Below are 576,716 nucleotides of genomic sequence, written 5' to 3'. Positions count from 1 at the left end.
TTTTTCATCCCCCAAGAGTAAACAAAACAACCACTAGCGCAGTCTGTTGGCCAACACTGGAAGCTCGCCCCCGTTTACTAGTTCAAATTTAGATTACAAATGGTTCAACTTAAGATAACATTCTCCAAGTAAGAATTACTTAAATTTGATAATTTTATGACAAATAATGCGGAATATTATTGAGTTGGTCGATTCTACGATAAATAAGCTTTCATTTGACGTGTTCACATATTGCGTGTGACACAATGCATGAGCTGTACGAGTGCACCGAAAATATGCTTTCTCTGGTGGGAAATGGTGAAATCACAATGTTTTTTCAATTGCCTATTTTCCATGACAAAAACGCTTTTTTTCAATGCTTTTAAAGTCCATGTTATCAGGTTATATTACGGAAAGCTGTTTAACATCTTTTTCGGAACAATATTTGCCTAAGAAGTACGTCGTTTTAATGAATTTCGAAATGGTTCAAATTAAGATTACAATTTGACTAGTTCAAAGTTTGATTTCTTACCCTAATTTATTTTGAAATCTATACTGAAGTTTGTTTCTATGAAGTCATATTACTCACCAGACCGGAGGAAAAATGCAGAATGAAGAATGGCAATATGGCTGCTTCTTGTCATAGCTGCTCGTTCTTTCTATATTGTCCCTAATGACTTTTTGAGATCGGATAACTCTTTAAACAACCTGATTCCTAGAGACATGAACATTTTGTGTTAATGGATCACTTCGAACAATAATGTAATGTACATTTTGGGAAAATGTGGTATTTATAGAAACAACATTCGGGGAACAGGCATTTGGAGAAAAGCAGTACAATCGAGAAAACTATGGCTAGTTCTTCAGTCTCTTTGACTTTGAGTTTTTGTAAGCATTTAAACCTGACTGAAATTATACTTTTTGTCGGATTGTGATACATCACTGACGCCAGCAAAAGTCCGACATGTTCAAACGAAAGACACTTTATTGCCCTTTCTATTTTTTTGTAACTACAAACTACAAACTGTGTGTGTGTGGCGTGTTTAGGTAGGTTGTATGAAGGGCCCAGTTGAATCTTCACTTTTTTTAGACACTATTACCGTCAAGGCGCCATTCACCGTGGGGGCTCCATTCACCGTGTGCCTTCGAATATTTTTTTCATTATTTCCATATTATGATTGAATGATATGATAATTTCCCTTCAATTTCATCAATACAACACTAATGTATTGTTACCATGTCAAAACGCTCATTAGAAACATTTAAAAGTATCATTTTGACACTAAAGTGTGTTTACATGAAGCGGGTTTCTGCTCGTTCACTGCATTCATAGTCAAAAAACGAAAACTGCGCTAAGGTGATTTAAGTGATAAACTAAATGTAGTAACGTTTTTATTCCACCAAGAAGCAATTAAATTCACATATCAGGTATGTATTTTGCACTACCGAAGTAAGTTCAACAAGAAAGTACGATTACTCGTACTTTTCTATTGAAACAAAAAGGCACGGTAAATGGGTACCCTAAAAATCAATGGTCTCCATTCACCGTGCCCCATATTGTCCCATATATCTAGAAAAAATCGAAAATTTGAACATTCGTTTTTCTAATATAATCTGGCAAGTTATTACTTGAAATGAATTTAAACGAAGAAAATTCCCTTGGCTGGGTTGTTTTGATCATTTTTAAACAAAGTAGAATAAAATTTCTCATACACGGTGAATGGGTCCCTACTACCACGGTGAATGGTGACCTACCACGGAATTAGGCGACCCTACTACCCTTTACTAATTGTACTATATCACCAAATTTTGTGAAAAATTTTCTACTTCTGTGGATATTGCTTTAATTTTAACCTATAATGAAGGCAATTAAAAGCGGCACTAACAATGTTTATAACACTGGTGTCAAATGACAGCCATAATTTGCCCCGAATCCTCTTAAATCCACGGTGAATGGTGCCTTGACGGTATATCTGTGAATTGCGATCGAGTATGAGAGCCACAGTTGATTGTTTTGCCCTAACGCATAAAAATTATCATCATCGATCATATGCGTGAGCTAATGCAGCTTCGAATTATATTTACATTAGAGATGAAAAGCTTTTTATTTTGTTTTGTTCATGGCGTCATGCTGCAGGTAAGTTTCAATACAGACATTTATGTTTCGGTCAGATATTGTAGTTTTTACCCTATTTCTTGCGGATTTTCTCCCAGCAATTCAAGAAAAAACAAATTGCTGACTTTTGATAAAATATTGCCAATGTTTTTTGTCAATTGAAATTGCTTAACAATTCAGCCGATTCTGCTAGATTAGTATTAATCGGCAAAGAAATTAGGGTGGGCAAAAACAGATCAATATCCTTATTACGTTTGGAGAATTGCATAAAATTTTATTCAGCACGATTTTAACGTATTTTTCGTTAAGAGTCTGTAAGATCTACAATATTTGGGATACGCAATCTGTAACACTGATCAATAATTCAGCGCAATTTCTTAAAAATCAAAACTTTCGAGGTACTACGTGGGAAAAACTACTGTTTTGAAGTGTTCTAGAATGCTCTACAAACTGGTTCCACGGTAGTCCTTACAGTAGAGTTTGGACATTGTTTGCAACGGCTACTACTAAATACTGAACATACGCAATAGTGTCGTTAAGTGTGAATGTGTTTTTGGCTACCACTATTACTCATCATAATCTAGATTCATCATCTTTTGCCTTACATATTTATGGGTGTTGGTTAATGTGGGTCAACATTTTAAAATCTGGCTCATAGTGAGCGAGTGTATGAGTAGGATGTGGGAAGGACAGGAAATGGTTGTTGTTCCTATACATGAACTGGTTTATCATCATTTGCTGAGTTCGATTTCTTGGTTCCTAGCTGGTGGAGGCTGCTATGAGAGAGTACCTTACAAAAGTAGGCAAATGTACTTACTGCGGTTCGGACAGGTGGATAGATGAATGCGCTTACGGGGACATTGTTAGGACTTGAAAAATGTTCAACCGAGGATTCACGTCGAAGAGGACGCAATGTTTTCATCGGTATCCATAACGGCCGAGCTGGTGGAGGATTCAATCGACGCTACGGCAGCGGCGGCCTCTTTCTCATCATTGTTGCTTGTTGTTTCGCATTTGTCGCCGTTGCTCGCCGTGGATTCGGTTTTGGCCTTCTTGCAGTCGGTTTGTGGTTCTGGTGAGCAGGCACGCTTCCTCGATGCCGCACCAGTGAAGTTTGGCTTGAATTGAACGATGATTGCAGTCATGTTATCGCAACCGGTGCCATCACCTTTGGTGTGCGGCGCCAGACAATAATCGAACATCTAAAAAGTGATAGTTGAATTAGAAATGATATCATGATTTGTAGGTGGTTAGAATTTTTAATCAACTTATTATACTATTGGGATCATTGGAACTACAGATACAGTTTTTTTTTTCGGTGCAGGTTTCGAGATGATCAAGTTATTCTAATCCTGCCAATGAGGTATACCCCTCACTTTGTCTTACTGAGACCAAAATAAATATACGTCGTATCTTTTCTTTGTTATGAAATTTTAATGATCTTACCTCTTCACAGATATCTGTCAGTTTTTTGGTGGGATCCGCAATGCGATCCTGTACGAACTCCACCACATCATCGCTGGTCATGAAGTTCCAGATTCCGTCGCAAGCCAAAACCATAAATTCATCCTCTGGTTCGATGGTGATTTTCTTAATATCCGGTAAAGCGGAAATCATTTGCTCTTCCGGTCGCACCTTCTTGTTCTGCGGCGAAAGAGAAACGTTAAAATCCTTCACATAAGTCCCGGATTTACTTGCATACCATTTTGTAGCCATGGTCGCCAATAGCCCGGGACAAGTTGAGTCCACCATTGACGCGGCCATCCAGCGTCACCCGACCGCCAGCTTTCTGTATCCTCTCGAACTCGACTTGATCCTCCGGTTTGTGATCGATGCTCATTTCCAATGCCTTTCCATTGCGGCACACAACGCAGCGCGAATCACCTGCAAACGAAAGATAATCAATAACTACCTAGTCAAATTTCTTTCGTATTAAAGCAAATGGAATAATTTTACTAACCAGCATTAGCTACGAACAGTTCCTTATCGTGGAGCAATGCAACGACAGCCGTGCAGCCACTGTCCTTGCCAGGCTCGTCTGTGATGTTGTTCATGAATGCTTCGTCCTCTTCATTCATGTAATCTTCCTCTTCTTCATCGTACTCGCCTTCACCTTCCTCTTCGTCTTCTTCTTCACTTTCTTCCTCGCTGCAATGAAATTTCAATAATTAGGCAACTTTCAAAATTTGTAGTAGGTAGATACTACTTTTATTGATACCGATTGAAAAAAAAGAATCGGGTGTATATACAAAAGCTGAAGTGTAGTTAAGTCGTTTTTTATCCTTTCAACCAAGTTCGTTTTAAGGTGATACGACGACGTGGCTATCTTCCGTCTCTTTAATCATCATTACCCTCGAAACTTTGACGATGCAAATCCCTAGTTCCAGTGGACTGATATAACTGAAAACTTAGTCGATTGTTCATCACATGTAAGCATACAAACTGTAATATCCCTATTTTGTGTGTTCTGCATTAAGAGTGCTATCGATATTGTACTAAAAAGAATTCTCTCAAAAGATATAATAAATGAGCTCATTCGAACTTAAGCCGCAACCGTAAGCGGAGGCATTTCAAACGTGTGTCCTTTAATTGAAAGTTTAGTAAGAAAATCTTAAAATCAAATAGCGTAATTCTTAATCTTTTTATTTAACAAAAGGCAAAATATTAAAGTGGCGACGAGGATGGGATATTACACAAACCATCAACTTTCCTCCCCATTCCATGTAGTAGAACTCGAGATTTGCATCTTCAAAGTTTGAGAGCAATGATTGATGAGTCTGATGACGCCCGTAAAGCCTTAAAAACCCTGCATATGACAAAGTAATAATAACCTACCCATAGGGATCCTCCTCCCCATCCTCTGTGCTGGAATTTTCGTTTGAATCCTGGACCGGAGGGAACTCTTCGTCCGTTTCCGAATCGTCGTCATCCGAATCATCCTGGACGACATTCGCTGCTCCGTTCTTGGCTTTCCTTTTCTTCGAGCCACCGGCAGCCGCTGCAGAAGCCGACGAGGAAGATCCGGCTGATGAACTATCAACGCCTGCGCTGCTCTTGCCGCTCGATGACGATCCTCCAGCGGGTAGATCCGGCATGTTCTTACTGTTGCTGCTGCTGCTGCTACCAGCGGCCGTATTGCTCGAGACTTCTCCGTTCTCCTGTGCCGACACAGAAGAGGACGAAACTGCAGATTTGCTGGCCGACTCACCTACTTCGCCATTGACGGTAGGCGCAGCGGAAGAACTATCAGGCGCACATTCTTCTTTTTTCGTCTTTTTGGCGATGACTCCATCAGTGTCGCTTATTTCGTCACTTTGCTCGGCCTTCTTATCTACCGTCGAAGATTCGGGCTTCTGAGCAGCTTCTTCGGTTTTGTTGCTCGAGCTACTCACGGTTGAATCAGCTGCATCCGAACCAGCTGGCTTCTTGTCTTTAGAAGCAGCTGCTTCAGCTGAAGATCCCGTACTGCTCGAGCTGGGACCAGGTTCATCCCCTTCCGCAATACCCTTTCGCTTGCCCTTTAAATACGGCGACAGTGGCTTCGAGCAGTTTCCTTCTTTAACCTTGGCAAGTGCAGGATTCTTCTTATCCTTCTTGTACATCTGCAAGACCTCGTTCAATGGCATGCATGCCTCCTTGCACAGATCATCCACATTGTCATCTTCCTCTTCCTCATCGTCCTCTTCGATTGCTTCCTCACCGTTGGTTTTGTCGGAGAGCCTCTTCAGCTCCTCAATGACTTTTTCGTCCAACAAAGTGGCATCGAATCCCAAAAAGGCATCCTTAAGCGCCTGTTCAAAGTCTTTGTTTTTATATGATGCCAGATGTTTAAGAAATTTGGGTAGATGTAAACTGCAGTACTGAGCGACCTCCGCCCCTCCATGCCCGTCGTAAACGGCGAAGAACGACGTTTTGTCGTCGAAGTTCAAGATGCAATTGTGAGCGTCCTGTTAAAGAAAAAACAAGCTGGTCAGATATACACCTATGCTGTGAAAATGTTTGCTTAGTATGTCTTATGAATGTTGATTTAAAAAAAAATCAAACAACACCGTTTTTAAGTCTAGTCTTTTAGGAATGGCGATACTTTACTGTCATCTCACTCGGACTAAACTTATTTCAAATAGAACTTCCAAAGCAAAAAAATGCATTTACTAAACGAGCCCTGGTGCTGTTGGTGAGCGTTTGACAGAACAACACTGTCATGGATCGACCATGATCCCACCTTTCGCACACTCTCGTAACGTAATGTGCATCGGCTCGTTTTCGTGTTCATGCCGGGCTGCTGCAGCGCAGCAGGCAAAGCGAGGAGGAACACCACACAAACCAAGATGCCGGAAGATTACCACGCCGGATTATGAAAATCCCCTTCCGATTGTGCCGTTCAAGTGCCTTTCCCACTTACCTCTTGGCTGATTCGCCAGCCCTGCATCGAGCTGGAACCGCACGCCAGGAAGTCGTTGGCCTCCTCGCTGGAATCCTTTGTCGTCAGTGGTTCCGACAGATACGCGCCCATTTTGGCTTGCAGGCAGCAGCACTTATCGAGAGGAAAATTTTCCGGTTCTAATTCGCCTTGTCCGCCGGGTTGTTCCGTTGATTGTTCGGGTTTATTTGGATGCTTCCGACTTCCGGTATGTTTTGCACTTAAAATCACAACGGCACAGACACGATTCCACAGTACACATTTAGCAAATCTAGCGGAGATTTGATTTTTCGCAACGTTTCACGGCGGCGGCGAAGGAAGAAAACACTTCGACAGAGACCTCGCGTCACAGTTTGGCGAAATCACAAACACAGATCAGATTCAAGGACTACGTTAAAGGTATGACCAAAATACCAGATGGTTAGTATTTGTTTATATCTGACGTACGAACACTAACGCACCGTGTGTTAGATGCAAACGAAGTACACGGAGGGAACGAAAAATTCAAAATCTCGTTCAAAATAATATTTCCCGCTCAGAAATTTCAACTAGAAATCTAGTAGGTATCTAGTAGACAAACAAAAATTTCTAGTAGATATTTAAGCTAAAGTGTCCCGAGTATACCAAAGTGGCGAATCCTGGTCATTTTGACAGGTTTCCTGCTCGATTGGAACTATAGTGGTTTCGCAGCGCGGCGTCACGAACACTAATGCAAATTTACTGGTTGAAAATATGCCCATTTGATTTTGCCGGGAACAGCTGATTTTTGTTTACTATTTTCAACCAGTAACTCAGGTTGTGTTCGTGTAATGCAACGTGTACGTACACGCAACACCACTTAAAGCAGAAACCACTATGGGGTACAGTCACTATATACACAGTCTGGCGGACTGTCACTTTCGACCGGAGCCAATCGAGCATGACGTCATAGTGTCCACACCGATAAATGCTACACCGTGACGTCATGCTCGATTGGCTCCGGTCGAAAGTGACAGTCCGCCAGACTGTGTATATAGTGACTGTACTATGGGGATGACAGCCTGGGGGCAAGACACTGTTTAACTAGAGTCCCTATAATTAGAGTCTGGCGGACTGTCACTTTCGACCGGAGCCAATCGAGCATGACGTCATGGTGTCCTCACCGATAAATGCTACACCGTGACGTCATGCTCGATTGGCTCCGATCGAAAGTGACAGTCCGCCAGACTCTAACTAGACTGACTCTATGTTTAACGAGAGCAACTCTGAGGGATTCTGAGTTACTCTTTTTATCGATGATCGACGAAATTTGGTGAAAAACATCCCTAAAACTGCAATTTTCATTCAGCACACGCAACACTTTGCAGTTTGACATTGGTGCCAGATCACACTTAGGCATAAATGGTAGAAATTCTGAGGAACTGTGAGGAATTCTGAGCAACACCTGGAACACGGATTTGCTCTCGTTAGATCTGTCTTGCCCCTAGATGACAGCAAATCGGCTGTTCCAATTTTGACTTTTCTCCTCTTTGTCATTCCAGACTCGTTAATTTAAGCAGATATCGAGTACCAGTCTTATAGAAATCTGCTTCCAATGCAACATTTTTGTCTACTTCAAAACGGGCGAAAACAATTTTGCACATAGATATGTAATGAAAAAAAAAAATCCATCGATAACGCTTGTAGATTTTAAACTCTGTACTCGTGGAAATTCTGGATGACCCAGAACATCTTGGAAAGTAGTTCTCTACAGAACCATGCTGCATGGACTTGTAGGATGCTGCAACGTATCAGTAATGTTACAATAATGTATTGATTATGCTTGATTATGAAAAGACCTTTACTCGCGGAAGTTCTTGTATGACCTAGAATATCTTTGCAAATTAGATCTTCGTGTTCCATAAATCTGTAAGATTTTACACCGTATCAGTAATGTAACTACAATTGATTGAATACGCTAGTAGATCTTCAGGCCTATACTTGCGGAAGTTCTTGGATGACCTAGAACACGCTTACAGAACCGTGCGCCTAGTTCTTTAGAGAACCATGCTTATTTATTTATTTATTTATTTATTCAGTTTCGTCAAACAACGTAGACTAGTACATATACATACAGTTTTTGTTTCATTTCTTAAAGCTATACACTGGGAAAAAAATCTTCATTCCTTCTATGTGTCCGGGACATGGATTTTTGCAATGGGGGTAAACAAATATTTTCCATTAGTGCGACTCATACTTTTGATGAGGCACCATACAGCAGTGACTCATACAATTTAGAGCACATACTATTCATGTGCTAATTTGCCTGCGTAATCGGGTATTGGTTGCATATACTTTGGATGTGGTTTGGCACATGGATATTTACCATTAAGTATGAGGCAATTTTCCTGAGTGTAGTACATGTTGTTAATAAAATACATATAAGAAAATATATAAATAGTGTATGCTGGTGGATGTGTGTATAATTTGTGCTTTTTAAATATTTTAAGTACTACTACTGATGTTATTTCTTATAGTGTTAAAATATTTCTTTAAATTATGCCGCGACATAGTTAAGTCAATAGTTTCACAGTGTTGATTATAAATGTTCATGATTTGATTCAAAGGTTCATTTTTGGCATAGTTTGTGCGACTATGGGTAGTTTTAACCCTTATGTGGCCGGCAGGGTACCCGGGTACCCAGCACCCATTTAAAATACACGGTGTAGAAAAAAGCAAAAATTTTGCCGGCCACATAACGGTTAAACAAGTGTCGATTTCGCAATTGCCGTGAGGGTATGTAAAAGTTTAATTTTGATAAGATTTCAGTTGAATCAATTCATGGACCTATAGGATCATACACTGCATCAGTAATGTAGCAATAACCAATTGATTTCACTTATAGATCTTAAGGCCTTTACTTGCGGAAATTCTTGGATGCCCTAGAATATCCTTAAACATAACTTCTCTTCAGAATTATGCTCTATTGACCTGTAGGATGTTAGACCGTATCAGTTATGTAACAAAAAGCCATTTGTTACGCTTGTAGATCTTAAATTATTTATTCGCGGTAGTTCTTGGATGACCTAGAGCATATTTGGGAAGTAGTTTTCTACAGAACCATGGTCCGGTCCATGGATATGTAGGATGTTACACCGTATCAGTAATATAGCAACAATTGATTGATTACGCTCGTAGATTTTCAGGCCTGTACTCGCGGAAGTTCTTGGAGGTCCTATCCTAATATCCTTGAAAACTACTTCTTTATAGAACTATGCTCTGAGCACCTGTAGGATGTTGCACCGTACACGCTATGTCCAAAGGGAAGTATTATGAAAATCGAATGTACCTCAAATGTTATTGCCTAGGATCGTAGCTTTGGACCTCTAGTTCCAGAATCTTGCGGTTTGAAATATTTCATCTTTGGTTTTTTGATATTTTTGATTTCTTTCCTGTTTTTCCATACAAATATCGAAAAAAGTCATTTTAAGGCCAATTTGGGCGAATCACTAGCGCATTTTCGATTCAGCCTTGCGTATTTATTGACATACGCATTGGCGCATTTTGTTACGCATTATTATTAATAGTTTTTAAGATACGTATTAAGATACGCATTTCTAAAATTTAACAACACCTGTCAAAATTTTACAGCATGCACTTTTCAACGCATTGATAAAATTGTTCGTATTTTTATACGCATTGACAAAAAAAAAACTTGCATTTTTCTACGCATTGATAAATAACACGCATTTTTCTACGCATTGGCGTATTTTTCAACAAATTATGTATTGTTCGTGCAGTTGAAAATCGGAATTTTTGACACGCGAAAATCGATGTATCTCCTAAACCGTGTGTCGGACGTACGTCGGGCACAGTGCGCTGGATAGAGGGAGGTCCGCTATCCAGCGCACTACGTCCGACGTTAGGTTTCTCGTATGGATTTTGAGAAAATTCGATTGTCGGGTGTGGGGAAACTTCGGGTTTCAACCGCGACGACAATATTAAAACTCCATAAACTCGTCATGCATTACTGTGCATTTTTCAACGCATTGGATATTTTGGCGCATTTTTCAACGCATTACATTTTCAAATGCATTTTTCAACGCATTGGAGCATTTTGTAACGCATTTTCATCAAAACGTATTTTCGATTCAGTTGTTTTCGAAGTGATCCGCCCCTCGGTGAAAGCGAAATAAAAAAAAAAACGAGCGAGAATCGAACACGGGTACGAGCACGGGTACTGATATAATGTTCTATACTGATAGCGAGCTATCTTTCACGACCAGATCTGCTCTTGAAAATCTGAAGGTAAAACTGAATCACCTTGCTCATTCTTGGTAGGTATTATGCATTCTCCAATATTGAAAACAAAGAAATATTTTTTTTTGATTCAACAAACCTCGCGACTTAGAAACAAAGTCTCATTAAATTTGGTTCTAATATGTGTGATTTTTCTGCGTGTAGATATACTAAGTACGGGAATTGGATACATTGGAAATAGGTATGTGCCCCGTTATCCAGATGGATAACTCCTTCCGATCACAGGATGACGAGGTTTCATTTATTGATTTGGGCGGGTTTGGGTCCATCAGTCACTAGGGGCAAGACAGATCTAACGAGAGCAAATCCGTGTTCCAGGTATTGCTCAGAATTCCTCACAGTTCCTCAGAATTTCTACCATTTATGCCTAAGTGTGATCTGGCACCAATGTCAAACTGCAAAGTGTTGCGTGTGCTGAATGAAAATTGCAGTTTTAGGGATGTTATTCACCAAATTTCGTCGATCATCGATAAAAAGAGTAACTCAGAATCCCTCAGAGTTGCTCTCGTATGCACAGTGTCTTGCCCCCATATCAGTCATCCTGGAATTGTATTTAAGTTGGCAGTATGCCTTTTAGTTCACAGTAGTTGTTACTGTGTTCATAGCTTGCGTTTGTCTAGGAAACTAACCCTAATAGGGCATCCCGTTTCGGGTTTCATCACTAGAGTTCTATGACTTGAAGTCTGGGCCAGGGAAAGTTTTACGTCTCTAGTACCGTAATCCGGGGTACCGTGATTTCGGGTGAAATTGATCAGTTGGCTGAAATTGATCGACGTGAGGGCAATTTTTATTTGTCAAAAATTAAGGTTTGAACTTAAAATAATTTGTTGAAAATGACCATCATCTGGCTCAAGGGTTATTAATTGATGAGTTTACATGTTTTACAGCTAATTAGTCACATATTTCTATATTGAATTCAATATTTTCCGAAACTGCGTGTTTAACGAATTTCAAAGACACTTTCAAACTTTTGTTACCGTAGCTGTATCACACATGGTGTAAACATTTGAATGAATGTTCATAGCTGCCAAGTGTTCGCTAAACCCGATTTTGTCATCAAAAGTTCTATAAATATTGATATTTATGCATAAAATTGTACTTTTTCTAAAGTAATGACTTGTTCAGAATGAAAATTGCATACTTTTAGGCGTTTTCATTAGATTTATTAAACTTAAAATTTAAATAATTAAGAATTTACTAAAAACTTATAAGTTTTACAAAGTTTTTCGCATTCCGGGGTGGTTAATTAAGGTGAAAAAAATATTTTCAGCACTTACAAAAACATTTCACAGGCTGATCAATTTCACCCCGAAATTAAAATTTCTGATGTTTTATTTTAAATGATATTTATTGCAATAAAATGATTTGCAGTAAAAGTTTCAATCTCGTTGACTGATGAAACTCGTGGTCGTACTTGTTTTAAAGCATTGAGTTTGACCATATCGATAAGTATTCAAACATTAGAAGCCAAAAACTGTGAAAAGTGATCAATTTCACCCGAAATCACGGTATCATTGATCAGCGGGGTAACATTGATCGGCTTGACCCACCTCATGAAATGTTCAAACAAGCATTTTACATTGAATCAGTTTCTGCTATGGAATGGTATATCGTAATCTGCTATCATTTAGCTATTAAATGACATGCAATTTATGAAAATTGAATTTCATAAACATTGAATTAAATCAATTTTTCCATAACTGTGTTTCGTAGCGCAATGAGATACATTGTCAAACATTCATGCTTGGCGTGAATACTAGATACAATATGAGGTTTTTTTTTTTTTGCTTATTCGTTTATTTGGAAGGCTCGGGCGCCACAGGAGCATAACAGAGCCAAAATCATTTGTACATTTTTACATTATCCAAAATATTGAACATTAAAGTGCTTAACCATACAAAAATATTTACAATTAATCAATGATAAAATTCTATTTGATCCACAGTGAGCTTACAGGCAGCTGCTATCCGGACTGTATCCTCATCGATAAGCTGTTGACGTTCATTTCCATCGCTAATACAATCGTATGTAGGGATACGCACTCTCCTCTTCACACAAGTTATGTCGGGAACCGAGGTGCGACTGCAATCACTTTCGCTTGCAGAAGCGTTGGTCGCGTTCGTAAGTTCAAGCATCGGTTTGCTGACGGCTGAAACAACAGACCGGTGTTGCTTCACATCATTCCTCTTCGCCTTCTTTCTAGATTTTTTATTGTATTGTATATTCCACTGCTCGGACGCCTCTCCAGTAGCAGCGATCTCTTCTTTCTCGCTATCGAGTACCAACGATGAGTTCTTTTTGTTCCCATCTCCTTTTCGTTGCTCTTGCAGCGTTGGACAATATCTTTTAAGATGGCTGTCCGATTTGCACGAGAAGCATTTTGGTTTCCGTCCATCGTAGACAATCCTTCCTTTACGGTTATGAAAATAAAGCACCTCTGGGATCTCCTGGTCGATGTCCATGTAGACTCCGCGTACTCCAGTGTACATTTCAAGTTGGAACTCAGATGGGAACCTTTCACGCACAATGCGTTTTATTTTCCCATACTTCGAAAATACAGAAGCTAATTTCTGATCGGACATAGCGCATAGCGTGTATTTCCACTCGCAACGGACATTCGCACCATCACTTGTTTTCCATCCGTGTATTGTTCGTGCAGTTGAAAATCGGAATTTTTGACACGCGAAAATTGATTTTTCTGCTAAACTGTGTGTCGGACGTACGTCGGGCACAGTGCGCTGGATTGAGGGCCAGGTCCGCTGTCCAGCGCACTACGTCCGACGTTAGGTTTCACGTATGGATTTTGAGAAAATTCGATTGTCGGGTGTGGGGAAACTTCGGGTTTCAACCGCGACGACAATAATGAAACGGAATCAGCTCAGGATTATTCTCAAACGAAAATATCATGGCTTCGTCGTTTCGGAATCGTATAAAAACCGATTTTTCATCCGGGATTTTATACGCGGTCTCCATCATTGTTCTATCACCGGCAAGCGTTTTGATAAAACGAGCCATGTCAGCAAGTGTTGGCTGAGCAGCATTCTCCGGGAAGACAAAAGCCAGTGTGCTTTTAACCGTCGCTTCACCGCACATTTCGATCGTAGATGAACGTACACGATTATATGAAGCAACGAGAAACCACTTACGAGCGAACGCGTCTACTCCGATCGAGATGTGATCGTGCACTGGCAATATGAGGTTCGAAATCACTATATTACTTCAATATGATATCCTAGAGTTGGATCTAATAAACGAAACTTTTATGAAAATGCTATTTTTTAGTAAAATATACGATTTATTAAAAGTCGGCTATCAATTCCTTAAGCTATTGCCTACCTTTAGGCGTTATTCGTGGTTTAGAGGATTTTAATCCTTGAATAACTTAAAAAGTACATAATTTGTAAGAATTTGGGCAACATATTCGAAATCAGCGACCCCGAATTTAGTAAATAAGGGTATTTTCAACACAAATGAACATTGATCACTGACATGATCAATGTTACCCCAATCAATCAAAAATTAGATTAAAAAACTTATTTAAACATGTTTTAAAGTTTTACAATGCTTTTTCGAGTAGCTTAACACATACTCAGAGGGCCAGTACTTGTTTTTAAAAATATAAAACATGTAACGTTTGCTTTAACAAGAGAATTATTCAAGAAAGATAGAAAATTCTGATCAATATTACCCCGGATTACGGTACCTAATTGCGTCCCGAAATAGCCTGAATGTTGGCAATCGAAATAAGATTGCGCACTTCATGGGCCTCTATTCTACCAGAACCCACTAAATGCTAATTACAACAAGGGGAATATTTACAAGATAAAATTCAACATGTAACACAAAGAACGCACGAATATTAAACTTTGAACACATTATACAATTATTCTGTCTTATTAATGTAACAAATATTTATGCCCGTAACATATACACCAAACTCAGGGCGCAAAATTTTCATAGTCATTGACTGAAAACAGCACGAACTTGAATGATTTTGCACTGAATATTCAAAACAATCAAATTCATTTTCGCTCTCTCTCTTCACACAGTCTGTCAATTCGTAGTCATTGAATATGAAGCCGATCGAGAAACATCTTCATAATTACCTACGTTTATGGCTACGATTCCTTCCAAAAACACTCCACAACAATCAAATGGGGAAAGATCTGTGTAAAGCGCCGTTAAATGTAATCGAAACGTTAATATTTTATCAGCAATTTAACACTTTATAAGATGTTCACAAATATTCATTGACTTTCATTCAGTTGACAAACGAGTATCGAGCATCTGAATTGAATATGCAGGCAAGAGAATGAAAATTGCCGCACGGTGAACTTCAACTCGTCTGCTCGAAAATTTTGCGCCCTGCACCAAACTACCACTAACTGACGCAATAAATTTAGCAAAAAAAAAGAGAAACTATCGAAGAATGGAAACGACGCTACACAGAGCTCTTCCAACAGAAAGGACAAACACATGTTATATACTGGTATAATCTTAGTTCAGTCGCATAATTGCCATTTCCACTTTAAATAAACCTTGAATGTTCATGTAAAGTAATGATTTCTCTAAATACACCGTATATCTGCATGCAATAAGGCTTCATCACCGTGGTTACTTGGGGATATACCCAACACTGAAACCATGGTTCTATAATTATGAACAGAAGCCTACAAGTTTGATCAAAAATTAAATAATATGAAAGAAGACTACAATTTTCATTTTGATTTTTTTTTCAATTATTGAAACTCGCTTATGATTTCACAAAAAAAATGTATCTTTGATGCTTCGTTCTTGAGTTATGATTATTCAACGTAGATGGTGTCTGTGAAAAATGTTTGTTTTCCACTTGAGTTTTCCGGAACATTAGGCGACCCTGTATTTTTCAACTTAGTTTTCGTTCATATGTGAAAATAAATTTCATTAAATTCTGCGAACCTGCGTATCAATTGTACGATAATAAAAAAAAAATCCCCTACAGCGCATTTGGCCCCACAGCTCCAATGTCATGCACGCTGGCTGTAGTGCATAAAAAGCGAGCACGACATTGGAGCTGAGGGGCCAAATGCGCTGTAGTTACCCGAATAATTGCTATTAAACTGTCCATAACTGCATATTTGTAAAATTTACATTGTCAAATATAACCGCATAACAGTCACACGGGGAAAACAAAATACACCAAGGTCTTTTTTACACGGGGAACACGTACCGTGTAAAAAAAACGTGTAAAAAACCGCCTTAATTCGCGAAACCGTGTAAAAAACCATGTTAATTTGAGAAACCGTGTACAAAAATACCGTGCTAATTCTGGAACCCGTGTAAAAAAAACGAGGGAACGCTTATAGATCTTAAGGCCTTTACTCGCGGAAGTCCTCGGATAACTTAAGTTCTTGGACAACCTACAACATCTTTGAGTTCGTTTTAACAGAACCATACTACAGTCATCACCTTTAGGAAACCCCCATTTAACCCCTCTTAGCCCCCCATGTATTACCCCCCCTCCACTAAGCAGATCTCCTCACCACGCCTCCACACATCCGCCCCTACCTCATACCACTCTTCAACCCCCTTCTTCTGGACAAAGTTGAAAAACCCGTGTTAATTCGCGAATCCGTGTAAAAAACCGTGTTAATTCGAGAAACCGTGTAAAAAAGCCGTGTAAAAAAACCTGTAAATAAAGACCTTAGTGAAGCTTCAAAGCGTGCGATCGCTTATATTTAGGTCTTTTTTTCTGACTATTGGTCCATCATACAAGAAGTGGTGGAGAAGTTTGCAATGCTAAATAATTGATTTTGAATTTATGAGATTTTTTAAAACTTTTGTCCTTTCTCATACTAGCGTTAGTTGCAAATTTTGGGCTCCATTTTATCCAATGCCTACTTCTATCGAATGTTACTGTGATGCAATTATGGACAGCAAAGAGAACGCGTCTTTTTATTACTCGAAAATAAATACAGCTTTATGGAGTTTACGCCTCCTTTAAACCTTAATATTTTTTGCTCGAACTGGGAGGTTTCACGTTTAATGTGATTTAAGTTTAAAAAAAGCACACAAATTTCAATTTTTCAATTTTTTTTTAATTATGTCGCACTCTAGTGTGCTGTGGCAGTACTGAATGATGAGTTAATATTAAGCATTTTTATGTAGCACCTGCTTTATTTACTCGCAACAGTTAGTTAAATAAATCATAATTGACTAAACCTATTGTTTCACCAGTAGCCTTGCATAGACAACTTTCGCATCCGTAGAAAATGCTTGTCTTTCAAAAAAAAAGCAATTGCGTGTCTGCATCAAATCCATATATTGCCAATCCATGCCTAGCAATCGCAGACCTAATCCCCTTCCTAATTTATTTATATGTTTCCACTTCCTTTGGGAAGCCAAACAAACCAACCAACACACAACGAGCGTGTCTGGTAGGATTGGTCACAAAACACTTTTATCCTGCCATTCCACCTGAAATGAACGTTAATCTTCCCACGCAAATTTGGACCCGAAATTCACGGTTTGCTTGTTCTTAGGTACACTGCCATGCATAAACTCCCCCGACGAGGAAGTTCGCAAGCTCGGACAGTTGAATGGGCACCAAAGCAGACGGATAGACAATTGGATTAACTGATTTGCTCGTTTTGAATTTCCATAGCTTCCTGCCACCTATAGGATGGAACAACGTGGGTGATTTTTTATTCAATACTTGTGGTAAACCCACCACACTTCTATGGGTTATGACATCTCGCGGTTCTTGAATCAGATTGAACCACGTGGAGGTGGTCGGTCACACTCCTACGCATAAAGTAAAACATTCGGTTGCTTCACCACTGTATTGACGGATTTTCCAGTCAGTGTGGGCGGATAACTGAACGTAATCTTCCGTATTTGTGGACGAAAACTCATGTGGGAATCGTCTCTCCCACGTTTTCATGCAATACTATAATAACGGATGACAGTCATTTTCGTGTGGTGGATTAAAGCCATCAGAAAGCTTTCCAAGAATTTGATGCTTTGGTTACAATTTGATGCTTGGTAGATTTTATGTGGTTTTTAATAAAGTTTTGAAATAGAAACGCAATTGCACATGGATTTAGATTTACAAGGAACAGATGTTGTGGAACTTCATTTGAGCAAAATCTATTGCCTACTGATAATAGTTATAAACGTTATAAAAAAATCGATTCATCATCTGATAATGATATATTTAATTTTTCAAAATCCATAGGCGTACCTATATCATGAGGTGAACGATAACCTTTAAAAATGGCATTATACTCGCCTGTCTAAATACCAAGAATCAGAAAACTTTTATTGTGCCAACAACTGGAATAGGTCCTCGAGCCGTATTCCACGAAACACTCACTATGGTAAACCGGCTCGCCACAAATGGGGAACGTTTCACAGAAACTGGCCTATCGAGCGTTTCACCATCAAGGATGGCCATCCGTTTTGTGCATCGAAGCACGAAAACGTCCACACAGGCCCTGTTGCATGCATAATATTCGCTGGGCTGCTGTTCAGTGCAGTTACCCACACCTTGAATTGTACAAGGCTGTGCACTGTTGATTGTGCACTAACTATAGGTACAACACGTGTTTAATGTACTTATTTCCATAGATATACGACGAACGTGTGTACACGTTGCAATGAACAGGGAACATGCAAAGGGTCAAAACTCGGAAATGGGAGAGAATGAACGGAACGAAGTGAAGAGAAGGAAAATTGTTGGATGAGGTCATATTGTGGTAAAGTCGGAAATGTCCTCACTTGTTTGTAAATTTACGATAAAGCTTTGTTCAACCCAAACAGCAGTACATAGTTCATTTCTTGTGAAAGAGAGTGCAACACGAAGAATGTTGTTTTGCTATTCAGAACGCATGCGCATTGGAAATAATTCACCAGAATCGAAAGGCCAAAATACTACTAGTTTCCAATTTGGATCGAATTCAGCAGGTAGTTTCAATCTTCTTCATCAGGGGTTCTCAAATAATCATTTTTTACCCTTCTTACACCCATAAGAAGGGTATAAATACCGCTCGAAAAACCGACTTTCGATCCGAGGCCCGCAGGGCCGAGTCTCATATATCAATCAACTCAGCTCGACGAACTGAGCAAATGTCTGTGTGTGTGTATGTATGTGTATGTGTGTGTATGTGTGTGTGTGCGTATGTTACAAAAAAAAGTCACGCGCGTTTCTCAGCCGTCTGATATCCGATTTGGATTCTCTTAGTTGCAAATGAAAGCTACAACATCCTAGTAGAACCCTATTGAATATTATTACGATCGGACATTTGGTTACCGAGATATCTTTCAAAGAGTACTTTAAGGACAGACTTGTTAGAATCCCAAAATGGCCGTCACAATGGCCGACTTTGACACCTACTCACGATTTCGAGCGCACAAATCTCTTCGTAAACAAAACCAGCGTACCTGATCTTTTCATTTTAAGCTTATAACAAGTGAGCAAGAATAGAATAATAAAATGCACTGTTTTTTAAAGCTTGCTTCTTGCGATTTGTGCGTCTGAAGTTCTGATGCACTGTTGGCGCGGGATTTCAAGAAGTTTGTCATTAAAGTAATATAGGTTAGCTTTTTGAGAGATTTTTGACATTTAGCATATTGATGAATATCTCAGCCGTCTGTCAACCTATTTGGGTTCTCTTAGCATTAAATGAATGCTACAACACCCTAGTAAATCACCCAGAATGTTTTTTCGATTGGACATTTGGTTACAGAGATATCTTTCAAAGAGTACTTAGGATTTATACAATTAAACTTTTTGAGATTGTTGACCAAGTGCATGATAATAAATATCTTAGCCGTCTGTCAACCGATTTCGATTCTGCTGGCACCAAATGAAAGCTACAACATCCTAGTAGAACCCTATACAATATTACTAGGATTGCACATTTGGCTACCGAGATATCTTTCAAAGAGTACTTGGGAGTAATACAGGTTAACTTTTTGAGAGATTTTTGACCAAGTGTATCATAATAAATATCTCAGCCGTCTGTCAACCTATTTTAGTTCTCTGAGCATCAAATGAAAGCTACAATATTCTTGTAAAAGGCCCTGAAATTTTATTTCGATTGGACATGTGGTTACTGAGATATCTTTCGAAGAGTATTCCTTTTTTACCCTTCAGCGGTATAAATACCGCTTGGAAAACCGACTTTCGATCCGAGGCCCGCAGGGCCGAGTCACATATACCAATCAACTCAGCTCGACGAATTGAGCAAATGTCTGTATGTGCGTGTGTGTGTGTATGTGTGTGTGTATGTGTGTGTGTGTGTGTGTGTGTGTATGTATGTTACAAAAAAATGTCACTCACGGTTCTCAGCCGTCTGTTGACCGATTTGAGTTCTCTTGGAAGCAAATGAAAGCTACTACATCCTAGTAGAACGCTATTGAATTTTAATTTGATTGGACGTTCGGTTACCGAGATATCTTTCAAAGAGTGCTAGGGAGTAGTACAACTTAATTATTTTAGATATTTTTGACAAAGTGTATCACCATAAATTTCTCAGCCGTCTATCAACCGATTTGGGTTCTTAAGGCCCCAAACGAAAGCTACTACATCCTAGTAGAACGCTATTGAATTTTTTTTGATTGGACGTTCGGTTACCGAGATATACACAAAGAGTGCTAGGGAGTGGTACAACTTAATTATTTTAGATATTTTTGACAAAGTGTATCACCATAAATTTCTCAGCCGTCTATCAACCGATTTGGGTTCTTAAGGCCTCAAACGAAAGCTACTACATCCTAGTAGAACGCTATTGAATTTTTTTTTTGATTGGACGTTCGGTTACCGAGATATCTTTCAAAGAGTGCTAGGGAGTAGTACAACTTAATTATTTTAGATATTTTTGACAAAGTGTATCCCCATAAATTTCTCAGCCGTCTATCAACCGATTCGGGTTCTTAAGACCCGAAACGAAAGCTACTGCATCCTAGAAGAACGCTTTTGAATTTCATTCCGATTGGACATTTTGTAACCGAGATATCTTTCGGGGAGTACTTTGGAGTAATACAACTTCACTTTTTAAGAGGTCTTTGACAAAATGCTTCATAATAAATTAATCAGCCGTGTGTCAATCGATTTGAGTTCTCTCAGCACCAAATGAAAGCTGCAGCATCCTAGTAGTATGCTATTAAATTTCATGCCGTTTGGACATTTTGTTTCCGAAATATCTTTCCAGGAGTACTAAGGAGTAATAAAATTTACGCTTTTGAGATAAAAAAATCTGGTAGTTGAGCCCATGGTCGATGATTCTATTGTGGAAAGCAATCATCTACAATATTTTCTAGAATGACCAAAACCACAATCATACATACGAATAATACAACAATAATTTTAATAAGTGTAAGAAGGGTTCTGTTCACCATAGGTGGATTAATTCAGGTTTTTATTATTATATTCGCTTGTTATCTTGCATGAGCTTTTGACCAGTCTAAGGAAAATTATTTTTCAAAAAAATAATGCTGACCTCATATAAAGTGTATACTAGCAGGTTATTATTTTCGTAATATTGTTTCAATTTCTGAATTTTTTCAATATTTTTGAATTTTTCTGTGGACCTCTAGGCATTCTTGAAGGGGATAAGTTTTTGGAATATTGTATTTATATTGACGGCAGAATCGTTTTTGTGCTGATAAAAAAAAACTATTTTTTGAGAATTTTTCATCTAAATTTGAAAAAAAAAATACATGCACTATTATTTATTTTTTATTTTGAAAGTTTAATCTAATAGTACTATTTGTATGGGTCATTTCTCTAAAAAAAGATTTAAAAAAATTTTGTCTAGGAGCTGAGATATTAGGATTCCAGTAAATGGACAATATTTCAAATTTTGGCAAAACTTTGTATATTTGAAATATTGTAAGGTCTTTGTGACACTCCAATGTACGTATATTAAATTAAGTTAGGCTTAAAAATACGGCTAGATTCATGAAGAACTTTTATTTGAATAAGTAGAACAATGACGGGTAGCAACGCATTTATTTAGATATTATGTCATGGAATTCTCGACAATTACACCCCTCTTCTGAAGTAGCAAAAACCATTCCATGCAGAGATAACATAATAGTGATAAAATCAATAAAAAAATAACTAAGTTAAGTCAGGACTGATTTTAAAAACTTAGAAAATAATAGACAATAATGAGGAAATACGCAATCTTATGATTGCTAAACGTTTATTTCTTTGATGAGTTGAGCCTAGGGGCAAGACACTGTGCAAACGGGAGTAACTCTGAGAAAATCTGAGTAACTCTTTTCACCAATGATCGACGAAATTTGTTGAAAAACACCCCTAAAACTGCAAGAAAAGCGAGATATCGGGCAACATAGTTTTGATTTTGCAATAAATCAGGCAACACTTATGTAAAAACGGGAGCAATCCAGTGAAATTCTGAGCAACTCTGTGACGGAATATGTACTCTCCAGCACAGTGTCTTGCCCCAAGAGTTGAGCTAATATTTTGACACGAAATTGCAAATATGCTAAATTTTGCATATACGAAATACAAATCGTGTCTGATCACAAATTTAGGCACGATAGGGCAACCAAAATGTGTCAAAGTGATCGCACACATTAAACGAAATAAGAAAACTGGTCGGCGTAAAGTCAAATTGAACTAGATATTTTTTTGGACAGGTAAAGATAAGCCAAAGAATCATAGTATTTCAAGAAATAATGCACATGCTTTGATATCCCAATTTCTTGCAGGACATTTTCCCATAATCATTGAAAAACAGTTGGTCTGGTCTGATTTAAAGCCGACCAACTGTGAATCTTACTTCGATGCCCACGCTTTATGATACGCTCGAACGCACTATCAGATAGTTCACATTTTCAGAATGTGACGTGTTAGCTTTTTTGCTGAAACCACGGTTAGTTCATCTTCTTTCGAGTCGGGACTGCTGCTTATCAACAAAGAATGTATTTAACGCACGAATACGGACATGCAGCCGAAGACCCGGGTTCGATTCCCGTTCCGGTCAAGAAATTTTTTTTGACTCCCTGGGCATGGTGTATTATTGCACTTGCCTCACAATATACAAATGCATGCAATGGCAGGCAAAGGAAGCCCTTCAATTAATAACTGTGGAAGTTTGGTGGAAGTGCTCTAAGAACACTAAGTTGAAGCGAGGCAGGCCAAGTCTCAGTGGGGACGTAAAGCCATATAGAAGAAGAAGACGGGCATTCCGAAAAAAAAAATCTAACACGTGTTCAGAAAACGGGTACCGTAATAGCTAACATAACGGTCATAGCAATCTGGTTGTTACGTCAACTTATCCGTGTAATCATTCATCAAAACAACTGAATGGTCGCATAAACTGACGTACACGTTTTAAATATGGGAAAATTACATGAAACGTCTTAAAATCATTGTGGCTCACTTTTTGTAGCTGTAATCCACGAAACTGACCGATTATTTCATTGAAATAGTCGGTGCATATGTAAATCCGGAAAAAATCTATAAAATCGTGTTTTCCCATCAGAGCAGACGTTGTGGTGGTTACATCGACTATGCGAATATGGGCAGTATAGCGCCATTAGCTATCTAATTACTCATACATCTACTGTAGTATAGACTGTTTCAGATATTATAAATACACTAACGATTAACTGCCATTCAAATTTGAGCACAATATCCAATAAAGTTTCTTCTATCTCTTATAGTAAACATGCTAACGAAGCAAATAATACCAATTTTGTTGATGTTTCTAGTAAAAGTTAAGAAATAGGGCTCTGTAAACTAGGATATCGCGCCACTTGGGCGGTGGCTTCTATATTCGTCTGTTTTCCACTATAACTCAGTCAATTTTGAACCAGTTGACTTGAAATATTGTGCACGGGTAGATACTATACCTATCTCGCCGCATTCCAAAAAATGTGTGAGTTGGTTCAAATTGGACTGAGTTATAGCGGAAAACAGACGAAAATAGAAGCCACCGACGAAAATATAAGAACCACCATTACGGGTCTTCTCAATACAAATTTTTTTGTTTCAAAATTCTCAACAACACATGTAGCAACAAACGTTAAGCAAACGAATGTCTTTATTACTGCTTACTGCATTCGTTTTTATGGTATGACAAGCTTTGCCATCTGAAGGATCGAATTTGCTGAAAAAGTTAGTTTGTTCACATTAAATGTGTTTATGAAAGCTAAGAAACTGTGTGGTAGTTCTTATATTCCGTAGAATAAGAAACTTGATCTCCGAAAAAATGTTGTGGTATCGCCTTTATCGATTTTTTCCCAAATTTTGATCAAGGCATTCTTTAGACAACTTGTTGAGAAAGCAAATGTGATAAAAGATTAGATAGTTTTGGGTATTTACCTAGTGATAAATAATGTTGAAATCATTGAAAAACACCTTCATGCAAATGCAAATTTGAAAAATTAAGTTATTTGTTAGAGAACTCGACTGTTCTTTGAAATATCAAGACAATTGAAAGGAAATATAAAAATATGGAGAACAATATGCTATACTCTGAAAGAAGTTGGTGAAAATCGTTAGAACAGTTAATTTAATTTAATAAATAAAGTGTATTTATAATTTCTGAAACAGTCTATAAATTAGGCCAGGAATAACAAGGCCAAAGACAGGAATTAGCAAACTATCTATCTGCTATCGTTCGACAACCCAAAACTTTTAAACCCATTTAGTAAGTATACTTTAGGCAACTAAAAAAAAAGAAAAACAATCTTCTTATACCATTTCTATTTTTTTTTCTATTTCGGAAATTGAACCTAGACTGCTGAGACTGGATTACGATGAAACCCGGAAGCGCTAACGCTGTGTACTACGCTTGGTACTACGATTACCATGTATTTGCACATGAAACAATGTGCAATATAAAGTAAGGTATACTCAGATCGTGCCTTGTTGAGTTGTTCTATATGGATCATCACCGTTGATGATTATGTTGAGGGTTTGTTCATCGGCTTTTTTCGGTGAAATTTCACCGAAAAAAGCCGATGAACAAACCCTCAACTTGTTGAGTTGTGTTTCCAGCAGCTCTGAAAAGTTGTGCTAGAATGCCATTAGTTATCTTACCCACACAAATCCATCTCATTCAAAAACAAGTGATTACAAAACCGATTGATTCTGTTCTTGATGTTTTCATACGTGCTCACTTCTAACAAAAAAAAAAAAAAAACAATAATATGGAACAATACAAACCGCGCTTCAATCCTTTATTTTGGGTAGGGTCTGGGACCATTTGGGCAGGAGCACCTATTTTGGGCACTTGCTGCTATAACTCAGTCAATTTTGAACCGATTGACTTGATTTTTGAGACATGATCAGATACGCACAGTATCTAGCCATGCGCAAAAATTCAAGTCAATCGATTTGAAATTGACTGAGTTATAGCAGCAAGTGCCCAAAATAGGTGCTCCTGCCCAAATGGTCCCAGACCCTATAATGAAATCGGGATCACAATGCTTAATAAGGAAACCAATATATACACCATAACATTTTTGTTCCCTCAATACCTGGTATGCTTCATGTCCCAATCAGAAACCGAAAAACCATTCATAATATAAATTTTCATACAGCATTCTGAGCATAATCATCTGAGTGCGACGCAGCAATCCATGTTTTGAATGGTTCTGTTTCTTGAAGTATTTACCGATTGTTTTTCGAACTGAGATTTTTTATTTACAACGATGCAAGCTTTAGTATATTGTGGATTTACCGGCTACTTGTATTCTACCGGTTACTTAAGTAGCCGTTACAAAGTAGCCGTTTTCATATCAACTTGATTGTCAAAAAATGAATGTCGCTGAGTAGCTAGTGGCAACAAGGATTAGCGCATACAATAAAAATGTTTTAAATCATTTTTAAGTTACTCTTTTTATAAAACGGCTACTTTGGAGGCCATACTGAAGCGACCGGTAGAATACAAGTAGCCGCTAAATCCACAATATGCACATATAAAGTTATGAATGCTTGCATTATTGGATGCCATAAAGCTTTTAACATGGTAATGCAATGGAGTAATTCTCGCTGAAACCAGGCCGCCATTTACATAAAGCCTGGGATTTCACTTTTTTCTTGCTTTTTCGCTAGAATATGGTACAAAAGGATGAATACCACTTTGGTTGGGTTAAATTGATGGACCCCTCGCTTGGCAAGGGACTGACAAGGTGACAAAAATGACGATTTTTCATCAAATTGCACCTAATTTATCACATAATATCACAAAATTTAATTTTGTAATATATACAAAACTTCACTTTTCTATGAACGGAAAGTATAACCCTTTCATTTGCAGTTGAAAAACTTTTGAAGTCATCTTGGATTTGATCGCCGTTTTGAGTTTTATCATTAAATTGCGATTTTCGCTGTGTTCGCAACCACCGATTTCAAATCCGAACTCATCATTAGAAACCTGAGAGTCTAAGCTTTTCAAAACATTCAAAAATTTAGGAATGCATTGACCGCAACAATGATATACCTATTAAAACGTTAGGCGACCTCCCATTTTCCCATACATTCTCACGCACGCATCTGATCGTGCGATAACAGGATCAGTGGAATCGCATGCATGTGCGTGGCGTCTGCAGCAAAATGTATGGGAGAATAGGAGGTCGTCTAACGTTTTAACCCTTATGTGGCCGACGGGGTACCCGGGTACCCAGCGCCCATTTAAAAAGCACGGTGTAGAAAAAAGCAAAAAGTTTGTCGGACACATAACGGTTAAACAGGGTCACCTAATTTTTCGGAAACATCAGTGGGAATCAAACATTTTCGACAGACACCACCTACTATGAAAAATCATAGCTCAAGAACGAAGCATCGTAGATACTTTTTTTTTTGTAAAATCATAAGCAAATTTTCTCAGCAATTAAAAAAATACAAAATAAAAATTGTTTTCCACAAAATTTTCCACAGTTGAAGAAAATCGGCTGGAAAAGTCGGAAAAACTATTTAGGAAGTCCGGAAAAAATCACGAAAAAAATATTTTTGGAAGGGAACTACATAAGCTATATGCTGTGAAATTTTCAAGACGTGTTCGTTCCTGAGAACAGGGGTAAGATAAGGGGCGACCTCTAAGATTTTTCCCTGTAAGTGTAAGATGTTCCACAGTATCTTAATTTTATTCAAACTTTGAACCGCTTGCTATAACCGCTTGTTTTCGATCGAATCCTCTTTCGAATGTAAATCATTCTTTCGTTTACTCCAGGAAAATCAAATGAGCTACAGATTCGAACGAATCGAATACGTTTGAAAGTTGATACGCCCATGAGGGTGCATGTTCGAGGAAGATCTGCAAGCACTCGGAGTTTTCAAGCGATGCGTGCTAAGAACGATCTTCGGCAGTGTATAGGAGAATGGTGTGTGTGTGGCGAGAGATGCACGGCGAATCCAGCATCCTGAAGGTGACCAAAGTCGGAAGAATACTGTAAGAATGCTGGACAACAATCTTGCAATGTTGGTGTTCGCTACTGATTCGGTTGTCAAAAAAAAAGAACTGGAGCGCAGAGAGCGAGCGAGCTAGGTGTAGTGGAATCTGGCCATTGAACGTGGTCGAGGATGAAGAGTGGCAGCCACTAAAAACTAAGTATTTTATTCAATAATTTTTCCTAACTACATGATCGTACAGCACCACCTGCTCATGTACATCACTGTCGATTTCCAAACGAGTTGTATTAGTTCCGAAAAAGCCTCCAATCGGGTCCGGGTAGATATCCTTCCGGTCATACGTGTTCCGAAATATGATTCCACGAACGGGATCACACAAAACAATGTAATTTTTCGAGTTTCTATTGAAAACCCTGTCCGTTCGGGAGTTGTAGTACGAAAGATCATACTTGGTAGGATAGAGAACTTGCTTTCCCTGGAAGATCGCTTTCCAATTTAGAGAGTTTTCCTTGTCTTTATTGACCCGCAGGAGAGCTTGCTCGTAGTCAATGTATCCAGATATTTCAGCATTTTTCCGTAAATAGCGAATGTAGATTATTGTCTAACGAAAAGTGGAAAATTAAAATTACATACTTGATGATTAAGCATAGTGTCGCTGCATATTACCGATAACAAACCGAGACGGTTTGGCCGTTCTCTAGTTGCAAGCTCACTCAACAGTGGATCCGTGGTGCGCAGATTTCTACTGAAATATACATTCGGATCCTGGGTTGCATACAGAAAGTCAGTTATTTCATTTCTTCGGCTCTGGAAAGCTGACTCGGTCAATGATCTGTGTAGAGAAGCAATATATGGATTACAACAATAATTTAGAAAAATAGGTGGCTTTTGAGTAAATACCTATATCCTGTTTGGTACAATCTTAGACCATTGTGTTTGTGTCCGAGGTATCTGAGATCCTGGGTGGTAACGAGACTTTGAAGGTATTTTTCATGGGTGGGAAATTCTAACAAGCGAAGATCTTCGTCGGTGAGTTTCATGACGTTTTAGCTAAACCAGATCCACTAAAAACCAAAGCTACTAGCCTACTTGATTATTTTTTTCTAAGGACACCACCTGACACTCTGACACCACTAGCTCTCAGGCTCTTAGATCAAGCACTAGGCTCCTAGATCAAGATTTAGAACAAGATACCCTAGGCCTAGGGTGATACCCAATACCCGAAAAATGAAATTTCATAGTGACGTAGTTCATATCGCTTATACGGTGAATTGGGGTACCGTTTTAAACCCTGAATTATTTGGTTTGGTTATAATATTATGAGGATTCCAGAGTCCTCCTAGAATCAATTTGACTTGAAGATGTTTCTTGGGTAGGTATCCCAAATCTTCTTCTCCATACATAAAAGTTAGTTTGAATTCCTTTTCAGGCATCAAAATGTACGAACGGATGAACCGATCAGCTTGAATTCTCCACAGTTCGAATCGGTATTATATTTATTGCACCCATGATAAAAACACTAGAAACGCTCCATAGAGATGTTCCATGGAAATTTGCAATGATATCTATAAATAACTGAAAACCTTCCATGCTTTATAGGAAATGCACTAGTAAAACATAAAATTTTCTATAAAATATTGAATATTGCTTCATTGAATAATCACCGCCGTCATCGCAGCAGCGTTTATACATTGAGAACCAAAAAGTAGAAAAATGGGATATGTAATACTAATGTGTATTGCTATGTGCGTTCAAGATGCAACCGGCACCCAAATGCGCTTCAAACGCGGTAACACATGTTACCAAAGGCAACGTAGCAACCGTAGCCAATATCACCGCCAACCTAGGATTCGAAAGCTCCCACTGACATCGGGTTACTTGTTAGAAAATCTTACCGCATTTGGTGGTCCCGCATTTGATATTTGCATTTTGAATGCACACTGCAATATGAGCTGTGAAGAAATTAAAAACGATCGCAATAAAGCCAATCTAGATTGCGTAGCAAAACTGAGCATCACAAACGTCAAACTATCTAAATTCGATATGGCATGGCAAAGTTTGCCATGTCATAAATTTACCTCCATAAACGTTTGATGGGCGATGAAGTGCTTTTCTTCGTGAGATGAACACCAGACGCCGCCACCCTAGATAAAATATTCTCAGAACGGTTGACTATTTTGACGCGAATGAGTCGCCAAGGTCACACTACATAAGGAGGCGTCACACTTGAACACATCATTTGTCGTTCGGTGATAATTCCGTCGAGTGGGTGGGACAGTCGAGTGACTCCTTTTCACACAGTGCTGATTGCGGGTGGACGGGGGTGCTAAGGCGAGAGAAAAGGGCGAGACAATCACCCGTCATCGTCGTCATTGTTGCGTTTGCTACACGTTTCGTACATTACTAGTACTATTACATGGCCTACTACGATGAACGGTCAGCAAAACGTGTGAGCGAGTGAGCCAAGAGAAAAACGAGCGTCACTTAGTAGTAAAAACATTTTCATTATCAAATACGTCGGTTGCTGGGATCGAATGTTTAGCTCCTTCGTCAGTGTATGAGTGTGTACCTTGGTGTGTACGATGCACATGGGAGGAAAAATCACCCGCCAAAGGAAAAGCCTTCCATTGATAGTACGGAGAGCATGGTGTCGATGGCCCACCACCGTAACGGTGAGAGAGAGAGAGAGAGATGACCACGCTTGCTTTTGTAAGCTCGCCGGGGGTGCTTTGAGAGGTAGCGTGCGAGAGTTTAGCTTTTCTAAAGCAAATGTTCTTGTTCTCTTGGAAGGAATGAATTTTCCATAATATTGTAGAATTGTCTCTCTGATAAATAAGGGAGTGAAGTTGAAAATGCACCTCCTATAACATTTTGTTTAACATAATTACATGTACACTATATGACGTTAGGTACAATGATTATCATGCACTATGTATTCAACCTGATGTAGATTTAGAAATGGTTTATTCAGTTAAGTTAATTTTTTTTAAATTTATTTTGAGAAATTTTGGGAGAAATTCTGGAAATATATCTTACAAATTCCCAAAATAATTTTTTCAAAGGAAGGAACGGTGTCAAAATTCTGATTATTATCAAACTCTCGCGTACCGTAAACCGGGGTCAAATTGATCAGGGGGTGAAATTGATCATTCGGATACTACATTGCAATTCCATACTAGGAACTCTTAAGCGTCGTAATGATTTTAAACTTTTTACGTTATCTGGTTCGTAGATGTCTAGAGATGAGTGTAGAATTTTGTTTTTTATAGAAAAAAGTTAGTTTTGCATTATTTTTTTTAGGAATTTGCAATGTATCACTCATTTAGTTGAAATCATGGCTTCTAAAAAATCGATTGATAATAGGACTTCCCGTAAATTTTCTGTTTTAACATTTTTGTGGAGCCTTGGTTGGAAAGTTACGTAGCTAATAAGAACATGAAGTAGTTAAAAAAAGTTCATTTTATGTTGAAATAGTCATTTATTGTGACAGAAATCACTTATTTCAAATGAAATTGCCTACCTGTAGGCGTTTAAGGGAAAATTTCAAAATTTAATTTTGCATTTAAAGTAATAAATTCACTAGTTGTAAGATTTTAAACGCGTTATTCGGTTTAAGAAGGGCAAAATTAAGCGGACAAGGAAATTTTCCTTTCCAACCGATGCTTAATTGTATACTGATCAATTTCGCCCCAAAGTGGCATTTCCAATTTAATGATATTTGGAGTTATTGAGCTTAAAGTTTAAATTTGTTGAACAAAATTCTGTTACGTGGTTCCATGGAGATCCACTGGGTACTGATTTTACAGAAATTCTTTTGGTAATATTTGGAATTCCACTAATGTTATCCGCAAAAGTTGTTTTAAAGTGATCAATTTGACCCCGGATTACGGTACCTTGGATTTGAACCGTGCTTCTAAAATTTTTAAGTAAAATTGTTTTTTTTTATTCTTAATCACTTAATCTAACTTACAGCTCTATTGTCCACTTGGGCACTACGTGAGCGATTACAATTGACAGCTGCACTCACACTTTGTACAGCGCCTACATCTATTCTATTATATTCTTCTATATCGAGCTGATTGTTTTCGTGCTTCTTTCACTGTTCTACTCTATTCATGGTAGAATGAAGAGCACGAGGATGTAGATGGGTGGCTGTTGTTCCTTTTACAGTTCAATTGGGGGTCCATAATGAGTTGCAGTTCGCCGATGTCCAGGTATCCGATTCCGTTTGAGCCGTAGGCTCAGAAGAGGGTCAATGTCAGACGCTTTCGGGGGTGGGGGGGGGGGAAAGCAGCTGACGAAAAATTGCAAGTGCCGGGGCTGGGAATCAAACCCATGACCATCCGCATATGAAGCGAACGTGTGACCAACTACGCCACGGGCCCCGGCATTAAAATTGGTTTTGTGTTATAACAGGATCGAACAATAGTGTAATTGCTTAAGATTCGGAATTTACTAAAATTCAAATATCGTGCGTTGTTGTGAACCAACTTTTAGCATGAATAAATAACTAAATATAGTATCATTCATTTATCCGAACATACGTTTCGAAACAAATCAATAAAATTTAATTGGTAGTGTTATTATTGAATTTTTTAATCTCCTGTTTTTTTTTATTATTAACCTTCCGTAACTCGCGCGGTTGACTACCTGCCTCAGCACCACACTAATGCTGAGTACAAAAAGCGAGGTTTTTTCAACGTGTTGTACAAAATACAACAGCGCGATCGCTCGAGGGTTAAAAATACACATGAAAAGTTTTATACCAACGTACCGTCGTTGGGGGTGACAATAGGTCTGGGGGTGAGATTGGGTCAAAACGGAGAAACATATAATTTGAAATAGCTCATCAACTATCGCTAATTTATGTTGAAAACTTTATATTATTTCAAAGAGGAGATGTTTTTACTCGTCATGATGTAGAATAAGATGTTTAGCAATAATGGTTTTTTGTTAAATTTATGGCTAAACTTATATGATGAAACTACTGGTGAATCACTCTAAAAAAATTCTCCATCGTAATGTTTCACACGAGTACCTAACCATAAATTTTCTTATAAGTGGTTAGCTGTAGGTATTACCTGGTCGATGCAATGAAAAACGCGGGCTGTCAGTGCTCTTTTTATTTAAAAATTCAATATTTTCGACCCAATGTCTAAATATTAAGAATGGGGGTGAGATTGGGTCAGGCAAGTTATCGAGTGCACATAACCTTAACTAAAAATTCAACTTGTTATCCAGTCCCCATTTGACGTTAGAATGATGCCATGTTTACCGTATCTTCATAAAAGCCCACTTTTCTTGGAAAATATGTCGAAGAAGTGGCAAGCGGGAGTGTTCATACGTTTAGTGCCTAAACTCATTTATCACAATAAACTCATGCATTTGGACAGAAGAATAAGTCTACTAGAACTCATACAACATTTATTTAAAAAAATCCACTTTAAAGTTATTGCGAGAGGGGGCTAATAATGTGAAATGTTGTGTAACATAATATTTAAACGACCCTCTATCTTGAGATAGAGTGATTTGCTTTGGCAGTATAGTGGCCAATGATCATAAGAGTTTATAGCGGGTTTGGTTAAACATTTCTTATGCAGTATACTAAAAATATTATGTTTTTTTTTCAATCGATCTTTCAATGCGCCCCTCTCTCGTTGTAATCCTCCCCATCCTCTCATGGAGGTTGAAACATTAGATGAGGATGGTAGCTAAAAATGGCGATACAACATACAAACGTAATTTTATCAAATTTCAACCATTTTTTCGGTTGTATTAGCCCTTTTAGGTGGTTTACTTAATCATCTTTTAAAATTACCTAAGTTTTTATTCGTCATGGTTACATTGTATTTTAAGAAGTTTTGCTAGATATGTTCAATAAAGTTAACTTATTTTCTTCGATAGGCGATTTCGAATACTTTGACCCGTTCTCACCCCCTCTAAGGGGTGAGATTGGGTCAATTTTCAATCATTTGTAGTTTAGTAAGCAATTCATATAATGTGATACTTTCTTGCTAAACTGTCATTACCAGATAGAAGAGTATACATACCGAATAAAAAGTGATTCCGACTTCAATTGTATTTGTTATTTAACAAACATTCTTTGAGTATCCATTTTTGACCCATTCTCACCCCCAACGACGGTACATTTCAAATATAACCTGTAAGCTGGTTACAATAAAAATTTCAGCTCAATCGGGTTTTGGTTACGGAGAATGAGATTAATAAAGAGAGCAACATTGATTGAAATAGTACAAAAAATCGATTTAAACTCGCCAGCTTTGTATGGAAAGTTTTATGTGAATCCAGGATTTGCTCCAGCATGTCAAAGTTTTAATTTTAAGCTTAATTTATATGGTAAATAATGGGTTTCAGAGAGCTAGAAGGGGATTGTAGAGAGTTTTAGTTATGTTTAGGTGGGTCTCAGCAGGTTTCAGAGGGTGAAGCTTCAGGGCTTTAAGGAGACCTTTAGTAGGATATCAAAGGGGTTTCAGGGCGTTTCAATGGATTCAAAAGGTATTATGAAGTTCTAGGGGTTTCAAGGCGCGTCAGGGTGGGCTGAAAAATGGAGATGGAAGAAGCCTCAAACATAGCTCTAGTCCTCACAAGTTCCTAGGTCATGCTTCCACGGGTCAATCGATGACAAAGACCGTCAGCTAAGACCTGTGTGCTTGGCTGGTAGTGCAGCCTGGGCACTGTTGTCCTTCTGACTTTTGCTAGTTTGAGGAGGCACGTCCCGAGCGTCTGTTCACCGAGGAGGTGCGGCTCAACCAGCGTTTTTTCCTGGCATCCAGCGGCTGAATATGAAATGTTCCTTCACCAGAAGCTATACCCACAGACAAACAGACGACTCACTCTACTCACTTCCTATTGCTTCTCTTTTTAACGGACTATTCAAATATTCTGTAGTTCGCAAATCTCTCGGTCATGGCGCTCGCATCGTTGTTGCTCTTACTTGACGTTTGCTCACTACCGCCATCTACTCAGTGGGTTTTTTGAAACACAGCGATCATACGTTTGGGACGATGATTTTAATCGCACTTTATTCCAAGTGATACGTCTGTTTGTCTGTGCTACACCTAAGATGCCAGCCTCACCTCAATAGATTGCTCTCTTATTTTCCATCAACAATTCTGATGTTGAGATTCTTGTGAAATTGCATCTCATATCGAAAATCTGAGATGTATTCTCAGTGTGTTTAATTTTTTTTTTCATAGAACAATGGTAAAAGTATGCAATGAATTTGAAAAAAAAAATCAAAATCACATGAAGAGCAAATCCAGCCATCCACATAAAACTAAATTAAATAAATCGAATTATGAAATAAGAACCTTGAATAAATGTTAAAGTTCGTATTATAATGAAATACTAATAAATAGTAAGGTAGAATAAACAGACATCTTATAAGAATATAGAATATTTAATGATTTGTACATCTAAAAATAATAGTTATTTATGTAACGAGTTGCAAAAACTTGATTTTTTTCAGCACGAGTCGTACATTTATCTAACGAGGCTTGCCGAGTTGGATAAATACGAAGAGTGCTACAAAAATCGAGTTTTGCAACGAGTTCCATACAAAATTTCATGCAATGATCTTTTCATTATACAACTCATTTGAGTTGCAAAATGTTCATAATGCATCCCAAATGAGTTGCTTTATGAACATTATGTAACTATTTTCATTATTCAACTCAGTTCAGTTGTATAATGAACCCGTTCGGAAAAAAAATGATCATTATGATACCAAAATGAGTTATATAAAATAGAAATTATGATACTGAATTACATAATAGTTATTTATGTAACGAGTTGCAAAAAGTTGATTTTTTCAGCACAAGTCGTACATTCATCCAACGAGGCTTGCCGAGTTGGATAATTACGAAGAGTGCTGAAAAAAAAAATGAGTTTTGCAACGAGTTCCATACAAAATGTTATGCAATGATTTATTTCATAATGCAACTCATTTGAGTTGCATAATGTTCATAATGCAACTCAAATGAGTTGCATTATGAAAATTATACAACTTTTTTTCATTATGCAACTCATTTCAGTTGCATAATGAACCAGTTCGGAAAAATTGGCCATTATGATATCAAAATGAGTTAGGTAAAATATAAATTATGTTCCTGAATTGCATAAAAGCTTTTTTTTTATCAATGTGCAACATTAAAATTGCGATAAGCCACTTTTGAATAAACTTGTACCAGTACCCCTCGAACCAGCAGAGAATTTCGAACGATTCTTCCAGCCGTGGGAGGAAAACCGCACGACAGTAGATAAAGCTTGAGCCTGTTTTCCGGATGAACCCCAACACAGAGAGCGACGCGAGAGCGAAATGAGCTTGGAAAGCAATATCAGTCGCTGGCTGCCGTATATTAGACACTTTCTTCCATAAGCTGCCATCAGAGTCGAGTGATTATTAGTATCGCTAGCAGTGTGGCTGACAGTATTCGGTTATTACATAAAATACGGGAAAGGAAAATTGTTAAATTAATGTCCGTGTGTGCACTGATCGTTTTCGTTGTTAAGTGCACAAATTTTCCGTGCAAACGCGCTCTGAGTGTGTGATCTAGGATGTCGAAATAATCTTCGCTTAAATACGATAGCAACAAAGGAAGAGCAGCCTTCTGTTCCAGCAAGAGGGAAATTTCTGCTCAGATCCTGAGAGCTTTGATGTGAAATTCGTGATTCCTTGGCTGAAGTGCAGTCCCTCGAATGGTGTTCTCTTTTTTCCTAAAAGCAATGTGGATGAAAGCAGCAAAAGAGGAATATTCTTGTTCTGTAGTGCCCGTGAAAATGTATGGTTAAAGGCTGCCCAGCGTTAGCCTTACTTTAGAATAAGCCTCTTGTCCGTGGAAATAGAGTGAAGCAGGAATGCCCTTGGATCAAAGTGGAAAATATGAAAATCCGACTCAGTTCACAAATTGGTGTTCTGTGAAGTGAGGGAAAACCCCAAAAAGAATACGAAGAAGTGTGTACGGCGTGAATGTTTGTGATCAATAAAAACACAAGGAAGAGAAAATAGAAACACCAGCAGAGCGGAATTGTGTAGCTGATGTGTGAGCAGGGTGAAAAATCTTGTCCTTTTTGATGATTCTGGCAGCAGACAGAAGCTAGGAAAACAACAAGGTCCGGAATGGTGGCGGGAATAGCAGGAATGCCACCTCTTAGTTAAAATTTAGGTAAATTATATGTTCTACCTCCCTAGTGTCTGAATGTCTGCTTATTTCGTGGAAAAATCTCAACTAGATAACAAATGGTTACCCGAAGGAATCTGCCAAACAGTGTTATCCTTGATTTTCGTTCATTCTGGGTTGCGTGTCGAAATTCCTTTAGCAATTTAGTTCTCTCGCTCCAGCCATGTGTGTCCTCAGCTAGCAGCATGAATGTCAGTCCAGGCTACGACGTCAGGCTGTGTGTGCGCTCGCTCAGGTCACGAAGCATTTGGGGTTTATATATGTCGGAAGTGTTTCTACGTACATACATATATACACGCAATATCGAGACGAGTACGTTGCTAGTTGACGCCAGTTTTGACGGGGGCTATTGAGACATTTGAGACGAAGGTGCTTGATTTATTTTAAAATGAAAATAGTAACCTTTCCTAATAAGCCTAACATCCATCGACAAGAAACCGTTAATTTTTTTCGAACCCATTATGGGGTTGAGGGAGTTTTGTCATAAATTTTATCTGTCCATTTGAAGGATTTCCTCATACTTGCCAGACCTCATACAAACAACAGCTTGCTGTTAAATTTATTGGAAAAATATTCCACTTGACTTTCTTCTCTCAATTTCTCAACTTGCACAATAACTGTTGTCTTAAAGGTAGAGAGACTCTTGGAATTCATTGATTTGCTCCAGAATGATACGGAGCGTGACAATATGGTCCACACAGGATCGTCCGGCACGGAATCCTGCTTGCTGCCGTCGGAGAGTTGTGTCAATCTTCTCCTGTATCTGGTTTAGGATCACTTTGCAAAGGACTTTGAGAACGATACACAGTAACATGATGCCCCGCCAATTATCGCATACAGTCAGGTCACCCCTTTTGGGTACCTTTACTAAGACGCCTTGCATCCAGTCGACCGGAAATGTAGCGGTTTCCCATATATTGCAGAATAATTGATGCAGTAGTTGTGCGGATACTACGGGCCAGCTTTGAGCATCTCAGCTGATATGCGATCGACCCCTGGGGCCCTGTTCGATTTCATGCTACGGATAGCTGTTTCTATCTCCTGCACTGATGGAGCTTCGGTGTTGACACGGCAATGTGTCAAATCCTTGGCGGATCATGCTGAGATATTGATGGCGTGGCCGACACTTGAAAAAGGTTTCTAAAGTGCTCGAACCAGCATTTCAACTGGTCAGCAGGGTCGTTCAGTAACTGTCCAGACGTGTCTTTCGCGGGCATTATCTGTGATCCACTGCTTTTTCCGGGTGCGTCGCTCACCCAAATTATTCTCGCCGGAGGCGATGAAGGCATTCTTGATGACGCTCCATTGATCTTCTATGCTTCCACCTTCTGGAATATCCATAGCACGCTTCTCTAGCTCCTCGACGAATTACCTTTTTACCGCAGCATCTTCCAGCAATGCGCAATCGGATCTCGCCGATTAGGAGATGATGGTCGGACGCAATGTCGGCGCTACTACGTTTGTTCCGCAAATCAAGAAGGCTCCGTCTCTGTATTGGGCTGATGCAGATGTGGTCGATTTGATTTTCCGTGACGCCATCACGGGAAAGCCATGTCATTTTGTGCACTGTTCGATGCGGAAAGAGCGATCCCTCAATCACCGTGTCATTGTTGCCACCAAATTCTGCAAACAGCTCTCCGTTTTCGCTCATTTCTCCGAGACTATGGCGTCCCATGGCGAGCTCATAGTCGGAGTTTTCGGAACCAACCTTCGCGTTGAAGTCACCCATGAGGATCTTGATATCACCTTTCGGATGCTTGTCCACGACAGCATTCAGTTGGCTGTGAAATTTCTCTTTATCTTGCAATTCGGCAGCAACGGTTGGCGCGTATCATTGGGTTATGGTAAGGTTTCGAACCAGTGCTTCGAATCTGGCTACAATTATCCTCTGATTATTAGGTGCCCACTTCGTGAGCGCAGCATGGGCGTGAGCGCTGAGCAGGAAGCCAACTCGACGGTGGTGAGGAGGGTGTTCACCTCGTAGGCCAGAGTATAGCAGAATTTGACCCGACGCCAATCTGTGTTCTCCAAAGTTCGGCCAACGGACTTCGCTCAGTGCTAGGATTTCAAGCTTCATACGGCATGCCTCATTGGCTAGTTGTGCCAGTTTACCCTGTTGGGCTAGGGTTAATACATTCCATGTTCCAATTCTTGTCCGTTGGTTCGCGCTAAAAGTCGGTGCCGATGAATCAGTTCGTAATAATTCATTTTCAGTTTCTGCAACGGTTTTTGGGCTTGCTTTTTGGGTTTCGGGAACAGTTGGTTGTTGGCCTAAGGTCCTCTATCCACCGTCGTGGTGGGGCTGCCACCTTAGGTATAGCTTTCGGTGGAGGTACATTGGCGAAACTACGGATATTTGCCAGGGGGTGCACTACAAACTAATATTCATTCGTTCATCCATTCATCATTCATCGCCCCATATCTCACAGCAATGATTCAAAATTCCAGGGGGTGCCTGGCACCCCCGGCCCCCCCGGTAGTTTCGCCTATGGGAGGAGCATGTCATACTCAGAAGCCAGAAGGACAACAGTACCCAGGCTACACTAGCAGCTAAGCACTCAACTCTTAGCTGGTGGTCTTTGTCATCGCTTGACTTGTGGAAGCATGAGGTAGAAACTTGTGAGCTATGTTGGACGCTCGCTCTCCTTTTCGACTCACCGTTTTGCAGCCCTTAAATGCGATGAGTGTTAAAATAAGTCAAGTTATGCTACGAGTCGCATACACATTTTTTTCTGTCATTACGAATAAATAGGGTAGCGGATCACTTGGGCAGCGGCCGGTGTTTTGGGCACTCTTCGCTATAACTCAGTCAATTCCAAACCAATTGACTTGAAATTTTGTACACGGTTAGATACTTTACGTATATCATCGCATTCCAATTGTGTCAATTGGTTCAGAATTGGCTGAGTTATAGCAGAAAAGTGCCCAAAATAGGACCCCTGCCGAGATGGTTCCACTTCCCTAGGTTGGAATAGGATTATTTTTAGGTTACATACACTGCCGATCGAAAGTTTGGGGTCACCCTCTCAAAAACATGTCATTTCTTCAGGCCCATATCTCCACCAATTTGTGTCCGATTTCAAAGCTCTAGGTCTCATTCAAAAGATAATAAGTCAAAGTAACTTTGAACATGATTTATGTGAAATTTTTACAAAAATATTTGTAAGTAAACTTAACCTTCGTCGTGCATTAGGGTCATTATGACCCAAAACGCGATTTCAAGCATTAATATCTCTTTTGTTTGTTAACTTATCGTAATGAAACTTCTTGACTTTTAATATTTTGCAGAAACGAGTCTTTTGAAAAAAAAAAAATTTTCTTAAGGTGAAACCAAAATGGCGCCACAAAAAAAGTTACGAATAATGCATTGGGGTCATTATGACCCAGAAAATCAAACTCTTATAGAATGATGATTTTTTCACCAATTCAAATGACCAAAGTCTTATTTGATAGATAATTACGTCAAGAATGTGTTGATATGTTGAAATAGTGGTTCCGGGATCATTGGCCACCGGGAATCTGCTACACAGGGCACCATGTCGGACATGTGGGATAGCACTACATTTTGCCAGTAGTTGTGGAATATCTCGCATTCTGGACCACTTAGAAGGATACTGTCTACGGCAAAGTTGCTCAGAATACTAAGAGCTTTCACATAGGAAACAATTTAGTTCGAGAATCACTCACTGCGTGGCGCTAGTGTTCCTATAAGCTTCCAGTTCAGTCTGAATGTCGTATATCTCGCGTTCTGGTCCACCTAGAAGGATACTGTCTTCGGCAAAGTTGCTCAGAAGACTAAAAGCTTTCACATAGGAAACAATTTAGTTCGAGAATCACTCACTGCGTGGCGCTAGTGTTCCTATAAGCTTCCAGTTCAGTCTGAATGTCGTATATCTCGCGTTCTGGACCACCTAGAAGGATACTGTCTTCGGCAAAGTTGCTCAGAAGACTAAGAGCTTTCAGATAGGAAACAATTTAGTTCGAGAATCACTCACTGCGTGGCGCTAGTGTTCCTATAAGCTGCCAGTTCAATCTGAACGTAGTATATATCGCGTTATGGACCACCTAGAAGGATACTGTCTTCGGCAAAGTTGCTCAGAAGACTAAGAGCTTTTACATAGGAAAAAAAATAGTTCAACAATTACTCACTGCGTGGTGCTAGTGTTCTTAGGAGCTTCCAGTTCAGTCTGAACGTCGTATATCTCGCGCTCTCTACCATTTAGAAGGATACTATCTTCGACCAAGTTACTCAGAAGACTAAGAGTTTTCATGATGTGATGCTACACACCAAGACGCTTTCAGCCATATTTTGATGAGCTGAAAGATTAAGCTTTTTCGCTGAACTTTCTACAAAATTTTCTGAGTTACAGAAAAACGTTGATGGTGATCAGTAGATTTGACTGAACAAATCAGCAAACCTTGCTGAGTTTTCACAAATATTTTGCTAAAACTTTAAACTCGGCAAATTTTAGTTAAAAATTTTTGGGGTGTATTGTTCTTAGTAGCTGAAAGCTTGATATAATCGTTGTGTATCCGTGTTACTTTGTTTGTAAAACCTTCCAAGAAGAAAAGAAGCTTTTACATTGAAAGTTTATTTCAAAATTTTCTCACAACATGGTACTTGTGTTCTTTGGAGCTGTCAGTTTAATCTCGGGTCATGCAGTTTATTCGGATTTTTTTTTCAGCTACGACTTTGGATATCTGTGCAGCAATTCCTGAGGTCAGATTTGAGCTGCATGAAATTCTCCGGGTCAGAGGAAAACAACAGAAACCCGTTAGTGAAGTGTTGGCAGGACTTGATTTGGAATACATGAACCTGATTTACCAGCTTTTGTTGTCAGAGTTTGATGTATTATGTACCTTGTTTTCGTTGTCCGCCTTTTGGTTTTGTTGTTCGCCCCTGTCTGTCGTCGCCCGTCTTCCGTTTGTCCCCTTCTTGTCGTTGTCTTCCGATAAAGTCCTTTCTTTTTGGTTCCGTTACAGATATGGACAATTTGTCCCATCAATGTTTTTAGAATAAGTAAGCAAAAAACTTTGTTTTAAACCCATAAATCCATCCTTCCCAATTTTATTTTATTTTATTTTATTTTCAATCCTTAACCTCGAAACAGCCGCGAGTACTTCGGCGTCCCAAACTAACATAGTTTTAAGGCAGTATTAAATTGAAAAATGTAAAATCAATGTAATAACAAAAGATTTTGGCTCAGTTATGCCCATGTGGCGCTTGAGCCTTCCAAATATACGAATAGATATAAAAAATTCTTTGGTGAATGTTTTCAAGATTTTTTAGGAACTTATGTAACATATGCTTCGGCAATGGCTTTGTGGACTTTTTCAAAACATTTCTTCTATGGAAATTTCTTTGGGAATCTCGTCTGAAAGTTCCTTTTGTTTTTTTTTTTTACAATTCAATTGGAAAACCCTATGCTTATTACTTTGGGAATATTTGTAACATTCTTTTGAAAACATATGTGCCAATTCTTACTGATACGGTATTTCTTTTGCAAATCGTTTTGGCAAATTCCGTAAAAGTAACCCTGCGAAAATATTTCGAATTTCCTTTTGGCGGAGTTTCTTCAGCAAATTCTTTGAAAATCCTTTAGCAATATTTAGTGGATTTGATCCAAAACTTTATATAAGTTTTTTTGGGTTTTCTATTTCGGCAATTCTTTGAAATTTTGTTCGATAAATCTTTTGGAAATTTCTCAGCAGTAATATTGGAAATTGATTGAAGTTATTATATTTGAAAATACCTACAGCATAACTGTGAAGTTCGTGATTGTACTGTTAGTAACGCCAGCCTTTTAGGCGTATTGTAAGCCACGAATTGTGGGTTCGATTCCCATCCCGGTCGGGAGAAAATTTTCGCCAAACGGAAAATTCTTCATTGAGCCACTGGATATCTTACAGTCTTACATGTAATCCGTTGTCTAGTGTAAGTTATATACAGTCTGTGGTCTTTGGCTGAAGAAGGTGTGCAAATTTATCAGACAACTCTTACGGGATTTCCTTTATAAATTTCTTTGGAAGTTTTCTTTTATCTCTTTATTCGGGAATTTTCTGCCGTAGGCAGGTTCATACCGGCTTTCTTTGGAAGTTTTATCTGCAATCCCTTTGGAAATTTAGCTGACAATTACTTTTGTTATTCTTTCGACAGCTCTTTGCAAAATTGAATTTTTAAAAAATTCTTCAGTATTCTTTCAGCATTGGAAACTCCTTTTGAAAATCCTTACAGAATTTCGTTTGTTATTACTTTGGAAATTCAATTAGATACTCCTCACAAAATGAAAAAAACACAATGGCATGGCCGGAGAAAAGCTCATCGGAATTACCTTAAGAATTTCCAAAAATCAAGGTATTTTCAAGAAGACCATCAAAAATTAAAATTCAGAATATTTCAAGAAGCAATTTCCAAATACGTTTGAATGTTGAAATAGCCGAGGAAATAGCTGAAGGCACCCTCAAGAAATTACCGAATGACTTTCCAAAGGAATTGCTACTGAAATTTCACAAGGGAATCCTGAAGTAGATTCCGTCTTGAACTAAATTGTTTTCTATGCGGAAGCTTTTAGTCTTTCGATCAATTTTTCCCAAGACAGTATCCTTCTAAGTGGTTCAGATCGCGAGATATACGACGTTCAGACTAAACTGGAATCTCCCAAGAGCACTAGCGCCACATAGCGAGTGATTCTCGAACTAAATTGTATTCTATGTGAAAGCTCTCAATCTTCTGAGTAACTTTTCCCAAGTTACTTTTCTAAGTGGTCCAGATCGCAAGATAAACGACGCTCAGACTAAACTGGAAGCAACCAAGAGCACTAGCGCTACGCAGTGAGTGATTCTCGAACTAAATTGTATTCTATTTGAAAGCTCTCAGTCTGCCGAGTAACTTTTCGCAAGGCAGTATCCTTCTAAGATGTTCAAAATGTGAGATATAAAACGTTCAGACTGAACTGGAGGCTGCTATGAACACTCGCGCCACGCAGTAAGTGATTCTTGGACTAAATTATTTGTTCTGAGCAACTTTGTCGAAGGCAGTATCCTTCTAAGTGGTTCAGAACACGAGATATACGACGTTCAGATTGAACTGAAAGCTCCTAAGAACACTAGCGCCACGCAGTGAGTGATTCTCGAACTAAATTGTTTACTATGTGAAAGCTCTTACACTTCTGAGCAACTTTGCCGAAGACCCCGAGCAAAGGCGGATAAGAAAATGATAACAAGTTCTGTTACCTGGTTATCATTCGTTTGATAATTGAGTTTGTTGTCATTTAGGTTGAATTAAGAGTCAACATAACAAAAATGATAACCCATATTTACTTCTCGAATACCAAAATGATAAGAAGTTAAGTTATCATTGAGTTCAAGTTGATAACTAATTGTGTTATACAATATTTTGTGCAACATTTCATTTAGTTATCAACATGAAAAAAATACATGTGACTGATAACTGGTTTTGTTATCAATTAGTTATCATTTAGAGCTATTTTATCGACCAAAATAGTAAAAATCTACTTTACCGACATCGTCACCTTTTGAAAAAAGTTTCTTGTAACTTACAACCAATGTTTTCGACTATTGCGCCCAGGCGGGCCTCGAACCCTGATCGAGTGATTGTCGGTCGCAGCCGATAGCCCCTATACCAACGGGACTCATTGAGAGTGAGAGTAATAAAAGGGTATGCTCTTCGTACTGCAGTCGCATTGTAGGTGGGAAGCGGAATCTATTTTTAGATTCGAGGTTCATCAGACTCTCAGTTTTGGGAAAGCTTTGAAATGTGCGTTTAAAAACAGATAACATATTTTGTTATCATTTAGTATTTTTATGGTATCGCGATAGACCAAAATTATCGATAACTAAATTTGTTATCATCTGTTTATCATCAATTGGAAAAGATGATAACAAAAATAACAAAATGATAACACCGATAACACAGTTTATTATCAAAGTGATATCACTTTGTTATCCGCCTTTGCTCGGGTATCCTTCTAGGTGGTCTAGAACGCGAGATATACGACGTTCAGACTGAACTGGAAGCTTATAGGAACACTAGCGCCACGCAGTGAGTGATTCTCGAACTAAATTGTTTCCTATGTGAAAGCTCTTAGTCTTCTGAGCAACTTTGCCAAAGACAGTATCCTTCTAGGTGGTCCAGAACGCGAGATATACGACGTTCAGACTGAACTGGAAGCTTATAGGAACACTAGCGCCACGCAGTGAGTGATTCTCGAACTAAATTGTGAAAGCTCTTAGTCTTCTGAGCAACTTTGCCAAAGACAGTATCTTTCTAGGTGGTCTAGAACGCGAGATATACGACGTTCAGACTGAACTGGAAGCTTATAGGAACACTAGCGCCACGCAGTGAGTGATTTTCGAACTAAATTGTTTCCTATGTGAAAGCTCTTAGTCTTCTGAGCAATTTTGCCGAAGACAGTATCCTCTTAGTCTTCTGACGAACTTTGCCGAAAACAGTATCTTTCTAGGTGGTCTAGAACGCGAGATATACGACGTTCAGACTGAACTGGAAGCTTATAGGAACACTAGCGCCACGCAGTGAGTGATTCTCGAACTAAATTGTGAAAGCTCTTAGTCTTCTGAGCAACTTTGCCAAAGACAGTATCTTTCTAGGTGGTCTAGAAAGCGAGATATACGACGTTCAGACTGAACTGGAAGCTTATAGGAACACAAGCGCCATGCAGTGAGTGATTTTCGAACTAAATTGTTTCCTATGTGAAAGCTCTTAGTCTTCTGAGCAACTTTGCCAAAGACAGTATCCTTCTAGGTGGTCCAGAACGCGAGATATACGACGTTCAGACTGAACTGGAAACTTATAGGAACACTAGCGCCATGCAGTGAGTGATTCTCGAATTAAATTATTTCCTATGTAAATGCTCTTAGACTTCTGAGCAACTTTGCCGAAGACAGTATCCTTCTAGGTGGTCTAGAACGCGAGATATACGACATTCAGACTGAACTGGAAGCTTATAGGAACACTAGCGCCACGCAGTGAGTGATTCTCGAACTAAATTGTTTCCTATGTGAAAGCTCTTAGTCTTCTGAGCAACTTTGCCGAAGACAGTATCCTTCTAGGTGGTCCAGAACGCGAGATATACGACATTCAGACTGAACTGGTAGCTTATAGGAACACTAGCGCCACGCAGTGAGTGATTCTCGAACTAAATTGTTTCCTATGTGAAAGCTCTTAGTCTTCTGAGCAACTTTGTCGAAGACAGTATCCTTCTAGGTGGTCCAGAACGCGATATATACTACGTTCAGATTGAACTGGCAGCTTATAGGAACACTAGCGCCACGCAGTGAGTGATTCTCGAACTAAATTGTTTCCTATGTGAAAGCTTTTAGTCTTCTGAGCAACTTTGCCGAAGACAGTATCCTTCTAGGTGGTCCAGAACGCGAGATATACGACATTCAGACTGAACTGGAAGCTTATAGGAACACTAGCGCCACGCAGTGAGTGATTCTCGAACTAAATTGTTTCCTATGTGAAAGCTCTTAGTATTCTGAGCAACTTTGCCGTAGACAGTATCCTTCTAAGTGGTCCAGAATGCGAGATATTCCACAACTACTGGCAAAATGTAGTGCTATCCCACATGTCCGACATGGTGCCCTGTGTAGCAGATTCCCGGTGGCCAATGATCCCGGAACCACTATTTCAACATATCAACACATTCTTGACGTAATTATCTATCAAATAAGACTTTGGTCATTTGAATTGGTGAAAAAATCATCATTCTATAAGAGTTTGATTTTCTGGGTCATAATGACCCCAATGCATTATTCGTAACTTTTTTTTAATGCCCGAAGAAGGTTAACCCAAAGTTACCAAATTTTCTAAAAAATGAATATAAATTTACGGCAGTGTCGCTGGAAATTGGGTCGACCAAATTTTATGATGAGAGCGGTAATACAACCTATTTTCTATTAGATTTCAACTGCTTTTTATAGAACTTGGCTAAACATCTAAGAAAAAAGTTGTTAAGTAAATTAACGCTTGATATCATCGACCAAAAGTTTGGAGTCACCCCTCAATATTAGTTTGGTAAAACATGGAAACGTGATTTGATGATATCTTCGTCATCTATAGTTTAGTTTCAATTCTTTTTGGCTCATTTCAACGATAATGAACTAAATTTACGTTTAATGTTTTTCATTTAACGTATTCAAAGATTTGTATACATGAAAATGTTATGTAAAGTTAACACATTTCACCGCATTTCAAAAAATGAGGCCATTTTACGATAAGTTTAAGTATGTAAATTTTATCAATTATGTGTGCTTCAATTTCTGTGCAGTATGTACCATTCATTAGGTTTCAAATGAGCCTAGAAGAATTAAAGTTGAATGAAAGATGACAAAGATATCAACAAACCACTTTTCCATGTTTTACGATAGTGACCCCAAACTTTTGGCCGACTCATCATATTGAGGGGTGACTCCAAACTTTTGGTCGATGACATCGAGAGTTAGTTTACTTAATAACTTACTTTCTTAGATTTTTTAGCCAAGTTCTGTAAAAAGCAGATGAAAGCTAATAGAAAATAGGTTGTATTACCGCTCTCATCATAAAATTTGGTCGACCCAATTTCCAGCGACACTGCCGTAAATTTATCTTCATTTGGCAGAACACAGAACAGAAAATTTGGCAACTTTGAATTAAGTTTACTTACAAATATTTTTGTAAGAGTTTCATATAAATCATGTTCAAAGGTACTTTGACTTATTATCTTTTGAGTGAGACCTAGGGTTTTGAAATCGGACACAAATTGGCGAAGATATGGGCCTGAAAAAATGACATGTTTTTGAGGGAGTGACCCCAAACTTTTGATCGGGAGTGTACTTCCGAAGAATGAGGTATCAGGGTCAATCAAGCTCATTTAACATACAATTCATCTTAGCATTGATTACACACACAATTATGAATGATTTTTTTTTGTTGGCTAAAGGGCTGAAATGTGTAGCTTAGTACTTTTCGTCACTTTTGGTTTAATGAAATAAAGTAAGCCGTTTTAGCGTTCTTTTGGTCAGTGAAAAAAATACGTTTTTAGAACGTAATAGCAAAAAATAGTTTTCAATTCGTTGCATGACTCGATTTTTTCAGCGCTTTTCGTTTTTATTAACTTGGCAAGCCGCGTTGGATAAATGTACGGCTCGTGCTGAAAAAATATCTTTTTGCAACATTATTATTACTGTAACTATGGCAGCCAATTAAACGCCCCATAATAAATTAAAAAAATTCCATAAATAATTCGAAAATTGCCAATAAATAAATAGGGGTGAAAGCAATAATAAACTATAAAAGTTCCATAAACAAATCAAAAAGCGCATAAATAAATCAAAACTTCCCATAAATGATTGATTTTCGAGCAATAAAAAATGTCAGAATTGCCACAAATAAATCAACAATTGCAATAAAAAACTATATTTTTCCAACAAAACATTTTAAACATACTACATCGTAGAATTATGATAGAAATACTGAAACTAGTGTGCAATTTAACAGACAATCACTTGCTGTTCGAACTCGTTAACACTCGTCGGACTTTAAAAAGGGATAACATCTCTGGTCGCATTCTACCGGGCATATTCTTGGATCTGTGGATTGCCTAGAATAGAATCGGCACAGTTACGAGGCATCGGATTTCGGATACTTCGGCGGCCTTCTGCCGCCGAAGTTCCTCCATCCTCTATGCGGCTTCCCCGCATGGCTCGGCCAATACTTTTAGCTAGAATAGCATTGGCGTATACCAGGGCCCATATAGCCGAGGCGGTAAACGCACGGGTAGTCAGCATGACCATGCTGAGGGTGACGGGTTCGATTCCCGGTCGGTCCAGGAACTTTTCGTTAAGGAAATTTCCTTGACTTCCTTGGGCATAGAGTATCTTCGTGCCTGCCACACGATATACACATGCAAAATGGTCATTGGCAGAGGAAGCTCTCAGTTAAAAACTGTGGAAGTGCTCATAGAACACTAAGCTGAGAAGCAGGCTTTGTCCCAGTGAGGACGTTACGCCAAGAAGAAGAAGAAGAAGAAGAAGAAGCATTGGCGTATCTAGGATTTTTTCCTAGGGGGTGCCTAGGGGGTGCCAGTTTCAGTGGTTTCCAGATTGTTTTTTTTTGTTAAATACTGATTCACCCTCAATTCTCAGTCACGGAAAAAATGAGCCCACAAATTTAAACGCACTATATTTTAGAGAATAGTTTTTTTTTTGGAAAATTCGATACGTTGTACTTATTTAACACTTTACTTGCCATGGAGGTACGAAAACTTGATAAATTGATTGTGTATAATACATGGAATTTGTATTTTCACTTTGAACATAACAATCATCGCGCTTTGAACATAACAAATTTGCGTGTAACTTGTACTCATCGTGACATCCTCTTTGTTTTATTACATGATAACAACTCTTATTAAAATAGTTTTCAAGAACAAGTGTAAAAGTTATAAAAAGGGGAACTTACGTATTTTCGGCAGTTTTGTTCTATTCGTCATGGGGTTTTTTTTTGAAACCTGTTGATCTCAAAGTTGGCCTCAAATCCTTCCCAACCAAGCTGAGTAATGCCAAATTTCAGGCAATTTGGCCCACAAAAAAACCCTTAACGCAGAGAACAAATCTGCCGATAATACCCTTCGTTACCCTACTTAAAATTGCAAAATCAGGATACATATTTGCATTTTTGGTTTTACCACAAAAGTAATGACGACAGTGTTTTTGTTTTATTAGTTGAACACTACCACGTGTACATGAGAATACTTTTACAGGGAAATTATATTTCGGATAATCGAGCCTGGTTTGTACGTGTAATACAAGAAATTTATGTTTTCGGCAAAACATTCATTCGGTAATTCATCAGGGAATATTCCCGGTAATTCATTTGGGAATTGTTTTGTAATTTATTTCAATTAATACCTTTTTTGGAAATCCCCCAGTAATTCCTTTGGATTTGACAAATTTCTTTAGTAATATCTTTGGATCTTTCTTTAAGAATTTATTTCGGTAGTATGTTGGGAATTTGATACTAAATACCTTTCACACATCCTTTGAAAATTTCATCGGCGGCAATTCCATTAGGAGATTATTTAGCTTTTTATTTCATTGGCAAATCCTTTGAAATGTTTTCTCGGGCGTTCCTTCGCCAATTTTTTAGTAGTCTTTCAAGCGTTGTTTTGTTAATGCCAACAATTCTATAGAAATTTGCTTTTTAAAATTCTCTAAATAACTTTTCAGGAAATTCCTTTGAGAATTCCATTAGTGAAGCCTTTGGTAATCCATTCGGCAATGACTTTTTCTGGAATTTTTCTGGAAATTCTTCGGCAAGTCATTCTACTTTTTTTTGGATTTTCGTCGTTTTTTTAGACTTTCATTATCTATGTTATTCTGTATTCCTTAGCTGATTCATTGGAAATTTTTCCAAAAATCGCTTCTATAATTTTATTGAAAATTCTTCAGACAATTTCTTCTAGATTTCTTCAGTAATTATGTAAGGAATTCCTACAGTAGATGATTTCGGAATACCTTCGGCAATTTCGATATTACTTGCATTGAAAACTTATTTGGGAATTTCATCAGCAATTCCTTTGGAAATTTTGGAAACTTCGATTATTACTTTGGGAACTTCTTCGGTAATTCCTTTGGAAATTGAATTGAATTGAATTAAAAAAAATTGATTTGGGAAATCTATATATATAAAAATGCAGTGGCATACGTGGGACTGCGCATAACTTGCGAACGGAAGGTCCGATTTTGGTCGTCTTTGTTTTGTTCTGTTAGTATTCATCCAAGGAAGGTTTATGAGGCAAAAAACATGGAAAAATTGAGAGTTTTTGAAAATCGATCTTTCATACATTTTGACCGGGGACTTGGTCTTGGCTAGAAACTTGAAACGTCAAAAAACGCAGTAGGCAAGACAAAGTTTGCCGGGTACAGCTAGTTAATTATAAATTTCCTTCGGGAATTTATTTGAAAAAAAAATGTTTTTTGTTCTACGAAAATTACTTTTGGAGTTCTTTCTAAGTTTTCTTCAGAAATTCCTTCGATGTCTTCGGAAATTTTTTTGAGAATTTCTCTGAAATTTTTGTTTTGTGAATGTTTGTGGAAATTTTTATATACTATATGTCGGCAATTTATTTTGAGATTGGATTTGGTCAATTTCATTAAAAGGCTGGGTATTCTTATATGAATTCGTTTGGCAAATACTTAGAAAGTTTCAAGGTAATTTTGATGTTTTTTCCAACAATTTCTTTGGGAATTTGTCAGGAAGTTTTTCGTGAGTTTCATAGGATTTTCTTGAGCAAGCTTAGTTGAGAATTTGTGAATTTCCAATCCAGCAATTTTCGGTAGCAATAAATATAAATACAATTAAATCATAAAGAATTACAGGAATAATCATGGTAAAATTGCCTAAGAAATTTGCAAAATAACTGAAGAAGAAATTGCTTAAATAATTTCAGAGGAATAGCCATTGCAATTATAAGAAAATATCCAAAGAATTTGCTGACTAAATTCCATTGAAACTTTCTATGAAATTAAAAAAACAACTAGGGTAATTGTTCCCTTCGTTGCGGTAGTACCTAATGTTGCGGTAGTGGCAATTGAGCACTTTTTCGACTGAAATGTTTCCAAAAGGCATTTTTAATAGATGTATTATGCTTAAATTATGAGATTGCACCATTTGTGTGCTTAAGATTTGCACAAAAACCTATTTTAAAAAAATATTTTCCTTAAAATTGTTGCTGCTGTGTTCCTAATGTTGCCGTATCCCATATGATTTCAATGGGATACCGCAACAATAGGAACCAAAATTAAATTTTACCTACATAATAGGAACAGTGTGCCTAATGTTGCGGTAAGTGATTTATGATCGAAAACAGAGAGAAACGATAGTTTTTATATTTTTTCAAGCAAATTTGGATAGAAAACTACCAACTAACGTTTTGCAACTCTTCATTAGATGGTACGATCATTGTTTTTATAATGAATTTACCTTAATACCACAACGATGGGCACACTTACCCTATGCCGAAGCAATCCTCAAAGAATTGGCCACACTACGGTCTAGCGAAAACGGAGTCGTGGATTGGAATCCCACCAGAACTCTTTTTTTTTTTTCGAAAGATCATCTCCCAATTTGTCAATCAGCAAGATTCTGTGCCTTCTAATTAATTACAAGTTTTTTTTCCGTACAATTATATAGAATTTCACTAGAGATTTCACTAGTAATACCTAGATTTCTCTGGAAATTTCTACTATTCCCGAAATTTGTTTAGGGATGCCTCTAGAGATTTGTATCAGGATTTCTTCATCTGAAATTCCTTGAAGAAGGCCAAGATGAATTCCAGGATTTCTAGAGTAATCCATGAAAAAAAAAACTCTAGTGGTATTCCTGGATGAGTCTTTGAAAAAATGCCTGGAAAAATCAAAGGCATTTTTGAAAGTATCTTAGGAAAACTGCCTAGAAGAATACTAACAAGAATGTCATGAGAAATCCCTAGAGGGATTCCTGAAGGTATCACAGTAAGAATTTCTGGAGGAGACCTAAGAGACATTCCTGAAACATTAGAAGCAGCAAGAATCGCTTATGTAATCCCAGGAGGAGTTCCTGGATGAAAGTCAAGCGGGATCCTTGAAAAAATCCAATAAAAAGTATTTGGAGAAATCCCAGGAAAAAAAATTGTATTTCCGAGAGAAAGCATTGAAGGTACTTCTACAAGGCTCCTAGAAAGATTGCCTTGAATAATCCTAGCAAGTTTTTTGGGAAATCCCTGGTGAAAATCTTAGAGGAATCCATAGAAAAAATCCGAGAGATATAACAGTAAGAATTTCTGGAGGAGTGTGAGGAGGAATTGCTGGAAGAACCACAGCAGGAATAGCTTGAGAAATCCAGCTGAAATTTCTGGAGGAAGGCCTAGAGGAGTTCATCGAGGAATCCCATGAGAAATTTATGAGAGAGTCCCTGGATAAACTATATCGGATAAAAAATCCCAGAGAAACCACCGGAGAGCTTCTGAAGAAATCATAGGAAAAATCTCAGAAGGTATTCTTAGATGGATTCTGCGGTGTATCATTGTAGAAATCTTAGGAGGAATTGCTGGAGGAAACTATACAAGAATTTATAGGGAAACCCCATCAGGAATGCCTGGGGGAATCCAAAGCAAAAATTCGTGGAATACCTAGAGAAGTCCCTGCAAGGACCGGTAAAGGTATTCTGGAAGAATCTATGGGGAAGGCCCTGAAGGAATCCCAGGAGGATTTTCTGAAGAAATCCCAGGACGATTTCCCGGAAGAATTACAGGCATAATGCTAGGATAAATTCGTGTAAGCATCACTAGAAGAATTTCTAGACGTATCATAGTAAGAATTTCTGAAGGAATTGCTGGACGAACCGCAGGAGGCGTTGTTTGAGGTATTCTTGGTGGAAAGCCAAATGGATTTTCCACAGGAATTCCATCAGGAATTTCTGAAGGAATCTTTGGATAAAATCTCTGGAGGAATTCCTGGATGAGTCCTTGGAGAAATCCCTGGTGGAACAACAAAAGAGATTTCTGCGAGAATCCCAGGAAGATTGCCTGAAAAAATCGCTGCAAATAGACAGGAGTAAGCTCTAAAAGAAACAGTACCACAATTTCTGAAGTACCACAGTAAGAATTTCTGGACGAAGAATAGCTGAAAAAACCGCTGGAACTGTTTGAGGAATTCCAGCAGGAATATCTGAAGGAATTCCCAGAATTCCGGGAGGTTTCATAGAAGTAATTTCTGGAGGAATCCTAGAATCAGCAATGCCGGGGGTATTCTAAAAGAAGTTCCTCTAATATACGCCTAGAGGAATACACACAGTACTCCTTTAAAGAATGGAATCGCAGGGGGAATTTCTGGAGGAATCTCAGTAAGATATTCCGAAAGTGTTGCAACATGTAAGTATGCCAGGAGTGCTAATTTTTCTGAATATAATTCTGAAGGAGCCCTAATGGGAATTGCTTGAAGATTTCCAGCTGGAATTCATGAGGGAAGGCCAATAGAAATTCTTGGAGAAATCCCCTGTGGCATTTCTGGAAGCACCTTTGGAGGAAGTCCTGGTTAAATCCTTGAATAAATCTTTGGAATAATCACCGAAGGGATTTTTAGACAAATTCCAGGTAGATTTTCCGGAAGAATTGCCGGAAGATCTTCCTTAGTAGAATTCCTGAAGGTACCGCAGTGAGAGTTTTTGGAAGAGTTCTAAGAGATTCGCAGCAAAAGTTGCTTGAGGAATCCTAGCCACAATTCCCGGAAGAAGGCCAATAAAAGCTGGAGAAATTTCATGAAAATTTTCTGGGATAATCTCTGAATTAAATCTGAATAAAATAAAATGAATCGCATGAGGAAATTCTGAAAGAATCCCAGGAAGATTGTCTAGAATAATCCCACCAGGAATTCCTCAAAGAATCCCAAGAGAAAATTTTAGAGGAATTCCTAGAATAATTCCGATAAGTATCATAGTAAGAACTTCCAACAAAATCCTAGGAGAAATTGCTGAATCAATCTCTGCAGAAATTTCTAGTATGTACAACCCCATCAGGACGAACTGTCTGGAAAATCCTAAGGGCAGTTTATTGAAGAAATATCGGGAAGAATCCATAAAGGAAGCCTAGAGAAATCACTGTATGATTGGAAAGAGGTATTTCTGGAGGAATCCATGGAGAAGTCTCTTGATTGTTCTTACCGATATTCATAGCGCCAAAACGTACAACAGGTATATAAGTATTACGGGTGTGCTTATATTTTATTCGAATGTGCCATTAATAAATATTGGAATTATGTATTGTGTGGAGTTTTAAATTTTAGATAACTATCAAGGAAAAATTCTAGGGGTGCCAAATTTGTTCTAGGGGGTGCCAGGCACCCCTGGAACCCCCCCTAGCTACGCCAATGTAGAATAGCATTCAAGTTAATTGCGCATTGTATCGTATTCATTGCTAATTTTTTTGGTGTTTATCAATTGGGAATTTTCAAATTATTTATGAAAAAATCAAATATATTCATGGAAAGTTTAAATTTTTTTTGGTGGAAAAAATGTAGTTATTTATTGCAGTTATTGAATTATTCGTGGAAATTTCGACCTTTTTTTATTGCTCGAAAATCAATTGTTTATGAGAAATTTTGATTTATTTATGCACTTTTTAATTTGTGTATGGACATTTTGTTGTTTATTATTGCTCCCACCCCTACTTCTTTATTGACAATTTCTGATTTTGTCATGAAAAATGATTACTTTTATGAGTCTTTTATATTTTAACCCTGTATCTATTTTCATAATACTGTGGCTATTTTCATAATAAATTAGGGAAATAGTACATACAACCTAATAGAAAATAATACGTTTTCGAAATACTGTTCGCCATTCTTAAACAACCCATAAAAATTCAACGTAGAAGCAATCACTTTTTTGTGGCCCAAATTTGACTAAACAAAGTCACGTTTGAAGGTTTAGTTCTGTCGATCACATTGCAGTTCCCGTTGAGATTCGCTAACGGTCAATATGTGTCGATTGCCAGTGGAGTAAGTGTTAAGTAGGTATGTGGGAACATTATTGTCGGTTGGATTTACGTGCTGATGGATTCGAATTGCAAATCAATTGCGGCGCAGTTTCACTCCATTGAAATTAGTCCCTAATCGATTTCATTGATTTCCGATTACGGTATACTTGAGAATCATCGCTGCATCGTCGACACCCACCTGGCTGGTAGGGCACTTGTCGATCTGTGCTGGTATTTCAGCCTCTACTGACTGGGGCGATAATGAGAAAAGGGCAGTTAATGTTGCGAGAATGGATTTTAAGTGCATGCGGCGAATTAATAGATTTTTATTCCGACTGCCCTAATGAGTTTGTGGCAATCGGTATTCAGGGTAATTTTCCAATTGTTGCACGGCTAAAAACTCGCCTATTGTTGCACACTCCATGTTATGCTTATGAGGTGTGCAACAATTGATGAATTTTTAGCCGTGTAACAATTGGAAAATTGCCCTAGGTGTATTTTGAGATTGTTGTTCATACTATTAGGCACATTATTTACGACAGTCTGTGATACTACAGGGGATACTCAAAATAACTGGGACAAGTAAAGTTTTCACTTTTCAAAAAATGTTCAACTAGCTAAAACTTTTCGAAAAGGGCATCAAATTTTCTCAATTTTTTACTGTAAGTTCATCAATTAGGTGTGTATCAGTGGATCGATTTTGGAAAAGCTCGGGCTATTCTTCACGAAGTAGGAAGATTCTTGAAAAAGGTATAATTATTCGATAGCCAACTTTGAGCTGTTATATCTCCGGAATCAATGAACCGAATGCAATGAAATTCTGATCATTTATGAGCTACTTAAAACTTTTGACTAAACTTAAAATTCTTTACACGAAAGAAAATTATAACGATTAGATTATTTTTCTAATATAACATCAATTTATCCAAAACTTCATCATCGTTTCAAAATTCGAGATAGTAATTACAGTTCATTTAGATTTCCTCTAATTGACTTGAATAAATTTTTGTTTCCAAAAAAAGCAACCAAATGGCCGGCACCAAGCTGAAAAAGTAATGGGATGCATATTAAAAATAGATAAATTTACTAAAAAAAAACATAGAATAAATGAAATCGCTATAACTTTTTTTTTTCTTAATAATAATTTTAAATTAAGTCGAATGTTTGTCAAAGTTCATTATATGAGTCATAAATGATAAAAAATTTATTGTATTCGGTTCATTGAGATATAACAGCTCAAAGTTGGCTATCGAATAATTATACATTTTTCAAGAATCTTCCTAACTTCGTGAAGAATAGCCCGAGCTTTTCCAAAATCGATCCACTGATACACACCTAATTGATGAACTTACAGTAAAAATTTGAGAAAATTTGATGCCCTTTTCGAAAAGTTATAACTAGTTGAACATTTTTTGAAAAGTGAAAACTTTACTTGTCCCAGTTATTTTGAGTATCCCCTGTACAATTATAAAAAAAAAAAATACACAGTGTCCAATAAGTTGTCATACAAAATCAAATTGAATTCATTTCACATCTAAAATTAGGATTTTCAAAGTAAACTATTTGATTGAAAGGCTAAAATACAGCATTTGTTTTGGAATTCACTGCCCTCTATACTTCTCTGCTGATCGCTTGTCGGTGCATTTCAGCTGGCACGCACGCCATTTCATTAGTATTTCGTCTTATTTTAACGGATAATGGTTTAATGTTGACACAAATTAGGTTCCTGTCCTCACCATAGCTAGTAGCAACTATGACCAGATTAGAGAAAATTTAAGAATCTGTATTGGTGAAGCACGATGCCGTTTTATTTTGTACAAAATTTAACGTAAATTAAACAAAAATGTTTAATTACCTGTTAGATTTGTTGTATTAAGGACAAACGTCTTGAAATCCCGTTTCAACAGTGCATCAGAACTTCAGATGCACAAATCTCAAGATGCAAGCTGCAAACAACAGTGCGTTTTATTATTCGGTTCTTGCTCACTTGTAATTAGCTTCAAATAAAAAGATCAGGTGTGCTGGTTTTGTTTGTAGATTTGTGCGCTCGAAATCGTGAGTAGGTGCCAAAGTCGGCCATTGTGGCGGCCATTTCGGGATTCTAACAAGTCTGTCCTTAAAGAAGCATGACTGCATGCGTATCATGATGATTCACAAAATTTCTCAAACGTTCTTGTATCGCTATTGTGGTTAATTTTGTCCAAAATTTACGTTTTATGATGTTTATCTTTCATATAACGGTCACTTTCAAGGAAATGAGCCCAAGTTGAGCTTACTTGCAAATTTCTTACCAAATCATCACTAAAATTGTATTGTTTTAGCTTTATTTTATCCCCTTTTGGTATCATAGTTGGGATAAAACTCAAAATCAAACTTCATGGAGTCTGTTTAGCTACCGTAGAACGAAAAACGTTTCGAACGTTTTTCTTGCGTGCTGGAGAAAACGGATTTTAGAAAACGGAAGTGTATTCCTAGGCTTGTAAACACATATAGAAAATAACGTTATTTTAAATCATATGCTTCATTTAATCAGGGCCTTCATTACATGCATTAATTTAGAAAATATGAATCACAGATATGAAATAAAATTATATTTTCTAAATTTGCATTTTGTATGAGAACTTATTGGACACGGTGTACTAAATAAAACTACATTATAGAACATTTTTTAATCAAGAACATGAAAAATAGAATGAGTAAATACATAGTCGATGGGATTTGACCATTTGCGGGCTTTTTTCTTTTTATTTTTGTTTTACAAATTTTGGTCCTCTACCACGCTTTGGAGTGCTTGCATTTTTAAGATGCATCAATTTGTTATCAACTACCATGCGCCTCCATCTCCATTTATTATTTCCCGTTACGCCGTGAAGAGTTCCTTTCATCTCGCCCCACAATAATGGCGTTTTTCCTGGGGATTTGTGTCGAACACCAACACGTCCATTTACCTATGTGTTAGGTAGTAAAGTGTCTCAAGTATACCAAAGTAGTGAATCCTTGTCGTTTAGACAGGTATCATGCTCGAAATTCGACTGTTCCAATTTTGAAGTTTGTCCTCTTTGTTTTATCCAGGCTCGTTAGAAGGTGGCTTTGTTTATGTCTAACTTGTTTGTTACAGCGACAGGGTATATCACAAGTCACGGCGTGTATATGGTGAAGGTTTATCACAAAAAAAAATAGGCATCGCTAAATCCGCCAGTATTCGAAAATATGGACTTTTAGCTTTCATTTAACGTGTTCCCCAAAAAATTCCCAGAGGGATCCCGAACAACTTTTTCTGATGAAATAAAAAGGAATTTTAGTTGAAATTCTTACGGGTGTTACTTAAGTTGCTATTTGGGATTTGTGGCGCAAGGCAAACAAAAAAGCCAATTATTCTTAAAATAAAAGATTTATATGATAAGTAAAATACAAAGAAAACAGCCTACTTTGATTTGGGCCTACTTTGATTTAAAATTAATAGAAATAGAGCAAATAAGTGGAAAAAATTTATTATTAAAATTGTATAATGATATGTAAGGTGATCGCAAGACATTTCTTGGTCTATCCCGATGCGTGTAAAATTCAGGAATGGATTTGATTAAAAAAAGAGCAAGCGTAGCTTTTTTTGCCGTATTTCGGAGCTAAAAAAAACTTCAAATCGAAAGTTTCCCATGCAATATTTCTTAAAAATAGCGGGCAAGGTAAAACATACTGAACTGAACTTTCTTGAGCGATTATGTTTCAGGTCCACATCTATATTTTATGGACTTTTTGTTTCATAAAACTATAATTACCCACGAACCGACGTACATCCAAAAAGAAAAAAAGATAAATATTGTTTGCTCCCAATGTCATAATAAAAAATTGTCACGCCATCTCTAGAATGGTTTGCTCCATTTTTCTACTCTGGCATCGAATCCTCGCATGTTTATTCTGATTGGGTAAAAACAAGTTAAGACCTAGATTTATTTTCGACCCATAACAGCTGTCAAAATTTCATCTCGATAGGATGCACTATAATTTTGCATGAGTCATCCCATGGTGGCGTAGGATGTATTATTCTAAAAGATTCCTTTTCAAAGACTGCACGTGACTTAAAATTCAATTTAATCGTTAAGATACTAGAAATATCGTGACCGATTGCTTCTCACACTAGTTCCTATTGAAACTATTAATGGCTTGTGTAGTCTGAATAAATAAAACATTGCAACATACACAGCTCGAAAAAAGAGTGTAAAATTCTATGACATATGATGCACATAATTGGAGCGTGGGATATTACAGAAGTTTACATGACATATCATGTAAAATTTATGAAATATCATGTAAACTTCCATTATATGTCATGCAATTCAGCATGACTCTGAGTTTTTACATGACATATAACGTAAATATACATGATATATCATGTAAACCATCATAACACTAAGTTTACATTACCAAAATAAAGTTTACATGACGTGTAAATGTCATTATTTTTATCTGTGTATGCAACAAACAAAAAAAAACATTTTGTGAACCATCCTAATATTTGCAGAGCTTTCCAATGGTTGTCAAAAATGTCTACATTATTTTAAATTGCCAAAGCTTCAACACAATTGGACATAAGTTTTCAAGATGTTCTGATATTTGATGTTCTTTAGTGCATACTTTTTCTTTTTTCAATTTTCAAGTCAAATTTAATATAAAATGAAATGTACGGGATTTCTTTACAAATAGTAATAATAAACTTGTTTTTCTATACCTTCTTTGAGTTAATTGGAGTTAACGCTGCATAGTCAATGGATTATCAAAAATAGCAAACATTAGGTAACATGAGGCATACTTGTTTTTGCTGCCGTCACCGACTGCAAAAGCCGAAAAAACTCCCATAGTAATTACATACCTTGTACCAAAAATTATGCCACACTGTACATAACATTGACTGTATATAGCAGAACCAAGGCACATGCATAAAATTGTGAGAAGGCTAGGCATTTTATATGTATAAACACTATCTAGTCCATAAAGTCGAAGCGGTGACAGCGCAGGTTTTCAGAAAAGCTATGCTGAGAGTGACAAGTTCGAGTCCCAGTCGATTCAGGATCTTTCCGAAACATAAATATCCACTGGTACAAGACATACTAAGACGATCGAAGGACAAAGAAAGCTTGCCGTTTATATCTGTTGAAGTCCTCGCTCATAAAACATTAATCTGAGAAGAAGGCTTTTTCCCAACTATGTAAGACAAAACGCCAGAAAGATCAACAAGATCACTAAACATTTCTAGTTCTACAAACAAGGTGTTGGGGTATATAACTCCGTCATTGCTTTTACGAAACATTATTTTCTTTTTGATTAGTCAATATCAGAAACAAATTCAACTGAAGAGCAAAATTTCAAATCAGGCACTGTTTGAGTTGGGGTGTTACTCCTGAAAGAATAATAGGAATAATACTTCCTTTCTGTGGTAAAATACATTGTACAGTATATGGAAACACTTTATTTTAAGAATAAAAAGCTCTATATCAAATAGTTCAAGAAGCGCTTTTACAAAATGGCTTTGTAAAGAAACGAGCAGAAAGCACTTGAAACAAAATCATTCTTCTTATTTTTTACAATGTAATAAACAGTGGCGCACCAAGTGTTACGAAGGGCAAGAACTGTAGATCATTACATATTTAGTTCAATTATTTGTTGTTAACAGAGTATGTGTCCTATGTACAGAATTCACATAGGCCAAAAATATAAACAGAAATAAACTTTCTCCCAATAAATGATCACCAGTGAGCAAAAATGTTCAAATGAAAAAGTTGTTCGAGGTCCCTCGGTGGATTTTTTTGATCGACCCGTTAAATGAAAGCTAAAAACCTATATTTTGGAGTAACGAAGAATTTGGCGATGCCTATTTTTTGCGATAATATTGTTCTACCAGACACACCGTGAAGTATGAAAATCTGGACGCAATGATCTTCACCCGACAAACGAGAGAAAGGGAACATGTCTAGTCTAATATTAGCTCACATATGACAGACAACTTACAAACCTTGAATTAGTCGTAGTATGGCTTTGGCGTCCAAAAACCTTTCCAAATGGACGCATTTTTATCTACAAGGTACAGATGTTTTGCAAGTCTCATCTATATGCATAGAGCTGAATTTTATCTCTGCGTGTAGCAAATTTTTTCCTCATTTTCGTAATCTTCATCTTCTTCGGATGGAATGAGATGAACATCTCTCACATATGCACTATCGATCAAAATTTTTTGGGTCATCCCCTTAAAAACGTAACTTTTCAAGCCTAGATCTCCACCAAAAAGTCTAGACTTCAAAAGAAAATAAAATGTAATTAAAAAAATAATAATATTACGTGGGTTTCGGCTTCTCAGTCATGAATTTTACGTCGACTACTTGGTTATCTTCGCCTAAGTTTCGACCCGGGATGGGGCCTTCTTCAGGGCCTAAAATTTATTTCAATTAATTACAAAATTTTGTTTTTTGGACAATTACAAACTTACTCGATATTAAAACGACTAATAAAACTATTGGTTAGTACGGGTGTTAGAAAGAGAATCTGACGTGTTCATTATTGTATTCCCATCAGCTGAAGTACTCTGTGAGTGACTTGCAAACCGTGAGAATTTCTCTGTTTGCAGTTGTTTGATGGAAGAGAGAAGGTAACTGTACTGTTACAGTATGTTTACAGTATGCGCCGTTCCACGTATATGGCACATCTCCAGTGTGGGAAGAGATTGGTTTTTGTAGGTGATGTCGACGATCTTCGGGTTGTTGATATCGAACCAGTGTTGGTGGGATATACAATGATCCATAAGGGCAGTTTTCTCTTTTAACTGCTGAATGCTGGGATCTCTTTACTGAACTCCACTGTCCAAGAGTCTTCGAAGAGCGTTGATATGTGTACACACCAAACGCTTTCAGCAATATTTTGCTGAATTTTGCCGAGCTGAAGGGTCCAGCAAAATTGTTTGCTGAACTTTCAGCAAAATTTGCGGAATTTCAGCAAAACGTTACTGGTGATCAGCAGAGTTTACTGAACAAATCAGCAAAATTTTGCTGAAAGTCAGCAAAATGTTTGCTGAAACTTTCAGCTCGGCAAAATTCAGCAGAATTTTGCTGAAACCCTCAATCGATTTTTGGTGTGAATTGTGTCCATACATCCGAGTTTTCAAACTATTTCTTGTCATGCCCACATAGCAACATCTACAGTCCCTGCAGTGTACTATGTATACGACATTGCTTTTATCCATTAGGAAGATCGGATCCTTCGCATTTTTATAGAGACAGCTGACTGCGTGCTCGTTTTTACACGAAATGCCTACGGATGGCAGGCTATTCCGAAGTATTCGTTTTATCTGTGGTGATAAACCAGGAACGTTGATGATGGATCTATATAGTGTGGGTTTTTCTATCTGATTGGGCTGTCGAGGTTGACGAATCAATCTGTTTATTAGATGGGTCGGGTAATCATTTCTCCGGAGAATTGTTGTGATTGATTTGTTTTGCTCGTTTTCGCTTGTGATCGTAGTTAATGATCTCAGACGATCGATGGAATTCATAGCTACGGCCAGTTTTTGATCCATTGGATGAAAGGAGTGATAATTCAGTGTCGCCCCGATGCCATTGGTTTCGAATACCAGTCAGTTTGAAGCGTTCCATCATCATTCCGGACTACCAGAAGGTCTAGGTATGGTAGTTTTCCTTCGCGTTCCAATTCACATGTGAATGTGATGTTTTCATTTTGTTGATTGAAAACCGCTAGAATTTCTTGCACTTTCTCTTGGGGCAAAACTAGAAAGAGGTCATCAACGTACGTACTTGCTTATATGTAGAGGAGGTATGTTGGTTTCTCTTATGGCTCTTATTATGGTGTTTTCCATGACGATGTCCGCCAGTATTGGTAACAGAGGACGGCCCATAGCTGTATCTGATTTCTGGAGATGAAAAGCGGAAAAAAACTGGCGTCGATGCAGAACTCAACGATCTCTACAAACATACTTAGGTTGATATCAGTGTTTTTGCATATTTGGTCCCACATCATTCTAATGTCCTGTATCACAACGTGCTTCGTGACATTAGTGAAAAGCGACACCGCGTCGAACGACACTACGACATGATTTTGATGTACATGGAGTGCGTTGACATATTGGCAGAATTCCTTGGAGTCTTTTCTGTTGAATTCGCTGGAGAACGACTTTTTGAGAATATCAGCTAAAACTTGGATAGATTGTACGTTGGTGCGGTAATGTTAGGTACTACCGGTCGTAGCGGAATATCCGGCTTGTGCGCCTTCGGTTGTCCGTAAATGCGTGGGCAGACAGCATTTTGGCAGCTTAGTCGATACTTAGTTTTCCGATCTATTAGTTTGAGATCGTACAAGCGCTGCACGATTCGGTTGTTATCGCGTTGGTATTTCAGGGTGTCTACTCATAACTCAAAATGAAATTCCCTGAGTTTTCCAGGTTTTTCCAGATGAAATTTTAAAAGTTTATAATTCAAAAAATAACCCAAATTTTCTAAAAATTATGAAGGGTGACTTAGGGGTGATACACAAATTATGTCACGCTAAAATCGACCTTTTTCAACCCCCCCCCTCCCCCCTATGTCACAGTTTTTGTATCAATATTGGACCTCAGTATTTTTTGTACGGGTCGTCACGTTCTGCAAAACCCCCCCTCCCCCCTAACACCGTGACGTAATTTGTGTACGACCCCTTAGGGTATCATTGGCAGGTTTGTTCTCTTCGTTATGAGGGTTTTATGTCGGCCAAATTGCCTGAAACTTGATCATATTCAGCTTGGTTGGGAAAGATTTGATGCCAACTCTGAGTTCAATAGCTGAAACCTAGGTTTCAAAAAAACATGACAAAGAGAACAAAACTGCGGAAAATATGTAAGTTTCCCTGCTCTTTAAAAATTCTTTCAAGATTTCTAAGCGTAATTCCTGGAATTTCCTTCAAAGTTTCTTCCTGGCTTTCCGCAAGATTCCTTCACGAGATATCTGTTTGAGTACGTCCCGATATTACTTGCAAAAGTTTTCCAATATACTTCCAGAGATTCTCGCTGGATTCCTCCTGAAGCTCCATCCAAAACTATTCAAAGTTTCTTCAAGAATGTTATTGGTTGAGACAAGAGGCAAGAGAAGAATTCAATGGGAAGCATCAGCAATAACTTTTGTGGAAATTCCAGAAGGCACTCTGGAACAAAAATCTTAGGAGAAAGTCCAGGGTAAATTCAGAAAAACTCTGAGAAGCATCTCATGACCTACATCGGAAGGAATCTTCTGAGAGAAGTTCCAGGAGATACTCCGAGAGGTGTAACTTCAAAATAAACCTCGCGAAAACTTTTAAGAAATTCCTGTAGGAGACTAGGAAGAACATCTCGAAGAAAGCCCAAAGCAATTGTTTGAAGATATCACAGGAAAAAATGAAAGAAATCTCTTGAGGAACTCTTGCAGTTAATTCGTGAAAACTCCTTCAGAAACCATTGGAGGAACTTTAGTGGAAACCCCAGGAATAACTCCTTTAGCAACTCCGAAAGAAATTCTGGGAAGATCTTCTGGGGAAGTCCCAAGAGGAACTCCGGAAGAAATCGTGTAAAATTTCCATGAGGAATGCCGAAAGAAATTCTACGATTTATCCCAACATAAATTCTTATCAGAGGCGTCTCGTGACCTGTAGAGCTGACTGTGCACTTGAAGAGTTTTCACAATGGACTGTAGTGCAAATGGAAAATAGCAGGAACCTGCACTCCGCTTGACGAGCGAATCTATCGACGATTTCGTCGATAAAACTGCTTTGTTTTTTCAATTGATGTAACAGGGGTTTTCTATCGCCATCTGTATAAGCTGATTCAGCCTTCGCTTGCCAATTGTAACCGAAGATAGGTCCTTATTCCTTTGTGCCAGAGGAGTCAATACTACTTTATCGGAATTGGGGAAGCAAGAGTAGGCATTATCCACCTATTATTTAGGAAATTTTTCGGAATAGCTTTTAAACTTCGAAGAATCCACTCAGAAGTGGATAACTGACACTGAGCAAAAAGTGGAAGAACCATTACACAATTATAGGTCACTCTGTAACAATTATTAGTGATTCAGTTCTCCACGCTATATTACCCATGTGATATGGAGTGGGCTTCGTGGCCGAGTGGTTAGCGGCGTCAGTCGTTTAGCTGTCTCGTAAGCCTCGGAGTTGTGGGTTCGATTCCCGCTCCAGTCGGGGAAAACTTTTCGTCAAACGGAAAATTCTCCACTGGGCCACTGGGTGTAATATGTGTTGTCCGTTGTCAAATGTTTGTAATGTTCAGTCTGTAGAGGCCCGTAAGGTCGAAGACGGTGTAATTGTCTTTTCTTTTTTTGATTGTGCTATGACTGTAGTCTAAATACGCGTATCTGTCTAAGGATAAGCATTCGAGGACGGATTTCAAATTACATATCTGAGTTCATCCAATCGAAGAGGTTATTCTGCTTACATTGTTCAAGAAGCCGGTTTAAGCTTTTCCACAATTAACCGCCTGGCAAACAAATTGCGGGAGTAGATTGACTTACGATATCGCGCTTCATTTTCTTCTGAATATTGCTGATAAAATGAAACCGTATGCGACGAGCAACTAAGTACTGAATGAAAATGCCACCCATTGAGCTCCACCCAAAGGCATGCACGCATGCCGAAAGAGTGACTGGGCGCCTGGGTACAAGCTCTCTCGCTTTGCTCTCTTGCTAACCCCACGTCTCCACTAGACAGAAATGTCTTGCCATTTTGCTGCCAGAAAGAGAAAACGTAACAGAAATGATCAACACCGCTGCTTTCCATGCAAACAGCGAGAGAACATTTCTGTCATGACACATCCGTCCAGCAAAATGGCAAGACATTTCTGTCTAGTGGAGATGTCGGGTAAAGCTATCGTAGTTCTAATGCGACGTTGCCAAACTTAGCAGCTACCCCACCGCGAGCGCAACCAAACAATCTTTCCTCCACCGCCGAAGAGGCCCACGTCCCACACTGGGGCAGAACTGAAAATACATGGAAAAAACCTCTAGCTCGTCGAGATGTCGAGATACTCATTTGGTGTCTTCAGAAAAAAAAATTTCTATGGACATGGTCGATATTCTGAGCGGTAGTCAATTTTTCTTACGTTATTCGCATAAAAGTCCTATAAGTCGTTTTGGCCAAATTGCATTTTAGCGATATGGTTTCTTCGGCAAAGTTGTTCGGCTATTTATGCTGAAAAAGTTTGCTGAAGACGTCAAATTTCCAAAGCCTACTATTCCTGAGATATTGACCGATTTATAAAATACCTACCTAAAATCGATTTTTTTCATTAAAATACGTTTTTAAACAAATTTAATGTCCGTTTTTGAGTTATAATAATGAAAAATACTAAAATAAAACATATATCGAGGAAATTAATTGAAAAAAAAATCAATATGCATTGATTTTATATAGACAGTTCCCGAAAAACACGCAAAATGTATATAGGACGTTCTTGCAGTCGGGCAAGTTCGGGCAAGTTTTTTCATCGGCAATCACCTAAAAAATACATTAGCTTTCATGTAAAAAATTTTCACAGACATGATATTTAATGATTTTTTCTAAATTGAGTTAAAAGTTTACTGTTTTGGGTAAATTAGTACAAAATTTTTGTTCATAAAATACTACGTTTTAAGGTGCCAAGTGAACCATAAAAAGGATAGATACAATCTAGTAATAGATTTAGTTGTTTTCAATCTTCAAACAAATTGTAAAGCACAAAATTGTCCCAAATGCCGCCAATAAAAGCATGCCTTGATTTTATCATTCGTTAATGATTTATACACTCGTAATGTATTTGCGTGATGATTCAATGACTGTTTTACAACACATCCATTACAACATTAAGGGCCCATATAGCCGAGGCGGTAAACGCACGGGTATTCAGCATGACCATGCTGAGGGTGACGGGTTCGATTCCCGGTCGGTCCAGGATCTTTTCGTAAAGGAAATTTCCTTGACTTCCTTGGGCATAGAGTATCTTCGTGCCTGCCACACGATATGCACATGCAAAATGGTCATTGGCAGAGGAAGCTCTCAGTTAATAACTGTGGAAGTGCTCATAGAACACTAAGCTGAGAAGCAGGCTTTGTCCCAGTGAGGACGTTACGCCAAGAAGAGGAGGACAACACATCCAGATTTTGTAGAGATCTAGACATATGTTTGCTTCCTGTGATTGGCATTAGCATTAGCATTAGCATAAAGCAAGTCGCACAAATTCGTAGGTGGTACAGCCCTGGATCGCTGTTATGAGGATTGCATCCTTCCTGTCCGTTACCAAAGCACAAAGATTTGGGACTAATCTCTGACTCTTAGACAAAATTGACGCAATCCTCCAACGGTCGAGTACTGTCCTGGCCACGTCCTTGCGACAGCTGAGGGATGGGAAAGGAAGATTAGTTGGACACCTATGAAAGTACATAGAGACCTCTACATTCTTTCAGGCCTAGGCGTCACGGGAATTTGGGTGTTAGTGGAAGGGTAAAGTTCAAAGGAAACGTTTGGTCAACGTTCAGGTGCACAAAGTATTGTTGGTTGATGCCTGGTTCCTTGATCCTTGTTGGGTGTTCGATTTCAAATCTGAAATAGAAAAGGATAATTATAGATTTACCTGAATCCTCCTATATGAAATGGCAGATTTACCTGTATCCTCCTTAAACGTTTATAAGTAGTAAACAATAGAACAGAACGCAAAAAGAGAGCAAATTATATCAAATATTGATTCTGCTATGATTAAATATTCGTTTCTGGAAACAGCCAGATCAAAATTTAAGTTTGAATGCTATGATTTCCATAAATTACATAAAACATTCTGAAGGTTTTAAATTAATAGATAAATAACTTATTCTTGATATTGTTGCGGAAATGGTAATTTGGTGGTCATAACGGTTTTACCTAAAAATAGTTTTGTTTGCTTCCTGTGATGACCACTAATTTGAAAGACAGCTAAATAATAGAGGAATCAAATAACAAAAAATAGTTATTTACTGGTTTATTTCTGATGAATTATGTATTATTAATTTTGCTACGCAAAGTTTTTAAATATTTAGTAGTACGTACGACTAGGTTAAAATAATTGAAAAGTTTTTCTAATTACAAAGTTTTTAGATCATTGAATACATATATTTTTGCTTATAACTCTCCAATTTTTTTAATATCTGTATTAAATAAGATAATAATCATACAATCAAAAAATATTCATGATGTGTGACTGCATAACGCATTGACGAATGATAAAACCAAAGCATACTTTCATTGGCGTTTGGGACATTTTTGTGTTTTACAATTTGTTTGGAGATTAGAAACAACTAAATCTATGACTAGATGGTATCTATACTTTTCATGGTTCACTTGGCACCTTAAAACGTAGTATTTTATGAACAAAAATTTTGTACTAATTTACCCAAAACAGTAAACTTTTAACTCAATTTAGAAAAAATCATTAAATATCATGTCCGTGAAATTTTTTTACATGAAAGCTAATGTATTTTTTAGGTGATTGCCGATGAAAAAACTTGCCCGAACTTGCCCGACTGCAAGAACGTCCTATATACATTTTGCGTGTTTTTCGGGAACTTTCTATATAAAATCAATGCATATTTTATTTTTTTCAACTAATTTCCTCGATATATGTTTTATTTTAGTATTTTTCATTATTATAACTCGAAAACGGACATTAAATTGGTATAAAAACGTATTTTAATGAAAAAAATCGATTTTAGGTAGGTATTTTATAAATCGATCAATATCTCAAGAATAGTAGGCTTTGGAAATTTGACGTCTTCAGCAAACTTTTTCAGCATAAATAGCCGAACAACTTTGCCGAAGAAACCATATCGCTAAAATGCAATTTGGCCAAAATGACTTATAGGACTTTTATGCGAATAACGTAAGAAAAATTGATTACCGCTCAGAATATCGACCATGTCCATAGAAATATTTTCTCTGAAGACACCAAATGAGTATCTCGACATCTCGACGAGCTAGAGGTTTTTTCCATGTATTTTCAATCCTGCCCCAGTGTGCGTCCATTGGAAAAAGTGAACAAATTTTTACTAATACATTGCCAATGCACCACAGGACAGTCCAACACAAGTAAACACAGTTCTTGTATGCATACAGCGATCCCGTGTACTGCTGGAAGTGAACTGAGGCGAGAGTTATTTTGGCAACGCTCTCACAAGTGCGTTTCGCATGCTCGGCGTCGAGCTCTCTGGCAGCAGCAGGGTGGTGGCAGAGTGAGATTAAGTTGGAAATTTTAATAGATTCCTATTGGATACGTACTGGTATCTCACAGTGATTTGTGCACTGGATGTTGTGAACATCAAAATGATAAATTAGTATTTTTTTAATCATTTGTAGGATAATGTTGAAACTATAGTGATTTATTTTACTTTTTATCAACTGTGTAATGAACGCAGTGGACCTATGGACGAGACGCCACTGATTCTTATAGAGTATTCGGGATAAATTCTGATAGAAATCCTACGACGATTTCTTTGAGCAAAACACTGGAGGAAATCCAGAAAGAAATAGCATCCCCGTGAAAAAACTCCAGGCGAAATCGGTTGGAATTCAGGAATCCGGAAGTATACCTTTCCGAAAAAAACTAAATGGAATACCAAGATAGTGTCAAAAATGCGGAAGGAATTTTATAAGAAATCCTGAGAGACATTCCAGGAGGTAATTCTAAAGATGTTCCAGAAAGAAACCCTGACGAAATTTCTGGGATAAATCCTTGTAGCGAAACTTCTATATGGATTTTTACTACCAGGTTTTTATTTATTAATACAACAAAATGTTTTTTTTATCGGAGTAAAATTTCCCGAGTACTCAAGATATTCCCTGAGTATTCCAGGTTTTTCCCTGTCAAATAGAATTCCCTGAGGATTCCCGGTTTTCCAGGTTTTTCCAGGTAGTAGACACCCTGTATTTGCTTGTTGGATCGGTCCTCATCTGCTTGTAGGTATTACTATCGTCCACCAATTGCTGCATCTTGTTGTCATATTCCTCGATGTTCATTAGGGTCAACCTGTTTCCTTTGTCCGCCTGAACTACAAGGAGGTCTGGATTGGCCTTCATGAACTTCTTAGTGATTTGCTTGGCTTTATGGCAAAACCATTCAACGGGGCTGCTATCCCGCCGCCTAGATCTCTGAATGAAGTTCTGGATTGTGTTCACGTGAAATGCTCCACAGTAAAATACAAATAGCATAGAAAAATGCAAATGCTCCATAGAAAGTTCAAATTGTACCCATAGAAAATTTAATATTGCTCCATAGAAAAAAATAAATTGCACCATAAAAAATTGAAATTGCACCATAGAAAATAGATGAATTCTCCATAAGTAGGGGGATTAGATTCAACTATCGCCACTGACAGACTGACGACGACAAACATTTTCAGTCGTGGCAACCCTTTGTGAGCTCGCCATGGATTGTGAACCGTTGCTAGGCCTATCTTGAATGTTTGTTAGCTCTCGGGACGAGCCCTTCCAGTAGAAGGAGTTCACAAATGATTTAGATCAATGATGCAGAATTTTTAAGGCCGGACGGGACGGTGGTTGAATAGTCCGCCATTGCTCTGTTGTTAGTAAGATGCAAATCTCAACTTCTACTTCATATTTTTGACTAGAAATTTGATCGTTCATTTGCTCACTTGCGGTGCACAATCGATTAAAGTTTCAGCTACGTCAGGGCAGTGGAAATTGATATTTCCATCTTCAAAATCACGAGGCAAATTGTTAGAAAGAGAGGTAAGATAGCAAAATTTACACTTCGTCCCGTGCGGCCTTAACAAATCTCATGCTCCTTGTTTTTCGAATCAAAGAAACGCAATGCAAAAGAAATTTGGAAGACTGGTCCGCAGACGATAGATGGTTCATTTATAAGTAAAATATTGGTATGGATTCGTACACTGATTCGCGAATTGTGAGGTATATCCCTTGCCTCTCGGCTATTTCACCGAGTTAGAAGAAAGGTGATAAATATGATACTGCTTCTAAATTCCGCTGCAATGGGTTTGTTGACACTTTGCGGTGCCTACCAGGGTGTACATGGTGAGTGTGATAATTGTTGGAAAACGATGTGTTCGAGTGAGATTACGTTTGAAAATGGATACATCGCCAGAAATTACGCGCCTGGAAATTAAAAAATTATTTGCTGTGTAAGGTATTACGAGTGTTTGAGTGTGTCCACCATAAAAACAAGTGTATTGTTAGCTTATCTACATGTATACACAGATCTAGCAATGAATGAAATATTATATTTTTGATCAGAATTTACTTAAAATAGCAATTTCGATGTTGTAGTCGCTTCGGGGCGAAATGAACACTGGCAATTATGGATGGATGTACGCGCGTTGCATACTGTTAGGCGTTTTAGAGAGTTTGGAAAAAATCTATCCGATTATTTTAGCCTAAAATTTATTTAATTAACTCTGATGTTATGTACACTCGTCTAAGATGGAGTATTATCTCTCTCTCTCTTCTTGGCGTAACGTCCTCATTGGGACAAAGCCGGCTTCTCAGCTTAGTGTTCTATGAGCACTTCTACAGTTATTAACTGAGAGCTTCCTCTGCCAATGGCCATTTTGCATGCGTATATCGTGTGGCAGGCACAAATATACTCTATGCCCAAGGAAGTCACGGAAATTTTCTTTACGAAAAGATCCTGGACCGACCCGGAATCGAACCCGTCACCCTCAGCATGGTCGTGCTGAATTCCCGTGCGTTTACCGTCTCGGCTATATGGGCCCTATGGAGTATTATATCTGTGGCATTGATCTCCGTAGGCAAATTACTTAAATAGTCGATGTTATCAAAGATACAGTAAAACATGCAGGGGTGTCCATTATGCCCCGATGGGTGTCCATTTCACCCCCATCCTTCTTTGCCAGCCCTGAAAACACACACGGTTTAAAATTAATTATTTCTTCTCAATAAATACGTTCTACCTGCTGTAAACGTAGGAAACAAGTTAAAGTTGTAAGTCAACTGATAATATGTTAAGTTTTACTCTGTTATACATGCCTAACGTACTCATTTGCTTAGGGTGTCCATTATGCCCCTAATACCCCTATTATCAAACTGCACCATAGAATATATGAATCCTCCATAGCTAGCATATTTTTATAATTTAATTCGACAGAGCTGAATTGCATTGCTTTAGTGATGCAAATGTTTAAAGTTATGGAGAATTTTCAATATTTTATGGAGCAAATTGTATTTTATGTGGTGCAGTTTGATAATACTCATGGAGCATTTGTCTATTTTCTATGGTGCAATTTCATTTTTTATGGTGCAATTTAATTTTTCTATGGAGCAAAATTCAATTTTCTATGGGTACAATTTGAATTATTTATGGAGCATTTGCATTTTCTATGGAGCATTTGTTTTTTTTTTACTGTGGAGCATTTCAGTATTATTTATTGGTGCAAAATTTCACTTTTAAGGCGAAACTGGAAGCATTTTCTCATTTTTTCGGTTTTTGATTTTTTATTGAATAACGAAGCAATATGTATTCTCAAAATCGGTTTTCGTGCACATGTAAAGTATGGATCAAGGTTTTCCATTTTTACAGAAACCATTTTTATGTGAAATTTTGTTCAAAAACGGTTTCTGCAAAAACGAAAAACATTTTCTACTACAAAAAAAATCAGAAGAAACCTTGATCCATACTCTACATGTGCACGAAAACCGATTCCGAAAATATTGCTTCGTTAAAAAATCAAAAACCAAAAAGTGAGGGAATGCTTCCAGTTTCGCCTTAATGAGAAAATTTTATGTTTTACCGGTACTTTTTTTTTATAAAGTATGGAACTTTTTCAATTATTTATGGGTAACATTGCACTTTTTCATGGAACATAGGGTGACAAAGGGTATTATTGGCAGGTTTGTTCTCTTCGTCATGGGGGGTTTTTGTCGACCAAATTACACTCATTGCACAATTATGGGTCACTCAAGGAACAATCATTTCATAATATGAATCGTTTTTCATACAAAAATAACACTTTCTTTATTTTTATTTTATATTCTCTTCATTGAAACTCCATTTTATTGTTTTATATACAAATCTGCTTGTAAAATTAACTTTAGGTGGTGAAAATTACTGAAATGTTGGTGAATAATGAAAACCACAATTATGGGTCAAAATTGGCTGTGTAACAATTATGGGTCAATTTGTTGCCTATTATGGGTCACTCAAGAGGAATCGCCTGAACAATAATGTTTTGTCTATTTTTTCAATGAATGGTCACTATTCTAAATAGATCAACTATAGTAGAATCTAAAACTGGTCACAAACCTCTTAACGAAGCGTGTTTTCACGATTTGGAATCAATTTGTCAAAATTGGGACAAAATCCCCAACACAACCACTGATAAATGCCTAAAAGTATGCAATGCCCACGTACACGGAACTCTCAATATTATGCTGCACAAAAAGTGACCCATAATTGTGTGATTTTCGGTGTTCCTTGGCACCATAATGAGTCACTTAAATTTTGCCTGAAATAAGCTTTAATTAGCTGCAGTCACATGAATTTCTACATTTAGAACGTAAATTATACCTTTGTTCTGGTGACGATACCATTTCGCACTTGAAAATCACTAAAGCTCGCCTTTACAGAGCTTACGAAAGCAGCGCACCCACTTTCTGATGTTCACAATAGAAGCGATACTTTGACAGATGGTTTTACGCCGAACAAAAAATTACTGAAAATATGTATGTTTTGACGTATAATCCCTTGTGCGATACGTATAACGACACAAAACAAATCAACTCATGAACAAAAAATGATAATGGCTAACAAAAGTTTGCAATTAATTAGTATTTATCTATTAAAGTGAAAAGTGACTAATAATTGTGTGTGACCCATAATTGTGCAATGAGTGTACCTGAAACTTGGTAGTATAACTCAGCTTGGTTAGGAAAGAATTGAGGCCAATTTTGAGATCAATAGGTTCCAAAAAAAAAAAACCCATGACGAAGAGAACAAAACGGCCGAAAATACGTAAGTTCCCCTATATTCATTCTTTATGGGGCGCTTTAGATGAATAGCGAAATTAGATGAATATGATGCAATAGTTGTATAACATGATTACTAACTTATTTGGGAAACTTAAATGTTCACTACTTGTTCCAATAGCGGATAAGCAATCAAAATACTAACTCAATCTTTTAGCAATTGAATAAAAAAATCGATTCTATCAATTTTGAGAAGCTTAAACGTCGATTCAGAACATCGATGCTGCGTACATCTATTCAAAAATTCTCATTGCTAATTCATAGGAAGAAACAAGACAATAATAAACAACCGAGACATTGAACAATGAATACTGTAAGTAAAAATTGGAATTATCCCATGCGCACTAACAAAAGTTAGTCCAAGAGAACTCTAATCTATTGCAATGGCTTGATTGCTGAAAAGATTTTGAACACGGCTAAATTTATTGTAAGTCAAGATTACAATTATCATCTACCAAATGTTTATGGTCGATTTTCTCTTGGAATTATTACGAAATTGTTATTACGATTCTGTATATGTGCTTGTACATATGAAATATGATTGGGTAGAAAACTATTTATTTTTTGAAAGAATTCATGAAGAAAAGCTAATCATTGCACATACGCCAGTAGACACGAGATATGATTCAAAACAGCAACTTGGAAACATAATTTACCTAACCTAACAGAAAACCTAAGTCTTGAAGAAAATTCACTACGCGTCTGCTAAGAGCGATGAGATTGGGTTTTCTCCTATTGCTGTACCGAATAAATTGAAAAGATTACCCCTCTAATGTGTAGGGCCGGTGGGTAGTAAATATTGTGCGCCAATAGGTACATTTATTTTCAACGTTTGGAAATACATTCATATCTGCTAATTTACCTATCAGATAAAAATAGGGTTCAACCAGCGTTTTTAAAACATTTCGTTGCAAAGTCTTAGACGTGCCATCAGCACGCATTAGTTCACTCATCATGAGTTGGCAAAGTATGCCTGAATATCTATTTTCCTACATATCTGATTACCTCAACTGGAGTGACCTTTTGAGCGCATCCCTGGTTTGTAAGGAGTGGCATACAGCAGTTCGACAGAGCAAAGCTTGGCGGAAGAGCACTCAGTTTGCAATCACTCAAAATCGGTGGAGCGATTTTGTGGAAGTCGTGGATCCTAGTGTCGTGAATAATCTATCCAGTTGCTATCAAAATTTGATTGTTCGTGGATTCGCTGTGGACGAGTGGTGTCAGCTGCAATTTGAGCAAATGTGCAGCACATTCGTAACCATGGTACAACAATGTGACATTCGTGGATTTACTTTGACCGTTCCCGTCGGTTCTCGATTTTTGCGGGAGTTCATGCTGTCGAACGAGGACCATCTGCAAACCGTCGAGGACTTCACTTTGAATGTCCAGAATGCATTTTGCGACAGCCATACATATAATTTCATAGTGAATTTCGGTGCTCTACGACGGATCCGCTTTCTACAGGCACCATTGATTGATTTGCATTCAACGCAAGCCATACAGGTCAATTCCAGCCACCTGGAGGAAATCATCGTCTGCAGTAATGCTAGTTTAGCAATGATATTCAACATCTCCAAAGCGGAGCTGAAAAGGCTGCGCATTTGTGCTCACTCGTACCACGAACGTATGATACAGAAAGTCATATCTATACGCAAGTTTATGTTGGATACTCTCGTGATAGAATGCTTGTCGGTAAAGCTTTGGATCGATTATATCGCCACCGATTTGCTACCAGTGCTGGAACCGCGACGGCTAGTGATAAACCAAAGGCAAATGATAGAGCAACGCCAAATTGATGACATTTCCAATCTGTTCAAGAGCAAAGGCACTCGATTGTGCGAACTGAAGTATACACATACCAAAAAGATGTTCTGTGAATGTGGAAACAAGATTTGAAATAGCAAAATCGATAAATGTTTAGTTGTAAGATCAATTGATGTAATAATTAAAACAAAAAAACAGTCAGGTCTACAATAAAACGCTGCCACTCCGCTGTTATATCTCATTGATAATTGGGTGATACTACTGCACACCCCCCTAGAATGTTGAAATGGATTGCCAATTGTAAATCAAAAGTGTGCGAAAAAAGTAGGATTTGTTTGTGATGGTAAATAAATCTAGATCCGTCCATGTACCTTCTATTTAGTCAGCTGATTCTCGAAGAGCAATATGCACATTTAAGGCGATGTATTCCCGAAGCAGAACACAAAAATTGACATTTCTTAGCGGGATTAGTCATGAAATTACAGAGGCTGACAGCGTCTAGTGTAAGGCCCCACTGTATTTGCGTTATAATAAATTAGTAATAAGTTAACCCTATATTGGGATTATTATTTTTCGTAAAGTAACTTGAGAATAAAATGTGCCTTCGACAAACTCTAAAAACAAACTTTGTTGAATAGAATTATTCAGATCACAAGAATTGTTACAAATAAAAAACTATAATAATAGCCCGCGTTGGGTGCCAAAATACGGACAAACAATGATGGAACCCTATAAATGCTCAATTTTATTTTTCATTACGAAAAATAAATAGAACATTTCAAATGCACATTAAAATATAACTACACGAATTCACATTTACAACCCAAAACATAAAAGTGGCCAGTTATCCTCAAAAGAATAACAATTTACGATCACAGGATGACGAGGTTTCATTTATTGGTTTTGGTCCAACAGTCAAACCTGGAACAGTATTTTGTTTGGCTGATTCCATTTTTGTTAACAGTATTTATTCTGTTTTCATAGCTTATTTGTGTCTAGGAAAACTAATCCTCATTGGCCATCCCGAATCGAGTTTTAATGAAAGACGGCTGCATTTTGATGTCCCTGCTAGGGAGCGGTTTGCCTGTCTTGCAGTCATTTGTCGCCAGAAATGACCTTAATGTATGCAACCACTCCGGTTGCTAGGGCTATATTTCTCCTGAGTGATAGAAGAACCATATAAATGCACATTAAAATTAGTAGAATATTCACAAGCTAAAATCGAACATGTAACAGAAAAATAAAACTGGTAACAGAATGCCTGAAGTGAGATTAACAGATCAGATAACGATGAAATATAGAGACTTCAATAGTTATTTTTTAATTCGATGCAAACTATTACTACAGTGCGAGAAATAAGTATAAAGACAGATCTGATTTCCATACAAAATAATCATGTTTGAGGATCAAAATCTCTGTTTTCACCATCCGCGCTGCAGTTCCATCGGGGATTTCGGTAGCACATCATCGACCCGACGCAAGCGTTGGAGCAGGATTTCAATATACCTAAGTGAAATAACTATTTGATTTGAAACACTGAAGGAAGTGATAACATGTATTTTGAATAAAACAAATTTTGATTAATGAATATCCTATGCCCTACTCCTACATCGATTCGATTGTGATGGAATTTTGGCTGCAACCTTACAATAACTAGAATTTCAGCTAGTACCATAAATTATCATCCGTGCAAATGTTTACATTTACTTTTCAGATTCAAATAAATATAAAGACACTATTTCCATACAAAAAGTGTCTTTATTTTATATCTATATGAATCTGAAAAGTAAATGTAAACATTTGCATGGATGATGATTTATGATACTAGCTGAAATTCTAGCTATTTTAAAATTGCAGCCAAAATTTCATCACAATCGAATCGCTAGGAACAGAAATATTGATCCTCAAACATGATTATTTTGTATGGGAATCGGCTCTGTCTTTATACTTATTTCTCGCACTGTATAGCGTAGGTATTTGCTTATTGAAGTTTTTTTTTCTAATTTTTATTGTTTTTATTTGACTTACTTTCAGCCCTGAGCACTCGTTGTGGTGCAGAGGGCCGAATTGAAAGATCTCCATCCTGGGCGATTGCCAGCCGTCGTCGCCTTGACCTTACATCCTTGTTGAGGCTGCGTCGCCATTAGCCCCTGGGTCTGCCACTACTGCTGCGATGCCCTGCTGAACACCAAATTTTCATTGCTGGAAATCAGCAAAATTTTGCTGATTTTTGGCGTGCTGTAAGTTCAGCAATTCTTCCAGCAATGAAAATATTGCTGGTCATCCAGCAAAGTTGATTCTCAGGAAAGTGACAGTTGTAGTGCTGAATTTTCAGCAATGTGTGATTTGTGTTGCTGGTTGATCAGCAACTGATTGTTTATTCTGTTTGTTTTTTTCAATTACTATAGTGCTGCCGTATGGGAAAATAATATAGGATTTTTGTTTTAATTGAAAGCCAAGTATTGTGTATCTAATACATTTTTATTATGAAAAATTTAAGGACAGTAAACGACTTTACGGAGCTCCTCGACAACATAACATTGCTGAATCATTCCGCGTCCGTGTCACCACCGTCCTGAAAATAAGCGATTACTTTAAGCTTTATTCTCTTCGTTTTCAGCTAAAAAATCAATCATACTTACAAATACGAGTGTTGAAAGATCCAGCTAGAGGCAGAAAATCCATTTATTTGACAATAATACACTGATTGTACCGATAAACTGATTGAAAACATGGCACAGAAAATTAACCCGAATGAGAGACATGTTGCTTGCTCATACTCCATGTATTTGACAGTTCAAATCGTTTGCTGGTTATCAGCATAAAAAGTAATTGCTGGTATATGTTCAGTAATCAGAATTACTGATTTTCGGCGAATTCTCAAATCTGTCAAATCAATTGCTGATAATCAGCAAAAAAGGAAGCGATGACATATGGTCTGCAATTTACAATGCTGAACTCCAGTAAACAATTTGATAAATGCTGTACTTCAGCAAACCGGTGTATTGCTGAACTGGTTTCAGCAAATTTTATTGCTGGAACGTGAACCAAAAATTTGGTGTGTGGGTTCCAATCTAACGCTTGTTTGCAGATTTCGTTTCGAGTGTGGCCGACCCACTTCCACTTTCCCTCCCAAATTTCTGTTGCTATCGGCTTTAGATGACATCGACGATGGAATTCCACGTTGGAGATCCAATTGTCAGGCCACCATGTACGAATTATATACCGCAGGTATCTATTGATGAGGACCTGCAGCCGTTGAGTGTTCTCCACTGATACACACCAAGTTTCACTGGCGTACAGCAGCACAAATTTACACGTTCGAGTTGAAAATTCGTATTTCGGTGCGTCGACTACTTTGATAGTTTTTTCTTACATTTCTTAAACTCGGAAAGGCAGCCCTCGCCTTCTTGATCTGAGAACCTATGTCGACCTTGGAGCTGCCATCGACCGCCATTTGATTAAGATATTGGAAGCTTTCAACATTCGCTACCTTCCCCCAGCTACCGTGAAGCTGGAAGGGGTGACCGTGTTTACATCCAACGATTTGGTTTTGTTGAAGTTGATGGTAAGACCTGCCGCTGAGGGATCGGCAGGTCATCGAGCTACTCTGCGTATCAGAACGCCGTTGAGCTAAGAGAGCAACGTCATCAGCCAGTTCAAAGTCATTTAGGTGCTCCATGGTAATGGGCTGCCACAAAAATCCACGATTTGGTTCATGATCAATCGCACCTACCGGGATCTCGTTGATTACGATGAGGACCAGTAGCGGTACATCTTTGCCTTACTCCAACAACGAACCGGATGGGATCGGACAAAACACCGTTGTGCAGTACTCTACACGAAAATGCCTGGTAATGTGCTTCAATGAGGCCAATGATTTTTTCAGGGACATCCTTGCGCCTGAGGGCTCCATACATGTTTTCGTGATTGATACTGCCGAAAACTTTTTCGTAATCAATGAACAGCGGGTAGAGAGAACCTTGGAATTCGCAATTTGCTCCAAGATGATACGGAGCGTGACAATATGGCCCACACAGGATCGACCGGCACGGAATCCTGCTTGCTGCCGTCGGAGAGTTGCGTCAATCTTTTCCTGTATCCGGCTAAGGATCACTTTGCAGAGGACTTTGAGAACTATACACAGCAACATGATCGCTAACAGTCGGATCGTTTTTTGGCACCTTTACTAAGACGTATAGACTGTTTCAGAAATTATAAATACACTTTGTTTATTAAATTAAATGAACTTTTCCAATGATTTTTACCAACTTCTTCCAGCGTCTAGCATATTGTATTCTATATTTTTATATTTCCTTTGAATTGTCTTGATATTTTAAAAAACAGTCGAGTTCTCTAACAAATAACTTAATTTTTAAAATTTACATTTGCACAAAGGTGGTTTTTAATGAATTCAACATTAATTATCACTAAATACCAAAAATTATCTAAATTTTTATCACATTCGCTTTCTCAAGAAGTTGTCTAAGGAATGCCGTGTTCAAAATTTTGGAAAAATCGATAAAGGCATCTCCACAACATTTTTTCGGAGATCGAGTTTCTTATTTTTTAAAGTTTTCTACGGAACATAAGAACTACCACACAGTTTCTTAGCTTTCTTGAACGCATTTATTCTAAACTAACTTATTTTTTCAGCTCATCCGATCCTTCAGATGGCAAAGCTTGTCATATCATAAAAACGAATGCAGTAAGCAGTAATAAAGACATTCATTTGCTTAACGTTTGTTGCTACTGGTGTTGTTGAGAAATTTGAAACAAAAAATTGCATTGAGAAGGTCCGTAATGGTGGTTCTTGATCAAATATTCCAGTAAAAATTACTCTTACCAATCGAGAAATATCTTTTATTATCGATACAGCAATTTTTATTGTGTACTTTTACCAGAAACATCAACAAAATTGGTATTATTTTCTTCGTTAGCATGTTCACTATAAAAGCTAGAAGAAACTTTTTTTGGATATTGTGCTCAAATTGAAATGGCAGTTAATCGTTAGTGTATTTCATTTCATTTATTTAGTTAACATCAAATTCATGATAATACTGAATCAACAATTTGCCGCCATAATACTCGATTTGCAGCTGCAGCTCTCCAACGTCGGTCACGCCCAACACTCGCCAGATCACGCTCCACCTGGTCCGCCCATCGTGCTCTCTGCGCTCCACGCCTTCTTGTACCAACCGGATGGTTAGCAAACACCAACTTTGCAGGGTTGTTGTCCGGCATTCTTGCAACATGCCCTGCCCATCGTATCCTTCCGGATTTGGCCACTTTCTGGATACTGGGTTCGCCGTAAAGTGCAGCGAGCTCGTGGTTCATCCTTCTCCGCCACACACCGTTCTCCTGCACGCCGCCGAAGATCGTCCTTAGCACCCGTCGCTCGAAAACTCCGAGTGCTTGCTGGTCCTCCTCGAGCATCGTCCATGTCTCGTGTCCGTAGAGAACCACCGGTCTTATTAACGTCTTGTACATGGTACATTTGGTGCGGGGGGTGAATCTTTTTTGACCGCAGTTTCTTCTGGAGCCCATAGTAGGCACGACTTCCACTGATGATGCGCCTTCGTATTTCACGACTCACGTTATTGTCAGCCGTTAGCAAGGAACCGAGGTAGACGAATTCTTCTACCACCTCGAAAGTATCCCCGTCTATCGTAACATTGCTGCCAAGGCTTGTCCTGTCTCGCTCAGTCCCACATACCAGCATGTACTTTGTCTTAGCCGCATTCACCACCAGTCCGACCTTTGCTGATTCACCTTTCAGGCGGGTGTACTGTTCTGCCACCGTTCCAAATGTTCTAGCAATAATATCCATGTCATCCGCAAAACAGACAAATTGGCTGGATTTCGTGAAGATCGTACCCCGGCTGTTGAGCCCGGCTCGTCGCATAACACCTTCCAGGGCAATGTTGAATAGTAGGCAGGAAAGTCCATCACCTTGTCGTAGTCCCCGTCGAGATTCAAATGAACTGGATAGTTCACCCGAAATCCTTACGCTGTTCTGCACACCGTCCATCGTTGCTCTTATCAGTCTAGTCAGCTTCCCGGGAAAGCTGTTCTCGTCCATAATTTTCCATAGCTCTGTGCGTTCGATACTGTCGTATGCCGCTTTGAAGTCGATGAACAGGTGATGCGTTGGGACCTGGTATTCACGGCATTTCTGGAGGATTTGCCGTACGGTGAAGATCTGGTCCGTTGTCGACCGGCCGTCGATGAAACCGGCTTGGTAACTTCCCACGAACTCATTTACTTTAGGTGAGAGACGACGGAAGATGATCTGGGATAGCACTTTGTAGGCGGCGTTTAAAATGGTGATCGCTCGAAAGTTCTCACACATTAACTTGTCGCCTTTCTTGTGGATGGGACAGATTATCCCTTCCTTCCACTCCTCCGGTAGCTGTTCGGTTTCCCAGATCTTGACTACTAACTGGTGCAGACAGGTGGCCAACTTTTCCGGGCCCATCTTGATGAGTTCTGCTGCGATACCGTCCTTACCAGCCGCTTTGTTGTTTTTGAGCTGGTGGATGGCATCCTTAACTTCCCTCAGCGTGGGAGTTGGTTCGTTCCCGTCCTCTGCTGCACCAACATAGTCATTTCCTCCGCCGCCTTGGTCCTCCGTGCCTACATTCTCTTCGCCATTCAGGTGCTCGTCGAAGTGCTGCTTCCACCTTTCGATCACCTCACGTTTGTCCGTCAGGAGGCTCCCATCCTTATCCCTGCAGATTTCGGCTTGCGGCACGTAGCCTTTGCGGGATGCGTTGAGCTTCTGATATAACTTCCGTGTTTCCTGTGAACGGCACAGCAGTTCCATTTCCTCGCACTCCGCTTCTTCCAGGCAGCGCTTTTTCTCCCGGAAGAGACGGGTCTGCTGCTTCCGCTTCTGTCTGTATCGCTCCACATTCTGTCGGGTTCCATGCTGCAGCATTACCGCCCGCGCTGCATCCTTCTCCTCCAGAACCGCTCTGCACTCCTCGTCGAACCAATCGTTTCGTCGACTCCGTTCTACATACCCGATAGTGCTCTCGGCTGCGTTGTTGATGGCTGCTTTGACTGTACTCCAGCAGTCCTCTAGAGGGGCCACATCGAGCACACCCTCGTCCGGCAACGCTGCCTCGAGATTCTGCGCGTATGCGGTGGCGACATCCGGTTGCTTCAGTCGCTCTAGATCGTACCGGGGCGGCCGCCGGTACTGTACATTGTTAATAACGGAGAGTTTTGGGCGCAGTTTAACCATCACCAGGTAGTGATCAGAGTCGATATTAGCGCCACGATAGGTCCTGACGTCGATAATGTCGGAGAAGAGCCGTCCATCAATCAGAACGTGGTCGATTTGCGATTCCGTTTGTTGTGGTGATCTCCAGGTGTAACGATACGGGAGGCTGTGCTGGAAGAAGGTGCTACGAATGGCCATGTTCTTGGATGCGGCGAAATCGATGAGTGTATTTATAATTTCTGAAACAGTCTATATTGCATCCAGTCGACCGGAAGTGTCACAGTTTCCCATATTCTGCAGAATAATTTATGCAGCAGTTGTGCAGATACTACGGGGTCTGCTTTGAACATCTCGGCTGATATGCAGTGATGGAGCTTCGGTGTTGACACGAGTAATGCGTTCAGTTTATTGTAAAAGTTCTCATTGTCTTGCAATTCGGCAGCAGCGGTTGGTGGATCATGGTAAGGCTTCGAGCTTGTGTTTTGAATCTGCCAACAATTATCCTCCCATTAAAAGGTTTCCACTTCATGAGGAGCGTGTTCGTCTCGTAGGCGTAAGCCAGGGTACAGCAGAATTTGGCCCGACGCCAATCTGTCCCATGTTCGGCCAACGGACTTCGCTCAGTCCTAGGATCTCAAACATCATACGGCATGCTTCATTGGCTAGTTGTGCCAGTTTAACCTACTGGGCTAGGGTTGATAGTATCAACTTGATACATTCTTGTCCGTTGTTACGCGCTAAAAGTCATTGCCTTTAAATCAGTTCGTAATCTTTCATTTTCGCTTTCTGTAACAGTTTTTTTTTGTTTCAAGAAGAGTGGGTTGTTGGCCTAAGGTCTCCTATCCACCGTGGTTGGGCCGCCACCTTAGGTATACTCTGCCGCTGTATGCCACAACAGATGCTGTTTGAGCCACACCTCCTGTTACATATGTAGAAGAACTTGAATTTTTTATGTTTCTAAAATCCGAGGCAAACTAGAGAGTCCTTTTATACTTGAAATGTTGAATTGCTGGTGTTCGTGTGAATTCCGTCTTTCGGGCGTCTTTAAGCAACTCGCTTTTATTTGCTGGGTATTGCTAAAGCTGCAATAAGTATTTTTTATTAATCCATTCTAATTTCTCAATTCATGTATGTTCTTACAGCTTAGTGTCCGACTACAATTCAATTCACACTTAGAACTAGGGTAAATAATTATACTTTACGGAATCTACAAAAATATAACAAAAATGTAATAAAAATTTATGGAAGAAAAATTCACAAAATACTTGATATCGTTGAAATAAACTTCTGTCTTCTACAATTTTCAACAACTGCTTCTCATTCTCTCTGACAGTTTACGAATGACAGGTCAGCAATGACACTGACAAACGTCACCATACCTACGTGGGGCTTACATCGCTGCAGAGTCGAGGGGTCCGCAACATTCTCCCCCACGTGTCGCTAGAACTTCCGGTTCGGCGTCATTTCTGGCAGAAATCTCTAGTAGGGCCAATTTAATTACTAGTCGATCCCGCATCACCGATCCGTCTGAAGTTCGTACATCTGCACGCCGTGGTACGCCGTCTCTTCCCGGATATGTCCTTACCACACGACCCCTGAGCCACCGATTTCTCACCCCCTCATCCGCAATTACCACCAAGTCACCCTCTCTGATATGACGAACGTCGTGGAACCATTTAGTTCGCCGAGTTATAGTCGGCAAGTACTCCTTCAACCAGCGCCGCCAGAAGTTGTCCAGAGTGTGTTGAATTTTATTCCAACTTCCCTTTAACGCCATGCCCACGTCCACCGGTGTCTTTTCCGCTTGCTTCACACCACTCGAGTTCAGCAACAGGAAATGGTTCGGCGTTAGTGACTCATGATCGTCGCTCTCGATTGGTACGAACGTTAATGGTCGCGAGTTGATCATGTGCTCGGCTTCTGCAAGGAATGTTGCCAAGGATTCTTCGTCGAGTTTCCGTTCGAAAGGTAGTACACCCAGAGCCACTTTAACTGACCGAACCATTCTTTCCCAACACCCCCCCATGTGCGGAGCAGCCGGTGGGTTGAATGTCCACTGCGTTTGCTGATCTGTGAAGGTACTGCTGAGTTCTACGTTGATACGTTTAATCTCCTTGGTTAACTCACGACTAGCCCCGATGAAGTTGGTCCCTCGGTCCGAATAAATTTCAACGGGGGCCCCTCTGCGCGCGATGAACCTCCGTATCGCCTTCTTGCACGAGTCCGTCGACAAACTACTCACCACCTCCAAGTGAATCGCTCGTGTGACCAAGCAAGTAAATAGAGCGACCCACCTTTTCGCCGCAGAACGCCCAACTTTGACATAATATGGTCCGAAATAATCGATTCCGGAATAGGTGAAGGTCCGCTTGAACGGTGTGAGCCTCGCTTGTGGTAATGGTCCCATTTTCGGTGGCACAGGAAAGGTTTTGTATACTTGACACCACGTACACCGCTTCCTCGTCGCACGAACCTGACTCCTCACGCTTGGAACATGGAATCTCTGGCGAACCTCGTTGACCACGGTTTCGTTGTTAGCATGACGAAACTTGCGGTGATACCAATCCAGAAGAAGTGTTGTAATGGTATGATCTTTCGCTAAAATGATTGGATACTTCGCGTCGTGGGTTACGTAGTCACTGTGAGCTGTGCGTCCATCTATACGAATAATTCCGTCCTCGTCCATCATCGGCGACAGTTTTGCAAGAAGGCTGCGTTTCTCCAGCCTTTCCAGGCGCTGCTTGTTGGCTCGAGTGTTGTACCTCAACGTAGCTACTTCATCCGGATACGCGTCAGACTGCACTAACTTCCATAGTGTAAGCTCTGCTCGCTGCAACTCGTGCTTCGTTAGTCCTCCTTCCGTTCCAGGCTCCTTTCTGTAGCGCTGCTTCAAATTTTCCACAAAACGATGTACGTAAGCGACGCACCGCAGCAGTCGCTCCCATTTGGAGAATTTGTTGAATTCCACCAGCGGTTTCGCTAGAAAATGACTGAAAATGTACGCTGGCCGGAGCTCTTCATCGGTGATTTTGACCTCGGATCGGCAATTCTTGGGCCATTCACCTTGATCGTCATACAAGAACTGTGGTCCAACTAAAATTCTGCTGCCGGGTTCGAACGATGGACCTCTTCCCCACTTCGTGGCCTCATCAGCGACGTTGAGCTTAGTTGGAACCCACCGCCATTCCTCAACAGATGTCAAGCTTAAAATTTCGCTGACGCGAAACGCCACAAATTGACGATACCGACGTGGATCGGTCTGGATCCATGAGAGAACAGTTCCGGCATCACTATGAAAAAACGTATGCTGAATATCCAGAGAATGATTTTCAATGATTGTCCTCTTCAAGCGAGCTCCTATCACCGCTGCCATTAGCTCTAGTCGCGGGATTGATAGCGGCTTAAGTGGTGCTACCTTAGTTTTCGACGCAACCAAGCAGCAGCGAACTCTCCCTCTGTCGACAATACGGAAATATGCACAGGCAGCAAAGGCCTGTTCACTAGCATCTACGAATATGTGTAACTGCAGCGAGCGATAGCTATCCGGATCATACCCTGGGAAATAACAGCGGAGAATCCTTATTTCACTCATCTTCAAAAGAGTTTCTAACCACAACTTCCATCTATTGAATATGTCTTGAGGAACTCTCTGATCCCAGTCAACGCCTGCTCTCCAAACGTCTTGGATAAGAACCTTTCCGTGGATCACGAATGCCGCAACAAGTCCTAGGGGATCGTAGACACTCATCACCACTCGTAGCATTTCTCGCTTTGATGGCACCAATACACCTTCAATCAGGATGCGGATATCTTGACGAAAGCTTAGTGCAAACATGAAAACATCTTCCTCCGGCAGCCAGACAATTCCAAGTAGACGTTCAGCTTGACCTTCTCCCGTGAAACTTTTGACCGTTGTTGGATTCGTTTCACCTATTCGCTCCAGTACGCTGTGATTGTTCGAGATCCAGTTTCGAATAGTGAAACCGCCGGCGACGTGAACGTGTGCCACTTCCAGTGCTAACTCCGTTGCTTCTTTGGCGGTATCCAGGCTGTCCAAGTAGTCATCGACGTAATGTTTCTTTTGGATCGCTTCGGCAGCACTGGGATACTCGGCTTTGTGTTCTTCGGCATTCTTATTTTTTACAAACTGCGACTGCGCTGGAGAACATGTAGCGCCGAAGATTGCGACGTCCATTACCATAGTATCCATCGGCAAATCCGGCGAGTCTCTCCACTTGTACAGTTGAGCACAGCGATCGTTTTCCTGAATCAATACTTGGTGGAACATCTCCATAATGTCCGCGCATATAGCTACTTCTCGCTCACGGAACCCGAACATTACTCTCAATAACGGAGCGAGAAGATCTGGACCACTCAATAACTCCGTATTTAGCGAAACACCTTTGACCTTAGCTGCGGCGTCCCAGATGAGCCTCACTTTTCCAGGTTTGTTAGGGTTCAGTACTACTCCTAGTGGCAAGAACCAGGAACGTCGACGCTCGAAGTTGTCCAATTCTTCGGTGGTTGCTTTATGCGTATAGCCTTTCTCCTGCATCTCCGCTATCTGTCGACGAACGGTATTGTACAACTCCGGGTCCTTGCAAAGCCGTTTCTCGAGGCACATAAGCCGCTTTTTAGCCATCGGTTCGCTGTCCGGAAACTGAATAAAGTCGTTCTTCCAGAGCAAACCCGTTTGAAACCTTCCGCTTGCGATGCGCTTTGTCGTTTCCTCCAGAATCTGCCGAGCCCGTTGATTTTCCGCCGTTTCTGCCTCCGGCACCACCGAGATTCCCAGACTCTCCAGTGCAAAAAACTCTTGGACATAGGAGTGCAATTCTTCATTAGAGGGTCGTACATCAATGTGCATTTGACGGTGCGGAAGTTGATCGACTCCCCCACGTACGCTTCCATACACAGCCCAGCCAATGCGTGTCTTGGTTGCTATTGGTTCACCGATCCGACCTTCACGCAGCTTCAGTGTAGCCAACAAGTGGATATTGTTCAATCCGATCATCAACCCAGGGACAGCTGCTGTAAAACTTTTCACCGGTAATCCCTTGAGATAGGCGAAACGCTGTTCCATTTCTTGAAAGTCTACTGTTTGTTTCGGCAGGCCCAGATTTTCAACAATGTACACCTCTGATGCTTTGAACCGTTTATCACTGCCGACTGCTGAAAGTTCTACTGCAACTTGCTGGGCGCTTAGTTTCTTCTGAATTCCTCCAGTCCAGTGGATGCAAAGGGTTTCAGAATTTCCTTCCAGTCCAAGCGCTTCTGCAGTCGATTGATCTACCATAGTAACGGACGAACCATCATCCAGAAAGGCGAAAGTGTTAACTTGTCCTTTTCTTCCGTAGAGTGTTACGGGTAGCACGCGGAATAATGTTGACGACGTCGGCTTACGATGGACAGTAACAATAGCATTCTTCTCCTCTTTAGGCAATTCGGAATGGAGCAATCGATGGTGGCGTCTCTGGCAGCCATTTACTCCGCAGACTTCTCCCCTACACGGCCAGCGGCTGTGTGCTGTCAAACACCGGCTGCAGAGCTGCTTCTCCTTCACTTCCTTCCAGCGGTCATCCAGGCAAAGTTTTTTGAATGTTGAACAGTTCGCCACCTGGTGACCTCCTCCGCCACAAGACAAACATGTCGCTGCTGGTTCGGCTTTCTTCGCTGCGATGTGTAACTGTTGATGTCTATCCATTGGTACTCCTAGATCGTCATCTTCTTGGTTGAATTCTGCATGGGCATTAACGAACACTCTATCCTTGCCCCTTGGTCGATCCTCCTTGCTCGTCTTCGGTTGGCTTATCAGAGGCGTGGCAACGCTACTTGTGGCGGCGGCCACCTTCTCCATATAGTTTCCAAAACTGCTGAGATCCACGACAGGTAGACATTGTTGATAAAGTGCCCAGTTAAACTTCACAGTAGGTGGCAGTTTCTCCACCAGCTCCTGCAACAGTATGGGGTTGGACAGATGGTTCTCTAGTCCAACCGCTTTGAGATGACCGCACAAGTTCTGCACCATCAACCCAAAGGTGACCCACGTATCCAATCGATCTGGTTTTGGAGCAGGAGTATTACGCACCTTGGAGACCATGTTGTTCACTATTTGTTCCGGTCGGCCATACAAGGTTTGCAATGTCGATATGATCTGCGGAACGGACGTTGGATGTAAGAGAAGGCTGCTAACTGCATCTTTCGCCGTACCCTTGAGACACCGCTGAAGCCTCAGTAGGTTTTCGGAGTCCGTATACCCACACGCGCTCGTTGAATGCATATAACTGCTAATAAACATTGGCCACTCGATAGGATCCCCCGTGAACGACGGAAGTTCCTTGGAAATTACCTGTCTCGCTGCCACTTGTTGCGGTGTTGGGCCATGCTGAAACTGCAGTGGACCGTAGTTCGCGACAGATGGGCATTCCTGAACGATAGGCTGACGACGCTCATGTGGAGGCATGGCATGGGGGGGGGAACATGGGAAAACTCAGAGGTGGTTCATGCTGAGGAGAGGTGGCAGAAGGGGTAAATACTGGCACTGATTGATTAATCGGTATGGAGTACAAAGATCGACCACCCATCGGAGTGATCATCGAACGCTCGTCCAGCTCATTTTGTCGGTGAGGGGTGTATGAGGGGGTGGTATTTATTGATTCCAAAGGCATGGAAGAGAAATGCGGTACACTTACCAAGGGAGTAGATTGGCCCGTGATGGTTTGACCTTTGCCTACTTGCATACAATCTGGCAACCGCGGCCGCTCTCTCGGTGCTCGGGTGGTCTCATGTACTGGTTCCGCTGTAGCTACGTCGTTTGGATTATGGTCTTCCGCACAAGACTGGTGCTTCTGCCGCGACGAAATCTGCATTTCCAGGAACGCTCTCTCTATTCCCCGCAAACGTTGCAACTCTGCATCCTGTTCCTTAAGGCCTTCTTGACTTCGCTTCTTGATCTCTGCTTCTTCTCTTTCATGAAGCTGCAGTTGACGGAAAAGCTCGGCTTCGCGTCGACGCTGCAGCTCGAACTGTTCCTCTTGGCTATGCTTCAGCTGATTGACTTTTTTTTATAAGATCCAGCTCACGTTTGCGCCGAATCTCAATTTCCATCTCGTGCTGTTGTTGCCTCTCGTTGTGTTCTTTCCGGAGGTTCTCGGTCTCTCTACGCCACTTTTCGTACAGAGGCATCGGGTTCTTGGGGCGCGCACCTTTCTCGGGAATCTTGGTTGGGGAGTATTCAAGAAGATCTACTAATGGCTGAACATCCACCAGCGGTACGTTGCCCATCATGCCGCCAGATTCCACGGGACGTTCAATACCATCGATGGTTATGCTACCGAACGTTATCTCCATTTCACTATCAGCCACACCACTTATGCTGGACACTGGGCGACTGTTACCGCCCTTTGGATTTCCACCGAGCGCACTAGACCCCGTCTTCAAAGGTGTGGAAGTGATCTGGACCTTGTTATGGGTATCCGAAGTCCTAGCGTTTGTGTGACTGCTCTCAACACATGCACCAGGTTCACGAACGGCACTGATGGCTCCCACGTCACTATTTTGTTCGAGGACCCATTCCTTTACTCGGCTAGTTTGGTTGGTCCTATCACTTCGCAAGCTCGACATATCAGCTTCGTCCTGCTGCTCCAGAAGCTCATATTTTCGAGCGATGTACTCTTTCTCGCGCTCCAGCTTTTCCAATGTCGCTTGTTGGATCCTTTCCTGCAAGGCACGTTCTTCCTCAAGGCGTTGTATCTCACGAGCCAGTCGTGCTCTACGTGAACTGGACGAACTTGTCCGGGCAGATACTGAGGTTGGAGGAGGCATGAGTATGCGAGGTTCACATAACGCACAAGTGAACGATTTCGAGTGCACTGTTTTATGAGTCACTCCGGCACAGGAAAAGTGGTACCACTTCGCACAAACTCCACACTGTACCATAAACCACTCGGCCTTGTTAGGACGATCGCAAGCACCACAATCACGCTCATCCGCACGCTCGTCGTCGATTACGGATGCTTCGAAATTGGCCTCCGATGACTTCGCGGATGCATTCTCACGCTGTTCGTCGTCATGGAGGTTAGGTGTATCTGCTGCTACACCTCGAGCCCGCGATCGCGTCTGCCTTACGACCGATGTCCGATTCATGGTATCGCGATGAGTCCGTAAACTCTTTAGTTTCTGTTCGTGTGAATTCCGTCTTTCGGGCGTCTTTAAGCAACTCGCTTTTATTTGCTGGGTATTGCTAAAGCTGCAATAAGTATTTTTTATTAATCCATTCTAATTTCTCAATTCATGTATGTTCTTACAGCTTAGTGTCCGACTACAATTCAATTCACACTTAGAACTAGGGTAAATAATTATACTTTACGGAATCTACAAAAATATAACAAAAATGTAATAAAAATTTATGGAAGAAAAATTCACAAAATACTTGATATCATTGAAATAAACTTCTGTCTTCTACAATTTTCAACAACTGCTTCTCATTCTCTCTGACAGTTTACGAATGACAGGTCAGCAATGACACTGACAAACGTCACCATACCTACGTGGGGCTTACATCGCTCCAGAGTCGAGGGGTCCGCAACAGCTGGAACGATTTTTTAATTTTGTTGAAGAAATCGATGTTGAATCACTTAATCCAAATGCTTAAAGTGTCAAGTGCATTCCAAATATTCATCCACGTTAATTATTAAAGTCGAACAAGGAAAGTATATCATTGGAGAAAAATTCATCTCCAATTCCGAGTAATCCTATTTGCAACAAACAACATTTCAATTCTCCTTTGATCACAACATTTCAATTACCCTGATTGATTCAATCAACTGCCTCCCCATCCTTCAGTTTGAGATTTGTACGTTGTATGTCTTTCGTGCTCCAAGCAAACACTTCATCACCTTGTAGTTTCGTGTGCTCCCTGGCATGCCGAAAGACTAATTCTACACACACTGTCAGAATACGGTAGGTACCTAACAAACAGGTTCACCTTCTTCCGTAGCTTCCTGATTTGCGTAACATTGCCTCAACATTTCAGCTCGACTCATATCGCAACCCTTCCGAGTGATGTTGATGATGATGATACCTACCTACCAATGATGATGCTTGTGATAGTAAAATGAAATTCATAATTGGCCGTAATTTTCCCTAATCACCACAAGCTACAATGCATGGTTGGCTCCTTTTCGAGAAACACCATATCCGTTACAGGATTATTGGATTATGTAAACCCGTAATACCCATCCCGTGCCAACATAATAGACACCCAGCTTTTGTCTTCTCGAGTTGTGGTGTGGACTTTCTAGCGGTGGCGCCTACGACAACGACGACGATGGACGTTTGATGGATAAGTGAGATATCCCCTCAAAAGGATACTGCTTAAGAAAATTTAGAGCGATGGGCTTCCCCAAATATCTAGATTGTGGCATTCACCTTCGCCATCGTTCCGATAATTGCCAGACATTTTCCCTAGGCTCAGAGATTCTTATCGTGTCGCTACAGCAGCCAACACATTTTCGCGTTGGTGTTGCTAATATTTTCAACCAAAGGTGTGCTTAGGTGGTGCCAACATTTCAGATGGAACAAAATACATATATCAACTCGCATTCGAGCAAAAGATATTGTACAGAGTAAATAAGGAAAATGTCGGCTACGGCCTTGGCTACGGCAGTTCCTTAACCTATCTTTGGCAGAAGGGTATATGAAATCAATCTATTTATGTATTTATTTGTATATTTATTATGTGAATCTATGTAGAATTACAGGTTTTATCTACATCCATTTATCTACATTTATGTTACTGATGAGTAAATTTGAATCTGACTTTACATTTCAATAAAAAAATACCTTGACGAAATCATTAATATTGGAGGTGCTTTGAACATTTCACATGTGTTAGGTTAACCCTTTCCTTCCCATAGCTTTAAACGATTAGCCATAAAAACATTTCCAATACAGACTTATTGCAAATCAATATTTTTTTAAGCTAGTATTTGGGTTGACCTCATAAGGTTACATTTGTACACTAAATCTAAACAGTATTGCATCATACTCCACGACTCCCAAGCCTAGCTCTTCATTTGAAAAACAACTAACAAAGATAATTTGTTTGCAGTTCTGTCTTCCAAATATCACCTGTTCAGCTATTGAAAAGGGATGGTTGTGACTGGTTCAATTCTGACCTTTTAACGTACCGTGATTTCGGGTGAAATTGATCACTTTTCACAGTTTTTGGCGTTTAATTTTCGAATTGTTATCGATATTTTACCAGTACTACCGGTACTGTGAGCCTCAGTACCGAAATACCGGTACTCACCAAAAGTGGTCGGTACTGCGACCCCTAAGTGCAACAAAAGTGTGGCTTTTAATGAGCTTCAGTCATCAAAACCATATGTTTTTGTACTGGCGCGGATTTGATGACCTCGGCGCGGATTTCAAATGGCTTGGTGTGGATTTTGCGGTTTCCAAATCGACACTTTTGTAACAGCCCTGCGAATGGTGCACTAGCCAAAATAACTTCTTTTTTCTTCTGGAATTCTTCACCGAGTTCTTTCTTCTGCGATTCACCCGCAAGTTACTCAAATATTTTTTCTGAGATTCTTTTAAAGGATTCACTTATGATTTAGTTTTTTTGGTCCCTCTGCCTAACGGTCTCAGACCCTAGTGTATCTCACAACGCACATCGGTTCAATTTTTAGAATAGCTGGCAGAAACTCAATTTTCGAACATGTATTTAATGGGATACAATATATTGAGCATTCTTTCATAATAACTGGAGCACTGACTGGCGCTTACAAAAATTGGAAATATTGATTGTGTATCTTGTTACAGAACTGAATAGCTGCTGTTGGAAAAAGTATTGAATTTTTGATAAAGAACACAATCAAGTTCAACCACTACAAAAGTATGTTAATATAAGTAATTCAATTGCTTTCAAAAGTTTATTTGTAAGTTCTTGTATATATCAGACATCTGCAATGGAGCAAGAGATCAAAATAACTCTTTGGCTTCAAAATTGTCTTGTCATTAGTACGAGAAATTCTTACACTTCAACTTCAAAGTCAAGCTCCCCGCTACTCCCCGCGGGGATATTTAGTACAAATGCTAGTTTATGTATGCAGAATCGGTTCAGAAAAAATGCAACTGCCAAGAGCTGACAAAACAATAGCGCCATGATTATATGTGTATAGTTAAATTGTATGAAAATCATCAATTTTGTTCGAAGAACATTGAAAATTTCAATAAAATAAAATTGAGCGCTAAATCATGTTCCAATACATTCATTTAGGCTAAAACACAGACAAACAGACGTAACACTTGCGAAATTCCCATCGACCACGCTTTTAACGATCATTTTAAATTTTCATAGTTGTGGCTTTCACAACCAGAGGCGCGCGCATCGTTTTTCTATGCGTTTGACGTTTCACACTAGCGCCTTCTGTTGACGATACTGCATAACACAGTGATTCGTGCAACTTTTCCACCAGGTGATGGTAGTGTGAACTAGGCGATGGATTTCCATGAAAATCGTTCAAGGTGTTACGTCTGTTTGTCTGTGGCTAAAACTTCTGGGCTGTTTGGGTTCGTTTGGAAGTTAACCATCAATGTTTACTTCTTTTCCCGATCAGCCTAGATAGCTGTGTAGTGTCGGTAGCGGTTGTCTCAATTGGCTAAGAATAACACTACGGACCGCCTGATTCAGTGGTAAGAGTCCACTAAACAGGTGACCCCTAATTCATGGTGTTATGCGGCTTTATGCTTACCGTGCCAAGGAATGAATGATTGGGGGGGGGGGGGGGGGGGTTCGTTTCCTGTGAAAAAAAGTTTCGGACAAGCTGCAAGGAGGACGACGTGGGATCGAAAATCATCTTCGATCGCGGATAAACCGGGGGAGTAAAGGTAAATATCAATAAATTATCAAATTATTAAACCGATACCGTTTCTTTCAGGTCAATCATCGTGGGATTCTTCTGCAACCGACCTCCGTCGGAAAAACTCCTAGGAAAACAAAATAGTATGAGAAAGAACGTGGCAAACACGACATTGCCTTGCATGGGGATTTAACTATCGCTAGCGGAGATAGACGGTGCCGCAGCGCAATTATGACGTCAGCGATTTTATAGCACCGGTGATTGTGTACGGCTGCCGATTCAAACTCGATATGGAACTAAACCGATTGATGCTTCATTTGAGAAACGACGACTGACGGCATATCGGACATCGGCTGTTGGATTGGATAAGGATTACTCAACGTAACCGGCGCGGGAATCAAAACTACGACGACCGACATTATTGTCGAGCCATGGACCTTGTTAGACGTGCTACGAGTTTTTTGGACGTTCTCCGAGATACGCTTTTCCCGGAAGTGATCTATCAAGCCCAATGGAACACCAGTCGTTCGCCGGCAACTGGAATCCCCGACACACCGAAGAGATACCGAAGGAACACCAGTGTAACTAGTCGGAAGCTGATATTTCCGCTAAGGACGAACGGGACGAAAACGATACCGGACCATCTCGTACGGAATCTCGGAAAGCGATGACCGAAAAGCGGAAAACGGTAGCCAAATCAACGGGTGAGTCAATTTTTGTTTCCACTAACAAACGCCTAAACTAATGTAGATTTAAGTAGAACTACTAACCCTAGGTTTCAATAGTTCTTTTCGCTAATCCTTCAACTTATGCGACGCAATTTTCGTTCATCCTAGTGATGATTTCAGTACATTTCCCTTCGCAGGAAAATGTCATAGCTTAATCAGTCTGAAATCCTAGAATTTTTTCAAAAAACTGGCATGGAATATGCCTAATGCATTACCTTTTTCGTCTACCAGATCATAACTGTCACCTAGAACTCTATTTACATATGCTATAACATATTTAGCATCTAATTTGGCATAAAAGTCCTTAGATTTGTCTGACAAGACTGTGTTCTTCTTTAACACCTTTTCTCCTATTTGATAGGTGGGTGCGCGTTTATTGGAGCGTAAATTATAGTACTTTGCCTGTTTTTCGTACGCTTCGGCTAAATTTTTCCTAACAGATTTATATAAATTCTCCCGTTCTTCGTCGTTAAGAGTAAAACTAGTACTACTGTTCGAATTTCTTAATCTTTCGTATTCAACTCCATCTGAAATCATATTCCTACCGAAAGTGATGAAATACGGGGAATATTTCGTTGAATCGTGGACGGAATTTCTTATAGCACATGCTATATGTTGTATATTGTCGGACCACTGTTTATGGTTGCCTTTTAGTGTCGCTCTGATCGCTGTAGTGACCACTTTATTGACCCTCTCGGTGTTATTCACCTGTGGGTGGTATGAGGGTGTGAGCCAATGCTTCACCCCATATTGTTTTAACAGCGAAGCAAATACTTTTGAGGTAAACTGACTACCGTTATCCGTCAGTACTATTTCAGGTACCCCAAAGAGCAAAAATATGGCCTGCTCTAGGAATTCTACCAATGAAGAACCCGTGGCTTGCCTAAATGGTTGGACCATGATGAATTTGGAAAAAACGTCTGTGACCACGAGTAAGCATGTGAATCTGCCCTTTCCTGAAGCTGGAAATGGCCCAACATAATCAAGTGTAATGAACTGAAAAGGGTAATCACAGTACTTTTTCTGCGATCCCATTTTGGGGATGGGATTCACATTAATGCCTTTGGACATTTTACATGTAACGCAGTTTTTACAGTAGTCTTTGACTTCTGCTGCCATCTTTGGCCAAAAATACTTGTCCCTAAGTGTACTGAGTGTCTTTTCATACCCCAAATGAGCAATTTTATGAACCGATTCAATCAGGGCTAATCGCTCTGATTTTGGAGGATAGTATCTCCATTCAAAACGTTTATCTTTAAGCTTTCCTGACTCCTCTACATACTTATAAATCCTTTTACCAGCTACTTTAAAGTTTTTGAAATCGTTTGGGCTTTTAATAATATTGTCGATTATTTCCGCATAATCATTGTCAATTACTTGAATTGAGTCAATACGTGATAAACAATCTGCTAAGATGTTATCTTTACCTTTACGGTACTGTAGAACGAAATCATAAGATTGTAATTTGAGGGCCCACCGGAGTAATCTTGAGTTGGCATTAACTGCAGTGATTGAAAATAGCCAAGTTATACTCTTACAGTCTGTAATTACTGTAAAGGTAGTTCCCTCGATATAATGCCGAAAATTCTCAACCGCCATGAGCACAGCTAAGCATTCCTTTTCGGTTGCTGCATATTTTCTTTGCGTGCTTGAAAGCTTTTTACTGTAGTAACCAATGATACGTTTGCCGTCATCAAACTCCTGCAATAAGGCTGCACCGACTGCCAATTGAGAAGCATCTGTTTCGATAATAAACGGACGAGTATAGTCAGGGTTTGCCAAGACCGGTGCCGACGTTAAAACGGATTTTAGTTCCTCCAACGCTTTTTCGGCTTCCTCTGACCATTTAAATTTTTTTGATTTCTTCAGCAAATCTGTTATGGGTGCAGTCAAATGGCTGTACCTCGGGATAAACTTCTGATAGAACCCCATCAGTCCCATCAGCCTCCTAACATCTCGTATAGTCTTGGGTCTTGGATAGTTCAAGATCGGCTCTAGTTTTGCACTATCAATTGACAGACCCTTCTCGGTTAACAAATATCCGAGATATTTTACCTGCTTCCTACAGAACCGGCTTTTTTCCACCGAAATAGTCAAGCCTGCTCTTTTCAAGCGACTAGCAACCTCCTCCAACAGTCGAAAATGTTCATCTAGTGTCTCTGTGGCTATGATGATATCGTCTAGATATACAAATACGAACGGTTCTAAATCAAATCCTATAGCTAAATTCATTAACCTATTCATCGTAAATGGTGCATTTTTCAGACCAAAGGGGACCACTTTGAATCTGAAAAGACCCTTTGGGGTTCTGAAGGCAGTGTAATTCCTGGATGATTCCTTTAACGGATTTTGAAAATACGCATCCTTAAGATCAACAATGCTGAAATATTTGGCTTTTTGTAGTCTGTGAAAGATTTCAGCCATATTTCGCATTGGATACGCGTCTTTTTTTGTGACGGAGTTAATTCTTCTAGAATCAAGACATACCCTAATTTTGCCATTTGCCTTTTTCACAGGAACAAGTGGGCTAGCAAACTCTGAATTGCACTCTTCTATTACCTTGAAACTCATCCATCTCTCCAGTTCTTCCTCTATTTTCTCCCATACTTTTGGCGAGTAGCGATACATTGGGAGGTCGAGCTCGTGCGGTATGGCCGAAACTAAAGCTGCGGGAGTGAGTGGCGGCTGGGCGGAGGCCTTCCGGCTTTGTAGGACGAGAACGTCCGGATTCGCCTTCCTCTTCAGAGGGAAGCCCCTTTTCCCAATCGACCCGGCTTCGCGTACCTTTCCGCTATGACCGAGCGGAGTCAAGGGAACTTCCAACTGTCGATTCAGGTCTCGATCCTGCGTACACTAATTGGCGGTGTACGGGGATCGCGTTCTTGATCGAAAGATCCAGGGGATTGTAGCTGTCGGATCTTCACCGGCGGTTGATTAGCGACCGCGGTAGGTTTCGCTACTCTTGACGAGCGACTTCACTCACCCTCGTTTGACTGCCTTCGAAAGGCGGGCCTTGACGGGTGCACGAGCTCCAAAATGTATCAATCAATTCACTAATAGAAATTACGCGGTTCTAGTCAGAAACTGACGTTGGCAACGGAAAACGATATAGAAAAATCACCAATGAAACTTCAAACTATAGAAAAACTTCAACTCAAACTAACTTAATAAATTTCGAACTCCGAATTCTCTCCATTCCTCTTCCAACTCCTTTTGTTTTTCAACTGCCTTTTCCTGTAACGCCTTTTCTATCTTCTTATCCTGTTCTTTTCTAGCACTTTCCTGAATTTCTTCTTTATCCTGATCCTTATTCTTCTTACCCGCATCGGAATCTTCGCCTTTATCCCTAATGTCGCTTGCATCGGTATTTCGACCCTCTCTATCGGTTTCCGTATCTCCTTCATTCCCCTCCGGAAAAATTTTCTGGTTGAAACCTCTCAAAACCTCCTCTATCTGACCACAAATCGTTGCTTGGTTATGCCGCTCCGAATCGTCGTTAGTAATCGCGGTTTGAGCCCGAATGTAATAATGGCGAAGTCGAGAAATTAACGCGAGATCAAATTTCTTGCTAAGATTTTGCGCGATTACCTTGATGGTTTTCTCGATTCTCAAAGCATCATCGCAAAATTGATGCCGTCCGATCAAACCCGATTTCGATTTCTTCTCCTCCAAAAGCAAACGCCTTAAAAATCTCCTCTTATCATCGAGCGTCTCTCGACGGTCCACTTCTTGTCCTCGCAATTTGAGGTCGAAATCAACTTCTTCCTCCAACAAATGGTCTGCCACCGGCAAAATGAACGGACCGGACATTTTGAAAATTTCTTCGAATTCAATAAAACAATTCAAGCTTTTTCAATTCAAAAAACGCAAACAATAAAAAACTATACCAAAATTTCCTAAATCTAAAATTCAATTCAACTATGAGGTAACTTCTAAAAATTCAATTCAATATAAAAAAAACACGCTGTTGTAACTTAACCTATAAAAATTCAAATTCAATTCAGATAACGCTATAAAAATTCAAAGTTCGATATAATCTAAAGCAAGCTATAAAAAAACCAAAGATTCAAATTCAAGTATTTTCTCTAGTATCAGGAACTTTACAGTTCACTGAAAAACTGTTTAACGCTGAATAGACTGAATTAGAGTTTCTCAAACTTTTTGACGTTGGGCGCCAATGTTACAAAAATAAAAGAAATTAATTACTACAAAGGATTAGCATATCACAACACAAAGAGCCTTACAAATGCACAAACAAGAAACATCACAAATTGACGCAGCACAACACATAACATAAATGTGCCCTGTTATCCAGATGGATAACTCCTTACGATCACAGGATGACGAGGTTTCATTTATTAATTTGGGTCCGTCAGTCATCCTGGAATTGTATTTTTGTTGGCAGTATGCCTTTTAGTTCACAGCATTTGTTTCTGTGTTCATAGCTTGGTTTTGTCTAGGAAAACTAATCCTAATCGATTTATAATTACATTACTCTAATTCAGTTTATTCATTTTAATTCAGTTTATTATTTTACTTAAAAAAGATAAAAACGTCAAAAGCTATAATTACATCAATAAAATTCAAAATAATATTTTGCTTAAAAAGACAAAAACGTCAAACGTTACAGTATGGAGATTTATGTCCCAATTTACAAAATTGCTTTCATTTCGCAAAAATACACTTTGTTAAGAGATTCAAGGCCAGATTTGGAATCTAGTATGATGATTCTATCGAGAATAAGAGTCCATTCATTGAAAAAATAGTTGTAACGAAGTCGTCTAGCAGATTGTTTGAAGGGATTGACAAATGACACAATTATCTACAATTTTTATTTTTTGTTCAAAAGGTTGTATATAAACTAGGTTTTGATAAAAATATGTCTAAGACGAACTTTCACATGTATAGAATTGATTTACGTTTGCCTTTTTCTTAACTGGTTGAAGGAATCATAGTTATAAGATAAACTATACAATGCCTGCCGCACTATCAAAGCTATCCGCATTATCAAAGATACCCCGTTTTACGGTACAATTTTATGCATAAATATAAATATTTATAAAACTTTTGTTGACGAAATCGGGTTTAGCGAACACTTGACAGCTAAAAACATTCATTCGAATATTTATTCCATGTGCGATACAGCTACGGTAACAAAAGTTTGAGAGTGTCTTTGAAATTCGCCAAACACGCAGTTTCGGAAAATATTTAATCTATCTATCTATCTATATATATAAAAATGGATTTCCGTCTGTCTGTCTGTCTGTCTGTCTGTCTGTCTGTCTGACCGCTATGCATTCGGAAACTACTTAACCGATCGGTGTGAAATTTTGTGTGTGGGGGCTGTTGGGGCCGGGGAAGGTTCTTAGCTTGGTGTGAGACCTCTCCGGTCTCTGGAACGAGGGGCTCCCATACAGGTGACTTTGCCGGGGACGTCCCTATGGAGCAACATGTCAAAAAACGCAGTAGTCAGGCAGTACGACGTTTATCGGGATAGCAATCTAGAGTGCGTTGGAAAGATCCCATTGCTCAACAAATGTCAAATAAGTAATGTTCACGCTGCAGGTTTTTTTTACTACGGAACTCGCCCGGCCCTAGAGGAGGTCCGATTGGAGGACCATACTGTAGGTTTGTAACTACCCGTACAAGCTAGCAGCAGCAATAAATCGATCGGCTTTGGTACTCTGCTCCTTCGGCGTTGGCTCACACGGTTACGCACGGTTCCGATAGACCCACCGTGGGGCCGGATTATCGCAGCGGTGCTGCTCGGGGATGTCGGTTGTTCCGGAATGGCACCGGAATCGTTACAGCGGCTTTGCTGGGGGTCGATGGCGAATGTAGGCGTCTTCTCTCATTTGCAATATCGACACGGCCCAGGACGAGACTGGAGTGACCGTGCCGAGAGAGGTCTCTCCTGGGTTATTAGGGCCGGAGGCGTGAGGGAATCGTCCGGATTCGGACGACGGGGTGTCCTTTGCGTTAAGACTCGGAAGCTATTTTGACTTCTGAGTCGACCCGTGTGAGGCCGTATTTTATAATACGGGAAGAGGTTCTAAATAAAATAGTTGGTCCCGTCAGGGTGGCCGGTGATTTTAATGTAGACCAAATGACCTGAACGCCCCAATTCCTGCCATCGGAATAGATAGAGGGAGCGGGGGGGTTGTAGCAACACTAAGGTGCACTACTTTTAGTCAATCGCAAAGATCGTTGTTTCTTCAATTAAAAGATGGCAGCGACCGGGTTGACGGCCATGCCACATCTCAATATAAAAATCATGATGACTATCCCCTACGCCCTTCATCAATGCTAGGTTGTAACGGTTTGGTAGCGGAGTAACCCTCTCAGTCGTGTGGGGCCTTCTGACATTGACAAGACAAAAAAAAATGAAATTTCCGCCAAAACTTAGAATGTAAACGACAGTGACCCACACATTGACGGTTGGTAATTGGCAAATATCGCAACCACATGACCGAAAACAAATCAACGAATGATGTATAGACGTTCCAAACCTGTCAACCGGATGTACTTTGGAGGTAATAACCTCACATGGATGGCCTTAGATAGTACAGCTGCACTGGCATTTACAGATCGGGAAATAAAGGTAAAGCCCATCAGAATAAATTTGGCGGATGAACCACGGTGATCGTGCAGAACACTTAGCCGAGGGGTGTTTAAAGACTTAAACCCTCAAACCGAAAACTATTCGAATCGCGAAGATGGAGGTATCAGTCTTTGTCGTTAAGGTAAGGTGTTTTGGGTTGTTCGTAATTATGGGTTTTTGATGTTCAAATTGCAACAAAAAGGGTCTGGCAAGAAAGATTTCTGGAGTCCTCTTGGACATTTTAGGGGATTTGCGTCAGTTTCAGAGGCGTTCCGGGAGTATTCCTCCTAAAATCCCCTAAAATTTGAAAATGAAAAAAAAATATGACAAATTTGTAACAGACAATTTAGAATTTATCCTCCAGGTTTTCCACCAGCATATCCTGCAGAAATTCCTCCAGGAATTCTTCCGATGATTCCTCCAATAATTCATCCAGATATTCTCCCAAGAATTTTTCCTGGAATTTCTTCAGAAATTCCTCTGGAAATTTCTCATGGAATTTCTGCAGGGATTCCTCCAGGATTTCCTCTGGATATTTCTCAAGGATTCCTCCAGTGGTTCCTCCAGGTATTTCTTTAGAGATACCTCATGAAATTCCTGTAGAAATTCCGCTAGGGATTCCTCAAGGAATTTCTTCAGAAATTCTTCAAAGAATTTCTCCAGGGATTTTACCTGAAAGTTTTCCAGCGATTCTTCAAGAAAATTCTACAGAAATTCCTCCAGAAGTTTCTCTAAAGATTTCTCAAGGAATTTTTCTAAATATTCCTCCAGGAATTCGCATGTCACCAGGCATTCCTTCAGGAGCTTCTCTAGGGAATCCTTTAGAGATCGCTCTAGGAAATCCTCCAGGAATTCTTTTAGGAATACCTCCAGGCATTCCTCCAGGAGTTCTTTCAGGGATTTTCTTAGCGATTTCCACAGGGATTCATCCAGGCATTTCTTGAGGATTTGCCTGTCAGTTTGACCCTTATGCATTCGGAAACTAATTAACAGATCGGTGTGAAATTTTGTAGGTGGATATTTTTGGGGCCGAGGAAGGTTTTTAGCTTGGTGTGAGACTTCTGCGGTCTCTGGAACGGGAGGCTCCCATACAGATGACTTTCAAATCACACTGTTAAATTTTCTTCGCGGACCAACTGCTAAAATTTACAATACACTGTTGTGTAATTTATGGCAATTGAACTGTGAACTCTATGGTCGAGTTTTCCCTTTAAGTAACATTGATAAAGAGTTGATTAGCAACCAAACCAACAAACAGAATTCTTTATGTGAGACAAATGTACCAAATGGAAGATAACGTGCCTCCAGAGCAGGCCTTACAATGTATATACAAATGAGATAACATACCCTTTGGAGCCATACAACTAATTAATTAATGAAATGACAAAAACAAGAATTTTGAACGGTTCAATTTGTCCTCATGGTGGGTGACTATGTTCATATGTGGAACAAGTTGAGAAAATTACAAAAAAAAAAGAAAAACTATGTCGTAATGCAAGAGCCACAATTAAAATGGGCAATACAAGGTTTGCCGGGTCAGCTAGTTTAATATAGAAGCATGTGACTGATTGGCTGTAAAGCATGTAAACTCATCATTCTATAACCCTTGAGCCAGATGATGGTCATTTTTTACAAATTGTTTCAAGAACAAAGCTTTATTTTTGACAAACACAAATTGTCCTCACGTCGATCAATTTCACCCCACTGATCAATTTCACCCAAAATCACGGTACCTGTATGGGTTCGCATAATGCGTTTTCGCCATTGGCGTTTTTCAATTGACACCGATTTGGTTTGTCGTTGATGTTTCCTTTTTGTGCTGTGATAGTGAAGAGTGTAATCCTGTCTAGTTTGGGTAGTGCCTACGGCTAGGAAACCTCAGATCAATTTTCAGCGTAAAAGCGTGCGTAGCCCAAGTGGCTCTACTTTAAAAAAGTTCATTTTCGTAGGGTAACTTCTGTATAGGTTACCTTGTGAACCCAGTTTTGCTTCTTTCATTATAAATGAAGTGGCGTGCCTCGAGCATTCTATATCTACGAATAACGTTAACAGTATGTTTTAACCTTTTCTCATGGATGCCTTCAAGCAAGCTCTTGTATTCAGTATCTTTACGCTGATATTTGGCAGTATTGCTAAGATGATTACATTATTTGAAGTAGCTCAAACATTAATTTGAGATGCTTCAGTTTGATGGATTACTTAGGTAGTACAGTTCATGGATAACTTAACATAGAATTGCACCTAACCCAACTCTGCATGAGCATAATTTGTCATGAGTTGACTGATTGGCATGTGTCAGAGTCTCCATTTGACCTTCTTCGCCCTTTTTAGTGTTCCTTCGCATACTTTGCGTATTCAGGCGTCCCTGCTAAAAATGGGGGAACCTGTTCTAATTGGTTGTGATCATATTTTATGGATAACTCGCTTCCATTGCTACTCCAAGAGAGTTTCATTGTGGTTTTGTTATTACAATATCCATTGTGGTATACCATAACTATTGCTTTGAAAGAAGCTTGTCCTCTGCGGTCTGTGCGGATCACAAGAGGTATTCTTCCGTAAATCGCATATCCGTCCCATCTTTGCTGGATTTTCTATGCAAATGGGACAGATATGCGAATCACGGCAGTATTTCTGAATGGAATTCTGATCTGTTAGTTCAAAATAGCATCAGTTGTATAGTAACGAATCTCTAGCTTCCGCCCGAGAATTATAGCTATATAATCGACTTAGTGAGCCCTAAAAAGCTCTGCTTACTTTAAATCTCCAGTGCAAATGGGGGTTTGTCGTATTTTCCTCCAAAGGGATTTGAGTATTTCAAACATGTTTTGAAATCTTGTAGTTTTCTATTGGGTATTTTCATGGCGTGAAATTACTTGTCAGTTTTATCCCGTAAGGGTGCGTGCGTTGTAGAAAGAAGGAATGAGTTCCTGGTTACCTCGTTCTTTCTGAAATGCTTGAAACGCATTGTCGATTATCACACCTGTGATGTTCGTCTGGCGGGCTGCAAAACGGTGAGTCGATAAGGAGAGCGTCCAATATAGCTCTGGTCCTCACAAGTTCCTACCTCATGCTTCCACGGGTCAAGCGATGACAAAGACCGCCAGCTAAGAGTTGTGTGCTTAGCTGGTAGTGCAGCCTGGGCACTGTTGTCCTTCTGACTTCAGCTAGATTGAGGAGGTACGATCCGAGTGTCTGTTCACCAAGGAGGTGCGGCTCAAACAGCGTCTGTTCTGGCATCCAGCGGCTGAGTAAGAAACGCTGCACCACGCCCAGCTAGATCCAAGGTGGTAGCCCCATCAGCGTGGTCATTCCAGTGTTGGTTGGGACGTTAAACAGAACTGGCACGATGGCCCTCCGGCGAGACAGGAGTGTTGGCGTAGGCCCAATAAGCCACCCGTAAAAATTCCCATTGCGAATAACATAGGAGAAAATACGACTCGATACAATCGGCAAAGACCCACGCGACGAAATAAGGACTACGATTGGAAACTTGGAACATGGGATTGCAAGTCACTAGGTTTCGCAGGATGTGACAGGATAATCTACGACGAACTACATCCCCGCAACTTCGACATCGTGGCGTTGCAGGAACTTTGTTGGACTGGACAGAAAGTGTGGAAAAGCGGGCATCGAGCGGCTACCTTCTACCAAAGCTGTGGCACCAACAATGAACTGGGAACAGGATTTATAGTGTTGGGCAAGATGCGACAACGTGTGATCGGGTGGCAGCCGATCAACGCAAGGATGTGCATGTTGAGAGTGAAGGGCCGTTTCTTCAACTACAGCATCATCAACGTCCACTGCCCACACGAAGGGAGACCCGATGACTAGAAAGAAGCGTTCTACGCGGAGTTAGAGCAAACATACGATGGTTGCTCGCCGCGTGACGTGAAAATCGTTGTCGGCGACATGAACGGGCAGGTAGGAAGGGAGGAAATGTACAGACCGGTAATCGGGCGAAACAGCCTGCACGCCGTATCGAATGATAACGGCCAGCGATGCGTAAACTTTGCAGCCTCCCGTGGTATGGTTGTCCGAAGCACCTTCTTCCCCCGCAAAGATATCCACAAAGCCACCTGGAGATCACCCGACCATCAAACAGAAAACCAAATCGACCACGTTCTAATCGACGGTAAATTCTTCTCAGATATAACCAACGTCCGCACATACCGCAGTGCGAATATAGATTCGGATCACTACTTAGTCGCTGTATGCATGCGCTCAAAACTTTCGACAGTTATCACCACGCGTCGAAGTCGAACGCCGCGGCTCAACATCGAGCAACTTCGTAACGTAGAAGTGGCTCAAGACTACGCGCAGCAGTTAGCAGTGGCCCTACCAACGGAAGAGCAGCTTGGCGCAGCTACACTTGAAGATGGCTGGAGGGACATCCGATCCGTCATAGGTAGTACCTCGGCTACAGCACTAGGCTTCGCGACTCCGAATCACAGAAACGACTGGTACGATGGCGAATGTGAACAGTTGAAAAACGAGAAGAAAGCAGCATGGACGAGAATGCTGCAACACCGTACGAGAGCGAATGAGGCACGTTACAAACAGGCGCGGAACAGGCAGAACTCAGTCTTCCGGTTGAAGAAGCGCCAGCAGGAAGAACGAGATCGCGAAGCGATGGAAGAGCTGTACCGCGCTAAGGACACACGAAAGTTCTACGAGAAGCTGAACCGCTCGCGCAGAGGCTTTGTGCCACAAGCCGACATGTGCCGAGATAATCACGGGAATATTCTTACGAGCGAGCGTGAGGTGGTTGAGAGGTGGCGGCAGCATTACGATGAGCACCTCAATGGCGACGTTGCAAGTACCGAAGGTGGCGTGGTAACTGATCTAGGAGTATGTGCACAGGACGAAAGACTTCCGGCCCCTGACCTTCAAGAGATTGAGGAGGAGGTTGGCCGGTTGAAAAACAACAAAGCCGCTGGAGCAGATCGACTACCAAGCGAGCTTCTAAAATACGGTGGAGAAGCACTGGTGAGAGCACTACACTGGGTCATTACCAAGATTTGGGAGGAGGAAGTACTACCGCAGAAGTGGATGGAAGGTATCGTGTGTCCCATCTACAAAAAGGGCGACAAGTTGGATTGCGGGAACTACCGCGCGGTCACACTACTGAGCGCTGCCTACAAGATACTCTCTCAAATTTTATGCCGCCGTCTATCACCGATTGCAAGAGAGTTCGTGGGGCAATATCAGGCTGGATTTATGGGTGAACGCGCCACAACGGACCAGATGTTCGCCATCCGCCAGGTGTTGCAGAAATGCCGCGAATACAACGTGCCCACACATCACTTGTTCATCGATTTCAAATCGGCGTATGATACAATCGATCGAGAACAGCTGTGGCAGATTATGCACGAATACGGATTCCCGGACAAACTGATACGGTTGATCAAGGCGACGATGGATCGAGTGATGTGCGTAGTTCGAATATCAGGGACACTCTCGAGTCCCTTCGAATCTCGCAGAGGGTTACGGCAAGGTGATGGTCTTTCGTGCTTGCTGTTCAACATTGCTTTGGAGGGTGTAATAAGAAGAGCGGGGATAAACACGAGTGGGACGATTTTCACGAGGTCCGTTCAGCTGCTTGGTTTCGCCGATGATATTGATATTATTGCTCGTAAATTTGAGACGATGGCGGAAACGTACATCCGACTAAAGAGTCATTAATGTGTCGCAGACAAAGTACATGATGGCAAAGGGCTCCAGGGAGGAATCACCGCGCCCGCCACCCCGAATTCATATCGACGGTGATGAAATCGAGGCGGTTGAAGAATTCGTGTACTTGGGCTCACTGGTGACCGACGACAACGACACCAGCAGAGAAATTCAGAGGCGCATTGTGGCAGGAAATCGTGCTTACTTTGGACTCCGCAGAACTCTACGATCGAATAAAGTTCGCCGTAACACGAAGTTAACCATCTACAAAACGTTGATTAGACCGATCGTCCTCTATGGGCACGAAACATGGACCCTACGTGCAGAGGACCAACGCGCCCTTGGAGTTTTCGAACGGAAGGTGTTGCGTACCATCTACGGCGGAGTGCAGATGGAAGACGGGACTTGGAGAAGGCGAATGAACCACGAGCTGCATCAGCTACTGGGAGAACCAACCATCGTAGGCTACGGTGGGCGGGTCACGTCATAAGGATGTCGGATAGCAACCCGACTAAAATGGTTCTCGAGAGTCATCCGACCGGTACAAGAAGAAGTGGAGCGCAGCGAGCTAGGTGGGTCGACCAAGTGGAGGACGATCTGCAGACCCAACGCAGAGTGCGGAACTGTAGACAAACAGCCATGGACCGAGTGGAATGGAGACGGCTACTATGTACAGCAGAGGCCACCCCGGCCTTAGCCTGACCGGTCAGGTCAGGTCAGGATGTTGCCGGCTGTTCGGGTTCGTTTGGAAGTTGACCATCAATGTTAACTTCTTTTCCCGATCAGCCTAGATAGCTGTGTAGTGTCGGTAGCGGTTGTCTCGATTGGCTAAGAATAACACTACGGACCGCCTGATCCAGTGGTAAGAGTCCACTAAACAGGTGACCCCTAATTCATGGTGTTATGCGGCTTTATGCTTACCGTGCCAAAGAATGAATGGTTAGGGGGGTCTAATAAAAACCTAACCACAAACGGAGCCTGTGGAGAATTAGGGCGTCCTCCACAGTATTACGCCCTTACTGCGCTAACCGGAGCAATGGTGCAGTGGACCTTGCGTTTCTCCGAGATAATCAGTTGCCCTTCTTAAGTCTCAAATTTGAGGCTAAATAAGGGCGGGGTTATTCAAATGTTGTTAATTAGCTTACATTACTGCCTATATGGGTTCGCTTAATGCGTTTTCGCCATTGGCGTTTTTCAATTGACCACGATTTGGTTCGTCGTTGATGTTTCCTTTTTGTGCTGTGATTGTGAAGTGCGTTATCCTGTCTAGTTTGGGTAGTGGCTACGGCAAGGAAACCTCAGATCAATTTTCAGCGTAAAAAGCGTATGTAGCCCAAGTGGATCTACTTCAAAAAGTTCATTTTCGTAGGGTAACTTCTGTTTAGGTTACCTTGTGAACCCAGCTTTGCTTTTTTCATTATAGGTGAACTGTCGTGCCTCGAGCATGCTCTATTTTAGAATAACGTTAACAGTATGTTTCAACCTTTCCTTATGGATGCCTTCAAGCAAGCTCTTGTTTTCAGCATCTTTTCGCTGATATTTGGCATCTGAAGTAGCTCAAACATTGATTTGAGATGCTTCAGTTTGATGGAATACTTAGGTAGTACAGTTCATGGTTAACTTAACATAGAATTGCACCTAACCCAACTCTGCATGAGCAGAATTTGTCATGAGTTGACTGATTGGCATGTGTCAGATGAGGACTCTCCATTTGACCTTTTTGCACTTTGGAGTGTTCCTTCGCAAACTTTGCGTATTCAGGCGTCCCTGCCCAACAAGCTAGGGAACCTGTAATAATTGATTGAGATCACATTTTATGGATAACTCGCTTCCATTGCTACTCCAAGAGAGTTTCATTATGGTTTTGTTATTACAACGCCCTTCATTGTGGTATACCATAGCTACTGCTTTGAAAGAAGCTTGTCCTCTGCGGTCTGTGCGGACCGCAAGAGGTGTTCCTGAATGGAACTCGGACCTGTTCAAGTTCTAAATATCTTCGGATAAACCAGTCTTTTGTATAGCTACGAATCTTTAGCTTCTACCCCGAGGATTGTAGCTATAGAATCGATTTAGTGAGCACTAAAAAGCTCTGCTTACTTCAAATCTCCTGGAGCAAATGGGGCTTTATCCTATTTTTCTCCAGAGGGATTTGAGTTTTTCAAACATGTTTTGAACTCTTGCAGTTTTCTATTTGGTATTTTCATGGCATGAAATTGCTCTGTAGTTTTATCCCGAAAGGGTGCGTGCGTTGTAAAAAGAAGGAATAAGTTCCAGATTTATCTGGTTACGTCGTTCTTTCTGAAATGCTCGGAACGCATTGTCGATTATCACATCTGTGATGTTCGTCTGGCTGACATGCCTGTTCATGTGAACTCACATGTCTCCCAATTTGGGATGTCCACAGTGACTCTTTTACATAAAGTTGTATACGTTTTCAAGAAAGCACTCGCTCAAACGTAGTTTTTGCTTGGGTGATTTCTTGAATATTGAAGATGCTTTTGATGTCGTGCCTTTCTATGTCATATTGAAAGTCGCATGACGTCGCAAGCTACCTCCAATGAGCTATAGGCTCTTTGTACGCTTATGCGTTTTACAGTGTCCTTTTCAGGGCACTGGTTAACCCCGTTGTGGTATGAGCTATGAGCTCTCGTTGCGCTTATGCGTTCATTCCCTCTTCTAGGGCACCCCTTCCTATTTCATCACCTTTCCCTTTCCCAATTCCCATCCCTTGTCCCATTCTCCCTCAGGTAAATGATGAAATAGGCTCATATGTATGGCGATGGCACAAATGTCCCAAATGGAGGATAACGTGCCTCTGGAGCCGGCCTTCTGATACCTGATGATACAATCGATCGAGAACAGCTGTGGCAGATTATGCACGAATACGGATTCCCGGACAAACTGATACGGTTGATCAAGGCGACGATGGATCGAGTGATGTGCGTAGTTCGAATATCAGGGACACTCTCGAGTCCCTTCGAATCTCGCAGAGGGTTACGGCAAGGTGATGGTCTTTCGTGCTTGCTGTTCAACATTGCTTTGGAGGGTGTAATAAGAAGAGCGGGGATAAACACGAGTGGGACGATTTTCACGAGGTCCGTTCAGCTGCTTGGTTTCGCCGATGATATTGATATTATTGCTCGTAAATTTGAGACGATGGCGGAAACGTACATCCGACTAAAGAGTCATTAATGTGTCGCAGACAAAGTACATGATGGCAAAGGGCTCCAGGGAGGAATCACCGCGCCCGCCACCCCGAATTCATATCGACGGTGATGAAATCGAGGCGGTTGAAGAATTCGTGTACTTGGGCTCACTGGTGACCGACGACAACGACACCAGCAGAGAAATTCAGAGGCGCATTGTGGCAGGAAATCGTGCTTACTTTGGACTCCGCAGAACTCTACGATCGAATAAAGTTCGCCGTAACACGAAGTTAACCATCTACAAAACGTTGATTAGACCGATCGTCCTCTATGGGCACGAAACATGGACCCTACGTGCAGAGGACCAACGCGCCCTTGGAGTTTTCGAACGGAAGGTGTTGCGTACCATCTACGGCGGAGTGCAGATGGAAGACGGGACTTGGAGAAGGCGAATGAACCACGAGCTGCATCAGCTACTGGGAGAACCAACCATCGTAGGCTACGGTGGGCGGGTCACGTCATAAGGATGTCGGATAGCAACCCGACTAAAATGGTTCTCGAGAGTCATCCGACCGGTACAAGAAGAAGTGGAGCGCAGCGAGCTAGGTGGGTCGACCAAGTGGAGGACGATCTGCAGACCCAACGCAGAGTGCGGAACTGTAGACAAACAGCCATGGACCGAGTGGAATGGAGACGGCTACTATGTACAGCAGAGGCCACCCCGGCCTTAGCCTGACCGGTCAGGTCAGGTCAGGATGTTCGTCTGGTTGACATGCCTATTCATGTGAACTCACATGCCTCCCAATATGGGATGTTCACAGTGACTCTTTCACACAAAGTTGTATACGTTTTCAAGAAAATACTCGTAAAGTAAACGTAGTTTTTGCTTGGGTGATTTCTTGAATTATGATGATGCTTTCGATGACGTGCCTTTCAATGTCATATTGAAAGTGCATGACGTCACGAGCTACCTCCAATGAGCTATAGTCTCTCTTTCGCTTATGCGTTTTACAGTGTCCTTTTCAGGGCACTGATTAAGCTCGTTGTAGTATGGGCTATGAGCTCTCGTTGCGCTTATGCGTTCAATCCCTCTTCTAGGGCATACCTTCCTATTTCATCACCTTTCCCTTTCCTAATCCCATTCCATCCCCTGTCCCAGTCTTCCCTCAGGTAAATGATGAAATAGGCTTATATGTATGGCGATGGCACAAATGTCCCAAATGGAGGATAACGTGCCTCTGGAGCCGGCCTTCTGATACCTGATACCTAGCAGACTAGTATAATTTGACATTTTTTACCAGGTATTTTTAAATCTGCATCACTGTCCAACGTAAAAAAGATACGTCAATTGGATGAAAATTGACTGAGATGCAGCGGCAAAATGCACATAATAGAAGCCCTGCCAAGATGGTTCGACTTTCCCTATGATAACTATATTTGTGCTAATGAAATAAACCTCCTTCTCAGCTTCTCTGAAGCAGGGTGTGCAACAATTTCGGCAGGGTAAGTCAAGGGGATGGCCATAGCTTTTGGGATAGGTATTTTTTTTTCTCAAAAAAGCTCCACAAGCTGAAACTTTTTATAGAGTGCATCAAAAATTCTCAAATTTTGACTGATTATCAACCTATTATATGAGCATCTTCTTCTTCTTCTTTATGGCTCGACGTTCGCATTGGAACTAGGCCTGCCTCTCTTCTACTTAGTGTTCTTGGAGCACTTCCACAGTTATTAATTGAAGGGCTTCCTTTGCCTGCCATTGCATGAATTTGTACATTGTGTGGCAAGTACAATGATACTCTATGCCCAGGGAGTCGAGAAAAATTTCCCAACCGGAACGGGAATCGAACCCGCCGTCTCCGGGTTGGCAATCCATAACTTTAACCACTAGGCTACCTGGAGACCCCTGGAGCATCATTGATACAAAATTGAGCTCGGTTTGTTAATCTTCTACGAAACTAGAACCGTTCTCGTAAATCACCATTTTTTAAATAACTAAATTTTGAACCGTCATATCTCCGAAATCAGTAAATCGAATTTAATGAAATTTTGAGCATTCATTTACAAGCTTTCAGGAGTTTTTTGGAGATTATTTTTACGATGAATGGAACAATTACAATAAATAGGAAAAAATGGGTAAATTTGAATCTCTTTACATTTTTATGGGATGAGAAATTGGTGAAAAACTTTGATCTCATTTACTCGAAAAAGGGTTTTTGTCACTAACACCCCTTTGCTTCTAACCCCCTTCAAATGGTTCCATGGCTGGAACAATATAACTTACATTGAAAGCAATATATGACAGATGCTTGAAAAGGCTGAGTAGGTTGATTTGATGGGACCACTTTCCGGTATATTAATCTACACTGAATTGTTTTTTTTTGTATATAGCAAAATACTGTACTGTACGTATCTCACCGTGCCTAAAATTGAGTGAAATGATTTAATACATGTAGATTTTTATAGTACAATGTGTTCAAAATAAGGTTCTTGCCTAAATAGGTCCACATTTGAGGTGATTCTAGTGACCATTATGTTCAAAAATTTAGAAAACAATGAGTTCTATACGACCACTTTTTGTGTTATGATCAATTGTTCACAAAACAGATTTATTCAAGGCACATTTCGGTGGCCCAGGATGTACTATAGAGATCATTGGATCTTCTTTGGAAAACAGCGAAGAAGAGCTAATATACGCATTTCAGTTTGAAACTTTGAAAAAGAAGATTTTTGTCCCGTTACGAAATGTAACATGTTATAAAAGTAAACTGGAGCCAAAACCCCGTTCAACAAGTATTGCATCAAAAAGTACATTTAATATGCTTTTATAAAACCTGTTAAACCATATGATCATCAACATTATATTCGATTGCAGACGTAATTTGTTCACAAAATTGAGATAGATCTGTAGATGGGTATCCGTAGATCCGTAGATGGGGCTCAATTCCGTAGATCTACGGAAATTTCCGTAGATCTTGGAACGCTGCTTCCCACAGAAGTTCTTTCTATAAGAGATTTTCCTGAAATTATTACAGATGCTCCTTCTGGAAGCACTTTTTAATCTCCTTTAGGAAAACTTCAAGAAATTCTTGCCTGAGAAATTCACCCAGGCGTGAAATCCTTGTGAAGTTTATTCAGGAATCTTTCAGGAGATCTTTCATGAGATCTTTCCAGGATTCTTCAGGGAGCTCCTTGTGGGATAACTCCAAGAGATATTGGTATAAACACAGACAAACAAACGGGTCACTAGGAATAAATTGAAATGACAATATCATCCTGAAAATTCAATCGTCCAATGCTATTAATGGAGTGCTTCGCAAACACAGACAAACAGACGTATCACCACGAAAAAAAAATGAAATTACGGTAGTGGCGGTAGTGAGTAAATGTCAAATGGGAGCAAAAGCAAAGCTGAAAGGAAACGCAAAACAAATTACTCGGTTATCCTTGGGTGAAATATTTTTTTAAGTTCCCGAGTAATCGAGCCCAACCTGTACTTGTGAGAAAAATGTTAGGTATCACAGAATAAACAATAGACACCTGGCATATTATATAACACGCCGATGGCTGCATCATATCATCCACTATAAGCTTTTTCTTCGAAAAGCTTGGCAGCCTTCTGCTGATTCTGATGAAAACGGAGTCCGTTTTGTTTGGGCTCTATCTTTGTTATTTCACCACCACCGTCCGTCCGGCTGGGTTGATGTCAGTCACCTTCACTCGACCGGAAACATGTGCTTAATTTAATTAATTAGTTTTTGTTTCAACCCGGTTGTCTTGTGTAAAATATGTGGTGGTCTGCTGCTGCTGCTACTGGGATACAGGTCCTTAGGTTGAAAGTTTATTTTATTTTATAACTTTATCTTGGTCGCTACGTATCTACCTACACATACAGTCACGTACGGTCTGACAGTTTGGTGAGAACGACATATTCACATCCGCAGTAGTAGCACGAAAAAAAAAACACAAGACAAAACGGTTCCACTCCGTTAGGCGCTGTCTGATCCTTCCCAAAAATAAACCTAACTAGAGAGCGTTTTGGTCCGTCCTGGCGAGAAGAGAGATATACAGAGTCGGAAAATAAACCTATGCTGAATGTCAACACATCTGGTTCCGGAGAAATAAGCGCCCCATCATGTAAGCCCACGTGCTTTTCTACATCTCCCATCCGTCCGTCTGCTCGGTTTCGTCCGTTTTTCCGTCCTGTGAAATTAGGGTAAATATTTCATGGTTATGGCAATGGGAAACCATGTTGTTCATTAGTCATCTTTGTTTTGTACCGCATCCAGGGGAGCGCCGTGAGCTGTGACTTCGTAATAAGTAATGGCAAAACATTAACCAACGGACATGGCACTCAGAGTTTGTGAATTTGCATGCAATTTTTATCATTTAGACAAACAACGGGAAGATCATAAGGCTTTATTTTTCACTTCCGGATCTGTATGTTGTTTAGAACTGTAGTAATGCGTTATTAGAACTATGCTTGGCTTTATACACCACGCTTACAAAAAGTTCCAAAATAATGAGTAAGATTCGCTTAATTCGCATCAGTTTTAAGCGCTGTTTGCAGATCAGAAGGAATTTCTCAGCCTATCTTGATTCATGGGAAATTCCTTGCCTGAATCGCTCAAGAAACCAGTTTTTTTTCGATCGCAGTACGCAGTAGCGAAGAAATGACAGTTCAAATGGCAGTCACCGAAGAAAGTTTCTGCCAGGAATCACTCAAGAAGTTTCTTGAGCGATTTCTTTCAAACTCGAAACTGCGCTTTAAGGTGAAACATCAAGAAATCCCATTGCAGTTTTGCATACAAACTTTAGAGGCACAAATTTGACGAACGAAACATCGAACCGAGCCACACTTGTTTGTCCTGGCTTTGTTCACTTGCTATTAGACTGTTTGTCATTACGCCAAATATTTGCCATTGAAGTCCGACATCTATTCCAGGTTGCCATGATTCACGTTGTGTTGGTCATTTGTTGGGCTTGTTTGGCTAAATATTTGTTATGTCTAATGGGACCTTAAAGCTTTTCCAAATCGAGCGCATTTGTTTACGAAGTTTCAAGATTAGTGCTCTTGAAAACGTGAATTTGAGTCCAAGTTGGCCATTGTGGCATTCTCTGATGTTTCTCCTTAAAACAAGTTCCTTATACCTTATGCTGAAACCGTTTAGAACTGAATACCCAGGCCAGCGTTATGCATATGTTTCAGTGAATTTTGCTCTTGATGTTTTCGACAAAAAAACATAGGTTTGATTGGCTCCAAAGGTCTTTGAGCACTTTCACCGAAAACTTTCCCTGGCAGCTGAGGCGGAAATCCAACCCGCGCTTCTCAACATGATGTGACTAAATGCTTGATGACACTAGCCGTATAACCACGAAGCCGCACTATCTTGCATGAGTAGGGTGCCTGTACCAATTATGGCACTACATAAGGAAAACTATTTGTACAAAAATAACGAGAAGACTCAAAAAATTAATTTTCGAAAGAAGGCTCGGAGGGTTCGAATGAATTGAGATGATGTATGTCTAACGTTTGTTTGTTTGTTCCCAGTAGCGTGAAAGAGAACCTTTTTTCTTGCTACCTGCGGTTTTGCCGGGTCTTTTACAATATACATAATGTTTTCCATTAAACATAAAAAAACAATACTGATTTAGTCTAAAACATAATTTCTTAAAACTAACTGCAGTTTCAATGCTCTAGACAGCTCCTCTTAAAAACTGCTTCTGATGTCGAGCGTATAACTGTGGGAGGTAGTGAATAGGAAGCAATCAGTGAAGTACTAGATTGAAAGTAGTGAACTGGATTTTTGTATGGTGAGATGATCAATTCTCCGTTTCTGCAATGAAATGGTGCAAACAGCGTGGGATATATGATTTCTTGCCTAATTTGATGCTGTTTGAGCAAAAGTTTGGGTAACTGTGTTGTTGAAGTTGTAAGAAATTAATAATACAACAACACAGTTAACCAAACTTTTGCTCAAACAGCATCAAATTAGGCAAGAAATCATATAACCCACGCTGTTTGCACCATTTCATTGCAGAAATGGAGGATTGATCATCTCACCATACAAAAATCCAGCTCACTACTTTCAATCTAGTACTTCACTGATTGCCTCCTATTGTAGTTTGTCTGTGCGCAAAAAAGTTCACTCAGTGTTAACCCTCGAGCGATCGCGATGTTGTATTTTGTTCAACACGTTGAAAAAATCTCGCTTTTTGTACTGAGCATTAGCGTGGTGCTGACGGTGGTGGCCAACCGCGCGAGTTACGTAAGGTTAAGGGACTTCTCATTGGTCGATTTTACGGATTTTAACTCGAATCAATCCGGAATTTTATCGCATTGTTTGCTATTGAACATGGTTTGGATCGATCAAGGCGTTCCGGAGTTATGGCCATTTCAGTGATCCGGATTAGCACCGGTGACCTGGTCATATATCCCTTTCATGACGAACCAGCACAATTGTGCTGTTGAGCAATTACCAATGGCGACTGCTTTATGAAGTTTTAGGCTCTTATATCATGCAATATGGGCATATTTGGAATAGGAAAGATGTTCGTAGTCCAACAGTGACAATCAGAATATCCAAATTATTGAGTTTTGACTCTTAAACCGTGTAATATATACAGTATATAGTATACAGTAGGCCATCCCTATCTTTGCAAAAGTTGGAAAATATGGAAAGTTTAATATTGCAAAACGATCGTTTTTGCTTAAAAACCAATCAGGCCAAAATTTGGGGTCCGTATCTCAAGACATTAGTCCGCCACGGTGCCTAAAGTTCTCAAAAATTGTACGGGGTCACAAAAAACATGATTTTTTTTTTCGACGAGAAATATACCCTATTCTAATAAAATTGACGTTTTGGACCCTATAGGACCAAAAATGTGCTTTTTGTGTTTGAGTTATTGACGAAAAACAACCGAAAAATCAGAATTTGGACCATGTTCTGAAATCCCATAGGAAACCTACCCTATTTTGCTCGGTAACTCAAAAACGGAAAGAGATATCGCAATTCTGAGCAGGGAATGTCTTTAATGGGTTACAGCAGGGATTTTCAGACATTTCGGCTCGCGGTGCACTTTTTGGAAATAAATCGCTACGCGGTGCACATGTTCAATATTGTTAAAAACAAACAATTCTAAATTCGTCAAAAAAGCTGTCGTATTTTTCATAGTAATTCCAAGGTGCATACACTCGTCATTAGTTTTTCCCCCCACCAATTATGACACTGTTTTACGTTTTTTCATCACTTATCGGAGCATAATGAAGTGACACAGTTATTCAACTTGGAATATTTCTTGCTCAGAATGTTTCTGGAAACTTTCAGACAAGATCTTTATGAATGCTGAATGAAATCTTGAGCCGAATTCCATTACTGTCCATTAGTGGTGTTTTGTTTTTAAGAACCTTAGTGAAGTCCATCCAAGACTACTGAATTATTTCTGGCAGTACCGTCTCGTAACCCCACTTTTTACCTGTTCAACGACTCTAAAACTGGAATTTGCGGAGAATTCAGGAACAAAAACAAATTGAAAATAGACAGAAACTATAATTCTCGTGATTTTCTACAAATTACGAGGTAATTTGATGACAAAACTCAGGAATTAACGTTCGTTGGACAGGTAGGTTTGAGGTTAGGGAATCGCCACTAGAAATGTTTTGATAGACGTTTTTCCAAGACTTTTACTGGCAGCTTTCAGAATTTTGGGATACATTGACAATATTTTTGATAAATTCCTTCCAGGCACTCTTGTCAATAGGACAGATCGGCGAAGTACTAGATTTGTAGCAATGAGCTGAATTTTAGTATGGTGAGAAGGCCAATTATCCGTTTCTGCAATGAAACGGTACAAAAAGCGTGGGTATTAAGATTCCTTGTTTAATTGGATGCTGTTTGAGCAAAACTTTGGGCAACAGTGTTTTTGTTTTCTCCATTTCTTGCAACATAAACAACATAGTTATCCAAAGTTTTGCTAGTAATATTTCTTCTGAGATTTTTTTTAGTGCATTTATTGAAGATACATTGCGAATGCCTTTTAGAGTAGGCCACAAAAGTTCAACCTATTGGACGCAGTGGCTTAATTTCCCCAACAGGGGAGGAAAAAAAGGTAGGTAATTTGACAATTGTTGCACGGCTAAAAATTCGCCAATTGTTGCACACCTCATAAGAATAACATGGAGTGTGCAACAATAGGCGAGTTTTGAGCCGTGCAACAATTGGAAAATTACCCTACTTGTGAGCATCCATTACGAGCTCTTGAAAATATGATATTTATTAGGAGAGCTTCGGCAGACTTGTTCCATGATTTTTCGCGAATATCTGAGGCGGTTTTTGCTGGATTCAAGGTTAACTCGCCGGCTGGAATAATGGAAATTTTACTCTTAATGCCTTGGAGCACCATACAATAGTTCAGTTGTTCTAATTAATTTCAATTATTTTGGTAATGAATTTAAATTTAAACTTAAATATGCAAGACTTTTCTGAAGTGCTGCGGTGCACTTGTCATGGCTTCGCGGTGCACTAAGTGCACCGCGGTGCACGATCTGAAAACCGCTGGGTTACAGTATATCGAGCTCTCATCTATAATGTCATGAGCACTAAATAGCTTTCAAATTTTTTTAAAATATTGATTTTGTATCTTTTCTGAGTGGGAGCCGACGCTTCGTGGCAGAAGCTGATTACTTGACACATGGTAATTAGCTAGCTAGATGCGAATATCAAAACGGGACATGCCACAAAAGTTCAGCTTATTGGACGCAGTCGCTTAATTTCCCCATCAGGGGAGAAAAAAATCATTTCATTTTCAAAAATTTAATGATTCCACGATTTTTCCTAAAAGTCCACCATTTGACAGAGCTCGGATGCTACAAATTTTGGTGCAAAGTTTCATACCATATGCTTCAAGTTTGCCAAAAGGATTATCTCATGTAGCAACAACCGCAGTACACTTTATTCTATGAATTCCATGCTACGCCGAAAACTATTTTAGAAATAATCGACAAAATGATACCATTGCACGTAGTTGCACAAAATCGCTTTATCTACAAGATTACGTCAAATTTTTTACGAAAATTTAGTTTTGTTCCGAAAAATAGCTAGTAAATCTCGAATCCAAACGGTTCACGAAACAATTTTGAATTCCGTTTTGTTTCGTATTGCATTGTCTCAGCAATTTCGTTCCCTATCACTTTGAAAAATCCCTTACCGCATACCTTTAGTACCCTTAGGTACCCTTAGTCTGGGAGTGCCTGGAGGTATCAGAAGGTGACGGATGAGAAAATCGTTGTACCTGGCAAAGAAAGAGTCGTACAAGGAAAAGAGAAGATCCGACAAAAAAATTCACTGCAGAGGTAAGGTGAAATGAGAAGAATGTTATTTCTGAGGAACAAAACTGTATGGAGGAGAATGAAATGCGGAAATTTTAAGAAAATTATCCCCGTAATCTAAAAATCATCACGAATTCATAGAGCCCATTCAGAAAGTTTACAATCCACCGCCAATGTTCCAAAGTTTTTTTTTTTTTGATATTCTTAGAAATTGACTTTGGGATTTTTTTTGGCAATTATTCTTTTTAACTAGGTACTTCGTTTGAATTGCGACATGCATTCAGCGAGTCCGCCTTGGTTCGTCGTTGCATCGCGTCGTCGTCCTGTGTGCGTGCTCATCTTCGTACGGGCGGTTTAGTGTGTTTTTGGAGGCAAAGTGGAAGTTCCGCTTTTTTCATTCGTATCGGCCGCGTCGTCGTCGACAATTTGAATGTGCACATCGTCGTACCCTTGTGTTGTTGTAGCGGTTCAGTGTGATTTCGAGGCCAGTTAGTGGAAGATGCTGCAGCACATACGCACTGGACACTGCGAAGGATGTTTATTGGTGAGCTCGTTCCATTTTATCGTAATAATTAATGCTTAAGGATGTATAAAATTCTGCTCTGGTTTTTGTGTATTTATCTAACAAATATTGAAAAGTTCATCACGTCATGTGTCGGCGCTAGTTCCAAATGCACATTTAGTTGATAATAAGTATTATTTTTTCATTTTTTGCATGTACACAAAAATTAACCATTCATCTTCGTCATCTTCGGTGTCGACATTTGTAATATTTTAGTCCAAATGAATAAATGTTTTGACTTAAATAATGGTTGCATGAATTTCTGGAAAAAGAGAGGGTCGGTAAAAGAACCATGCGGTAAGATCTTTCTTATTTATTTATCACGTGTTATTTTGTTAATACTTGTGAATCGATCGCGTTCAGCATAGTCTCGCGCGGAAACGCAAACTACAGATGCGTCGGTGTTTAGCATTGTGTTCTAATTATTTGCGAATTAATAACTTATGTAGGGTGGGTTTTGAGGCACAATAGATCGCGTTCGTCGTTCAAGGTTTAGAAGGGTTTTCTTCGCGAGCACACTCTTAATCGCGAATCAAAACATTACATTCGTTTACCAAGACGAAATCCACAACACATCTCCATTTCCCCTGTCCAAAGTCCTAGTGATTTCTCGTAGTAACCCAGAGAATTCCTCGGTTATTGGCCTAAGCGAGAATCACGTCATCACTTCCTTCCCTATTGTGGTACCTTGTGGTGTGCACATAATAAATTATTGTATTATTACGTTTAGCGTGTATGTTTACATTGAGTATCTGTCATATGTTGAGATGTTGTTATTGTTGTCTGGAGTGTGAATCATTGTATGTAATATTGAAGTATCGGTAATAAAGTGTATACAAATAATGAATACAGTTGTTGAATAATCATTATAAAGAAAGATTCTCACACCTATCCTCAATTGACCTGCATTCGGACGCGGCCGGCGCTGGTATTGCTTATTGAAAAGTATTGGGATACCAGCATTTACACAATGCAGAGAAAGCTAATCCCAAGCATCATCTGTTGGTGCTTTGTGTAAATGCAGTTGTCCTTGCAATATCAGAGAAGCAACCGCGGGCGGTCTATCATGCTCATGAATTGCGGCATGCATTCAGGTAGTCTCAGGTTTCTTTCTCAGCAAATCGCACTGTAACTAGTTTGAATGTGAAATTTGACAAACCTGTCAAATTTGTCTGGAAAGGAAGCTGAGTACTATAGGTAGTAGAGTAAACATAGATCTGCGGACATCACTGAGTGAAATGTTTCAAGCGTGCGAATAATATTTTTCAGGAGTGCGACTGTTGAATATGACGTCATGCGCTCCATTGTTGTAGTTGAAATCGTGACGTCATGCAAATTTTGACAGTTCGTTTGGATACAACGGATTCATCATCGACGGATCTATGTATACTCTACTATCTATACTGAGTACTCTTTGCGTCTACCACAACTATTTGGCCAAATGGGTTGTCGTCGTATTAATATCGCACTGCATTTGGAGCTATGACTTGCAGCTTACTGTCTAGAGTCTAGACTATTTAGACCAACCGCGCGTGACCATGAAAACACAGGTGACAGAGCACCTACAGAGCACAATGAACGAATTCTATGGAGTAGCGTGACTGTGACTAATGATGCTGATTGGTTGGAGAAGGTCAGGAAAAAGTTATTCAATTAAATATTGACCGCGAACTTGGGCAGCTGATAAACATTTCATACAGTGCCGGATAATGACCGTGACAATCACGCTCCATTCGGAGCCATCTGTGGCTTATCTCTAGCTGGTTCTTAATTATACTGTCGCAAGTGTTGCATAATTGTGCGAACCTATTGACAACGACATTTAGTAGGGATTCGGTTAGCCAAGCGGACAAGAAATCAGATCTTTATAAACAACGTTAAACCATATTTAAAAAAATCGACATTAACCAGCAGAGTAAACATCAAAACGTACGTTTATATCGAAGTGTACCTCCACATACTTTTTAAAACAGCTCAAGCAGACGAAATGGCATTTAAATGTACAATGTATGCACAACCCATTGAATCTGCATACAAAATTGAACCCATAGCCAGACCGTTTTAATTGGGTCAATTATTCATTTCCATCAGCGGAATTGATCGCTATAGATAAATCATTCCGCAAAAAGCAATCAAAACTTTCCCGTGTGTTTATTCTCTATTCGATCGGTTCGGCTGTTTTTGCCGGGAACTTTTCACATCAATTTGGAAACTTTAAATGGAAGCATGCATTGCATTTACACTTGGTACAAAGTAAGCATGCTTGTTATTATGCAATAGTTTGATAATTAAAGCACATAAAATGTCAGGAACCAACGAATGCAACAGTTGATGTCCGTTGCATGAGTTTACACAAAGCTCCTGAAGTATTTCCCTAAGAAGCAGCCAAACGAAGATTGATGGCGAATAATTGGGCTCGTTTGCCGAATTATGACTACAATTTGGCAACTCGTCTGCTACTTTAACCATAAAGATAGGGAAAACTACCTTCATATATAGAAAATCATCATCCACCTTGGATGGTTATTGATTTCGATGCTGTCAATCAGCGCCGCGGTGCATGCCGACGACCAACATGCAACCTCAACGATGATGCCCGAAACGGTTTTCATGTTCCATTGGCAAATTTTGGCCAAAGTTCATAGTGAGCGACGCGTTTCCTACCTTACCGTTTCCTACATGATTTTTCAGTTTCACGCGGATTTTGGCAGAAGCGAAAACCAAAAGCGAGTCGTTTACTTTCGTTTTCAGCAACAGGCAGTGGGATTCTTTTGTCAGAACACTTCCGGTTGTGGGCAGAGCTGTTTCGATGCAAATTGAAGATTGCATGTTCGCTCATGTTGCATTGCCATATATTTCGGGGGTCTACCATGAGGCCGTTAGTCCTTACAGGACACCTTTTTCTTTTCAGATTTCTTTTGGTGTTTTCCAGTGATCACCAGTGATCAGGACATCTTTTTCTGCCTTTATATTAACTGAGGCAAAGGGGCGTAATGGTCTTGGGGCTACTGCTTCTTAATCGAAGGTCGTCTGTCCCTCTGCCGTACATCCATTTCCTAAAAACACGCCGACATCCCAGTATGAATGGACTCAACAGTTTGCAGTGGGTAAGCGATTGCATTCATCACTCTTTCACCTTCCCAAAAATTGGCCTGCAGTCTTACTTAGCAGGCGTCATTCTTGCCTGGACTATCTACTCTAGGAGTCAACTTGTCGATCCACCTTCCTTTGGTGGCACTGTTGGCTGCTCGAGCCCGTATGAAGTTGATCATCAATATTAACTTCGGTTGTCTCAATTGGCTAAGAATAACACTATGGACCGCCTGTTCCGGTGGTAAGAGTTCATTAAACAGATGACCCCTAATTAATAAAGACATTACTCCATCTTCGGCCAGAGGCCGTACAGACTGAACATTACTAACATTAGACAACGGACAACACGTATAACACCCAATGGCCCAGTGGAGAATTTTCCGTTTGACGAAAAGTTTTCCCTACTGAAGCGGGAATCGAACCTACACTCCGAGGCTTACGAGACACCTAAACGACTGACGCCGCTAACCACTCGGCCACGAAGCCCACATCATGGTGTGATATGGGCTTACTGTACTTAAGAATGAATGGCTAGGGAGGGGGATCTAATAAAAACGTAAACGCTTACGGAGCCTGTGGAGTACCAGGGCGCCCTCCACAGTATTTTGCCCTTACTGTGCTAACCGGAGCAATGGTGCAGTAGACCTTGTGTTTTCCTGAGACAATCAGCAGCTCTTCTTCAGTCTCATACTTGAAGCTAAATACCTAAGAAGCGTGGAATTATAAAGATGTTGTTTATTATTTTGAAATTTCACCCGCATGGTATCGCATTATGCGATTTACACAGTGTGCAGTGTGTTCTGTGTATCCTCGCCTTTGGCGTTTTCCAATCGATACCGATCTGGTGTGATTGGTTGCTGAGATTGATAAGATTTTAGTCTTGCTTAGTTTGGGTACCCGAGTAGAAGTAAAAAGTAAATAGTTTTCAGATCTTACAATTTTCGGATGTTATAGATGAATGTGTCAAAGAACTGATTTTGATCTTGAGCAGTAATTTTCAGATCTTTCGAATTCTGGATGTTGCAGATGGAAATGTGAAGAGCTAATTTTGATCTTGAGCAGTATTTTTCAGATTTCTCAATGATAAATGTTCTATTGCAGAATATCAATACAGTTTCCACCCAAAATTTGCAAACTGACGTGATGGTATGGAAAATAAAAATGAATTAAGGCTCAATTAGGAATTGCATATTTTCCTAAACTAAAAGAGCACTTTTCTCTAGATGATTTCACATTTTATGCTCTTTCTCTGAATTGTTAACAAAGCTAGTCATCCAAACTTTAAAAACGACATGCGTAGAAACATGTTTGGTTTATTTTGCGCTTGAAACAGGACGAATTTCCACCAATAGGATGCAATCGGTGAAGTACTAGATTGTAGTAATGAGCTGAGTTTTTGTATGGTGACAAGGTAAATTCTCAATCTCTACAACGAAATGACGCAAAAAGCCTGGCTATTATGATTCCTGGCCTAACCTAATGGTGTTTGAGCAAAACTTTAGATAACTGTGTTATTGTTTTCTCTATTTCTTGCAACAAAGTTTTCCAAAGTTTCATTCCAACAGCACCAAATAAGGCAAGGAATCATAATACCCACGCCTCCTGCATAATTTCCTTGCAGAAACGGAGAATTTACCTTCTAGCCATAAAAAATCAGCTAAAAATCTAGTACATGTATGTACTTCACTGAACGTGCTCTATTGTGAACTGTCGCCCAGAAAAGCTTTGGAAACATTTAGAAGATCGTAGTCGTCACGCCTGTCGTCTGTTCGTAAACCCGAGGCAGAATCGCTACGCATTCGTTGCTTGAAACTCAAAAAGCTTGTCATCTGCAGCGGTTTGTTTTGTTGAATCTAGAAACAAACGGTCCGTTTTTCGAAATGGACGCATTTTACTTAGTGGGCCGATAAAGTTCCCAAATTGTACGGTGATTCATTTATTGGATTCTTACCACAAATGCAAGCTCGACATCGAGGTCAAGCTCATGTTGTCATCGGACTCAATTGGAAAGCCTCTGCTGGTTTACTCACAGTGAAATAAAATAATTATAAACTGGGATTAAGAAATCTATCAGATAAAATCATATTAAATTTTTATGCCTTTTTTTTAAAGAAAAGCAAATATCGATTATATGCATTTTTTTTGTGCCGATTACTAGAATTTTTTTTTGTTCAATTGCTGCATCCATAAACCCACTTATGGAAAATGAAGGCCACTTCTACTTCCTTTTTGTCCCAGTGCTCGTTTGTAAAATTTGTGGTGTACATAAGGGAACATCTATTTATTATGTAACGCTAAATTCGATATTTTTGATGGTTAGTTCATTAGGATCTGGCGGAATCCATAATGTGCTTTTGTATGATAACTCCAACTTTTTTGTATGGGTCGTAACGCTAGGCTGTAATCCCTATTCCCCTGGAGCGTTACAGAATTTATTGATCCCCTATCTCCTGAAGCGTAGCGTTATTTGGGGACGGCGCATAATGAAAGTTGAAACTTAACCTTCCGTTAATCGCGCTGTTGTACTTTGTACAACACATGAGAATTATCGACTGTTACTTTGAAACCATCTTTTCTATCGATGTCAACCCCAAATGTATTCTACAGGAATCTTATTTGGAATATTATGAAACCGTTTTTGAAAACAGTATAACTCCTTATAATGCGGAAAATTGAAAATCGCAATATGAAGAACGTACTATATTTAAGATAAGATAGACAGTTGAATGTGAATTAGTGTTTTTCAAAATCTAAAGGATCTAGAAATATGGTGTCTTCGGCAAAGTTACTTGGGATATCAAGGGCCTTTGCGAGGTGATCTGAGAAATTCAGATTTCAACCGATAGGCGGCGCTAGTGAGCATGTAATTTTTATATCCCATATAACTCAGGATCCTGAGTACTTAAAAAGATGGTGTCTTCGGCAAAGTTGTTTGGTTTGTTTAACACTAACTGATGGAGAACCGTTTGGTTTGAAACTCCACATGTAGGTGGCGCTAGTGGGCATTGAAATTTTATAACTCATACATCTCAGGACCCTGATTACTTAGAAAGATGGTGTCTTCTGCAAAGTTGTTTAGCAGATCGAACACTAACTGATGGAGAGCCGTATGATTTGAAACTCCACATCTAGATGGTGCTAGTGGGTATTCAAATTTTATAACTCATATGTCTCAGGACCCTGATTACTTAGAAAGATGGTGTCTTATGAAAAAGTTGTTTAGTAGATCAAACACTCACTGATGAAGACAAATATGACGTGCAATTTCACATCCAGGTGGCACTAGTGAGCATTCCAATTTTATACCTCATATATCTCAAGATTCTGAATACTTAGAAAGATGATGTCTTCGACATTGTTGTTTGATGGATAAAGGATGGATGTACTTATCCCGTGACATTGACAACCTTAAGATAGAGTATATTGAAATACGACGGTCAGATATTTTTAACTTCATGTAAAATTAATCAACCAAGTGCAAATTTAAACAAATTATAATCAACTAGTTGTGTAATTTTCAAATTTTGAAAATTTTCGAAAGTATAAAAATTTACAGCTCGTTGATTTTTTTCTAGATGAATAATACACGTTCATGCTTTTGCAAATTTACAACTAGCGTCTTCTGGTGGCAGAAGCACGAATCAAATGGTCAATCAACTGAAAGCACTTGATCTACCAACCAACCTTGCCTAAGATATCAACTTCCCAGGTAATCAGACTCGGAGATATATAAGATATAAAATTTACATACTCATAAGCACCACTTACTGTCGAAATATTGATTTCAACGACCCATCAACCAAATGCACTTAACCTATTTGACAACTTTGCCGAAACCACCATCTCTCTTCTAGTAATCAGGATCCTGAGAACTATTGCATATACATTTTTTATGTTCACTAGCGTCATCTAGTGGTGATATTACGATTCAAACGGACAACTATCTGTAAGTTTTTGATCTTTTAGAAAGTCGGCACGAGAGGTAACTTTTCCTCCATATGATCTTTGATCTACCAAACAACTTTGTCGAAGACACCATCATTCTGAGTAAAGTGGAGCTTCGTGGCCGTTTGGTTAGCGTTACCAAGCGTGTTAACGCACCATGCTATCCACTGGTGCATGTAATATATGTCGTGTCCATGGTCTAGTGTTAAGTTCTGTTCAGTCTGTACAGCCTCTGGCTAAAGACGGTGTCCCGTGCCATTTTAATCGGGATCTTGAGCTACATGAGATTAAAAATTTACATGCTTACTAGCGCCTCCTAGTGGTGGCATTTGAAATCAAACTGTCACTCATCTATAAGCCCTTGATATACCAAACATCTTTGCCAAAGACACTATCTTTCTAAGTAATAAGGGTCCAGAGATACATAATATATAATATTTACGTGCTCACTTGCGCCGCCAAGTGATGAAATTTCAAATTAAACTGCGAATGGTACTTGACCTAGCAAACAACTTTGTCGAAGACACCATCTTTCTAAATTAGCAGGTTCCCGAGATACATAGGATATAAAATTTATTTGCTCACTAGCGCCGCCTAGTGGTCCACCAATTTTCAATTAAACGGCCAATAATCTGTAAGCCGTTTACCTACCAAACAACTTCACCGAAAACACCATCTTTCTAAGACATCAGGATCCTGAGATATAAGATATAACATGAAATTGCTCACTAGCGCAGCCTAGTGGTGAAATTTCAAATTAAACTGCAAATCATCCATGAGTCCTTGACCTACCAAACAACTTTGTCGAAGACACCATCTTTCTAAGTAATCAGGATCCCGAGATACATAGGATATAAAGTTTATTTGCTCACTAGCGCCGCCTAGTGGTGGAATTTCCAATTAAACGGCCAATAATCTGTAAGCCGTTGACTTACCAAAGAACTTTGCCGAAGACACCATCTTTCTAAGACATAAGGATCCTGATATATAAGATATAACATGATATTGCTCACTAGCGCCGCCTAGTGGACGTATTACGAATCAACTTTGTCAGCATCAAGTAGCCCATGAAATTTACAACAACTTTGCCAAAGACAGTCCTCCTCTAAACAATCAGGATCCTTAGATATTTCAGAATGTATGGGTGTTGTATAAAGTACAACGCGCGACTGCTCGCGTTACAAAAATTGGCGCGAGTACTGAAAGGTTAAAATGATTTTTATGCGCAATGTTGGGAAATTTCGACATTTATACATCGGGTTGCACTAGTCTTTCCAAAGATCAAATTAATTACTAATTTTGAAATCATATCACGATGAGATGTTGAGCAGATATTTGGTAACTTTTTAAATATCTCATCAATATCATATTAAGATATGACATCAAAATTTGATCGTTTTAAGATATGATTATGATATTCACGTCTACCCGGGTAGTGGCTACGGTTAGGATAACTCAGATCAATCTTCAGCATGAAAGAACAACAACGATCAATATCTTTGCAGACTTATGCAATATGGTATAACCCAAGTGACCTTAGTCCAAGAACCTTACTTTCGTAAGGGGAATGTCTATCTAGGTAACCATGAGTGTTTACTACTTACAGTAAAAATGAAATGGCAAAATCGCGTGTCATGCCGCGAGCCTGTGTGCTTGTCAACAACGCAATCGTTTCTACATTCATCTCTGAGCTAACCACAAGAGATGTATGTGCTATCACAGTTGATGTTTCTGTTGGAAATCTCAACAGGAAATATGTCTATTCAATAAAAAGAAAATCGGGTTAAGTACGGTTCCTTTGAATTCCACTAAGAATTTGCATCCTTTGACAGATACGTATTTCGACCTCAACTGTAAGGTCGTCTTCAGTGTCTTGTACTTGACTCGACTCAAGTACAAGACACTGAAGACGACCTTACAGTTGAGGTCGAAATACGTATCTGTCAAAGGATGCAAATTCTTAGTGGAATTCAAAGGAACCGTACTTAACCCGATTTTCTTTTTATTTACAGATATTCCCCTAACAAGCCCAGGTTAATCATCATCAATATGTCTATTGTTCGGTGTATTTACCGAATGATGAACCGTCCCCTACGGATGCGTCAAACAAAGGCCTTCCGCTAATTGTTGGCAGTGATGCTAATGCTCACCATATTATCTGAGGCAGCTCGGACATTAATTTGAAAGGTTCCAGTTTGATGGTACAGATCTTGGATTACTTAACATAGGCTACCGCCCAACATTCATGGTATCTGCTAAAGGTGAACTGTTAGACATAAAGCTTTGTTCTAACAGAATTAGTGTCAGATGAAGAAACTTTATCTGACCATCGCTACATCTCTTTTGAACACTTATTTTAACTTCGCAAACTTTGCTTTTCAGGAATCCCCGGTCAACCAACTGGGATGTCATCACTGATTTGATTGCGGCCAAATGTCATGGATACTCATCATCCCGAGCAAAGTCCAACAACAAAATTACAGCAAATCGAAAACATGATTTGTATTCAGCAACAAATTGATATCACATTTTGATATCATTTAATCTCTACTTAATTTGATTTCAAATTTTGCTTTCGGTTTGCTGTCATTTTGAATTAATGTAAATATTTAGTGTTACAATATTTTTTAAATCTTTTAGTAAACTATGTGAAGTAATTCCAGGGATATATCATTAGTGCAATTGTATTATAGCATTTAGAATTTGATATCAACCGAAAAACTCTACATTTAACGATTTTTCATTTTTCTTGCGCTGATAACAAATCAAAATTAGTTTTCAATTTGCTGTCAGACTTTGCTCGGGATCCATTGACACTCCAAGTGGTTTAGATGATGCCGTTGATACTACAACGGCCCTCATAATGGAGGCTTTTGGAGAAACTTGCCCTCTACTGTCTGTGAAGACCACAAGAGGAACCTCTTGGTGGAACTCTGATCTGGCCAAGCTCAGAGAACAATGTAGAAAGAGTTGGAACAGGCGACGTTCGGCTGGACCGGAGGCTTTCAGGACAGCTCGCAAGGTCTACCAGAAAGCTCTTCGGTCGGCTGAACGATCCGGCTGGAAAAAACCTTTGTACAAATGTTTCCAGTTTTAGTGAAGTCAGACGGTTGAACCAAATCCTTGCAAAAACTATGGATTTCCAAGTGAACAAACTTCGATTGCCAAAAACGACTTCACTTCCTCTGATGAGGAAGTTCTGGAATGCTTAATCAGCACACACTTCCCTGGATGTGTGGATATTACATCTTCGGATGAACCTGATGTCTTTTCGTGTAGTTATGATTCACTGGCTTCGGCTCGGAGTATTGTAACTATAGAATCGATTGAGTGGGCACTTAATAGCTTTGCTCCTTTCAAATCTCCTGGGGCAGATGGGATTTATCCTATTTTGCTTCAGAAGGGATTTGATAATTTCAAACATGTTTTGAAAAAAAAAATACTTGTTTGCAGTTTTGATACAGTTTTGATTCCCAAATCCTGGCGGGATATTACTGTGAAGTTTATTCCGAAAGTGGGTCGTGCGTCGTATGAAGAAGCAAAGAGTTTCAGACCTATCAGTTTGACATCTTTTCTTCTGAAATGCTTAGAACGCATTGTGGATCATCACATCCGTGATGTTCATCTGGCCAACGTGCCTCTTCATGTGAACCAACATGCCTACCAATCTGGTAAGTCCACTGTGACTCTTTTACACAAGGTTGTTTACGATATCGAGAAAGCATTCGCTCGAAAGCAATCTTGTTTGGGTGTTTTCTTAGATATCGAGGGTGCTTTTGACAACGTACCTTTCGATGCTAGATTGGAAACCGCACGGAGTCATGGTATATGATTTCCAATTGGATTTACCAAATACTCAGAAACCGACATCTCTTCTCAATATTGCGTCAAACAGCGATTAGGAAATTGAGTGTTTGTGGATGTCCCCAAGGGGGAGTCTTATCACCACTTTTGTGGAATCTCGCAGCAGATGCGCTATTGAGGCAACTCAATAATAGCGGATTTCCTACTTATGGTTTTGCCGACGGCTATCTAACATTGTTAGTCGGTATGTGCATCAGCATCCTTTTCGACCTGATGCAAAGCACCCATCAGGTAGTTGAGGGGTGGTGTCACCAAAATGGCCTTTCATTAAATCCGAGTAAAACATCTATTGTTCAAGAGGTGGTCCAAGGGGTTGGAGGTTGCGTAGGTCATACCGGTGCTCTGCGGTCGATCTCGCCCCTTCTATCGAATAAGTGGCTATAACATGCTGGTAGCGTCGCTGTCGTGGCATCGGTGTACCGGGTTGAATCCGAGCTCGTGGATGGAAGGGAGGCGTCGGCAAGATTCGGGGCTGGTGGAAGCCCCATGTCGGCTAGTCTTTTCGTGTGCCAGTTGATAAGTTATTACTTGTAAAACGGTCAAATTGCGCACATCGCAATCGGTATCAGTTCTAAATATTTTTTTTTGCTTAAACGTTTATTTTAGGCTCATGCGCCAATAGGCATAACGGAGCCGAACTCATTTGAAACTTTTTTTTTACAATTTCAGACTTCGATCTTATTGACTATGTTAGATTTGGGGAACCATAAAACTCGCGGTTGGGTCAAGGTTAATGGAGACAATAATATTCGAGGAAGGGATAGGATGCTGGGGGCTTTTCGTTGACAATTCGCAGCGTGGTGTGGCGTATTGCTGCTGGTCAAACGTAGAGTGGAGAAACGACAACCTGTAACGATACAAACAACAAATTTCCGAAGGGACACGAGGTGGACAAGTGGAACAACAAGACGGGGGTATCAAACAAAGACTTCAGCTTGTTTCAAAAAGTCATACACAAGCTTCATGTACTCATGATCGAGTTTGCCCAACACGTCTCTAATGTCTTCCTTTTCTAGTTTCCCTCGGGCCCTGAGGAAGGCACATAAATCGGATCTGACAATACCATATTCGGGGCATTCCCACACAACATGGTTGATATCTTGATAGCCTGCACCACAGCTACAACGATTGCTATCTGTGAGCTCTATTCAATAGAAATGCGAGCCCAGGGAGTAGTGATTGGACATAAGTCGACACATTATCGACACATTCTATCGAAACTGACTTGACCAAACTAACTTGCAAAAATTTTTGGAATATGCTCCGATTGGAGCGGATCTGGGATTCCACGGTTTTTTTGCAACATGGACAGATCAAAAAATATAGTGGAATTGGAGAAGTCTTGGAAACAATCACGGTTGAGAACATTCGAAGAAAGGTTAACCTTCAGAGTCATGTATGAGTAGTAGATTGTCATAAACTTTGATGAATTCGTTCGATCAGCTTTTCAAAGTTTTCAATTACCAATGGATTCAGCACTTCACAGCGGATGAGGAACCTTAACGACAATTCCACGAAACGATCTGATAAAGGGAGTACTGCTGCTAGTACCTCCAAACTCATTTGTGATGGATTCGGTTACACCGCGCATGTAACCCGAAATGCAATACGTGTGCATCGTTCCTACCTTCCCGTGGGAACCATGCGATCTCAGCATTTATATATATGCGCAGTTACTCGGACCTTTGCGCGTACATACATTAGAATAAGATAGTTTGAAATACAATAAAACAGTCTGAACCAACCTACCGAACGAGTCGGTCATATCTAAGCCAATGATGACAACCGGTATAACACATTGTATGCGTCGAGTTCATGCAGCCTAACGCGATCCGAAGACAACGATACTGGATACGCTCTAGCTTCAGGATGTGTGATTTCGCGGCGGACTGAAAGTAAAAGCTACCGTATTCGAGAACCGACAGTAACGTTGTACGATAGAGCTTTATCAGATTTTCGGGGTGGGCACCCCACCATGTTCCGGTGAGTGTACGCATGAAGTTGATTCGTTGTTGGCACTTCTGATACAGATAATTAATATGCTTTCCCTAGGTGCCTTTAGGGTCGAACCAGACCCCAAAATACAAATGTGAAAGACCTTGAGTGAGTTCCTTACCCAAAAAATTGAAGCTCTAGACCTGCTGGATCACACTTCCTAGAAAAGAAAACTAACTCAGTTTTCTCCGGAGAGAATTTGATACCCAGCTTTACAGCCCAAGCAGACAAATTGTCCAAAGTATCTTGCAATGGTCCTTGCAGATCTTCCGTCTCTGGTTCGGTGATAGAAACCACGGCATCGTCCGCAAGCTGTCGTAGCGAGCAATTTGCCACGAGACATTCGTCGATGTCTCTAACGTAAAAGTTTAAAGAAGGAGGCTTAAGCATGAGCCCTGGGGGAGACCCATGTAACAAATTCGTGAAGTTGCCGAGGTTCCATGCGAGAGAAACATGTACTTCTCAGACAACAAATTGTACAAGTAGTTGTTTAAAATCAAAGAAAGCCCACACTCGTGGAGTTTTTTTTTTTAATTTTTATTTCTGTGTATTTTAACTTATGCTAATTCTACACTTGTGGAGATTGTCTGAACGGACATTAACGCAAACTGCATCAACAATACTGAACCCATTTGCTCTTTTTGAGCGTAGGCCAGTTAAATCTCTGTAGAAAGCAGCGCCAGACAATCGCTCGTTCCCTTGCCTTTGCGGAAATCGAATTGAGTATCTGAAAGAAGGCCGTTCGATTCAACCCATGTGTCGAACCGATGGAGAACCATCTTCTCTAACAGCCTCCGTAAGCACGACAGCATCGCAATAGGAAGGTACGAGTTGTGATCCGACGCGGGCTTCCCGGGTTTTTGAATGGCAATAACCCTCACTCGTCTCCAGTCATCCGGAACAGTGTTGCTCTCCAAGAATAGATTGAACAAATTCAACAAGCGCCTCTTCGCGGCGTGTGGGAGGCTTTTGAGCAAGTTGAACTTTATTCTATCCATTCCTGGGGCAGAGTTGTTACATGACAGATGCGCGACTGAGAATTCTAGCATCGAAAAGGATGAATCCATCACATTCCTTTCGGATGAATAACGACGAATATTCGCTTGTACTTGGACCGAATCCGCACAGACTTTCTTTGCGAAATCGAACACCCATCGAGGCGAGCTTTCTCGATCCTCATTTACCGACACCACGTTGCGCATTCTCCTTCCGAGCGTCCAGAGAGTCCACATTGACGTCTCCCGCGATAAACCGTTGATGATATTCCTCCAATAACCGCGTTTCTTCGCCTTCACGAGGTTCGTGAATTTATTGTGAAGAGAGGAATACCGCTCGTAGTTCTCCCGTGCACGGCGCTTCCGGTAGATCTTAAACGCGGCGGATCTTTTGCGATATGCTCCGGTACATTCTTCATCCCACCACAGTGTGGGGGGTCTTCGCCGTATCGATGTTCCCGGAACCGGTTTGCGCTGCGCTTGTAGAGCACTTTCGACGATTACCCCGGACAAGAATTGGTATTCTTCCTGTGGTGGAGGAACGTCCCCCTAGGATCAACCAAGGTGTAGGCACAGCACAGCATATTACGGCAAGAGCTCTTCGTAATACTCCAGCGCTAGAGGGCGGTATATACACACTGGCTACACTGAAACTTTTACGCTGTATAGAAACATGACATGCAACTATTTCAGTGTCGTTTATCGGGGGGAAATCAATTCTATAAAAGGGATGGAGCTTTTTGATCCCCAAGATCACCCCTCCATATCCATCTCCTCGATCACAACGAATAATATTAAAATCGTGGAAAAAGACATCTTTATTGGAAGTTAGCCATGTTTCACTAAGAGCAAATATGTCACAGCGTGTGATGTGGACTAAAAATTTGAACGCATCTGTATTTCTGATTAGGTTTCTATAATTCCACTGTAGGATTTCAATCATATCTGCGACCTAAGTGGACAAGTTAGCCATCGAAAGATGTGAAAGATTCAAGAATAGGCCATTTTTGAAGCCAGTTGCTTCAGAAAAGGTCTCTCAAAAGGAAGTGCCATGTTTATCAAACTTCTTCTTATAGCAGGGAGACATTAATCGTTTCGAAGATGATATCCACTATCCCAGAAGGAGTCAATTTTCCGGAAGGGTTGACTGGATTCTGTCGACGTTCCTGTTGACTAGTTTGTTGGTTTTCTGAGCGAAAAACTGGGGCGACTGGGGTTTTAGATGCACCCGGAAGTAGTTCTAAATATTTGCTGTGAAGCTGGAATTCTATTCGCCTTTTGAGGACAAAGGGAGTGGTAAGGCCACCTGAAAAGCAAGCAACGCGCCTCTCTTCCTTAAAGAGCCCAAAGAATTTTCTATGCAAAGGATAAGCTGAATAATTTCCTCTGAACTGCAATCAAACCCTTTAGAGTTGAGTCTACTGCTTTCTGTTGACTCGAATATCAATGCTGTGCCGGTACATCATTTGACAAATTTCAGATAAAACTAATATGAAGAAGTTTTCCATACGTTTGTATTTCGAAAAATGTTTATCTATGTACCTAGAGAGTTAAGCATCCTGGCAGCGAATGTTCCCACCGCTGGCCACGAGACTGGTTCCGATTGTCCGGACAGCCTATTTTTTTATGTCACTTGTGCGGCCACACCTTTTTCTTGCTTAACCCAAATGTTACAGCAGCATCAAATCCCAGTACCTATTGTTATGGTGGGCAAGAGCTGCCAAGCCAGTTGGGCGCCAGGTCCATTCCCAAAGTGTGCACTCTTATCGCTTATGCTTTGCACAAAGTACAATGTTTCCTATTCAAGTAAATAGGAAAGTGTTGCTCTCCTTTCGGTACAACGGCACGGGAAGGAAGGGGGCATAAACCAGTTTCCACATTCATACAATTATGTTAATGCAAATAGCGGTCTTTGCCTCGTATCCTTGCAATTAGCGGAAGGTAGACGAATGCAAAGCGATCGAGTTAATTGTAGTGCCAGGTATTTATCGCCATCGTTAATACTACTACTTTTTGGATTTTTTCTGGATGTAGCAAAATATACAGTCGTATGTATAGTTTGATACATAGCGAGTTTTTCCAACATTACCGTCACTATTAGTTGCACCGATCAGGGATGAAATAGTGTAGGATGAGGAGTACCAAAATTTTTCAAATTTAAATTATGTCAACTTAAGGTCTCGAGCAGGGGAAAAAACTCAATAATAGTATATTTTGATACGGAGATCAAAAAGTGATACTTATTTATTTGAGATAAGAGGTAAAAGTACTGAAAAGAATATCTCATATTAACTCCTGGAACATCGTCATCATAGCACATTTAGCTCTTGGTAAGATCTAACCAATAGCAGTGAGCATTTTGATTGATCTTCAAATATCAATTTTGCTATTGGTTAGATAGTTCAAGAAAAAAATTTTGTTATTATTTTCAGTACTTTTATTTCTTATCTCAATCAAACCAATATCACATTTTGATCGTGAGTACTTGACCTCTACCCGGGGAGAATCAAATAATCGCGAGAAGGAATAGTTACAATTAAGTTGCAGAAAACACACTAAATAACTGTGATTTTATTTTCTTTCTCCAGGCTGAGATTTTAGAGCCGTTACATATTCTCCCGATACGGCGCCCCAGAGTGACTGTGCTAAATAAAACCGACATTGGATTACCCCGAAGGCCACAATCCTCTTCACCTGACTGATGTTGCAACGAGAGTGGATTGTCGCTTTCTTTCTTCCTTTAGTCAGGTTGCATTTCCGTTTTTCCCATTAGTGCAGTAATGGTGCGGGTCACCATAGTTGGCTTCAGGACTAAGGGGAAATAAGGGCAGTAGTACATCTCGACATCTGAACATTCTGCGAGAAATTCTCTTCGAGTTTCCCACAATTTCAGGAGATCTAAAAATTCTGGCATGGTTTTGGTAACCAAATTCTTCCCTTTCGTCTTTATCTATTTTCCTACTATCGCTCATGAAATAGTACCCGTTTGATAACATTTTCCAGAAATCAATGATGGCTAATGTTTTCCCATTTTCTTCTCCCTGTGGTTTATTTTTAGGTTAACATGGAACCTTCGACGGAAACGGATACATATCAAATCGAATGCCTCGTTTGTACGTATATACAACAAGAAGAATAGTGTAAGTTCCAGTAGAGTGCAGGTGGTGTTGCCGTAACCAGTAGCTTTAAAATCGAAATGAATTAGAAGTCTCGGTGAATCGGAGGAAATCGATTTCAATACCTATACATATCAGATAAAGTGGCTTTCCATTATAGCAGTGAACGTGTGCAACCTGCGGGGTGAAGCGATAGGCCAAAGCCGGAAGCAATGTGAGATAAAAATCAAATAGCATCTAAATGAAAAAGTGCCAGCAAAAGTTTCGTCCGAAAGCTTGAAAGCAAGTGAGATAGAGAAAGGCGGCTTTTTGAAAAGCTCTCAGTGAGTGTTCGATTGCCAGTCGTTATAAATGAATGGGGTACTAATATAGTAAGAAGAATAAGAAGAAAAAATCAATCATCAAATTGCATCCCGCCACCTCCGGAGCAGCTTCTTGTTGTTGTTGGTGCACGCCACCCAACGGCACCCGATGCATTCCCAGTGCAGATGGAATCAGCGGAAACGGAAATACTAGGAGATCGTTTCTGCTGCTCACACCGATGCCCACAAAACGACGCGGTGATCAATTGAGGGATTGCTCCGTTTCGTTGCCATTGGACATTCTGTAAGTGCTTTGCCTCCGGCACCATCACTACTGGTTGGGTTCCAATAGAGACCAGCATTTTAATCAAATTACTTTTTCATAATCTATCCACGGATCTATGTAGCATCAGCAGAGGATTGGTTGAAGCTTGTGATTTCGATTGACACGTATATCTAATGCTATGTGAAACAAAAGTTTGACGTTGGATAAAAAGTAGATTTTTTTTTTCAAGTTTGGGAAATGACAGCATTGGCTGTTTTTTTTTATCGTCAAGGGGATAAAGGAAGTCTCTAAGCGTTCACTGGTACTAGACACATCAAGACCGCAAGGTTACTTAAGCGTTACCCAGCCTACCGTTACCCTTATTTACCTTGTTCAGGGTGATTAGCCTTTACATGCCTTAGCTTCCATCGGGAGTTGATTCGACGGAATGAGTTGAGACATAACTCAGTGCCATAACCTTTTCAACTTTCAACCGATTTCTAAATTTTTCGTATGTCACAAATTAAATTTCGAATAAACTTGTTGAACTTTTTTTTTCAAAGGAGCGCAAAATATGAGTTTTTGAACATTTCCCTTATTTTTTTGCCAGGAAAAGAAATAGCTCTAGGACCCGATAAGTTTTTAATCGCTTGACCAATTTCAAATCTTTTAGCGTGCTTTTGTTGATATTTGTACTGCCTATCTTTGTCCTGAACGAACTAGGGTAACGGTCGAATTTTGGACCCCTAGAGGACATTAGTTTGAATTTAAGTCAAAATCAAACAGATTCAGATGATATTACACATAATGATGATGTTAATATGATCGTAAAAGCCTCCGCAGTCCATAAAAAATATCCACAAGGTCTTTTCGGGCTGAAAATTTGATGAAAATAACTGATTTATGAAGCATCAGTTTTCACTGTCTTGGACACCCCAATCCATTTTGAACCCTCTTAAATATATATTTTGGACACCCGGTGTTTAAATCCGTTTAAAACTATTTTCGAAGAATCTGCCACATGAATAAGCTGGATCTCATCCTAATTACTTGATTGACAAAGGCTGATTAGACGAACTTTGCGAATTTAATGCGTTAGAATGATGAACGTTTTTGTTTACATCTGCAAGTTTCCTGCGACACTCGCACGGATGGCTTGATTGATAAAATTTAATTTCAAGACGATTGTACCCAAGTAACCAGTAAGCATTTAAAATAGCATTCCTTCAGCATTATAGTAGCCTTTACGACAAGGCGTTTAATGCTAATTAGCCGTATACCCGACTAGATGGACATTACAAAATTATAACAAGTTGTGTTATTTTGTTACAATAAATTTTCATAACAAAAGTTGTTATAAAACATGTACCGTTAGTAGTTAAAATAACAAAAATCCTAACAAAATTCCCACTGAAAAGAACAAAAATGTAATAACTTGTGTTATGATCATATCAAAAATGTTACAAATCTTGTTCCATGAAATAAGATAGATTTTAACAAATTTATAACAAATTGTGTTATAATATCGTTGACATTTTTAGGGTAAAAACTATTTTTTATACTCATTTTTTGGAGAAATATTTTTAAGTGTGTTATTCTATTTTTATAAAAAGTAAGCAACCTTAAAAAAGTTTCCACTTCATTATAAAATTTTCGGTTTCGAACGAGATTCGAACCAAGACACCTACCATTGGTAGATTTCTGGCGCCTCTACCAATGAGGCCATCACAGCACTTGAAGTGAGCGGTGATAGAAGCTTTACTGGTTCTACGTATTGCCAGTTCCCTCATTCAAATCCTTGTTTGTCAGACGTACACGAGCGGGGTAGTATGACGTCACATTGAGCTCTTTGACACATAATAGACTTGATTTGTCGTTAGTGATTTTGTTTCAATCGATCACAATTATATCATATGCAGTTATGATAACAAGTGTAGATATAATTTAGTTATTTTTTTCTAAATTTTATTTTATTTTAAGCAATGAAATGGAATCATCTATTAAGTATATCGTCACGTTTGGAGGAGGCAGGGAGGGTTGACAATTTCCAATTTTAGCATGACGTACCTGATGGATGTTCCCTAAGGTCGAAGAAAAATTGGTAGAATAAACAAATTCCATGATTAATTTAGCAGAATTAGTTAGGGGATTCACTTAACAGATTGAATCACTGCGTAAGAGTGCGTGAGCCATGGTTTTGTGATTATTGAAATGTTTCATGAAATTGTGAATAAAATAATCCAAGATTGCCTTGGTGATAGCAACGTTTAATGAGGATGAAAATTAATCAGTGGTTTATGCTGTTAAGTGAATCCCCCTAGTAACATAGTTTGCACCTTTTAATGTTAATTATAAAGTTCCATTTTTGCTTTCTCCGCGTTCAATAACATTCACTACTTCGTATATGTACTTTTTCGACGAAATTAGAGCAACAATACTGTTTTGGTATTTTCTGTAATCGATCTCTTGTTTTCGCGTGTAAAGATACGTCATTTGTGTAAAATGCAACTCAAAAGTATTGGAAGGCAAACAAAACATAGTTCCATGTAACAGATTTTTTTTCATCTGGTCACAAACTGCCGCACATGCAAAATCCGTTATGTTACATAATATGACTTTGGGTATTATCGACAGATTTGTTCTCTTCGTCATGAGTTATATTTCTTTGTTCTTAAGGTGCCATTAGACTGTTTGTCGTTATGCCAAATATTTGCCAAGTCCGAAATTTATCCGTGGTTGCTGTGATTCACGTTGTGTGGGCCATTTGTTGGGCTTGTTTGGCCAAATATTTGTCATGTCTAATGAGACCTTTACTAGAAGTTCAGCTAAAAAAACAACGAATTACCATCATTTCAAATAACATAAGAAACTATTTCTACAAAATCAAGTTCACAGTCTTCCGATAACTTTCAAACTGTTCATCCCATCATGTGAGTGTCAAAGAGAAAGTTTTTGGGATATTCAAATGTGTTAGAATTACCACAGTGTTGTTGATAGAGCATTACGAATTAATTATGAGGGAGCATTTTCTTGCATATTCAGAGTCTCATGAAATTAAATTCCAAATATTTATCTCCAAAATGATTACTTTTAGGCAGATTATTATTAAAAAGGCAACTATTCCAGATTTGGATTGGAGTGAAAAAAATAATCAAAAAAAAAAAATAGAAGACAGATAGTTGTGAATTATTTGATTTTCAGCTATATATATCCAGCTTACGGTTTGTTTTGATAATAATTTTTATTATGATATCCCATAACGATAGCTTCAAAGCACTGGTGGCAGATTATAACTAGATGATAACAAGTTCTGTAACATTTTTCATAACAAATATGACGTCGTATGCAAATTACGCAACGCTCAAAGGAGAGGGGGAGTACAACCATACCTTGTAAATTTTAGGACTTTATGCAAAAAAAAAAGCGGAGTGTTAAAACCTTACAATTTTAGCGTTGCGCCATGAATAAATGCTACAAAAATGATCAAACTATTTCGCGTCAATACAAAAAAAAACTAACAAATTTTGATATTTTTTTGTTGCAAAAAATATATCAAATATTACAATAAATGTGTCACGAAATTATGTTATAGGCAATTATTTTCATATTCATAATATAACAAATGTTGTTATACATCTGTTTGAATAAATAATACTAGTTTTGTTATAATTTTGTTTCTAAAATTATAACAAATTTTGTTACAATTTTGTTATGGTTATTCACCTATAAGAATCCTTAAAACAAAATTATATCAAATTCTGTAATTTCTAACAATGGTTGTTATAATTTTGTTATAATCTTGTTACGTGCTTCTGGTCGGGTATGCGCCTATAGTGCTACCTTACAGCAGGTTTTGGCAAAATAACGGGCTGTCTTAGTGCTATCCCTTCAGGAACGTCGTGACGAAATGTCAAAGAAGCGTAACGCCTCGTCGAGCAAAAAAAAAAAACAAAAATAGATTGACGTCTGCTTCTCGTTTTCTCAGCCTGCTTCCCGCTTCATCGTCCTTTCATATTCCAGCCGGTGCTAGGTGGTCCTTTTTCGCTGATTTTTGTAGTGATGTAGGTTTGAACTTACGATCCGGAATCATATCTGCTTCTGATTTTGTTGTTCCTGATCCACGATGCTAAAGCTGTTCCGGTGGCGTGCGTTGATTTAATCGCCAATATAAAGAATGGTTCGAAAACAGCTTCAGATTCAACATCAAGAACTTGTTTCATTGAGATGTTTCATTGTGGTAAAGGATTACGATCCCTTCTTTTTAATATCTGTGGAATATGATTCTTTCTTCCCTCTTTCAAACAATTCTATGATCCATCAAAGCATCCACCTATTCGGCACACATTTTCCGACGAAATGATAAATAATTAGTGATTTTTTATGGACAAATTCCCAAACCAATCCAGCTGCAGTAATGTTTTCTTTGGTGCTTTTGGATGAGTAGAGGAAAATGAAGAAACAAATAAGATGCACAAATTTGTAAACAAAAGCATATATGCTCTATGTTATAGGCTCTGTAAGAGAGAGACAATATGTGTTGCCAAATGCGTAACATATCTCCCAACCTTTTTGCTCCTAGCATTTAAAGAGCAGTTGAAAAGCATTTTGATTTCTCCCAAGTGAAAACACTTCAAGCAGTTGAAATGCTAATTAACAGCCAAAAGCTTTTGAGCAGCACAGCTTCCCGGGTAGAGCTTAATGGCAAAAGAATGGCAAATTTTACCATTAAAACAAAATGTTTGAATGGCAAAATGTGTTATTTGTTTGTTTGAAATAAGAGTTAAAATAACAAAAATAATAACAAAATTTTGGTAGCAGAAAAATTTAAAAATAACTTATTTTGCCATTATAATAACAAAGTAATGGTAAAGCATGCGAATTAAATTGAAGAACAAAATAAGATATTATTGAGATATTGATAACAAAATAAGACCCAAATTAATTGTTATCGGTAAATAACAAAATATGACATTCTTGAGTTATTGATAACAGAATAAGAACAAATTTAGCTGTTTATGTGGCGATCAAAATAATGGTAGGTTTAGTTGTTCAAATTCAATTTTAAAATAATGGTAGATTCAGTTATTATTTCAAAGTAGCAGAAGGAAGGTAAAATGAGCTATTTATTTATTTTTCTTCAATAAAATTTAAGTTCATCAATCAATGTAAAAACAGTATTATTTTGTGTATACTCTTTAATTGTTTGAGTTCTAAATTAACATAAATGAATTACCTACATCGGCTGTTTTCCTACTCTCCGCATCGACCAATGTGGCGCTAGCTTCTATGCGCGAAAAATCGCTAAAAGTAAATCGCAAAAATATTGTATGGCGAATACCATCTAAAGGCATATTATTCAAGGTGGAACACATTATTCGAAAAAATATTTGGTAGTAGTTGTGCACAATGGTGACCACTATTAAGCCTACCAAATATTTTTTCGGGAAAAGCTTTGTATTTCAAGTAATTCAAGTTTAGATGCATTTCGCCATACAAAATTAAATTGATTTACTCCTGCTGATCAACTGTGGCTGCGCGCAAAGCGGGTAGTCCATTGATGTGCATCAAATAGCATCCATTGCGAATCAAACACACAGCGGATTTGTTTACTTTTGCGAGATACGTCGAATTGAAAAGTTATGCTTGAAACACAGACAAACAGACGTAACACTTCGAACAATTTACGATTCAAATCATAGTCACGGAAACATATTCGCCCAATGCTAAAAGGACTATGTTTGGCCAACCACCAACTAGGTGGCGGTGGTGAGCAAACGTCAAACTCGAACAAAAACTATGCGAGCGCCACGGTTGGGCAGTTGGCCAACTATCAAATTTTGAAGAAGATCGTTAAATCGGTGAACGATGGGAATTATTATCAGAGTGTTACGTCTGTTTGTCTGTGCTTGAAATATACAATATAATAGTTAATGGTATATTAAGAGTAAAATATGTTATGGTGCCTAATGTTTATAAATAATTTCTCACAATATCAAAATAATGGCAAAATTAGCTAGGAATGTAACTTATGTTATTGTTTTGATATTTTATACAATTCATTATAAAAGGTGCTAAATTGCAAGTTTTACCATGATAGTAATTTTTGTTATTGGTGTGTTATTTAGCATTATTCATGATGGCAATGGCAAGATTTGCTATGATTGTATATTTTGCTATTGATTTGCCATTTTAAGTTTTTCATAATAACAGAAGAATGGCAAAACGAGATATGATGGCAAAACCAGTTATTATTTTGTCCTTTGTTTGCCATTAGCATCTACCCGGGATATGCTAACTCAAGGCAGTTATGCATTCAAACTGCTTATGTAGAGCAGCAAGCAGTTCAAATGCATAATACGGGCTGATACACGGCTTATTCAAATGCTTAGTGGTTACCTGGGAAATAATGATATTTCCAGTGAGGAAATGATTACTGCCCGTACAGAGCAATCTAATTTAGCGAATGATTCTAAAAATTTGCGTCATTTCTTCATTAAATTTGTGTAAGTTGTGATAATATGATCCAGGGGGTCCAAAATATATGGGGGTCCAAATTATATTGGTTACCCTATTCATCAAAGTATTCATTTTTATGATGTAAAATTGGATTTGAGGATGACTTTTTGCAAGTTTTTACTCGAAACCAGATACTAAGCATCATATTTGTAGATATAAAGCACAGTGGATGATTAAAAAAAAAAATACGCGCATTTAGAACATGAAATATTTGTTGTTCAGAACCAAGTTCAGAACACTCCAAAAATTGAATTTTAGGGCTTCCTTACGATTATTTGAAAATATTTTTTCACTTTAGGCCCAAAACTGAAAATGGAAACAATCGAAATTTTGCCAAATTTACCATTTTATTTTTTTGTAAAATACATGTTTGTACACGGATTTTGATATTTATCCACGTTGAAACCATTTTTTAAAGGTACAGTTTATTAACAGCATGCTTAGTCTACAAAAATATCAGCAAAATCACGCTAAAAGGTTTGAAATTGTTCAAGTGGATAAAAACTTATCGGGTCCTAAAGTTATTTCTTTTTTGACAAAAAAAAAAAAAACAAAAAATCAAATCTTTAAAAATTCACATTTTGCGTGACTTTCGAAAATATCGTACACACAATGAAATAAATTTTGTTGTGGAAACTACCGTTTTTATAGTAAAATTAATAACCGTACCTATGATTCTCAACCGACAACAATTTCCAGTTAATTCCACTAAAACACTGTCAACTTAACTAGCAGTGCAGGTGACATAACCAAAAATAATCTTAATTTAACAAATGAGCATTGTATTTTTAACCATACTGTGTTGTAAAATGCGTATCCTGGAAAAATTAACAATGTTTTGTTCTTGAGACGACTATGCTTTTAGTTGAATTTACTACAATGCATTGTAATTTCAAGCATATTTCAGTTACCTTAACAGATTTTGTTGTCGGTTGAGAATCATAGGTACGGTTAGTAATTTTACTATGGAATCGGTAGTTTCCACAACAAAATTTATTTCTGTGCACGCATTTAATGCAACACGTAGCCTATTAAGGCGAAACTGGAAGCATTTCCTATTTTTTTTGGTTTTTGATTTTTTTTTTATTAAATAATGAAGCAATATTTTCAAAATCGGTTTTCGTGCACATGTAGAGCATAGATCAAGATATTTTCTGAATTTTTTTTGTGGTGGAAAAAGTTTTCTATTTTTGCAGAAACCATTATTTTGTGAAACTTTATTCAAAAATGGTTTCTGCAAAAACGAAAAACATTTTCCACCACGAAAAAAAAAAATCAGGAGATACCTTGATATATACTCTACATGTGTACAAAAATCGCTTTTGAAAATATTGCTTCGTTATTTAATAAAAAATCAAAAACCAAAAAGTGTGGAAATGGATCCAGTTTCGCCATAAGAGATTGATTTAATGTATTTGAATTAATAAAGCTACCATAAGTAACTAAAACTGTAACAAAAAGTCAACTGATCTAATCAAGATGATAACCTATATTGTTATAATCAGATCAAAATTATAAAAAAATGTGGTATTAATTTTAGCCACAACGTTACTAATTTCTATCAAAATTTGATACAATTTTGTAACATTATCTTCTATATTTCGATTACTCGAAACTAGATTGTAATACAATGTAATATTTTAAAGACAACAAGTATGTTGGACATGATTATATCTCAATGAGTCTATAAATATCATGGTTTGTTATAATTATGTAATGTTTTTGTTATAATTTTCTAGATGGGTTTCTAAGTGCATATATCCAGATGTCTTGTGGAGAGACTGAATCGTTTAAGAGAGAAGTATGTTTGAGCACTCTTGGAATGTATATGGTCATCGTACTCAAGAGAACTTTTAACCTATCAGGACGGTCCTGTTTAAGCGAGGTTTCTTGGTGGTGTTGTACTTTTTACAACGGCGCGCGGCCTGAACGGTTAAGCACCACCCCCAGATTAACAGCTTTATTTAAAAAAAAAAAAATATAACACATGTCAACTGAAGAAGACGAACCATTCAAATTATGTCGTAAATGGAAAACTTAAAGAAACAAAAACTATTAAATAATGACTTGGGACCCGACTAGAAAATTGTAACAAAAATAAAACATAATTCTAACAAACTATGATATTCATAACTCATTGTGAAATATTCTTGTTCAACATCCTTAGTGTTTTCAAAATACCATAACTCAATTATATCACATTATGTTACAAATGATGTTTTTTAACTCGTTGTATTATAATTTAGTTTTAAGTCTTCGACATTTGAAATGTTATGCTACAAAATTGTATCAAATATTGATAGAAACTAGTTATCCTTAGGCTAAAATTCATATCACAATTTGTTATAATTTTGATATGATTATAACAAAATCGGTTATAATCTTGATTAGACTAGTGTACTTCATGTTACAATTTTAGTTATTTTAACATCATCCTGCATCTAGTTTATAACATAATTAGTTATAGAAAAATATTATAACATCATAACACAATATGATACAAACTTGATATAATTTTCTAGTCGGGGAGCCTAAGCAGACACGTGTCTTGACGAACCGTTCAATATTTGTTGGGGAAAAATGCTCGATCGGAGACACTATATTTTAGCACTTGGTGTCCTAAATTTTCATACGATTTACTATGGGGAAAATAACTTTTTCAAAGTTGTCGCGATTCACCACAGGTTGCCCCATAACCGCTAAAAAATAATCAATGAACGATTTATGTTGGAAATATTTTAAGAAACTAATTCGTTTTTTATTGACTAATTTCTAAGAATGAAGGGGTGACCCCAGGAGATTTTGCTTTGAAAAGGTATCTTTCCCCATAGCAAACCGCACGAAAATTTTGAAATTGGAGTCCAAATAGGATCCGAAAAGTGTAAGGAGTGAGAGATATTTCATTTTTTTTTTTTCATATAACCGTGTCCCAGGCCACTACCTACACACAGCGGACAAAGACGCAGGCAATTTTTTTTGTAAATATAAAAAATAACGAAAATTTGAGACAAAAAAAAGGGAAAATTATAGTCGACAGCTAACATCACAAACCTTTCATCTTTTTAAAACAATTAAAAATATAAATAAACCAATGTATACAGCCATTATACAGAAAATCGAAATAGTAGAACTCCGAATGTCGTAATACTTGATGGGTTTGTAGTACATCAAAAATAATTACACCTCTGTGGGCGAATTCCGTTGCACAATTTCTTCGAAGAGAAGAAATTTTCTTCCATTGCTCACCAGCAAGAAAATTTTCGTTTCTTCGAAGAAATTGTGCGCCAAAATTCCCGTAGTGTTTAGTTTCATCATTCATCCAACCAACTGGTGGGCAATTCTTCATCCTCCCAAATCTTTATAATAATCTGATGGATTGATTGATGTAGCTGTTCGCTTCCGTGCTTAAGAAGTTCGACCGGGATCTCGTCCTTCCCAGCAGCCTTGCTGTTTTTCAGCTCCTTAAGGGCCTTTTTAACCTCATCCAGTGTTGGTGGTTCCACTGCTTGACTGTCATCCATTATGTTAATCCTGTTTCTGGGTGCTCCTTCGCTGCTACCATTCAACAAATCTTCGAAGTGCTCCTTCCACCTGGCTGCCACCATTGTTTTGTCTGTCAGCAAATTTCCTTCCCGGTCATTGCACATGGCGGGCACTGGCGCAGTCTTGTGCCGCGCGCCATTGACAGTTGCATAAGATCTCCGCATATCGTTCCTGTCCATACTTTCCTGCGCTTCAGCAATAACACTCTCTTCGTGTTGCCGTTTTTTCCTGCGGTGGATTTGTTTCTCTTCTGCTCTTGCAACCCTGTACCGCTCTCTGTTCTGCCGGGTACCGGCCACTAGCATTCGACTTCTGGCGGCATTCTTTTCGTTCGTCGCTCGTTGGCAGTCCTCGTCAAACCAACCATTACGTTGGCGTCGCTGAGCGGTACCAATCACCTCTTGCGCTGTTGTTGTCACTGCTTCGTGGAAACTTCCCCATAAGCTGTTGACATTTCCAGATCCGTTGGTCTCTCCTATCCTCTCGTCTAGCTTCTGATGGTACTGTGCTGCAACCCCTTCGGCTGACAAGCGCTGGATATTGAAACGCATCGTCCTGTTGTTTCTTGAACTCGTGACGCTGGATAATCGCGCCCGAATTTTAGCGGCTACAAGATAATGATCCGAGTCGATGTTCGGGCCTCTGTAGGACCTCACATCTATGACGTCCGAGAAATGTCGCCCGTCGACCAGCACGTGGTCTATCTGGGAGCAAGTGTCACCACTCGGGTGTCGCCAGGTGTGTTTTCGGATATTCTTACGTGCGAAGTAGGTACTGCTGATTGCCATCCCTCTAGCAGCAGCGAATGTCACAAGGCGCAGACCATTATCGTTGGTAACAGAATGAAGGCTTTCCGTTCCAATGACAGGCCGAAAGAAACTTTCTCTGCCGATCTGCGCATTTGCATCTCCGATGACTATTTTGACATCTTGTTTTGGGCACTCTCCGTAGGTCTTATCAAGGCTCTCATAGAACTCATCCTTCATGTCATCGGGTTTGTCGTTCGTTGGCGCATAGATGCTGATCAGGCTGTAGTTGAAGAACTTGCCCTTCATCCTCAACACACAGATTCGGTCGCTTATCGGCTTCCACCGAATAACTCGCTTCATCTGCTTCCCGATCACTATAAAGCCAACTCCGCGTTCTGCCTTACCGCCGCCGCTGTAGTAGATGTGGTACTTGAATGAAGTGTTGGCGATGGGATCCACCGCTCGGAATTCGCGTTCTCCAGTTTTGGGCCAGCGTATCTCCTGGATAGCGGCCACATTAACGCCGACATTCTGCAGTTCACGAGCCAGGAGCCCAACACGTGCGGGTTCATTCAAAGTTCTCACGTTCCAAGATCCGACTTTCCAATCGTTGTCCTTTATTCATTGCCGGGTCGGATGCCGTTGAATAAATCCGTTTACTCTACTATTGCTTTTCTGGGTGTTTGAAGGATTTCAGCAGGCTACCTTACCGGGGCCGCGCTGCCTACATTGCGTTGAAGGGGCTGCCTTCTTAGGTATAGCTGACGCAATACAGCATTTCATACTCAGCCGCTGGATGCCAGAGCAGACGCTGTTTGAGCCGCACCTCCTTGGTGAACAGACGCTCGGGATGTACCTCCTCAATCTAGCTGAAGTCAGAAGGACAACAGTGCCCAGGCTGCACTACCAGCTAAGCACACAACTCTTAGCTGGCGGTCTTTGTCATCGTTTGACCCGTGGAAGCATGAGGTAGGAACTTGTGAGGACCAGAGCTATATTGGACGCTCTCCTTATCGACTCACCGTTTTGCAGCCCTGTACAATATATAATAATATAATATAAATACAATACAAAAACGTCGCCTGTTCTACACAAATTAACGTGGTGCTAGTAGCAGTGACCAATTTCTGGAAGATTAAGGATATTAATTTACTCGTGCATTTTTTGCTATGATAATTTTTGTTAATGTCTCCAATACATTCATAAGAAATTATAGAAGAACTCTTTTGGAATTAAGAACTCTTTTGAGGTCGAACCTAGGATTTCATGGATTCTGTATGCGTTCTTTTTAATTTATCTTTTGATACTATTTGCTGTAGAAATTCCGTCTGAAATTCTTGATATAATTTAAAAAAATCAGGTGATCCTGAAGAGTTTCTTAGGTACATACATCCCAGAAAAGATAATTGAAGGATTTTTGAAATTTCGAATGAACTTCTGAATGAATTTTGAAGAGAACCTGAGGGGAATTTCTGAAGAAATCACTTTAAGAACTCCTGGATCAATCCCTGGAGGCATTCCCGGAGGAATTCCCTGGCAGAATTTCTGAAAGTTTACCTACAGGAGTTTCTAGATAAATTATGGGAAGAAATCCTAGATAAATTACTGGGAGGATTCCCTAGAAAACATTCAGAAGAAACCTCTTGTGGTATTCTTGGAGGAAATCTTAGAGAAAATTCTGGAGGAATCCTTGGAGGAATTCTTGGAGAAATCCCTGAAGCAATTCCTTAGAAAATCTTTAAAGATAATCTTGGAGGAATACCTGGACAGACTTCAGAACGAATTCCTGGAGTAATTTTTAGATGTATTCTTGGAGCAATCCCTGGAAGAATTCCTGGAAGGATTCTTGGTGAAATCTTCATAGTAATTCTGGGTGGAATTGCTAGAGAAATTTCTAAAAAGGAGTGGAGGATTCCCTGGTGGAATCTTAGGGAATATCCCAGGAGAAATTCGTGGAGAAATCCCTGGAGGAATCCCTGAAACAATTCCTGGATGAATCCCGGTAAAATTCCTGATAACACTCCTGGAGAATTACCTGAAAGAATCTCTGGAGAAATTTCTGGAGGAAGTGCTGACATAATTTCTCAAAGATGTCCAGGAGCAATTCCTGGAGAAATTCCTGGAGACTTGAATGAATTCCTGGGGTATTTCCTGGAGGAATTCCTAGAGACATTCCTGTAGGAATTGCTGGAGTAATTCATGATGGGACTCCTGGAGGGATCTCTAGAGAAATTCTGGAAATAATTGCTGGATGAATTTCTAGAGAAATCTCCAGAGGAATTGTGGGAGATTCCTATTTCTATTTCTGTTGTTTTCCTATTTCTGGAAAAAATCCCTTGAGAAAATCCTGAAGGAATATCTGGAGGAATTCCTGAAGAAACTCTTGGGGTAATTACTGGAGAATTTCCAAGAGGAGTTCCTGGATAAAATCCTGGAGGAAAGCCTGGAGGAAATCCTGGAGGTATTATTTTGGGAGTTATTTAGGGAACCCTTGAAAGAATTCCTGGAGGAATCTCTGGAGGAATTATTGTAAAAATTACTGGATGAATTTCTGGGGGAATCTCTAGTCTAGAGGAACTATGGGAGAAATTTCTGAAAAAAAACCTCAGGAATTCCTGGAGGAATTTCTAGAGAAATTTCGGGAGGAATCCTCGAAAGAACTTGCGAAGGAATCCCTGAGGGAATCCTTGGAGAAATTCGTGGAGAAATCCCTGAAGAAGTTCCTGGATGATTTTTTAGCGGAATTCCAGGAGGCAAATCTGGAAAAAAAATCTTAGAGGAATTGCTGGAAAAATTCCAGAAGGTATTCCTAGAGAAAATTCTGGAAGAATTTTTGAAGGAATCATTGAGGGAATTACTGAAGAAATTCCTGGATAAATTTCCGATATAAATTATGATGGAATTCCTTGATTCATTTCTTTGAAGGAGTCCCTGTAGAAATTCCTGGAGTAAATTCTGGAGGAATTTCTCGAGAAGGCTCTGAAGAAATTCCTGGATGAAATGAATGAATTTCAAGAGGAATCCTAGGAAGAACTTCTGAAGCAATCCCACTAGAAGCACTTGGAAAAACTCTTGGGGAATTCTTGAAGGAATTTCTGAAGGAGCCCCTAAAGGAATTTTTGAATTAATATCTGATGGAATTCCTGGAACATTCGCTGAAAAAAAACCTGGAGAAATTTTTGAAGGAATTCCTGTAAGGTCCCTTGAAGAATACCTGGATTAATGCCTGTAGGAATTCCTGAAGGAATCTTCAGACTCCTGGAGAAATCTCTAGAGGAATATCTGGCGGAATTTCTGAAGGAATCTCTAGATGAATTCCTGGAGGAAGTTTTAGAGAAACCCCTGCAGGAATTCATAAAGAATCCCTGGAAAATTTTCTAGAGGAATTCTTGAGGAGTTTGTGGATGAACCTCTTAACCCAAGCAACACACATGTTATATATTAGTTACGACAGCGCAAGTTTTGGTTGTATAGAAGTTCATTTCACGTTATTTCAACACAATGTTAGAATTACGTAAAATAAACTTCTATACATCCAAAACTTGCGCTGTCGTAACTCTTATATAACATGTGTGTTGCTTGGGAAGAAATTTGTTTAGGAATACCAGGAATAATTCCTGAAGTAATTGCAGATGGAATTCTTGGAGAAATTCCAGAGGAATCCTTAGAAGGGCTACTGAAGAAACTTTTGAAGGAATCCAAACAGGTCCACCAAACAGGTAGCCCCAATCCAAAGTGTCAGGTAACCCGTGCTGATGGATGAATTGTTGAGGGGGTTTAAAAGATACTCGATCTTTAACGGAGCCCGTAGCTTGGGTAGATCACCATTTTGGGTTGCATTGCGGCAAAATATGTACAGTGTATCAAACAATTGACCGTACAGCAATTTTTTGGTCAAAATAATTTTCCATTCAAATATTCATAACTTTTTTATACGTCAATCAAATACGCTGAAATTTTGATCAATCATAAACCATATATTAAAGCTCCATTGGTAAAATTTTGAGCGAGATCGAATAAGTTTTCTGAAAGTTATAGAACTATTAGTAAAACTTATAAGATTTTTGAACACATTTTTAAAACATTATATCTCAATATGTACTCGTTGAAACTTTTCCCATTTTTTTTGTGATACAGCTTATACCTAAAGCTTTCATATGCAGCTTCGTTTGAGGTTTTATATTCACTACAAAAAATATTAAAAATCTGTATATATTCAGAGTGTCTTTTGGAAATTTATCTTATTTTGATCAATAAAAGTGCCAAGTGTTTTCAACGTTTTTAAACTCTCTTAATGTAATATTTATATACAGAACCTACTAAACTACATATGAGGAGTAGGTCCTATGTATTTTTCTTTCGGTTAATGCATTTTTATTGGTGGAAAACGTTTGGCAGATTATTTGTGCAAAATAAGGTAAATTTTTGAACATCGTCAACTTCATAAGCACATTTTTCATATTTTTTTGTAGTGAATATAACACCTCAAAAGTAGCTGCATATGAAAACCTTAGGTATCAGCTGTAACACACAAAAAATTGAAAAAGTTTCATCAAGTGCATACTGAGATATAATGTTTTAAAAATGTGTTCTAAAATCTAATATGTTTTTTTGAAGTTCTATAGCTTTCAGAAAACTTATTCGATCTCGCTTAAAATTTAACCAATGGAGCTTTAATATATGATTCATGAATGGACGAAATTTCAGCGTTTTTTATTGACGTATAAAAAAGTTATGAACATTTGAATGAGAAATTATTTTGAAAAAAATAAATTGCTGTACGGACAATTGTTTGATACACTGTATCTACCAAACCGAACCCTAGTCATAACTTCTTCCAACTGTGGAACAGTATATTTTAGTAATTAAAGGAGTCCATGTTGCTTTTCACACCTTGTTGAAAGTGATAGATCTCTGCTTGGTTCTGGTCGAGATGGATCTGGAAACATGGAAAAATGGGTTAATATTCCTAACCTTTTACTCGGTGTTTGCTGGTTTCAAACAGAGGCCTAGGGTTCCGATGCATGATAAATATCGGTATCATTTCTTGACTTTTTCGTCGAGGAAACCGATTTTGACTGAAAAAGGAGCGTGTTAAAAGAGGAACCTATTAATCAGAATCCTTCCTTGCGATTAAGTTTAAAATGACTACTGTAACAAAACCGAATACTTTATATAGTGGTCTCAATAGTGTTAAAGTAATACGACATGCACTATACAAAGGACACGGGATATACCACAATAGTTCCTAGGAGAATCTTTGGAAGAATTTTTAAAACAAGTTGTTCCAGAAAGATTCCCAGAAGGAATTTCCGAGTTAAACCCTGCAGAAATTCTTGGAGCAATCCCTAGAAGATATCCTAGCGGAATGCCTGTAGCGATTAACGGAACAATTTCTACAAATACTCCTAGAGGAATCTCTAGAAGAAACTCCAGGAGGGAGTCCTTGGAAAAATTCCAAGAGGGACGCCTGAAGAAATTCTAAAAAGTGTTCCTGGGGGAATGCTTGAAAATTTCTTAAAATAATCTTTGGAGATGTTCCTGAAAGAAGCACACAAGAAATTCTCTGGAGGAATTCCTGAAGAAATCCCATGAGGAATCCTAGAAACAATCCCATGAGGAATTCCTTAGGAAATCCCAGGAAAGCTTTCTTAACAAATTCCTGGAAAAATTTTCGAAAAAAAAATGAAATAACCCATGTTTGCAATAATTTTTGGACGTGTTATTGTTGGAATCTTTGGATGGGCTCCCAAAAAAATGTTTTGTACATTGTTTTAAGGAACTTCTGGATTATATTTTAGCTAATCTCTGGGTAAAATTTCCTGCAAGGGTTTCTGGAAGATATTCCTGTTGAAATACTACGAATTGTTCCAGATTGAGTTGTGGAAGTCTTGAAGGAAAATATGGAGAAATCTCTGAAGAAATCTCTGAAGGAACACTTGCAGAGATACCTTAAATAGTTTCTGTTGCCATTCCTTTGGGAATCCCTGCAGAAATTCCTGGAGGAATCCTCGAAAAAAGTACTGGATGAATCTCTTAATATATCCCAGGAGAAATTCCCGGAGGAATGTCTGGTGAAACCCAAAGAGGAATTCTTGAAAAATTCGCCGGAGCAATCCATGATGAAAAACGAAATATGTTTCATGAGAGGTCAATGTGCATGATATTTGATCAATTTACCTGTTGATTGCTTTAATAATATATTTCCAAGCTTAGTGGCATGCAATCATAAAAGCCCAAAACCGTATATTTCACCTTATAAATAGAGGCATAGTTCAAAATTGTGACGTGCTGGAGCAAATCTGAGCCCGGATTCGGTACAGCGGCCCAACATCCGTCGGAGACACATAGGTTTGCTCTTGAGACAATAATTAATTTTTGTTTCGCTGTGTTATCTGGCACTTCACTATTCCTTTTTTGAAGTTTTAATAGAACTAGTGCAGCGAAAAAAAAACAACTATGGGATAGTTTGCTTATTTCCACACCAGGGCCAGGGCCATCTTTAGTATAATAATCTCCGAAATTTCAACCTTCCATCCGTTGATTGACGTGCCGTCTTCACCGGAATTATCCGATTTCAGCATGTGATGAAACCGTATGCCGAAACGACGTGTTGACTGTCGTCCGTCGGTCAATTGCTAGTGCATACAATCTACCAATTTCACCCATATAGGAGTGACGGATAAACAGGAGGCTGTACCGAATGACGATTTCAATTTGAGCTTATATTTCTGTACCTTGTGCTGGATCTATGAACTTCGTACACATATAAAAAGCAGTGGCTTAGAGGCTCGTATCGGTAGACAGCCTCTATCAATACACAAGGGGACCATTTATGCCGCTTGCATTGGTTTTTTCGGCATCATCAGACCAGCCAAAGCGCGGTGTGCCGGCTGAGGCAGATGGTTTGGTCTGTTTTCATCTCATTTTCCGGAAGCAGTTGCTTATTGAGTTTCTTCTTGTCCTGACACTGGATATTGAACTGGTGGAACAATCGTTCTTCGTTATACATAGCCACCCACACATGAATGTCCACTCCACCAATGAAAGTTTGAAATAATTTCCTAGAAATAAAATAGATTCAAGCTGGCACGTGTGCTTCCGTGATCGACAGAAGATAGATTAAAAGCAATATTTATTAGCCGGAAGCAAAATGGTTTCATATAATCCACAAACTTGATCTATTAGCAGGATATTGAAATGGGAACACAGCCAGGAATAATGAAACCGAATGGTTTACTAGTGACGCAAAGATTCGAAAATGGATGATAGCGTGCTACCCGAGTAAAGTCTATCATCAAAACGAAAGCTATTTTTTTTTTTGATTTATCTTAAATTTTGCTTAAGCATTTTTCATGATCAAAAAGGACAGTTTGCATAAACAGTTTGCTATTTCGACTCATCACTTTTGAAAAGGGCCTAAGAAAAATGAATGAAAATAAAAAAAAAAGGTTTGTCCAATTTATGAGTTGTCTTTTGCAATTTTAAGACAGTTAATGGGACTACATGGAGAACGTATGCACCAGGCCCGCACACCAAACGCTTTCAGCAATATTTTGCTGAATTTTGCCGAGCTGAAGGGTTCAGCAAAATTTTTTGCTAAACTTTCGGTAAAGTTTGCTGAATTTCAGCAAAACGTTACTGGTGATCAGCAGAGTTTACTGAACAAATCAGCAAAATTTTGCTGAATTTCAGCAAAATGTTTACTGAAACCTTCAGCTCGGCAAAATTCAGCAAAATTTTGCTGAAACCCTTTATCGATTTTTGGTGTGCGTGCACAGAAAATTGATGGGAAGGCATTTTTCTAACTTCAGTAAAACGCGGAGGGCACCTAGTATGTGGAACGGCAGCGTATATGTTGCACCTATAAACAACAAGAAACGCTCCATAGAAAATCATTAAGCGCTCCATAAAGAATGAGCATATGTTCCATGAAAATGTGCAATGTTACCTATAAATAATTGGAAACGTTAAATACTGTATAAAAAATGTACAGGTAAAACGCAATTTTCTCATTAGAAGTGCAATTTTGTACCAATAAATGATACTAAAATGCACCATAATAAAATACAAATGTTTCATAATAAAATGCAAATGCTCCATAAAAAAATTAAAATTGTACCCATAATAAATTGGGTTTTTAAATTAAGAAAAATTTGATGATTTTTTATTTTTAAACGAAAGATCACCTTTTCTGAGCCGCTATAATTTTTTTCAGATTTTTAGAACTTTATTTTGGTATCTAAAATCAATTTCAAAGAGATTTTTTGAAATCACCTTTTGACAGCTGGGCAACTGCTTGACAGCTCCACTCAGTACAAAATGCGACGAGGGGTGATTCGACAAATCGCTCCCATACAAAATTCAAATTGATTTTTAAATAGGTTCCCGGGCACCAAAATTGATGAAAATTTGGATCTCGGCTCAGTTTGGCATGCAGATTCAGAATATGGAATTATCTCAACACCATTAAAGAAGCCAATTGAATATTGCTTCAAATAAAAATGAAATTGCACCATTAAAAAATGAAATTGCACCATAGAAAATAGATGAATGTTCCATAAGAATTATCAAACTGTACCATATAAAATATTAATTGCTCCATGAAAAATCGAAAATTCTCCATAGATTGCATATTATCATAGTTCAAAATCGGCAGTGCCGAATTGCTTAACATTACACTACTTTAGTGGTGTAGATGTTTAAAGTTATGGAGAATTTTCATTTTTTATTGAACAAATCACATTTCATATGGTGCAGTTTGATAATCCTTATGGAACATTTATCTATTAGTGGTGCAATTTCATTTTTTTATGGTGCAATTTATTTTTTTCTATGGAGCAATATTCAATTTATTATGGGTAAAATTTCATTTTTTATGGAGCATTTCCATTTTGTTATGGGGCATTTTATTATTTTATTATTGGCACAACATTGCACTTTTAATGAGATAATTTAATGTTTTACCGGTATATTTTACATAAAGTATGAACCGTTTTCAATTATTTATGAGTAACAACATGGAATTAGTTTATAATTTTTGATATGTGATAACGAACATATAATGCGATTAATTTTACTGTGGGTGAAGATGGAAAAAAGATGGACAAAACAATTAGTTTCGTTTTGAAAAATTCGGATTTTTGAACATTGTTCAAATTTGATATTTGCAACAAAAAGGTTAGCGACAACATCACGATCACAACATCACACGATCGCATATCATGTTGAATAGGATATAGGAGGCGATATACGCACACTTAACACGCGGATAAATGGAAGCATGTACGCAAAAGGCCTCCACTTTAGCATCCTATTCAACATCATATAAGACTTTGTGTTAACTGGGATTGTGCTGAACGCTATGGTTTCCGAGATACAACGATTTCAATTTAAAATTAACTAAAAATATTTAACTTGTGTTTGTTTTTGGATGTTTTTAAGAAATATGAAATTATATTTCTTATTTCACTGTGGGTAAAAACGTGAAAATGTGGACAAAACATTGCAAGTTCACAAAATAAAAGAAAAACGAATTACGACACGAAATGTTAAAAAAATCTCCCGAGTTAGTCAATTGTTTGCAGGTCTTAGGCTGGAGCTAAGTAAAGAATTAATTTTTTGAGACTGATCCCAGAATTGAGTATTTTAAAGATATGGCAACATGCTCTATACTTTTAGAAATTTCCAAATGGACAACCAATTAAAAATTTCTGGAGGTGAAAGACTCTTACAATCAAGAATTTCTAAAAACAAATGTGATGCACAAATTTAGCACAACTGTACCTGGTATTTACCTGGTCTGTAAATTTAATTTGCCCGTTATACAAGAAGAGTACAGATGCATGAATATTAACACGTCCTCGGTTAAACAGCACAGCGTTGGTTTTGGCTGTATTGATTGGTAATACATTATTTTGAGACCGCTGATGTATCTGTTGTAGATCTTGATTAATTACGCTGGACATAACTTCCATGTTAATGTTCCAATCTGCACTAAAGTAAATTTGTAAACCGTCGGCAAACATGAGAATTGAACAGAATTTTATTACATATGGGGATTTTTTTCATTACCGTACGGGTTTGGGCCGAAGGGTCTCAGATTTCCATGAAACTCTTTCCACAGGCAGGGCTCATGGATATATGAACAAAAAAATTGAGGAAAATTCAGGGTCGCCTATTTTCCCGGAAAACTCAGGTGGAATTTTTTTGTTTTCCCCTGACACTACTTACTTTGAAAAATCATAACTCAAGGACGAAGCATCGTAAAAACAAAGTTTTTTTTTTTCAGAAAATGAAAGCAAATTTTCTCAGAGCGAGCAAAGGCGCTTAAGCCTAGGCACTAGGGCCAGGACACGGAGTAAATACCTGTGTTACATCCCAGGAAGGATCAATGACCAAGGGGTGACATTAACCGTTTTAGCTTCGTCACCCCCACCGATTTTCAGCATATTTTTCGTTTTCATAAACTGAGCGGTTGGTACGAGATGTCCCCACTCATTGTTTTTATTATTTAATTGAAAACGCTGCACAGTAGGCCTGGCCGCTTTAATGCTTGTAATGCATCTTCGATGTACTGCAATCGTTAATAATGACAAGAAAAATGATGGAAGTAGTCGATTTCATCATTTTCCATGATTCTTTCAATGAATGGCTGTGTATGTGTAGACTAGACTAGACTAGACTAGAAAATGAAAGCAAATTTTCTCAGAAATAAAAAAAAATGAACTGGAAAAAGTTTTCTCTCCGGATTGGCGATCCATAGCCTTAACCACTAGGCTAATTGGAGACCCGCAGGCTTCTGAGCCGAATAAAAAAAGAAAAACTAAATAAAATATAAGTATGTAATAGACGACGATATTCCACGGTTGTGAAATTTTCAAAATCGTGGAATATCGTCACCCATTACTTATTTGTATTATTCATATTGTTGCTTGATAAAACCTAGGATGGTAAAACTAATGTCACTTCACCTCATTTTCCCACATTTTTCGCCACTGTAGAAGCTCAATATAGCACACTATCTGAAATATTTTTCAAATTTTGTTAAACATCTTGAAAGATTTGTATTGCAACTCCCCTAGAAATTCAAATCCTTAGTATTTTATTAAAAAAAAACCTTCTGGAAATTTTTATTTCCATAGGATCTAGGAAAATACGGCACTTGTTCAGCCTCAGAAAAGTGTTGACTGATCATTGAAGGCAACAAATCCTTGCAGACTATGATCGAATATAATCAACATTTTTCTGTGATTGATAGCCGAAAAATACCATACTTACGTTAATCCAGTCATACTCCGTTAAACATATGGTACTACAGGTTTCTTATGATTTTGTAGTTGGCATTTTAAGATTAAGGCGAAACTGGAAGCATTTTTTCATTTTTTTGGTTTTTGATTTTTCATTTAATGACGAAGCAATATTTTCAAAATCGGTTTTCGTACACATGTAGAGTATGGATCAGGGTATCTTTTGAATTTTTTTGTGGTGGAAAATGTTTTCCATTTTTGCAGAAATTATTTTTTTGGGAAATTTTGTTCAAAAGTGGTTTTTGCAAAAACGAAAAACATTTTCCACAAAAAAAAAATACAGATGATACCCTGATCCATACTCTACATGTGTACGAAAACCGATTTTGAAAATATTGCTTCGTTATTTAATAAAAAATCAAAAACCAAAAAGTGAGGAAATGCTTGATTTCGCCTTAAGTTGAGTAAGAATGATTATTTTTTTGGATTTTTGATAAGGCGCCGCGACAGTACACATTTTGGGAACCACTGACGTAAATTAAAACTCATATCATAGCAAGCTGTATACAGGGTGTTAGGTTCGTGAGTGCAAACTTTTTAAAGTGTGATAGATGATCATAAAAATGGTGAAAAATGTTGTTCTACGCATATGGTCAAATCTCAACCGTGACGTATTGTCCATGTTTTGAATATGTTTGCCTTAATCTGGCTATAACTTGGTCTAACTTATCGCAATTTTTTAACCCTCATTTAGGGATTATTAAATTTTCTATCAAATAAGATATTTGAACCCGTTTGTTTTGTTAAAAAACTTAGTTTGCTCAAGCAAAAAGCTCAACCTAGTGCTTTTTATGTGGTATTTGTGATATAGCTTTAAAAATTATCTTTATCTTGTGTTTGATTGACCCTCCTTGAATGCTACTCCAGTACAGTGGTACACATTCGCTTAGTCGAGGCATATTTATTCTATTTTTTTTTTGCAATTGTAATAATTTAAGTTTTTTTTTATTTCATTGAACACGGTAGATCACCTATCCTTTGTAAAGGTTACTATTGTGCCCGTTGGCTTCATGATTAAACTCAAAGATAGTTTGAAATAATTCTTCACTATTTTTTTTGAAATTTTGAAGTATAGAAATGTGTACGTAAAAACTGAAAATAACGCTTGAGAATAAAAACAGGTTTCAAAGACGAACACCATTCGAAAAATCTAGAAGTGGCTTGCATAACGTTACTGATGCAAATTTCCTGAGCATAAACAACATGTTGCTTCTGAAATACGGAGTCACTCCGACCCATCACTTGTTAACTGTTATAGCTCTGCACATGCACCGTTCATTCGTTGCAGCTAACCACAGGACTAGCAGCCTATGCAACAAATTCAACGGGGTGTTGGGTGATTGTTGCATGAATTTACCCGAGTTGGGCTGTTTCCGATTTCAACCCCAAACAAAAGTACCTATGCAGTGTCAGCCGCGTCTACTCAGTTCGGTATAGTTTTCAACTTGTGTGGAAAAACAAAGACTGACACGCTTCGCCACCGGGGACATCACCGTATCGTATCGCTCGGTTTAGTGCTTACAAGCTCGTAAACCGTCGGCTGCAAGTTGGTTTTTCTATCGTTTTTGTTGCAACTTTTTGAAATTTATAAATAGCTTGTTGCGTGAAGGTTTTGACTTTGGATGCCTGAGCTCTAAACGCAGCAATAATTAAATTTCCCTTACACGATGAATGTTTAATACGAAGTTACTGCCATAGGTGAACTTTTCCTAGACCGGAATCGCAAACTGTGCAATTATTTCGTATGGGAGGGTGATGTTTATGCAAATTGGACCAGTTCCTCGGTGTATGTTTGCCTCGGCATGTATTACGTTTCACGGTGACAGATAGAATGGATATTCCATTGTGGCTTGTTTGTTGTGGGTTTGCGTGCACAGTTGGGGATCCAATTATTGTACTCTTGATTAGAACATGCTGGTCTCAGCCAATATGATCAAAGGACTTCGTAATGTTTCCCTTTCGTGGTTATGTGTCTTCGTAAATGGGATTTTTTTCCCTCTACCTCCTAACGTAGCATCCAATTGAGAAAAAACTGCTGCTAATAATTGCGTGGTTTTTTTTTTGTTTCATAATTTTGTTTATTTCCTCAAATTTTATCTCGGAAAATGCTTGCAAATTGTTCTTCGGTTTGCAACATATTTTTCTTACCTAATATTGAATTGTGGTGTTCGGCAAAGTTGTAGATTAGTGTTTTTCCTACAATTATCACCAAGGACGCCATATTCTAACTTTTATATATACGGCGCTAGAGCGCTAGTACCACCTACTCAAACTAAACGATCGAAAATTCCGATCGTTTAGTATGAGTAGCTGGTACTAACACTTTTTCGACGTAAATATTAGAGTTAGAATATGGCGTCCTTGGTGATTATAGTAGGAAAAACACTAATCTACAACTTTTCCGAACACAACATTACAATATAGGGCTTCTGAACTGAGTTGTGAACAAATGAGTCAAACGATTGCCAAGAGGTCGAAAACATCCATGGTTCTTACCTGACGATTTAGCGGATCAAGTAGTATTGAATAGGATAATTCGCGATTGTTGTGAAAGTTTGTCTTATTCCCATCGAGGTATCGGAACTCGTTTTCATTTTTGCGTGATTTCCGTGTAATATTTGATTATATTGAAGCTGAATGCCCGGCAGGCGTAAGTGAACTTACCTAAGCAATTCTGTCTCGAAAAAAGATCCACCATATAGAGATTGCAGTTTCTAGTGAAAAATATATGCAAAAAAGGTAAAATATACATTTTAATGGATACATTACATTCATTTTACATTGTTTTAAGTGTGTTGAAAAATATTTGGTTTTGAGGATTAAAATGATTTCTGATAAGATTGCTTAAAAATAGGATATGACAGAAAAAAAGATCCACTTGGCAATTAATTCTAAAACTTCAAAATTTCGCCAAATTTTCACACGTTTTGCTTCTTGGTTTATGCTGTTGTGATGTTTTTGGCATGTGAAATTCATTTTGACATGAGTTTTATCAATTTTAGGGTGATATTGGGCGAGTTTATTTTTCATGGTTAATATAATAGGTAAAATTTTCCTTAAACTAAAAAAAAAAAGACACTACACCGTCTTCAACCAGAGGTTGCACAGACTGAACAATCACATACATGAGACAACGGACAACACACGAAACACCCAGTGGTCCAGAGGAGAATTTTTCGTTTGACGAAAAGTTTTCACCGACTGGAGTGGGAATCGAACCCACACTCCGAGGCTTACGTAACGGCCAGACGACTGACGCCTCTAACCGCCCGGCCACGAAGGCCACTAAGAAATGCACATGTTGTGAAGATTATTAAGGATTATATGATATTATTTGATATTATCTGATAACTGAAAACACTCTCACGTTTGTGTATCGCAATGATCACCTCCATCTGCTTGTACTAAGGCTTGCTGGAGGTATATTCTGTTATATACACATTAATAATTACAAATTTTCACAATTTATTGCAAGAGGTATACATGATGCTCACTTATAATGTTAACTTTCAAAATAAAATCACACTGGTGTTAAATTATGCGCACACATGAAATGAGTGATTGTCAAATCATGTTGGTGTCTTCAGCACATATATTCCTTGCATTCCAACGAATAATGTATCAGAAGACAGCTAGATGATCTGACGCTTTCTTTTTTGTAGACTTTTGATTCTGAGAATGGGTGTATTGAAGCGACAGTGGAATTTTATGTTAAAAGTTAACATTATGATTGAACACCCATGTGTACCACTTGCAATGCATTGAAATTTTGTTATTATCACAGTGTATATGATAGAATATTCCTCCAGCAAGCTTTAGTACAAGCAGATGAGGGGTGATCTTTGCGATACACAAACGTGAGAGTGTTTTGAGTTATCATATAATATCAAATAATCCTTAATAATCTTCACAACATGTGCATTTCTTTGCTTTTGTCGACCAAAACTCTTGAAAATTGTTCAAAAAAGTACATTCCTGTATGTCTGCAAGCTGAATTATTGTTGTATTGTAGATGATTAGCGTTCATTCTTGCTTACAGATAGTTTCTGGAGTTTAGGGAAAATTTTACCTATTATATTAACCAAGAAAAATAAATTCGCCCCATATCACCATAATATTGATAAAACTCATGTCAAAATAAATGTTATATGTCAAAAGCATCACAATAACATACATCAAGAAGCAGAACGTGTAAAATTTGATGAAATTTTGAAGTTTCAGAATTAATTGCTATATGGATCTTTTTTTTCTGTCATACCCTATTTTTAAGCAATTTTCCAAATCTTATCTGAGTTCGCTTTATACCCTTAAAACCAAATATTTTTTAACACAGATTACTAAAACAATGTAAAATGGATGTAGTGCATTCATTGAAAGATATATTTTATCAGTTGTGCATGTAGTTTTCATTAGAAACTGAAGCCACTATATGGTGGATCTTTTTTTGTGCCGGTCACTGTAGAAATCGACATAATTTTACAGAATGTTTGGTGTTCATGTGGACTTTTTGCCAAAATTCCTAGAAAAAAGTGAAGTGAGAGTAGTGAGACTGCTACATGAAGTTCCAAAGCAAATCCTATGGTTTCTGGAAAACTAACAAACATACATTAAAAAACTTTTATGGCGAACATTCTTGATTGATTTTCGTCAAAATTATTGATTGTTTGATTTGTCTTTATTAAAGAGACTTTCAGCCCTTGGCTGGTTCGTCTCTAATCAAAATTATGTAAAGAGACAGGTTTCTTGACTTGACGACAAAGTTTTATTTTTAATTTATTGGCAGATGTCTTCATGAAATCTTCAACTAAAAACATAAAGTTTCAGACGAATTTCAGAAAACTTTTCGGATGAAGTTCGTTATAATACTTTGAAAAAATTTCAGAGAAGTTTCCTGGATAAATTCCAAGCTTCGCATTACTAAAAATAAATTTGAAAACTTTCCAGTAATTCAGCGTTAAATTCCTTCAAAACAAGCCATGCCAGCTGCATGTCTACGTATTTGATAATATAATTAAAACATAGGAAGTAATTCTTTTCAAACGAAGCTTGTCAGTTTGGATCACAAGCTTTTCTTTACTGAGAAAAGCTGACTACAATTGCAAACACCCCAATATATTTCTGAGTTATGCTTTTTGCATGAAAGATATTTTTGTAATTGTTTTCAAACAATTGAAACAATGTTTAAAATTGTCATCAAACATTTGACACTCGGGGGTTGAAGACCTTCTTTTTAGAACACTGGTAGAACATCTCGTTAAAGATATCGAATGATCATAAGTGTTCACAGATCGTTCTATTTTGCTTAATGAACAACCGTTCAAGAATAATGCTGGGATGAATGGTTAGGCCAAATGAACATTAGGCTGAATTGTCATCAGGACGAATTGGAGCGGTTCCATATCATTTCAGCAACGAGTAATTTTCATATATCTTTATTTGGATGAAACCTTGCATACAAGTCTTTGGGGGAGAAAAACGCCGTTTTGCATACTTGGTTCGCCATTTTGAATCTAGCCTTACTTATGAGAAGGGCCTATGAAAAATGCACATGATATCTTCAAAAAATTGTATCTCGAAAACGGTTTGTCCGATCGGTTTGGTGTCTTCGGCGAAGTTTTAGACAATTGTTGGTGCTATATGGAGAAAATATGCACGGTAAAAAAATATGTTTGGTTTTTGTGATTTGAACTAAAATATAGATTTTCCCTCAAAAGTGACATGTCAATATTTTTTTTATTATCCTTATGTTATAGCTGACTGAAAATGCTACCTAGTGCACAGTGGGTTGTTCTGGAGAAAAATAGGTTACAATGAAAAAAAAATGTTTTAAAAAATTACGGTTTTCAAAAAAAGCTATTAAGTAAAGTCAAAAAAGTTTGTCGCCCTAATTTTATGAAAGTACATCAAATTTGCAAGAAAAAAGTACTTCGGTAACATTTTTCTAAGATGCACCGTTTAGAAGATATTACTAATTTAATATTGATTTTTTTGATAACTTAATAAGTTTTAACCCTTTTCGGATGTACTCCGTGTTTCTCCAGTTTCAAAAGTATTTTTTTCGGAAAGATTGGAAAATTTTGAGTTAAAATGACACTGACAGCTTAAAGATTTGAGTGAAATTCTCTGCCTTAGAAGTATTTTGAAACAAGTTACAAAATCCCTCTATCAAGAACAATGATTTCTTCCAGTGGTTTTTATTGCCTTCTGCTGAAAACGGGCTAATAAGTATTAGATACAGGTAATTAGATACCAGTTAGCTGTACTACGTACAGTTGGTGATTGTAAACATGGTCTTTGTTGGAACTAGTCCACCATGGCCACGCTGGCCCAGGCTTGTAAACATTCGACACTTTTCACTGCCTTCGTTTCGTTGTCGCGGTCGGGTGTCAGCTTGCTTTATTTCATTCGAACGCGACCGCTACCTCTTACACACAACACAAGCGGCAGAACAAAGATCAATAAACAAAAAAGTTGATCAAATCAACGTAGTCTGACACGATGACATTAGTATAATTCCAGCTTTTCGCAAGATTTCAGCCAATTTTGATTAAAATTGGTATAATATTAGTATAATATTAGTCACCTTCCATCAAACTAGACGGCTGCCGACTGATACCTCAATCAACAACCGCCGCACTCTTTATTCATTCCAGGTATATACAATTTACAATCTTCTTCAATAACAATATACCTACGCCAGCAAATCTACCTCGCTCCAACTAATAGAAATACACTAGAACTCCAATGGCGCTGTAGTCACTTTTCCTATTTAATTAAATTCATCACTTTTATTGTAATAATTGATTGTTTTTAAGTGTCCAGCTTGAAGAGCATCTTTTGTTTTGGTAAACAAAATTTATTTGACACTTCTAGTACCGCTAATGACGCTATAAGGACGTGGCAAACTAGATGTTAGTCACACGAACAGTCGCGACATTGGACTTCTGTGGCTTGTTATTCTAATCTCCAACTCTCCAAACTCGTACCTGACGATACCTGAGCGTTCAACTCTACCTATCTTCCAGCAGTCTTTACCCAGCATTCTATGATTTATACCCGTGAGCTGTATAATAATGTCTGACTCGGTTCTGAATTCATCCAGTATCTACTAGGGAAAACCAAACAGTAAATGCAGAAAGGTTGCTAGAAGCATTGTGATTTCATAGTAATTTCAGCTAATAATCCAGTGTTTTTGAACTAGATCCAGTGTTGTTTGATAACATAATAATTGTAAAGGAAAGTGTAACACGTTTTGGTGCAAAGGTTAGTTTTAAATACACATTTTAATTATATGTGTTGTGATATTTTCGTTCAAAACTAACAATTGGAAAATATTTTCTATGTTACAGATTACAAAATGAGTAAAATCAGATGTATTCGTCCATTCAAAGACATTCAGTGTTCGAAAGAGCTGCGATATCTCACGGATGGTATCATCCAAAAACTAAAGTCAATTGGATTTTCCAAGGTATCCACACTGAACACCAAGGATTTTCGTATTTGTTCGTCTTGCCGTCTACATATTGATTCAAGAGCTCACCTCACCCAAAACGAAGAACAAAGCGTAGCCGGTGGCTCAAGGATGCCAACTGTTCAGACCATACCTGTTGTACCTGATTCGCATGAAAGTTTGGTCACGATACCATCAGCGTCAACGCTAAGCACAATTCAATCAAATGAAAACTTCACGATGCCTGTAGACGTCGAAATATTCAACCGAGGAATAGCAGCTATTCGTGTTTCGCCTATAGATTTAGGTAAGGTTAAAAATGTTCACTATCCTGAAAAAAAGTGCGCTGAAATCGTCGAAGGTGTACGAAGAAATCTTTTTAAATTAGACGCTAAAACAGAAAAAGCAAACGAGTTTAATGAAGTCATAGAAAATATGAAAATAAAATTTTTAAATTCAGCCACAAGGCAAGAAAAACTATCAATTTATGACCAAAATCATGGTCAGTACAAAAAATTGTAGACGAATTTAAAACTAGTAGAAATATGGCATCAGATGCAAGAAAGGAAAAAAATAATGTATTAGATTCATCTCAAGGTTCAAGCTCTGGAAAAGCTTTGAGTAATGAAACAAAAGAACTGGTTTTGACTTTTTTGAGGACGATGATATAAGCCGTGCAATGCCAGGCCAAAGAGATTTTGTTAGCGTAAAGACAGGAAATAAGAGATTAGCTGTTCAGAAAAGATTGTTAATGATGACATTAAGAGAAGCTTTTAATCGCTTTAATGAAGTGTACGTCAATGTAAAAATAGGGTTTTCATCATTTGCAAGCCTCCGGCCAAGGCAATGTAAACTATTGACTATCACAGGACCACATAATGTTTGCGTTTGCACTACGCATGAAAATGTCAGTTTAATTCTACATAGCTTAAAAAAATACAATGTCTTGAATGATCTAAAAACATTAACGAATAGATTACTTTGCGAAAATAAGACAACTCATTGCCATCTACGAAGATGTAAAAACTGCCCAGATACCTCAGTTTTAGAAGACAGTTTATTGAAACAACTGGAAGAAAACTTTGTTGAAAAGCTTTCATTCGAACAATGGGTTACCACTGACAGATGTGATTTAGAAACTACTGTAAAGCAAACCGATGACTTTGTTACATTTTTCAGCTCAAAATTAGAAAGTTTGATTCCGCATGATTTTGTAAAAACCGAACAATCCAATTTTTTGAAAACTACAAAACAAAACTTGCAAGATGGTGAATTTTTGGCTATTTGTGACTTTTCTGAAAATTACAGCTTCGTTTTGCAGGATGAAGTTCAATCACACCATTGGAACGTGCAACAGGCCACAATCCATCCTTTCGTAATATATTATACTGAAAATAGGCAAATTAAACATTTTAGCTTCATTATAATTTCAGAAGAACTAAGACATGATTCAGTCGCTGTTAATTTGTTTATTGATAAAATGATGAACTTTTTACAAATTGATCAAAATAAAAACATGAAAAAAATTTATTTTATGTCAGATGGTGCTGCTTCACAGTATAAAAACCGAAAAAACTTTTCTAGCCTTTGTAAGTTTAAGTCAAAGTATGGTATTGACGCTGAATGGCATTTCTTCGCAACATCGCACGGAAAAGGTCCATGCGATGCTATTGGAGGTACGATAAAACGCATGGCTACCAGAGCAAGTTTAGCCAAAGAACGCGAACACCCGATAAAGACTGCAAGAGAGTTGTTTAATTGGGCAAACAAACGAAAAGAAGAAGAACTTACAAAGTTGTCATTTTGTTATTCTACTACAGAAGAATACGAAAATATGTCTTTGCAGCTAAATAATCAATATAATAATGCAAAAACAATTCAAGGAACTCAAAAATTCCACTCATTTCTTCCTCTATCAGAAAATACAATAAAGGCAAAGCTTTATTCAAACTGCCCTGACAATGATGCCAAAATATTCGATATTGTTAAGAAAGTTGTGTAAACAATAATTTGATAAAAATACAGGAATAAAAATTAACTGATGTACAAAGTATAATGTTATTTTTTATTGCGCACAAATACCACCCCTGAAAAATAAGCCTTATTCGCTCTTTTGAATCTTGCTAATTGAGGAGCTTTCGATATGCAAGAGTTGAATGCACATTTTCAACACAATACACCAAAAACCACTGGAAGAAATCATTGTTCCTGATAGTGGGATTTTGTAACTTGTTTTTCAAAATACTTTTAAGGCAGAGAATTTCACTCAAATCTTTAAGCTGTCAGTGTCATTTTAACTCAAAATTTTCCAATCTTTCCGAAAAAAATACTTTTGAAACTGGAAAAACACGGAGTACATTCGAAAAGGGCTAAAACTTATTAAGTTATCAAAAAAATCAATATTAAATTAGTAATATCTTCTAAACGGTGCATCTTAGAAAAATGTTACCGAAGTACTTTTTTCTTGCAAATTTGATGTACTTTCATAAAATTAGGGCGACAAACTTTTTTGACTTTACTTAATAGCTTTTTTTGAAAACCGTAATTTTTTAAAACATTTTTTTTTCATTGTAACCTATTTTTCTTCAGAACAACCCACTGTGCACTAGGTAGCATTTTCAGTCAGCTATAACATAAGGATAATAAAAAAAATATTGACATGTCACTTTTGAGGGAAAAACTATATTTTAGTTCAAATCACAAAAACCAAACATATTTTTTTACCGTGCATATTTTCTCCATATAGCACCAACAATTGTCTAAAACTTCGCCGAAGACACCAAACCGATCGGACAAACCGTTTTCGAGATACAATTTTTTGAAGATATCATGTGCATTTTTCATAGGCCCTTCTCATAAGTAAGGCTAGATTCAAAATGGCGAACCAAGTATGCAAAACGGCGTTTTTGTTCCCCAAAAACTTGTATGCAAGGTTCCATGCAAATCAAAAAATACAAAAAATAAAAACTGGAAAAATTTCCCACTTGTTCGTGGAATCGCTCATTGATATTTAGCAGTCATCTGGAAACGGATGTGTTGTTATCAGTGCCGGATTTACAAATGTTGGGGCCCGGGCCCACAGTTTTGTGGGGGCCCTTTGTAGAGAGGATATATTTTTGTCCATATAATATGAAAAAAAAAACAAAAAAACATTAATCTTTTTTTCAAAAAGTTAATGAAGATAATAATGTTGTTAGGAAAGAATTTGAATCGAGAACAATAGACAAAGTTATGAATAATGTTGATATCCACACAATTTATTCATAACAGATTTGAAACACTAGCGTAGATATTTATATAAAGTAAATACATGCTTTTCGCGAGTGTATTCGCGGCATTTGATCCCAGATTTAATAGAAATTAATGCCAGAGTATAAGAATAATTTTAAGCTGACATTTTCAAGTAATTTCTAACAAAATTTGTAGTACAATCGAAGTTGTCGTTTTCCAAAGAGGATTTATAATGAATCCCTGCTGCAAGCTCTGGAGAAGTTGCAGGTCGATCACCATAAAGAAAGAACACTTAATAAAAACTTGTTCTAATGCGACTACTATGGGAAGTTCTGGCAGCCTCCCAAAAGAATTTTACACAAAACTCTGAAATCAAAGAGGAAATTATAATATAAAATACTGAAAATTTTTAGAGGGAATCCATGATAAGTTTCTGATGGAACTTTGAATTTCCTGTTCAAATTCTTAAAAACATTTAGCGGAAATGGACTGAAACTCTTCGAAATAATCTGTCTTGGTTTAATGCTAGATTTTCTCTAAAAAAGTGTTTCAACAGTTTGGGTGCTCTCCGGTTTGAGTAAGTCGAAAACTCCTCTAAATTTCGAAATAAAAATTCTTCAATGTTTCCAAGTACTCCATAGAAAATGCTTCAAAATATGTTTAAAAATTGAAACAAAAAAAAAAACAAGCAAATTTAGCAAGAGGTTTTTGACTCTGAGTTTCGAAGTTTCTCTAAAAATTCATTCAAAGTTTTCTTCAGGACTTCCGGTAACTTTTCATAAACCATTGCACAAAAAAAAGTAAATGTTAATAAGTTTTATTGAAAATTTCATAAATTACTGGACAAATAGTTGAAGTCTTTCTAAAAAGAATCACACCATATCACATACATTTTGCCAATAGACAGCAATTTGAACTTCTTATGACAAAAATCAAATCAAGAGAAATTTCTTGCACTACTTTTTATTCTTGCTTTACATTTCGTAAAGTAAAGTTTTGTGGGGGCCCCTGGCCCCCCTCTAAATCCGGCACTGGTTGTTATCATCTTGTTCAACTATTATTCTCAAACACTATTTAAACAATAATACTAGAAAGAACAACCTATGCTACAAAGAAGGAAAAGTTCATTTCATTAAAATGGAAACTGGTCATTGGCAAAGGAAGCTCTCGATTAATAACAGTGGAAGTGCTCATAGAACACTAAGCTGAAAAGCAAACTGTGTCTCAGTGGGGACGTAACGGCAAAAAGAAGACTCAATGACCATTCGGCCTAATGGCCTTCGACCGAATGGCCTGACACCTTTAAGAATATAGCTCAAACATCATTTCAAAACTTATGTAAGAACGATCAATAGGGTTCGAAACGCGGAATTCATTTATGAACAAGAAAACAATGATGATGAATATGTCAATGAGGAATCCTTCGGGCTTCAGCTAAGCACAGTTTCAGCCTTGTCTTATGGAAACATTAATATCTCACAATAGGGAGGCGAAAATGTTTTTCCCAAGCTCAAAGGGGGCGATTCCTCCAACAAGTTTGGGAAACACTGATGTAGAATGTGAGTTTACTAACCGTCTTGAAATGACGATATATGATGTAAATTACGATATTGCTCAGAAATCTCCTCTTTTCTCTCGCAGATTTTCTCCTCCAAGTTATAAATGGTGCCTCTTACGTTTAAGAGCGTGCATTAGTCATACGTAAAAATAAAACAAAATCATACCAATAAGTTTATCGCAAACCAAATGAGCTACAACTTTGTCATCGTCTCTCTGTATTTTTTTATTTCAGATGGTTACCCAAAGCGGCTATGAGGCCCATTGGGCCGCCCGACACCTCCCACTCAGAGTGCGTCCTCATCGTAGGCGTATCCCGTCCTAAGCTAGCGGCTCTGTTCTTATCGGTTATGTTGTTATCGCTTTTCCTTACGTTCCACATCCTGTACGACAGTGCCGTCTACAGTATACAGGTAAGTGAAAGTCTGTTTGATTCATTTCCTTTTCCCGTTTCCTGTGCACTGTGTACGACCGACCACGGTGAAGTGGTTTTGTTAAAGGTTGCTGTGTGAGACGGTTTGTCAGTAATTTATTGAAAGAGTTGTATTGAATTCAGTATAGCACGATTCATCAAATTGAATGTAGTCACAATTTTCACATGGAAATTCATACACAAAATTCGTTTTTTACGCGATGAATGCGTCCGTTACGTTAAGTTCGCGTTACTTTGAGAAATCGCGCAAAAAAACCAATGGATTTTTTACGTGATTTGCCCTCTGCAAATGGCCAAATTCGCGTAACTTCGAAAAAATCGAATAAATCCTGCAAAATTGAATCGCGTAAACGATCCATTGATCATTTTTCTATACGCCATAGATGCATACCAGAAAACCATACAGTAGTCATTCGCACCATGAACAGTCGAATTATCACATCTTTTCGTAAAGTTTAGAAATAAAAATTCCAGAATTTCATAAAATGAAATGGAAACGATCCAAAGAATGATCCAAACAAAATAGGAAACGATTCTTAAAAATAGCAAATGATCTATAGAAATAGGAAGGCACCCACATAAAATTTGAAAACGATCTTAAGTCCATCAAAAAATCTATACAATATTTATATTGAAACTTTACTTACTTTCAGTCCTGCGCAGCAATGGTGAATTGAAAGATCTCAAGCCTGGGCGATTGCCTGCCATCGCCTTAAACTGTTGCCAAGTCAAATTTCTGTCGACTTCCTTTATTTCCTTGGAGCGGACCTGGTGTGATGGTTAGAACACTAGACTATCACGCCGAGGACCTGGGATCGAATCCCACTCCCGCTAATCTCGCAAAATGTGAGTTCTTCCTTCGGAACGGAAGTAAAGCGTGGGTCCCGAGATAAACTAGCCCAGGGCTAAAAATCTCGTTAATACAGATAAAAATAAACTTTATTTCCTTTTTGTAGCATGAGCCTCTGGATCTGCCTCTGCTGCGATGTCCTGCTGGGTTTCAATCTAACGCTTGCTTGTAAATTTCGTTTCCGCCCTGCGCAGAGTGTGGCTGACCCAGCTCCACTTTCGCTCCCAAATCGCAGTCGCTATTGGCTTTTGATGACATCGACAATGGAGCTCCTCGTTGGGGATCCAATTGTAAGGCCACCACGCACGAATTTTATATGATGGCGACCTGCGTTCTCCACTGATACACGCCAAGTTTCACTGGCGTACAGCAGCACAGATTTTACGTTCGAGTTGAAAATTCGGATTTTGGTACGTCGACTAATCAGCTAGTATTTCCATACGTTTCTAAAATTCGCAAAGGCAGCCCGCGCCTTCTTGATCCCATGTCGATCCTGGTGCAACTATCAGCCGCCATTTGGCTTTAAACGTATTTCAACATTCTCCACTGCTTGCCCAGCTAGCGTGAAGCTGGAAAGGTAGACCGTGTTTACATCCAACGATTTGGCCTTGTTGATGTATTGATAGTAGGATCTGTCAACGAGGAGCAATCGGCAAGATCTGCATGGAGGGCCGTTGAGCTAAGATAGCAACGTCATCAGCCAGTTCAAAGTAATTTCGGTGCTCCATGGTAATGGGCTGCCACAGCAACCCACGATTTGGTTCACGATCATTCGGGCTTACCAGGATCTCGTCGATTACGATGAGAAACAGTAGCGGTGATATCATACATCCTTGCTCCACTCCACATACAAGATACCGTTGTGCAGTAATCTGCGCGAAAATGTCTTGTACTTTGTTTATCTGTATTAATTTTGCCTTTTAGCCCTAGGCTAGTTCGGGACCCACACTTTACTTCTCTTCTGAAGGAAGAACTCAATATTTGCGAGTTTGTCGGGAGTGGGATTCGATCCCAGGTTCTCGGCGTGATAGTCATGTGTTCTAACCATCACACCAGGTCTGCTCCACATGTCCTTACACATTTCATTGAGTTAGGTGTAATAGATAGAAAGATTCTTGGTATTCATTGATTTGCTTCAAGACGAAACGGAGCGTAACAAAATGATCCACACAGGATCGTCCGACTCGGAATCCTGCCTGCTGCCACCGGAGAGTTGCATAAATCTTCTCCTGTATCCGGATCACTCTACAGAGGACTTTGAGAACGATGCACAGCAACATCATTTCATTTCATTTATTTAGTTCACATCAAATTCATGATAATACTGAATCAACAATTTGCCGCCATAATACTCGATTTGCAGCTGCAGCTCTCCAACGTCGGTCACGCCCAACACTCGCCAGATCACGCTCCACCTGGTCCGCCCATCGTGCTCTCTGCGCTCCACGCCTTCTTGTGCCAACCGGATCAGTTGCAAACACCAGCTTTGCAGGGTTGTTGTCCGGCATTCTTGCAACATGCCCTGCCCACCGTATCCTTCCGGCTTTGGCCACCTTCTGGATGCTGGGTTCGCCGTAAAGTGCAGCGAGCTCGTGGTTCATTCTTCTCCGCCACACACCGTTCTCCTGCACACCGCCGAAGATCGTCCTTAGCACCCGTCGCTCTAAAACTCCGAGTGCTTGCAGGTCCTCCTCGAGCATCGTCCATGTCTCGTGTCCGTAGAGAACCACCGGTCTTATTAACGTCTTGTACATGGTACATTTGGTGCGGGGGTGAATCTTTTTTGACCGCAGTTTCTTCTGGAGCCCATAGTAGGCACGACTTCCACTGATGATGCGCCTTCGTATTTCACGGCCCACGTTATTGTCAGCCGTTAGCAAGGAACCGAGGTAGACGAATTCTTCTACCACCTCGAAAGTATCCCCGTCTATCGTAACATTGCTGACAAGGCTTGTCCTGTCTCGCTCAGTCCCACCTACCAGCATGTACTTTGTCTTAGCCGCATTCACCACCAGTCCGACCTTTGCTGCTTCACGTTTCAGGCGGGTGTACAGTTCTGCCACCGTTCCAAATGTTCTGGCAATAATATCCATGTCATCCGCAAAACAGACAAATTGGCTGGATTTCGTGAAGATCGTACCCCGGCTGTTGAGCCCGGCTCGTCGCATAACACCTTCCAGGGCGATGTTGAATAGTAGGCAGGAAAGTCCATTACCTTGTCGTAGTCCCCGTCGAGATTCAAATGAACTGGATAGCTCACCCGAAATCCTTACGCTGTTCTGCACACCGTCCATCGTTGCTCTTATCAGTCTAGTCAGCTTCCCGGGAAAGCTGTTCTCGTCCATAATTTTCCATAGCTCTGTGCGGTCGATACTGTCGTATGCCGCTTTGAAGTCGATGAACAGGTGATGCGTTGGGACCTGGTATTCACGGCATTTCTGGAGGATTTGCCGTACGGTGAAGATCTGGTCCGTTGTCGACCGGCCGTCGATGAAACCGGCTTGGTAACTTCCCACGAACTCATTTACTTTAGGTGAAAGACGACGGAAGATGATCTGGGATAGCACTTTGTAGGCGGCATTCAAAACGGTGATCGCTCGAAAGTTCTCACTCATTAACTTGTCGCCTTTCTTGTGGATGGGACAGATTATCCCTTCCTTCCACTCCTCCGGTAGCTGTTCGGTTTCCCAGATCTTGACTACTAACTGGTGCAGACAGGTGGCCAACTTTTCCGGGCCCATCTTGATGAGTTCTGCTGCGATACCGTCCTTACCAGCCGCTTTGTTGTTTTTGAGCTGGTGGATGGCATCCTTAACTTGCCTCAGCGTGGGAGTTGGTTCGTTCCCGTCCTCTGCTGCACCAACATAGTCATTTCCTCCGCTGCCTTGGTCCTCCGTGCCTACATTCTCTTCGCCATTCAGGTGCTCGTCGAAGTGCTGCTTCCACCTTTCGATCACCTCACGTTTGTCCGTCAGGAGGCTCCCTTCCTTATCCCTGCATATTTCGGCTTGCGGCACGTAGCCTTTGCGGGATGCGTTGAGCTTCTGGTAGAACTTGCGTGTTTCCTGTGAACGGCACAGCAGTTCCATTTCCTCGCACTCCGCTTCTTCCAGGCGGCGCTTTTTCTCCCGGAAGAGACGGGTCTGCTGCTTCCGCTTCTGTCTGTATCGCTCCACATTCTGTCGGGTTCCATGCTGCAGCATTACCGCCCGCGCTGCATCCTTCTCCTCCAGAACCGCTCTGCACTCCTCGTCGAACCAATCGTTTCGTCGACTCCGTTCTACGTACCCGATTGTGCTCTCGGCTGCGTTGTTGATGGCTGCTTTCACTGTACTCCAGCAGTCCTCTAGAGGGGCCACATCGAGCACACCCTCGTCCGGCAACGCTGCCTCGAGATTCTGCGCGTATGCGGTGGCGACATCCGGTTGCTTCAGTCGCTCTAGATCGTACCGGGGCGGCCGCCGGTAATGTACGTTGTTAATAACGGAGAGTTTTGGGCGCAGTTTAACCATCACCAGGTAGTGATCGGAGTCGATATTAGCGCCACGATAGGTCCTGACGTCGATAATGTCGGAGAAGTGCCGTCCATCAATCAGAACGTGGTCGATTTGCGATTCCGTTTGTTGTGGTGATCTCCAGGTGTAACGATACGGGAGGCTGTGCTGGAAGAAGGTGTTACGAATGGCCATGTTCTTGGAGGCGGCGAAATCGATGAGGCGTAGGCCATTTTCGTTCGTCAGCTGGTGGGCGCTGAACTTTCCAATCGTCGGTCTGAATTCTCCTCCTGGCCTACCTGAGCGTTTAGATCCCCTATGATGATCTTGACGTCGTGGTTTGGGCAGCGGTCGTACTCGCGTTCGAGCTGCGCGTAAAATGCGTCTTTGATAGCAACATGATACCCGCAAATTATCGCATACAGTCAGGTCACGCTTTTTAGGTATCTTTACTAAGACCACAGAGAACAGACGTCTATCTTCGCTTTCTGCCTTGTGTAAAACTTTGCAACGGTCATTTCAGAGTATGTGGTTAAGCTCCCGTTGAGCGGCGCTAGCGTCCCATCACTTACATTGTTGTGTTGTCATATTTGTTTCCAGTGCTCGCCGTTTTTGCCCGTTTGGCGCTCGTGTCGCTTTGTGGGCTAGTTTATTTTAACGATGAACACTGCCATCGTGGGGTCAAATCGACTTTATATATAGGGCAGTCTCCATTGGTGGCGTTGAGGTACATTTAAATTCTTTACACACGATTTCGACGTATTTTTGTTCGAGCTTTAACGTCTGTTCTCTGTGCTAAGACCCCTTGCATCCAGTCGACCGTGATTGTCACGATGTTGCAGCATAATTGGTGCAGCAGTTGTGTCGATACTACGGGGTCAGCTTTGAGTAACTCAGCTGATATGCGATCGACCCCCGGAGCTCTGTTCGATTTCATGCTACGAATGGCTGTTTCTATCTCCTGCAATGGAGCTTCGAACCCTTAGCGGATCATGCTGAAGTGTTGGTGGCGTGGACGACACTTGACAAAAGGTTTCGAAAGTGTTCAAATCAGCGTTTCAGCTGGTCAGCAGGATCGGTCAATAGCTGTCCATACTTGTCCTACACGGGCATCCTAGCATTCATCTTAGTCCTACTACGGCCACCTTAGACATCGTAGAGAAGACGAATGTCACCGGTATTTGCGGCTTTCTCACCTTCGTCCGAGAGTTCCCCCACTCTTTTGCGTTCCTTCGCTCCTCTATCTTCCTCCAGATGTCATATGTGATCTACTGGTTTTCCTGGTTGCATAGCTCACTCAAATGATTCTCACCGGTGGCGATGAAACCATTCTTAATGGCGCTTCATTGATCTTCTACGCTTCCACCTCAGCACGGTTCGCCAGCTCCTTGACGAAGGAGGTCTTCACCACAGCGTCTACTAGTCGGTGTGTGTTAGCACAGTGGAAGATCTGTTCGAGTTTGACGAGCCGTCCAATCGCAAATTTCAATTGCAATGCGCAAAGTGTAGACGCAACCGATCGCACACATACTCAAGACCCGAAACGGACCCAAAAAAGTTTTGATCTGAGAAAACGGTTCCGAAGACCCACGCTAATGTCCATAACATAACCAACATTATTGTGTAATATTTGATGTAGTTGTGCTCTAAGGAGCAAATATTCTTCGCATCTCCAATATAAAAACGGTAATACTTGGTTTTTGTGCACGTGCATGGAAAACGGAAATGGAACCCCTTTCAACTACACCAGTTTAAATTGTTGCTGAGTAATTGTACTCGTACTTAACTTCGCTTCCCTTTTCTTGCTCTCTCGTTTCAGGCGGCAACAGCCATATCCGAAAACAAGATCGCCATACTAACAAATCACATTCCACATCCACCGACGATTAATCATCCCGTGGTATTTCCCAACAGGATCCATTTCCCCAAGACGAGCAGAAGACTTCCACAAGTAATTTATTGGCAGTTGAATTTATTGTTGGAAATTGCATTCATATCGGAAAATGTGTTTTCTCTTTTGCCGTTTTTCTTTCCATGTCCCATTTTACATTTTCGCGCGGCGCCCACCTATGAAACCCAACCACCCACCATCAGTGTTTGATAATTGGAGTGAGAAAATGTGGCACACGTGCGCTGCTGGAGATGCTGTATCTTCATCCGCGGATCCAGAAGGCGGCGGGCGAGATTCATTTCTTCGACCGCGACGAAAACTATCTCAAGGGGCTGGAATGGTACCGGAAGAAGATGCCTCACTCGTTCCGCGGCCAGATTACCATCGAGAAGAGCCCCAGCTACTTCGTGACGCCCGAGGTGAGTAATAGGGGAAAATGACTTATTGTTCAGGTAGTTACTATGGGAAAATCTGGATGTGGCTTAGTTTATACAATAATTGAGCTATGAATTGATCATGTTGGGGGAAGCTCTACGTTTTCTAGATCCAAGATAGAAGAACTGTACGAATAGGTCGTATGACCAAACCAGCCGATGGAGGAGCGAAACGCTCGTTTGATCCAGATGATAGAATGTCTAGGCTTTCAAGATAGTGGTTCCAGTCGGTCGTCGAGTAACCCGGAATACCAAAAACGAAGCAAATGATTTCCTGACGTATGCTGGAATTCTAAATTTTTGAAGACTAAGTGCTTTAATACATTACAGTGGACCAATTCAAAAGTCTGATCCTCATCTGAAGAATAAGATCTTTAAAGAACATAGATATTCGGACGAGACTGTTGTCCGGGTGGTCCTAAAGGCCAAGAGGACCAGAATGTAAATCAACTCTGGAGTTACACATAGTCACAGTCATCGCATAGTGGCGCAATTGATTACGTCCGGGAGTTCGGGATGACACCTATACGGATAACGTTTGCCAGGACTGCAAGGTGCAGGTAATTGTGGCTTGTGTGGACGACGTCCAAGAAGAAAAAATCTTTCAACGGTATTTTCTGTATCGCACATCAAACCGGAATTTGGTGACTATAACATCAACGGGTCACGAACATCCCTGCTGATTGACATTGCATTGTTGTTGTTTAATTTTCATTCAACCTGACGAGATGAAAGCGATGAAAAATTGACGTTTTTTCAACTATTTTGAAAACAGATTCCACTTTTGGAAAAGAGGGTTATAAGTAGACTAATTCATCCTACTGCAACCGGAGTGTTTATGTCAGAAACTCGTCGCAATTTTATTTTGACCGTCCATTCGTTCGGGACACGGTGTGTCTGGTAGAACAAATTTATTACAAAAAAATGGGCATCGCTAATTTTTACGCTACGTGAAAGTTGACGCTACTAGCTTTCATTCAAGCCCAACATCGAAATATTCCATCGGGGGAACTTTTTCATACAAAAATTGGGTATGTTTGTTAAGTAGAAATAGGGATTAATTTGGAACCGTGCATTTTGTATGGGGAAAAACAGTATTCTGAAAAAGTTGTTCGGGATCCCTCGGTGGATTTTTTTGGGGAACACGTTAAATGAAAGCTAGAAGTCCATATTTTCGAAAAACGGCGGATTTGGCGATGCCTAATTTTTTGTGATAAACCTTCACCATATACACGCCGTGGGGAGCTTACACACGAAATCGATTTAAAATTCTACGGGACTGATTTCACGCCCTCGGGGGTTGATAAGCATTGGCTCAGAACTTCTTGCCACACGCTCGCTTTGTCTCTGCAAGGAGGCTAATTTCATCCCCCAATTTCATTCCATTTACCCCTCAAACCGGTACGGTGTGTAAGGGGATAAAGGCTGATTCGATTGAGGGCACCATTTTGCAATCGGAGGGATCTAATTTAAATTCTCCGCTGACGAAACGGTATCGTAAAGCTTTTACTGTAGATTGCTTTGTTAGCTTGTGCTGTAATAATTTTGGGCTTTCCGTTTTTTTTCTTAATCTTATGTCTGTTCTTAGATATAGGGCGCATATTTATTCAAAGCGGTGACCCATACAGTTGAGTCTCTTACTATGACCTGTCAACCACTCTACTTATCCAACTTCACTTGTTGGACTTTTATGTTAGGGTCAGTGAACCAGGTCTGAACATAGTACCTTTGTTTTCGTTTTGTTTTCTTAGAAGCTTCAGAAGCTATTTAACTCCCGAGAAGAATTCTCGAAAGAAGTCCAGGAGGAATGCCTGAAGGAAGTCCTGGAGGAATTCCCGAAAAAAAAATTCTGGAGGAATCTGGAAGCAATTTCCAAAAGCATTCTAGAAGGATCTTTGAAGGATTTTTAGGAGGAATCATCGAAAAATATCCACTAGGTATCCCCGAAGGAATTCTTGGAAGAATCCCCGATGGGATTCGAGGAGAAATCCATGAGAGAATAACAGGAAAAAATCCTGCAGGAATTCCAAGGGGAGTACCCGGAGGAATTCCTCCGGGAGTAATCTCTGAAGGATTTTCAGGAAGAATCTCCGAAGGATTTCCAGGAAGAATCCTCAAAGAAATTCCAGTAAGAATCTTCAAAGATATTCGAGAAGGATCTTCAATTAAGGATCAATCACTGAAAAATTTCCCCTTAGGAATCCTTGAAAGAATTTCGTTAAGAAACCCCAAAGTAATTTCAGGAGGAATCTTTAAATGATTTCCAGAGGGAATATTTCCAGGTAAGGGTAAAAATTTCCAGGAGGAATCTCCAAAGAAATTCCAGAAGGAATCCCCAAACGAAGTTCATGAGGAATCTCTGAAGGAAGTCCAGGAAGAATCCCCGAAGGAATTTTAAGAAGACTCTTGGAAAGATTTCCATGAAGAGTTCTTGAAGGAACTACTGGAGGAGTCCCCGAAGGAATTCTTGGAGAAATCCCCGAGTGAATTACAGGAAATATCTTGCAGGAATTCCAGGGGGAGTTCCTGAAGGAGTTCCTCCGGGAGAAACATCTGATGGATTTGCTGGTGGAATCCTCGAGAAAACAAAAATCAAGACGTAACCCCGAAGGAATTTTAGGAGAAATTCTAGAATGATTTTCAGGGGGAATCTTTCCCCAAAGAAATTCTAACAGAGATCCCCGAAGGATTTTTAGGAAGAATCGCCCAAAGAAGTCCAAATTCCAGGGGGAATCTCCGTAGGATACTCGGGAGGAATCTTCAAAATATTCCCAGACTGAATCCCCGAAGGAATTTTAGGAAGAATCCTCAAAAAAAATTCTTGGAGGAATCGCCGAAAGAACTCCAGCGGGAATTTCCAAAGGTATTCGAGAATGATCTTCAAAGGATTTCTCGGAGGAGAAATCCACGAAGGAATTCAAGAAGGAATCTACGAAATATTTCCAGGATCCCTGAAAGAACTCCTGGAAGAATCTCAAACGAACTTTGAGAATCCAAGGACTCTCCTGGAGGTATCCTTGGATGCTCCTCTACGAATCTCTGAAGGAAATCCTGAAGAGATCTTTGAAGGAACTCCTGCAGACATTTCTGAAGGACCTTCTGGGGGAATCCATGAAGGAATTCAGAAGATTTTTTTTGAAGAAACATCTGTATAAATCCCAGAAACTTGTGGAGGAATCTCTGTAGGAACGTCTGGACTAATTTCTGTTGGAACTCCTGTAGGAATTCCTAAAGGAACTTCAGAAGGATTCCCGAAAGAACTCCTAGACTAATTCCTAAAAAGAAACTTCTGAAGGAAGTCCTAAAGCAATTCCAGGAGGCATTTCTGAATCCTCCTGGAAAAAGCTCTGAAGGGACTTCTAGAACAATACCTGAGCGAACTCCTGTTGGAATGGCTGAGGGATTTCCTTAAGATTCATCTGGAGGTATCCCTAAATCCTTATGAAACTACTTGGGAGACCCCTGAAAGAACTCCTTGAAAGATCACTGAAGAAGCTTCTGGAGTAATCCCTGAGAAAACTACTATACTACATGAATCCTCGAAGGAACTCTGGTAAGGATACCTGAAGGAGCTTCTAGAGAAATACATAAAAGAACACTTGAAAGAATCTTTGGAAAATCTGCATGAAGCATCCCGGAAAAATTCCTAAAGGAATTCCTGTAGGAATTTCAGGAGAGATCCTTGAGAAAATTCCAGGGGGGATACCAGAAGCAATTCCGGTAGGAGCCCTTGATAGAACTCTTAGAGTGATCCTTGAAGGATCTACTGGAGCGATCCCTAACGGAACACAAAGAGAAATTCCTGATTAGAATTCTTGAAAAATTCCTGAATCTCCTGGAGAAATCTCTGAAGGAACTTCTTGACTGATTCCTAAAGAAACTCCTGTAGGAACTCCAGAAGGAACTAATCTCTGAAAAACCTAATATGCGAATCCGTGAAAAATCTCTGGATGAATTACTGATGGATCTTAAGGCGGCATCCCTGAATCCTAATGAAGGAATTTCTTAAGGTACTCCTGTCGATCTGTGGATCGGTCCTGTAAAAGCTTCTGAAAAAAAACAACATCAAATCAAAGGCATCGCTGAATCTTCCTGGATGAATATCTGAAGAAATTACTAGAGACATCTTTAAAGGAACTTCTGGAGAAATCCTGGAATGGAATATTAGAGAAATCTTTGAAGGAATTTTAAGGATGAATTTTTGAAGGAACCATGTACCCAAGCAGCACACTTTGTTACAACTAAATCACGGTAATTTCTACGCGACAAATTCAAAAAATCGATTTCAAATGTCGTCGACTTCTACAGCTATGTCACCGAAAAAGCGCAGGAGGTGGAGCCTTTGTGCAACATGTCGATCGTCGCATAAGAGATTATATGGTCACCAATGTGTAATATAGTTTGTTTACGCTCCTATAGAAAAATAAACTCAAAGTTACATTCGTCATAATAATTATGGAAAATGATGGCGGATCAGAAACATGACAATGTTGATTGGAAAAGAGTATCTCTTAAGTAAAATGGACATGTGTTTCGTCCTAAAATTGACTGGCAATTGTATTTTTCTGGTGAAATTGTCAATTTTACACGCGAAAAATACGTGTGCTTGCAAAAGCGCATACATTTGCACATCGCACTGATTCATTGTACGATTTTTGAACGGGAAAAAGGATACAGGTATACCTCGATTTAGTGGACCCTCGATTATATAGACCCTCGATTTTATGTACTTCGATTTTATGTACATTTTACCTCGATTTTATGTACATTTTTTTAAATGATAAAATTTGTAATATTCAATCAGTTTAATACTTGCAGTTTGTATCATGATGACTTATAATGCAGGGGTTTTCAGCACTTTTGACTCGTGGAGCACTTTATATCAATAAATTATTTTGTGGAGCACCCATATTAGACTCATATGACAAAATGTGTCATAAAATATTTCTAGTGCTGTAATGGTAGAATCAGAGCTAGTTAGTTAAGATTCCCGGATTCCAGTGTCACTACACGTGTACATTTCCGGGGATGAGTTCCTGGAGGAATCTCTGAAGGAACCGCTTGAACAATTCCTGAAGGAACTGCTGGAACAACTTCTGAAAAATCCATGGAACAACTTTTGAAGAAATCCCTGCCGAAATTTCTGAAGTAATTATAGTAATATTCAAGAGGTAAAGTAAAGCAAAGTATCGCTGAAGAAATTTCAGATGGATTTGAAAAAAATACCTGAAGAAAATTCTGACTGAATTTCGTAAGGATCCCCTGGATGACTTTTTGAAGTAAATCTACGAGCAGTTTCCAAAGAAGTCCCTGGCAGAATTTCTTTTAAAAATCTCTGGAAGATTTTATCAGGAGCTCGTGAAAGATTTTTTAAACAAATCCTAGGATTGATTTCAGCAAGAGTCCATGGAAGATTTATCGAAAAATCTGTAGAAGTTCGTTCAAATTCTTCCTTGGAGAAACTAGGCTTATAAGGCCAATTTATTTGTCAATTCTGATAAGTTCCTTTTCTATTCTGTTTGCTTAGTACTCCACAATCATAATTGAATGATATATTATGTCAGTTTTTTGTAACTGGTACAACTTGTGCTTATTGGGCAGAGCCTACATTGTCGGTTGGATGTCTGAAGATATCAATATTAACATCAAACATTACTTCATACAGAATTCCCAACTATAAGTTTAAAAGCAAGATTTTTTTAATTCACGGAACCGTCATACTTGAGTTCTATTAACGTAAACCCGTATTTCGACCCAAAAGATAAATTTAAATAAACCGCACAAGATGAATTGCTTTTCCTCCTTTAAAAAACATACTCAAGAATAGGTAAATTCAACCCAAGATCCCCGCTCCCCTTAAAAAAAAAACAACTCAAATTTGAGTAAAATTACATTTTCCCGAAATTGGCTTATTTGGCCCAAGATTCCCCTTGAGTCGATGCATCTCTATTTGTTTATTAGGGGAGCTAGTTTATTCGATATACTCAATTTTTTGGTAAATTTCACCCAAAAATATAAGTAGTTCGGGTTTTTCGTGAGCTAATTTAACATAATAATTTCTAAACATCGTATTTGTTGAGTTTTAGCATACAAACATATCAAGTTACTAAATACTTTTGAAATGCAGTGTTGATCTTAAACTACACTGAAAAGCGGATTGCAGTAATGACAACCATAATTATATATAATATATATATATATATTATATATTATATATATTATATATCTATCTATCTATATATATAAAAATGAGTTTGAAGTTCCTTTGAGGCAACAAAACTCAGGAACGGATGAACCGATCAGCATGACCCCTGCATGGTTCGATTCGTATTCGTGGTGGCTGTGTTTATAAGTATTAAAAATTACGAAAATCAGCCAAGAAAGTAAGAAAATTGATAAAGTACTGATTTTTATGAACTGGGAAGAAAATCAACCAGATGGGAATGAAGCCAATCTAGAGTGCTGTGCCGAAATGACCTCAACAGTTGTCAAACCACCACAGCGTGGCAAGACAAAGTTTGCCAGGCCAGCTAGTATATTATATATTATATATTATATATTATATATTATATATTATATATTATATATTATATATTATATATTATATATTATATATATTATATATTATATATTATATATTATATATTATATATTATATATTATATATTATATATTATATATTGTACATTTTGTTTTTGGCTAACAGACAGATACTCTAAAGAAGCAATACCGAAGGCACTCACATTACTGCTGACAGGGGCTAATTTTCTCTGTTCACACTAAGTGGTGCCTGGAACTTTTAACGGAGTATTCCGCGTGCCGATACTCATTCATACCGTGCTGGGTGGAAATTAACTTATGCAAAGGTCAACACGAGAAATGAATGGGTAGTTCCTTATTGTGGTAGCGTTGCGAGGTCAACCAGGGGCAGAGTTCGTTCACGTTTAACAGAAAAATGTAAACTGCCACAGTTAGTTTGGGAATCGGCAGGTGCCCGACGAATGAAGCAAGTAAGCGCTATTTGCTTTGTTTTTGGGGCTGACAGGCAAAATTTTCACTTTCCAAAAAATGTTCAACTAGCTGTAACTTTTCGAAAAGTGCATCAAATATTCTCAAATTTTTACTGTAAGTTCTTCAACTAGATGTGTATCAGTGGACAAAATTTGAAAAGATTGGACAATTCTTCACGAAGTTATAAAGATTTTTGAAAAAGATAAAATTATTCGATAGTCAACTTTGAGCTGTTATATCTCCGGATTCAATGAACCGATTGCAATGAAATTTTGACCATTCATGACTTATATAATGAACTCTGGAAAACATTCAACTTAACTTGAAATTTTTAACAAGCGAAAAAGTTATAGCGATTTTTTTTACGATTTTTTTAGTAAATTGGTCTATTTTTAATATGCATCCCATTACTTTTTCAATTTATTGGCGGCTATGTTGTTACTTTCCTTCAAAACGCATTTATATATAAGTCATTTAGAGGGAAACTAAATGAACTATAATTTACATCTTGGATTTTGAAACGATGTTGATGTTTTAGATAATTTGATGTTTTTTTAGAAAAATAATATAATCGTTATAACTTTCTTCCGTATTAAGAATATTAAGTTAAGTCAATGGTTTTTCATAGCATACTAGCTGTACCCGGCAAACTTTGTCTTGCCTACTGCGTTTTTTGACGTTTCAAGTTTCTAGCCAAGACCAAGTCCCCGGTTAAAATGTATGGAAGATCGCTTTTCAAAAACTCTCAATTTTTCCATGTTTTTTGCCTCATAAACCTTCCTTGGGTGAACACTAAGAGAACAAAACTAAGACGACCAATATCGGACCTTCCGTTCGCAAGTTATGCGCGGTCCCACGTATGCCACTGCAGATTATATAAGTCATAAATGGACAAAATTTCATTGCATTCGGTTCATTGAATCCGGAGATATAACAGCTCAAAGTTGGCTATCGGATAATTTTACCTTTTTCAAAAAATCGTTATAACTTCGTGAAGAATTGTCCGATCTTTTCTAAATTTTGTCCACTGATACACAACTAGTTGAGGAACTTACAGTAAAAATTTGAAAATATTTGATGCACTTTTCGAAAAGTTACAGCTAGTTGAACATTTTTTGAAAAGTGAAAATTTTGCCTGTCCCGATCATTTTGTCTATCCCCTGTATTTCTATATACTTTCTAATACTATACTTGGCGACTCTATATACTTTCTATATACATTCTATACGCCCGCCTCTCTACACATACGACTTATGTATATCCATATGTTTTTTTACAACTATTGCTAGAACCAGAAACGGTTGAATAACCGTTTCCCTTCCTTCCAACTTTCACAGTACAGTGTCAACGCCTACAAGTTATATGTACAATCAAGTGAACAGTACCGCATTAGTTTCATAGTAAAATTACACTAATCTATCCCCTTACGCCTAGCATACACGCACTAATCTGTGGATCCTCTGCCAACCATATCCTACTAACACTCTGACATCCGTATGAATTTGTGCAGACGCAGAGGTTTTTTCGGTCTGATGTGGATACAAGCGATTGCAATCAACACTTTCTACTCCTTTTCCGCATTGACTTGCAACTTGTCACCCAAAAATAGAAGATCACCAACGCTCCAGGGACGGCAAAAAGACTTTTTTCTGTTTTTGGTTCATCGATACAGGCAGTAAATTAAAACAAAACAACGGCAGCACCAGTACCATCAAAAGCAGCGTCGATGGCAGTCAAGTGAGCACTTGATAGTTTTCGCTTCCCCACAAAATATTCATGAGCATTGCCAAGGCGAGTGATTGCGAAAAATGTCAAATATATGTGCAACCGCGGATAACTCACTTATTTTAATAAGTTATTTTAATCTATTTGCACAAACAGCTAGAGCACAATCCTAGCTTTTTTATGCATGTAAAGAAGATTAGCTAAACGCGATTTGAAAGGCAGGAAAAGGCGAAAATGGGAGAGACATAACACCCTAAGCGTTTGGCGTCGTTTTCAATGGAAATATTTTAAAATCTTTCTATTTTGCCATGTTATATCGTAGATGGTATTATGTTCTAAACATTCTATGAGAAAAAATTGTTCAAAACTAGTTTTTTTTTTAATTTTTTTTCGATTTGAAAAAATGCTAGAAAAACCGAGTAGCGAAAAACAGTGAGGGTAAAATGAACAATCGATGGGGGTAAAATGAACATATATTTAAAAGTTAATTTAAACGTGTAGTTTCGATATTTTCAATTACATGTCAGTAAATTTGATGTAAATTGTATGTGTTACGATTTTTAAACTTCTTATATAAAGTTTGCAATGTACTGAAATAATTATTTGAAAAAATGTACTAAAACAGGCGGATTTTCTAATAACAATCTTATTTTGTTGAAGTAAGATATGTTTTCTTAAATTTTTACTCTATTTATGTAACGATGTACGTTAGAGATTTCAGTATATTAAGTTTGAGCAAAATCTTGTAAAAAATATGTAAAGTTTGAATCAACTGTTCATTTTACCCCCAAGCTCTGTTTGTTCTAAAGGTTACTTCTAATTTTTTATTAAAAATAATAACTATTTTTTTTCTTCACTAAAATTTTGTTTTAGGAGTAATGGTATCACACATGTAGAAATTTGCGAATAATGAACGAATTGACCTTAATTACGATTAGCTCAATTTTGCATCAGACCATATTATTTGCATGATTTTCGCTATTTTCCTAATTTTTAAGTGGTTTAGCTAATTTTTAAGCCCAATATCAGCAGAAGTACAATAATTTATGTTGCTGCATAGAACCCAATCGTTAAAATATGCAAAAATAGCTTAAATGCTGTAAAACACCACCCTGTTCATTTTACCCACAATTCCCCTAGCAGAGCATTTGCAGCTCTATGCACGTATCACGTAGACGCGACCTTTTTTGATTCAATGAAATTTTGTTTATGTTTGACCTAAAAATGTTCCTGTTTTGCAATTGTTGACAACGGTCAACGAAGAATAAGATCGTTCCAGGTTCTTAATAACGGCGTATATTAAAAACTTTCTGTAATCAAATATGTAGTTCATTATACAAATTTTTATAGATGTTATAGATAAATCTTACGTTTAGTGATCTCATTCTTCTTGAGTACTCTTGAATTCAATCCAATTCACAGGAAAACTATCGCCTGTAACAATTCATACAATTTTAGCGACTTTCGTAATGTATGGATCTAATAGGATTTACCATTCTATAATCGGGTTGGCTTCGGAGCAGGAACTAGTTCTAATTAGATTTTTCTACAAATTGCGGGTACCGTAATCCGGGGTATCATTGATCAGCGGGGTAACATTGATCGGCTTGACCCACCTCATGAAATGTTCAAACAAGCATTTTACATTGAATCAGGTCCTGCTATCGAATGGTATATCGTAATCTGCTATCATTCAGCTATTAAAGGACATGCAATTTATGAAAATTGAACTTCTTAAACATTGAATTAAATCGATTTTTCCATAACTGTGTCTCGTAACGCATTGAGATACATTGTCAAACATTCATGCTTGGCGTGAATACTAGATACAATATGAGGTTCGAAATCACTGTATTACTTCAATATGATATCCTAGAGTTGGATTTAATAAACGAAACTTTTATGAAAATGCTGTTTTTCATCAAAATATACGATTTATTAAAAGGCGGCTATTAATTCCTTAAGCCATTGCCTACCTTTAGGCGTTATTCGTGGTTTAGAGGATTTTAATCCTGAAATAACTTAAAAAGTACATAATTTGTAAGAATTTGGACAACATATTCGAAATCAGCGACCCTGAATTTAGTAAGTAAGGGTATTTTCAACACAAATGAACATTGATCACTGACATGATCAATGTTACCCCAAATCAACAAAATCAAAAATCAGATTAAAAAACCAATTTAAACATGTTTTAAAGTTTTACAATACTTTTTCGAGTAACTTAACACATACTCAGAGAGCCAGTACTTGTTTTTAAAATATAAAACATGTAACGTTTGCTTTACCAAGAGAATTATTCAAGAAAGATAGAAAATTCTGATCAATGTTACCCCGGATTACGGTACCTAAACAAATCTGAATGGTAATTTTAAGTGACTTCAATGAATAATGTGTCCTTACCATCGAATCACGGAACCACAACACAATCTATATTGTTCGTGGGTGGAAGGTACTGTTTTCAGGTTAGCTGAAGTGAAACATGAAATATATAAATAGTGTTTGTTTGATTTAAACTTCACCGTAGGGGAGACTGGGGAGACTTGATCCTCTTTTCTTAATTTACCTGAAACTTTAAGAAAAAAACACAAAACTAGAACCGATTTCTGTACAAAATGGCAGGTAAACATCTATTGCAAGTTGATACATAACAGAAGGCCTTTAAATTATTGTTAAAGTTTTCAAAACTGTGTTTTTATGGAAGCATGTCCTAGGATGTATTTTTTTTAAAATGGGTGACACTTGATCCCCCTTTGAGCACATGGTTTATTTAAAGGGAAAATAATTCCAGAGTCTTCCTATTCATTTTCTTTTCGAGTTTTCTTGTATTTTCGATGAATATGGAGTGTTTGAAATTGTATGATTTCCTTAAATTTTTAAGGATATGCCGTATTTTCAAAATGGGGAGACTTGATCTCCCTTTTCTTGTAGTTATCATTATCTGACACATTTTATCGTTGAATAGACTAGAATTCCAAGTAAATAGAGGCTTAATAGAATTTTATTTTTCACATGTATAATGTGTGTGTAATCCTCGAGGGATCAAGTCTCCCCATGTCACTGTTGTGTATATTAAGCAGAACTAATTAAAATATGCTAACAACAACCTTATTTGGATAAATAAGTTTGTAAGTATTTTATTTAAACTATGTGCTGTAAAATTTTGACACGGTTTGATTCAATTTTTACAAAGTTATTGAGATTTTTCGGAATCGCCTAAAAGATTTCTGAAGGACTGAAAACAAACCATCAGCCGTTAAAAAATAATGCAATGTACAATCGAAATCACTTGTAGCCAAAACATAGTCGTTTGTCCAGGAGTAGTTTTGGAAAAATTATGCTTAAAGAAATATGTTTTTGATTCCGAGCAAATATGGGGGGAACAAGTCTCCCCAAGGATCAAATCTCCTCAGTCTCCCCTACTCGACAACTATCCCTAGGTTTATAGCTATAGCACTACTATATAATAATAAAGTGGATTTAAATTCAATTATTTATCGGTCGCATAGGCAAATCATAATATCAATGCTGGTCTATTGTTTCTCGAGATCGTTGGCAGGACCGACCTAATGGCATCTCCTCCGTCCGAGAGTTGACGTTTCACACTTCATTGTTCGGCTGCATTCATATGAGGCGACGCGCCGACCGAGGGGTCGTAACAGCAATATTCTTCACCTAACTTTTGAAAAAGGCGTATGAAAAAAAAACTAATTTTCTTCTTCAAAAAATGATAAATCGAAAACGATTTGTTGTACTGAAATGATGTCTTCCAAGATGTTTGAGGATATTTGAAGAAATTTGTGAAAAAATGCACTTTTTTGCATACGCCCTTTTTAAAAGTTAGCTAAGGAAAAATGGCTACGTGTTGATGCAAAGGTAAATGATTTGTGAAATCCTGTGAATAAACAAAATCTTATTCGAGTTCAAAAATGTCGAGTCAAAATGGCAATTTTTCGTATTTTAGGCTGGAAATCCACAAAAGTTAACATGTATGATAACAAAAAATAATGGAATCAATCGAAGGTAGGGTAAAAAATATAATTTGGACATGTATGTAATTTGGACAGGCACGGCGATGTATGTCGTGTTATGGAGAGCTAATAAATGTAGATACTTCTTTGTATCGATTATTGGATAAAGTAGACCCTATTCTGATTACTTACGGTGAAAATACGCTTAACAATTAAGAATTTACTTCAAAATTATCGAAAATGTAAATTATTTCACTAAAACCCTTCAAATGTACAGGTATGCAAGACGACATACACTTCGCAGTCACATAAAATATTCACCTCAAAATCATTGAATCAATAATTCTAGACGAACATTTAAAAAGGGCCTATCTGCTTTTTGTAAACAAACATGTTTCTGTCTCTGTAGGGCCCATCTGTATCCACCCACGCACATCAACACCCTTAACAGATAGTTTGAAGAACACTCTTTCTGTTAAGGGTGTTGATGTGCTTGGGTGGATGCAGATGGGCCCTACAGAGACAAAAACATGTTTGTTTACGCAAAGCAGATAGGCCCTTTTCAAATGTTCGTCTAGAATTGTAAGAATTTTAAAAGCCTTATTGCAATGAAACATGTTCAATAAAGAAGCATTAGGCAGCCAATCTCTTAACATTCATCTAGAACGCTTAAAATAGGTGGTGTCCAAAATACATTACAAGTTTTCTACTGTAAATATATTTTGGTCACCTGACGAACTACATGCGGATGCTGTACGATTGCATACTTGGAGGCGTATTCTGTGGGTCTGGCGATATTTCCTCGATTTTAACAAAAACTGTAATAGTTATCAAAACAGATGCCTGTTAAGCGGAGAAATATGATTATTCGTAAGAAAATATTTCTTAATTTATGCTACTTCCATGATTTAACAGTATTCATGGCTAAACATTGAGATAATTGCCCTGTCCAAATTATATATATTTGAGGGTGTCCAAAACATATATTCGGTGTCCAAAATGCAATTCTAACAGGCGATTGGAAATTGTGATTTTCTCAGCTTAAAATGCTTTCGTTAAGGTTTTTGTCACCAGGAATGCAAAGTGCAATCATTTCATAAGCGTATTAGTAACTTTGCAAAATAATCAATTGCTTTCTAAGGGAGCTAGGGGACGATTTTTCCAAAGTTGTCCTCAGCCTGTCCAAAATACATGAATTACCCTACTCATATCCTATCCGAAGCGATAAGCGCGTGTGCAAGGCCATGCTCAAGACGACGCGACCAGTTTGATTCTTGGTCGGTCCAGCACTTTTTCGTAATGGAAATATTTCTGATTTTCTTTGGCACAGATTATCACCACACAACATACGAATGCCAAAATGACTAATGGGTAAAGAAAGCTCTCTGTTAATTTCTGTGAAAGTGCATATAGAAAATTGAGCTCAGGTGTAAGCTTTGTCCCCGTTGGGACGATATGCTAGAAGGCAGAAGAATAAAACATTTCAATGCAACATAGTTCTTATATGATTAGCAAATCTGAAATAAATGCTAGAAATAATGCAAAACGAGAAATAATCAAAAGTTTTGAGTTTTGTTCATACCAACAAGGAAATTTAATTCAAATTTTGTAAAAAGTTTTCGCTTCAGCAAGATAAAGTGACAGCATCACTATTTTTCCCAATCTAAAAGTCTCCCCTTTTTCTCACACCATACACGCAAAGATATAATCGAAAAAGAGCTTCTTAGATATGCCAGGTCTTTCATCCAAGGAGAATCTTTACAACTGCCTCTGACAGCTCAATAACCCACGCAAACTACTCGTGACGAATGCTGTTGTGTTGTGGCAGTTTAGGATTGATGAACATTTCCAATCGAACTTGGAAAATTTATCAGCACCGAAGCCGAACTATTTCTGGCATCTCCAAAGGTCTTGCCATGGGCAACCCTCCCACCCACATAATTGAATAAAGGTTTTTTTTCGTTTCTTCCAAAACTTCTGCATTAATTGAATGGCTGATTAGTTCTGATAGCTTGGGTTACTCTTCCGAAAATCAATGAACCCTCTTCAAAGCGAATCCGATAAAACGGCTGGGATCCCATTTTTCCTGTCAGTTATAAGGCAAATGAAGTTTTACTTTCATATTCGGTGGGCATCGGCCAAAGAGAGGAAGGGAACCGTCTGTTCTCGGAATGGGTTACCACATTGTACTGGTGGGGCCTTTCACCGTTTGAATTATTAATAGTTGTGATTGCATTTCGAATGCTGCCATAGAACGCGGTGACCAAGGCCTTGGGCTGTGACTTTTTTCTGTCATTCTCGCTGGCGTTTCATGTGTTTGTCTGGGCGGCTGCTTTGGGCTCGTGGTTTGGTTGCCTGCAGCAAGCAAAGTATTTATCGTTGCCCTGTTTGCTTGAGCACAATGTTAGAGGAGTTGGCTTTTGTATTCATATTTTGTGATGTAAATGTGTTTGTTTTTAGAGGGTGATTTAAACAGATTCCATCGGATAAACAGTACATGCAATGGGATATTGTTTCGTACGAAGGATATTTTCCAGTGTCTCTCAATGAGAAGATAATTCTACAAATATCTAAAACCTTAGAAAAAAAAAACTAAATTCATAGTACCATGATCGTTCCACGAAGTATTTTGTTCATTTGGCAATCAATGACGTGGATACATTTACTCAAATCAATTCTGAATTTCAAGTTCGGCGGCGTGATGACTTTTGAGCTTGGAAAATCAAAATATAAGGTGACTTGGAGTAATAAATCTCAACGGTGCACATCTCTAGTCTTTGAGACTTCATTTTAAGCACTCGCCGATCTACCGAAAGTCCGCGGGTTTGGCATCGTAGCGCTGTAGGAAGTGTATTGGACAGGATCCATGGTGTGAGCGTTTAAAGCAACCCACTGACAGGCATTGTCGTCAAGACCTCTTTTTCTAAAACGGCCTCAAAATGGGCTGATCAAACGAAATTTGGCCCCTAACGTCTCTACTGTAACTCCATGCTATAAGTATAGGCCTGCCTATGGTGTGGTTTAAAGGTAACTATACCATCTACCAGAGCTGAGGCAACACTCGCGAGCTGAAAACGGCCGTATTGGGTGATAATATCATGCAGAAGCACGATCGACGAAAGAATGTGCAGGTTGAGGATCAATGGCCGACTTTTCAACATCAGCAAAATAAACGTGCACAGCCCTCACTCCGCAGGCACTGATGATGACAAAGACGTATTTTACGCGCAGCTTGAACGCAAGAACGACCGCTGCTCAGCCACGATATCAAGATCATCATATGGAACCTAAACGCTCAGGTAGACCAGGAGGAGGAATTCAGACCGACGATTGGGAAGTTCAACGCTCACGGGCTGACAAACGAAAATGGCTTACGTCTCATAGATTTTGCCGCCTTCAAGAGCATGGTCATTCGTAGCACCTTCTTCCAGCACAGCCTCCCTTATCCTTACATCTGGAGATCACCGCAACCAACGCAATCGCAAATCGATCATGTTCTGATTGATGGACGGCACTTCTCCGACACTACCTGGTTATGGTATAATTGCGCAACTCTCCGTTATTAACAATGTATAGGGGAAGGTGGGGTAATATGCACCCCCTAAGCAAACGTGGCCCTATAGCTAAGATTAAGATGATTTTATGGATGTCTTGCGTTTTGAAATTTAGTTTACTTATTTGACTAAGAGACGCCAACTTTTGGTCCGGGTGATATCAATTTTACCGAATCAAATTAACTATTTAAAAAAATGTTACGTTTTGGGTGCTGAAAAACTGTTGGGGGCAAAACGCACCATGAGGTGGGGCAATATGACCTCTGGCATTTTCCGCTTTGAATTTTAATGAAATACCAGGCGGCTCCATCTTACTATTTACGATTCCATATAATCAACGCGCAATTGCTTAACCCTCTAATACCCAAATTTTTGATTTTGATCTAAATATCATTTTTTGTCATCTAAAATCGATTTAAACATGTTTTGGAAGATGATTCTTTTTAATTCTCGATTTCGTGAATTTCAGTTTTTGATTTTTCTAATTTTTATTTTTGAACATCTCCACACATTTTTTATTTTTCCTGGAAGCCTATTTGGGACACGGATTTTTTGGGATGAAAACATTTTGAGATTTTATGATTATTTTTGAAATATTTTTATTTTAAATTTTTTTCATATTAAATTTTATTTTCCGTGTAATTTTATGGAAAATAATTTTAGAGTGTATTCGATCCCCTTAAACTATTAAACAAGGATAGAATAGTTTGGGAAAAATTTAAAATATGTTAATTGTAGCGATTCAATACAAAATAAACAATGATTTCTAAAAGGTGACCAAAACATCAATTTTTCAATGATTTTTGAAAAATGTAAATACGCTTTAAAATACACCAAAAACCATTTTGAGATATACAAAACAGTCCTAAATATCAGCCAAAAATATAAAAAAATTTATTTCCCTCGAAACAAAAATTACAAAAATGCTCAAACTATACCCCGTCTAAAGGCGGGATTGGGTATTAGAGGGTTAAATTGCGTGCGCTTCAAATTAGACAATCTTTTCAAATGCGAAAAATCATCGTTTTCCACGCTTTTCATTCGAATATTCTTTGCATTCTTGGGCTTGTCCGGCTCAGTTTTACGTCTAGTTTGCTTTCATCTTATGGAACTTCACTTATATAAAGAAATAGCGTGAGGGCGTTTTGCCCCGAGGGTGCGTATTACCCCAGGTTACCCTAGTACCGGCGCGCCTTTGTACGATTTTAGAGCGACTGAAGCTAGAGTACAGTCAAAGCAGCTGAGATCACTATCAGGCACGTAGAACGGAGTTGACGAAACGATTGGTTTGACGAGGAGTGCAGAGCGGGTTTGGAGGAGAAGAATGCAGCGCGCTCGGTAATGCCGCAGCATGGAACCTGACCGAATGTGGAGCGATACAGACAGAAGCGTCGCCTAGATAAAGCGAAGTGCGTTGAAGAGGAACTGCTGTGTCGTTCACAAAAAAAAAAAAAAACACGGAAGCTCTACCAGAAGCTCAACGCATCCAGCAAAGGCTTCGTGCCGCAAGCCGACATCTGCAGGGGTGCTGGAGGAGGTGATCGAAAAGTGTGGAAGCAGCACTTCGACGAGAACCTAGATGGCGAAGAGAATGTAGACACGGAGTATCAAGGCAATGACTTTGTTGGTGCAGCGTAGGACGGGATCGAACCAACTCCCACGCTAAGCTAAGGATGCCATCCACCAGCTCAAAAACAACAAAGCAGCTGGTAAGAACCTAACAAGTTGGGCCCAGAAAAAAATGGACACCTGTCTGCACCAGTTAGTAGTCAAGATCTGGCAAAACAAACAGCTACTAGAGAATCGGAAGGAAGGGATATTCTGTCTCATCCACAAGAAGGGAGACAAGTTAAGGAGAAACTTAAGAGAAACCAAATATGGCTGCCACAATGGCCGGGTCGGACCCCTACTCACGTTTTCAAAAGCACCAATCCTGAAATTCGTTAACAAACGCGCTCGATTTGGAAAAGCTGCCTCTTTTTTCAAGTGAGCAAATCCACGATTAACAAGTGCGGCTTAGTTCGTCAGATTTGTGCTTCCAAAGTTTGTATGCGAAAGTGCAATGGGATTTCTTGATGTTTCACCTTAATGTGTGAGAACTTTCGAGTGATCATCATTTTGAATGCGGCCTACAAAGTGCTATCCCATTATCGATTCGCACAGAGCTATGGAATAGGGTTTCGAACTACTTGGGCAGCCGCGTTAATTCCCGGCACCTCACAGAAAAACAAATCAAAATAATCGATTGCCGCATATTTTTCAAACGCCCTTCCGTAGGCAATCATCTTCCGCAACCTTTTCGCAACGAGATCCACAGTCAATGAGCTACATTTTCACTCAGAAGCCGCACAAGTGCTCAAAACAAATATTACTCGCAGAAGGGTGCACTTCGGCAGCACAAAGATGGGTGCCGAAGTGATTTCCTATTTGATTTTGCTGGAAGTTCGACTAGGTGCAGTAAAACTCGTTCAAAATCAACTTTCCGGCAGAAAATCTTCACCAACAATCACTGTTAACAACAAGTTCACGCAATAAGGTATCTGATTCAGATGGAAGAAGTGGGCGAAAACGGTCGTTTCGTTGTGAATTTAGGTAGGGTAAATGTACCAATAGTGGTGCTATTAGTAGCTCCTTGTAGAAAAATAATTGAATAAAATTGATAATACCACAAAATAAGAAGTCTGAAAACGTTAATCGGTAGTTTTTCACTTAAATTTGCTAGGAAAAATGTAAAAACCATTGTTTTATTCAGTTTTTGCTAATAAATCACTTGCACCAACTATAGGTACACGGTTCCTATTATGGAGGTAAAATTTAACATTGGTTCCTATAGTGGCGCATCCCATTGAATTCTTATGGAACCCACCACTATAGGAACACTACCACCACTATAGGTGCAAAGGAGCAAAAAAATTAAGGAAAATAATTGTTTCAAATAGGTTTTTCGACAAATCCTGAACACAAAACTGAATTAATGTTATTAATTAGTTATGATGCATCTATTAAAAATGTCATTTGCCAGCTTTTTGTTCGAAATAGAGCTAAATTGGCACTACCACCACTATTGGTACTACCTCCACTAAGGGAGCTTTTACCCTAATACATAATTTTGTTTACATGTTGTGCCGGAAATAGGGTAAAAAACCCTATCATGGACGAGAAGCTTACCCGAGAAGCTTGCTAGACAGATACGAGCAAAGATGGACGATGTATAAAACAGCGTTAGGATTTAGGGTGAACTATCGAGGAGGACATGCTAGCACTCGGAGTTACGAGTGACGCGTGCTAAGGACGATCTTCAGCGGTGTGCAGGAGAATGGTGTGTGGCGGCAAAGAATGAACCACGAGCTCGCTGCACTCTACGGTGAACCCAACATCTTGAAAGTGGCCAAAGCTGATACGGTGGGCAAGAATGCCGGACAACAATCCTTCAAAGTTGGTGTTTGCTAATCATCCGGTTGGTACAAGAAGGAGATATACAACTCAAGTGTCTGGTTGGTCTATACGATATGACTAGTGTTACGTTTGTAAATTGTTGTGAACATTTTGTCAATTTATTTTGTATGTTATACTATGGAGTGTCCACCTGGCGCGGGTGGCTGATTGTTTACTTTCCGCGCGGAGTGAGCAATAGCACTTAAGTTTGTATGTGTTGTCGCGTCTTGAATAGTAAATATTAAACGATCACCTGACGTGGGTGGTTGGTTGTTTGCTTTCCGCGTGAAGCGAACAATATCACTGCAGTTTGCACGGCATACTGCAACACCAAAAGGTCATATTACTTATCGAAGTGAATCCTGACCCAACGACACCTGCCTTACTAACAATCACTCCTTCCTGCAGCCTTTGGTGGAGACGTGCGGTAAACGCCAACTTTCACATAACAAAGGTTGCTATTAACAATCCTTCACTCTTCCAACCTGACTGCAAGGACGTGGCCGGCGCCGTTATTGTACTGTTAAAGAGAGCCTCTGAAGCGTGCACAGTGAGAATGTTGACCACTCCCAGTCAATTATTCAGTTGATTCATTGTGCAACTGTCATTGGTTCGAGTCAATCACGGAGTAGCAACCATAGATATGTGCAGTCAGTCTAAGCTAAGCTAAGCTAAGCTAGCATCCGGTTGGTACAAGAAGGAGTGAAGCGCAGAGAGCACTATGGGCGGACCAGGTGGAGCGTGATCAGGCAGCGTTGGGTGTGACTGGTGTTGGAGAGCTGCAGCTGCATATCGAGCATTATGGGGACAAATTATTGACTCAATGTTATCATGAATTTTAAGTTGAACTAAATAAATGAAATGAAATAGATAAAAAAAAATACAATTTGATTGTGCGTTCGAACTTATAGAACACCTTGTAGTACCCGACTGATCAGTTTAACGTCGTCTTCATTGTACTTTACATTACCCACTTTACAAACTTCTAACATAATAATGCAATGTGATTCAGGAGTCTGATTATAAGCATAACTTATTGACCCAACTATAGTTTCGATTGGGGGCAATGCTTCAAACTATCGGGAAACCCTATTCGGGATCGATTTGGGTCGCCAGTAACATATTAGCCGCTTTTTCGACGTACATACTCGGTATAACGATGAACGAATATTTTATTGCTATAAATAATAGCTATTGGATTGGATGGCAGATATATCCGTTCCATTCTATATTCGATAAATTGTCAGTTGGCGACGACGGGGGCGACCGTGTGTTCCGTTCACCTTGAATGCACCACCAATCAACGGGCGTAATTTATATCCCTCCCGGTGGGAAGTTGTTGTCTCTAGAGGGTGCTTTGGTTGCCACAAGGATAGGATAGACAGTAGTTGAATAATATCAAATTGTCATTTGGCGGTGTATACTAAAGCTGCACGGAAGGATGCACTTTTTCAATGTTTTACATTAGTGGAATATTAAAAGGTAGAACATGCTGGTTTTATATTGGCTGCAAGAGTGTAATAAGTGGATATGAAAAATGAAAGCGACATTTCCCTTTATGTCATTGGAAACTTACTTCTAACAATATCACTTTTTCGGTGGAAAAGTTTATTCAAAATGGGATTTAGTAGCGTAACGTTACAACGAATAAAAAAGTAAAACAAACTTAAGAACATATATGAGCGAATCCAAAGATGGCCGTCACAATGGCTGCCTTGCAATGCAAATACCGAAAGCACAAATCTCGTCATCCAAACAACGCACAGAACTGAACTATTCATTGCTTACTCAGTACTCACTCGTTGTAAACATTGAGTAGTATTGACAAGCATCGTCCGTTTTGTGGATGACAAGATCGGTGCTTTTAAAAACGCGAGTCAAAAATGCACCTGGACGCGCTCTCATTTCACCGACTAAATTAAAGAACATTAGAGTGGCACAAATATGTGTATTTTATCAGCTATTATGAATGATTGAGAAGAAACACATCTAGAGTGACGATATGACAAAGCCACACCTCAAAGTTTCAAGAGCACAAATCTGAAGAACCGAACGTCGCTTTGTGCTGAAAAGTTGATCGATTAGTAACCCGATGGTGGTGACCAATCGATTAACTTTTCAGCACAAATCGACAATTGTTAGGGTGCCTGTACCAGTTATCGCACTACCTAAGAAAAACTATTTCTACAAAAATACGAAGAAGACCGACGAATGTAAACAATAAGTCAAATGATTGATTAGTTTTCATACTTTACAGGAAAAAATATAGAAACGGAGCCAAAACTACTTTTAGTATTTATTACGGCGTGTGCCAATGATAGGAACCCTGTACCAGTTTTGGACACATTTGTTAATTTGGGTTCCACTTCGCACTATTTACATGCATTCCTTATGGGAGTTGCCATAACTGGTACACTATGGCGAAATAGGGTGCAAGGAGGCCGAAAAGTTAAGGAAAATGATTCATTTCTACCATAATTTGAGCAAATTGTGAAGTTTGAATGATTGCAATCATCTTTTGTGATCGTGATCTGTTGTTCACGATTTTTTTCTTGTTGATTTGTATCTTTGAAGGTTGAAAATCAACTATGGCGAATTTGAGGTACTATTGCCATAACTGGTGCACTGAGCCTATATCTTCACCTTAATGAAATTAGAAAGCCTTTAAATTTAAAACGCTAAATTTTTATCATTAAAAGGAAATTTATATTGAGGGATCACCTAGTATACAATAAAAATGTAGTACACCATGCCTTTCCATAAGCTTGCAAGTTGCTGGTGAATTTTTGACTACACACGTGTTTGCCAGCAAGCCAATGCATTGCAATGTGATTGCCAAAACTAATCAGGGATCTAGATTTAAATTGCTTTTTCGGACAATCGACTGTATGTATATCATATGAAAGTTTTATTTTTTGCTTTATCCCCTCCAGGTGCCGGAGCGCGTCCGCGCAATGAATGCGTCCATAAAGCTGCTGTTGATTGTGCGAGAACCGGTGACGAGGGCGATATCGGATTACACTCAGCTTCGAAGTCACGCCGCGACGGCCACATTGCCACAGCAACAAAGTTTATCTTCCACATCGCCACTATCCAGGTGAGTGAGTGAGTGAGTGATGGATTATTAGTATCGGATTAAAGCACATTACCATTGGAGGGGGATTACGTCCGCCTAAATTGGTTCGTTGATGGAATTTCGCACGGGAGTTATGTGTTGTGCATGCTTGCAAATCAGGAGGTATCGGGACCGATGCCATACGTGTAAATAAGTCTACGGGAAAATTCCATAGTTTTTAGGGTGGGTAATTGTGATCCCTTTCTCAGATCAAGGTTTTTTTTGTATAGCATCGATTCCTGAAGAACTGTCGAAAAGATGGGTGCGATCAGTTCCAGGGGATACTTAAAATAACTGGGACAGGTTTTTTTTTCAAAAAAAAAGTCCAACTAGCGGTAACTTCTCGAAAAGGGCATAGTAAATTCTCAAATTTTTACAGTAAGTTCATCAACTTGTTGTGTATCAGTGGTCCAAGATTGGGAAAAATCGGACTATTCTACACGAAGTTATAAAGAATATAGATTAAAGGTATAATTATCTGATAGTCAAATTTAAGCTGTTATATATCCGGATTCAACAAACCGAATGCAATGAAGTTTTGACTACTTATAACTAATATAATGAGCTATTAAAAACGATTGACTTAACTTAATATTCTTTACCCGAAAGAGAATTATAACGATTAGATTATTTTTCTAATATAACACCAATTTATCCTAAACTTCATCATCGTTTCAAAATTTGAGATAGTAATTATAGTTCATTTAAATTCCCTTTAATGAGCTAGAATATATTTATGTTTCGAAGGAAAGCAAGCAAATGCCCGGCATTAAATTGAAAAAAGTATTGGGATGCATATGAAAAATAGATAAATTTACTAAAAAACATAATAAATGAAATCGCTATAACTTTTGTTCTTCTTAATAATTTCAAATTGAATCAATGTTGTTCAATGTTTATTATATTAGTCATAAATGATCAAAATTTCATTGCATTCGGTTCATTGAATCCGGAGATATAACAGCTCAAAGTTGTCTATCGGAAAATTACACCCTTTTCTAAAATCTCTCTAACTTCGTGTAGAATAGTCCGATCTTTTCCAAATTCGGACCACTGATACACCACTAGTTAATGAACTTACAGTAAAAATTTGAAAATATTTGATGCCCTTTTCGAAAAGTTACAGCTTCTACAGCTTGAACATTTTTTGAAAAGTAAAAATTTTAACTGTCCCAGTTATTTTGAGTATCTCCTGTATATCTACGCTTTCATTGATGTTATCAACAATGTGTACCATACAAAAGAATAACTTTGATAGTTTTTGAACATGTTTTTTATTATTTTTTCATGTAACTGTATTTTTCTCGATGAAATATCCCGACTGGGAGAGAGAATCCTCAGCTTAGTGTTTTTAGAGCACTTTGAATGCTATTATCTGAAAATTTCTTCTGCCAATAATCACTTAGCATGTGTATATTGTATGGCTGGTACGAAAATACTCTATGCACAAGGAGGTCAACGAAATTTATATTACGAATAGCTTCTAGATCGACCGGGAAACGAACCTGGTGTCATGGTCTCACTGAAAACCCGCGCGTTAACCGCCTCAGCTATATGGGCTAACAAAATCATTGGTATCAGGTTCAATTTAAAATTATTGGTATAACAACTTCCAGGAGTTGACTGACATTCCTCAATGACGCAATCAGTGAGTAAAGGGCACACCACAGAGAAACAGACGCCACACTCTACTTGCCTCCCATCGATCACCTTTTTAACGGTTGATTCAAATATTAGGTGGTAGGTCGATAGGCCACTTGTGGCGCTGGCATCGTTTTTGCTCATGTTTGACGTTTGCTCACTAACGCCACCTAGTGGTGGTCCGGCCAATTACAGTACGATTAGCATTGGGCGGTTGTGATTTCGTAACGATGTTTTACAAAGAAAATTGTTCTAAGTGTTACGTCTGTTTCTCTGTAGACACACATTGAAGATATCACTAATAATCACCAGCCTTGGGCTGAAAATCTCGTTAATAAAGATACTGATAATGATAACATGGAGTCTCCAGTTAGCCTAGTGGTTAAGCCTTAACCGTTAAGGCTGTGGATCGCTAATCCGAAGACGGCGGGTTCGATTCCCGTTCCAGTCGGGAAAAATTCTCGACTCCCTGATCATAGTGTATCATTGTACTTGTCTCACAATATACAAATTCCTGCAATGGCAGGCGAAGAAAACCCTTCAATTAATAACTGTGGAATTGCTCAAAGAAGTGAAGCGTGTTGTGAAGCGAGGCAGGCCAAGTCCCAGTGGATACGTAGAGCCATAAAGAAGAAAAAGAAAAAAATGATAAAATAATATTTATCCATGTGTAATAGGAGCTTGAATCAGTTCAAATTTGTTTACATCGAGTTTGAAATTGTTTTTTGTAATGCAAAATCAGAATCCATTCGAAAACGAATTTAAAATTTAACTCCCTGCCACTCACTGAATCTCCTTCCATTCTTTTCTTCTCCTCGCTACCGAATAAACAAACACCCAAAAAATCCAGGTCATTCGAAGATTTGGCGATTCTGCCAAATGGAACCGTTAACGAAGCGTATCGTCCGCTGGCGATATCACAGTATCACGTCCACGTGCACAGGTGGTTGGAGGTCTTCCCACGGGAGCAATTACTCGTTGTCAACGGCGACCAACTGATAGAGGATCCCGTGTCGCAGCTTCGCCGAATCGAGGATTTTTTAGGTGAGTAACCTTTTATTCGGTGCTGATTCGGCGTGAAGAGGGTTCATAACAGGGTTTCCTTTCCCGTTCTCTATGAGGGATGATGGGAAACGTGAAACGGTTCATGTGTTTTGTTTACTTCATTTTGTTTTGATATAGGTCCTGAAGCGACAGAAATCCATTTATAGCTTGTTTTATTATCCAATTGAGTAACGAACGATGCCAATTTTAGCAACATCTACCGTTTATCTGTTGTCGTCATGGTTTAAACGGCTGACAGAGGATGAATCCGGAGACGACTTCGTGTTCACCCATCTAAACACTAGCCACGTCAATAGTAATTTTAATTGTTTCACCTTCCAATTTTTCCCAACCAGTGAACTCTCTTGTCATACAGCAAATTGAAGTACCACTCTTTTTAGCGAATGGTCAGTCGCCGTCGAATAACAATCTGTGGTCCTTGAAAGGTAGCAATCAAATATCAATTATTTCAAGTGGCAAGGTCAAATCATTTCGCTTCACTTTTATCAGTCAGGTTTCCCTCGTGACTGGTAAGTTCCACAAAGTGAGAAAACAACAAAAACTACTACTCTCAGGGCAGATTTCAGTGCTCTTGGTCCTTGTGGCGAACGACCAGAAAGAATAATCTTGTTTCTTTTATTTAGCTAGTTTGCTTTCCGGCACACGCTCAAGCTATTTCAAACAGTGATTTGTTTGGTTTGATATACAAAAAAATAATGATAGTTTTTTTTTCAGCTTAGGACCATTCCGTTTTTCGTTACAACAAATTCCATGTCGTAACTGATGGTCTCGTTTTGGGTGACCTTCATCTCACAATAGTGTATGAAATGTTTTCAGAGTGCAGAAGAAGGAAGAACGTTTCAAGTGGCAAACTTGGCACGAGTTTATCGTGCCAAAGTGACCCTAGTCGCCATCGAATAGCAGAAATGTCCAATAACAACAGTACGAGGGAGAAACTTTCATAATTATCGGACATTGCAAATTAATCATCCACGTGCCTCGCGTATTTGCAAACACCACGTTATATGCTGCTACCCCACGGTCAGGCCACCCCTTTACCTATAGCCGGTGTCACCCCGAGTAGGACAGCATTTTAGAATCTCAAATTCAATCTTTAATGGTAACTGAACCTTTACTTATCTTCAATATTTGGTACTAAAACCACAAAGTTTGCATTAGGTGTACCGGCTTTCTGAATTATAATAAACATTCGTTATTGATTCAATGTTTGATAGTATTAGAATTGTAAAAAAATGTCTTACATTGAGGATCATTACAAAAGATGATAACGTTCTCATAATATTACACAGACTATTTCATTTATGTCGCAGCTTCATATCTCATTTCTACCCGGGATGGCCGGGCGCTTCTTTTCCACGAACTGGTCCATCCTTCTTCTCTTCCCCTGAGCCAGACGGATTTTATCATTAGGATCCAATAAATGCGCGCGTGTCAATGTTGTTGTTTGCTTGCCGAATTACATCATGAAAAGTTTCATTATTTTATTGCGTCTGGTCCCAGATGAGCTGATATGGGAATTGGGTGTCAATTGAAGAGGAAAAAACATAAAATGGATAATGACAATGCGGTTTTATAATAAGGTCGTTCTGAATGGTCTCCCGTTATGATCTTCAAATGGTCTCGAAATTACATTGAATGGTTGTTACGGATTTTATTTTGTCCATAGAGTTTATGTTATACAAAAGATAAATGTATGAAAGTATCTTGTTTTACATGTTCTAATTCATGCGTCCCTGATCGTCATTTGAGCATTTGTAGTGCTCCGAAATGAAATAGACTCAAGAAATGCAGTCAAAATTTGATGTTCTATTTTAAAGCAATTTCGTGCAATGACTTATCTAAAGACATGCAGACCGTTCCCTAACATGGCTTATAGAAGATCTCGAATCAAGGACCGGTTAGAATTAGTTTTCCAATACAAATCCAAGATGTGAATGCAACCAAAGACTGCGAACAAAAAAACATTTATCCAAATTAAACTCAATTCCAGGATGACTGATGGGCCTATGCAACAATAATTGGGTTTTTAAATTAAGAAAAATTCAATGATTTTTTATTTTTAAACAAAAGAGCACCTTTTTCTGAGACGCTATGATTTTTTTCAGATTTTTAGAACTTCATTTTGGTATCTAAAATCTTTTTCAAAGAGATTTTTTGAAATCACCTTTTGGCAGCTGGGCAACTGCTTGACAGCTCCGCTCAGTACAAAATGCGACGAGGGGTGATTCGACAAATCGCTCTCATACAAATTTCAAATTGATTTTTAAATAGGTTCCCGGACACCAAAATTGATGAAAATTTGGATTTCGGCTCAGTTTAGCATGCAGATTCAGATTATGGAATTATCTCAACACCACTAAAGAAGCCAATTTAAATCACGTCTTCCTGTGATTGTAAATTGTTACTCATTCGGGTAACCGGGCACTTTTATGTTTTGAGTTGCATGCATATTTCATATTCTAAACAACTTATATTTGTGTCGTTATTTTATTGTGCATTTGAAATGCTCTATTTATTTTCCATAATTGAAAGTATAATTGATCCTAGAATATATCATTTGTAGGGTTCCATTATTGTTTGTTCGTAATATGGCACCCAACGTGGTCAACGTGGAACATGAATTGTTCCATTTTTTTTCTCAGCCGGTAGAGCATTTATTCTGTCATTTGACAGCACATAACAACTCTTCATCTTTTGAGGAGTAAAAACCAACATTTCGATTTATAGAACTTTTAAGGTGAAGATTTGACGAAGCCACACTCCGAATTTTTAAGAGCACAAATCTAAAAGTTCAAAAGAACCAAATGACAGTTAATGCTGAAAAGTTGATCGATTGGCCACTACTAGCGAGTAATCAATCGATCCACTTTTCAGTGTTATCTGCCAATTGGTTCTTCTGTGCTCTTAAAAATTAGAGGATGGGGGGTTGGTTTCGTCATATCTTCACCTTTAAATAATTCAATTATGTAAATATGTAAATGTATACGAAATGACACTTGTCAATTACGTATAATAATTTCAGTTTTCGCATTCAGATCTGTTATTTACTAATCCAATATTCCATGATTCAATGAAAATGGTACCTACTTTTAGCACTTAGTTCACTTAGTTAAATCACGATCCTTTTTAACCATCCTTCTCCGCTTCTAACGTCTACAACCAGGGCTTAGTTCGATCGCCATGCCCTGGCGCTTCCGATTCCGCCTTCTGTCCTTAGGTTTATTCGGAAATCCCCGATACGGTTCTTCGTCCTCTACGCTCTCTCTTCTTCTCTGGCGCATCGGTGTGCCAATTACCGGAGCCGACATAGTCAAATTAAGTCGCAAGGGATTGTCCTCTTTGGCAGAGCGAAGCTGCGTCCGATGGGCCATTGCCCGTACGCCTACAGTTTCCACCTGTGTCCTTAATCTAACAAAAGGTACAAATTATATCTGCATAATCGGGCCGATTGCCTTTCTGCTTCTAAGTATTTGCTCGTTGCTCTGAACTTTGACGTTTTTCTTCCGTCGTGAAAGGCTATGTTTCTGGAATACGCTTGGTATCCAAGTCAACTTTTCATTGGTCCTTGGCCTTTTACGCCAACTTGTTGCGAACACCTACAACAATGCGATCCCTAATGGCTGAAGACTTAAAATCACTGAATAGTATTTAGTTTGTATTTACTGACAATACAAACCCTTCGTCAATTTCGTCCGGTTGCTGGACGCGGTTATTGACTTTTGATCTTTGTAGCAATTCTGATTCCGTCTTGTCGAAACGAGTACGCAGTTTGGAAACCATATCCTCGTACTTGACTTCCGCCTGATTGCCATTAGCATAAAGTAGCTTAAGTTCGTTGAATACTACTAAGCCACTAAGGAGTATTAAATGGGGTCGTTTTGCGCCGTTTGCAAATTTTTTTACCACAAAAAACCCCAGTCGCTCTATCGAATCACCGAAAAGGGCGTTCCTGAAATACTACGATTTACCATGGTGCAACAATAGAAACCCATTTACGATTAATCAAAAGAATGTTTGTCAGCACTAATTACCATAAAGGAATAATTGAAAACTCATCGTGATCCACCGGATCCTTGAACGACCTTTAAGGAGACCTCTAAGTGGAAGGAATGCACCTCAACTTCCTATTATAATACCTCACCAGTTTAACATAGCTTTCGCGGGAAATTTGTCGGGTCGTTCACCCAGCTCTGGCCTTGCCGTTTCACACTCAGTCTGATCTCTCCGCTTCAGAATTTCGTTGCAATCCTCTGGAAAACTTCTTCAGAAACGGTTGTTTAGTGTTTGCTATATGTTTCACTAGCTGAATCGTCTGTATAAGCCATATACCAACCGAGACGCAGTTTTTCTATTGATAATAAACAGAAACACTCTTAAAATGCGTTGCACAAAAATGTGTTTTTTTGCTGTAAAAGAAGTTAACCTAATTAAAAGATCACGTTTAATGCATGCTAGATACTTTGGTAATCTTCATTTCAGGCACCATAAATATAGTTGCTATTCAAGAAGGTATTCAAAATAATGCTTTTGTTCTTAATTACTTATTATAATACGATTTATAATACCTGGAATAATTTCTTTGTTTGATTGTTTGTATTATGCGGGTATTCCCTAATCGAACACGACGGTTCGGAACGTTCGTGCCTCGAACAGTCCCTACTCGGAGAAACTCAAGTACCGTCTACCCCCGTTGGTTTGAACGATACCTCATGCAAACCAACGGGGTTCATTTTTTAATTTGAACTTCTAGCAACCCTGCTGGCGTCAAATCACACACTACTGGCAGCCTTATTTGGTGTTTTGTTTTGATTCTGCGTTCCGTTTCACACCGTTCCATTAGCAGAATGACGATTAAACCATTTTTAGTTTGAACGATGTGCAGATTAGAGGGGGTCAAACTAAAAAGTGTTCAGATTACATGCGGTCAAACCAACGAGGGTAGACGGTACCTAAATTTGAGTTTTTTTAAACTCACTTTTGAGTTCTTTTTTGTCTCCTCTCTCATCCACTCTCTTTGTTGTTGTCAGAGAGCGAAGAGCAAACTAACCCAACTTTGACAGTTCGGTGCGGGAAGCCAAAATTAAGTAAACAGCATTGAACTCAAATTTGAGTATTTTGAACTAACAGGTGGGTGAAAAAAACTTAGCCGGTAGGTACTTTGTCACACGGGATCAAATGAAAAAAAAAACCTACTTCAACATCGCTTCTACGAACTCAAATGTGGGTTCCCGCACGCAACCCAAAGTTTCACCCAAAGTTGGGTGAAATGAACTCATATTTGGGTACTTTGTTTTCTCCGTGTAAAATCGTCCGTTTTTGCCTTCACACCTGGTTTCACAGTCGAATATGTCAAAAGTGACAGGGTGGCACGTTCTTTTTTGCTGCCTTACTCACATTTTTTCATCTTCGCTGTCTTTCTTTTTCCAACGATGACAGCAGAAGGTCGCATCAAAAAACGAGGTAGTTTGTGCAAAAGTGGCAGCAAGGAGACATCAAATTCACGAGGCTCGTAGAAAAGGACGTTTGAAATCGGTTGTCGAATCGACCTTCGAATACAGTGGCCAAGGAAACTCACAATACTTGTGGTAACAAAAGGAACTGGCAATACTGTTTCGGTTTCGTAACGAACAATAGGTCAAAAATCACAATGCAATGATTTTTTTTTCCACAATTTGCTCACGGCTTCCTCTAGCACAATTGGTGAATTTGATGAAAGCTAACGATCGTTCCGCATCTGGTGGTAGGAATAAGAACCCTTTTTTATCTGTATCAACGAGATTTTTAGCCCTAGGCTAGTTCATCTCGGGACCCACGCTTTACTTCCCTTCCGAAGGAAGATAACTCATATTTTTGTGAGTTTGTCAGGAGTGGGGTTCGATCCGAGGTCCTTGGCGTGATAGTCACGGGTTCTAACCATCCAATCAGGTCCATTCCACAATGAGAACCCTGTGAAAAGAGTGACGCTGCAAAAAAGTGCCATGGCGCAGCATAGGCACTTCACTTTTTCATATGGAAAACCGCATCTTAGAGAAATAACGAGCCATTTCTGGAAAGAAAATTTAATTCTCTTCCGGAAGCGCTTAGATCCAGTAGGTACTTATCAACAAATTATACGATTATTTTAAGGAGCACTGGCTGTGCCTCTGGCGGGCGATCTTCGTTTTTTTTTGTTAGCTGGCCAATCCGGTATCTGTCGGCATGGGCATCAAGAATGATGATAACCCTACCCAGATCACGGTTGAAAAACTTATCCCGCTTGCTGAAATCTGCAAGTAGCAAGTACATAACACTTCAGCCGTAAGAGCCCTCACCTCGACACCCTCGCCGAAATCTCTTCCGCCAGAAACTTGTAGTCGGTGCCCGTTGTCCATATTGCTTGCAATTCCCATTTTGGACCAGTATGCTGCCGTTCTAAGCATATCTGTACCATGTTGTTTTTCTACGCATACTGTCCCACTGTTCTTACTTCAAGTTCTATCTCAAAATCAATTTCAAAAAGCCGCTTAGCGTTATCGTGAAATATTCATTTATGATAGAAAATAGAAAAAATATCAAATTAACTTCAAATTGATCTGTTACTGAGAAAAATACGGCTAGAATGCAAAACAACATGGGACAGATATGCTTAGAAGGGCAGTATAGGCAACCCAATTACCATTTATGTCAGATATTCTGTATGAATCCACTGCACTGTGATGACAACATCAGTAACTGCCTGTACAAAGCTGTTACTGAGCTGCGTCACAGAGGTGCAGGTTTAGCTGCGTTACCAACACTGCCATTTATCCGCTGAGGCTCTTGAAGGCCGATTCGAATTACCTGAGGCAAGCCCTCGGCAGCTAGTAAATGCTCAACAAGCTCACCGATCAACCCACCTTGAGCTTACTAACTGGACGCCTTAAATCATCCGCCATCGTTTTTCTGAATCATGGTTATACCTTACCTTACCGGTCAGAATAAGGCCTGAGTGTCCTCTGCTGTACGTAGTTGTCCTCTCCATTCGACTTGGTCCATGACCTTGTGTCTCCAGTTCCGCACTCTGCGAAGGGTCCGCAAATCGTCCTCCACTTTATCGACCCACTTAGCTCGTCGCGCTGCAAAACGGTGAGTCGATAAGGAGAGCGTCCAATATAGCTCTGGTCCTCACAAGTTCCTACCTCATGCTTCCACGGGTCAAACGATGACAAAGACCGCCAGCTAAGAGTTGTAAGCTTAGCTGGTAGCGCAGCCTGGGCACTGTTGTCCTTCTGACTTCAGTTAGATTGAGGAGGTACGATCCGAGTGTCTGTTCACCAAGGAGGTGCGGCTCAAACAGCGTCTGTTCTGGCATCCAGCGGCTGAGTAAGAAACGCTGCACCACGCCCAGCTAGATCCAATGTGGTAGCCACATCAGCGTGGTCGTCCCAGTGTTGGTTGGGACGTTAAACAGAACTGGCACGATGGCCCTCCGGCGAGACAGGAGTGTTGGCGTAGGCCCAATAAGCCACCCGTAAAAATCCCCATTGCGAATAACATAGGAGAAAATACGACTCGATACAATCGGCAAAGACCCACGCGACGAAATAAGGACTACGATTGGAAACTTGGAACATGGAATTGCAAGTCACTAGGTTTCGCAGGATGTGACAGGATAATCTACGACGAACTAAATCCCCGCAACTTCGACATCGTGGCGTTGCAGGAACTTTGTTGGACTGGACAGAAAGTGTGGAAAAGCGGGCATCGAGCGGCTACCTTCTACCAAAGCTGTGGCACCAACAATGAACTGGGAACAGGATTTATAGTGTTGGGCAAGATGCGACAACGTGTGATCGGGTGGCAGCCGATCAACGCAAGGATGTGCATGTTGAGAGTTAAGGGCCGTTTCTTCAACTACAGCATCATCAACGTCCACTGCCCAAAAGAAGGGAGACCCGATGACGAGAAAGAAGCGTTCTACGCGCAGTTAGAGCAAACATACAATGGTTGCTCGCCGCGTGACGTGAAAATCGTTGTCGGCGACATGAACGCGCAGGTAGGAAGGGAGGAAATGTACAGACCGGTAATCGGGCGAAACAGCCTGCACGCCGTATCGAATGATAACGGCCAGCGATGCGTAAACTTTGCAGCCTCCCGTGGTATTGTAGTCCGAAGCACCTTTTTTCCCCGCAAAGATATCCACAAAGCCACCTGGAGATCACCCGACCACCAAACAGAAAACCAAATCGACCACGTTCTAATCGACGGTAAATTCTTCTCGGATATAACCAACGTCCGCACATACCGCAGTGCGAATATAGATTCGGATCACTACTTAGTCGCTGTATGCATGCGCTCAAAACTTTCGACAGTTATCACCACGCGTCGAAGTCGAACGCCGCGGCTCAACATCGAGCAACTTCGTAACGTAGAAGTGGCTCAAGACTACGCGCAGCAGTTAGCAGTGGCCCTACCAACGGAAGAGCAGCTTGGCGCAGCTATACTTGAAGATGGCTGGAGGGACATCCGATCCGCCATAGATAGTACCTCGGCTACAACACTAGGCTTCGCGACTCCGAATCACAGAAACGACTGGTACGACGGCGAATGTGAACAGTTGAAAAACGAGAAGAATGCAGCATGGGCGAGAATGCTGCAACACCGTACGAGAGCGAATGAGGCACGTTACAAACAGGCGCGGAACAGGCAGAACTCAGTCTTCCGCATGAAGAAGTGCCAGCAGGAAGAACGAGATCGCGAAGCGATGGAAGAGCTGTACCGCGCTAAGGACACACGAAAGTTCTACGAGAAGCTGAACCGCTCGCGCAGAGGCTTTGTGCCACAAGCCGACATGTGCCGAGATAATCACGGGAATATTCTCACGAGCGAGCGTGAGGTGGTCGAGAGGTGGCGGCAGCATTACGATGAGCACCTCAATGGCGACGTTGCAAGTACCGAAGGTGGCGTGGTAACAGATCTAGGAGTATGTGCACAGGACGAAAGACTTCCGGCCCCTGACCTTCAAGAGATTGAGGAGGAGGTTGGCCGGTTGAAAAACAACAAAGCCGCTGGAGCAGATCAACTACCAAGCGAGCTTCTAAAATACGGTGGAGAAGCACTGGTGAGAGCACTACACTGGGTCATTACCAAGATTTGGGAGGAGGAAGTATTACCGGAGGAATGGATGGAAGGTATCGTGTGTCCCATCTAGAAAAAGGGCGACAAGTTGGATTGCGGAAACTACCGCGCGATCACACTACTGAGCGCTGCCTACAAGATACTCTCCCAAATTTTATGCCGCCGTCTATCACCGATTGCAAGAGAGTTCGTGGGGCAATATCAGGCTGGATTAATGGGAGAACGCGCTACAACGGACCAGATGTTCGCCATCCGCCAGGTGTTGCAGAAATGCCGCGAATATTCATCGATTTCAAATCGGCGTATGATACAATCCATCGAGAACAGCTATGGCAGATTATGCACGAATACGGATTCCCGGATAAACTGATACGGTTGATCAAGGCGACGATGGATCGTGTAACCGTTCGGTTCCCAGTTTACGCTTGCTGGCTCCACCGCAAGTCCTTTTTCCCTTCCCCTCCCGATTACATCCATGAAAAGAAAACATAAACATTGGAGCAGATGGCACTCACTCGTTGATGGCTTGCCGGAGAGTGAGTTTGTTCCATTTCCCCTTGTACCGAACAGAATGACAAACGAAACTTGAGTAGTTTGAGCTTGGGTAAAAACTACCTAATTCCGCGTATGAAATCTCACATACAGGTGACGCTAGTGTAGATTTGGACATTAGGGTAAGAGTTTAGCATTAGAAAATATCTTTGACTATACAAATTGTAACAAAAGAGTTACTCTTATAAAAGCCCCGGCTTTGACACAAAAACCTCCTCTTGGAAAAGACTTCTTGAAAGGAGTAGAGTGCGCGCGTGATTAATTCTTATAAGTTGAGGTAAAAGTATAACTCTTTTTCGGTGGAAGTTTTATTAATTTTGTGTTGTTTAATTTCTAAATGTATTACAGTGTGGCCTTATCACAGGAAAGTCTATTAAGAACGTGATTAAAATGTGTTAGTAATTGGTAAACCTATTTCCATAAAAACTACGGTTAGTGTGATTAGTATTTGTGTTAGTAAAACCTTAAACTAATGTGTTAAATTTATAGTTAATCGTTTACATGCCACCAAAAACCACCAATATTAGAACCTGAATAAGTGTAAAACAAAGAAAAAGGTAATTATATAGGAAATCCTAAAACGAGGAAGTTGAGGTTAGGTTTGGGACGTCACGGGTACTAACCAACGGTGAACAGGTCCCCGAAGGACCTTTTTCTTGTGTACTTTTTTCCAAGTGCTCCAGATGTGATAGGCGTCATTGGTAAGAGAAGGGCCATTCGACGCGCTACAGGGCCGGTTGGTCGGTAAGGCGGATTGGATCAATCGAAGAGCGCCATCCATTGCCATTGTGTTGCCCCTCAAGACGCCGATGCCCAGTCGCCATCTTAAATCGCCTGAGCAGTTGTTGGCCGTGTGAATCCACGGGCAGCCCCCCCCCCCACTGGTTTCCTGGAGGTATCTAGATCACACCCAACGGACCAGAAGTAACCTCGCCAAGAACCCTCGAATGGAAAACCAACCGTCGGGATCAAATCCCTCGGCGATCCGGCTGTTGAGCCTGAAGCCAAATTCGGAGCCCGACGCTACCATCCAACAACCAAGTGCACCACCATCACCGCTACCACCGATATCCAGGATCCGGATCCGTATCACCTGCATGCATGCTGTACAGATAAGTACCCCCCTATGTGACGTTCCCACAATAAACCCTTTGTAAATAAGAAAGCTTGAGGTGTAGCTAGTTATTTAGGAAGAGCAACACTTAATTATTGGATTTTCACCAGTTTTTGTGTAATCGTTTTTCTCGGGTTCAAAAAGGAATCGCCCAAGCCTCGCCTTTCAAGAGATTAGGTTGTGTTTAGTGTGTAATCCCTGATGCTAAATTTAGCCACCCGAACTCCGACACTAGTCACCTGTGGCCGAGAGTTCCATTCCGTCTGTGTTCCTATTCCAAGTTCGGTTTCATTCATGTTCGTGTATGTATGGGGAAGAAAAGCCATTCACCGACCCTGGAGATTCCCACCCGGTGAGCTACCGAGTTACAATCGAGTGATGTGCGTAGTTCGAGTATCAGGGACACTCTCGAGTCCCTTCGAATCTCGCAGAGGGTTACGGCAAGGTGATGGTCTTTCGTGCTTGCTGTTCAACATTGCTTTGGAGGGTGTAATAAGAAGAGCGGGGATAAACACGAGTGGGACAATTTTCACGAAGTCCGTTCAGCTGCTTGGTTTCGCCGATGATATTGATATTATTGCTCGTAAATTTGAGACGATGGCGGAAACGTACATCCGACTAAAGAGGGAAGCCAGGCGAATCGGATTAGTCATTAATGTGTCGAAGACAAAGTACATGATGGCAAAGGGCTCCAGGGAGGAATCACCGCGCCCGCCACCCCGAATTCATATCGACGGTGATGAAATCGAGGCGGTTGAAGAATTCGTGTACTTGGGCTCACTGGTGACCGACGACAACGACACCAGCAGAGAAATTCAGAGGCGCATTGTGGCAGGAAGTTCGTTGTAACACGAAGTTAACCATCTACAAAACGTTGATTAGACCGGTCGTCCTCTATGGGCACGAAACATGGACCCTACGTGCAGAGGACCAACGCGCCCTTGGAGTTTTCGAACGGAATGTGTTGCGTACCATCTACGGCGGAGTGCAGATGGAAGACGGGACTTGGAGAAGGCGAATGAACCACGAGCTGCATCAGCTGCTGGGAGAACCAACCATCGTCCATACCGCGAAAATCGGGAGGCTACGGTGGGCGGGTCACGTCATCAGGATGTCGGATAGCAACCCGACTAAAATGGTTCTCGAGAGTCATCCGACCGGTACAAGAAGACGTGGAGCGCAGCGAGCTAGGTGGGTCGACCAAGTGGAGGACGATCTGCGGACCCTACGCAGAGTGCGGATCTGGAGACAAACAGCCATGGACCGAGTGGAATGGAGGCGGCTACTATGTACAGCAGAGGCCACCCCGGCCTTAGCCTGACCGGTAAGGTAAGGTAAGTAGCTCATCGCGCGCCACGTCTCCTTGTACCGGTCGGATGATTCTCGAGAACCATTTTAGTCGGGTTGCTATCCGACATCCTGATGACGTGAGCCGCCCACCGTAGCCTTCCGATTTTCGCGGTGTGGAAGATGGTTGGTTCTCTCAGCAGCTAAAGTATTTCGTGGTTCATTCGCCGTCTCCAAGTCCCTTCTTTCAAGGGCGTGTTGATCCTCTGATCATAGATGCGTCCATGTTTCGTGCTCTTAGACTACTACCGGTCTAATCATCGTTTTGTAGATAGTTAACTCCGTGTGACGGCGAACTTTATTCGATCGTAGAATTCTGCGGAGTCCAAAGTAAGCTCGATTTCCTGCCACAATGCGTCTTTAAATTTCTCTGCTGGTGTCGTTGTCGGCGGTACACAAGTACACACATTATTCAACCGCCTCGATTTCATCACCGTCGATAGAAATTCATCCCTAAAGCCCTTATCAATCGTGTGCTTCTACACATTAATGACAAATCCAATTCGCCTGGCTTCTTTCTTTAGTCGGATGTACGTTTTCGCCATCGTCTCAAATTTTCGAGATATAATATCAATATCATCAACGAACGGACTTCGTGAAAATCGTTCCACTCATGTTTATCACCGCTCTCCTCATTACCCCTCTAAAGCAATGTTAAACAGCAAGCACGAAAGGCTATCACCTTGCCGTAACTCTCTGCAATATTCGAAGGGACTCGAGAGTATCCCTGATACTCGTACTACACACATCACTCGATCCATCGTCGCCTTGATCAATCGTATAAGTTTATCCGAGAATCCGTATTCGTGCATAATCTGCCATAGCTGTTCTCAATCGATTGTATCATACGTGCACCGCTTAAAAATCGATGAACAAGTGATATGTGGGTACGTTGTATTCGCGGCATTTCTGCAACACCTGGCGGATGGCGAACATCTGGTCCGTTGTAGCGTCCCAGACAACCAGTAATCGTATAAGATGTTGCATAAGATTATAATGTGGAGGCCATATGCGTGCATGCCTCCATTTAGGCGCATGCAAAATGTACGCATATCGCCTCCACTTTATCATCTTATGCAACATCTTATACGATCACTGGTTGTCTGGGACGCTACAACGGACCAGATGTTCGCCATCCGCCAGGTGTTGACTGGGGTGTTACCCATGAATCCAGCCTGAGACATCATGGTCATCTGTATCGCTAATGGGCCTTTTTGCAGTTGAACGGCCGCGACTGCAACTGTTAACGCAGTACAGTGACGAGTTCCTCCGCGTCCGTGACCTCATGTAGATTATTGCACAGGTGAATAACTTTAACGCTAAGAACTCTCATCTCAAATCCCTCGCCACGCATTCCTCCGCCAGACATTTGCAGGTAGGGTCATTTCACGTGGTGTCCTTCTTAAGTTTAAGGATCATTTGACTGTTTCTGCGAAATACTGTGTACACCGTGTCCAATAAGTTCTCATACGAAACACAAATTTAGAAAATATCTTTTTATTTTACATATGTGATTCATATTTTCAAAGTGAATACATGTATTGAAAGGCCACATAATACTGATTAAATAAAGCATACGGTTTAGAATAACTTTATTTTCTATTTGTTTTTATAAGCCTAGCAGTACACTTCCGTTTTATGAAATCCGTTTTCTCCGGCACGCATGAAAAATATTCGAAAAGTTTTTCATTCTACGGTAGCAAAATAGAGTTCATATGGATGAGTTTTGAGTTTGTATCTCAAGTTATGTACCAAATAGATATACTAAGGCTTAAACAATACAGTTTTAGTGATGATATGGTAAGAAATTTGTAAGTAAGCTCAACTTGGGCTAATTTTCATGAAAATAACAGTTATATCAAAGATAAACATCATAAAACCTTAATTTTTGACAAAATTTACCCAAATAGGAATACAAGCATGTTTTAAAAGTGAGAATGATGTGAATTAACCAAATAAGATGTACGCATGCTTCTTTAACACAATAAATCTCATTAAAACAGGTAAATGGACATTTTTGTTTAATTTACGTTTTATTTTATACAAAATAAAACGGTTTCGTACTTTACCAATACAGGATCTCATATTTTTTCTCTTCTGGCCATAGTTGGTACTAGCAATAGGGAGGACAGGAACGTAATTTGTTTCAACATAAAACCATTACTCGTTAAAATAGGACGAAATATTAATGAAATGGCGTGCGTGCCAACTGAAATGGACTTACGACACATAAGCAATCAGCAAAGAAGGATAAAGGACAGTTAGTTCCAAAACATATGCTGTATTTGATGTGTGTTAGTTGGCCTTTCAATAAATAAATTTACTTTGAAAATCCTCATTACAGATGTGAAATGAATTGAATTTGATTTTGTATGAGAACTTATTGGACACGGTGTATATCAACCCGGGACTGGGAAGCTTGGAGGTGGCCCGACATATCGACTTTGTTCCCTTTTGTTCTACAGTCGGGATGTCCGCAAAAGCGAAGACCTCAGTCTGAGTTCATTTCTGTACCTTCAGCTTCACAAGCTCTGTTTCTGTAACTGTTGCCATGAACTTGTCATAGCCCTTTTTTTTCAAATTTATTTATTTATTTTGATTTGCCGTTAGCATCGACTAAGGGAACTTCAGTATGCCTTTCTTTAGCTACTTACTGGCGTTAGTTTTTGAGAATGTTTCACATGCTGATCATTGGCAGAGAAAGCTCTCAGTTAATAACTGTAAAAGTGCTCATAGAACACTACGCTGAGCAGCAGGCTTTGTATCAATGGGAGATGTTATGCCTAGAAGAAGAAAATCCCATTGTTATTCGCATTGGTTGCATTATAAAAAAAGGACGATTAGTGCCATTAGTTAATAAATTAATAACAACTATGAATTGTTTCACTGAAATATTACAAACGTGAACTAAGGTTTTATTTGATTTAATTTGAAAATCATATTAGAAACCCCGTAAAAGTAACGCTACAACAGCAAAATAGTCTTTGGCAGAGAAACCTCACAATAAAAACTCTAGAAATGCTCATACAACACTAAGCTAAGAAGCAGGTTTTGTATCAGTTAGAACTTCACGATAAATGAAAAATAAGAAAATGGGTCAGAATATGTTGATTCTGAACACTTCTTTTTTCAGATATAGGTATTCGAACACGATTCAAACAAAAACAAAAATGCTTTTCTTTTCAGGCATCGAGCCCCGCATCGGTAGCAACAACTTTTACTTCAACGAGACGAAAGGTTTCTACTGTTTGCGCAACGAAACCGGTGACAAGTGCCTGCGGGAGACGAAAGGCCGCAAACATCCGCGGGTCGACCCGGTTGTGGTGTCCAAGCTGCGCAAGTTCTTCGTCGAACACAATCAAAAATTCTACGAACTGGTCGGCGAGGATCTTGGCTGGCCGGAAGAGTAAACGGAGTAAAGAGTCGTTGGTTGGTTGCGCTGAGCTAGAGGCCGTCAGACAGACAATCTTCGGTTCGCCGATTTTTGCTGCGTTTTGGTTCTGCTTTTGGGAGCTGCCACCTATCTACCTATTCTTCGCAACGCGTATTCAATCCAACAATCGCACAAATGAAGGTGAGCGTCTTTAATTCCTCGAAACGTCCATTGGAGGGCATATGCTGTACTGCAGGTGAGTGTTAGACAAGAACTGAATCGAATGTGAAAAATCAAAGAAAGGAGAGAAAGAAACGAATGAAATCCAGCAAACATTTGCTGATTAGAACGACGAAGAAAGTGAGAAAGTGGTAACAACTAGCGCTGCGTTTTTAAAACGCTTAGATAGGTATTAATTAATATGAAATCGATATTTTCCTACCGCGGGGGGTGCTTATAACGAGGAGCTTCTTAAGAGAACTGGTACCGGATAATGCTTAAGCACGTTTTGATTTTATTAAATAGTGAGTAAAGAATTTGATACGCAAGAGTGGTTGAAGTTGTTACATTTTATTGAAATGATTACACTCGTGAAACAAGGTAAAATACAATCAACCAATTTGTTTCATGATGAGCAACTATAATTAGATGTGTTTTAAAAACGATTATTATTTTGTAAGCGAGAGGCAGGAAATAAAATAATAAAAACTGTTATTATTAATTACATATATTGGGTAGAAAATATGTGCCCATTAAAATTTTTAACAGGTGATAACTGTCACATTTGACAAAAGTAGGCATTGAGGAAAATGGAGTTGAAGTTTGCAACTTGGTTTCGATAGTATGGGAAAGGATTGAAATTTCAAATATTTGACAAAAGTTGAAAATGAATCCTTTAATAATGAAATCTTCTACAGCTCTTCTTCTATGTTGGGCGAATAGTTGCAAAAATAATTAGAACAAAATATTATAGACGGTACGCTATGAGGCCCATGTGTATTCCCAGTATGACTGTTATCGAAGACTACTTTATCAAGAAGACATGCAACTCTGTTATTTTCCCATACTAACGGCAAGCGTCACCGACGGCGCCGCCGCCTGGTGAGCTAAGGTGGTACCTTTGTGTAAAAGTGTAAGAGTGTATTGGTGCGAGTATGAAAATTTACACACACTATCATAAATAGTGCCAATTTCATCCGGGGTGGCGCTGCTAGCAGTGACTCCCAATTTTCAGCAGTGTTGCAAGTCTTCTTGATAATGTGGTCTTCGCTGGTATGCAGTTACATTCGTGTATATTTGATAATGAGACAAGACGGCTTGGTATTTTTTTACATTTCGTAGAACAAACTTGTCAAGTTCATTTTGGTGGATGAAAGTACTGATGATTTGAAGATGATCCCCCCCAAGTAACAATCCTAATTCTATTTGGTTTTATTTGTTTTTATTATAGTTTTATCGGAACATTGCATATTCTAGTTGATCTTATCCGAGTTTCAGCTGAGCACAACTATTCTTCATCAATATGTGGTTTGAAAAACACCTCCAAGAATACTTGAGGTTCAGTTCATAAAACCGTAAACACAACAAGAACTGCTGAACTTATTTTCAGTTTTATAAGGTTCTTGTAGTTATCTTCAATCATCCGTTCTTGATCAAGAGCAACTGTTCTCGCATGAGAACAGTTTGGTACATGAAAAATACAAGAAAAAACTCAAGCATCAGATTTTGATTCTCATCGTTCCATTATTGCTGCCAATCAAGAACACCTACCCGGAAACCCTACCGCGACGCGCTGCAGTGCCAAGGTCCTCCGGTTGCGGCATCCGAATTGAGGTTGGTTTGGTCATCCAGGACGTCGATTCCCTTGTGATCGGGAGTCAAATAATCAACCTGCATCACTTACCTGTTGGAAATGCTGACCGGAGGGATAAGGCGCTGCACCACATCAAGGCCGGTTCCCGAAAAAGGTCTGCCTGGTTGGTAACGGTACCGGGCTGATGATTAAATTTATCGAAACGAAGTTCACAAAATCCACCGCGGTGCGATAATTTGTTGTTTGTTTACAATTTGGGGAACGTCCATAAATTACGTCACGCATAAATTGCCCATTTTCAACCCCCCCTCCCCCCCTATGTCACACTTTTTGTATGAGGCCACTGAAATTTTTGTATGGGTTGTCACACCTTGATGAATCCCCCCTCCCCCCTAAAAGCGTGACGTAATTTATGGACGTTCCCTTGGCGTACATGATTTATAACGTTCTCGGCGGAGTTTGCATAAACCTACATCAAGAACGTTATAAACCTGAGTACTCTTGAGTACTACTCATAGGCGCCAACTTGTGACGTAGTTGGGGGGGCGAAGCTCTCCAAAATTGGACAAAATTCAACTTTTTTCAGCTCAATGCACTAGTTTTCACGTAAATATTCCTAAACTAGGTGAACTGCGTCGAAATTTTCCGAATTTGATTGATTTTGAGAGGCCTCGCCCCCCCCCAACTACGTCACAAGTTGGCGCGTATGGTAATACTTCTTACCCTTGCATAAGATGAAATAAATTTAAGACGTTCTTGATGGAGGCCAACCAGGCTGCATTGAGAACGTTATAAATCCTAGTATTCTTGAGTTATGCTTTTAGCTCTGGCATGAGTTGAAAGAAATTTAAGACGATCTTATGGTGATGTTGATTAAAACCATCGATGATGGACCGACCACCGGCCTAGATTTCAATGGAAGCCATGTTGAGAAAACTCATGAGCAATGTTCGCATGACCAGAAATAATATTTTTAAATATTTTGTTAGTGCGTTATAATGGAAGCGCGTTGCAATTTTTGGAAGTATCTTGCAATATATATACGATGAATTTTGCTTGGCATTTCGCATCCTTGCTACATCCCGGAAATATTTCCAATTTGTGTAATAAATTAATCCCGATTACAATAATGTGTCATTTTCATTGTGTTTTTAATTTCAATTTTATTCACTAAACTTTTCTGTCGACATAAAAGCTGCAAATTTATTATCGTTTTATCGTGCACTTGAAGATTTCTACAAGGAGAGAGCAATTCGCCTTGAGGACAACTTGGGAAGTACAACAAGTTTTAAGAGAAATTTAAAAACAATTCTCCAAGAGCATTTTAGGATGGGCCTCTTTGATCTTATGGCGGGTTTATGGTTGAGTTGATGTCGTGTTGTAGAGCAATTTGGTTTATGCATGGTTTTGAAGAACAGGCGTTGAAGAATACTTCAAAAGCATTATAAAATTAATTTTGTTACTTGGGCCGCCTGCTACGTCGGGTTGGAGGTCAATGTGGGGAAGGGGAAGGAAGTGATGATTGCAATCTTTTGTATCCACACCAGACCGAATATACCTCTGCGTCTGCATAAATTCCTGCAGATGTCGAAGTGTTGGTAGGATATGGTTGGCAGAGGGCTCACACATTGGTGCGTGGATGCAAGGCGTAAGGTGATAGAATTGTGTGTTTTATTATTCTGAAGATTTGCGACACAGTTCGTATGATCGCATAACTCGTAGGTGCTATCTGATAGACATTGTGCAGTGAAAGTTGGAAGGAAGGGAAACAGATATTTTTTCAACCTGTTTCTGGTTCTAGCGATGGCTTTGAACGAACATATGAATGTACATGAGTTGTATATGTAAGAGAGGAGGGAGAAAGTACTTAGAAAGATACAAAGTAAGAGGTAAGGGACGGGCCAGGGATTGAACCCAGGACCTTCTGCATACGAATCAGACCACCAAGCCCGTCCAGATGATCCCCGGTATTAACTCAATATCGACAAAAATTGCAAATGTTACAAATATGCAGTTATGGGCAGGATATGTCAATTATTACTTATGCAACATATTTCAGAAATTTCAGCGCAAGTTGTGAATAATCGAACAATACTTGCCTGACTGGATGAAATATGCAAATATATGTTAAATTTTATTAAACTTTTATAACTTATCCGTCCCAAAGGCTGACATCCCTCTGAGCTTTGTAAAGAATCAGAAAAATCTATGGAGGAATTTCGTGGCGAATTCGAGAAAGAACTTCAGAAGAAAGTGTAGGCGAAACTTCTAAAAAAATATAGGAAGATTTTATAAAGAATATTATTAGAAAGCTTCTGAAAGAATCCATGGAGTTTCTAAGGGAATCCATGAAAGAATTTTGGAAGGTATCAGTATTGTTAGAATATTTTCAAAGGAATTGGTGGTATTTCTGAAAGCATCCTTGGTGGAATTTGTAAACAAATCAATGGAAGGGTTTCTAAAGTAATCCTATGAGAAATTGTTATGTATTGTTATGTATGCAAAATGTTTCAATAGTTTCGCAAGTTGCAAATTGATCGATCGATACTTGCTTGGCTGAATGATACCTTGCTAGTTTGTTGCTGTTTACAATCAATCAGAATTAAATTTTATTAAACTTTAATATGTAGCTCATCCGTCTCGAAGGCTGACATTCTACAGAAAAACTCTAATGTCTGAAGGAATTGCTATTATCACTTAAGCATTTCTGCAGGAATTTCTAGAGGAATCTCTCAACAAGTTTATGGAGACATATCTCCAGAATTTGAAATGGAAACTCTGATGAAGATAAGGACTGTTCATTTTATAAAGAGGACACCTTATTTGTGCGATATCTTTTTTATTTTTCAATAAAATCATTATCGGTTTTTTGCATAAATTTCCATAGCTATTCTACAGTATAGGAAAAATATAATATTATACAAATTGTCCTTAGTTATGGAACTGAAGCGGTTTTCGTTAAAACTCAATAAAACCCCATTTCTCAAAATTCTACACAACTTTCCACATACATAACTTTAAAATTTTCATGAACTTTTCAATGTGTTGGGATCTAATACTATTCTTCTGAAGGTAGAGTGTAATAGTTGGTCAGTAATAATGCACCAAGCATTATACAGCTTAATATAGTGAGTTGCCTTGTTATCAATGAAATTGATAAAAAATACTTATTTAAGTCCAGTGACGCAATAACACTACGGAATCAGTTCAAAATTTGTCCAGTATAGAAAAGAATCGCATTCTAAATGATACCGAAGAGAAATATGCTTTAAAGTACATTCTTCATCATAAATTTAATACTTAATGATGGCCATAATGAAAAATTGCATACTTTTTGCTCCATAAATGCAAGTTTTTGATTCTAGTGAAGCTTATTATTATTTATTTTCAGCATAGTCTGACCCTATGTGATTATATACCTTATTTGAAAATAACTACATGTTAATTTTTATTTTCGACATCATTGTTAAGTTGTATTTGCAATAGAATACATCGTTATTTAGAAGAGCCTTCAAAGAACGAAGCGATTTTATCTACGGTAACTGCCATGAAGCACAGTAACCAAGCCAACAATGCTATCAAGAAGCGGTTTTCTGCATTTGAAATTGCATCATTAGTACTTTCGACTAGATCCATTGAAAACATTCAAAATTTAATATTTTTATACATTTTTGTTTAACAAATAAATTTTATTCTGAAAATCGAGTCCAACTTGTAACTTTAATATCTCAACAACCATTATTCCGATTAGGTTTATATGTTGCCAGAATATGTATCACTCAAACTGCTGCAGCATGGCAAACACTTTTATGCAAATTAAAACGATACACCGATGTTTTACAGAAATTTTGTGTTTATCTTTAGTTTTTGGGAATTGAAAAATTGATCTCTCGAAACACTTTGCCACATTTCTATGAAGTTCAATAATTTTAACCCAATTTATTTATGGTTGTTATCTGCTAATATAATGTACTGAACAACTAACCAAGGCTGCTCAAATTTGAACTACGCGTTTTCTTTTTATAGCCTTGCAAAGTTGTCCTCTTTATAAAATGAACAGTCCTTATGACGAAGCCAAAGCTCAAATTTTCAAAAGCACAAATCTGAAGAACCAAATGTCGAATTGCGCTGAAAATTTTGAGCGCAATTCGACGTTTGGTTCTTCAGATTTGTGCTCTTAAAAATTTGAGCTGTAGCTTCATAATATCTTCACCTTATGTAGGGTATCGCGCCACTTGGGCGGTGGCTTCTATATTCGTCTGTTTTCCACTATAACTCAGTCAATTTTGAACCAAATGACTTGAAATGTTGTACACGGGTAGATACTATATCTATCTCATCACATTCCAAAAGTTGTGTCAATTGGGTCAAATTTGACTGAGTTATAGTGGAAAATAGACGAATATAGAAACCACCGCCCAAGTGGCGCGATTCCCTAAAGAAATCTCTGAAGGAACTCGTGGATGATTCCTAAATCAGGTTTTGTAAAGAAGCCTTTGGAATAATTTCTGTAGAAATTTGTGGAATACTTTATATTTTTTTTTGTGGAGAAAATTAACAAGTGCATTCTTAGAAGAATTCCAGATAAATCGCTGGAGGATTTTCGAAGAGAATAGGGTGAAGAACTTTTGAAGAAATTTTTGGAACTTCCTGGAGAAGGAATTCCCAGAGTATTTCTCAAAGATCCGTAGAAGGTTTGCTGTAAGTATGCCTGGAAGAATTTCTAAAGGAATCCGTTTCCTTTAGTTTTATAAGGTTGCCGTAAAATCCTTGTAGAAATCAATAGAGGAATTTCAAAAGGAATCATGGAATACACTCTCTTAAGTTATCCTGTGGGACAATTCCTTATAAGTTCTTAGAAGAATCAATGAATAAATTTCTGTAAGAATCTTAGATAATCCACAGAAATTTTCCGAAAGGAATCCATAGAGTATTTTTTTAAGGAATCCACGAAATATTTTTTGAAACAATCCCTGGAAATTTTTCTGATGAAAATGTTTGAAAGAATTTCTAAATAAATTCTTGCCTAAAGTGAAGATATGATGAAGTTATACTCGGATTTTTTTTAGGAGCACAAATCTGAAAAACCAAATGACGGTAAGCGCAAACCGACAGTGAATAAATGAAAAAAAAAAAAATCTTTAAAAATACCTGAAGAAACTTCTGCAGGATGAATCTTGTAAAAAAACCCATACAATTTTCTAAGGGAATTTCTTAAGGAATGCTTGGAAGAATTTATTCAGAGGAGACGAGAGATTTTTCGCAAGAATTCCTGAAGGTTTTTGTAAATTTATACATTTAGATATTACTGAGGAAACCTATGGAAAGTTTTCTTGAGGAATCCTTGCAGAAATGTCTGTAGGAATCTCTGAAGGTCAGAGGAAATTGTGAAAAATTTGATATAAGAATTTGTGAAACAATCCTTGGATGATTGGGGAAGCATCAACCTTTGATTTACTTGAAAAAAAAATCTTGGGGATTCAGACAAATTTTCTGATATCATTGGAGACATTTTTGGAGGAATGTCTAGAAGAAATTCTGAAGGAAACTCTGGAGGAATTTGTTAAGAAATTATTGGGGGATTTCTGTAGTAATCCTTGGGAGATTTTTTTTTAATTAGGTTGGGAATTTTCCAAAGGAATCATTAAGGATTTTTTTTAATAAATTGTTTGAAAGAATCCGTGGATGAATTTATAAAGGAATTTAAGAAGGAATGTCGGAAGGAGTCCCTGTAGAAATTTAGAGCAATTTTAGAAGGTATCAAACAAGGGATTTCAACACGAGTTCCTGAATAAATTTCTGAAAGAATTCCTGTAATATGGATTTTTATTGCAAGATTTTCGGAAAGAGTCCCTAGAAGAAGTTCGCGAACACCAACTTTGCAGGGTTGTTGTCTAGTATTCTTGCAACATGCCTTGCCAGTCGTAACCTTCTGGTTTTGGCCACCTTCTGGCTGCTGATGTCGCCGTAAAGTTGCAACCCTTAAGGGGCTGTCCATAAACTACGTAGACTCATTTTTGGCCTTCTCAGAACCTTTGTAGACTTTTGTTCATACAAAATTTTCAAAATTTGTATGGAGCGTAGACTTTGGCCAGACCCCCCCGTCCCCCCTAAGAGTCTACGTAGTTTATGGACAGGCCCTAATCAAAACTTTTTGGATTGAAAGGAAAGGTCCGTATATGTGATTTCATTTCCGTTCACGGATTTAAACATCATCAGTGGCTGCAACCACATAGAAGTTGCACACATCCGTTCAAGAGCTGTGAACTACGTGACTTTATCAGCACCACACAAAGATTACCGCTTCTAAGCAATGCATCGTCCTACCTAGTGGAACACTATGTACCCGCAGTACCTAGTAGTGCCTACACATTCCAATCCAACTTATAGTTCCAAATATAATCGTCACCTCACAACTGATTCGGTGACGTAGTTGCAACCTCGCCGTGCCGAGGGGGACCTCATTTCCGGATGTTATCGTGTGTCCCCGCTCGCCACGGAATAACCAGATGCACGTAGCAGAAATAATTAAACTCCTGGATTCCACTCGTGCGCTCGAGTTGCCTATTCAAGCCTATGTGGAAGCATCTAGATATTTGTAAGGCTATATTGGATATATGTGGATATGCGGCATAGCGGGGAACCTCTTTTGAATCAAAAATCCATTAGAATCAGGAGGGGCGCCGACTGAGCGTGCCATACGAAAACGGACGTGCCCCTCCATCATATGCTTTGGTTTGACCCGTTTACAAAGCAGCACTCGACTCTACGTAGTGTTTTCCATGTTGATATGACCACTTGGTTCGATTCCCGGTACGGCCAAAGATCTTTTCGTAATGGAAATTACCTGGGATTACCCTATGCTTGTTCCAGTCACTCGATAATGAATTCAGTTGGCAGAGAAAGCTCTCAGTTAATAACTGTCGAAGTGCTCATAGAAATCATAGCTGATTCACGCAGAAAAATAAATTGTAAACATAATTAAATTCTAGTTCAAATCAACCGTTTTTTCAGTTTACTATAGCGACAAACTGATTTATAGTTTAAACTGAACTGTTGCAACTGTTTGATAATACAAATGTTTTCATTTGACGAAATTTTTGACAGTTTGTCAGAACAAACAGAGATTTGGTAGTTTCAACATAAAATAACATATTGTTTTAAACGACTGCACTTTTGTGACTAACAAAGCCGGAATGTGATTGTGTTGGTGACGGCAGCTCCTGCGGCAGCTCGGAAATCTATTTTTAGACCGTCGGTGAGCGGATGGGGAGGAGAACGACTAAAAAAAGACAAAAAAGGCGAAGCCGATCATCTTTTTGTGGATGCTGTCGAGAGTACCTGCGCGTTATCCATCACGACCAAAGCTGCACTTGGAAGTTGGCGTGATGGATTTGCTGCACCTTCTTCGTTGTGGCGATGTTGGGGTAAGCATTTTATAGGTGTGTGAGTGCTTTCGGACCAAGTTTCGGACCATGTTTATGGTTTTTATTTTGTTGAAACAAATGAAATTTTTGACATTATATGAAATGATGGTAATCGGTTGTTTTTATCGATAAACCCTAAATGAAAACAATAAAATATAACTTTGGAATAAGTAAATTCTCAGTTTGAAAATCAACCATGCGTTTTATTGTTTTAAACAAGCGCCATTTTTCTGCGTGTAGGACCATATGTCAGATTAATGAAAAAATAAGTTAAAGCTTTAATTTAACTAAAAAAAAGAAATATGTAGCGGCACCCAGCGTTGACATAAACATGAGCCTATTACATTTAACTGGAAAACCATGCATTGCTTATGCCAATATTCCTTTTTTAGGATTTTTAGGATTTTTTTTACTTTTTCTTAACTTGGTCATACAATTCCAACAACCCGTATATTCTACACTCCAAATCAGTTCACACAGTCCTGAACGAGGGATAGCTGTTGACTGACTTCGTGACTGGTAAATTCTCCCGGTCCCGTTGGTTTGGATTTTTTCATTCCCCTCTCTATATGCTAGAAAGGGCAATCCTCTGTCTCTCTCCTGGGTGTCCTTGAGGAGAATGTAAGGACAGCACTTGCAGCAAGCAACAAATTTATGTAACACACTGACTGACTTGCTCCCCACCGAATGAACCAAGGAACGAACGACCGAAGGCCAAACCGTCGTCGTCCTCCGGACAGATGAATTTCATTACGGAGTGAGTAACTGGCTTGCGTGATGTGGTTCAGAACCTGTCCGATAAGATATAGGTGATCGAGGAGAAGTTGCATCGCACAAGCTTGTCTGTTTGAAAACCCATCGTCGTATCATCGGAGGGGGTGGGAGCGGTCCTAGTGGAGCTGATTTGGAATTCGAAGCGACTCTTCAGTTACTCGCGGGCTTTATTCCGCTGGAGGTGCAGTTTGCCAGCTGTTATGGATTGGTGTGGATGATCTTGGTACTTCTTACAGGAAAGTGAAGAATAGAGTAAACTTATATTGTTGAAATTCTGTTGGCTATTGTGCGGCGTACTTATTGTCTGGCCTGACCGTTGCACTCTGACACATTTTCTTCTTTTCCTAGAAGTTGAGTTTGCCACAGATGACAGAGTTCTATGAATTTGAGGCTCATTTTTCGCTTTCATCACCGTCAGTTATCCTGCAAACTAATCTGAAATGAAGGACAAAGATGAAAAAGGGTGTAATTTGGAAACTTTAAGCCTTTCGGAACTTTTAATTTATTACTTTTTCGTTCGTTACAAATATTGTAATAAATCGGAGGAAATTGGGTTGATTTTGAATAAAGTTTTTTATGGTATGAAAACTGATTTCCACCCCATTGCTTCTAACCCCCGTCAAATGACCAAAAGTATGAAATTGGAATTCTTAAGCTTCTTGACTATTGGGGGTTGCGTGGATATTTTTGCAGAGAGCAAAAATGAGTGATAGGAAATATCAAGGAAAACCCTACTGGAGATTTTTTTGGGATTATTCCCTGATTCCCCAGGAGGAAATTTTACATTCTTTGAAAATATTCAGCAATGAAGTACCCATGGAATAAACTCCCAGGAGGACTTTCGAGGAAAACCGCTAGCAGGAACCAAAACAAATACTTAAAAAACAATCTCCCAAAAAGACTCCTAGAGGAAAAACGTCTTTCCTAAAAGATACCCAGGAAGAAAATCTCCAGAAAAAAACTGTTAAAAAAACCTTTATCAACTTTCTCGGGTCTTCAAAATCCCACTTCAACAAAACTCAAGTGACATGTTGATCAATATCGCACTTTCATACGTTTAACAAAAATCATGACACCAAAATCTTATCGTTTATCTGGCTTTTGATGTTTGAGCCATGGAGTGTTCAAAAGTCGATAATTCGAGCAATGGATAAATGTCCGAAAAATTTAAAAAAGTTCTGAAATTCATTCAGGAATTCCTTTGAAAATGTCTCCGAAAATTTACTCTGGAAATCTTTTACGAATTGCTTCAAAAATTTTCCTTTATGAATTCAGAAATTCCTCCAGGGATCCCTCCTGAAATTCATCAAGGGGTTCCTTCCGAATTTTTAGAGTTTCATGGCCAGCACTGGGGTCTTCGGTTAGCCTTGTGGATAAGGCTTCAGATCGTCAATGTGGAGACGGCAGGTTCGATTCCCGATCCGGTCGGAAACTTTTCTCGACTTCCCTGGGCATTGTGTATCATTGTCCTTGCCTCATAATATGCAAATTCATGCAATGGCAGGTAAAGAAAGCCCTTCAATTAATAGCTATGGAAGTGCTCAAAGAAGTTGAAGAGAGGCAGGCCCAGTTCCATTTGGATTATAGAGCCACAAAGAAGAAGAAGAAGAAGGTCAGCACTGAAAAGAGTGTGATTACTGGTTGTGCTGTATTTGCCGTAAGTTCTTCCTGTGCGAATCACAAGTGTCCCAAAATCACAAGTGCTTCACCAATTTCTCCAAGATTTTTCACAAATCATTTCAGAGATTTTTTGGGAAATTCGCCCAAGGATTACTTTGAAATTCGTATGGATATTTATTGAGAAATTTCTCTAGGCATTTATTTGGAGAATCTATTGAAGATTCAGGAAAGTCCACCAAAAATTTCTTCATAAATTCTTCTAAAAAACATTCTAAAAAAATCCTTAACGAATTATTTCAACACATTTTCATGGATTCATTCGGAAATTTTCTTCAGGAATTTGTTTAGAAACTTCTCCTAGTCTACAAATTCCTCTATTTTTTTAATTATCCACGAATTTGAGCAGGAATTCCTCCAGAGATTCTTTCAAAAAAAAAAACGTTCAGCCCATCCTCCAGAAATTACTTTTGATATTTATACAGAAATGCCTCAAGAGATTCCCTGAATAAAACTTTTAACGATGCCGTCAGAAACTATTCCAGAGTTTTTTAGCAAATGTTTAAAAAGTTCCTTCAAAAATTTGTACTGGGGTTACTTTGGAAATTCTTCAAAGGATTCCACCAGAAATGCCCTCAGCAACTTCCATTTTTTCAAGAAATTCCACTAGGGATATCCCCAGTAGGATCACAAAGAGTTGTATAACAAAATTGTGTATATGTTTTTGCAGAAATTTTGTTTGTTTAGGAAATCCTACAAAGATGTACCATATTTTTCGGGACTTTTCTAGACTGTTTTTTCGGAAATTTGTTTGAGCCTTCTCTCTTATGATCTTCCAATGATTACTTCCAAAACTTTCTCCGGGTTTGCATCAAAAATTGCTCCAAGGTTTTTTTTAATCTGAATTTCTGTCAGAAAATTTTCCTGGAATTTCTTTGAAAATTCCTTCAGGGACTTTTTTTTAAATATGAGATCCATTCAGAAATTTTCTGCAGGGATTCCTAGAGAAACTACCCACGGATTGCTTGCAAAAAAAATGCATGAATTCCTTCAGAAAATACTTGAAGAATTTCTTTCAATTGTTGCATCGATTGTTCCAGAAAATCATCTACGAATTTCTCAAGTTTTTTTCCTTAGCGATTCCTCCAGAAAATTGTCAAAGCATTTATCTAGAAAACTTCCCATGAACTTTCTCAAAAATACTCCATGGATTTTTTTTCTCAGAAAATGATTGATGAATACGTTAAGAATCAGAAATTCAGAAGTCCTTCGAAATCGAAATTTTCTCAAAAGCTTTCTAAATAATTTTCTTCAATAATTGCTTAAGAAATTCTGCAACAGATTATTAAGGAAGCTCCAAAGATTTCTCTTCCATGAATTGCTCCAAGATTTAAATCCTCCATGAATTTATTCAGTTATTTTTCTACAGATTCTTTCAGAGATTCTTATAAGGATTCTAACAGGCTGGAATTCATTCTCGCAGAAATTCCTTCTGAAATACACCTAGAGATTTTATCAGGAACTCCGCCGGGTATTTTCTCAGAAATCTTCCAGGATTCCATGTGTAAATCTAGGAATTTCTCTATGGGATCCGCCAGGAACTCATTGAACAAATTGTTTAGGATTTTTTTTCCCAAAATTCACCAAATTTATTAATTCTCCAAAATGTTTTGTTAGGTATTCCACCTGGTTTTTCCAAGAAAAACATCTGGGACTCCTCCGGGAATTTCTTCAATGGATTCCTAAAATATTCCTTTTTCTTTAGAATTTCTTTGCTAAAAATTCTGGAACTCAATCAGCTGAGTACACGCCAATATAGTATTAAACATCTACCAAAAATATAAATAGTGTATTACAATTCTTCAACGATCAAATCTGACTATACATGTCAATGGTTGCTACTCCGTTATTGATCTGAGCTGGTACCAATTGCACTGAGATCCAAATGAATAAGGGCTGGGACACTCCACTTATTCTCACAGTGCAATTCTAGCAGCTCATACATTTTGGATCAATACCGGCGCCGGCCACGTCCTTATAGTCAGTTGGGAAGGGAAAGGAATGTTAGAGTGTGCTGGTTGTTGCTACTAAAGATCGAGATCACCTCTGCATCCCCACATCCAGCACGGACTGGCGTATTTGTTAGTCGAAAAGGATGGGAGTCACCGTTGGGTCGGTGATGCGATCCATGGATAGGGGTTATTTATAGTGTTCGTAAGGTAATAGATTGTGTGGTGAATGAGGTGAATAAGGTCAAGCGGCACAGCACGCTTTGGTTGCATAACTTGTAGGCGTTATATAAGGTTATATACACTGTGCTGTGAGTGGAAGTTGGAAGGGAGGGAAACGACTTTTTCCAATTCGTTTCTGGTTCTAGCGATGGCTATGAACATATGAATATACATGAGTTGTATATGTAGAGAAGAGAGAGAGAGTGAGAGGAAGTGGATAGAAAGATACAAAGTAGGATGAATCAGAAGCGGTAGCCACTAGACCACCAAGCCCGTCGTAAGTAGTGTATTACAATTCTTGATGAGGAAGTCATAAGAAATCTTGAAGGAAGTTTGTTGGATAAGCTGCAATTTTGAATTTTGGGCCTACATCGAGGAATCTCTGGTCTCCAGTGTTGATTTCCGCACAAAATTCGTCAACCATGCTAAAGGTTACAAAAATAGCCGCAGTTTGATGTGTCACATTATGGCCATAACTCCGGAACGCCTTGAATGATCCAGACCATTTGTAATAGCAAACAATGCGGTAAAATTCCGGTTCGATTCGTGCAAAAATCTGAAAAATCGACCAATGGGAAGTGTTTTAAAAGGGGTGACCTTTTTTTACATAGATATACATTAGGCTGCGGCTTATTTTTCAATAGTTGTTGAAACCTGGAATTCGTATGCTCTTTTGGATTCAAATGACACAACAAGAGAAACCTCTGAGCTTAAGCAAAAAATATTGAGATTTGGAGGTCGCGCAATCGCTTCAAAGTCGAATTTTCGAGTAATAAAAAGGTGTTTTCACTTGAAGTGCCATAACTTTCTCAATTTTCAACTGATTTTCAATCTTATTTTATGAATTTCTCACAAATTAAATTTCGAATAAACTCGTAGGACATCATTTTTTCCATAGTTACGCAAAATATGAGTTTTTGAAGATTTAATTCATGTTTTTCTTCTTTTTACAAAAAAAAAATAACTTTAGAGTCCTAAAACTTTTTAACCGTTTGACCAATTTAATTTTTTTTAGCTTGCTTTTGTAGATATTTTTGTTGCCTAAGAATGCTGTTAATAAACTGTACCTTTAAAAAAACGTTTCAAAATAGATAAATACCAAAAACCGTTCAGAAACACGTATTTTATTGGAAAAATCAGAATTTTGGCAAAATTTTAATAGTTTTCATGCTTAGTTTCGGGCTCAAAGTAAAAAAAAAATTCTCGATAATCATATGGAAGCCTTAAACTTCAGTTTTTGTAGTGTTCTGAATCAAAAAATATTTTCATGCTCGAAATGCGAGAAAAAAAAAATTTGAAAAAAAATCCTCCAATGTGTTCCATATCCCTAAATATGAGGCTAAGTATCTGATTAGAAGTAAAAAATTGCGAATAATCGTCAAAAACTCCAATTTTGCATGAAAGAATCAAGTTTTAAGGCATATTTTGGCAGTTTTTGATGAAAAGTATCATAAAAATGACTACTTGGATGAAAAGTTTGTTTAGGACAAAGATAGGCAATAAAAATGTCAACAAGAGCAAGCTAAAAAATTTTAAATTGGTCAAACGGTTAAAAAGTTATAGGACTCTAAAATTATTTTTTTTGTAAAAAGAAGAAAAAAAGAAATAAATCTTCAAAAACTCATATTTTGCATGACTTTGGAAAAAATGATGTTCTACGAGTTTATTTGAAATTTAATTTGTGAGAAATTCATAAAAAAAGATTGAAAATCGGTTGTAAGTTGAGAAAGTTATGGCACTTGAAGTGAAAACACCTTTTTATTACTCGAAAATTCGACTTTGAAGCGATTGCGCGACCTCTAAATCTCAATATTTTTGGCTTAAACTCAGAGGTTTCTCTTTTTGTGTCATTTGAATCCAAAAGAGCTTACGAATTCCAGGTTTCAACAACTTTTGAAAAATAAGCCGCAGCCTAATATACATACATGCACACAGACATTATCTCAATTCGTTGAATTGAGTTGATTGGATTTATGTGACCAGACCATCCGAGCCTTCTATCAAAAATGTGTGTTTTTGAGTGGACATATAGCCTTTCAGTACACTTTGGTGTACGGGAAAGGAAAAACAAAGAAAGTTTTGGATAGAATCCCTATGGGGAGTTCCTGAATATAAACCACAAGTGAATGAATCACTGATGAAACATACTTAGAAACAACTCCTTGAAAATGATACCCATGACAAACTTTTAAAGGAAAATCCATAGAAGGAGCTACTCGAATAAAATCCCCCGTGGGAATTTCTGAAGTAGAACTCTTTAGAATGATCGACAAGAGAAATTCTAGAAAAAAAAATCTCAAACCTGAAGAAAAATCCCCAAGAGAAAACCCTGAAATTAATCCCATTAAGTCATTCCTAGAGATGAGACGCATCTTTCCCCGATTTCTTCGGACAGCAGCAGATACTCCATCAAGACAGAATATTCCAAGAATTGATACAACAATGGGAAAAGTATTATCACATCAAGTGATGGCATCCACGTGTTTACCACCGAATACTGCTACTGCTGTACGGGAGAAGGAGAGGCGTTACTCCCTGCTCGATTTTCACATAAATACCTGGGTAGACGACGATGGCGTCAACGTCGTCAGTTGCTACCCCCAGCAGAGAGCAGCATTGGTGTGTTTTGCAACGCCTCCGTTAGAAGTGGTCCGTAATTTCGTCTGCTTTTTGCACGTGGGCGGAAGTGCTGCAGCAACAGCAGCAGCCACAGCTCTTTCGTCTTCTAAATTGACCCAGAGAAGCGCAAACAGTTTTTTGTTTCACGGTGATGATGCAATTACTGTAATTTGCGTGTTCTTGGAATTAAGAGGTCTGGTTAGTTTTAGCTTTTTAGTATGATCCTCTTTGATCTGCTGGTGCGATGTTTTAACGAAGGGATGAGCATTTCAGTGACGTTGCTACTATAGAAACAAAGTGGACAAAGGTTGAGATTCTCCACAGCAAACATAGTTTTAATGAGCCTGTGAAGCCTAAAACTTATTTTATTTTCTGAAATATTTGACGGAGCTAGATGGAACTGGCCTCTGTAAATTATTTCCGAAGAAGCAAGGAAAAAAGTACAATTTCAGGATTATAATTCTCTATAGGCTATAGAAATCAATAATAGCACCAATTGGTGGAGCATATAACATATCCCGGAATTCGCATGGGGTCTCCAGTTAGCCTAGTGGTTAAGGCTATGGATCGCCAATCCGGAGACGGCGGGTTCGATTCCCGTTCCGGTCGGGAAAATTTTCTCAACTCCCTGGGCATAGAGTATAATTGTGCTTGCCTCACAATATACAAGTTCATGCTATGGCAGGCAAAGAAAGCCCTTCAATTAATAACTGTGGAAGTGCTCAAAGAACACTAAGTTGAAGCGAGGCAGGCCAAGTCCCAGTGGGGACGTAGAGCCAAAAAGAAGAAGAAGAAGAAGGAATTCGCATTCTCGAGTGACATATCTGGCGAGACATGATTTCTATGTCTTAACCAAAAAAAAATATATGTTCTTCTTTCCGTTAAGTGTCTCTCCTGAACATAGCGTTACGTTTCAACCGTTCAACCGTTTCATGTTCATATACAATGAAACAAATAAATCCTTCAAAAGAAATCCATGATCATTTGCAAATAATAAGGGCTAATTTCCGACCATATTTTTCTATTACATAAACCTTGTTTGTTACCCTGAGGGCGGTTTCGCAATTCTTGTAGACAATTGATTCGGTTGTGGAGGAGATAAAAAACAATCTTCGCGCCGAGCAAAATGAAACTTTAAACTAATTTACAAAATGTCTTCCCGTTTACCTTCGTACATCATGTTCTAGCACTTCCTCCGGTATTCAAGTAGAGTTGTACGAGGGACGACGGCTTTTTTTTTGTTAAACTTTCTACCGCCTGCCCCTTGGGCTCCTCTTTCAGGGATCATCTCTTTTTATTTCACCTTCTTATTCTGCTTCTTCGGGTGTTTCGCAAGCACAGCAGACCCGACAGAAAGTTTGTAGGTGCCCCTCATCAATCGAACGAAGGAACTTTTTGCCCCCGCCCGAGTGGATCCTTGACGGCTGAAGATGAGAGGGTGCTTGGGTGCCATACCTAGCAGCAGCGAGTGCGTGTCATTTGTCGTTGCCGTCTTCTCTAGCACCTGGTACCATCTGAGCGGGCTGTTTTGTTCGATACAGACTCAGTTATCTTAAGTGGGTATAGGTACGCTGCTTTTTCCTTAGCTTTCAATTTGTCGGTTTCACTGTTAAAGACTTAAAGCTATGTAAAAAATTCAGGGAGGAAATTGTTTTAGTGTGTTCTTCATTCCGATAAAATCATATACTTCTCTAACTGATTTACGAAGTTTCAATACGTTAAAGAGTTCATCGAAAACTCAAACAAATCTTCCTATCAAAAGCCATAATATCATCCACCCGAAATCATAACGATTCTTCCTAGTTGAATTTGTGACTTCCGAGCATCCTTCTTTGCTTTGTTTTTCCTTTCCCCTAGGGGTTTCCCCCCGGTTCATCCCGTGTTCGGATAAATAGGCTTAGCATTTCGTAAGAAGATACGCAACAAAAAATGTTGCATAATGTATTCACGTGTGTCAACCGTAATAACTCGTCCTGAATGGTTCCATTTATTAGATGCTCGTGGATACTCGAGGAGGAGGAACAGAAGGAGAAAAAAATGATCGTGGCATGAAGTTTCCGGTTTGGGAAAGTGTTGCAATTTTCTTTTCTTGGCTTTTGCGTATATGTCGACACACTGTGCTGTTGGTGCTGTATGGTGAAGTGATAAATATTGGGGATAATATCCGTGATGGGCTTCAAGTGACTGATAACGGCAAGTGGATTAGGTTTGGTATGTACTACTGAAATTCAGTAACTGAATGCCAAGGTTTCTGGATATGCATTTGAACTTATGAAATGATTCTTGATAATCTGGACCGTGGATTTGGCTTCATAATTTTAAAGCCGTTTTTTAAATATTGCTTCAACTCATTGGAACAGACTGGATTATCTATGACCTATACAGAAAAAAAGCAATTCATTCAACTAGCGTTGATGGCGCCTTTCTCTTGTCTTAAACAATCATTCCAATAAAACTCTGCCTCAGTTAATGACTTTGGCATAAACACAAAATGAAAACTGTATTCTAAATCCACTGAATGTGGATATATTTAAATCTCATAGGATGTTAAGGACAAACGTCTTGACATCCCGATTTAACAGCGCATCAAAACTTCAAACGCACAAATCTCAAGAAGCAAGCTTCACACAACAGTGCATTTTATTATTCTGTTCTTGCTCACTTGTAATAAGCTTAAAATGAGAAGAAATAGGTGCGCTGGTTTTGTTTACGGAAAGATTTGTGCCCTCGAAATCGTGAGTATGTTCCAAAGTCGGACATTGTGGCGGCCATTTTGGGATTCAAACAAGTCTGTCAAACTAGACAAACCACGATGCGATGGCTTAAAAAAATGAGAACATTTTGTGTAAAATAGCAGTAGGTTCAACTTTAACAATTAATTCATGAATAGCAACAAAAACACATCCACAAATTAGCTTAACCCTAGTAGGATGTGGAGGTCAATATAACCCAGACTTTTGTTTTTTCTTCTAAACCATAGCCATAGAGGGGAAATCTGCTTAACAGACACGCGAACAGAATGGTCCGGGTAGTGTGGGGTTAAGATCGTCTTCTACAACACAAGTAAAAGCCAGGACTACTATCTCCTTGATCCACTGAACAACATTCCTATGGTCGCCAAACCCTACGTCTCTCTGGAATCACCAAGAAGGCATTGCTTCAGAGAGGGGCTAGTGCACATCGCACCCTCAAGGTTAGCTGCGTAGCCTGCAGCAACGAACATCGATGACTTGCTTTGAAGAGTCCATTACGGTAGCATGCTGGCGCTTAGCCAGTTTCCAGAGCGGTTCTCACCACTCCCTCTGTCCTCGGAAGGCGGGCAGGGTCAACCCCGCGCCCGCACCCAACTGTTTTGCAGACATCAAGAGCTTATGCCTACGTGCAACCCGATCCGACCTGCTGATACCACTACTCTTCAGGCCCTATCAGCTGCACTAGAAGGTTGCTGACAGCAGGGTCTCCACCTGCCCCGGCCCTTACCGGGGACCACTTTTCATCCGCGGGCTTGGATCCAACCCAAAAGATCGACGCCACGACCGCAACGCTACCAGGACTTCCTCTCCGCGGCCACTTAATCACTGTAAGGGTCGATTTCGACCGCAGGGCACCGGTATGACCTACGAAGCCGACCCCTGGAGTACCGCTTCTGAACTAGCCATTCTCAGATTCCACGCGCCATCTCCTCTGTAGCTCCAAGACGATGTGGGTGATAGCCGTTAAAACGGTATTCCAGCCAAACTCATCCCCAAACATCCTCTGGACAAGATTGTCCGGAGTTGTGTCCTCTCCGCATGTGGCAAGCATGCGATCATGCATTGTGCGAAAACGCGAGCACACTAACAAAACGAGTTCCGCCGTTTCCTCTAAACCAGCACAAGCATTCGAGAGAGCCCGCATGCCCGAAACGGTGTAGATACTGTCGGAAGCAACCATGGCCTGAAAGGACCTGTGTCAGGTGGAGTGTTACTTCCCCATGGCACCTATTAATCCAACTATCGACCCTCGATATCAACCTATGGGTCCACCTACTTCTGGTGAAACTGTCCCACGCGCGCTGTCATTTGACCATGTTTGCCATCCTGGCAGTCCTGCGTATGTCTCTTGTGCCGGGCATTTCGAAGCACTTCATGTCCTCACTGATAAGGATGCCGATAGGCACCATACCAGTGATGACGCAGAGAGCGTCGTGTGACACGGTACGGTACGCGCCCGCAAACATCAAGCACACCAGCCTGTAAGTACTTTCCAGCTTACCACGGCAGCTTTCAAGACTTAGCGCAGTGCCCCACGCCGGGCCGCCATATCAGTATGGACGTAGCGACACTAGCCAGAAGCTTACGCACACCGCAGAGCTATTGGACATCATCCGGGACAGTGCCTTTATAGCTGTGGAGGCTCTTTTACAGGCGTAATGAGCGTGGCTACCGAAGGTGAGCTTATCGTCGATTATACGCCCATGTGTTTGACGGCGCGCTTCGACGTGACAGTGCAATTGCTTACACTGATCACCGCTTGCTGTTCCAACTTCCGGTTGTTCACTACCATCGCCTCACTTTTGAGCCAACTCTAGTTTCCTGGACCTCACCCACGCCTACACAACATTGATCGTGTGGGCTTAGGCGTCTGAAGATGCTCGAAGAAAAGTAGACCGTAACGCGTCACGCAAATAATGCTGTTTGATAATCGTTTCACCGAAAACAGCCAATCTAACTAAGCATATAAAATACCACGTAATCAAACCCAGTCAGAGTGGGTGGAAGTCAACTCCACTTCTTCGATAGACTCACCGTAGACTTCGAGCGTAATGTCGTCAGCAAAGCTGACAATCTCCACTCCCACCGGGAACTCTAACCTCAATACCTCGTCGTACATGACATTCCATAACATCGAACCCAGGATGGAACCTATTGAGATCCCTGAGTTTATGTGAAAGCCCTTTTTTTTTTTTTATTTTATTTTTTTTTTAGCCCTCTCGACTCACCTCTGTGTCGTTAAGTAGTACTAGATTCTGGAAGTAAGTTCTAAGATTCCTTTCCCCCCTCAAACGCAGGAGTGTATTGGCAATATCTGGCCAACTGGCGCTATTAAACGCGGTCCTTACATCTAGAGTCACTACTGCACAGTAATGAATCCCCCTCTCTTAAGCTCGAGTGCTTTCCTGACGGGTTTTTTGAAATCAACAGGATAGCGTTTACGATCGACCACCCCTGCTGTACTGGCGACTCGAGAGACCATTTACAACCTCGATGTGCCTCAACATTCTGTTCAAGATCGATCAAGCATATTGCTCTATTTTCCGACGGGTCTCCGGGTTGTTTTTCCCGTTTTTAGCAATAAAACCAGGCTCCTCTTCCATACTTCTGGGAAAATTTCCTCGTCCAGGCATTTCTGCATAGCAGACCTGCACATCTAGGGAGCCTCTGCAATATAGCTACTTTCAGGGCCAGGTTCGGAACTCCGTCCGGACTTGAGGCCTTACCTACGCTAAGGGACTTTGCTATCCCCGCAAGTTCCACTTCAGTGACCCTCTTGTCATCACCAGTCCCAGTCCCCGGCTGTCCTACGAAAGGAGGCCAAGGACTAGGATCATGACGCGGAAAAAAGCCCCTCGATGATCCCCTCCCACAACTCTGGAGATTGCTCAGTAGGAGCCATTACATCTCCTGTCTTGGCCATCACGATCCTGTAGGCATCACCCCATAGATTCGCATTGGCACTCTGACAGAGACCCTCAAAGCAGGCCTTTTTGCTTGCCCTTATCTCGGTCTTCAGCGCGGCTTTTGCAGCGGCGAACACCACCCGCCGTTCGTCTCGCTCTTCCTCAGATCGTGCTCGCTGCATCCGCCACCTAGCCCGTAGACAGGCGCGACGCAGGTCCGCAATCACGTCGGTCCACCGGTAAGCCGATGGCCCCCCATTTCTAGGGTGGACTTGCCTAGGCATCGCACGCACGCGAGAGCACCGCTACTAACTCGACGCCGTCTAAACCAAGCGAAACTTTCACGACGGAGTGCCTCCCTTAATACTCCTTCGTCGAAGTATGATGTCTTCCACTTGCGAGGGCTTGGCCTTGGCCATGGCCTTGGTCATGGCCTTGGCCTAGCCGCCTCTTCCTCTACCCGCTACCTGCTGTTATTGTAGTCGATACTCCAGATCTAACCGCCAGGTGGTCGCTGTGAGTATAGCTATCGTCTAGTGTCCAGTTCGAACTACTTGTTAGGCCAGGACTACAAAAGGTTACGTCAGTTATCGACTCCAAACTGTTCCGACTAAAGGTACTCTTGGACATCTAGTATGGCCAGTGTCTCTAGCAAGATATGATTCGCAGGTTCGTGAAACGGTTTCCCCATTCCACGGCCCAGGCATTAAAGTCACCCGCTATTACCAACGGCCTACACCTTGTTAGCACGGTCGTCAAACAGTCCAGCATCCACCTGAGCTGCTCGATCGGCCACCGCGGAGGCGCATAACAGCTACAGAAGGAGACCCCGTTTACTTTGGCGACCACGAAGCTCTCATAGGTAGTAGACACCAACTCCTAAATGGGGTATTTACCCGTCGTCCATATCGCCGCCATTTTTCTTGACCCATCCGCGACCCAATTGCTGTTGCCAGCGGGTACTCGGTATGGGACTAGTATGATGGCGATATTTGTCTCCCACTAAGAAACCACCAGACAAAGCAGTTGCTGAGCCGCGTCACAATCAGTGGTTCAGGTTCAGCTGCGTTACCTGCACTATGATTTGTTCACTGCGGCTTTCTTGAAGGCCGGGCACCTTGGACCACCCATTGGATGCCTGTTGTTCACGGATTTCCCGGTATAGATTAGACATATGTGATCAGACTCGTGCAGCCTTGTGCCTTATGGCCTTCGGCACCGAATATTCTCCTACACAGTTTGCTCCTATCAGGATTTCCTAAACGAATACTTACTTGTACCTAATCCAATTCTGAATGAATTCTTACAGGAATATCATGGCCAAGATTATGTTTTTGGAGATGGTAAAATCTACGAGTCGTGTAATGTTTTCGCCCATCAGCTCTAGTGGATGCTGAATTTGCCTCCTTCTGGTATTAGCGTTCGAGCTGCACGTAAAACTACAACTCGTCATTGAATAAGCTGGTAACGAATTGAGAATAGTTATTTTTGATAATTTTGAAGATTTAGAACATTCAATAGTTTTGGATACAATCAGTGTAACCAGATACTTTGATAATGTCAATGTCCTCAAAATAAGTTATTCAAAACGTGCTTGCTGAATATCGTTTGATCCTCCTCTTCTTGGCGTAACGTCCTCACTGGGACAAAGCCTGCTTCTCAGCTTAGTGTTCTATGAGCACTTCCACAGTTATTAACTGAGAGCTTCCTCTGCCAATGACCATTTTTGCATGTGTATATCGTGTGGCAGGCACGAAGATACTCTATGCCCAAGGAAGTCAAGGAAATTTCCTTTACGAAAAGATCCTGGACCGACCGGGAATCGAACCCGTCACCCTCAGCATGGTCATGCTGAATACCCGTGCGTTTACCGCCTCGGCTATATGGGCCCTAAGATATCGTTTGATCTTGTAACTAAGAAATGGTAAGCAATGATATCCACTTGATTGCCAATCTATTAGCAGTACTCCTCTATTGATACCACGCAAAACCTTATGCCAACATCATACGTACCGAGGTTGTTGGTCTGGTCAGTGACGCAAACAGTCAACCAGTAATGATAAGCAAATCCAATCATGGCTCGCTGAACGATCCGTTCCATAATATTTCAAATTTTCCTTCTGAGCATATAAAACCGTTCCGTTTCATATCCTAACACCCATCCACTGGAAAATCCATCGAAAGCGGAATGCAAATTTGACTAGGTTTATAACAAGAGAGCAACGAAACGACACAGTCACGCTCGCACGCCGCACGTCACGATACCACACCGGGGCTCTCGTATTAGCCGTGGTTGTTCGACGGGGTTATGGTAGCGACGACGACGACGTCGACGAGACAATCAAAAAGCAGCGTGTGCGGAAAAATAATACAAAATTCATAAAATTTGCCCGTGTTTGGAATGGGGAGAAAAAAAAGCAGCGCATTCTTTCGGTATAGGTACATTATTTTTTGCCAATTCGAATCTTGTATTTGATGGGTTACGAGAAGGACCTGACCGTGGAAAACGAAACCATACGTCTAATACCAACCAGTTGCTTGCCGGTTTGCTTTCTAGGAATCGGGGATCTCGTCTTATGCAGGCAGCAGCAACGACGTAATGCGATGTCGCGGTAAAAATTTACTTGAGCTGCTCTCAGAATGAAATAATAATTTGTTTCGGTTGTGATGCGGCATATGAAATCAGAGTTCGGTTGAGGACAAAGCAATGTCCTTGAACTTGAAAAAAACTTAACTATTTAGATAGCTCAAGGAATTAAAAATTGTGTTGTGGGTTTCCTTTGGAGGAAGACTCTGGTTTCAAAAATGTTTTAGTAATAACCTCAATATGTGCAATATTGACTGTTCAAAAATTACATCCTCTATACCATACGAAGAACGTTCATACCAATGCAAAACATTGTTGGAGTGATTTGAATTCATTACCAGTTTTGCTTGCTAGCAGCCATTAGAACATTTTTAGCATGATTCATTTGAAGACAATCTGTGATGTTATTCTACTGTTGTACGTTTTACGTATACGTTGTTAGCAATCTTACCTTCAGAGTTACAAGCACGATTGATATTCCCATTCATCTGCCGGGCTCAAAATTCAACAACTTTGTTATGGTTAGGGAAATTCCAAACTGCTTTCTCTTATTGGCTACCGTACTAAGAATGTCTAACTACTAACGTACTAAATAACAGCAATTTCCGAACAAACAGTCCGAATTATTGGCAGTGATCTCAGAATGTTCGAATCAATATGCTCTCTGAACGTCGTTCCTCAAACATGACATTCCGTTGCATCGCCCACCTGTTATCCGATCCGAATTTTAGTGGATGCAGATATTTTTCAGGGTTCACATTAATGAACCGGTATTGCATTACTCTGTTGATTTTTTTTTTAATTCAAGCAAGGTGCAACGTAGTCAAGTGACCCAGAAATGATGAATCGAACACAAGCTGAAAATAGGCTTTTACGTGGTGTAAATAACACCACTAAAGAAAAAATGAATATTCCCTCCCAAGAGCGGTTGGCCGCAACAGCCATCAGGAAGGATTCACGAGATCCATCCACCGCACAGACACGAGCCTATCATCAGGTGCCCGTAGTTTGCCATTTGCTGTTGCTACTATTGTTTTTGTATTTTACACCCGGATTAACCTTTAAATCAGTCGATGATAAAAATTTATGTCCATCCGTAACACGGGTGGAGAAATGAAACGTGCCTCGGTGGTTATCGTTGGACCGTGGCCAAGCTGGCCCCGGTAGAACAGTGTTTGGCCTGGTCTGACTGACCGGGTGGACGATGAGCGAAGCACGAAATAAAGGCTTGTCCGGGCGGTCCTGATGGGGAACACTTCCATTTCCTGAGCAAAACAATGCCCCGACTGTGCAGTGCACAGGACCTGCTGCCGTGCCACACCGGTAGCGAAGAATGGGTGTTGCCGAAAACAGGTGGAATGCTTCCAGTGAAAGCGCTTCCAATGTCGAAGTAATTATCGAGATTATGTTCAGCAACGTGCCGTTATCCGTTTTAGACCTTCGTTGGCTGAATACGGATGGGAACCAACCGTAGCGGAAGAGTTGCACAGGGCCATATGCGACCAAACAACGCCTGGCAAGGGGAGGTTGAGGGAGAGCAACAGCAAGTGGCCCAGTTTCGGGGATATAAATTTGCCGTTACCTTTTGTGGGATAACGCTGTCATCGGCATTATGTTTACATATTATTTATTACCTACCATGAAGCATCGAGTGTCTCGTAGGGACTGGCTGATCACTATCGTCTAACATTGTATGATTGATTTAGTGCTACGTTGAATAAAAGCCAGATGCAATAACATCAACATAAGGCACATTGTATGCCAGGGCCAAACAAATTATTTATTGATTAAAAAACAAACTGTAGAACATCCTCGGCAAACACAACTGGCAACATTCGAATTACGACACTTGTTCCATATAAACCAAGCCCTAGGTAACAAAAGACATCTATCTAGCATTGTAAGTGTGAGGTCCTTTTGGTTTTAAATGGCTAATCAGGAAGCGATGAAGAGGGTTGATTTCCGGTTCAGTAGAGTGGAACAATTTGCTCTACTTCCTTGGTACAGTGCTTCATTGTGTTTACCACCTAACAAAATTAGTCTCGGGAACTCTTCCAGCAGAATATTTGGAAACTCTTTCATTAGTTCCATTGGAAATTTCTCTAGGTTGCTTCAAGACTTCTCCAGGAGCTACTTTGAGAAGTTCTTCAGGAATTCTTTTAACGATTTTGAGTGTTTTCAATGATTTTTTTTCGGAAATTTGCCCCAGATTTTTTTTTGAGAATTTCTTTCTTTGGGAATGACTCAAAAAGTATTTACGAAAATTCTTACTAATATTCTTCAATAAGTAGGCGAAAATTCTTCCAATAATTTCTTTAAGAATTTATATAAAAGTTTTTTTACGAATTTGTTGTAATGCAAGCTTCTTCGGGAATCGCTTCTAAAGTTTTTAGGACAACTTCTCTATGAATATTTCATGAATTCGTCCAAGAATTTACTAGGAGTGTATTAAAAAATTCTCTAAGGAGTTCCTTCTAAACTAGAAACGTCTTCTGGAGCTCCATCGAGAATTTTGGATTATTTTTATCGGGGGCTACTACAGAACATTATTCTAAAGGTTTTTCATAGACTCTGGGCATGTCTCCTGGAATTTCTCAAGAAATTTATTCAAGAATTTCGGAAGTTTTTTTTCCTCGAATCCCTTATTCAGTTTTCCAGAGATTCGGGGATTTTGCTAGGCGTTTTGTTGAGAATTCTTGAGGAGTTCTTAAGGGAATGTCTACAGCAATTTGTTTGGGAAATCTTCCACAATTTCCATCACATTATTTTGGGTGTCCTAGATGTCTCTAGAAGCATCTCTGGAAATTCCTTTGAAAATAACATTGGGAATTGGTTCAACAGTTCGTTTCTAAAAATAATCTTTAGGAATTGTTCCAGGAGTTCATTCGAAATTTCTCTAAAAATACCAACTGAAAGTTCATATATGAGTTATTTTTATATAGTTCCTCCAGGAGTTCGTTCAAATTTTGACATTGATTTTATTGCCCTTTTCCCGCTATACCAGTCGGCTAGTATGTCTGAAATAGATGTAAAAAATTGAAGTTTTTTTAGGCAAACTACGTTTAATTGGCAAATTGAGAGATTGATTAAAGCGCCGGACTAGCGATAACGGAGTCGTGGGTTCGAATCCCACCAAAACAAGTGCTAATTTTTTCACAAATTTATCTCTCAGTCTCAATTTGCCAATTAATCGTGCTTTGCCTAAAAATACTTTACGCCGTTCAAATTATTCCAGGAATATCTAGGGGTTTTTTCCAGAAGTTTCTTCCACAGTTCCTCTACGCGTTCCATCGAGTATTTCTCCCTGAGATCTTTAATAATGCGGGTTTTTTTTCCGGGAATTTGTTTTTTTTTTCTGGTCGGGCAACCCAGCAGAACAATCCACGGTATTATTTCCAGCAGATATTTTCAGATTTTTTCAAGTGTTCTTTAGGGCATTCGATCATGAGTTCCTGCATATATTTTCGGAAGGAATCTTTGGAAAATTCTCCGAATAACTCGCCAAAGAGTTTATTCGTATTTTCTTTCAGAAATTCCTTCTTGAATTCGTTTGAGAGTCTTTCCGACGTTTCCTGCATATTTGGAGACTCTTTCATGAGTTCTATCAAAAATTTCTTCTGAAGATACTTAAGAAAGTTAGGAATTAGGGTAAGGGAGGTATTTTGGACCCCTTTAGGAAGTGGATGAACAATTCAGCGAAAAAAGAAGGTTTCCACTTCAAAATATGGATAATTTCAGTAGGCATTACGTAGAGCAACATGTTTTCTGTCGAAAAAGGCCAAACAGAACTCAAAATTGTTGTATCAAATACAAGAAATATCAAAACTCCTGAAGGATCTCGGGCTTCTATTTTGGACCTCCTGATTTTATTTTGGACCACTTAGTGCACATATTTTGGCCCACCAAATTAAACTTCAATTGATTCATGAAATGAAGGCCACTTCAACAAAAATTTAAACATAGGTAAAACTACGTGAAGCTTACCTCTTTTCTATTCATTTTTTGAGGCAGGGAACGTTTAAAAATTACGTAACGATAAAAAAAGATGAAATTTTGTTGCAATTGCCAGTTTTACGCATTGTAGTTTGATGTTTCATAAAAAATGTTATGCAAAACGTGTATTTATTAACTATTGCATGACGTCAGTCACCATGCATAAATTACGTAACGCTTCATAGGAAGTGTGCAAGTCTAGTGATTTTTTGCCATATATAAAGGCGTTCCACACATATTGTAATGAGTGGAAAGGCCATCAAAAATAAAGTAATTTTAATGATACGTAAATTGTCAAACATACATTAGATAACACGTTGTCTCAGTCATCAACTAATTGCCGAGAAGGACAACTTTTCTAAACTGGATGACTGAACACCTGAAAATTTCAACTTGTTGTTAGAACAAATCAAACCCACATCAATCTCATCGTAAAATAAACGTACAACCCAGATCACGGGAGGTCCCAACTTATTCTATTTATCTGTTTTTAAGGAACGTTACATTGGCATGAATGTTTTCTCCCTTTAGAAGTAACTGGAGAGATGGATCTGACAGGTGGTCCAAAATATGTTCACATCTGATTATGTTGAACATATTTTGGCCATACCTCAAACCACCATTTTAGTAAATATTATCGCTCCACCGAGGTAAAGAACAGTTTATTTTGAGTTCTTGCAAGGCCCTAACTACATTCAAATGAAATAAATATTTATTTGTAAAAATTAATACCTCTTCGAAGCCGACTACAAATTTGCCACCTTCTTTGTTTTTGATGCTTTTCCTCGCGTTTCATTGGAAGTGAAAACATTTTTTCTATTTTTGATACTGAACAGCATATTTAACTGACATCCAAAATAAAGGTCATCACATAGTTGAATACTTTTCGTGTTCCAATAAAAATTTACCAAGATTTTGTAGAGATCATGTGATAAATATCAGAAAACTCCCTAGGTGGGCCAAAATACCTGCCCGGTCCAAAATACCTCCACTACCCTATTCCAGGAATTTTCTCGGGAAAGCTTGAAAATGAATTGAGAATTCTCCAGGAATTCGATAGGGAAATTCTTCGGGAAGTCCTCTAAAATATCCTTCAAAATTGTCTCCAGGAATCCCTCCAAGAATTCTCCAGGATCTGTTTTGAGAACTGCTCCTGAAGTTCTTTTGCATATTTCTTCGGGAGTTCTTTTGGGAGTCAGGACTCCTTTCGGAAACACTAGTATTTTTGGTAAATTCCTCAAGTGTTTTTCTGAGAACAAGTAAAACTAAAAGTCTAAATTTTCTGAAAATTGGGAAGTAATATTTCAGGAATCCATCGTGGAATCGCTAAGCAGTTTTTGTTTGGGAATCTTTAAGAGTGTACCCAGCCATTTTATTATGAGCTCCATTATAGATGTCAGATGTCAGAAATATTTGTAGGAGAGTTTATTCTAGAATTCTCTTGGAATTTCTTTGAGTATGTCTCCACAAGTTTTTTGTTTTAGGAATTTCCCTATGAGTTTTTTCCTATTGTTTCTCCACGAAATCTAGCAAATATCGTAGGAGTTTTTGCAAGAATTCTTCCGGTAGTTTTTTTTTGGATTGCTCCAGGAGCTCTCTCAAAAATTCGTCAAGATTTTTTTTTATCATTATTCAACCACTCAATCTAATTAACAGCTCTTTTGTTCACTAGGGCACTGCGTGAGCATTTACACTTTGTACAGCGCCTAAATGTATTCTATTGTAATTCTACTCGAACTGCACTGCTTTGCGCTGCTGTCATTTTTTTTAAACCTGTTCAGGGGTCCATGGTAGAATGATAAGTACTAGGATGTTGATGTGTGGCTCTTGTTCCTTTTCCAGTCCGATTGGGAGTCCATTATGAGTTGCCATTAGCCGATGGCTGGGTGGGATCGTACCCATGACCATTCACTTATGAAGTGAAGTGCAGCAGGAGTTCCTTCGTTAACTTTTCTTCGCCGGGAATTTCTTCAGAAGTTTTTTCATGATTTTTTCAAGACTTTGTTCAGATTGTGAGATTTTTTTGGTAACTCCTTCAGTAGTTATACAAACAATTCCTTCAGTAGTTTCTTTGGATTTCCAGTAGGGCTCCCAGAAGGGATTCCTGAAGAATTTGAAAATGGAATTCTTAGGGTAATCCTAATTCCAGATGGAGTTCTTGAATAAATCATATCAAAATTACCCTTCAAGATTCAAATGAAATAACCGGAGAAATCCCTGAATTGATTCCAGAAAAAAAAAACACAAATAAAGACTGTTTGAAGAGATTCCTGCAGTATCTCAGGTTGAAATTCTTTCTAGGTCGTAGGAAAATTACATGTAGGAATCCCAAAAGGAAATTTTACTTAAGGAATTTCAGTACGAATTTCTGTTGAAATTTTGAACCCTTTGGGTCCCAAAAGGAATATTAAAGAGAAAATCAGAAAGATTATCTGAATTGTGTGTCTGGAGAAAGCCCAGATAAAGCTGCTGCAAGAACCCTTAGAAAAATTCCTGGAGAAATTTTAAAAGAAAAATAAATTTCCTTGGCTATACTATAAGAAATATCAAGAGAAATTCCTGAAGGATTTGTTGGAACATTTTTTGTGAGGAATCTCACAAAAAGTTCCTAGAGAGATCCTGGGAAGAATTTGTGCAGAAATCTAAAATGAAATATCTACTAGAAATCCATGAGGAACATTTGTAAAAGTTTCAAAAAGGATCCTTGCAGAAGTCAAAGAAAAAATCCCATGAACACGACCTGGATAAATCCCAGAAGTAAGTCCTGCAAACATTTAGAATTCATGAGGTATCCTAGAAGGAATTCCTGAAAATTTCCAGAAGCAGTTCTCTTTGGGAAATATCTGTAACAATCGCAGCAAAAAAAATCCGGGAAGGATATTGGATACGATTGAAATTCCTGAAGAAATTCCAGAGAGAGTTTCTATAAGAAATTTTTCGGAATACCTTCTGGCATTCCTATAGATATTTCATCACTTGTTTCAGGACCTTCTGGGACTCCTCCAGGAAATCGCTCTCAGATTGCTTTTGAGATTCCTTCTGTAACTTTTTTTCGGGATTTTCTTCTTTGATTCCTTCAAATTTCTTTTTTTTTTCTAGGTTCCCTCTAGGGACGTACTTCAAACGGAGATGTTATAATGCCAGCGGTTGGTTATGACGACTCACTGTGTCTTACACACCTTTTGCCTGGCATCCACGCAGAAATAATGTCTGAATCCTCTGCCAGATGCAGTGTACTCCGCGGTCAACAAGCTGCCTCCTCTTCTATCTTTCTCTTCCTCGTGCATGTTTAGGAGAGTGAGTAAGAAAAAAACTGCTGGCTCTGCAAATGCGTATTTCCCCATTCCCACATTGACCTGCAATCTGACGTAGCAGGCATCATTTTCGCCTAAAATAGAAGATCATCAATACTCACACACTGAAGATGCCTGTTCGTCCCAAGCTGCTATTGCATTGATTCCTTATGTGAGTAGAGCTGGCTCTGGCGATACTGGAGTAGCATCAGGGCTTTAAAAGACATATTCCGCCTGAGTGATTAAGTTCTAAAAGCCCGAAAAACATTGAACTGACGTCAACGTACTTACACAAAACACTTCTATAATTTGAGAAAGTAATTATCATAATCATCACTAGACACTCTAATTAGCGCACCAAACCGATAATGGTGTCATTCATGTAATATTTAAAATCTCCCTCTCCCATCAAACCCTCCCAGAACTTGAGATTGCCCACTGAATGACCTTTAAGACGTGTTAAAGAAATTAAAAATCGTTACCGTTACTTTGGAATTTGAAACAGTAGGTACATACTGTTACTCAATAATTGTTCGGTCCTTCGGTCAGGAAAAAGGTGTTCGTCAAACACGACGTTCTCATCGTTCCTTTTATAATTTGCCTGGATGATGTCACCATAGCCCGACCGCTCGATCATCGCCGTTTGTCGATTTTGTTCTTTTTTTTGCCTTATCATCTATCGACTCGGTTCTGTTCACTCGCGGAAAGGTTGATGATTGTTTGCACTACCGCCTCAGCCCAGTAGCATTCATTCAGAGTGCTCGTTTCTGTTTTTTATGCGTTCCTGATGAGCGCAGAACCCATCTTGAGAATTCGTTCAGCCAAACGCCGCCACCGCTTCTGTTCAGCGAGCACGGAAATGGGAGAAAATATTCATAAAACTTTTCTCGCGGGCTACTTTAACGCCCGTTTGTTGTTGGTGAGGAGTAGAGAAGTTGGGCGTAATAGGCGTCTTCGAGATAAAAGGGCTCAGCTCATTATGAGCATTTCGGATGAACATTTTAGACAAGAGGTAGCAATGATTCAACGCTTGTATGCCTCGGATAATAGACAAACAAATCCCATAATTAACACATTGAATATGTGCAAATCAATTGACGCGTTTTCTTTATAATTCTGGTGCTTTGTTTTTCATTACATTCAGCACATTTTTTAAATTGAGAGCTAATCTTGGGTGATCACAAAACTAATAATCCTCCAGAATTTGGAGCGAATTTGGCGCGATGGTTAAAGCACGGGGCTTTTACGTCGAGGACCTGAGATTAAGTTCCACCACCGACAAAATCACAAGAAATGTGAATTCTTCCTTTGAAGGGAAGTACAACCGTAGCTCCCGAAGCTACTTAGTATTCTCGATATTAAATACTCAGAAATAAAAAAAAACTGAAACAACTATTGACCCCGGGAGTCGATCGCGCCGGCCCAGAAGGAGCCGTGCCTAAGCCCCAAGCGGCTGGTCTGAGCCAGCGGCCGCTTCCGGGGTGGGCTTACAATGCCTCTTCTGACTCCCGGGTCCCAGGGCGTTTTCTGGATGGGGAAGTTTTCGGTGGGGTTTGTCCTAAATCGTGATTTAAATGAACTTACGTATTTATTGCTTCCTGAATGGGTCGTCGTCGTGTTTCCCGTAGAGCAGTACAGGGTAGGCGACGGGGGTGCGCCATTCTTCGGCGTCCAGAGAGCCGAAAACTTCTTCGTGAGGCGGGCGGGGCAGTCGTTACGTGCCAGACGAAGGTGATCGGGCGATCGGCCGTGGTCCGGAGTAGATCCGGTGGTTTGGCAAGACGCTAAACGATAGGCCGAGGAGCAGCGCGGCCGGAAGGCCGTAGCGGTTTGGCGGAATGACGACACACGTGGACCCTGCTGGTCGTCCGATACGAAGGTGCTTGTCACGGTCCGATGGTCGATAGATTTCATTTCGATCGTGAACTGGAACGTAGGCTTCGCAGGATCTTTGGGACCGGCGGGTGGTTTCGGGCTAGCGGGTGCTTGGGCAGCCCGTCCGCCGCACAAATGGCACTTAATTATCACCGAGGGTACCACACTTACACCGATCGGAGGTCCAAACGTGGCACCTCCGACCTGGAACACTTATCACCTCTTCCCTCAAGCACGAGTAGCGATTTACTGCCTCGAACACTGCACGTTACCTATCTCCCAGTCTCCTCGTCCGATCTTCTCTTCGGTCTCTTCTCTCATTCTCCTGGTTTCCGCCTACATCGCCACCCGCTTCAGGTGGCTGCTGAAACTCACCACCTCTTCATTGCGCGTTGACGCACCGTGACGCGCATTGGGTCAACACGCACGACGCCCACACTTTAAAAAGACTGTTGGGCTAGCTATATAAAAGTTTCCCTACACTGCCCACCATTAGCGTAAAGTTACCGTTCGGTAACAAAACATTTCACCCGAATCTCCCCTATACATAGTACAATCGGAGGGACGGTTGGTGGTGACCGGAGAGATTGAATTCTTGTGTTCTGTTGTGCGCGAGGTTGCACACAGCAGTGCTCAATGGGTGCGGGCTTGTTTGCATTTGCTTTGACGAAGGGTTCCGTTAGGGTGTTGGGTGGAGAGACGGGCGCATTAATAGCGTTACTTTTTATTGCAATATCTAGTTTTAGTGCGGAGTTTCGGCTTTGTTGCGTTCCTTCTGCGATGAACATGGACAAGCAAACCTGGGTTAAGTACAATAAAAAGGCTCAATATTGGAGACAACAGGCATTCGTTTTTGTGGAAAATGATATTGTTGATAGTTGTGTCGGGGCGGGGCAAATGGGTCAGTGCTCGAGCGTATTACCTTTGTTTTGTTGTTAGGTGACCAGCATGAATATTCGAAATTTGAGGATATTTATTGAAAAAATATTCACTATCACATTCCTATTCTTCTTGTTCTTCTTCTTGGTATAACGTTCTCACTGGGACAAAACCCGCTTCCCATCATAGTGTTCTATGAGCAACCACAGTTATTAGCTGAGAGCTTCCTCTGCCAATGATCATTTTGTATGTGTATTTCATGTGGCAGGCATGACATTTACTTTACGAAAAGATCCTGGACCGAACGGGAATTATTCCCAACATGGTCATGCTTGTTACCCACGTCTTTACAGCTGTGGCTCTATGGGCCTTCACTGTGTCATTTGTGTATTGTTCAGAGATTGGGAACAGACAGACACCTCACTCTACTCATGTTCTATCGTTATCCTTTCAAACGGTTGGTTCAAATACTCTAGAGTTCGCATATCACTCGCTAACGATGCTTGCATCGTTTTTGCTCCTATATGACATTTTCTCACTACCACCAACTACTCAGAAGTTTGCGTAACATAACTTGATAAGTATTGGACGATTATGTTTTCGTGGCTATGCTTTTGATCACAATTTGTTCTTGATGAGGCCGCAGGTAACAATTTGATGCTGTATAAATGTTTTAACAACTATTTAAAAACAGCATTCATTTGAACAAAATCTAAGCACAAGATGTACAATCTTTTATTCAGCTCTTAAACATCTAATTTTGGTGATTTTATTCAATCTTTAGCTAATTTGAGCTTCATTGAAAGGCTGATCTAATGTCTGATACGCGCTTAATCAGTCATTATTCAAATTTAGTTATTAGGTTGAAAACATTTAAAAAAACACTTTTGCAATTGTTTATTTTTACCATTTGCGCCTTCCTATTTCCAGAAAAAACGTTTAGGGATGCGTAAATTTATCTATGGAAGACTGGGAATTTAACTCGGACCTCCTGATTTTTTGTCACTCACTCTAGTAACTACACCATACACAACTGTATACATACATATTCTTGAAAACGATAGCATTATTTGTTGGGTCTGAATATTCAAGAATATAAGTTGAACTAAGCCTGTATTGAGGCTGAAGAAGCTATGTGAACTCTTCATTGAATTAAATTTTGTTGTGGAAACTACCAATTTCATAGTAAAATTAATAACCGTACCTATTTTTCTCAACTGGCAACAGTTTCCAGTTAATTTCACTAAAGCCTGTCGCACTGTAAATTTAACTAACAGTGCAGTTAACATTACCAAAAAGAATCTTAACTTAACAACTGGGCATTGTATTTTTAACCATATTGTGTTGTAAGATGCGTGTCCATGAATATGAATATTTTGTTTTTGAGGCTAATCTGCTTTTAGTCAAATTTACAGCAATACATTGTTGCTTCAATCATATTCCAGTGAACTTCACAGATTTGTTTCCATTTCAAAATTTATTTCAGTATACGAAACCATTGCTTGTGTCAGCTGTCAAAGGTTGAACAAGGAATACTTTAGACCAATATTCAGCTGTCATTGTGTTCAGCCCCTGGTGCCATTTACGAGGCAATTTTCAGCCAATACTCTCACTTTTTAGCATTCATTTTTACTTGGAACGTCTGTCTGTCCGTGATTTGTGTGTTTTCGAAAGAACTGCCAAAAATTGCAGGATGAACAAATTTGCAATAAAAAACTTTCTTAAAGGACGCTTCTATGGAAAGATATAACTGATCTAGATCATTTGCAACTTATCTAGATCAAGTTTTGCGTGACCATATTTCACTAAAAACTGTTACAAAACATTGCTCTAAAGACACCTAAGACGAATGTCTAGAGTACTAGCGTTCTATCCAGTGTGAGGCGCAAACAATTTTCAAAATGGACGACATCACAGATACTCTCCCATCTACAAAAACCTCATTAAGCTTTATAACCAAATGCAATTTTCCAATAGACATGAATGACGAATAATGAGCAAGAATCATTTGACTATGATGACAATCGCTGTTTTCATTTAACAAATCAAATCTTGGAAAAGTATCTGAATGTCCTACCGATCAAACAGAAACAATTCCGTCCCATGTTTTGTAGCCAAAATCCAAATACACTCATTGAAATTAGTGAAGTTTTGAATCGCTTACCTTCAAGATGTTGCACATAAAATAGTTAACTTTTATTGAGATCCAATCATCGGTTTACCGTTAATACACATACTATTAGCTCGTCACACTGCATTCCAAGATAAGTATAAGGAAGGTAATCCAATATGCCAGATTACACAATCCGCCATATTGGAAAAGTGAACGACAGCTGGCAAGTTTGTGTTGGTTTTGGGCTGTTTGAGATGTAGCAAGCTATGATTGGAAATCTGACAGGATTGTAGGATGGTATGAAAACTTCTGAAAAGGTGGATGAATTAAATATCTATTAGTCCGCCTTTTTAGAAGTTTTCGTAAAGAAAGTTTTAAAGAAAGAAAGTTTTGTTTCGCGAGAATTAGAGTAAAACCACTAGACTTCGCCGCCAAAATGAGTTTGAGCGTAAGTTAGGGGAGCTTTTTTTTTGGATTTAGTGTGTAAACGGAAATCAGTCTGTGATAATTGGAATTACAAAAATTTGAGCCTGTGATAAGTTACTTTAGGGTGAATTATTTAGTTATAAAATTAAATAACAGTTTTGAAAAATTCAGTACGGTCATGGGCCAAGCGAATTTCTCAAGAATCGAAAGTGTTAGGAAGAAGTGCAAATGTTTTTCGGATTGATCATCTCAAGAATCAGTTCCTCCAATAAAGATATGTTGAAAAAACTGTGGTTATCAACAGAGTTGCTCTTCGTCACTGTCAATGGTACCCGGGTAGACGACAATATTTAAATCATATCTCAAATCGAACACTTTTTGCTGTCATAGCTCGATGTGATTTTGATGCCCAGACAACCAGTAATCGTATAAGATGTTGAATAAGATGTTAAAGTGGAGGCGATATGCGTACATTTAACATGCGCCTAAATGGAGGCATGCACGTATATGGCCTCCACTTTATCATCTTATGCAACATCCTATACGATTACTGGTTGTCTGGGTGAGTTATTCAAAAATCTAATGAATATCGCACTAATAGCTCAAAGTGATATGATATCAGTTTTTGTTCTTGTCAAAATAGCTGAAAATTTCTACATAAGAACAAGTTTAGCTCTTCTGCACGAAATGGAACACATACACCCATAGATATGGCTCAATGTTAGTGAAATGCCATGTGCCCCTTTCTGCGCTGTGGAAACGAAGAACCATGCATGCTCTTATTCCCATGTTGTTTACAACAGCGAGCCACAGTTGAGTGGTAAGCATCGGCGCCTGTAAATCCTAAGGTCGTAGGTTCGATGCTGACTTTTTTTTTATTTTATTTTTCTAGAAAAAAAGAGACAAATCTTGTCTGCTTTTATTTTGATCTTGTAATATCTTAACGAGCTATTATTGAGTAGTTCACCATATTAGATTTTGCTATTATTTCTGTTCTTTTACCTCTTATATAAATCAAACCAATATCAGTTTTTGCTCTTCAGTAATTCAATCAATCATAGCTGAATATGTTATTCATCAGATTTTTCCACCAACTCGGGTACTCAAATGATCTTGTAATATCTTAACGAGCTATTATTGAGTAGTTCACCATATTAGATTTTGCTATTATTTCTGTTCTTTTACCTCTTATATAAATCAAACCAATATCAGTTTTTGCTCTTCAGTAATTCAATCAATCATAGCTGAATATGTTATTCATCAGATTTTTCCACCTACTCGGGTACTCAAATCGCTGATTTTGATAGGCCGACTGCGATCCAAGTCAGCGTGCGCTCTATTGAGTCACCGTCACTTTCTTTGTCTCATCAGAACTGGTCTGACTGTGATGGTGTAGGGATATCACCATGAATATCACTGATAGGCCATCTTTAAAATTCGTTTAAAAATCCAAATGAAGTCTTACCAAGATGATATTTTTATATGTGGTTCAAAATAACAAGTGGAGCAGATGGGAAACGCAACAGACTTGAACTTTCTATCAGGGATTCGGAAGACAGCAGGCAGAATCTGGATCAAGTAGCAAAAAAGCAACTTCAGTAGCGAAAGAAGTTAGAAAAGAACAGGAGATAAACAAAATATTTTTTTTTTCTTTATCTCACTTTTGACAACTCTCGCTCCTGACAACTGGTACGAAATTTTGAAGTGGGCCGTATATCAGCCGAATAATTCGCCAAAAGTGGCTTTAAAGCAGGTCTATAAGAGGATACAGAGCCAATTAGCGCTGTTAGCCTGGTTCTATATTCGACTATAGAACCGACTTAATACCATTTTTACGGCCATTACGACATTTCTAAAGAAATGTTGCACGGTAAACTTTCGATTTGAAGTTCTTTTTTAGCTCCGATATACGGCAAAAAAAGCTACGCTTGCTCTTTTTTAAATCAAATCCTTTCCTGAATTTTACACGCATCGGGATAGACCAAGCAATGTCTTGCGATCACCTTACCTATCATTATAAGATTTTCTTAACAAATTTTAACACTTAAATGCTCTATTTCTATTAATTTTAAATCAAAGTAGGCGCAAATCAAAGTAGGCTGTGTTTTCTTTGTATATTATTTACAATAATAATCCTTCATTTTAAGCATAATTGGCTTTTTTGTGTGCCTTGCACCACAAATCCCCAATAGCAACATAGGAAACAGTCGTAATAATTTCTAAAATTCCTTTTTATTTCATCTGAAAAAGTTGTTCGGGATCTCTCGGGATCCCTGGATTTTTTTTGGGGAACACGTTAAATGAAAGCTAAAAGTCCATATTTTCAAAAAATGGCGGATTTTGCGATGCCTATTTTTTTGTGATAAACCTTCACCATATACACGCCGTGAGATGTGTTGCAAATACAGTACTGGCCAAAATTATAGGCAGTGATGATGATACGATGCATAGTTCGATATACCTTTCTTCGGGTTAGCTTAACTCAAATGCCAGTATTCGAATATAAGTGTTTATTGATCACGAAATAAAATTGCATTGTTTCAAACATCAAGCAAAACTTAACGAAGGAGAAAGAATTCAAATCTTGGATTTGGTCGAAAATTGTCTGGCCAAAATTATAGGCACTTTATCGACCTTCCAAAGAAAGTTTGATGTTCTATCTCAGACATTAGTAATAACATCACCAGGACCTTCAATATTCTGTTTAGCAGACGTGTTAGTATTGTTTAGAATCGAGATCATTGGTTTGTAAGTTCGATTTTGGGTGTATTTTATCAAATGTCAATGATAGCTATCTCGAGATACTTGTGATTTCTAGTTTATAAATTTGCAGTTAATAATAAATGTCCTCCATATGTTTCCAAAAGGTTTTAAGTGTAGGTTAGTGAGCAAGCCATCCAGAATATGAACTCCCAGGTATTGTAATGGGTATGTTTTGTTGTATGACATTGAAATTGATTAATTTTGAATTGTGAAATGAAGCGTTGGCTTGTTTAAAATACCTGTAACCATCATTACGACTAAAGTTCTAATTGAGATATTTCTCGTGGACATTGGAAATGTTTCTGATATACCTAACGGAATTCAATCTATCTTTCTTTGAAACCGGCAGTCCAGTTTTTATTGAAGAAATGCAGTCTCACACACTGTTAGTATCCAGTCCCACTTTCCGTTATTAGTTATACAGCTACTCAAAAAAGCGGTTTTCAGTCTAAGACAACAAGTAAATTAAGAACACCTCGAAGGGTGCCAAAAACATGCCCATTGGAGCCAAATACAACGGTACCATGATGTATTCAGTGATTTTATCCTTTTTAAAGAAATTTACTGGAATATGGGGTGTCTGTTATGTGGAGAGTAGAATAACGCAATATGCTATTCAGCATCCAAACACGACTGCAAGGGGCTGGGATAGTAACAGTCTGTGGGGATGATTTTTTTTTAAAGATATTGATCCCCTGATATCATCTGGGGGTATGCTGAATGCCAAACAATATATCAAAACTATATCTGTGGTCTAGGATAAACACTTTGATGAGAACTTCAGTTATAATGATGATAACTGGTATTTCCATGAAGAGAATGCTTCATATCACAAGGTGAAATATCAATTGATTGGTTTCAAAGCCATGGAATTTCTGTCCTAGCTTGAGCGTCAACTAGCCTAGACAACAATCGTATTGAGAACACTTGAAGTATATTGATCAGCAGTTGTAAAACTATCAAACTAAAAATCGCCAGGTATTCGTTGTAGCTTTCATGGATATTTGTTCAACATTCACCAAACGCCAATGGCATAAACTTATGAGCCCGATTCCAAACCGTGCTAAAATAATATTTAAGGCTCGTGAAAGTATTATAACCTCGATGATAAAAAGTTTCTGAGATAGGATATCATACCTTCTTTAGTAGGTCAACATAGTGCCTATAATTTTGGCAAGACAGTTTTTGACCAATTTCAAGATTTTAATTAGTTTTCTATATTGATAATCGTTTGGAGTAAAAAACGTTGTATTGTTAATATGTAGTCAATAGACAATAATACTAAAATAATTGCATTTGAATAAAGCTATCTCAAAGGGAGATTTATCAACCTAAACATAGTATCATCAGCATTGCCTATAATTTTGGCCAGTACTGTATCAGTGGTTTTCAATTCTCGGTAAGGGCCATGAAAATTACTCACGAATTGAGAGTCTGAGATAGCAATAAAATTGTTTATCGGATCTAACGTCTCAAGGAGCACTGATATATGTGTGTGTGTCAAAGCTCTTCTTCTTCTTCTTCTTCTTCTTTGTGGCTCTACCTTGCTACTGGAACTTGATCAGTCTTATCTTCAACTAAGTGTTATTTGAGCACTTCCACTGTTATTAATTGAAGGTCTTACTTTGCCTGCCGTTGCATGAATGTGCCCAAGTAACACACTTGTCACCGAAGAGTCACGGCGGCGCAGGTTTTTGTTGCGCAGAAGTCACTGTGACTTACTTCTAACAAATAAACACTTACTTGCTAGAAGTAAGTCACAGTGACTTTTGCGCAACATAAACCTGCGCCGCCGTGACTCTTCGGTGACAAGTGTGTTACTTGGGTGTATACATATTATGAAGCAAGGATAACGATACACTATGACCAGGAAAGTCGAGGAAATGACCCGAACTGAACGGGTATCCAACCCTTCATCTCAGGATTGGTGACCCGAAACCTTATCTACAAGGTACAAGGTTAACTGGAGACCCATCAAAGCTCAGTGGTTCTCAATATGGAGACACGGGCCACATGAATTTCTGAAATACTAGAAAGAAATGTAAATTTTGTCAGGATTTTGTGTCTCAAGTAATACTGAAAAAAGAGCATTAACCCCTAATACTGGATTGAAAACAACTGAGCTTTACAAATCAATTATATTTGTAATAGTGCTCTTTAGATGACTCACTTAGGACTAAAAGTAAGTAGGTTAAGATGCTTAACTTTTAGTTCTTGACAGATTTTCGTGGCATTTTATCATATGCACCCACTGAATTTTGTAGCACAACTATATGCGTGGTAGTGCTTCTTGAGACATACAATAGGACACATATTTTCACGTTGTTCTCACACTTAAGATGTTTGAGAAATAAGTGCGGTGTGTGATTACAGGATTATAAACCACTGAGCTTTGCAACACCACTATACTTTAATGATCCTAATGACGCATAGTTTGAAACCATTTTTATTTTACCCTTACTTTTAGGTACCTGAGAAATTACCGTGACCCGTGACCTCAGCATAGCAGCCACTGAGCTTTGCAACAGCAATATGCTTAAATTGATCCATGAGACGCAGAATCTAAAAAAAAAACATTCCCCTGCTCCAAGGAATTTTGGTTTCTTGTGAAATTAGCTTGGTTCATGGTCCCAGCTTGGAAACTACTGAGCTTTGCAACGCCACTATATTATAACAAATGCTTCTCAAAACACCCCTTTAGAACCCTTGAAAAAGGTCCCATACGGACCGAAACGTCGGGAAAAATCATAAACAAGTGTTTTTGATTCCCCAAAAAACTGCAAAAGCTAACATTCCAAAGCAAAATCATCGCAGTCGCATCCCAACCAAGCATCTAGAAACACAGACTCTGATAGCCATTTTGCACTTGAGTTGAGACTATTGAGGAATTTACATGACCCATGACTCCACATTGAAAACCCCTGAGATTCACAATAGCACATATTGTAATAAGAACTCCTATAGATCCAGTATCCTATAAAACATTCGCACCTCCTCCTAGGCCTTTCGGTTCTTGCGAAATTAGCAGGCCAGTGATTACAGCTTGGAAAACCTGTGACCTTTGCAATGTCACTTTTAATAAATATTTAGTAAGACATAGAACCTGAAAATCATTTTCAGTTTCTAACCGAACTTCCGGTTTTGTGAATAAATTGCATGGCCCGTGGCTTTTGTTTGAAAATCACTGATTCATGCAACACTATTATGGGTAGAACGCTCAAGAAATGGGGATCGCTCAAGAAATGAGCATGCGTTTGATTTTTCTTGACCCCAGTACGGAGAAACTTTGAACCAAGGGATTATATAAATAGTAATACATTGAGTTTGCCGCAAATAAAGTGCCCGTGAGTTGGAGTTTTAATGTATTAGAAAATCTTACGGTTGAAAAAGTTGTCATTGATTTTTTTTATTCTTAACCAAACCTAACCTAACCAGAAATCATAAATGACCGTTAGGTTTCCTCAAACTGAACATTAATATGATTTGAATGGTGCAAAATATTGAAAGAAACGGCAGCCAGTTGAATTTTGATCTTTCAATCCATTAAGATATCTTTGCGTAAACATACCATTCGGTAAAAGTAGAACTGCTTCTCGTGTGTAAATTCAAAGAACTGATTAGTTCTCTAAATGCCTGCAAAACTGCCCAAAGGTTGAGGTAGTATAAATTCCACAAACTGTAAGCATACATCAATCGTGCTTGTCAACGAGTTGGCATTTTCTCCGTTTTCACCTGTACAACGGTAAAGGTAGACCCAGCAAGCACAAGAGATCCAACTTTACCACTATACGCTAAATGTAGTGCTCAAGCATCCCGGTACCTCTTCTCAGGCACGAAGAGAGCCTCATAATTCAGCGGAAATCTATTTCAGAGGCGTCATGTTTTCCCTCACTCGGTGTATTTACATTAAATAAGCATTAGCGAAATGGTTTATTTTATTTCTTCGCTCCACGACCAGCTCTCTTCAGGCACACATTCCGAGTGAACCGGGCGAAGTACATATAGTGAAATCGCGTAAAAGCTCTCTCTTCGAGCGTATTATAACGTTCCGGGTAAGTGCATGATGATGAGTGCCGCCACACGTACGGATGGTAAAACGCAATCAAAGCACGAGTTAAATCCCAATCCAATCCCTGATTGAGTGCTGGAGAAGAAATCCTCAAACGACAAACCATAAAAAAGAGACAAAAAATCAAACGAAAGTGAAAACATCAACCAACTAAAAAGCAATACTGAATGAAATGTTTATGTTTATTATGTTTGACCCTGTTTGTTAGGAAAGTTTATTCGTTTTAAAACGATTGCTATCGATGAAAGCGGAAGATAGCTGTTTTAAAATTAAATCGAAGCCACAGGCGACATGAACATGCGTAAGGGGTAAGCAACCTTCGATAACATTCAATTAGTTCCTTCATTTGAAAATCGAGTAAGACATATTGTTAAAATCATAAAACTGAAGGTAAGAAGGCGAAATCATCATCGATATCACTCATACGTATGGATAACAAAGCATAAATCGGATACATATCATGAATGTGCAACTTAAAATGTGATCAAATATTACTAGTTAAGAGATGAAGACGGATAAACGATCAACGTGTGAAAGAGGATAACGCATCGATGGGTCGGTAAATGTTCGTGGTCAACGATTTGGGAAGCAATCAAATGGTAATGGTGTGAAACAGTAATGTCAAAATTTGATGTAATTTTGTAAAATTAAACATACATAGTACTATCATTATTTTCTGAAATTATCGTCAAGCCTCTCTTCACTGTTGCCTACTTTAGAGGAGCATAAGCTTCCTCAACTACCCTATGATCGATGCCGATGAAGTCAGTATCTGCCGCAAAGCCGATGAGTATGTGCGAGTGTCATTCTATTTATCGCCAGACCTTCACTCCTTCGAGTGCAATGTTGAACAGAAAAGTTAAAAGAGCATCTCTCTGTTTTAATCCATCGAAAAACACAAACGAGTGATCCATCCAGTGTGGCAGGTATCAGCCTAATTAATTTCGCCGGAAAACCATGGTCTGACATTATCTGCATAAACTTATTTCTATTCACTGAATCGCACGCTGCTTTGAATCCACAGATGGCGAGTCTGAAAGTTGCCCTCCTGTACTTCGTTTAAGATCATCTGCAGGTTGAACACTTGTACGCTGAATCCAGGAAGATAAGCCCTCTGCAACTGGCGTATTCTAGTATGTGTTCTCTCTAGAGACCCGTTCTCTTAGAGGATTAAGTCCTGGTTCAGTAATATAGACTCAAGCTGTAGTGGGACCACCTTAACTTGCTGTTTGTAGGTTGCCTTTTGTTCCGTTAATAGTGGACCGTAGATGACCGTGGATGAAACAGAATTCCACTTAGAAGTCATGTGGCATCTCGGTATAGACCGTCTGTCTCGGCAGAATAATCCACTCCAATAGTTTTCCGGTGGTGTCCAGTGGGCTGATAGGTCTGTATGCCAACGGGTCGCTAGGTTGCTTCTCGTGTTTGGACAGTTGAACCAATTTTTACCTTTCCCACCTCTTCGGAAATTTGCCTCTGTCTAGGCACATCTGCATAGCCATTTTGATCATGTCAGGGCTAACCTGGATAGCCGTCTTCATAGCTACTGTCGGAATATGATCAGGACCCAGAGGCTTTTTCAACTTGAGCGACTTTGATATTGCGATGAGTTTGTCGTTCGTCACCGGGGTAACCTCGCTTTGGCCGTAGGGAATAGAGATGGGCAATCAGATCCGGACCCGTCAAAAAGATCAATATCCGTAAAGTGAGCGAGTGAACCGTGGATTTTTTTACAGAGAGACCCGGATCACTCGTTTACATGCTTCTGTGAGAAAGAACTCAAAAGAACCGATAGGTTCTCTTTGTTTTGCTCTGGATCATTTCGAAAACATAATTCTACGAAACGTGTTTTTCTCACACCAAGCAAACACAGCCAAAAACGGTGATTCAGTTCCCTCATTCCTGACCTAACAGCCGCAAACAACGCACACGATCTCTCACTCCCAGCACCGCTCTATTCACCTCGCTTTGGCCGTAGGGAATAGAGATGGGCAATCAGATCCGGACCCGTCAAAAAGATCAATATCCGTAAAGTGAGCGAGTGAACCGTGGATTTTTTTACAGAGAGACCCGGATCACTCGTTTACATGCTTCTGTGAGAAAGAACTCAAAAGAACCGATAGGTTCTCTTTGTTTTGCTCTGGATCATTTCGAAAACATAATTCTACGAAACGTGTTTTTCTCACACCAAGCAAACACAGCCAAAAACGGTGATTCAGTTCCCTCATTCCTGACCTAACAGCCGCAAACAACGCACACGATCTCTCACTCCCAGCAAAAGAGCTCAACTGGCAGTACAGACAGAGCAGATTCGAACGACTCAAACATGAAGCTGCTACTCACACATTATGACTTCTTTTTATTTAGTTCGGTTCTTCAGCAGTGGGTTGTGTTGTGCTGGGAGAGAGATAATGCAGATATGCTTCAACACATCAAGAGAATGAGTGTCACATGCGCAGTTTGAGAGAATAATCTTGAAGCAAGCAATCTCATGCGTGCGGTGCTGCTTGGTCATTCATAACTGAGCAGCTGATCCAGTCAAAAGATTCGGATCACTAAAATGTTGGATCCGGTTCGGATCCGATCACTGAAGTGAGCTGTTTTGCCCATCTCTAGTAGGGAACGAGGTTTTCACGATCTTTTACCGCATCTGGCGCCCTTCGTTTTGGTCATGAGTACCCTGCAGGCATCACCAAAAGGAGTCATATTGGCTGACTGGCAGAGGTTATGGAAGCACATCCGCTTATGCGTCCTAATCTCATTGTTCAGTGCCAGTTTAGCCGCCCTGTAGGCCTCACTTCGCTGTCCTACTTAGCTGTTAGGCAGGATACAAGTAGTTCTGCGATGTCTTTCCACCACCAGTATATAGGGATCGTCTTAGCATTGCGGTGTTTGTACGGCTTCGGGTTACGACGGGTAGCGACGAGCTAGCTAGATAGATCGTCAATGTTACCCTTCATGAGCAATCGTTTCACAAATGCTAGCTTATCGAAGCGCAAGGTTAGCCAATGACCCTCGGCTGCGGCCGTCATACCTGTGTTCCACCCTATACCAAATCGCCAGATGGTTACTGCGTGTATACCCATCGTCGGCCCTCCAGTCAGAGCTAAGGTTTACAAAGGACAATTACAACTTTTTCGGCCAGGGGCCGCACAGATTGAACATAACTTGATTTTCTGGACTGGAAATCGACCGGTTTTACATATAGGGTGCCTGTGCCAGTTATCGCACTACCTAAGAAAAACTATTTCTACAAAAATAAGAAGAAGACCGACGAATGTAAACAATAAGACAAATGATTGATTAGTTTTCATACTTTACAGGAAAAATATAGAAACGGAGCCAAAACTACTTTTAGTATTTATTACGGCGTGTGCCAATGATAGGAACCCTGTACCAGTTATGGACACATTTGTTAATTTGGGTTCCACTTCGCACTATTTACATGCATTCCTTATGGGAGTTGCCATAACTGGTACACTATGGCGAAATAGGGTGCAAGGAGGCCGAAAAGTTAAGGAAAATGATTTATTTCTACCATAATTTGAGCAAATTGTGAAGTTTGAATGATTGCAATCATCTTTTGTGATCGTGATCTGTTGTTCACGATTTTTTTCTTGTTGATTTGTATCTTTAAAGGTTGAAAATCAACTATGGCGAATTTGAGGTACTATAGCCATAACTGGTGCACTGAGCCTACTATTAATATTAACAATATAACAATTGTGGCGTTAGCACTAAATTGGTTTCCGAAAAAACTTCATTGACTTCTTTGCCTTTCCTATGCGTTAAACATTACGTCGGAAGTAGTGCGCTGTATAGAAAACCAGATTTACTGTACAGCGTCAGCCATTTTGGTACCGAATTGCACTCCTTGGAGATGTGGTCCTCTTAACCGCACTCTCTGCAGAAACAGCTTCTATCGGAGCCTTTACACGCCCACGACTTGTGTCCTTGCTCGAAGCACCTGAAGTATGTCTTCGGCGGCTCCTAAATGCTGAGCGGGCTCCCTGACCGGCCAACTCGAATGCAGTCACCCTGTCAACCTCCACTACTGTGAGCTGAGCCATTATTGCTGCTTCAGGGCAGCTGCGAGATCTTTGGTGTCAATAATCTTGTCCAGATGTGTAGGAAATGTCTTTTTGGCCACCTCCTTCTTCAACATTAGCACCGCCTCTCCCATCCTGAAGCATTGGATGCTTCTCACGTCGCGTCCAGTGGACGAGACCTGCAAGTCACCCCTATCGAGCTTGCGAGTTGACTTGATATTAATCACCTTTTTCTTCTTCCCTATCGTGATTCAAGGATCCTCACCACTCCATTTGGGCTCGGCCCCGGCTTCATGGGGCTAACCTTTTAACCCTATCTTGCTTTGAAGCCGGCTTAGGTGCTTGGCTACTCGTGCTAGCCGTACCCTTCTTCCTGGGCGATCCATTTCTCGTGCAGATGCTAGCGACTTCCATCATAATCGTTAGACCTCTGCTGAAGCAGTTCAGCGCCCGCGTGAGGTCTGCACCACTCATCTTTGCTTCCATTGCTGACGATATATCTACCGCCTCGTGTCGCTTCTGACTGTTCACTGGGTAGTACTCCAGCTTCCGCTCACACCCCTCGTGGAGGCGATCTCGCCAGTCCCACTCTTGCGAACGGGTTAGCCGGGAGCGACGGCACTCGTGTTAGCTGAGAGGACTCAGCGCTCGTGCTTTCTTTTGAGTTCGATTTGTGAAAAGTCATGTCTGTTGGGTCCTATTTAACCCTCCTTTGACATTAGGGTCATTTTTGACCCAAACCGTACAGTGTGTCATCGAGCAAAGCCCAATGTGATGCAAAAGGAAGGTTAAAGCTTCTATCCCTCTCTTACAACGTAGAAGTCGCCAATGATTCTAGTGTTTATGTATGCAAACATGGAGGATTGGCACAGCCTCTTTGGGGCTGAGCTCAGAGCCGGAACTCCGCTAATCGAGACTGTTCGTCTAAACCTGCTTTTACCCCGTTGGTTGCATTCTGGGTACAGATCGGGAACGTACTACGATCTTGCCACGGTTTGATAGGACGGGATGCGGTTCCGACATTGCAACCTCCGTAGTTTCAGGTCAGTGTCACCATAGACTAATTTCAAGACCTCGATGTACCAAAGAAAACCATTAAATTTTCTGTGTCCAGTCCGGTACCCAATAAATATTCATAACCGTGTATTTTTTTCCGTGTAAATTGCCTTTTGCGTAAATTATATTTAGCGTGTTACCCGATCTGACGGCTCTGACAGTAAGGGCCTAAACATAAATTACGTAAAGTGGGTATCGAGGATTGTTCACAATCTGCGAACTTGACTGCGGAAAAAATTGCGACCATGACACCGCTGGTGTCGCCTGACCCTACCTAGAAAATAGAATGCCTGAACCCCCGCCACGATAAGTTTACTCCCTCTTCAGATACTTTTGTATTCAACCTGTAGAACGGTAGCACGAATTAAAAATCGCTGGATTGAAATTCCTCCAAACTAGGACCAACTCCGGTCACAGAAAAGGGATATTTTTTTTACAAATGCATTGGTCATTGATTATGAGTTTTTGAATTCCTGACACTGAGAAAACTCATCTAAAGAATGTCATAAGCTTGGCTTTTGAAATTTCGACATAAGAAAATCTTTTGATTTTATAAGAAATTCTTATGAAAACGTATCATTACCCAAGTAACATTTCAAAATCATTAATAAGTATGTCTGTTGATTAAATGTGCTACAAAGGCGCCGACAGTTGTACAAGAGTATATGTTGAACAAAATTGCGAATAAATGTTTCATGCAGTGGAAACTGCACGTTTGTTAAACATATTTCTGATCATTGAATAACCAATGGTATAAAAGTTTAAAGACAGTTGCTTAGGTATTCACATCATCTGTCCAATAGTGCTCTAATAATGATAGAATACAAGCTGCTTCCGACGTATTAGATGCCGTTATTCCACATAAGATCTTCAATGGAACAAGTAGCTTATTTAAAGTTTAACAACTTTTGCTTGATCATTTTATTCAACTACACTGATATAGCTTAACAACAAGATGTTACTACGTTTCTTTAATACAAATGTTACACTTTTATTCAAGCAATGTTGATTAGCAGTGGTACTGTGTCACTTAATTATCGTTGTTCGCCATGCCTCTTTGTGTAAACACGATTGCTGATTATGAGCCTAAAAAGAGCAACCGCGGCTACAAGCTTGAAGACCAAACAAACTTCTTGCAGCAGCTCTAAATATCACACTTTTCACACTTTTAAAAACATTCTGACTCACCTTTTACATTACACGCTCCAACGACAGCAAAATCGGCAATAAAAACACCAGAAAATGCAGCTTAAGTGGATCCCGGGCGGCTCCTCTTTTTGGTATTCACAATCTACTCTATCCACTTTGGTGCCACCGGTCAAACCGGGATCAGCTTCCTTATGTTCATATCGTATAGCTGCCTGGAGATATACACAAGTTTTACATATTATCCTCCCGGCACAAAACATGAGCAGTGAAAATAAATAAAGTTCACTTGTTTGTACGTTAGAATAAAAAAAAGTTCGAAGCGATACCAATCTCACAACACAACACCGTGAATTTCTGACAGACAAACAAAATAATTAGCGTGCATGCCTTATGATTAAACGTTACGGTCACAATTATTCAAACATTGATCAACTTCAATGTTTATGAAGACAATCAGTTGAATAAAATATTTAAGCAATGTTTAAGCAACATATGTATGGTAATGTTTTCGACTCAGGGATTGAATATTTATATACTGCTTTAAATCTGCCGATTCATGTAATTCGGATTTGAAGCAGAGCGGATGCAGACGAGTGTGAACCCAAAGGTCCAGAGTTCGAGTCTTTCCATCGATGTGATTTGTCCCATAAAATGTAATAAAATAAAAAGATTGGGGGTACATAATCAGAGAGAGATATTCCAGACACAAATGCAGAAATATAGAAAGTTAAATCATTTTCTCATTTTATTGTTACAATGATATTGAAGAAACGTTGAAGAATCGTTTTTGTAGCAATTATTAAACCATTTCTATAAATAGAAATAAATTTCGTAAGTTGTATCACGGCTCCAGTATGTTTTGATTGTATTATGGTGGAATAAATATCGATGAAAGCTTGTTATTATGCACTATGCTGCTAGTGCATAATAATGGTTTCTAAAACTATTCTTAAATGATTGAACAAATAGCGTCATACAACATTGTTTAATAAACGTTGAAGAAAAGTTTATGATGTTTGTGTAAACTGCTGATGGTTCTAACGTTGAACAAGAGTTTCACAACCGAGGTACGATCATTCGATAAACATTTATTTCATCGTGCTTATAGAACGGTTGATGTTGAATAGATTCTCATTTTTGGGCGAACAAGAGTTGAAGAACAGTTTTATTTCAAAATTATTCAAATATAATACGACTTCCAGTTTAACAACGTTGCTTTGAGAAACATTTCTTAAAGCAAAAAATGTTTCTTGGGTAGACATCTTATGAAATGTTTTTGCGCAATATAAAAAAGTCGCAACTAGGAATCCAACTAGAGACGTCGAAGTTGGAGAATATGTGCTTTACTCACGCGCCCATCGTTGATTTGGAAGTTGGGGTGGTAGGAACTCAATAAGAAGTTTGATTTTTCGGGAATATAGTTTCATAAAATATTTTATGCAATTCAGTATTATAATTTCTATTTTATATAACTCATTTTGGTAGCATAATGGCCAATTTTTCCGAACTGGTTCATTATGCAACTGAAATGAGTTGCATAATGAAAAATAGTTGTATAAAGTTCATAATGCAACTCGGCAAGCCTCGTTGGATAAATAATCGACTCGTCCTGAAAAAATTAACTTTTTGCAACTCGTTACATAAATATTATGATTTTCATAAGAGCCACCAGCCCAAGAATTTCTAAGGAAAATGTTTGCCTCAGTGTATGATAACTACGATGATTCCCGCTATTTCATAGGTTGAGCTCCCAAAGTCCCCATACAAACACACACACCTAAACTGGGATTCTCTAATCGTTGACAACGGATTACAGCGGCCCGTCAAGACCCTCACAGCCAGGAAAATGTAATTGAAACATATCAACCAATACATATCAGCACCGAACTGAAACGGTGTACGAAACCTAGTAGATAAGTCTTACATTTAAATGTTAATGTGTACATATTGCGCAATGTTAGGTCGCGTTATCCGAGCGGTTGAAAGTGGCGAACTATGGAAAAAAAAGAAAGTAGGTAATTGTAAATTTGCTTTTCACAGTCTAAGATGAAAATATTGCTTTGGCGTTTGTTTTCGAGATGTGCTCAGTTTATTTATTCGAGAAATTGTTGAATTTTACGTACAAACTACTTAGAGATCAAGCGATGGTTGTTGGCTGTTTGAAGTTAAATGAAAGTTTTGTAATTTAGTTTATGAAGACTGTTATTTTTATGAAAGCCAACCAAAGAATGCTTGAAATTGATATATTGTTGTTTATTTATGAAATGTTAAAAAAAACACATATAAATGCGTTATGTTGATTCTAGTTTGAAGAGTTTAAACGCTTCAGTTCCCAGAAAAGATAGCGACCTACAATGAACAGGCTAGAAAATTATTTTGCATATCACAAATCCGTCTAAACGGTTGCGCCAAAAACTTTCAATGCTATTAGATGATTTTGTACACACTTTTTGATCAGACTAAACGAAACCCTGATACTATCAAATATATCATATGAAAAAAAAAACAGACACTCTTTCGAAGAAAAAAACCTACTATTTTTGATGTTGTACTTATTCCAAACCAGTTACAAAGAAATAGACTAGGAACATAAAGAAATCATCCAAACTTAAACTTACTTAGTACTTAAAATCGAAGGAAACTCAAACATATCATGTTCTGCATCCGCAGAAAGAAATGAACCACTGCTAGTATTAACCTAGGAAGGAAGAAGTGATAAACCCATTCAAGAAAACATATCAATCAGAGAAAACCAGAGTAACGAGCAAGAATGTTTTTTAATACTATTTTGGATTGATGATTAGGTTCTTTATTAATTTTGGGTTGATTCTCAATGCGTATGGTAGCGAAACTCGTGATATCTGTCAAAAATTCTAGAGTAGAAACGTTGAAGGTATGTGTATCGCTGAATAAATTGAACTTTTTAACGATCTCCAAATGCTACAAGTACATATCATAGGATCATGCGCGAAATACGGAATGCCGATAAATGGGAATATCAACTGAATGACCGAGTGAATGCCAACCGACCATTCAAGCGATTGTGTATACAGTTGTACATATCATAACATAAAAGGATAAAAGTGGGTTATTATCTGTAAATGTTCGAAGACGTGAAAGTATTTATGGCGTTATTTTTCGACGTGGCAGAGCAAACTGAGAGATTTATCGGGATTATTTACTGTAAACTATTTAAATTTAGGAAATTTATCACGATAAGTGCGAAACGAATGCGTGTCGGAATCGGAATTTTAGCAAGTTTAAGTCATCGTAGCGGTTAAGGTTAAGTGCGTGTAATTTTGATCATTCATTCATATTGAATAGAGAGAAGGGAATCCCAATTGAATAAGCGAAAGAGAGACACAGGAAGATTTTAGCGAACTTATTGACGCTGTAGTAAACACTACAGCATACACAGAGAGACGATACTTTGAGTTAAGTTTTGCTTAAAATGTTTATTATATGAAAGCATTGACTAAGATAAAAGTTACAGAATGGCATTGTTCGATGAAAGATATTGCGGAAACCTTTCAATTATCTCTCGTTCCTTCTATCCAAACATAATTCAATTCTCGGCGTAAAAACTATTTTTTTATTGATCTTTTTCTTCTTTTTTTATGGTTCGATAGTATACATTTCCACTGGAACCCTACTCTGGTATGTTTTTTTTTTCAACTGCATGAATTTGTATATTGTGGAGCATGCACAAAGTACACTATGGCATGACCAAACAGTCGAGAAAAAGTTACGACCGGTCGGGAATCTAACACGCCGTTTTCTGTTTGGCTAAACAAAGCCTTATCCACTAGGCTAACTGGGGACAATTTTCCAGGACGCACGCCTGTTTGATCCTTAAACTGCACCGTGCTCGCGCTGTATAGGACGAGCTAGGTTTTCTTGATAGTGTTGTACTTTTTACAACGGCGCGCGTTCTGAAAGGTAAAAGATCTTCCGCGTTGTCAGCTGCTAACACAACTGCTTCACATCAGCTCTTTTAGCTGGTATTGAATTATCTACACTTTGAGAGATAACATGTGTATTCTATTCTGATTGTATTAAATCACAATACAAAAATAAAAAGTGGATACAAAGGAAACGAAAGTCTTTCATCGAACACGACTATTGTTCCTGTAATAGAGATGGAAAATGGAAGAAGCTGAACTATAGTTGCATTAAATCATAAAACAGAGAAACCCATTAAGTTAACAATTTTGTTCCCAGCAGCTATCTAGAGCAAATGATCCAATAATTAGTGATAGGCCCAAGGAAAACAAATCGCAATTTATGCAAGCAAAGTTAATATAACCAAACAACGATCATTTTTATACGTTGAGAGGGCGTGATTTTACTCTAGCAAATAAAAAAATAAATAAAAAAACGGAAAGACGCTGGTATTCGAATCCATTTGGGTACACTTTTGTCACCCAAATACACATTTGGTTGAATGGTTAAAGCTTTACTAATACCAAACCCAGAATGCTTTACCCCAGTCCAACACCACTGTTTAGAAGGAATGATTTTGTTTAAATTTTATTATATATTGATAATCTAGGAAAATGCCAATTGTTGAAAGTTACACAATTATATTCACATCGTTATCGATAAACAGCTTGAGTTGAACTTGAGTATGACCATTGACTTCAATGGTGAAAAGAGGTTAAACTGAAAACAATTCTCGCGCCAAAAGTTTAGTTGCATCGAAACCAATAGAACTGATTGCTATTTACTAAAGAATGTATATTATTTACCACGGAACAAGATTCTAGCAAGATTTTGTACCTATCTCTCTCTGTCCAAAAGCGAAAAATGGTAAACTAATAAAAAAAAACTCAAAATTACTCTCCCCAATCTCTTCTCAAAATCTAAATGGTTTGTGAAATTTTGTCATCGTTATCGTGCAGTTCTCTGTCCCTTTTATCAATCGTCATTGACTCGAAATTTAAAACGAAACGAAATTACATATCTGCTTTCTGATACTGTCACGAAGGAAAAACACGATCTTCATGAACTCAGTTTGGTGGAAAAATTGAACATCAAACAAAAGCGGACGCGGAAGAAACGTTAAAGGATGTAAAATCATATTTTAAAAACTCTTTTATGAATCCAAATTTATCTACACATACGGTTATGATAAGTTATTGTACCTCAAAGAAATTAAGAAACGGAAGACCGGAAGAGGCGAGCGGAAGATGTTAAATAAAATTGAATGTATTTTAAAAGCGCAAAACATGTCGTTTCGTTTTTCAAATGTATCACATCCATACATGAAGTATGAAGTTACTCCTTTCTGAAGAGTGTCTGTTCAATCAATGGAGACGCCTGGTTAAAAGCTTTCGCGTTAAAGTGTTATACTACCTATCCTCCTATGAACATAGCGTGCCGTGGAAAGCTTGCGAGTGCTGCCGGCTGGTGGTGAATACGAATAATACACATGTAATGAGCTTTTGCTTTTGGATTGGAAACGATACCATTTTTTGCGGTGACTGCATCGTAATACCAGGACACATTTTAATTTTATTTGATTTGACTTCTTCGGAAACCGAGTATTCAGTTACAGTACTATATAATTAGAACTGTACCATTTAGCCTCATGTTGCCTTTAGAAGGTTTTGTAGATAAATATGTGTAGAACTTATTAACTTTGACGAAGACAACAAGTTTATAACTTATTACCGAGAGACCCTTGTAATAGGTTGTTTTTTTACAATAGACGGCTTTAAGCTTGGTGATGGACAACTTCACAGTGGTCCAGGAACCCGATTTACGAGAAAAGATGCATTCAGCGCCTTCAAATTTCTAGGTATTAAGATAATTGGTCTTCTACAGAGTTGTTCTTAAGGATATTGCCAGGGTCAAACATTTGAACTCAAGAAAAAACATTTGTTTGACGCTAATGAAAAATCGATCGACTCAAACAAGATGTTTGAGCATTGGTTTCTTTTGGTCGAATATTTGACATGAAATTTCCATAGATATTGCATCAAAAATTCCTTATGAGATTCTTCCATAAATTTTTCCAACGTTTAAGTCCTAGGAAATTTTCTAGGGAATTTCTTTTTCCAAAATTTATCCACGAAACCCTTCAGGAAACTCAAAGAACTCGGTTTTAAAATCTACCAAGGTGTAAAAAATCCAACGTTTTTGTTCAGTAATTCTTTCAGGGATTTTTTAGAAATTTCTCCAGGCCAGGGAATAGTTTAAAGAATTCATCGGAAACTTCTCTAGGGCTTTCTTCAGAATTTTCTAGAAGGATTTCCGAATAATCCTAATTAAAATCTTTCAGTGGTTCAGAAAGATTTCCAGATATTCCTTCTGAAATTCATGCAGGTTTTTCTATGGGAGTTCTTCCACAGATTTCTTCAGGAATTGCTCAACAAATTTCATTGACAATTCCCATATGGGGGCATCCATTTAGTACGTGACGCTAAAAATGGGGATTTTTACCCCCTCTTTCCCCTTCGTACGGGTTTTTCCTATATACTTAAATCATTGCTAGTAGCACTTTTCAAAATCCCCCTCCCCCCTGTAAGCGTGACGTACTTTATGGATGCCCCTCATAAATGTGACCGGAAGTTTCTGAAGAAATTCATCCAGAATATCCTGTAGAAATTCCTGCAGAGATTATTGCAATCAGGGATTGGCGACATGCACCGTGCGGTGCGAAAAAAGCGTGTGCTTCACACAATCTCAAGTGCTTGTCTCCCGTTTAGACGAGAGACAGAAACGTGCGAGACGTGTGCGAGAGACAAATCGCAGCACTAGCTCTACAGCGCAGGGAGTAATGCACAGTGCTAGGGACTGTGCTTGTCAACAAACAGAAATAAACACTTAATTAATTTATTAGTGAGCTTTCGATTTCGTCCAAGTTGTTAAGCTTGTGAAGGATTGACAAGTGGTATGTCGTTTGAATCGAAATTTTTCCAATCATGCGTAGTGTCAAGCAAAATGCAAAGCACGGAGACAAGCACAGAGAGAGTGCATACGACAGAACGTGGGAGACAGGAGACCTCCAGCGCGCGGCAAAGTAAGCGGGCAACACACAACTGATTGCACGTACTCGTCTTCTTCTGATTTATTTTGCAGCGTGTGCGGCACGCAAAGACTTGAATCGCACCCTATGCCTGATTGCAATATGACTTTCAGTGATTCAGGCAGGAATTCCCCTAGAAACTCCTGCATGAGATCATACAGAGATTCCTTCAGCATTCCTCCAGATATTCCTCGAAGTATTACCCTGAAATTCATGCGGCGTTTTCTCTAATGATAACTGATAAAGATATTTTCTCCACTGAGCAATTAATTAATAAATACAGTGATAGACATTCGTTTAGCCGAGGCTAAAAAATTTTCAAAAAAAAATGTCAGGAAACTCTTACAAAAGATGTTATGATAAAACTTTTTTATCGTAGTGATAGTATATCTAGTACTGTTTTATAAAAATGTGATACATCATACTTACATATACACTGAAACCAAAACAAGGGTAAAAACCCTTCAAATGTCATTTTTTGTCTAGACATTCGTTTAGCCGAATTGAACATTTTTTAGAATTCCATAATAAAAAACTAACAAATTTCGAAAAATATCCAATAAAGTCATTTTGTATGGTGACCTGCATTATCGATCGACCTTCTTCTTCTTCTTTGTGGCTCTACGTCCCCACTGGGACTTGGCCTGCCTCGCTTCAACTTAGTGTTCTTTGAGCACTTCCTCAGTTATTAATTGAAGGGCATTGCCATTGCATGAATTTGTATATTGTGAGGCAAGTACAATGATACACTATGCCCAGGGAGTCGAGAAAGTTTTCCCGACTGGAACGGGAATCGAACCCGCCGTCTCCGGATTGGCGATCCATAGCCCTAACCACTAGGCTAACTGGAGACCCATACCCATACCCATACCGATCGACCTGTAAATCATGAATTAGGTCGTTTTTGGGAGTGTTGCCATATTAACTTTGCATGCATCTCATATAAATATGTCATATTATTGTAAATGTTTCCAAATTGAGATTTGATGTAGTTATTTTTATCGGAAGTGTTTCAAAAGAATGCAATGAAAGTTTCATGACCAAAGCAGGTTGAAAATTTACGAAAAACAATGTTTTTAACAGAAAAATACAACGCAAACCATCAAAAAATTACGTATTTAAGTATTGTTTTGATGAAATTTTATGGTTTCACTTGCATAAATCACAGCGTTTACTACTAATACGTCTTCTAATAGCTCCCAATACATTCCAGACTGTATTCTGGTTGATATAACATACATTGGACGGATCATATTTCGAGAAATGGTACCGAAAGTATTCGAATTTCTAACATGAACTACTTGTTTCATAATTTAGACATTCTTTTCAAATAAATCATGTTAAAAATGAATGTGGTTCTCAACTAAGACTCATTTATAACATATTTCTCCAGATTGAATGAAATAAGCCAATTGTTTGACCATATCTTGCATTTTTGTATGAGCATCTGCTTTTAAATAAACACGGTACAACAATTCTGACACTACTTGCAGTTCTTTCACTTAGTAGTCTTCTAACTCATTTATTAATGCTAGTATCAAACAGGTATACTCCACAGGCATTAGGGCACGTCTTTATTTCAATGCAGAACTATTTATTTTAGCTTTTATCAATCCCATTTTAAAGTTTAAACAACCAAAAACTAGTATACTTAATTTTTTCATGACATTTTATGTAATAATTTGAAAATTTCTAAGAATAATTCTGTGCCATATTTTCAAAACTGCTAATCTAGCTTACGTTTGAGTGTTTACAGAAATCATTTTTCTTAAATAAATTTGTTTATCGTCGCTTCTCCTTATCGGGACATTTTTTTATAACATATTTCTGAATTTCACAAATAAATAAACTTTTAAGGTCAATTATCTTGCTAACACGTCATAAACAAAATGCCTTGGAGTATATCCTCGAAATATATTCAAGAAATTGCAAAAAAACTATTGAAAACCAATTTTTCATTTACCTCGGCTAAACGAATGTCTAGGCAAAAAATGACATTTGAAGGGTTTTCACCCTCGTTTTTGTTTCAGTGTATATGTAAGTGTAATGTATCACATTTTTATAAAACAGTACTAGATATACTATCACTACGATAAAAAAGTTTTATCATAAAATCTTTTGTATGGGTATCCTGACACTTTTTTTGGTTTCGGCTAAACGAATGTCTATCACTGTATTGCTTAGGAATTTCAACGAAAATTCCTCTAGACGCAGACTTCTGATTCTGATATTCACGATTATTTTCAGGAATTTGTCGACAGATTTCTCCAAAACTACTTTGAGAATGTCCTCCAAGAATTAAAAAGGAAAAGGATTTCTCCGGGATTTTTTTCTACAAATTCCCACCAAAGATATCCTGAGAAGTTTCTCCACGAAGTTCGAAAAAAAAAAATTCTTGTAGGATATCGGGATGCTTCGTTGGCATAGTCCCCTCGTTCGGCCTTTCTTAATGTAAACCAAAAACTCAAATAACCACACATTTTTTTCACTATGTACCCAAATCTTGGCTCATAAGTAAAGTGACGTCAAAAACAACGATAAAGTGACGTCAACAACATTGCTTGCGTATGAACCAGAAAGAACGAACAGGAAGAAAGATTTTGTGTGCGGTGACTGTAAAAATATAACACAATTATTGGGTTGCATTCATAGGCGCCAACTTGTGACGTAGTTGGGGGGCGAAGCTCTCCAAAATTGGACAAAATTCAACTTTTTTTAGCTCAATGCACTAGTTTTCACGTAAATATGCCTAAACTAGATGAACTGCGTCGAAATTTTACGAATTTGGTTGATTTTGAGAGTCCTCGCCCCCCCCAACTACGTCACAAGTTGGCGCGTATGATTGCATTGTTTTCGTTATTAAATTAAGAAATAGCTGTAATTTAAGTTATTTATTTATAGTTTTGAGAAAATTTGGCTCTGAAAATGTAATTTAAAAGTAAGATTGATGAACAACCGGTGGTAATACTTCAACATGAATATTAAAAAGATGAGAGAATAAGTGGTTCTAGTGATCGGGAAGCAAATGGGCCAACGTTGTATCCACTAATAGGCCAATTTTTATACCATAGACCAACATTGCATACCATCGCTTCGTTTTTTTTTTCAACGTAGGGTATATGTACCATTCCTTGGCCTAATTTGCAAACCGCCTTGACAATTTTGACCATAACTCATGAATTAATAGCACTAGAAATAATATGTTGATCCTATTACACACTCTAGGCAATTATTGTTTCACTAATTGGAAGTAAACTTACGTTAATATTCAAAAATTTACTTTATTAAGTTGAAAAGATTCGATGCGATGGTATGCAACGTTGGTCTATGGTACAAAAATTGGCCTATTAGTGGATACAACATTGGCCTATTGCTGTCCATGCACTAGAACCACTTATTATCTCATTTTTTCAATATTTCTACTGAAGTATTATCTCTGTTTGTTCACCAATCTTACTTGTAAATTACATTTTCGGAGCAAAATTTTCAAAAAACTGTAAATGAATTACTTAAACTAAAGTTCTTTCTTAATTTATTAACGGTAACAACGCAACCCTATTATTGTGTTATATTTTTACACTCACCGTACACAAAATCTTTCTTCCTGTTCGTTCTTTCTGGTTCTTACGCAAGCAATGTTGTTGACGTCACTTTACCGGTGTTGTTGACATCACTTTAGTGATGGGCCAAGATTTGTGTACATAGTGAAAAAAATGTCCTCAATATTCGGCCCACATTCAATTTGTAAAATATTTATTATTCGTTGAAAACAAATATACAAGTTCAAAATACAGTCTTTGACCGTCGCATCAAATGTTCAGTTATTGAAAAGTCAGTTCGAAATGTTCCAGATTCATGTCATTTATGATCATGTGTATAGACTACCCACTTAGCCGAAGAATCATGGCGTCTACAAAAGATAAACAAAGAGACATTTTCATTCAATTTTAATGCTCCAAAGTGCTAAAATTGAAACGAAATGTTACAGTTGTTTGCCGCATAGCTTTTCCGATATCCAGTTATGCGTGTTTGTTTGAGTTTTTGGTTAACGTTGAGATAGGCCGAACGAGGGGACTATGCCAACGAAGCATCCCGATACCCTAATTAAGCAAGTTCTTGAATATTTACGTTAGTTTACTTCCAAGTGGTGAAACATGCATTGTCTAGAGTGCGTGATAAGGTCAACATACAATTTCCTTGCATGTTAAGCCAAGGTTGGTACATATACCCTATTATTTCAAGAATTTCCTCCAGAGATTGCAGGGATTCAAAAGTTCTTTCTAAGATTTCTTCAGAGATTTTACTGAAGGTTTCTTCATTACCAAAAATCCATGCACCTGAATGTAGTGTGGAGTTTTGCTGGAGTCCGGCTTCCTGATCACGAGAAGACGTTTTCGTTCAGAAATTCCTGCTGGGATTCCTTTGAAATTCCTTTGAGGTAATTTTTATCTGCAAAGACTTGTTCATAACTTTAGGGATTTCTTAAGAAGTTTTAGAAAGGGATTTCTTCGAAAGCTCTTCCAAAGAATTTTTCAGAAACTCTTCTTAATATTTTACAAATCCAACAAATAATTCTTCCCATTGCTTCTCCAATAATTCTTTGAGGAATTCCTGCAGTGATTTCTGCTGAATCATTCCTACAAGAATTGTTTATAGAAATCACTATTGCAGTTCCATCAGAAATATCTCTCGGCATGTCTGAAGAGATCTCTGCAGAAGTTCTTTCAGAAATTGCACAAAAAAACTCCTGGAGATACTTTTGGAAAATCCAAGAAGAAATTCTTGAAAATGTTATTAATGAGGGAATTCCAGGACAAAAAATCCTGAAACAATTTCTGAAGCTATTTTGTGAGCACCTGGATGAATGCTTAAGATAACACCTAGGAAAATACCTGACGAAGCAGCTTAAGACACCTCTAATATTCTATTAAAATAATCATGAGGGCCCGGATGAGAACCTTATCGAGGAACATGTGCAATTGAATACCGTGTGGCAGGCACGAAGATACTCTATGTTCAAGGAAGGAAAAAAAAACCTGGTCCGACGATAAAAATCGAATCCGTCACCCTTAGCATGGTCATGCTGAATACCCACGCTTGTCCAGAAGCATGCTATCATAAAATGATGTTTGAAGGACTTTTAGATTGTAGTTTAATCTAAAAGTTTGCCGAATAAAGTAAAGGTCGCAAACGCATACCAAAGTTGTGAGAGAGTTGTGAGTACGAGGTGAGTAAAATTCGTGTAATTTATACTCACCTTATGCTCACAGCTCTTTCACGGTTTTGGTATGCGTCTGCGACCTTTACTTTATTCGGCAAATTTTTAGATCAAACTACAATCTAAAAGCCCTTCAAACATCATTTTTGATAGCATGCTTCTGGGCTGAGATAGATGCAAGTGAGTATAACTTTTCGCACGTGAGTATTCCCAAAACTGTATACAGTGACCCCACAATTTATGAATCGCAAAAATGACCACAGTTTATGGATCACTCATTTGATCAACATGGTGATTCATAAATAGTGTACAAAATTAAGGTGATTCATCGGTGTGGGGTCACTGTAGTTATATTACAAATGAAGTAGAATTACCCATAAATAAATAATATTGGAAAGATGTCACCAACTGTTGTGCGGTTTTTGTGGTTTGTTTATTTTTGGACCCGTTTATAGAGAAATGACATTTCTGACGTCCGCTCGGTGGCTTGATGTTGATAACCCATTTGTTGCGTCTTCCTTTCAAAGGCGTCGTTTGGGTGATGTAGTACCAAAAGACCCATCAACGACGAACGATGAAAACACCCTTTTTTCCTTCCAGTGATAGGGTGTTAGCTTTCAAATACAAAAACAAAACAATAACTAATCAAACTTAACCCGGCACTAAAAGCAATTCCGATTTCAAAACGCGCAGCATTTATTCCATGTATCACTGCAGATCCTTCATACAATCCCAGCCTAGATCCCAGTTTTTTTTATAAATCGAGTGCAGTTGACGGAGCGCCAGTTCACATCACAATAAAAAACGTGGCAGGGATTCACTTTTCACTCGTGGAACAACTGTCAGGGTACCGCACAGATCGGTTGAAGAATCGCGAAAGAAACTTTTCATCTTAATTTGATTTTAACACGAAAATTTCCGTTAAAGACGGAATCACTTTCACTCGCATTCACTTCCGGATGGCGTAGCACCAACAACCGATTTACTATTTGGCCATCCAAATACGCGGAATCGATCGAAAATATCCGCATATTACGATTCGAAAAAGATGCCCATAAATTATAGAAAGTAATGTTGTCCATTAAAGCTAAATGTGGAAAACAATATTCCTTGAAAGAACAGCCTATGGGTAGAAGAAGGATAAATCAAAGATTGAAATGTTAATTAAGTCCAACAGTCTATGAATTAGAGAAGGACAAATCTGTGGGTGTTATTTGAGCAAACAAACCAAAATTATTTATTTATACATACTATATAATTCGTTGCAACTACTTATCAATCCAAGAGGGGATGACCACTAAGCACAAGTAGTCAATGAATATTTTTGCAGTATAATTAGGAAGAACAGCTATTGATTAAAAGAAGGCAACATTTCTGATGGAAAAATAATTATTTCAGTAAGGAAAGGTAAAATAACAGCCTATAAATTTAAGAAAGAATAATTACTGATTAAAAAATCCAACTAAATTGCCATTAAATACCTTAGCACAACTTAAAAGAACAGCCTACAAAAGAAGGAAAAATGTCTTATATAAATGTTAGTGGCTGAAATGCATATGATTTCTATAACAGCACTATAATGTTTCTCTCAATGAGCGACAATGGACAGTTTTTGCGTGTCTTATTTTATGGATGCCCCTAATGTGGGCGAGGCACGAAGTTGTTGGTACAGAATCCGGCTCTTCCCAGATGTAAAAATCTCAAGGTCATTCAAAAAAAGTTAGGTCAACGAATTGTAATCAATCCGAAAACATAAAGCCTTTGGCCGACACGGATGACAAAACAATAAATTATTATATAGATTCGGTAGGCTGGATCAAAGAAACAAGCAAACCACTATTGTCTAGACCTTATAAGGAATTGTGATATCAAATTAACCAATACACCAAGCGATTGTCGCATTATAAATACTATTCGTTTTCTTTTATTTACTGCTCATCAATTAAATATTGTTTTCAAAGAGTTTGTTCTTTTGTATGCGCATACATTTTCATGTTCTTCTCACATAAATTACACCCATCTTAAGAATAATAAATTTTATCGCTTCTTTTGCTTTCTCATTACCCTCCAAAATACAACATAGGAACAATGCAATCGCTTATGGATTATATCATACAAATTCTAGAATCACTGCAATTAAGTATGTGTAAAGTCGGATTTTCTCCTTTTCTTCAGTTGTTTCCGTCGTCCCTTTCTTGATTCACTAGTTATAACACAGAATGCAGTTTCTTGCGATTTAAATACCTTGACATTTTGTTTACGTTACAAATAAATTCCCCGCAAAACGGTCTGAAGTGCTCTGGGACACCATCCATATATGAATCTTCTTAAGTAGCTAGAGTGGTCTATATAAGGTATAACATTGTTTTATATCAAGAGATCATTTTTCCGTTGCTCGAATCAACAATTAACCGTTGTCTGATAAGTAGAAAGAAATTCGATGTGTAAAACATAAGTTGAATGTGGCCACTTGCTAACAAAACACTACTGATTTAAAACTGTGTTCGCATTCTTCAATCACGGAAGGAAAACGATTTTGGTAAGCAACTACTGGCATTTTAGGTCGTTTGAGTTTGTGTTTGTGTTTGTTTCGAGTTTTCTGATTAAACCTAATGAATTTTTCAGAACTTGTTCCTAAGTAAAAGCTGTTGCCGGCTGGGTTTCGCTTGACGAAGCGCACTGGTAATCTCCTGTTCGGGGATGTCATATACAGGTTGAATACATTACATACTGGATTCGGGGTGTAAGAGCTCACTGGGATGGGGGTTGAGTCGATTTATTGTGCTGTGCCGAGTCTTTGAGTTTTGTTTTACGCTCGATTTTGATTTGTTTATTTATTGTCTGTGGAAAATCGATGAGTTGGGTTCATTTTTTCCTCGTTTTGAGTGATCTTGAAAATTTTGCTATTCTTAATTTTAAATACATATTATGATTGGTTGCATTAAAATTGAAGTGGAATGTAAATGTTGCTTACATGTTGAAAAATTAGCTAGAAAATAGAGCACACGTTAGGTTGGTTGTAAAATGTAAAGCGATTTGATGAGAGAATAGTTTTAAGGTTGAATCATGTAATACTTGTAGTAGTGTAATGACTGCGGGGTGAATGTCAAAGAGTTGAGTGTCAAATACATTTTCGAGAGAGCTAGGGTGTTATTCATAATTCGGTTTGTGGCATTCTTGATTTTTGCTTTATTTTCTAATGCTTATCTTTCTGTTATGCACTGTTTCGATCGTTGTACAATGAGAAGTATTAGTTTCTACGTTATGTCTGCATCTGGAGCTAATTCAATTTATCTTAAAACAATATAATACTTTTCGTGTATGACTTCCGCACTATTGTAAGTGATTTTTTTCTTCTGTTGGAACAATGATCGTTCAAAAAACAGTGTCATTGATCATTGGTTTCCGTGCTTTTTGAGCACTATTTATTCCCTATTTTTTTCTTTTGCTTCGTGTTTGTAATGTTGACAAAATAATCCAGAAATCTTCCGAAAAAATCATGAGATTAAGCTTATTAAATGATTCATATTATTATACGGACTTTCAACCCTGGGTTGGTTTTTCTCTGTCACACCACAAAACGTCATGAGTACAAATCTAAAGCACCAATGATGGGTTATCCTGTACAGTTAGTTGATGCGTCCGTATCAACTTTTCAATGCAATCCGATGCTAGACTCATTAGATCTGCTATCTTGAAAATTCGATGTGTGGTTTAACCTTTTTTGTGCGTTAGCTGACGCTCACTGCGCTGACGTAGAGCACGTTCTGGGTTATAATGATCCCAATGCCAATGACTAGGGTTAATTGTGTATATAATTATATTCAGACGTCTTCTAAAATTTTCAATAATCTCGTCAGAACTACAATTATCCCAAAGAACTATGTCAAAAATTACTTCAACAGTTTCTTTAAAATTTCCGATACTGAATTCCTCAGAAACTTGCGCATACATCAAAAAAATCTTCCGGAAAACCAGAACAAATGTCGCCATAAACTGCTTATTTATTTATTTGTAATCATTAAGGTTGTTTTCTCATGAAGCGCAGTACCATCAGAAGCTACACAATAGGATAGAAGAGAACAACTGATCAGGCGATGTCAGCAGTTTATGGCACCGTATCGAGCGTGATTGCTAAAGAGTAGGAAAGCATGGTTCGGAATAATATGCGGAGGTTTTATGCAACTGCCAATGGTGTGGGCACAATACTGCGCCAGTGTCGATCAGGTTAGTTCTACCCTAGTTCTGCTCAAAACAGCAATTAAAATCAGTGAAAAACAATAAACTTTGGAAGATAATGTCAGAAAATGGTTCACAGGCATAGCCAACTCGGCTGTTACGTGCAACTGAGCTGGATAGATCAAATTCAGGTGTTCAAACCGTAGATTCAGTGTCTACATCGTTTGCGACCGAATAGATTGATAGATAGATAGTCGTGTTGCTGCTGGCTTAGAATAGCACTATGCTCCGGTGGTAATAGCTCAACAAACAGGGTAACCTGAATTCAAGGTTTAAGCGACCCGTAACGAACAGTGAATGATCGAAGAGGTAAAAGAGATGCTGGGTCGTTACCGAAGCCTGTGGTGCATCTGGGCACCTCGTACAATATTTTTTCCCTTACCGCGTTAATGCAGGCGTGGTTTATCTTTTTCCCGAGATACTCGTGGGCTTCCAAAATGCTCCTAAACAGCAATGCATCAAATACATTTATTAGGTAGTGGTGACGGTAAGTTTGGCCCCTTCACGAAGAGTAGGTTAGCTAAGTCTTCTTTAAGGAGAGCAGAGACAGGAAGAGGTAGCTGTGCGTCAAATGTCAGCATAGGGAACCCCATTCCCTCTCCGGCTAACGCGTCGGAAGCAGTGAAGAGAATTGTCAGACAAAAGAGGCACAAAACAAGGAACAAAGAAGGTGCGACGATTACTCTTTATCCCTACTGGTAACAGATAATGACACGATCTTGAAATTTTTTGTTGCAGACAAAACGGAAGCTGAATTTGTTGCATACTTTTCAACTCGTGAATAATCAATTATTGCTAACCCAAAGTCGAAACTGTTTGATGATAGAGCTTCACCAGAGTTGCAGTGTTTACCGACTCGAAGTTACCGTTCGAAAATCACAATGTAAGGGTTAAAAATCTCTAAACTCGTGGTGTACGATGTTAATCCCATTATTTTTAAGTTGAGACAAACTTATGTCGCATGGGTTTGTTTGTCGCAATAAATACAGGTTGCGACATTGTCATTATTGTTGCGCGATGGTTGAATTTTGATTCACTGGTCGGAAGATATCATGGATTCCAAGCTGCGCACATGCGCCAGGAGAGGCATGACAGCGCAGTTTTTTTTTTTTGTTGGACAGAAGCAACAAGTTTGTAGTTCTAACACAATGCTGGAATGACTTTACATTCTTGTGACATTGATTCGTGTGCAACTAAAAACCTGCGCTGCATTGACTCTTTTGTGAAATATGTTCGACTTGGGATGGAGCATGGCTGATGAAGGCCATTTACAAGAACAAAAATGGGCTTTCTGCCATGGAGGTGGCTGCGCAGCAGAGCCTGTGAAGCTAAAGGTGCCAAAGTCCACCCAGACGAAGGCCTTTACATTAGCGGGTAGCCCGAAGGGTACGCCCGATATGATTGCTTACTACGAGCAATCGCCGAAGCGTGCAAGGTAGCCAGGAGTTTGCCAGGAGTTTGTTAACACCGAAAACGAAGGGCAGAGAGTGACGCGCTCGTCATCAAAATGAGGCGAAGAGGAGCGATGCCAAGCTCGTGGAATCTTAGAGCCAACGTACACAGTATTCTATGTACTCGTACCGGCGAAATCATTCTCGACATTAGATTAAAAATTAGGATCCTGTTAACCCTCGTTTGGAAAAACAAATAATGAAGATATTTGAGCACAAGAAAAAACCTTCTAACTTACACAGAGCAGGGAATGACCAAAAAAATTTTCGAATTCCATTGTTCATCGTGGCAAAGAACGTTTGAATTTTCGATCCTATTGTAAGCAGAAACAGCCAAAACGAAGCCCGAAGCTAGAACCATCGATCAGGCCCAGTCAACCGAAGACAAGGTGCGTCCATACTTTCTGGGGCAGTCTTTATGTATGTTTACAAGGCCCTGCAGACGATGTGAAGGCGAAGGCCATAAGGTGTACGGTTTCTCAAAACTCTCACAAGTGCTTGATTTGTTCTGGGAAACCCACAAACAGCAAGCACCCGACAGGAGCTCCAAGATTCCTGACCTTCACGTGAACCTTAGCTGATAAGTCACAGAGTACCGAGAAACACACACGGTTACAAAACAGTCACGGCAGCGCATGTAAGGGTTGCACAGAAGTTACCTGCGCGGCCGTGATTGTTTTGTGACCATGTGTGTTGTGTTGCTTGGGGTAGGTATAGCAGCTATACCTGAACCACTGTGACGCAGTCCTGCAATTTCTGTGCCAGGCAGTCGTTGAATGGGGCATATATCGCCATCCTAACGAATCCGACTTGGCGGCGATATGAACAACGGGGAAATACCCCGTCGCCAAGATCAATGGGGTCTTCTTCTGTAACTGTTATGCGCCACCGCGGTGTCAATCGAGCAGTTCACGCAGATGCTGGACTGTATCACGATCGTGCTGACAGGGCGAAGCGAAGATCGAGTAATAGCGGGTATCTTCAATACCTGGGCCATGGAATGGGAAACCAGCGCGGGGTTAGATCCTGCTAGAGGCACTGGTTAGTGGCCATGCTGGATGTCAATCTGGCTAATGTTGGTATTAACATGCCTGACCTACCAAAACCATGTTAAACCGCACATGCTGCTCGTTTTTTTCGGACAAAAGGAAAGAGGGAGACAACGAGGATAAGTTCGACTCGACCAAAACGAAGTGCATGATTGCGGGTAGAGATTTCGGTAGGTCCATGACAGGTGGAAGATGAAATCGATTCTTTCTATTGGTGACAGCACAAACCACCTAGAAAGATAGGACCGTGCCTCTGTAGCCGGCCTGTTTAGAACTTACTGCTTTCTTCCCAACTGCTCTGAATCCATTCCTTCCCAAAACTTAGGTCATGCGCAATGTTTTTCCATCACAATGTTGCAGTTGTTTTGCTTAAAATCTTCCCCATTATCTAACCCCATGGCGCTCAGACTAAACAATCTGGATCTGGTCCAACTGAGTGGGAAATGATGAGTCTGTTTCCAACCGGACCAGAAGCCAGATTGTTTAGAAACGCGTGCAATATCAGTAGTTCAACACCGCCGCACCGGCTGTACATGTGCAATAAGCTAGCGCAATTACCAGCAGGGAGGGGGTCGCACCTCTCAGACCGAAAGCGATCGCCATCATCAACCTAGAACGAAAAACACCTGTTCTTTTTTCGGACACGGTTCGATCATAGTACCGACGACGACATCGACTCCCACTAGGCTCGCTCGGAAATTTGGACATCGTCGTCATTGGACGCAATTGGATTCGCAGAAACACGTGCCACCAAGTGGCAATTAGCAGGAAGTAAACATCACACACCGTGGCGTTCGTTCGTCCGTTCGTCCATGGCGCGGCGTCGATCGGTTCCCTCTGACTCTGAGTCATCATTGTTTATGGTGAGGAGATTCGATTTACCTACATGCACGGAACACGTTTCGTGGCCGGGCGGGCGATAAAGTGTGAATAGACGAATCGGTTCAGTGTGCCAGCCAGCCTAGCCGATCGACCGAGATTGCGCCACACTTCTTCTCCAAAAAAGAACTTTGCGTCTGGTTAACACTGCCCATATGGGCGCGGGTCGTTCGAAATCAGATTGACGAAAATAAATCAACTTGAATTGAAGGGAGGAGCTTTCGGTGAATGAGGATGGGTGGTCAAAACTAGATGGTTTGAAGAATATATAATCGAAAGAACATTACCCAGGATACCCAGAAGTGATCTACAGAAGAAATACCGAGCGAAAGCCTCAGAGCAGTATAATGTTATTTTTTTTTAATCCCTGTAAAAACTTTAGAACAGTAACACAAGACATCTTTGGAAAAATCCCGGGAAAATCCCTGTAGAAACCTATAAAAAATGCCAAACTAAATCCATGGTGATAAGAAATGAATCAGTACAGGGCTGGAAATCTGTATAATAAAGTAAAAACAATAATATTAATAAACCCATGGAGGAGTCCACGGAGAAAACTAGCCATGAACCCTTGAATGGATCCAGAAAATATTCCTGAAGTAACCCTCGTAGAAAACTTCTGAGAAATTCCAGGAAATATGTATGTCTGAAGGAATCTATGTAGGTATTCCACGAAAGAAAAAAACCTGTAAGCATTCTTGATGTAATTTTTGAAGGATCCATAGAGAAGATCCTGAAGGTGTCCAGGGGGAATCCTTCGAGAGATCCCGAGGAGAATCATTGAAGGAACCCCGAAGTGACTTGAGATAACCCAGAGGGAATTTCATGGAGAAATGGCAGAACGAATCATGGGAGATACATACTTCCAGAGGAATCCATGGACATTGGATCTTGTAGCATGATCGAGTAAGACGTGTTGACTGTTGAGCTTGCAAACAACCATTCTGAAGACAGTATTTTCATATATTGTTTTAATCTCAAGCTGGTTATATAAGATAATGAGGACATGGGTTAGTTAAAGCTCTGCCTTTCTGAGAAAATTTTACCACAAAATAGTGCATTTTGACAGCAACTGAATACCATGATCAATTTGACAATGCTTCCTGAACAGATACAGTCGTCTTTGCGCCAATGACTTCCAAATACTTACATTTTAGCTTACCTATTGGTCGGTGAAAATTTAAATAAATACTGATGAACTTTGATGAATCCCTAGCTAAAATCTGTTTCTGTACAAAAGAGTAGGTGGAATTTACCGCACTAGCAATTAAAAAAAATAAACAAATGTACAAATAGTCAAACGAACGTGATCCTTACAAACAGGACGAGATACTCCTCCCTACCAAGCTAAAACATATTTACAATCTCTAGTAGAGGGCTACCCTAACGCGCTAATGAGTTTCGTTCGTGCCGCGGCGGCCGTTTCCGTACCCTGCTGCTGCATTCTTTCGTTCTGATTTTGGCATTCAGTTGTCAAAAAATATAGTTAAATATTTCGCAACGATTCCTAGGCTAAACACTACAGTAGAAAGCAATAAGTTACCACAATTAAGTTAAAATGTCTACAACTGAGTTTTCTAAAATAAAATCATTCATCTATAGAGTCACGTGTCTTCCACCGCGCGCCGTTCGCAATCACTCGGATCTCACTCTAATCTTACTAGTTTTCACTCTCGTTCACTGTGCTACGTTTCATTCTAAATGCGACTATCGTTCGAATTTCCCCGGAAATTGCAAGTATCGATTTAAGTGGCTAAAAACCTGCCCCCAGCAGATTGATTTTGATGGTAACTGATTTACCAAGTTGAAATCGAGTTGGGTTCATGGACCTTACAGTTCCATGAATTTATATTTAAGTCGCAACACTTAACCTTGCCTCACTTTTGGTCGTGTCCTTAAGTTGATCTAGGAATACAATGGTGGTGGTGCCCGTCGGGAACTGGGATCCAGTAAAAGCCCATGTGATGCCTGCTGTCGATGCTTTTTCCGATGGTTGGGCTGGGAACTTACTATTGCATTTTTCTGTTGCCTTTGCGTTGGCTGTTGGTGACGTTTCTTCTGAGGACCTACCGGTTGCTGCATGAGCAGATGGTGATGATGAGATGTGAAAAAGTTGGTCGCATTGGGATAGCAGTTAGTGTCGCGCCTCCAGTTGGGTAACCGAATACCCTGTCGCTGGCATTCATGGGCGTACGCCGCTAAACTATCGCAATAGCACTGCTTATGCGGACACTCACACATATCGATCTTGCACGATTCGAAATAGTTTTCTGGATTCAGCTGGGAATTGCATTCACCAAATACATCCGTTTTCAAGATCTTACAGAATGTGAAGAACTTCTTCGGTCTGCACTGAGAATTCTTCGCGACCATTTCCTTCTTCCTCGGTCGTGTGCATGCTTTCTCACCCCCGACCGCCCACGATTGCGCAAATTTCCAAACATTATCAGTCATGTTAACTCCGGTCCTCGAAAGCAGATCATCTCGGAAAACGCTGTTATAGTTTCCGCAAAGTCCACACAACTTATTCTTGTACACAACAGGAACCTCTACTTGTATAAAGTTATTGCCATCCCATGTCAGTTTAATCCCAAGGGCAGTACTCACGACCACCTCTGTACCATCATCACTTTTGAACACATCCAAAACTCCATCCATCTTGTACGGCGGATCAACTCTACTCCCATTGATCTTAACCCGCATCTTTTGCCCTAAATTCACCTTCAGGTTTCCCAGCTTCAGCGTCACGGTCTTCGTCCACGACGAAGACTTGGTCAACCGGGCGTCGTTCGTCACCCGTATCGAAAATGAATGGTCCTTGCAATCGGCCGTAAGCTGGTACTTGCAGGACCCCTGGAAGCTGTAGAAATACCCGTCGAACGTTTTGTAGTGTGGATCTCCGAACACGGTGCACACTCCGGGACTTTCGACGCACTTCGAGCAGCACTCGTCCTTGGGCTTGATGAGCGTCTCGTTCGGTTTACACTTCTGCGGCGGGCACTGGCTTCTGGCGCACCGGACTTCACCCGAGCGGCACTCGCACGAGGTGCATGCATTCAGGCTCCACGTTTCGCCGTTCTGAAATGAAACAAGAAGTAAACTGCGTGAGTTCAATATCCTAACAGAAGCAGACGTGTTTTTCATCGTAAGCTTAAACATATAAATCTCGGTATTTGCGTTATTCAGATCCCATTGAGATCAGTTGCCCAGCCGCTTTTATTCCTACCTCCCCGTGATACCGACCGAAACTGTGAGCAACCTTGAAGAAGATCAGATAACCAACTCCGATGAGAGTTTTGATCGACGGCTAACAGGACAAGGGACTGTTATCTGAGAGGTAGGGCTCTTAGATGTAACAGGGTGTATTCCCCATGCTAGGAAAGGATGATCGACGTCCGAATGGCAGGAAAGGACTCTATGCTAAACCATGCACCGCGCACTCCGCGGTCCTCCGGTACGTAGGAGGTTGGTGTCCGGCCCATCGAACTGAAATCAACAATATCACGCAGAGAAATATCGCATATTAGAATCAAATACATTACAGCTTTGATTCAAATTCAATACCTTTTTTGAAACAAAGCAAATTTATTGTTCGTGAACGTCACGAAAGGAGAAGTAGAGCGCCATCTGTGTTCGAGTGGCAACTACGAGCTGATGTATCACCCCTTGTTCATCGATGCGATAAACGCCCAAAAGGAGAACATTCTGGAGACACCAACACTAACGTCGGCACCACTAAGGCGGTTACAATGGCGTCGTACCTTCTTCCGCCTCATCTTGGATATAAAAGGTAGACTGCTGCAAGGTATCGCTCTCTTTTCTGCGGCATCGTGTGACGTCATAGGAGTGGACCGTTCAACATTCCGTACAAGTTAATTTTTGAAATAGAGTGCTAACGATTAAATTTGTAATTAAGTTGAAATACAGTAGATTAATAATTAATTAAGAAATAAAGTGAAGTGTTTTAGTGAATTCGTGTACAAAATCAAGAACTGTTTACCAATCTGAGAACTCTCACCAAAAGTGTATATCAGTTTCGAAATTAAAGTGACCGTTAGTGCCCCGAACTCCGAAACGGTAGAACCACTGCTCCCCGCTGATCTAACATTTATATTCAATTCTAATACTTAACAACTTTGATTCTCAAATAAGTCTTTTTGATTCAAAGTCGTTGTGCCTTTGATTAAAAAAAAAAGCTTATTTGAAATAAATATTGGGTTTTCACAAGTTTGTCTGCCGTCATTAGGTAAGTAAGATATTGTGAAACATATTATTTAATTAAAAAAAAAAACAACATATAATTTCTTCCAGATAATGGCTACTCAGTTAACCTGCAAGGAAGCCAAATACTCAATATTGCAACCATTCCTAGCTAAAAAGATGAAGCGCATCTACGGCATCAACGAACAGAGATAGGGCTGGTAAGCACTTGCTTTACCAGCAAAGATTATGTAATTATGTGAATATAAAAATATTGTTCCCTAAAAGAATTCTTAATCTTTTATTTATCTGCTTGGACTGAACATGATTTTATAATTAATGAAGGCATGACGATCACATGCTCTCAGTAGTTATTAGATCACATTCAGTCCAAGCAGGTAAAATATTTGAAATATATTACTATCAAATACTATTATTTTTTAAACATATTTTGGCTTTAATTCTAAAATATGTGTTTTTGTTAAAAAAAATGCTTTTGAAATAGGTAGGGTATCGCGCTACTTGGGCGGTGGCTTCTATATTCGTCTGTTTTCCACTATAACTCAGTCAATTTTGAACCAATTGACTTGAAATGTTGTACACGGGTAGATACAATACCTATCTCACCAAATTCCAAAAATTGTGTCAATTGGTTCTAATTTGACTGCGTTATAGTGGAAAACAGACGAATATAGAAGCCACCGCCCAAGTGGCGCGATTCCCTATGTATTTGTTTCAAAAAAATAAAGTATTAGAATCAAACATTATTCACTTTGAATTTACGAACCGGCTAACGAAAGCTAGACTTAAAAACAAAAACAAAAGTGCTTTGAAGCTAATACTCGGAAGTCATTGATTCAATGAAAATTGAACTTAGGCCGTGGATCAATGATTATTTTTCATTATTTCAAAGTCCTTTATTTTTGAATCTTTATATATAAAAATGCAGTGGCATACGTGGGACCGCGCATAACTTGAGAACGGAAGGTCCGATTTTGGTCGTCTTAGTTTTGTTCTGTTAGTTTTCACCCAAGGAAGGTTTATGAGGCAAAAAACATGGAAAAATTGAAAGTTTTTGAAAATCGATTTTCCATACATTTTAACCGGGGACTTGAACTTGGCTAAAGACTTGAAACGTCAAAAAACGCAGTAGGCAAGACGAAGTTTGCCGGGGTCAGCTAGTTTAATATATATTTTTCTGCGTGTACGATCCAAAAACAACGGCAACGACCCACCCACGTGACGAAACAGGACTGGCTTTTGGAAACTCGGTACGTGGAGCTGCCAATCTCACAGCTTCATTGAGAACACCCAAATACTCAACGATCTACTGAAGAACAGACATCAGCATGTAGCGCCGCAGGAGGTGTATTGGACATCTATCAGAGGTTCGGGAACACACCATCTGGCAACAGCTGTCATTGAAATGGGCCCATGATTGGTTGGTAGCCGATCGACGTAAAAATGTGCAGGTTGAGGATCAAGGGCCCAGTCTTCAACTTCAGCATAGTTACCAACATCACACTCACTTCGGCAGCACTGATAATGACAATGACGTTCCACGCGCATCTCGAACGCGAGTAAGACCGCTGGCCAAGCCACGACGTTATGATCAACATATTAGTATCCTGAACGCTTAGGTAGCCCAAGAAGAGAAAATCCTTGTCGCGTTTGAGCTCTAGGATCATTTCACCCGTACGAGTACATCTAATACTGCGCTCGTCGGCTCCCAGATCCTCAAGACGTCCGAGTACTAAGACTGTTCGGTCTTGCTGACGAGCGCGTCGCCTTTCATGCGCTTGGCACCTGTTCTTCTACACCTTTTGGTTTGGCGTCCTCGATCTCCTCCACTTGTGGTTTCTTTTTCTTCCTCTTCCGCTCGACTATCGTCTAAGGGCCGAACAACGGTCACAACCTCCTGTTCTATTTCATCCGGGATGGTCCAGCCTTCGCAGGCCTACCCTTCCCAGCTTTCCGGAACACCTGGCTGGGGTCCGACTTGCCGGCATTACTGCAGACCTTCGGGCTTAGTATCCGGCAAGCCTTGCGGGCACCAGACAGCTCCTCACCTGACGGCTGCCTCAATCGCTTCTGCGAGTGCTTATCAAAACCAGTCGCATCCTCCACACCTTTTGGGCTTCCTGCGAAAGCGAAAGCCTCCGCCTGGGTAGATTTCGTAACTTTTGCTTTCGCCGATTCTGCCGCTGTAGCAGTCTTCACAAGTATCTCGTTATCTTGCTTGGCATTGTCCATCGACTTACGAAGTTGAAACAGGGCCGTTTTAAGGCCCTTGCTCATGTTGGGCTTTGTGGACGCAAAGCCGATAATCTTACCAAGCTGCTACTCAGCCACCCCTATTGCAGATAGCCCATCTCTTTTTTACTTGATGGCCCTCATCAACCACGCTCCGTCCAATATCTCCACCGGCAGGCTAGCCGGGAAATGGATAGGAGTTCCCACGTTGGAGCTGCGTTCGCAGCTTCCTGCGCATGACTCCTCATTTCTCTTCAACGGAGACGTAGCCAACCCATTTCTTGCGAAAGGGTTAGCCTCGCCACTACCACTACCACTTGTTTGATTTGTTTGAATTTTTAGATTTGATTTCATGTTTAATCCCATGAGTTGCACGGGAAAGGAGGTCCACCACGCTAGAGCCCCGCATTAACGTGATAAGGGACGAAATACTGTGGCTCGACACCTTGTAATCCTATTCTTAGCCGGCGAATACGCAGCTGACTCACAAGCGAGGAGATGAGGGGGGGGGGGGGGGTTGGTTTCGTCAGGCCCCGGGACTGTAACCCCTGCTGCCCCACGATGTGGACTGCTGAAGTACAGTAAGAGCAACAACGACGCAGCTAAGAGCATCGTGAAACGCAGTTGACGTAACAAATGGTTCGATGAGATATGCGCGAATTTCGAGGAGAAGAACACAGCACGGGCAAGAATGCTACAGCATGATCTTCGGCAGAACGTGGCAGAACCCACCTCTTTAGGGAGAAAAATCGCCGCCTGGAAGAAGCAGAGTGCAAGGAAATGAAACTGCTGTGGCGTTCTCAAGAAAAACGCAGATTTTAGCAGAAACTAAACGCATTATGCTTATGCAGAGTTAATCATGGTATCCATGTGGTATCGCAGCTGAATACATAAAGTTGGGCTCAGAATAGTTGGTCACCTGCATGCAGCGGTTGATAATCAGGATTAGGGAATCCGACCAGCTACCGGAGGAGTGGAAGAAAGTGGTAATCTGCCCCATACGAGGTTTCGAATGGACTCAGGTACGTTACATGGGTCCGAGTCCGAGCCCGAGGGGGTTGTAGGAAGAATTTGGTGGCATGGGAGAATTTAGTGGCATTTCAGGAAGTTTCAGAGCATTTTCGGCGGAATTCAGATGCGTTAGAGAAGCGTTACGTAAGAGTTTTTGGGGGTTTCGGAGCGTGTCAGGTGCGTTACATGAGATCCGAGGGCATTTAGGGGAGATTTTTGAGGCAGTTCAGGAAGTTTCAGAGCATAGTGATCGGGATCGTTACGCAGGCGTATTCGGATGTTTCGGAGGTTCTCAGGTGCATTACATGGAGTCCGATAGGACTTCAGGAGGATTTTTAGAGTTTTAAGGAAGTTTCAGAGCATTTTTTTTTGCGGGATTTAGAGGCGTTACGAAGGCGTTGTCATGGGTTTCGGAAGGTATATGGTACGTTACATAGGGGTTCGAAAGGGTTTAATGGGGATTTCTGAAGCATTTCAAAAAGTATCAGAGGATTTTTGACGAGTTTCATAGAGTTCATGTGGGTTTAGGGGGATTTCGGAAGCATTTCAGGAAGTTTAAGAGAATTTTCAGAGACCCCATCACAATACCTTTTGAAACGCCCCTGAAATGCCCTTTGATTTAAGATTGTTCTTGAAACCTCCGGATACGGTCCTGACCTGAAATGCCTCTAAATCCCATTGAATCGCCCTTGAAATCATCATAATCAATGGGAAATGCATCTGAAACCCCTTTGAACGCCTTAAACAGGTTTCAGAAACCCTCTGAAATGCACCTAAAAACCCCTTGAAACGCCCCTAAAATGCTATCTAATGTCCCTAAAATCTCTAGGATTGCCCTAAAATGTTCTGTAAAGCTATTCAAAGGCTCCTAGGATCCCCTAGATTGTTCTTGAAGCCCCTTGAAACGTCCCTCAAACCTCATTAAAACGCCAACAAAACCTGATATAACGTCCTTAAACGGCTCATGAATACCCCTGAAACCCCTATAAAATCCCTTGGAACTCCCTTTTGTGGGCTCTCTGGAAACCCCCATTAGCCCCATCTCAAATGCCCAGGAGCAAGACCTCTTCTCGCGAACTAGATTCCCTCTTGAAGCCTAAACTTAATTTGTGCACACATTTCCCTCTTTTTATGCCGGTTTTTATTTTAAGCACATTTTTAATTTATGCACCCCAGCTATGTGCATAAACAGAGGTTCTAGTGTATATTCAATTAACTTACCTCATACACCTGACCCCGATGCGTACAAGTCGATTTGAACTCGGCCGGCACCGGGCACGACGGGCAGCAATCGTTAAGACCTTGAACCTGATCCTCGATGCCACACTCCAACACTGGGCAGGTATTCTTCTCGCAAAAAGTGGTTCCATTACGGCACTCACAGGACGCACACTGGTCCGCTTTGTACGTGGCCCCATGGAAGTGGACCGCCTTGCCGATGACGCAATGCTTTTGCATGCCCAGCTTGAACTCCTCTCGGCGTTCCATGCAGCGGGCACAGCACTCCCCTGGGATTCGAATCTGCTTCGAGGCCGGACACTGTAGCACCGGACAGGACTTTTTCGTGCAGGTGAGCTTTCGTCCGTCACAGGTGCATTTGACGCACGGGTCCTCACTTAGCGTAGCCTCGTTCGTTACCTTCTGTCCGTTTAGTTGGCATCCTGGAAGAATACAATAAGTGCAAAAGTGCCACGTAAGTTTGCCGTTGATGCTGTATGAATCAAATATATGATTTATTCTGATTCCAGAGGTAACAGTACCAAAAGTAACCGAAAATTCTACGAGACGGGAACACACAGCAAATATTGTAAAATATTGAATATGAAAATATTACTCAGTTTTTCCAAACTATGACAGAAACAGCTAAAATAGATAGCAATAAGAAAATAAGCGCATGACTCTAGAAAATCGGATATAGACATCAATGAAAACGATAACTAACAGTATTTAATATTTTCATTCAGATATGCATTAAAACAAAACAAATACAGAAAAATAACAATTTTATTGCATACAGCACAGGCCCCACACTATGTATACACATTGCTAGGCTAGCAACAAAACTGTTTCAATTAAAAACTCATCCGAAACAAGAATGCAATAACAATTCCCAAAAAAGAGATGTTATGCCTAGTGCTTGGTTCAGAGCCAAAATAGTGAACCACATTCCCACCATCCCAACTCTTTTCAACCCATTTACGTCGGGTGCAAAACAACAAATCTTCCGTCTGCGTTCAATGTCCATTTCTGGTACTGGAATTCCGAAAAGCAATACAAACAATGCGGCAATTGGGTTTTGTTTTAGCACTAGCGCAGTGTGGAGCAGCAAACTCGTGGGTGGGTGGGTGGCTGGCCTTTAGTCGTCGTCGCCGCCGTCCGTCGTAGTGATCGGCTTAGACAACGTCCAATCAATCATCGTCGTGTGAGTTTCGATCGAAATTCGATCGCCTTCTGGGATTCGTTTGTTGGCACTGTTGGATGTTGTTGGCCCCGGTCAAGGTCGGCAATTGACTTGGAAATCTGTCAACGGTTGTGGGATTGGGATCCAGCCGGTCGAGATAAATTCAAGCCAACTGCCAAAAGAATATAGAACGAGTACAAATCCGAACAAAAGGCAAATATAAAAATTAAGGCTTGATAACTCATTGAGAACTTTTAGAATAGAATATGAGGCCAAACAAGTCTAAAGGTCCTATCTGCAAAAGAGAGAATCTGTTTGGTTTCCCTCTCATTCGTTAATATCTCAGCTGTTCATTTGTATTATGATTGTCTCCTTGTATTGAACGATGGTCAAAACAATCGTTTTTTGATTTGTACTGAAAAAGTATTATTGAAAGAGAAAGTAAACAAAGAGAGCCTCTCAAATGCAGATAGGACCTATTGAAATGTTTTGCCTGCTATATTCCTTAGATCCATTTTGCTCAAACTATGGGTCGCGACTCACCAGCCCCATAAGAAATATACGTGTTGGTTAAGAAGTTTGAGAAAATATGGCTTAGATAATAGTTGAACTTCAACCCAAGTAACATTCTGATGACCAAGCAGTCTAGTAGACGTTTTGAGAACCGCCATAAAACCTTAATTTTGGTTTTATGATTGCTCTAAGAAACATTTCTGGGCTGCAAAATGGTGAGTCGATAAGGAGAGCGTCCAATATAGCTCTGGTCCTCACAAGTTCCTACCTCATGCTTCCACGGATCAAGCGATGACAAAGACCGCCAGCTAAGAGTTGTGTGCTTAGCTGGTAGTGCAGCCTGGGCACTGTTGTCCTTCTGACTTCAGCTAGATTGAGGAGGTACGATCCGAGTGTCTGTTCACCAAGGAGGTGCGGCTGAAACAGCGTCTGTTCTGGCATCCAGCGGCTGAGTAAGAAACGCTGCACCACGCCCAGCTAGATCCAAGGTGGTAGCCCCATCAGCGTGGTCGTCCCAGTGTTGGTTGGGACGTTAAACAGAACTGGCACGATGGCCCTCCGGCGAGACAGGAGTGTTGGCGTTGGCCCAATAAGCCACCCGTAAAAATCCCCATTGCGAATAACATAGGAGAAAATACGACTCGATACAATCGGCAAAGACCCACGCGACGAAATAAGGACTACGATTGGAAACTTGGAACATGGAATTGCAAGTCACTAGGTATCGCAGGATGTCACAGGATAATCTACGACGAACTACATCCCGGCAACTTCGACATCGTGGCGTTGCAGAAACTTTGTTGGACTGGACAGAATGTGTGGAAAAGCGGGCATCGAGCGGCTACCTTCTACCAAAGCTGTGGCACCACCAATGAACTGGGAGCAGGATTTAGGGGAACTGGGGGTAAGACGCCCACGTTAAGGAAGAGTCCAATTTTAACCACGAAACACTTTATAATACATATTTTTTGGCACTAACATGAAGCACCAACATGTTTCCTTCCAAATGGAAGAAACCATAAACCAGTTTTATGTTTTACCACTGAAAAATTCAAATTTGAAAAAAGTTTGATTTTCAGAATTTTAGTTTTAATGCGGGGTAAAACGCGCCACTAGCCACAGCTAACGACAGGATGTCAAATTGTGAACATATACTTGCGCGCCTGGTTTATTGTCAACTGTTATTGTTCGTGAATGGTATACAGTCATTACATAATTATGGATCACCTGTAATTATGGGTCAATTCCATGTAAACGTCATAGTGAGCTGTTTTATCAATAATTACTACAAAATGACGCATGGCTGTGTGATTAGTGAACTTATTTATAGTAAAAATGTGCTGTTGCTTGATTCCAACTTGTGTTCTACATAATTTGTGCCAGAATTTGGATCTAAATGGCTATTTTAATGTAAATAACTAGGGGTGGGCATTTAACCCCACATATGCCTCAGAAGTTTGGACCCTTGTAAAAAAGTTGTAAGGGTCAAATTCGATACTTTTTCCGCTTGGTACACAAGTAATGAGAGTGTGCAAAACAGTTTGTGGGGATAGCGAGAAAAAAATCTTTTAAATGATGTAAAAAAGTGCTAATATTTAACAGGCTAAAATTACATCAAAAGTAACCAAAATCTTTTTTCGAAGTGTTCGTACAATTTTTTTAGTTAAAAAAGACAATTACACCGTCTTCGACCTTGCGGCCTCTACAGACTGAACAGTACAAACATTCGACAACGGACAACACATAAAATTAAAATATGTAAACTCAAATGTAAAGAAGCATTTTTATTCTTATTTAAGCGATTGCAATTGAAAAAAGTACTGGAAATAACGTGGTTTGTCTAAAACAAGGGTGGCGCAACTTGCCCCCTATGGGCGTTATGGCCGCAGTTCTCCTATAGTGTTGGGCAAGATGCGACAACGTGTGATCGGGTGGCAGCCGATCAACGCAAGGATGTGCATGTTGAGAGTTAAGGGCCGTTTCTTCAACTACAGCATCATCAACGTCCACTGCCCACACGAAGGGAGACCCGATGACGAGGAAGAAGCGTTCTACGCGCAGTTAGAGCAAACATACGATGGTTGCTCGCCGCGTGACGTGAAAATCGTTGTCGGCGACATGAACGCGCAGGTAGGAAGGGAGGAAATGTACAGACCGGTAATCGGGCGAAACAGCCTGCACGCCGTATCGAATGATAACGGCCAACGATGCGTAAACTTTGCAGCCTCCCGTGGTATGGTAGTCCGAAGCACCTTCTTCCCCCGCAAAGATATCCACAAAGCCACCTGGAGATCACCCGACCATCAAACAGAAAACCAATTCGACCACGTTCTAATCGACGGTAAATTCTTCTCGGATATAACCAAAGTCCGCACATACCGCAGTGCGAATATAGATTCGGATCACTACTTAGTCGCTGTATGCATGCGCTTAAAACTTTCGACAGTTATCACCACGCGTCGAAGTCGAACGCCGCGGCTCAACATCGAGCAACTTCGTAACGTAGAAGTGGTATCAGGTATCAGGTATCAGTTAGCAGTGGCCTTACCAACGGAAGAGCAGCTTGGTGCAGCTACACTTGAAGATGGCTGGAGGGACATCCGATCCGCCATAGGTAGTACCTCGGTTACAGCACTAGGCTTCGCGACTCCGAATCACAAAAACGACTGGTACGACGGCGAATGTGAACAGTTGAAAAACGAGAAGAATGCAGCATGGCCGAGAATGCTGCAACACCGTACGAGAGCGAATGAGGCACGTTACAAACAGGCGCGGAACAGGCAGAACTCAGTCTTCCGGATGAAGAAGCGCCAGCAGGAAGAACAAGATCGCGAAGCGATGGAAGAGCTGTACCGCGCTAAGGACACACGAAAGTTCTACGAGAAGCTGAACCGCTCGCGCAGAGGCTTTGTGCCACAAGCCGACATGTGCCGAGATAATCACGGGAATATTCTCACGAGCGAGCGTGAGGTGGTCGAGAGGTGGCGGCAGCATTACGATGAGCACCTCAATGGCGACGTTGCAAGTACCGAAGGTGGCGTGGTAACAGATCTAGGAGTATGTGCACAGGACGAAAGACTTCCGGCCCCTGACCTTCAAGAGATTGAGGAGGAGGTTGGCCGGTTGAAAAACAACAAAGCCGCTGGAGCAGATCAACTACCAAGCGAGCTTCTAAAATACGGTGGAGAAGCACTGGTGAGAGCACTACACTGGGTCATTACCAAGATTTGGGAGGAGGAAGTATTACCGGAGGAATGGATGGAAGGTATCGTGTGTCCCATCTACAAAAAGGGCGACATGTTGGATTGCGGGAACTACCGCGCGATCACACTACTGAGCGCTGCCTACAAGATACTCTCTCAAATTTTATGCCGCCGTCTATCACCGATTGCAAGAGAGTTCGTGGGGCTATATCAGGCTGGATTTATGGGTGAACGCGCTACAACGGACCAGATGTTCGCCATCCGCCAGGTGTTGCAAAAATGCCGCGAATACAACGTGCCCACACATCACTTGTTCATCGATTTCAAATCGGCGTATGATACAATCGATCGAGCGAGAACAGCTATGGCAGATTATGCACGAATACGGATTCCCGGATAAACTGATACGGTTGATCAAGGCGACGATGGATCGAGTGATGTGCGTAGTTCGAGTATCAGGGACACTCTCGAGTCCCTTTGAATATCGCAGAGGGTTACGGCAAGGTGATGGTCTTTCGTGCTTGCTGTTCAACATTGCTTTGGAGGGTGTAATAAGAAGAGCGGGGATAAACACGAGTGGGACGATTTTCACGAAGTCCGTTCAGCTGCTTGGTTTCGCCGATGATATTGATATTATTGCACGTAAATTTGAGACGATTGCGGAAACGTACATCCGACTAAAGAGTGAAGCCAGGCGAATCGGATTAGTCATAAATGTGTCGAAGACAAAGTACATGATGGCAAAGGGCTCCAGGGAGGAATCACCGCGCCCGCCACCCCGAATTCATATTGACGGTGATGAAATCGAGGCGGTTGAAGAATTCGTGTACCTGGGCTCACTGGTGACCGACGACAACGACACCAGCAGAGAAATTCAGAGGCGCATTGCGGCAGGAAATCGTGCCTACTTTGGACTCCGCAGAACTCTACGATCGAATAAAGTTCGCCGTAACACGAAGTTAACCATCTACAAAACGTTGATTAGACCGGTCGTTCTCTATGGGCACGAAACATGGACCCTACGTGCAGAGGACCAACGCGCCCTTGGAGTTTTCGAACGGAAGGTGTTGCGTACCATCTACGGCGAAGTGCAAATGGAAGACGGGACTTGGAGAAGGCGAATGAACCACGAGCTGCATCAGCTGCTGAGAGAACCAACCATCGTCCACACTGCGAAAATCGGGAGGCTACGGAGGCGGGTCACGTCATCAGGATGTCGGATAGTAACCCGACTAAAATGGTTCTCGAGAGTCATCCGACCAGTACAAGAAGACGTGGAGCGCAGCGAGCTAGGTGGGTCGACCAAGTGGAGGACGATCTGCGGACCCTACGCAGAGTGCGGAACTGGAGACAAACAGCTATGGACCGAGTGGAATGGAGGCGGCTACTATGTACAGCAGAGGCCACCCCGGCCTTAGCCTGACCGGTAAGGTAAGTAAGAAACATTTCTAGTCTATATGATTAAGATATGTTATTTTTTTCTTCATCTAAATTTCACTAGATCGTTTCTGTATTTCCACGACTATCACAATATGGAGTTTTATTTGAGTCTGCTTGGATGCTAGATGAAGCCAATTCTGCAATTTGGGAAAAGTTTTCTCATAAGGCATTGAATTGTTCAAAAATGTTGGAATCCTTTGAGGAGTAGTTTTGAGAATAATTAAACCATTGTGGTTCTCTTTTTTACAGCAATCCAATAACTTTCTTGGGTAAACCTTTCAAATTCAACATTGTCAGTATGCCCTCAAATGCATTCCAAATACTGCAATCCAGGCGTCGTGCTGCATAGTTTGAATTAATTTATACTGCACTAGCACAATCCACAATTCCAGTAGGAAGTGGTTCTGGACAATGTCAAAATCGATCTGAAGGTTACCAACTAAATGTGACTACATATTCGTTTCGTATACGATTCAAGACCGTTTGAGCACAAACCTCACTTGACATCAAGTAGAGTTTGAATGGCGACGATGGCAGTGGCGGCGGCGGCTGCAATAGAGCAGCAATGTAGATGAGAGTATTGATACTCCACCACGCATTGGGCTTTTTTCTTCATATATTCATTGCTCGCTCTTAAACTGCCATATAATGCTAATGAATTGAGGAAAATAAAGATGTAAATCATATTTAGCCGCCCACTGCTGAAATTAGACAGACCGAGCCTATTGCCTGACTGCGTTTTACGAGAGTAGTGGTCTTCAGGCCCACAGATGTCGGTTGGTTACGTTACGGACGACGACGACGGATCAATCGTCGTCGAAGGCTGGCAAGAAAGCAAGACCGTCGCGCCATTGATCCATGTCGTCAGCCAGTTAGTTGTCCCCTCGATGATTAAATAAGTGGATTTGAACTGTCGCTCGCACAAGGAAGTAATTTGTCCACAGTGGATTGATTGTCATATTACGGGAGCACTTTAGTGTCCACTGCGATCTGACAAGGGCAAGGGTGTTGATCTGAGTACTACACTTCAAGGTGGCCCACACTTATATAAAAATATAGAATTCGAAAAAAAACAAAGTCTAACCTACGGAATTAGCTGTTTTGAACTCTCAGAAGCCACGTTCAAAATTTGAGAGAAATCATTGTCGAAGACCGCAAAGTGATCAGACGCCTGTGGAAAATGATTGATATGCGGTCCTCGATAAAGTAGTTTGGTTAATAGTCATCTACAAGCCAAAAGTTTTATTTATTATGCATATACAGCGCCACCTAGCGGCAAAGATCGAAATAAAAATCTTGTACTGCTGCATTATCTATCTAGTTCCCAGTGCTTTCTGAAGCCACTCCAAAGACTGAATTGACTTTAAAAAAGACAAACTGTTTGTTGAAAATGGGACATCATGAGTGCACCGCTCTTTTAGCAGGGCAAATAAAACACTTGATTATGCTATTTGCCACATGCTACAAAGCTAAAAGCATACTTTATTAGTAGATTCAAACATAAAAACATACAAAACAACTTACAACTACGGTGATTTCTCCACATATAAATCTTCACGATTCATACGCGCCCATTCTGTCTCATTTTCACTGACTCTGTTATGTGACTCGTTTGACAGAACGAGAATGACGGAGAACACAAAGTATAAAACAATACACATATACAAACAGTCAACTCCGACAATGCACAGAGGTTCGCAACTACATTCTCACGTAACAGTGTTACGCAAAGTTGCGTACCCTAAATTTTAAGGCTACCTCAGTTATACTTGAGAACCGCTGGGGTTCAGTGCCATACACTTGACGAGCAAAATAATAAAACTGAATAGGGATTTTCAGTATAGCCTGGAGGTGTTCCCGTGATAGGTCACCGAAATTGTTAGTGTATTGTAAGGTAAATGTATTTATTTATACTAATAAATTTTATGTTTAGCTTTTTAGCTAACTGAGACAGTACATGTCGTGTTTGCTGTAAGAGTCGGTTTAGTCCCAAGAAACACCTCCTGCAACACTAAAAAGAATTTCGTTGCGAACGATCAACGCCTTTCCGATGGCGCTATGGGATCCGGCATTGTGACTACACAGATAAAAATAATGAGATTTACACGTCATGTAAACTTCATTTTAGTCATGTAAACTTAATGTTATGATGGTTTACATGATATATCATGTAAATTTGTGTTATATGTCATGTAAACACTCAGAGTCATGCTAAATTACATGACATATAATGGAAGTTTACATGATATTTCATGAACTCTACATTATATGTCATGTAAACTTCTGTGATATCCCACGCTCCAATTATGTGCATCATACAGTGTATCAAACAATTGTCCGTAGAGCAATTTTTTGGTCAAAATAATTTTTCATTTAAATGATTATAACTTTTTTATACGTCAATCAAAAACGCAGAAATTTTGACCAATTATAACCCATATATTGAAGCTCCATTGGTAAAATTTTGAGCGACATTGAATAAGGTTTTTGAAAGTTATAGAACTTTTAGTAAAACTTATAAAATTTTTGAATACATTTTTAAAACATTGTATCTCAATATGTACTTGATGAAACTTTTTCAATATTTTTCGTGTTACAACTTATACCTAAGGCTTTCATATGCAGCTTCGTTTAAGGTTTTATATTCACTACAAAAAATATGAAAAATCTGTATATGTTCAGAGTGTCATTTGGAAATTTATCATATTTTGATCAATAAAAGTGCCAAATGTTTTCAACTTTTTTAAACTCTCTTAATGATATATTTTTATATAGGACCTACTAAACTACATATGAAGAGTAGGTCCTATGGATTGTTCGTTCAGTTAATGCACTTTTATTGGTGGAAAACGTTTGGCAGATTATATGTGCAAAATATGGTAAATTTAAAACAATCGTCAACTACATACGCACATTTTTCATATTTTTTGTAGTGAATATAAAACCCCAAACATGGCTGCATATGAAAGCCTTAGGTATAAAATGTAACACAAAAAAAATTGAAAAAATTTCATCAAGTACATATTGAAATATAATGTTTTAAAAATGTGTTCATAAATCTTATAAGTTTTACTAAAAGTTCTATAACTTTCAGAAAAGTTATTCGATCTCGCTCAAAATTTTACTAATGGAGCTCTAATATATGATTAATGATTGGTCAAAATTTCAGTGTTTCTGATTGACGCATAAAAAAGTTATTAACATTTGAATGAAAAATTATTTTGACAACAAATTTGCTGTACGGACAATTGTTTGATACACTGTATGTCACAGAACTTTACATTCTTTTTTCGATCTGTGTAGATCTCAAAATAGACTTCACCGCGAGATGCATAGAAGTCTATTGATCAATGCGTCGCTCGTCAATATGGATCCACAGTAAGCCGCCAAAGCGATCAGTTGCCTGGAATGATTGCGGAACGAAAGACTACCAGACATCGCTAACAGGAGCCATCGTTACAACAATGCGTGATACGGTTTCTGGGCATAGCATCCTCAACGGTAAAGTGGATAAGTGAGCAGGGAAACCGTGAGTTGACTACTGCAAGTCAACATATATCGCAATCTTCCGATTGCCCAGTATCCACTTCAATCCAATGTGAGTGTTGTGAGCACGTCTAGTTTTTAAAGCTGCAGTATTTTTTTCGGCGCTGGTAAAACGCAACGGTCGGAATAGGCACCCGTTCGGCATTCTTTTTTTCAATACAATGCAGCCCGCACTAGCTCAGTGTAAAGAGAAGTTGTGATGTCCAACACGAACAGAAACTGCTATGAAACAGAAAAGATAGTCTTGTTGTTAGGTGATTTATAGTGGTGTAAAATATTTCAATATTATTTGGTATTCCTTAGTACACGTACTTAAAATTTAAGCCTAATTACTGTAAAACTTCAACAGGTGTAAAGTGTTACGTGGGGGGAGTGTTACGCAAAGTTGCGTACCCTAAATTTTAAGGCTACCTCAGTTATACTTGAGAACCACTGGGGTTCAGTGCCATACACTTGACGAGCAAAATAATAAAACTGAATAGGGATTTTCAGTATAGCCTGGAGGTGTTCCCGTGATAGGTCACCGAAATTGTTAGTGTATTGTAAGGTAAATGTATTTATTTATACTAATAAATTTTATGTTTAGCTTTTTAGCTAACTGAAACAGTACATGTCGTGTTTGCTGTAAGAGTCGGTTTAGTCCCAAGAAACACCTCCCGCAACACTGTTATATCAAGTATGCATAGAAGAAGCAGCCTCATAAACTTTCCACACCTGCACCCAACACATTGCTAACGATGGTTTGGTTTCTACCTTCCGATGCCCTCGGATTAAAATATATGATATCCCATTAAGCACAAATTAGTATTTCGCCTGGTTCCAACTATCGGCCCCAAAGGCACGTACAGCCGATTTTGGGAGCTATACTGATAATATTTTATCACAAATGAGCTTTGACAACGATGTCAATGAAAAGATACAAGCTAATCGATTGTTGTTTCTATGTTTTTGTTTCACGTTTATTTATGTGTCGTAAATTCTAAATATTTATTTGAATCCTGCATGGAAAAATATTCGAGACGTTAGCAGGAAAATCCTGAAATGCACAAGTAAAGGTTTACGTGGTTCATGAATGACTCCACTTTAAGCGCAATGACCGAGTTATTTCGCCAGCAAAACAGTTTTATGTTTATTTTTTTTTATCGTAGCTCAGATTTCAGCCATGACAATAGTTTGGTTTCGTAAAATACGAATGATATAAACGATTGATTGGGTTTGTTTTGAGCATTAACTGTGTAGCTTCATTGTCACTTCAACAACTTAATTAAAATAATAACTCAGGCTAAGATATTCAAATGCTTTCCAAACCGCCCAAAACTCACAACACCATCAGTTCGAATAATTTCATCTTCCAGAGCTGAACAAAAAGATAAAAATTCCTATTCCACCCAGCGTGATACCAATTGGCCCTCGTCTTGCATGCTATCATCATCGAAATGTGAATTTATAATTCATACGCTTTTAATAAGGTTGAATGACTGATTTTATTTGCTGTCGATAAAGAGCGTGAGCTTATCATAAACATCATCACCGGAGGAGGGAGCCCCACGAGACTGCTTTGGGTCGATTTTGTTCCATACCTAGCCACTTTGCGTCAGTCGTCCTCGGTGACAATATGCGAACCTCCGGATAGGAATTTGGCGAACAAATTTTTGATAATTCTTGCATTCCGCAGAAATACCACCTTTGTCGATGAAAATGTATGTTTAGCTCATGCGTCCCCGCCAGAGAACAGAGAGTTTTATAAGTGATTTCTGCCGTAAAAATTCCGACCTCCATGAGGGTGCGCCACTACAAGGCATCATCGTAGCGTGGTCGAGCCTTTCGCCAAACTATGTCATCGAGTTCCAGGGCCTCCCAGATTCTTTCGTTATGCACCTACCTTATACCCATTTACCCGCTTTATAGTGGATTACGATGATGGAGGTGTATATGTCCCCACTTCTACCAAATGTAGGCTTTGTGGCTCGATCTGGCATACAGAGGCAACTGTCACGCTGGCAGTACTGTTTATCTGGAGTCGTGCAACAAAGGTTCAGCTTTTCAAAAATGCTGACAAAAATTTTTAATTTCAAGGATTAGGAACACATTTAGTAACATGTTTTACACAGTCTTTGTTTTGTTAAGCAATATTTGGTCAAGTTCCAGTGGCAGCGTACAGCCACAAAAAAGAAGAATACACTGCATTGTAATGTTACCTGTATTGTAATGGGACATACAAATGTCCCAAATGGAAGATAGCATACCTCTGGAGCCGGTCTTCTGAATATTACCATACATTTTTTATATATGCGTTATTTTCATCATCCTATCCTCTATCAGAAACAGTTTCAACTCTGCTTAACGATTTCCAATTTGGTGGTAGGACTTATGAAATAAAAATGTTAGCTAGGACTTGGCCATGTGTGTGGAGATGAGTGGATATATGATATTGTATTGCAAGTATTCGTGCTATGCTATGCAATTTCATACAATATCACCCTAGCCTAGAAAAAGGTGAAAAAATACACCGCACTAGTGCTTTTTCTGGCACAGCGTTATACTAGTATATTTTTGGCACTTCCATTTTTTTTTGTCGTGGATGTCCAAAATATATTGGGTCATCCAAGGCGTTTTATGATCGCCTTACCGCTTGCCAACGTGCTTTGAATATTTTGCTGAGAGCTCGGAGAAAACTAATTAAGGGTGTCACATGTTTCGAAAGCTACGTACTACACCGTTTCAAACGGCACAGCATTCCTTATGCAAATACCCCAAAAACGATAGACGGTAAACACTAGTGAGCATTGGCGTAGCTAGCTTTTTCTTTTTCTTACTCACTCTCCTAAACAAACGAGAGAAAGATCGGGATGCGAGAGGGGGCCTGTGCGCCCTCTTCATACTTCTCTTTCTCGTGTTTGTTTAGGAGAGTGAGAGAGAAAAAAGAAAAACCTAGCTACGCCAATGCTAGTGAGTTTTTTTTTCAACGTTTATATGTTAAACTAGCTGACCCCGGCAAACTTTGTCTTGCCTACTGCGTTTTTTGACGTTTCAAGTCTATAGCCAAGTCCAAGTCCCCGTTCAAAATGTATGAAGAATGGCTTTTCAAAAACTCTCAATTTTCCCATGTTTTATGGCTCATAAACCTTCCTTGTGTGAAAACTAACAGAACAAAACTAAGACGACCCAAATCGAACCCTCCATTCGCAAGTTATGCGCGGTCCCACGTATGCCACTACATTTTTATATATATAGATGTTAAAATACATGTTTTCAACGATCCTTGAAAAAGGTCAAATCCCTAGGCCGAAACGAAGACTGAGAAAGCCACCTCCCTTTCCATCAAGTTTCCAGTCGTAAACCCTATGCATAGAAAAGTAGACTTGTTTCACTATATAAACCAGCATATGATAAAAAAAAACTGAAGTGGAAGCTTCAGTATCTTTAGTGAGTTTGGTTTGGGTAACAAAACACCAAAAGGATAACACGTGGGAAAGGGATAATTATGATAATTCCAGGAAAACGAGCTAGCGGCTTGAACACAATTTGTTACATAACTTCATTTGAGAACTTCTTGTTTTTGATGTTTTGGCCCATTTCGACGTATTGTCATTCGGCGTTATGACATTGAAAGGAAAACTACTCGCTTGTTGTTATACTGTTTTCTTCTGAAGAGTTCTTGCGTATTCGAGAGGGCGCAAATCCGTTTCAAATCAAGGTTGTAAAACCCGATGCCTACTCTTGAGTACTTGTCCCTGTCAACCATAATCCATAAATTACAGCATGTAAGTCACCAGTTTTTGCCAGCGTTTCCCAAACCTAGACCCACCATGCACGCTGCTCCTCTTACCGGTTTGTATATAAACAAGCAAAGTTTAATGGCATCGATAAAAATCCAAATGTCCAAAGATCTTGAATGTCAGAGGTACACATTCTCCTCCGCATCCAGAAAGCTGACGCTCGTTGAAAGGATTAAGTCCACCGACAAGGGGGGGCTTTGGCCGCTGCCCCAGCTCAGGCTCAAGTGAAACGGGTGGCCATCAACGGACCATCAGCGGCATCATGTGTGAAAACGGCGCAAGATTGTTTACGGTTTCATATTTAGTTTGTGATGTTGTGTGTTATGAATACATTCTATTCTATGCCGAGCGTCCAGTAGTGGTCACTGGCTTTGTGGGATTGGCGATGATGTTTAGAAGAAAGCTTGTTTGCACACGTATTATGACGAGGGGGGATTATTTTGCGCAATTCGTTGACCTACGACAATCGGTTTCTCAAAGGAAAGGGTCGTTCAACAAAAGATTTACGATGATGGGTCGTTGAGCTCGTTTCTTGAAATATGATGACTGACTCTATAAGCAACGCTTCAGCATGGGTGAATACGTCTATGAATTGGAGGATTGTTCGTGCGACGATTATGTTTTAATGTTAAATGGCAAATATTTAGTGTAAGCTGATCGTGGCGTTTTGAAACTTGTATGAAAATAAGACAAACATAAAAGCATCAAAGTATTTTATATAAAAAACATCATACTTTGCAATTTTCTATTATAACCTTTGAATACGTTGGACAATAATTTACCATGAATCGTTAGCAATCTGACTATCTGAATACCTATTAAGCAGGAGTTCTTACTACCTCGCAATGGTCCGTTGGACTGAAGATTGTTTCACACAAAAATGCACAAATCATCGATAATAAAAAAAAAACATTATCCTATCCGCGAGTCAATATTCGTAAATCAGATTTAAGAAAATATATTTGCTGGCCGTGGGCTCTTTGCAAATGCAAGTAGGCCGCAATGAAAGTATATCTTATAAAGTGTGTTTAAAGAAAACACCCAAAATAAAAAAAAAAGCTTGATGCGTTGTAAAAGATGATATCAGCACCACCACATGCATTATTCCAATTGAGACGTTACATAAAACAGAAGTAGAAAATATAGAAGGGTGATACTTAAGGGTGAACATTTATTAATTAACAAATCCTACCTACAGGATAGCGTGTGCCCATTCATCTGCCGGGCACGTGAATCAACAACTTTTACGGGTACGGCAAACATCCTGTACTTCAGAGGCTTTCCCAGAAGTGAGCGTTGGAATTCTCAAATTTAAAATTAACACATATCTATTTCTATGAACAGATAAAAACCACGAATGAGCAGAGCATACATTGATTCCATTCCAAATAGTATTGCTTCTTTTATGTCAACTGCTGCTCATCCAGTAGTGGTGCATCTAACGTCACTTTAAATGACCTCAATGAATCAACACGTCAATTGAGAAAAGCATCCATAAAACGTTCCGTCATGTTCTGTATCTTTTTCGTTAAGTAATCTTGAATCACACGAAACGGAAAGGTAAAAAAGAATACGACACTATTAGGACCCCGACTTGGAAAACGCCTTGTTGGGTTTTATTTTATTGACTTCTCGAGACAATAGCATGTGAATGTGAATGAAGACATGCGAGTCCGAAATCTCGCCGGATCGTGGCTGTCGGCCTATAAGATGAGGCAAAAAAGCTATATACGTTCTGGTTGGGAATGGTCGGTAGCTGGGCGATTGGCCGGTGGTGATACCCCTTGACTGCAGCACAAAGAGCAAAACATCAGCAATCGTTCAAGACCACCGACAGTGAGCGAAATTCCCAAGCTCGTGCAGGTCATTCTGTGCTATCAATCTCCGATCCTGTCCCACTGCCGCTGTTGCTGCTGAACAGACAAGGTTGGGAAGGTACATGCGCCCGGACCGAGCTGCTGCGGCTGCAATCAGGAGAAAAGAACACACACAATCCCCTTCTTGGGCTGCTGGGTCTAAGAGCTGGTAGATCAGCTTTTCGCTCAGCGTTTTGTTTCAAAGTTTATCTTATTGTTTGCTTTAATCTCTTCTTCACTTTTAGACACAGAAAGAGATTTTACTTTATTTATATCTTAATTGCATGTTCTCCGCTGGACACGAAGTTATCGCTGGCCAAGCATAAAAATTCTTTTCACTTATCTTTTTTTTTCTCCCTCGGCAGGCATTGATCCATTCCGTCGCCATCCTTCAGTGGACCGGTTGGGGTCCACCGCGCACCGACCGCACGAGTAGAATGATCATTTGCCTTTTTATCTGGAATTTCAGAAACAGAAAAGGAGGAATCCTATTGTTTTCACCCAAATGACTCCGGGAAGGTGGACAGCTTTCGATCCGTGAGACCCCCCAAAAGGATGTTGTATTTATTTGCGCTGTGGTCACGCCGAATGTGTTGCGTAAAAGTTATGCGAAATCGCTTAACGCTTATTGCGTTCACCTGTATTTACACAGCCATTAGTTCACATAAACATTGTTAGCATTGGGTAACTCACTACAGTCTTAGACCGTTGTACGTGGAACCGGTTGAGCCCAAGAATAGTCGTGGAAAACCGAGTTTTTTTCACATTTGAGAAAATTACCGAATTTGAAGTGCTCGGAATTTAATAAATTGCGGGCTGATTATATGAAATCAACTCATTAACTACCATCCGCCTCCCACACCTTCCATGGCTGCCGTAAATAACTACTAATTTACTCCATTTTAAATATGGAGCCCCATGGTATTTCATTTGATTTCAAAGCGGGAAAATACAGAGGTTGTTTTGCCCCACCTCAAGATGCATTTTGTAGTATTATTATTTAGTATTTAGTATTAGTTATTTGATTAGGTTTACTTGAGGTGCATATTAAAACTCCATATATCTAATTTCTATCATTTTCAGGGATTCCTTGAAACATTTCTCCAAAGATTTTGTTTTACTTATATGTTTATTTGGAAGACTCGGACACAACATGGGCATAAAACGGAACCAAAAGCACATGTACAATTTTCTTTTGTTTTTACATTGTTTACATTTTCCAAAATTTTACTACATTTACATTTTAAGTTTGAGGAACCCAAGTAGTCACGGCTGTTGCAAGAACACTCTCAAAAGATTCTCCCACTGATTAAACTCAAAATTCTTCCAGGAATTCCAGGAATACTCCAGTAATTCATCACGAGCTTTACCCGAAATATCTTGAGTAATTTGTTCCGGAATTCCCCATTTTTCCGGCATACGTCTTAGAATTCCTTCCTCGATTTGTCCAAGCACTCTTTCAAGGATTTAACTATGAATTGCTTTTGAAATTTCCGCAGTTGTTTCTCCCAAACAACTTCAACCATTCGTATCAATATTCCCCGAGACATTTTTCCTGTATCAAAGTACCAAACCAAGTCACTAGGTTTCGAAGGATGTGACAGGATAATCTACGACGAACTACATCCCCGCAACTTCGACATCGTGGCGTTGCAGAAACTTTGTTGGACTGGACAGAAAGTGTGGAAAAGCGGGCATCGAGCGGCTACCTTCTACCAAAGCACCACCAATGAACTGGGAACAGGATTTATAGTGTTGGGCAAGATGCGACAACGTGTGATCGGGTGGCAGCCGATAAACGCGAGGATGAGCATGTTGAGAGTTAAGGGCCGTTTCATCAACTACAGCATCATCAACGTCCACTGCCCACACGAAGGGAGACCCGATGACGAGAAAGAAGCGTTCTACGCGCAGTTAGAGCAAACATACGATGGTTGCTCGCCGCGTGACGTGAAAATCGTTGTCGGCGACATGAACGCGCAGGTAGAAAAGGAGGAAATGTACAGACCGATAATCGGGCGAAACAGCCTGCACGTCGTATCGAATGATAACGACCAGCGATGCGTAAACTTTGCAGCCTCCTGTGGTATGGTAGTCCGAAGCACTTTCTTCCCCCGCAAAGATATCCACAAAGCCACCTGGAGATCACCCGACCATCAAATAGAAAACCAAATCAACCACGTTCTAATCGACGGTAAACCAATGTCCGCACATACTGCAGCGCGGATCACTACTTAGTCGCTGTATGCATGCGCTCAAAACCTTCGACGGTTATTAGCACGCGTCGGAGTCGAACGCCGCGGTTCAACATCGAGCAGCTGCGTAACGTAGAAGAGCCTCAAGACTACGCGCAGCAGCTAGCATTGGCCCTACTAACGGAAGAGCAGCTTGGCGCAGGTACACTTGAAGATGGCTGGAGGGACATCCGATCCGCCATAGGTAGTACCTCGGCTGCAGCACTAGACTTCGCGACTCCGAATCACAGAAACGACTGGTACGACGGCGAATGTGAACAGTTGAAAAACGAGAAGAATGCAGCATGGGCGAGAATGCTGCAACACCGAACGAGAGCGAATGAGGCACGTTACAAACAGGCGCGGAACAGGCAGAACTCAGTCTTCCGGATGAAGAAGCGCCAGCAGGAAGAACGAGATCGCGAAGCGATGGAAGAGCTGTACCGCGCTAAGGACACACGAAAGTTCTCCGAGAAGCTGAACCGCTCGCGCAGAGGCTTTGTGCCACAAGCTGACATGTGCCGAGATAATCACTGGAATATTCTCACGAGCGAGCGTGAGGTGGTGGCAGCATTACGATGAGCAGCTCAATGGCGACGTTGCAAGTACCGAAGGTGGCGTGGAAACAGATCTAGGAGTATGTGCACAGTACGGAAGACTTCCGGCCCGTTACCTCCAAGAGATTGAGGAGTGCACTTGTGAGAGCACTACACTGGGTCATTACCAAGATTTGGGAGGAGGAAGTATTACACAAGTTTACAAAATAAAACGAAAGTCGTGAACTTCTGTCAACAACCAAAATTTTTGAAGCACAATTTAGTGCTGATTTCGAAACCGACCTTCAAAAAATTTTAAGTAGTACAGTTTTTAAGTTTTAGCTCAATATCGAGTTTTGCAACTTTTCAAAATATGTAATTTACTTAAATTCAAATATATTGCCATTTGTTCAACCAATTCCAAATCTTTTTCCATAAATTAAAAGCTGAATACAATACCATTCGATCATCTGAATACAAGTTTTGCGTCAGATTGATGAAACTCAAGATATTGGCGAGTTTTAGGGACGATCTTCTTAAATTTTAGCAAAAATTCAAAACATTTTTGAAGAAATGTATTTTTCTCAATATGAACAAACCAACATAAAAATTCTTTCTCGACGTTATTTTGTCATATCATATGTAGGCGAGTTACAGTAAAAATTTCAGCTCAATCGGAGCATTGATTACGGAGAATGAGATGTTTGAAGTGAGCGACTTTGCTTAAAAATAGAACAAAAATCGATTTCAAATCATCAACCTTGTATGGAAAGTCGAAAAAATTTCCGCTCTACTGTAATTTTTTTCTCTCGCGTTTTCGAACTCAGGACATGATTCTACACCAAAAATGATCATCAACTTACCGAGTTCAAAAATGCTGTAAACTAGTGTTACCTGAGGAATGGATGGAAGGTATCCTGTGTCCCATGCCGCCATCTATCACCGATTGCAAGAGAGTTCGTGGGGCAATATCAGGCTGGATTCATGGGCGAACGCGCTACAACGGACCAGATGTTCGCCATGCGCCAGGTGTTGTAGAAATGCCGCAAATACAACGTGCCAACACATCACCTGTTCGTTGATTTCAAATCGGCGTATGATACAATCGATCGAGAACAGCTATGGCAGATTATGCACGAATACGGATTCTCGGATAAACTAATACGATTGATCAAGGCGACGATGGATCGAGTGATGTGCGTAGTTCTAGTGTCAGGGACATTCTCGAGTCCCTTCGAAACTCGCAGGGGGTTACGGCAAGGTGCTTGCTGTTCAACATTGCTTTAGAGGGTGTAATTAGGAGAGCGGGGATAAACACGAGTGGAACGATTTTCACGAAGTCCGTTCAGCTGCTTGGTTTCGCTGATGATATTGATATTATTGCTCGTAAAATTGAGACGATGGCGGAAACGGGACTTGGAGAAGGCGAATGAACCACGAGCTGCATCAGCTGGTGAGAGAACCAACCGTCGTCCACACCGCGAAAATCGGGAGGCTACGGTGTGGGTGGGTCACGTCATCAAGATGTCGGATAGTAACCCGACTAAAATGGTTCTCGAGAGTCATCCGACCGGTACAAGAAGACGTGGAGCGCAGCGAGCGAGATAGGTCGATCAGATGGAGGACGATCTTCGGACCCTTCGCATAGGAACTGGAGACACAAAGCCATGGACCGAGTAGAATGGAGACGGCTACAATGTACAGCAGAGGTCACTCAAGCCTTAGCCTGACCAGTAGGGTAAGTAAGCTTAATCCAGTTAATATTGGCGAAATAAATTCAAAGATTGAATTTCTTGCTCGTATGCAACCTGTAAGAACCACTTTCGTAATCTGTTGAGTAAAGAAGCAGATTATTTTCCAGTCTAATTTATGCCAATGCTTTCGCCACATCGGATCAGCCCATTAATAATGATAATCCCGGCCGAGTTGAGCACGTACATGCTTGTGCAATCGTGTACATCCGGAATGAAATTTGTGGAGGCGATTTCAGCGTCTCATGAATCACCGAATATATCCCATATGAGCCAGAGAGCCCTTTCTTCCACCTGCCTGCACGAAGCGAGACTTGGACACTTCTTCGCTTGTTGTACAGAAAAGACCGCATTAAGTGGGAATCAGCAGTCAGTCATCAGCTTCAGTCTCTCTCGGCTTTCCAGTGCCTAATTGGTTTGCATTATTCGTTGGAAACTTGACGAATCACGCTTATAATCCCATCTGCAGGACCGCGCGCACATCTGGTCTAAGCTCCACAATAAGTGCCGGTCATCGGCAGAATATACGGGTTCTCAACATCTCCGGAGCCGGAAAGCTCCATCCCCTTCCCGTGTTCATCAGAGATTCTTTTGATGCCATTGTGTTGATTGAATGGGAAACCTCAAAACAACTCATCATTATTGTAAGTGATTTCGTTTTTTTTTTCATCTGCCCTTCACATTATTTGGTGGGGTCTCATATTTGTTTTCCTTGCGGCATGCCACCGACCGACCGACCGCCAAGAAGTGGCCAAGTCCCGCGCTCAAATCTACGGTGGGTCCCGCGGTACTTTAGCTTTGATTCGCTTTTTTCTCCTTCTTCCCATCATCCCAGCAGCCGAAGAACGCTGTATCTACTAGCCTTCTCAGCGCCTGCGCACCAAGTCATCGTCAGGGGTATAATCAAATTTGATGATTTTATTACCGTTTCCTCTTCGGACGGACCGCCACGACCACCAAATACCTTTAGCTACCTAAGGGAAAGAGCACTTCAGCTCCTTTGCATTGTCCGAGATAACTCGTCCACAGTGGTTGTTAATTTATCAGGAAAATGATTGAGTAATAATAAGCGCGGACTGTTCTCAATGGGACTTCCCACTGCAGGGTAGATTCACAGGGAAAATTGTTTTTGGTCGATCTAGATGGGATATTCGTTCGAAAACTATCTTGCGTTTGTAGATATGCAAATAATCACGCAAATTAAATGGGAAACACAAACTAAAAAATCAAAATTAGGATATTGACCTCCAAAGTAAGCGTTTACCTTCCATCCCTAGATGGTCAAAATTTTAAAAAAAGTTACTATCGAGTTTTTTTTATTTATGAAAAGAATATTACTGAAAAATAGTGGGTCGACAACCGTTTAACATATCTCTGATCCTTACGATCTCCAACCCTATGTTTTCACAGGCCAGCTATTCTAACCCTAAGATGCTGACTTCAGCTATATTGAGGCGGTACGTCGCCGAGCATCTGCTGACTCAAATAACGTTATTTCTAGCACACAGTGGCCGAGTATGAATTGCTGTATCGTATCACCCAAGGAGGCAGACACTTCAGTACAATGTCGGCTGCGCGACCCTGGTAAGGTAGAATGCTATGCTTTTCAATTACCAAAACTAAAGAAAGAAGAAAAACGATACCTTCGGCAACCGATTCGGCAATTAAACTAGACCTTTGATTGAAAATTCGTTATATGTAACTTCAAAACTTTCAATTTATCCAGACAACTGAGTCTGTCACCATCCGCCAGGAATTGCAGAAATGCCGCGAATACAACGTGCCCACACATCACCTGTTAAAAATTGATTTTAAATCGACATGGGTATGATACAATCGATCGAGACCAGCTATTGCAGATTATGCACGAATACGGGTTCATGGATAAACTGATACGATTGATCAAGGCGATGATGAATCGAGTGAAATGTGTAGTTTGAGTATCAGGGACACTCTCGAGCAGAGATGCCAGATATACAGATTTTTCTATATTATACAGATTTTTGACCTTCCATACAGACAAGATACAGAGTACAGAAAATGCAGATTTTGAAAATGTGATTCCGATTTTCCCAGAAAACATGAAATTTGAAGATATTTTCAATAAATTTAATGAAAACTTCATATATTGCAGCTCAAACTTCAAAAAAATATGAAAATTTGTACATTTTTACACATGTTTCAGAATCATAAATACTAGTAAAAATTTAAAACCGTTAAAACAGTCTCGGTGTCTACTATACCTTCAAATACGGCTATACAGAAAAATCTGTATTCATACAGATTTTTTGATCATATAATCTGGCATCTCTGCTCTCGAGTCCCTTCGAATCTCGCAGAGAATTACGGCAAGGTGATGGTCTTTCGTTCTTGCTAACATTGCTTTAGATGGTGCAAAAATGAGACCGGGGATAAATACGAGTGGAACGACACCAGCAGAGAAATTCGGATGCGCATTTTGGCAGGAAATCGAGCTTACTTTGGACTCCGCAGAACTCTACGATCGAACAAAGTTCGCCGTCACACGAAGTTGACTGTCTACAAACCGCTGATTGGACCGGTAGTTTCCTATGGACACGAAGCATGGACTCTACGTGCAAATGACCAACGCGCCGTTGGAGTTTTTGAACGACAGGTGTTGCGTATCATCTACGGCGGAGAGGAGTGCAGATGGAAGACGGGAACCGGAGAAGACGAATGAATTACGAACTGTATCAGCTGCTGAGAGAACCACGAATTCGGAAGGCACGTCATCAGGATGTCGGATAGCAACCCGACTAAAAAGGTTCTCGAGAGCCATCCGACCGATACAAAAAGACGTGGTGCGCAGCGAGCTAGGCGGGTCGATCAAGTGAAGGACGATCTGCGGACCCTTCGCAAAAGGTGGAACTGGAGCCATGGACCGGGCAGAATGGAGACGACTCCTATGTACAGCAGAGGTTACTCAGGCCTTAGTCTGACCGGTAAGGTAAAATAAGGAGTCTTTCACTCGTAAACTGCAAATGGTTGGAGTGAACAAGACTGCGTAGATCTGAAGAATGTGCATTCAGGGCAAAGAATTTCATTGCCAATACTTACTACAAGTGCAGCATCCAGTGGCGACGATATGCTATGTAATCGGTACCATTGTCATCGGGAAGCAGATGGAACCAGTTATAAGGTGGAAACTGGTTATCGAACAAATTTGTGTGTTGAGGATACAGAGCAAACTACTTGATCTCTCGAGCTAGATCTTTGAGCCGACAAACAATTAACCCGATGGCGTGTTTTACGAAAGTCTCGAGAAAACGTATATGGATAGTACACAAAGCATGACATGAAAATTGTTACCGGGGACACCAACGCTCAAGTCGGCAGAGAGGACTTCTATCGTTCGTTAATTGGTAAGAAAAGCCTTCACTCAGCTACCAATGAGAATGGGCTAAGCTCAGTGACTCGCTGCAGCTAGAGGGATGGGCATCAGTTGCATCTACATACTTTGCACGCAAAGATATCTGTAAGTACATCTGGATGAACCAAAATGGCGAAACTGGTAATGAAATAGACCATATCCTGGTGGACGACCGGCACTTCTCGGATGCTATTGATTTGAGAACCTTTCAGATGGTCAAACATAGACACTGTGTACACGCTAATGCCGCTCAGCACTAAAGTGCATAATTTCCAGACTACACAAAAAATGTGTAACCCTTGCAAATTCACAAAATCAGTTCCTGTGCCCACAAAATCGTTAAATTCGCAAAAAAATTTGTATGGCAATCTAGCTAGGTTTACTAATGACATTGGGAAACAAAAAAAAATAATTGAAGGGCTCGAGGGAGTCGAGAAAATTTTCAGGACCGGAACGGGAATCGAGCCCGCCGTCTCCGGATTGGCGATCTATAGCCTTAACTACTAGGCTAACTGGAGACATTGTAGAACTGTGGGAAATGAAAACGCCGACAATTTAGCCAGACAGGGTGCGGCATTAAGCTTTGTAGGCCCCGAACCTTTCTGTGGAGTTCCTGAGTATGCTCTTCGAATGAAACTAAAAACTTGGGATATTCTTTATCACACCAACGAACCTAACCTCAAAATGACTGACAATTCAGAGGTCATTTTGACAGATGTAATATGAGCATGAAAAAGACGGCAACAAGATCGATAAAGTAGAATACATGATCCGTCTTTTTCGTGCATGTGTGTTATCTGTCAAAATAACCTAAGAAGTGTCAAGCATTTTCATGGCTAGCTTTGTAGGTGTAATGAAGAATGTCCAAGGTAGAATCTAATTTAAATGCCGCGGATACATCCAAGCAATCGAAAAGGTTCATAAAACCCAGTGCAGAAAAAGTCAGGTCCATATTGAATCTAAACAAAAGAGATCGCAGGGTAATTACTGGTCTGATAACTGGTCACTACCCGAGTAAATATCATCTAAGTAAGATTGGGAAATCGAGTGATCAGTATTGTGTTGTTCTTTCATACATCGCTCCTGTAAGGGGTGAGTATGGCAGCGCAATCAATCGCGTTCGCTATTGGCTCGCGTGAAAATTGTTTTGATTTAGATAGATAGATGCGCGACTGTTTAGTGTGCAGTATTGTGTTATTCTTTGCGAGTGTCAAAAAATAGTGTCGCACAATCGTATCGTTTTTAGCGATAGGTCGACGGGTGCTCAAGTGAATGATTGATCGATGTGTACATTCAGAATGGTGGCAAATCCCAAGCCCTAATCCTATTGGTTCTCTGTACAATTTCGCTAGCTCAGGTCAATCGCGGAGTAGCAACTACGAAGTGTACGGTCACCATTGCTCATGGCTCTCTAAGTAAGATTGGACAAATTCAATCCTCCGAGTATCGTTTCTGTCAAACGGAAAACGAAACTGCCGAGCATTTACTCTGCAACTGCGGAGTGCTGTCCCATCACAGATTGGCGGCATTTGGTAAAGGATTTCTAGTGCCCTTGAAAATTTGGAGAAGTAATCCCAACATATAAAACGAGTTGTGCTTAGTTGGGATCAGGTGTTACATCAACCATTGTCCATCACAGCTCAATTGTGAGAGGATATTTGACTAGCGACAAATTAAATATGGGTCATACCACAATATTCTTAAACAATGGACACAGTGGTTAAAAAGCTCTACAGTTGAGGAAGAAAACAGCTGTACTAAGAATTCTAGCATTGAAAGAAAGCTTGGCTGCTCGTAAATCTCTCAATCAATCATTGAAAGTTGACTCTGCCTAAACTGGAATGTAAACGCCATAAAAGAAGAAAATAAAGAAGCCAAACAACAAATAAATATTTTTGGGCCTTTCATGGTCACGCGTCTCCTGCCAGACCAATAAAACAGATTATTCACCACTTCGCTTACGCGATCGAGATGAGATCAAGTTAGGAATTCTTTCCCCATTCATGCTTCTTCCCAATATCGCTAGAGCACTGTGGCGCCTAATTCTAATTCCATCAGCAGTGAAAGGTTTGACCACACTGAATGGATGACTTTTCCCTTTCCCCAAGAATTCCACAGAGTGCCGAACTTTCAGAATAGGATCATCTCAGAAGATTTGACTAGGTGTAGCGTCACCACCGTGGGTTGTTTCGTCTCACAATCAGTGCGCGGTCGGCACAGATTGAAAAACAAGAAAATTGATTTTTATCTATCCATCGGGATCACGATTATACGACTAATCTGTAATTAACAGACGTTTCTGGTATATTGATCGACACCAGTTTCAGGAGAGGAACCAGTTTCTCCCCCAAGTGCGCACAATCAGACAGAGTTGTTTCTGATGGGTATTAGACGAGGCGAGATAACATCTACCTACATCCACGGGACGGGAAATTTATCGGACAGATAAATGTTTGTAAGCAAGTATCCGATTCCATCAAGCAATACTGGCTGTTTTACATACTATTTATTGGAGAATTGGAATGCACTGGTAAATGCGGAATATTTGATATATTTTATCGTTCTTAACAAGATTACAAGTTCAACTTTTTATAACAAATCATTTTGATAGTTGAAATAGGAGATATGTTCCGATCAGAATACAATTGAGTTTCCTACATCTTTTCCACCGCGTATTTATTGCATAAAGTGGTTGATACGCAATTTTCCTGTTCTATCCCAACTAACACAAAGTCTTATATGATGTTGCATAGGATGCTAAAGTGGAGGCCATATGCGTACATGCTTCCATTTACCCACGTGTGAAGTGTACGTGTTACGGGGTTGAACTTTTCGGAGTTCCTTGTAGCGAATACACCTTTGTTCCCGATGTGATAAGCTCAAAGCTGAATGGATATTTATTGGTTAGATATAGTGCAATTGATTTTTATAATGATTTACTTACAATCGGTCTCCTAATAGTTAACAACGAGTTCAAATAATAATTTTAATTGTAGATTTAAGCTTTAGCCTGTAATTTAGTATATAATTAGCACAATAATTCAAGAATTCTTTATATTTTATTTACTCTACCAAATTCACGTCTATCCGTAGGAAAACAATGATTTGCAATTTCATCAGAGACTGTCTTCTACATATCGTATTGTTCACACATTCACAATCGAGTTGTCAACAATTACGGGGGGCGCATCGATGGACGCAGCAGTACGTATATCGCCTCCACTTTTGCATCGTATGCAATATCATATACGATCTTGTGTTTGCTGGGATGATTTTATTGTGGAATTTTGGGTCCAAAGCTATACTCAATAATACTGTACACTACAGTGAATCTGGTGTCTTCAAGCGCACGGGTATTCAGCATGACTATGCTGAGGGTGACGAGTTCAATTCCCGTTCGGTCCAGGAACTTCACGTAAAGAAAATTTCTCTGACATCTATGGGTATAGTGTATCTTCGCGCCTTTCCCACGATATACACAGGAGAATGGTATTTTATAGAAGAATCATTCAGTTAATAACTGTGAAAGTGTTTCAGTCGGGATGTTAGCCAAGAAGAAGACTAATACATTTCTGATATGCTGCAAGCATCAATAATGACAAAGAAAATGATAGAAGAATGGTTCGATAATTTTCGCAGATTCTTTCATAAATGATGGTGTGTTTGTAGAATACAATAAATAGAAAATTGCCGGGGCTCGTGGCGTGGTGGCTACACGTTCAGTTCATAAGTGGATGGTCATGAGTTTGATCCCAGCCTCGGCACTTGCAATTTATCGTCAGGTGCTCTTCCCCTCGAGAGCGGCTGACACCTGACCTTCTTCTGAGTAGAGTAAGGTGGGGCAAAAGTTCGACCTTAGTTGAAAATTCAACTTTTTTCAATAAATCGAAGCAGATAAAAATAAATGAATACCGTGTGGTGATTCTACCATCCATGAGCTAAAAATTTGCTGAACAAAGTTACGCCAAATGTCTTTTCGATTTTGAGTTACAACACTTTTCGTATGAGAGTGTCTAATTCGAACTCTTGCCCCACCACTGGGGCAAAAGTTCGAATCTAGTGTTTGTGGAATTTCGTTCACCGTAGCACACTATTTCGACGCTTTGGTAATCTGAATACCTTATACCAATTAATATTTGATGTTGGAACTGAAATACACTTCAAAGTTCGATCTGGATTTTACCCAAATTAGGGTTAAATTTACGAGACCAAAAATTAGGTTTTTTCCGCCAAATTCAGATGAAACAACTTTTTTTTTTTCAACTTTGATCGAATTTTCTCATTAGTTCCATCATTTTTAGAGATAATATGTACATTTTGCAGAATTTTAGGTTTTTACCTAAAGTTGCAACATGACTCGAACTTTTGCTCCACAATTCGAACTTTTGCCCCACTATGGGTAAAATATGATTTCCAATTTTATTTTGCAAAAAGTTATACATGCTAAAGCATCTTCAAAATATACCTAGTTACGCCCCAAAATAAAATATCGAATTCGATTTCATTACAATTCCATTCCATGCGTTGGAAGGACCATCGCATATTACAATTTTTTGATCAAAAACCAACATTTTGTCATAACTTTTCGAAATATTGATCAATTTTCATAATTTTTGGAGTGAAAGACTCTTTTTAGAAAAGGGTTCGAACAACCTTGACACCCGAAAGAAATAATTTGAATTGAGCTCAAAAACTTCAAAAGAAACTCTTGCCCCACTCGAACTTTTGCCCCACTTTACTCTATATGCTTTAACGGACCCGGAAACTTGGATATCGGTTAACGGAAACTCATAATGGACCCCCAATTGGACTGGAGAGGGAACAGAAGTCACACAATAACATCCTCGTACTCATCATTTTACCATGGACAGGGTAGAAAAGTGACAGCAGCGCAAAGATACCAATTCCAAATAGTAGAAATAGAATAGAATACATTTAGGCGCTGTACAAAGTGTAAATACAGCTGCAAATTGGAATCGCTCACGCAGTGCCCTAGTGCACAGAAGAGATGTTAATTAGGTTAAGTGGTTGAAGAATAAAAATAAATAAAAAAGAATACAGTTAAGACTCCTATTATGCGGTGTCTCATAATGTACGCTTACATTGATTTTCTAGATGTGCTTCAAGCAATGCAGCTTAAACCTAACTTTACCAAACGCCATTTGTAACAAAATCAGTGAACGGAAAAATGTTGAAGTTCACTGTTCCCATAGCATTTTATACATTAGGCATTTCAGAAAAGTAAAAAATCATAGTACATTTTTTTTCCACTAATAAAACCCAATAATGGTGAATGTTACAAGAAGTTCATATGGAATTGTAGCACTTGACCTATCTGGATTTTGTTTGCATTAGTTACATAGAATATTTTGTAAAGTTAAGCTTATGGTAGGTAAGCAATGAACTTATATAAGAACCGAACGTTTTCCAACTTGTTGACGAAAAGAGCTATGTACTAGAGTGGGTCATCGTTTATATGGAAAAATGAAAAATTCAATGGTAACCCATCAGATCAAAGCTTTTTTGATTCCGTTTCGGGCCCTGAGTATCTGTGAAAAATTTGGGCACGATCGGTTGTGTCTTCGTTTTGCGCATCGCGTTTGAAGTTTGTATGGGATTTTACATGGGAAAACACACTTTTTTGCATTTCTCTCATGACACGATCGATTTTTTTTCTAAAATCACGTAACCGATAAAATGAAAACATAGCCTAGGGTGTCCTGAAAAACTTTGTCGAAGACCGCGAAGTGATCTGATGCTAATGAAAAAAGTTATAGCGTTGGCATTGCTTGCCGAAACAGCATGATTTTGTTGCTATTGTTATTCCTTTACATGTTAAAACATAAACACATGCATGCGGTTCGTTGGTTATAACTATTTTCACAAGCATCGGATCGCTTTGCAGTCTTCAACAAAGTTTTTCAGAACATCCTAGGCTATCATTTTACAGTAACGGTTAAAAAGTTTCAGACAAACTTTTTCAACTTATGACAAAAATGCAAAAAAGTATGTTTTCCCATACAAAATCCCATACAAATTTCAATTACAATGCGCAAAGTGTAGACGCAACCGATCGAGCTCAAATTTTGCACAGATACTCAGGACCCGAAACGGAATCAAAAAAGCTTTGATCTGAGAAAAAGGTTCCGATGACCCACGCTACTATGTACTTTAAAAGCCTGCACCTGAAATTTCTAATGAAACCTTAAATCGGCCGTCAAGTGCTTTGACGGGTGTAATTTTATTTGTTTTGAATTTCTTACCGCCTATGAAGCTGTTGATGATGCATGGTCCAAAAAGGCCCTCCCAAGCACCAGCACCATCACCTCTCAAGCTGATGGAGACGACACACACGGCGAGCGACCTTCACTGTGTGGTGGCCGTTTGGTTCCCTCCTGTGCGCCAGAGTGAAGGCAGGCCTCCCATTGGGTCCCATACCCCGCGCGACGACCCATACTCGCTTGGATTGCCTGTTCCCAAAATCCCAATCCCTGATGATGCGTTCTGTTTATTCATCCATCATTACCGCTACAGTGGACGGGGCATTATTATATTCTACATCATCATTTAGTTATTAACATTTTTATGTTCTCAACCTTTCAAGACATAATTTGCTTCTCCTTTCGGACTTGGGCATTTTTGTTGTCGGGCAAACAGACAGAAGATCACAAACGGGCCGCGTACGCCAGCAGGCCAGACGACGACGCACGGGGAGGCCGATCCAACAATTCCCGGGATCCGGGGTTGCTTGATTGAGGTAACACAACGAACGGACGGGACGGACGACGACGTTTTGTTTGACTAAGTGCCCTTCCGCGCCGCAGCCACTCTATCAAGAAAAAAAAAAAACAAAATCCACACCGACAAGAACAGGCGGCTACTGCATCTCTGGGGGCTGGCTGATCCGACGATCCAGGTGATCTCTCGCTCTCTTTGTTGCCAACCGGATCCCAAAACAGACCGCCCTCCATTCCGTCCCAACAACTCCGTGAAGTGAATTATATGCATCAAGCCAAGCAGGGAGAATCGATCGGACTGCGAATAAAAAATCGACACAGCAGCAGCTTTTGCATCCGATAATTTATTGAATTTCACGATCTGTTATTCGTCTTCATGTTTGGGATGACCAAGAAAACTGAATGGCGATCAATCAAGGAATGAAATGACGGCCTTCGATAGGCTGACTCGGTTGCACATCATTTTGGTTTATTCCTGACATTATTGTTTTACTTTAAGGACAGCGTAGTCGGTACCCTAAGTCGTGCATGTGACGCCGCAATGCCAAGGCGATCCCTACCCAGAAATGGATGCCAACCGGTACACCGGTTGTATCCAGAAATCGCAGAACTTCGCGCATCCTGCCTAAGAGCTAGAAGGAGGATGCAAAGAGCACGCATCGATGAAGGTAGAATGGAATGAAGTGTGGCCTGCATGACGGTTACAGAGAAGTCATGGCGAAAATGAAGAGCGCGTCAGAACCCCCAGAACGCTCCTTCGAGATGTTGCAGAATGTCATGGAAACGTTGTTCGCGCGCTACGATACAAAACCATGGGTGACGAGCTCATAGCAATAGTCGCTTAAGTTGAACAAGGATCCGAGTCTGGCCGATATCCCAACAGTAGCCATCAGGACGACCATCGAGGCTAGTCCTGATATGTTCAGAATGGCTATGCAGATGTGCCCAGACAGAGGCGAATTTCTGGACAATTGGAAACGACACAGATTGGTTCTACTGCCCAAACACGGGAAGCCACCTGGCGACCCGTCGGCAGACCTATCTGCCTTCTGGACACCACCGGAAAACTGTTGAAACGGATCATTATGTTGGTGGCTGATTGTCTATACCGAGAAAGCCGATGACTCTGACCTCTCGGATAACCAGTTTGGCTTCCGGAAGGGTCGATCGACGGTGGACGCTATTAGGGCTGTAGCCAAAACGGCCGAAATAGCTCTATTGCCCGCTATTTCCCGGTCATCACGTTGGACGTAAAGAATGTGTTCAACAGCGTCAGGTGGGCCACCATCGAATGTGCCATTCACAACCTAGGAGTCCCGGCTAACCTATGCCGGATACTGGAGAGCTACTTCCAGTCCAGAATAGGGTAATAATCTACGAAACCGAGGGAGGCGAAAGGAACTACAACATCACCGCAGGGTACCTCAGGGGGTCCATCTTGGGCTCGGTATTATGAAACGCGGCGTTTGTTGGCGTATTGAGGCTCAAATTTCCACCGGGCGTAAAGTTAGTCAGCTTTGTCGATGATATTATCCTCGTGGTATACGGCAAGTCGATAGAAGACGCGGAGCATGCATTTGGCATCAAGCTTGCTATTTGGTGAAAACATTCGCGAAATGATGCGATTCACTTTCGACAACGAATAAGTTTTCACCCTTCCTTGCTTTTTCAAACCAACCTCCCTTACAAATAGCACACGAACAGACTCGACGCTGATCAGCATTGTTGACTGCTCCTTTTCGCTTGAGCTGTTGCTTTCCTGCCAAGTTAGGATCTGCCAAGCCCGTCTTTTCAGCGCTGCCGATGCTTTTCGATCAGCTTATCGCGAAGCATCGTAGTAGGCTGGAAACGTTATTGGTGTGGTGTCGGTACATGCGAATGTTGCTTCTGTGTGCGTGTCGAGCGCTCGTACCGTAGCTTCTAAAACCAACCCATTCGTTGTTGTTCGGCTGTTCGGGTGAGCATGGGGCGGCACTAACAGATGTGTGCAAAATCGTTTGTGCATTGCATTATGTTCGTTTCGCCACCTCTTTGCCTCTGGTTATCGCTGATCAGTGTACAGTTCAATCGCAAGCGATAAAAATTCAATTGATAAGTTGTTTGAGCATTCGTGAGGTGATAATTTGCATCATTGGTTGGCATAGTGGAGGAAATGAGGCCGACACAGTTGGCACTCACGCACCCCAAAACGGAGGTGGTGATGGTAAACAACCGCGAGTCTGAACAACAGGCAGTGGTCACTACAGGCGGGTGCACGATCAACTCTAAGCGCTCACTGAAGCAATAGGGGCTATGATCGACGTTAAGCTGTAATTCGGAAGCAACGCGGAATATGCCTGCAATAGGACAAGCATGGCGATAATGGCATTGTCGAAGATAATGCCAAATAGCTCGGCAATAGTCTCGAGTAAGCGTAAACTGCTCGCGACAGTAGCGGTCTCAATACTACAGTATGGCGTCGCTGCATAGTCGAATACGCTAGCAGTCAATCGAAACGTGAAGCGACTTGAGAGTACCCACAGGCTGATGTGCCTTAGGGTAGCCAGTGAAAACAGCACGGTCCTAAAGGACGCGGTGTGTGTGCTGGCAGGCATGATGACACAAAGTAGGATGAAAGAGATGGGCCAGGAGTGAACCCAGGGTGACACGGATACATACTGATCAAAAGTTGTATACTATAGCTAGTAGACCTCAAAGTCCAGAAAAATATATTTCAAAGTAGTTAATCTCAACTGTCAATCGCAAAACATCCAAATAGTCCACGATTATATCTAACCAATGCCATTTGGAAATGTGGCAACAAACTTCATATACTCAACCGACACTATAAATCTAAAACCTAACACACATTACTTCCCATTTCCAAGCTTATCCGTCTTTTATAATCGTGTTTATCGCCACAAAATCGCACATTCCGCGCAGGATCGTTGCGGAACTTCTCCCCTGAAAATAGTAATATTATTGTACCGCAATCTACATATTCAATTCCATAAATTCCCAAAAAGCAATTCAAATTCGCGTGTTCATCCTCTAACGGCCTCGACACAATTCAACCGACCGAAAGGGAAAACTTGACCGCTGGCCACTAAGATCTGGACCTCCAAGAAGCTGTAGCTCAGCCGGCTGAATGCCGCAGATTCCAACGCCTATAAAGGGGATTCCAAATCTGTTAACGAATTATCATTTTGACACTTCCCGCTTGATCCGATGAAGGCTCCATTCGTTGAGATTTTGACTCAATTGATCAGCCGTCGCGTCTCGTCGCTGGCCGAGAAACACTTTATGCATTAGTTTTTTTTTTTTTTGGGGGGATCGCTCTTAGAGACATCACTAGCCAGCGAGCAGTAGTGACGCGCGAGCGCGAAGATGCCTATTGAGCTTTTATCTGTGGCCGATGCTTATGTATATGATAATATGACACTTTTATAGTACCAATCGCAAAGACGAACCGCATCATCATAAAAATATAAAATTATTACCGAAATCAGCCGGATCTGGTCCTCCTCCGTCAAGGCTGGGGTGTAACGTCAGGGAGTTCGAATTGGCGTATGTACTATGTGACACCCAATCATCCCAATTTCAATTACAGATTAGAACCTTCAACAACTCAGAAAGTTTCTTCATTTGGTGCGGCGTTTCATTTTATAAATACATTCAAATCTCTTTTACATCTACTGCTAAACGACCGAAATTAAACTTGTTTTTTTTGTCAATTTCAAAGATACTGTGTAGACATCAAAATAAAAAGTGCAAACCACTTTTTTTACAATATAACATAAAATAATTTTGATCGCTAGCAACACTGGCTTTACGGAAAAAAATCTTCATTCTTTCATAACTAACTTCTGAAAATTCTTTTCTGCCAACAATCCATCAGATACTTGAAGGATATCATCACCTGAAATTCCACATTGAGCGAGGAACTATATCATTTAATGCGAGAGAAACTACTTAACCCGATTGACCAAATTTTGAACACACACTCGCACAACACTACAGTATTGGAAATATACGGGATCAACATTTTCTTGGACTTCTGGACGGAGTAAGGCCGGTGGGTCACTGGGTCAAGTCGGGCAAAGAAAGGCCAGGTACGATTTGCACCCGTATAACTTTCTTCTTAACGAACATGTGTTGTCCTTGTAGTACTGTGCATATTTCCTAAATATCTCGATGGATCGTCCGAATCCGTCCTTACAAAACATGAACACTCGAAATAATCATTAAGGATTAATTTCAGTTATTTTTATCGCTCTTATTTGCACTAATTCTTGAACATCTGTGTAATGTTTGTGATATCAACGAACTGTAGAAATTTTAGACGATCTGATTGAAGTATAGCCTTGAATACAGAGAACCGTAGACGGACTACAATTAGACCTATTTGCGTGAGGAAAACAACGATTAGCTCTAGAAACCAATACTTCATCGAACAGGAATATAGACTGTTTCAGAAATTATAAATACACTTTTTTTTATTAAACTATATGAACTTTTCTAATGATTTTTACCAACTTCTTTCAGAGTTTAGCATATTGTACTCCATATTTTTATATTTCCTTTCAATTGTCTTGATATTTTAAATAACAGTCTAGTTCTCTAACAAATAACATAATTTTTCAAATTTGCATTTGCACAAAGGTGTTTTTAATGATTTCAACATTTTTTTATCACTAAACACCAAAAATTATCTAAATTTTTATCACAATCGCTTTCTCAACAAGTAGTCTAAAGAATGCCTTGATCAAAATTTGGGAAAAATCGATAAAGGCATTTCCACAACATTTTTTCGGAGATCAAGTTTCTTATTTTTTTAAGGTTTTCTACGGAACATAAGAACTACCACACAGTTTCTTAGCTTTCCTGAACGCATTTAATCTAAACAAACTTATTTTTCAGCTCATTCGATCCTTCAGATGCCAAAGCTTGTCTTACCATAAAAAACGAATGCAGTTCGCAGTAATTAAGACATTCGTTTGCTTAACGTTTGCTGCTACTGGTGTTGTTGAGAAATTTGAAACAAGAAAATGTGACCATTCGAGAAATATCTTTAATTATCGATACAGCAATTTTTATTGTATTTGAAAATTAAATATTTTATCTGTGAGATTTTTTTCTTTACTAATATGCTACTTTTTTTGACCACTTTGTGTAACTTCAAATTTTAATCATCTAGTTTACAGAGCCCTATTTTTTAACTTTTACCAGAAACATCCACAAAATTGGTATTATTTGCTTCATTATCATGTTTACTATAAGAACTAGAAGAAACTTTCTTGGATATTGTGCTCAAATTGAAATGGCAGTTAATCGTTAGTGTATTTATAATTTCTGGAACAGTCTATAAGTAAAAGCCTCGACTAGATTCCTGAGTACCCGGGATGGCCTGGCTGAAGTCAGACCGTGAGTTTATTGAGCTGTAGATAAACTGTAATCACATGTTTTACCTATGTGGAACCTCTGTGCACTACATAAACTCATATTCTATCATGTGTCAATGAAAAGGTTTTGCACAATTATTCCTAGGAAAATATGATGACCTAAGCGAAGTCATGCCTTGACTTCAGAGAACCATAGATGGACAACAATGAGAGTTATTTGCACGCGGAAAACAATGGTTAGCTCCAGAAACCAATACTATATCGAACTGGAGTAAGTGAATTCTTCGACTAGATTCCTGAGTACCTGGGATGGCCTGACTGAAGTTAGGCCTTGAATTAATTGAGCTGTAGAGGCGAAATGTAATCACATGTTTTACCTGTGTGGAATCTCTGTGGACTTCATGAACTCATATTCCATCATGTGTCAGGGAAAAGGTTTCTCGCAACTATTCCTAGGAAAATTTGATGACCTAAGCGAAGTCATATCTTGACTTCTAGATGGACAACAATAAGAATTTTTGCACGCAGAAAAGAACGGTTGGCTCCATAAGCCCATATTACATCGAACTGGAGTAAGTGACGTAACTCATAAGGAAGATTAAAGAACTGAAACCTCCATTTTGGTAATAAGTCAGGGGTGCACAAATAGCACTTAAGGAATTTATGTTAAATAATAAATCCATTTACCCAAATAATGAACCAGTTCATTACCCAAATGGAACCAGTTTATTACCCAAATGGAAAGGAAGGTAAGTGGCTAGAAGATGTTAAGGTGAAGTACTTCATACGGGATTTCAGACTGGTTTAAGGGGGATTCCGGGTGCTTCCAAGGGAATTTCAGAGGAGTTCCCGGAGGTTTCAGAGAAGTTTTCGGGTTTATTCCGGAAAGGGCTTCAAAGACTTCCTCATTATGGATACTTCAAGGATTTTCCAGCTATATCAAGGTGTTTCAGGGCGTTCCCGGTGGATTTGGGAGCTTCACAGGCTAATGCATGCAGCAATTAGAGACGAACCAGCCGAGGGCTGAAAGTCTCTTAAACAAAGATAAAAAAAAGCATGCAGCATAAGTGTTTTGACGTGAGAAAAGATCGTTGGGTCTCAAGAGCAACTTTTGAAAAGGGCGTATATGTTAGTGACACGAATGTTCTTGAAAAACTGTAACACGGAAACCATTCGTAATAGAGAAAAAGTCTCAGAGAATGAATGGTAAGGACTTAAATAGGCTTTGCAAAAAAATATACGCTGATGCTCACAAAAAAACATATTTTAACACAAAAACTCAAATGCCCAAAATACAGTTTTTTTTTAATTTGTCAGTGTATAATTCTGAAGAAAACTCAGATGTTCTAATGACAAAAGAAACATGGTGAAAACATTATTAAAAACCGTTTTCCTAATAGCAACTTTGAGCAGATATTTGAAAAATCACTTTCGATTAATAAAAATATGTTTCAATACCAGAATATGATTCTAAAATTCTAATTCTAATCTTTGTAAAAGTAACCGGTTCCGAGATAATTGGAATTTAATTTCTTGAGTCTCTAAATGCGCTTTTTATTTTTTTTTAAATGTATATTATTTTAACAAATTTTATTTGATTCTTTACCATTCCTTCTCAGATTTTTTTTTCTCTTCAACGAATGATTCCAATTTACAGTTTTTCAATAACAGTCATGTCAACGTATACGATCTTCACAAAAGTTACATTCGAGTCCAAACTACTTATCAAATTATTTCTCAAAACACTCATACTGTTATGCTTATTACGTTGGCAAAGTTTCGTCCGGACCGAAATACTGAAGTTCTTTTCTTTTCCGATTTCACGTAGAACTGCTTAGTTGAACTCCAAAGGGGCTTCAGAGGGCTGCCGAGCAGTTCAGAAGCGTTTCAAAGCATTTCAGGAGAGTTCAAAGGCTTTCTTCAGAGCTTTAGGAGAGATCCAGAGGAGCTCTAAAGTAGGTTAAAGGTATGTCAAGGCGTATTAGGGGAATTTCCGCAACCTTCAGAAATGTTCAGAAGGGTTCCCGGTAAATTACGGAGCTTCATGGAATTTCATGGGGGTTACAGAAGCGTTTCAGGAGTTTTCAGAAGAGATGCAAGACGTTTCAGACTAATTCTTGGAGTGCCTTAGTCATGTTTGCAGACATATCTAGTTATGCTTGCAGATCTAACGACCTATACCCAAGGGAATTCTTGAAAATCCCAAAACAAACATTGAACATAGCACATAGTTGCATGCTCACTGACAGCCACGATGTTTACATTTCTTCTTCTTACTTCTTTGTACAACTTTGGGCACTGCACAACGGTTTGAAAATATAATATTGGTCAAAAATGATTTTCATATTGAGTTTGCTGCTACAATCCATGGACAACTAATGGATTAGTTGCGCTGGTTTAGGAAAACTGACCATCATTATTTTATCTTTTTTAATCACTCCGTTAGTCATATTTTAAAAAGAAATTTTGGAAATTTGACCACCTTACACCATCAATGTGCGATTTTCAGTTCGGTTCCCGGTGACAGTTTGTGACAGGTCCTCCTTGACATTAAGTAGCACGCAATCGAAGCCAGCTGTCTCCTCTCTCTCAGGTTGCATGCGGCTGTTTAAGCATGAATTTCGTTCGTAATACTCCAATAGATCGATTACGTTGGTAGAACTAGTAGAACTACACGAACTACTTGGGAGGAGTATTTGATTTGTTCCGGGAAATCCGTAAACACCAAGCATCCAACGGGAGGCTCAATGTGCCCGGCATTTAAAGGAGCCACTGCTAACAAGTCACCGTGCAGGTAACGCAGCTGACCACTGTGATGCAGCTCAGCAACTGCTTTATCGGGCAATTTCTGAGAATATCGAATATCGCCATCATAGTGGAGCCATGTCGAGTATCCACCGGTAACGTAAACTAAGTTGCGGATGGGTCCGGAAAAATGGCGGCGATATGGACAACAGATTAATACCCCGTCCAGGAGAGCTTCGTGGTCGGTAAGGTATACGGGGTCTTCTTTTTAGCTGCTAAACGCCTCCGCGTTGGTCGATCGCACAGTCTACGCAGATGCTGGACTTTATGACGACCGTACCAACAGGGTGAAGACCGGCGGAAATGACGAGTAACTGCAATGCCTGGGCCGTGACATGTGGAAGTCGTATCACGAACTAGCAGGGCCAGAACCTGCAAGAGGCACTAGCAATGCTAGATGTCAATCTGACTTTAGTAAGGCATTTGATCGCATTGACATACCAATGCTACTTTTCAAACTACAAAAAATCGGAATTGAGCCAATTCTCCTGAAATGGCTTGAATCATACCTAACTGACCGTCAACAAATAATTAAATTCAATGGAAACAAGTCAAACCCAATTCAAGTCACTTCAGGTGTCCCCCAAGGCTCTCATTTAGGACCTCCTCTCTTTATTATGTATGTAAACGACATTTCCTTCATTTTAACCTTCCGAAGGTGCTCAAAAAAAGTTACGTTTAAGGTGTTCGGGTCATATTGACCCGGATTTGGTACAACGATTTCACAGTCATTTCTCAATAAAAAAATAAAGTTTTTGTACTCAAAATTATCGTTAGGGCTTAAATTTTGTGGATCCGGCTCTAAACTAAGGTTCGGTTGGATGTGGCCACTTGGAACCGACGCCAGAGGGACCATGGTTTGACCATTTTCGAAGGAGGGTATTTTTCGCAATAAGTTATGCGAAATGCAGCTGATTTGAATGTTTGGAGTGCTAAATGCACCGGAAAAAGCAGCATCAAACTGCCCCAACCACTAAGCTAACTGACCAGATGAGTTTTGGCTATCAGGTGGCCACGGGACTAAATCTTGAGGCCTCGGAACGGCTTCCCGGAGACCCCCGATAGGTGACCATTTTACAAATATGGTGAATCCATGCCGTGCGACATATCAAAAGTTGCAGAATTTTATGGAGAATACATCAGTGACCATGTCAGAAGCCAGAAGCAAGATTGGCCACTTGGTGGTCCCGGAACCGATTCCCGGGACCCCGGAAATGTGGCCAATTCTCGCAGTTTATATGAGCTTGCCGTATGGCACATCGAAATTCGCAGAATTTCATTGACAATTCACCAGTTATCAAACCACTCACTGCAGACAACATTGTCCGCTTGGTGATCTCGGAACCGGTTCCCAGGGCCGGTTCCGAGGCCCCCGGAAATGTGGTCAATTCTCGATTTTTTTTACTATGCCGTGCGATATATCTAAATTTGCAGAATTTTGTTGCGAATATATCAGTGGCCACATCAGATACGAAAAGCAAGATTGGCCACTTTGTGGTCCTGGAACAGGTTCCCGGTAACCGGTTCCCAGAACTCCGAAAATGTGGCCAATTCTCGCAGTTTGTATGACCTTGCCGTATGGCACATCAAAATTCTCAGAACATCATGTGTAGGTAATTCATCAGTCATCAAACAAGCAACAGAAAACAACATTGTCCACTTGGTGGTCCCGGAGCTGGTTCCCAGGACCGGTTCCAAGGACCCCTAAAGTGTGATCAATTCTCGATTTTTTTTACCATGCCGTGCGAATTTTTCAGAATTTTGATGCGAATGTATCAGTGGCCACATCAGATACGAAAAGCAGGATTGGCCACTTAGTGGTCCCGGAACAGGTTCCCGGGACCGGTTTTCAAAACCCCGAAAATGTGGTCAATTCTTGAATTTTCTATAATCATGTTGTCTGATGCATCGAAATTTGCAGAATTTTGATGCGAATCCATCAGTGCTCACATCAGATATCAGAGGCAGGATTAGCCCCTTGGTGGTCCCGGAACCGGTTCCAGGACCCCGGAAATGTGGCCAATTCTCGCAGTTTGTATGGCCTTGCCATAAGCACATCGAAATTTGCAGAATTTCATAGATAATTCATTAGTCATCAAACCAGCAACTGAAAACAACATTGTTCGCTAGGCGGTCCCGGAACCGGTTCCCAGGGCTTCCGAGAACCCCGGAAATGAGGTGAATTTTCGTTTTTTTTACCATGCCGTGCGATGCATCTACATTTGCAGAATTCTGTTGCGAATATATCAGTGGCCACATCAGATACGAAAAGCAGGATAGGCCACTTGGAGGTCGCGGACCTGGTTCCGGAGGCTCCGGAAATGGTGCCAACTCTCACATTTTGTACGACCATCCTATGTGGCACATCAAAATTCGCAGAATTTCATAGATTATTCATCAGTTATCAAACCAGCAACTGAAGATAACGTTGTCCACCTGGTGGTTCCAGAACAGGTTCCCGGGACCGGTTTTCAAAATCCCGGAAATGTGATCAATTCATGCATTTTCTATGATCATGTTGTCTGATGTATCAAAATTTGCAGAATTTTGATGTTCACATCAGATATCAGAGGCAGGATTAGCCACTTGGTGGTCCCAGAACCGGTTCCCAGGACCCCGGAATTGTGGCCAATTTTCGCAGTTTGTATAACTTTACCGTATGGGACAACAAAATTCGCAGAATTTCAAAGATTATTCATCAGTTATCAAATCAGCAACTGGAACCAACATTGCCCACTTGATGGTCCCGGAACTGGTTCCCAGTACTGGTTCCTGAGGCCCCGAAAATGTGACCAATTCCCTGATTTTGTATGACCCTGCCATGTGGCGCATCAAAATTCGTTGAATTTCATGGATAATTTTCCAGTTATCAAACCAGCTAGTGAAGATAACATTGTCCCCCAAGTGGACCCTGAACCGGTTCCCTGGCCTCCTAGCATTATGCCAGTTCTCGCATTTTCAATAACCATGCCGTCCGATATACCACAATTTCCAGACTCTTTGGAGAATGCATAAGTTTTCGAGCCAGCTACGGGAAGCAACATTGTTCACTTGGTAGTCCCAGAATATGAGGACCCCGGATATGTAATAAATTATTTTATTGACTATGGTAATTGAAGAACGTATCGAAGCAACCTATGACTTGTAAACTAGCATTAGACATTAGAAATAAATTTTCACTTTAGTACCGTCCACACACGAGACAAGACGTGTTTCCTATTCTCTGCCCAATAGGTTATGGGCCAGCAGTGGTACGTAGAAGAAAATTAGAAAGTTCCGGATCTCAAGATTTTTCCAAAAGAAGCAAAAGAAGATGAACGGAGGTGGTAACGGACTCGCTTCCCCCGGACTGCCAGCGATCGAGCGGCTCATCGGTCGTGAAAACTGGCACACCTGGAAGTTTGCGCTTCGCACGTTTTTGGAAGTCGAAGGGCTGTGGGAAGCCGTAGAACCTACTCCGGATGAAGTTGGGAATTTGCCCGAAGTCAACGCCGCCAAGGACCGGAAAGCCCGTGGAAAAATCATTCTTGGAAGCTTGGAAGAAGCTGGAGAAGGTATTCGAAGACAGCGGCCTCACGCGGAAATGGGGACTTCTCCATAAGCTGATAACGACCAACCTGGACAGCTGTGGGTCGATGGAAGCGTATGTGACGAGGATGGTTGGTACGGCTCACCAACTGAATGGCGTCGGCTTGAAGATAGACGAAGAGTGGCTGGGAATGCTGCTTCTCGCTGGACTGCCCGAGTCCTACAAGCCCATGGTCATGGCATTGGAGAATTCTGGAGCTGCGATAACCGGAGACGTAGTGAAAACGAAGCTACTCCAGGAGGTTCAGCAGTCGCCAACGAGTGTCGATCCGGCGTTCGTGTCCAGAGGTCCAGGAAGAAGCAAGCCAAGCGGTGTGGAAAAGATTCCGTCGAAGGGTCCGAAATGCCGAAGCTGTGGAAGATTTGGACATATCGCTCGATTTTGTCCCTCCAAGGAACCAGCGAAGAAAAGTGTCAAAAAGGGCGACGCTTTTTGCACCATTTTATCGGTTGCTGCGATGGATGAAGCCGAAGACTGGTATTTCGATTCGGGGTCCTGTCGTCATCTCACGAGGAACGAGTCGTTGCTAAGCGACGTACACAACGCTGATGGACAAATTTTCGCTGCGAACAAGGGTGTGATGAAGGTAGTCGCGGAAGGCACCGTCGCATTGCATCCCGCATGTTCGAAAGGGTCACCGATTGACGTCAGCGAAGTGCAGCTGATACCGGGACTGGCTGCAAATTTGCTTTCGGTGAGTAAAATCGTCGATAGAGGTCACACGGTCATTTTCAGGCAGCAAGGTTGCGAGGTGATCAACCCAGAGGGACGGAAAATCGCCACCGGTCATCGATCGAATGGGCTTTTCAAGCTGGATCAGCAACCCTCGAAGGCATTGGCGTGTCATCCAACGAAGTAGATCGATTTGTGGCACAAGCGAACGGGACATCTGTCCATAAAGGGCCTGAAACAATTAAAGAACGGATTAGCATCAGGCGTGGATTTCGTCGAATCGGAAACTGGTGACTGCAAGGTTTGCGCTTTGGGACGGCAGACTCGGTTGCCGTTCAGCAAGGAAGGAAGAAGGGCCACGGAGATTCTCGAGCTGGTCCACTCCGATATATGCGGCCCCATGGAGGAGGTTTCCATCGGAGGCAGCCGCTATTACATTACATTCATCGACGACAAAACCCGCAGGATTTTCGTGTACTTCTTGCGCACAAAATCCGAAGAAGAGGTAACCGAAGCGTTCAAGAATTTCTACATCATGGCCGAGCGACAGACTGGCAAGAAGTTGAAGATCTTGAGGACCGACAACGGAAAGGAATTCAAGAACCGTGGATTCGAGAAGCTCCTGGAACGTCTAGGAATCTGCCATCAGACAACTGTGGAGTATACACCCGAGCAGAATGGGATGGCAGAACGGGCCAACCGGACGATAGTGGAGAGAGCCCGTTGCATGTTGCACGAAGCCAACTTGCCGAAGAGATTTTGGGCGGAAGCGACTGCTACCGCTGTGTACATCATCAACCGTTCTCCGTCGAAAGGAATTCGCACGACTCCCGAAGAAGCCTGGTCGGGACAGAAACCGGATCTGTCCAACCTGAGGATTTTCGGGACAACAACGATGTCGCATATTCCGAAGCAACGGCGGCGCAAATGGGATGCGAAGGCAGAAGAATGTATCCTGATCGGCTTCGATGAGGAAAGCAAGGCATACCGGCTCTACAACAAGAAAACCAGAACCGTGTTCAAATCAAGAGATGTGACGTTCATTGACGAAGGAAGGTCAGCGGCGTGTCAAGAGTTAGCGGTCCAGAAGTGTGATGGTGAAGTGAACCTGAGAGCGAAGCGACGACAACCAACGATGGTCCGGTTGGATTTCGAGGATTGCGATGTGCCAGACGAAACCCGTGAAGTGCTGGAAGTGAACCGTACGAATCCACCCGAACAAGATGACGATAGCAGCTCCGAGGACAACTACGATAGCGCATACGACTCTGTGACGATCCCTGCTGACAACATTGTGACGAACCCCACTGCGCTCCCATCGCGAACAGTTTCAAATCCGCCCGTGTCACACGAGGCGTCGAGGCGAAGCGGTAGGGAGCGCTTCATCCCCGGCAAGTATAAACAATATAGTATTCGATGCAAAGGTCTACCCGCTTCGACGTTTTCAGATGGTCCATGCCGAACGAGCGACGACGCGACTGGTGAGGTCACCGGTAGTTTGGCCAACAGTTCGGAATCTGCTCAGCACTCTGCGTCCCCGTCGTACTCCAATCAAAGGCCAGTTGATGATGTTCAACAAGGGTTGATGCTCAGCGATAGGGGACGCTTTCCCCAAGGCAAGTATTGTAATATCATCCCTGAAGGCAGTTCCACCGGTTACGATTCCCCGCAGCACATTTCCGATGATCCCGCTACTCCCGAAGACGCATTATCGCGAGACGACGCCCGGCTATGGAAGTCCGCGATGCAGGAGGAGTATGAGGCGCAGATGCGAAATGGAACCTGGACTCTCACGGATCTCCCGGCAGGAAGGAAGGCCATTCGTTGCAAATGGGTTTACAAAACCAAACTCGACGCGGAAGGAAGACCAGCTCGTCACAAGGCCAGGCTGGTAATCAAAGGATACTCGCAGCGAAAGGGGGTAGACTATGAAGAAACATACTCCCCTGTTGTACGTCATAGTTCCCTGCGATATCTCTTTGCGACGGCAGCCCGTTTGAATCTCGACATCGATCAAATGGATGCGGTTACAGCCTTCCTCCAAGGAGAACTCTCGGAGGAGATATATATGGAACAACCGCCTTACTTCGAAGACACTCAGAACAGGACCAAGGTCTGCAAGCTGAACAAGGCTCTCTACGGATTGAAGCAATCGAGCCGCGTGTGGAACCAAAAGCTGGATACCGCATTGAAGAAGTTTGGACTGGTTTCAACGGACTACGACCCCTGCGTATACTACAAGATCGCCGGCAGCAAAATTATGTTTGTGGCGATCTACGTCGATGATGTGCTCATCTTTACGAACTGTCGTCGATGGCGGAAGCAGCTGAAGGATGATCTGGCACGGGAGTTCCTGATGAAAGACATCGGTCCAGCCAAGAACGTTTTGGGGATGCGTATCACGAGAAGCCAAGGTAAGATTTCCATCGACCAAGAAGCGTATGTGGAGACCATCCTGGAGCGGTTCCAAATGGCCAAGAGCAACCCGGTTGCGACACCGTTAAACCCGAGCGACAAGCTTACGAAGGATATGCAACCAACCGACGATGAAGAGGCCGAACGAATGAAGCGTGTTCCGTACAAGGAGGCCGCCCAGTCAACCAGTCATCGTATAAGATGTTGTATAAGATGATAAAGTGGAGGCGATATGCGTACATTTTACATGTGCCTAAATGGAGGCATGCACGCATATGGCCTCCACTTTATCATCTTATGCAACATCTTTTACGACGACTGGTTGTCTGGGCGTAGGATGTCTGATGTACCTGGCGCAGTGCACACGTCCGGACATATGCCACGCTGTCAACGTTTTGTGCCGGTTCAATGAAAACCCCGGAGAAAAACATTGGAACGCCGTCAAACATCTGCTGAGATACCTAAGAGGCACCTCGAAGTTTCGACTTACGTACAGGAAGGACGCCGACTCGACGATTACAGGGTACGCTGATGCGGATTGGGCTACGAGCAGTGAGGACCGGAAGTCCATCACAGGATTCGTTTTCATCGCGCAAGGTGGTGCGATTTCCTGGTGCTGCAAACGTCAACAGACTGTAGCGCTTTCGACTTGTGAAGCCGAGTACATGGCGCTCTCGGCAGCCGTGCAAGAAGCGCTTTGGTGGAAGCGCCTGCGTGCAACGTTTGATGTCGATGAAGCGGTCCAGATCAATTGCGACAACCAAAGCACTATCGCAGTCGCCAAAAACGGTGGATACTATCCAAGGACTAAGCATATTGACATCCGTCATTGCTTCATCAGGGAGGCTGTTCAACGCGGCGACATCGACGTTGTCTACATCAGTACCGAGAAACAACTGGCGGACTGTTTGACTAAGCCACTCGCAAAACCCAAGATCGAGCTCCAGCGAGCTGCAATGAGAATCCAGAGTCAGTAGGTTGAGGAGTGTTGAAGAACGTATCGAAGCAACCTATGACTTGTAAACTAGCATTAGACATTAGAAATAAATTTTCACTTTAGTACCGTCCACACACGAGACAAGACGTGTTTCCTATTCTCTGCCCAATAGTAATACCACAGACAAACAGACGTAACACCTTGAACGATTTTCATGGAAATCCATCGCCCAGTTCACACTACCATCACCTTGTGGAAAAGTTGCACGAATCATTGTGTTGTGCAATATCGTCAACAGAAGGCGCTAATGTAAAACGTCAAACGCATAGAAAAACGATGCGCGCCTCTGGTTGTGAAAGCCACAACTATGAAAATTTGCCTATGTTCCCCTATGTTGTTTTGCCTATGTTCCCCTCGTTCTCCACATTGACCTGCAACCTGAGGCGCCATTCTCGCCAAAAAATAGGACACTACCAACACTGAATATCCCGAGCAGCTATCTCATTGGTTCCTTGTGTGAGTGAAGCTGATTTGGCGATACTGGTGTAGCAACTGCTGGCGATTAATCAAGCTCAAACTCATGGCACATCAAAATTTTCAGACTTTCACCAATATTCAGAATGTAAAAGAAATTTAGCATATTAGTACTACATGGAAATATTCGCCATCTAGCGGCGTAGGACCCAGTTTCCGGAAAGTTGAAAATGCAGCAAATTTGCACATTGCACATAAATGTGGGTTTCAGGTGAACTATCCATTCATTCAAATTTCGCTGGGAACTTCGACAAGGTGACGGACATTCGCCTGAAACACGAAGCAGCAAAGGTCGCAGTGGTAGTGAATGCGGTTCAAACAAAGTACATGGTGGTAGGCAGAACGGAACACGACCGGATCCGTCTAGACAGTAATGTAACGAAATACAGGGATACCTTCGAGGAGGTGGAGGTCAACAAAATTAGTCGTGCAATTCGAACGCGTACAATCAGTGTAAGTAGCTGCGGTCTAAAAGGTTCACTCACGCACCAAATGTACCATGAACAAAACGCCAATAAGACCAGTGGTCCTCTATGGACACGAGACACGGACTATGTTTGAGTGGAACCTGCAAGTATTTGGAGTTTCGACCGTTGCGTACTAATCTTCGGCGGTGTGAAGTAGAAGGGTGAGTGGCGGTAAAGCATGAATCACGAGCTCGTTGCACTGTACGGCGAACCCAGTATTCAGAAGGTGGACATAGCCGGAAGTATACGATGAGCAGGGCATATTGCAAGAATGCTGGACAACAACCTTGCAAATTTGCAAATCGGGTTAGCACAAAAATTGACAACATTTCTCCGAGAACCGGTTCCTGGACCATCAGGTGGACAATGATGTTTCCAGTTGTTCGATAATTGATAAACTATCTATGAAATTCTATGAATTTTGATAAGTCTCACGGCACATTCCAGGTGTCCAGGAAACCGGGTTTAGAACCATCTAGTGGCCAATCCTGTTTTTGGCATTCAACTTGGCCACTGATGTATTCGCATCAAAATTCTGCAACTCTTGATAGATCGGACAGCGTGATCAAAGACATTGTGGGAATTGAGCACTTTTCCGGGGTCCTGGTAATCGCTTCCGCGACTACTAGGTGGACAATGTTGTTTCCCGTAGTTGGCTTGAAAACTGATGAATTCATTATAAAATTCTGAGAATTTTGATGTGCCGCACGAGATGGTCATAAAAAATGCGAGAATTGGCCACATTCTCGGGGTCATGGGGACAGGTTCCAGGACCACCAAATGGCAAATTCTGCCTCTGATACCTGATGTGAGCATCAAAATTCTGCACATTTCGATGCATCGGACAGGTTGTCTTCAGTTGCTGGTTTGATAACTGATGAATTATCTATGAAATTCTGCGAATTTTGATGTGCCACATGAGATGGTCATACACAATGCGAGAACTGGCCACATTTCCGGGGCCTTCGGATCCGGGTCCGAGACCTCTCCAAGTGGCCATTCCTGCTTTTCGTATCTGATGTGGCCACTGATACATTCGCATCAAAATTCTAAAAAAATCGCACGGCATGGTAAAAAAAATCGAGAATTGATCACACTTTGGGGGTCCTTGGAACCGGTCCTGGGAACCGGCTCCGGGACCACCAAGCGGACCATGTTGTTTCCTGTTGCTTGTTTGATGACTGATGAATTACCTACACATGATGTTCTGAGAATTTTGATGTGCCATACGGCAAGGTCATACAAACTGCGAGAATTGGCCACATTTTCGGAGTCCTGGGAACCGGTTACCGGGAACCTGTTCCAGAACCACTAAGTGACCAATCCTGCTTTTCGTATCTGATGTGGCCACTGATATATTCGCAACAAAATTCTGCAAATTTAGATATGTCGCAAGGCATAGTAAAAAAAATCGAGAATTGACCACATTTCCGGGGGCCTCGGAACCGGCCCTGGGAACCGGTTCCGAAATCACCAAGCGGACAATGTTGTCTGCAGTGAGTGGTTTGATAACTGGTGAATTGTCAATGAAATTCTGCGAATTTCGATGTGCCATACGGCAAGCTCATATAAACTGCGAGAATTGGCCACATTTCCGGGGTCCCGGGAATCGGTTCCGGGACCACCAAGTGGCCAATCTTGCTTCTGGCTTCTGACATGGTCACTGATGTATTCTCCATAAAATTCTGCAACTTTTGATATGTCGCACGGCATGGATTCACCATATTTGTAAAATGGTCACCTATCGGGGGTCTCCGGGAAGCCGTTCCGAGGCCTCAAGATTTAGTCCCGTGGCCACCTGATAGCCAAAACTCATCTGGTCAGTTGGCTTAGTGGTTGGGGCAGTTTGATGCTGCTTTTTCCGGTGCATTTAGCACTCCAAACATTCAAATCAGCTGCATTTCGCATAACTTATTGCGAAAAATACCCTCCTTCGAAAATGGTCAAACCATGGTCCCTCTGGCGTCGGTTCCAAGTGGCCACATCCAACCGAACCTTAGTTTAGAGCCGGATCCACAAAATTTAAGCCCTAACGATAATTTTGAGTACAAAAACTTTATTTTTTTATTGAGAAATGACTGTGAAATCGTTGTACCAAATCCGGGTCAATATGACCCGAACACCTTAAACGTAACTTTTTTTGTCCAGCCCTTCAGAAACGGTCAAAATTATCGGTCAAAATTTTAAAAATAAGTTTTTGGCAAAAGATTTAAAGTCACAAAGTTTCAAAGCTATAGCAAATCAGGATCAAAAGATATTGCGCCTGAAAAGTGCGATCCGGGTCATATTGACCCGAACACCGTAGGAAGGTTAAACAAACTAAAAGTTCTAATTTATGCCGATGACATGAAGCTCTTTCTGGAAATACGAAATGAAGAAGACATCAATGTATTCCACAATGAAATTCACATATTCTACGTATGGTGCAAAAAAAGCCTTTTAGAATTAAATGTAAAAAAATGCAACTTAATATCATTTAGCAGAAAAAGAACAACACCAAACATTTCAGTTGCATTAGGAAATCAAAATGTGGAAAAATGTGAAAGAGTAAGAGACTTAGGAGTAATCTTAGACTCTAAGCTTACTTTCGTAGACCACTACAACACAATAATTCACAGGGCTAATAACATGCTAGGGTTTATTAAGCGTTTCTGCTACAACTTTAATGACCCATACACAATCAAAACTCTGTATATTGCATATACAGGGTGTTAGGTTCCTGAGTGCAAACTTTTTAAAGGGTGATAGAGGACCAAAAATGGAGAAAAAAATTGTTCTACGCATATAGTCAAATCTCAATCGTTACGTAGTTATTGAACTCCCCATGTTTTTGACTCTTATTGCCTTAACTGGCTATAACTTGAAAATGGTCAAACTTATCGAAGTTTTTTGACCCTTATTCGAAAGATTATTGAATTTTCTATCAAATGGCATCTTTTAATCGATTGGTTTAGTTTAATAACTAAGTTGTCTAGAGCAAATAGCTCAAAAGTAGTGTGTTTTAATTTATTTTTGTCAATTATCTTTGAAAAATGCGTAATAACTCAAAATTCTTTCTTAGGCAAAGTTGTGGCCCCTGTTTCACTCTACAATTCGTTCTTTGACATCAAACTTCTATCTCTTATCGTTTTGTTGCAATTTCGATTTTAACATCGCATTTCAGATCATAAACTTGCAACTGTCATGGAAAGCACTTTTTTGCGCATTGTGCCGCACATTTAAATCAAAATTGCAAGAAAACGATAAGAGCTAGAAGCTGAGTGTCTAGGAACGAATTGTAGAGTGGCACAGGGGCCACAACTTTGCCCAAGAAAGAATTTTGATTTATTACGCATGTTTCAAAGATAATTGACAAAAACCAATAAAAATACACTATTTTTAGCTATTTTGCTCTAGAAAACTTAGTTATTTAACTAAACTAATCGATTCAAAGATGCCGTTAGATAGAAAATTCAATAATCTTTCGAATAAGGGTCAAAAAAATTCGAAAAGTTTGACCATTTTCAAGTTATTGTCAGTTAAGGCAATAAGAGTCAAAAACATGGGGAGTTCAATAATTACGTAATGATTGAGATTTGACCATATGCGTAGAACAATTTTTTTCTCCTTTTATGGTCCTCTATCACCCTTTAAAAAGTTTGCACTCAGGAACCTAACACCCTGTATAAGATCAATACTGGAATATTGCAGCATTGTATGGTCTCCTTTTTCAATCACGCACGAAGAAAGATTAGAATCAGTACAAAAGCAATTTCTATTATATGCTCTTCGTAAATTAGGTTGGACTTCATTTCCACTTCCATCATATGAAGCACGCTGCAAGCTTATCGACATACAAACATTGAAAGAGCGGCGTGAAATTGCAATGGTTTCTTTTGTTAACGATATCGTTTCACAACGTATTGATTCAACAAAAATCTTATCCTCATTAAATTTTTACATACCTTCTCGGCAACTACGAAATCGAAACATATTCATAACAAACCACCGTAGAACAAACTACGCCAAATTTGGGCCTCTTAATCGAATGATGGACATTTATAATCAACACTGCGAAACCATTGACTTTACAATGTCTCGGCATAACCTTAGAAAATACTTTTACAGTCTTCGAAGTCCCAACACCTAAAAACATTATAAATACACTACCTATCCTAATTTAATTTTTTAATATTTTTTATGTATTTCTTAGACTAAACTATAGCATTAAGAAACAAAAAATATGTATATGTAAATGTACTAGTCTACGTCGGTTGACGAAATAAATAAATATTGTCGGTACGAGAAGTAACTTCAACCGAAACGGAGCGCAGTCGTTTATCGATGTTACTTTTTGTAGCTCTGGCTTTACAAGAAGTTCGAACTGGAGGGTGGACTATGCCTACTGTCACAACAATCACCTGGCGGTTCGCTACAGTATCGACTACAACAACAGCAGGCAGCGGGTAGAGGAAGGGGTGGCTAGACCAAGTCCAAGCCCTCGTATGTGGAAGACATCATACTTCAACGACGAGGAATTTAGGGAAACGCTCCGTCATGAGCGAAACATACTCGGTTTAAGCGGGGACGAGCCTGCTAGCAAGTAGCGATGCTCTCGCGTGCATGTGATACATCCATGCCTAGGCAAGTCCACCCTGGGAATGGGAGACCAAGCGTTTGCAAACCTGCGCCGTGCCTGCCTAAGGGCCAGGAAGCGGATACAGCGAATACGCTCTAATGCGGAGCGAAGTGAATGACTGGTGATGTTCGCTGCTGCAAAAGCCGCGCTGAAGACCGTGATAAGGGCAAGCAAAAAGGCCTGCTTTGAGGGTCTCTGTCAGAGTGCCAATGTGAATACGTGGGGTGATGCCTACAGGATCGTGATGACCAAAACGAGAGGTGTAATGGCTCCTACGAAACAATCTCCAGAGATGTTGGAGGGGATCATCGAGGGGCTTTTTCCGCGTCATGATCCTAGTCTTGGGCCTGGGGCCGAGGACTGGGATTGGTGATGAGAAGAGGGTCACCGATGTGGAACTTGTGGGGATTGCGTTGGTAAGGCCCCAGGTCTGGACGGAGTATCGAACTTGGCTTTAAAAGTAGCTATTGCAGAGGCTCTCAACATGTTCAGGTCTGCAGAAATGCCTGGACGAGGGAGTTTTTCCAGAAGTTTGGAAGCGGCAGAGCCTGGTTCTATTGCTAAAGTCGGGGAAACCAATATGTATACTTGATCGACACAGCGGAGGAGGTGCTCGAGGAGATTATCTTCAACAGACTTGAGCCACACCGAGAGTGTAAATGGTCTCTCGAACAACCATTTCGGATACCGGAAGAGGAGTTCGACCGTAGACGTTATCTTGTCGGTTACTAAGAATGAGCAGTAGTGACTTTGGATTTGAGGAGCGCGTTTCATAGCGCCAGTTGGGCGGCTATTGCTGGTTTTGTAAAATCACGGAAAAGACATCAATGAGTGGAAAACACTGATGTTGCATATGGGCATTCACATTATTCAGAGCCACAACTGGATAATTTTAATATTATGTTGCAATTATTTAAGACATTGCAGTAATAAACTTTTGCTGTCATATTTAGAAACAAATTACACCTTCACCACGTTGGAAACCATCCATGGCATCTTTCTTTCCCTTCCCCAAAAAGACTCCCGCAAAAGTGCCTCACTTTCTTCGTGCATAACGTTCTGAGTCCGCCGGTGGTCCTGTCCACTCATCGCCGCAAAGAATGGAATGTCCGAAAATTGGCCATCGTTGCCGTAATAACCACAAGATGATACGGAATAATAACAAAAATCAATAGCCGCCGGCGGCAGCGGGCATTTTGCGAGCACCTCATCTCCGGCATGCCCACCGAACGAACGAACGAACCCGCTTGGATGTTTTGACCACCCAACTAGCAGTAAATCAAAAAATTATCAACATAAAAACACATGTGTATTAATGAGACGCCGGCCGGCCGTGGTTTGAACCGCGTGGCTCAATCACCACCGTGGGTCAGAGATGGAACACGACCGACGAAGCACATTCGCTGGTGGTTTTGGAGCAACAAGGTGCGAAAGCGCAAAAAGGTGTTCCCCGGCGTGATCGGCGTCTCTCGGAGCGTTAGGCTCATTACAAATTTAATGGTTTCGGCCAACACAGCACCCCAGCTGACGATTGATGGGAAGATTATGGGCAAAAAGGATGGGTCGCAGTCGTCAACTTTGAGAGCACCGCTTTTGCTGGCCGGGTCTCATATTCGTCAACGGCAGTTCGGCGGCATCAATCTCTGGCAAACGAGCCACGACGACCCTCTCGCGCGTTCCATTACCCGTTCGATGGTCGACCCAGCCAAATTATGTGATTATACTCGAAAAATTTCTATATTTGCATCCGGGGAGGAGCTTCAACCATCGTGGAGCGTACTGGGGAGTTGGCCAACAATTTCAGAAGTTCGGTAAAGGTTAATCGAATCGGGTTCACCAAATTTATGGCGGTGGTCGAAAGACAGTTTTACGATTTGGAATCGAATCGGCCGTCGTCGTCGTTGTTGTTGTTGTTGTGGTTATAGTCATCGCGCACTTGAAGTGGTAGAGACTCCGGATCTCCCACGTAGCATCTGATGGTGACTAGTGGCGTAGTTAGGCCTCTGTCAAAAGTTTGTAGGACTTATTGCCAGAAACTTCTGAGGCCTTTGGATTCGAAAACTTAATACTTTCATGATGATAACGGAGCTCTTGGTAAGGACAACCCTGAACATTGGTCTATACTGGTATTCATTTGTTTAGTTAATATCAAATTCATGATAATACTGAATCAACAATTTGCCGCCATAATACACGGTTTGTAGCTGCAGCTCTCCAACATCGGTCACGCCCAACACTCACCAGATCACGCTCCACCCGGTCCGCCCATCGTGCTCTCTGCGCTCCACGCCTTCTTGTACCAACCGGATGGTTAGCAAACACCAACTTTGCAGGGTTGTTGTCCGGCATTCTTGCAACATGCCCTGCCCACCGTATCCGTCCAGCTTTAGCCACTTTCAGGATGTTGGGTTCGCCGTAAAGTGCAGCGAGCTCGTGGTTCATCCTTCTCCACCACACACCGTTCTCCTGCACGCCGCCGAAGATCGTCCTTAGCACCCGTCGTTCGAAAACTTCGAGTGCTTGTGGGTCCTCTCGAGCATCGTCCATGTCTCGTGTCCGTAGAGAACCACCGGTCTTATTAACGTCTTGTACATGGTACATTTGGTGCGGGTCCATACTGGTATACCAAGTTTGAAAATTTAATTAGAGTTCCGGAGTTCTTTCTAATAATGATAATAACTAATTAAAAACATCCCAAACAAATCGAAACGAAGGAAAAAAAAAATAGTGTTTTCGACTTTCCCAAAAATACCAATAATTCGAAGACAATCCATCCCTGTTGTATATTACTCAAAAATTAAAAATGGCAACTTAACCTGAAATTTGTACACGAGATTATGAATTTCGTTTAAACCTCATCAGAAAATGTCCAATAAAATATCTAAAGCAATTCTAAGTACCAGGAATTTATTGAAAATTTCCATAAGAAAAAAGGTGAATCCACAAAAAGTCTCCCTGATTTTTCCAAATTTGTTTGTGGAAATTATTCCAGAAATCCTGTTAAGAGTTCTTTTGAGAATTGCACCTTTCTTTTCTTATAACAATTCAACTTTGGCAGATGGATCTGACCTTTGTGATAGATAAAAATATTCTGAAAATCCAACATAGAAATCATGTTATTGCGTTTATAGAAAATGGTTACAGCAAATTCTTGAACAATTATTTTAGAAAATTTACCAGAAATGGAATTCCTGTAGAATTATGACAAAAAATCTTCTGGCAAAAAGTTTCCAACGACCCAAAAATCATAGATATGCCTATATATGGAGTGAAATGCCTTTATTAACCCGGGAGCGGTTGCGTGTGTACTGAGTGAGTACATGCACCATGAAAAATGCACGCTTGTAGAGTGTGAGCGCAGCGTCGCTGCAGGTAGTCAAAGACGCGACTGCTCGAGGGTTAATAAGACATGTCACCAAATACAACATTCCCGAAACCTTTAGATTATCACAACCTGCCCCCTCCGAGAAAAAATGTCCTAACTTCGCCCCCGTCGGATGTTGATGAAGACGACGGCGATGATGTTGTTGTGTGTACCCTCCGAGAGCTTATGCCTAATATTGTACCATAAATCATCGGTGAGAAACGAGATGAACACGGCCAGCAACAACCGCACAGCGCCAGCGGCATTCTCACAAGAATTCCCTTTCGACGACCCCCGGCCGAACTCGAACTCGAGCATTGCCGACGACGACGGCCAGCAAAACCAAAGAACCAACAAGAGCCACCGAGCCAACAACGGAGGATGAAAGATGATCATGTAATTATCTGACTTTTTCAATCGATACTCTCGGGAACTGACATGACTCGACGGTGTGCATGGGGAAACATGGAAAATTTGGATAACGGTGATGCCGGGAGGCTGGGGGAGAAGTGGCGAAGACAAAACAAGAGCACACGATCCGAAGAGTCCGAAGAAGTGGATTCCCGCATGCCCCTTTTCGGAAGATCTTCTTTTATTGGAAGCTAATTTGATTATAATGAGTTGGTTAATCGATTCGTTAAAGAATCGATAATGACTACTTAAATTGAGATGCCAGAGATTGAAATGAGCTAATCGGTGAGAATGGGTGGCCTCAATATGCCGTTGTTGATGCGTTGGTTGGTTGGTTGAAAGTGGAATGCGAGATGCTGATGAGATGAGAGAAAACATATATATTTTCTGATTCATTGTGGTTTGCTTAAGCAGTGCGTGGGATTGGGTTGTGGGAAAAAGAATACATCTTGCCCCGGAATCTAAATATGCTCATTGCTTACTCACCTAGGCATATTGGACAGCACTGGCCATGCTTCAGAGGAAGCGGATTCGAACAGGGGGTGTAGCATTTGATGCGTGACCGCGTTATTACACCGGAAACGCACTTGTAGTGTTCACAGGGATCGTCGGGATCTGTCCATTCTGTCCCACTGTCTATCATTCGACCTTCGTATAAACATCCTGAAAGATAAAAAAAAGTTCATTTCTGAGTTATTCATATGTGTCATTTTGTGGTTTGACACGAATGCCACAATAAAGGTAGTGATCGATTTTACTGAAGCTCAGCACTCCAGCTATCAAATATAGAGGTTTCAGGGGTGTTTGGGAGGCTCCAGGTCTTAACCCTCAAATGGATACCTTAAGTGAAGGTCCGTTTTGGGACCCTGGGGTCCATTGGACCCAACATATTTTCTTGTGTATCTCGTGATTCTTACTTTTTAAAGGAATGTTGTTTTCAGCCAAAATTTCAAGGCCTATCTAGTGATAAACAATTTAGTACAGGAAATTTCCACTAGGTGGCACTTGAGAACATTCCAAAATGCCACCAATCAATAGGATGAAACGTACCTAAGCACGCGGACAAGACGCTCATAACAATAGGGTAGATTGCACTTCTGTAGATGTGAAGTGTCTTTGATATAGATGTTCGGTAGGTCAAACATTCACAGTTGATGAGCCATTTGATTCGAAATTCTGCCATTTGGTGGCGCTAATAAGCATATACAGTTTATATCTGTCGTATATCGGAATGTTTATTATTTATTGAGATGGTGTCTAACGCAAAGTTTTTTTGGTAGGAATCGGCCTACATAATGGAGTCCAATAATACATGATAACAGTAAATATTCTACAGACTTGTGGATATTGGTGGATGGATACATGGTTAAGTAATGCAATTGTTTTTAAGTAAGCATTCTAATTGTATATCTTAGAGGAAACCCAGAAGCGATTCCCGGAGTAATCCCAGGAGGAATTTCTGGAAGAATCCCGGGAGACACTCCTCATGGAGTCCAGGAAATTCATGGAGAAATCCCAGAGCAATTCTAAAAGAAATTCCTGGAGGGATTTCAGGTGGAATTCCTGGAGCAATCACGGGAAGAATTCATCCAGGAGTCCTATAAAGAATTCCTGGAGGAATCCTTTGTGGAATTCCAAGAGGAATACTGGGAGGAGTTGCTGGAGTGATATTTCTATGAATTTCTAGTTGAAGCGCTAGTGGAGTTCCTATGAGAAGTTCTGTTAAGACATTTCGGAAGAAATTTCTGAAGGTATCCGTATGGGAGTCTCTGGATCAACGCGAGTGTATTCATTAAAACCATGCTGGAAGTGATTTCTAGTCGGTCATTATTAATTTCTTTTATTTCGTGGGCCAGGGGTATTTGTGCGTCTATCAAACAATGCACAAATTCAAATGGTCATTGAGAAAGTTTTAATATATTCAAAAGCTGTGGCGGAGGGGGTGTGAGTCCCTGGGGTGAATCTCTGTAAAAGACTAGGAACGGATTACTGAAATTTTTAAACTAACCGCTGAATAAATTTTTGAAAAAATCCCGAAAGATTTTTCGGAAGAAATCATTACAAGAATTCTCGGAGCAATACCTGCAGGAATCCCTGGAGAAATTTCTGAAAGTATACCTGGAGGAATCCCTGGATGAATTCCTGGAGGAATCCAAAGAGCAATTATACGAGAAGTTTCAGGAAAAAATCCAAAGAATCCGCATCAGAAATCCCTGTAGAAATTACTAGGAAAAATTTTAGATGAATCCTTGGAGGAATTTCTGGACGCCTTTCTGGAGGAATTCTTCGAGAAATCACAGAAGGAATTCCTAGATGTATTTCTGGAGGAAATCCTGGAGAACCTTCTGGACAAATTCCATGTGGAATCCTTGGAGAAGTTCCAGGACTAATGTCTGGAGCATTAGGGATTTTTTTCTCTATTACACAAATTGGTACGAAGGTTCTGAAGGTTGATGAAATTTTTTCATATGTAGGGATCATATAGGGTGACGAAGGGTATTATCGGCAGGCTTGTTCTCTTCGTCATGGGGGGTTTTTGTAGGCCGAATTGCCTGAAATTTGGGCATATAACTCAGCTTGGTTTGGAAGGATTTGAGGCCAACTCTGAGACCAACAGGTTTCAAAAAACCCCCCATGACGAAGAGAACAAAACTGCCGAAAATACTTAAGTTCCCCTATATATGGACAAAAACTAACTTGAAAAAAAATCAGGGTCGCCTAATTTTCCGGAAAACTCCAGTGGAAAACAAACATTTTCCACAGACGTCACTTACTTTGAAAAATCATACTCAAAAACGAAGCATCGCAAATACAATTTTTTTTTTTGAAATCATATGCCTATTTTTTCAGCAATTCCTAGATGTATTTCTGGAGGAAATCCTGGAGAATTTTCTGGACAAATTCCTGGAGAAGTTAACCGTAGTGTGGCCAGTAAAAAAAACACCCGTAGAAGGCCGGCAGGGTACCCGGGTACCCACGAAATGGAAATGATCATATCTCAGCGATTTTTCCACCGATTTTAAAAGTTTTTGCCTCATTCAACTCAGAAACTCATTATCTATCAAGATCGTATTTGGTTGGACCGGTCCGATCACCATAGGTACCGGAAAATCCGGATTTCCGGATCCATGTTTTTCTACAATACAATATACGGGGTTTTCGGTAGGTTAGTAGCAATTTCGGTACCAAGCATCGTAAAATTGCTTTGGCATATTGTATCTGACCGGCCTGGAATCATAAAACGTGTTGACTTTGAAACTGTGATTTCGGAACACGCTTCCCGTGGGGCCATGGTTGACCATAAACACTTTAAGGTATCCTAGCCTTAACAATGTAGGTTTCAATATGGTATAAGGACATGCTCCCAAAAATATGGATTTTCCGAAAACCACGGTGATTGGATCGGTCTAACCAAATATTTTCCCGATAGATGATGAGTTTCTGAGTTGAATGAGCTAAACATTTCCAAAATCGATGAAAAATTGACGGAGATATGATCATTTCAATTTCGTGGGTACCCGGGTACCCTGCCGGCTTTCCACGTAATAATAAAATGCAGGAGCCCCTCCCCCTGCCCCTCCTCACTTTAAAATTCGGTCAACCCCATTAATAGATGTATATTCACGAGTTCTAAGATGTAACAGAGCTCCAACATCCTAGTCTTAATAACCATTAAAATATCGAGATTTGAAATTGAAAAAGGTACCCGGGTACCCTGCCGGCCACATAACTGTTAATCAAGAAATTTCTGAAGGAGGCATCCCTGGAGAAGTTCCTGGAGTAATGCCTGGAGCATTAGATAAATTTATAATAAAATTCCAAGATAAATTTCTAAAAGAATTCCCAGAGGAATTCTGAAGGAATTCCAGGAGGAATTCTTGGAGGATTTCTTGGAGGAATTTCTGGAGGAATTACTGGAGGAATCTCACGGAAGAATCCTTAGAGGGATCCCTGAAGGAATTTCTGGTATATTCATGAAGAAATTCCTGGTGCAATTTCTGGACGAAACCTGCAAGATTTCCGGAGGAATCTTTTGGGAAAATTCCTATAGAATCTCCTGAATATCTCCTGAATATCTGAAGCAATCTCTGAAGGATTTCCTGCAGAAATTCCTAGCGAAATTCTTCCCGAAGAAATCGCTGGAGGGATTCCTGGATCAATTTCTGAAGAAATTCCTGTAGAAATTTCTGATGAAATACCTGGGGTAAATCTTGGTGGAATTCCTGGAGGAGTCCGTGGAGAAATGCCTGGATGAAATCCTGGAAGAATACCTGGTATAATTCCTGGATAAATTCCCAGAAAAAAATCTGGGGGAATTTCGAAAGGAATCATTGGAGGATTTCCTGCAGGATTCCTGAAGAAATCCTTGAAAGAATTCCTAAAGGAACCCCTGGAGGAGTTCTTGGAATAATTCCTGGAAAAACTCCGGGAGGGAAATTTCTTAAGAAGCTCCTGGAGAAATTCCTAGAGGAATTGCGGTAGTAATTTCTGAAGGAATTCCTATATGAATTCCTGGAGGAACTTCTGGACAAGTTCCAGGCGGAATCCTAGGAGGAATTCCTGGACAAATCTGTATAGGAAATCTTGGGGAAATTCCATGGAACTATTTATGGAAGATTTCCAGGAGGAATTCCTTAATCAATGTTTTGAGGAATCCTTCAATGAATTCCTGAAAGAATCTCTAGAGGAATTCTGGAAGGAATCCATGGAGAAATTTCTGAAAAAAATCCTAGAGAAATTCCTAAAGGAATTCTGAGAGGATTTTTTTTGTGGAGGTCCAGGAGAAATTTCCGGAGGAATATCTGGAGGAATTCCAGGAGCAATTTCAGAAGGAATTTCTGGGAGAATTACTGGAGGAATCCATGAAATAATTCCTGGAGGGATGTGTAGAGGAAACCGTGGAGAAGAAACTCCTGGATGATTTCTTGGAGGAAACCCAGGAAGGATTTCTGGAAGAATTCCTGGAAGAATTCCTGAAGGAATTGCTGAACGAATTTCCGAAGAAATTCCTGGATCTATTCCTGAATAAATTCCCGGAGGTATTCCTGAAGAAATACCTGGGGTAATTCCTGTTGAAATTCGTGGTAGAACTCCTGGAGGAGTCGCTGGAGAAATGCCTGGATAAATTCCTGGAAGAATGCCAGGAGGAATACCTGAAATAGTTCTTGAATAAATTCCGGAAAGAATTTCTGGGGAAATTTTTAAAAGTATCCCTTGAGGATTTTCTGGAGGATTCCTGAAAAATATTTGAAGGAATTCCTAGATAAATCTCAGAATTCATGCAGGAATCCCAGGAAGAATTACTGGAACAATTTTTGGATAAACTCCGGGAGGAATTCTTGGTGAAATTTCTTAACCCATATCCGCCCAGCGTCCTATTTATAGGACAGATGCCCCGAACGCCCAGCGTCCTATAAATAGGACAGTCCTTTTGATGTGAATATCTCCAGAATTATGCAAAATTTTAGAATACTTTCTTCGGAGGAGATGGTCTCCACACCCATACCTTACTCATAGTGGACAATATAGTTTGTGACTGGTTCACTAGGTGGCGTAAACGATGCTGCAAAGATCACATATTGTCACGATCTATGAGCTTCATTTCCAATGCGAAAATAATTTATTTCCCTGGAATCTTGACAATAATTAATGATTTATAGTTCATTTCTTCGGTAGAGTTGTTTATCAATACATACAAAAGCCAATGTATGTATGATTGTATGTTTATATGCTTGTATGTTTATATGTTTGTATGTTTGTCTATTTGTATGTTGATATGTATGTACGTATGTATATTATGTATCAATGTACCGGCATAACTCTGGAATGCGTCAAGAAATTCCAATCAAATTTGGCATACACATTCCTTAGGGTGTGGATGTGGTAATAGAGTTATTGGAATTCAAGATGGCGGCTTAGGTTCCAAGATGGCGGTCAAAACTCCAGAATATATGCTTTTTAACGGCAATGCTGCTTCGGATACTATGCAATATGGGTATCTATCGATCGTGCTTCATAAGTAGAACTTAAAAATGAATATCCGACGCCATTTTGAAATCCAATATGGTGGACCATATCCAAGATGGCGACCATGGAATGGTAGTTTGATCTATAATACCATGCAATATGGGTATTGGGTATCCATCGATCGGGCTTGATGAGTAAAGCCAAAAATCGATATTTAACGCCATTTTTAAATCCAAGATGGCGGACCATATCCAAGATGGCGGCCACGGAATGAGAGTTTGAGCTATGATACCATGCAATATGGGTATCTATCGATCGGGCTTCATTAGTAGAACTCAAAAATGAATATCCGACGCCATTTTGAAATACAAGATGGCGGACCATATCCAAGATGGTGGCCACGGAATAGTAGATTGAGCTATGATACCATGCAATATGGGTATCCATCGATCGGGCTTCATGGGTAGAAGTCAAAAAATCGATATTTGACACTATTTTTAAATCCAAGATGGCGGACCGTATCCAAGATGGCAGCCTAGGAATGGTAGTTTGAACTATGATACCATGCAATACGGGTATCTATCGATCAGGCTTGATGAGTATGGTAGGGTAGTGGGTAGAGCAAACTGTAGAGAAGGCGGTCTGTTAGAGGGTTTGGGTGAAAGATACAGTAGAGGGAGTGGAGTGGAAGGTTAGGGTAGAGGATAGGGTAGACGGTAGGAAAGTGGGTAGGATAGAGAGTAGGGTAGACGGTACGATTAAACACAATATAGACTAGAGGATACGGTAAAGGATAATGCAGTTATGCTAGAGTATAGGGTAGAGGGTATGGCAGATGGTAGGGTTGATGGTTATGATAAAGCGTAGGATAGAGGGTTGGAATAGAGGGCAAAGAAGACAGTAAGAGTGGGGTGAAGAATTGAGATGAGATTAGATGAGCTGAGGTTTTTTTTTTCGAGATACCTTCAGGAATTCTTTCCACGATTTCTTTAGGCATTTCTTTCGAGAATCTTCCCAGGTTTATTCCCAGGATTCCTTCAGATATTGCTTCCGAGATTGCTGTACGTATTGCTACGGAGTTCTATTCAGTTATTTTTACATCGGTTGCTTCGAAAAATCCTGAAAGGTTTCTTTTAGATATTCTTTTCTGCATTCCTTCAGGGATTTGTGCTGGAATTCTTTCAGAGATTCCTTCCCGGATTCCTGCTGTGACTCTTTAAGGGATTCCTCCCGAAAAAAATATGAAGAAATGTAGATTTCTTCCGAGATTTTTGTCAGGCAATCCTAGATCATAGAGACATCTTTTATAGTTCTTACAGGAATACCTGCTCAGCTTCTGACAGGCAAGACCAGAAGTCATCAGGAATCATGATCATCTCTCTAAGGATTCCATCAGGTATACTTCACAGGATTCCTTCACTTCAGAGATTTCTGCCAGAATTGCTTTAGAAAATTCTGAAAGGATTCTTTCAGAAATTTTAACCATCGTTCTTTCATGGATTTCTGCTGGAATTACTTCACAGATTCATTTTAGTATACTTTCAAAGTGTTCTGTCGAAACATATTCAGAGAGTCCTAATGGAATTCTTTCTACGAGCCGGGATCCTTGCTCGGAATTTACACAGCAATTCCTCCCGGGATTTCTCCTGCGGTTATTTAAGGGATTCCTATCAAGCTTTCAGCTGAGATTCTCTCAGAATTCTACCAGATATGACTCTCAGAATTCCATCAGTAAATCCTCTCGGTATTCTTTCAGGGATTTCTACCGGGAATGTTCTTCCCCCCAGCGTTATGTTTTTCAGACTTTTGTGCGTAATTCCAAATTGCATTTGATAGACCGAATGAAATTGAATTTTTGGGTGGTTTATCATTTTTCATGTAGCCGAAAGAAATTTTTTCGATGTAACATTGATAGTGCCCAGACTAGCACCATAAAACCTACATACCTTATAGTTGAGATCGAAATACGTATCTGTCAAATGATACAAATTAAAAGGAACAGTATTTAACACCATTTTCTTTTTAAAACATGCAACATTTCTGAAAAGTTTATGTATGGTGTGTACGTAAAAAGAGTTTGTGGGGTACTCAATTACTTTATTAGAAATCATTATCTGTGTAAAATCTAACTTCTACAGTATTTTAACGTTTGGTTATGCTACACATAGTGAGCACTCTTTATTTGATTTGTTACAAAAAAAATAAATTTGAGAAATGTAGAACACTGTAGTCGAAACTACATGAAATTACAAGGACCATGCATTGCATACTTTTAGGCGTTTATCGGGTTATATTTCTGCCCCAATTTAAAAGTCCTTTTTCTATTCATTTTGAGTGGTTATCATGTCTCTCACTTGTTTAGAGCTGTATTGTATCTATACGGATCAGAATATAACGATAGCGTAGAAGTTGTGCTAAAATAGAACTCGAGAAAATTATCAGATATTGAGGCCCTACAATGAAGAATTTTTTTGGAACTACACCATAGACTTCCATTTTTTTCGTCGAAACATGCTTATTTAATTGGAACTTGACCTTTGATAACACATTTATTTAAAGATTTGAATTGTGAGACACCTTGGGCGTTAACGGGTTAATGAATCCCTGGAGGATTTTCTAAATAAATTCTCGGAGAAATTGCGGTAGTAATTTCTGAAGGAATCCCTATAGAAATCTCTGGAGGAACTTCTGGATGAATGCCTGGAGGAACCCCTGGATAAATTCCTGGAGACATGCCTGTATCAATTCCTTGATCTCTTGAATCTCTTGAGAAATTCCTTAAGAAATCCCTGGACCCTGGAGAAATCCCTGAAACCCTGGATAATTTTCTTGAAGAATCCCTGGAGAAATTTCTGGACTAATGCCTGGAGCAATCTCTGGATAATTTCCTAGATAAATTCCTGGTGGAGTTTTTAGAAGAATTCTGGGAGGGACCTCTAGAAGAAATCCCGGAGCAATCTCTAAATTAATTCCTAGAGAAATCCCGGGATGAGTCCTTGGAGAAACTCACAGGAGAAATTTCTGAAGAAACCTCTTGAAAAATTCCTGTAGGAATCCCAGAAGCAATTTCTGGAGAAACCTCAAGAAAAATGCCTGAAAAGTTCTGGACAAATTCCTTGCGGAAACCCAGGAAGAATTCCTGGATAAATTTGTAAAGGATTTTTTGGGGAATCTCGAGAGAAATTCTGTAAGCAACAACTGGAGGAATTTCTGAAGAAAATCCAAGAGAAATTTCTAGAGGAATTCTTAGAGGAGTTTTTGGAGGAATTCCAGGAGGAGTTTCTAGAGGAATTGTGGTAGTAATTTCTGAAGGAATTCCTATGGGAGTTTCTGGATCAATTCCTGGGAGACTTTCTGAAGGGATTCCTGGGGTAATTAAGAAACCTCTTGAGGAATTGCTGGAGGCATCCTTAGAGGTATTTCTAGAGAATTACTTGGAATAATCCCTAGGGGAATTCTTGGAAAGAAACCTGGAGGAATCCCCAAAACAGTTTCTGGAGGAACCTCAGGAGGAATTCCTGGACATATCTTTATAGGAAATCTTGGGGATATTCCGTGGAACTATTTATGGAAGAACTCCAGGAGGAATCCCTAAATGAATACCTTGAGGAATCCCTGAATGAATTCCTGGAAGAATATCTAGAGGAATTCTGGAAGGAACCCATGGAGGAATTTCTGAAGGAATTCCTGGATAAATGTTTGGAGGAATTCAGAAAAGAATTTCTGGTGGAGTTTCACGAGGAATTCCAGAAGGATTTTCAGGAGAAATTACTGCAGGAATCATCGGTGGAATTTCTGGAGGGATCCATGAAATAAATCCTGGAGGAATGTGTAAGGAAACCCTAGAGAAGAAATTCCTGGATTAATTCTTGGAGGAAACTCTTGAAGAACTTTCGGAGCAAGTCATGGAAGAATTCCTGGACCTATTATTGAATAAATTCCCGGAGGAATTCCTGAGGAAATACCTGGGGTAATTCCTGGAGAAATTCTTGGTAGAACTCTTGCAGGAGTCTCTGGAGAAATGCCTGAAAGAAATTCTAGAGAAATGCCAGGATGAATACCTGGAATAATTCTTGAAAAAAATCCGGGAGGAATTTCCGAAGGAATCTCTTGTGGAAATACAAATTTCGATTTCTGAGGGAATTCCAGGAGGAGTTTCTTAAGAATTCTCAGGGGAAATACTGAAAAAAAAAACCGCTAAAATTCCTGAGGGAATCCTGAAATCCTGGATTAATTCCTAGGGGTGTTTCTGAAGGAATCCCAACAAGAGTTCTTGCAGGAATTTTTAAAACAATCCCGGAATTGGTTTTTGAAAGAATAACAGAAGAAATTTCCGGTGAATCCCTGGAGGAACTGTTGAAGTAATTTCTGAAGAAACCTGATGAGAAATCCCGGAAGCAACCCCATGAGGAACTCTTTATGGAATCTCAGGAGAGCTTTCTTAGCGAATACCTGGAAGACTTTTTGTAGGATTATTCCTGGATAAACAAAATTGAAGAAATCAATGTCTGCAGTAATTGCTGAAGAAATACTAGGATCCCTAAAGGTTTTTTGTACAAATTTTTCAAGCAATTCTTGAAGTATTTTTAAGTAATCTTTAAGTAAAATTTTTTTAAAGAATTTCTGGAATACTTTCCTGCAGAAATACTTCGAATCATTCCAGATGTAATTATTGGAGTAATCTCTAGTGGAATTCTGGAAGGCATATATGGAGAAATCCCTGTAGAAATCTCTGAATACCTGTATAAATACCTTAAAGGATCTCTGGAGAAATTCCTGAAAGAAACCTCGAAAAAAGCAATGGAACAATTACTGGAGGAACCTCTAAAGATGTCCCAGGACAAATCCAAGAAAAAATGTCTAGTGGAATTCCTAGATGAATTACACAGCGCAACATTTTTTTGTCTCAAGAGCAAACTTATGTGTCTCTGAAGGATTTTGGGCCGCTGAATCCGAATCCGGGCTCAGATTTGCTCCAGCACGTCAAAATTTTGAGCTATATCTCAATTTCTAGGGTAAAATATGCGATTCTGGGCTTTTTTGACTGCAAGCCATTAAGCATGGCAATATTTTTATTAAGCAATCAAAAGGTTAATTAGTCAATGAACATCTAAATTAACGTCTCATGCAAAATATTTCGTTTTACCTAATCAAATTTGATAGATTTAAGCATTTTATGTTAGTATGAAAACTTGCATGCAACTTTTGGAGGGTGACTTGTATGGGAAATATCGTACCTAACATAAATCGCTTAAAACTATCAAATTCGATTTGGAAAAACGAAATATTTTACATAAGTCGTTAATTTAGATGTTAATTGACCAATTAACCTTTTGATTGCTTAAAAAAAATATTTCCATACTTAATGGCTTGCAGTCAAAAAAGCTTAAAATCGCATATTTTGCCCTATAAATTGAGGTATAGCTCAAAATTGTGACGTGTTGGAGCAAATCCGAGCACGGATTCGGATTCAGCGGCCCAAAATCTGTCAGAGACACATAAGTTTGCTCTTGAGACAGACCAAAAGCTAATTTTTGTTACGCTGTGTTATTGTTTGAATTTCTGGAAAAAGCCATGATGGAATCACTGAAGCAAGCTATGGAAAAAAATCTTGGAGGAATCTGTTCGTGCTCATTTAGTTTACGAAACTATGAACAAATCTAAAACAGTCATTTTGATTACTCAAAACTACAATTCTGATTTGCATATTTACATATCGGGCGCCCATCCCTCTTAAAATTCATCCCCCTGGGCCCCTTCCAGGAAAAAATTCTAGCTACGCCAATGATGATATGGAGTTCACTGGCGTTTCAGGAGCTTTCGTTCGATTACAGGGGACTCGAAGACTTACAGAGGTTTTAGAAAGGTTTCAAGATTCAAAGAGGCTTTATATGGTTTTAAGGAGTTCAAAGGGGATTTACAGAGTTCACAAGGGTTACAAAGAGTTACTGGCGTTTTAAGGGACTTCATAAGAGGGCTTCAGGGGCTACAGGGTGTTGAATGAGAGTTTATGGAAGCATGCCCCTTTCCAAGTCAAACTTGAAATCCTTGTGGTCATCATTAGAGGTTCCAACCCGGGATATCCCGGGACAAAAAATCCCGGGATCTTGAAAAATTCCCAAATCCCGGGATTAAATTTTTAACCGTCCCGAAAATCCCGGGATTCCCGGGACAAACATTTCTTACATATTATTCTTGCTATAATTTGGATTTGGAGAGTCTCTGAAACGTATTCCAAGAGTCGTGATTTTTTTTTCGAAAATCGCCTTCAAGAATAAATCACGAACATGTTACATAAACCACATCAACTGTGTGTGGACGTCAAAACTCGTTGAAATTTGACTGAAACGATGCTGGAACACTTTGCTATTTGTCTCTTTGATTGCATCAAAGAGACACTTTCCGAAATAGGCCTTCCAGGTCTAATGTTGGACAGTGATTTCGAGGTACCTTCAGGAAGCTCTTCAGCTAATCAGGCTCGCTTCGGAAGCATTGGGAAGACGAGATGCTACATTACTGTCTGCGGAAAGCAGCTTGAGTTTCTTGTATTCGAAGCTAAAGATAAGTAAATTCCAAAGTTGGACACGACCTCTTCGAAGCAATCACGAAAAGCGTTCATTCGTTCGGCGCCAAAAAGAAATAATAACAGCGATGAGCAAGTGATTCAGTTCATCAAGAAACGGGGAGTTCGATTGTTGCAAGACTGCCAAAGACCAGACCGATACTGATGCTACCGAGTTGAATGCTGGGTTGTCCGGTATGCATGACACCATCGAGCATGCGTGAAGAACTGGAATCGGCTATAAAGAAATATGCCAACCCGTCCCAGACTGATTTGGCAATTATTGATTTTTCAAAAGTAATTGCGAAAGAGCTGTCACTTTTTGATTTACATGATGAGTTGGACCGATAATCAAACCGTCATCAACCAATAGCGCGCGCATCTTTTTGAACTACGGAAATATCTGTTCTAAAAAGCGAACCTCACTCTCCGATGAAATTACTAATCACATTTGCTTCTTGAAGTTATTTTCAGAGAACAAATTCAAATTGATATAACCAGATACGATTTTTTTTAATTGATGAATAAAACATATTCCTAACCACAAAATTGCGTTTTTAAGCACATTGAAAAATTTCCCGGGATCCCGGGATTTCCCGGGACAAGCAACAAATTTTATCCCGAATCCCGGGACAAAGAAATTGGCCGGGAAATGGAACCTCTAGTCATCATATTTTCCATAGTAGAGCTATTCATACTTACCTACACACTTATCACAACACCTTCCTGGGGCTTTCTTATTGTACAAATAACAATCATCAACTGCGGGGCAGCTCTCCGGTTCGCACTCGACAAATCCATTCTGAAAGAAAGAAGAAATTGGATGGATACATGAGATAAAAACATCTGTAGACTGGGTCAAATTTTAACTATATGTATCAAACAAAGTGTGTTAAAGTTACGAATACCTTCAAGTGTTATTGCCCTGCGTTAATGGGCATATAGAAATTAGATCAATGGATACAGGAGAGGTTCATTTCTAAGAACAGGATTTGGACCATCAGCTCGTAGCACTGCAGTGCTACTGTGTGACATGGAGAAATGACTGCACGAATGTGTTACATAATAAATACACTATGAAGGTTTTTTTTAACTCATCAGTTTTAATTAGGTAAGTTGAACATCTAATTGATTTTTTGAAGATTAGAATTCATTTTTAATCTAGCTTGGGGCCTCGTATATGACTTCTTTTAGTATTCATCGTCTATCATAGCCACGTTTACATGGGGTTTCCCCCTCCATCAATGTATTCGCACAACTCGGCACACAACTCTTATCGGCCTTCGCCTAATAACGATAGACGGGCACCCCGTTTGTGCTCGAATTGGGTGTTATCCGAGTGGAAAATCTCGCCATCGCCATTGAGTTTCACGGTCAAGTTTAGAGCACCGCCACCGCCGTTGTCGCGTGACAGTAGCTGCCAGCGATAGGAACATGAGCATAAAATTTTACTATCCGTTGGCTATTAGTTTTACGACGACGGCGACGACGAGTGCCGAAAGGATATTTCGCCCCTCTGGTCGGAAAGTTGAAACAGTTGAATTTTCGTAATAGTCACGGGGAGAGAGGCAAAAAGATGCCGACGTCGATTGATCAGATCAGTGCCATCAGTAGTGGTGGTGGTGGTGGAGATCAGCAGTTTGCAATCAATATTCACAGCCGATGGCGAAAGTTAAATGGGACGTGATTGATTTTTGAAATTGCTGTTGGAAAAGTTTGATTTATCACAAGGCACGCTTATTATTCGAAACGGTGATTGAAGATGGCGCTTCAATAAATGTTACTTTGAATTGTTGATTTTTCTCGCACTGTAAATTACTTCATTAGAGAAGTTCAGAATTGAATTACAAATTTATAGACGAGATGACGTGAATGCAATCACATTATGGAATAATTTGAAGTGCACACGTGCTGTTTTCAACGTTTCGATGTAACCGGTAACAATTGAAGTATGCTTTTCCAGTAACTTATTTTCAGCTCACGTAAAGCTTATACTTAACATTGAATGGCGAGCATTGACTACATATCCTGATTTATTGCATAGAACATTCAATCAGCCAAATTGCTCTACCATGCCATCTACATACTAAGGGCTCGACAAATTTCTATAGAAGTTGGGTACCAACAGTTCCTGGAGCTTCTACTGGAACGCTGTTGCCATTTCCTATCCTAGTAACATACTACCGTGGCCATAACTCCTTGTGTACCATGATTTCCTTTCAGCAGTTCCCCATATATCTTTACGATGCGTAATACAGCATACACACATTCCGGATCCCAGAACAAGAGAAAGAAGTCCGAATGACACGAAAAGCATCTGTCATTGTCGATGAAACATGGCAATAAACGAAGAGCTTTATAACTCGTCGTACACACACAACTTGATAATACTGTAAGTAAAGCCATCGCGCCCGCCGCCGGTTGGTGGTTCCTTTTACAGAATCGTCCACTGGATTTTTGATCGGTTGCCAAGAGTTGTTTTTCCCACGGAAGCTCTTGCGTCGGCCAGCTAGCTACTACACCATTGCGTTGCATTATTGGTTGGACCGGATGTAACTGTCAGCAAGTGTACAACACAACTGCACCCCAGGATGCCATCGGTTGGATACATTGTCATACTGCAGCAGCAGCACCAGGTTTACTGCCGTGCTGCTGAGTCAGTTACTGTGGGCTCAAGAAAGGGTGGACAATTTGTCATGGTTCTCGGAACTAGTTGCACAGAATGGTTTAAACTTGTAACTAGATTAAGTTTCAACTGAACTTCCAACTTTCTTTCGAGTAGTGTAGATAACCAAAAGTCTGATCGATTTATGAGATCGACAGTATTCAAGAATACATGAGTTCCACGAGATTTCTAAATAGACAATTCAGTATTTTTGTAATTATCACTATCGCCAGAAAACCATGATCTGGCATAATCTACCGCAGTTCATTTTTTGCTCTCGAAAATACTAGTATTTTCCCAGATTTTTTTTTAATTTTGCAGGAATATCTCAAGCACTCTTCCAATTCCTCCCAGTTTTTCATCTAGAACCCCTCCTCCGGATTTAAGGGGCAAGCGGTATGGTTACCCAAATCGTATTTGATTGTATTAAGAACAGCTGGAGTAGGGGAACAGAGTATTAAATGCCACGGTGAGATAAAAGGGCCCAACTCATAAAATCATTCCTAAATGTTGTCAAGATATACCAGTAGGCATAACACGGAAAAACATTTGATTTCCCAATTAAAATTGGCAAATTCTGGTGTTTCTGGATTGCAATGAAGGTTTTCTGATGATTTTATTATCAGCCAAATGTTTCCAAGAATATTGAGTGACATCTTATCCCATGGCAGATGGAATTTTTGAATCATTTCCGTTTAACGATCCAACTTTTGAAATCGCTAAAAATCGATGAAAATGCATTAGTTTCTGATATGTATAGGATTTAGTATGAAGTAAAAGTAAAATGAACTCCGAGTGAACTCAACTAATGTGTGTACCAATGAAATTAATTGAATAGAGTCAGTATGAGCTTGAACCTGTAACCGAACAGTCTTGTCTAACGAATATCCGAAAGTGTCCATCCGTAGCAACATCAACCGTAGCAAGCCCCGGTCGTAGCGTTGTCCGGTAGAAATACCAGTTCCCGATCATAACAGTTTCATGAATATTTCTATTAAGCAGATATTGTTTATTTACTACCACCACTTTTTATCTTTATTAACGAGATTTTTAGCCCGGGGCTAGTTCATCTCGGGAGCCACGCTTTACTTCCCTTCCGAAGGAAGAACCCTCCCTTAGTGAGTTTGTTGGGAGTGGGATTCGATCCCACGTCCTCGGCATGACAGTCAAGTGTTTTAACCATCACACCAGATCCGCTCCACACTGCTACCACTTTGAATACCTAACAAATGGCGTTATTTATCACTGAAATGATGAAAGTTTGAAAAAAAAAATGGCATCCCATAGGGTGTTTGGTGACAACCATTCCTGCACCATACAGTGTACCAGCTACAATAAAGTGTATTGTAATGGAATGGTTCGCTAGATGCTATGCACATTCTATACATTTACATCCGATCTTTATGTAACAATATATAATACTGTTTTTCTTACGTTTGAACCATCCACTTTTACGAAATAATATTTTCCGTGCATTTTAAATTATTTATCCAGTTAAAGATTTTTTCCGTGCTTTGTTTTGTTGATGTTCGTGACTTTTTTAAGCAAATGAAAGGAAAGAGAAAAAGTGAATAAGTTGAAAAATCAACTTAAAGTCAATAAAATGTTTAAATCAGTAGTAAATCAGGACTGCAGATCCAAGAGATATGGCGGGCTAGGTATGTAGAGTGCGATGACAGGAATACGAATGTAGGTCAGATTACCGTAATGCAGGTGCAGGTCAGATTACCGTAAACCAGTGGATGAGTTCAACACTAATCTTTCTGTATTTGCATTTGAGGGAGTTTTCTCCTCTTCTTTCATGTCACCTTTAAAATATGGACTGGACTAGACACTGAAACGACTTCTAATATAGGTTCGTCTGCGGGTTCGCCTTTTAACCTAACTTATATTTGAATCGAACTTGACAGTTTTCTCATGAGTTGCTATGTATTTCAAACTTTAGTCAAACTGGAACCTCAATATTGTAATAACGGTTAAGCACGCTGTAATGATACTTATGTACTTCGTCACCCACTTCATGCAACTACATTAGTGGTCTAATAATACTTAGCGCGGTCGGCAAAGTTCCATCATGCCGCTCAAAGTGTTGCCACAAATAATGCTTAGTTTGCAAAACCCGGTTACATGCCCGGTTATCTGGCTGGTGGGGCATGGGAGCCTAAGCTTTAACCACAGACAAACAGACGTATCACTTGGGACAAATTGCGATAAAATCATCGTCACGAAAACATAATCGCCCAATGCTATCCGGGCTGTGTTAAGCAAACTACTCAGTAGGTGGAAGTAGAGAGCAAACGCCAAACAGAAGCAAAAACGATGCGAGCGACCGAGCGATTTGCGAACTACGAGATATTTGAACTAACCGTTAAAAAGGGTAACGATGAGAAGTGAGAAGAGTGAGACGTCTGTTTGTCTGTGCTTTAACTGTTAATGCAATCAGAGACTACTCAGACTTAGACGTGGGCGATCCTATATATGAAGGGTTATCCAAAACGCTCTGGAGAATTCCCAAAGCGCAGACTTATAATGCTAGTAAGCCTAAAATGCCATTAACAGGAGGAAAATGATAAGATAATATAACATTATATTGTTTATGTAATGTAAAACAATACAACATAACAAAAGAGAACCATTCCAAAATCATAATTGAATGTATAACAAGTAGGGACATTACAATTAAAAACAATATATTTTCGGTATATTTTATTGTTTGAAACCATACGTGTACCATACAATGTACGGTATAATAAAAACCACGTATCAGTATTTAGAACAATTCATTTACAATGAAATGTATGGTTTTGCAAAAATATATATATGGAGAAAAATATTTTTTTATATTGTTACGATACTTAACAACCCGTATAGTATATTGTAAAAATCTTATTTACAATTCACTGTATGCTGTCTACAATACATCGTATTGTTTTTGTATTTTTATTTTTACAGTGGTGTCTATTGTAAAAAATATGGTTCTAAATAGTACTGCTACAATACAACGTTCGGTTTTTCTCTTATATTTTTTATTCGGGATCTTACTCCACATTACCGTCTTTGAGATAAGGGCATTAGGGATAAGGTTTATTTACGAAAAAAAAAACAAGCGAGTAAAGTAAAGGGGAGTTTAGGCCGTGTTAAAGGGGTGAGAGATGAGAGGCTGAGAGATGATGGGCTGAAAGATGAAGGAGTGAGAGATGAGGGGAGTTTGGACAATTTTAGCATGCCCAACAAACGAATCACTTGGAACAAATGCGATTCAACGATTGTCACGAAAACATAATCGCCCAATGCTAACCACGCTGTGTTGCGCAAATAGCTAAGTATATCTACAAGCGTAGCCTTGAACGTCTTGAATCCCTCCTGAATCCGCCTGAAACGTTTATGAAGCGCTTTAAAACATTTCTGAAATCTCCCTGAAGCACACATGAGAGCAGTGATCCAAGTTTATAGCGTTAGTGTCAGCGTAGATTGTATACTAACGACAATCATGTTGCTTTGGATACTTTTCGGAACAAGGCTGGGGAATGAACCGTGCTCCAATCTTAAACAAGAATATCAAAAGCATGAATGTCGCTATTCCCGGCCACGGCCATCTTTACCGTAACTTGGTATATGAAGAAGAAATGTTGATGTAGGATTAACTTACAAGGCCTCCGACTCAGCGGCACTCTCATAAGTAAAAAGACACGGACAACGTCTTCAGCTTTCGGCTGTACATACTGTTTTAAACTTAACATTAGACAACGGACAACGGAGCATGCACCAGTGGAAACGGGGAAGAAACTATTCTCACGAAAAGTTTCAACGCCCGAAGCGGGAATCGAACCCTCACCCCATAGCATGGTGCGATTATAAGCTTGGTGACCCTAACCGCATGGCTACGAGGCTCCACTATTTGGTTTGAATTTAATCTTTAAAATGCCGGCAATCAAAAGAAAATAAATTTGATCTGATTTACAGTATTAAACCTTTATAAGGTCACGACAACTAGAAGGGTTATCCACGCATACTATTATGGAAATTATTATATACATAATTACATGTACAAAACATTTTTTGTTTGAAAGATGCTCTCAAAAATCTAGATGGCAATATAGTTGTCACTGCCCGTTAAGCCCAAAAACGAGCTTTTGAGGAGGCAATATAGTTGCCACTGTTCGTTAAGGCCACCAGCGCTGGTGGCAATATTCTTGCCACTGCCCGTTTGTGTACTTTTCTTCTCTTGACATCGACAAAAAGCCGGAAAAGAGGTTTTTAAGTGGATTAGGGCTTCACCCATAATATAAACTGCGTAGTGTCAACCCTTGTGCCAACCCATTATTTGATTATTTCTTAAAATATTTACCAAACTGACTGTTTTGTAATGAGTTTAAGTGAAATTTCTTCACGCGGTCAAATTTAGCCATTTTTGAGACTACAAACGGCTTATTCGTACTGAGCGCATGAAATTTCTACTTTTTGGATTTAGACCTTCAAGCACATCATAAATTAGAAATCTTTTCATCTTATCAGGTAGATGGATGCTGAAATATCCTAAATGTCATTTCGAACTATCAAAAAGCCGCTCCGCAGAGCTTCACGGGCTGTTCAAAGTGAAATTCATTAGGTGGCTAGGAGATTTTAAATACTTCATTATTGATATTTTTGAAGACAATGCTTCCAATATTTTTTGTTTAATAACACAGCGTAACAAAAATTATCTTATGGTCTGTCTCAAGAGCAAACTTATGTGTCTCTGACAGATTTTGGGCCGCTGGATCCAAATCCGGGCTCAGAATTGCTTCAGCACGTCACAGTTTTGAGCTATACCCCAATTTATTGGGCAAAATATGCGTTTTTGGGCTTTTTTGACTGCCAGCCATTAAACATGGACATATTTGTTTCAAACAATCAAAAGGTAAATTGGTTAATTAACCTTTAAATTAACGACTTATGCAAAATATTTTGTTTTTCCGAATCAAATTTCATAGATTTAAGCATTTTATGTTAGTAAGTAAACTAGCATGCAACTTTTGGAGGGTGACTTACATGGGAATTATCGTACCTACCATATATCGCTTAAAACTATCAAATTAGACTTAGTAAAACGAAATATTTTGCATGAGTCGTTAATTTAGATGTTAATTGACCAATTTACCTTCTGATTGCTTAAAAAAAATATTTTCAGGCTTAATGGCTGGCAGTAAAAAAAAGCCCAAAATCGCATATTTTGCCCTATAAATTGAGGTATAGCTCAAAATTCTGACGTGCTGGAGCAAATCTGAGCTCGGATTCTGATTCAGCGGCCCAAAATCTGTCAGATACACATAAGTTTGCTCTTGAGACAAAAAAATGTTGCGCTGTGTAATTATTGTACCCTTCAAAACTAAAATAAAAGCTCATCTGGTCATTGCTACTAGATTTTTTATCACACCAATACTAATCATTATTGTTAAAAGGGGTTTCATCACTTGAACTTCTTCTTCTACAAATTCCAGCCAAGATTGCTTCCTAGATTCTTCATCAAATTCATCCTAGTATTTCTTCTGGAATGTATCCCGGTTTTCCTCGCTAGATTTCTTCCAGATTTTTTTTTAAGGATTTCGCTTCTGCTTTGTTCTGATATTCTTACCGTTATTCATCTAGTAGTTCTTCTCGTGATACTTTCCGAAAGTTCCCTAAGAAATTCGTTCTAGCGTCACCCTGAGTTAACACTCAAGATTTCTCCACATATTACTCTCGGAATTCCTGCTGAGATTGCTCACAGCCTACCGGGTTCCTTCATGTATAATTTCTCGGCATTTCTATCAGAATCGCTCCAAATATTTGTTCCGATGTTCCTCCCAAGATTTTTTTCAGATTGCCTTGCGAATTCCTCTTGAAATTTGATTTAGTAATTTCTAAAAAAAAAATGCTAGGGATAATTCCTCCAGAAGCTTTCCATCGTATTTCTAGGCAATCCTTCGGGATTCAGGAATTGCTTTTAGAGCTTCTCGTCGTATTGCAGATTTTTTCTCAGAACTCGAGGATGCTCCCAGGAAACCAATTGGAGTTCTTATTGAAATTTCTCTTAAAAATAGTTCTGGGAAAGTAATTCGTGAGAGTTTTCCAGAAACTCCGAACTGGAGAAGATTAGATGGGTTGTTTTCTAGGACAAATCATAGGCAATTCACTTCATGGTGTTAAAATTTAAAAAAAAAATAATTCGAATTAATTCAATTCAAAATCATTACGGATAAGTTACAAGTTTTTCAGAAAATTACTGGAATCTTATCTGATTTACAAGATTTTGATAAGAGGAATAAAATCTCAAAGGAATTGTTGGGATGAGATGGTGAAAATCAGGATACCTAACTTTCTTCAATAGTTCCTGACAAACATTCAAAAAAGATTCTATGATGTTTTGATGAACCACATGTTTTGATGGAATCGGTCGTAGATTCCAGTAAAGATTTTGTAATTTCCTGGATTATTTACGATTCGCATGGAAAATCGTATATTCAGAACAATGTTTTTTTTTTATCGGTATTAACGAGATTTTTAGCCTTGGCTAGTTCATCTCGGGACCCACGCTTTACTTCCCTTCCGAAGGAAGAACTCACATTTTGAGTTTGTCGGGAGTGGGATTTGATCCCAGGTCCTTGGCGTGATAGCCAAGTGTTCTAACCATCACACCAGGTCCGCTCCACAGAACAATGTTTGACACTTTGGTTCCCAAAGTCATTTTTAGGTTTATGTTGTACTTACATTCCTAATTAAGATCTCAGAAGATCATTCCGAATTCTTAAGAAAAAAATAAAGAAATATTATAACACATTCCAAAAGTTTTAAAAACCAGAAACCGTTTTTCCCACTGAAAAAAGCTCATGTATAAAACTAAAACGAATAGCAAGCCACATTGGGAAAATGTAAAAAAAAAAAATAACAATAAATGTTTTCACCTAGTTTTTCAAACTACCTGCACTAATCATCATACCAACCTTTCCCTGAGGCGGTTCCACAAATAGAAAAACATCCAATTTAGTTACATGACGTCGAGGCGCCACTGGACCAAGTGACTTTCCGATCGATCGTTTGGCGCCATCTTGAAAATCCGCATATCAGTCGATATAATGATCCGAAGGAGTGCAAAAATAACACTCTCTTGGACGGGCTAAAGGGAAATGATTGACACAGCAAAGTGCCTATAAAATATGTTAATTGAACAACGATCGCCACCACGGCGGCGGCGGGGGAAGGGAAAATTATAGACAACACTCACGTAACAGCACTAAGCGCGTAGCAAATTGCTCCTACGGAGGGTATATTTAATCGTATCTGGGCTCTCTGGCTCCATCGCTTCGAGCGCTATCCAAACGGAAGTATGTCGTTTAATGTTTTCGGTCACCAGACGCAGTACTTTTGCACCATTAGCTCCCGACTAAAAATAATAACCACCGATTAAAGAAACCATAAGTAAGCATCCGGAGGCCTCAACTGTCCGGATTAACCCATAGGTCTGAGGCTCCAAGTGCTGGCCAAGCGTTCTCGTTTGACATAAATCCTTGCCGAATGTTTTATATAGCCGTTTCATATAGGACTACCAACTCCCAAAGTCATCATATATTTTAATATTCATTCTGACACTTTCGACTGCTCCTTAGGAAGGGTTTCCTTCCAGCGATAAATACATTTAATATCATGATAAATTTCACTTGGGAAAGTTCTCAGCCACATCACTCTCCCTCCCAGACCCTTCCCTTCCCACAGCTTTTCGTTATTGATTGTTGCCATGGCTTTGGAATGGGATAAAGCGACGTCCTTGTGTGAATATAAAAGCTTCTCCTCCGTCTTCCCCATCAGCAGCGCAGTTGTTTCTAAAGAATGGATTTTTGAGTTGCACTGAGTGCTTCTCGGAACCGATGCGATGCTCAATGCAGTACAACCCTACTGGCGTACTACACATCACATAACTATCTTTCCAGCTTTTTACGCTTTCTCTGCAGTTATCAACTTGGGGTTTCGTCACAGGCCAGCAGCTTTCGTCGAAGAGCAGCACTTAGGGAGCACAGTTCGCATGTGGCATTGAAGCGCGACATGGAATGCTACTCGGTTGCTCGTCCGGTCACAGAAAATAAACGACGATACACATACAGTAAGGACCCGATTTTGTCAGCCCCTGGTAGCATTTTGGGCTGACAAAATCGGGTACCTGACAAAATCGGGACATTTTTTAAAATCATTTTTTTATTCATGAAAAATTGTTCTGGGTACGTCAGAGACGGAGATAGGTGTGGAGGGTCTGCTTTGGGTTCGTTCAAATATTACGTAACGCCAATGAGGGGGAGGGGGAGTCCAGCGCTGTGTTACGCTTCATACAAAATTTAAAAATTTCTCTTTCAAAAATAGTTATGCGGTGGAGGGATAGCGGATAGGGTCTAAAACTGCCAACATTTTGCGTTACGTAATATTTGAACGAACCTTTTGTGGTAAAAAAAATCGAAAGGGTGTTAAAGGTACAGAAAAATTTGGCATTTGGCAAAGTTAACATTCAGTGCTTTTTTACAGCAGATCTTTTAAATCTTTTTTTCATTTTTCTTCTTGTCATAACATCCCTACTGGAACACAGCCTTCTCCTAGCTTATAGCAACTGTGGTCTACAGAAGACAGTTGACACTGGTTAGCGCAGTTTAAATCATAACATCCTACTTTAGCTGTCAACGAATGAAAATGAACCAACATCTGATTGACAAGTATAGACACTCAAACTGTCCGAATTGGCTACGTTTCCGCTGCCTTTCCACTTTAATTTCCAGAGTCTAATCTCTAAAAAATCTTTGAAGAAATGTTTGGGAAAATTTTCAGAGAAACAACCCGAGGATATACGGAATGCATCCCTCAAGAAATTCCCGAAGGGATCCCGTAAGTAGTTTCTGCAAAAACCTTTACAGGAGCTCCGCATAAATCCCTTAAGTAATTTTTGAAGGAATCCTTACTGCAATCTCCGTAGATATCTCTAGAGGCATTTCTTTGGCATTTTCTGAAAAATCATTGAAAGAATCCCTAATGCAATCTTTGAAGAAATCTCCTTGAGAAATACATGGAGGAATTTCTGAAAAAGTACTGGGGAAATATCAGGAGCATTTTAAGGAAAAACCATAGCAGAAATGAATTGTTAAAGTCTAGCATGAATTCCAGAAGAATTTCCAACAAAATTTTCTAAAGGAATTTCAGAGGCAATATCAAGTGTTTTTCGTAAAGAAATACCAAGAGGTTACCCTGGGAAAATCTCAAGTCGGACCTCTGGGAAATCCATAGAGGATGCCCAATTGGGTTGTTTAGTGAATTAAATATTGCCTTTTTCTTTAGCCTAATCGAAAGAGCTCATTTTTCTGAGTATAACGTGATTTTATTGCGTTCCGATTCCTTTGTTTTGATGGTTAAATAAACAAAACAGTTTTAATTTCCGTGGCTAGAATGACAGTTCAATCGATAAAGTGACAGTTCGCCCCGAACAAAAAAAAAATCCCCATACAATCTTTAAATGATTTTTAAAAATATTTCCCGGGCACCTAAAACGATGAAATTTTGGATTTCGACTAATTTTTGGACGGAAATTCCGATTATGCAATAATCTGGATACCCCTAAAGAACCCAATTGGGAAATCTAACAGAGGAATCATAGTGAAATCTCTAGAGGAATTCTTGTATGAGTAATAACTGAAGGCATTAATAGATGAACCACAGACAAACAGACGTATCACTTGGAACAAATTGCGATAAAAATCATCGTCATGAAAACAATGCAAACCGGTTGTGTTACGCAAACCACTCAGTAGGTGACAGTAGTGAGCAAACGTCAAACAGGAGCAAAAACGATGCGAGCGCCGTGACCGAGCGAATTGCGAACTACAAAATATATGAACTAACCGTTAAAAAGGGTAACGATGAGAAGTGAGTAGAGTAAGACGTCTGTTTATCTGTGAAGGAACATTAGAGGAACATAAGAGGAATTCTTTTTAAAAATCCCTAGGAAAATCACTAGATTTATTCATCAGTAGGTTGGCTCCAGGGGCACGTTCTCTTCCATTTGGGAAATTTATGCCTTCTGTAAATTTATTCATGGACTAATGCACGCAGTAATTATTTCAGAAGTATCTACAAGATACTCTGAATACATCACTAGAGGAGAATTTCTGAAGACATCTCAACAGAAGTTCGTCAACCTGGGGGTATCATAGGAAGAACGCATGAACAATTCTTAGGGAAATATCTAAAAAGCTTCTTATAGAAATTTGCAGAAAATTTCTTGGAGGAACTCCAGCAGAAGTTCCTGGACTATCCAAACAGATATGTATGGAGAAATGCCAGCAGGATGTCTTCAAAGAATCGCTAGGAAAATCCCTGGATAAATCCACGTAGCAAATGAAGGAGGAATTATTGGAGAAATCCTTGGAAAAAACCCTAGATACATAGCTGTAGGAGTTCATGTAGAAATTTTTTGAAAAAATGCTGTAAAAATATCAGCAAAGCTTTTGGAGGAATCCTAGCAGGAGTTCCAGAACAAGTCTCAAGAAAAGCTTCTGGAGAAATTACAGGAGGAATGCCTGAAAAAATCTTAAAGAGACACACCTTAATGAATCTTTCAAAATCTCCGGAAGAATTCCTTTAAAACTTCCGGCGGAATTCTTGGAGAAATACCAGCAAAAATTCTTACAAGGAAACACGCAAAAGTTCTTGAAGGAATCGCAGCAAGAATTTTTTGGGGAATCCCATTTCGAGTTTCTTAAGGGTTTCTAATGAATATAATTCTGACAGCATTTTTTAAGCAAGCCAAGCAGGAAATCTATAATACAAATCTCATAATAAATCTAGACCAACATGTAAAAAAAGGCGGAACAACCATTGCATGTCTCAACTTCTCCCACCCCGTCTAGGCGTTTTTCAATTTATTTTTGCAAACTTCTCCCGTAATCAGATAGAGGGCAGTCTGCTCTTTCTGTTACTGGTCAGAGATTACATGAAAAATGGGCCATATGCTCAGAAGGAAGGGAGAAGCAAAAATTCAAAATAATTGTTGCGGCCTTTTCTAATGTTAGTCTAGGGTAAGTGTGCCCATCGGTGTCGTATTAAGGTAAATTTATTTTAAAAACAATGATCGTACCATCTAATGAAGGGTTGCAAAACGTTAGTTGGTAGTTTTCTATCCAAATTTGCTTGGAAAAATATAAAAACTATCGTTTCTCTCTGTTTTCGAGCTTACCACAACATTAGGCACACTGTTCCTATTATGGAGGTAAAATTTAATTTTGGTTCCTATTGTTGCGGTATCCCATTGAAATCATATGGGATACCGCAACATTAGGAACACTACCGCAACAATAGGAACACAGCAGCAAAAAATTTAAGGAAAATATTTTTTTAAAATAGGTTTTTGGGCAAATCTTAAGCACACAAATGGTGCAATCTCATAATTTAAGCATGATACATCTATTAAAAATGCATTTTGGTAACATTTCAGTCGAAAAAGTGCTCAATTGCCACTACCGCAACATTAGGTACTACCACAACGAAGGGAACAATTACCCTATCTGGATCAATCCAAACAATTAAACCTAGAGGAATCACAGAGATGCCGGGAAAAAGTAAATGGATTGACTTGTAATCACAACAACAGGCAGCGTTTTTTGTTTGTTCTGTTCCTGAGGAAATTCAGAAGAATATAGCCCATATAGCCGATGTTGTAAGCGCACGTGCAATCATCAAAACCATGCTGAGGGTGAGGAGTTTGATTCCCGGTTAGCTCAGAATCCATTTCATAATCGACATATCCTCAAGAGAAAACAAACCATCATCGTTTAGCAAAAACTCAAAAGCAGTTTTCTCGCTGAAATCTCAACCAATGTTAAAAAATATCACTGCATTCTGGCCACCATTTGAATAACAGTGAAATAATTTTTAATGACGATTTTGTGACTAAGTGGAAAAAAACTGCTTTTGAAAAATTGATGATTGCTGATGACTGAAAGATGGTTATTTGAGCCTTAACTACCTTGTGTATAAAATATCTTCATGACTACCACACGATATACATATGTACAAATGCAAAATAAACATTGGCTGTGGGGGATCTCAGTTAAAAATTGTAAAGCTGAGGAGCAGGCTGTGATCCAGTTGGAACGTTACGCCAAGAAGAGAGAGAGCTGGAATCTTTTAGCAATTTAAATTAATATTGGCTTGAAACATTGGCGAGGGTTCGGTGCTAAAATTACCTCAATGTTTTAGTTTGCAAAACAAGTTTGGTCGTTTTCAAAAATTACACGAGTTTTGTTCATTGCGTAATTTTTCTATGACGCCTAAAGACATCAACTGCATTAGTAATGAAAATAAAATTGAAATTCTGAATGAAATACAAATTTATTTTTTTACTTCAAAAAAGGCTGACAAAATCGGGTCAAAAAGCTGACAAAATCGGGGGTAGACAAAATCGGGGGTAGACAAAATCGGGGGCTGACAAAATCGGGTCCCCACTGTAATGTGATTGTGAGAATGCAGCTGCCCGGGTTGGGTTCGATCGTAAATTGGAAATAAAAAGTATTTCTTTCTTCTCGGGATCTATTGGATGACTTTTCTGTCATCTAAATGGCTAAGTAATGTTCCATAAAGCTTTAACCGAAATGAATGTGAATTTCGTAACTGAATTCCCCTTCCGTTTCAACTCTGGGTACCTATTCCCTAGATTGCATCAGTCCAGTACACCTTGAGAGTCTAAATTGTCATAAGTCGAAAAAGCATTTGAAGTGCACTGAACTTAAACGATTGACCGCTTATTGTATGGCATCTATTTGTTAATAACCATGCGTCTCCTTCTTACATTTTATCAGCGAAGAGTTAAATGGAGCCCAGGATATTTTATTTCAAGTAAAAGCAAAAAATGGCAGCCAGACTAAAATGTAAACCGCACATAACACATAGAAATTTATTTTTATTTATATAGATTTCCAAACATATTAAGTAATCCCCGTATTTTTTTTTTTTTATAAAAAACACCAAACTTTTTTGTGGAAAAAAATATTATTGTTCGGCTTTTATTAAAACTGCTCGCCGGACAAAATCCCTCAGCTAATTTAAGACTCCCGAACTTGACCATTTAATTGTTAATTGTGAATCACCAAATCGACGGTAAATTCTTCTCAGATATAACCAACGTCCGCACTGCCGTGTGCAGCATAGTTGTCCCATGTTAATAGGGATTCCCATAGAACATGGGACAACTATGCTGCCCACGGCAGCGCACATACCGCAGTGCGAATATAGATTCGGATCACTACTTAGTCGCTGTGTGCATGCGCTCAAAACTTTCGACAGTAATCACGACGCGTCGAAGTCGAACGCCGCGGCTCAACATCGAGCAACTTCGTAACGTAGAAGTGGCTCAAGACTACGCGCAGCAGTTAGCAGTGGCCCTACCAACGGAAGAGCAGCTTGGCGCAGCTACACTTGAAGATGGCTGGAGGGACATCCGATCCGCCATAGGTAGTACCTCGGCTACAGCACTAGGCTTCGCGACTCCGAATCACAGAAACGACTGGTACGACGGCGAATGTGAACAGTTGAAAAACGAGAAGAATGCAGCATGGGCGAGAATGCTGCAACACCGTACGAGAGCGAATGAGGCACGTTACAAACAGGCGCGGAACAGGCAGAACTCAGTCTTCCGGATGAAGAAGCGCCAGCAGGAAGAACGAGATCGCAAAGCGATGGAAGAGCTGTACCGCGCTAAGGACACACGAAAGTTCTACGAGAAGCTGAACCGCTCGCGCAGAGGCTTTGTGCCACAAGCCGACATGTGCCGAGATAATCATGGGAATATTCTCACGAGCGAGCGTGAGGTGGTCGAGAGGTGGCGGCAGCATTACGATGAGCACCTCAATGGCGACGTTGCAAGTACCGAAGGTGGCGTGGTAACAGATCTAGGAGTATGTGCAGTGCACAGGACGAAAGACTTCCGGCCTCTGACCTTCAAGAGATTGAGGAGGAGGTTGGCCGGTTGAAAAACAACAAAGCCGCTGGAGCAGATCAACTAACAAGCGATCTTCTAAAATACGGTGGAGAAGCACTGGTGAGAGCACTACACTGGGTCATTACCAAGATTTGGGAGGAGGAAGTATTACCGGAGGAATGGATGGAAGGTATCGTATGTCCCATCTACAAAAAGGGCGACAAGTTGAATTGCGGGAACTACCGCGCGATCACACTACTGAGTGCTGCCTACAAGATACTCCCTCAAATTTTATGCCGCCGTCTATCACCGATTGCAAGAGAGTTCGTGGGGCAATATCAGGCTGGATTTATGGGTGAACGCGCTACAACGGACCAGATGTTCGCCATCCGCCAGGTGTTGCAGAAATGCCGCGAATACAACGTGCCCACACATCACTTGTTCATCAATTTCAAATCGGCGTATGATACAATCGATCGAGAACAGCTATGGCAGATTATGCACGAATACGGATTCCCGGATAAACTGATACGGTTGATCAAGGCGACGATGGATCGAGTGATGTGCGTAGTTCGAGTATCAGGGACACTCTCGAGTCCCTTCGAATCTCGCAGAGGGTTACGGCAAGGAGATGGTCTTTCGTGCTTGCTGTTCAACATTGCTTTAGAGAGTGTAATAAGAAGAGCGGGAATAAACACGAGTGGGACGATTTTCACGAAGTCCGTTCAGCTGCTTGGTTTCGCCGATGATATTGATATTATTTCTCGTAAATTTGAGACGATGGCGGAAACGTACATCCGACTAAAGAGTGAAGCCAGGCGAATCGGATTAGTCATTAATGTGTCGAAGACAAAGTACATGATGGCAAAGGGCTCCAGGGAGGAATCAACGCGCCCGCCACCCCGAATTCATATCGACGATGATGAAATCGAGGCGGTTGAAGAATTCGTGTACTTGGGCTCACTGGTGACCGACGACAACGACACCAGCAGAGAAATTCAGAGGCGCATTGTGGCAGGAAATCGTGCTTACTTTGGACTCCGCCGAACTCTACGATCGCATAAAGTTCGCCGTAACACAAAGTTAACCATCTACAGAACGTTGATTAGACCGGTCGTCCTCTATGGGCACGAAACATGGACCCTACGTGCGGAGGACCAACGCGCCCTTGGAGTTTTCGAACGGAAGGTGTTGCGTACCATCTACGGCGGAGTGCAGATGGAAGACGGGACTTGGAGAAGGCGAATGAACCACGAACTGCATCAGCTGCTGGGAGAACCAACCATCGTCCATACCGCTAAAATCGGGAGGCTACGGTGGGCGGGTCACGTCATCAGGATGTTGGATAGCAACCCGACTAAAATGGTTCTCGAGAGTCATCCGACCGGTACAAGAAGACGTGGAGCGCAGCGAGCTAGGTGGGTCGACCAAGTAGAGGACGATCTGCGGACCCTACGCAGAGTGCGGAACTGGAGGCAAACAGCCATGGACCGAGTGGAATGGAGGCGGCTACTATGTACAGCAGAGGCCACCCGGCTTTAGCCTGACCGGTAAGGTAAGTAAAGAATCACCAAAGCGCACTTTACTCTTTAGAGTAATTGCATTACCACTTTACTCAGATTAATATCCAGCACAGTATTTGTGATTCAGACGCCATGAAACTCGTCGTTCGCACGTTAATTCCAGGTGTCGCCAATGATCTGCGCACAATCAAGAGTAATATACTTATTTAGTCAATTTGTTCTCTGAAAATTACCCCTCTAGAACAATAATTATCCACATTTTTTCCAAACCAAATCGATCAGGATCTTCGGCGCTCCCGTCTCCCCGAGACAACGGTCAGTGGGCCAGTGGTTGTAGTAGTGGATTATTTTGCAGGCAGCCCGTTTGTTTCCCTTTAATAATATATAAATAGAATAGAGAAACGCAATTAAGGCGTCAGTAATTACCGCACAAATGTGGCTGGAAGCGATCTAATACCGTTTATCCACACCGCAAGAGCTTGAATTATTATCTTTATTCACGGGCACACACACCACACAGACAGTTCAGTTTTTTAAGCTTTCCCAGTACCAAGGCAGGGGGGAGTTTGCTTGATTCGATTGCTCAGCAAACATGCATTGGGGGTAGTTGGTATGAAATGCATGGTTGATTAGTGCATCTTTTTAATAAGCATTTCACACTATCCTATCCCTATCCTTTTTTTTCTTTCCAGTCAACACAAGATCGTACATATATGATTCTGAAAAGGATGATAAAGTGGAAGCGATATGCACAGATATTAACGCGGTTAAATGGAAGCATATACATTTATGGCCTATGATATTCTCTTATGTTAATGGAATTTAACTAGGGTCTTAGGAGGAAGTAATGAACAAGAGAACTGTAAATTAGGATAAGTAAATGAAAATGAAGAGACATAATGAAAAACAAGACAAAGGAAAACATAAGGAAGAGAGGGAAAATAAATTGAAGAAGAATTTAAAGAAAATGAATCATGAGAAATAGAAAAAAAGAATAGAAATTTTAAAAATTGAGCCCTGGGGTACATTTCTTCCGGATCTCCCCAATACACCGGGCAGGCCGATTGCGTTGTTTGTCTATTAGCGGATTATGAAAAGTAGCAGCAACAACAGCAATTGGCATTGCCACCCGAGATCGGAATTACGTCCGTCGTCATCGTCATCGTCGCCGCCGTTGTCATCGACGGTGCCTGTCGGCTGCTGCCCCTGAGAGCTACCGCGTAAAATCAACCGGCTAAATGTCAGTTTGGTGTGCCTATACAATTTAATTCTGCCGGCTTCATGCCCCAGCCCAGACAATAGTTGCGACAATAGGCCGACGCCGTGAATCGAATGGAAAGCGCTGCGGTGACGGTGACGACGTCGACGGCCGGCCGGCGGACGCCTTAAGGTGCTAATAATTTTGCAGAAGGGTGCAATTTTCAGTGAATAACTGGGGATATGATTGAATTGTTCATTGATTTTAACCCGTTGGAGCTGATCGACACGCTTTGATGGTGGTAGCTGGTTATGTCTGACAACAGTTGAAAAGATATAAGATGCAGAAAGTTTCAACTCTGTGGATCCCCCTTTTTGATTAAAGGACAACCTTTCAAACTACTCTTAAGGTGAAACATCAAGAAATCCCATTGCAATTTTTCATACAAACTTAAGAGGCACAAATCTGACGAACAAAGCATCGAGCCAAGCTGCACTTGTTTTTCCTGGCTTTGCTCACTTCCAAAAAGAGGCAGCTTTTACAAATCGAGAGCATTTGTTCACAAATTTTCAAGATTGGTGCTCTTGAAAATGTGAGTAGGGGACCAAGTCGGCCATTGTGGCAGCCAAGTTTGTATTCTCTGAAGTTTCTCCTTAAAACTCTCCGTAATCAACAATAATGTACGGTACCGACGGCTGCCACGATGTGACCTAAAGCGACTAATACAACCGCATGTTGTCATAGTGTATGCGCAAAATCTCGAAACAACGTATGACTACGTGAGGTCGATAAGGCCCCTCTAGAGAAATACTACCGTTGGATTGGAAATGAAAATTGAAAAATGAAATGAACCCGGAAGAACGAGGAACCGAAAGAGGAGACAGTAGGCCCACTTTTATCGGGAAGAAAACCACTGACTGACCGGAGGCAATGGAGTTCAAGGGACGTTGTACTCTTCAAAAAAGTATGAATGTTATTTCGCATTGCGCAGTTAAAAGCGCGACGAGGAAGTGCGAAATCTCAAATAAAAGTGCGATTTGGTGTCAGATCGTTTCGGTGTCTTCACCGCACTTATTCATTAGCTCATGATGAATAAGTGCGGCGAAGACACCGGAAGGATTTGATGCAATATCGCACTTTTATTTAAGTTTCCGCACTCTGTTGCAGTTCAGTTAGCAATGCAATAAACTATATATTCATTCAAAGCATCCCGTTAAACTTTCTTGTATTGACTCTATATTCGAAGCAAAGACTAGATCATTTCGATGTACAGTCACTGATTGGTTGAAAAGTGGAAGTAGCATATTGGCGAGCACCTGAATAGTGCTAACGTAGGCAAAATTAGAGAAATTAGGAAATCAAAAAACTACTCGTTATTCACTCTTTATTGACTCGGAAGCTAACAAAAAAAAACCCAGGTTAATCCACCTAGTGGTGATAGTGCCTTTCTCGTCGAACATGTACTCATGATCTTTCCTTGGTTGGGATACGACTGGGATGATTTTGCTTCAGAATGTTGGCTTCAGCCTTTTGGGGAATCGAAAACACTAGTTTATGATTTTTTCCGACGTTTCGATCTGTAAAGGGCCTTTTCAAGGGTTCAATCGGTCAAGGTTTCCTAGTCAAGATGGCCTTGCCTAACTTAAAAATGTCATACGGAAGTTTTGGTATTTATTGAGTCCGTTCGGTTTGAAACCGTCGTGATGTGGACAATCTCCTACCTATCGGGCGGTTTAGAATTCGGTCCCCGTTTTTGGAATCTTCTACTATTGTTTGTTAAGCTAGTTTCTGTGCTAGGGCCATCATTCCGAAGCATGATCTTTCCGTCGACGTAATGCGAACTGTTCCTGAATCCTGAGAATACCTTGTTTAGAAAAGCAATAATTTTAATAAAATTGGGAAATTTATTAATTGAACATATTCCAACGTTACGTTAAACGTATAGACTGGGATGAAAAATATCAGAATTTTCAGTTGACTGCTTGAGCACCTCCACTATCACTGAATACCGATCAACATCAAGACGATAATTACAAGCTATGATATAACGTCTTTCACAATCACAGATGACTTTACGGCAGGCATGCCCAACCTTTCGTGGCCGCGGGCCACAAGTGATACTCCATACCAGTCGACGGGCCAGACATTAAATTTCGCCATCAAATTTCGAAAGCACGAATGCAACAGTGAAATTTTGTACATCCGATTACCCGTTCTCACGGGAAATCATAACACTGACATCATTTGGGTCATAAAAATGTGAGCAAGAATTCTTGATTTTTTGCAAAAATCACCCTGAATACTTTTTTTTTCTGAATTTTACCGAACTGCAGGTTGCAGCAAACAATTTGCTGAAATTCAGAAAACATTCCTGATTCGTTCAGTAAACTCTGCTGTTCAGCAGCAACGTTTTTCTGAAATTCAGTGAATTTTGCTTAAATTCTGCTTCAAATTTGGCTGTACCTTTCAAGTTTAAAATTTTTAAATTTATGTATTTAAATTTTTTAATCTTTGAAAATTTTTAACAAAGCACTCTACCTATTTCGAGTTTATTTTTAATATTAAATTTTATTTAAATATGAAATATCTTCAAATATTTTAATCCTTGGGCCAAGTTTCATTCATCGATTTCACGGGCCGTATGTTGGACAGCCCTGCTTTACGGTCTTCGACATAGTTTTTTCTTCACACTTTAGGCTATATTTTATTATCATAGGTTACAAAATTCATGTAAAATTTGCCAAAAAATGCAAGCAAGTGAAATTGCCCATACTAAATCCCATAAAAAAAATCCCAGTAGTTTTAGACGGAAAATAGGATTGAAAAAACTTTCTCCGGGGTTAATGCGATAATTTTCTCATATAACGTTGACCTATCCTACTGTATATTTTTACACATGCGTTTCACTGCAGCTTGATGTTGGTAGTGAGTAGACGTCAAACGAGCAACAACGATTAATATTTGTTTCAACCATTGAAAACAAGGACGATGGAGAGTGAGTAGAGTAAGACGTCTGTATGTATGTGGCCTTAGTTCAGTCAAGATTTTGTTTTCTTACACATATTTATCGCTTGCATTGACTTTGTTCATCTTTGAAGTTCCTGCGAAGCACCCTAGGAAGCACCCAATGCTGGTTTTGCAACACTATCGGTAGCCTCTATTGTGGTCTGAGCCTATTTTCTGACTAATCGTTCATCACGTTATTTAAAAAGCCGCTGTTTAATGTTCCGCAGGCATGGGTTTTGATATCTACTACATTTGACCACTTCCAGCGGGACACCCGGAACCAGTTCCGGAACTCTATCGGTTGATCCAAATATGATCTGAAACTATTCTCTTTTATTAACCGTTTATCAGGTTGCCTGAAGAGCTTGCGATTTGATGCGTCGCATGTAAGGGGTTGGTTAACTTTTATACATGGCTACTTCCGGCGTGACATCTGGAACCGGTTCAGTAACACTACCGGTTCCGATATGGCCTGAGAATGTTTCCCTGTCCACTGTTCATCAGGCTATCGAAAAAGCCGCTGTTTGTTGTATCGCATGCATGGGTTTGGTTCACTTTCATATTTAGCCACTTCCGGCGGAACATCCAGAACCGGTTCCGGCACACTACCGGTTCAGATATGGTCCGAGAATAATTTCCTGCCTACTGTTCATCAGGCTATCGAAAAAGCCGCTGTTTGATGTATCGCATGCATGGGTTTGGTTCACATTCATATTTGGCCACATCCGGCGGATCACCCGGAACCGGTTCCGGAACACTACCGGTTCAGATATGGTCCAAGAATATTTTCCTGCCTACTGTTCATCAGACTATCGAAAAAGCCGCTGTTTGATGTATCGCATGCATGGGTTTGATTCACTTTCATATTTGGCCACTTCCGGCGGGTCACCCGGAACCGGTTCCGGAACACTACCGGTTCAGATATGGCCCGAGACTGTTTTCCTGTTTACCGTTCATCATGTTTTCGAAAGTGCCGTGGTTTGATGTGTCAGATGAATGGGTTTGTAGCGTTTTCATATCTGGCCCCTTCCTGGGGTACCGATCCGGAACACCTAAATGGCCATAATTCCGGAACGGCTGGACCGATCCGAACCATTTTCAATAGGAAACAATGGGACCAGATTCCGCGTCGAATGAACTGTTGGTCATTAAAATCGGTTGAGGTTTACTGCCAAAAAGTGATGTGAGTTTAATTTGTACACACACATACACACACACATACATACACACACACACACACACACATACATACACACACACAGACATCACCTCAATTCGTCGAGCTGAGTTGATTGGTATATGTGACTCGACCCTCCGGGCCTTCTATCAAAAAGTCATTTTTGGAGTGAACATATAGCCTTTCCAGTACACTTAGTGTACGAGAAAGGCAAAAACCTGTCCATTATATTGGATAATGCACTAGAATTTGCGGGGGAGTCTCAGAGACTTTCAAGAGCCTTTGGAGGGCGTTCCGATAGGCTTTGTTGACGTTTCAACAGGATCACGGGAATTTTAGGGGCGTTCCACTAATAATACGGGGGTTCCAGGGAGTTTATGGGGTATTTAAGGGGGGGTATTTAAGGGGGGTCGTAAACCAAAGTGGACGTAAAAAAACAGAGCACTTACTAATTTCCGTTGAAATATACATACTAGATGCTGGTTTACCTTCACCATGTGCTCGGCAAAGTTTGAGTACTGACCAAGGGCTATCGCGTGTGGCTATTCACTATTTGACTTGACTATTTGACTATTTCATTGCATTCCCGGATGATTTTCACAATATTGTTTTCGTGCGAACAAGTCTGAGCCCTACACGAATGCAATAGTGGAAGATTTTTGTGAATCCATTGATCCTTTCCAGAGCCTATTCGTCACATATAAACATCATTCCGTTTTTATTTATATAGACTTAAAGCTCAATACTTTGTCAAAGTAGTATGCTTATCTTAAATATTTTTCAGGGTTCCTCCAAGGATTGCTTCTTTTGTGCCTCCAAGGGACTCCCGTGATTCAAGCAGAAATCTGCTTCCAAGGATTATTTCCGGAACTTCTAGAAAAACTCATCTCAAACATTCTCCGGGGTTCTTTTCAGGATTCCTGCAAAGGATACTCAGGGATTTTTGTTATTATTCCTCTAAGGATTCTCCAGAGTCCTGATTCTTTCAAAAATTATTCCTGAATCCTGAAACCTTTCTGTAAACCTTCAGGTATTCTTCCATCATGAATTTTTGCTAATTTGCCCAGTGCTTCGTCCCATCATTCCTTCAGGGGCTTTCAGGAGTATTTTAGGGATGCATTTCGATTTTTTCTGGGGAATCTGAGATTCCCTACAGAGATGCTTTAATATTATCTGCCAGCAATAACATAATGTTTGTGTCACAATGTTAGACATTGTACTATGACTTTGCCGAACAATCGATTTGCCTGTCATATCGGATCTGAGATACAGGTCGGACTCGATTATCCGGGAGCTCAATATTCGTGATTCGATTATCCGGCAAAAATGGCACGATTATCGGGGATCAAATAATTGTTTGCTTTGTTTGCAAAATTTTAGATGGCAACATGTCAAAAGATATAAGAAATCCAAAACACAACAAGAATTATTTATAAATATATGATAACAATATTGTCAGCCGCTGAATTTAAGCACTATAACATCACACCACTTATGCTCTATATCATGGTTTCCCAAACTGTGGGTCGCCGGCCTTCATCCAGGGGGTCGCGAAGGACAGTCGAATATTTTATTGTAACGGACAAAAAATGAGAGATTTTCTATGGTGGGTCGCGAAAAGTACGTCGGCTGGCCAAAGAGGGTCGCCGCACCTAAAAGTTTGGGAACCTATGCTCTATATTTATTGAACTGTTTTCGATTGAAGAACATCAACAATAAAATAAAAAAAAATTGGCCCGATTATTCGTAAATTATAATTTATAATTATCCGGAGTGATTTTTTTGCAGTCACCAGGATAATTAAGTCGGACCTTGATTGTGTTTTATTTAATTCTGCATGCATAACCATTGTTGCCAGCAATAATATGTTTTGGTGTCGCAATGTGAAACAATAAACAGCATTTGAGGTGCACTTTGTCGAGCTTTCGAATTGCCTTTCTCACATCATATTAGAGATATTGAGCTATATTTTAATCTGTATGCCCAGTGTTGCCAGCAATAATATCGGCACCAACATTTCAAAAGGTCGTAACTGCATTTGGAAGTAATACCTTCTTTCAAAGCTGTAGGTCATACTGCCTCCCTTACACTCAAACCACCGTGGTTGTCGGAAAGAGGAGAGATTTTCCCATCTGGTACTTGTTGTGAAAAACATGGAAATCATAACACACGATCCACAGCTTTAAAAGAAGGTGATGGTTCCAAAAGCAGTTACGCCCTTTTGAAATGTTGGTGTCGATATTTTTGTGTCGCAATATGAAACAATGTACTGCACTTGAGATGTACTATAACATTGTCGAACATTCGAATGACCTACCTCACACCGGATCTGTGATATTGAGTTATATTCGAATCTACATGACCAGTGTAGCCAGCCACTACAAAAATGATGTGTCATTAAATGACGTCATTTCGACGAGATTTCTGTATTTTAAAATGACGGCAAAAATGCCACTTGACTTCTACATAATCCTAACTGAATCATCGAATTCGATATATTATCTCAAAATCGTGTTGATTGATGTTTCACATTAAGCAGTGTTGCCAGTTTCAGAGATAATTTTGAAGAACCAAATTTTACAAAAGACAAGTACTCAAGGTAAATGGAATCTAGATGACTTACTGATATTGTGTTACGTTACTTCAAAGTACAATGAAGCTGTACACCATTCCAATTCAAATGAATTATATATTCAGATTTTTACTTACAGTTCAGCAGTGTTGCCAGCTTTAAAAAAAACTTCGTTTTATTCTACGCAACATGAAACAGCGTATGACGTCTAGTTAATTTTTGCTGAAAAGTCTTTAATATTGCATACAATCATATGCAGCAATATATGATTATATTTGAACAGTGTTTCCATCTAGCACAAGAAATGATGATATCAGGAGCTGTCACTGGTTAGCCTTGGTTGTCCTTCCGAAATTGACTATACTGTATATTTAGAAATCATTCAAAGATTTAGAGCAACGATTTAAATGAACGTTAATCTAAATTTTGGGCGTAAAAAAGGTGGCGTAAATCAATTCGGCATAAAAAAACGGACGTAAAATAAGGTCGGAGTGTTTGCAAAGTTTGCAACATAGTGCGAAAAATCAATTATAATGAATCATTAATTGCACAGTAGCAAACAGCAAAGTAACAATTTCATTACTAATTGGTTTTGTTTTATTTTTATTAGGGTTTTATTGCATAAATAATTCAAACCCACAGTTTTATGACTACTTTTATGAAAACCATTGATAAAATGTTTTATAGTATACTTGAAGATATCCATAAAGCCAGATTTTAAAAACAAACAAAACTCTCCGATATGTAAAGCTTCTGGCATTCATTATTACCACAATAAAACTGTTCAAACTCTCAACAGATGGCGATCCGTTCGATTAGTAACGACATCTGTTGGTGGAAAAGCAGAAACTACAATACTGCTAGGTTTATTTAGGTCATCATAAAAATAAACTTGCATTCGATTCGTTTGAGTTTCGCTAATTATGGTCGTCGTCATATTGCAAAAATAGCTGACGTGAATGAAAAATAGTTAATTTTGCTCAAATAAGCAATGAATTGATAGTTTGCCGCTATTTCCATAACATGCTCACATAAATAAACTCTTTCAGCTGAGTTTCCTTGTGATTCAAGATAGTTTTAATAAATCAACAAATTGATTTTTTTCATTCCAAGATGATAATATTCATTATTTTCGAAGCGCATTAATTTTATGTTTCTGCAATCCCAATATTCACGGTAAAATTGAATGCGCATAAGCCTTCCACCACAATAACTACTGAAATAATACTTTGAGATGATCGCATTATACTCACGAATAATGCATTATCCTGAGCTTTACGTGCCATCGGACAAGCTTCTCTGCATCTTGAGCTGTCATAGTTTTTGTTGAAAAAAAAAACAACAGCAATCATCATAACCTCTTTTCAAGATTGAAAAATTTTTCAACTTGGTTTTAAAACAGTTTTATTGCTACTCTTAATGTGGTTATCAAAATCTCTCCAAAAGTGGTCCACTTAGCCGGAAGATGGTCTCAAAGAGGTTATAAAGAGGTTTTGATGTATAAATCATTTTTTTTTAAATGGTCATGAAGATCTCTTAAAGAACGGAACAAAACTTAAAATGTTACTTGGGAGCTAGATGTTTATGTCAACAGTTTACACGCCCTTAACCAGGAAAATAAACATTGTTGTGAAGAGATTGTGTAGTGCATTTTTTTTTTATTTCTACTACTGCTTTTAATTCTATAATATTATGTTGTGCAGTTAGCATCAAATGACCTATTGCCACAAGACTATTTTGAACACAAAAATGGATAGAAATATAGGCACAGTCGTCCGAGGAGATGAAACGTTGTGAATATTCGCTATTTTAACCATTGATCGAATCCCACTCCCAACAAACTCACAAAATGTGGGTTCTTCCTTCGGAAGGGAAGTAAAGCGTGGGTCCCGAGATGAACTAGCCAAGGGCTAAAAATCTCGTTAATACAGATAAAAAAAAAATTCTGTTATCTATCAGAAGCTGTTCCATGTGGATGATAGAACTTTAGGGCGGTTTCCTCACCCCCGCTTGGGCCTTAAGTCTGGTTTAACTATTTGCATTCGTTCATCGTGTTTCAGGTACGATAGTCATCTGTGCCCAAGAAAGTCCAGCATTTGTATTCCCATAACGAATAGATCCTTTCTCAACCCCATCATTCTTAGCAGAGTCTTGCTGAATGCGCGCGCGTTTACTGCCTCGGCTGTATGGACTTAATGCTACTGCTAATTAATACTTTATTTCACATGAAAAGCCCTATGCTAAGTGCTAAGTTAATCTTATTTTTTTTTAATTTCTCTCAATTGCATTCCAAGTACTTGAAGGTATGCCAGATCAGACAAAATTTCCATTTCCAATGCAATATATGTGGGCAACAAAAGTAGGCAGCAGGTTACGTAGATTGTTGTTGTTTTTCGCGGCCTCGCGGTTCCATTCGATTCAATTATCCACTACTGGTAGTACATAATAACAAAACATCAACTAAGCTTGTGCTGGCCACCGCAAGCCGGCCGGGATGCAGCGATGCAAGTGGCGACCCGCATAGGAGAATGGGATTTTATGCTTGGCACTCACTCGCTGCGTACTCACTTGCTCACTCAGTAGCCAACCACTGTGACTGACTGGTACTGACAAGTTTGCCTTGAGCTGCCTGCCGAGCTTTAATGGATTTCCACGCGTATTATACGTTATCGTTATCCGTAAATACACGTGGATTGGTACAATGGAAGGAATCGAAAATGAAAACTGTAAAGTCACGTTTACTAAGAATTGAAATCGCTACTTGATGAGGATATTCAATAAGACGCTATGAGTGATGAGTTCGATTCCCGATCGGTCCTAGATATTATCGTATCGAAAATAGTAACCAAAACAAAATAGAAAAAAATAGCTCTCGCAGATTATCACTTAAAAAAATGCTTAAAGAGCACTTAGTTTGGCAAATCTAAAAACAAAAAATGAGGAAATGCTTCTAGTTTTGAAGATTATACGAAAAAAATCTGGAAGAAAGATATTAAGAAAATCTTTCAGAAGTGTTTTTGAGAATAGGTAATGTTAGACGCAATACTTTTCTATCAGCCCACGTTTGTGTATAAACAAACTCACCACCGATCATTGGAATGTGTGGTTGGGTGTAAAATTCTCTACGGTTCAAAGAGGTCGTAATTTATGACTCTTTGAACCTGCCCCGGGGTTGAGAACATTATTATCATCCTTGTTATCCTCGTGTCAAGTGGCTTCTATCGTCGTCCGTTATGCACAATCACCTTGCCAAACACTATTAGTGAATGGAGAGGTGACTTCCGAACAAGTTTGTCCGTACCTGAAATAGAATTCTTCCACACACCTTTCTAACAATGACGACGACAGCTCGAGTCGTCCGTCGGTAGGAAAAAAAAGTCGAAGAAAGTGCCACCATGTGCAGCATGCCGCATTAGAGTCATCCGTTGTTGGCGCCAGTCTCTAATGAAGTTGGAAAAAGTTTTCGGGTGTTAGGTACGGTACGGTGGTGCATCGTGCCACAGAATAGGTAAATCAAGGCGGAAAAAAGATTCATTGATGTTACTGGTTTGCTTGCTGTTGGTTTACTTCTAGCAGCTACCTGTGGAGGGTCCAAATATCCTACGTGAGAATTGCCCCCGCTGAGCTGAGGACAGGACAGTTTGTTGATCTTGCCGTTCGTTTATTTGGTCTCCCGTTGGTTGTTCGCTTTTGGGAATTCCTTCCTTCTTGAAGGGATCCTTTTCTTTGTGTGAAGTGGTTATTTATCTTATTCTTCTATACGATATGAGGAATTTATATTGAGAAGTAATTCCTGTTTTTACGGATAGAATACCTTCTACGCCTGTACCGTACTCCGGAGTCAGGTTTATCATTTTAAAACAACTTTTGCGGATAGCATTAGCAGCAATTTAAGTATTGACAAGAGAATTTCTGCGAAGTCCGCTCAGTACCGTGTAGATCTGAATTAAATAACCTGGCAGAATTTGTTTCGTTAGATTCAAACTTCAAATTGACTCAAAATCAAAAAATAAAATGCCAGTTTGTCCCGAAATTGAACAGTATACAATGGAACATCCCTTAGAAGAGAAAATTGACTTCTCTGCTTAATTCTTCTAAATCCGGATTCCCGAATCAAACTGTCGAAAGGCTAAATTTAATTTTTAAAATCTTGCCAGACGCCTTAAGGTAGGCAATTCTTTATTGATATAAGCGAGTTCAACAATAATAAATGATTATTTCAACGAAAAAAAATCAAAGCTTTTTAAACTCATTTCTGTTTAGGATAGCTACATTACCTCACAATCAAGGATCTACAAAAATGTACACACAGAAATTACTAGAACTCCTAGTGGCAATCGATTTTTTAAGTATCAACGAACACTTTGAAAATCCTTAAAATAATAACTAACTTTTTAGTAATAATTGAAAAGTGCACACTTATCTCTAGGATTTTATGAACTAGATGAGGTAAGAAGTTTATGGTCGTAACGATAATTAGAAGATCCTAGTATGGAATTGAAATAAGTACCTAATCAAAATATCAATTTCACCCCTGATCAATTTGACCCCAGTTTACGGTACCATGTTGATTTTCTCCGAACTTATACAGTCATTGCACAATTATGGGTCACTCTGTAACAATTATTAGTCAGTTAGTTCACCATGTAAATCAAATGGAAATGACCCATAATTGTGGGTGACCCATGATTGTGCTATGACTGTACCATACTTAACGTTATCGTGGCTTTATTTGTTAATTAAAATTAAATTCAAATGGATCTGAGAAAATGGCTGAGAAATATATGACTTGCTTTAAAAACAACATGTGATAGATATACTTAGATGGGGAGTACAACGCTGTAGCATATTAAATTCTTCTACGAGCAGGGTAGCTGATAGTTAACAATATGTTTTTTACAGTTACAGACAGATATTCATACTCTTGAAATGCTGTCAATCCAACTTATATGCATGCATTGCCTGTCTTCCACTCAAAGGGTATATCATACTAACTAGGATGGGCGCGCTTCTTTGAAATAAGGAAGATAATCTTACTACATGTAAATAGTCATATTATCTAAAGAGAGATTTGATTGTGCCTCCGATATTTTACCCCAAGATTTATACGAAACTTCCTATCCCACCACCCTATATCTCGCCTAACGAAGCGTACGTAGAAATTGCTGGACCACGGCATGTCACTTGCTAGGCATTTACCAGCGGCAGCCCGCAGTTTGGATTCCCGCTGCTGCTGGCTGGCTGCAAGTCGCTCCGCTCGAATATCTGGTTGGCATCGACGGCATTTACATACAGCGCATACGTGTCTCTACGCCCCACTTGTCCCCCATCCGTCCATCCGTTCCCCATCTTGGTCCGAGCGAACAGCAACGTCATGCAGCGCGGTCGTCGGTCGCTTGGCCAAGTGTTATTATACAATGAACAAGGTCGATAAAGGCCGTTCGTTCATTCGCGTACCACTTGCTTCGCCTTTTTTTTTCTCTCCGTGGCTCCTTTATTCCGAATGTATGCTTGAGCTCATATACACTTTACTACACTGACTGCAGTGACTGACTGACTGCTATCTGGCGGTTGTCCCGCGCGCGAAAGGTATGCCGACTTGCTTTCTCTTTTCCGCGAGTCCGCTCCTAGACTTCCCCCGGGGGGTTTCGCCGAGTTTTTTGTGAGTTTTAAATAAAATTTGTTTTGATTACCATGACCCAATAATCATTTAAAAGTCATACATTAAAAATTACATATCAAATATTTTTCCATTTTACGATGAAGATCATTCAAAAGCACTACTACTTTTCAATTCGAATAAAATTTTGTTCATGTATGGTTTTGTTCATTGTATGAACTATTTGAGAATGAATTTGATTAGCAATATTCGTGTCCTAACTGTTGAAACGAATGTAAGTAAAAACCTGATTATTTTTACCAAAATTTGTAACTCTGAAACAGTTTGTTGGATTGAAATGACGCCTTCAAAGATGTGTTAGGATACTGGAAGGACTACATAAGAAAAAAAAATACACTGAAAATACACATATTCATCGCGGATCTATATGAGATGACATACAGTTTCAATTTTCCAAAAACCCTTACCCTTTGATTTATTTTAACCCTAAAAGGGATACCTTCATGGCCTCAGTTTCGTCACCTCGCTGAGTGTGTTCCATCAAAGACGAGCTCTGAAAGGCGCCTGGGGTCCAATAGACCCCAAGTATCCCTTTTAGGGTTAAATTAGCTGTCCCGGCAAACGTCGTCCTGCCTGCCTACTGTGTTTTTGACATACAAACTATAGGGACGTTTCCCGCAAAGTCATCTGTATGGGAGTCCCCCGTTCCAAAGACCGGGCCTCTCACATCAAGCTTCCCTGGCGCCGAAAGTACCCACATACAAAATTTGACGCCGATCGGTTCAGTAGTTTTCGAATCCATAAGGGTCAGACAGACAGACAGACAGACAGACAAACAGACAGACAGAAATTCAATTTTGCCTTTCTCGTACACAAAGTGTACTGGAAAGGCTATAGGGTAACCAATATAATTTGGACCCCCATATATTTTGGACCCCCTGTGTCCTTTTACCACAACTTACACAGGTTTAATGATGAGATGACGAAAACTTTTATAATCATTCGCTAAATAAGATCGCTCTGCACGGGCAGCAATCATTTTCTCACTGGAAATATCCTTATTTGCCTTGAAATTATTTTTTGCCAAGCTCATCATCCGTGCGAGTGTCGCATCATATTTACAAAAAGAGATTGCGGTGCTGAGGAAACTTGCAGATGTAAACAAAAACGTTTATCATTCTAGCGCATTAAATTCGCATAGTTCGTCTAATCAGCCTTTGTCAATCAAGTAATTAGGATGTGATCCAGCATATTCAAGCGGCAAATTCTTCCAAAATAGTTTCAAACGATTTTAAACACCGGGTGTCCAAAATATGTACTAAAGAGGGTCCAAAATATATTGGGGTGTCCAAAACAGTGAAAACTGATGCTTCAAAAATCAGTTATTTTCATCAAATGTTCAGCCAGAAATGACCTTGTGGGTATTTTTAACGGACAGTGGAGGCTTTTACGAACATACTAACATCATCATTATGTGTAAATACCCTCTGAATCTGTTTGATTTTGAATTAAATTCAAACTAATGTCCTCTAGGGGTCCCAAATTCAACCGTTACCCTATGTATGTTCACTCCAAAAATGACTTTTCGTAAGAAGGCCCGGAGGGTCGAGTCACATATACCAATCAACTCAGCTCGACGAATTGAAGTGATTTCTGTGTGTGTGTGTGTGTGTGTGTGTGTGTGTGTGTGTGTGTGTGTGTGTGTGTGTGTGTGTGTGTGTGTGTGTGTGTGTGTGTGTGTGTGTGTGTGTGTGTGTGTGTGTGTGTGTGTGTGTGTGTGTGTGTGTGTGTGTGTGTGTGTGTGTGTGTGTGTGTGTGTGTGTGTGTGTGTGTGTGTATGTGTGTTTGTGTGTGTACAAATAAACTAACACCACTTTTTGGCAGTAAACCTCAGCCAATTTTAATGACCAATGGATCATTCGACGCGGAATCTGGTCTCATTGTTTCCTATTGAAAATGGTTCGGATCGGTCCAGCCGTTCCGGAGTTTTGGCCGTTCAGGTGTTCCAGACCCGTACCCCAGGCTGGGGCCAGATATGAAAACGCTACAAACCCATCCATGCGACACATCTAACTACGGCATTTTCGATAACTTGATGAATGGTAAACATAAAAATGGTCTCAGACCATATCTGAACCGGTAGTGTCCCGGAACCGGTTCCGGGTGTCCCGCCGGAAGTGGCCTAACATATAAGTGAACTAAACCCATGCATGCGACATATCAAACCGCGGCTTTTTTGATAACCTGATGAACGATAGGCAGGAAATTGGTCTCAGACCATATTTGAACCAATTGTGTTCCGGAACCGGTTCCGGGTGTCCCGCCTGAAGTAGCCAAACACAAGTATCAAACCACGGCTTTTTCGATAACCTGATCAACAGTAAGCAGGAAAACATTCTCAGATCATATCGTCCCCTTAATGCTAGAACTAGGTAACTGGTTTTGCGAAATCGCGAGCAATTTGTTTACACCTGAACGTTTACCACAATAAACAAAAGGTTGTCGATTGAAACTACAAAAACACATAATGATGCTTCATTTAAGACCAACAAAGTGTTTGTTTTATAGCAGGATAAGTTTTACCAGCCATTTTCACCCGTACTTTCCAAAACGAGTTACCTGGTTCTAGCATTAAGGGGGCGATATTGGAACCGGTAGTGTTCTGGAACCGCTTCCAGATGTCCTGCTAGAGATGGCCAAGTATAAAAGTTAACAAAACCCATGCAAGCGACATATCAAATGGTGGCTTTTTGTATATCCTGATGAACAGTAAGCAGGAAAATATTCTCAGAACACATTTGAACCGGTAGTGATCTGGAACCGGTTCCAGGTATCCCGCCGGAAGTGGCCAAATATGAAAGTGAACCAAACCCGTGCATGCAACACATCAAATCTGTTTTTTTTTTTTCGATAACCTGATGAACGGTTAGCAAGAAAATAGGATCAGACACCATCAGAAACTACCGGTACTCCCTGGGCTGAAAATCTCGTTAATAAAGATAATAATAATAACTACCGGTACCATTCCGGAATCTATTCCGGGTGCCCCGCCGAAAGTAAGCAAATATAAAACTGAACTGAAACCCATGCATGCGACACATAAAATCGAGGCTTGATTTAGCAAAAGATAGTTTCCGATCATATTTGGGACTACCGGTAGTGTTCCGCAACCGATTACGGATGTTCCATAGAAAATGGTCAAACGTAAAGGAGAACCAACCAATGAATGCGACACATTAAATGACTTTTTAGGTAATCTGATGACCGGTTAACAAGAAAAAAAACCATAGACCATACTCTAGAAAACCAATAGTGTGCCGAAACCGGTTCCAGGTGACCCACCGGAAGTGGTCAAATGTAGAACGGAACCAAACGTATGCACGCAGCATATTGAAAAACGTCTTCTTCGATAACGCGAAGAACGGATAGCAAGAAAACAGTCTCAGGCCATATTTAAGACTACCGATAGTGTTCCGGAACAAGTTTCGAGTATCTCGCCGGAACTAACGAAATGCAAAAATGAACCACACTCATGCATGCGCATGCGGTACATCAATTCGCGACTTTTTAGGAAAACTTATTAACACTGTGCAAGGACCTAGTTTAAGACCACATCAGAAACAATCGGTACAATGGAGCTGGTTCTGGGTGTCCCACTGGAAGTGGTAAAATGCAAAAGTGATCCATGGCGATACATGAAATTTTGCTCTTTAGGTAACCTAATGAACATAAGCAATGAAATAGTCTCAGACTATATTTGGGAGACCGGTAGTGCTTTGGAACTAGTTCGGGGTACCCCACCGAAAGTGACCAATTGTACCATGTGACACATCAAACCACGGCTTTTTTAATAACCTGAGGAACGGTTAGCTAGAAAATAGGCTCATACCACATAAAAGCTACCGGTAGGGTTACAGAACCAGCGTTTGCTGCTTCGCCGGAACTACGAAAGTGAACAAAATCAATGCAAGCGATAAATATATGTAAGAGAATAAAATCTTGACAAATCAAACCCAAATACTGACAGATGTCACACTATACCTAGGGGCGGGACAGTGGCTAATACCAACGCTAATACCGCCTAATAAATATTAGTTTCCTAATCTTCACCGTTTACCATAACATTTTTTGTGTAGTATGTCATGACTTTTCATACAACAATCAACTGTCACGAAAACGAGAGGTGGAAATACGGTTTGTCTATACTCCATCAATTTTTTCAATTAAATTGGGCCAAATTTAATTGATTTCTTTTCATTATTTTAGCTGTAAAAATAAAGTGAACTTCAAAGACGATGACTTGCGAATGTCGATGTTGATGAAAGCATAAAAATCAATGTGGTGGTTACATCAAATGTGATCAGACGTGGTTCCAATACAGGTCCTAAGCATGAAGCTCGTAAATAACTGTTGTTTTTAAATGTAGACATGCCATAAATACACTTCAAGAAAAACTGTATTGAATTAAAGACTGCGTTTCTAAACATTCATCGATCATATTTCAATTATGGGAAAACATTGGCATTAGCATAACAGGGTCATGTGGCACTATGCACTTCAATGACGTTTTGGGATTGTGGTGGGTTCAGCTAATTGGGTATTGGCTATCTACAATTGATCCAAAGGTAGACCCTTAGAATTGTACCGCTAAGTTAACCACTTGGAACGATCTGTGTCATTTTGAAGATGATAAAACTTTAGATAAGATACCCACTTGTCCGCGACCGGTAATGGCAGCAGCGACGGGTTAAACTAATTGGGAACTAACGTGGAAGCAAGTCAGACCGGTGTAATTCTCCACCTCACCCCTTCACCCACCGTGCGGTGGCGCCAACCGATTACAATCCCCAAGAACCGTTAAAATTCGAATCGAATACATGTGCCCGTCACCGCCGCCATTACCGAATGATTGTCTACGAGGTATACCACAATCCTCCGACCTTGTCTTCCAGCAAATTGCACCGATTTCTAATCACTTTTCTGGTAAGATTCATTCATACAATCACAAAGCGATGATGGCACGCATTTCTTGTTGTTGACATTTCGTTTCTAGTCAATCAAGTTTAATAGGCATGGCTTACTTCGTTAAAAAACGGTTTTCTCTGGGATTAATATCTCTTAATACTGCCTAATACCGCTAATCAATATTAGAGCTGTCCCGCCCCTAGCACTATACTCACTACCTATCGTTCTTGTTCTCAACGGTTGATTCAAGTATTCATCAGTACGCAAATTGCACGCTTACGGCGCCCGCTGCGTTTTTGCGCCTGTTCAACGTTTACTCACTATCACCGTCTAGCTCAGTGGTCACCATAGTGGGGCCCGCGGGCCGCACGTGATGCCGAGTTCTCTATGTTTCCGTAAAATATCTTACAATGTTTCTTAAGGAGGTTGTTCTACTCCCAAAATAATGTAGAATAACGTGTTTAACGTCTCACAAATGGATCCAGGAGGTGCAATACAAGCAGATGAAAAAATAGGCCTAAGGATCACTGGTCTAGCTAGCCGTGAAGACATCTTACAAATCACACAATTTCAGATTCCTGAGGTGAGAATATACAGTAGAATGAGTCAACGTTGTATGGTAAAATTTAAAATTAATCGCATCAACCCTGAACAAAAGTTTTCCAATTCTCTTTTGCGTCTAAAATTACTGGATAAAATGTTGATGCAACTGCGCCCTCGCGCTCTGTAATGTGGTTAAAGTTTGTATGGAAAATTTCTCATGCTTGCATTTTTTTTTTTCAAATTTTACATGAATGTTGTAACCTATGATATGATAATAAAATACAGCCTTAAGTGTGCAGAAAAAACTGCAAAGCGATCTGTGATTGTGTAAAAAGTTATATCTTGTAAGTATCGTCTTGATATTGATTGGCCTCCAGTGTTAGTGAAGGTGCTCAAGCAGTCAACTGAGTAGTCTGATATATTTCAGCTCTGCTCATACGTTGAATATAATGTCGGACTACGTCCTATCAATAATGTTTGAGTCAATTCAATGATGGCTTTGATAAAATGCTTGCTTTTCTCATAAAGTATCAGGATTCAGAACACTTTGGCTTACGTCGACGGGAAGATCGTGAGAACACATTCAACGAGAAAGGCATCATCGCCACTAGGTGGATTAATTTGGGTTTTAAGTTTAAGGCTCAAACTTCAAAGGGGCTGTCCATTTATTACGTAAGGGAATTTTTACGATTTTTCGACACCCCTCCCCCCCTGGTAAGATTTTTTGTATGAGAACCCAAATATTTTTGTGTGGCGCGTAAGATTTCTCAAACCCTCCTCCCCCCATAAACCCTTACGTAATTAATGGACAGCCCCAAAAGCCAGATAAACGATGTGATTTCTGGTGCCATGAAATGGATTTTTGTTAAACGTATGAAAGTACGATATTCATTAACATGTCACTTGAGTTTTGTTGAAATCGGTTTTCGATGGCACGAGAAAGGCACAATCACCGCTAGGTGGATTAATTAGGATTTTTTAGATCCCTAAGGAAACATATTTTATTTTGGACAATATCTTACTGATTACACATGTTTACCTGTCTTTCTAAACGAAACCCAAGTAACATTTTGATGGCCAATTAGTCTTGTAGAGGTTTTGAGAACCGTCATAAAACCTCATACCTTTTATTTTGGTTTTATAATGGTCCTTAGAACCTCTTGTAGTCTATTTGATTAAATAATGTTACTTGGGAAGCCGAATCAAGTTCTGTATTTTTCTTAAAATAATAGGGATCAAGTCTACCCAGTTTCCCTTACACCTTCTTGGAATCCCTCATCCCCATCTCCATCTAACCGATACAACTAACAAGTCATAGCTTGATTTCAGTGAACTCCCAAATGTAACGAATCATCATCATCCAGTAGAATGCCATCGGTCAGTAGGACTTCGCATCAATTTGACCATCATTCATATGCCAGCGGAAATGAGCCGTAATAATAGTAACTGACTACCGAATCAGCACACAAACAGAAGTATAGAAGGTACGCCCCCGAGTTTGTTATTTCCCGCGCATTGTATTTTATGCTAAAATTGATGGATTCCAGAAACTACGTCGATGTCCATTCCATCCATCCATCGTTTTGCGGTGCCCGACGGTCTTGATTGAGCAATCTGTTCTGATCAAGGACAGTCGCTCGCTAGATAATATTACGACGCAGTGATTGTTACAACAGGTTATACTCCGAATGACGGGCTAGCGCTTATGAGAGGCTTTCAGGCCCATTCACGATACCGATGAATATCGTCAATCCGAAGGGAGCAGCCCCGAGATGGGTAGCCCATTCTGCCCGTCATGACATCTCGAGGAGAGAAGGCTAATGATATGATAGCAATTATGGATAATGTACATTATTAACACTAGCAAATTACATCCACTGACTGTACTGGATGGTCCGGCATCTAGCGGAGCGCTACACTTGGGCAACCTTTTTATGACATTTAATCATGATCGTGATTGCTGACACCATCCAGGCAACGTTGCACGAACATCATCTCTTGAGGAGGGAAAACATCGAAAACCGGAACCGTCTTATGCTTGTCCAGCTCACGGTGTTCATTCGTGAGGGAGGGTGGTGTGTGATGCTTTTGGAAAGAAAAGTCTAGATAGTAGTAATTCATTGAAATTCATTATACTTTTGAGAAAAAAATACTTTTTAATTTTTTGGAAACATTGGAATTATTCGGAGGAAATATTTTGAGACTCACAAATGCATTCCCCACTCGATCTCCTACCCCACCTTTACTAATATCAATTGTTTTTTTTTTATATTTTTTTTATTTTAATCGAAAGAGCACCTTTTTCTGAGCTACTATGATTTTTTCAGATTTTTAGAACTTCATTTTGGTACCCAAAATCAATTTCAAACTTTTTTGAAATCACTTGTTGACAGCTGGGCAACTGCTTAACAGCTCCGCCCAGTACAAAATGCGACGAGGGGTGATTCGACAAATCGCTCCCATACAAACTTCAAATTGATTTTTAAATAGGTTCCCGGGCACAAAAATTCATGAAAATTTGCATTTCGGCTCTGTTTGGCATGCAGATTCAGAATATGGAAAAATATCAACATCGCTAAAGAAGCCAATTGCTACATTTTTCTGGACATAGCGGAACTTACGTGTTTTAGGCAGTTTTGTTCTCTTCGTTATAAGGGTTTTTTTTTTGAAACCTATAGATCTCAGAGTTGGCCTCAAATCCTTCCCAGCCAAGCTGAGTTATATACCCAAATTTGAGGCAATTTGGCTCACAAAAACCCTCCATGACGAAGAGAATAAACCTGCCGATAATACCCTTAGTGCCCCAAGTAACAATTATACTTTTGTGGCAATCCTGAAGTAATTTCTAAGATAGAATAATAAAACTTAGCAATAAAGCTCTTTGTTCTGCAAATCTGAGATAAAATAGGCATAAAACATCCATAACACTAATCTGGCCCACTCTTCAGGAGATCTTCAAAGCTGCTTTTGAAGACTTCTTTGAAACTAGTTGTATTTATGTACTTGCACTGATGATTGATTACACTAGTTTACAAAATAAAACGAAAGTCGTGAACTTCTGTCAACGACCAAAATTTTTGAAGCATAATTTAGCGCTGATTTCGAAACCGTGCTTCAAAAAATTTAAAGTAGAACAGTTTTTGAGTTTTAGCTCAATATCGCGTTTTACAACTTTTCAAAATATGGAATTTAATTAAATTCAAATATCTTGCGTTTTGTTCAACCAATTTTAAATCTTTTTCCATAAATTAAAAGCTGAATATAATACCATTCGATCATCTGAATGGAGGTTTTGCATCAGATTGATGAAATTCAAGATATTGACGAGTTTTGGGGTCGATCTCCCTAAATTTTAGCAAAATTTCTAAAAATATATGAAGAAATGTATTTTTTTCAATAAGAAAAAAACAATATAAAAATTCTTTCAAAACGTTTTTTTGACATATCATATGTAGGCGAGTTACAGTAAAAAATTCAGCTCAATCGGAGCATTGATTACGGAGAATGAGATATGTGAAGTGAGCGACTTTGCTTAAAAATAGAACAAAAATCGATTTCAAATCATCAACCTTGTATGGAAAGTCGGAAAAAATTCCGCTCTACTGTAATTTTTTTCCTTCGCGTTTTCGAACTCAGGGCATGATTCTACATCAAAAACGATCATCAGCTTACCGAGTTCAAAAATGCTGTAAACTAGTGTTATAAGAACTTCATGAAACTTTAACAAGAACAGCTTGAGGCATGTTGATCTTTTAGCTGTCTTTCTCAAAAGTGTCAACAGTGCATAATAAATGAAATCTTTTACCTAAGCATTATGCAGATGCAAACAAGTTTTGTTTCATGGATGAAATGTTAATTGAACTGTAAATTAATTTTCATCAAATTGAAATGACTAAAGCATTAAAATTGCCTGACAGATCATTGATGACAGGGAATCAAAATTTTCCGTGCCATACCCACTTTTTCGTTGATATGCCGCCCAAAACATACAAAAATAACAAAGCGCCCCAAAAATAATATCAATCATTAATATACGAAGACATAAATTTCCTATAAAAACAAAAGGCTACGCCACTTTTTCAATTCTATCTAAACATGGCTGCTGTTCCAAGCGAACAAAACTCATGCAGCCGCCATCAATTGTTATTACCTTTAATCCAAAGCCCAGCAAAACAATGATAGAACCAAGTCACCTTGCATGAAAGCTACAGCCTTTATTGAAGATTGTTTTTACTAGTTATGATCTTAAGGCAGATTTGTTCGTCTTAAATGAAACTTTTTCGTTTTATTCAAGAGTAACAGCCTTTGACAATTGTTTGTTTACGTTTTCGATGCTAGAAAGTTGTCTCAGTACATTTCGCGGTGTTTCGCGTCAAGATGTGCCAATTCTATTTTGTTTCACTGTATGTTTGCAATTAATAATGAAGTGCGACTTACTAAAATTACGCTATTTGGCATGAGCTTCAGCAGAGTCACAGTAAGTACCCATTTCATTTTCGATTCGCACAGCTGTGGCCTGTGTGAGGAACTGGTTGAAGGCAGGACGACAGCAGCCAACTACTCGCATTTTTGATTGGCCGTAAAATCATTATTTCGTTGAAAAGATTACTTTTTAGCACAAGAATGGCTAAATTATCAGTGAGCAAAAATGTTTATCTGTTTATATTTGCATGAGAACGCGGTTTTTCAACCAATTTGTTACATTCATTATTTGGATTGAAAAATAGTTCGTTGTCTTGTTATTATTTCGCATAGTTCTTGTTCCAGAGTAATGGCTCTACCTCAAGAATAGAAGGCTTCAAGAAGTTTTTAAAGGAGGATTAGTCAGATGAAATGCACTTGAATAAACGAAGCATAAACTTTTAATAAAATATGTTGATGTTATGTGTTGAAAATAACTTCAAATACGCCTTAAAACTTATTATAAGACTTAATGCTCTTGTTCATTCAGTTGTTTTATGCGCGAATTTGAAAATTAACTTGAAGATTACTTAAAAACCGCAAACGAACGAAGATTGTTTTCTCTTGATAAAAACAACTACAAATGTTCCATGAATTGGTCATGCTGTGATAAAGCTTCCATAAAAATAATCAAATCTAAAAGGAATTGAAATTGTTACTTGGGTGGTATGTAGCATAACCGTAGAGAAATGCTGTTAAAAAATTAAACTTTTTAAAAAGTGTTTTAATATAATTTTAGATCCAAAAACGTATTCCAACCGTACTCGAAATCATCCTACTGCGAATAAATTTTATGAAAACATCTGATAGTTTTTAGAATAATTTGTGAAATTCTAATAATTTGGGACTCAAAACTTCAAAACGTACTTCTAAATTCGAGCTCCTACTTGCTGTATCCAAAGCATCAAACCTCGTTCCTACCTCATTTGAAATCCTACCCTACTAAATTATTAACTTTTTTTGCTTTTTTATTTTTTTTCTTTTGGTATTTTTTTATTTTGAAAATTTTTACAAAAGTTTTTCTTGGATTTCTTCTAAAATTTGTTCCAAGATTTTTTTTCGGCTATACTGCGTATAAGTGATTTAAAAATTGAGCAAGGAAGCCTTCTTAAGTACCTCTACGTAATATTTCCAACATTTTAACAAGCAATTCACCAAAGAATATCTGATAACATTACAAAAGTTATTGCTGCAACCTTGTAACTCAAACTCAATTACAAATTCTACGTGATGTTTCCCTTAAAGTTTCTCCAAAAGAGTATTATTATTACTTTATTATAGAGATTTTCAGCCGTAGGCTGGTTCATTTCTTCAAAACTTTTTTCTTTCCAAAAAAAATGGTCGCCCGAAAAATATCCATTGATATTATTCAGTATATTAGGATATAACATTTTCTCCAACAGTACATTCAACAACGCTTTCCCCAGAAGCCAACATAGCCTCTTCGCTGATGACAGCTTTTTGCAATTCATCATGTCTTCTTGAAAACACTCATTTCTCCGAACTCTCTCACAAAAAGGGGAAATGCGTTGGCGCCATCTAATATTTCCCTCCTCCGCCTGTCACCCCACATCGGTCATTCCTTTGCTGCCGTGATAGTTGCCCATACACAGCTATCAGTCGGCCAAATAATGCGCCCAAAGGCGATGAAATCTATACCCTTGGACCCTGGACGGCGATGGCTGACGACAAGAGCGAGATTTGCCTTCGGCGGTTACACCTTGACAGCAGCGCAACGCGCAGACGAACCTGAACCTGATTAATTGCCACCAGATTTGGCCCCCAAACGTGATCGCAGGGAGATTTCGCTCGCGCAGACGGTCGTATCAGTAGTGCGATGTCCGGGCCATATTAACACCTCGTAAGGCCGGGAGCGATAAATTGTTTTATGATATTGTTTTTCTTCTTGGCGATAGTGGCGAATTTAGCGATAATTGATTTTATAGTGGAGCGATGTGGAATTTCGTTTGACCTACATCTAACACTAGGGAAAGGGGGATTTAAATAATATTTTGCAGAAAGGAATCATTATATGAGCTTTTCTTGGAAAATAATTTAAAAATATTTTTTAGTTATGTTCAGGGTGCAAAATTTTCATAATCATTGACTGCACAGAATAAAATATGTAATTAAAATTCAGCGAGAAATCATGCACATAAAGGGAATGCTAGAATTAGTGCAGTTTTACATGAGATATAATGTAAAATTACATTACCATCGTGTAAATTTCCGCCAACCATCGCGTAAACCATCATGGACTCCAACCGGTTACGTGACTATTAGCGGAAATTTACACGATTGTAACGTAATTTTACATGATATCTCATGTAAATATGCACTAACTCTAGCATTCCCTTTATGTGCATGTTTTCTCGCTGAATTTTACATCAAAATTTTTCTGTGTGAAAACAGCACGAATTTGAATGATTCTGCACTGATTATTCAGTACAAACAAATTCATTTTCGCTCTCCCTCTTCACACAGTCAGTCAATTCGTAGTTATTGAAAATGAAGCCGATCGAGAAACATCTTCATGATCACCTACGTTTATGGCTACGATTCCTTCCAAAAACACTCCACAACAATCAAATGGGAAAAGATCTGTGTAAAGCACCGTTAAATGTAATCGAAAAAAAATGTAATATTTTATCAGCAATTTAACACTTTGTAAGATGTTTACAAATATTCATTGGCTTTCATTCAGTTGACAAACGAGTATCGAGCAGCTGAAAATGAACATGCAGGCAAGTGAATGGAAATTGCCGCACGGTGAACTTCAGCTCGTCTGCTCGAAAATTTTGCGCCCTGGTTATGTTATATTTGTCCAAGGACTCGAAATTGGAGTAAAATAATCTGAATCTATGACAAAAGGTCGAAGGATAAAAGGTCGAAGGACAAAAGGTCGAATGGACAAAAGGTCGAATGGACAAAAGGTCGAATGGACAAAAGGTCGAATGGACAAAAGTTCGAATGAGACAAAAGGTCAAATGGGAAAAACGGTCGAATGGGTCAAAAGGACGAATGGACAAAAGTTCGAAAAGAACTAAAAGGTTAAATAGACTAAAGACAAATTGAAAGACATGAAAAAGTGATCAGAATTCGACAGAAAAACGACGATTATAGAATAGAACCAGTGATACCAAAATTATTCAACAACTTCAAAACAATCATTATTGGAAGATAGGAAAGTGTCCACTAAAACTTGCGACTGTTTATTGCAGCAATTTATTACCGCATTGCAATTCGAAATAGATGCCCATAAAAGATGGAAAGTAATGTTATTCATTAAGGTTAAATATGGAAAATAATATTCCTTGAAAGAACAGCCTATGGGTTGAAGAAGGATGAATCATAGATCGGAAAATTGTCATTTGAAACTCCAATCATCAGGCCCGGATTTAAGGAGGGGCAAAGGGGGCAAGTGCCCCGGGCCCCCCAATAAGGCCCCCCCAAGAATCCATAAGCACTATATATTTTGTTTAACGAACTCATAAAAATGCACATAAAAGACGATTATATTTATTGTTTGTCCTAGAGTTGTTATAATTGGGTTCTGCAAGGGTATCCAGATTATTTCATAATCTGAAATCGAAATACAAAATTTCATAATTTAGAAGCCTTGGAACTATTTGCAGATTGGATTCAAAGTTTTTTGTGGGATTTCTTTATTTTTCGATATGAGCTACAATTCTGTTTGTCTGATTTGTCAATTTATGTTTTGAAACAATAATTTTTATCTTTCGATTAAGCTGAAAAAAAAAATATTTTAATTACTTAACAATTCAAATGTTTAGAGTTTCAGTGTGTTTCCCAGAATTATGAATTTGAGGGATTGGTTTAAATGCTTGATTGCAGCAAATTCAGCTCTAGAGAGATATGACAGTATTCAACAATTTAGAAATACGAAGTTTTTGATTTATTTTGCTATACACGAGTTTTTGTAAAACTTCCAGTAAGTTTTTATTAAGTTTTTTCTTCTTTTCTGGTCGCGGCCATCAGCCGTCAGCCGCTGGTGTGTAGGGCTAGTTGCGGTGACTATATGCCCTTTTTATTGAGTTTAGAAGAAAAACTTATTTATGTGAAAATTACTGCATAAAAGCGTCTCTAAACAGAGTGCATTGAAAGATTAAGTTTTTCGGCGTAATGTAAACAAAACTTGTTGATCAGTCTGTTGATTACGATCATATTCTGAAAACAACTTTTTAATATACATCTGCACAAGCTCATTGAGGACAGATGTTATCATGGGAAATAGAAGATAATGATTCCTGATAAATTTGGGTTAGTTTTGAAAATCTAGTTTACTGAAACATCTAAGAACAGTGGATTCACACATCCGTTTCACTGTCATTTTTTTATTAATTTGTTGCCAAAGTTGCTCCCTGGGGTACTAACTTTGTTCAACCTGAATCTTCAAATACACGAAGAATATTGCAATTGTAATGAAAATTTCTCCACATTCCTATGTGTTAAAATGAACGCTTAGTCCTAAAATGTGCAAAAAATGAATGAATTCAAATAAATGTTTAAAATATATGTAATGCCTATCTCAATAAGATGACATTTATGCTGCAAATTTGAATACCGATGTTTTTGGAAAAATATTAAAATAAGTGTTTGTAACTTTTTTCTTTATTTTAATAATATGTCGACATATTTGAGAACTGCATTGTTAGAAGTACACTTTTTATAGGACAACAACAAAACTATATCGTTGAAAACAATGCAAAATACATAATACAATAATAATTTGAATGAACAAAATAGTTGTGTGGCTTAGTTTTTTCCTAAAGCTCAAAAAAACATTAAAAATATAAAAGTACGAATAATACACAACATTGAAAAAAAAAACATTTTAAATCATCAAAATCTTGCTCTTGGGGGCCAACTTTATAGGGTTTGCCCCGGGCCCCCCGAAGCCTGAATCTGGGGTATTTTAGGGGTGATCCATGAAGTACGTCACGATTAAAGGGGGGAGGGGGTTTGTTAAAGTGTGACAAGCATTATATTTAGTATAGGACAGGGGGAGGGGGATCGAAAATTCTCAATTTTTGGCGTAACGCCTGTATGAGCAAACAAAATAAAATTGTTTACTTATACAGTATAATTATAAGGATCTTCCTATCAATCCAAGATGGGATGATCACTAAGCACAAGTGGTCAATGAATATTTCTGCAGCACAGTTAGAAAGAACAGCTATTGGAAAGAAGAAGGCAAAATTTCTGATTGAAAAATAAGTCCCAAAGGAGTCAACAATTATTGCAGTAACAAAAGTTAAAAGAACAGCCTATAAATTTAAGAAGGAAACATTCCTGAAAAAAACTCAAACTAAATTGCCATTAACCTTCCGTAACTCGCGCAGTTGGTCACCACCGCCAGCACCCTACCAATGCTGAATACAAAAAGCGAGATTTTTCAACGTGTTGTACCTACAAAATACAACAACGCGATCGCACGAGGGTTAAATAAATACTACATTAACACAACTTGAAAGAACAGCCTATAAACAAAAGAAGGAAAAAATTTCTATAAAAATGTTAGTGGCTGAAGTGCATATGATTTCTATAACAGCCCTACAATGTTTCTCTCAATGAGCGGCAACAAAGACTTCTCAAAAAATTTTGTGTTATAAGTAAGCGAGACATACCAGCTGATAAATAGGTCTAGTAATTTTTTGTCACATTCGACCTTTTGTCCTTCGACCATTTGTCCTTCGACCTTCTGTCCCAAAGCTAAAAATCTATCTATATATTAACATGAATTTCATTCTGTCTGACTGTCTATCAGACCTTTATGCATTCGGAAACTACTGAACCGATCGATGTGAAATTTTGTATGTGGGTATTTTTGGGGCCGGGGAAGGTTCTTAGCTTGGTGTGAGACCTCTCCGGTCTCTGGAACGGGGGGTTCCCATACAGCTGACTTTGCGGGGGACGTCCCTATGCTGCCGTAATTCTGCAAAGTGACGTAAGCGCCATTCAAAATGTCGATATTTGCTGGTATATTATATGTAATATCTGGTGTAAAAATAACACTGTGGTATGCCTTTTGTATTAGAATGCAAAATCTAGTCGTAATCTATCATCTATGGAAAGAAACTTAGAGGATGTGCAAGAGTTTTATGCATAATAACCAAAAAATGGGCCAAAACTATCAATGTCGCTTACGTCACTTTGCAGAATTTGGGCAGTATGGAGCTGTACGTCAGAAAACACAGTGGGCAGACAGAACGACGTTTTCCGGGACAGCTAGTCATACATAAATACGCGATCAGTCAAGCATTAGCCTGGGACACGGTTTATATAGGAAAATATGCAATGCAAAAACTCTAGCTCCTGTATACTTTTTAAGTTCCATTTTGGTCCCATATCAACTGTGCAAAATATCAGATCGATCGAGAGAACCATATTTTATCGCCCGCCATTCTTAGTTTTTCATACGATTTACTATGGGGAAAATTTATATCTTCAAAGGAAAATCGCTCGAGCTCACGCCTTGATCCCTAAAACTAAGTCGATGAATGATTTTTGTAGAAAACATCACGAGGAATCAGACTTTCGAAGACCGCAAAGCGATGCGACGTTCGTGGAAAAAGTTATTAGGCCTCACCCGATCGATAAAATGACGAGTTTTTTTATATATTGTTATTCCTTACATGTTAAACAGCGTTTCCATGTCATTCAGGTTTCAGCCAATAACTTTTTCCACATGCCTTAGATCGCTCTGCGGTTTTCGACGGGTGGTTCCTCGTAATATTTCCAACAGAAATCACTCATCGATTTATGTGAGGTTCAGGACAACCTGTGGTGATTTTTCTTTGAAAAAGTAATGTTGCCCATAGTAAATCGTAAAAAAAATTAAAACGGCTAGCGCTAAAATATAGTTTCTCCGATCGAGCTGAAATTTTGCACAGTTGACATGGGGCCAAATGGAACTCGAAAAGTGTTTCCAAGAGTTTTAAAAAAGATTTCCGTTGAAGTTTCACTAGGAGTGGCGTTTGAATTTTCGTTATTCTTTTCCATTGATTGATTGATTTGTCTTTATTTAAGAGACTTTCAGTTTTTGGCTGGTTCGTCTCTTTCTTTTCCATCAAGAATTAATTCAAAGATGTCTACAAGCACTCCATCGGAGCGACCTCTACAGATTCCTGCAGCAAATCCTCCAATTCTAAATACTCTTACAGGAAGATATCCGAGGATTCCTAAACAGAAGGCTTCTTGGATGTTTTCGGAAGCTTTTACGAGGACTTCTTCACGAATTCTTATAAGGATTGCGTCAGATATTTCTGCAAACAATCTTTTAAAAATCCCTCACCGGGTTATACTCCTAGCAATCCTTCAAGAATTCATTCAAGGATTGCTTCACGAATTCCTCCCACAGATTTCTTCAGAATTTCAACGAAGAATTTGTCGAACGATTTCCTCTGGAATGCATACAAAAATTTAATGGAAATTATGTCACGCATTTCTAATACTATCCTCCAAGAAGTCCATACACCGAGAAAAATTTCTACTCAATGACTGAGTTGGTCTTACTCAGAAATCGAAAAATCCTTTGTTTACTTACTCAGTTTCGGCTAAATGGCAATAGGTTGTACCACTTTTAATGGAAACTGAGTAGGAAAACAAAGGATTTTTGATTTATGAGTAAGACCAACTCAGCCACTGAGTAGAAATTTTTCTCTGTGTAAGGATTTCTTCAAGAATTCTCATCAGGTTTCCATCATAACTTGCTCCAAGGATTCCTAAATGAATTCCTTCAAAGATTTTTGCAGGGATTCCTCATAGGATTTCAAAGTAGTCCCTACATTTTCCTATTTAGGAATATAGGAATTTCTCCAATGGTTTCTATAAGAATTCGTCCAAGGATTCATTCAGAAATTTGTCAAAATTCAGCAGAAAAAATGCCACAGGATTCCTATCATGATGCCTTTAGAATGCTTCCAGAGATTCTTCCAAAGTTTCCATCACGGATTTCTCCACGGAAGTCATGAGAAGTTCCTCCGAAGATTTCATCAACTTTTCCAAAAAATCTCTCAAGAATTTCTCCAACGATTCCTTTAAATGAATTTGTAGTTATTTCTTCAAAAATATTTTCAAATATTTCTCATGCCAATGGATTACTGAAGTCAACTTTTCTGGCAGTATCCGCTTTAAAACAAAGGATCCACCGTATGTGGGCTTTTACATTTTGACAGCAGTTGAGTTATGTCAAACACACAAGGCTATGGTAGCGCTATCTGTTCATTTCATAGCGGCCGTTTTAGTTATTTTAATGGTCCATTCCTTTAGTGATTTATTTGAAGATATTTTAAAAATATTGTCATGGATATTTCTCCTAGTATTCAATCCAGAATTTCTTCAGAAATTTTACCAACGACTCCTCAAGGAATTGCTAAAAAATTTCTCGATTTTATTTTATGTTTGTAACATCGTTTTCGAGATTCTGCAGTTTGTAGGTGTCAAAAATTTAACGTGGACAGGCTTTCATATTAGGTTCTGGGCATTTCAACCATTTAGCGGACAGGATCTTTGGATTACAGTATCGAAACGCGATTCTCGAGTTTAGAACTTTATTGTTCGCAACCAACACTAATCGGTTGCAGAGAGCAATATCACCAGACTCGGCTCCACTTACAGAGCTCCAGGAGTGTTTAATTCATAATTCTCAAATTCATTAATTCTTAAAAAAATCTTGCATATATTTGTCCAATTATTTGCTCAGTAATTCTTGTAAGAATTTCTTAAGACATTCCTCTATGAATTCTTTCAAACATTCAAAAGACTCATAGGTCACTTCCTTCATGCCTTTTTTCTTTTTTTACATATGTTTACTAACAAGATTTTTGCCCGGAGTAGTTCATCTAGGGACCCACAGGTTTATTTCCCTTGTGGAGGAAGAACTCACATTTTATGAGTTTGTCGGGAGTGGAATTCGATCCCGTGCTCTCGGTGTGATAGTCACGTGTTCTGACCAACACACTAGGTCCGCTCCACATTTTTTTCAATTATTTCTTCATGGCTTGCTTCATATTATTCTCCAAATAGTCAATAGAGAGCTCAGCCAAATAGTATATTCCGGAATTCCTCCAAGGGTTACTCCAATAATATCTCCAAAGTTTTATAAGAAGTTACCCAAAGTTGGATAAGAACTTATAAATAATTTATTCAATTATCAAGTGTGTACTATCCTACTATTCTTGACATCAATAATAACCGATTCCTGAAAGCCATCAGTCATCGTTTCCTTCTTTCGAAACAATCAATGCATTCAAAGCTCATAACATTTGATGATCGTACTCTTACCTTGCAGATGCATTTGTAGCACGCCGTCATGTCGATTTTGACCTCTTCACCTTCGTTCGCGCAAGGTTCCCTAATACCGACTGCAATGAAAGAAACAGAGAACAACAACACAAAGTTTATGGAAAATCTTGACAAGATGATGGTGATTATGTAAAATAACAGAAAAAAATAGCAACTATATAGGTACCACTACTAAAAAGACAGCAGTCGGTGCACATGATGGCATTGCGAAAAAAAAGGCACTGGTTGCTGGATGGCGAAGGCTGCTGGATAGATATCTCGCGCGCGCGAGAGCGCAATAATGTCTATTCCTCTGACGGCACTTGGCTCAAAGAGTTATCAATAGACTTCGACGACGAACAGCCAGCCAGCCAGCAGCAACAACAACAGCAGCGTAGATCAAATCTATCTCCACCATTCCGCCACAACAATCCAACCAGCCAGCCAGACAGCTAGATAGACAGTCGAGCTCGGCTTTCTTGGCGTTTGCCGCGAGATGGCTGACATGATTTTAAAAGGGAAAAAATATGACGAGAGAAGGAAAAAAGCAGCCAACAAGACTTGGCGGAGCTCATGTTTCATTTAAGTGGGACAGGGTCAAATGTATCATTATGGTTGTTTTCCATTATTTATCTAGAAAAAGTATGCTTCTAGCTCGAATTATTTCGCGACAGTTGGATTTGCGCGGGGCACTACTGGAGGGAAGCGAATGGAGCAACGGTGAAACACTTGACTATAGAAATTATACAAACGAGATTCGTTCGATTGAAGTCATGTCATTACGGTTCATGGGAGCTGGGACTTTGTGTTTTTTATGTGATGAATAATGAGGTAAAATGCTTATGAATCTAGATTAACATGTGAAAAGGATGGAACATGTTAGTGGATCGATGCACTACAACGATCCTAGAACTCTTCATATAAATAATGGTTAATATCTGACGATGTTGAAGCATAGCCTAGGACATGCCGAAAAGCTTTGTCAAAAATTGCAAAGTGTTCCGATGCTTGTGAAAAATGTTACATAAACGCTTGGTAATTCTATCCAAACACAGAAACATCTATAAAGTACGGCACTCTAACAAGGAGAACGGAGGTTCTCAAATGTGTGACATAGCATTGAATCATACACTACCCGCCCTATATATGAAATCGCATATTGCAAAACTCATACTGAATATTGCAGCACCCTAAAATGTGATTATTTAAGGATTTTGAGATATAAATTATGTATGACCCCCCTTATTCTCTTTGAAAATGCAACTCGTATCCACCACCTAATTGGTTCTAGGTTTACTGAGTGATTAGCCAGGAATCGTCCCACGTTGTGATTATTAAATTAAATACAGACAAGATGTACAATCGTTCTGCCATGGCAACGGTCAGAATAGCAACTGATCTTTATTGATACGCAGATTACATGATTATACATTTAGCGACACCTAAATGTGAATTATATAACCTTGATTGATAGGGTGAGACAATTGCGCGAACACTGAGTATTGTTACGATTCCATATTATTGGCGGGTAGTGTATAGAAAAAAAAACCGTACGGAGATGGGAGTTCGCTTTGTTTTCTAATAGGTTCCGTCCATAAACTACGTAGACTTTAAGGAGAAAGAGGGGTTTCCAGACAAAGTCTACAATCCATACAAATTTTGTACACTGTGGTGCATAATTGATCGCTGATTTTCATACAAAATGGCCAAGTTTGAGATGCTGTAACTATGGTTTGCGTTGATGGATTGAGCTCAATTTTTGACACGGAACTACTTATATGCTGAATTCTACGTATACAAGGTACAAAATGTTTCCGTTCACAGGTTTGGGCGTGGCAAGGCGTTCAAAATGTGCAAAAGTGATCGGACAGCGGTACCCTTTTGATTTACACGCGTGTATATGTTATATGACCATAAGTCTGAAAAGGCCAAAACCGTATGATCGTAGTTTATGTACAGCGTCTAGGAAGAATTTGGGAGCATATGGCTGCTAATGACACCATGTTTCTATATTTGAGTATGTTCAAGAAGAGCGAAGTTTATGTCGCTGCTGTAGAAGGTAGGAGATTCCAACTCTCCGGCTAAGAAGTTTCACATGGAGTTGATCCTGGAAAATCTTCGATCTTGGAAAGCTTGGAGGCTTTCGTAAATGTTACAGCACAGTCAGCTCTGTACGCCTATGTGCATTTAAGTTGACATACATATGGTGTCCACTTGGGCGCTGCTAGTCAAACATTGATTCAAAAGATACCAATTTTACAAAATCGTTGCCTGAAGCTCATCTACCGAAGACCACGTCTTTTTCCGTTCATTGATCTCTTCCAAAATTCGGTTTAGGCGATCTTATCTATCGCTTTTTGGAAACAACAGAATAATAACACAGATAAATTATGTGCTTTTCAACCCAGATGCAAGTTTACAACGTCCAATAACTGGAACCGGGAAGGAACTATGGGAAAAGCAGTTCGATAACTTGCCACAAGAGTTAAAGCAAGAAAGAAACAAATCCAAGATCCAAGTGCATCCTTTACTAAAATAGTCATATTGCACGCTGTACGCACGCTTACGAGAGATCTTACGAGAGGCCCTGTTCGCTCTGACCCACTCCAACAACTACACGCCTCAAGTTACCGCTAAATCAAAAACAAATGTTTCCGTCGTCCTGGTTGTAGCCAGAGATATGGTGGGGTCTGTCAGTCTGCAACCACAGGTAACCTGACGTCTCCACTGGACGGAAATGTCTTGCCATTTTGCTGCCAGAATGAGAAAATGTAACAGAAATGATCAACACCGCTGCTTTCCATGCAAACAGCGAGAGAACATTTCTGTCATGACACATCTTTCCAGCAAAATGGCAAGACATTTCTGTCTAGTAGAGACGTGGGGTAAGATGCGTGAAATCTTGACTTTTCTGTCTTTGAAATCTTTCCAAGATTGTAGTCACCGTCGATACCTACTTCCTCTACTTAACAACTTGGGCGTAGTTAAGAATGTCCAATTAGAGCAACCACTCAAATTATACGTACGCAACAAATCTAGACCATTAAGGACGCACGCTTCAGGTATTACGAGAGCTCCTGATCGCTCTGACCCACGCCAATTCCTCTACGTCTCCAGTAACCGCAAGATCAAATATCAACCGTTTCCGAGGTCGGTGTTGTGGTGGAGGTCGCTCAGTCGAGTAAGGTCAACGGATCACGGAAACTTCACTCACTGCGATTATAGAAATGAGGAAGAATATAGCAGAAGCACCTAGGGAGCGTCCATAAATTACGTCACGCAAAAATTGCCAATTTTCAACCCCCCTCCCCCCTATGTCACACTTTTTGTATGAGAGCTCTGAAATTTTTGTATGGGTTGTCACACCTTATTGAACCCCCCCCCCCTCCCCCCCTAAATGCGTGACGTAATTTATGGACGTTCCCCTAGGTACATATTCGTGATACTGCTTTCAAGTATTCTAGAAGGTTGTATACACAGAAAAAAATATGAAAGTTAGACAGCACGTAGCTTGAAGATCAACTGAAATTTGCGGCAGAAAATTGTAAATTATGTATGACGGTTTTTCTCGTTGTCTTTCTCTTTTTTTGGGCCGCTGAATCCAAATCCGGGCTCAGATTTGCTCCAGCACGTCACAATTTTGAGTTATACCTCAATTTATAGGGCAAAATATGCGATTTTCGGCTTTTTTGACTGCCAACCATTAAGCATGGAAATATTTTTTGAGCAATCAAAGGATAAATTGTTCACCTAACATCTAAATTAACGACTCATGCAAAATATTTCGTTTTACCAAATCGAATTTGATAGTTTTAAGCGATTTATGTTAGGTACGATATTTCCCGTACAAGTCACCCCTCAAAAGTTGTAGGTATGCAAGTTTACATACTGACATAAAATGCTTAAATCTATCAAATTTGATTTGGTAAAACGAAATATTTTGCATGAGTCGTTAATTTAGATGTTAATTGACCAATTTATGCTTTGATTGATTTAAAAAAATATTTCCCTGCTTAATGGCTTGCAGTCAAAACAGCCCAAAATCGCATATTTTACCCTATAAATTGGAGTATAGCTCAAAATTGTGACGTGCTGGAGAAAATCTGAGCCCGGATTCGGATTCAGCGGCCCAAAATCTGTCAGAGACACATAAGTTTGCTCTTGAGACAAAAAAAATGTTGCGCTGTTTATGGTAGCTAATTATGGTAGAAGCAGTTCAACTTTAACTGATTGATATTCAACATGCTGAGATAGCTGAGCGTGCTCGGGCGTGCTACTCACACCCCAAGGATCTGAGTTCGATTTTCGCTCGGAGCTCCATTTTACTGTATTTTTTCTAACAATTCTCTGCAATGTTATTTTAGGATCGCACAAAAATTTCCATCATACATAAGCCATTCGGCCGAATGTCTTTAGGTCGAATGGAGATGAGACCAAATAGACATTAAGCGCAATGACCAACAAGCCATCGTTGTCACATAAATTCTACTTTCAAGCGCTTATATTGCTAACTTTTTCAGAGATTTTGATTGCCTTAAAATAAGTCTGTTCTTTCCAGTAACATTGTTGTTTGGCGACTGAAGTGTTAAATTTGTCATCATTTATCTTCTTTTCTTCAAAGGCTGTTTATTCCCAAGTAACACACATGTTATATAAAAGTTACGGCAGCGCAAATTTTGGTTGTATAGAAGTTTATTTTACGTTATTTCAACAAAATGTTAGAATTACGTAAAATAAACTTCTATACAACCAAAACTTGCGCTGTCGTAACTCTATTATAACATGTGTGTTGCTTGGGTAGTATGGGACACATATAAAATTCTCGCTCCAGTCAACTTTTTTGATTCCATTCAGGTCCCATATGAACTGTGCAAAATTTCAGCGCAATCGGTGAAACTATAATTTAGCGCAAGCGGTTCAAAGTTTGCATAGGATTTACTATGCGAAAAGTTACACTTTCAGATAAAAAAATCCCGGAGGTCGCCCCTTGTCTCCTTAATTCAAATCAAACAACGTTTCTCGTAGAAAAATCATTTATGAAACTTTCCTTCGAAGACCGCAAAACAATTGGATGCTTATGAAAAAAGTTATTGATTTATTACCGATAAGTGATCCAACGAACGGCTTTTTGTTTTGTTTTATTAGCAGCACTGTAGCTGCTGCCTTGGCTGCTGCTGGTTCTGGGGGTGGTGATGCCTCCCGCCACCCCATGCAACAACGGCAGCAGCAGTGCTTGGGCCATCCCAAGTAACATTTTTTCAGTCAAATAGACTAGAAGAGGTTTACAAAACCATCATAAATAAAAGGCATAAGGTAGTAGGTAATGCAGTTCAAGGTACACGAGATTTCTACCAAAAACGCAACGCATCCTACAACGGCTTCATGTTGAGAGCAGAAATTTGTAGGGATATGGGCGGAAGCCTCTTGGCGAGCGGAAGCTAGATTATTGAAAGGTGGAAGCAGCACGTTTATGAGCACCTGAACGGCGCGGAGAACGTAGGCACGTGGGACCAAGGCAACGCAGGAAACGACTACGTCAGTGTAGCAGACGGTGGGAAAAAATCGAAATCTCATGCTAAGGGAAGTTAAGAATGGCATTAACCAATTCAAAACAAAACGGTTGGTTAAGAGTATCACAGCTGAACTCATCCAGATGTGCCCAGAAAAGTGGGCCACCTGTCTGCACCGGTTGATAGTCCATCAGCTGGAGTGGTGGAAAGAAAGGGTAATTTGTCTTGTCCACGGGGTTTTCGCTAGTTCTTACATTTACCAGCTTTTTTGCTCCAGAGCATAAATTCACAAGACAATATGGTGTGTGTACCGATCTAAACGTTAGAATCTTCGTTAAATAGATATTTACAAATCCTGCTTCCTTCCCGGATGTTTGCAGTGACAGCTTACCGGGCTGATTCTTTTAGTTAGCAGTACAAGCGGCTTATGAAAACGGAAAAACCTGGCTGCTTAATTCCTTTCCACCGTGTCGTTCGCTCGTCTAATCAGGCATATTTGACTGGAACAAACAACGCACAGAAGGTGACAACATTCTCCTGCTGCAGTTGCCGTCGTCGGTCGCCGGTCGTTGATGGGTGTGTTGCTTTTCTTTCGACGATCGCATCACATTAAATTAACAATGAGAAATGTTGATGATGAAAATCTACACGCGAGGCTATCAACTAAATAAACTTCCCGCGGGCGGCTGAAAGAGGTGTGGAAGCATAACATTGCCCGCGCCACCGTGTCGTCCGATCATCCTGGCTGACTGGCTGAATGCTGGCCGTTGTTGTTTTGGTTTTGTTTATGGGAAAGTACCATATCTCGATGTCTGCATCGGGAGTCCTGAAAATCGAGATGTGACCGTTCGTCGTCGTAGAGAGATCTTGTGGGCGCGATACGGATTACGAACACGTTTTGAGCCATGTCTGCTCTCTGGGCCAGTATGAGTGGAGGTCCTTCCCTTCTCTCGAGGCTTGAGTTGGATAAAAGGTGCATCTTGTTGGCGAGATGAACAAAGTGTCACCGTGAAAAAGCAGTCAATGTTGCCTTGTCGCGTACAGACCAAGCTAAAGAGTTCCCTTATTCTCGTGACATTATGGTTGTAGCGTTAAAATGTCGAAATGTGCATACAACCTTTTCCCTTACAGCTAGATCTGCAGCAAACAGGTGAACGATGAGTGGAAGAACGATGGACTCAACTAACAATCAACTGAGGCTGTAAAGCCATGGGAATTGTCGTTTCTTACCCGAACTCGAGGCGCCATTCATCAGCAGATGAGAGGATGTAAATATTTACCGCTTCTCCTCCACCGGGTTGTTGGTTCTGTTTGTACGTTAGTCACATTTCAAACAGAACGTGTAGTTTCATGTACCGTCAGCGTCAACTGGGTAGATTGATCGCTAGAGTGAAATCTATAATAATATTTATGGTTTTATCAAGATATTAAATTAAGCTTTGAACTAAATACTCAGAGAGCATAAGTTGTTACAATTATCAATATTGAGATGATTCAAATCAAATACGTTTATCAAAATGTTATGCACAAATCTTAATCAACCATTCAAGCCCTTCTTCAACTTCGCCTAAAGTGAAGCAAGTGTCAACCACCCAGGCTACCGAATTGTAAACAACGTTGTAAACGGATGGCTTAAGGTTTCAACGCCGCCACCGCCACTACCACCAGAGATCCATTTCAGGCCATGGCGCGGCGGTAGTGCTGTATTGCCGCTCCCATAGTCAGTGATCATGATCTCCTACAACTTGTTCTCCCGTTTGTTTACGCTGCTGTCGTCATCAAACGCAGTCATCAGCAGCAGCGGGGTCAGAGCTCTCAGTCGTTCGTTAGCGAGATCTGGTGCTGCTGGTGGTTGGTTGGTGGCTAGTGGGTGCAGCCGGGGAAGTCTTTCACCAAATTCGCCAACCGGCCAGCCGCGCTTTCTTGTGCACCAAAACGGATTTGTAGACGCGGTGTGACGCGGCTGAAGTGTATCATGTGCTAAAAATATGCCGAAACAAGATTTAAAAATAAATATCAGTGATTTATTCGCTTTGACAAGCGTTTATTTTTGGTTCGCGTGACGAATGTTTTGGGCCAAGTAGCTGGAATTTTGGATCGATTTCAAAGCTGGCGGATTCGTTGTCTTTCCTTATGTGGAATGCTAGTGAAATTCCGTTAACCACGTCATTGAAGGTATGACGCAAGTACTTAGTAGATTGTGGGTAGTGCAAATAACGCAATACAATAATCCTGCGATATAAGGCGCACTTCAGTTAAGCTATTTATATCTACACTTGCCTTAATTTTTACGCCGTACAGGTACATAGGCACAATGATGTGCCGTGCGGTGAAGATCTGCTCTGTCGTCGTTCGACCGTCACCGAAGCCGGCTGGATAACTTGCAACGAACTCATTCGTTTGATATGACAGATGACGGATGATGACCTGAGATAGCACTATGTAGGCGCAATTTAAAATGATGAACGCTCGGAAGTTCTCACATCCATATCCATATCCCTTTCGTGACGAACCAGCACAATTATGCTGTTGAGCGGTAACAGTTTCGCATATTTTTTCATCTGTTTAGACTTTGTTTTATGCGATGTAAACTGTTTCAATAATTCAGCCATTACTTATACTTGTTTTTGTGTAAACAAACTTTTGTTTGCGTTGCCTGTGAGATTTACCACAACAAGGTAAACAAAAAGTGGGCATAAACCGTAAAAAATCAAAAAGTTTTATCTGTCGCATATTTTTTATTTCCAATGTATCTAAGTATTCTAAACTAGAAATCGAAAGATAAAGAGTAGTTCTTTCAAATGAGGAAAAATAATTGTTGTTTTGTTGCGAAATCTAAGAGTTCTGTAGAGCCAAAGTTGAGCTATTTGTAAGGAGATTTCACTTTTTTGCGCTCCGTCCCGAAAGGGATATAGTCGCCTTCCACGTGAATGAGGAAAATTACCCCTTACCTGGTTTTCCTGTTTCTGACTATCAACCGGTGCAGACAAGTGACCAACCATTCCAGACCCATCTTTATGAGTTCAACTGCAATGTCATCTTTACCAGCTGCTTTATTGGTTTTCAGCTAGTACATGGCATTCTTAACTTCCCTCAGTCATTTCCTCCGTTGCGTTAGTCTCCCGTGCCTACATTCTCCACATCATTCAACGAAGTGCTGCTTACACTTTTCAATCACCTCACGTTTGCCCGTTAATAGGCTCCTATCTTCAGATTTCTGATTTTGGCTCGCGGCACGAAGCCGTTGCGAGATGTGGTGAGCTTCTGATAGAACACCCGTTTTTATTGGGAACAACACATCGCAGTTCCAGTTTCTCGTATTCTGCTACTTCCATGCAGCCTTTATTCTCCTGTCAAGAGGGGGGGGGGGGGGGGGGGGAGGTCCGTTTTTTCTGTATCTGTTTGTATCGTTACACGTTCTGTCGGGTTTCATGTTGCAGCATTACCCCACATTGCGTAGGACTTCTTGCACTCCACACATAAAGTGCAAAGATTCCAGTCTGAGAAACGGTGCAGTGTTTATCAAATTGATAATCTGACGTAGGCTTAGCTCACCAAAGTAAGAACCAGCACCAATTCGCTCTTTGAGAACGAAGCAGTCAGTGATAGACAAAATGATCGAGACAGGCAAAATTTCCACTTTAAAAAAATCTACTAGGGGAAACTTTTCGAAAAGTGTATCAAAAATTCGAAAATGTTTACGGTAAATTGACCAACTAGCAGTGTGCTAGTGTTCTTAGTAGATGACTGATGGCAACCATCCATGAGCTCCTTTTGGAATTCCTCAGGAATTCCAGTGTGGCATATCCGCAAACTTTTTCCAGGACTCCTCCAAAAGTATCTTATGGGATTCCCAGGAAAATGGAATTCATCTGTAGGATTATTTAGGGTTCCTTCAGGGACTCTCCCGGGAATTTCTTCTGAGATTCCTTAACTAGTTCCATCTCCATCAGGTAGTCCTCCGGGTGCTTCTCCAGAGATTTCTTTCGGGATATCACAAGGAATTTATTTTAGAATTTCTCCAGAAGTTCCTCCTAAGATTTCTTCAAGTGTTCCTTTATGGGTTCCTTAAACTGTTCTTTCTGATGGCATTCCTTAAGGATGTTCTTCTGAGATTTCATCGAGAGTTCCTTCTGTGGCCCTTCCAGGATTTTCACCATAGATTTCTTCCGGGGTTCCTCCTGTAAGACACAATGACCTGCAGGGTATCACTTGAGGAGATTCCCCAATAATCTTTCTGAGATTCGTCCAGGATCTGCTTCCGAGATTCTTTTAGGAACACCTCCAGGGACGCCTTCGAAAACTTTTTCCGAAATTAATCCAAAAACTTCTTCGGGAATTCTTCCTGGAACTCCTTCCCGATTTCCTCCAAGATTAGAGAATTCCCCCGAGAGTTTTTCTGTGGAATTCTTCAAATGCCATGCCGGACGATCTTGCGTGGACCATATTGTCACGCTCGGTATCATCCTGGAGCAAATCGATGAATTCCAAGAGTCTCTCTAACTGGTGTTCATTGATTACTAAAAAGCTTTCGACCGTCTCAATCACGGAAACATGTGGGAAGCCCTCGGGCGCAAGGGTGTCCCTGAGAAAATCATCGGCCTGATTGAAGCACAGTACAGGGCATTTTCGTGCAGTTTTGTAAGGGTATGCGGTATGGGGTTTTTTCAAGGCGAAACGAAACGAAACGAAATATAACATTTCTGATAGCATGCGGTACGAAACGAAACGAAATTCAAAAATGTTTCGTGAGATCGATACGAAATCCGAATTCACTCGGTATTTTTCGAAACGAAACGAAATTTTTGAAAAAGTTCCGCGGAATGTAGCTGTTACATCAATTTTGTGTGAATTGATACTGCGTGTTTGCGGTTGCGCGAATTGCATTTTCATAAAGACTCTCATCCCTTAGCTTCTTTAGCTACAGTGACATTAATATTATTTCAAATTTTCGTGACCTATTTTGAAAATTTGAATAATTACATCAATAACCAAATAAGATTGCTCCAATGACTTAATAGAAGCAAACCAATAATGCGTAACATCATTGCGACTATATGCTATAAGATGATCTCATGCCGATTGTTAATCAGAAACTTGAAGCAATGATTTGGAAACATCAGCCAGATGTTTACCAATCAAGCTTTGTTAAATAGCGTACCTTCTGGAGAAAGCCTAAAATCTAAACTCAAAATTGATAGATGATTGAATTTATCAGAAAATACTCAGTAAAACTCATATGGGAATGCAAAAGAATACTTAAGAAATGTATACGCACTCATCAAATATGAAGGCATCTGAAAACTTGAAATTTCGAAAAAATATAACACAATCATCTCTAGGTGTTGGGTCAAAAATTCTACCTAATAGATCTGGACTAAGCGGACCTGGTATGATGGTTTAAGTGCAAGCCCTATTCGTCGAGGACCTGGGATCAAATATCACTCTTAAAGACTTACAAAATGTGAGTTCTACCTTCGGGTCTTTCGATTCGAGACTGTTGGTCCCAAAATCATCTATTGTTACAACAGTTGAAGAAAAAAAATATTTCTCAGAACTTATGTATTTAAAAAAAAATCATTTAACATCGATGCTTCGGTGATTTACTCAGCCTTTGAATCGAGAACGAATTGTTTTCAACTCTCCCGACGTTTCGGCCGAATGGGTTTGGCCTTTTTTATGGGAGACGATAGACAGTACTACCCTTGAGATAGGCCAAAACGCTTCGGCCAAAACGTCAGAAGCGTAGAAACAATTTGTTCTCGACTTAAAGACTAAGAATGCCATCCGAAACATCGATCTAACATCCAGTCGAAACCCTCATATATCATCAAATATCACCAGCCCAGAGTATGTTGAATAATCTGATGAAATCCAGCTAATAAACGTCTTTTTTTACCGAAATTTAGTATAAAAGATGGCTGCGCACACAGTGATGTTAGAGTTTGTCGTGCTCATATAACCTTTTGATTCACTCCTGAAGGTATTTGAAGAAATTCGTCGTAAAATATCGGTATGAATCCTTACGCTCACATACTTTCTACTTAAAATACTTCAAGAATTCCGCTACGAACTCCTACATCGCTATGTACTACGTCGATGCATCGGTGTCTCACCTGAACATACTTTAGTAATTTAACAATTAAACTATCGAGATTTAGGATTCCCTTTACAGCATTTTATTAAATTCTTCCAAATATCGACAACTTTCTCATTTAAGTAGAGCTCTATGAAAAACAAAAAGACAAACATAACATTTTACGGAATTTATTAACAGCAAAAGAAATAAGAGTTTAACCGTGTATAACACTTCGTCATACGTATTTGATGTGGAACTCTTTCAAGAGTTCCTCTGGAAGTTTCATGGAAAAGGGTTTCTTCAGAAATTTGTCCATGTTCCAAACATTCTGCCGAATTTGTCGTAATCGATTTCTTTTGTGATTTTAACTATTTTTTTCTAGAGACATGTTTTGGGAGAGCTTCTATGTTTTCTTAGAACTTGTTGCACTAGCACACCCTATATCATCCTATCCTAATATTCTCTTTACTCTGCTAAAAATTCCTGTTGGGAATCTAAACTGAAAACAGGAACTAAATTCGTGTTTTTTTTGCATTTGGTTGAATCAAAAAATTTAATCAAAATATTATTCCGGGAGCGGTTGCATCGTGTACTGAGTACACGCACCTTTAAAAAAAGCACGCTTGTGGTGCACAGCGTGAGCGTGATGCCGTTGAGGGTGGCTGAAGACGCGACAGCTCGAGAGTTAAGTATGGTCCCGCATACCGCTAATGTTGAAAGCCTATTGCGCAAGATCTTGATGGTAGGTCCAAGATAAGAAATATATTCGAGGTTTTTCTTCATTATGGAAGTTCGGAGTGGATTGTCACTGGCTATTCGTGATATTTTTTAAAACACTTTTCAGTGACTTGAGATAAGCGAGATTTTCGATAGATGATGTGGACATTTACACTACATTTATTTGTTTTCGAATTTTTTTAGGCATTCCGCGGAATTTCGTTTAATTTCGTCAAAATCTATTTTTTGAGGCGAAATTTTTAGAATATGGCGAAATTTTTAGAATATGGCGAAACGAAATCCAAAATCATAAATTTCGCCTTGCTGAATTCCGTGGAATTCCGCGGAATTTCGTTTCGAGGTGTATTTGGCGAAATCATTCGGTATACCGCATACCCTTACAGTTTTGTCCAATCCCATCTGGATCGTTGCTGGAGTGAGGCAAAGATGTATACTATCACCGCTACTGTTCCTCATCGTAATCGACGAAATCCTAGTTGGTGCTATTGACCGTGAACCAAATCGTGGATTGCTGTGACAACCCATTACCATGGAGCACCTAAATGACTTCGAACTGGCTGATGACGTTGCTCTCCTAGCTCAACGGCGCTCTGATATGCAGAGCAAGGCCGATGGTCTTGCAAATCGCTCCTCAGCGGCAGGTCTTATTTTCAACGTCAACAAGACCAAATCGTTGGATGTAAACACGGTCAGCCCTTCCAGCTTTATGGTAGCTGGGCAATCAGTGGAGAATATCTTGGTAGCTAAATAACGGCCGATGGCGGCACCAAGATCGACATAGGTGCACGGATCAAGAAGGCGAGGGCTGCTTTTGCGAGTTTAATCTTTCAGGACGCGCGCCATCAAGCAGCTGAAACTACACCGCGCTCGCGCTGTATACGACGAGCGAGGTGTTTTGGTAGTGTTGTACTTTTTACAACAGCGCGCGTGCTGAAGGGTTAAGAAATGTATGGAAAAACAATCAGATCAGATTCCTGGAGAAATTACCAGAGGATTTTCTTGAAAAAAAAACGACAATTTTCCTTAGAAAATTCCCGGATATGTTCCTGGAGAAACTCCTGGAAAAATTCCCGGAGAAATTCCTAGAGAAATTCTTAGAGAAATTCATATAGAACATCCCGGAAGAATTCCTTAAGAAATTTCCGGAGGAATTCCCGGAGGTACTCATGGATGAATTCCTGGGAAAATTCCCAGTGAAATTCCCGAAGAAAATCTTGGAAAAAAGTCCGGAGAAATTTCTGGAAAAATTCCCAAAAGAATTTCCGCAGAAATTGCCGAAGGAATTCCTGAAAGAGGTCCTGATGGGAGTCCTAGAGGAAATCCTGGGGAAATTTCCGGAGAAATCCCCGGAGGAATTCCTGGAGGATTTCCTAGAGGACTTCCCGGAGGTACTTCTAAAGGATTCCCGGCAGATTTCCTGAAGAAATTCCTGAAAGAAGTTCTTGAGGAATTCCTAGTGGAATTCTTGGATAAATCCCCGGTGGAACTCCCGGAGAAATTCCTGGAAAAATTCCTGGAAGAGTTCCTGTAGAAATTCCTGGAGACATACCCGGAAGAAAAAACGGTGTAAAAGAAGCAATATTGTAGGGCGACAAAATTTGTCTGCAGGGTGTCAAAGACGGTGTTAAAGTATTGCCTCTTGTAGCACCGTACTCGACAGTCTACTATCCTGCCAATTGGCTCTTAGCTTGCTGGACAACTATGCTGAAAATGGAATACTTTTTTGTAATTAGGGTGTTTATACAAATATTTTCTTAATACTAGACGGAACCTATCGAATAATATCAGAACCAAAGACACCAGATACGTCTTACTTCCTTTTAACTTTCGGAAAAGTTTGCTGGACGTTTTCCGATTTTTGAGATATAGAGTTTTTAGCTTGCTGAAGAACTTAGTTGAAGACGGCATCATTCTATCTTATCAGTGTCAATTTCTTGATTTTGCTTTGGCTGACCAAGCCATGTGGGAAATTACACTGTTGAAAATGCTTTGACATCCATGTGCACAACAGAACATGTGCTCGATGAACAAATTGAGATTTGAAATTATGAAAAGAAATCCACGTACTCCGGTGAGACTCGAACTCACGACTCCCAATTCGCTAGACGGGCGCTTCTATTCCTTCAAGCTACGGAGTCACTCGACTATCTCCGTCGCCAGCAGGCCTAGAACTGAACTCGATTCCACAATCGCACATGGTTATCTTCTTTTCACAATCCAAACCCCCTTCGGATGGGATTAGATGAACATCTAACACATTGTCTGTTGTGCACATGTATGTCAAAGCGGGAGGGGAAGTTATTTTTAATTGTCGAGAGCTTCGGGCACTGCCTTCCAATCACTTATTGGTATGGCAATTAGTGTGCAGTCGGACTCTCGACGGGTCGGTCCTCGGCCGACCGAATACGGTAAGGGTGACCGTAGCACCTTACAAATGTCAATTTCTTGATTTTGCTTTGGCTGACCAAGCCATGTGGGAAATTACACTGTTGAAAATGCTTTGACATCCATGTGCACAACAGAACATGTGCTCGATGAACAAATTGAGATTTGAAATTATGAAAAGAAATCCACGTACTCCGGTGAGACTCGAACTCACGACTCCCAATTCGCTAGACGGGCGCTTCTATTCCTTCAAGCTACGGAGTCACTCGACTATCTCCGTCGCCAGCAGGCCTAGAACTGAACTCGATTCCACAATCGCACATGGTTATCTTCTTTTCACAATCCAAACCCCCTTCGGATGGGATTAGATGAACATCTAACACATTGTCTGTTGTGCACATGTATGTCAAAGCGGGAGAGGAAGTTATTTTTAATTGTCGAGAGCTTCGGGCACTGCCTTCCAATCACTTATTGGTATGGCAATTAGTGTGCAGTCGGACTCTCGACGGGTCGGTCCTCGGCCGACCGAATACGGTAAGGGTGACCGTAGCACCTTACAAATGTCAATTTCTTGATTTTGCTTTGGCTGACCAAGCCATGTGGGAAATTACACTGTTGAAAATGCTTTGACATCCATGTGCACAACAGAACATGTGCTCGATGAACAAATTGAGATTTGAAATTATGAAAAGAAATCCACGTACTCCGGTGAGACTCGAACTCACGACTCCCAATTCGCTAGACGGGCGCTTCTATTCCTTCAAGCTACGGAGTCACTCGACTATCTCCGTCGCCAGCAGGCCTAGAACTGAACTCGATTCCACAATCGCACATGGTTATCTTCTTTTCACAATCCAAACCCCCTTCGGATGGGATTAGATGAACATCTAACACATTGTCTGTTGTGCACATGTATGTCAAAGCGGGAGAGGAAGTTATTTTTAATTGTCGAGAGCTTCGGGCACTGCCTTCCAATCACTTATTGGTATGGCAATTAGTGTGCAGTCGGACTCTCGACGGGTCGGTCCTCGGCCGACCGAATACGGTAAGGGTGACCGTAGCACCTTACAAATGTCAATTTCTTGATTTTGCTTTGGCTGACCAAGCCATGTGGGAAATTACACTGTTGAAAATGCTTTGACATCCATGTGCACAACAGAACATGTGCTCGATGAACAAATTGAGATTTGAAATTATGAAAAGAAATCCACGTACTCCGGTGAGACTCGAACTCACGACTCCCAATTCGCTAGACGGGCGCTTCTATTCCTTCAAGCTACGGAGTCACTCGACTATCTCCGTCGCCAGCAGGCCTAGATAGTCGAGTGACTCCGTAGCTTGAAGGAATAGAAGCGCCCGTCTAGCGAATTGGGAGTCGTGAGTTCGAGTCTCACCGGAGTACGTGGATTTCTTTTCATAATTTCAAATCTCAATTTGTTCATCGAGCACATGTTCTGTTGTGCACATGGATGTCAAAGCATTTTCAACAGTGTAATTTCCCACATGGCTTGGTCAGCCAAAGCAAAATCAAGAAATTGACATTTGTAAGGTGCTACGGTCACCCTTACCGTATTCGGTCGGCCGAGGACCGACCCGTCGAGAGTCCGACTGCACACTAATTGCCATACCAATAAGTGATTGGAAGGCAGTGCCCGAAGCTCTCGACAATTAAAAATAACTTCCCCTCCCGCTTTGACATACATGTGCACAACAGACAATGTGTTAGATGTTCATCTAATCCCATCCGAAGGGGGTTTGGATTGTGAAAAGAAGATAACCATGTGCGATTGTGGAATCGAGTTCAGTTCTAGGCCTGCTGGCGACGGAGATAGTCGAGTGACTCCGTAGCTTGAAGGAATAGAAGCGCCCGTCTAGCGAATTGGGAGTCGTGAGTTCGAGTCTCACCGGAGTACGTGGATTTCTTTTCATAATTTCAAATCTCAATTTGTTCATCGAGCACATGTTCTGTTGTGCACATGGATGTCAAAGCATTTTCAACAGTGTAATTTCCCACATGGCTTGGTCAGCCAAAGCAAAATCAAGAAATTGACATTTGTAAGGTGCTACGGTCACCCTTACCGTATTCGGTCGGCCGAGGACCGACCCGTCGAGAGTCCGACTGCACACTAATTGCCATACCAATAAGTGATTGGAAGGCAGTGCCCGAAGCTCTCGACAATTAAAAATAACTTCCTCTCCCGCTTTGACATACATGTGCACAACAGACAATGTGTTAGATGTTCATCTAATCCCATCCGAAGGGGGTTTGGATTGTGAAAAGAAGATAACCATGTGCGATTGTGGAATCGAGTTCAGTTCTAGGCCTGCTGGCGACGGAGATAGTCGAGTGACTCCGTAGCTTGAAGGAATAGAAGCGCCCGTCTAGCGAATTGGGAGTCGTGAGTTCGAGTCTCACCGGAGTACGTGGATTTCTTTTCATAATTTCAAATCTCAATTTGTTCATCGAGCACATGTTCTGTTGTGCACATGGATGTCAAAGCATTTTCAACAGTGTAATTTCCCACATGGCTTGGTCAGCCAAAGCAAAATCAAGAAATTGACATTTGTAAGGTGCTACGGTCACCCTTACCGTATTCGGTCGGCCGAGGACCGACCCGTCGAGAGTCCGACTGCACACTAATTGCCATACCAATAAGTGATTGGAAGGCAGTGCCCGAAGCTCTCGACAATTAAAAATAACTTCCTCTCCCGCTTTGACATACATGTGCACAACAGACAATGTGTTAGATGTTCATCTAATCCCATCCGAAGGGGGTTTGGATTGTGAAAAGAAGATAACCATGTGCGATTGTGGAATCGAGTTCAGTTCTAGGCCTGCTGGCGACGGAGATAGTCGAGTGACTCCGTAGCTTGAAGGAATAGAAGCGCCCGTCTAGCGAATTGGGAGTCGTGAGTTCGAGTCTCACCGGAGTACGTGGATTTCTTTTCATAATTTCAAATCTCAATTTGTTCATCGAGCACATGTTCTGTTGTGCACATGGATGTCAAAGCATTTTCAACAGTGCTATCTTATCAGGATTCTGAGATATAGAAGTTTGAAGATTTTAGACCCTGGCGCCATCTAGCGGACGATTCTCGAACCAAAGACGCCATTGCCAGATAGTTCTTAGCCTGCTGAACAACTTTGCTGAAAACGGCATGCTTGTACCTCATTAGGGTATCGAGATAAACGTGTTTGAATTTTTCAGACACAATGCGTCACCTAGCGGATAAATCCCAAACCAAAGACTTCACTATCAGATAGTTCGGAGCTTGCTGAAGATTTTTGCCGAAGACAGCATCATTCTATCTTATCAGGATTCTGAGATATGAGGGTTTGAACATTTTTGCCACTGGCGCCACGAATCGCGAACCAAAGTCACCATTGCCAGTTAGTTCTTAACCTGCTGAACAAATTCGCCGAAGACACTATACTTCTATCTCATCGGGATCTTGAGATATATGTTGCGCAAAGTATGTGGCCAATTTTGGTACCCCAAGACAATCCGGAATAACTCCGGAACCATGTGGACCAGGCATCCATGTCCCCGGCATAATAAACTAGAAGAGTTTTTCGGGAAGTTGTGAAAATTTCATCAAAATCCATCGAAAAACAAAAAAGTTATGACCATTTTTGTGCTTTTCCGAAGGTGGAAAATGTACGTTGGCTGGATGAAGGTTAAGGGATTCAAGGCCAGATTTGGAATCTACTATGATGAATCTATCGAGAATAAAAGTCTATTCATTGAAAAAATAGTGGAAACGAAGTCGTTTAGCAGATTGTTTGAAGAGGTGGACAAATGACGAAAATATCAACATTTTTTAATTTTTGTCCAAAAAGTTGTACATAAACTAGGTTTTGATGAAAATACGTGTAAGATGAACTTTCATATGTATAGTATTGATCTACGTTTGCATTTTTCTTAACTGGTTGAAGGAATCATAGCTATAAGATAAACTTTACGATGCCTATCGCACTATCAAAGTTACCCGCATTATCAAAGATTCCCCGTTTTACGGTACTCCTTCAAGAGTTCCTCGAGGAATATTTCCAACAAATTCTTAAGGATCCCTCTTTCAGCTTTGTAAGGAATTCCTTGTTAAATTACTTCTGGAAATTTCAGAAAAAAAACTTCTGTAGACATTTTTAAGATGCTATTAGGACATTTTTTTTTTCTTTATTACCGAGATTTTTGGTCCTAGGCTAGTTCTTCTCGGGACCCATGCTTTATTTCCCCTCCGAAGGAAGAACTCACGTTTCGCGAGTTCCTCGGGAGTGGGATTCGATCCCAGGTATTCGGCGCGATAGTTACATGCTTTAACCATCACAACATATCCGCTCCACTATTAGAAAAACTTCGAAAGCAGCTCCTGGAGGATCCCCGTAACTGCTGCAGAAATCCTGGGAGAATTCGTTGAAGACTTACAAGAAATCCTGGAAGAATCCGAGAAAGAACTTCCGAAGGAACCCCAAGAGTTCACCATAAAGGTCCACGACGGCTTCGACGCTCCCGTTTGGGTTCACAATCTGGCACTTGGACTCCACAAAGGTCACTATAAGTTCGTTCTTAGCCAGCTTCGGGACCGAGAACAGTCCGCAGTCCAGCTCTGAAATGTACAGTAGATTCTTCACGAGCACTTTGTTCTTTCTTCCTTCTCCAACGACGCATACCAGGAAGCCTTTTCCAACACGGGCGGACCTGATCGCGAAGCCATCCGCCAAGTTCACTTCCTCTTTCACACTTTCGTGGATCTTTTCGAAGAACTTACGGTCGCTGGTCATATGATTCGAGCAGCCACTCTCCATGTACCTGGACCTCCGGTTCCGCTGACCTCCCTCGCCGAAACAAAATCCGGGATTCTTCTTCGCTGCCACTTTCTTCACTGCCGGCATTTTTTTTTTCTTCACGAAGCATTGGGCGCACTCTCCGGAAGTGACCCGGTTATGGCAGTTATAGCAAACTTGGTGCCTCCTAGGTTCACTACTTCCGCGGTCCGGCGGTCACCGGACGTTTCTCCTCGCTTCTCCACCCGTCGGTGGTTCTCGTCCATTAACCACTGCTTGACGAACTCCAACGGCTGAGCGGCATCCGGACGGCTCTCCAAGGTCGTCACCAATCTGAAATAGAACTCTGGCAGACTCCGGTACACCATCACCACTTTTAGCGATACTTCGAGGCAAAAGCCGCACAGGAAAGCCGATCGAATAACTCTTCGATCGCGAACAGGTGCTCTTTCTTGTCTGCACCTTCTTCGAAGTTCAGATTGCACAGCTTCTTCAAAAACGACACTTGCAATGTAACCGTGGCTTTTTCGTGGTACTTCTTTAACTTTTCCCACACTTCGGTAGCTGATTTCACGTCTTTCAGTAGTGGCAAACGACTGTCTTCTACGTTCTGAATAATGAAGGCCTTTTTGGACAGCTATGAATAATTCATTATCCTTGATGAAGATCTGAATTGGGATCGAAACGTTGTAGTCAAGAAAATAAATTCGTAGGCCAATTTATTAAGACTGCAAGCCAGCCCAAAGTTCGTTCAGAGAAAACAACGAATGTTTGAAAAATGCCATCTTACTCCACCTTACCCAATAAATACATAAGACGATTACTGCTTCCAAGATCAACTCAGTCGCTGAATGAAAAAAAGAGGGTGCACAATGCAAAACCCAATCTTTGCCTGTAACAAATCCCTTTCAAAAGCTTCACAACATGCAATCGTGACAAAAACCACTCCAGCATAGCACAACACACTTTACGTACAACGAGGTGCCATTCCAACAGAAATCAGGCCCCGCGCAACAAGATCATCAGTTGAGATGTTGTATATTTTAAATACTGGTAGCTGTTGTGTGACTTTCGAAGATGTTTATCAATCATGAATCTTCTTCTGTCTCTCTGTTTACTTGATGTTGCTTTTGAGAATGAGTAAGCTTTTGGCTCTGCGTGCGATTGCAACCACCCTAGTTGTGTAAAGGCAGGGACTCGGACGATAGTGTTTTCAGGAGCCTCGAGAATCTTTCCCAATCATCAAATATGATTTGTATTAGTGAAATATTTTTGTTTAATATGTATGTAGAGATCAACGATAACTCGTCTTTTGGTATTTTCTCTTTCCTATGTCTTCGAAACCGTCAACTCAGCAATTAATATTAAATTTTGCTTGTGACGCTTGTGTCTAAAAATAAGTAAAACTTTAAAGTGCACAAGGATTGTAATCCTTATAGAAATGAAAAAAATACACTACAGGTATATTTGAACAAGGTAAGTACACCAAAATAAGTGGATATATGAATGTGAAGACCAATTGGTGAAAAAGGTTCTCTAATGACCACAAAAGAGTTCAAGAGCATTTGGCCGAAAAGTAGACTCCAACCGAATTGAGGCGTCATCGTCACATCTGGAGAAGAATACTTCAGGTCTTTTAAGGGTAAGAAGTATACAGCAAAACTAAAACTAACTGATTATGAAGTGTTGTCTTAGTAAAAAAAATATCTGCATTTTGAGCAAAACAAAGTTCACTTGAAGAACTGGTATTTCGAACTTGTGTCACATCACATTACGTGTGGGGAACACGTCCTTGAAGTTGTTGCACCGGATCACAGTATCACAGAGCCCAACCACTGATGAGGCGAAAAGCAGTTCTCCGAGGCGACTGCAAGCATGCATAGAAACATTGTTGCAAAGTGCTGCTGCAAACAACCAGCGTTAGTGTGTTGTTTGTTGTTGTACTCATGCTGCTGCACCCCGCGTTTTGATCTGGTTCACCTGTCAAAATAAACATCTTATCTAACAGCTTATGTCCATAACTATTATGAAATTTGTCACCCATCGGCATCGACCCGACGGCGAAGGCTTCTTGCAGCAGCCATCTGGGCGACAACCCCATCAAACGGGCACCCTAGATATAACAGTTTTCAAGTGGTACACAGAGCTGGATCCCGATCAGAATGAAATGCCACAATCGTATTGAATGTTGATATTGATACCGACAGTTGTTATATCTCAGCTTAATTGAAACGAAAGTAACAAATAGTTTCGAAACGCAAACCCAGAACCAATTAAATTGCGAATAGGAACCGCAGATTTTACTGTCTTCTAATAATGTCATTCGAAAAAACTTGTATAATTACAGATACTGTGCATACATAATGGACGAGCGATTGCATCAACATTTCCCCTGCCTCGTTGACCTACATTATTATAGCATAGGCGTCATGCTAGTCTACACAGTAACATACTGAACATGTCTGCTTATTTCCTTATGCAATTTCATCTACAGTGACCCCACAATTTATGAATCGGCAAAAATGACCACAGTTTATGGATCACTCCATTTGATTAACATGGTGATTCATAAATAGTGTACACAAATTAAGGTGATTCATCGGTGTGGGGTCACTGTAGTTTTGATATACTTGATAGGCAATATAGGTGGACAAAGGAGCTTCGGATCACGTAAAAAAGTAAAGTTATACGTCATGATATGTTGTCATAATTTAATTGAAGTCCGATCCTTTTGTTTCAATATGTTCACAATTTGATTACAGATTCTACTCAGGTCCGAACTTGAATATCTGGATGATTTTTTTTATTGATACTCCAACGATGTTTGATTGGCTTTGGGAGTGGTTGTTAATTAAGACAGTAAAAACTCTCATTCCAGACTCCACCGTTGCCGTCGTCGAACGGCGCGTTGTTTGTTGCATTTTTGGCCCCGAACGCGTTGCACAGTGGCTGATAGTCCATTGACGTTTTTCATGTTGGTTTTTTTTTCGTCACTTCCGGCTGGGAACCGGTTCGCGACGCGACGCGACGGTTGGTTGGGGAATCAACAGGTTGACTCTCCTCTTGCATATACCTCGCAGTTTTTTGCGATTTAATGTAGGTTATCCTGTTTATTGCAGGTGATTGCGCGAGCACTGCGGGACAACTTGCAATGCAATTCAAATTTTGATTAAACGATGTTTCTGCTGGCGAAGCTGCGAAGCGCTCCACTTTACTTGATGATGAAGGTTGAGCTTTATTACTAGCATAGGCGAACTGAAAAGTTTCGAAATCTTCGGAATATTTACGAAACTATGAGAAACGATATCTAGTCAATTGATGGAGATGACACTCTAGTAACAGCTAGGTAACGCGTACCTGAATTGATCTTATTGAAATTCTTGGCCTTCTACCAGCAACTCCTATCTCTCTTTTTCTTCTTTTTCTTATTTTTCTTCTGCTTCTTCTTCTTCTTCTTCTTTCTTATTGTACGTTCGGGTTGGAACTTGGCCTGTATCTTTTCAACTTAGTGTTCTTTGATCACTTCTACAGTTGTTAATTGAAGAGCTTTCATTGCCTGTCTGAGCACTGTTGTCCTTCTGGATTCAGCTAGATTGGGGAGCTACGACCCGAGCGTCTGTTCACCAAGGAGGTGTGGCTCAAACAGCGTCTGTTCTGGCATCCAGAGGATGAGTAAGAATTGCTGCAACACGCCCAGATCCATCAGATACAACGTGGTAGCCCCATCAACTGGCACGACAGCCCTCCGGTGAGACGGTAGTGTTGGCATAGGCCCAATAAGCCGCCCGTAAAAATCTCCATTGCGAATAACATAGGAGAAAATACTACTCGATACAAACGACAAAGACCCACGCGACGAAAAAAGGACTACGTTTGGAAACTTGGAACATGGAATTGCAAATCACTTGGTTTCGCAGGATGTAACAGGATAATTACATCCCCACAACTTCGACATCGTGGTGTGGCAGGAACTTTGTTGGACTGGACAGAAAATTTGGAAAAGCGGGCATCGAGCGGCTACCTTCTTCCAAAGCTGTGGCACCACAGCTCAACTGGGAACAGGATTCATAGTGTTGGGCAATATGCGACAACGTGTTATCGGGTGGTAGCCGATCAACGCAAGGATGTGCAATGTGCATGTTGAGAGTTAAGGGCCGTTTCTTCAACTACAGCATCATCAACGAGCACAGCCCACACGAAGGGAGATCTGATGACGAGAAAGAAGCGTTCTACGCGCAGTTAGAACAAACAAGTAATGGCTACGAAGGTGGCGTGCGCATGATGAAATATTTCCAGCCCCTAACCTAAAAGAGATTGAAGAGGAGGTTGGCCGGTTGAAAACAACAAAGCCGCTGGAGTAGATCAACTGCCAAGCGAGCTTCTTTTAGGGTATTTTGTGGCGTTTCAGTCTTTTCGGGGATCAAAAACAGCTACAGGTCGGACTCGATTATCCGGGGGTTCAATTAACCGGGGGCCCGATTATCCGGGGTTCGATTATCCGGCAAAAATGGCTCGATTATCCGGGGAAAAATTTGTTTGTGATTTGTTTACAAGATTTAAGATTATAATATGTCAAAAAATGTGATAAACATCAAATACAACACCTGAAAATTGGATTTAACCTATTTGAAAATTGTTTTTATTTTTGTCACATTTTTCAGCTAAAATTTCATTTTCAAAAAACATGGTTATAATAAAACCTGACGTTAAGTTTAGGCACTACAACGTCATGTATGTTAGCTTCTATGTTTAACGAACAGTTTTTCATTTAAGAACATCAAAAATAAAGGAAAAGAAGCATGGCTCCATTATCCGGGTGATTCGATTATCCGGGGTGAAATAATTTTGGAGTCACCCGGATAATCGAGTCCGACCTGTATATGTTTTCTATTTCCAACATTTCGATCCTTATTGGATCTTCTTCAGGGGTTCACTGGTGACCGCCGACAACGACACCAGCAGAGAATTTCAGAGACGCATTGTGGAAGGAAATCAAGCTTACTTTGGACTCCGCAAAACTCTACGATCGAACAAAGTTCGCCGTCAAACGAAGTTAATTCTCTACAAAATGCTGATTAGACCGGTAGTCCGCTATGGACACGAGGCATGGACTCTACGTTCAAGGCAAGGATGCGCCCTTGAAGTTTTCGAACAAAAGGTTTTGCGTACCATCTTCAGCATAGTGCAAATAGAAGACGCGACTTGGAGAAGGTGAATGAACCACGAGCTGCATCAGCTGCTGAGAGAATCCACCATCGTCTACACCGCGAACATCGATAGACTACGGCAGGCGGATCACGTCATCAGGATGTCACAGAGTACGGAACTGGAGATGCACAGCCATTGATCGAGTAGAATGGAGACGACTCCTACGTACAACAGAGGACACTCAGGCCTTAGTGTGAGCGATAAGGTAAGGTCCAAACAATGTCTACAATGGTAGGAGAAGGTGATAGCGAAAAAAGTTGTGTCTGCAGGGTTCCAAGGGCACAAAACCCTGAAGTTGTACCGTGGTTTTACCACAAATAAAAAGGTGACCCCTAACACTGAAATGAGTCACCATCCGCAGAGAAGACATCCGGTGAAGACTTTGAAAGATGAGGATACGGCCATTCACTACTCCAGGCCAATGACCGACCTGAGGCCCGTTCTTCAGAGGCCGCAGACATCCCCGTTCTATAGGACGGCCAATATCACAACGGACTTGGAAGAAGAAGAAGAACGAGAAAAACGAGGATTGGTAGATACCGACCCTAGAGATATGAGCTTATACAGATTCTCGTTAGCCGCTGGGAAGGATCGCATTCCGTGACCTCTCCTTAAGTGAAGCGTCAAGTCTCACTGATAACACCGCTTCGATAGCCGACGCCTGTGGGTTTCCGGATCCAGTAGCTCACGATGGCGTCCTTTATACCACATACTGTAACCTTGCACAGTCACTTGCAGTGATGGATAGACAGCAGTGGCAAAGGCTTAACTGCTGCGCCGTTTTACAACGATTCTCCAGGAGCCCCAGCATCTTCCGTGTAAGGGTGATCTTTGGCGGTATACCGGAACAGTGTGAGACAGCGAAAGATGAACTGCGAGCTCGTTGCACTCTACAGTGCACCCAAGCATCCAAGTGGCCTAAACCGGTATGATATGGTGGCAGAACTGACCATGTCGCGACTGATCTGGTGAGTGAAAGACGTATCCAAGGTTGGAATTTGCAGTGAACTGAGTTTAGTGGTGTAGAATTCTTGACTCAGTCCTATTTTAACAAAGATGTTGTACAAAATATCAAAATATAAAATAACATACTATAGAGATATTCATAGATATGTCCTAGTAAGTGTAGCATAAAACAAGAAAAATAAGAAGAATATTTTTGATAGAATACAAAATACAATCCATTAGCTTGTACATGGATTGATCTCATATTTTACCCCCGTTCAGTAATGCTATGAGCCTTCATGCAAGTGCAGCTGGATGTTGGAGCAGCAGCATTCTTCTTCGATCCTGCGCGATTCAACCTCCACCGCGCGGACGAGTTTGCCTCGCCGGCCGTTGTTGTCGTCGAGGGGGGACGACAACAAACACAGCGAGAAGGAATTTGGATGTTTTATAGACAGTTTATAAACCAGTCACGAAAAAAGATCGCAAATGCTTGCAAATTGACGTTCGGTTCGGCCCGGTCGACGATGCGACGCGGCGACGACGACGTTCGGTGAATGTGTGTCTTTCGAGGGCTTCGTGCAACGAACCGGTCAAAAGCTGCTGCTCCGCGCCCGCGTCCGCGGTTCGGCTATCATGGTGGAGGCTATTATCAGAAAGCGCACTTTAGCCGGGAGCTTTACTTTCGAGCCAGCCGCAGATACTTCTCCCCACATGTTGACATACATACGGATCTTATGGCGGCCCGGCGAAGCTCGACGAACGCTATCAAACCTAAATTTATAGGTTTGCCCAGCCGGCGACGAGGACGCCGACGTGCAAGATGACTCTCAGAAGATGAAGTCTACCAAATAGATCCGACGATGAAGAGGCTGTCGAAAACTCATCAATCGTTACCTCGGGTCGTAAACAACTATGGGTGGAGAGGTGATTGGAAAAGGTGACGCAAAAGTGATGGTGCTATTTGTTTGAACGGGCTCTCTATAGCCAGCGACGTGATTAGTGAAGTTTTATCATAGGGGTTGGGTATTTGATGCTTGTTGAAATGTTTCTACTAAGTCGCGGCTAAGCATTAAACTGACCATTGGTCACTGAAGGTCAAAAGCTTTGATGTTTCGTTGATAAGTCATAAATTAGCATTAAATGGCTGCTCTGGCGAAACAAATTGGTCCATGAATACCTGGATTTTTAACGAAATAAACATTGTCTCTTTCATCATATGATTATGTCTTCACATTCTTTGAACCCGGTAACCAATTATTTCCTTCCGACTGCGAAGCTTGAAACTAATAAATTTGAAAAGAAAACAACATCCCTCCAAACCCTCCCCATGAACAGCTACGCTGCTGCCGCCTATCCATGCTATCAACCGGCGCGCAGACACAACAACCTATAACGAGTTGGAGACATGCGACAGCGACAACAGGTTTGGCAGTGGGACACCCCGGGTGAAGACCAGAAAAAAATCGCACACAAGAACGCGGATCTTCATTGAATGTGGAAATTAATAATGTACACACAAGCATACCATCAGCCACCAGCCAGATAGGGAGTGCCAGCGGATTCGCTGGAAGAGATTCCTCAAATAATTCATAACGCGAACCCACAACGCCGGATTTGAAATTGGGTTGCATAGTACCACGGAGAATTTGTGGAAACCACCCGGATTGAACTGCGTCCCATCTTTCCAAACGCACGTCGTTTCTATAATCGAGCATGATTCCGCTGAAGTCACCATTCTCAGTCGAGCCGATGATGGTCGAAGATGGTGACGATGCTACACTAAAACATACGGAACTGGATAAGTCGGACCTTTTGCATAATCAAGCCATGGTCACACGCGCGTCGGACAGGTCATGAATTTTGGCTTGGAATTCATGGCGACACATTGCCCACGGGTAGTTTTGTACAGGGGGTAGTCTTGCGGTTAAGAGCAACTGCCAGACGAGAGTGTTGAATTCAGAATGGCTTATGCGAAGACGAAAGATATTTGAAGGCTTTAAGGCAATTTTTTATCATGCTTTTGGGTTTGCAATTTTATCTTCGAAATTTTAGAAATGTTATCTGTACGATTGTTTAAAACATGATATTTAAATATCCATGCTGTAAAGCCATGTTATCTTCATATATCTTTATGTATGTCAGAACCATTGTACTGCAAAACGGTGAGTTGCCATTCTTGAAGATGCAACATAACTCATATTCTCAAAGTTCCAATATCATGTTTTCCTGGGTCTATGCATTCCTGAAACGATGGGTGGGCTCAGGTCAGCGCACAGTGTTTTATTTTGCCGATTTCGTGCGCTACTTTTTATACCTTTTCAATCGTTGATTTTTGCGATATAGTTTCTTTGGAGAAGTTTCTACATAAGACAAAGCGCATCTTTTGACATGAAGAGTTGAATGATCAATCTACCTATAAGTGAAATGAAAAAAACTTTTTTTTTCAAAACATGCAGATAGATGTTTGATGTCTTCGGCAAAGTTGTGCAAAATTCAATTTTGAACAACTTCGTCAAAGACGTCATAATGCTAAATATCATACTTTACGATATATATATATATATTGCGTTGTATGTGCATGGCCCCTAGAAATCATATATTTCATCATAACTTTTAACGGATTTTTTTACTTTTTTTGCGTCTTCTACAAAGTTGTTTGGAATGTAAAAATACATGATTTTGCTGAACATCGAAAAATGCTAGCTTTAGAAATAACAAAGTTGTTTACAAATAACTGATTTTTGTAGGGTAACTTTGAACTCGTCTAACTGCTTTCGGTGCGAAATGGCGCAGAGAACCATTTCGCATAATCAAACAAACTTTATGAAAATGGCTTGAACTTTTGTATGCAAGTGTATGCTTTATGTGTTATAGTAATCAACCTTCCGTTTGCATCATATTGGCAGCAGCTCGCTGACGTAGTGTACGGTTTGGGTCAAAAATGACCCTTATGCCAAAGGAGGGTTGAACAAACAATTATCAAAAATAGAAATTATTCAATAACTTCTCAATTTAACGAGATAGAATGTCGCACTGTTCAACAAAATTGTGTATTTTTGTATGCTGCAGTTACTGCAAATTGAGTCCTCTATCATGGAAAAATGGGTATATTTGTATATGGAGCTTCATTGACAACCTAGAACATCCTGAATACCATGAAATTTGGAGAAAAGAAATAATTGACATACTAGTTGATCTAAAAGCTGAACTTGGATGTGGGTTACGTTTATATGAGTTGATTTAGCCTTTGCCAAGAATATCAAAAGGTGTTTTATATTCTGGGATGTTTTAGGTGTTACAAACTGTCCTGTAGTGAAGTTCTCCAAATCTACAAAAATAATTTTATGTATTTTCGCCATAAATAATAGCATTGCATAACGTACGGGGATCCGTGAAGCTCTTGACATCTACAATGTCAATTATAGACACTATGAAGATGTTGCAGGTCAGCCAAACCACCTTGGAGTTCAGAACTTCAGGTCTACACTCGTAACAAGAGCCATATCTGTTATACTGAGTAACGATGCATGATCAACCACAGTTACTGGAGTAATCTGAAGTCTACTAGCTTATTTTAAACCTTTGGGACATTCAGGATCGTTCAAAGAACATGCAGTCCTTGAAATCTACAAGAATAACTTTATGTGTTTGCGCCATAAATAATAGTATTGCATTATCTGCTGGGATCCGCAAAGTTCTTGAAATCTCAAATGTCATTAAGAGACACTACACGGATATTCCAGGTCGGCCAAACTACACTGAAGTTCAGAACTTCAGGTCCACACTCGCAACAAGAGCCATATCTGTTAAACTGAGTAACGTTGCATATTTATCCGTGGTTACTGGATCAATCTGAAGTCTTCTTGTTTATTATAAACCTTTTGGATATTCAGGTTCGTCCGAACTGTGCTATAATGAAGTCCTTTAAATCTACAAGAAAAACTTTATGTGTTTTCATCAGAAATAATAGCATAGCATAATCTGCTGAGATCCTTGAAGCTTTTGAAATCTCAAATATAATTTAGAGAATGTTCCAGGTCAGCCAAACTATCTTGGAGTTCAGAACTTCAGGTCTACACTCGTAACATCAGCTAGATCTGACATACCGAGTAACTTTTCATAATCAATCGCGGTGACTGGAGCAATCTGAAATCGACTATATATTACTATGAACCTTTGGAACATTGGGAGTCGTCCAAACTATCCTGAAGTTCAGCTCTTGATAGTCACAGTAATAATCGTCCTGGCATTCATTTCAAGATAGTTTTGGAGATATTCCAGATCAACAACACTACTCCGGAGACCATAGTTTCAGGTCTACAATTGTGATAATAGCTTTTGCCACTACGTTAGTGTTACATAATCCACTATACTTACCAAAGTGATTGGAGGAACAATAAGCGTTGTTATATATTTTTGGGATATTATGGTCTTCCTTACTGTTATGAAGCATAGTTGATAAAAACCACATCTGCTTATTGTGACATAGTGCTACATATATGGCTATAACTTTTAAAGGTCAAATCAAATTGAATGAAATTTTGACACAATACATCTACATACATACTTTTTGTACAGAAAAATTTTCATTGAAATCGGTTCAGTATTTTTGGCTCTACAGTTTTAGGTAAAAAATGTGATATTTTTTAAAGTGTTTGTTTGGCCCAAGATTCTGAAATGGTAAGTCTCCCCAACAAACATTTTTGCTGTACAAGAGTGGAACAAACCCATCTTAAGCAAATTTCAGCTTAAGAAACTGTTAATCAGCTAGTTTTGTTACTTGGGTCTTGTTTCGACGATATCTCCGCCAACACTTAACCGATTTTGATGAAATTTGTATGGTATTAGCTACACATAATGGTCCAGCCAACATCATAATAGATGGATGATGTCTATTAAACATACAGAAGATGTATTGGTTCGTAGCTTTGTATACTGAAGGAAGCTACCGTTACATCCGTAGACTTTGAAGTGTAATCTCAAGAATGGTTTGGATGACCTAGGATATCCCAACAGATCTGATACTGTCTATTGAATTTGCAGAAGACTTACTGGACATGATAGATTACAAATAGTAGCTTTGTATAATGAAAGAAGTTACCGTTACACCCGTAGACTTTGGGATCTATACTCAAGAACAGTTTGGATGACCTAGGATATCCCGACTGATCTTATGCTGTTTATTGAACTTTCAGAAGACTTACTGGACATGACAGATAACAAATCGTAGCTTTGTATATGACGACAGACACAGCGAGCAGCGGCGGAGTTACCTTCGGGGCAGGATTCCAGGACGAGACAGGCACAGGTGGGAACAGCTTTCCTTTTCAGGCTCCAGGATCGACTTTCGGACGACCGACGACCAGAGCAGGTAAGTGATTCACCAAGTAATACACTCGCGCGCGTTTGTTATCCGAAACTCAATTTATTAACTTAATAACGTGTATTTCAATAATTTTAAACTACAATTACTCTACTTCACTTTCACTAATGTTGACGTTGTCCACTCGATGACGTTTTGATGAGCAAAAAGAGACTGACACATGTCACCGAAGTTCCTTATATAGCAAGATATCCCGGAAGAAGGTGTGCAGCCATGAGATATCTCCTTCATTCTCCTTTTGGGCCATGATCTCAATCGACGAACGGGGGATGACCTTGTTTTGACGACGCCTCTGCTCACAAATAGGTGGCGCGCGTATGTAATTTGTTCCCTTTTCGTGGATTCACGAACATGCTGGCCCCTTCAGGAACATCGTTTCTGACAGCTTAGTCGATGATGATGATGACGAATCTCGATGATGAAGTGTCATTTCCTTTGCGTACTCGATGATCGTCGTTGTTTTGGTTTGGAGACGTCAAAAAGATTGAGCGGCGAATTTCTGGTCCTGTTAATTAACAGGCCTTGAAAGTTTCATTTTAGGTACTACTATGACTAGGCTGACCAGATTTGTCCCGTTTAAATACGGGACACTTTCTGGAAACTCAACACAAAATAAGTAAATGTCTAAAAATAGAATTGGATATTGTAAATAATGCTATTTAAGGTAGAAAGAACGAATCAATCAGTTAAAAACATGAACAATGTTCCAGTGGCGAATATTTGAAAATGAAGTTGTCCCGTTAAATACGGGACGGATGGTCAGCCTAACTATGACGGACGGTGCGGCGGAAGAAATTGAGAAAATTTGGTCGTTTTCCCGAAGAGTTGCTGTGTTGGTGCTGAGGATGCAGTCGTGAATTTATTCGGACACTTGCGTTTGGAGTTCAGCTTGCTCGTGTTGGTCAAACGATGATGAGGTTGGTAGGAGACATAGTTTGTTTACCGGGCGAAGGAACCGACCAGATGGTGTTTGGAGCGTTACCACCCTCACGATGCCGTCCGCTCCAGGATGAGTTTGATGTATTCTCGCTGTTGGCCAATGCATCGGAGGGCAATTTTCATCGCGTATAATTACAAGCTGGTTCTCCTTTATTTCAATGGGAGGTGAGAGCCATTTGGATCGTGGTTGCAGTGTGGACAGGTATTCCAAGTGCCACCTTTTTCAAAGTTGCTGGTACATTTTTTGCACGTGATGCCATCTGGAGAGTCGGTTGCAGGCAATTTCTGTGTAGTCGGCATCAGGAACTGATTTCAACGCCGATCCAATCAAAAAGTGCCCTGGTGTCAACGTTTCGTAGTCCGAAGGGTCGTCAGTCAGTGCAACGAGCGGGCGTGAATTCAGGCAGGATTCTATTTGGCAAAGAAGAGTTTTCATATCATCGAAGGAAAGAGTGTTTTTGCCGAGGACTCGTATGAAGTGCTTTTGGGCGGAATAGATAGCAGCCTCCCAGAGACCGCCGAAGTTTGACGCTTTCGGAGGGTTGAATTTCCAGCGAATTTTATGCTCATTGCATTCCTGGGCTACGGCGTTACGGTACTCCTTGCTGTTCACCAATTGTTTTAGCTCGTTAGCGGCTCCCACAAAGTTTCTCCCATTATCACTGTGTAGTTCGGTGCATAATCCTCGGCGAGCCACAAAACGACGGAAGGATTGTATGAACTTGGCTGTGCTCAGATCTGGGACCAACTCTAAATGCACAGCTTTAGTACAAAAGCATACAAAAACAGCGACATAGGCTTTTCCTGGTGCTGCACGGCGATGTACAGGTTTCAGATGTACAGGTCCCCAGTAGTCTACTCCTGTTATTGAAAATGGTCGACTCAGGTTGGTTCGTGATGCTGGTAGTTCCGCCATGAACTGTTCCAGCATTCGTGGGCGTGCTCTGACGCAGGTAATGCAGTTGTGGACCACGACTTTGGCCAAACTTCTGGCCCCTATGACCCAGTACCGTTGTCGAAGTAGGCTTAGCAGAAGCTGGGGTGCTGCGTGAAGATGCCGTTCGTGGTAGTTGTGGACCAGGAGGAGAGAAAATCGGTGTGATCTTGGAAGAAGAATTTGGTGCTTGGCATCGTACGGTTGCATGGCACTTCCTAGTCTGCCACCGATTCGAAGAAGGTTCTCAGACGAAACAAACGGGTGAAACCACTTCAAGCGGGATTTCGACGACACTGGTTGATTTTTCTTCAGCTGTTTCCATTCTTCGCTGAAGGCTTGTTGTTGAACCAAACGAATGATGTTGTGCTCCGCTTCGATTAGCTCACTAACATGGAGAAGGAATGATTTGGCCTTGGATTTGGCTCGGTTGTTTGGTGCTGATCGGCAGTGGTGGAGAAAACGGAGGCAATAGGCGATCACCCGGATGAGACGCTGGACATTTGAGAATCTTTCGACGATTTGGTAAATGAATTGCGGTTCAGGTGTAGACGGTGTTGCTGCTATTGACGACCGACGTGCTTCCTCCATTGCCTCCAAAGGTTGCTCAGTATCCTCACGGGCCATTGGCCATTGATTTTGATGCTGTTGTAGCCATTGGGGTCCGTGCCACCAGAGGTTGAAATCGACGATGGTGTCCGTAGCCAGTCCACGGGAAAGGCAATCCGCAGGGTTCTCCAGACCGGAAATGTGATGCCACGAGCAGTTAGGTGTTGCAAGTTGAATCTTGGATGTTCGATTTGCTACAAAAGTGTTCCAGGTAGCAGGTGAGGCGTTGAGCCAGCAAAGGACGACAGTGCTATCTAGCCAGAAGTAGCATTTTGCGTCGAGTTGCAGCGACGATTTGATTTTCTCGTACAGTTCAGCAGCCAGTAATGCACCGCACAGCTCGAGACGTGGTATGCTAAGGCGCTTAAGGGGTGCTACACGTGATTTGGAGGACAACAGGGCGACCTTTACTAATCCACCAGGATTGGTGGACCTAACATAGGCACAGGCACCGTAGGCAAGCTGCGAAGCGTCGGCAAAGATGTGAATCTGTATGGTTTCCGGTTCAGGTAGGAGGATGCATCGATTGATGCGAAGATTGTTTAGGTTTGGTAGCAGCTTTTGGTAGCTAGTCCATCGTGTCTGATACTCCATCGGTAGAACCCTATCCCAACTCCATGGTGTCCCGTCATCGTCCTTTAAGGTCCACAGGTTCTGCATGAACACCTTGGCAGTGGTCACCACTGGTCCTACCAGTCCAAGTGGGTCGTAGAGTCGAGCAATGAGAGAGAGGGCGATTCTTTTTGTAAGTGGATGATTGATTGCATTTGAAGGTGATTCGATTTTGTAGCGGAGGCAATCCGTCGCAGGTTCCCAATGGAGTCCTAGCGTTTTGATGACCTGGTCTCGTTCCAGTTCAACAGAGTTTTTCAGAGCGCGGTTTTCAGGGGGAATCTCGTTGAGCACCGTTTCGTCGTTCGATGCCCATTTGCGGAGTTGAAATCCACCCTTTGCTAGGAAAGCTTCTAGCTGATTTCGGAGTTCAATTGCTTCAGATGCATCTTTTCCACCAGAAAACAGGTCGTCCACGTAGAAATCCTTTTTCAACACAGGTTTGGCTAGTGGATAATTGGAGCCTTCATCTTCAGCAAGCTGCATCAGCACCCGCGTAGCCAGGAACGGCGCACTTGCGGTCCCGTAAGTTACGGTTTGAAGTTCGTGAGTCTCCAGAGGGTGTTCCGGAGAGGGCTTCCATACAATGAGCTGGACTGAAGTGTCACGAGGGTCAACGAGTATTTGGCGGTACATCATTTTCACATCGGCGACTAACATGACAGGGTGCTTCCGGGATCGCATGATGATCGATCGGATGTCCTCTTGAACGGTAGGTCCCACCATGAGAGCGTCGTTCAACGATGGGCCCGTCGGAGTTTTATACGATGCATCGAAGACAACCCTTAGCTTCGTAGTGGCGCTGTCTTCACGAAGTACAGCGTGATGCGGGAGATAAAAACGTTTACCAGTTGACTCTTCGTATTCGTGAATGCGCTTCATGTGTCCAAGGCTGCGGTACTCGTCGATGAACTCTTTATATTGGTCATGCAGCGCGGGATTACGAACCAAGCGTGTTTGTAGGAGATGAAACCGACGAACAGCAGTGCTGCGATTGTCGCTAAGTTGGTCCAGGATGTTTTCCTTGAAGGGCAACCGGACTATGTATCTTCCTTCTGGAGAGCGTGACACGGTTCGGCAAAAATGTTCCTCGCAGGCTTGCTCTTCGACGGAATATGCTGTGGGTGAATTGTCTTCCTCGATTTTCCAAAACCTTTCCATTAGTTGATGGAGGTCGGCGACGGTAGCGATGTTCGCCACGACTGGGGTACTGTTCGTAGTCACGGTTGACTTACCTGAGACGACCCATCCAAAAACGGAATTCACCAGCACTGGAAGTTGCTCGCCGAGATGGATGCGACCTGGTACACGGAACAGTTCGAAAAAGATTTCTGCGCCAAGAATGATGTCAACTGGATTGGTGCTGTCGAACGATGGATCCGCCAGTTGAATTCCAGGTGGAAAATTCCATGACGAGGTGTCCACGGACGTAGCAGGTAGGTCGACGGTGACTCTGGGAAGAACAAGCATTTCAACGGCGGTGGAGTACTCACCGACACGTGATCGTATGGTGGCAGAGAACTTCTGCTTGGCCTGAGTGGAAGATTGGCCGATACCGCTGATTGGCAGGTAGGTTTTCTGTCGCTGGACCTTCATGCACTGCGCAAAACGTTCTGTGATAAAACAGCACTCACTTCCTGAATCGAGAAGGGCGCGCCCAACGTGTTCAACGCCGTTGTCGTCAACAAGGATAATCATCGCTGTAGCCAGCAAAACGGTTTTCTGTTGGTGGCTGGCGGACGCACAACTAATAGCCTCCACAAGAGCAGAGGCAGAATTGATCGGAGTATCGGTGACTGGCGAAGCTGACGTGAGTTTTTGCTGCGGGGGGCTAACATGTTTCGAAGTAGCCTGGGACGTTGAGTCGCTGGAACAGAGTAATGTATGGTGCCGGCCTCGACACTTGCGGCAGTTTGTAGACGAGGAGCAATTCTTGGACTGGTGCCCCCTTCGCAAGCAGTTCCTGCAGAGCTGATGTCGACGAACCTCCTTTTCCTTGTCTTCGGTTGATAATTTTGAGAAGTTCCCGCAAAGGTACAGAGGATGGTGTTCCGAGCAGACGAGGCATTTGCGAGGGCTGACCTGATTGGCACTGTGGCTCGAAGCTGAACGAAAGGTTGGCTTTCTCACTTGAGCAGAGGACGGAGTATCGACGACCTTTGTTTGGATGGATTGTAACACGGTGACGCGTCGCTGGATGAATTCAATCAAGTCCTTGAACTTGACGGTTCGTTTCGAAGATGAATGCTCCTCCCAGTCCCTCCTGGTTGTTGTATCGAGTCGGGTGCTCAACATACGAACGAGCAAAATATCCCAATGCTCTGTTGGCTCCCCAAGCTGGTGTAGAACCTTCACATTGGCCTCAAAACGCTCCACTAAGTTGTGAAGTTCCGCTGCCGACTCACGTTTTAACGCCGAAAAATCGAAGAGTGCATCCACGTAGGTTTGCTTCAGTCTTGCTGGGTTTTGGAAGTGCTTTAGAAGCAAATTCCAAGCCACGGTGTAGTTATCGGCACTTAGTGGAATCGACTGGATAAGCTGAAGCGCCGACAGCGATAGCGATGAGCGCAAATAATAGAATTTTTGTATATTAGAGAGATTTGTAGACGAGTGGACCAAAGAGATGTACAAATCGTGGAAGACGAGCCAGTTCTCCAATTTTCCGTCAAAAATGGGAAACTTGACATCCGGCAATCGCACCTGCGATGCGGACATAGGGAAGTGCGCCACTGATTGAGTAGGAGATGGAGAGCTTTGGTTCACATGCGATTTATTGTGGGCTAATAAGAAGCCCTTGACCCGGTAGTAGGACGCTTCCAGCGTCGTCCGTTCTTTGATGAGATCCTCCAGAGAATTCTCGTCGAGCGATTCGAGTTCGCTTTGTGTCGTGCTGTAATCTTCCCACAGCTTGGTCAGGCTTTCCAGGCGGACGGGAATCTCATCAGCCTGCGTGTCCTCGTCGAATTCATCGACGAAAAGCTTGATGTGGGTGAGCGATGCTGTCAAGCTCTTCACCCGCATCTTGAGTGTCTTGATGCGTCGTTCGGTGGCCATCACGGGTAATTGGTATTCTGGGGACAAAGGTAAAAGCGAAGCACACACAAGCGAGAAAGTAGGGAATTTGGACTGCTAATTATCTGCGAGAGGCAATTTTATTGCCTTGTATTTCCAAATTCAGCTACGATGTTTCACGTTAGAAGGTTCTCGATGCAGAAGCAATGGCGGCGATGGTGGATCTTTCTAGAATCCCCCAGGGATCAAGTGGCGACTCGTGAGCACGGGATTGCCGGACGTACGGAGTATCGACGTAATCCGGTTTGAAGGACCAGATGACGACAGACACAGCGAGCAGCGGCGGAGTTACCTTCGGGGCAGGATTCCAGGACGAGACAGGCACAGGTGGGAACAGCTTTCCTTTTCAGGCTCCAGGATCGACTTTCGGACGACCGACGACCAGAGCAGGTAAGTGATTCACCAAGTAATACACTCGCGCGCGTGTCCGCTCAGCATCTATGAACCGCCAGAGGCGTGCTTCAAGTACTTTAAACAAGATCACAAATCGTGGGAATGCAGGCAACAGAGCCTTGAAAATATCGCCTTGCTGGTGAACCCGTACCACATCCCCGCCGATAATGGGAACTGAGTGGCGAACAAGGTTAAACTAGCAGCGACAACTGGTCGGATTCCAGTTCAAGATATTGTTACCACGTTAAAAAAGGGTCTCGCGATAGCGAAGATCAACTGTGTGTACTGCTGCAGTTGCTAAGCACAATTAATGTGAGTTCTTGAGTGACGTTCCGCCTTGCTGTACCACTTGATGAAGTGTGAATTCCTGACTAAGATTGATGTGACTTTTTACGCACTACCCCGTAAAGATTTGTGTCAAACCGCATTTGGCCTGTCTGCTTAGGGTACCTCTTGGCCTTGGGTAGCCGGTGATCATTTTGCCCCCTCTTTTTCTATGTGTGGTTCGCTGAACCCACACCACGCCAAAGCACGCTTAGCGCCGACAAATGTGGGCCAAATGAACTCTAGCTCCACTAGTGCCTATCATTTATCGATAACCGTAGGATCTTGGATAGTCTGTAAAGGCGCGCGGTGAGCAGTACCGGGATAGCCAGCGGGATTCACGTCAGACGCAGACAAAAGACCATCTGAATCAAATTGGGCTCACAGGGAGAAATCCAAGTATGTCAAACGGAATACCAAGGTAAATGCTACTACAAGACCACGACGCCATAGGGATCCTCAGCCCAGAGAAATAAAAAGCCATTGGAAATACTGATTTGATGCACCCTGGAGCATCTGCAGCGTCCACAGCACGTGTCGGCCTGTTCGGGCTCGCTTGGCAGTTAACCATCAATATTAACTTCTTTTTTTTATCTGTATTAACGGGATTTTTAGCCCTGGGCGTGTTCATCTCGGGACCCACGTTTTACTTCCCTTCCGAAGGAAGAACTCACATTTTGTGAGTTTGTCGGGAGTGGGATTCGATCCCAGGTCCTCGGCGTGATAGTCAAGTGTTCTAACCATCCAACCAGATCCGCTCCACATGTTAACTTCTTTTCCCGCTCAGCCTAGATAGCTGTGTAGTGTCGGTAGCGGTTGTCTCAATTGGCTAAGAATAACACTACGGACCGCCTGACCTAGTGGTAAGAGTCCACTAAACAGGTGACCCCTAAATCATGGTGTTATGCGGCTTTATGCTTACCGTGCCAAGGAAAGAATGGTTAGGGGGGGTCTGATAAAAACCTAACCACAAACGGAGCCTGTGGAGTATTAGGGCGTCCTCCACAGCATTACGCCCTTACTGCGATAACCGGAGCAATAGAGCAGTGGACCTTGAGTTTCTTCGAGATAATCTGCTATCCTACTTAAGCCTTAAACGCGAGGCTCAATAAGGGTAGGATTATTAGTATGTTGTTTATTAGCTTTAATTATTACCTATACCTTTAATTATTACCTATTACCTCTGTATATCTTCATCTCTAGCGTTCTTCAATCGATACCGAATTGGTTTTTATCGCTGCTATTTTTTCTTGTATTGTGATTGTAAGAGTTCGATCGTGCCTAGTTTGGGTAGTGGCTATGGTTAAGACAGCTCATATCAATCTTCAGCATAAAAGAACAGCTTTGGTCCAAGAACCTTACTTTCGTAGAAGGGATTTCTATGTAGGTGTAATGCTTTAATTAACACCTATATGGTTACGCATTTTGCGTTCGACCCGATGTTTGCTACTTTCAGTAACATTGAAATGGCAATCTCGCGTGTCATGCCTCGAGCCCCAAAATGTTTTGATAAAACTGTTTGTATAGCAAGGCTGCAACCTTGCTATTCCAAAATATTGGTGGGATTATACTGTCAAGTTTATTACGTAAGTGGATAATGCATCGTATGAAGATCAGACCTATCAATTTGACCTCTTTCTTCTGAAATGATTAGAACGCTTTTTCGAGCATCACACCCGTGATATTTTCTGGCAAACATGCCTCTCCATGGGAACCAACTTGCTTACCAAAATGGAAAGTCCACTGTGATTTGTTTACACAATTTTGTTTACGATATCGGAAAAGCATTCATTCAGAAACAATTTTGTTCGGATATTTTCTTGGATTTCCAGGATACTTTTGAACACGTACCTTTCGATTCCATATTGGAAGCCGCATTGATTGGCATATTTATCTTTAAATCATTTCCAGTTGGATTTACCAAATGCTCAAAAACCAACATTCTTTCTCGACATTACGTCAAGCAGCGATTAGGAAATTGAGTGTTTGTGGATGCCCCCATGCGGAAGTCTTGCCATCATTTTTGAGAAACGCAATTGAGATTACTCAATTTGTTTTTCCTACTTATGATTTTGTCCATCACAAGCCTCATCAGGTTGCTTCATTTGTATATCTTAGTTGAGAATCCGACTGTGGAACTTTGATTCATTTGATATGTAACTACCCAGTTTTTACGCAACTGCGTTTTCGAGTACTCGGTAAACACTTGATTAAGTACAACTGACCTAAGAAGCCTGAATCTCCAGGATGTTCTGTTGTTCTGAACACGTTGTGGCAAGTAGCTATAGACTTACTTTACGCTCTATGCGTTTTTTACAGTGCCCTTTTCAGGGCGCTGTTTGAACCCGTTGTGGTACGCTTATGCGATTATGTCGACCCTATTCCCTTACCTTCCCTTTCCCTATCCCATCCCTTATTCCTCCCTCTCCCTCAGGTACATGATGAATAGACTCGTATTCATGGCGATGGCACAAATTTCCCAAATGGAGGAGAACGTGCCTCTGGAGCCGACCTACTGATACCTGACACGTGTCGGCCTGGAGATAGGCCAGATAAGCCGTATGTAGTGTTGCAGTACGGAATACTTAGGGGCGTGGATAGGATCCATGGGAACGATCGGCGATATGGGTCAATTGGATGACTGCTGTATGGTAAACTGAGATTAGGCTCCGGGGTCACACACAAACACGAAGCTAGAATCTGGACGACAGGATAGTGGCTGTAGGAGCAACCCAGGTGTCGACACGAAGGAGGTGCTAGCAGATGAACAAACCTATTCAGAATTCGGAAGCTGGTGTAGAGCTTGTGCAAGCTTCAAAGTTGTGCCATTTGTACAAGGCTAGGAGTAAGGAGGACCTTCGAGACCAAAGGAAGCGATTGTGGTTTGAGGTTTGCATCGCTAAGGAAGAGTATTGGAATAACCGTGGAACGGTCCGTTACTAGGTAATGTCAAACCCTTAGGTACCAGAGACGTCAGCAATAACGAGGTTAAATTGATAGCAGCAGCATATTAATATGAGTGAAGACCGTTAAATGCTTAGAACGAATAAAGAGTATGGTGGCTACAGATTGAGGAACTGATCTTTTGCCGTCCGTCTAGGAAGTAAATACTACTGCAATCTTACTCCCTAGTGGATTTGAAACGGTCATCGATTGATCGACCTCGCTATACCCTGCCTAGTCATGGTGAACTAATTCCAGCAACTACTACTGACTACTACTGAAATGTATATGTTCGGTGTAATAATGTTGGATTACCACGACAGCGGAACATTTCCTGACCAATAGAAAAACAGTGGCAGATCTTACTATTGCATTAATGGATCTTGAAATGTCTGTTGCACAGCTAGCAAGCTGAAAAAGAGTTATCGCCAAAGCGGTGCATCTTGGGCACTCAGTGGCCTTATGTAGTGTGTTCATAAGTGTGTCAGAGAACTTCATCGGATTTCTTGATTTTTCATCGAATTTGTAGAAGACATAACGGCATATTTCTTTTAAGAAAAATCTGTAAGTCGTCAAAGATTTCCCTATGCATCGTCATCTAATATCTTGGGAAAAAGCTTAGGAAGAATGCAAAAACCAAACTTTTTTCAAACGTGGTTGAGATAAAAAAAAATACCAAGAACGTAGGTTTTTAATATATTTTCGTTACTTACCTAGAGCAGCATCAGCATTGACAGCATCCATCAGGCACGAGCAGGTAAGCGCCACAAACAGCACTAAGCTAAGGAACATTTTCGAACTGAGAGCCATAATTGCGCTGCACTGAGCTACTACTACTGGCAAAAACACTATCTTCACTATCTCAAACAACCTGCATAGCTTTCGTGGAACCTTCAGCACCAACGGCGACGATCTCCTGGTGGAAGCAGTCTGCAACAGAGAGAAAAGAGAGGAAAAACATAAATTAGCGAACACAATAGAGAATAGCCTCCCCATATTGAAAGGATTTTCCTAATTGGCTTAAATAGAATTCTTCCAACCACTGACTGTCGGAGGGATTACCTCTCCCGATGCTCGCGGAAAAATAGAGATTCAGCCTCCCTGGCGCCTCTACGCGGAACTAATTAAAACGTGTGAAACTTCGTTTCTCTAAGCACACCGCACCGGTCGGTCGTCGCAGCTCTATGGCTGGTGTGGTGCCTGTTGATGGCACCGCGACCATTGGAAAGCCCTCACGTTCGTCATGACGGTGGTGTTTGGATACGCACGCAAATAGTGCTCAACTGCTGTGCGTTTATCATCGCGCAAAAAGCCCGATTTACACGGGGGGCAGTGCGGGCTAGAAGTATCGCGATATGTAGTTGGATTGTTAGGAGTTTAACGCTAGTCTACCTCTTAACAAATCTGATGCAAGGCAAACATTGTTCAACTAGTATTGAGTACATCTCTACATTTCAAATCTTCTGCAAATTAGTACATTCGAATCACATTCTTCATTCTACATAGTGGTAAAGCTCATTCGAATGAACAGTGCTGCTATCAAGAGGCTTTCAATGTAAATTCAGAATTCCCACTTGTCTCGAAACATTTATCCCGTACTGTTCGCAAAGTACGAATGAAACACCCGAAGAGTCAACCAAAAGGAAGAGGCGAAAAAAGCCGTTCCAATTGAATCCCACAGAAGTGGCCACTTCATCCTCCCGAAAGTGGCTTTGTGGGACTCCTTCAGTAATGGAATCCTACAACAAGACAAATGCTGAGATCTCAAGAATGCACGGTCCCGCACGTACCCACTTCTTCGTCAAGAAACGCTGCTAGGATTCAGAAGAAGCCGTCCGAACTAGCTGCGACAACAGAAAGGATGCCTGCTGATGATGGATGAACGCGGAGGTAAGAAACGCACTCTAACGCCATTAAGTGAAGAGCAAACAAATAGACGAAGAAACCCGAAAAATTGGGTACCCATAATTTAAAGCAAAAACAAACAAGTGCTTGAATAATTGAGCAAATCAGACTTTTCATCGCGCCAGGTGATCACCATGGCCAGGTGTACGGTAGATCAATTATGGGTAATGAAAATAATGCTTTGAAGTAGCCCAATCGAATTCCATAAGTTGGTAAACCATCTAGTCATGTACAAAACCTAAAACGACTAAAAGTCAGCTCATCCTACCGCAATATTCAAATTCCAGCGAAATTCCACCGGTAAAATTAAACAAAAAATCACATCACCATGAAGACAAACACAGTAGCTCTGGCGCCCGTCAAAAGTCCAAACATCTATCACCTGATTGGCGACTTGCGTTGCGGTCGCCTCGAGTCTTGCGTCAACTGCCATCCATCGTATCGCGACTTCAGCACAGACGCAGGTGGTTTCAACGATCTTCCACCCAAACGTGATGTCACTGGAATGTAGCACCTTCGACCTACACGGACGACCCATCTCTCCCATAAACATGCACGTCTACTACACTGCCGGTGGACGCATAAATGTCCCATGTGCAAAAACAGACAATCGAGAAAATCGCGTCCAAAGTTCGAAAAAAGTAAATTGTCTCAACTATGAAGTATAAGTGCTGAATCGTGTTCTAACATCAACCAATTTTTAATTTGAGCACTATTTTTTATTTTAGAGCGATTTTATAGTTCCATAGGATTTCCTATGAAACGTGACGCTTATGCGTCCACTTTTAAGAATGTTACAAATCGGCCATGCATTTTTTCAACAATTTTCGGAACAAACTACCTATTTTTATTTCCCCATATGATAGTACCCTACGATACATGGTCATGGGCTGCAAAATCTCAATATTGCCAAAAATGCACATGGGACAATTATGCTTCCACCGGCAGTACACATGTTGTTGCTAATTTTAGACCGGGCAACATTCTTGCAGAAATTATAATCCTTATAAATATAGCTAATCGCAACCGGATTAACCGATGGTATTCGTAACCGTCGTCGTCGTCGTGATTCTTGGTTTCAGCTGTTGCACGCGTATTTGACTACGAGGGGAAGCTGAATACAAAGGAAGTGTTTCATCTTGACCGCCACTGGTAGCAACAGTAGGGGAAGGTGGATAACAGTGAGACATCTTTTTCTAGAAAAATACGAAATTTCTATTGAAAATGATCTGAATTCAATTGACCTATCAGCATAAAGGATCGAAGACTGCCAAAACCCGTAATTATAAAATATTGGAAATAACACACTTGAAATGAATACTGCACGGGCTACGAATCGGATACCGACATTAGGTAACAGTCGTGCTACTCTGCTCCCGGAGTTAGGATAGTTGATATCGGTTCGGTAAGTTTCCAACTGGATTCGATACCTGTCCATGAGGTTTGAATGTCTAAATTTCTATTTCAGACGGATTCAGCTCTTCGCGTATGCGCCATAAGTATAATTGTGTCGTCCCTAGCATGCAATGTAGGCGACTTCGTACGGTGGATGGAAAAAGCGGCCGCTTCTCAAGATATTTATGCGACATCGGTTGGCTGTCCGGAAACTCTGGGTTCGAGTAACTCAATCCAATCAACAGCCCAGAAACAACTCCTTGATAACTCCTGACCATGACGACTCTTATTCTGAAGCTTTTTTCGACAGTTTCACAATATCCAAGGACTATTCCGGTTATGCTAGTCTGTCTACTGTATATACTTCGACTTCTGAAAGGTTAGAATGGTTGTCTTTCTCAAGTTTTGGAATGTTCAGCATTTCTAGCTCTAAAGTCACGATTTTCTTATTATTTCCACTGGTCCACTGTAAGCTTAAGAAATGCGCTCGTCCGTTTAAAGAAAAAGACACGGACAACGTCTACAGCTATCGGCTGTACAGACTGTTCTAAACTTAACACTAGACAACGGACAAACGGGAAGAAACTATCCTCACGAAAAGTTTCAACGCCCGAAACGGGAATCGAACCCTCACCCCATAGCATGATGATCACAGATGAACCATCATCAAAGAAGGCATACGTAATCACCGTAGGTATTCCCGTATAATGTCTCCGGCAGTATCTTGAACAACGTCGAAGAAACAGGCTGACGGAGAATGGTAACATCTGCATCGGTAACTGGCTACACGTTTCCTGGTAAGGCTTCGTGAACAGTAGACGATGATGGCACTTCTCACAATTGTTGATACCACTTTCCCATCGTGTGTGGAAAACGAGACGTCAGCGACACAGTTCGTTAACCTTGACGAAATTACACCGTCCGCCAATCAGCAGTTTCATGGAAGCGCCACAACTCGCAGCTATGAGGTCGTGAACAGTCGGACTGTGTGAGCATTTACTAATAGGTACCTTATCCTTGGGGCGACTTTTATCGTCCCTTGTTGGTTTTACTGCGACAGAAAACTTCGTAACACCTCTAGTAGCTGTAGCCTTACTCAAGTTACAGCTCTCTTGATGTAGTGCCCAGTTGAACTTTATGTTGACCAGCATCATATTCACGAACTTTTTAAAAAGGATGGGATTAGAAAGGCAATTCTCCATTCTCATCGCCCACAAGTGGTTACACAAGGTTTGGACGGCCAAACTAAATTAGCGTCTCCAATCTTCAAGCTATGGTGCAGGTATTCCTCTAAACAGATTGTGAAGAGTTGACAGAACATGTGCCGGTAGATGGATGAAGACGAAAACTTCATTCTCGGCGACTCTTTTCAGTGATCGTTGTCAAAGTAACATTTTAAGTTTTGTTCGGCTCTATAAGAGATTTTCATGACCAATTTTATAAAACTTACAATAAAACCCAAGTAACACACTTGTCACAGAAGAGTCACGATGGCGCAGGTTTTTGTTGCGCAGAAGTTACTGAGACTTACTTCTAGCAAGTAAGTGTTTATTTGTTAGAAGTAAGTCACAATGACTTATGCGCAACAAAAACCTGCACCGCCGTTACTCTTCTGTGACAAGTGTGTTACTTGGGAACTGATTCATACATCAACACCTCTTGAAAACCTCTTTAAGGCGAAACTGGAAGCATTTTCTCATTTTTTCAGTTTTTGATTTTTTATTAAATAACGAAGCAATATTTTCAAAATCGGTTTTCGTGCACATGTGGAGTATGGATCAAGGTATCTTCTGAATTTTTTTGAGGTGAAAAATGTTTTCCATTTTTGCCGAAACCATTTTTTTGTGAAATTTTCTTCAAAAATGGTTTCTGCAAAAACTAAAAACATTTTCCACTACAGAAAAAAAATCAGAAGATACCTTAATCCATACTCTACATGTGCACGAAAACAATGTGCTTCCAGTTTCACCTTAAGAGCATCTTCCGGATAAGTGGACCACTCTCGGAGAGGTTTTGCAAACCGTATTGAGAGTAGCGATAAAACTGTTTTAAAATCTAGTTGAAAAATGTCCCATACCCGAAAAGAGATTATGATAATTGTTGTTTTTTTTTTCAACAAAAACTATGACAGCTCAAGATGCAGAGAAGCTTCATCAATGGCTCATAAAGTATAAGGTACAACGGGGCAAGTTAAAACGGGTGGGGCAAGATGAACCGCGCAGTTTTCAACAAGATTTCAGCACAATTTTTAAAATCTTCCTTCATCATTAGATTGTTTGATTCGAAAACTATGTGTTATAATGATCAAATTATTTATCATGATTAGATAGCATCCGCTGAAGCAGTTAAAATCTAGTGAGACACAAGTACGAGTTCTAGCCTAACATTTGAAAAGAGCCTATCTGGTTTTTGTAAACACACATGTTTTTGTCTCTGTAGGGCTCGTTTGATGCATAATTGGGTTTTTAAATTAAGAAAAATTTAATAATTATTTATTTTTAAACAAAAGAGCACCTTTTTTTGAGCCGCTATGATTTTTTTTCAGATTTTTAGAACTTTATTTAGGTACCCAAAATCGATTTCAAAGAGATTTTTTGAAATCACCTTTTGACAGCTGGGCAACTGCTTGACAGCTCCGCTCAGTACAAAATGCGTCGAGGGGTGATTCGACAAATCGCTCCCATACAAATTTCAAATTGATTTTTAAATAGGTTCCCGGACACCAAAATTGATGAAAATTTTGATTTCGGCTCAGTTTGGCATGCAGATTCAGAATATGGAATTATCTCAGCACCACTAAAGAAGCCAATTGATCAAAAACCAAATATTTTTCAACACAGATTACTAAAACAATGTAAAATGGATGAAGTGCATTCATTGAAAGGTATTTTTTTATCATTTTTGCATGTAGTTTTCATTGGGAACTGTAACCACTCTATGGTGGATCTTTTTTTTGCGCCGGTCACTGTATTGTTTGCTTCGGTGGATTGAGCTCGATTTTTGACACGGCGCTACAAATATGTTGAATTTAACGTGTACGAAGAACGAAATGTTTTCGATCACAAGCCTGGGTGTAACAAGGCGTTGAAAAATATGCAAAAGTAATCGAACAGCGGTACATGCGTGCCGCTGTCCGAACGCTTTTGCTCATTTTTCAACGCCTTGTCACTTTCAGACTTGTGAACGAAAACACGTTGTACACGTAAAACTCAGCATATTTGTAGTTTCGTGTCAAAAATTGAGCCCAATCCATCAAAGCAAACCATATTTACAGCACCTCAAACTTGTCCATTTTGTATGGAAATCGGCGTTTGTCCGATCAATTATGCACCACAGTGTTCAGATATCAGTAGGTCGGCTCCAGAGGCACGTTCTGCTCCATTTGGGAAATTTGTGCCACAAGTGTACCACAGTGTTGCTTGAAGAACACTTTTTTTGATAAAGGTGTTGATGTGCGTAGGTGGATACAGCTAGGCCCTAAAGAGACAAAAACGTGTTTGTTTACACAAAGCAGATGGGTCCATTTCAAATGTAAGGGTGGCGTTGTAATTGCTTTGACGATTCAATTCATTGGAGGCTTAACAGTTTGTAAGGGGTATTCCTGGAGGTATTCCTACAGACCCCTGGCTTGCAATACTCTGGCAAGGGTTTGGTCCGTTCGAATCATTTTAACATAGTCACAACTTACCGGATCCGTTGCTGGGTTCATTTTCTAGGCTGTACCTCGCTGGAATGTTCCTTGCTGCTCCGCTTCCAGTTTTGCCAGCAGCATCATCCACTTCTTACACTCACCATATCTTCATCCTGTAGATGCAGTAGCTCATGCTTTCGATCCAGGTGCTTCTTCTTCAGCTTCTCGCTTATTGCTTTCTCAATCCGCTCTCAATCTTGCTGCAACCATTGTTCTTCCAACTTTCCCGTAGGCATCTTTCGTTCTCCAGCTTCTAAAGACCCCGAGCAATCTGGGTTCACCAAGGATTAAAGTATTACATAGACTGGGTAGTCCTGAAGCCAGCGGGTGGCAGACTGTGGGTTGACATTTCACACAGGTAAAGTCTTTAGTTATATAGATACTCGGCTCTGTTGGAACGCATACATTGCGTACACTCGTAGTCTTCTACTTCTCCTTTTTCTTCTTCATCATCTATTTTTTCTTCTTCTTCTTGTTTATTTTTCAAAGCGTTTTTCAAAGCTCTTTATGTAAGTCATGAAAGCTCAAAGTTTCATTGCATTCGGTTCATTGAATCCGGAGATATAACGGCTCAAAGTTGGCTGTCGGGTATCGCCTTTTACTAAAATCTTTCTAATTTCATGTAGAATAGCCAAATCTTTCCCAAATTCGGACCATTGGTAAAGAACTAGGTGACCAACTTACAGTAAGAATTTGAGATTTTTTGATGCACTTTCAGGAAAGTTACAGCTTACAGTTGTTCATTTTTTGAAAAGTGAACATTTTGTCTGTCCCGATCATTTTGTCTATCCCTGTATATGCTGTTAGTTGGCGACAGTTAAAAATTCTATATTGGTTACGAAGAATAAGATAAAAATGGGCCAATATCGATTTCAAATAAGCAGCATTGTATGAGAAGCCAAGAAAATACCCTACCGTATTTTTCCCCACGCGATTAAGAAATCTGGGCATGATTCTACACTAAAAATGATCACCAGCTTATAGAGTTCAAAAATGCTGTAAACGAATTTTACTGTCACTGGCATATCAATGCCACTGTGTCTCACAGCTGACCATCCTCCCCTACACGAGCAGAGCATCGTCGTCGATTAACGTCTCGGTTTTAGATATACTCCAGTTGCAAGACGGTGCACAAAGTGCAATAAATGGCTCTATTTGCTCTCCATTTCGCGGATTTATTAGCATGTGTTTTTCGCGTTCAATATTTCTCATAAAATGCTTGTTATGGGTGCATTTGTTCGTTTTGCGAGTATTAGGTGACATTTAACATGCCTTTTAATGGGTGATAAGTTTTGTTAGAGTGATGCAATCGTTAGAAATAAATCTCAACCATTGAACATGAGATTCGTTACCACGAAAGACAAATTCTATATTCTCGCAATAAACAAACAAGCACCACTTGTCCTGCGGTGATTAAGGCCGTAACTCACGACAATTGTGACGTCCAAGCTGACTTTCATAAAACATAGGTAATTTAAGGCACACTGCATTCGGAGACCACATCCATTTCAATTCACAATGGACATGATGACCACCCACTTTCGAAAAAGTGCTGATTGTGTATGGAGCAGAAACCCCTCAGCAGAAATGTTGGGGCGCTGTCGTCTACCGAATGATATATGCTGCTATCTGACAAAACTGTGCTAGATTTATTGCCCCCCGCTAATTGATTCCAAGGGCCTTTTTCTGCTGCCTGTGCCACCCATGAGAAATAATCTAATAAACCAATTCATATGCATATTCAACAGTTTGTTGGAGCTTCTGATGATCGCCAAACGGCTGAGAGTTGTGTATCTAAGGTCGTTGATATGTAACACAGGATGTCGTGTTTTATGCAATAAAAAGTATCACGATTTTCAAAAATTCACCCATTCCGGATTCAGAATATTTGGTTTAAACTTCCGAATTTTTGATAAAATAAATAATTGAAAAAAATCTGAATTGCTACAAAATAGTAGTTACTTAAATTATTGCCATTGATAGTGATTCCTAGTGGAACTCCAGAAATGTGATTGATCAACAGCCAACACTCATAACAGAACCAACGGAATCATTCTCGCACAACGATGACCAGTCTATTAATATCCAAAAACTCTCATAAAATTCTAAGCTCATCACTCTAATGTACCTATAAGCCGGCAAGTTTTCCCATAGTCACGATACGCGTTCGATACAACACCACAGCTCAGAAGAGTGCGTGCTACGGAAATTTATGCCACACGAGCAGGAACACTCAAACACCTGATCGTGCGAATCATCGCGTCGAAATGGTTCTCTGAATTATGAGGAAGTAAATATTTATACACCTGTTAATTTTTCCATCTCCGAAAATTAAGCCGCTCCTCTCTAGTGTGCGCGTTCGGGGCCGATCTGGCGGCAGCGGCAGCCAGCGTTGAGCAAATGTGTTCAGCAACCAACAGCAACGCTTCAGAGTCAAGTCTCGGTTGGACTGATGAAGCGACACATCGCCGCGCCGTTTCGGCTTACCGTGGCTACCCGGTCAAGACCAGTTTGAATGGAAGCACCTTTGTATCGGATGAAAATTTCACAGCATCGCATCAGTAGAGCAGCGTTTCCCAAACATTACTTCTGCGATCGTTCGGTCTGCCGAAGCCCGACCGTAAAACCGGAGTTTGGGAATCCCCGCTTTAGAGTCTTTTGTTACAGTCAGTATATCCCGGGACCGGCGGCACGTCAGCACACATCTCGGTCGTCATGAGGAAAAGGTGTCTGTTTTTCGGAGGTAGCAACATTTTCGAACGAAAAATGAACCTAGCTGATTATGTTTGTTTATTGGCAGACGCTACTCAGTGTACTTACTCTCCTAGTCGGGAAGACGGAAAAGTTCTACTGAGCGGGTTTCGTTGGTTTGCGTAATTGATGTGCAACGTGTTCAACAGACAACTAGCGGGGAGCTCACAACGGGCGTTCGCTGTTTTTTCGGGTGTATGTCTAAAATTGCAACAGCAGATGAACTTCAGTCTGCTCTCAATTCAAGGTTATGTCTGATGCAAATGAAACGGAGCATGTTTACAAACAATTTGCGAAATGAGGGAAGTAGCTTCACGTGTGACTGAAATGAGCATCAGAGGGAGCTAGGAAACTAAGAAACAAACATCGTAATTATAGGAAGGAATAGGATAATATTAAGCTACTAAAAATTATCGCAATGTTCGTCAAAGTACCGGTTCCACCTTTCAACCACTTTGTACTCATCTGTCGTTATTCTTCCACAAATATCTCAGCACATTCCAACTAGCAACACAAAGCTTGATATTTTGGGTTTCGTGAATGTATCACAACTAGAATTAAACCTCTATTTAAGTAGAACTTATTAACCGACATCTACACCAACTTTCCTTACCGACGAAGACTAAGAGTATTGCGTGTCTTTGAACGTAAGATGCCACAAACAATACTCGGTATGCTCACACAACCTTTTGCAAAACTGCTAAGTCTAGTTTTGAGTGTAATGGCTGTTTAGGGTATCCAAGAACTATTTTAAAGTTCATCAAATATAACACTAAAACCAGTAAACTTGCGTAGTATTGTTGGAATTCCTCAAAAAAAAAACAACAACTGAAATCTCCCTCAGCTTCGTTGAAATAGTCCTGAAACGCTACTAATACCTTCTGTGGACCCTGGTGAAACTCTTCTGAAATCTGCTGAACTCTCCTGAATCAGAAGTCCTCATGAAATCCTCTAAAGCCCTCCCATGAATCACGATACCCATAAAGAGTCCTTCACACCGCCTCAAATTTTACCTCATTAAATTCCAGCTAATAACCTTCAATGGATTGGTAATTTACATCAGTTAGAATGTCGGTGGCCACGTTAAGTTTTTATGGCAGTGAATATTTATCTTTAAATGAATGAGAATCAAAATGACACTTCCAGAGATTACTTGAAACTACTTATTTTTATTAACGATGTCAGAGCCCAAGAACATTCGGACAATGTTATAAACTATTAATCTTCATTTAAATTATTGTTTATTTTGTGAAGATTGAAGCTCACAACGAGAACTTGAGCCGTCCCATACAAGGATTTCGGAATTTCATGGAAATATGCCATGACATTTTCTAGTTTCCATCGTTATGCCAAGTCGTTTAAAGAGTGTTACGCCTGTTTGTCTGTGATAGTATTATTAACAGCTTGTTAAGAGAGTTTTTAGACTAAGAATAGATAATCTACAACATTTTTTAAGTGGGATCGTTCATTCTTTGCATTAATTCTGCTTAAATGCATTCATTTTCACAATTATTCATTCAATGCCGATAATATTACACTCAAACCTCCATTTAAGTCGATTCATGGCTAATCGAAAATAATTTTTACCGTGCCGGCAATGACTAAACTATACAGTTAGTTTTATATTTTTTGACAAATCTCCTTTGTCATGCGAAGTGTTAAAAAATATAAAAATCTATAGTTTTGTCATTGCTTGCACGGTAAAAATTATTTTCGATCAACCTTGCATCGACTTAAATGGAGGTTTCAGTGTATTTTACAAATCTATCCGTCATTTTTTATCTGTATTAACGAGATTTTTAGCCCTAGGCTAGTTCATCTCGGGATCTACGCTTTACTTCCCTTCCGAAAGAAGAACTCACATTTTGCGAGTTTGTCGGGAGTGGGATTTGATCCCAGGTCCTCGGCGTGATGGTCTATCCATCATTCCCGTGACTACCAAAGAAGATCTTGAGAGTACCTCCCCAGTCAGGCACAAACAGTTCGCGCCAAACTCGGTGTAAACTATCTGTAGTTTTAAAGAGAACACCCGTGCGTTTGTTGTTACAAATTGCGGTAAGAACCTACGGCAGCCGGTGGTTTTGGTGGTTAATCATTGATCTCGCTGCTGAAATTCGACCCTCAAGTGCATCACCATGCCGGAGAAGCTGCTCAAGTGTGCTACTGCGGCGGGCTCGGTTAGGGTACATGCTTAGGAGAAAAAAAAAACTATGTTGCAAGCATGATTGGTTTCGTGGTTTTAGTAGAACGTGTGTGATAGCTCTTACCACCACCGCACCACCGCACAGTGGCCGGAAGCCGGACAAAACCTCAAAAATCGACTTCAATGTTTTATGTTTCTAATATTTTTCTTCCATTATAGATACTTCAACTAAGAAAAGCCCAAATTATTAAGTCATTTGGTCAAAATTTGAGTCTTGTAGATTTTTTCAAAGTTGAGGTTTTGTGTGGTGCTTGACTAGTGTTTATTGTCTTTATTTTATGAGCTATCTTCATGAGCTCGTTGTATAACATAGGAAGATTTGAATAATGTGACAATATTATTGGTGTTTTTGGGAATGTATAACCATTACATTTCAGGTTTTGTTTAAAATACAATTACAAAATTATTATGTTTTTACAACATGCAAAAATATTGACTTTTATGGAATATTGGAGAAAATCTTCGAATTAAAGAGATCCAGTACTTGTTTAGGAAACATCAGAAAATAACGACGTATCCCGGATCTGACGTGCAATTTTGTCTAGTTTTTGGCTATATAGGTCTTTGTTTGCGCATTTTTGCGCTAAGAGCGAAAATTTTTTTTTTCATATCAGGTCACAATGGAGCCGCATGGTTGTGGAGGAAGTAATATTGTTTGAAGTTTATATTTTATCTTAACATAATTCAAATTGACTTCTGAATACTAATAATTTATCGTAATCCTCGTTCTAGTAAGAGGCCTTCACTTAGTCACGGGGTCATATGGGGCGGAATGAGGGGGGGGGGGGGGGCGATAACGGATGGTCACAACTCTAACCTTTTTTAAAATTATTTTTTTTTTCACAAATAAATATTTTTTTTGACAGAAAAACACAGGGAGCTGGAGAGGAGGGGAGTGATGACTAAGAATGATTAAGCTCTTATTTACTTAGACACTACCTACCTTCATGAACTTATATCGTAGTTTCAATAAATATAAAGTGACACGAATTCTTCGACATCTACGCGTTTCTTCTCTACACGCACATCGCTACAGTTCAAAGCAGCAGCAATCTATAAAATATAAAAGGAATTCACTAAACGGCGTAAAATGCTACGTTAAATATTTTTCTGCGTAATTGTCACGACCACCAAGGCAATCTTTGATTATTTTAATCTCAATTTTATGAAACCAACATTCTATCACGGGGGTGAATCTTCGTCACGAAAAGCACTGCCCGTTTGATAGCTCAACACTAGCGAACCTGGTTGTGGAAGTCAAGCTTTAGCCAGCAGCAAGCATAGGGAGGCGGCGTAGCACGCTTTGATGATTTTTTATTTTCCCATGGAAATTCATTCCAATCTAGTTTTCCAAGTGACAATTTCACGACTTCCACCCCGAAACTTCACATTTGTTCGAAGATACACATCTGTTCTGTGATTCTACGCTCGTTAGTGAAACACCTTATATTTTTCTTTCAAAAACTTGAAGTTTAATTGTATGTTAGTCATTCGTAGAACACATTTCCACTAAACGACACACAGACTTATAAAGATTTTGAAAATATTTGTTAGAGCTCGAATGTTCATCAATATGATTATCGATCTCTGATAATCGTTTTTAAATAATTCCCTTCTATATTGCGAATGTGCAATGCGAATTATTTATAGATAGGATTGTTTTGGTTGCTTCGACAAGTGATAACAGAGATCAATGTACATTACCACACAAACTCGGACGAGCATATATGAAATCGTTTATACGAGATTGATTATAAACAATTCAAATTTCAAGCAGTTCACTATGTGAGACCTTATTTCAAATCTTTAAGTTATCTCCGCGTTCTACCGTAAAACGTCACGTGGTCTATGGACGGTCTCTGAGAATAGACCCCGTCTTGTCAACGACCATTGGTGTGTATCTGAATTAATCCATTGAATGAAAACGTTGGTAAACGATTTTTTCTAATGATTTATGTAGTTTTAAAGATTTTGGGCCACCCTAACAGCAGAAAATACAGATTTTTTGTAATGACAATACCAATGATTATTGAACCCCCTAATTTAAAGATTAATCAAAATCTACGTTCAAAAAAACACATCGTGATAGCATATTATAAATCATTTTTCACATGATTCCCATAATTAGCAGATTTTAAAATTTTGAACCACCCTAATATATTAAAATCAAAATATATGAAAATATCCATAACAGAAATAGATTTAGGGCACTAAAATCATCATAACCTGACATTTGAGGTTTTGTCCGACCTTTGTATGGAGGCCCGCCACTGTGCACCGTACAGAATGGATAAACTAGTTTGCATACTTCATACGATACATCACTCGTCCCGACTACGACCCAGCCAGCACGAAACGGGGCATTATATGGACGTGAATACATTCATTGGAATAGTTTTACGACTCCCTGCTACACACAATTTTATTGTCGCACATTTATCATACATAATACATGAGTCATAACCACGGGGAGCACTCACGTTGCCGATACTTGGCTGGTGCACTTCATTGACGATGGCGACGACGATCGACGATGGCAGATGGGACAGAGCAGCTCGTCTCGCACAATGCCAAAAAAATCGGTGGAATAACAGATGAGCACTTCGGAGGAAAATAATTTCGAAAAATTGACTGAATCACCGAATCGTGATGATTCAGGGAACTGTTGCTGGTCCAATTGCGGTTTCTGAGAATGGAGACGAACATGAGTAATCAGCATCTTCTCGAGAACACACGCTTCTAGCGGAATGATGACCATTTCTATCTGTTTTCACTGTAGTGAAACCTTAGAGCAAGGCCACGCAAAAGTAACCAATTAAATGTTAATGATATAATATTTTGCAATGCCTTGACCGCTTTTAAGGTATAGGCTGGGTAACGCGTAATATAGACCCTATTGAGGTCATAATCCTCTTCCCAGTAACTCCTCTCTCCATCTCCAGCACCGGCTGAGCAACCTAAGCGTAGATTTGGTAAACAACACCGGTGGGAACTTTGGCCTTATGCAGACAGGGATGGCGAGTTAACTTTAGCAGGCCTTAGTGGTTGTTCTCTTAGGCTAGAAGCGGCTCACAACAGCGTTTGTTCTCCATGTTAGGCCAGTGTAGGACTCTAAGTTCAACTGTGCACCATGTTCCTCCACGAACTTAGAGGGTTGGTGTCCAGCCCTGCGACTCAGTCGTGAAACCAACAAGCAGCGAAGAGGAATGGCAACCTCCCACACAACGGAACGGTCCACGCTATAGAATGTTCCGCAGATGCGGTTTTGGTATCGCAACGTTGCAGGAGGTGTGTCTGGTGGTGTTCAGCATCCACCAGATTACAAACGAAAACTCCCTTCTCACTTGAAATTTTTAACAAGAAAAAAGTTATAGCAATTAAATTTTTTTACCATTTTTTAGCAAATTGGTCAAATTTTAATATGCATTCCATTACTTTTTCAATTTATTGGTGGCTATCAAATTTTGCCTGTCTCGATCATTTTGCCTATCCCCTGTATATACTTGCTACAATTCGTAGTTCATGCGATGCCACCAGATGCCGTACTCCAGTTTAGGCCAAGTATTGTACGCCGTACTTTACGACTCGTCCTGAAAAGTCAAGAGATCGCAGCAAGCTTTGTGTGCGTACGGACGCGTTGCGCTTTCCTGTCACCGTTTTTCTCGTGTTTGCGGAATCTTCCAACGAAAGAAAAAAAAACTGTCGCGTGTTTGTGTGTTTTTTTGTGAATATTAGTTTACAATCCTAATTATTGTTAAATCGTAGTGCTTATAGAGGTTTATAGTGTGACTCGTGATCCTTTGAGCTAACATTACCAACATCTTCTCCAGTAACATCATGAGCAGACGGCACAGGGATGATTGCCGAAAGATCTCCGCTTTTCCATAGCCAGCGAGTTCCTTCAGATGGAAAGTGACTTGGAAAGTGCTCATTGATAAGTTGGTGTTGAGGATAGGTATCAACGGTTCAAGAAAATCCGGAAAGATCGTTTCATTATTATGTTGTGTTTAGCCCTCAAGTTTGTATGTACGTACACGCATGTGATGGGTGAGTGGAACCGAAACGTGTTCATGATAGTAACCATACCAACAATGGTCCACTGCACGAATTTATGCTGGCCTGCTTACTCTCACAGAAAATTTGACGTTTGAGCGGTGCCGACACCTCTCAAACGTCAAATTTCGTCTGAGAGTAAGCAGACCAGCATAAATTCGTGCAGTAATCCATTGGCCGATTTTGAATGCGAAATGGTGTATCTGTGACATGTTTCAGCAACTTGATAAATACTTATTTCGATTGCTATCATGCAGTGGCGATTCCTTAACCTCAAATCTACCTGTTCAACGAGTGCAAATTCTTGATTTCTCACAATAAATTGACTTGTAATATGCAGAAAAATGACAATAAATGACAGGTCGACCCGAACAACAAAAATTCCCCATACAAACTTTTAATGTATTTTTAAAATAGTTCCCGGACTCCAAAAATTATGAAATTTTGGATTTCGACTAACTTTTTGGCGGAGGACCTGATTATGACATAATCTGGATACCCCTAAACAACCTAATTCTTCGCAAATACAACATTAGTGTCGTTGAACAGGTAAAAAGTGAGGTTACGACACGCCACTGCTATCATGATACTAGGTTTGCTGAAATATGTTTAGCTCAATGATCAACGCGGTATGCGTGATTTTCAAACATTTTCACTATGTCACTGCGTGGCTACACTACGTTGAAATTAATTTATGGTTTTATTATGAAAATTCGCATCTTTGTAACTTTTCTATCATGCAAATATTGTACTGTATAGGTTACATATTGTGCTGTATACCAATAACTCGTTATTTCTATAACAATCTACGTAGGACAGATTTGTGTGTTTTTTGTTTTTTTTTTTTCGTTTCAGAGAGCGAGTAAAGGCGCTTAAGCCTAGGCATTAGGACCAGGGCACGTGAAGTAAATGTCAGTGTCCCATCCCTGGATATCGTACTGCCATGGAGTGTGCATTAACCTTCTTAGCTACGCCACTTCCAACGATTATATTTTCAAACCCAATCCCTTGAAAACGAAACGGTTGGTACGGTTGTCCCCGTTTCTTCCTTCATTAAATTCAAAAATGTTTGTCAATCATGTTATTCATAAGTGGATAACCTGATTGCCTCATTTTTTTTGAATTATCTCCTAACCCATTAGTCTGCACAGTGGGCCTGGCCATTTTAATATTTGTATCACATCTCTGATATGCTGCAAATATTAATGCTGACAAGAAAATATCAGAGAAATTTTGATATTTCCAGGATGCTGGCTGGTACTGGCTGTGCAAGCACTAGATTAGATTAGATTAGATTAGTATTGTACGCCGCACTTTACGTACGAAGATTAAAGGCTCTCCGATCAGCTTATCTCAACGTCCACAATTCATGGCCGTATAACCGTCTTGTACAACGCGGGTTTTGTCTTCGTTCGCAGCCAATGGGACTTCAGCTGGTTACGCAGACCGAAAAAGACCCGGTTCGCAGCTGCAATCCGTCTTTTCACCTCGAGGGTAACATCATTATCGCACGTTACCAGAGTACCAAGATAAACAAATTCGTCCACAACATCGAACTTTTCACAACCTAGCACAACTACCATGACCGAACCGACGTTGACCACAAGCAATCATGTACTTGGTCCTTGTGGTGTGAACCGTTAGTTCAATCCACGCAGTCTCCCTTTTAAAAGGTATGAACTCGTCTTCCACTGCCCGACGGTCGATCCCGATGATGTCGATCCCGATGATGTCGACCCAGCCAGCAATTTGGTTGCTATAAGATATATACAGTATGCGGCAGGAAAAAATGCGAAAGTGTTTTTCAATTTTAAACCTCATTTTCGTCCATTTGACATTAACCAATCTATGTTTCAACGTTTCATGATCTATAATAGGCTAGTTTTCTGAAAAGTTGTTTAAAAAATTTCCCATTTTGGTCACTAACCTTTACAGGGCGGCGCCTGAAGATGAAGACAACCAGAATTTTCAAACCGCAGAAAATCGCACAGGTCGCTGAATTTCGCAACTGATAAAACAAAAATCTTGATTTTCTCTACAATATCATCAAATATATGTACTTATTTCATCTGGTATGTGAAACTACAAGGCTCTGGATCAGTGTGGTCTGGTTGTTCATCGAATTTGAGCTAATTTTGTTACTGTTATAGTCATTTTGTTTAATGACCATTGGGCGCGCAGTTTATTGATATCCGCTTATTAGGCCTACATTATCACATGTTAAACATCAAATGTGTTCATTTTTATTTTCCAGTGCTAGAATATAGACATTGACTGATACACTGTCATGAAAAAATAGTCATATATATCCCATATTTAGCGTGTAATAGTGCCTTGAACTTTTCGCATTTTTTCCTGCCGCACCCTGTACGATATACTATGCAATTGCGTATATGAAAATATACGATTTTTTCCACACAATGATTTACGATATGTGGTGAAGCCCAGGAGCATATGCGTGACAATGATTCCGCTCCTTTGCACACCAGCTCTTCTTACCGCTCCTTCCAGCGCGCTGTTGAACAGTAAGTTCGAAAGAGCATCGCCCTGCTTCAGCCCGTCTAAGGTTACGAACGATGACACAATTTCATCCGCAACCCATACACTTAATTTCGACCCGTCAAGCGTCACACGAATCAGTCTAACCAGCTTCGCCGGAAAACCATGTTCGATCATAATCTGCCATAACTCGTTTCGCTTCACTGAATCGTACACCGCCTTGAAATCAACAAACAGATGATGGGTCTGCTAGTTGTACTCCCGAAATTTATCTAGAATCTGCCGCAGGGTGAACATCTGATCCGTTGTTGATAGGCCCCCACGAAAATCTATCTGATATTCGCTGACGAGGGAACCCTCAATCGGCCTCAGTCTGTTAAACAGAATTCCGGACGAAATTTTACGCATAATTAAGACGTGTAATTCCTCTGTAATACGCGCACTCCAGTCGATACCCTTTTTTGTATAGAGGGCAAATGAGACCATCCAACCAACTTGCAGGCAGTTCTTCATCTTCCCATATATACTCTATATAATACGGTGTAAGAGTTGATACAGCTGCTCACTACCGTGCTTGAGAAGTTCGACCGGGAGTTCGTCCTTTCCAGCAGCCTTATTGTTCTTCAGCCTTCTATGGCTTTTTTTTTTTTTTTTTTTTTTTTTTATTTGTGAATTTTAACTTAATGCTAATTCTTCACACCGCACACCTTCTATGGCTGTCTTGACCTCGTCTATTGTTGGAGGTTCCACAGCTTGTCCTCTAGTGCTCTGGATATCCATCCTAGAGGTTTAGTGTCTTCAGAGAAGTGTCTTGTAAGAGTTTGCATTAAAATCTGGTTACATGATATTTAATTTAGGCAAGTTGCAACTGATCCAGATCAGTTTAAGGACAGGCTTGTTAGAATCCCAAAATGGCCGCCACGATGGCCGACTTTGGCACCTACTCACGATTTCTAGAGCACAAATCTCTTCGTAAACAGAACCAGCACACCTGATCTTCTTATTTTAAGCTTATTACAAGTGAGCAAGAACAGAATAATAAAATGCACTGTTATTAGAAGCTTGCTTCTTGAGATTTGTGCGTCTAAAGTTTTGTTGCACTGTTGAAGCGGGATTTCAAGACGTTTCTCCTTAAGCTTTTTATAGAAGCGTCCTGGAAGAAAAAAATCTTTTGCAAAGTTGTTCATTCTGCTATTTTTGACATTTCTTCCGAAGACACTTATACTGTAAAATGCACATAAAAGACGCAGTGGGCCACTTTACTAAAAAAGGCGAAAAAATCTATTTTGATCAATATTTCCAAGTAAAAATAAATTGAAAAAATTTCGAACGTTAGGTTAGAAAAAATAAATAAGAAAAAGACTGTTCCATAACAAAAATCTTAATAATCACGGAAATAGGAGGTTTTTCTTATTAAAATAACTAAAGAATGTGATCTACAATTTATTTGATAACTCATGAAGCAGCAGGTGGAGACAGCTATTTTTTGGCCAAAACATGTCAATACCACTAGCATCGATATAATGGGGAAAGAAAAGTGGGGTAACTCGGCGCTTTTGTTATACAAGTGCATCTAGAACGCTTCTATAAAAAGCTAAAACTGATCTAGATCAGTTGCTACTTATCTAGGTCAAATATCTTTTAACCAAATTTTAGTGTAAACTCTTACAAGACACTTTTCTGAAGATACCAAACCTCTAGTTTGGATATCCATAGCACTAGAGGTTTTGTCTGTCCAAAACAGCATTCTGCCCCAGTGTGCGTCGTCGTCCATTCGAATTCTGTCTGTCGCTCTCCCATTCCTACCGTTCAACAATTGGCTTCTTTAGCGGTGTTAGGATAATTCCATATTCTGAATCTGCATGCCAAACTGAGCCGAAATCTAAATTTTCATGAATTTAGGTGCCCGGGAACCTATTTTAAAATCAGTTTGAAGTTTGTATGGAAGCGATTTGTCGAATCACCCCTCATCGCATTTTGTACCGGGCGGAGCTGTCAAACAGTTGGCCAGCTGTCAAAAGGTGATTTCAAAAAATCTCTTTGAAATTGGTTTTAGGTACCAAAATAAGGTTCTAAAAATCTGAAAAAATCATAGTGGCTCAAAAAAAGGTGCTCTTTTGTATGAAATCAAAAAATCTGTACATTTTCCAAAATTTAAAAATCCAATTCCTAGAAGTGCTCTCTCCACCTGGTTACCACCATTGTTTTGTCTGTCAGCAAGCTTCCTTCACGGTCGATGCAGATGACGGGAGACGGCGCTGTTTTTCTCCACACGCCATTGACATTTTCGTAAAACCTCCGCATATCATTCTGCTCCATACTTTCTTGCGCCTGCGCAATCACATTTTCCTTATGGTATTTATTTCTTTCTGCGGTGGACTCGTTTTTCGGCTGCTCTCGCTTTCCTATATCACTCCCTGCTCTACCGGGTCCCAGACATCAGCATCCGGCTTCTGGCGACATTATTTTCATTCGTTAGGGTAACCTGGGGTAATACGCACCCCCGGGGCAAAACGCCCTCACGCTATTTCATTATATAAGAAAAGTTCCATTCTATGCAAGCAAACTAGACGTAAAACTGAGCCGGAGAAGCCCAAGAATGCAAAGAATATTCGAATGAAAAGCGTGGAAAACGATGATTTTCCACATTTGGAAAGATTGGCTAATTTGAAGCGCACGCAATTTAAGCAATTGCGCGCTGATTATATGGAATCAACCTATTAACTACCATCCGCCTCCTACTCCTTCCATTTGCTGCCGTAAATAGTAAGATGGAGCCGCCGGGTATCTCATTAGAATTCAAAGCGGAAAATGCCAGAGGTCATATTGCCCCTCCTCAAGGTGCGTTTTGCACCCAACAGTTTTTCAGCACCCAAAACGTAACACTATGCTGATCATGCTGCAGCATAGAATCCGGCAGAACGTAGCAAGTTACAAACGGGAGCCACTTTCGGGAGAATAAACGCCACCTTGTAAAATCGAACTGCGAGTATATGGAACTGCCATGCCGTTCTCGGGAAACACGGAAGATATACAGGAAGCACTCGTAGTCAGAAACAGATTCAATGGAAAATGTATGTTCGATAGTTTGGTTGAAGAATTATACCGAGCAAAGCAAAAGAATGTAGTAAGATGCATCGAATGTATAAAAACAAAATAGGCCTGTTTAGAAAAAAAACCAGATCATCCCAAACATTACTACAAGTTTAAATAAACAAACCGAACAAAGCGATGGATTCCACTTCACGTGAAACTGATCCTAATGAATGCACATCGAGGAACTAACGTATCGCCGGTGGCGCTTGCCCTACAAACTGAGAAACCAGGAACTGTCTGGCTCTGACAAACGAATGTCTGCCAGTTTCAAATGTCACCAAACCCCCACGAGTTGAATAAGGGGAAGTAGGGGAGTCGGCACGTCTCTGACTGGAAGAGGAGGATGAAGAGAAGTGTTAGGCTCGCTGCCAGTTCTCAGCTTTGCCAGATGAGTCTCGCCAGAAGGTCATTGTTTGTCGCCGTCCCGTTTGGTTGGCGCGAATCAATCAATGGACGAGATCGAAAGGAGCCCGGCCAGGGGCCCGGGAAGAAAATTCGAAACTGTTTTGCAACATTGTTTTAATAGGTTAGTGCTCATTCTGTGCCATGTGATTGAAAATGTGAGCATTATTGAAACGTGACATCATTCCCCACGCGCCGCCGACGGTTTTGTTTTGACAAAAAGTTGTTGAGTCAATTAAAAGGCCAATAATAGTAATAACTAATGGGTACCATAAAAGCATTGAAATGAAAAAGCACAGGAGATTAATGATTTTTTTAACAAAATAATAGAAGATAAAAATTTGCGATAAAGTTGGGCTTCAACTTCATTCACAGTAAAAAATAAAACATTTCTCTGAAACCCTAATGGAAAATCTCCAATTGTTGCTCATCTCATAAGAAAAGCATGGAGTGTGTCATTATTGGCAATTTACCCTAGTTCCCATGATGCTTTATCGTGTTCAGAAGACTATGTATGAAAAAGGCTATCATTTTGCAAGTTAGGCTGGGTTTTAAAAGCATGACTATTGAAAGTTCACGAATAAATCTCAAATAATCCATAGGTCTAAGAAGGTCCCATCCAAGGACCGAAACGTCGGCGAAGTTTAAGTAGAATCAACGCTTTCTTTAAAGACTGCACAGCCGAAACAACAAAACTTCATAGAACTAAGTTTTTCCTAAAACGATTACCAAAGCACCGAGTGTATACTACGGTTGCATTCAACAGGTAACCCATTTGTTTTTGTCTATTATGAAAACCTGGGATGAGTATTGATCCGCAAGTGGGCTTGCTCAAGCTCGCGACGTCGTCGTCGTCGGGACGGGACTTGAGGGTTGTTTTTATTGGCTGGCGGATAATTTTTTTCTTCAATTTTATCACGGCACATCACGAGGCGATGATGATTGGCGCCAACCGAGTTTCGTGTGGTTTTGAATCGCGCGGAAATATGATTCCCCCGATGATCGGTGGCGATTCTCTCTGGTGCGGTACCCTGGCACCTTATCATCGGGAATGGCGTCGTCGTTGGCGTATGGAAACAACTACCTACACGTTGCCAGTCAGTGGGGTGGTAGGCAGGCAACCGTTCAGGAATAGATTCGCTCGGTAGTGATTGTCTTTCATCTCGATCCTGGACGGGGGAAAATTATTGCCATCATGATTATGGCGAGATTTATTATTTGTTTAGGCTCGAGCACAAGTTATCCGGCTATTCAACAGAATCTTGATTGTTTATCTTATTACTACTACTTATAGTAATTCTGCTTCTTCTTGCCGTAACGTCCCAATTGGGGCAAAGTCTGCTTCTCAGTTTCAATTCTAGCTAAGTTTTCTTTGAGCACTTCCACAGTTATTAACCGAGCATTCTCTGCGTATGACCATTTTCATTGGTATATCGTGTGACAGGCACGGATATACCCTATGCCCAAGGAAGTGAAGGAAAATTTCTTTACGAAAAGTCCGGGAATCGAAACTGTTGCCCTCAGGTTTTGAATACCCTTGCGCTTACCGTATCGTATCGACCCATCTTGTAGTGACATAGCACTCGTATGAAGCTGAAGCTGCTATAACTGAGCGAAGTCTGTTGGTCGAGCTTCGGAGCGCATAGATTGGCATCAGGTGAAATGCTGCTAGTTTGATTCGGGCTCCAGAAGAAGCTACAATCTTAAAAGATTCACCCACACAGCAAATGTACCATGTACATTGTACAAGACGCTAAAAAGACCGGTGGTCCACTACGAACACGAGACGTAGATCATGCTCGAGGAGGACCTGCAAGCACTCGGAGTTTTTGAGCGACGCGTGCTAAGGACGATCTTCGGTGGAGAACTTTGCAGAAGAACGGGTGTGTGGCGGCGAAGGATGATCCACGAACTCGCTGCACTCGGTGAACCCAACATCCTGAAAGTGGCTAGAGCTGGATGGATACGATGGGCAGGGCATGTTGCAAGAATGCCGAATAACAACCCTGTAAAGTTGGTGTTGCTAACTATCCGGTTGGTACAAGATGGCGAGGAGCGCAGAGAACACGATGGGTGGACTAGGTGGAGCGTATACGCTATGCTATATGATCTGACTAGCGTTGGGTGTGACTGACGTTGGAGAGCTGCACATGCAAATCGAGTATTATGGCGGTAAATTGTTGATTCAGTGTTATCATGAAATGGATGTAGAACTTAATAAATGAAATACATTCTGGGAGAAATCCTAGTGGGAGAAACTCTCGGATTAATCCCGGAAGGAACTCCATGAGGAATCTGGAGATGATTTGCGAAAAAAAAGCAGGAGAAATTCCTAGTAGGATCCAGGAAAAATCCCAGTACAAATCCCAGAAGGATTTTCCTTAAGCAATCCTGAAAAAATCTAAAGACAAGTTCATGAGAGAACCTTGAAGGGATTCCTAAAAGTATCCTGGAGAATCCCAGCAAAAACTTAGGAAGGAATTCCGTGATGGAGGACTCCATGAAAGAATACTGAAACGATTCCTGGCGAAGTAATTGAAAGAATCTCAGAAGAATTTCCTGGGAAAATCCCGAGAGCAATCCCTGAAACAATTCCGTGTAGAATCAGAACCAATAATTGGATCACGGGAGAAGTTTTTGAAGAAATCCCTCAGAGAATCGAGGAGAAATCCTCATAAGAATAGCTATAGAATTCCAGGAAGAAATCAATGTAGGAATCTCGCAATAAATTCCCACAGGAATTTTGAGAAGAATCCTTTATAGAATTCCTGAATGAATTCCGGGACGAATAGAGGAAACCTGAGAAAAATCAAGGAAGGCATCCCAAGAGAAAATTCCTGAAGGTATCACGAGAGAAATGCCTAAAGAATTGCTGGGAGACAACCCAAGAAAAATTCTCGAGGAATTTCAATGATGATCTTTGTTGCAAACTCAGGAATAATCCGTGAAAGAATCCCGGAAGAACCCTTCAAAAGAATTCCGGGAGGAATCAATGCAGTTGTCCCGAGAGGAATCCCTGATGGAATGCCGGGAAATATCCCTGAAGGAATCCCGGAAGAATTCACTGAAGGAATCCCAAAAGAAAATCATTGAAGGAATCCCGGGAAAATACCAAAAGAAATCCATAAAATACTCTCGTGAGAAACACCGTTCAACACTAAATTTTGTTATGGGATGAGAAGGAAGGAGCTTAGAGTAAAAAAAATAAATCCCAGGATGAGTCCTAGAACGAAGGCCGGGAGAAATACCCAACGAAATCTTTGGAGAATCCGGATTCCAGAAAAAAAAATCCTGCAGAAATTTCTGATGGAATTGCAGGAGAAATTTCTAAAGACCACTGGGAATGAATCGGGGAAGGCATCCCGAAGAAGGAATCCCTGAAAAAAATGGCAAAATTCCTCAAAAATCCCTTGAGAATATTTTGAAGAGATTCCTGAAATCCTCCTGTAAATTTCTAAATATATTTTGGAAGAAATTCCTGAAAGAATGTCAGAAATCCAGGGAGAAATCAATGAAGGAATATCACAAAAAAATCCTAAAGAAATTCTTTTTTTTTTTGTCTGTATTAACATTGCTTATACCAACAGGGTTTTTGTAACGTAAAGTACCGACAGGCAAAAGAACGTGGAACTAATTTTTCTTGCACATCCATATCTCAGCAGTTAGTGAACCAAATTTCAATCTTGTACCGACTTTTCGAACCCTCTAAGCAGAATACCCACTTTGAATGAGTGTAATCAGTTTCGTACCTTTTAATTCCACCCTATGTTGCTTATCCTTTGACAGATACGCGTATTTGTCAAAGGATAAGCAACATAGGGTGGAATTAAAAGGTACGAAACTGATAATACTCATTCAAATTTCAATCTTTTTGCGTTAACGGAATCCTACACTATCCTAGAGAGGTGTAGTAAAAACCGATTGGAATTTCATGCAGCTTCCAGTGAGAACCAGGTGAAAACATTAGTTCCACATTTTTAACTTCTTCCGGTTCCGTTTTGTTCCCGGATTGGTTGTGAGTAGGTACCATGTCTTTGTAGCGAGTTCTTTCGGAACCTCGACAGGATAGCAACATTCTGTCTTCGGCAAAGTTGTTCAGAACAACAACCACTTCCTGGTGATGGATTTCATAGTTCCAAAATTCCCCACCACGTGGCGCTAGTGTACATAGTGACCTCCGGTACGACTTTGGTGGGATATAGCACGAGATTGAAGCCAGATAGGAAGGTGCGATCTTCGGCAAAGTTGTTCAATACTACCAGTACTTCCAGGTCATGAATAGCATAGTTTAAAATTTCACCACCACGTGGCGCTAGACTACATAGCTACTTCCGGTATGACTTTGGAGAGAAATAGCACAAGATTGAAGCCGGATAGGAAGATGCGATCTTCGGTAAAGTTGTTCAGGACTACCCGAGCAGAGGAGAATATCAAAATCATAACAACGGAATCGCAAAATCTGTGTTTATATCTTGGTTTGTTATTATTAACTTATTGAGGCATTACCTCTCCATAACATGTTTTGTTAGACAAACTTATTTTGTTATGATCGTGCTATTAATGTTTTCTTCAAATAACATTCCAATAACATGTTTTGTTGTAGAACAAGTTCAGTAATTCAGTTATTGTTGAATTATTGGGACTTTGCAAATATTTGATCTTCAATAATACATCAATAACAAGTTTTGCAATAAAAACTACACCATTCGAGATTGACGTTGTTCACAGAATTTCGCAAGGAACTGTTGAGAAAATCATATTTTCTTGTCAGTTCCTTTTCCTCTTCTTTCTGACATTACACGGTAAAAATTCTGCTCGCTCGATGTAAGGGAAAAATCCCTTTACTATTCAACATCCCAATCAACATGATCAGAAATGCTTTTCCTTTCAAATCGCAATGCTGTCAGTGTTGATTTCAGACCCAAAACAAACCCACTGGAGAAATCAACTAAAAATCACTTCGATTTGCACTACTGTATAAATCGATCGTACTGAAAGTGAAAAGCTATTGATTTTGTAATGACTGTTTTGGGCATGAAAGTAAATATAGATGATAGGTGGTAGAAAGTGCTTCGCTTCGATACGCACCTCTCTAACAGATGTGAAGTAGTGTAGTGCGAAAACAGGTGATCGTGAATCTCAAGGTCCTGGTATCGAATCTGGGTGCGGTGAATACTTTTATATAATTCTAGTTTTGAAATCAAAACATTGTCAACAACGAATTGAAGTGAAGTTCCATTAAAATTAAAGAGGCATAGATGTTCTTTTTCGAATGATATTTATTTGATAACCAACTGACTAGACAGTAGTGCGAATTCAATTGACAATCAGTTTATATCAGAGTGCAGATTTTTTACCGTGTACATTCTAACTGTGTCAGTAGGGAGCATCCATTGAGTACGTCACGCTAAAATTGGGGATTTTCGCCCCCTCCCCACTTCGTACGGGGTTTTCCTATACTTAACACATTGCTTGTCATATTTTCACAAACCCCCCTTCCTCCTCAGACCTTTTAAGATCTTATAACTCATTTTGCTTTAAAATTGTTATCAATAACTTGTTAAATTCAAAAATTGTTATTGAAATATTTCCCAAATTCACTATTATTAAGTTGTTATTGAAACAAACAAAACGTGTTATTCAACTGGTCTGCCAGGAACATTTTTTTGTTATGATTTTTGTTATTTTGCCGCTTATGACAGACAAGTTTATAACATGATATGTTATGTTAATAACACAAAAATAACTCTTTCCGTTTCTCAGTTATTTTGCCAAAATAACATATTTTGTTATGCTGTAGATATTCTCTACTGCTCGGGTACGAGTACTTCTAGGTCATGAAGAGCATAGTTAGGCCGAAAACTCGCACCGTCTTGTGGGACTAAGATGAATGCTACGATACCCGTAAGAAACACGTCTGGACATTTTTTAAGTTGTTGTCATTCATGTCTCCACAACTACTGCATCAACTTTTTGCAATATCTAGAGCAGCGTCCTATTTCCGACTGACTGACTGAAAACAAGACGTCTTAGTATGGTACTCTAGGCTTACAGGGGATGGCCAAAATGTTTGGGATAGGCAACTTTTTTTCTCTCACAAAAAAATTCAACATGCTATAACTTTTCATAGAGTACATCAAAAATTCTCAAATTTTGACAGTTTATCAACCTGTTATATATGCATCACTGGTACAAATTTGGGCTCGATTGATTAATCTTTCGCAAAGTTTGAACCGTTCGGGTAAAACACTATTTTTAGACAACTCATTTTTGAGCTGTCATATCTCGGAAACCAGTGAACCGAATTGAATGAAATTTTGAACGTACACTAACAATATACAAATGCTTCATAAACTATTAAAACATAGATACTTTTTGAACGTTGAAAAAAGTTATCATGGATTGACAATTTTTGGATTTTTCTCGAAAAAATGTATTTTTTACGTCAATGTCAATAAATTTTAGTGTTGATGTCCAAAGATTTTCCACTTCTGTTCTCAAGTTATCTTTAATCAGATATATTAGAGCCTATTTAGATTAAAGGTTAAACACATTTAGTAATTTTTGTGTGGTATTGTAAATTACTCTTATTTTCCTGTATATGGGTAAAAATTTCAACCCGGTATAACTTAATTCGTCGTGAGAAAATATTACATTTTATAACGTTGTATTAAGTATCAATATAATGTTGATAAACGTTAAAAAAAATCATTCATTTGGTTCACTGGTTTCCGAGATATGACAGCTCAAAAATTAGTTGTCTAAAAAATAGTGTTTTACCCGAACGGTTCTAACTTCGTGAAAAACTATTCAATCGAGCCCAATTTTGTACCAATCATGCACATATAACAGGTGGATAAGCAGTCAAAATTTGAGATTTTTTGATGCACTCTATGAAAAGTTACAGCATGTTGATTTTTTTTTGTGGGAGAAAAAAAGTTGCCTATCCCAAACAATTTGGCCACCCCCTGTATGTGATTGTATGTGTTAATTGACGGGGCATCATGTTACTGTGTATCATTCTCAAAGTCCAAATTATACGCGTTGATCTGTTTGATACCCTATACTGCTGAGTTGCATCAAAAATCCTTTCACCATGAAGTATAGTGTTTCCCAGGAAATTTCAGAATCACAGCAAATCATGAAACGATATAAGTCATAAAGATTGGCACAAATGTACCATCAGCACCAACAAAGCATATTTTCCACGAAATCATCGCCATTCGGAGGAAATTTCCTTTCACTTGAGTGTTCACTGTTCAGAGCGCAGGGTGAGCGAATGGGAAAACAACTTTTCAAAGGCGCCATTCTCAAGATTAGGAAAAATAAAAACTGCTGTTTATCTCCACTGTGCCAAGAACTTTTTCCTTGTTCCTCTACCTCACCGACCCCACTTCATTCACGGCGTGTGTATGGGAAAGGTTTATAACAAAAAAATAGGCATCGTCAAATTTTTCGCTATTCAAAAATAGAGGCTTTCAGCTTTCATTTGCACGGTCCCTCAAAAAAATCCACCGAGGGATCTCGAACAACATTTTCAGAATACTGTTTTTCCCCATACAAAATGAACGGTTCCAAATTAATCCCTATTTCTACTTAACAAACATACCCAATTTTTGTATGAAAAAAATCCCCCGATGGAATATTTCGATGTTGGGCTTGAATGAAAGCTAGTAGCGTCATCTTTCACGTAACGTAAAAATTAGCGATGCTTATTTTTTTGTAATAAATTTCTTCTACCAGACACACCGTGCATTGTCTTGCCGTTCCCAGAAGTGAGGGAAAATTATGCCAGCGCTGATTTTCACCACTCACTAGAATTTAGTTTATCTCTTCATTGCTGGCTTTCTTACTTACCCCCCAAAACTACGAAAGAATAGCACCGAGCTTCAAAAGAAACGTCAACCGTTGTTCACACAGGGCACACAGCATCTTCGCTACGAGCTTGGAATTGGAACATCTGAGAAGGGGTTCCCTCATGGTCGTTTCTCGCATTTCTTGGTAGTCGCACATACCCGACAACAACAGAGGCTCGAGAACATATTGTCTATGCTTGTTCGTGCGCCATGAGTTCGCATCAGGAAAGTTTGCTACAAAGTTTCGACTTCCTAAGGAGATCGTGGTAAGGCCAGTCTGTTGCCAGTCGCTCTTGTGAAATTAAACTTCCGAATCAGCAAATAATCTGGTGATTAGGTTTCGGTGGTGGTACATAGCACGAATATCACCCTCGATTAGGGTTAGTTTAAAATGCTTAAGGAAGATGCGCAAGATTTTTTTTTATTTTAATAGGCGGATTGATAGTTACCATCAATGTATTATTAAAGATAACAGTTTCCATCAACTACTTTAAATTTCCTACCTTTTTGTAACAACAGTTTTGGTAATTACTCACGTTTTCGTTAGAATCATAAATTCATTAATCTCCGTAGCGGCATCCCCTTTTGCCGTGATATCACACACACACACACACGTAAAACACCCAGAGCCGATGTTTACATGCACCTCAATCCATTTACATCACAGACTCACTTTGTTAAATCACCGTTAATCGTTTGTTTACTCGATTAAATTGGTTGTGAATACTAGCGTAAACGAGCGCACCGCCGCTGATGTGTCCTGCTACGTGTGTGATACGTGCTTCTACATCGTCCATGGAGCGATGATGTTCGAATTCTACAGAAATGCCGTTAAGCGGGAATTTCCCCGGCAATGGCAGGTGCTGCCTGGATTCAAATTTGTCAGAACTGTTTTTCTCGCTCATTTCCACTTTTTTTTTCATTTGTCCTATGACTGTCTTATGAAATCATATTCTTGTGGACATAGCTGAAGCTATGAAGTAACACATGCTTGACCCAATAGCATAGGCGTAGCAAGCGTTTTTGGAAGGCTGTTCCTTCCAGGTTGTTTTGATTATTTAAAATTTTGTAATAAATTGTTATATTCTGTCCCAGGACAAATTTATGTTGTGAAGGTCTTCTTGATTGTCCACCACATAACTTTTCCAAAACAACAAAATATGGGCAACTGTAAGCTTCAATTACTGTTTTATCTTCACCATAATGTGTGATAGTTTTGCGTTTTCCATTTCTATTTTGTGAATATTCTAGGAAGATGTCTCTACTTCTCCACACCACTTACACCAATGTTTAAAAGAGCTTAATTTGCCCCAAACGCACGCTCTTCCACCGTATCCCGCCAAAACACACCAGCTTCCATCGGCAGGCGATAAACGTCTAACATCAGTCTATCGGCGGCCAGTTCGCACACTCCATGAATTTGCCTCGCATCATATGAGTTCACCAGACTTGCCCCCGGGGAGTTCGTCTGTCGGGACCGGATTCCGCAGAAAACGGAAGAGCCACCCTAGAGCAGAGAGACAGCATCGCGCAGCAAGAGCCGGAGGAACCATAGCTACTGGACTGTTCTTCGTTCAACGTCTCTAGAGCGCTTGCAAATCGTCATCCAGCATGGTCGGATAGTAGGTAGTTTTGCCTCGATTCGATCGGACCGACCAGACTCAGGCGGCAGGGGCTCTGCATCGCTATCTTTCAAGAATGAATTAGCTAATTTCCATCTATCTAAACATTTACATTATGCAAATGGAAAACGAAAACTTAATTCGTCTGCTGGAAAGCGGCTTTCGCCAGATATTCTCGGACGCGTGTGTTTATGTGTGTGTGTGTATTGAGACGACTTGTACCTACTACCATTGCCGGGAGCTACTTTATTCGCATATTTGCATATTGATGATTTAGGTTGTTTTTATTTTTAAGCTTGGCAATTTCAAATGTATCATCATTCATTATCACACAGCTAGAAAAAAAAAACGATAGGGTTCCTTGAGATTGCTAGCGGATGTCTTTTGGCCACTGGACGGCCGACAATTCATCAATCCATCTAACAGAAACACGTCGAACATTCTATCATAGAATGGTATGATACAATCATGAAACTAAAATAAATTCAACCTGCTCTGAAAAGCAAATATTATGGCAAACATGCAACGCCAAAATTAATTGTAGACAGATATAGTAACGGCAATGCTATTCATTCAACATCTGAAGTAACTATAAGAGTGAGTCGGCATGGAGCGCCCAACATAGCTCAGGCCCTCACAAATTCCTGCCTCATGCTTCTACGGTTCAATGACAAAGACCGCCAGCTAAGAGTTGTTTGCTTACTTAGCTGGTAGTGTAGCCTGGGCACTTTTGTCCTCCTGACTTCAGCTAGATTGAGGAGGTACGTACCGATCGTCTGTTCACCAAAGAGGTGCGGCTCAAACAGCGTCTGTTCTGACATCCAGCGGCTGAGTATGAAATGCTCCTCCTTTAGGCCAACAACCTACTTTTCTTGAAACCCGAAAACCATTTCAGAACTTGAAAATGAAAGATTACGTCCTGATTCAACGGCAACGACTTTTAGTGCGAAACAGTGGACAAGTATTTGAACTTAGTATATTGAACTAGACAATGAAGCATGCCGTATGATGCTTGAGATCCTAGAACTGAGGGAAGATAGATTGGCGTCGAGCGAAAGGGTACCTGTGTACAAGATTCTTGGAAGTTACTTCCAGAGTCGAGTACTAGTTTACGATACAGAGGAGGGTCGGAACGGTTTTCACATAACCGTAAGAATCCCGCAAGGTTCCATCCTGGGTCCGGTGTTATGGAATTTCATGTACGACGAGGTGTTTAGGTTAGAGTTCCCGGTGGGAGTGAAGATTGTCGGCTTTGCTGCCGACATTACGCTCGAAGTCTATGATGAGTCGATCGCAGAAGTGGAGTTGACTAAATATCACCCACTCGATCAATGTTGTGGAGGCGTGGGTGAAGTCAAAGAAACTGAAGTTGGCTCACCACAAAACTGTGGTGATGGTTGTAAACAATCGGAAGTCAGAGCGGAAAGCGGTGATCAGTGTAGGTGATTGCACACGTTTCCATCAAACACTTGGTCGACGATAAGCTCACCTTCGGTTGATTACACCTGTAAAAGAGCCTCCACAGCTGTAGTGGCACTGTCCCGGATGATGTCCAATAGCTCTGCGGTGTACGCCAGTAAGCACAAGCTTCTGGCTACCCAAGCAGCACCTGCAACATCATTCAAAATGTGGCTTTAAGCATTTAAACTCCGAATTTCGTAAAGTTTCGGCTTTGTTTCATAGAAATCACAAAATACCTCGTGTTTGACATCGATTCGTGGAGGCGGAGCTTACATATTCCTCACAAGGGATGAAACAGCCAGCTTGCATTAAATGTGCTATGCTACAGTCACGCAACATCTTACTCTGGTTTGTTTGTTCAGATTATGTTCCAAATGTGTTGCGAAAAACTTGCGCGTATTTTCATTTTGACAGTTCTCTAACTTGTGACAAAGAAAGTGCAATGAAGTAACAAGTAACTGCAGTAGCTTTTATGGTATGTTGAGCAGAAATTCTCTCACAGAGCGTTTAGTGTAGTATGTAAGCTGCGTAGTTAATACTCCTGGTGTCCATACCCAGCAAACACACGATCGTATATGATGTTCCATACGCTGCAAATTTTGTTTACTGGTATTCAGCAGGACTTTGTGTTAGCTGCGTAGTTCGAGTGTGGAAAAAATCTTTTTCCCATTTTTTTATCATTCCCTTTTATTCAAGTTGTATAACGATTCAGAATTTGCACTCTCTGGGTTTCAAAAAAGAAGCAATTGTGTTCTATCGTCTATAATACGGACAGTGAATTGCACTAAGGTTCCTGTTACTTGCTTTGAAACAAGCCGTGTTGCTTGGGTAGTGTCGCTACGTCCATACTAAGGTATGGCGGCCCGGCGTGGGGCACTGCACTAAGTACTGAAAGTTACCGTGGTAAGCTGGAAAGTACTTACAGGCTGATATGCCTGAGGATTGCGAGCGCTTACCAACCGTACCGTGTTACCTTTGGTATGGTGCCTATTGGCATCCTTATCAGGGAGGACATCGAGTGATTCGAAATGCGCGGCCCAAGAGGCATACGCAGGACAGCCAAGATAACCTCCATGGTCAAATGGCAGCGCGCGTGGAAGGAAGGTGGACCCATATATTGATTCCGAGGGTAGGTAGTTGGATTAATAGGCGCCATGGGGAAGTAACATTCCACCTGACACAGGTCCTGTCAGGCCATGGTTGCTTCCAACAGCATCTACACCTTTTCAGGCATGCAGATTCTCCCTAACGCCCTGACAATGCGTGACCGCATGCTTGCCACATGCAGGGAGGACACAAACCCGGACAACTTGGTCCAGAGGATGTGTAGGGATGAGTTTGGCTGGAACGCCGTTTCAACGGCTATCACCCATATCGTCTGGGAGCTACAGAGGAGGTGGCGCGTGGACTCGGAGAATGGCTAGTTCAGATGCAGTACAAGAGGTGGTCCAGGGGTTCGGAGTCGGCTTCGTAGATCATACCGGTGCCCTGCGGTCGAGGTCGACCCTTACAGCGATTAAGTGGCCGCGGAGAGGAAGTCCCGGTAGCGGTGCTGTCGTGGCGTCGGTCTACTGGGTTGGAAAGGGGTCCCCGGCAAGGGTCGGGGCAGGTGGAGACCCTGCTGTCAGCAACCTTCTGGTGCAGCTGATAGGGCCTGAAGGGTAGTGATACCCTTGCCTTCAGCAGGTCAGATCGGGTTGCACGTGGGCATCAGTTCTTGATGTCTGCAAGACAATTGGGTACGGGCGTGGGGTTGACTCTGCCCGCCTTCCGAGAACAAAGGGAGTTGTGAGGACCACTCGGGAAATTGGCTGAGCGCCAGCATGCTACCGTGATGGACTCTTCAAAGCGAGTCATCGATGTTTGTTGGTGCAGGCCATGCAGCTAACCTTGAGGGTGCGATGTGCACTAGCCTCTCTCTGAAGCAATGCCTTCTTGGTGGTGTCTGTTTAGCAGATTTTCCCCCTATTGTTTAGAAAAAAAAATGTTCCACCCGCCCCCCTCTCCGTGCATGAAATTTATATAGGGCGTAGACTTTGTCCAGACAACCCCTGCCCATGGTTTACGTCATTTGGTGTATTTGAAAGATCCATTTGGAACAGTATACAGTAAAATTGTTATTTGTAATCAGTTCGATAAATAATTGCGAAACTGTTGCTAATATTTTGCTGATTCTCAGCTGGTTTGTTGAACGCCGAAAGTTACATCTAAAAACCGCCATACCTGAAAAAAAAGAAATATAAAAGGAAAACCATTAAGATAAATAATAACGGATGGCAACTACAATTATTGATTTTTTTCACAATGTGCTCTTAAAATGCATGATCTTTATAAAAGTCAATATCAATATTGCACCTACTTTTATACGAGTGGATAGGGATTCAAAAATATTGAACATGTTCTTACCAAGAAAGTACTTATAGACCATATTGACATTCTCACCCAAACTAATATAATAGTTCAGGAAGTAGGGTAATTGTTCCCTTCGTTGTGGTAGCACCTAATGTAGAGGTAATGGCAATTGAGCACTTTTTCGACTGAAGTATTACCAAAAGGTATTTTAATAGATGTGTTGCGCTTAAATTATGAGTGCACCATTTGTTTGCTTAAGAATTGCCCAAAAACCTATTAAAAAAAATATTATCCTTGATATGTTTACTGCTGTGTTCCTATTGTTGCGGTAGTGTTCCTAATGTTGCGGTATCTCATATGCTTTCAATGGGATACCGCAACAATAGGAACAAATACCGCAACATTAGGAACACAATGTTCTTCAGATAAAAACGAATAAAAAGCTCATAACAACCTCAAAGTGGCAATATTCCGTTGTTTTCCCGTAGATAAAAGATAGATTTTATTATTTTCTACTCAACCCATGTAAAAAGTTTGCTTGGGGCGATACAATGGTGGTTTAAACATGAACCCAGTGCTCCATGATCGGATCAATTACCCTACTAGGCAGAACTCGGAAGATTATTCCATCTGTTCAGCAGGCTGCCTCCTATCTCATCCTACTCAATACGAAGGTATAAGGTGCTGTAATAATAATAAATGTAACTATTATTTTTGTAACACAAATGTTAACAAAAGAAATCGGTGCTTTAATCGCTTCGATTTTGAAAATGCTGAATTTGTGAGCATAGGATTAAGTACTAATAGCTCTGTGACCCTATGTAAATATTAGCATCGTGATTCATGATTTATATGAAATTTGGATCGTACCGTGTATCGAATCCTTACCATACTCAGTGTCATCTAGCGTTCGCCAGCTGGGCTAAGTTGGTCTTATTGCATTGCTAAGCATAAACAAAGACAGGTTTCATTACACTTCAATGTTTGCTGCCCCCTCCCGAACACCAAACAAATCAAAACATTTGCAAATTGGCACATCATTTGACACCTCCTGCTATCCAGTGTCTCGAATTGAGCATGCCTGTCCAGGCGAAAATTGATCCCATCAATCCACTTCCTATTTGGACCTTGGAATCAGGAAACCGACGACGCGACAGACGACGACCGTCCAGCGCAATGCCAAGCACGTTCTGTAAACCCCGGATCCTCTTACATTACATAACATAATGTCCAAACGTTCGATTTGATTTGTATCCAACCACACTCACAGAGGCGCGGACAGGAAACTTGTCGACGGCGAACGTTTGAGTTGTGTACGCATTTCGGAAGCAGAATTCCAATGCGTGTGTCGATTTTTTGGGGGTTTGCACTTTTCGTCTTGGAAATCCAACGACACGTTCACCACCAGCGCAGGTAACTTGAACAAGGTGCGAAGTTCATTGATTGCGCTTGCTGCTGATGACGCAAAACCGCAATCAACTGCATTAGTGCGGTGAGTGGGTTCGGGATCGAAATACGTCAATTCTCATGATTTTGACACACTTGCTGGACGGTGGACGGAGTCGCCACACTTTTTCTAAACTATATGGAAATAATCCACTACCCACCAGACCGTCGCTGCCACTCAGTTAACCTGATCACAAACATTCCTTCGGTCGGTCGGTCGGCTTGTCGTCACGCCACGATTGTAATTGCTTTTTCGCCGCCATTACCAGCAGACAACGCATTAGAACAAGTCCGCACAACTGAAACGTCCAGTAGATCATATCGCTGGTAAATCAACAGGCTACTACGTAGGGTGATGAGGGGCAAAAGTTAGGCTAAATGCTGCGAACTAAAATTGATATTGAGTTCAAGAAGCGACATCACAATGGAGACATAGTCTAAAAATTCGTAATCCATTACAAATGATTTCGAATGTTGAGAACTATCTACAAGTAACCAATCCTACAATGAATATATACTTACTCTGCTGTACATAGTAGCCGTCTCCATTCCACTCGGTCCATGACTATTTGTCTCCAGTTCCGCACTCTGCGTAGGGTCCGCAGATCGTCCTCCACTTGATCGACCCACCTAGCTCGCTGCGCTCCACGTCTTCTTGTACCGGTCGGATGACTCTCGAGAACCATTTTAGTCAGGTTGCTATCCGACATCCTGATGACATGACCCGCCCACCGTAGCCTCTCGATTTTCACGGTGTGGACGATGGTTGGTTCTCTCAGCAGCTGATACAGCTCGTGGTTCATTCGCCCTCCCCAAGTCCCGTCTTCCATCTGCACTCCGCCGTAGATGGTACGCAACACCTCCCGTTCGAAAACTCCAAGGGCGCGTTGGTCCTCTGCATGTAGGGTCCATGTTTCGTGCCCATAGAGAACGACCGGTCTGATCAGCGTTTTGTAAATAGTTAACTTTGTGTTACGGCAAACTTTATTCGATCGTAGAGTTCTGCGGAGTCCAAAGTAAGAACGATTTCCTGCCACAATGCGCCTCTGAATTTCTCTGCTGGTATCGTTGTCGGCGGTCACCAGTGAGCCCAAGTACACGAATTCTTCAACCGCCTCGATTTCATCACCGTCGATATAAACTCGGGCTGGCGGGCGCGGTGATTCCTCCCTGGAGCCCTTTGCATTCATGTACTTTGTCTTCGACACATTAATAACAATGAACATATGGTAATGTGTTATAACCAAGATTTGGGAGGAGGAAGTATTACCGGACAAAAAAGGCGACAAGTTGGATTGCGAGAACTATGCCGCGAACTCTCTACTGTGCGCTGCCTACAAGATACTCTCTCAAATTTTATGCGTCTATCACCGATTGTAAGAGAATTCAGGCTTGATTCATGGGTGAAGGCACTAGAACGGAGCAGACGTTCACCATCCGCCAGGTGATGCAGAAATGCCGCGAATATAATGTGCCCACACACCGCTTCTTCATCGATTTCAAATCGGCGTATGAACGATCGAGACCAGCTATGACAGATTATGCACGAACAAGGATTCCCGGATAAACTGACACGATTGATCAAGGCGACGATGGTTTGAGTGACGTTCGTAGTTCGAGTATCAGGGACACTCTCGAGTCCCTTCGAATCTCGCAGAGGGCTACGTCTAGGTGATTTCGTGCTTGCTGTTTAACATTGCTTAAGAGGGTGTAATAATGAGAGCGGGGATAAACACGAGTGGAATGATTTTCACGAAGTCCGTTCAGCTGCTTGGTTTCGCTGATGGTGCTGATATTACAGCTCGCAAATTTGAGACGATGGCGGACACGTAGATCCGCCTGAATAATGAAGCCAGGCGAATCGGATTAGTCATTAATGTGTCAAAGACAAAGTACATGATGGCAAAGGGCTCCAGGGAGGAATCACCGCGCCCGCCATCCTGAATTTCTATCGATGATGATGAAATCGAGACGGTTGAAAAATTCGTGTGATTGGGCTCACTGGTGACCACCGACAACGACACCAGCAAAGAAATTCAGAGACGCATTGTTGCAGGAAACCGAGCTTACTTTAGACTCAGCAGAACTCTACGATCTTATAAAGTTCGCCGTCACACAAAGTTAACTATCTACAAAACGCTTATTAGACCGGTTGTCCTCTATGGGCACGAAACATGGACACTGAAAGGTGTACGGTCTACCAGATGGAAGACACCACGAAAATCGGGAGGCTACGGTGGACGGGTCACGTCATCAGGATGTCGGATAGCAACCAGAATAAAATGGTTCTCGAGAGTCATCCGACCGGTACGAGAATACGTGGTGCGCAGCGAACAAGGTGGGTCGATCAAGTGGAGGACGATTTGCGGACGCAGAGTACGGAACTGGGACTGGACCATGGATATGACTCTAGCGTACAACAGAGGACACTTAGGCCTTGGTCTGATCGGTAAGGTAAGGTAAAAGACAAGGTGAGAGGAATAGCCTTTACTTACATATATTTTGCACACAGATAAAAAAAAACTTAGAACCAAACAGGCCATGTCCTGGTTCACGGATGTAATTGTTGTGAGAACCTTCAGAGGACCAAACATTGACTCCGATCACAATCTCGTTGGCACCTGTCAGTAAGATTTGAGCACAATTATTTATCATAGCGAATTCAGGAACTCAGCGACCGTTGCGAGGATTGGAGTGTGTTTGATGTCTATGAACGTGATAGTTGGCGGTAAAGCATCGCATGAGGCACCAGCTCTACCAAGTGTAAAGATGTGTAAGATAAGGAAATGTTCCAGCTAATAAAACTAGACAGGTAATAAACTAGAGGCCGGCGACTGCATGGCAGATGGCTGTTTCCGGTTGAAGAGGGCGCAAGAGAACTTATCGTCCGGGGGGTATCAATAGGTGGCTCCAGAGAGGCACACTCTCCTCCTTTTGAGAAATTCGTGCCAACAACGTTCAAAGGAACTTGACCCGATTGGTACCGGGTCCAGTAGTAGAAGGGTGCTTCGTTCAGTATACAGTGTCCATTTAACGCAACAATCAACAAACTGCAAGTTATCTCGAATATCTACGGAATCTTGAAACAGTAAGAATTGCCGTTCATATCTGAAAGCGTAATCAGTGATCTCTTAGAAGTTTGTTAATGCAGCTCGTACTGCCCATGATACTGAACCACTCAGTAAGTATTGAACTCGGTACGGATGTACCTCAACCAAGAACTTTCAGAACAGAAGTTAGAGTGATGTGTTCCTTAATTTGCCCCATTTCACCTTACAAAGCAACAGCAGCAGCACCAGTAGTGCGGCGCTGGCGATTTTAATCGGCTCTCCTCCGCATCAAACTATGGGTAATGGAACCTGTGTGCTGTACTGTTCCCGACATTGTTCGAATGCTGGAAACCTACTCGCGCAAACTCCGGCCGGCTGTTACTTAGGGCCGAAACCAGCTCTAATCACGCAGCACACGTCATTATTTTTGTTTTATGAGCTCATTGTGTTTTTGTCACCTGCTACAAAAAAAAATATCGCGCTCTAAACAACGCCCGGTACGTGACTAGACTGCGCAACTCCACGGCCGGTCCCCAGAGAACCGCAACGCGAATAAAGGTAGCAGCTACATGTGCGACAATTCCGAACAGGTACAGCACCTGTTTGAACCACTGACTGGCTATTGAGATTGGAAGGTGGCACCAGTGCCAGGGGGAGGCACGTGAGGAATTAGTTCCTAAAGCGCGAAAATTGATGTACAAATGTGTGGCTTACTTTGGTCATCCAAGCCCCACAAGCCCGGTCGGCTGGTGGTTGTGCTGCTGGTGCTGATTATAGATCTGCCGCTGATTATCGAAGTGCGATCTAGGAATGCGATCTTCGGTCACGTACGGCCGCCATCAGCGCGGTTGGCTTTTCCCCCCGCAATGTACTTGAGCCCATCCATATATGTAGGAACGGAACGGCGGCCGTTGTTAAACGGTGCGCCGCGCGAGGCTAATTTATGGCCTAAAGGGCTTAGGGTTGAATCGCGTCGGAGCGGCACTCTTGAAAAGGCTGTTGATTGCTTCATCCACCGAGATTCACGTCGCTTCGCAGAATTTATGAAGGATTAGAAGAATGTTGAGCTCGGTAAGTGATTAGTTTAGTGGTTCGTAAGTATTCATTGTAGGTCACTTACTTTGTTGAGGTATAGATCCTATTAAGCATGCAGGTACAATAATTACCGACCTAATCGGTTATTGTAAGTAGCGTTTGTGATTTTATGTGTGCATGTTTGTCGTCTTACCTACGCCAATGTACATAGAAAACTCTCCGGTCAACTTTCAGATCAAAAACGCACCTGATGACGACAGTCTTGAGGAGAAGGCCCATATCGTAAAATTGCACTACTCGTTCTAGCAAAAACTCATTTGTGGGACTTAATTTTCTAGCTAGTTTAAGCTCATCAGATCGTGTTCAAATTTTTTACCAACCCTCAATGATTTCCCAGCCGTTGGAAACCCCAACAAATGTAGGTGACATTGAACCGTACGATTTCTCTAGGTTAGACTACGTAGTGTCTAGATGCATTGTATGTACTAAAGAAACGCTACAGTAGTCCAAAAACAAACCAACTAAATGATTTACGTACCATCCATTACATTGAAACCGAGAGCATTTGCCATGTGGCCTACGTCACAGTCAGCTTCGTCAATTTCGGTCTTGCGTGTATATCTTTCGTCGAACTAAGCATTTCTGTAGAACCAGCACCACACCGCAGCCGCAGCGTGCGCAAATATACGCGCCCTAATCGTACAACAGTGGGATACCTTGTTTAATTACCAACACACTTCGCAACCTGTGCCTTCTCAAAGTGAACTTTATTCGTTGCCGACGTCGACGACGACGCTTAGCTAGTTGGTACGTCGGTACACCTACCGCGAGTAGCGGCTGAAAGGAAAACGGCTCAATGTAGCCGCAGGCGGCCAATAAGTTCTGGAAACTCACCAACTGCGAACCGACCGAAATCGGAAACGTAGGTATAAACACACATCCGCCTCGCGTTCGCACACTGCTCGGGGCCCAGGCTGATATGTACCGCGGGCAAACGTCCCAAAGCGCTCCCCGGTTCTCACCGAAAGCAGCTAATAAAACAAACTGTTTTCACTCTTATTATTGTCGAAGATAAATTAGTAACTAGACTAGAACAAATAAATATCAACAAGGCGGTTTTTTGTTGTAGCTGCGGCTACAGCGTGTAGCCGACCTCGGACTGAGCGGCACAGTGGCTCGAATTGGGTCGGAATGATGAACTTTCTAGCAGAATTATTTACTCATAATTACATTCATCCCACGAAAATCAAAAGAAAGCAAATTCGGAGAACCTCATCACAATTGAACAAATCTTCGAAGTGCTCTTTCCACCTGGCTGCCACCCTTATTTTGTCTGTCAACACATTTTCCACCCCAGTCATTACGCCGGCGCAGTCTTGTGTAACGCACCATTGACAATGGCATAAAACCTCCGCATATAGTTCCGATCCATGTTTTCCTGCGCTTTTACAATCATGCTATCCTCGTGCTGCCGTTTCTTGTTGCGATGGCTTCTTTTTTCTTGTAATATTGCCGATCACCTTTCGAGCTGCTGTTGCCACTGTCATGGTACTGTTCAGCAACCCCTTTAGGTTACAAGCATTAGACATATCCAATATACAAACAAAAAAAATATCATTTGGCACAGAAATTATACTTCACAAAAGTTTTTAGTTGTGGAAGTATGAATAAAACACTAAGCTGGAAAGCTGGATTAAATAAAACGGTGTATTATCTTGAAAGATGAATATTCGCAAAGTTAATTTCCGACCAAAATGTTATTACATAAACGACTAGTAAAACAGCCAGGTAAACCACTGTGCCCTTGCGAACAAACTGCTGCGGTCTTCTCCACTTGATAGAACCATCTCACTCGACACAAAGTCAGACACTTTCCTCCATTCTCATCAACCGTATATCAACTCTAATGTTATGAGGATCATAAACATGCGCTGCTCGATGGACCGGAGTTTAATACCCCCGCGCGCTGTCTCTCGCCGCATCTCTCTAAGAAACCAAGCGACCAGCTGGTTAATATGAGCTTAGAAGCACGTAAATTAATGCGGTAACAGCAGTCAGCCAGCTCGAGCCCAGCCCGGACTGCAGTGCAGCAACCGCGACGCGATCCCATATTTCTATCGTGCGTATCGGCACGATGATGGCGGGAGGTGGCGGCGGCGGCGGCATCATTAGCTGTTGGTGACCATCCACACTTCAACCATACATTTAGTATATACATGACCGTGCCGCCGATGGATGATGGTGTTCAGTTGTTTCATTCGAGGTTAAGGGAGTCAAAGTTATGGTTATTACAAATTGGTTGGAATGTCGCTGGGAACAGTTGCGAAATCTATCTAGAGGGAGGCGGCTGGCAAGTTCTAGGTCGGTCAGGTTGCACAGGGTAATCAACTTAGGACTTGACTTTAGAGGTAAATTTGTGTAGTGAATTGACTAAGCTTCTTGTCCAATGCAACTATGTGAAACGACTTACTTTTTTAAACGGCCCTTCATTTGCAGTTGCGCAAGATTTCAATCGAAGACACATAAAATGGTTTCGTTTACTTCTTCCAGTATCTAGTAAGTATTGCTCATTTTGCAGCTTTCAAAGCTTACCTGCAAAGCAAACAGCTTATGTAGCCCCTCAAGAAGATTGCTGGACTACAGTTAAAGCAGCCATCAACGACGCAGCCGAGAGCACTATCGGGCACATGGAACGGGTACGATGGAACGAATGGTTTCACGAGGAGTACAGAGCGATTTTAGAGAAGAAGAATACAGCGCGTGCTGTAATGCTGCAGCATGGAACTCGACAGAACGTGGAACGATACATACAGAAGCGAAAACCACAGACCCGTCTCTTTCGGAAGAAAAAGCGCCACCTGCAAGAAGCGGAGTGCGAGGAAATGGAGTTGTTGTGCCGTTCTCAAGAAACAAGGAAGTTCTATCAGAAGGTTAAGAGATCTCTCAACGGCATCGTGCCGCGAGCCAAAATTTGCAGAGATAAAGACAGGAGCCTCCTGACGGCTGGCCGTAAGGTTATCGAAAGGTGGAAGCAGCACTTCGAAGAGCATTTGAATGGTGTTGAGATCACAGATATGAAGGCCCAAGTCAGTGGGAAAAATGAGTACGCCAGTACAGCGGGAAGCACCAACGAGCCCTACTCCCACGTTAAGGAAGTTATGGATGCAGCTCAACAACAATAAGTCAGCTTGACAGGATGTTATCGGAGTTGAACTCATGAAAATGGATCTCGAAAAGGTGGCCTCCTGCCGGCACCAACTGTTTAATAGTTTAATAGTGTTTAATGTTTATTAGAAAAAAAACCGCGAAACACGTTTTGTTCGTGTGTCCGTCCATGTTTTCGCGGTCCCCATCCCCACATTAACTGAGTCTTCCACTCAGGTATCTGTTGAGCAGATTACCCTCTCATAATTGATTAGAGATGACAAATAAACTGAAGTTAATCGGACCTGGCTCATTGAGTTGATGTTGGAACCCAATAGCCTAGGCCATTTTTAAATAAAAGAGCGCGCTTGGGATTTCGGGGGCAATACTACTACTGGGGGTTTCATAAATTCCCAAAAATCGCTCTGTAACAACTCTGAAACCCACCGAAAATCCTCTGCAGATTCTTGAAATGCCTACGAAATTCGCCTTAAACCCCTTGATACTCCATGTAACGCACCTTAGACTCTCCTAAACCCCCGAAAACACCTATATAACGTTTCCGTAGCGTCTCTGAAACCCGCTGAAAATGTTCTGACGCTTCTCGAAATGCCTCTGAAATTCTCCTTAAGCCACCTGGGGCCTCATGTAACGCACCAAAACCCCCAAGAACGCCTATGTAAGGCCTTCGTAAACCCATAAACCCGTAAACCTATGTAACGCCTCCAAAACGTCTCTGAAACCCACTGAAAATGCTCTGAAGCTTCTCGGAATGACTCTGAAATCCCCATTAAAAATCCTGGGACCCTATGTAACACACCTTTGACCCTCCGTAACCCCCAAAAACGCCATGGTAAGCCTCCGTAATGTATCTTAAATCCACCGAAAATCCTCCGAAACTTCCTGAAACACATCCAATATCAAAATATAAATAACCTTCAATCGGACCCCATATAAAGCCCCCGAAACCCTCTAGCTCGAGTTATCCGCATATTTATTTCACAGTTTCCACTGGAACTCCAGGTCTACATTGCAAAACATTCATTTTGTACTCCCATCATCTTGATTTGTGTTACAATCATGGTGCCATATGCTATAATCATGGCAAACGACATTCATGCGTCGAAGGCAGCATGAATGTAGTATGGGACGGTAATATGAAACATTTGCCAAGACCGTAGAAGCATTGCGACGAAAGTGAAAAAAAATGTACTACACGATTCACTGGGTGTGCAGTACAATGACGTGTTGATAGTTACTTCAGAGACGAGAATAGCGACGATTGCATTGTTGACAAACACACCTGCTCGAGGCATGACACGGGAGTTTATCATTTTATTTTTGCTAAAAGTATGTAGCAAACTTTAGAATATTTACATATGAAAGTAAAACTAAAAGATTAAGAGTTGCTGCTCTTTCATACTGAATACTGGTCTAGGCTATTCTAACCGTAGCTACTACTCAAACAAGGTAGATTAAAAATCGTTGTTACAACAGCACAAAAAAATATAAGCGATACAGCAAAATCAGTATCAGAAGAATGCCATAGGTGATAATTTAGCTCAATCACGATTTGCAACTCCAATGTGTACTGTCATCGCATAGAACTGAAATAGCTCCCTCTTCCATGTTTGATTTATTTTGCAGAAACCTTAAAATTCAAAACTAGTTCACTTTGACTTTCAATCATTCATACTGTATTCATTCTTCCAACGTTTCATCGCCATTCATTGCTACCAGCCTCAGTTACTACGCATATCTATCTCATCATTGAGCATTGTACAGCACGTTTGTGACGTTTTTCACCGTCGTTGAGCTGTCGTCGTCGTCGTCGTCGGCACTGAAAATCAATTAGTTTAACGGAAACAGCCGCCATTCACAAGAACCAATTCGATTGGTCCCATATCGTATTGATCTGAATCACGCGTCCAATATACCGGACAAAATCACAAGCCCAAAATAAAGCACACGCTTCGTACTCTCACGCACGTACCAACCCGTATATACTACCCCAAGCGCTCTATGCCTGATCATTAGCTGCTATACGTACCCAGCCTCGATACAGATGTGTTGAATTTCGTATTTATTTTCTGCACTCGGTCAGAACTCTCTACTCAAGCTACCCCACCAAGTCGAATGAACGAAAGCAAAAAAAAAACGAAAATCCCGTGACTAGGCAGCTAGTGCGCTGGCCACTTTCAAACCCATCTCACGTGCTTTGCCGAATCACGCCACACTTATTCTAATGGAACGAATCCAAACTCGGTTCAAGCACCACCACCCGGCTTGTGATTCCACAACTCCGGGCTGAGCAAAATATGAACGAACCATGAACGTTAGAGCAACCCCATCCGGTGAGCATTCTCTGAATGTGTCCTTGATTTCCTGGGACGTAGAATGACGATAATAAAACTGTGGAAGTGTGTAGCAGACTTATTCACGGGTGAAGACGTTGCGCCAAGAAGAAATACCTGCACTGGTGGGGATGCTCTTAGTTGAGAATGCTGTTTGCTTGGGGACATGGATGTAACAAATAAAAAAAACAGCATGACACCAACTTTGTTGCTAATGCGCTTGGTCAATTTTGTCATTCTACTCCACTTCGAGAGTACGTTACGTCTGTTCCAGTTTTTTTTTCTTCTTATTCTTAATGCCCTGTCGTCTTTGCATCGATGAGTATGCATTAGTCTTTTTTGCAAATTAGTACAAGATTAAAAAAGCGAACAAAATTTTCCTATACTGCAGTGTGTAGAACCAGTCCCTTATGAGAGTTTTGTAACCAATTTCTCAGAAATGGAGACAGCTCAGCTTAAGTTTATCCTGTAGTCTGAAATCGTGAATTCTAACTCACACTAACGGTTAAGAAAATGGTACTCTAATAGCAACAGATTTCTGCAAAACGAGCATTTCATACCACATTCTCCACCATATTGTAGTGAACAACGGATCAACCGTCTGGGATGATCACGCAGCAATGCTAACGATGTTGATGTCATCGGCGATAACGTCACTGGCCAGTCTTGTTAAGATTGACAAACGAGTGTCCCACATGACGAACCGACGGCAACAGACGGACGGTTTGTTTTAGAAGGTTTATTCGAGTTAGAGGAACTTGGCCCAGTGTGTTACCTTAAGAGATTCCAGAACACGCTTCATGTGTTTAAAGCTTCATGATTGTAGAATCGGCTATCCTTTAAAGCCTTAATATTTCATGAACGGAATCTCCAGCGAAAATTATTCGAAACCCAAAATTTCATCATTTTAACCCCACTGTCTAGGTTAATCGTTTGATGATTTCTTCAACAAATTGGCCTCAAATGTTTTAAAAGTGCTTAAAGCAATAAGGCTCTTACAACCTATTTTTCCTGAAAATTATAATTCAATCCCCCTCTTGGTAAACGAAAACGAGTTGTTTTATTCACCCGACGTTTCGACACGGGGATAGTGTCTTCCTCAAGGGGAAACTGTAATTGGAAGTTGTGTTTACGGCATCGTTCCGAAGGCCCAAGTAACATTTTCATTTTCAATTAATCTTGTAGAGGTTTTTAGAACCATCATAAAACCTAATACCTTTTATTTTGGTTGTTTCATGGTTTAAGAGCCACTTTTAGTCTATTTCACTAAAAAATGTTACTTAGGAAGCATCCCTGGGTCGATTGGTGATACTTCGGTGGAAATCAGTAGTCTAACAGCTGCGTAAAACGGAAATGGCGGCTGATATCTAGAAGTAGTATCATATTTATCATCCAACTTCAAATTCGGTGAAACAGCCGAGAGGTAAGGGATGTGTCTTACAATCAACGGATCAGTGACGGAATCCGTGCGAATACACTGGAACCTCTTTTTATGCACGTGGCTGGGACTGCATAATTTAAAAATGTACATAATTTAAAAATAATATAAAAGTGGGAAATTTATGCATAAATTAAGGCTTTAATAAGGGAATCTAGTTCGCGAGAAAAGGTCTTGTTAGAAAGTTACCAGGGGCTCCAAGCAGCTTCAGGGTTGTTTTAAGGAATTGTTTCAGGGGATTTAGGGAGCCTTTTTAGAGTGTTTAGTCAAGATTTGTTGATGTTTTTATGGGATTACGGGATATTCAGAGGCATTTCAATAATATTAAGGGAGTTCCAGGGACGTTTCAAGGGGCTTTAAGGGCAATTAGAGGGATCTCATTAGCCTTTACAGGGCGTTGCAAGGGGTTTGAGAGGTGTTTCAAGATATTTCAAAGTTATTTAAGAGAGTTTCAGGGTGTTTCAGGAACATTGTAAGGGCGTTCTTAGAAACGGCGTTTGATAGCATTTCAGGGGAGTTTCAGGTGGTTTTCAGGTGCATTTTAGGGGGACCATGGACCCTATTAAAGGCATCGAAATGGCTGTCAGGTACATTTCAAATTGGTTGTAATGATTTCAAAGGCGTTGGGGGCATTTTAGGTCAGGGTCGTACCAGGGGGTTTCAAGAACACCTTTAAATCAAAGGGTATTTCAGGGGCACTCCAAAAGATATTGTGATGGAGTCTCTAGAAAATCAAATATTTTTATGCACACTATTGATTCTCAGGGGCTGTCCATAAACCACGTGGTCATGAGGGGGGGGGGGGGGGGTTCGGCCAATGACCATTTTGTATGGACGAATAAAAAAAAATGTATGGACTAATGACCACGTGGGGAGGGGGGGGGGTTGAGAAGTCCCAAAAAAATGACCACGTGGTTTATGGACAGCCCCTTAGTTGTTTTCCCTCTTTTTATGCAGGCCATAAAAAAGGTGCATTAATTGGAAGGGCATAAAAATAACATGCATAAAAAGAGGTTTTAGTATATTTTACTATTATACGACTTGACAGTCGGTTTGGTTCTAACGATCGCTAGACATACTTTACAGCGGCGGCGGCTAAATCGCTGCGAGGAAAGGATATTATTTGTAACATCACTTTTACGACGCGACTGATGTGCGCAGTTAAAATGGTGTGATATTACAAGATTTTTTTTTGCTGTGATGCATCCTCAGTGATTGAGCGTTGGTGATCTTCTATTTTTAGGCGATAATGGCTCCTGCTACGCCAGGTTGCAGGTCATTGTGGGGAAGGGGAGCGAAGTGATGATTGCAATCGCTTGCCCACTTTAGGCCGTTAAGTCCTCTGCACCTGCACAAGGTCATGCGGATGTCGAAGTATTGTTGAGAAATGGTTATTGTTGACACAGGGTTCGCGCACTAGTGCATGGATGCCAGGCGTAATGTGATAGATTGTGTGAAGATAACTGTGAAGCGGCACAATTCGCTTGGTTGCATAACTTGTAGGCGTTATATGATAGATTGACACTGTGCTGAGAGAGAGACAGAGGAAGTAGATAGAAATATACAAAGTAGAAGGAAAGGGATGATCCACGAATGGAATATATGAATTAGAAATGTAAGCCACTATAGAAGCAAGCCCGTTATCTAAAACGATGTAACTAATGACGTTAGATATTTCCTAGGATCGAAGACCGCAAAGCGACTCGTCGCCTGTGAAAAAAAAGTTATACGTTTGGTAACTAAAGCCAAAAATTGAGGTTTATTATTGATATTATTACATTACTATGTGAAATGTTGAGCACTATCCGGCGATCTGTACGTTATAACGTTCGCCACAAGTGTCGGATCGTTTTGCGGTATTCGACAAAGATTTTCAGCGCATCCAAGTTTGGGAAACTATGGTCTAAAAAATTTGAAAATAAATAAAAATTGATTGCTTTTTTTTGCTTTATTAAAGAGATTTTCAGCCCTAGGCTGGTTCATCTCTAAAATGATTGCTAGCATTTTAGTAATTTTAGTTTTCTATGCTAGATAAGTTATTTGTGTTAATTTTTCCATTAAAATTTTTATTATGACCCAATTTACATACTGATTCAAATTATGCAGTCATCTGCATATATACTCCAAGAAATCCTAAATAATACGTGATAGAGTTCAAATTAGATAATTAATCGAAAATGTACAGTCTATTCAACAAGTTTATTGAAAACATGAAGCATTTTAAACGGACTGGATTATAAGTACCTATAGTGTTCGTTCAGTGATGAAAGTAAAAATTAATGTAAAACAACGTGCAACGATTTGTAGTAAACCGAGTTAAATCTGACTTCCACTGCTGTTGCATCGTTTCAATTACTAGCCATTCAAGCTCAGTATTGAGCACCTGCAGTGATAGATCGACTGCAATCTAAATATTGTCAACAGTCATCGGAATGAATTTCGTTTCCCTTCCTTTCGTTCGTCGTCGTCATTCAACAAAGGCCGTGCTTACTGAGGCGCCGTAACTTCTTTCAAACCTATGCGAAAGTCAACTCCGAATAAAAACGGAAAAGAAGAGTCCAAAAATGAGGCTCTTCTACCGGCTTGCGGGTCGAAAGAAGACCCTCGAACGCGCAGGGAGGGAGGGAATGAAGACGAACCACCGCCACCGACTCCTATCGCTGAATGTGGTTCACCACGAGTAAAGTGGCGGAGCACACACACCGCGCACCAATCGGAGCGGTTGAGATTTGTGGGTGAGACACACCGAAAGCAAGTGGGAGGAGCATAACATGACTATCGTGGGCGGGATTTTTTTTCTGTTTCGTCTTCCTCCTCCTCTTGTTCGAGTGGCGGTGGTGTTCGTCTCGCTGTCTATTTCCGAGGTTGCCCGGTTGGTTGGCGTCGTCGTCGTTGTCGTTTATTGTTCTCAGGAAACCTGTTTTTTGCATTCTTTTCGTAGCCACCACCTGGCTGCAAGCAGCAAATCGTCCAACGAGGGCCGATCGTTGTTCAGGTTGAATTACAATGCACTGGCGAAGCTCTAAGCAAGGATTCACGCTTTGTTCAGAGGGAGGTTACTCAGCATAGACATGAATGCAAGTGTAGTCAAATCAACAGAACATGATACAATGAGTTTAGTGTGGATTAGTCATAAAGATAATGCCCTTTATGGGCATCAGAGGGGCAGTCATAAACGATTGTATGAATCAGTCATTCATACTGCTTTCATTTTTTCAATTGAGCGTTATGTAAATGCAGTATTACAGTGCTTCCCAAACTGTGCGCCGCGGTGCCCTGGTGCGTCGTGAACATTTAACAGGTGCGCCGCTGGTTCTTGAGTCAATATTAAGTTAAGAATATTAAGTTAAGTCAATGGTTTTTCATAGCTCATTATATAAGTCATAAATGGTCAAAATTCCATTGCATTCGGTTCATTGAATCCAGAGATATAACAGCTCAAAGTTGGCTATCGAATAATTTTACCTTTTTCAAGAATCTTTGTAGCTTCGTGGAGAATGGCCCGATCTTTTCTAAATCTGTACCACTGATACAAAACTAGTTGATGAACTTACAGTAAAAATTTGAGAATATTTGATGCACTTTTCGAAAAGTAACAGCTAGTTGTACACTTTTTGAAAAGTGAAAATTTTGCCTGTCCCGATCATTTTGTCTATCCCCTGTATTAAGATTGTCGATTTTAGATCTTGATGGAAAATAGAGGAAAACTATGTAACTTTTGAGACTCGTTTGGAATATTTTTGAGAAACGTGAGACATACTGTTATCACGTTATCACTGTTCATCACGTCTCAAAGTTAATCAATTTTCTCAATGGTCGTTAATAAAATAATCACCGAAAACACATGTAAAAGGCAGCCTTCCAAACCTTCCTCAAGACTTGATTAACAAACCCATGATAATGAATCAGCCTGAACATTGAAACTAACAAACAAAAAAAACATTGTATTTTTCTAAATTAACTGATATTTCCACAACATCTTAGAAAGTTTTGTTCAGTTCACCCGAAGTTATTGAAGTATTGCAACAATTTTACCCAGCTTTTTGCTGTAGATGAAGAAGTTTTTGTTATATTTGTTTAATTTGTATGATAAATAAACATGACATTTGAAATTTAAAAAATATTTATAAAATCCTTGAGCATTTTTTCTTGAAGAACCTAAAAGTAGTTGAAAAAATAATTTTTATTCGATTTTTGAAAAATACCATGTTTGAAAGTTCTTCATAATTTTGCATTTCAAGTTTTGAAGTAAATATTGTTTTAAAATATTGAAAATTATCTGTAAAAAAATGTTGGTGCGCCGCGACATTTTCAAAAATTTCAAAGGGCGCCGCGATAGCAAAAAGTTTGGGAACCTCTGCAGTATGAAATCAGGTTTGTTCTCAGAGTGGCACCATAGTACATGAAACGCAACAATCAATCAGGATCAAAAACAATCAAATTTATCAAAAAAAGTGCACCACAAAAAAAAACAATTTATCCATAAAGTTATGCCTACAATTTGTCTTCATGGAGCCTTCTTTACTCACCTTTCTACATAGTAAAATTGTGGGTTTTTGTACAGGCAGCATCACTAAATGACGTATCATTTTAGGGATGAGTCTCTGAAACTTTGATAAACCATGTATTGGCTATGGGAAAATACGCTATTAGTGACCAAAATGGCGAAAAAATGCTACGTTATAGATGATTGCTCTCACAATTGAGTTGCTCAAACTTCAGGGTCGCACAGTGAAGCATCTAGTACACCAAAACTGATCAAAATTATTTTAACGTATTTTCGCAACCCAAATACAACCCAAATTAGTTATGAAACGTATTTCATAGTTTTCAATGAATTTTATAACAATAAATTCACCTAGCAGTGAGAAACAACCAATCTAACCGACTTCAACAAGTTTTTTTAATAGAAAATCATAGAAAATCGATATAGTGTGTCTCGGAACATCGTGATACTTGGTGGTTTTGTAGTTTAACGAAAATAATTAGACCCGCATTTTTTTATTTCGTCACTAGATGTCCCGGCAAACTTCGTCTTGCCAAGATGTGGCGATTAGTATGGGACGAACATCAAATTCTCGCTCCAGTCGACTTTTTCGATTCCATTCAGGTCCCATAAGAACTGTACAAAATTTTAGCGCAATCGGTGAAACTATAATTTAGCGCAAGCGGTTCAAAGTTTTCATAGGATTTACTATGGGAAATGTTACACTTTCAGATAAAAAATCCCAGAGCTCGTCCCTTGTCTCCTTAATTCAAATCGATCAATGCTTCTTGTAGAAAAATCATTTATGAAACTTTCTTTCGAAGACCACAAAACGATTGGATGCTTGTAGAAAAAGTTATTGATTTATTACCGATTAGTGATCCAACGAACGGCTTTTTGTTTTGTTTTATTAGCAGCACTGTAGCTGCTGCCTTGGCTGCTGCTGTTTCTGGGGGTGGTGATGCCTCCCGCCACCCCATGCAACAACGGCAGCAGCAGTGCTGCTGATAAAACAAAACAAAAATCCGTTCGTTGGATCACTAATCGGTAATAAATCAATAACTTTTTCCACAAGCATCCAATCGTTTCGTGGTCTTCGAAAGAAAGTTTCATAAATGATTTTTCTACAAGAAGCATTGATCGATTCGAATTAAGGAGACAAAGGGTGACCTCTAGGATTTTTTATTTGAAAGTGCAACTTTTCCCATAGTAAATCCTATGAAAACTTTGAACCGCTTGCGCTAAATTATAGTTTCACCGATTGCGCTGGAATTTTGTACAGTTCATATGGGACCTAAATGGGATCTAAAAAGTCGACTGGAGCGAGGATTTATTTTTTCCATGCAAGCGTGTCCCATACTAGTGGCGATTTGACATCTGTTGAGATCATTGTTGCACCGCACTCTAGATTGGATTCATTTCGATCGTGTTAATTTTCTTCCCAGGTCATAAAAAATCAGCATTTTGTCTATTTTCTTAGACATTTAGATCATTTTCCTAACTTTTTTTTACATATAAACACAGCCACCATAAATACGAATCAAACCATGCAAGGGTCATCCCGATCGGTTCAGCCGTTCTTGAGTTTTGTTGCCTTAAAGGGACTCCCAACTCATTTTTATATATATAGATTAGGGTGACCAATTTTATGATTGTAAAAATCAAGATTTTTCGAAACCAAAAAATCACAGCTTTTGAACCAGTTGACCGATTTTAAACTTCTTTTTTTTGCTTGAAAGTTGTTGAATTCTAGTTTTCAGCAAAAATGCGTTCAGGGGGGCAAATAGTGTTTTAAGGCAAATAATATCATATATTAATATAATTATCACGATTTTTTTTTTCAAAGTGTTGCAACTTTTGAAATCGGAAACATCCGGAAGGTTTTCTTTCTGCATTCGAAAGAGGAACAATAGTTTCATCATACACTAAAAGCAGATTTCTCGGAAACAGCCGGAAAATAAACTTATTTCATTTTGAATGTACGGTAAAGGATTCCATCAAGTATTTTTTTTTTTAAATTTTCATATATTGTATGTAAACTTAACGTCAATTTGTTTGGGTTTCAAATTAACACAATAACAACATTAACCTTCTTTAACAAACTGCATCGTTGAAATGATTGACTATCAATTTTATTCACGTTGTACGGTCAAAACTAGCACGCGCTGTGAGCTATATCAAAGAAAACGGCTAAAATTCAGCTTTACTTAACCTCTTCTGATAACCGTAAACAAAACATTTAGACACTGCTTAGCTGTCAAACGATTACACGATAACTAAGGACTGTATCGTTAATTATGAGTACACCTTTGAGGCTCTGTATTAAAAAGACTATGCCTTATTTTGTTAACTGCCTTGTGTCTATGTGTTGCTAACGTTGTAAACAAACGATAACCTTCATTAAAAGTTAAAGTTTTTCCTCAAGTGGAACAATGCGAGGGTTTACGGAGGAGAAGCGAAAATCGATTGTGACCAGGCACTGCAAGGAAAAATGATCATCGCTAAGAAAATTAGCAAAAATTGAATGTGTTAGGGTTTTTGTTGTCCAAAATGCTATCAAACGATTCGGTATGCATAACACACTGAAAGACTTACCCGGACGCGGCAAAAAACAGGTGCGTCCAAGTCAAATTTGAACAGCAAAACTTGCAAAATCGTTGAAGGAAAATAGGAGGTATCCATTAGAGATTACGCAAAAAAGTGTGAAACGACTGTTGGTATGGTTCAACGCGCCAAGGAGCGTAATTCCCCGAAGACCTACCCAAAACAGAAATGTCCAAAACGCAGTCAAATTCTGGCGGATTATGTGAAAACTCAGGCTTGGAAGCTGTACGACGATGTTTTGAGCAAAAATTGCATGTGCATATTCATGGATGATGAAACGTATGTCAAATTGGACTACGACTACAAGGTACTTCCAGGGGCACAGATTTTCACTGTTAAGCATGGCACGGATGTTACGAATTAGGAGAAATCGATTTTTTGCGAAAAAAAATGGGAAAATGTGTTGGTTAGGCAAGCAATTTGTCAATGTGGTATGAAATCGTCACCTTTCTTCACCGTCCCAGGTATGAACGTCGAAATATACCGGAAGGAATGTCTCCAGAAACATATTCCGCCACCATCTGAAAGCACAAAGGTCCTACATTACTTTGGCCGGATTTGGCATCCTGCCACTATGCGCGTGACACCTTTGACAGGTATGAAGTAAACAATGTTCAATTTGTGGAAAAGGCAATGAATCCTCTAAATTGCCCGTAAATAAGGCCCATTGAGAAATAGTTAACTTTGATGAAAGGGAAACTACGGAAAAATGATAGAGGAGCAGAGGACGTCACAAAATTCAAGAAAAACTGGGTCAACGTATGCAAAACCATCGTCGGAACGGTTGTCCAAAACCTTATGAAGCACGCCAATAAGAAAGTGCGAGAGGTGGCAAGATCCATGAAAAATTAAATATACAATCATGTCATGGGCATTTCTGATGGTCAATGAACAATGTAATTGAATTTAATTTACAAAATAAATAAAACATTTTGAAATACAGCAATTTTAAGGTGTACTCATAATTAACGATACAGTCCTTACACTTGGCAAAAACACAACGGAAACCCCTATTATTTCATTTTGAGTTTCTCCACTTACGATCAGGTTCTGATATGATTTACTCCAATGTGGGTCGGTGGATAAGAGATCTTCATAACCAATATTATAAAACTTGCAATAAAACTGATTGATACATCAAAACTTCTTGATTTACCTCTTTAACCCTTTATAAGGCCAAAAAACTAGAAGAGTTGTCAACGCATACTATTATGGAAATGATTATATAAGGTACCCCGGGGCAAGTGGGACCTAAAAAAATGCTAGTTTGATTTTGTCAAGCCAAAAAATTCTAAATATAAATAATTTTATAATTCCAATGGTTCTAACAGACATTGTTGGTATATTTCTTCTTATTAACGGGCATTAAAACTGTTTCAAAATTTTTAAATTCATTATATTATGCATATAATGAAAAGTGGAGCAGATCTTCATTTACAGCGTATCACGGGGCAAGTGGGACCTATTCGGATTTTTTGTACAAATGGCTTAATACAGTTGCAGCATATATGTAAGGTAGCATAAATTATACATATCTTATGCGAATAACTATGTTTAGCGATTTATGTTGGGAAAAATTTGTGGTATCGTGCATAAATTACGTAACACACATAATAACGAATCACTGAGAAAAAAAAATTATTCAAGTCTAGCAGCTGGTGCAAAACAAATTGATTTTATTTATACAAAAAGCGCCCTAAGGTTGAATTCCGAAAGATTTCCAAACTTACTTTTCATATTACGTAGTTGATGAGTCACGCCAAAAGATTTTTCAAGATTTACAGATGTTTTGTTTTCCCTTACATAATTTTACGATTAATAAATAAAGATTTTTAAATCGTGAACTTCGAATAAGTCGTTTTCTAATTTTTTTATACTTTATGGCCGGCTCCCTAACATTCAGAACCTTATTATGCAACGAAAAACAAAAAAATAATAGAAATTACTTGAACGAAAATATGAAAAAAAGATGATTTCGAAAAAAATATGTTCTACCAAAACCTTTATCATTTTAAACAAAAGTTTCATCATCAGAATAGAAGTAATTAATTATAATTCAACGGTTGATTACTTAAGGCGCCGATTTTCGCTTCACTTTTGTGTAAATTTAGACTTAGGCTGAAGAAGCGAGATCAAACTATGAAATTGTGTTTGTTTACTCTCATAGGTCTCACTTGCCCCAGATGCTGAAATGCACTGGGGCAAGTGAGAGCAGTTAACAAAAGGTAATAAATGAAAATAAATTTCAGCTTTTTCGTTCAAAATAACTTGTAAGCACTCCAAATATTATCCTGAATCCGAAAAAGTTTTACTTTATTTGTTATTCTATTTTTGAACGACGAATGTAGTACAGTACGTTAATCTCACTTAGTGAATTGAAAATTACATATGAACAGCAATAACATATATGGTCTCTTTATGGTGAGAACAATAACAATTTTTGAATTCAAAGTATCCGTTGGTGTGATACCTATGTTTTCTATGAAGAATGTTTGCCTTAAAACTAACAAATAAAAAAAATTATGGCTGTAGGTCTCACTTGCCCCGGATTCTCACTTGCCCCGGGGTACCTTACATGATAACATGTACAAAACAATTTTTGTTTGAAAGAAACTCTCAAAAATCTAGGTGGCCGGTTGCCGGTGCGCAGTAGCTCTATCTTTTCTCTTTACCACAATAATTAGTTTTGAGGGGGTTTTTGGAGAAACTTTCGAGTTATAACGGTTTAAATGAGCCACCATTTGCCCAAAATCGAGGGGTCTGCAAAAATTGTTGTGGCTCTAACTAAAAGGGGGTCCATCAATTTGAGTAACCAAATGCATTTTCCTTACTTTTTTAGCGAGGACTTTCAAAAAGTCACCACCTTAAAAATTTTTGAAGGCAAGGTGTAAATAGTGGGCCGGTCTCAGCGAGAAATACCCTCATATCAAATCAACTCATTATTTGATTATTTCTTAAAATATTTACCGAATCTATATTTTACAATAAGTTTGAGCTTATTTTCTTCGCGCGATCAAATTTAGCCATTTCTGAGACTACAAATGGCTCCCAAATTGTTGTTAAAGCTTTGTTTAGTACCAAAAAAAATACCAGACGTTGTTAGTAATCACAATTTTCCGTAAACCAAAAAAAGTTTGAAATAAATTGCTATAAAACAGAAAAAAAAAATACAAACAGTAAGTAGGTGGCAATATAGTTGCCACTGCGTTATAAAGGGTTAAGAGCATCTTTCAGCTATGGACCGCTCTTGGAGAGGTTTTGCCAACCCTATTAAAAGTTTTTTTAACAAAAACTATGACAGCTTCTTTAATGACACGTAAAGTTCAGAAGGAGACATCATACGCAAGTACGAAGCGATCATTTCAAAGTAATACTTTAGTATTTATTATGCTGCTAGGCCTATGCGCATTCAATTTTACTGTGAATATTTGGGTTACTGAAACATGAAATTAATGCGCTTCAAAAATGGTGAATATTTTCTTTTATTCTTCAATCACTTAACCTAATTACAGCTCTATTGTCCATTAGGGCACTGCGTGAGCGATTCCAATTGGAAGCTGTAGTGTACATACACACAGAGAAAAATGTTTACTCAGTAGCTGAGTTGGCCTTACTCAGAAATCGAAAAATCTTTTGTTTTCTTACTCAGTTTCCGTTAAAAGTGGGACAACCCATTGCCAATGCACTATGGGGGATTCCCATACAAGCAGGCGGACAAAATTACTTTCGTCATATTTTCGAGGAATTGTTAGTATTCTGTAGTTGGTTCGACTAAAATATATTGTTTATGGACATTTTTAAACATTACGACCAAGTTTTGAAAAGGACGTATTTTCAATATGATCAAATAACTGTTAAAATATAAAAAGTTTGAATTTGTTTTAGTTTTTAAATTTTTAATTTGTTTTTTTGTGCTTAGAATGATCAACTCTATTGTGTAGTTACTTTCAAAAATGAAGTCCAAGGGAATTTGCTTAGAATGTTTGAGAATCGTCATTTAATCTCAAGGGGTGCGCCCGGGCGGTCTCGTGCGTAAAAAACGCTGAATCTGCCAAGACCGCAATTTACCGCAGCATTTCGCATACAAAATCATTAGAGTAGACCTAAAGCTTAACCATAAACTGATTTTGAGCCTGGGAATATTTGGGGAAAAAAGATGCCAATTATCAAAATTTGAATCTCATGCCTTTTTCAACTTCTTCTTCTTCTTGTACCTTTTTTCATACAATGGTTCAATTATTTCACAAAACCACGTGTTTGTTGGAAAGCTTGCTTCATTATCTTACCAATGATGTATTGAAACCAATAGATAATGATGATGTTAGTTAGAAAATATCGATTTGAAATTATGTGTTGTTTTTTTGCGAAAATTACATTTTTTAGCTTTACTCAACCTTGATACTCAATATCTTTGTAACTACATCAACTAGAAACTTGAAATTCTAGATTTCTCTTAGTTTATATGTTTATTATCGATAGAAAATTTCAGAAAAAGCATTAGTGGAAGTCACTTTTCTGATTTTTGTCCGCCTGATATCCTATAGTGCAATGGGTTGTCCCACTTTTAACCGAAAGGAATTTTGGATTTCTGAGTAAGGCCAACTCAGTCATTGAGTAGAAAATTTTCTCGGTGCACTTTGTACAGTGCCTAAATCTATTCTATTTCTAATTGTACTACATCGAACTGGTGGCCGTTGCGCTGCTTTCACGGTCTACCCCTATCATGGTAGAATGATGAGCACGAGGATGTTGATGTGTGACTGTTGGTTGTTCCTGTTTCCAGTCCGATTGGGGGTCCATTATGGGTTGCAGTTCGCCGATGTCCAAGTATCCGGGTTCATTTGAGCCATGGGCTCAGAAGAGGGTCAGTATCAGCTGCTCTCAGGGGGAAAGAGCAACTGACGAAAGTGCCGGGGCTGGGATCGAGCCCATGATCATCTGCTTATGAAGCAAACGTGTAGCCACTACGCCAAGGGCTCCGGCATCCAAAGCATCTTGCATGATTAATTTTTGAAATTTGTCCATTTTTTTTAAATATCCATAAATTTGAGCAGAAATTCCTTTATAGATTATGTCAAAAAATCGTTTAGAAAATTAGAAAATTCTTTAGACATTTCTACAGAAATTACTTTTAATTAATTTTAGTTTTTATTTTTATTTTTATTTTAAGTTTAATTTAATTAAACTTTTAGCGATGCCTTAAGCAACTATTCCAGAGCTTTTCAGAGAATGTTTCAAAAGTTCCTTCACAAATTTGTACTGGGGTTACTTTGGAAATCCTTCCAAGGATTTCACCAGAAATTTCCCAGCAACATTCAATTTCTCCAGAAATTCCACTTCCTCCACTCATGTTTTACCGTTTCTGTTAGAAAGTCTTTCTAGTTTTTTTTTTTGAAATTCTACCAGGGACTCTTTAAAAAAAATAAGGAATCGATTCGGGAATTTTCTGCAGGGATTCCTATACTGCCTTAGGAGTTCCTTCTCAAATATTTCATGAACCCTTGCTGAAATCCATCCTAGGATTCAATTAATAAAACTTTCACGAGTTCCTGGGATTCTTAGAGAAATTCTTTCAGGGACTCCTTTAGAAACTCCTCGTAAATTTACTTTGAAAATTCATCCAGGAAATCCTAAAGAAATTCTGTCAGAAATTCCTAAACAAAATCTTGAAGGGATTTCTTTAGACTCTAGAATGTCCTTCAGAAATTTCTTCAAGAACTCCCTAAAACAGTCTTGCAGGGATAGCTTCCAAAAAAGTTGCATGGGTTTCTTTAGATTAAATATTTGAAGAACTTCTTTTCAAAAATTCTAGCATATATTGTTCCAGAAATTAATCTACGAATTTCTTCAGATTTTATTCATGAAGGAATCAGAAAGTTTTCAAAGCATTCATCTAGAAAGCCTTCCATGTACTTTTTCAAAAAAACAAATCTTTGGATTTTTTTTTGTTTTTGAAAATGATGCACGGATACATTAAGAATCGTAAATTCAGAACTTCTACAAGATCACGATCATCAAACGATCATATCTGACTACACATGTCAATGGTTGCTCCTCCGTGATTGATCTGAGCTGGTACCAATTGCACTGAGATCCAAATAAATAAGGGCTGGGACACTCTACTTATTCTCAAAGTGCAATTCAAGCAGCTCATACATTTTTGATCAATAACGACGCCGGCCACGTCCTTAGAGTGTGCTGGTTGTTGCTACTAAAGACCGAGATCACCTCTGCATTCCCACAACCAGCACGGACTGGGGTATTTGTTAGACGGAAAGGATGGGAGATCTGGGAGTCACCGTTGGGTCGGTGATGTGATCCATGGATAGGGGATATTTATAGTGTTCGTAAGGTGATAGATTGTGTGGTGATTACTATGAAGGGCAAGCGGCACAGTTCGCTTTGGTTGCATAACTAGTAGGCATTATATACAGTATGCTATGGAAGTTGGAAGGAAGGGAAACGTATTTTTGCAATTCGTTTCTGGTTCTAGCGATGGCTATGAACATATGAATATACAAGAGTTGTTACGGAAAAGCTGGAAGACATTCTTGTAGAGATTCCTGCAGAAATTTACACACAGATTTCATCAAAAATTCCACCGGCTATTCCTCTATGCATTTTCTCAAAAAATCCTCCAGGAATTCATTAAACAAATTGTATAGAATTTTTGCTAGAGGATTTCTCCAAGACTTTTTTTTCTCAAAAATATCACAAGAGGTTTTGTTAGGTATTCCACCATGAATTTCCGAGTGCTTCTTCAGGTATTCCTCCTGAATTTTGTTAGAATGTTATTGTTAGGGAATGTTGTTGTTGCTAAGAAATCTATAAAAAAAAAATCGCCAGAGAATCCCCCCATATACTCCGCTCATCGTGGTCATCGATAAAGCGAGAGATATTTATGAAAAATGAGTTCAGAAAGGGAAATACGAGATTAAGGACAAACGTCTTGAAATCCCGCTTCAACAGTGCATCAGAACTTCAGACTTACAAATATCAAGAAGCATGCTTCAAACAATTGTGCATTTCATTATTTTGTTCTTGTTGCTTCAAATAAGAAGATCAGGTGCGCTGGTTTTGTTTACGAAGAGATTTGTGTGCTCGAAATAGGTGCCAAAGTCGCCCAATGTGGAGGCCCTTTTCGGATTCTAACAAGTTTGTCCTTAAGGTAACTAATTATGACTCCACAAAACAATTCATTGATATTGTCAAAAGGCTGAAAACCCCTGCATTATAAGTCATCATAATACAAACTGCAAATTTTAAACTGATTGGATATTGAAAAAATGTACATAAAATTGAAGTACAATGTGAGGGTCTATATAATCAAGCGTTCATTAAATCGATGTATACCTGTACTTGAACAAAATTTCCTTGCTTACAAAGCCTTCAAACCAGCCATCTAGATGATCACATGTAATTTCTATTCATACAACCACTCTTGTCCACGTGCTTCACAAGCTAGTTTAATACTTTCAAAGTACTTGTTACCAACATTCAGAGACATCATATCAATTAGCATGGAAGACGAGCAACTGCCTACCATCAAATCCGATAGTATGTAGTACACTTTCAAGCCCATTAAAAGAGGCACATGTCATTGCCCTAGAACCCATAGCGATGTCGCCATAAATTTCCAAACAGGCAATTGTTGATGTGCCGCACCATCACACCGCACCGGGAAGTTCTGGTACTAGGCAGCAATATAAAAAAATACATCCTACGGTCCACGAAACAAGTACGATCAAACTCGGTGGCGGCGCTTAACTAGCAGTACTGAGACCAACTAGCCAGATGCCAAAAGTGATGTGTTCTGCCTAAATTTATTTAACTTGAGAAACAATAAAACTCAACTTTACGAGCAAACAAAAAAGATAAAACAGTTGGCGACCTGCAAAATAGTATTCGAGTGTTCCTTCCTATACGGTCCAGCATGAATTCATTGTCGATGCGAACGCGACAAACTCGTGACGAAATGCGAACCTTCATCTTTATGGCGTTACGCCACCACTGCTGGTGCGTAGAATTTGTTACTACTGAAGGTACAAGCTATTTGCTGAGAACTTTTGAACTTTTTTCCTAACATGTGACAAACACGACGACATTCTGTCTATGTCCATGAAAGTTGTAGAAAGCTTCTGTGTAGATTTCTCCTTTATTAGACTGCAAGTTGACAAAAACATGGTGAATTACGTTGTACGTTGTACGTTAATAGATTTACATACTTTTGCAATTTCAATCTTCACCCCACCTACTGGAAACCACACGTTGTATATCCTAACGTTACAACGTGTTGGTCGTCCCGCTGCTGGCAAGCAAGTTCCAAACTCTAGCCATAATAATACTTAAAATTTTCGTCAATCAGGCTGCAAGTTCGCTTCCGATTTTCACAACACTCAACAAACAACATTTTTAACAAACGTTTGATAAGAATATTAAACTGTTGCAGCAGGAGTGAAAAAAAAAGTTAAACATCTTGTCACACAAATCATAATAATACTTAGAATCTTTTATTTTCGTACATGTTTTTTTTTATTTCAAGCAACGAAAACGAACACGAAAGCGCTCAGCATAATTCCAATCGTCTCAACCGAACCGCCAGCTTTATAAATAAGTCCCAAACGACTGGACTAAAGAACCCATCAATGGAAATTACCCTCGTGTAATTGCCATAATTGCGTATTTTCATATCAGCGCGCAAAGCGCTTGTCGACGACAGAATTTCAACCGAAGATCCCAGAAATACCCGCTCCCTTCTTGGTCGCGCGCACTTGCTCCGTCCTTATTTGCTTGCTTTCTCCCGCCGCGCGAAACAAGATAAGGAAACAGCTGTGAACTGCATTTCGTTCTAGTTCCGGGCGGTACGTTCTACCATACGTCAGCTCGCTCGTCCATGTTCCAATATATGTATGTGCCATTGGCATTGTAACGTTTTGTCTGCGATGCTCTTGCCCCTGCCGGCTTCTTCAATTGTGCGATTGTGATAAGAAAATTTGTCGACAAAACGACAAAGTCGCCCTACACACTACACAGCAACCAACCGCTTCTGCTGCGCGGTTTGTTCGGTCGTGTGGCAAAAATCTTGCTCGTGTGATAGAGGTTGTGTTTTAGAATGGTTGACGAACACGAGAAGTGACCCGAATTCGGAGACAGCTTACTTCAGGCAGCATGCCGAATGGGAAACCCAACTTTTTTTGGGACATTGCATTGTGACAAGATAAAATATAATTTTGTCTGGTGTTTAACACTTTTTCTTGACAATGTACAAATAACAGATTTGTCTTTCGAAATGCCATGTCTTTCACTTTACGCCCACCGCGTTTTCTCAGAAGTTTCTTGACTACTTTATATGAGTTTTTTTTCTGCAGAAAAGTAGATAACTTACCACAGAGAACAGACATCCAAGTTCAGCTCCGAAACTGTGTAAGGAATTTAACGACCATTTGAAATCGACAACACAAGTGACAATAGCGTGGCGCTGCAATCGATTAATTTCCCATACTAATTTAAATCACCACTTGAAATGTTTCAATTCACCACTGACTGTGGCAATATGGTGTTTGGCGGCGTTAGTGTTGTCATCGTGTATTGGTTTGCAACCTTACTCAAGTGAAGATTCAAATCCTTACACAACTTTCGGAATGAAATTTGTCCTAGCCTGCATGTCTGTTCTCTGTGAATTTACTTCAGCATTCTTAAATCTCTACAGTCAGATGCAGGACATTCGGAAAATTATGGTGGGCGTAAAAAGGACATTATTATTATTATTTCTTTATTATAGAAATTTTCAGCCCAAGGCAGATTTATGTCTTATACAACTAATTTATATATTATATTAATTTATGTATTAACATAGTTGAACAGTATAGCTTGTCGGAAATATTGGGAGGGAAACAGATATATACAGTTAATTAATATAAGACGTTTCTAACTAAGGTTGAAAAAGCGAAAATGGAATGAGCTCACCTATGCAGAATCCTTTCGAAATAATTTAAAATTTAATTTCATTCCACATTGCTAACTCATTTTAAATGACGCAAAGTTTTAGTTAAATTACGGTCCATCCAAATTATCGAAATATTGTATGCATTAAAGTTAGCCTTCATGATGTATGAACAGTCCCCAGCAGGCCCAAGCTAGAGTAAATGTGATCCGAGAACTTGATGTGTCGTCGTCTGTCTGCGAAATAAGTTCATCGCTGTATCACACTCGCTTCATAGAACAAACGTGCCGAATTTCTTTCGCAAACAAATATGATACCAAACAAGTGAAATGATTCTCAGAACAAATCACAAAAGAAACGACATGCTAGGCTAGGCCCGGCTGTAATAGATCTATCACATGTTGTCGGGAGGAGGACGGGGAGGAAGCTCCAAAACGTACAAATTGTGGGCATTCCCAGCCATTCTTATGAACGACATTTAGAGGAAATCGACATATAGCACGATAGTTAGATATCTGAGCTCACATTTTCATTTTGTGATTACATGAAAATGTTAACCTAAATCAAGCTCTCTAGTGTACACTTCAAACCGGACCAATAGGTGACTGCATCAATTTCTGACGCAAATTTAAAATAATGTCAGTAAACATTTGGGTCGTATGAATTAAAAATAGTAAATTTGAGTTAAATGCATTTTGGTAGTAAAGTAATAAAGCAGTAAAGTAGTAAAGTAGTAAAGCAGTAAAGTAGTAAAGTAGTAAAGTAGTAAAGTAGTAAAATAGTAATGTAGTAAAGTAGTAAAGTAGTAAAGTAGTAAAGTAGTAAAGTAGTAAAGTAGTAAAGTAGTAAAGTAGTAAAGTAGTAAAGTAGTAAAGTAGTAAAGTAGTAAAGTAGTAAAGTAGTAAAGTAGTAAAGTAGTAAAGTAGTAAAGTAGTAAAGTAGTAAAGTAGTAAAGTAGTAAAGTAGTAAAGTAGTAAAGTAGTAAAGTAGTAAAGTAGTAAAGTAGTAAAGTAGTAAAGTAGTAAAGTAGTAAAGTAGTAAAGTAGTAAAGTAGTAAAGTAGTAAAGTAGTAAAGTAGTAAAGTAGTAAAGTAGTAAAGTAGTAAAGTAGTAAAGTAGTAAAGTAGTAAAGTAGTAAAGTAGTAAAGTAGTAAAGTAGTAAAGTAGTAAAGTAGTGAAGTAGTAAAGTAGTAAAGTAGTAAAGTAGTAAAGTAGTAAAGTAGTAAAGTAGTAAAGTAGTAAAGTAGTAAAGTAGTAAAGTAGTAAAGTAGTAAAGTAGTAAAGTAGTAAAGTAGTAAAGTAGTAAAGTAGTAAAGTAGTAAAGTAGTAAAGTAGTAAAGTAGTAAAGTAGTAAAGTAGTAAAGTAGTAAAGTAGTAAAGTAGTAAAGTAGTAAAGTAGTAAAGTAGTAAAGTAGTAAAGTAGTAAAGTAGTAAAGTAGTAAAGTAGTAAAGTAGTAAAGTAGTAAAGTAGTAAAGTAGTAAAGTAGTAAAGTAGTAAAGTAGTAAAGTAGTAAAGTAGTAAAGTAGTAAAGTAGTAAAGTAGTAAAGTAGTAAAGTAGTAAAGTAGTAAAGTAGTAAAGTAGTAAAGTAGTAAAGTAGTAAAGTAGTAAAGTAGTAAAGTAGTAAAGTAGTAAAGTAGTAAAGTAGTAAAGTAGTAAAGTAGTAAAGTAGTAAAGTAGTAAAGTAGTAAAGTAGTAAAGTAGTAAAGTAGTAAAGTAGTAAAGTAGTAAAGTAGTAAAGTAGTAAAGTAGTAAAGTAGTAAAGTAGTAAAGTAGTAAAGTAGTAAAGTAGTAAAGTAGTAAAGTAGTGAAGTAGTAAAGTAGTAAAGTAGTAAAGTAGTAAAGTAGTAAAGTAGTAAAGTAGTAAAGTAGTAAAGTAGTAAAGTAGTAAAGTAGTAAAGTAGTAAAGTAGTAAAGTAGTAAAGTAGTAAAGTAGTAAAGTAGTAAAGTAGTAAAGTAGTAAAGTAGTAAAGTAGTTAAGAACACCAAAACCTCCATTCAGGTAACGAAGTAAAGTAGTCAAGTACTTAAGTAGTTAAGTTGTCAAGTAGTTAAGGCCCTAAATAGAGGTTTTACCTAAATGGATTTAGTTCATTACATAAACGGATTCAAAGATTGCAATGAAGTTTAAGGACAGACTTGTTAGAATCCCAAAATGGCCGCCACAATTGACGACTTCGGCACCTACTCGCGATTTCGAGCGCACAAATCTTTTCGTAAACAAAACCAGCGCAGCTCTGCTTCTTATTTTAAGCTTTTTACAAGTGAGCAAGAACAAAATAATGAAATACATTGTTGTTTGAAGCTTGCTTCTTGAGATTATTGCGTCTGAAGTTCTGATGCACTGTTCAAGCGGGATTTCAAGACGTTTGTCCTTAAGAAGGGCGAGTTAGCTGGACATTTAAAGAGAGTCATGCGGGGTTTCAAAGGGATTTCATGAGAGTTTTAGGAGGGGGGCTATCACAGGCGTTGGGGGCGTTTTAAAAAGCTTCAGAGGATTTTCGACGAGTTTCAGAGGCGTTACATGGGGTTCGAGGGGGATTTCGAAGGCATTTCAGACAGCTTCTGATGATTTTCGGCGTTACGAAGGCGTTTCGGTGGTTTCTGAGGGTCTGAGGTGCGTTACATGAGGTCCGAGGAGATTTTAGGGGATTTCGAAGGTTTTTCAGAAAGCTGCATAGGATTTTTAGCGAGTTTCAGAGGCGTTACGAAGGCGTTTGCGATGCTGTGTGAGGCATGAGGCTGTGTAAGCATGACTTTTATTCAATCAATTAAGCACCCCAGTTATGCAAGCAGTGTAGATCAGTGTTGAGAATACTCACTTGCAAGAGTGATACTCACTTGCTTCTATTCAGTGCAGAAGCGTGCTATCAAAAAATGATGTTTGAAGGGATTTTAAATTGTAGTTTAATCTTAAAGTTTGCCGAATAAAGTAAAGATCGCAGACGCATACCAAAGTTGTGAGAGAGCTGTGTGTACGAGGTGAGTAAAATTCGTGGAATTCATACTCACCTTGTGCTCACAGCTCCCTGACGGTTTTGGTATGCATCTGCGACCTTTACTTTATTCGGCAAACTTTTAGATTAAACTACAATCTAAAAGTCCTTCAAACATCATTTTTTAATAGCATGCTTCTGGACTGAGATAGAAGCAAGTGAGTATAATTTTTCCCAAGTGAGTATTCTCAACACTGGTGTAGATTCGATGACTTATGCTCAAGAAAGTTCTTAGAAAACCTTAAACAGTCCAAAACCAACCTCCCCCCTCCCTTCCCGAGGCCGCCCTGAACTCCCCTTAACTCCACTTGCAACTTATTTCCCTTCAACCAATCTTATCCTTAATCTGAAACACATTAACTGCCCTGAACACAGTCAGATTCCATTTGGATAGCGTTACCTTAATGAAGGGACCTATGTAAATAGATTTTACCTAAATGAATTCGACCTAAAAGAGGTTTGAGTGAAGTAAAACAGTAAAGTAAAATGTTTTGGCTGGATTTTGCATTTTGAGCGGGCAGAAAACATAACAATCAAAATATCGGGTCTTGGTGAAAATTCTTTAACAAATCCGATGAGTTTTTAATATTTTTCAGATCAAATGCTATATTATTTTACGGCCTTATTTATCATGTTTTTTTTTTTTGTTTTGGAGATTTGCCAGAGGATTTTTCTGTATTTTTTCAGAAGTTCCTCTCAAGATTCCATCCAAAACATTTTCCCGCTATTTGAGTCCTTTCGAGATTTGCCCGGTGTTCTTTCCGTTATTTCTGAAAGTTGTCTTTTGGATTTCTAGCAGAGTTCAGCCCTGAGTTTCTAAAAGAATGTTGCACGGTATCTCTGCCGGGATTTCTATCTATAGGTTTTCCCTATATGATTCCAGAGGTTCACGCTGGATTCCTTTCGGTATCCTTCGAAAATCAATTCAAAATTCCTTTGGAACTTCTCATGATGTTTTTTGGGATAGCTATCCAACAGAAACGACACGAAAATAGAAGCCAACAATTTCGCGTCGAGAGAACAGGAATTCGTATAATTTGGTGAGTTTCTTCCTGTGCATCACTTCCGCTAGCAAAAACCAAATTCCCGTGACGCCTAGGCCTGAGAGGACGGAGGAGAGGTTTGAACATGCCTTTCTTAGGTGTACAACTAATTCCTCTCCCATCTCTTACCTGTCGCAAGGACGGGTCCAGGCCAGTTTTGGACCGTTGGAGGATTGCGTTAATCTTGCCTTAGAGTCAGTAATAGGCACCAAATCGCTGGGCTTTGATAACGGTCGAGAAATAGGCAACTCTCATACGACGATCTGGGACTGTACCACATATGAATTTGTGCGATTGTCTTGATACTAATGCGAAATCCTTCCAAGAATTTCTTCCATCGAGTTTTTCGTGATTTTTCTGGGAGCTCCTCGTGGAATTTCCCTTAGAGGTTTTGAGAGTACCTCCTGGAGTTTTTCTAACATTTTCAACTGGGATTTCTCTAAGATTTTATTCCTAGATGTCCCAATTTTTCCCCAGAAGTTCTTCCGAAGTCCTCCTCAAGACTTTTTAAACTTCTCTGTCCGCAGTTTCTTGCAAGAGTTCACCTGTTTTCTCTGTGGTATTTCTCCGGGTGTTTTACTAGGAATTTTGCAGATTATCCCAGAAGATATTTCAAGAAAAACTCCAAGAAAAGTCCTGAAAGAACTCCAGAAGCAATTATTGGAGGAGTAGTAAAAGGAGCATCCACAATTAACTTCTTTAGCGGTGTTGAGATAATATCATATTTGGAATCTGCACGACAAACTGAGCCGGAATCTAAATTTTCATGAATTTTGGTGCCCGGGGACCAAGTTCAAAATTTAATTGAAGTTTGTATGGGAGCGATTTGTCGAATCACCTCTAGTCGCATTTTGTGCTGCGTGGAGCTGTCAAGCAGCTGCCGAGCTGTCAAAAGGTGATAATAAAAAAAACCTTTGAAATTAATTTTAGGTTTCAAAACAAAGATCGAAAAATCTGAAAAAAAAATTATAGTGGCTCAGAAAAAGACGCACTTTCATATAAAATTAAAAAAAATCAACTTTTTTTTATTTATTTAAAAACCCAATTCCAGTAGAGATTTCGAGAAGAACTTAAAAACCCCGATAAAACAACTAAAAAACTCGGGAGGATCACTGATGGAAATTCTGGAGAAAAGACAGGAGAAACCTCCCGAAGGAATCTCGGGAAGAACTCTCTGATCCGGAAGAAAACCTGAATAAAATCATGGTAGATATTTCAGGATAAATCAAGAAAACCTCTGAGAAATATACCAGGAGCCGGTAAGACTGTTCTTAGAGAAGTCACGGAAAAAACCTTGAAAGAGAAATCCCTCGAGAACTTTAAATTAATATATGTACCAACAAAATTCTGAAAAATTCCAAAGGAAGCACTCTAGAAGAAAGCTCACGGAGATTTTTTGAAGTGATTCGTGAAGTGAACAGGCGGAACTTCAGAAGAAAATCCGTGTGGAACTCTGGGAATAGGTAAAAACACCTGCAGAAAATCATTTGAGTAGCTCTAGTAAAAATCCTAGAAATACCTCTAGTAGATTTTATTTTCGTTTTTTTTTTATTCTTATGCGGGATACCCTTGAAAAACTCCAACAGAAATCGATCGGAATTCAGTAATACTGGACGGTTTTCAAAGAGGAATTCAGAAATGGTCTATTTCAACCATAGAAAAGAATGCCAATAGAAATCTAAAAGAACACCCGAGAAAGATTCAAGAAAGAATACTGAGAAAAATTCTGCAAAAACAACGGATGGAAAAATATTGTGATGTCACTTGGACGTGGAACATAAGTTTCGCCAAATTCAAGTATTTCAAATTATTAAGTTCACTTTTGGTATGTGTTGAGTTTGCTAAGTGAGCTATAAAAATCTTGAAAAAGTCTTAGAATTTTTTATAGTTGTGACTTTTTAACAACAATATTTCCTAAATCGGTATCCAAGTAGGATTACTACCATTCAATGATATTTCACTCCCTCGCAAGGGTCTACGGAAAAATCGAAGGCACGGATGCCAGGATGTATTGAAAAGGAAACACTGGATATATTTTTGGCACTGATAGAAATTGCTAAGCAACTATTTTATAACAACCGCCAGCCGGGGTAACATGGGCCAAAAATCAAGAAAGCTGTTTCGCTCAAAAAACTAACATTGATCTAAATGATTCTCAGAAGTGAATATGATATGACGGATGATACTTGTGTCACCATACGGTGTTTCAAAAAGTCATATTTTGTTAATTTTTTATTAGGAATGAGTTATGGAAATATTATTTTTAAGCGTACAATACAAAATCTTTATATTAATATATCCGGTACATCAAAACTGAACACACGACATGTAATGAATTGCCAGTTTCAGGGTGTATTGAGTAGTTGTTTGAAAAGTAACATGAGGTATCTTGGTTTTGTATGCTATATTGTGTGGAAAACTTTTTTTATTGGAGTTATTGTACAAATCAAGCATTTTGGAGGTGACTGGGCCAGGAGCGTGCAATGAAATCAGTTTGAGACCCCTATAAATGTCAATTAAATCAACTGTGAGCATTCAGATCACTTTATGCATAATTATCTCTCTGCAATGTTTTGGCAGTTAATGTAAGATTTATGCAGCATCAAAACCTATCGCTTATCTGTTTGTTTTGTATTCGATAAAGAATACGTAGCTGTCTAAAAATGTTTATATTAATATAATTGTCCGTGAAATGTTTTTCGTTCTTCAATATCAAATAATAAAGCTAATCAAATGGCCCACTCACCTTCTGATGATGATGACGGTGCTGCTTCTCAAACCGCTGAACCACAACGGCTTCCTTCAGGATTCACACACAGTAGCGGTTCTCCACTCAACGGCCAATCGAGATTGCTAACTTCGACCCGATCGATTCACTGGTTTGTGCACTGGTTTTCTAAACTAAGCGCGTATCGTTGTTATATTTGTCGTCGTATTATGGTCAACGCACCATATCATTTAAGCAGCAAAGCAAAAAAACACACAGCCGACCTCAAACGCACGTACTTGAACGCGTGAGGCGACACGGTCGCAACATAACAAAAATCCGGACCCGAAGAGCGTCTAGAAATCAATCAAAATTATAGAAATATGTTTCAGTTGTCAATAAACGTCACTCTTCATTATAGCAATCATATGCACGATCATTCACACCGGGGAGACGATCGACGATCGTCCAGCTAAGGGGGATGAAAAAAAAAGAAACACTAAACATACGAAACGAATACTCTGCGGTGCGGCGACCATCGAACGTCCGACAATAGCAACGCCGGGCGACGGACTTCGAAATCGCGCAATCGAACGAATGTCGCCGGTAGGTATAGGGACCTACCTACCAATCGACCGAATCGACTGATGATGATGATGGGAAAGGTTGTGTTCGGCAGGCAGCAGTTACGAGCTTGAGGAGTCACTTTGCGGGACGAAGCCGTCGCCGGCCGAGAAGGGCACCAGAAGGCGCAGACATCAGACGGACGACGACTTCACCAGCTCTATCGAATCGACGACGAACCACTTTCGCGCGTATCGTATTCGCACCCCGCGGTCGCGTGGACTACTTAAACTAGTTTAGTGAGGCTAGGCACCGGGCCGTGATGCCAGGTTGTTGTACTGGGGGGAGACTCAGCAGCAAGGATTGTCCCTTCGTGATGGGGTTTGTTGTCGTATAACTGCACAAACTCCGAATGGTGATGTCATGAAAAACTTATCTACGTTGCACAAGAAGCTCAATTCGGTGACAACTAAACTTTTCAGTGGAGTTTTCGCTTCTAAACCCTAAACCATGATTTTGTGTTTACATGTTCTCTAACTAGTAAGTCATATGAGTAATAACATTCCATAGTATTCCTCAAATTATAAGCCGAAAAAAGCGTGCCGCTACATTGAAGAACAACAGTTGGCAACCATGCGTCTCCATGGGTTTGTTGGGAGGAAGACGCATATCTGTTCCGAAAGAGGATTCCCCAATATCCACGTTCTTATTCCGTTCTTATTGAGTGCCAACAAGTGTGACAGTTCATTGAAATTATTTACACAAGGAACCACTAAGGTAGTTGCTTGGGTCTAGCATCTTCAGTGTTGGTTTTAGACGAAAATGGCGCCTGCCACCTGCCACGTCATGTAGAAGGACAATAGGAGAAAGTAAAGATGCAATCACTTGCCCACGACATTCCGTATATTTCAATTAGTCTGTGCCAGTAAATGCGATTATAGAAGGTTTGTCAGAGGCTGCAGCACAGTTCACGAGTTACCTATTTAACCAATTAACCCTCAGCCTCAAGCAATCGCGTCCTCGACCACCCTCAGCGATACCACGCTTACGCTGTGTAGCACAAGCGTGCCTTTTCCATGATGCGTGTATCAGGTATCAGTAGGTCGTCTCAAGAGGCACGTTCTCCTCCATTTGGGTAATTAGTGCCATCGCCATGAATACGAGCCTATTCATCATTTACCTGAGGGAAATCGAAGGGAGGAATAAGGGATGCGATAGGGAAAGGGAAGGTAAGGGAATAGGGTCGACATAATCGCATAAGCGTACCACAACGGGTTCAAACAGCGCCCTGGAAAGTTCCAAGTACTCGGAAACGCAGTTGCGTAAAAACTAAGTAGTTACATATAAAATGATTCAAAGTTCCACAGTCGGATTCTCAGCTAAAGCCGCCTGTTGAGGCTTGTGATAAACAAAATCATATGTAGGAAAACCACATTGAGTTATCTCAGTTGCTTTTCGGCATGGCAAGACTCCCGCATGGGGGCATCCACAAACACTCAATTTCCTAATCGCTGCTTGACGTAATGCCGAGAAGAGATGTTGGTTTTTGAGCATTTGGTAAATCCAGTTGGAAACCATTGAAAGATAAATAGGACAATCCATGCGGCTTCCAATATAAAATCGAACGGTACGTGTTCAAAAGTATCCTGGAAATCCGAGAAAACACCCAAACAAAACTGTTTTTGAATGAATGTTTTTCCGATATCGTAAACAACATTGTGTAAACAAATCACACTGGACTTTCCATTTTGGTAAGCATGTTGGTTCCCATAGAGAGGCATGTTTGCCAGAAAAGCATCACGGGTATGATGCTCGACAAAGCGTTCTAGTCATTTCAGAAGAAAGAGGTCAAATTGATAGGTCTGAACTTCATACCCCAAGTAACACAGAAAACATCTTTCAAAATAAAAATTTCAAAAGATGTTTTATGAATGCAATACAAGTGTATCAGAATACATCTTGTGTTTTACTCAAGTTATAATTATGTAAGAAAAATACAAACAGCAGAAATGTGTTTTATTCGCGCATCGTCTATGTCATGTAGAAAAAATGTTCATTATACAAATATTCAACATTAGTAGAGCATAAAATGTAAAGGTTTATAATGACAGCATCCAATGATAACGTTTCCATAACTCCATATTAGCATTATTTGCATTTATTTTAAATCTGCATTATTTATTTACAGTTCAACTACTCACGTATCGGGTATTTTTACGTTAGCATGAAACCAGAATAATGAGTATTTACGTGTCATTTGTCGTACAACATTCGTGGCGCCTGAGTTATTCAAGTTCCAATTAAAGACAATTTATCTCAGGGCCAAAATTCACAATAACCGGTGCAATCAGTGCTTTTTTTTATTATCAAGACAAAACAGACAGAGTCCAACGTTGTTGTCTTAAATCTAAATTTAAGTTGTGCCAACCGACCATCTTTTTAGGCAACTGCATATTTTTTTTTCCTTCTAAACCATAGGGGGATAATCTGCTCAACAGACACCCTAACAGAAGGTTAGGGTAGTGTAGGTCTGGGGCCGTCTTCTACAACAAAAGTAAAAGCCGGGACTACTCTCTACTCGTACCCACTAAACCATTCCTATGGTCGCCAAACCCTACGTCTCTCCGGAACCACCAAGAAGGTATTGCTTCAGAGAGGGACTAGACAACTGCATATTTACCAGTATTCTATTGCCGTTCAAACCAATTTGTCGTACGATGCATTATCCACTTACGGAATAAACTTGACAGTATAATCGTATAATCCCACCAAGATTCTGACATAGCAAGGTTTCAAACAAGCAGTTTTATCAAAACATTTTGGGGCTCGAGGCATGACACGCGAGATTGTCATTTCAATTTTACTGAAAGTAGCAAACATCGGGTCAAACGCAAAATGCGGAACCATATAGGTGTTAATTAAAACATTACATCTACATAGAAATCCTCCCTACGAAAGTAAGGCTCTTGGGCCAAAGCTGTTCTTTTATGCTGAAGATTGATCTGAGCTGTCATAACCATAGCCACTACCCAAACTAGGCACGATCAAACTCTTACAATCACAACACAAGAAAAAAGAGCAGCGATAAAAACCAATTCGGTATCGATTGAAGAACGCCAGAGACGAACATACACAGAGGACACTGTGAAGAACGCATGATGCGAAGAGCCATATAGGTTATAATTAAAGCTAATAAACAACATACTAATAATTCTACCCTCATTGAGCCTCGCAGTTGAGGCTTTAGAAGGATAGCAGATTATCTCGGAGAAACACAATGTCAACCGCAAAATCAGCTCTGTTTGACCCCTTTTTTAATATTGAAGGAAACCTACTCTATTTTGCTCAATAACTCAAAAACGAGTGGAGGTATCGTAATTCTGAGCACTTATTTTGACCCCTTAGGATCCTAAAATCATCAGTTTTAGTAGAATAGCGAATTTTTTTCGCCGAAAAAAATATGTTTTTTAGTCCCATACAATTCTGAACTTTACACTAGACACTTACATCATGGTGGAGCGAACCTGGTGTGGTGGTTAGAACACTTGACTATCACGCCGAGGACCTGGGATCGAATCCCACTCCCGACAAACTCGCAAAATGTAACTTCATTCGGAAGGGAAGTAAGGCGTGGGTCCCAAGATGAACTAGCCTAGGGCTAAAAATCTCGTTAATACAGATACCGTCGTGCGGGGCTACTTTTGAAATGCGGGGCTACTTTGGACACTGCTGAATATGTATTTCTTGAATTCAAAATATGGTTCAAATCTGTTTGATGTCTTTGGGACTATTATGAAGCAATATTTTCCCCTTCATTTGGTTGAAATTGTTTTTCAAATAAACTCTTTATTGCTTGTCAGGACGCGAAAAAACATCGAATAAATCAAAAAAATATATATAAATACATATAGAAATAATGCATACAGAGCAATATGCATTATTTCTACAGTCCATAAATTTCAAAGGGTTGATCAACTCATTCAAAATGTATCAACGTAGCATATACAATCGAGTATTTGTATCGTTATACATTATAAATGACCTTTTCACCTAAATAAAGGATTGATGGTCCCTTTTTAAGGCTATTACAATTATCACGCTGCTCATAAAACCAAAGATAGCACAGAATCATCTAAAAACGCATATATTTATTGAAATCATGTACGATATAGTACGCTACAGTTTTAGTACAATGTAGTTTTCTAAATAACCCTGGAATTTTAAATCCAGTTTTCTAACAGTTAAGAATGTCCAAAGTAGCCCCCATCCAGTTCTATATGGGATGTTTCCGATTGGTGTATGAACAACTTTTTTGTTTATTGATGGATTTAGCTCAAATTTTGCATACATCCTACATACATTCTCACGGTTATTGTGTGTAAAAATTGTGGAAATCCATTCAGAGTAGTGAATGGATTTCCACAATGAGTTATAATGTCATAAAATTGAAAACCCATGAAAAAGTGTAAAAAGAAGCCCCGCACGACGGTAATTAAAAAAATAAAAAAATAAATAAAAAATAAACTTACATCATGGACACGGAGAAGAAACTAGCCTCGCGAAAAGTTTCATTGCGCTCACCCCATAGCATGGTGCAAATAGAAGCTTACAACTAGTTGATCAACTGACAGTAAAAATTTGAGAAATTTTTATTGCACTTAACGAAAAGTTACAGCTAGTTAACATTGTTTTCAAAAGGTAAAATTTTGCCTGTCCCGGCCATTTTATCTTTCCTCTGTAGAAATTAATAAGAAAATACAGCTGGAAAGGCTATAACTGAGGTGATGGTGAACAATATTTCTTCCCGAATTTGCAACAGGATTCACTCCAAAAACATGTTTCAGAATAACCGGAAATTTTGAATTTTAATAATAAATTAAAGCCTGTATCCGCAATAATCGGGACACAGAAATATGGCAGGAACTCTGCAATAGATACATTAAAATTGCTCAAATTTTAGCTGATAATTTCTTAAGACAGGTTCATTTCACCTGCAAAATTTCATGTGAATCGGTGATATACCTTTTGTTTTAGCAATGAAACAGTAGAACGCGAGCAATTGAATTTTGTACATCCCCTGGTTTAGCTTGTCAGCGCTGTAACTTTTGAATTTAATAAAGGAAATGGCTGATATTTTGAACACAAACCTCTCAATCTACTTTACTTGCATAGGCAAAACTTCAAAAAAATCGATGCACTACCAACAATTTCATAGTTGAAACATATATTGGGGCTGACCATGATTTTAACCCTTCAGACAACAATTAGTGAGCACTCCTTATTGTTTCGATTGTATTGTTGGAAGTACTTCACCAATAATCATAAAATTTTGCAGGATTAATATACACATAATCAACAACCTTCTGTGAATATTTCATGAAAATTGGCAGAAACATTCAAAAGTTATGAATAGGCGAACATCGCACATAAAAAACATGAAACATTTTCACTAGCACTATCCCCTATCAACAAAAGTAACTTTCAATCCAATTGATAAAAGTTGATGAAATTTTGCAAGAAAGTGTCTCTATAAGTATCATAACTGTTCACGAAGTTTTATAATTATCCTCACAAAACTTTGAATTGTAGCGGAAAAGAACCATCTAGTATGCGAATGAAAATTGGTGATAATTGTACAAAATCTTAAAAACCACGTCTGCTTGTTTCTCATCCACAGTTAAAAGTAATGCATCTATTTTTATGAAATTTTGCACAAATAATAAACATACACCAAAGAGTTCTCAGTCAACTTTTGGCCAATTTTTATTGATTCAGTACAGAGTTACTGCCGTACTTCTGTGTCCCGATTATTGCGGATACAGGCTTTATAATATTTTTTTAAGTAATGGGCCCTGAAAACGCATGTACGATGCTTCCTGAAAATTTTGCTAGGACCCAAGCAACACACATGTTATAATAGAGTTACGGCAGCGCAAGTTTTGGTTGTATAGAAGTTTATTTTACGTAATTCTAACATTTTGTTGAAATAACGTAAAATAAACTTCTATACAACCAAAACTTGCGCTATCGTAACTTATATATAACATGTGTGTTACTTGGGGAGTGTCTCTGCCAATGAAACCAAAACATGCCAGAAATTCCACCACATTGTTTCAGAAATAAGATCTGATTTTTTTTCTAGGAATAACATAACCATGACTTTTGCTTCAAAATCATCGAGGAAACATATGTTCCCTTCTTGCTTTCTAGACATACGTTTTAGAGGAATATTTAAATATCCTCTTGAAAGTTATTTTTTTTTTCGAGAATCTAAAAAAATCACATCGGTTTGCATGCTCCCTTTTATTATATTCTTAACACTTAAAAGGCTTTTTACCATTCTGTAATTTTTTCACTATCAACAACTACTAGCTGCGTTTCAAACTCTACTTTCTAAGTAAAGGGTAGACTGGTCGAATTTTTCAAATAATCGCATTGTTGTGTATGAACTTAATGTACGAAAAATACAAAAATATAGCATAAGATAAATAAACTTAGGGGGCATCCATTTAGTACGTCACGCTAAAATGGGAATTTTCAACCCCCCCCTCTCCCCTTCGTACGGGTTTTTCCTATACTTAATGCATTGCTTGTCACACTTTTCAGAACCCCCCACCTCCCCTCTAAGCGTGACGCACTTTATGGATGCCCCCTTATATGGTGTTGGTCTATTGCCACAAGTGATCCCGACGGTAAAATCTTGATTCATGCGACATAAATTCTTGGTTCAGGTTTCCGAACAGTTTAGTTGGGATCAGATCGTAAGTCATTTTTTTTTCGTATAGCTTTCTCAAATAATCAGTTTTTTATGGCTGGAATTCACAAATTTCATACATAATAAATGCAACGTTTATTATGCTACTTCCAAGCTAAATTAAAAGCAGAGGCTTCATTCTATATCCCTTATCATACTGTCGAGGTCGTCTAAATCAGATTTGATCAAAGTGAAATTTCTGAAACTTCATAAAACGTGTAACGAGTGATGCTTGATGTCATCGGCGCCCATAGGTACCTTTATCAATTTAGTAGAATTTAGTATAACAATAAAATTTTGGGTAATTTTGGGTAACCGATTGGCTGTGGCAATCTCGGTAAAAAAAAATCTTGCTAGACTTAGTATAAACTATGTATTCTAGAGGTGTTAAAACTATCAATTAACCAAAATCATATATTTTTGGTTTTATGGTGGCTTTGACAGTTCACCCCAGGTCTGTTTGACTTAAAATTGTTGCGTATTGGTATAATTTGGTTGAACAGTCATGTCTTTCATGAAGACAATCTGGAGTGATGATTTGGGCAAACCCAAGGGTTCTGAGATGGTCCAAAAACAGCTCGTTAAGAAAAGTATGTGTTCTCACCTGACTTTAACACATTATCTATCATATAAAACACCGCGCAGATTTCCCACACTAGCAACACTGATCAGCAGGCGACCTCTGAAGGAATCACACTTGCATGCCAGTGCAGATAGATACCGACGAGATCAATTGCCAGAGTCGCGGTCGCTGGCTGGCTGACTGGTTGCCTGACTGGTGCTATATCACTTCACTGCAGCACACAATACGCACCACGCCGCGTCAAGTGATACGTCGCCGTTGCCGGTCCGTTTCTGTCTACAGCACGATATGCGTGTCCCCTCCCCGTCTCTGCTGCCAGCCCACCCCAACCTTTCCCCTTCTAAGCCATCAGAGTTGTTCCACTATAGCATTCGTTGCGTATGTTTACTCCACCGTGCTTCTCACATCATCTCTAAATGGTTATTATTATTTAATTAATTAAGAGATTATTGGCACAACAATAAGCAGCAGCGTTATGATCTGCATCGTTTTTTCTTCCACGGAGTGCTGCAAATTTGTAGAATCTGTCTATTGAAAGATATTCACGCGCGTGTTATTTTTTCTTTTTTTATTATAATACAAGCACTTGTTCTTTTTCTCGCTCGACGGCATTCCAGCCTCGGTCTACTACACGCTGCCGAGAAGGTTATGCAGGGTGCACATTTCGCCGGGCGGGAGAAACTGATTTGTAGGATACCCCCGACGACACACGCGAATCACTCGCAGTTCAATCAATCATACGCATGACAAACTGGACGCGACGACGATGGTGTTTCCCCCCATCTCTTCAACCGCTCCAAAGCTGATCGTTCATGCTGCTGCTGTTGTCGTCGATGTCTCTTCTCTTTTTGCTCGCTCTTAGATCTTCATCTTCGCGCGCGCGAATCTTCTGCCTCTAATTGATTTAACATACTCAGCTGTCGTTTGCCGAATTAAAGAAATCACATCTCTTCAAGCACAACAACGGGCCAACGACGGCGACACTGCTTGAGACAAATACACACACGTTATATCAAACGGTACAAAGCAGGAAAAAAACGTCGACTGTCCACTTACTATTGGACCCACACACTATTCACTATTGGTCACGGCAGGAGAATCAATCACGCACACGTTGCGGCGGCACTCGACCGCTCGCGGAAAACTCCAAGTCTGCTTCCTTGGTCGATGCTGCAGATGTTAGTGATTCTCCTCACCATAAAGCGAGTGCTGATGGAGATATTAATTTGATGTATAAATCGATACCCGCACACCGTACACTAAATACACAGAGGACCCAACCGACGGAGACACTCCGAAACTACATACTAAACTAGCCAGCAAGGGTTCCCGAACACTGATCTTCCTCTCTCTCGGTCGCTACACTCTAGCAAAATAACTCCCGGGATCCGGTGTCTACACAGCTCGGAGGCGCCGTTCTGTTTGGCACGCTGTAGCAAAGCAAACTAACTCGAAGGAACAGAAACCGACCGACCAGCATTCAAGAAAAGCAATATCACCGAGAGCCGAGAGCGATGAATGAACGCATACTCGTATGGTGTTCAAAAACCTGCCGAACCGCTCGCTGCTGCTACCCGAAGGCAATGAATAGCACAGTCTGCCTTCTACCCAGTAAATGTCCCCAATCAACCTCGCTGGCAGTCGAAAAGAGAAGCAACGAAAACATCCAATGAATTTCCTACACTTGACTCGAAAATCCAACTAGTTAAAGTGAGGCAAACAGAGGAAACCCAGCCGGTCGATATTCCCCTCAACTGCGCATGAACGCTCTCGCCGCGGGGGGATACCATCCACGAACAACTCGCGAACGCAGTATCAACGATAAGAACAAACGTTCATCAGCTGGACTACCGTCATCGCTGAGTAAGTTACCCCTTGCACTGATCAAGAAGATACCTGTACGTACGCTACGTACACTTGCTGGTGGCTGCTGCTGGTTTAACGATTGGGATGAAGGTGCACATATTTCATAATATTGAATACCGATGAGCTGTGCTGCTGGCTGGGCTACGATCGACTACGGTCAGAGAGAAAGGTGCACACACAGGTAAGGTGGAAGGTAGCTTAATTCGATCTAACAGGTGAAAATGAACTCGCTATGCTCTCCGCCCGCAGCTCACGGCATGGATCTGGGCTGTAGTTACTGTGCTTTGGGTTGGGGAAGGTTATGGTTACGTCGAGGAACTGAAGTTTTATGCTAATGTTGACATTTTAGCTTTGTTTCATCCATAGCGGGCTACAAATATGAGGATAAATCCTCCCAATTGGTGTGATCAACAGAAACCTCGCTAATAAAGGAGTGGCTTTTTATTTGTTTGTTATTTTGTCCAATAATGGTTTCGCAATCTGGTGCAACAAATTGGAACTAAATACATGTTTCCATCATTGTAGGTTGTATACTAATTACAGAGCATTCAAAGTATTATCAGTAACTGGGCAGTATTCGTTGGATACAACAGTGAAAATGTTGTTAAATTCTACGCATTTTCATCATTTATATCAATTTGTGTTCGACAAAACAATAGTACGTGTTCGAAAAAAAAAATTACATCAATAACCATGCGTCTCCATCTGGTTGACAATCGCCTTCGAAAACATATACACTCCCGTTCAAAAGTTTGGGGTCACCCCCTCAAAAACATGTCATTTTTTTAGGCCCATATCTCCGCCAATTTGCGTCCGATTTCAAAACCCTAGGTTTCATTCAAAAGATAATAAGTCAAAGAAACTTTGAACATGATTTAAAAGAAACTTTTTCAAAAAATTTTGTATGTAAACTTAACCCAAAGTTGCCAAATTTTCTAAAAAATGAATTTAAACTTACGGCAGTGTCGCTGGAAGTTGGGTCGACCAAATTTTAAGATGAGAGCGGTAATATGACCCATTTTCTATTAGCTTTCAACTGCTTTTTACAGAACTTAGCTAAAAAATCTAGAAAAAAAGTTATCAAGTAAATTAATCCTTGATGTCATCGACCAAAAGTTTGGGGTCACCCCTCAATATGATGTATCGGCCAAAAGTTTGGGGTCACTTTTTTAAAACATGGAAAAGTGATTTGGTGATATCTTCGTCATTTATAGTTCAATTTTAATTATTTTTGGCTCATTTCAAAGATAATTAACTAAATTTACGTTTGATGTCTTCAACTTAACGTATTTAACGATTTTTGTATATAAAAATGTTATGTAAAGTTAGCACATTTTACCACGCTTCAAAAAATGAGGCAACTTTACGTTAAGTTTTAGTATGTAAATTTCAACAAATATGTGTGGTTCAATGTCTATGCAGTAAGTATCATTCATTTTGTTTCAAATAAGTCAAGAAGAATTAAAATTGAATGAAAGATGACAAAGATATCAACAAATCGCTTTTCCATGTTTAACGATAGTGACCCCAAACTTTTGGCCGATACAGCATTTTGAGGGGTGACCCCAAACTTTTGGTCGATGACATCAAGGATTAATTTACTTGATAACTTTTTTTCTAGATTTTTTAGCTAAGTTCTGTAAAAAGCAGTTGAAAGCTAATAGAAAATGGGTCATATTACCGCTCTCATCTTAAAATTTGGTCGACCCAGTTTCCAGCGACACTGCCATAAGTTTATATTCATTTTATAGAAAATTAGGCAACTTTGGGTTAAGTTTACATACAATTTTTTTTGAAAAAGTTTCTTTTAAATCATGTTCAAAATTTCTTTGACTTATTATCTTTTGAATGAAACCTAGGGTTTTGAAATCGGACGCAAATTGGCGGAGATATGGGCCTAAAAAAATGACATGTTTTTGAGGGGGTGACCCCAAACTTTTGAACGGGAGTGTATGTGTGATACCAAATTCACCAAAAACAGTGAGATTATCCAAGAAAACTCGAAAGTAGAAATATTAGGTAGCAAACTTTTTTTAAGGATCGTCTGGCATGCTTCTAGAGAGATTTCTTACGGACATGGTCTACGATATATTGGAGGGGTAAAATAGCCCATCTAGTCTAGTCTAGTCTAGTCTACACATAAAGCTATGTTCATTTAGAATCCGGAATGACAAAATCACGTATATCTTCGGCGGGAATAACAAACATAAAAGGTGAAGCCCTCAAAACAAAGGTTATTTATTGTACTTTCATGGAAAAATATCATTGAAATTATTTATTTTTATTTTTACACATTTTCTCACTTTTTCAGTGTTGACCTCTCTAAAAATCTGCACAACGGTGGTTTAGCAGCAACCCCTTCCGCACGTTTGTTCAACAATCAGGTCGTCTATGCAGTGTCCTGAGTGCCTTGACTAGTCTGAGTAGGATTCCGAAGAAAAATTGCCAAACTTTTTTTTATTGCGTCCTAGTAGGGGGAAAGTTGGGAAAGGGTCCAGGCTTTGCTATCAGCTGTCCTGCAGCTCCACCTGGTCACTCTTCAAAAAAAAAAAAAAAATGAGGGGCAATTCAGTGAATTGAGAAAACGCGAAATTTGAGTGTTTTTTTCGTTGATAAACACTACCCATCTGTGACGATACCACTGAACGTCTCCGGCTGTCATGGCAGCTCATCAAAATAGGTAAAACCTCTACATATCCTTTGTATGCGTTTCTTGAGCAGCACGCGATTCTTGAGGCTGTCATCCTTGTATGAATTGGTTCTCATCATCTTGTTGCGAAAAAACCATGCCCAGAGTTCGAACTTCTTGCCAAATCTTCAAATTCAAAGCAGATTTATCAATGAACCTAAGCTTTTTTCTTCCGAGGACACTTCCTTATGCCATGGTTACCAACATCTGTGCACATAAGGACTGTTCATTTTATAAAGAGGACAACTTTGCAAGGCTATAAAAGAAAACGCGTAGTTCAAATTTGAGCAGCCTTGGTTAGTTGTTGAGTACATTATATTAGTAGATAATAACCATAAATAAATTGGGTTAAAATTATTAAACTTCATAGAAATGTGGCAAAGTGTTTCGAGAGATCAATTTTTCAATTCCCAAAAACTAAAGATAAACACAAAATTTCTGTAAAACATCGGTGTATCGTTTTTAATTGAATAAAAGTGTTTGCCATGCTGCAGCAGTTTGAGTGATACATATTCTGGCAAAATATAAACCTAATCGGAATAATGGTTATTGAGATATTAAAGTTACAAGTTGGACTCGATTTTCAGAATAAAATTTATTTGTTAAACAAAAATGTATAAAAATATTAAATTTTGAATGTTTTCAATGGATCTAGTCGAAAGTACTAATAATGCAATTTCAAATGCAGAAAACCGCTTCTTGATAGCATTGTTGGCTTGGTTACTGTGCTTCATGGCAGTTACCGGAGATAAAACCGCTTCGTTCTTTGAAGGTTCTTCTAAATTACAATGTACTCTATTGCAAATACAACTTAACAATGATGTCGAAAATAAAAATTGACATGTAGTTATTTTCAAATAAGGTATATAATCACATAGGGTCAGACCTTGCTGAAAATAAATAATAATAAGCTTCTCTAGAAGAAAAAACTTGCATTTATGGAGCAAAAAGTATGCAATTTTTCATTATGGCCATCTTTAAGTATTAAATTTATGATGAAGAATGTACTTTAACGCATATTTTTCTTCGGTATCATTGAGAATGCGATTCTCTTCTATACTGGACAAATTTTGAACTGATTCCGTAGGGTTGTTGCATCACTGGACTTAAATAAGTATTTTTTATCAATTTCATTGATAACAAGGCAACTCACTATATCAAGCTGTATAATGCTTGGTGCATTATTACTGACCAACTATTACACTCTACCTTTAGAAGAATAGTATGAGATCCCAACACATTGAAAAGTTCTTGAAAATTTTAAAGTTATGTATGTGGAAAGTTGTGTAGAATTTTGAGAAATGGGGTTTTATTGAGTTTTAACGAAAACCGCTCCAGTTCCATAGCTAAGGACAATTTGTATAATGTTATATTTTTGCTATACTGTAGAACAGCTATGGAAATTTATGCAAAAAACCGATAATGATTTTATTGAAAAATAAAAAAAGATATCACACAAATAAGGTGTCCTCTTTATAAAATGAACAGTCCTTAACACATAATGGTTTTGACGATATTAACATTTTTCGCGACTGTCGTACCTGACCACGTTCAATTTTCAACGTGTTTGTGCAAGATTTTTTTCCTCCTCTTGTCTTCAATCTGAAATAACTTTTCACTCGTTGCAAGAAAATCGATGAAATTTTCACCATTTAAAGAGGATTAGTGTATGATCTGCAAAACGGTGAGTCGATAATGAGAGCGTCCAACATAGCTCTGGTCCTCACAAGTTCCTACCTCATGCTTCCACGGGTCAAACGATGACAAAGACCGCCAGCTAAGAGTTGTGTGCTTAGCTGGTAGTGCAGCCTGGGCACTGTTGTCCTTCTGACTTCAGCTAGATTGAGGAGGTACGATCCGAGCGTCTGTTCACCAAGGAGGTGCGGCTCAAACAGCGTCTGTTCTGGCATCCAGCGGCTGAGTATGAAATGCTGTATTGCGTCAGCTATACCTAAGAAGGCAGCCCCTTCAACGCAATGTAGGCAGCGCGGCCCCGGTAAGGTAGCCTGCTGAAAACCTTCAAACATCCAGAAAAGCAATAGTAGAGTAAACGAATTGATTCAACGGCAACAGACCCGGCAACGAATAAAGGACAACGATTGGAAAGTCGGATCTTGGAACGTGAGAACTTTGAATGAATTCGTGAGTCTCCGCTCGTACACATCGAACGTGTTCTCTCCCGTCGGTTTCATTTACGAGTTTTTTTTTTTGGTTTCCATTATGAGTATCGAGCGTAAAAACACATTAGTGATCGACTTTGGCATCCTGCCTGTGCGGCCAGAGGTAGCCAAGGTACATCAGTTCCTGGAGAAGGAAATGCAGCTCCAACTATCGGACGTGAATAGCATTCAGCTGAACCATGTTCGAAACTGTGTATTTGTCGCAGTTAAAGATAGTGAGATTGCTGCTCGCTATCAGAAGCTCCATAACAATAGGCACGCTCTGTATCACGGAGACAAAGGCTTCAAAATCCCGGTGTATGTAGAAAACGCTGCTGTTCCAGTGTGCGTTCTAGATCTACCACCGGAGATGAAACACACCACTGTGATTGAGTTCCTCACACAATATGGCGAAGTACAATCCGTTACACGAGAGCGGTGGAAGAACTTTTTCCCGGGTGTCTACAACGGTGTTCGCATCCTGCACATGAAGTTGAAGAGTCCTATTCCATCATTCGTAACCATCTCGGGACATATGACGTCAATCTCCTACCCCGGGCAGCAGAAGCCATGCAGGTGGTGCGAAAAGACTGCTCATCCCGGTCAGAAATGCGCTGAAAATCAAGCACAACACACATCATCTGCATCTCAAACAGTTCTTCTGGGAAACGCGAATGATTCTCTTCTCAACCCCGATCACTTTCCTCCAATCAACCAAACAGTAACGTCGATAGAACAAAACGAGCCTCTATCCATACCAGTGACACGAACCGAGAACCAGCAGAAAGCAACCACAAATACGATCGAGACCAACGACGACGACAATGACGATAATGAAAGCACATCATCAGGTAGCATCGAAGTACCCAACAAGCGGCGGCGGTCGGCTAGGCTGGCGAATGAGAGAAACAAGTTGTATTCAAGCCAGGCTTCTTTGGACAACAGTCAATGCAGCGTTGACTATCGTTCAAAGAAAATAGAAATTTTACAGGGCAAAAATTGCCCGAATGATCAAATTTGTATTAATCTTACGTAAGATTTGAATTGTAATTTGAAAAAAAAAAGCTTTCGGCTCCGTATGCTCTCGGGCGCATGAGCCTTATAAATAAAGATTAAGGAAAAAAAACTTTGAATGAACCCGCACGTGTTGGGCTCCTGGCTCGTGAACTGCGGAATGTCGGCGTTAATGTGGCCGCTATCCAGGAGATACGCTGGCCCAAAACTGGAGAACGCGAATTCCGAGCGGTGGATACCATCGGCAACACTTCATTCAAGTACCACATCTACTACAGCGGCGGCGATAAGGCAGAACGCGGAGTTGGCTTTATAGTGATCGGGAAGCAGATGAAGCGAGTTATTCGGTGGAAGCCGATAAGCGACCGAATCTGTGTGTTGAGGATGAAGGGCAAGTTCTTCAACTACAGCCTGATCAGCGTCTATGCGCCAACGAACGACAAACCCGATGACATGAAGGATGAGTTCTATGAGAGCCTTGATAAGGCCTACGGAGAGTGCCTAAAACAAGATGTCAAAATAGTTATCGGAGATGCAAATGCGCAGATCGGCAGAGAAAGTTTATTTCGGCCTTTTTTTTTTATCTGTATTAACGAGATTTTTAACCCTAGGCTAGTTCATCTCGGAGGCTTTATTTCGGCCTGTCATTGGAACGGAAAGCCTTCATTCTGTTACCAACGATAGTGGTCTGCGCCTTGTGACATTTGCTGCTGCTAGAGAGATGGCAATCAGCAGTACCTACTTCGCACGTAAGAATATCCGAAAACACACCTGGCGACACCCGAGTGGTGACACTTGCTCCCAGATAGACCACGTGCTGGTCGACGGGCGACATTTCTCGGACGTCATAGATGTGAGGTCCTACAGAGGCCCGAACATCGACTTGGATCATTATCTTGTAGCCGCTAAAATTCGGGCGCGATTATCCAGCGTCACGAGATCAAGAAACAACAGGACGATGCGTTTCAATATCCAGCGCTTGTCAGCCGAAGGGGTTGCTGCACAGTACCATCAGAAGCTAGACGAGAGGATAGGAGAGACCAACGGATCTGGAGATGTCAACAGCTTGTTGGGAAGTATCCACGAAGCAGTGACAACAACAGCGCAAGAGGTGATTGGTACCGCTCAGCGACGCCAACGTAATGGTTGGTTTGACGAGGACAGCCAACGAGCGACGAACGAAAAGAATGCCGCCAGAAGTCGAATGCTAGTGGCCGGTACCCGGCAGAACAGAGAGCGGTACAGGGTTGCAAGAGCAGAAGAGAAACGAATCCACCGCAGGAAAAAACGGCAACACGAAGAGAGTGCTATTGCTGAAGCGCAGGAAAGTATGGACAGGAACGATATGCGGAGGTTTTATGCAACTGTCAATGGCGCGCGGCACAAGACTGCGCCAGTGCCCGCCATGTGCAATGACCGGGAAGGAAATTTGCTGACAGACAAAACAATGGTGGCAGCCAGGTGGAAGGAGCACTTCGAAGATTTGTTGAATGGTAGCAGCGAAGGAGCACCCAGGAACAGGATTAACATAATGGATGACAGTCAAGCAGTGGAACCACCAACACTGGATGAGGTTAAAAAGGCCCTTAAGGAGCTGAAAAACAGCAAGGCTGCTTGGAAGGACGAGATCCCGGTCGAACTTCTTAAGCACAGAAGCGAGCAGCTACATCAATCAATCTATCAGATTATTATAAAGATTTGGGAGGATGAAGAATTGCCCACTAGTTGGTTGGATGGCCTCATATGCCCAATCTACAAGAAAGGGCACAGACTGGAGTGTGCCAATTACAGAGGGATTACCCTTTTAGCCCTTCAGCGCGCGCGCTGTTGTAAAAAGTACAACACTACCAAAAAACCTCGCTTTTCGTATACAGCGCGAGCGCGGTGCGGTTTCGGTTGCTTGATGGCGCGCGTCCCGGAAGGTTAAATTCGGCGTATAAGATACTGTCGCGTGTCCTGTTCAACAGACTGCGACCTCTTGAGGAGTTCTTCGTCGGCGAATACCAGGCTGGTTTTCGTGAGGGCCGATCAACGACGGATCAAATGTTTACCCTGCGCATGATCCTAGATAAATTTCGGGAATATAACTTGCAGACTCACCATCTGTTCATTGATTTTAAAGCAGCGTACGATTCAGTGAAAAGAAATGAGCTTTGGCAGATAATGTCAGAACATGGTTTTCCGGTGAAACTAATTAGGCTGATACGCGCAACGCTGGATGGATCGCGGACGAAGTGTCTACGTCGTTTGTGACCTTGGATGGATTGAAGCAGGGGGATGCTCTTTCAAATTTATTGTTCAACATTGCACTCGAAGGAGCGATTAGGAGGTCAGGCGTGCAGAGGAATGGCTCTATCATCACACGGTCGCACATGCTCCTCGGTTTTGCGGACGATATTGATCTCATCGGCATGGATCGTAGGGCAGTGGAGAAAGCTTATGCTCCTCTGAAGAGAGAGACAGCGAGGATAGGCTTGACGATTAACTCTACCAAGACGAAGTACATGATAGCGGGTAGAGACAGAAGCAGGCCTAGTGGTGTTAGTGCTGAGGTAGTGATTGATGGGGAAGTGTTTGAAGTTGTTGAAATATTTGTTTATCTTGGAACACTTGTGACATGTGACAATGACGTTTCCCGTGAAGTGAAAAGGCGTATTGCAGCTGCGAATAGGGCCTTTTACGGATTGCGTAGCCAGCTTAGGTCCCGTAACTTGCAAACGCAAACAAAATTCGCTCTGTATAAGACGCTGATTCTTCCGGTTGCCCTCTGCGGTCATGAAGCGTGGACGTTAAAGGAGGTAGACCGAAAAGCTTTTGGAGTTTTTGAGCGCAAAGTGCTGCGGACAATTCTCGGTGGGAAACAAGAAAATGGAGTGTGGCGCAGACGCATGAATCACGAGTTGTACCAAGTGTATGAAGATGCGAATATTGTGAGACGTATAAAATACGGCAGACTTCAGTGGGCTGGACACGTAGTGCGAATGTCGAAAGAAAGAATACCGAAAACAATATTCAGCAGAGAACCCGGTAGAGGTAGGCGACTTCGTGGGCGGCCGCGAACTCGCTGGCTGCACGCGGTTGAAGAAGATCTACGATCCCTACACGTTCGGAGAAACTGGAGGAACATCGCCCAAGACCGACGAAGATGGTGTTTTACTATACGTTCGGCATTGGAGTAAAGTTAATTTGTAGCCAACAAGGTATCAAGGTAAGGTAGTGTATGATCAGAGTGCTGAAAAAGAATGATGATTATGTTCATTGAGAGCGCTACTAGAAAATGTGACATGATTCCGGATTCTAAGTGAACATAGCTTTACGTTTACACAGCCATACAGAACCCTGGAAAATTATAGAATCGACTACTTCCATCATTTTTCTTGTCATTATTAATGATTGCAGTGCATCGGAGATGCATTACAAGCATTAAAACGACCAGGCCTACTGTGCAGCGTTTTTAATTCAACAATAAAGACAATGAGTGGGGATATTTTGTAAAAACCGGTCAGTTTATGAAAAAAGCAAAGTTAAAATATGGTGAAAATCGTTGGGGGTGACGATGCTAAGAAGATTAATGTCAGCCCTTGGTAATTGATCCTTCCGGGGATGGAACACAGATATTTAATTCATGTCCTGGCCCTTATGTCTAGGCTAAAGCGCCTTTACTCGCTCTCTGAAAAGAAAATAAAATAGCATTACAGATCCCACCCTCTCTTACCCACCTAATGCTTTTAAAATATTTAACTATTTAATTAAAAAAATAAAACAAAATACATTAGAAAGATCTCATTGTATTCAGGTTGGGGAAAGTTATCATGCCAACTTTGAGTTTAATAGGTTTTAGTAAACACTTCATGATGAAGGTATCACCCTCAAAGCTCAGCCCAGTACTCCGGAACTGCAGTCACATATTGAAATGAATTCTCAATTTGTTCCAGTTATGGTTCGGACTATGTGCATACTTATAGAAAAGTATTACATATTACCAAGTGGTAGACATTCGTTTAGCCGAGGCATATTTTTTCTATTTTTCTCGCAACTGTATCAATTTAATGTTCTTTTTTGAGTTTTTGGAGGATCGTCTAAGTAATTTGCATTAGTCAGTGGGATGAAACAATATATAATTTATTTTTTTCGCCGTAAAATACAATAAAAATAAAAAATTTGCCTGGACATTCGTTTAGCCGAATTGTTCTTCTTCTTCTTCTTCTTGGCGTAACGTCCTCACTGGGACAAAGCCTGCTTCTCAGCTTAGTGTTCTATGAGCACTTCCACAGTTATTAACTGAGAGCTTCCTCTGCCAATGACCATTTTTGCATGTGTATATCGTGTGGCAGGCACGAAGATACTCTATGCCCAAGGAAGTCAAGGAAATTTCCTTTACGAAAAGATCCTGGACCGACCGGGAATCGAACCCGCAATTGTATTTTTTTAGAATTCCTTCATAAAAAACTATCAAATTTCGAGAAATATCCAACACAATAATTGTTTATGATGACCTGTATTATAGATAGACTTGTTAATCATGAACTTATAAGTTTTCGGAAGTATTGCCATCTTAATTTTACATGCAATCTTATATAAAATGTTTTCAAATTGAGATTTGTTGTAGTTATTTTCATCGGAAATGTTTCAAAAGATTCTAATAAAAGTATCACGACGAGTGCAGGTTGAAAATCTTCGAAAAACAAAGCTTTTAACAGAAAAAATGCTGCAAACCATCAAAAAATCATGTATTTAAGCATTGTTTTGATGAAATATGATAGTATCACTTGCATACATCACAGCGTTTACTACTATTACATTTTCTTATAGCTCTTAATATCTTCTAGACTGTATTTTGATTGAAATAACATACACTGGACGCCTCACATTTTGAGAAATGGCACCCAAAGTATTCTAATTTCTAGCATGAACTACTTGTTTTATATTTCAAGCGTTCTTTTAAAATAAATCATGTTAAAAATGAATGTGTTTCAAATATAAGACTTATTTATAATATATTTCTTCAGATTGAATGAAATAAGCCAATGGTTTGGCCATGACATGCATTTTTTTTTTATAAAAATCGGCTTTAAAACAAACAGGATTAAAAAATTCCAACTCTTCTAGCAGTTATTTTGCTTGGCAATCTTATGATTCATTTAGTAATGCTAGTATTATACAGTTATACTTCAGAGGCATTAGGATATGTTTTTATTTCTCAATAGAACTATTTATTTTAGCTTTTATCAATCCCATTTTGATGTTTAACCAATCGAAAACCTATATACTTAATTTTTTCACGACCTTTTATGCAATAATTTTAACATTTTCAGCAATAATTCTGTTCCGTATTTTCAAAATAACTAATCTAGCTTACATTAGAGTGTTTACAGAAAGTATTTTCCTGATATAAATTTATTTATCATCGTTTCTCCTTATCGGGATATTTTTTTTTAATCTTTGAATTTCACACAAAAAAAAAATTTTTAGGTTAATTATCTTCTAAATTCAAATGAAATAAAAAGAGAAACCTCTGAGTTTGAGCCAAAAATATTGAGATTTGGAGGTGGCGCAATCGCTTCAAAGTTGAATTTTCGGATAATAAAAAGGTGTTCAAGTGCCATAACTTTCTCAATTTTCAACCGATTTTCAATCTTTTTTTATGAATTTCTCACAAATTAAATTTCAAATAAACTCGTAGAATATTATATTTTTCCGAAGTCACGCAAAATATGAGTTTTAAAAGATTTAATTTATTTTTATATTCTTTTTACAAAAAAAAACTTTAGAGTCCTATAACTTTTTAACCGTTTGTCCAATTTCAATTTTTTTAGCTTGCTTTTGTAGATATTTTTGTTGCCTAAGAATGCTGTGAATAAACTGTTTTTTTAAATCGTTTAAAAATGGATAAATACCAAAAACCGTTCAAAAACACGTATTTTATTAGAAAAAATCAGAATTTTGGCAAAATTTTAATTGTTTTCATGCTCAGTTTCGGGCTTAAAGTGAAAAATTTATTCTAAATAATCATATGGAAGCCTTAAACACTTAAATTTTTGAAGTGTTCTGAATAAAAAAATATTGTCGTGTTCTAAATGCGAGGAAACAAATTGAAAAAAAAATCCTCCAGTGTGTTCCATGCCCCTAAATATGATGCTTAGTATCTGGTTTGGAGTAAAAAACTGCAAATAATTGTCAAAAACTCTAATTTTGCATGAAAAAAATCAAGTTTTAGGGCATGTTTTGGCAGTTTTTGGTGAAAAGTATCATAAAAATGACTACTTTGACGAATAGTTTGTTTAGGACAAAGATAGGCAACAGAAATATCTACAAAAGCAAGCCAAGAAATTAGGAATTGGTCAATCAGTTGAAGTCATCGGACTCTAAAGTTAAAAAATTTTGTAAGAAGAGGAAACAAATAATTAAATCTTTAAAAATTTATATTTTGCGTGACTTTGAAAAAATTAAATGTTCTACGCGTTTATTTAAAATTCAATTTGTGAGAGATTCATAGAGAAAATATTGAAAATCAGTTGAAAATTGAAACAGTTATGGCACTTTAAGTGAAAACACCTTTTTATTACTCGAAAATTCAACTTTGAGGCGATTGCGCCACCTCTACATCTCAATATTTTTGGCTCAAACTCAGAGGTTTCTCTATTTATGTCATTTGAATCAAGAAGAGCTTACGAATTCCAGGTTTCAACAACTTTTTAAAAATAAGCCACAGCCCAATACTCACGAACAAAATTCTATTGAAAACCAATTTTTCATTTACCTCGGCTTAACGAATGTCTAGGCAAAAAGTGACATTTGAAGGGTTTTGACCCTCGTTTTTGTTTCTGTTTATATGTAAGTGTGGTGTAGCACCTTTTCTAGATATAGTACTAGATATAGTATCACTGCAATTAAAAAGTATCATAAAATCTTTCGTATGATTTACCTGACACTTTTTAGAATTTTTTTGAGCCTCGGCAAAACAAATGTCTATCACTGGGAGCACGTTGGAGAAATCTCGGATGGAATCCCAGAACAATTAACCTAAGAATTTCCCACGAGGGAATCGTGAAAGGATTCCTGGAGAAAGAATTTAAAGAGTCTCAGATCTCAGAAGGATTCTCTGAGAGAATCTCGAGAGAAATCATTGAAAGAACCTTGAGGGAAATCCCTAAACGAAATCCGCGAAGAATCAATAAAGAACTCACGGGATACCAAAATGAATATCTGGACAAATACTTGAAATAATGCCGGAAGGATTCCATGAAAGAAACTCGGGATGAATCCCTAAAGGAGTTCCTGCTGAATTCCCTGAAAGAATCCCTAAAAAATCTGGAAGTGTTCCCAAATTGGAAATAATCTATGATATAATCCCGTCAGAAATCGATAGATGAATCTCGGGAAGAACCAATGAAGGGATACTGGGAGAAATCCCTGATGGAAATCCGGGGAAAAATCTAGGAAGAATCCTGAAGGATTCCTTGATGTTGTCTCGAAAATAATCTTTCAAAGAGTCCCAGGGAAAATCCGTAAATGAATTCCGGGAGGAATCGATGAATAAATCCCAGGAGAATCGCTGAAATATCCCAGAAGGAATCCCGGAAGAAAACAATGAAAGAATCAGAATCGTACTAAAAATACCGAAAGAAAACCCTAAAATTTCAGGGAGGAATTCCGCGAAGAATCCTTGATGGAAACTCGAAATACATTTTTTAAGAACTCCCCTAAGAAATCCCAAAAGAAATATTGGAAGCAATCCTGGGTGGAATCCCTGCGAGTATCCAGGAAACATTTTGGGAAAAATACCTGGTGGAGTACCGGGAGGCATTCCTGGAATAATTCCGGAGAAACTCCTGGAGCAATGCTTAGAAGAAAACACGAAGGGATCCCATGAGGAATTCTGAGTGAAATACCGGAAGGAATATCAGCAGAAGTACTGAGACGAATCTCTATATGAACCTTTGTAAGAATTACAAGATGAAACCTGATAGAAATCCTTGCAAAATCATGAAGAACTATCGGGAGGAATTGCTGAATATTTACTTAGAAAAATCCCTGTGCGAAGCCTAATTATGTGGACCAAGATATCCGTGATGTTCTTCTTCCTATTCTTCTTCTTCTTATCCTCCTCCCCTTTCTTCTCCTTCTTCTCCTTTATAGCACTGCATTCTTATTGAAACTTGGCCTGTCCCTCTTCAACATAGGGTAATGTGGGATAAGATGCCATTTTTGAAACATTCATCGGTTTCAATGTTAAATAGCCTCATTTATTGAAGCAGAAACATTCACGAAACTAATGCATTTCCATCGATTTTTAGAGATTTCAAAAGTTGGTTTATGAAACGGAAGTGGTGCCAAAAGGCCGTCCGCCATGGGGTAAAATGCCGCTTAATGAAAACATTCAAAAGTTACGTCCATCATTTTTTGGGCATTTCTGAGTAAAACCACCCCTCCCCCCCCCCCCTCCGTTCCGCTTCTTCGTATACTCAATATATGGAGTGTAGCACTTTTATAGACCCTCTTCCCCCTAAACGATGGTCGTCATATTTGAATAACCCTTAACATGGACAGCACAGGCATCAACAACCATGTGTCTCCTTATGTTTCTCAATCTCCTTGGAAACACTTGGCTGATAATACAGGGGGTGGCCAAAATGTTTAGGAAAGGCAACTTTTTAAACTCTCTCAAAATTATTCAACATGCTGTAACTTTTGATAGAATGCATCAAAAAATCTCAAATTTTGACTATTTGTCAACCTATTATATGTGCAGTGGTACAAATTAGGGCTCGATTGGTTAATCTTTCGTGAAGCTAGAACCTTTCTCGTAAAACACTATCTTTTGGACAACCAATTTTTGAACTGTCATATCTCCGAAACCAGTGAACCGAATTGAATGAAATTTTGCGACATTATAAAATATAATATTTTCTCTCGACGAATAAAGTTATACCGGTTTGACATTTTCACCCATATAGAGAAAAGTAAGTCAAATTTACAATACCACACAAAAAATACTAAATGTGTTCTTCCTTCAATCCAAATGGGCTCTAATATATCTAATTAGAGATATCTTGAGAACTAATATGAAATTTCTTTGGATATCATAACTAAAATTTAATGACGTTAATGTAAAAAAATACATTTTTTCAAGAAAAATCCAAAAAGTGTCAATCTATGATAACTTTTTTAAATGTTTAAAAAGTACCTATGGTTTAATAACTTGTGAAGCGCCAATATACTGTTGATAAACATTCAAAATTTCTTTCAATTCAGTTCACCGGTTTCTAAAATATGAGAGTTTAAAAATAAGCTGTCTGAAATAGTGTTTTACGAAAACGGTTCTAGCTTCGCGAAAGATTAATCAATTGGGCTCAAACTTGTACCAATGATGCACATATAAACACATATATAGGTAGACAAACATTCAAAATTTGAGAATTTTTGATGCACTCTATGAAAAGTTACAGCATGTTGAACTTTTTTGTTAGAGAAAAAAATGTTGCCTATCCCAAACATTTTGGCCACCCCCTGTATGTATATGTAAAATCACCAGAAAACCTTAATTGTAAGCAAGAAAAACCAGAAGCTGTTTAGTTTTTCATTGGGAAATCAAAAGATTTTCATGGGTTTGCCAGCGTGGCTTCTAGAAGGATGTTTTATGCACATATATATTTGACACCATTGATATTATGAGTTTGGTCATTTTACCCCATTTTGGCATTTGGACTTTATTCCTCAAATGTTCTTTGAGCAATTCCACAGCTATTAATTGAAGGAACTCCTTTGATTGCCATCGCATGAATTCACACAATATGCAAATGGTGGATGGCAAGTACAACGATACACTATAGTGTTTACCATTTTTCTTGACGTTACGTCCCAACTGGGACCAAGCCTGCTTCTCAGCTCAGATATTAACTGAGAGCTTTCTAAGGTATACAGTCGTTGATACTGGACCTTAAGAGCTCGTCATCGCTCAATCAAAAAGAGAAGAAGAACGGAGCTTCTTCTGTCAATGACCATTTTGCATGTGTACTGTACATATATTGTATCACGTATGGCAGGCACAAAGATTCTCTTTGCCCAGGAAGTCAATGAAATTTTCCAGTTTACAAAAAAGTTCCTGAACCGAACGGGAATCGAACCCATCACCCTCAGCAGTCTTATTATGGTCGAAAATTACTTCCGTAGTTTTGAATAAACCTATGGAGACGCATGGTTGTTAATCTTGACATTCTAAAAAAGTGTACCCACTGAGAAGCGATGCTAAGCATTCTTCTCTAGGCATAAAGTTTGCTGTGTTTTGCACTTTTGCAAATTCTTTAAGTGTTCATTCAGTAGATTTCCAGTATGAATTGTTTTTTTTTTCTTTTTGATCAATATGTGGAATATACTATACACTAAGAAAATGGAATGTCCATACTAAACTTCAAATCCGTGGCGAGAAATCTAATCATTTTTTATACATAAATTGCCTCAATAATTTCAATGTGTTCATTATTTCAAAATTTTCCAAAAATAGACACCTTGCAATGCCTATTACCATCACTAAAATTGTTTTGAAAACAAATTACCATGCTCTCGTGTCATGGCGCCCTGTTTTTTCGTTATGCCCGCTCTGTTTCATGATCTAATTATTACGGCGGTACTATCAAATGAAGTGCATAATAAAAGTCTCATCGAAAACAAAAGAAAACAACAAACAAGCCTCAAATGGTCGCCTGTCTTTGCCAGTCGCCGTCGTCACCGCGGGCCTCACATCAATGAACTCTTGTAATCTTTTCCCATGTCAAGTCGAATCGACGACGACGACGGTGCGGTGGATGGAAGGAATTCTTCTGTTAATCATAAGCATTTGCTGAGCCGTGGCAAGGTACCCACCAACCTCATCCACAGGCAGAGCATTCTTCCTCTCCGTAACGTGGCGATGCCTGTGGACGACATTCCTCACAATCGGTGAAGCCGCGAGCTGGCAGTATGCGCGATTAGCTGATAATGAATAAATAAAATTATTTTAATGTTCCTCGAAGAGCAAACATATGATTTTACAATCTGGAACCGTGGTGCAATGTACCATCAATCCACACTCCGAGGCAATAAGGGGAATCTGCGTGCTACGGAGTGGATGGGGCTAAATGACTCTTTCAGCAGCCACTGCGGTGCCGAGGGCCGAATCTCTATCCTGGGCGATTGCTCGCCAACACCTTGTCATGTGGCCAGGTCAAATTTAGGTCGACTTCGTTCATTTCCTTGTTGAGACTGTGCCGCCATGAGCCTCTGCTGCGATGTCCTGCTGGGTTCCAGTCTAACGCTTGTTGGCAGATTTCGTTTCCGCCCCTGCGTAGAGTGTGGCCGACCCACCTCCACTTTCGCTCCCGAATTTCTGTCGCTATCGGCTTTTGTTGACATCGATGATGGAGATCCAATTGTGAGGCCATCATGCACGAATTATATATCGCAGGCATCTATTGATGAAGTCCTGTAGCCGTTGCGTGTTCTCCACTGATACACGCCAGGTTTCACTGGCGTATAGCAGCACAGATTTAACGTTCGAGTTAAAAATTCGGATTTTGGTGAGTCGGCTGATCTGGTTGTTTTTCCATGCATTACTCGAACTCGCAAAATCAGTCCACGCCTTCTTGATCCGTGCACCTATGTTGATCTTGATGCCGCCATTTGGCTACCAAGATATTGGAAGCTTTCATAAATTCTCCACCCAAGCAACACACATGTTATATATTTGTTACGACAGCGCAAGTTTTGGTTGTATAAAAGTTTATTTGACGTTATTTCAACACAATGCTAGAATTACGTAAAATTAACTCCTATACAACCAAAACTTCCGCTGTTGTTACTCTTATATAACATGTGTGTTGCTTGGGCACTGATTGCCCAGCTATCGTAAAGCTGGAAGGGTTGACCTTGTTTACATCCAACGATTTGGTCTTGTTGACGTTGATGGTAAGACCTGCCACCAGGGTCGTGCAATTTCGAAAGGAAAACATGACGTACGACGACTGTAGCAAATCGTTTCCCATGCGAACGGACTGCTGTGATGCTTCATCTCTCACCCAGCAACACACTCGTTCGTTGCTGCTACAGAAACAAGTGTGTATGAAACATGGGATGATACACTTGGATTTTCGTTTCATTTATGAGTCATTGAAATACTTCAACATGCTAAAAACACTATTTAAACCACATTTTTAAATAGTGGTGCACGCCAATAGAATGATAATTATGTTTTATGAAAGAGGATAACAAATTCGACCACTTAAATCCAATTAACCGGCGCCCGTTACCATTGAGAGACTAACGCGCACCAGTGAGACACTAATGCTCTGACGGGTGAAGCACAAGCAATGCGACCGGATGGGAGACTACCGAGTGCTACGATGAGTGGAAAAGTTTTTTTTAACGACCGAGTCATTAGAAAAATGTATGAAACACTTGAAGTGACTCATTCAAATGTTACATGAAAGTGTATCATTGAAACGAAATTGTACGCCCCTGCCTGCCACTGAGGAGCGATTGGCAAGATCATCGAGCTTGCACTGCATATCAGAGCGCCGTTGAGCTAGGAGAGCAACGTAATCAGCCAATTCTAAGTCATTTAGGTTCTCCATGGTACAGGGCTACCACAGCAATCCACGATTTGGTTCACGGTCAATCGCACCTACCAGGATCTCGTCGATTACGATGAGGAACAGTAGCGGTGCGTGATGGTATACATCCTTGTCTCACTTCAGCAACGATCGAACAAGACACCGCTATGTATTCTACACGAAAATGTCCTATACTGTGCTTCAATAAGGCCTTGATTTTCTCAGGCACTTTTTCGCCTGAGGGTTTCCCACATGCTTTCGTGATTGAGACGGTCGAAAGTTTCTTCGTTATCAATGAACACCAGGTAGAGAGACTCTTGGAATTTGTTAATTTGATCCAAAATGATACGGAGTGTGACAATATGGTCCACACACCCACAATTTGTCCGGCACGGAATCCTGCTTGCTGCCGTCGGAGAGTTGCGGCAATCTTCCCCTGTATCCGGTTAAGGACCACTATGCAGGGGACTTTGAGAACGATATACAATAAAATGATGCCCGCCAATTATTGCATATATTGTTAGGTCACCCTTTACTAAAACGCCTTGCATCTAGCCGGCAGAGAATGTCGCGGGCAGCAGTTGTGCGGATACTACGGGGTTAGCTTTGAGCATCTCAGCTGGTATGCGATCGACCCCCGGGGCCCTGTTCGATTTCATGCTACGAATGGCTTTTTCTAAAGACTGTTTCAGAAATTATATCTAAATACACAAACGATTAACTGCCATTTCAATTTGAGCACAATATCCAAAAAAAGTTTCTTCTAGCTCTTATAGTAAACATGCTAACGAAGCAAATAATACCAATTTGGTGATGTTTCTGGTAGAAGTTAAAAAATAGGGCTCTGTAAACTAGTTGATTAAAATTTGAAGTTGCATAAAGTTGTTAAAAATGTAGCATAGTAGAAAAGAAAAAAATCTCACGAATAAAATATTTAATTTCCAAACACAATAAAAATTGCTGTAAGAGTTATTTTTACTGGAATATTTGATCAAGAACCACCATTACGGGCCTTTTCAATACAATTTTTTTTTGTATTAATTTTCTCAACAACACCAGTAGCAACAAACGTTAAGCAAACGAATGTCTTAATTCTGCTTACTGCAGTCCTCATACCATAGCTTTGCCATCTGAAGTATCGAATGAGCTGTTTAGATTGTTGTTTAGATTAAATGCTTTCAGGAAAGCTAAGAAACTGTCTGGTAGTTCTTATGCTCCGTAGAAAACCGTAAAAAATAAAAAACTTGATCTCCGAAAACATTTTGTGGAAATGCCTTTATCGATTTTTCCCAAATCTTGATCAAGGCATTCCTTAGACAACTTGTCGAGTAAGCGAATATGATGAACATTCAGATATTTTTTGGTATTTAGTGATAATCAATGTACAAATCATTAAAAACCACCTTTGTGCAAATGCAAATTTGAAAAATTAAGTTATTTGTTAGAGAACTCGACTGTTCTTTAAAATATCAAGACAATTGAAAGGAAATATAAAAATATGGAGTATAATATGCTGTACTCTGAAAGAAGTTGGTAAAAATCATTAGAGCAGTTCATTTAATATAATAAACAAAGTGTATTTACAATTTCTGAAACAGTCTATATGTCCTGCACTGATGGAGCTTCGGTGTTGACACGAGTAATGCGTCGAACTATTGGCAGATCATGCTGAGATGTTGATGACGTGGTCGACACATTTCCAAAGTGCTCGAATCAGCGTTTCAACTGGTCAGCCGGGGCTGTCAATAGCTGTCGAGGCGTGTCTTTCACGGGCAACATAGCATTCATCTTAGTCCCACTAAGGCGACGTAAAAAATTGTAGAGAAGACAGTGTTTGAGGCTTTCTAGTCTTCGTCGGCTAGGATGGCGCTCCAAAGAACTTCTACGCTTCCACCTTCCGGAATATCCGCAGCACGGTTCTCTAGCTTCTCGACGAAGGACCTTTTCCCCTCTTATCTATGAATCCTCGCAATGCGCAGCCTGATCTCACCGAGTAGGAGATGATGGTCGGACGCAATGTCGTCACTATGTTTATTCCGCACATCAAGAAGGCTCCGTCTCTATTTTCGGCTGATGCAGATGTGGTCGATTTGATTTTTCGTGACGCCATCACGGGACCCCAGTTCACTTTGTGCACTGGTCGATGAGGATAGAGCGATCCCCCAATCACCATATCATTGTTGCCACTAAACTCTGCAAACAGCTCACCATTCTCGCTCATTTCTCCGAGGCCATGCCGTCCCATGACGTGCTATTAGTTTGAGTTATCGCAACCAACCTTCACGTTGAAGTTACACATTAGAATCTTGATATCACCTTTCAGAATCTTGTCCTCGACAGCATTCAGTTGGCTATAAAATATCTTTTTGTCTTGCATTTCAGCAGCATCGGTTGGCGCCTAACATTGAATCATTGTAAGTTTCGAACCCATGCTCTGAATCTGACTACAATTATGCTCTCATTTATTAGGTTCCCACTTCATGAGGGGTCGTCCATAAATGACGTAGCATTTTGGTGGGAGGGGGGTGTTTGTGATTTTGTGACGAAGTGTGACGATAGGGGGGTAGGGGTTTATGATATGCTACGTAGCTTTCTACTAGGCATATTGGAAAAAATATTTTGTAATTAATAAAATTTTTACTTGCATTAAGTATCATTTTCCAGTAAGCAAAAAAAAAATATATCACATGATTTTTTTTTCCATTCACATTAATGTAAATAACAAATAATGGAATTTCATTTCATTTCATGAGACATGTAGCTATCGGACGCAACAACTGTTTCTGAGAAAGTGTTTTTGAAATCCTGCGTAAAGAATAAAGTGTATTGTGTTTGCAGACAAAAATCAATTTCTCGGTCTTGAGAAGCAGACCAATAGTATGCTGCTTGCTATAGGGCACTGCATACCACTAAGGTCGCAAAGGATTTTTTTTTTCTAAGTTTTTGGCATTACGGCATTATTCCAGGAGTTTCTTATATAGTTTCTACAGGACTTCCTCGAAGAATTCATTCAACAATTTCTTAAGGAGCTCCTCTAGTAACTTTGTGGATAACATTTCCACAGGAATTCCTACTTAGAATCCCAGAAAAAAAATTCTGAACACACTCCAAATGGATCTGGAGGAATATCAGAAAGAATCCCTGAAGGAACTTCCAGGAGAATTTTAGAAGGAACTCCTAGAACAATCTTAAAAGGAAATAGAGAAATTGCATAAGCAATTCTGTGAGGAGTACCTGGAGCAGTCCTAGATGAAGCTTTCGGAAAAATCTTGAAAAAACTTCTGGAAGAATCTCAGAAGGAGATATTTGTAGATTGTCAGAAGGAACTCCTGGTTTAATATCTGAAGAAAGCACGGAAGACATAATTGAGAGAATTCCGTAAGGAATCCCGGAAATAACTTTTTGGGAATCACGGAAGATTATCTAGATATAACTCCTGGTAAAATCTAAGAAAGAAAATCCTGGAGGAATTCCAGAAGCAACTATGGGAGGAATCAGTAAAGAGATTCCTCGCAGAATTCTAAGAGATCCTGGAGAAATCCTGGATGGAGTGAATAGAGGGATGCCGGAAAAAGTTACTAGAGGAGTGCCGGGAAAAAATCCTGGATAAATCCTAGAAGGAAGTCCTCCAGGAATCCCAAAAGAATCCAGGAAGGAATTCCTGAAGGAATCCAAAAAAGAGCACCTGGAGGAATCCCAGAAGCAACTCCTGAGAGAGTTTTGAAAGAATTCTGAAGGGATTACCTGCAGAGATCTTGGAATGAATATCTGAGTCAATTCCTGAAGGAAACTAAGAAGGAACTGCTGGAAGAATCTCGAAAGGAACTTCTTTTGGAAACACAGCAAGAAGTTCTGATGGAATCTCAAAAGAAATTCCGGTTGAAATCTCTGTAGAGATGTCCAAAGAAACTGCTGATGGAGGAGAGGAGAAGAAAACCTGGAAAGAACTCCTGAAGGAAAACACGGATAAACTTTTAGAAAAATCATAGAAAAAAAAAATAAAACTCCTGGAGAAGTCTCAGAAGGAGCTTTTAGAGGAATCTAAGAAGGAACTCCGGAATGAATTATTGGAGGGATCTTGATCTTCTTGAAGGAACCCCTTGTGGTGATCTACCAGAAGGAATACAATAAGGAGGAATTCCCTAATGGAATCCCAAAAATGGAGAAATCCCAGAAGAAAGTGCAGGAGGAACTAAAAAGGGAGACATTCCCAAAAATGGGAATCCCAAAAGAAACTTCTTGAGGAATTCCAAAATGAACTGCTGTAAGAATTTTAGAAGAAACTCCTGCAGTGTCCTTCGAATGTCGTGGTGAATTTTATTCAAATGAAACCAATTTGATACTCTTAATAGATTTAATAGTGAGCAAAGTAATATCTTCGGAAGAGCTTCTAGGTTAATATGGTATTGGGAGCATCAATTTCCTGTTCTTCGGCATCAAGCAGAACGATGGGTGGTTGATTGAGTCATTAGCTTTGGTGATAATCTCCTCTGGTTGCACCTATGGTATTGATGTCGGCGATCTGAACCTGGTAGTCGGCAATGTTTCTTGCTATTGTTGTTTTTTTTTTCATAATATTCTATTCACATACAAGTTTTTTTTACATGAAAATTTTGTTTAGGGGGGGGGGTGTTTAACAAGCTACGTCATTTATAGAGGGGGGTATCTGAATTTGTGACGAAATGCTACGAGGGGGGAGGGGGGTATAAAAAATCGCTTAAAAAAAGCTACGTCATTTATGGACGCCCCAGCGCAGCGTGGGCGTAAGCGCTGAGCAAGAAAACAACTCCACAGTGGCGAGGAGCGTCATCACCTCGTAGGCCAGAGTATAGCAGAGTTTGACCCGACACCAATCTGTGTTCTCCAAAGTTTGGCCAACGGACTTCGCTCAGCCCTAGGATCTAGCTTCATACGGCATGCCTCATTGGCTAGTTGTGCCAGTTTACCCTGCTGGGCTAGGGTTATTACATTGCAAGTTCCAATTCATGTCCGTTACTGCGCACTAAAAATCGTTTCCGTTGAATCAGTTCGGAATCTTTTGTTTTCGGATTCTTCTGGTTTCGGGAACAGTATGTTGTTGGCCTAAGGTCCCCTATCCTCCGTGGTGGAGTTGTCACCTTAGGTATAGCTTCCGGTGGAGGAACATTTCATATTCAGCCGCTGGATGCCAGAACAGACGCTGTTTGAGCCGCACCTCCTTGGTGAACAGACTCCCGGGGTCGGGACTTATCTCCTCAATCTAGCTGAAGTCAGAAGAAAACAGTGTCCAGGCTGCACTACCAGCTGAGCACACAACTCTCAGCAGCCGGTCTTTGTCATCGCTTGACCCGTGGAAGCATGAGGTAGGAACTTGTGAGGACCAGAGCTATATTGGACGCTCTCCTTATCTACTCACCGTTTCGCAGCCCAGCCTAGCACAGACGCATACATCGCGAGTTATATTGTTAAACAGATAAAATACGTCAGACTTCAGTGGGCTTTCCACATGCGGGGAGGACACAACTCCGGACAACTTGGTCCAGAGAATGTGTAGGGACCCAGACAACCAGTAATCGTATAAGATGTTACATAAGATGATAAAGTGGAGGCCATATGCGTGCATGCCTCCATTTAGGCGCATGTAAAATGTACGCATATCGCCTCCACTTTAACATCTTATTCAACATCTTATACGATCACTGGTTGACTGGGGATGAGATTAACTGGAATGCCGTTTCAACGGCTATCACCCATATCGTCTGGGAGCTACAGAGGAGGTGGCGCGTGGACTCGGAGAATGGCTAGTCCAGATGCAGTACAAGAGGTGGTCCAGGGGTTCGAAGTCGGCTTCGTAGGTCATACCGGTGCCCTGCGGTCGAGATCGACCCTTACAGCGATTAAGTGGCCGCGGAGAGGAAGTCCCGGTAACGGTGCTGTCGTGGCGTCAGTCTACTGGGTTGGATCCGAGCCCGTGGTTGGAAAGGGGTCCCTGGCAAGGGTCGGGGTAGGTGAGACCCTGCTGTCTGCAACCTACGGATGCATCTGATAGGGCCTGAAGGGTAGTGATATCCTTCCTTACGGGAAGGTCAGATCGGGTTGCATGTGGGCATCAGTTCTTGATGTCCGCTCAGCAGTAGGGCGCGGGCGGGGTTGACCCTGCCCGCCTTCCGAGGACAAAGGGAGTGGCGAGGACCACTCGGGAAACTGGCTAAGCGCCAGCATGCTACCGTGATGGACTCTCCAGAGCGAGTCATCGATGTTCGTTGCTGCTAGGCTACGGCAGCTAACCTTGAGGGTGCGATATGCACTACCCCCTCTCTGAAGCAATACCTTCTTGGTGGTACCGGAGAAACGTAGGGTTTGGCGACCATAGGAATGTGTTTTAGTGGGTCGAGTAGTAGTGGAGAGAGTAGTCCTGGCTTCTACTAGCGTTGTAGAAGACGGCCTTAACCCCACACTACCCTAACCTTCCTGTTAGGGTGTCTGATGAGCAGATTTATCCCCCTATGGTTTAGAAGGAAAAAAAAAGACTTCAGTGGGCTGGACACGTAGTGCGAATGCCGGAATAATGAATAGCGTAAACAATACTCAGTAAGGAACTAGTTTGAGGTCGGCGATATCAAGGGCGACCGGGAGAACGCTTGCTGCAAAAGTTTGAAGAAGACCTGGGAACAGTAAACGTTCGGAGAAACTGACGGAACATCGCCTATAAGACCGTCGAAGATTGTGCTTTACTCTACGCTCAGTGCTGGAGTAATATTACTTTGTAGCCAACAAGGTATCACAAACATTACAGTCATCGAGAAAAAGAAAGCAATTCAATAACCGTCGCTACTAGAGACCTTGGAATCCACCGCATATCTTCAGTTCTTTCGATGAGGAGTGTTAGTTAGTAGGAGACATCTTATTTTTAGTTTGAATCTGGGATTTATTCCGTCACGATATTCACTAGCGTGGGACACAAAAAGACATTTTACTCCTGTACACTTTTTGAGTTCCATTTTGGCCCCATACCATTTGTGCAAAATTTAAGATCGATCGGAGAAACTATATTTTAGCGCCAGCCATTTTAAGTTTTCATACGATTTAGTATGGGGAAAATCACTTTTCCAAAGAAAAATCGCCACAGGTTGCCTCTTAACCCCTAAAAATAAATCGATGAATGATTTCTGTTGGAAATTTTACGAGGAAGCAACCCTTCGAAGACCGCGAAGCGATCTAAGGCATGTGGAAAAAGATATTGACTGAAAACCGAATGGCATGCAAACGCTGTTTAACATGTAAGGAATAACAATAAATAATAAAATCTCGTTATTTTATCGATCGGGTGGAGCCTAATAACTTTTTCCACGAACGTCGCATCGGTTTGCTGTCTTCGGAGGTCTGATTCCTAGTGAAGTTTTCTACAGAAATCATTCATCGACTTATTTTTAGGAATCTAGGAGTGACTCCTAGCGATTTTTCTTTGCAGGAGTAAAATTTCCCCATAGTAAATCGTATGAAAAACTAAGAATGGCGGGCGCTAAAATATAGTTTTTTCGATCGATCTGAAATTTTGTACAGTTGATATGGGGCCAAAGTGGAACTCAAAAAGTATACAGGAGCTTGAGTTTTTCCATTTTTTTGTATTTTCCCATATAAACCGTGTACCAGGCTAATATTCACCCACAGGCGCATTGCATTCATGACAAACATCCTTTTGAAATTGTAGTGTCTAGCTACTGATAGTATCATCTTTGGTTGTAACAACTAAAGCAGTGATCCTCAGGCCTGTTTTTTCAACTGATATTTAAGCACAGATAAACAGACGTATCACTTGGAACAAAATGCGATAAAAATCATCGTCACGCAAACATAAAGCCCAATGCTAATTATGCTGTAGTACGCAAACCCACTGAGTAGAGGGCGGTAGTGAGCAAACGTCAAACAGGAGCAAAAGCGATGCGAGCGCCATGAGCGAGTGATTTGTGAACTACAGAATATTTGAATAATCCGGTAAAAAAGGAAACGATGGGAAGTGAGTAGAATGACTGCCCCAGAAAGTATGGACGCACCTAGTCTTCAGGTGTCTGGGCCTGTTCGATGGTTCTTGTTTCGGGCTTCGTTTTGTCTGTTTCTGCTTACTATATGATCGAAAATTCAAACGTTCTTTGACACGATGAACATTGGAATTCAAAATGGTAACTTTTTTGGAAATTCCCCGCTTTGTGTAAGTTAGAAGGTTTTTTTCTTGTGCTCAAACACCTTCATTATTTGTTTATTCAAACGAGGGTTAGCAGGGTCTTTATTTTTTACCCAATTTTTGCCTATGCTTAAACGTGTTATTCCCACCGTGGTTGCTGATTGCTGCTTGCACGATTTTCTCACTTACTCCCATCATATTTTGTTCATTTCCTAAGTGACCTTTCAAACTCTGTACATCGTTTGTGCACATTTTTTCGATGATGTTCCGCTGAAAGTTCATGTATTTTGAAACACAATGTTGGAATCGCAAAAACCGCTATACAAATGTTGAGAAAATAGGTTGACCAACAGGATGTAGCTTTCAAAAAGAACTAGTCATCAACAGTTTCGAAATGCCAGTATTTTCTTACTGCGCCTATACTTTCTGGACCGGTCTTTATAACTCGTTATTCTTCACTATTGTGGGTGTAGAACAGCCTCCATTTGAAATATTACAAAGATATCTTCCACAATTTTAGACATCACGTACGGCCTCCGGGCCGCACTTGGGTGAGCACGGGACTATAGGTCACATACTGTTATTCGCTTATATTGATAGCAGTAAATAGATATGTACTGGTGGTTATTGTGGCATAAAGCAGTAACTGTTCGAGCTTTAAGCATGTCACTTTCTTTAAATGTTTCATTCGAAAGATTTGTCTCATTCATTTGAACACTAACCAACATATCTTTTCAGTCATTTTCCTTCTAGTCATGTTAAAACTATTTCTTTCCATCGGAGCACCTATCAAATGAGAACCGAATCCTTGTCAATTGAATAAATTGTCACTCGAATGAGTAGCTGGGCACGAAACACGAAAAACCCTGCAAAATTCCGCCAACCTGAAAAAATATCGAATGTCTGATTGAAGTCGGGTCAGTCTTTATCGTATGTTGGGCCACTGTTGGACCTACATCAAACAACTATTGGGTCTATGTTGGGTTTGGTGGCCAAAATAAAAATAGGTGAATGATAGATTTATGTCGAGTTTGACGTCATCAATGATGGTAAAACCTTTAAATCTACAACATCTTAAATTTTGCTTCCCAGCTGGGGCTTAATTGAATGATATGGGCCTTGACTGAGACTGGAGCTGATGTCAATTGATCAGAGGCTAGTCAATTGATATTCTGTTAGTAAATGGAAAAATGAGTAGTTACCTATTTATCTCAATTTCAGCTTTCAATGTCGCTTGAAACTGACATTTTGCAGCACTGAATGCACGCAAACACTTTATTGTGCATTTCCTATAGAAGGAGGATACTGTACGTATGGTTTTCATAGTTTACATCTTTTGAATCAGTTATTTTTTATTTTTTTCATCATTTCATAGTTCTCGTATGCTTTTCATACACTGAACAGCGAAATCCATAAGACTTGTCGTATGAAAAACATCATAAGAAGTTTCGTATGAAAATCATAAGATGTATTATGAAATGCCATTGCCAAAAAACAACAAAACTTTTTATTGGTTATTTGTTGTTGCATGAAGAAGAAGAAGAAGAATGATGGTGTTTTGAAAAAAATCCTATCCCTATAACACAGGGGAAGTTTTTAAAATGCCTTTATAAAATCTAAAACAAAATCTAATTAAAAACGGTTTGATGTACGGTGTTAGACTTTGAACGAACTACATATTGAATGTATAAATTTAAATTTACCATTTTTTTCTTGATAAGGTACTTAATTTGTAGTTCGTTAAAAGTCTAACACCGTACATCAAACCGTTTTTAATTAGATTTTGTTTAAGATTTTATAGAGGCATTTTAAAAACTTCCCCTGTGTTATAGGGATAGGATTTTTTCAAAACACCATCATTCTTCTTCTTCTTCTTCATGCAACAACAAATCACCAATTGGCTTCTAACCACTTCATCTTTTGAAGTGTCGATGGTCGCATGAGTAAAGCACGCGCTCTCTAATCTTAGCGTTCCTGGTTCGATTCCAAATTGCATTTTTTTTAGTTTATGTGAAATATTTCATAAAAATATGTATGATAGTCATAAGACATAATTTCTTCAATTTTTATACGTTTATCGGTATGATTTTCATACGTGAGAGCTATGAAATACATACAGTAACAGTATGACAATAATAGTTGGCGCTTTGAATCCAAAATCATAGTTTGTAACTATGATTTTCGCAAGAAATTCTAATGGCAAAAAATCATAGTTGGTTCGTATGATTTTCGGAGTTGCGGTATCCTCAGTGTACCCAACTGGACTCCTTTCGCAGTTAGTATAAGTGCGGGATCGTGAATAAAACTGCGGTTTTGCATCGAATCGTGTCGGTGTCTTCTGCGCACTTAAGAAGACACTGACACGGTTTGATGCAAAACCGCAGTTTTATTCACGATCCCGCACTTATACTAACTGCGAAAGGGGTCCAGGGGTGGGAAATGAGCAAAACTATTCTTTTTTTCCAACGAACAGACGCTTAGGACCTACTTCCACGGTGCTCCATTTACCGTTATTATAAAATAAAATATACCATCAAAACCTGAAACGCCATTCTCTTTATTTATCTATCCTACACCTCTGGACAAATTTTTAAAATCATCGTTGGGCGAAATTTTGAGTTACGCCCTTTTAAAGGGTCTAACCTCTAAAAAATCGAGTTTTCTATAGAATAACACCACATTTAATAACAGAATCATGAATTAAAGGCATCAATAACAGAAGTTATCATGAATAACATTGAAATTTGGTAGTATGCATCCATATGAATATCGGTGGAGTGCATTTTGTATCAAAATTTGTCATTACGTCAATATACGGTAGAAGTTCTTAGGGCCTATAGACAACTAACATTACATTGGTGTACATTGTGATTCCACATGTCAATAGAAGTTCATATTACTGTCAGTCATAGCGGTAGTATACACATGCATATCAGCACCAACATTTGAAAAGGACGTAACTGATCTTTTAAAACAATATCTTCTCCCATAGCTGTAGATCGTATCTGATCTTTCCCAGGACACCAACAACCACTATCGGAAAGAATTGCATTTCCTCCGTCCAGTAGTGGTTGTACATTGCAACGGAGAGATAAAGGTTTGGTTTCGGCAAGCAGTTTCGCCTTTTTGAAATGTTTGCACCGATATATGAAGAGCATACACTCTCTATACAGAAAATCTGCTTTAAAAACAATAGTCAAATATGGGCAACCACAAATGAAACAAAAAGAAATTTGTCTGTGTGCCAAACGGCTTAAGGTAAAAGTATAGAAAACCAAAACATTGAAAGGCCAAAAGACAAAAAGTCGAATCAGGCTTCAAATAATCACACATAAAATGCTGCATGAAAATTCTTTCTTTTTTGCCTTTCTCGTACACTAAGTGTACTGGAAAGGCTATATGTTCACTCCAAAAATGACTTTTTGATAGAAGGCCCGGAGGGTCGAGTCACATATACCAATCAACTCAGCTCGACGAATTGAGGTGATGTCTGTGTGTGTGTATGTATGTGTGTGTGTGTGTGTGTGTGTGTGTGTATGTATGTGTGTGTGTATGTGTGTGTACAAAAAAACTCACATCACTTTTTGGCAGTAAACCTCAACCGATTTTAATGACCAACGGTTCATTCGACGCGGAATCTGGTCCCATTGTTTCCTATTGAAAATGGTTCGGATTGGTCCAGCCGTTTCGGAGTAATGGCCATTTAGGTGTTCCGGATCGGTACCCCAGGAAGGGGCCAGTTATGAAAACGCTACAAACCCATTCATGCGACACATCAAACTACGGCACTTTCGAAAACATGATGAACGGTAAACAGGAAAATAGTCTCGGGCCATATCTGAACCGGTAGTGTTCCGGAACCGGTTCCGGGTGACCCGCCGGAAGAGGCCAAATATGAAAGTGAACCAAACCCATACATGCGACACATCAAACAGCGGATTTTTCGATAACCTGATAAACAGTAGGCAGGAAAACATTCTCAGACCATATCTGAACCGGTAGTATTCCGGAACCGGTTCTGGGTGTTCCGCCGGAAGTGGCTAAATATGAAAGTGAACCATATCCATGCATGCGATACATCAAACAGCGGCTTTTTCGATAGCCTGATGAACAGTAGGCAGGAAAATATTCTCGGATCATATCTGAACCGGTAGTGTTTCGGAACCGGTTCCGGGTGATCCGCCGGATGTGACCAAATATGAATGTGAACCAAAGCCATACATGCGACACATCAAACAGCGGATTTTTCGATAACCTGATAAACAGTAGGCAGGATAACATTCTCAGACCATATCTGAACCGGTAGTATTCCGGAACCGGTTCTGGGTGTTCCGCCGGAAGTGGCTAAATATGAAAGTGAACCATATCCATGCATGCGATACATCAAACAGCGGCTTTTTCGATAGCCTGATGAACAGTAGGCAGGAAAATATTCTCGGATCATATCTGAACCGATAGTGTTCCGGAACCGGTTCCGGATGATCCGCCGGATGTGGCCAAAGATGAATGTGAACCAAAGCCATACATGCGACACATCAAACAGCGGATTTTTCGATAACCTGATAAACAGTAGGCAGGAAAACATTCTCAGACCATATTAGAACCGGTAGTATTCCGGAACCGGTTCTGGATGTTCCGCCGGAATTGGCTAAATATGAAAGTGAACCTAACCCATGCATGCGATACAACAAACAGCGGCTTTTTCGATAGCGTGATGAACAGTGGCCAGGGAAACATTCTCAGACCATATCGGAACCTGTAGTGTTACTGAACCGGTTCCAGATGTCACGACGGAAGTAGCCAAGTATAAAAGTTAACCAACCCCTTACATGCGACGCATCAAATCGCAAGCTCTTCAGGCAACCTGATAAACGGTTAATAAAAGAGAATAGTTTCAGATCATATTTGGATCAACCGATAGAGTTCCGGAACCAGTTCCGGTGTCCCGCTGGAAGTGGTCAAATGTAGTAGATATCAAAACCCATGCCTGCGGCACATTAAACAGCGGCTTTTTAAATAACGTGATGAACGATTAGTCAGAAAATAGGCTCAGACCACAACGAAGATCTTCATAAAGGCTACCGATAGTGTTCCAGGACCGATCTAGGGTGTCCAGTCGGAAGTGGAAAAATGCCAAAAAGAACCAAACCTATGCATGCGACACATCGAACCGCGGTCTTTTTTTAAACCATGAGGAACGATTAGCAAGAAAATAGGCGCTTAAGTATTAATCGTTGTTGCTTGTTTGACGTCTACTCACTACCAACATCAAGCCGCAGTGAAACGCAACCTGATTAGAATTTGGCGATTATTTTTTTCGTAACGATGAATATAATAGCAATATGTTACGAATGATATGTCTGTTTGTCTGTACTAAAGCAATCTCATCAAATCACTGAGGTGTAAAAATATACAGTAGGATAGGTCAACGTTATATGAGAAAATTATCGCATTAACCCCGGAGAAAGCTTTTTCAATCCTCTTTTCCGTCTAAAACTACTGGGAATTTTTTTATGGGATTAAGTATGGGCAATTTCACTTGCTTGCATTTTTTGTCAAATTTTACATGAATTTTGTAACCTATGATAATAAAATATAGCCTAAAGTGTGAAGAAAAAACTATGTCGAAGACCGTAAAGCCGGGCTGTACAACATACGGCCCGCGGAATCGATGAATGAAACTTGGCCCAAGGATTGAAATATTTGATGATATTTCATATTTAAATAAAATTTAATATTAAAAATAAACTCAAAATAGGTAGAGTGTTTTGTTAAAAATTTTCAAAGATTAAAAAATTTAAATACATATATTTAAAAAATTTAAATTTTAAGCCAAATGAAGCAGAATTTCAGCAAAATTTACTGAATTTCAGAAAAACGTTGCTGCTGAACAGCAGAGTTTACTCAACGAATCAGGAAAGTTTGCTGAATTTCAGCAAATTGTTTGCTGCAACCTGCAGTTCGGCAAAATTCAGAAAAAAGTATTCTGGGTGATTTTTGCAAAACAATCAAGAATTCTTGCTCACATTTTATGACTCAAATGATGTCAGTGTTGTGATTTGCCGTGAGAACGGGTAATCGGATGTACAAAATTTCACTGTTGCATTCGTGCTTTCGAAATTTGATGTCGAAATTTAATGTCTGGCCCGTCGACTGATATGGAGTATCACTTGTGGCCCGTGGCCACGAAAGGTTGGGCAGGCCTGCCGTAAAGTCATCTGTGATTGTGAAAGACGTTATATCCTAGCTTGTAATTATCGTCTTGATGTTGATCGGTCTTCAGTGATAGTGAAGGTGCTCAAGCAGTCAACTGAAAATTCTGATATTTTTCAGCCCAGTCTAAACGTTTAACGTAACGTCGGAATATGTTCAATTAATAAATTTCCCAATTTTATAAAAATTATTGCTTTTCTAAATAAGGTATTCTCAGGATTCAGGAACAGTTCGCATTACGTCGACGGAAAGATCATGCTTCGGAATGATGGCCCTAGCACAGAAACTAGCTTAACAAACAATAGTAGAAGATTCCAAAAACAGGACCGAGTTCAAAACCGCCCGATAGGTAGGAGATTGTCCACATCACGACGGTTTCAAACCGAATGGACTCAATAAATACCAAAACTTCCGTATGACATTTTTAAGTTAGGCTAGGCCATCTTGACTAGGAAACCTTGACCGATTGAACCCTTGAAAAGGCGCCATACAGATCGAAACGTCGGAAAAAATCATTAACTAGTGTTCTTGATTTCCCCAAAAGGCTGAAGCCAACATTCTGAAGCAAAATCATCCCAGTCGTATCCCAACCAAGGAAAGATCATGAGTACATGTTCGACGAGAAAGGCACTATCACCACTAGGTGGATTAATCTGGCTTTTTTTATAATAGAACTTTTGGCCCTACTAACTTTATTTTTTTCGACCTACTATACATTACAAGAAAAATTATCGCGCAAAGTTATGCAAAAATGTAAATAAATATGCGCGGATACATTTAATCGATTCAGTGTCTTCTGCGCGGTCAATCAATAGCTATTTTCCGCATTTATTGTAGAAGACACGGACTCGATATGATGTACTGGCGACGATCTATTAGCGATTTTGAACATTTTTGTGCGATAATCTACGGCGAAACGCGCAATATTGTCTTCGATTTTTTTTGCATTTCTACATTTTGTCCTCTCAGCCTCAACATTTCAAGAACGCGTAACTACTTTCCAAAACAACACCTTTTTTCAAAGCTGTGGCGTGGCACTTCTAGATAAAAAGAATGCTCCTCTTTCGATGGCTTGCATTGGCCGGGTGACATGCAATCTACATCCATAGAAGAAGGAGCCGTATCATCAACTACTTACGCCCTTCTGAAATGCTGAAGCTGAAAAGATAAATCGTACAAATCTAGAGCAACATTTGAAAAGGGCATACAAGCATTGGTAAAAAATGACTTCACACGTCGCTCCTGAGCCCCCATCAACTTATTTACACAAAATAAGACAGTTTTCAGATAGAGCAAACATCGGTCTTTCGGATAACGGTGTTCATTTGCGTGGGTGGGCTGCTGTAAGGCCCTCGAAACGATTTCGAAAAAAAGCACAAATCCTGTTGGGCCCTTCTCAAATGTTGCTGCAGGAATTAAATAAATAATGAAATACAATAGCTCGAAGAAAAGTTAAATTAGTAGGGACAAAAGGTCTTACCTACATATTTTAAAAGAAGAAAGAATTTTCACCCAGAATATTATGTTTGATTATTTGTTGCCTGTTCCGGCTTTTTGTCTTTTGGCCTTTCGATGTTTTGAAATTCTATTCTTATAACTTAAGATATGTGGCACACAGACATATTTCTTTTTGTCTAACTTACTGGACGGAGGAAATGCAATTCTTTCCGATAGTGGTTGTTGGTGTCCTGGGAAAGATGAGATTCGATCTGCTATGGGAGAAGATATTGTGTTGAAGATCAGTTACGTCCTTTTGAAATGTTGCTGCTGAGCATGTAAATACTATCGTCTTGACGGAGAGTAATATGAACATCTATTGGCATATGGAATCACAATACAATATACTTTTAATTGAATTTGTTACACCAATGTAATGTTTGTTTTCTATAGGCCCTAAGAACTTCTTCCGTATATTGACGTAATGACAAATTTTGATACAAAATGCCCTCCACCGATATTCATATGGATGCATACTACCAAATTTCAATGTTGTTCATGATAACTTCTGTTATTGATGCCTTTAATTCATGATTCTGTTATTAAATATGGTGTTATTCTATAAAAAACTCGATTTTTTAGAGGTTAGGCCCTTTAAAAGGGCGTAACTCAAAATTTCGCCCAACGATGATTTTAAAAATTTGTCCAGAGGTGTAGGATAGATAAATAAAGAGAATGGCGTTTCAGGTTTTGATGGTATATTTTATTTTATAATAACGGTAAATGGAGCACCGTGACTTCCTTAATCAATCTGAAGTCAGAAGGACCACGTCAGAAGGAGTACGTCCCGAGGAAGTCCGGCTCAAACAGGGTCTGTTCTGGCATCCAGCGCTCTGAATATGAAATGCTCCTTCAACGGAAGCTTTACCTATAAGTTCATAGTCCCACTACGATAGATAAAGGATCTTAGGCCAACAATCTACGAATCTACTGTTCCTGATATCCAAGAAATATTACAGAAATCCAAATCAAGGTAGTGAGGACTCCCTGAAAATTAACATTGGGGAACTTACGTATTTTCGGAAGTTTTGTTTTCTTCGTCAAGAGGGATTTTTGAAACCTATTGCTCAAAATTAGCATCAAATTTCCAGCCAGTGTTGCGAAATGAGCGAGTACTCACACATCTAGTCAAACTCACGAGTGACTATGAGCAGTACACCTTAAACTCACCATGAGTATTACTCACATTTGAGTAAGCGCTGTACAACTCACACTCACTCGTGAGTATTGACGTGCATTTACTCACTCACGAGTATGCTTTAATCATATTCATAGGTAATCTAAAATTTATCTAAAGGCTTGGAATCCTATCAAACATTAAAATGGTATGTTTTATTGGGGCGAATGTATTGAATCAGTAGACAAGGTTGCTTGTCAATAATTCTATTGTTATTTTTTTATTCTAGTGAATTGTAACTTACTGCTAGTTCTAAGCGCTCCGTTAAGGGCGGTCCTGAAGAGGTCCCCTTTGAGCCCAACAGCTCAACGTGAGGGCTTTTGTTTGAACTTAAACCTCTTGTAGACAGAGATCAATCCCCTGAAATGGCTGTCATC

The 576,716-nt window shown here is 40.0% G+C and overlaps 5 protein-coding genes across 14 annotated transcripts; 1 reads left to right on the top strand and 4 right to left on the bottom strand.

The window, feature by feature from the left end:
• Positions 1-1,947: 1,947 nt before the first annotated feature.
• LOC109423749 (probable protein phosphatase CG10417) lies at positions 1,948-6,869 on the bottom strand. The gene is made up of 6 exons (XM_019698752.3): positions 6,498-6,869; positions 4,931-6,042; positions 4,056-4,243; positions 3,798-3,979; positions 3,542-3,739; positions 1,948-3,297 (listed from the first exon to the last, which is right to left on the bottom strand). Exons 1-6 carry the CDS (start codon positions 6,606-6,608, stop codon positions 2,989-2,991), a joined length of 2,100 nt encoding a protein of 699 aa, XP_019554297.3. The 5' UTR covers positions 6,609-6,869; the 3' UTR covers positions 1,948-2,988.
• Positions 6,870-27,342: 20,473 nt separating this feature from the next.
• On the bottom strand, positions 27,343-28,311 carry LOC109414288 (cilia- and flagella-associated protein 299). The gene is made up of 3 exons (XM_019688103.3): positions 28,066-28,311; positions 27,832-27,997; positions 27,343-27,766 (listed from the first exon to the last, which is right to left on the bottom strand). Exons 1-3 carry the CDS (start codon positions 28,203-28,205, stop codon positions 27,374-27,376), a joined length of 699 nt encoding a protein of 232 aa, XP_019543648.1. The 5' UTR covers positions 28,206-28,311; the 3' UTR covers positions 27,343-27,373.
• A 7,159-nt stretch (positions 28,312-35,470) lies between these two features.
• On the top strand, positions 35,471-221,518 carry LOC109423748 (heparan sulfate glucosamine 3-O-sulfotransferase 5). The gene is made up of 8 exons (XM_062852105.1): positions 35,471-36,350; positions 137,772-138,435; positions 172,987-173,164; positions 179,348-179,479; positions 179,623-179,838; positions 202,483-202,646; positions 205,156-205,349; positions 220,666-221,518. Exons 2-8 carry the CDS (start codon positions 138,371-138,373, stop codon positions 220,887-220,889), a joined length of 1,173 nt encoding a protein of 390 aa, XP_062708089.1. The 5' UTR covers positions 35,471-36,350; positions 137,772-138,370; the 3' UTR covers positions 220,890-221,518.
• Positions 84,313-89,385, bottom strand: LOC134286640 (uncharacterized). The gene has a single exon (XM_062848284.1). It carries the CDS (start codon positions 89,383-89,385, stop codon positions 84,313-84,315), a length of 5,073 nt encoding a protein of 1,690 aa, XP_062704268.1.
• A 68,983-nt stretch (positions 221,519-290,501) lies between the features above and the next one.
• LOC115253786 (BMP-binding endothelial regulator protein) lies at positions 290,502-541,314 on the bottom strand. Of its 10 annotated transcripts, none has more exons than XM_062852094.1 (8): positions 539,890-541,314; positions 531,115-531,547; positions 460,259-460,475; positions 418,683-418,762; positions 368,386-368,485; positions 355,641-355,817; positions 299,796-300,235; positions 290,502-294,188 (listed from the first exon to the last, which is right to left on the bottom strand). In XM_062852094.1, the coding sequence occupies exons 3-8, from the start codon at positions 460,353-460,355 to the stop codon at positions 293,016-293,018; spliced, it is 2,067 nt and encodes a 688-aa protein (XP_062708078.1). In that variant the 5' UTR covers positions 460,356-460,475; positions 531,115-531,547; positions 539,890-541,314; the 3' UTR covers positions 290,502-293,015. The 10 variants fall into 10 exon arrangements, with proteins under 10 accessions (XP_062708078.1, XP_062708080.1, XP_062708079.1 ...); XM_062852096.1 differs by having other exon boundaries at positions 531,115-531,431; XM_062852095.1 differs by having other exon boundaries at positions 540,033-541,314.
• Positions 541,315-576,716: the final 35,402 nt, after the last annotated feature.

This window comes from Aedes albopictus, chromosome 2 (assembly GCF_035046485.1).
Source record: "Aedes albopictus strain Foshan chromosome 2, AalbF5, whole genome shotgun sequence".
NCBI lineage: Eukaryota > Metazoa > Arthropoda > Insecta > Diptera > Culicidae > Aedes > Aedes albopictus.
This window is presented reverse-complemented; position numbering and strand designations above follow the sequence as displayed.

Excerpts from the sequence above, each read along its gene's own strand:
- LOC109423749 (XM_019698752.3), bottom strand. The coding sequence starts at position 6,608 with ATGGGCGCGTATCTGTCGGAACCACTGACGACAAAGGATTCCAGCGAG. Across the intron at positions 3,980-4,055 it reads ACTGTTCGTAGCTAATGCTG|GTGATTCGCGCTGCGTTGTG; the intron begins GTTAGTAAAATT and ends TTTCGTTTGCAG. Across the intron at positions 3,298-3,541 it reads TGACAGATATCTGTGAAGAG|ATGTTCGATTATTGTCTGGC; the intron begins GTAAGATCATTA and ends ATCACTTTTTAG.
- LOC109414288 (XM_019688103.3), bottom strand. The coding sequence starts at position 28,205 with ATGAAACTCACCGACGAAGATCTTCGCTTGTTAGAATTTCCCACCCAT. Across the intron at positions 27,998-28,065 it reads TTGTACCAAACAGGATATAG|ATCATTGACCGAGTCAGCTT; the intron begins GTATTTACTCAA and ends TTCTCTACACAG. Across the intron at positions 27,767-27,831 it reads ACCGTCTCGGTTTGTTATCG|ACAATAATCTACATTCGCTA; the intron begins GTAATATGCAGC and ends ACTTTTCGTTAG.
- LOC134286640 (XM_062848284.1), bottom strand. The coding sequence starts at position 89,385 with ATGCCTCCACATGAGCGTCGTCAGCCTATCGTTCAGGAATGCCCATCT.
- LOC109423748 (XM_062852105.1), top strand. The coding sequence starts at position 138,371 with ATGCCCACAAAACGACGCGGTGATCAATTGAGGGATTGCTCCGTTTCG. Across the intron at positions 179,839-202,482 it reads GCTACTTCGTGACGCCCGAG|GTGCCGGAGCGCGTCCGCGC; the intron begins GTGAGTAATAGG and ends TATCCCCTCCAG. Across the intron at positions 202,647-205,155 it reads TCCACATCGCCACTATCCAG|GTCATTCGAAGATTTGGCGA; the intron begins GTGAGTGAGTGA and ends CAAAAAATCCAG.
- LOC115253786 (XM_062852094.1), bottom strand. The coding sequence starts at position 460,355 with ATGGCTCTCAGTTCGAAAATGTTCCTTAGCTTAGTGCTGTTTGTGGCG. Across the intron at positions 355,818-368,385 it reads GTGTTGTGATAAGTGTGTAG|GATGTTTATACGAAGGTCGA; the intron begins GTAAGTATGAAT and ends TTTATCTTTCAG. Across the intron at positions 300,236-355,640 it reads GTGCTGTCCAATATGCCTAG|GATGCCAACTAAACGGACAG; the intron begins GTGAGTAAGCAA and ends GTATTCTTCCAG.